The sequence below is a fragment of the Argiope bruennichi genome, chromosome 5 (genome assembly GCF_947563725.1).
Source record: "Argiope bruennichi chromosome 5, qqArgBrue1.1, whole genome shotgun sequence".
In the NCBI taxonomy this organism is placed as follows: Eukaryota; Metazoa; Arthropoda; class Arachnida; order Araneae; family Araneidae; genus Argiope; species Argiope bruennichi.
In genome coordinates, this window is record NC_079155.1 from 15,420,228 (window position 1) to 15,996,943 (window position 576,716).

Here is a 576,716-nt window from a genome sequence, read left to right on the forward strand (position 1 = left end):
ATGTATCTAAAACTCAAATTCGAATTTCGGATACTATTAACTGCATACAAGAGATCGCCGAAACTCTTGTCAAGGATGACGCGATGTATTCAGTTGAAATGCTGAATTCGCGCCAAAAGTTAGTATTTCGTAAACATTGTTTGCTCGTGACATGTGGGCGTTCCCGGGCAAGAAACGTTTATTATAGTGTGGGCGTGAACATTTTGGGAAGATCTATCCCGCTGTTTTCCAATACAATTTTACTTCTTGAAAGCAATGAATGACTCTTCTCTTCGCTTCCAACAATTGTTTGAGTAGATATAAGAGCATACATTAGAGGAAGTTTATCCTTTTCTTAATATCAAGTAAAATATTTCATCATTTTAATAGATAACTCGTCAAATAACTCGCCAAGAAGAATTCAAAAATTATTTAAAAATAGAGATAAAAAGTAATGTAAACTTTCGAAAACTCTTGCTCTTAAAATTGTATACTCGAATAAATATACAATATAGTATTACTCAAATATAAAATACTATCAGATTATCTCTACTCATCTCTACTTACAATGTGTGTGTGTGTGTGTGTGTGTGTGTGTGTGTGTGTGTGTGTGTGTGTGTGTGTGTGAGTGTGTGTGTGTGTGTGTGTGTGTGTGTGTGTGTGTGTGTGTGTGTGTGTGTGTGTGTGTGTCTACAGACCTACAGACCAGACCGTTCTACCTACAGCTACCAAATTTGGCATGTGTATACTTTGGAGGCCGAAAATGTGCATCTCAGAGCGATTTTTTTAAATTTTTAATTAAAATTTTAATTAATTAAAAATTAAACCAATTTTTTTTCCAAAAAAATTTCAGCGTCTTACCGCTATAACTTCAGAAAATATTACAGCACAAAATTGATTTTTTCATCAATAGAAAGATCAAAAAAAATTCTTTTTAATAATACCAATGCTTTTAATTTACAAATTAAGTTTCAATACTAACGAATTTTTAAAGAAATATTTTAACGTTATTTTTCGCACAAAATAAAAATAAAATTTAATCTGCACGAGAATGTCAGTGGGAAAAAATTAGTTTTTATCAACGCGTTGCCATCGTATTAACAGAAGTTCAAATTAAAATATAAATCAACTGTTATTTCAAATTAAATATATAAAAGTGTAATTTTTGGCATGTGTATGTGTGAGGCAAAAAAAATGTGAAATTTCTAAAAAGTAAATGGAGGAAAAGTTTTATATGATCTTTTTCAACATCTACAGTATTAATTCAATAAAACAATTTTATTTAAGATAAACATGATTTAATATATATGAGTTAATCACTCTAATCAGCACCCATCAGTTAATTTTAATCAGGGGCATGCATCTGCTAATAAAATGAACTAAATAATTATATTTTATTTAACTTGAGTCAATAAATGCTCCGATGAATTAAGAATTTTAAATTTTTACTTAGGTCCTCTGTCCTTTGAATCATATTTAATAAAGTATTCTTGAGACACCATTATTTTAAGTAAAAATTTGTGAATTCCAATTAATTAAACCAATTACTAAAACTGAGTAATTTTCAAAATTTGAATATCACTCTTCTGTAAAAACTGCCGGCTTTAAACCACTTCATAGATCAAGAGAGACACGCCAATCTCCTGCCAGGGTTTCTCGACAGTGATTGGCCTGTGATTATGAAAATGTTGATTGTTCTAATACTGATATATAGAAACTTCATAAATCGGTCAGAATTGATCGCGGAAGATAGAAACGTTTATTTATTTATTTAAAAGTTGAAGTGTCAAGAGTATTTCACAGAATATGATTCCTCAGGACAAAGAACAGTGTAAAATTTAAACTTCATAAATTTTCCTAAGTACATTTATTGACTGAAATAAAATAAAATATTTTTATTTATATTATTTGAATATTTTGAAAGTAAAACTAAAACTGAATTTTACGATGAATCAGAGAAAATTTTGTTGAATTATTCTTTTCGATATCATATAAATTACGAAAACATTATTCTGCAGTGCACATACAACTTCAATGCTCAACGACCCTGCTTCCAATTTTCATATTTAAAAAAAAAAGACCTGGTTGTTTTCAGTAAAAAATTGTTTTTATTTTAATTACATTTTAACATTTCCACTTTTATTTAAAGTTAAAATTTTTATGGTCGCTGACAGAAAATTAAAGAGAGAGTAAATGGCACAATTAACAGAACTGTTTATGATCAACATAATAGTACGATTGAATTATATAACTATCAAAATCTGAAGTTTAAAAATATTTTGCAGAAAAAGCTATTAAGAGACCAAGTTACATAATATATTCAATTGAAAATTTTAGAGGTCATTTTTACTCGTGAATCGGCTGATCGTCAAAGGCGGCTAGTTATTTAAATATATGTGAAATTTCGGAGGAATATTTTTTTAATTGAAAAAAGATTTTTGTAAAACTAACTTTTATGAGCGGTGACCAAAATTTTAATGAACTAAGTTTTATATAACTAGTTGAGCTTTTGTATGTTTGACAACATTTTATAAAATACAGAAACAACAAAAATATGTAGAAGCACTGGCAGGAAATCGAAAAAAAATCATTCACTCTTTCAGATAATGAGGCAGGAAAAGAAAACGGAAGTAGCTTTTGTTTCCTATCATACACACACACAAAAAAATCGCATCATCAAGTTATTTCAGTTTCTAAACAGACTCGGAAACAGATTGTATCGGTGAATTCTCAATTTGTGGAAGCTAATATCAGTGCATAATTAGGCTTCGTTAACTTTTGCTCTCGTAACTTCTTAAGTAGAAACTTAATTCGTGAACCTAAATTTTAGTTTTTGTTCGTCCATCCCATTTTGAAGCAACACGAGGAATCATTTAGGATGGATCTCGTAATCTTGAACTCTGATTAGATGACAAAGACGATATCTGAGCCAGTATCCTATTTTCTCCAAACTTTCTATCTCACCGAAACATTTGGCTGTGACGGATTTTCCGCGCATTAGACCATCTAACACGACGGGATTTTAGTACTACATGATTTCAAGCCTTGAATCATCCAACCTCGGAGTCGAGACCTACTACCAGGTCAGCAGGATCAACTATGGATAATCATACGTATTCTTCAGAATATCAAATGTGCAAATATGTAAGTAAAATAAGTTTTGACCTATAAAGTATAAGCTATATCCGTTTATACATACACACATAAAAGATTTACTTTAAAATCTTTAGATTTTTAGAAAGGTTATTGATAAATTTCGTAATAAAGCTATTTTTTTATTGCTTTCCTCATTTGAAATTAAAAATTCTGACAAACACATGTGCACGATCTTGAATTACAACACGGAGCTTATGGAACTGAAAGTAAACAGTTCCATAGCAAGTAAACACCAGACTACGACGGACAAAGCAGAAATGGATAAAATGGCGATATGCTCACTTGATAAGATTTCAAGCTCATCTGATAAGCGTGACTTCATTTTTATATTATGAGCGTTCATTCTTCTGTGGCAATTTAATTTCTTTTATTAGAAATAAAATAATAATAAAACAGAACGGGACACTTGAAGCTGTTTTGTCACATGATAACGATATCATGATAGTTGATTCCATTAGTATAAGTATCGGAATTGTAAATAAGCTGGGGAAATTTTAGTAGAAAATTCAAGACTAATTTCTGTCAATAGGGAATTTAAGGATTGGAATTTTCAAAAAAAAAAAATTAGTTTTATAATATTTTTTGCTATAAGAAAACAAAAAATAAAACTACACAACATAGAAACTCATTTATATATAAAAAAGTATCTCTATAACACTATAACACTATCTGTCATTTATATAGTGCTTTTATATATAACATTTATAATATAATAGTTTTTATATATAGTATTTTTATATATTACACTAGGTTGCCAAAGACAACCAGCTAATTCGCCGGACTTAATGTTCGCCAAAATTTTCAATTAATTATTTTATTTACTTTGTCTCTTAATAGCTTCTCCAGAAAATTATTTCTGAGTTTTAAATCTTGATAATTATACAACTCTTTATATTAAAGAAGTGTTTAAATTAATTTTTAATAAAATTTATTTAATTATTTTTAATGAATTAAACGTTTAATTTATATAATTAAAATTTTATTAATTTAATATAAATTTACGTCTGTACGGTAGTATTTTCGGAAATAGTACGGTTTCGGAATGGTTTTGGCAAAATTGCCAAAATTCAGCTTGATATTTAATTAATTATCATTCCAATAAAACATTTTAAAAATCGTTCTGAAGTGCGCATTCCCGACCTTCAAGGTATACATGTGCCAAATTTGTTAGCTGGAAGTTAAACGATATGGCCTGTAGTAGAGTATCAAGACACACACATGTACATTCATCTTTATTATTAGTATCGATAACAACCTAAAACGCCTGGAATTCCTCGAATAGCTTTTTCATTCTCCTTTTCAGCTCATTCTTAAATGGTATCAATATACTACAAATAAATGGTATTAAATAAATGAAAGACAAAAATCTCTGAGCTTTGAGCAATCGTGGATATATCTAAAATACAAGCCGCAGAACCCACGGTAGAAGCATTTTAACAAAACAGTTAGTATTTCTATATACTAAAGAACATATGTGCGAAATTTCATTCAAATCTGTTAACAGTTCTGGTATTTTATAAGATTTAATGAAACAAACAAAAGGGATGTTTGATTTAAAATATAATCTTTACTACTTTCTGGTATACAAAGTATAAAGAGTGTTCTTTAGTCGTCAAAAAGTTCGAATTCGAGATTTTGACGAACTTTTTAGACATTCCTGATTTCGAGAAACAGATTTTTGGAAAATGTCTCCACATCTGTTCGTCTGTCTATGACAAAAATCCCTTGAAAACGCTTCGAGCTAGATGGATGAAATTCGGTATACGATTTTTACATCAAATTCGCGGATTTCTGCCACATTTTGAGCAAAATCCGTTCAAGGGAAGTCTTTCTGTCTGGCTGTCCAAATATCCGTTAACACGATAACTACAAAACGAAGAGAGCCAGATAGAAAAAGTTTAATGCACAAATTTAGAATATATATTTCTGACATTTGTTAAATTGTGAGCCGAATCTAGCAAGAGGTTGACCGTTCATCGATCTGTACTTTTAGAAACATTTAAACATGTAATTCAAAAACGTATTGGCAAATATATCTAATTTGGTGCAGGATTTTTGTGACTACAAGTGTAATTCTGTGTCAACTTTTTGTTTCATCCGGATAGGAAAAACGCGTAATAAACAGAAATTCGACTTTCGGTTACTATTAATAATATGGCAAGTATGAATCGCCAAAACATTCGCCAAACATCGATACTACGATACATTCAGTAAAAATGCTAAATACTCAGGCCAACGATTAATATTTCATAATTATTTTTCGCCAATGCCATGCAAGGCATAATATTTTTATGAAAGATTATGCGAGAAAGCTTTTGGGAGACCACTGACATTAGTTTTTATATTTAATATTGTTACGAAATTTCCGGGTTCGTTTTATTAGTGGTAGTTATATGGTGTGGAGAACGCTCAATCAGCAGGCGGCAGTAGAAAATAAAACAACGACGTTTATTTACACGAAGACACACAGGACAGCACAAAGATGACAACTATATACAGCACAGAACACGATTATCTTCAGCGGAGACGTGCAGCATACAACAGCAGCATACAAAACAGTATAAACAGCAGCATACAACAAGTCTCTATTGTAGACAGTAGCGCACAACTTAGTTCAGCACTAGCTTCACTCCGTCGCTGCTCCGCTTAACTCTGGAATGCCAGTTCTTTAGCGTCGATTCCGACTACGACCCCTGCAGCCGCTGCCGCCTCCTTTTATAGGTCTCAGGGAGCGGGGCTAAAAGTCTCTCAACCAATCAGGAACGTTCGAGGCGTATCTCGGTTCCTACTGGACGGTTCGGGAAAATTCTCGATGTTTCGGGTATAATCTTTGGCGCCAAATGGTCGCCAAATCGCCAAATGGTCGCCAAGTTTGTCGCCAAGCTCCGGACCTCCGACGCGACACACTGACTCCGTCCAATACAGATGACTGTAAAACATTCTTTCCGATGGTGGAACCAACTATGCTGGGAAGCAGCATTACAGATTCGTAACAATATTTAATTATAACAATATTTATTTTACATTTAATTATATATATTTTCTCATTAAAATCCTTATCTACAAATATAATTAGCAACATATAAAATGTCCAACAGAGCAGTTTTTCAACTATTTTTATGCTCAATTTGGATATTTTATGTTAAAAGCAAGACCGAAATTATAAATAAAATGTTAACGAAATGGAGTTCATTTTTGCAACTAAGTCAAGATAGTAATACCAATCAAATATAAAATATAGCAACGTGTATGTTTACGCGTATTGTGGAAGGCAACAAACACAAACCGTTGCAAAAATAAAAAATCGAATCTTATGACTACTACGTTTCCCATCAGTTCGGATACGGATACAGCCAGCCTATTCGATACTCATTCATCACATGCTTCTTTATTATGTATCATCTATCACTTGCAAAATGTCATTGGAATACTGGCATGTGAAACAAATTAAACACCTTTGCGTCTTTCTTAGCGGTTGTTACTATATTCCTTCATCTATGTCTTATGATCATGCTTTTTGTGCGACAGATGTTGTTCCGCTAATATTCGTAGTTTTCTCCTGACCTAATCCATAAATAAGGCGTAAGAGTGCCTGCTGTCGTAAGAATTAATTAAAATTTTATTCTATAGTAGTAACTCTGCGAGTTCAATTTCTATTTTCACATTAAATCTGATGTTGAGGGCTCAACGGGGCCTCGTCATGTGACCACGGTCCAAAAATGCATGTTAGTCACCAAAATAGCCATTGTGATGTTTCAAAGCCGAGCGTATATAATACTAAACTAAACTAAAATGAAAAATTATATGACCACTCCTATATGCATATTATATTATAATATTATAATATGCACATATTATAATGTTATAGTATATGTTAATATTATATATTATAAATAATAAGAATATAATGAATTTATTATTAAAATATATGCTGTATTTGGAATGGAATCAAGTGTATTTCCTAGAGGGCTATAGTGCCAAACCCTGGAAAAGGGATTCAGTTGGACTTTCCCCAAAGTAATTATTTGCGAGATAATGCGAAAAATTATTTTCACCTACTAAAAAAAACAGTTTTTTCCCAGCAGTAAAACCAAAGTAATTATTCTCACAGGTCATAAAAAACGACTTTCATTTATTAAGAAATAATATATCGTTTGAAAACTGTATCTTTAGCAGTAAAATAATAATAAATTAGTTAGGAACTTCTAATCACGTTTGGAATAAAAAGCATAATTTTAACGCTATGTGTTGACGACCCATTTTCTCTCAGTGTTTAGTTGGTCATGAGAAATTCAATGTATTGTTTGAAATTTTTGAATGAAATTGGTTACTAACACAGTTTTTTTTAAAGTTCTATTTGTATAAAAGTTTGTTTTTATTTCAATTTTCTAATGATATGAAAACTTTTCTGTTAACATTTATATTGCCCATTAATGGATTTAAATCCTGAAAGTAGATGCCAGTCAAATATTTCACTCTTTGAAACTCAAAGAGAAAGTAAACTGACAAAAAAACACAAGTAAAATATTTCTTCATTATTTAAGAATCTAAGATTTCATAAATGACTTTAGAATAAAGAGAAAAAAATCAAAATCAAAACTAAAAGGAGAGGGAAAAGATCAAGTATTCCATTCTTTTCGAAACATTATTCTTTATTTAAAAATAAAAAATTAAAAAAAATATTTAATGTATACGAAAAAATAAACTAAATTTATGGAACAATATTTTTTTTAATTAAAGCAACCTTATTTCGTAAATTAAATCAGATTTTTTATGATTAATAATATTATTCCTCTGTAAAAGTTCTGCAAAAAAAATACTTTTTTAATTTTTGCTTAAATATGTGAAATATCATTATTTAAATCTGCTGTCTTAAGTTTTATCTCATCAATAATTCGTTTTGGAAATAACTTTATTTTCCAACTTTCCACTTTATTTTTCCAATATAAACTGAAAATATTGATTAAAAGTTAATCGGAAGAGATATTTATTTTCTACAGTTAAATTAATTAAATTTTTAATATTTAGAAACATAAAAAATTGAGAAGAATTATTTTAAACATAAAATGGGCTATAAAAATGACGATTCATTAACTGTTCATTCAGTAACATCAAAACTATTTCGAAATTTGCTGAAATAGCAATTAAATATTCGTATTTAAAATACATTTAGATTAAAATAGAGTTTAAATTAAATTAAATATCTGTTTCAGAATTATTGTCCAAATAATAAATGAAGAAATACTTTTTTTCTAGTATTTAACAGTGAGAAAGATGCATTATAAAAATTATGATTGTACTATGAGTGAATAGAATAAATGAATACAGACTTTATTATTTTATTATTCATTATAAATAACAATATTTAAAAAATATTTTTTTTTAATTCTACTAAAAGTGATGAGAAAATCCATTAGTAATCAACCTATAATCGAAAAAAAGTTTCATAATAATAGGTTCATGTAAAATACTTTTTGCAGTACTGAGATATCGACCGAAATAAAAACATTTCATTTTAAATTTTAACTCATTAAAACTTTTAAAAGATCGTTTTCTCATTCTTCAAGCATATTTGTACCAACTTCTGTAACTCAAGGCACATGGATTTACTAATGGAGTTCCAAACTACAGATATATGTTCGACAAATATGTTCGCTTTTACTATTTTTAAAACTTTAAAGAAAGATATACCAAGAGAAGAAAAAATTATTTTTCAAAAAAGACTTTTTTGTTGCTTTTACAATTCAAAACGCATTCTTCATTCTATCAAATTGAATAATGATAGAATAAATGAATCAGATAAGATTTTATAATATTATAAAGTTATTAGAATTTTGAAAAATCTTGGAAATTTCAGAATTAAAAGAAATGAAGAACAAAACGTAAATTTGGTTTATTTCGTCCCAAATCCAAATTCCTTAGCTTTTATTTCATGAGGATTAGCATATTTTCTAGATTATAAAGATGCAGGAAAGTACCATTTATACGTTTCAAGGAATTATTTAAAAATGGCATATAAATAAAAAGAAGCTAAATAAAAATTTTAATAATTACTAATTTAATGACACTAAGCAAATTCGCGTCAATATTATGGCTTTAAAGTTTCTTTTAAATAGAACTAGTGTATTATTACATAGAAATAACAATTATAATCGAATTTTAAGAATTTTCATTTATTGTAATTAAATGAGGAAGACAAATTATTTCATTAGCATCTCCTTGGGCATCTGTTACAATCCTTTTACGTGTCGTGTGCAAAATATAAGTTGTGACAGGGAAAGAACAGCATTCTGGTCGTTGTTCATTGTTATAGATTAAGGACTTTTCAAAAGCTGAAAACTAAGTTTTGACTCTTATCTTAGCGTTACCTTTTCATATCTGTGTAATCATTTATCAGTGAATAAAATCAGTTAGAGTCAATTTTCTTAAGAATTAGACCTACGATTTACGTAAATATTTTGTTTATGTTTCCTGCATTTAAAATAGGCATTACAGAATTTATATTAAAGTGTGAACAATTAATATCTTTTAATTTACTTTTCTTCTAATAAATGCTTGAAATGCGCAGTGCAGTATATTAACATATATAAACTACCAGTACAGAGCCTTCTATTTCAACTCGACACGTTACCGGCAACGGCTTCTATGATTCATCGGGCCGCGGCCGAGTTCACATTCTACGTGCTTTGAGGTAAATGGAAGACTTAGCACGCCATAAGAAGTGAGAAAGTACATATTGTAACAGTGAGTTTTGGTATGAAAATTTTGTCTCCTCGTATTGATGGGTAAAGAAATGAGTTCGCTGAACTCCGGCCTATCCGGCTTTTTTGTTATCCGGAATGCCCTCCCGCCACATTAGGCCGGATATTCGGAAGTGTATTGTAATATCATTCCACCTTTTCCTAACAAAAATTTTCCATTAATAGCAAAAGAAATAATAAACGAAAGCAGAAATTTCAGAAGAAAATTTCCAGGAAATGACGTATTACCGAAACTTTGCATACTTTGTGCCGTGTAAACGAAGTACTTAATCACAACAATGTTATAAATATATCGGGATGATTAGGAATTTAGGTATAAAAGTTGTATAAATAAGAAATATATAAACGGATCTTTACAGCACTTTTTTGAAGAATCTGGCTTCTTTATAGCAGTAATCAGACTCACCTTTATGCGATAACCGTATGGGTTTTTTCACCTTCTAACTTTTCCATTTGTTTTTCTCTGTTTGAGGGTTTTGTAAATTCTATGCAGTTTGCTACATGTTCTTAAACATTTTGATTTTTTTTAAAATTTTCTTAGAGCGTTTCTATTAAATTTGTAAAGAAAACAAATTAATTATGTAATATTATGTATACATTTGGAAGAAGTTCAGAGTTCTAATTCTTGATTAGTTTAGTTTAGTTATATTGTTCCATTTTAAAGCAATATTGGGGCTATTTTGAGACGGACTTCGTAATTTTGAGTAGTAGTCAGATAAAAAGGAAGACACCTCAGCTGGCACCTCCTCTCCAAACTTCCACACCTCACCAACGAGAAGGCGATTGGCCCCGGTGGATTTATCATGCACCAGTCCCGCTTACACGGCGATTCTTCGGTGAAATCGGGTCTCAAACCAGAAACCCTCCTGTTCCAAAGCCAAAACCTTACCACTAGGCCACTGCGGTCCCTATCTCTTGATTAGAATAAAAATGTGTCAAATTGTACAAAAATTCGAAAAATTGTGTATTTTCCAGATAAATTTTTCTTCATGAAAATATATGTGAAAAAAATTAAGCATTTCTAATAGTTTCTCGTATGTTGCGTTTGTGCCGAATATTATTATTTTGTTTCCCATCCTCTTTCAAAAATTGTATAGTATTTAAATTACAAAAAAAATAATTCTACTCTCGTTGATATTATTTAATATTCTACATGCAATTATAAAAAAAAATGCAAAATAACTTTTATGCAGCCACTTTTGTAGAAAGTAACCTCCATATGTTTGCATAGCTACAAACTTGAAATTATTTCATTGAACTTGCACTCATCAAACTCAAATCGACCTTTACTGATATATTTATGGATAAAATCTAACACATTTATGAAAGTGTCTATCACAATTAGGTTTGAAAAGAAGAGTGTTATTTTTGATTGAAACAATGGAAGCTGATAATCTAAGATAACAAAGATATTTCTCGTCTTTTTTAATTTTATTATTTTTATTATCTGTCATAAAAATGGAAAGTTCAAGAAAGTTCTCAGCAGCGTTATCATAACAAAAAGAATAGTGTTACGGCGCACTCATTTTGAATACAAAACGCGTAAGAAATATGTATGAAATAACAAAGCCTCAAAAATTATAATAACACGCTCGCGGTTTTAACACATAAATTCGTTTTTGTTCAAACCATTTTTTGGCATCTTGCCTAAAAGAAAAATACAATTCTTTTCTTTAAAATGTAAATAGGAATGTGCTTTAATATTATGAAACTGAGCATAAAGCTCAGAGTTTATCTAATATGCAATGAAGTCGATCATAGCTCACTTGGTTTATGTGCAAGATGTTTCAAAATTTGTGGTAGTTACTTAAAAAGTGAGGGAATGCAAATAGACAATCGCAAATCAACATACAATGTATGATACTGGAAAACTCAGTTTATGAAGCTCTGTTGGATGCTTCCAGAAGTCTGTTTCAATTTATCTTGCGAATGCGATGTAATTTGCTTCGATTTGAACTAGAAAATAATAAATTGCAGCAAATACAAACTGCAATTTTACCTTATTATTGAAGATGCAAAGAGAATTAAAATTATGTTTATTATTTCCACAATATAACGAATGACATTTGTATTGAAAGTTTTTCGGTAACTGCAATTGCAATTTCAACGAGATTTTCAGACGTTGAAGAAAAAGAAAATTTAACTATCCCCAATCCTCCAATAACACCACAGTTTTTATATATATATATATATATATATATATATATATATATATATATATATATATATATATATATATATATATATATATATATATATATATATATATATATATATATATATATATATAAAATATAGCTTTAAGAATGGAAGAGAATATAAGTGCTAAGAGCTTTTCAACGACGCATTGGTTAAAAAGTAATCGAAATTAGGGCTTGAAAATTATTTTTCAACCCAAGCTTTTAAAGATTTTTAGCCACCGAAGAATTTTCCCTATAAAATTTGTTTGCCATGATAAGGCAATAATAAGGCACTATTTGAATTATCTTTTTATCTCCAGAAGTAACGAAATTATGAGGAAAAGAACATTTTAACCTCCATCATTTTCACTCCACCCGTAGGAGGTATGTTCCATCATTAGTAAGGGGTAATTGAGCCCACATCATTTCTGTACCCATCAGGATGGCGAGAACCAATCATGATACCGCCAGCTTCTTATCTCCATGTCTGAGGCGCTGCTCCCCGGAAGAGGGGAGGGGGTCTATAATTTGTATGAGGAACATAGTAGATAATTTGTATGTAATCCTGATGAAACTTTTCACCTTGATCTTAGAAGAATAAGAAAATCACTGTCAACTCTTCAAAATAAAAAGATTAAAATTTCTGTTAATAAAAAAAATTATCACCTTTTTTTTTAAGCTTTTCCGCGAAATCTTTTTTAAAAGTTATCTTAACATCATTTCAATTAACAATTTCTTAACATCAATTCAAAAAAATTATCTTTATACCATTCTAAAATTTTAAAAAATATATCTTTTTTAATGATATTAATTTATTTTTTATAATAAAACAGTACTTTTTATTGCTGTAATGAAAATTGAGCTACTGACACTTTTGTAATGGCACATCTGTTAGATTTTGCTTTCCATATTATTCATGCGGTGTGAAAAATGCTATTTTGCATTATAATTACTGTCATACGAGATAGTATATTAAATTTTATTTCATTATTTTTTCATTAACTTCTTGTCCTTTTTTTTATTTTATAAATGTTTTTGGTGACGATTAGAAAAATTAAAGTCTTTCTACTTTTTATCATTAACTGCGTTAATTTCAAAACATTTTTAACCTTTCCGCCTCAGCTCTATTTCATTGAATGGTTTTTTTTATTTCATTTAATAAGTTTGTGTAGTGAAATATTTTTTTTAACACCAGTTACAAATTAATACTTTTTATAAAGTGACAACGAGTTTTTCTTTTTACCTTTAGTTACTAATGTACACATTTTTATTTCCTTAAAATTTCAAGAATATTTTAATTTCTATTCCCCCCCTTTTTTTTCTTGTATTATAACTAAGAAAAATGAGAAAAAAAAACTTTCAGCCTTCCCTATATTTATTAATTTGGAAGCTGAGACAGTTACTCTATTTTAAGTGATATTTCGATTACAGTTTAAAGGCGCAAGAAGATCGTCAAATAGGAATTTTTTTTCAGACAATATCTCGTCATTAAATACTGGATTCATCACGATTAAGATGTAATGTCAATTTCGATACTTACTACTTATTTCAAAAGCAGGCCGAAAATAAGTAATTCATTTTCGCATGAACTTCTGTTACCATTAAATTCACATTTTTTTAGTCATATCAAGTAGCAAAGATGCATTATTGTGTTGTGACTTATGGCACTTTACAAGTCCGCTGACAGTTATCTATCAGCGATTTAAGCCAAGTGAGAGTCTCTTGTTTTTTTCAGTAGCGCCAACTAGGGTCAAGCTAAGACTTAGGACTCACACGTCACAACCCTTTTTACGGGGCGGACTTCATTCATGCATTTCATTCATGCCTGAATCAAACGATAACCGCTGAATCAGTACCCCCAGTGGTATTACTCTCGACTTGGAGGACTTTGTGGCCATGGCATATTTATACGTGCGCAAGCCATCTCACACGCGGAGAGTCTTCGGACGGCAGGATGCGAATCCAACGGCCTGCTAACCAGGCTATCCCGGCCTAGATGCATTTATAAATAGGCTTGTAAATTAACAGTTAAGAAATTAATATTACAGTCAAACAAGCTGGTCTCCAAAACCGATTAGCACTCACAAAATCCATTGTGATTACTGAATTTTTGTATCCACTGCGCATTTTCTCAGTAATTTCTCTCCGCATTCATCGGTTATTTGTATATTATACTTGTACTCGTCATGCAATTGCTTCACATTATTTTACACTTAGTCAGGTGACAGGTACATTGTGTGTATATTCTTCAATATTCTCCATTTTAAATAGTTTTAATGAATGACCATGTTTTATTTCAAGACATTTCCTGGTGGCTTATCCTAATTTAAGTTACACATTTTTCCAAAAATCCTCATAACTTCCTAACTTTTTATAAGCTTCTTGCAAATAGTCATATACCGATATAAAATTTCATATTCATTCTGTAAAGTTAAGATCGAAATTCTACATTGTTTTATTTCATAGAAACTGTTTCTCCGAAGTAATGATTTCAACGGTTTTTCTTAAATATTCTTGCATTTTGTTTGTCTCCTAATAATAAAGATGAAAATATGTATGTGTACAGTATAAAAATTATACAGTAAATGTAAATATGTATTGTTACATAGAATTATCTTTAGTAATCTTAGCTTATAATAAAGTTGTGTGTGTGTGTGTGTGTGTGTGTGTGTGTGTGTGTGTGTGTGTGTGTGTGTGTGTGTGTGTGTGTGCGTGCGTGCGTGCGTGCGTGCGTGTGTGTGTGTGTGTGTGTGCGTGTGTGTGTGCGTGCGTGCGTTCACGCTCAACATATCGGGAATGCGCACCTCAAAGGAAATTTTTTTTTGAAATTTTAATTAGAATTAATTAAAAATAAAGCGAATTTCTGAAGCTTCTCCGCTCTAACTTCTGAAAATACTATTGCTCAAAATATGAATTTTGAAAATTTCTTTTTTGTTATACTAATCTGATAGTCGTGCAAATTTTTGAAGAATTTTGGTAATTTATTTTTAATATTTCTTTTTATTTATTTATTCTTTTTTTGCTTGATTTCTAACGTCAAGGCTAAATATGAAGGATTCTGTTTAATATCTGTGTGTTTATATCTGTGCTCTGTTTAATATCTGTGTGTTTATATCTGTGCTCTGTTTAATATCTGTGTGTTTATATCTGTGCTCTGTTTAATATCTGTGTGTTTATATCTGTGCTATGTTTAATATCTGTGTGTTTATATCTGTGCTCTGTTTAATATCTGTTAATATCTTATAATAATACAAATAAAAAACCGCAAAATTACAGATACAGTACCGCAAAATTTAAAAGATAGAGAAATTTACATCTAAATAATTCATGTGACATTTTAATAAAATTAATATTCCTATCAAACCATCTGGTCGTCAAAGGCGACTAGTATAAACATAAAATATTCTAGCGTGGAAAAATAAATTCAAATTATCTTTCGTGTTTTTGAATCAAAGCTTGCATAATTTTTTGATAGAACTATGTAAACATACTTCGTCATTTGAAGATGAAAACTTATTATAAGAGTTATTATATAACCACAGAGTGGAAAAACTGACAATATTTCAGCACACATTTCTTTAGAAGCTTGTTGTCCTTCGTCATTTTCGTTGCGCGATATCCTTGAACAATCCGCCCGCGCATTCCTTTCTCTTTTCAATGTAACTGAATGAACAAAGATCTCTGTCTCCAGAAAATACCAAATTTCCAACAATATAATATATCTATTACCTATTTTTTGCATAATTCTAATAAAATGTTGCCATTTTGGTATCCGTTTATTATGAAGACTATTTTCATTGTGCCAAAAGTAACTTGTTTCCTGTTTTGACAACAATAATTTCAAGGAGAAATCGATGAATAGTTGCTGTCATATGAATCCTCAAATTTTATGTAATTCTTTTTCCTGCTTGTAAAGCTTGGGAGTGCTCTCCCTACTATTTTCTCTTATGTTTATAAAACATAGAGCATTTTGTGTTTATCTTTGTAATGTAATAAATAAATTTTCTCCCATTCATAAAACTCAAATCATTTCTGATTGAAATAATTACAAAAATAATCGCATTGATAAAGTATTTGATTTAACCCTTTAAAGGGCCATTTTTTTTCTAGTCATATTATGTTAAAATATTTTTAGCCTTGAAATTAGAATAAGAAAAGGGATTTACTTAGATTATTAGATAAATTTAATTTGATTCATTCATTAATTTGGTTAGTTAATAATTAAGTGACAAACCAAGACACATCATTTTGTGTGAGATAAAGAACTGAAGCATCTAAGCTTCTGTCTTTCTAAAAAAATTTGTCATAACTTATGCCAACCTACATAATTTCATACAAAGATTGATAAATTTGGTGGGAAGGATACTTCCCACGGCCTTAGAAAGGGTTAATAAACGTTGTTTTCTAAATCTAAATCAAACCAAAGTAGTGGTCTCTTCAAAACTTTCTCGCATACTCTCTGAAAAATGTGTTATACCAGAGGACGTCTTGTATGATATTGATGTATAATACATACATTAACATAGGCGAAATATTAACATTTAAGTGAATTTAGCATCTTTCCTGATCCATCGCGTCATACTTGACGAGAGTTTTACTGATTAATCTTTCGCATGCAGTTAATGGTAACCAAACCGAATTTGTGTTTATTCGCGTTTATTGCCATCAGATTGAAACCAAAATTTGACATAAAACTACACTTGGGTTACCAAATCCCATCCAAATTTGATATAATTCAATTAGTGTGCTTTTGAGTTTATCCTATTTATATGTTTTTGGAAGCACAGGTTGATAGACGATGAATCTCTAGCTGAATTTAGCTCAAAATTTGAACAGGGATAGTTAAATCTGTGTACCCAATTTTTTCAGTTTTGCTCTCCTCGTTTTACTATTATCGTATTAATTTTTATTCGAACCACCGGACAGACAAATTTTCTCTAAACGGAGTTTGCTCAAAATTTGAAAGAAATCCACAAATTTGGTGCAAAGACCAAATACCAAATTTCATCCTTCTAGCTCAATGCGTTTTTGAATTATCTTTGTCACAGACAGACGGACGGGCATTTTCCAAAAACGCGTTTTTCGAACTCAAGAAGTAAAAAACGTGGACATTCATCAAAATTTCGAGTTCGAACTTTTTTGACGATTATTATACTTTCTCTATACTACGTATACGAGAAATCAAAAAGAGCATTCCTCGTTTGCTTTTTGGACCCCTTTCCTTTCTACAGATGGGATGAAAACTTTGACAGAGATCTAAAATTCTGATGCTTGATTACATGCTTGATTCTGATGCTGATTTACAGGGATCTGAATTCCAGCTGTCCAAGAGGAAATTTTTAAAATTCGTTTTTGCATAAATCGCTTTTTCATATTTTAAATAGTATGCATTATGACTGAAGTTTCGTTTGGCCAAAAGAAAATTCTTTGCAATTGAATAGTTTAATCATGATCATTCTTTAACACAAAGAGAAAGCAAATAAAAAGTAATATCAAAACAAACAAGTTGAAAGCAAACAGTCATCAAATTTCATTCCTGGGATTTCGATGAATCTCTTCATTTTAGACCTAATGATAAAAAATACTTTTAAATCGTATCAGTTATTTGTGCAAGCAGCAACTCAAAAATACTGCAAGCGAAACTTTTAATATTCAATTTATGGTCTTTATACCTTAATTGCTTCTGTCAAACATTGACTGAAATCCGCGGTCAAATTGGTGTGAATTCTACCTGTCTATCGGTCCTTTCGTGTGTATGTAAACATAACGCAAAAGCACAATGTTAGAAAGATAAAATATGCTTTTAATTGCCAGAATTGTAAATATATATCAAATTTTGCACAAAATTTATCTGTGAATTGATTATCTGGCAATCTATCTATTTGTTCATTTATTAATCCAACAATACAAAAACACATCTATTTAGATAAGCAAAATTCTGTATAACCTCTTTTGCATAGCTATACAGTATCTAATTTTAGACTCAATTCACCATCAAACAGATTGTTTGTTTATCTGTATGTGAACATGATAAGTGAACAACATAAAGAACAAAATAATTTGTATTTTTTGTATGTATAATATGTAAATTTGTATCAAATTTTGGATTAAATCGGCCACAGGGACGAGATTCGAAATGAAAAGCGGTTCGTTAAAGTTTAATAATAACTAAATACTAACTTCTTATTACAGTATTGATGAAAGCCGAAAGTAGAATCGTCTGCTGACTCAGCTGCATAATAACATCTTATTAATAAAACGCTGATTCAGTAGGTTTGTTCAGCTGTGGTAATTGCTTAGTGTTTAACTTACGATTGCCATGATGACACAGAAAAAAGAAAAACCAAAAGATTTTATTTTGTCTTCCAGCTGTTCATTCAGATTGATTTTGGAACCTTAGCAACTCAGTCCAAACAAATCTTATAAATATTCTAATATGATGAAAATTGATGGAATAAAATTTATTGTTTAGACCACATCATTCTGAAAAGCAGATATGACCTCTTAAAAGTATTTTAGCGGATTCTCGGATAATCTTGGAAAATCAAACAATGACCATCTAGGCAGCGAAGGCGGTTACTTTAATAATAAAAAAAAAATACAGAGGAATTCCAATTATCCGAACTCTGGTTATCTGAATCTTGAAGGGTAAAAAGAAATCTGCAATTAAAATCTTTCAAATTAAAAATGAATCAAAGACAACAAAGCTATTGACTTCCATCGATATATCAAACATTTATATTTTAACAGAGGGAATCTTTACAAAATGTCAACATTATTGATTTGTAGTTATTAAATTGATACATTATAAAACAAATTCCATTCCTTTTCCTAAAAAAAAATTTTTTTAACCTTTTTTCGTCAAATAATCTATTATCTAGATATACGGTTAGCCTAATCGGATATGATACCAATTAATCCGGATTTGGATTAGAATTGTCACAAAAGTGTAAGAAGCTTAAAGATAGTTTAAACTCAGCTAGCTGATTCACTGTAACTGTTTTCGGTAATCCCCTGTGATCAACAGTCAATCTAAATATTACATGGCATCTTAGGCAAAGGAAGAATTATTCATTAAACGGTATGAACATTTGATTTACTTGGCCATCTTGTCAATAGAAGGTAATCTTAATTTTATTTTACATAATTCGAGTAGTTGAAATGTTTCTTAGTGATTGATGACTTGTGTATTCTATGATATCTGGTATTTTTTTCTCGTCTTATAAGAAATAGATACTTTATTGCATTCAAAAATGTTTTGTCATGTAGCATTTTAATACCTTAACTTCTATTTAAATAAAAAGTTGTTCTTTCAGAAATAATCGCGAATTCTATATTAATCTTGTACTTAATATCAGATCATTATAGCATAATCGATTTAAATTCGAGTTTCTATTAATTAATATCTAGATCATGTGAACAAATTATAAATGAAAAAATTCAGGTCAAGGAATAAAGATATTTTGAACTTGGTTCGAAAATATGTCATCAAAATGTTAATTCTGAACGCCCCCAAGCTACAAAACTTATCTACTAAAAGGAGATGCTGAGATATTAATTTATCAACCATCCATGCTTCTATTATTGCTATTGTTTATAAGCTGGTAATTTATAACTGTCAGTAAGTTTCTAAAAACGTAATAAAATAGGCTTGATTATAAATTGCGCAAAATGTTATAACAGATCAGTCTAGTCCAGAGCGGCCCATTGCCTCTAGAGCTATCGCATTTGATAGTTATTTCTAGAACAGTATATTCTCGTTAAGAAAAGATTTTCAGAATTTAAATTATAGTGAGAAATTAATTGAAAATTTGATTTAGTATTTTATTGCACAAAATCATTTTTACAAGTTTCGAACAAAGATAACTTTTTAGCGATTCCTTAATTTTCTCGCACAAAACTTTTCGTACATTTATTAAATTTTTCAAAATATTTTTAAATGCCTTTTACAATAATGTTTTCTATTATTTTAATAATTGTATTTCGTTCGTAACGTGCTCACGAAAAATGTGTTTAATGTATTCAAAACGCACTTTCTATATTCTATCATTATAAGCACATTTTACTTTCTCGTATATGTAGAAATGGTAATTCTCAAAATTATGGCTCAAGAGATTGGCAAATCTCCACATTTTAGACCTTCCTGAATTAAACGTATTTTTGGAAAATGTCCGTCTGTCTGTTTCTGTGACAAAGATAACTGTTAGAGGTTTAAAATTTGATATACTTTCTTTACACCAAATGTGCAGATTTTTACCAAATTTTGAGTAAAATCTGTTCTGAGGAAGTCCGCCTGTCCGGCTGTTTGAATATAAGTTAACACGATAAGTTAAAGATAGTTAGATCTATAGAATTGGGTACACAGATTATAGCAGGGGTGGCGAACCTTTATGGATCAACGCGCCAATTTTTCTAAAGAAATGTTTAATGAGGTATAGAAGTGCCATCAAATAATTTGATTGTCGGGAAGATAATAAAACTAAATACTAAAAACTCAAAACTCTTTATTTACTGCGAAAAACATTTTGCACTGTAAAATAGTAAATTTTTTAGTTATGCGTATAATTCAAATTAAAGTAACATTAGTGTGACTTCTGATGGCGCAGATTAGATGATAAATAACCTATATTAGGATTTGTAAGATGTTACTTTTGGCAAAATGCATGCTGAATGGGAGTCATCTGTCAAACGGTTTCTAAGCGAGTCTTTAGTGTTATTCATCTCTGAAAATAATGAATCCCAGTCATAGCCAGCTTCTTCAAACAGTTAAATGTTTCAATTGAATTCTGCGTTTCGAAAATTTGGTTATTGGCATTTTTACTCATATTGCTTGTTAATCTTTCTGTTTCAATCAATTCCAACTTTTCCCTTGTTCGAATAAATTTTTGAATCCATATTGAACTAGACTGGAAATCGATCAGTTGCATTTCAAATTCTTCCCTTTCCAACCTCGAATTGGGACAAGTTCAGCTTATCAAATGAAGTTACATCAGGGTACTTAATAGACTGGAGCGTTATGGGAATATGTGCCCCTCGACCGATCACTCGCGTTTGTTCGTAATACTTCATAGTGAACTTTCTTATTTTGAAGTAAAATGCAAACCATTTTGATCAGTGGTGTACCCAAAACATTGTGTCGTGTGCCATCAGTGGCACGTGTGCCACTGGTTCCCTGATCTATGTATGGACACTTATCGTATTTTGATTGAAATCCAACAAGGGATTGACCGTCTGTCGTCTGTAATTTCAGAAACATTTAGAACTGATCTCAAAAATAGAATGGCTTTAATATATCAAATTTGGAATGCAATTTTGTCATTACAAGTTTTGTGTCAAATTTTGTTTCAATCGTTGGAGAAAAACGTCTAAAACACAAATTCGATTTTTGGATTCTATTAACGCATGCCAGGGAGTATTTGCCAAATAACGCGCCAAGGATAACACGAAAGATTCAGTAAAAATGTTAAATATAAACCAAAATTTAATATTTCGAAACCTTTATACGTCAATGCCATGTAAGGCGTTCTCTGGCATGACAAGCTTATTAAAAAATATGCGAGAAAGTTTTGGGGAGACCATTTCCGCTGGTTTTTAAAAAAGAAAAAAAAGACAATCTAAAATAATAATAGGCTACGGTTTTTTCGGACTAGATTCGAATCTTTTTTTTTTTTTTTGTCTGTTGATCAACAAAAATAGGACTTAACTCTGGTTTTATTAATTAATAAAAGAATAATCAGATTTTGGGGCTTTAATTCATGTTTTCATGTAGTATAGAAGAGGAAATTAGAGAAACGAGAAACGAAAATTTTTAATCTTATGAATATAGGCATTTCAAAAACTAAAACATTAAAAAAGTGGATTCAATCACATCCAACTCCTAATTTCTCAAACTAGATTAGTTGGATATCATGCATTTTTTAACCGCTAACGACAAATCCTGTGTTTCCTTTGTGGTCCTAAGTTTTTAATTTTAGAGTGCTGTCACGCTTTCTCTAATTTTTCGATATTTTGCTTCATTTCATTTTAAAAACAACTTTAGGTGATAAATCATTTTCTGTACCATTTGATTAGAAAACTCAAAATTCCGTTTGAAATGTTTGTATTGTATTTATAAATGACCCTGTTTTTTGAATTTTAACCGAAAACAAGTCTGAATTTGGGAGAAGTTAATTGGCTGCCTATTAATCAGATTGTGCTGGTAATCAGATTCATTTTTTTTTTATTTCCTCGTATACGAAGCATAGAAGAAGTATAGTTATCGTCAAAAAAATTCAAATTCGATATTTTAACGAAACTCCATGTTTTAGCCTCCTTGTGTTCGAAAAACATATTTTTAGACAATTTCCGCCTATCTGTGACAAAGATAACTCAAAACCGCTTTGAGCTAAAAGAATGAAATTTGGTATACTGTTTTTGCATCACATTTGCAAATCTCTATTAAATTTAGAGTAAAATCGGTTCTGAGGAAGTCTATCTGTCAAGCTGTTCGAATATAAATTAACACAACTACGAAACGAAGAGAGTTAAATAGATAAAATTCGGTAGGCATGTTTTAAATCTATAGTATAATCCCCCTCAAACTTTGAGTCAAATCCAACAACGGGTGACAGCTTGTCAGTCAGTATTTTCGGGAACATGTAAACTCAAAAATTCAAAAATGACTTGAATGTATGAAATTTGATAAGGGAGTTTGTGACTACAAGTGCAGTTTTGTATCAAATTTTTGTTTCAATCGGTTGAGGAAAATGTATCTAAAACCCAAATTCGATTTCCGGCTAATATTGACCGTATGCCAGGGATTAATCGCCAAATAACTCGCCAAGGATGACACGATATATTCAGTAAAAATGCTAAATTCAAGCCAAATGTTATTTCGTAATTATTGTACGCCATTGCCATGTAAGGGGTTCTCTGGAATGACAAGTGTATTAGAGACATTGCGAGAAAGTTTTTGGGAGACAAATCCCACTGAACTTTTTTTAATTCTCGTATGTGAAGTATATAAAGGGTATTTGTAATCGTCACAATTTTGAAGAATTTATTTTCGAGTAAAATTATATCGGTTCTAATTTCCACTGTCAAATTTTGCGTGGCTTAGCGTGTGCCTCTGGTTAATTTAGAAACTAAACTGGATATTTTACAGCATATTTCTGATCTGATGCTGAAGCAAATGAACAGGATGTAATAAATTCTTCGGGTAGCACTTTTTCGACCCGTTTGTTAAATTTGCCATTTTATTTCAAAAAGATGCGCTGAAATATTTTTACTTCCCCGCATACGAAATAATATAAAGAGAAAGCATCGTTGTATTACGATATTATAAATATTTTTAATATCGTACAATTTTGTACCATATACGTGTGCAACTAGGGCTTATTTGTAAAATCTGATCGTTCTGGACATTTGATGATCGCAATGTCATAAATCTGATAGGACCTGATCATTGCAATGTCACAAACATGCATTGTGACATTGCTATACTCCAATGTTACAAATGCATGTTTTGCATCTGAGTAATATTACTTTTTTTTTTTGCTCTGGTAAAAGGTGGGAATGTAGTTATGACTTATAAATGTAGAGAAGAAAACAGAGGGTCAAGGTCTGCGACTTCTATATTTCTCACCAGACAAATGAGTTCATAAAAAAAGTCTCTTATTTATGATTAAATATATTACTATCTTTTGGCAGCTAGCCGTAGAAATAGGTGTACATCATTAGGACTGTGTCGATTTTCGATTTAACGAAAACAATTGATATTTTTGAAAAAACGATTTCTCTATGCCAGTTTTCAAAAATGTCGGTCTATCGAAATCATGATAATGAATAATAGTTCAGGATGAACCGTGATGCAATAAATCGATATTTACAATTTACATTTTTCGATTTCGTTTTGATTATCGGTTAGGGTTTATTTTTGTTACTCTTCATTCTTATTGACCTGCAAACAGAGTTTTTGTTAATATTTCTATAAATACTGTCTTATTCTAATTTTAAAACATGTCATTTTGGAATGAACTGTTTTCTGTTCCCTAACTGAATACCATTATGGTAAAATAATTGCGGTTATCAGAAGGTTGTTAACTGTCTTCTGTTCAGAGGCGGTGGTAGCAGTAAAGCAAGGGGGGGCCCCCTGTCGGCAGCCTCTTGCACCCTCCCGTCGGCGAGAGACTGAGAATTTCGTCGGCAAAAGTGTTCATCACTGCAGGATGGTTGTAGAGTTGCACTTTATCGATATGATTGTTTAAAAACCGTCTTAAAGTTAATATATTGTAAATAGTCAAAATATCCAAGTAACGTTTAAGATGTCTTCACGATATTTGGTAAAATAATCGATAAGGTGATAGGTCAATAATGTGTCGCATTTTGTGGACAATTTTGATAGATCGAATAAGAACTGGATGCATTGGATGTCGAAGACGTCAAGTTCATAGATGTTCAGACATCTGATTCAATTGTCGTTCATTAAGCTTATAATTTGTTACTTTTGGCAATATAACTGTCTAGGTAACAAGCGAATAAGATATCTACAAGGTGATAATCTCATTTTGCTGGCAATTTTTGGTCGGCCAATTATAAATTCAATGCGGTGAGTGTCGGAGTCGTTTTAGTTTGCAGATTTTCAGACGTTTGATTGAAATGTCATTCATTTAGGTTATTAGTTGCAGTAGATTTTGCAATATATCCTATAAGTGAATAAATTATCGCATTCTGCCGACAATATTGGGGCGCCGATTATGAACCGAATGTGATGAATAACGGAGACTATATTCGCAGATTTTCAAACATTTGATTCAAAAGTCGTTCATCAAGTTTTTAATTTGCACTACTTTTGGCAATACAACCGACGAAGCAACATGTAAATAAAACATAGGACATGTCGCATTTTGTCAAAAAATTTTGATCGGTCGACTAACAAGGGGAGGGCACGGGCTTGAAATCTGAGATCGGGATGAGATTTAGTATAATGATAGTATACATTTAGAATGTTCATTCACGAAAATATTAAAACGCAATGGCCAGCCAATTTCGAGAAAATGGTCCTCAAATTTTCGGTAAAGCTTATATACTGATAACTTGATCCCGAAGATCCCGATGGCATGGTTGTCTTGGTAACCGTCTCGTATACGGAAGGTCAGCTTTCGAACCTGGCTCGGATTTTTTTCTTTTTTAATAGCTTTTATTCAATTAAAAATTTACAAATACTCTTATTTAATGTTTTTAATTTTTTTCATCCAAAATAATCCTTTCAGCATTCTATATTGTTCGCGTCCGAACTATAGTAAATTTTTGTTGAGTACGCGTACTTATTCTCCTCCGATTTGAAACACATCTACATTCCTGAAATCGATTTTTCCTACATTCCTGAAAACTTCGAATATTTTTTATTTATTATTCTGGATTTCTAAGTGTCTTTTATAAAACTTTGTTTCAACATTCATTTTATATTGCTTCTGATGTAAAATAGTTTGTTCATTTAGCATGACACGTTATTCTGGCACAATCTGTGCTTCTATTTATATACTACTATCTAGAATGGAATATAATCATTTTTTTTTTTGAAATTAGATCTCAGAGAAATTAAGTATCAAGATTTTCATAAAGAAATAAACTCAAATCTTGACAATTTTTTGATAGAAAAAGAAACTGAGAACATTTTTTTAGAAATACCTTTGTAAAGTTTTAATGAAAGAAGTGATCAGCATTTGAATAAAAACGCTAAATAATAATTGAGTTTTTTTAAATAAATGGTTTAATTATTATGAGTTATTTTGAAGACAAATTAGTGAAATTGGGCTTGGCCCCCTGTCGGATTTATCTTGCCTCCCCGTCGGCACATCTCTGCCGCCGCCTCTGCCTTTATTGAATCGCTAAATATTCATTTTCAGAAATAAAAGCAAAAAGGATTCATTCAGATTAAATCCACAATTTTATTCGCAGCTCGAACTTTATTTAAGGAATTTATATATTATGCCGACACATTTTATTAAAAGGGTATTAACACAATTATTTCTAACTATTTTTATTAAAAAGAAAGCGAATATTTTTATTATATAAATTAAAACTTCCTTTCATTTGGAGTCGTTCTGATTCGTCAATATGTTAAGCGATGCTATTTATAATTTATAACTATAAATAATTATATCCCGATACATCTAAAAATACCGATATTTGTTGGACGATATATCGCGATGAAGAAGTTCGGTCACCGCCCAGCCCTATACATCATGCATATTGTTTGTTAACGGATTTTAAAACCTACCGAGCTTTTGCACATGCGTTAGGATAGGCTTACATTGACAAAACAGGGGTGAGAGGAAAGTGAAAGGAGGAGATGCTTATATTTAACAATAAAATAAATTCTGGAAATGGGCTCATCCTTCCTTCCTTCGATTTGTGAGATAGAATCGTCGAAAAGGGGTCGTCTCAGGATATTGAAAATAATAATTCTGAAATTATGTGGTTGAAAGAAATAAATTGGGGTTATATTCGTCTCATTGCATCAATGATTGTCAATATAAACAAGAAAGGAATAATGATAATAGTTTTTATAATTTTGTTCATGTAATCCAAAATCTGTTGTGTAAACATAGAATAAGAAATTTCTCAGTCTGTTGTAAACGTAGAGTAAGTTAGGTTTTGAAAACACCACCCACAAGGCTCATCCAACCAAAAAGTGTTTTGCAATGAACTGTCATTTTTGCCACACTTTCTTTTCTTCCATTCGAACACACAAACTGTCACGTGACTTCTTTTTTAAAAAAAATGAAACAAAATCAAAGAAGTTCACAATTTCAACATCTATTCTTTCAACTCCATCGTAGCCGAGTGCTGCAAAGAATTAAAAGTTCTTCAAAGACAGGTAAAGGAAAATATAAATATTAACAATATTCTATTCTGCATGTGATGCTTTAATGACATGCACTTATTTAAAAAATAGGAGCGAATATTTTGTTGAAAATTTATCTTTGGTCATTTTTTATTGAATCAGGTTCTTCATCTTTCATGTCTAGTATTAGTTGTTTATTATTGACAAATTTATTTAATGCTGAAATTCTGGTTTCATTTTTTTGTGACTGAAGAAAAGTTATTATTCCCCCTCAAAGGACTTAACACTTTACCGACCGGTAGCGGTTCGAACATACTATGCCATTTCACCGCGCTGGGGAGCAAACGTCGAATAATCGACGACCGTTTGGTAAGCGCTGAGAACAAAACGTCGATTAATCGACGGCCGGTTGGTAAGCGCTGAGAACAAAACGTCGATTAATCGACGGCCGGTTGGTAAGCGCTGAGAACAAAACGTCGATTAATCGACGGCCGGTCGGTAAAGTGTTAACAATACTTGCTCGTAGCGTTTTGTGCTATATATGCATTTTTAACCATTAAATCATAACTAGTCATTGAACGATACGCACTGGAGAACTGATCATTGAAATGGGGACATTCCTATTTAATGCAATTGCAATTTTCTTATGCATATCGTATTTGATTTATTAAATATAAGAAATAATCTTTCTGAATAATGCGAATTCAGAAAAAGGTTGATATTTGAACCTCCTTTAATTCGAACTATCGTAACATGCTAATGTTCTAAGTTTAATTAGTGTTAATTTTATTTTTAAACTGTACTCTTAATTGCACAGCAACGCAAACATTCGCACAAAAATAATTCAATATCTTCATGCGGCGCTTGGCTACAAATTCATGAACTAAGTAATAAAGGTTTTTTGTAAAATTATGTTTAAAGATATTTTTAACTCTTTGCACTCAGATGTCTCTTCTGAAGCATTTTGCAAGACGGTGCATCATTTTCTCGTTTTACTTATTTTTTTTAATATTAAAATTTGTGACTACATTTAGATTGATTTTTTTTTTTTTTTTGAAAAGCGTTTGAATATAGTTACATTTTTGAATATTTGCATAACAAATTTTTTTAAAAAATCAATGAAACCAAAAAATACCTGTTACATAGTGAGTTTTCAAAAAAAAAAAAAAGTGTTTTTTGCTAAAAAGAGGCAGAAACAAAAATCTTCTATTTCAGAAATTTATCAAATGATTTGCTTAATACTTTGTATAATTCTTGAGAAATATATTATATAGTTCCTGAACTAAACCATTCCTTAAATATTGAGGTGCGACTGATAAATATCTCGAAATTTTCAATTCTTTTTCCACATAACAAAGCACTAAATCAAACATAAAATATTTCTAAATGAATAGACTATTCTCTAGTTCAGGAACTGCAGAACATATTGAGAAATGATACCAAATTTGAACAAAAAAATATGCATTAAGATTTTAATGTGAAGTTATTTGTAAAAAAATTCTATCAAGGATTAGGCCGCGGTGGCCTGGTGGTAAGGTCTCGGCTTCGGAACCAGAGGGTTTCAGGTGCGCGACCCGATTCCACCGAAGAACCGTCGTGTAAGTGGGTCTGTTGCACGTTAAATCCGTCATGACCAAAAGTCCTCCCGCTGGTGTGGTGTGGTGTGGAGAGGTGGGTGCCAGCTCAGGTGTCGTCCTCGTCATCTGACCGTGGCTCAAAATGACGAGTTCCGTCCCAAAATAGCCCTAGTGTTGCTTCAAACGGGACGTTAATATAACCAAACCAAACCAAATCTATCAAGGATTAAAATTTGAGAAAATATCTGAAGATGTAAAATAGCATGAAATTGCATGTAAATGCGGACATAAAAATCAGTGTAACTTCCCAGAAAATACTTAAAAACAAATTTCTAACAGTTTTTTGCAGAAACCTGTTCAAACATTAAGAATATTATATTAAAAAAATCGACTTTTAAACTTAGTGACCTACTTTAAAAATACAGAGTGGTAAGAACATATAGATTAATTTTTCAAAGAAATTCACCTTTAAAAAAATGTTTATTATTCCGAAAAATAAATGTCTTTGTATAAGTTAAATAATTATGCATCGAATTACTTTTCCGACTGTAAAAAGTTAAAAATTAGTTTACTGAAATAAAATTGGGTTCTCTAAAATATTTTTTGAATTTTAAAATGATGCAAAAGTTTTCTCCTGAATAATATGCATCAAAGATGTTACGGAAAACATTAAAATTTTTATTGTTCTTTAATTAAATTTCTAAAATTTTGAAAACTCTTTTAGTGACTATCTCCTACTCAAGAAATAACTGTCGCTAAATTTAATAGGTCTGGTTGAAGAGTGTCTGTAGGGTGCTTCAAATTATTTTTAAATCGTGTCTATCTAATGACTCGTTTTATAAATAATATGCCATCTTGCAAGCATTTTCATTTTTTAAAATTATCCTCAAATTTCCAATATTTTATGGCTTATTAATTTCTGAACCATTGCTCTATTGCAACGTTGGATTATTTTTAAACACTTATTATATGCAAACATGAAGAGATTATTTTACAGCGGGATTACAGCTTTGTTTTACAAACACAATATTAATACAGTTTACTTTATATGATTTATAATAACGTATAAATACGATTTATAACATATTTATAATAACGAATAAATATAATTTATAATAACGCATCCTGCCAATTCGCATGGAGAAATTTCATGTTGATCTTCACGCTGAAGAACACGAGGGTTCTATAAGATTTTCAAACTATTCTATGAGTAACTACTGGCATGTCTGCCAATATCTCGATGTAAATATTTTGTCTACATATCAATCTGTAAAAATATTACTAGATATGCCTATCAAGTTTTGCGTTTTCCACTCACTATCTGTTTGTCCTTTTTAAATTTTCCTTTATAGATTTATGTTTTAAATGATTTTAATAAAAAGAATCTAACAATATGGTATTCTCAACATGGAAATCACTTGTATTCTAAACATAATATTACTTTATATAATATGTAATAATATTTTTAAAATTTAATTTAAACTTCATTAGTTTCCTAATTTTTAGCTCAATTTAGCCCATAGTAACTTCATTCTAAAAATATTCTCTTATTTCCTGATCCATTCCATTTTTTCTATTTAATTAATGCAACAAAAGTTACGGGTAAATGCTTTCGTGAGCTGTTCCTACGCTTCGCGTAAAGGATAGAAAATTGCCCAGCAAGCATATTCTTTCAAAAAAGATCCCTGTGCTTCCCTTGCCTGGTCGGCGCGTGAAGCGGAAATCCCTATCGAAATCTTATTGTATATAAGTAATGTGGAGAAATATTTTCCCTATCAATTTTTCATGTTATACAAGACGAGGGAACGTTAATTTATCTCTTTCCTTACCCAATCTGTTGCTGTGAGCGGACGAGCATTGTCCGCGCCTCTTGTAAATAAATTATGCCTTCCCGGGATGGATTAAAGCGAATTTAAAAATGAAAAGTCTCCTCACTGCTTGTCGCACCTGCCTGCTGCTTCAAAATATATGCTTACATATATTGAAAATGTGTAATGTTCGTTAAATTTAAGAATCACGTTTGGGGAGGATTGGCTAGTTAAACTGTTAAATGGTTCCTTTCTTCCATAGTTAAACTATTAAAACTCTGAAATCTTAAGTTTTTGTTACTGTATAGTATATAATTAGTTGCACTATGATTACATTCAAGTTACCTTTTCTTGTTAAACATTTGGTAGTTCTTTAAACATCTGGTAGTTCTTTAAGCCTGAATGACAATGAAATGAAAGAAAATTTTATTTTCTTAGAATATCAAATATCCAATATATAGAAATGTTCAATAAGAGTATTAACAGTTCGTCATACAATTTGCATCCATGCTTTTTAGATACATTAAACTGTCTTAGATAGAAAATCAATTTGGAAAAGAATTTCGGATGTTATATCCAGAAATTAGAAGCGATGCGACTTTGGTTGGTTATTATATAATAAATTAAAGTTGTAATCTAAATTTGAAGTATCGTAAGCTAAGTAGAATGTTCTTTCAATTGCTCGTCTCTTTTTTTTAGAAAGAAAATAATTGTCAGACGATTTATTTAAATCTTATTCGATAAAAATCTCGAGCTTACGAGACATTTTTAAATATATTTTTGCTGTCTTTTTTTTTTTCTGTAGAAAAAAGGTCAATAAAAGACAGAGTAAAATCAAATGAATGCATTCCTGACATTTTAAAACGTCATCTCCTGATTCTTTTTTTCTTTTTTTGCAATATCGAATCTATGGAGCTTGAACTTCACCTGATTTTTTTTGACACACTTATGGCAACTGTAAGTTCCACGCTTATGTGAGTCATTCGCTTCAGAAGCTGCTAGAAAATTGCGCTCTGCAGACATACACCCGCGGAACTCTGAAAGAAATGTGACAGTTGCCATGTGTTAAAAATGAATTGGCTAGAATGTAATTTAATGCATGTTTTTACTAATGCTGCTTTTATAAAACTTTGCTCATTTTATATTTGTAAAGATGCAATTTTGTAATTGATTTTTCATTCACTTTTTGATGTACTAGTTTTCTGAATTTTTGTGCAGTTTCGTAATTGTTATTTTTTAATTATTAAAATTATTTTCTTAATTATTAAAATTATTTTCTTAATTATTATTTTTTGTTTTAGCAGTGCTGATGAAAAGGCGATATTTTAATAACTTCAGATCTTAAAAATCCCATAATCGATTCATTTTCATGAAATTTCATTCTCATATGAATGTCATTTGATAGCAAGTTGGAACAAAATTATTTCGATATACAGGGTGGTTATGATTAAACTTCCCTTATAAACAGCATCCTACAAAGCAAACGGGTGAACGGATTGCAACGAAATTTGGTATATAGGCTATACTAGATGCGCTCACGGAATTTCGAAAAAAAATTAGTTCCAAAATGTCCATCAAAGAGTACTTTTTCCGGAAAAACATAAATTTAACACAATAAACAACCAAAACGGAATACAGAAACAATGTTAACAATCCAGAACAAGAATTATGAGTAATAAAAATGTAAAACCGGGGAAAGCTGTCAATTCTAGAGGAAAATAAAATGTCGATATTTGCATGCTTGCGAGGAAGAAAAGGGAGATTTACGCAAAACAGGTTAGAGTATGAAATGTTTGCAGACATTGTCATGTTTTATGTCCGCGCGATTTCTCATTATGTCCGCGCGATTATACCACTTAAAAAGTCTCTTGTATCGTGCAGGTGTTGCGACTTTAATGTCTTAAAGAGTCCATAACGCTTCATGTGAGAAGCATTGCAGCTGTTCAATTACGATCTGCTGTTGAACACACTGTCCATCGACTTAAGATTTTGCAGGTGAATGAGGGTGGTCACATGGAGTACCTCTCTCTCTGCATCACCTGGACACGATGAACAACTGCTCCTCTAGTGAAACTCCATCCTTAATCTGTTCTTGTTTCAGCAAACTGAAAATTGCTTTTTTTTCTCTCAAACAGCGTACTGTAATTTTTTCCTTCCCTTTACTTATTGTGGTTCTATGACAAGGTGATCAGAAACTACTCAATAAATGTAAATATTGCTTCTGTATTTCGTTTTGGTCGTTCATTGTGTTAAAATTAATGTTTTTCCGGAAAAGGCGCCCTCTACTGGACATTTTGAAACAAAAATATATATATATTTTTCGAAATATCGTGAGCGCATCTCTTGTATAGTCTATACACCAAATTTCGCTGCAATCCGTTCATCAGTTTTCGTTGTAGGATGCTGTTTATAGGGGAAGTTTAATTATAACCACCCTGTTCTTTAATAGTTCTAATTATAAAATTCATTAAATTGCCAAAATATTAAAATATGCTGTCTCACATTACTAATAGTATTGAACTTCCTCTTATTTTGACCACAACAGAGGGGTCGCGATGGCCCTCTGGTAAGTTCTCAGCCTCAAGGCTGGAAGGCTCCAGGTTCGAGACCCGATTCCACCGAAGAACAGTCGGATAATCAGTGGGTCTAGTGCACGTTAAATCCTTAAGGGTCAAACGTCCTCCGGCTGGTGTGGTAAGGCAGTTTAGAAAGGTTGAGAGTACAAGCTCAGCTGTCGCCCTCGTCATCTAACAGCGGTTCAAAATTACGAGATTCGTCCCAAAATATCCTTAGTGTTGCTTTAAAAACAGGACGTTAATATAACCGACCTTGACCATAGTAGATGTATATCTAGGGATGGACTCTATTGGTCACTAAAACGGGTGAGAAGGAATTGTAGCCTATGTTAGCAAAAGAGCAACTTTTGATTCCTTAAGAAGGCCGCGGTGGCCTGGTGGCAAGGTCTCGGCTTGTGAGCCGTAGGGTTTAAGGTTCGAGACGCGATTCCACCGAAGAACCGTCGTATAAGGGGGTCTGTTGCACGTTAAATCCGTCATGCCAAACGTCCTCTTGCTGGTGTGGTGTGGAGAGGGGGGTGTTAGCTCAGGTGGGTCTAGCTCGTCCTCGTCGTCTGACCGCGGTTCAAAATTTCGAGGTCCGTCCCAAAATAGCCCTAGTGTTGCTTTACAACGGGACGTTAATATAACTAAACTAAAACTAAACTTTGATTCCTTAATATTAAGTGATGGTGTTTCAAAGCATTGAGCAGATCATTCAGTCTTTAAATATGTCACACACAGACTCTGCCATCAGTGTAATGGAGAAGAAATTCGGATAATTAGATATGGTCACTTCTTTTCCAAATCTCTTCTTTTGTCTACTAAAATCATTTCTTAAGTTTAACCATGTTATTAAAGATCTTTTGTGGTCATCAGTTATTATAACCAATCTGTTGCAACACCTAACGTGAAAGAGTTTTATTGAAACAATTATATTGCTTTATTATTTGTTGAATTTTACTCCTTCTGTTGGCGCACACAATGTGCATCCATTATGTGGCTCCTGGTGGTAAGGTCTCAGCTACAGGGTCGGAAGGTTCGAGACCCGATTTCATCCAAGAACCGTCGTGTAAGAGCGACTGGTGCATGTTAAATCCTTCGGTGCCAAATATCCTCCAGCTAGTGTGGTGCGGTAGTTTAGAAAGGTTGAGGCTCAGGTGTCGCCCTCGTTATCTGACTGCGATTCAAAATTAAAATACAAGATCTGTCCCAGATTAGTTTTAGTATTGCTTTAAAACGGGACATAAATATAAATCAACCATCATGTGGCTGTCCTTCCGTTCACGAGTCATTTCCACCTGTTATCCATTTTTTTTTAATTTTTGTTTAGCTTCTATTACTAGATTCGAATCATCGTTATAAAAGGAAAGTTATCAATATCGCCGATTGCGACGATAACTGCGTTTCACAATCGTCGTATTCACCAAAATTCTATTGTATCAGCAGCTGCATAGTAAATATGAAAATTTATTAAAATAAGGTAAAATGTTGTTTTGGAATAAAATTGATATCAAGAAAAATGTTTTATTTTAAAAGGGCATAAAAATAATTGTGTAATAACATGCTACAAGTTATAGTAAACAACAAAATTTTAGATTAATCTTTTAATTAATATTTAAAACCATTCTTTATTATTTCTTAGTTAGCAAGAATTTACTATGTTCTGAATTTGGTAATTGTAGGTCCAACGCGCAACCCCATAAAACGTTTTGAACATTTTTTGCATATAACTACTAACTTAAACATTTTCGTTTAGTTGATCATCTAAAAAAGGTTGAAAATAGTTTTTGCCTACCTATTTGTGTTTATCATCTAGAAAATACCTAAAGATATATAAAAAAAAATTTTTAAAAAAGACACCGCTGATTATTTGGTAACAAACAGTATCCTAAGAAATAATAAAGTTAGCAAATACTGAAACTGAAAAATGTCAAGATTTGAACAATAAAAAGTGATGACATTCCACAATCACGTTCTTGCCATCAAACCAACAGTAAATTAAATGCTCACGAGATGTTTGTTATCATGAAATCTTTTCTGTAAACATAAAAAAAGTGTATACATTAGACAAAAATAATCCCCTGCAATAAATTTTTATGTTATATGCTTCTGATAACACCTTGAAATATTTCTTTAAATAAGCGGAAGCATAAAAAATACAACTCAGAAAATTTTATTTTCATTTAAGGTACTTCAAACTAGATTGTTGCAGTTACAGAAGTTAAACTAAAGTGAAAATGATTGATCCTGCGAGAGGTAAGATCTTCATTTTTTATATTCAACAGAGTAAATTCTATGATCTTTCACGAGACTGATAAAAGGGATCTTTTACAAGCTGTAATCATAATTCTGACTCGTAAAACCTAGAAAGGTTTGCTCTAGTCTTGTTATAGCCTTTGACAAATCATAAAACAGGCAATTTTCGAAGAGATTTGTTTGTTTAAAGTAAATTTTAAAACGAAAGATTGTATCATATTTCAGTTTATTCGTTAAATATTTGTTTTGTTTCCTTTCTTTTATTTAAATTGTTTTAAGATTCTAAAGATATTTTATATTATCGATTCATTTACTTCCCGATGTAATAGTTCAGAAATTTGCACAAATATGCTTCCTCGGTCGGTGACAAAGCAATATTTATGAGTTAGATTTTTATTTCATTTTAGAATTTAATTATGAATTAATTTTTGATTCAAAATTTCGATTTTTATCGGGAACAAAAGAGCTGTTCTGATAGAGCGAAAAATCATTCGTCATGCTGAACATTTCATCTGCTGTTAATCAGATCAATTTTTAGGTTTAAAAAATGCTATAAAGTGCAGAAAAAAGAATAGGAATATTTATTTTTTAGAAATGAAGAATGAGAAATAGTTGATGAAAAATTTATTAAGTCTTGCAATGGACTCAGTATCTTGATATTTTACAGGTGATTGGCCTTAACTAGAAATTTCAAATTTTATTTTATGTATTCATTTTCTTGTTGAGACTTTATTTTCCAAATGTATTAGTATAAATGCGAGTGTCTATTATGAAGTATATGTCTATATTCTCTTTTATCTGTAAATTATTTCTTAATGAAAATCACTCCTTGATTCGTTTAAAAATCTGGCAAGCGCGATCCTCTAACTTTTGATATACGAATTTACATCCTAATTAGATGCCACATTCTGTTTAGGAAATTTATTATTTTAATTTCTACGATAATATAAGGGCATTTGAGATATTGCATCATTTTTAAGCAATTTTTGCATTTTAAATTACTTAATATTTTCACTTTATTGCAAATTTAAAATTAAAACTTCGGCAATTCGATGCACGAATTAGACTCGTCATTGTATGCCGAAGACTTAATATACCTGCGACTGTGAAATTTGGCACAAAATGCCCAAAATTACACGGCGATTCGTAACAGTTGCTCCGTTTAAAAATAGCTGTAACTTCCGTTTAACCCTTTCAGGGCGAAAAATGTATATGTGCGTTTACGATAGAATCCCTTCTAGGCCAAACTCCTCATCTTTGTGTTAAGACAGAATTTGATCAGCAGGGCTACTGACACACGGGTGAGCCGGGCTTTTAAAACAAATTTTCTATCAGATGGTATTATTAGTCCATGTTTCTTTCAAAAGATGCGATCAGTACATTAGAATTTCCCTTTCCGAGGTCAGTTAGGAGTTTAGCAAGTTTCTGTGAATCATTGGATTTTTGTGAATATAAACGAAAACACGTGCTAGTGAGTGTAAAGAGAGACATTCGTTCATTTTGAAGTGGTTAGTAGTAATTCGTCCTCTCATTTGGTAAGGAATGTTATGGAGACATTCCAGCTAAGATCTGTATCACTAATTTAGAGTTAATTTAGGTACTTTTAATTATAGTAAAATATACTAGATTTTTATTTTTTAACCACTTGCAATGGAAAGACGTATGCCATGCATTTTGAGATACTTTTGAAACAGAAATGCCAACGAGATGCTACACACAGAGCCACAGAAGTAAAAATGATGTTAGTGACCGTCAATTGAGATTATTTTCCGGAACACAATCTTAGGTTAAAAATTAATTTATTTAAGATATAAATCTTTTCCCGATTTCTATATGGTATTGGATACTTTGTGTGGCCTCTCTGGACTATAATGGACTATTTTGTCAAGCGCGCGTGTAAATTTGTCACCACAAGTGGTTAATATTAAAAGTACTAATTGAATTTATTATAATAATTGGAAATGAGATTTATCATATTTATTTAAAAATCGTTTATTTTAAATCAATGTTACTTTTTATGCATTACATACATTTTAAAAATGCAATGCACGTTCGAAAAGAAAAAATAGTCCGATTTGTATGGACAGTCGGCGCTTGACAAGTCAAGGTTCTAGGGGGAAAACCTGTTTGCGCGACCATCCATTCCGAAGAGGTGTAGCACTAGCAGTTAAAATTTATTATCGACTGTCAAAAACTGCACGTATGTTCGTAACATTTGCATTTATTACAACTTCTCCTTAAACAGCAACTTCTTAAACAAAAGAAAGTAGGAAAAAAAAGGTGAACACATTTCACAGAAGTTAAAATTTCGTTTAGGTTCGTACAGATATATATCTGTCACTTCCGTTTGGATTCGTATTGATTGCCGTTAATTTCGAATATTATGTGTTAGTTATGATTTTATCTCGTATGTAAAATTGCATAGATGCTAATTTTATATATATATATAATATATATAATATAATTTCCAAGATTATTTAAGTTATATTCAAAACCAAACTGCTTGAAAATTATTTCATGTTTTTCGCAGCTGCCTTACTAGCATATCAAACTATCAACAATGTATGTAAGCTTCATTATTTTCGTAAAAATGTTGTAAATAATACAAAAAGATCGTGTTTTCCTGTACGAACGAAATGACGAGAAAAACTGTCTGGGTTATATTTCCTGAACAGGCTATTTTGAATGAACAATACTCTAATAAAAAATAGTTTCTTTTATTTGATTATCTTTAATACTTTGTATTAAAATTTGTGGAATAAATTTGAGGACGAAATAAAGCAGTTTACATTACAACAATAAATAGAATTTTATGATAGCTGGAAGCATTGTTTTCAAATACTGAAAACAATTGTGGTAATGATACAGATATTAAGAAAATATATGTATATATAAAAAAAAAATCTCGAATTCAAAGTATATGCATTCAAGTGACGCAGATTATATACACCGTTGGGAACCACTGTTGTGTAAGATTTCCATTTAAATTCTCTTGGTTGCTATGTCTTTTTACGAATCATAATTGAATTATGGTTTTATTTTTCCAACTTCATTATTCCGCCATGAAAGTTAGTTTATATAATTAATCTCTAAATTATTCTTTAAGAATATGAAAATTGATAAACCCGAAATAAACTTATTTTTTAAATTAATTTCTGAGGTTTAATCCTACAGTGCCTCGTGTATCCATTTGGCTACCCACTTTTATTTTCGTTTAAAAGTTTCACATGATTGTTCCAAAGGACAGTAATCAGTGTTTCGAAATTGTTTTTTTAAATGCTTTTTGATGAACATTTGTAGAAAAGATCGGTATATGGAAATAATGGTACTAGAATTAGATTTAAATGAAAGCTTGGGAAAATACTAAAATGTATGTTGTGTGAATAGATCGACCATTAAAAATACTTTCAAATATTTTCTTTTTTGCATTGTAAAAAATATATTGATAAAAAGGGACTTTTATTTTTATTATAGAATTATAATGTGATTTGTGGTCATTGGGGTGTATTTTAATTCATAATGTAGCCATTTGGCTCATTTTTTTTGGTTCAACCGGTTTGGGGAAAACATGTTAAAAATACATTAACTTTTATCAGAGAGTATAGAATGTTGCAGGGAAACCATCCCCTTTGGTTCAGCTTTCAACTCCGGTTATTGAGGAATTATGTCCATTTTGCTCTCATTTGTTTTGGCGTTGAACCAGTAGAGGATTTGGGTGTTTTGCGATCCTAGACATTATAAGGCCCCTCTTTTAATAAATCTGTCAATTTAGTTTTAGATTTCAATATATTTTTAATTTTAATGCGTTAATGATTCATTTTGGGGGAGTTTTAGAAACTGAGATTTTTTTTTTTATTGGTTATGAATTGAAGATTGATCGGTTTTCATATTTATACACATTACTATTGAAACAACTTGATAAATACCGTTAATAACTAAATGAACTAAATGAAACAAATAGAACAATTATAGTATATTGACAAAGTTTTAATATTATCCAAATATTTAAAAATTCATAAAACGTTGTTGTTTTTTTCATAAATTAATTTAACTAGTCTAACATTTTTTTCTGTCCTCTCAACCCAGTGGCTTTAAACATCTGCCACTAAAAATGAAATAAATTGGGAAATCAAAAATTAATCTTGGAAATGATATTAAAATCATTCGAGCAGTCTGATCCTTAACTTTGGAGATTTTGGAACTTTTAAGTATATCACTCGACTCCAAAAAAATATTTGGACGCCTGACAGTTTACTTTTATTCTATATATATCTGTAATTATTGTCTGTAGCAGAAAGTGTGTATTCTTTTCTTTGTTTCTTTACAACAAACGAACAAATTTGAAAAATCTTCTGTAAGTTGAATAGGAGAGAATTGTCATATTTGAAGTATATTTTTGGTTTTTATATTATAATGAAATACCGTACATAAATATATAATTTAGTGGTTACAATAACGATCTGTTACTAGCTCACTTTTTTGTTTTTTTATCGGAATGATTTTATTAATCACTTTTTAACGATGTTTTTTTTTTTCTTTTTTTTTTCAAAAAATATCAAATATTTTCAAACAAAACCTAATTTAAATATAATTGTAATGTTACATGAAACGAATGTTATAATGTTTTGTGCACATATTTAAATTGTTGACTGGATAAATTACATAAAAAGGGCAGTCAATGGGTTAAACAATGTTATTAGTAAATTTCTTCGAGCGCAGGAAGCTAAGGGGGGGGAAGGGAATTGGGAATCACATGCTTTTAAGATCGCTTATTTGAAAGAAAAAAAAATGTACGATGGATAGCTTAAAGAAATCGCTGCATATAAATAATTTTTTTTGTATAGATTCGATATTCAAACAGATAGAATTTTTTTTATCTCCGTCGCAGTCCTTATCTGCTTGAACCTTCGTAAAAGAATACAATTTAATTTCTGAAGAGAACCGGTTAGAAATCCGGATTTCGCCCACCTTTTAAAACCAAATGCCCTTGATGATATAATCTTTTACGCCAAGGACAACTAGAGCCACCAAGGGCAAATACCGAACTTCATGTAATATATAATAGGTTATATAATTTTTAATAGGTTATATTTCTGATGCTGAATGCTGCTTCTCATCTAATATGCAGCTATAAGAAACATTTATTTGATTTTATTTTAACGTTGTGAAAGAGAATATGGATATTTCATTATTAATTATACATAGTATTAACAATCTTTGGCTATCAGCTGGCTAGCATTTAATAGTGATTCTTTTTTTTTAAAAATGGGAATTATTATGAAAATTTTCAGTTTAATTCTGTGCACGAATGCTGATCTTGTTTCCCTCAGCACAGAATTTTTAAATTTCGAATGTAGATAAACATTTAATGTGAACTATTTTATAAGCCTTCTCCATTTTGTTCGTTCATTATTCTCTAGGGTAGCATTCGAATTTATATTTAAAACAGCCTAACAAATATTTGAATTGATATTTGAAACAGCCTTAACAAACATTTGTATTTGAAATGAATTAAATTCTAATCATCCAAAACTTGCATGATGAATCAAAGTATGTCAGTGAAATATATAACGGTAAGAAATAGAATCAATCTTCATTGAATCTTTATGTATTCTACTGATTGTTACATAATTTACATAATATATTAGGATATTTTTGTATAGTGATTTTTTTTTAAAATCAACGCTACAATTTTAAAGCGGAATTTCAAGCTTAAAATAGAGATAATAAATTTTATACCAAAGTAAAAAACAGCAATATTTAAAAACTAAAAAAAAAATTCACTATTTCTTACATCTGAAATTAAACTCATAAAATTAATAAATGCTCAAATTTTATGAAATGCTAATTTTATTTTTGAAAAGTTATTCGATATGAGGAAGGAAGGGAACTGCATCTTCATGCATTGGTTGCACCTTCATGTACCATGACAATATTTTCATAGTGCCATTATTATTCATGAATTTTTCACCAAAATGTCATCAAATAGAACTCTATAAGCTTCATATTAATCTGATATAGCACATTGCAACTTCATTTTTCGTATTCACTGTTCTGAATCCATTAATTCGATTTAAAAAAAATGCTACAGACTCTGAAGGGCATAGTTTGAGGATTAGAAAAAAAAATTGGCAGAAGTACATTGCAATCGGTGATATTTCAAAGTAGATGCAATATATTTTGACCTATGAATTAAACTTTTGCTTTATCTTTGACAGGTACCTTTTAATCACAATAATATGTTCCAAAAGGTGAATCTTAAAATTTCGTTTAATTTTTTAATGAAGAATCTATAAAACTTTCTTAATGAGAATCTCTTACCTGAACAATAACTATTGGAAAAATTTGGTAAAGCTAGATGCAGCAGTTTATATTGAAAGCTTATTGGACATATTGAAAGCTTTTCTATCTAGCATATCGTATTGAGTAAATTGTAATTTATAATTGTCAGCTCGTAATCATATCATATCACATCAAAGAAAATTATAAAAAATGTTAGCATGTTTTTTAGTTTATTCTATTCTGGAATTTTCGTTTCAAATTCTTATTCATGTGTAGATTTTTAAGATTTCTTTTTCTCTAATGATTTAACATTTAAGTTTCATTCATTTCAATTCATTGATATCTTTAAAAAAAGTCAAATCAGCGAACTACAATCTTTTGATTAATAACTGATAATTAAATATTTAAAATGTAAAAGAAAAATTTGGTATCGTTCCGGGAAGAGCAATATAAATTCAATATTTGTACTTCATTCAGTTCTTCAAATTTAAATAAAAATTTTATCGTTTGCAATTTTGTTTTGAGCATCATCTACGACTTATTTTTATTAGATCTTTTTATAGTTGGGAATTGTTTATTTGCCACATAAGAAATGGAGTAAACAATCTAAATTTACTCAAAGCAGAATGACTTGAATAGAATATTCACTGCTAACTGTAGAATAAAAGGTAAATCCCAATTTTATATATTCAGATTTTATTTTATCGCTAAATAATCGGAGCATTATAATCAATTATTTACTATTTCTTTAACATTTCAATGAATTTTTATTTTAAATCTATTTGATTTTTTTTAGTTTCTCCGCGACAGGTTCAGAACTTATTAGTGAGCTAAAACTTTTATTTATACCAGTTAAATTCAAATAAAAACTTTGCAATGATAATTTCATTTTTGTGCAATATTAATTTGTTACAAAGTTTATAATGCATTTTATTATTGTAATGAAATTCGAAGTAATTTCTATTAATCAAATATTTCACTCGTGGTTTTGATGTTTCAAAAGCATTGAAAAAATTTTTACAGACATTAATCCGAAGTAAAACTTTTATTTTTGTAATTCAAAATCTTTAATAAACACCATGTTTTTAGGATGGAATTCTTTCTCTTAACTGGGTAACGTAGAAGTTTTTAAAATGCAACGACTGATGCAATAAAGAGAAATAAGCTATATAATGTTTCAGAATAGAGGCTCAAATTTCTTTCCTTAATTAGAAATTAAAAAATATTATTGTTCAAATTGTATGAAATCAGAATTATTTCTTAATGAAAAATTAACACTATAACAACCAAAATAGATCTTTATCAGATATATTTAATAAACGTTGCAGACGAATAAATGGTCATAAATGTTGCAGACGATTGCAATTGTTTTTTTTTTTATGTTTGAAATAAAGGCGGCCAAAATTAGAAATTTACAAAAGGTTAGGAACGGAAGTGAAATGAAATGTTGAATTTATCAATTCATCAGAAAAACCACCGACAGCATAAAACTTTCTAAATGTTAATTATTTTGGACGAATCATCAAAAAATTATCGTAGAAATTGCGTTATCCTATACTGAATTCGAAGCAATGATTTAATTAATTTAATCATTCTCGCTGTTTCACATAAATGACGCCATATCTTCGTAAATTCTTTCAGATTCTTGTTCTCGTTTAATATGCAAAATTTCATTTGTGCAGTCCCCTCATAAATAATTAAATCAAATAAAAACAGAATATTTATAAATTAATTGAAGGCACTTTTAAATTTTCACATTCATCCAAAAAAACTTTTGCAATTTTTCTAATTTTAAAAGACTCATTTAATTAATTATTCATCCACCTATTTCGCAATTTTCTAAATTTTAATATATCTAAGATTTTTTTAAATTTTAATTTATGATCTCAAATTTGTTAATTTTCAGACTGAAAAAACAATCCTCTTTACCTGGCTTCACATTCTTCATTAAAAAAAAAAATCACTTATTCATTCGATGTAAACGATAAAATGCTATTGCCAAAGAAAGTAAACTAAGAAATTTTACTCTATAAATGTAAGACTGTACTAAGAAATTCAATTTCTAACATCTGGAATTTGCGAAGAAACACTTGTATGATTTTATTCCTTTGTTGTCTTGTAGTGATCTTCTCATAGGATCACTATCATACGGTAGGCGATCAAAGCCGTTTGGCATGTTGCCTGGGAAAGCATCTCGTATATTTATAGACACTCTTTTCCAATGTCATCTCCTCTAGTTCTTAGTGCACGCCAGAGAAACGTGATTATGTAGTTTTCTTTTTTATTTTCCCCTCCCCCCTTTCTTTTTGCTTTTTTTCTTTTCTCCCGTCTTCGGGAAAGGGTTTATAGAATGCTAAACTAATTCTTGTCTTACGGCTGCAGATGAATGACACGATTTTAAAATGGCAGAGAAAGAAAATCCAGAAACTGTGGGCAAGTGTTCTTTATTTTTAAATTTTGTTTGAAGAACAGGTGTTAGTCGTACTCTTTTGTTAACGGACATTTTAAGTAAATAGAATTATCGTCTGAAATTAATGCATGGCTTATAGAATGTGCATTTGTTTTTATAGATTTACATCGCTGTCGAACTTTGTAAACAAATTAGATATTTATCGCTAGAATTTTTATTTTTAGATAAAAATTAGACTTAAATAAGCACTATTTGGTAATTTCGATTTCTTTTACAAACTTATTCTTTATAAATACAATATTTTGTCTCAATATAAAATGTATGTCTTTTTTTCGGCCCAGTTTTAAATTGCTAGAATTTTTAGTTGAAGTTCATTCGCTTATTTACAAGTTTTATTCTCATAAGCACATAGATTTTTTTACCATGCTTTACCAAATACTTTAATATACCAAACATTTTACTTGTGAAAATTATATTATTTTAAGTACAAATGATTTCCGTCTATCCGGATTGAGATCAGACCTAATCTGGATAATCGAATCTCGAATTGGATAACTGAAGAAATTAATTCAAAAAGGGAAAGCGCTACTTAATTTTTGATTATTATAATTATTTATATTAATTATATACTAATTTAATGATTACCAAGTCCTTTATACCAGCATTTATACGTTTCTTTATGTATATATTTTAAATATTTACATGTTGCATTAAAAATATCACTGCTTGAACAATGAATCAGTTGCCTCACAATCTTCATCGATTTTATCAGAAGATTCTTGTTGTGGGATTTCCCTTTTCAATCGGATCCAACCAAGTAGCTGAAGGTCAGATAATTGTCTGTAATTATGAATATGTAATTACGATCGTTAATTGGAACATTAAATCCAAAATTCTCACTGACACCTTTTTCTTTAAAAAATTTAACTTCAAATGCTCGTTAGATAAGAAAGAGGCATTCATTTAATGAATATTTAGTTTTGTTGTTGTTGGTGTTTTCATAGTTATTTAGAGTTCTGTATACTACGCTGAAAACAAACATGCATTCTGAGTTGAATGCGTGTTTATTTTCAGCGAATAGAATTTAATTCCATCCTCTTGAATAAGAATCGATTCAGGAAAATTAAACCTTTGTGGTCGAAAATCTGATTAAATGGCTATTTTAAAATTTACTAACTTTATAGATCTTAATTGTCGATAATAGAGATAAATGTTTACTGAAGATTTGATTACAGAAATACAAATTAGAAAAAGCATTTATATTTGATAAAGTTTAATCATTTCGTAAGCTCAATTTATATCGTTATATAGTTTTCAAATTGTCATTGATGATTGATTGTTGAAGAAATCAATGAAACTATGTTGATTTCATCACTAGTAAATAACGTTCTTTAGAGATGAATAATTCGGTAAATTAAATTATTGTTAAAATACTTAAGCCGGTTTGAACCTTTTTTCAAAATTAACCATAACTTTAATTGATAATTTCAATACTGCAAAAATTTGAGAAAGGAAACTACGTAGATGAATTTTTTATACGACGTAAAAGCTTATTTATTATATTACATTGGAGTATTGAGCATGCCAGGAAAAATTTAATAAATTCTATCGTAAAAAGGGAAAACAATTAAATAATTTTTCAACTAATAAATTAATTATTGGTACTGAATAATTATACATATATCAACTTTTATAATGCAAATAAATATCGCAAAAAGAACAAATTAAACTAAATTCTTAAATTTCTTTTCAAGTATTTGCAAATATATATCAATATTTCTGTGAAATTAAGTTACCATGAGAATAGATTTTGTTAATATATTTGTAGATATGTCATTTTTTTTTTTTTTTTTTAGCATTTTAACTTAAAACTTACATTGCAGTGTGTAGGAATCAAAGAACACGACTTCACAGTCACATGACAGACGTAATAATGCATATCGCTAACATCTTTTTGTATTGATTCTATTCGATGACGTCACATCCGTTTACATCAAATAAGATTCAAGAGTAAAACTCGTTCAGCGCACTCACCATGTTACGCGAAAAAAAAATCTCTCATTTTGCTTATTTAAAGTAACTTCAGGGGACAGTGGGCTGACTCTAGTAGAAACTTTTGAGAATTATTCATTTAGGGTTATGAAATTTTTTTATGCGTATATATTAAAATATAAATACATCAAATTTCTTAAACATTTTAAAGTAAAATATATATTTTAAAAATTTAAAATCTACATTATTTTTAAAAATTTTGAAATATTCCAAAAGACTTAATTTTTAATTTTTTTAATTATTTTTTTTCTTACTACCCAATGCAAGTTTATTTAGAACAAAACTACATATAATTTTGTAATTCCAATTAAATGCTAATATTTTAGAAATGTTTTTATGCACACTTATTGAATTTTCAGGGGAATTTTACGTTTTCCTGAACTAAAATTGACTTTTAACTAACTACAGAAACTCGAAACATAAAATGCATACCCTGTTTTCTCTTAATGTTTGACCGAAATCTTTATTATCAATTTCATTTAATATCTTCAAAAATTAAGACAACTGAAACATTTCAAAGATATTTAAATCTAATTATAATATCATTTTGAGATAAGGCATCAAGATGTACTTTTTCCCACTTTTTCCTTCAAATATACATTTTATTAAACAATACATTTTATAACACTATTTTAGTTGAATATAAACAAATATTTTGGTGATGAAATGATAAAAATAAAATTGCTCGTTTTCGTTCATTTTTGCTTATTTTAAAGTTCACTGTCCTCTTAACAGCTTTAAAATTAAATTTACCATTTATTTTGAAAAAAAAAATTCTTAATGTATTTTATTCATCATATAGATTCGTGCTGTCTTTGCCATATTTTTAAAATCTAATTTAGAACTTTTTAAATAATTTTCTTTAAAAAAAAACGACATGCATCGTCAATATTGAAATGCGAGATCTGTAAAAAAATAAAATAAATATCCATCAGCTAGGAGAATTTAAGAAGAAAGATTTAGTTGCTCGATATTTTTCTTTCATCCAAGACGGATGAAATCGTGACTCAATTCAAATAAGAATTATCAGATTTCCAAAAAATCTTTAAAAAAAAGAGCATTAAAAATCCTATGAATGTTTTGTTTCGGATGACGGCTTTCAAAAATGTTGGTTATTTATAGGACAAATGATGGCAAGCATCTGTGTGTTTTCAAACGGCAGCTCTTACTTCTCAATCTGCAGTAAAAACTAGCTTTTAGGTTCCGTTTTTAAAGACTTCTTAACGTAAACTTTGAAAGGGGGGGGGATCCTCAAGGAATGATGAAAATGAGGAAATAGAAGAAACTTAATCTATAATTATTTATAAAAATTTAATCCACGTTTAAAATTATTAAGAATTTAGAAAAGTGCAAATATTAATAAAATAATATAAAGTGCTAAAAATGGAATAGCGCTGTAAAAAAAAAAAAAAATACCACGAAATTTAAATGGGGGGGGGAGAGTATAATTACATTTAAACTCAGATTTTAAAATTTTTCCCATTTTTTTTTTTTTTTTTGACTGCATTAATCGCTTTAAGTATTAGAATTTTAAAAGAAAATTAGTTTTTGGAGAATACTGGTAAAATCCTTTTATTGCACGTAAATACTTCGGTTCTCATCATCTCGGTTAACACTACAAAGCAATTTTGAAAGCTATTTCTATTTTTCTTTAAGAATAATTTCACTTCATTAATATTTTTGTTTTTTTATGAGGGAATATGCTGTATATGCAAACAGTTTCCGTTAACTATGCATTAGAACAAATGAACAAAATAAGTTGTTAAAACAAAATGAAGGCAAAAAAATGATTTAGTTTCATTGGTTTAAAGCTAGTTTAATTAAATAAAGCTGCTTTAGAAATGAAAATTTCTAAAGCAGCTTATAATAAGATGTATTATACATTTTTAAAACTGTAAATTTAAAAAGCTCAATATTGTTTCTACTTATCTAAGCGTTAATTAACTTAGCATTATAATTAATTATATTATGAAGTAATGCAGTTGTAATAATGGTCATGGTTTTTCCCCCCTCTATTTTAATTGTGTGTTTTTTTCTATGTTTTTACTTTAATATTCAGTCACGGTTAAAAAACGGTATTAAAAATACTTGCGTCCTATCTTAAATACTTGCGTCCTATCAGTTTGAAATATAAAGTAGGCAAAAATGAATAAAGCCAAACTTATTTTTTTTTCATGTGAAGCTACTGTTTTGTATCTCTAATGAAGCTACTGTTTTGTATCTCTAACATATCACTGATTAGGTATTGGCATTCTTAAGAAGTATAACATTTTTCAATGTTGAAACCAGTCCCACTGAGGAGAAGCCGTATAAGCGGGTCTAATGCGTTTTAAATTCGTTGGGGACAAATATTTGCATTACATTAACAGAAGGGGTTTTTTTTGGGGGGGGGGGGGGTACGGGTAGCTGAGGTGCCGCCCTTGTCAGCTTATTGCAGTTCAAAATTACGAGGTCCGTCCCAAAATATCCTAGTGTTACTCTGAAATCAGTTTCTGCTATAAATTGAGCTTCTGTGCCATTCAACTATTTTATTCCTATAAAGATTTAAAAAAGAAAAAAAAAAAGATGCTCTTTTATATGAAGATGCCTTTTCAAATTTTTTTTTTAATTCTTGAATTCATTGTTTTTATCGAGCTAAATAAGGCAAATCTTGAATTGATAATTAGTTAAATAATTATTAATTCCTTACTCGCCTATTTTAACTGAATGACTAAAATGACGCCAGTTCATATTGAAATAGCACCAGACATTTTGTGAAAGGTAGGTGCGTTACGAGGCCCTCTTTTTAAAAAACTACTCAATTTCATTTCACATTTTTATAAATTTGCAACTTATGTTAATTTGCATTAGGTAACCTTCCTATTATAGTAACTATAAAAATGTGCACTTTATGTTTTTATATGTTACTGACCACTTTTGGCTACCAACAGGTTTGCCAAGATTAGTATTCACTAAAATTTTCATTTCAATTAAGATATAAAATACAATACAGCGGCATGTGGTTGTCCCGTCGGGACAATTACTTGCCATCGGCCGCACAGCATTTTTCAACCTTTCTACGCATGCGCTACCTACTTGCCATCTTATAACTGGCCAGTTGTAAACCTACCTTTTTTGTGTAGGCGTTTATAAATACAGGTCTTAAACTACAGATTATATGGTTTATAAATTTGTAACTTAAGAGGAATTAATCTATGCTAATAGTAATTAATATTACCTTCCTTCCTCAGTGGCCCGACAGCCCCGGGTGGGCCCTGGCCTTCTCAAGAATTTTCTTCCAGGCCTCTTTTCTTGGCCATGGTCTTCCAATTAATCACTCTTAATATTACCACCTTGAAAAATAATAAATATACTTGTAGCTTCTAGAAACTTCTGAACAATCTCTACACGATGTTGCCAATTGATGTTATTTTTTTCTTTAATTTCATACCCTAGACCATAGGTACAGTATGAACTTTCGAACATACTTTTAGCTTCCATCTATTATACAGCTGGTCACGTACCTTTAATTATTTTTAAAACAAGAAAAAAAAATCGTAGGATTTTCATTTTTTTAGTGTAGTTTTATTTCCTCCCTATATAAACGCTATTCCACTATTTATGAAATTATTTTGATTAATTGAATGCACTGTTAAATTTTGTGATGGGGTTCTCATATCCAAAATTCTCCTCTTCAGGATAAATATCGGAAGAAATTGCATGTTGAAATAAGTTACGACTGTATTGGTCTTCTTTGAATTACGATTGTTAAAGCAGCATAATGGATAACGACGATAATAGACCACGGCCACGTATGTCTGCTTATGCATTCTTTGTACTAGCTTGCCATGAAGAACAACAGAAGCACCCTGAGGAATATGTAGACACTGATGAATTCTGGGAGCGATGTCCTGATCAATGGAAGACTATGTCTGAGCAAGAAAAGCTAAGATTTAATCAGATGGCAGAAGAGGATAAAATTAGATATGCATCTGAAATGGCCAACTACAAACCTGTGGGAGGAGAAAAGGCTCCTGTAAGGAAAAGAAGAACAAAGAATCCCAATGCACCCAAGAGACCTTTGCCTGCTTTATTCTGGTTTGCAAAAAATGAGCGTCCCAAAGTAAAAGAGCTAATGCCCGATGCTGCAGCTATTGAGGTTTTTGCAGAAGTTGCTCGTCGTTGGAATAATGCCTCGATTGAGACAAAAGCGAAATATGATGTACTTGCTGCTGAAGATGAAACGCGGTATCAAAAAGAAGTGAAGGCCTACAAGGGTAAGAAAACGAAGGGTGCTCCTGCCACGGGTACCAAAAAGAAACGTTCACGGCAATGTTTTTAGATCTCAATTCAATACAAAAATCAAAAGAATAAATACATGTGAAGCTTCTAGAAGCTTTCGATCAATTTCTACGAGTTGTAGCCAACAGATGTTATCGTTTCTTTATTTTCATCTTCTTAACTTCAATTTATTAAATCTTAGTCCATGTGCATTTAATTACTTTTCAAATAAAAAATTAAATTATTTCGTAGAAGTTTCATTATTTAGTTTTCCAGTGTGGTATTATCTCCCCGAGTAAACGGCTTCCGCTATTTATGGAAATATTTTGATTTCTTAGATGTATTGTTATATGTTGGAATAGGGTTCTAATGTCCAAACTTTTCCTTTTCAAGATAAGATGAAAAACATCTACAAGTGTCTTAGTGCACCAAGTGATCTCATGCGGACTTTCAATCCTATACGAAAAATAGTTTAGTCTGAAAAATTGTTAAAAAAAATGTTTTGGTCAATATAAAGTTACATAAAAACTATTAGATGTAACTTATGAAGTTGAAGTTGTCGCGATTACCCGTCAGAAAAGAAAAGAATGCAGTTCTTGTGCTACGAATAAATCCTATTAGCACAAAATACCCAATACCAATATCATGACAATACCGTCCAATATTCAAAATATCGACGAACATCGTGGAGTTATCAAAAAATATCTTTTGCTAATAAGGAAGCTTTACCGTGACCTTTAATGTCTACCACAAAAATTAAACTGAAGATAAAAATGAAAGGAAACAATAATAAATAAGTTTTAAAAAATATTTTGACTTCCATTCTGAGAACCAGCTTCTTCTGACATTGATCCTGAAGAGAGTTTTGGATTTGAGAACCCCATCATAAATTAAATCAATACAACCAAGAAAATATAACAATAAATCCAAAATATTTTCTTAAACAGAGGGCGCCGATTATTTAGAGAGGGAATAATGCCACACTTAAAAAAATAATAATGAAACTCCTATGATTGAAGTGTAATAGCTGGAAGCTAAAATTAGTGTCGGATGATTGATATTACATAAACAATAACATCCGTTGGCGGCAACATGTAGAGATTGATCAAAAATTTCTAGAATCTACACGTGTATTCATTATTTTAATTTTTTTATGTTACATCTTAAACTAAAAAGGCATTGTGAACGCTTCTTTTTGTTCATTTTTTTTCTTTCATTTTTAAATTCAGATTTACTTATGTGTTTGTTAAACAATGATCATCAGTTCCAAACCACATAATTTCTCTTTGTCGGAGATTTGAGAGAAATATTGGAAGCGAATTGTCTGTAACAGTATTTAGGTAAATTATCATGTGCAAATGTTGGCGCTCTGATGTCCCCGCATCCTCCTAACGCAAACACTTGGGACAAAGCTGTCTGGACAATGCCAAGCGCATAATTGCATGCCATCATCCGTTCATTTGCTTATCCTTCTAATGCATTTATAGATAAAGGTCTTATTCTACAAGTTATAGAGTTTACAGGTTTTGCTTTCACGTGTTGACCTTAAAGAAATTAATCTATATTGACAGCAATTAATAATATCGCTCTTAAAAAATAAAACTTCTACAAAATATATAATTGAACTTTTGATTTTAAAAATGAATAAGCACACACGGAAATGACGTTTAATTTAATAGTCGATATCTAAAAAGATAGTTGAAAGAATGAAACAACATCCCTTGGCAACATCGTGTAGAGATTGATCGTATATTATAATCTGTCTGTATATTTTTTTATATTGAATCTTGATCTAAAAGCGACATTATGAGCATTTCTTTATATTAATGCTTAAGAATTATGACTGTCATTTATTAATCATTTCATTTCAAATTGTTACTTTCATTTGTTGCTTTATATTTCGTGAAAATACTATTTTTTTTTTAATGTTTTACTTATTTTTATTTTTTTTTTAAATCTGAAATCATCAATTATTCTAGATGTTACTTTGAGATTTTTCTGTACATTGGTTTGATTTTTTTAAAAACTTGATTATATAGTAGCTCTCTAATATATTATTAATTTCTACATTTCCTTTTTCTATCGCATATATTTCTAACACATATTTTCACATTTCAATTCGTGTATCTATTAAATGTATTCTTTGAGCACTGGGAAAGTGACATATCTGTCAAAATATAATTGTGAAACAAAATAATATTAAAAAAGAATGATATATTTAAAGATAATGGAAAAAGCTTAGAAGATAGTCGAAATTCTAATCCGTAACATTGTCGCAGCATAGCCTTGTTTCAGATTTTTGGCCTGTCTTAATTTTTAATTTAATTATGAGAAGCACAATATTAAAAACATTATTGTCGCTTCATGCAAGTGTACAAATCCAACAAAGAAATTAAAGGTATTGTTGTAAATATATTTTAAAATATTTTGTAATTTTTTTAAAAAAAATTAGAGAAAATATTATGAAATTTTACAGTGTGACTTGCAAATGTTTTAAATGATTTTTTTTTTCGTACGTGTCGCAGTGTGCATTTAGTATGCCAGTTTATAAACATCACGTTAAAAAATGATCCCAAAATACACAAAAAAATTATTCGATATTTAAATTCATTTATATATCTAGAAACATTAAATTCGTTTTATTGTTTAGCATCATTACTTGGCCAAAAATTTCATTAAGATTATTGCATTTACGTGTATGCGGCAATAGAGACAAACAAACAGTCAACCCTTTGACATATTTAGCTCAAAATTTTATAATCTCTCTATATAATAAATGTGTGTGCCAAATTTTATCTACTTAGATCTTTGTGCTTTGTAATTCCCGACTTTAACTGCTCGAGCTGAACTTGTAAAATTAAATAAACCGACTTCCTGAGAATTTATTTCGTTCAAAATTTGATTTAAAAAAAAATCTACGTATTTGGTTGTGAATCCATATACCAAATTTCAGCCCTCTAGCTCAAAGCATTTTTGAGTTGCAGACAATGCTAAAAATGTTTCAGGACTCGGAGAGACCTGAATCTTGAAAATTCGTCAAAATCGTGAGGGTTTTTTTTTTTTTTTTTTTTTTGTCACAATACTTCTGTATTGCTTATACGAGAAAGAAAGATGAGAAATAGATAATTTGTTAGTGCCTTTTTGAAGCAAAGCCTTCCAATCTATATGATTGTTATTGAAACTTTAATACATTTTTTTACAAAGTATGGAATAAAGTATTTAGAGCAATAATAGTGGATAAAATGCTTTAATTGAAAAAGGTGCGGTCTTAGTGTGGAAATTTTAGTTCTAGTTATTTTTTAAACAATTAAAAAAATTAACAAAATATTTATAATTTTGATTCTCACTTACGAGATAAAACGCTGCCTATCCGTTAACTTAAAACGTAGAAATTCTATTTAAAAAATCACTAAGATAATCTGCCATTGCTCCATTTAGAAAAACGTGAAATAAGCGAAAATAATCATGCATTATCTTAATTGAAAGAAAAAGAACAAATTATCCATTTCATTATCAATTTATCTCAGGAAAGGTCGATAAGAACACTTGTATTTAATGGCGCTCTGATAGGTGAATACTATTTTTTCGCATGCTAATTTTGTAAGTCCAAAGTCCTATTCTCACCTGAGGATGATAAAAACAATCGATAAATTGATGATTCAGATCACTGCCTTGAGTCTTTATTGTCGACGTTTGGTGAGTAAAGGTCGAATCCCGTGAATTCTTCAAAAAAAGGTTTTAATTCTAGGTAAGTTGAAAATATATTTTATAAAATATCCGTTATTCCATTTCTTTTACTTAGTATGATCAGTTTCGCTTATTTTATTTTGCTTTTTTTTTCTTTTTAAGTATAATAAAATTTCTTTGTTATTCAACTGAATTAAATGTCATTTTTTTTTTTTTACGTTACTGTCATTACGATTTAACATTCAAGTTTCAAACCCTTGTTATTAAACGTAACTGAGTAATTTGGAATTTACTTAAGGCATACTTTTAGACGCAACTGTTTTCACAGATCATTACCGAACAATTTTTTTCAAAATTATTCGTTGAAAATAGTATGTAAAATAGAAAATAGTATGTTAATAATTGTTGAAGCAATTTTGCAGTTAAACCTGAATATGATTGGGTCGGTTTCCAATAATGAATCCGGATCTACAAAATGGTAGGTGACTTTGTTGTATAATTAAATATTCGTGAACCAAAAAAGAGACACAAGGCAGATATTAATACCCTATATTATAGGATGTTCCAAGAAGACGCTTACAAATCTTAACATATTCACTGGCGACGCCTCGTGTTTGACATTAAGGCTATCTTTTAACTATATCAGAAATGTCATCTAATTAAATGTATGGTTCAATATAATTAGATAGCTGTGAACTACAGACAAATCAAGCAAGAATCGATGTGTTTAAAATATTTCAAACATAAAGAAACGGATTATTTTTGAAATAAAGCATAAAATGGGGGAGACTAACGATATAGTAAACTTAATCAAAGAAAAGGTCTGATATAGGTTTAAGTTAGGTAACTTTTCTGAAAAGTCAAATTTTTACGAAAATATGAAGTTTTTAAATATTTTTTAATATTTCGAACACTTTTCATTATAAAATCAGTTGAATTTTTAGAAAGCTACACTGATTTTTATATACGTTTTAGTGAATTGTACGTCTTTAAATGGTTTTATCTCGAATTTTAACCTTTGGTAGAATTTTCTTACAAAAAATCTCATGAATTAAAATCTAATGTATATTTTTTATTCAAATTTGGTATAATTCCTTTGTAGTTCCTGAACTAGAGAATAATCTATTTATTTAGAAATATTCTATAATTTTAATGCTTCACAATGGGAAATTTTTTTAAAAAATTTTCAAATTTATCAGTCGAATCTCAATATTAAAAAAACATACAGCATATTTTTTAATTCAGGAACTAGGTAATATATTTCTTGAGCTATATGCAAAGTTTTAAGCAAATCATTTGATAAACCTCTGAATTAAGATTTTTGTATTATTCCTCTGGCCGAAAAAGGCCTTTTTTCAATTAAAAAAAGAGCTTTTGTTTATTTTGTATATTTTTGTTCCATAGATGTTTTTAATCTTTTTTAAGCTAAAAGTTTGTGTTGAAAAACACTAACTTTTCACCCTGAACGTAGTCGCATACACATATCACAAAGAAAAAGTTTAAAAGTCATAAACATATAAGTATTACAAAGGTTTGTTGTTAATACTATATCCTTCCTGCCATCGTTTTCATGCTTTATGCAACTTTCAATATTATTCTTTCCGTTGTAATACTGTGCCGTTATAAATAAGTTTTCGCATTTCATACATTTCTTAATTTATACATTTCCTTTTTCATTTTGCCTGCACTTTGAAGCGCAGTCTCCAGTGTTCACCCTTCGAGTTTATGAATTCGTGTTCTGTGGTAAAACTAACTTGTTTCAGTAAGCCTGACCTATTTTTTAAATTCATTGTAAGGGCAGTCGTGTGATTCAGATAGTCGATTTAATCTTTCGTTGTCGGTCAAGTTCGTATTTTTTTTTTTTTTTTTTTTTTTTTTTTCCCTTAATTGGTGTTCCGTACCAGTCCGATGACGCTCTACGTTTCAACTGCAGATAAATTTCTAGCTGCAGCATAATAAAATGTGCGCATATCGGGATTCTCAAAATTTATAATTTAGTTCTTGTACTTGGAAAAACTGTTACACGTAAGTTCTAAAAATGTCGTAATGACAAATTAAAATCTTTAATTGAGAAAATCATGATCGAATATTTTTGTTCTACTTTATTATTTTATTTTTCTTTCTATAAATTACTTTTCTAATAAGATTTAATAAATGATAGAAGAAAAATATTTTGATTTAAATCTTATTAGAAAATTAATTTATGAATGAAAACAAAATGAAAATTATATGATAAAACGGAGCAAAAATAAGATTTTTGACAAGTTTTTTTGACATTATTTGTCACTACGAAAATCATATTTATAATAGGATCGTAGAATTTCAAACTTTCTATTACAATAGTTTAAATTCATTGTATGTTATTCATATTTCATCTTAATGTATTTTGTGGATAACAGATTTAAGAATTGATTCAATTGGCACTGACAAACGATTTTCTGTAAATTTACATAAACATTCTAAACAACCAGCTGCTGATCGCCATAAATGCACTTATTTTATTTACATTTGTATAAAATATTGGGAATAACATAAAACTGAATTTCTTAAAATGTATATTTTTAAATGAATTTCGATTTTAAGAGTTAATCTTTTTTTTTAAGAAATTCATTCGTTATAGTTAACGAGAAAAAAAGGAAAAGAAATCGAATTTCAAATTTCCTATTGGTTGAAACATGTCATATTTTCATTCCACAGGAATGGCAATGCGCATGTTATAATACTTGCAAATATGGTAACTATTTGTGTTTAGTTTCACGGCAAAGTGTAGAAAATCCAGAATATAAAAAAAAAAAAAAATACTGTACCCGAATGATCCGATTACAATTAAAATTTAAAATTCATCAGGAATTTTACAGTAAAAAATACATACCATCTAGCTTGAAACACTTTTATATGATGTTTATATACACATGAGCAGGCAAACGCAGAATTCCAAAAATAGTTTTTCGGAATTCAAGAAGACCTGAATGAGATTAACTAAAACCTTGCAATCGATTTTTTTATACATTCCTTATAGACGAAAAAGAAAAAAAATGCATTTCTATATATGTGAACAAAATGTTCCCACAGTTGCCTTTCAAAATTTTCAATTTCTGCACTCAAAAATAGTCTAATCAGACAAACGAATTCGACGACGAAAGAATTCGATTTCATTTTTTTAAGCAGTTAATTTATTTTTTAAATTCAAATTAATGATTCGCATTTTCTTGTTTTGGAATCCCGACAAATTTCATGAAAGGAAAAGTATGAGTTTTAGAAATTTTGCTCCAAATGGTAATTTTCTTAATCTGAAACTTAATTTCTATAATCAAAGCGTTTATTCCATTAAGCGAATTTACCGCGTTAACTATTTTCGTCTGCAGGTGTTTTCTGCAACAGCCTTGGGAAAAGTAGCGTGGCACCTGAAATCGGATAATGTCACGGCTACGCCTTAACAGGGAACAATGAGTAATTTTGTTCATTCAAACCGGATATCTTGAAATTTTTATGACGATGTGGTAGCAGAAACGGTAAACGTCATAAAATCCATTTGTGTTTTAAATTATTTAAATGAATTGAAAATTTGAAAGTATAACTCTTCTTTCACACAGGAAAAAAAAAAAGGAACTGATACTACCTAACCATTTGATATAAATCAAATAATTGATTCCTTCGAACGTTCATTTCGAAAATTCGATATAACTTTGCAATTACAATATTCTAAAAATGATTCTCAAAATTAAGGACTGAAACATTATTTCTATTTTTTTATTATTAGTGTGTACCTCTCTATAGGACAGAATATTGAACTTAGATCTTCCTAATGAGTCATACGCATATTTAGGGAAGCGTGTATATAAACCTAGAATTGATTCTTATTTTTAATTTTATTAAAAATTAAATAAAATTCTGAGTTTGTCGAGCTTTAATTACCAACAATATTATATAGTACTGAAAAGATATTTTAACTGAATTTGATTATCACTCCTGATCATGTGCAAATGGAAAACGCAACCTTCATTATGACTGATATTCTGCTTTGAAGATTCATATAAATAAACACACATAATACCCAAATCCTGTCTGATAATCGCACAGTTTCGGCTACTTAACAGAAGCTTACTATGCCAAGCTTTGCTGTTTTACCAATCTGGTGATGGATTAATCTATGATTAACGAGTAATTATGTTGCCTTGTTGTATCAGTTAAGAATCCATGAGACGCCTGATATATTTATGGATTCCACGCATTTTAAATATATAAAATGATAATAAATAATTAAAATATAAAAAATTCAAAATAATATCATCTATAAAGGAATTTCGATTAAATTTTTTTAAAAAATTGAATAATTCTATGCACGCATGAAGCATGTCTAATTGACAAATTAGAGTCTTAAAATACGCCCTATTTCAAATTTATATAAACGAAATACATAATAGGGTCCGATTTATAAAAATAATTGTTGTTGCTAAATAATTTGCTCAGTATAATTCGGAAAAATTCTTTGATGTACAGGTGAATCCTTACTATTGAAAATTATTAAACCATTTTTAATATTTGTCTGCAATTTTTTCAGCGATGTAGACAAAGCTTCCCAAAATATTGTTCACCATCAGCAATATTTGTAAAAAAAGGCCAATTCTTTTGATTAATTCATTTTCAACTATTGCTGAACAATTTTTGATCAACATCTAGATATAAATCAGGTTACAAGATGCGATATCTTATCTTCCATTGATTCAATCTAAAGATAAGATAAATAACTTTACCTGGAACTAATTCTTAAAAAAAGAAAACATTTTATAGATAACTGATGATTGCACGTGACGGAGCACACGATAAACACACTTTTCACAATTGGACGTTATCTTAGTCTACATAAAAACAACGATTTGAATCGAGCAGCACGTGCAGAATTGAGATAAGCATTTAATATCTTTTGGCATTAAAAAGTACTAGAAATTCCCCATTCAGTGCACCTGTTTATAATTTGATAAGATATCGCAGACGATTGTGTTGCTCTCTAGATACTGAAATAGCAAATGTTATCTCGAATTATCGATTTTCTTAAATATTTTTTTTTCACTGCCTTCTTAGTTGTAAGAGGTTTCTTTGTGAAATAGAGGGGGAGGGGGGGGATAGGAAGCACTTCTCCTCTCGACCTTCTCATTTATTTCTTCCTAAAATTTTTAGTGTGAAGTCAAAATGGTGTCAGTTTTATTTTCAATTCGTGTATCCGTTAAAATGCGTTTAAAAAAAATACTAAATTGCCTTTTACACTGAGTTATTGTTGATTTGGCATTTCGTAATTTTAAACCACTAGTCAAATTCTCGTCTTTTTGTTATGCATTTTCACTTCCTACTCTTGTTGTAAACATCATTCTTAATGCAAGTTAATGCATTTCATTTAATAAATTTCATTTCCAATATTATTTTAGCGCAATTTTTTTCTCCAATTTTGAATAAAAATTGCAACAATGCATTTCATTGTTTTAATTACTTCATTTTCTTACGTGCATTGCGATGATATTATGTTTTTATTTGAAATATATCGTTGCTATAATTGAAAATAAATTTTTAAAATAATATAAAAACAAATGAATCAAATTATGGCATGTGGAAATAGAGATTCGAGTCTTCTTTAAAATTGTCTAACTTTTAATTCTAGCTGTGTAATCAAGAATATTTTTACTGGAGCGGATGGTAATGTGAGTGTAAATAATTACCTAAAATTTTCATTTAATGAAATGGCAACAGGACTTCCAAAGGGGAGAATTTTAAAGAATATGAAGGGTGTTTTTCTTTTAGCTTTACAGACCAGCGCGAAAATTAAATATAATGTGAGGAAGTATCCTTACTCATTAGTGAAGTGAATTCAAAATTCAGTACAGATGTACAAATTGTAGCACAAAGATCGTATGCTTTTCCTATAAAAAGATCTCATATTCGGTCTCAAAAAGGATCTAGAATTCAGAAATTCAATAAAAACTCGACGCCGAGGTGTTTTTAAGATTGCAATACTTTTTTTATACTCCTCCCTTTCTTTAAGAGTAAAAGAACCAAAAAATGCTTAGGCATTCACACTTTTATATAAATTTTGATACTTTTTAATCTAAGTTTATTTTCCCTTCTGCGATAATGTCCCCTGTTTTGAATTATTTCCAAAATGCTTGATTTCACTCTATTTGTAATAAAGGCATTTTGTGCCTTATATTAGATTCAAAATTAAGCATAGCATAAATGCGAGAGTTCCGATATAAGTTTGGAGAGTTTGTATTAACCCTTCGCACTCTGAAAAATAATTCGATGTATAATTATTGGCATATACAAGGACTTTATAACTTCGAAAAATAAATACAATGCAATTGTTTTAAATTGAATTTCTCCGAAAAGTTAATCTGCTTTCTTGCCCCTCTGTAGGTATTTTTAACAATCAAACTTAAAAACAAATAAAACATCAAAATATTGCATCATCAGAAATGGTGCTTGAGCCCAAGCATCCAAATACAAATGGTTAAAATTAGCTGAGCTAACAGAATGCCGAATAAAGAAACATCTGCAACAATCAGTAGCAAGAGTCACTGAAGATTAAATTAAAATCCTTTTGCAAGAAATCTGAATGAATAGTCAAAATTCCTTTTTAAAATGATAATCGTATCAATACCCTCAAAAAGCAAGTCATTTCTGTCACAATACCATTAAGTGTTCAATTTTACACGCACGTATACGCCTATACTAACAAATAACTGTATAGAATTATGTGTCAAGTTTGATGGCTGTAGGTCAAATGATCAACCCTGTAGAGCAATTTGTGAATCGTGCATTGTGTTTTATGTAATTTACAGAGTCCATGCTTTGAAATTAGACGGTATTTTTTTTTTTTTTTTTTTTTTTTTTTGTAAACCAATTTATATTAATAAACAAACATACATCAAAACCTATTTGGTATATCTTCCTCCTTAAGCAACATTTGTTTGGTAAACTTGGACAACAATCAGGATGTTGGATTTTCTCCAGAGTGTCGCCACTGTTTGAAAGCTGATGAAATGCCCTTGAACAAAATGCGAGCTAATCTAAAATAACGGTTAATTCCAACGTCGTAAACAATTACAAGAGAAGATGAATACGTCTGCACTCTTGGCAAAACAAACCCACCTGCTTACGCTTGTTACATCATTTATCCCGACACTTGTAAAATCACATTTATAACGATAGTATTTTGTAAATATCGAAGGAAAATTAATTTTATTCATTGTTTAAAATAATGCTGTAACTTTTTGAAAATGAGAAATATACAAAAAAAAAAATGTTCAAATATCGTTTAATTGCAGATAACGAGTCCACAAAGGTTTGCAAATTAATATAATACGAAGCTATAAATGTAATTTAATACGTTTACTAACATTGGTTTCATGGCAAATGTTTCGACATTTTCCCACTTAAAAACAAATCTACATAATACATAATTTTCAATAATGTCAAATTTATCATAAATTTCATTTCCTCTGTATCTTATTACGTTTAACAATAAACAGTAGAATAACTCCATATTGATATTCTGAATGTCGTACAATCCCTAGTAGCTCAAATTGTCCAACAATATTGAACGGCATTCAGAATCTCGAACTATATTGTGGTGACATCGCAGAGTATCTTGGTGAAAACATCGTAATGTATTATATTGTGTGTCAATAGGGTTTCGTATTAGCAAAAGATATTGTACAAAATCTCCACGATGTTGTCTGATATTCTGAATTCCTGCCAATATTGTAAAGATATCGCAGCAATGCTGATGGGCATTTTGTGCTATATTAGGGATGGCTTCGATTTGGATACTGAAACAACTGCTGCTTTTCGCAGTCGCAAAACCCTGGATGGCTTCAAAATCTTTTCTAAATACATTGATGTTCAATGGGTGGCGACTGGACGATATTATGTAGGGTCAGGGATTCCAACACAAGTTTCTGCCGGCTTTGCAGGCTTTTTTCTAAGATGTTTCCATATAGCTTTCTGAATTCGAAAGCATGCATGCTGCAGAAGCAATCCAGCATCGGAGGCGTGCCTTGTTTCCTAATACATTGATAAATAATATTCCTAACGTATATTTTCAAACATAAGTATTGGGAATAACGATCTTAAGAAACTTTTAGAAAGGCATATTCAAGTTAATTTGATTTTTTTTTTCATGTTAATGACGTTTAAGAAAATATTTGCACGATTCCTCCGTGCATGTAAGCAATTTCTGCGTAACCCTCTAATTCTACTCGGATTCTTTTGTAATAAATATATCTAATATCCACCGTTGTTCTAGCGTATCTGCCAAGATAGAAAATATCTTTAACAGATTTGGAGTATTTCTTGAATGCCTATAAACAGAAAAATGATTAATCGCACACTATTGAATATCACTCCAAATTACTTAATGACCTACGTACAGGTTAACTGCCACAATAGAACAGATGTCAGTAGAAAATGAAAAGTGAATTCATAGTTTACATACGATTCATATTTTGATAGATTTATTGATTCATATTTCGATAGTTTGAAAAATTCGGTTTCAAATATTCAAATCTTAAACCATTTAAATGAAACAGTTGCCTTGCTGTATATAGACACACTATACCCAGGCAGAATGGAAAAGAATGTTTCAGATTAAAATTTCTTTATCGCAGCATAATTTCTAAACATGAACTTTAATAAAATAAGTAGACGATGTGTAAACTAATAAAATAACATGAAAGAATTTGCTTTCAGTGTTACACCAGTATCTGAAACTGTAGCGAACGAGAGTACATTTAATTCTGCAGATATCAGAATATTTGGCATTGACATGAAAGAAATACGATAGAGCCATCGATACTTTTCATCATTAGATCATTATTTTTTTCTGTAAAATGACAGCTAATTACATAATGTGACAATTTTCTTTAACTTTTTTTTCTAGAAGCTCCACGACCTTCAGCGCCATCTGATGAGAAACCTCTGACGTCACCGGTGAGTAACAGACCTTCATTACTGTTATTGTAAAGTGATTGGGCCTGCAGAGAGGTGTGCGGTGTGCCAAATCACTCAAACAATAATCGCGATATCAGGCGTATTTACAAAACGAAACCAAGGAAAAGGATTCCGTGGTCTGTCTTTGCGCTCATTTAAATCTGTCATGGATACCTCTCATATCTATTTATTAAAATTACTGTATATATTTTATTCCTGACTATTAAAGAATTTACAGAATCGCTAGATTCTATGCATATTTCTAAAAATTTGTTACCTATGACGGCGTATCATTCTGCAGGTAATTTTGTTACTTAAATTTTTGTTATATTATTTATACTTGAAAATGCTGCTGGCAGTGTATGTAACTTTTTATTTTGTTGAAATTCGATCTGCGTTCTGTATTCCCATTAATGGTTTTTAAAAGTGAAAACATGCGTGTGAACTTAAAAGTCGATGACATTTCATCTGGATTTTTTTTAAACTTCCGTGTTTATAAAATTTTATTTTTTGATACATTCATAATAGAATTGTACTACTTGATGTAGTTTATTCAAGCTTTGCTTTTATTAACCCATATAAAGCTATTTATGTTTACAGACAGACATTTTTAAAATTTGAACCAACACATTGTAACAAAAATATCGCTTTAGGGTTTTAGAATTTTTAAAATTATTTTATTTGATGAAAAAATTATTCTGACAATTCTTTTGATTTATATTTAAAGATTACATATTGCTCCAAATATAAATTTGCTTATTACTTAAATATGTTTACACAAGTACAAAAAAAGTGTTAAATTTGTAGCTGGAATAGGAATTTATTTCAAGTTAATGTATTCTTTTTGTACAATGGTTTTATGAAAAAAAAAATTAAAACTAGTCTTGTTATAAATGTTATTTAAATGTTAGTGGCCCTAATTTTTTTATAAATAATTTATCTTTGTATTTGAAACTGTAATGAAATAAAAAATATTAAGGATGTATAATGTTTAAAATATATAATTAAAAAAATAATTATTATAAAGTTAGTACTTCTCTTCTATTTTTTTTGTTGTTTATTTGAATTGAAAATAATGACGGCTTTTAATATATTTTATAATTCTACTATTAAATGGACATTAAGGAATTACGTTAGGTTTTGAGTGTTTCAGTCAAAAATTTAATCTATTTGATCTGAAAAATTTGTATAGATAGCCACACTGATTATTTTTATTTTCTTATCTTAATATTCAAAAAATTTTTGTTGAAGATAAACTGCAAATGATTATATGAATAAAACTGTTAGATATTTTGCGTCAAAACATTGCATGTTTGGTGTCCAGTCTCTAAAATATCATGCCAAAATAAAATTATGTAAATTTTCTAAGTTCAAAACTCTTTGGAAAATTATTTTACTCTGCACATTAAATATCTTATGATGTTTAAAATGTGTATAAGTACTTTTACAAATATCTTTAATAAAAATATATGGACATAATAAAGCAATTTATCAGGTTTCCTGTAATAGAATAATTCAACAAATCTTTTCCAGCTTGATTGACTTATCTTTATTGCATAGCAAATAAAACTGAAATGATTTTTATTCTATATACTTGCAGATCGTGCTTTTTTAAAAAAATTGATTTTTCATGATTTATATAGCATATTTCATAAATTATATGTCTAAACATTATTATAATCGAAGTGCAATCACCCCCCCATCATACTTAATTGTTTTAATTTTTGAAAGGATGATTATATTTAATAAATGTTAATATTTTAAAAAGACTGGTCTGATATTATGCAAGATTTAATTTTATAAATGTTTTTTAGAATAAGATAAAGTATTGAAACAATTTGCCCTCCATATGAACCAATATCAAATGTTAGGAAACTTCATAATAGTAAATTGTATATATTGTGTCCTTTATAAAAGTTTTTACCAGTTTTTTAAAATTTTCCTAAGAAACATAGTGATAGCTTAGATGTTTTACTACATCATTATTTAGAATCTTTATTATTAGTTACTAGATTGAAATTAAATTCTGAAGCATTTATAGTGTAATATTTAAATGTTTCATTCTTAGCTTTAGAAAAGTTGCTGATTTGATTAGGCAGCTGATATTTATTCCAGTCTTAATGCCTAATGTTTTATTTGAATATTGAATCAGTTTTTATCCTAGATTAGATTATTGAATATGAAATAGAAGAAGGAATAATGCTAGGAAAATTCCAAATCCTTAGCTAAGTTTATTATTAAAGATTTATGTTTATTTATATTTATTTATTATAGTCTTAATATGTTTATTTATTATAAGTCATTTAAAAATACACTATAATAAGTAAATAAAAATTTTGCTGGCAGTAAATATTTCTTGTTAATTTATCAATGAATTGTTCAACATGCAAGCTGTTTTAATTTCAAAATTTCTTTTTTAGTATTACATTTAGACAGTTACTGTGCATCTTAAGACAATAAATATCTTCCCTGCACATTCGAATCGACACTCTTAAAATTTAAGTTGGAATATATCCTTTATAAATAAAAATAGGAGTTAATAATTTTCTATTGTATAATTTTTTAGATACATGTATTAAAAAAAACTTTTGATTGCCTATTTCTTACTCTTTTTTTGCTGCTGTAAATAATTAAATGTCACCAAAAATTGATATCAACATCATTTTGAATTGATATTAACCTTATTTTTACAATATACTTAATTAAAAACTGGAAAAAATTGTATTTTTTTTTTCCCAGCTACTGTTTCAAAAAATATCAAAATGATAGAAGGTAAAAAGTAAATTAGATTTTTTTGGTATGCATTTTTAATACTTTTTTATTTAAATACATACATCTTAAATATATAATAATCCAAAAATGTATATCCTAAGTTTTATCATTATTTTAGATTGAAATTTGTAATTCTGTGAAATCTTATTTTATGGACGAGAACAAATCGCTTTTCTATTAGGTTTTTTGCATTAATTCTTTATATATTTAATGTATCAAACATTGCTGTTTATATCAAAATGACATATGCTAAATTGGCTAAAACATTTGATTCGTACATTGCCTTGTATAGATAAGTTGTACAAGTGTCTTTTATTTGTATTGATTAGGTTAATATTTTCTCTTAATTTTTTGAATATGATTACATTATGTTGTCATAAAATACTTTGTTGCTAGTGTCTCCAGCTATTACACAAAAATGTTGTCTTGTTACATGTGGATCTTGACCCACAATACTTTGAAGTGTTTTTTTTTTTTTTTTGTACCAAAATAGCATTAATATTTAAAGTTTATAATTTTTATGTATTTATCTTTAAACTATGTCATTTTGTGATAGGTGGATAATCTTTCATGCAGCATTGGCTCAGGAACTGGAACAAACAGTGCCAATAACAATATGCCTAACTGGCTTCAAAGAAAACCATCTGCTATTCAAGAACAGCCATTAGTGTCCAAATATGGTGATCAATTTGATACATATCCCGATGATGCTGCAGAGAAGGATAACAGAAAATTGAGTGATCAAACAGATGGACCAAAAGATGAGCAGCCAGAATCTTGTTTCGACAAGAATTTCTCCTTATACAAGGGACTGTTTTATTCATCTATGTCTAGTGTCTTCTTTTCCCTCTCTTCTGTCATTGTGAAATACGTAAAAGATATCAGTCCAGGTGAATTAGCTGTTTTGAGGTTTGTGGGTATCTTAATATTCACACTCCCTCTTGTGATATACAGCAGAGAACCACCCTTTGGACCAAGACCAATTAGACATTTACTAATATTTAGGGGCTTGGTTGGTGCAACCAGTTTGTTTCTTAGATTCGTTGCTTTTCAAAATCTTCCCATTGCAGATGCATCTGTCATTATCTTCAGCATTCCAGTTTTTGTTGCTGTTCTAGCCAGGATTTTTTTAAAAGAGCCATGTGGATTTTTTCATGCATTTACTGTACTTTTAACCCTTCTTGGAATAGTACTAATCACAAAATTGCCTCTTATACTTGCAGATGAAATAGCTAAGTACAGCAAAAGTCATTTCTTTGGTGTAGGAGCAGCCTTAGGGTCTACACTTTTCGGTGCCAGCGTGTATGTAGTCATTCGTAAAATGACAGCTGTTCATCACTCGATTATCATGTTTAATTTTGGTTGGGTTGCGATCATAGAGACTGTGTGTCTCACCTTTCTCACTGGGGAATTTGTTGCCCCCACCTGTGGATTAGAACAGTGGCTAGTCATTCTGCTAGGTATATTCAGTTTTTGTGGTCAGATGCTTCTCACCTTGGCTCTGAAGACGGAACATGCAAGTCCAGTGGCCATTGTCCGTGCTGCTACTGATATTGTGTTGGCGTTCTTCTGGCAAATATGGTTTTTCAATGAGATCCCCGATGCTTACAGTATCTCCGGTGCTGTGCTGGTGAGCTCTTGTGTAGTGTTGATAAGTATCCGGAAGTGGGTAATGACTCTGCCTGAACATTCATCCATTAGAAAAAGGGCTTATTTGTTAACTATTTAATATTTTTTATGAATATAAATTAACTAAATTCCTTGTGCAGAACAATATTTATTTTGATCTGCTGATAGGCACGGATGAACGTGATTACAGAAGTCATTACCTGATAATTTAATACATCCAGTGAGGAAAAACAAATCATAATTGAAATTTTTTATTATTCAGTTTCTTTTCCTTATCAAGAATTTTTAACTTAATATTGTTAACAGATTTGAATAACAGTTTTAACATTTGTATATTTATTTAAAGATTAGGTAACATCAAGTCGTTTTAAGTCATCTAGTCTATTTATTTTCATAGTAATTCATTTTAATTGCTTTTAATACATACTCTGCACTTTTTTTGTAATTAAAGCTATTTCAATTTCAGGATTATTATGAAACTAAATTTAATTGGAGAACAAATGATATACTTAATTTCCTTCATCTTAAATCCCTAGCAGACAATTTATAAAAAAAATATAATTAAAGATTTGTAGACAAGATTAGATGTTTAATTTTAAGAGAATCTTTCATTAGAATGAAATATTCCCGAGTTGCAGTTGGTTTCAAGTGCATATTTAAATAGTGGGAATAATATACTTACAGGGTTCCTAAATTTGAATTAGAATCTAGAAAAGAAGTCTTGTGATATATAAAATAAAATGTTATGAATTCTGAAAATGCTGTCTACTTATAAAGGAAATAAGATACTGTATTCTTAATGTATTAATGTTGAGTTTTATGAGAGAAAGTATAGTTATGGTTATCAGTTGTTGTGAAAATATTTTTTACTGATGATGTGCTGTATATATCCTTTATTTTTAAAAAATGAATGTTTGTTGGTTTCTTTGTATTTGTTGTTTTATTTAATATTTTAAATTAGTTTTTGTGTATTATTTTAGTTTATATGAAATATTTTGAATTTTTGAAACAGCCAACAGTATTTCTGAAAATATACTGTGCAATTTTCCTTTATAAGATTCTTACATCCTGTAGTTTAAATCTTATAGTTTCTAAAAACTTGAATGATTTTTAATTATTAAATTGCATATGTTGCTGGAATCTTTTTCTCCTGTAGAAAAGCTATCAAAAATATATCCAAATTTTTATAAAGTTGTCAATTAAGAATGTACTTTAGCACAGTCTTAAATTATTACTTAATCTAATGATTTTTGTGAACTATGAACAGGGAAGACTGCAGTCTGTGATATTTAGTTGAATGTGTGAATTATTTTGAGTACTGTTGCTTTCTCTTTTTGAGAAGTAAAATTATTGGTATTAATGAAATGTTTTGTATCAAATTGTCAGCATAAAATCTGCTGTGAGGAAAGATAAATAAAAACCTGTGATAGTATAATTTGTTGTATTTTTTTTCTCTCTCTTGTTTTAATTCTAATTTTCTAAAAGCCACATTTGGCTGTTATCAAAATGTTTCCTAGATTCAGTATTTTTTTTATCTCCTCTAATTGATTAGCAGCATTATATCTAAAGTCCAAACTGTCTTTTCATTAAAATTATTTTAAAAGAAAATATAAAAATAGGCGAAACAAACCATTCCCGTTTCTATACGTTATGCATAAAAAAAATGTAACATAAGGCATGTAGTTTGTCTCGCATAAATTATTACGAAGGAAGTCACTGGAAACTGCTTTAATCGTCTTAGGTAAGATAACGCAGAAATCGCGTCTCGATTACTCCATACAGACCGGTGTTTCGCTATAATAAATCAATTCAAATTGTTATTCTATTATATTTTCGCATATAAATAATATTTCATTTTATATTTGTATCCATTATTAAAAGTTAATCTGAAGAACGAGTATTCTGAAATTAGAAGTCTCTGACTAAAAACACGAATCTTTAATACAAATTAATGGACGAGTCTGCAAATTGCTCTACTAATTTCTTTTCTCACACCTACATCCAATTCTATCAAAAATCCGCTATGTGCATGGATTAATATTTCTATACTGCACTGATTCAAGAGGTCCACTGCAGGTTGACAATTTGGGAAAGGCTGGTTTCTGCTTATTAACTATCGTAGTTCAAAATGATGTCCATCTCAATTGCCTTCGTCTTGCTCCAAGATTGTACTAATCTCACTAAGCAAATTAAAAGAACTTGCGAAGCATAACTTGCCGATTAATTCGAGAATTGTAAAAAGTGTCCTGATTACTTTGTCTTACTTTAGTGAAAAAAGGAATGTAGGTTTAAATCTTTGTTCCGTGTTGTTTCATTTAGGATAGCTATGCATTAATTTTATGGAGTATCAAATTCTTCATGATAATACATGGCATATCATATTTTATTGAGCCAATGCTAATGTTCTGTTTTTTTTAATATTAAATTTTTTGATATACTTAATGTCGATTTTGTTCTAGATTTTGAAAAAACTGTCAGAAAACATGAAGGGTAGAAATTAGGTAGCACTTCAGGTATTATCTTCCGACTACAATTCGAATTTGAAAGTTGGATCTTAATAATTCTCGTGTAATTTTAAAACAGGATTTGAAATCAAATACAGTAGATCATCCGGAACTTTCACACGCCATTACTCCGAGCAAACTATGCGAAATTGTGAAAAATTCTGTCTGTCGCCGTTTCTGGCAAGACTAAGAAAAATGTTAATTACCAGGTGGTTCTTAAAAAAAAAAAAAATGATTGATCGCTTAGCTTAAAGATAAAGCTCCATCAGATATTCGAGTCTTCATTAGTGAGATTTTAAAATGTTAATTGACCGACTTTACTCTTTTAAGAATATTAAATAGTCTAATTAACACTTTTATTATTCAATTTAGATTCTAATGATAAAACATCATTAATACAGACATCATTAATAAAACAAAAAAAATTTTCAAGAAGTAGATTACCTTAAAATTATCATATATATTTTTATTAAGGTATCCGAACATGTACGGAGCACTTTTTTTAGAAAAACATCGTATAGACATACTTTAACCATATTTCTAGGTTTAAGGCTATTAAAGTAGCAATAGAATGTCAATATTTGAAATAAGCATTAATAATTTTGGAAAATTGGCATTTAATAGCAGAAATTTAAGAAAATTCTTTAAAAACTTCAAATTGGCTACACCAAAAACTATTACTCGCATCTGAACAAGACTTTTACCAAAATAAACTATATACTTTTCTCTAGGGAATGAACTACAAGCGTATGGTTATAATAATAAAAATTTTAGAACCAGTCGAAGATTATCATAAAATTTTTAGTGAAATTATGACGTTATTATTCAAACAATAGGCTGTAAATTAAAAAATTTTCTCTCAATCTAAATTCTTTTAGTTCATTCTCTAGAAAATAGTAGAAAGACAAAGTCCACTAAATTTCATAGTAATATGATAATTATATTTTCAGTTATTTTATTTGAAGTGAACAAAAAATAAGTAAAAATCAATTGAGAAAAATGCATTTAAAGTATACAGGAACATGTTTTAATAATAAATTATGTGGGTACATACTTAAAATTCACCACATTTATAGGTTATACCTTCTTCCTCCTCAGCTTTTAGTAATTTTTCCTTTTTTAATCATTTTTATTTCTTCCTAGCAATTTTTGCATTTGGCCGCATAGATTCAATAATTCTGTCTTTGCTCAGCAAATGCTCTAACTGCATTTGCACTAGGATACACTTCAACAACCTTCAAGATATTCAGTAATCCTATAAAACCTTCGTTAAAATGTATTACAGACATAAATGTCCCTAATCTGAGTTCGAAGCTCAAGAAAGACATCTTTTGGTACAAATTTCCTCAATACACCGTTGAAATTGTCATTTTGCGTTATTCCGTGCAAAACATTTTTCGTATTTAAAACTAAATTTGTGTTAATACAACTTTTTAACGTGTTTTGGCCTTTTAAATCGGTGCTTCTGGTTATTTAAATGTCCACTTCCGGTTTAACGATCATTACGAAAATATTAATATTTTGATTGATTAATATTTTGAATATATTTCTAATTGACGTAGAGACAAAAAAAAAAAAATCAATAAACCTGTTTGGGATAGCTCGAAGACTGGTTGGTCTATCCAATAAAAGAATTTTTTAATGACATTTTTAGCTAAAATCGGCCTTTTTCAACGTGTTCAGATACCTTAAAATGCATTTATAAAAGCATATGAACCAACAAATTTTGAGAAAAAAACAATGGCTTATGCCCAATTTAGATTATAGGCCGAGTCCAGTTTTGAAAATGGGATAGTTAAATATTTTCTTTGAACAACCGAATCGAACAGCAAATGAAATTTCTATTCTTCCAGAGGTGAATTTTTAGCAACGTTTTAGCATTGTCCACTTTCTTTTGAAACAATCAATATTCCATTAAGTAGCAAAATCGTTGGCAGTACTCCAGGTACGTGAGTCACGGTTTTGGTTCCATTTCTTTTCCTGACAGTTCGCAATATATTCCAAAACACTTGACCTATCTTTAGCGATTTGTTTGGCGTAAAATGTAAATGGTTTTTCCGAAATTCGTTTCTGTTTACGAACCTACTGCCAAACACCTAAAGAAAGTGAAGTTTACTTTTTATAGATGTTGCTTATTGCATGAAATCAATGTCGATCAATCAATTTCAATTCGTAATTATAAGTTTTTTTTTTCTTTTCTTTTTCAGGGATATTTAGTTTTTCTTTAAATTAAAAATTATTCAGAATGAAAAAAAAAAAAAATCAGAACAATGTTTTCTGCTTCATTGAATTGTCAGTATAAAAATAATCAAAAAAAAAATGTAATCTTTATTATTATTATTATTTTTAAAAATTTGTTTCTGAAAAGAATAGTAAGTAAATCATGTTTGAATTTGAGTAAATGCTCTTTATAAAATATTTTTGTAGTTAGAAATGTGCATCTCTGATATTAAAATCTGGATCTCAATTTATAAATGTTGATCATATCAGGAAATACTGCCGCTCTAAAATGAATATTTTTATAGATCTTTTGAAACATATAAACATATTTATATCAACGTGATTTTATATCGATAAATGAAATGTAGCCGTTAGAAAATGAATAGTTCCGTAAGAATGCCTGAAATGAATTAAATTCTTCGCTGTGCAAACGATCCTATTATTGAGGATTACCGAACTTAGCAATTTTAGAGCTCGTATATTAAATTTTCAGCTGCGTCTCGCCGTTTTGCGAAATACTCGCAAAATGCATGTTTGCGTATTGTTAAGGATAATGCAATGACAGTGATAAGAGATTTCGAATAAAAAATAATTTGGTATTCAGTATACATTTCATGTTTTTATTTTTAAGAGTTTGTTATAAATCCGATTTCAAGGGCAACAACTTTTGCTTTAAAATTTGATTATTTTTCTCTTTTCCATTCTGTAACAGTTTAAAAAAAAAAAGAGGGGCGGTGGCTTTTTTTCATCATAAATATATTATCTCAGTAATATTGCGTTCCAAATGGGTTTTTATTTAAATTTTTATTCCCATTTATATCAAATTTTTATTCATTTAAAATTCTAGAATAACGTATTTCATTATGTTATCTAATTTCAGATTTTTAAACAAAGGAGTTTAAATAGCGGCACATTCACTTTAAATATATCATCATTATTAACCTCATTCAGGATATCTTTAAACTATTTGTGATTTTCTATACAAGTACAAAAATATTTATTAAGGAATAAATATCAAGATGAATGAATAAATAGTTTGTTATTTGAAGAAAAATCGTTTGCACGAGCGATTCGCTTATTTATTTTTGCTTCTTCCTTTTCGTTGATATCTTTTGCAAAAACAGATGTTATTAATTTCGTTTGATAGAATGCGTTTTATTTTTCGTTGTTAATATTTCTTTTAACTAGTCTTTACTCTAATAGCTGTGTACATGACAATTTGAATAGCAAATACAATATTATTAAGATGTATTTTTTAGACTTTTGATTATTTTAAAAAAAATTTGGATAAATAAGTCAGTAATTTAAGAAAATTTGTTTCATTGGGGAAATGCAAAAAGTAATTATTTAATAAAGATATCTCCCTTTAGACATATGAGCATTGAAGTAAAAAGCTTTTTAATTAAAAATTTTAATTTGTTTATTCAAGCATTGGGTAGGAATTGGAATTTGAAATTAATTCTTTTACTTTCAATTTCTTACACTTAGTGATATAAAAACTAAATAGCTTCTGTGCAACTTACAGTTAAATTCAGGGATTTATATTCAAGATGCTCTGTTTAAAAATTGCATATGAAAAACTCAAATTTTTCTCGAATAGAACATGGTTAATGTTATTCATCTGTAATTATGTAAAAAGTGATGGATACATTTTGAAAAAATGGTGGTGTGAATTATTTTGTAGTCTGAAGCCGTACAGCGTAGCTTTTATTTAAAGCCTTCCAATCTTAAAACCAAGCTAATCAAAGGTTTACTGGAACATGTCCAAATCGAAACCTAAACGTTAATGATTCTCAACCTATTGATTCAGTCCTTATTTTAACATAATTTTAGTCGCGCCTAATTTAATTAAAATGCTTGTTTACAAGTAATTTTTAGCAAATTACTGAATGATTATAAAACGTTTAGCTATTATATGACCCGACAGAGGATATGTTGTGTTACGGAACAGAATAAAGTTTTGCAGTGACAAATTTTCTAATGTCAACACCATTTTTTTTTCTTTGGAAATGTGATACTCACGATAAAAAGAAATGGAGTTTGAGTGGAAATTTTAATTAAAAAAGAAAAATAGAAACCGTTTTCAGATACAAAGACTTGGAAAAAAAACATGGCATTTATCAACACACGAATGCTTTTCCAATTGTATCTTTTGTTCTGAACTTAAACTATAAATCACTTTAAAAAAAAAACAGAAGAAAATTCGAAGTTAATCAGATTTCCAAATCTGATGTAGGACACTGTCATGGCTAACGCCATCGCCTTAAGAGAAGAAATGAGCAGTGTGACATGAATGCTGCGTCCTGTTTTCTTGTCCTTTGCTTTCAACAACATGTGTTTCATAATTAAATAGCATTGCGAAATTATAACGCTTTATTACTTTAATAGTACAGTATTTATCTTCCGTAGAAACCACCGGTCGCCGTTGTCTATCGTATAAACAACCTATTACGGTTTAGAGGTATGAGACGCGGGAGGATAGAACCTGGGACCTTTAGGTTAGCAGTCCAGTAACTAACCGATTTTACCAAAACAGCTGTCCGGGTAGAAGCGCTGTTTTCACCACAGTACTCTCGCTCCAGTGCGTCGAAGGGGAGACGAACGATATGGCGTTGAGTGGTGATGTATTGAGTTATTAGTAGCTGTTGTCTTAATGGGCCTGTACCCAGTTTTGAGTAGCGCCAAGCGTTATGGCGAGCGTGTGCGGGTGATGATGCGCCATGTGTGTCTGACGGCTTTTGGGTTGCTGCATCACGTGAGTTTGACGACTTTGGTTTGCTGCGTCATGTGTGTCTGACGACTTTAGTTGCGGGTAGATGGCGCCACAACAGCTGTACGAAGGTTGAAGGTTCAGCGTCCTAGGTCACCAATTTAGAGGTATGAGACGCGAGAGGATAGAACCTGGGACCTTTTTGGTTAGCAGTCCAGTAACGATCCGATTTTACCAAAACAGCTGCTCGGGTAGAAGCGCTGTTACTGGCTTATATGCAATTCACCACAACGGCAACGCTCATATCTAGTGTACAAATTGAAAGAAACTGATTACACATGTGATCGATCTCGTCTTCAGTGGCCATCCATTCCTTTTGATTGCGTTGCCAATACATGCGGAATTTTAATCTTTCGTGGACTAAATTGTACATTCTGTTCTTCACCTTTCCGCACCGGTTTCGGCATTTTCAAATGCTGCAAACTAATGATAACCAACTATATTTCCAATTTGCTGATTAATTCCTCTGACAAAGTGCAGCTTTTTCTTTATGTATTCTTTGGGCTAACAAACTACATTTCTCTTTAATTGATAATATTAATTAAAAAAAACTACATTCACTGTCTGTCTAGGTAGATTCAAATTCCCATGGTATGGTCACAGTTTCTTCACTTGAACCTAAAGCGGAAGTGTGGAACAGGATAATACCTGCATCCTTCCTTGGCCGTTGCATTTTTTGAAAAGATTACTAATCAAGACTTACGAATGTACTGGGTAACGCTAGTTCATTATTAATCGATATTGTTCAATGACATCATTCCCAATTCGCAAGAGTGAAATGTTCCAATGTCTTGAGTATATAAGATGGTACTACTCCACATATAGAATCCTCTGTCTATTAACTCAGCACTTTGGTAACAGAATTATCTCCCGTCCTTTCATGTTCCCGTTGCCACAAAAATAAACATGATTTCATTCCTAAGTATTTTTAGTTTTAGTAAAATATGAAATCAAAAGCCCCCAAAATGTGTCTGATGACATCCATTTAGTAGATTCTTCTTCATATAGTAAACAGTACGATAAATCGTCGGTCTCATGCAAACCTTATGCGCATAAAATGTGTAACAACATTGTTACGATATCTTTACGATGTCGGCCTGCGTTTAGAATGTGAGGCAAAATCGTGGCGATATCGTACAATATCTTGTGCTAATAGGAAAGTGTTATCGAGTGTGAAGTTGGTAACACTGAAAATTATGAAGCACAAAAAGTTTTCTATTTCTACTTTTCTGTGACTGTTTCCGTTTTTGTTTTATTTCCGCCGCTATTTTTCATGCTAAAAATACTGCAATATTTTTTTTTTTTTTTTACAATGAAAATCATTTCTATGAAAAGAAGCAGATGTTGCTATTTGAAGGTTTCAAAGTTTTTGTCATTTTTAACGATAATTGAAGCTATTGTTATTCGCATTATTCTTCTTCAAAGTATATTCTATATAATATCTGCATTAAAAATTTTGAAGTGCCAATATTATACGGAGTTGAGATATGCTATGCCATATATCGTTAAAATTACTTCTTTGTGCCAGCACCGCTTATTAAAAAGTAACATTTTATTTTTAAGTTTGCATTGTGTTTTTTTTTTTTTAATATTTTCATTTTTTAGTAATAAATCATTTTTAGCACTATTCTTCAACTCCCCCAATCCATAATAAACTACAAATTGTGTGTTCTCATTTTACGTTTACCACTTATACTGCAAGTAAATCTGCGTCTGTCGTGTTTTACTTTCCCCCCGTCTGATTCATTAAGATAAATCACTTCCATATATTCTATAAATCTTTATATTCTCAAGTGATTCTGTGGACTGGTCTCTACCAGAAAATTTCATGTGATCTCAAAGATAAATAATTGAGCACGAGAAAACTTTGCATATTTTCAATGTCAAGATTGCGTTTGATATTCATAGCAATATTCGATTTAAAAAAAAAAACTCACGCGAGTTTTATGCTAAAAATATTTCCACGTTTTAGCTGTAAGAATTAATAATTGTTGGATATCATTTATCAGTGATAAAAAAAAATGGAACTCCTATAAATCATTACGAATTCTGAAGTGAAACTTTCTTAATTTACGCAAGTGATATTTAAATGCAGAATAAGAAAAGTAAAAAAGCAGTTTGATATATCCAGTGCTAAACAGGAGTACAAATGAATGGAAAATAAAACCTGTTTGAAGAACTTTGAATGAGTTATGATTAGTTAAATATCTTAATATTCATAAATTAATCTTTTTTTATTTCGTATTAGCTAAATAGTCGTTATTGGTGACAATTGTCAGGATTAAGGGTTGCTAAAAATTTCATTAAATTTATTGTGTAATTCGGTCTTAATAGCTTCTATAGTTAAGACATTTCAAAAATTTTATAACGCATGCTATTTCAGAAGACTCAAGCCGTTTTGTTTACAATATTCCCAAAATTATCGGTTAATATTATCTTTATACGTCCAATTATATCTCAAGAAAGATAAATTGTATTTAGAAAAGTACTTTAAAATGTTGTCACCATTACTAGAAATCTGAAATTAAATCTAAATTGTTAGTAATAATTAAATTAATATTAGTTAGGAAAATATATAAATTTAAAACTAAAACCTACTTAGTAAAGAAAAATAAGCAGAATCTACATATTTTAATTATCAGCAATCTAGAAAAGACGGTGTAATATTAGTAGCAAAAAAATATAACGAAATATTAGTACGAAAACGATTTGGGTTTCACTTCAGCAATGAAATATTTTGTTATAAAATATACTTAAAATATTTTTTTAATTCAAATTTTTATTTCAATCGGTTTGGAAAAACGCGTCTAAAACACAAATTCGATTTCTGAATACTATTATCCACATGCCAGGGATAATCGCCAAAAGATTCGTTAAGGATTAAACAATAGATTTAGTAAAAAAATTCACTCTAAAGGTTAATATTTAATAACAACTGAATGCCAATACCTGGAAAGAGCTTGCAAAGGTAATGCGTAAAAGTTTTTAGGAGACCATTGTCGTTGGTTTTATTTAAAATATTATCATATTCTAATATTTAATTAAATATGCTTAATAAGACTGGAGGGCTATATAATAATTTAGTTTTCGTAATTTTTTTCGAACAAACTGTAAAATTTGATTCTTTGTCATGTAGGGCATTTTTAAATTTAAATAAAAAAATTTAAAAATGAATCCCTGGTTTCCAGTTAATAGTAACCTATAATCGAATTTGTGTTTGAGGTGCGTTTTTCTCACCCGAATAAAATTAAAATTTGACACAAAACTGCACTTGTAGTCACAAAATCACGTGCCTAATATATTTAATATATATTTAAGTCACTGCGTTTTTTGAATTATCGCGTTTACATGTTTCTGAAAGTACAGACCCTACAGACAGTCGACCCGTACTAGGATTTGGCTCAAAATTTAACTATAGATGTTAAATCTATGTATTGAATATTATCCATCTAGTTCTAATCATTTTGTAGCTATCATGTTAACTTATATTCGAACAGACTTACCTCCTCTGAACAGATTTTACTCAAATATTGATAGAAATCTGCAAATTTGGTGTAAAGACCGTATACCAAATTTCAACCGTCTAGCTCAAAGCAGTTTTCAGTTACTTTTGTCACAGACAGGGTGACATTTTCCAAAAATGTGTTTTTCGAATTCAGGGGGAGGGGAAGGGTCTAAAACGTGGAGATTCGTCAAAATCCCGAATTTGAATATTTCGAATATATTCAAATGCGGGATATACGTAGTATATTTTCTCTATATACTACGTATACGAGAAAGTAAAAATATCAGAAATTGCAACATATTGTAAATGAATATCAAATGGGATAAAAATGCGTTGCTTTATTGCAAATTCAAAACATCGTTTCTGCTTTGTGCTTTATAAAGCACATGATGACTAAACCGCTGATAATCCACTCTTTTTTATTTGATTGCTAAAATCGAATATTTCAAACAATGCATTCATTGAAAAGGGTGTTCTCACGATTTTTGATGATTGTGTCTGACTTCCTGTCTGGGTATGTAATTCGCGAAAATAAAATGCGTCGAAGCATCGGAATTTCACATTTACAAAAAATAAGCCCATTTTGCGTTGACGAAATATTCCGTGGTTCAGCATACTGACTTTGAATTAAGTTTGGGTCATTAGCCCCATAAAATGGGGTAATATTAGCAATAAAAATGTTATATAAGATAAAATTATATATATATATATAAAATTAGTCCTACGTGAAGCGTGAACTTTTATTTTGAGCATTAAAAAAAATCGGATTAATTTCTACGAGCGATTAAAATGTAAAAATAAATGATAAATTTGTGGGAATGGTTATCCCACAACTTTCTCGCATATTCTCTAATAAAAATGTTATTCCCCACCCACCGCAAAAAAAAAAAAAAAAAAAAAAAAAAAATGTGCATCTCAGTTAAGGTAGAGAGCGCATTGCATGGCATTGGAGAACAATAGTTAAGAAATATTAACCATGGCTTGAATTTGGCTTTTTTTTCTGAATTTATCGTTTGATCCATGGCGGAGTTTTATTGGCGATTAATTCCTGGCACGCCATTAATAGTATCCGGAATCGAATTTGCGTTTCAGACGCCTTTTTCCAAACTGATTGAAGGGCTGCGATGCTCTGGTGGTAAGGCCTCGGCTTCACAACCGGAGGGTTTCAATTTCGAGACCTGATTCCACCGAGGAACCGTCATCCGAGCGGATCTGGTGCACGCTAAATTCGTAGGGGCCAAATATCCTCTCGCTAATGTTGTTGAGGAGCTAGAAGTGAGGGGAGCCAGCTCAGGTGTTTCCTTCGTCATTACGGAATTGCGAGGTCCGTCCCAAAATAACCTAAGTGTTGCTTTTAAACGGAGTGTTAATATAACTAAACTAAAACCAAACCGATTGAAACCAAAATTAAACTCAGAGCTACAGTTGTAGTTAAAAAATATCGTACCAAATTTAATATATTTTAGACTTTACGTTTTGGCAACATGCTTTGAAACATGCTTCTGAAAGTACAGACCGACAGATGATCAACCTCTAGTTGAATTTAGCTCATATATAATAATATCTACCCTATAGATGTCAAGTCTGTGTGCCGTATTTTATGTATCTGGATCTCTTCGTTTTGTAGTTATGGTGTTAACTTATATTCGAACAGTGGGACAGGCAGACTTCCTTTGAACGGATTTCGGTCAAAATTTGATAGAAATCTACAGATTTGTGCAAAGGCCATATATCAAGTTTCATCCATCCAGCCCAAAGTATTTTTGAATTATCTTTATCAGAGACACACAAACATAATTTAAAAAATATGTTTTTTGAACTCGCGGAAATCTGAAACATGGAGATTCGTCAAATCTCGTGTTCGAATTTTTTAATGTTTACAATACTGTCTATATACTTCGTATATATTCTCCAGATGATCTTCCATTTTCATTATTATTAGTAGAACATATTATCATGAGTTCAAATAGTAAAAGAGCAGGTCGAGATGGCATTTCGACAGAAATCACAAGAAACATTTAAGTGTAATAGCAATGTTTTTGTTTATCTTTACAACAGATGTGTGCACCATGGTTATTTTACCTGTAAAATGGAAAATGGCTTAAGTTATGTTGTTTAACAAGCCGGGCAAAAAAAGACAGTCTATTTGTGTTCTGCATTTCATTGATCGTATGCTGATAGACTGTTTCTCAACTAATGTTAATATATATAAATTACGTGTCACGTTGTTTGTCCGCGATGGACTCCTAAACTACTTAACCGATTTTAATCAAATTTGCACACCGTGTGCCGTTTGATCTAACTTAAAAGATAGGATAGCCCTTTTTCTGAATTTTTAATTAGAATTTTAATTATTAATTAAAAAGTAACTTTCCCGCCAAAAAAATCTTCATTTTCCCCACCGCCAATGAGTATGGCTTCAGTGTTTTTTCCCAACAGTCATGAGGCTAGGCTTAAGATTTTTCGGCTGATTATTTGAAACGATTCTGTTTATTTTCTTAATGTTTGATGCAATTAAAATTAAACATTGTTAATTAATCGATCTTTCAGATTCATTCTGAAGTACTTTTAAATTAAAATAAAACAGAATAAAGGAAATTAAAAATGTCTAATCTGCATAGTGTTACCCCAACTGGCGTAGAAAAACTCACGCATTTGCGTTAACGTAACTGACGTTGAAAATTCACGCATGCGCATTGTGTTCTGATTGTTGACATGACAACCATTATCAACGGATGATTTAAATTATTTTTAGGTTAGTTGCATGTTTTTGTAATTAAATTGTATTTATGTTAGTAATATATATTTTTGTATACGCTTATAGTTTTAAGTACATCGTTTTTTTAGTTTTTTTAACCTGTTTTCAACCGATTATTTTAAACGATTCGTTTTATTTTCTTAGTGTTTGATGCATTTAAAATTAAACATTGTTAATTAATCGTTCTGGTCATAATGAATCTGAGAATATTTTGTTGACAAATTCTTGAAATATTACATAAATTAGGAAAGATATTCTTTAGTGCCCATAAAGTTTAAACGCTCAGTGACTCTATTATCAGTAATCATATTATTAAAAAAAAATACTTTGTTTCAGTAAAAAATATTATTATATTAATGGCAGATTCATCCTTTCCACTTTAATTTAAAGCATAAATTCTACGGGAACTAACAGAAAATTAGAGAGATACATATTACGTTATGACTGAAGGCGTTTATAATATTATGAGAGAATTATATGACTATCAAAATTTGAAGTTTTAAAATATTTTGATGAAAAAGCTATTAAAGTAGGAATTGCATAAAATATTTAATTATTAAAATTTTAACGAACATTAAGCCGCCTTTGGCGAACCGGCTGGTCGCCAAAGGCGGCTAGTATATAAATAAATTCAATTGGTATAAAGTCTCTATTCCAAATTTGCGGATTTTGAACTATTTTTTGTTGTTGTTGTACCAATCAATTTCCCATTGCCTGAAACGTATATCCTCCAAATCTGAAGGTGTTACGTCGACTGGTTCTCCTGCCAGGACGTCCCAAACAGGGATACTTTAATTTGAATCACTCTGTACACAATAAATAGAACTCTTTATTGTCAGACAGTTTGGCGGATTATTGGATTAACGATTTACTTGGAATTAAATATAACTAATATTCGCGGTTAACCAGCTGATCATCTGATAATTATCCAGACCTTATCCTTGCTAGTATAAAATAATTATTTAGATCTTGGTGAGTCTCATGTGGTAAAAGTAACCAAGAATGCCATTTAACTGCTTGTAATTTAACATGCATTGTGTACTAAAGTCTTAAAAAATACTTTAACAAGAACATTGATTTTCGAAATTAATATACCATGCCTGACAACATTAACATAAATGCAAGCAATCCTACTCTCGTATTGGATCAAAAATACAAGACAATTCTTAAATGTTTTGAAATTGTACTTTTTTGCTTACTAAAATATGCTATTAGAGAGAAATAGGCTTCTACTTAAATACAAGTTTGAATGTTTCTCATAAATATGTGAGCAAATTTTAAGCAATTTTGTGATACAAATAAAATTTAAGTACTGCATATTTGTGTTATTGCTCAGTATTGGGCTAAACCCTTTTACTTACAATGACATGTCTGACATGGGCATCGAATGACTGAATTTTTGTTTTAAAGCAGCAGTTAAGTGAACGTATTAAATAATTTAAAATACAAGAATCACTTAGAAATGTTTCAGTATCTCAAATGCCCCTTATGTTATTATGGGAATCAAAATAATAAATGCCCCTAATACGATGTGTCGCCCAATTAGGAAGCTACGTAAATTCATAGCTCAAGGGGTTAATATCAAAATAAGGATTTTGTAAATGTATTTCAGCTCAGTTGTGATACAAAATTTAAAATATTCGAAATTTATTTTAGCTAGTGTTGCTGGAAGGGAAAAGTAATGAAGCATGAACTGATGAGAAGTTGCGAATTAATGTTCACTAACTGTGACTTTTGTAAGCCGTACACTTATGCGATAGGTATCAAGGTCTTCAAAAGACATTTTGAAATGGAAGTCTAGTTTTTGAATATTTTTCTTTTATCTTTTTATTTATATATTATTAGAGTCAGTGCAAGAGTATTTGGGTTCCTAGAAGAAGATAAAAAAGCATGCACTCCTGATCAGTACTTATTAATATATTTACAAATGTAAACAAATTGGATGTATTTGTAATTTACTAAATTAGCGAACATTATTTAAATTTCCTAAAAATGAGATAATTATTACCATTAACATGTCTTTTAAAGTGTGTGTGTGCGTGCGTGTATGTGTGTGTGTGAGGGGGGGATTCATTTCATAGAAATTCGATTTATCTTTAGATGTGTATAGATTCATTTGAAAAATTTAACATTTTTTTTTACTTTTTTTTTCTTGATTTATTGATATTATATAATTTTATATAATTATATTATATAATTTTCTTGATATTATATAATGAGAATAATATAAATCTCATTATATAAGAATAATATAATGAGATTTATATTATTCTTATAAATCTCATTAATATATTTTTTTTTTCAAAAATTATGATGCAATGATACAGTAACTTTAATTTCTGTTAATCATTTTGTTGATTAGTTTATATTCAAAATAACTAATATCATCTACAATATTAACTATTTTAAGCAACATGTTAAGAATTTATTATCTATAAATATTACTTCATTTTAGGGAACTACATCTTATTTTAAGAAATATGAAATTTATTTTTATACTATTGCATAGCTCTCTCTCTCTCTCTCTCTCTCATTTTTTTTTTTTTTTTTTTTTTTTTTTTTTTGCAACTAGCTTAATGGGGCGACGCTATTAGTAAGCCATTTATTTTTATCATTTGAGTTGAAAATTTATCTTTTTGGTTCTGGCAACATTTTATTATTTTAAGATAGTATTTTTATATCCGAGTGTGGGAGATTTTTTGCTAGCTACTGTAATACTAAATGTAAATAAATATATATAGCTTGAATCAGCTCACCCTTTAACCACACACACACACATAATCACAACGACATTTAAAAATCCATAAAATGCTACATTGGAGAAAGTGAAAAAAAATATTCCCTCTCGTTCAATTTTCTTTTGTGTCATTTTTCAATTTATCTGCGCAGTCATTCATGCATTTCAAAACGTGTTGTGTGCGTTTTTATCTCCTCGCAGCATTTAATTACTTGTACATTTTGGATTCGTTTGACGCGAATCGCCTTTTTCGACGACAATGTCTCAGTGAATTGATTTATTGACCATGCTGGCAGATTTTTTATTGTTTACTGTCTGGATTGGAGCTCTGGGTCCGAAAAAGGTTCTGCTGTAATCTATCTCTATACTGCTCGTTTAAATTTGTATTCGACGAATTACGGATGTAAAAAAGGTTCATTTTCTTTTGCAAGTATTGAAATTCAAAATTTTATTTTGTGCTAAAACCATCGATTGGCTCTCATTATTGGAATAAAATAAGATGCTGCTTTCTGAATTAAGTTAAGAAAGTTTAGGTAAAATATATTGATCGCTGAAATGAACGGTTTTATTTTTAGAAGAGTTACCGTGTTCACAGACAGATATGATACTAAAAATGCGATTCTAATTTCAAAGTGGTATAAAATGTGAAAATTCATCAAAATTTTAAGATCAATTTTTTTTTTTTTTTTTTTTTGAAAAATTTTGCATAGGAGGTAGTAGAAAATTGTATAAATATAAGAATTATAATACAATAGAAAACAAAAAGGGCAAAAAAAAATAATAATAAGTATTTCAAATAGCCGAAACACTACTGTGATAAGAAAAAAATCTGAATGTTATCATAAAATAAAGTTTCAATTTATAAATAAAAATTTATTGTACCCCCTTCGAAGTAATGTCCTCCAACTGCCATTCACTTCTACCAGCGTTTTTCCCAATCAAAAAAGTAAAAGTAAAAAAAAAAATTGCTTTGAAGCAGTTTTTATGAAACTCCGTCATAATTCTTACAGAATTATTTTTAATCAAATTGATGGATACATAATTATAACCATGAGACGCTAATTTCAAACGTGGAAATAAGAAAAAGATACACGGTGCTATATCAGGTGAATATAAAGCTGTAAAGCCATACGTTTGATTTTTTGTCAAATTTTTTAACAAAAAAATCATTTATAAATAATAATGGTACTACGAAAAAGCGCATTATCGGTTTGCAAAGTCTAGGAATTATTCCTCCATAGTTGTAGCTATTTTCCGATGTTTTCTATATAGGAACTTACTTAATAATTCCTCTTATTATTAAATGACAATCTCTAAGCGCTAGTTCTCAAATCCAATCGATTTATTAATGATTAGATAAACTGGATGATCTTACAAAGCGTGTTTCATCAATGACGAGTTCTTTAACTTATGTAAATATTTTATTCTATTCAAACATTCTTATTTTAGAAAAACTGTTGTCTTTGAAGGCTTTCTGTTAATATTTAAAATCATTTTATCGCAAGAATTATTTTTCGAAACAAATTTTAATGCATATTCTTTACTCAATTACATTTACCATTTCCAAAAAAAGTCGATAAAATTAAAATTCATATATCGCTAAAAACAAATTTATTCTCAGACGATAAAATAAAATAAAGTCTTGAATGTTGCCAAATGTTTATAGAAGTCCTAAAAATATTTGATAAAATGTTTCAGACGATATCTACTGAACACGTATTTTAAAAATCCATTTTGTTTTAAGGCTAACAGCAACTACATGATGCGGAATGGATTTTTAATCCGAATGAGAAAAATGCATTAAGTTTATTTCACGCAAGCTCGAATTCATTCAATTTAAGTAAATAATAATAATACTTGGAATAAATTATTATTCAAATTTTTTAATTAATTATTATGATATTTTTAGTTAGATATTAGAACATTCTTCATTTGCTTTTCATTAATTTATGCACTGCCAAATACAAATATAGATTAATTATTAAACAATACGAAATCAAAATAGGACTTCACATTTTGATTATTTTACCTATAATATCATTAATGTGATAGTAAATTCGTTAGTAGCAGTTTTTTTTATATAAACTAGAATTTCGTTAAAATAAAATGGCACAAATTCGTGATTCAGAATAAGAGAGGTCAAACATTTCACATATCGCAAACTTCTTTTTTTCAAATAGATAACCTTAAATGCTAAAAAAAAAAAAAAAAACTTTAATAAAAAAAGATAGAACAAGCATTTACCATGAAGTAATTATAGCTTTTATTGCAAAACTGAACATGCCGAGGTGAATGTATGGAATTGATTCCAGCCCTTGCTTTCAACGAAGCAGAACTTCAGGTTACCATTTATTGATGACAGCGCACACTCTCTCAAGATTGGATTGCAAATTTAATGATTTGGATTGTTGGAATGTGCTCTTTGGCGCGAGAAAAGGTTCTGTTGGTAGCCAATAAAAGAACAAACTTCGCTGAATAGGTTGAGTGCGTTTTCAAGGACAGTCGTATCGTATAATGTTGCCGGTTTTGGAACAGTGAATGAGTTTAATCATCATAAAATAAATTATTAACTAGTATTTATTTTCCAAATAAATTTAACAATATTCATGATTAGAGATAACTAAAATTAGGTTAACTTGGTGGTTTTTTTTTTTTTTTTTTTTTTGCTTTTTGAATTTTTATAAAAATAATTTTTAAAATCTGTTTAAAAAATCAATAAAATTTAATATGGTTGATTCAAAATTATCACTATATAGATCCATTCATTAAAAGCTATTTTTATTTCTGTAATATTTTCTTTAATCAATATTTTCCTACGTTTGCGCCCAACGTGTCAATTTTACTAGCTGGCAATGAATTTCATTCATTCAAACTAAATTAGAAATTTTTATGATAAACGTTATAATAGAAATGACAAACGCCATAAAATCTATTTGAGTATTAATTATTAAAATAAATTGGACGCATGCATATATAATTCTTGTATATAATAAAGTACAATTCTTCCTTCATACCGAAAGAAAAAGAAATCTATCCTACATAATCAATTTATATAAACCAAGTGATTAATTTATATAAACCAAATGATTGATTCCATCGAATGTTCATTTCGATAAATTCAATATAACTTCCTAATTATAATTTTTTAAAAATGATTGTGAAAAATAAGGACTAAAACATTATTTGGTGTGTGTGCGTGTGTGTGTGCGTGTGTGCGTGTGCGTGTGTGTGTGCGTGTGTGTGTGCGTGCGTGTGTGTGTGCGTGTGTGTGTGCGTGTGTGTGTGTGTGTGTGTGTGTGTGTGTGTGTGTGTGTGTGTGTGTGTGTGTGTGTGTGTGTGTGTGTGTGTGTGTGTGTGTGTGTGTGTGTACAGGACAGATCGTTTGACTCTGAACAACCACATTTGGAACATAGCCGCTTTAATTTTCATCCTCATCCAGCTTGTATTCCTTTTAACCCTTTAACGGGCCACTTTTTTCTAGTCATATTATGTTAAAATATTTTTAGGCTTGAAATTAGAATAAGAAAAGGGTTTCATTTAGCTTATTAGATAAATTTAATTTGATTCATTAATTAATTTGGTTAATGAATAATTAAGTAACAAATCAAGACACATCATTTTGTCTGAGATAAAGAACTGAATCATCTAAGTTTCTGACTTACTAAAAAAATGTGTCAGAACTTATGCCAACTTAGATAACTTCATTTAAAGTTTGATAAATTTGGTGGGAAGCATACTTCCCACGGCCCTAGAAAGGGTTAAAGTCAACTAGGAATACTTTGCTGGAAAGTTTTCATCACTTACATTTCTTTTCAACCTTTTTTATCCTCATAGTTCCAACTCTTATGAAATTAGGTGAGGAAATAGAGGAGAAAGGAATTCTTCATTTATCCTCATAAATGAAATCTACTTCCGCCTTGCCGACAAGGTTTTTTTTTTTTTTTTTTATCCTTTTCATTGTGAAGTGGAATGCTGATTACGTTAATAATCCCAATAGGGAAGTTTCAGGGATTAGCATAGATTTTGTGATTTGGTGATATTTATTAATTCTTGATAAATTTGGCAATCGAATAAGGAACTAGAAACATCGCCATTAGTACAACTTCTTTCTTTTTACAGAAGAAATATTGAATAAATCTAGACTTCAAAGATAATAAGTAAAAAAATGGCGTTTTAAGTCGAATGTCGAGAGTCAGATGCCGACTTACGGTCGGCATCATATATACGACGAACGGATTTGTATCATTATGCCAAATAATTAGAATTTTAATCAAAATTCTTATTTTATACAACACTAGCCGCCTTTGGCGACCAGCCGGTTCGCCCATCTTAATGTTCGTTAAAATATTATTAATTAAATATTTTATGCAATTCCAACTTTAATAGATTCTTCAACAAAATATTTTAAAACTTCAAATTTTAAGAGTCATATAATTCACTCATAATATTATAAAGGCCTTCAGTCATAATGTGATATGTATCTCACTCATTTTCTGTTACCCCTCGTAGAATTTATGCTTTAAATTAAAGTGTAAATGATTAATCTGCAATTAATATAATAATATTTTTTACTGAAACAAAGCATTTTTTTTAATAATATGATTACTGATAATAGAGTCTCTGAGCGTTTAAACTTTATGGGCACTAAAGAATATCTTTCTTAATTTATGTAATATCTCAAGAATTTGTCAACAAAATTTTCTCAGATTCATCATGAACAGATCTATTAATTAACAATGTTTAATTTTAAATGCATCAAACACTAAGAAAATAAAATGAATCGTTTAAAATAATCGGTCTAAAACAGGTTTCAAAAAACTACTTAAAAAACGATGTACTTAAAACTATAAGCATACAAAAAAATATATAACTAACATAAATACAATTTAATTACAAAAGCAGGCCACTAACCTAAAAATAATTTAAATTATCCGTTGATAGTGGTTGTCATGACAACAATCAGAACAATGCGCATGCGTGAATTTTCTTCGCCAGTTAGGTAAAAACTAAGGCGTGAATTTTTCTACGCCAGTTGGGGTAATGCTATGCAGATTATAAATTTTTAATTTAATTATTAATACTGTGTTATTTTAATTCAAAAGTACTTCAGAATGAATCTGAAACATGGATTAATTAACAATGTTTAGTTTTAAATGAATAAAACATTAAGAAAATAAACAGAATCGTTTGAAATAATCCGCCGAAAAACGTTAACCCTAGCCTCATTACTGTTGGGGAAAAAAAAAAACTAAAGCCTTACTCATTTGGCGGTGGGGGAAATGGAAGATTTTTTTCGCGGGAAAGTTGGCGGTGGGGAAAATGGAAGGTTTTTTGACGGGAAAGTTAGTTTTTAATTAATAATTAAAATTTCAAAAAAAGGACCCCAGGTGCACATTCCCGACCTCTAAGGTATACATGTACCAAATTTGATAGCTGCATGTCAAATGACCTGGCCTGTAGAGCGCCAACACACACACACATTGAGCTTTATTATAAGTATAGATTACTTGAATTTGTAACGATTTTGCTGTCGTTTGCCTTGCTATTGTTTTTTTTTTTATTATTATTATCAATGCATGGAGGCTAATATTTATTTTTTAAATATTCCTGAAAATTGTCATATTATATTCTATTATTTTTTGCAAAAATCTAATTCCTTTAAAAAAATGGCAACGTATGTGAAAAAGAAAGAACTTAGAAAGAACAGCAAAAGCAATTCACCTTTTTGTTTTCACGGTTAAGAAGCACAGAGAAAATATTGTAATCGTCACATAATTTGATGCCAAGATTTTGATGAAGTTTTAGACCTGGTTCGCAAAATACATTTTTTCAGTATTATATCTGTCTGTCTCTTTAAGCTAAACTAATAAAAAATTTTGTCTGGTCTTTGCATCAAATTTTTGAATTTCGAACAAATTTTGAGCGAAATCCTTTCAGAGGAAATTTCTCTGTTTGACTTTTCAAATATAAATTAATACTTTAACTATAAAACGAAACGAGCGAGATTGATAAAATTTGGTACACAAATTTAACATCTGTCCCTGCAAAATTATTATGCCTATCAAATTAGGAACGAATCCCTCAAGCGTTTGAGTTTCTATGAGTCTATACTTTCACAAGCCCATAAACGCAATAATTAAAAAACGTAAATGTATGAAATTTGGTATGTGATATTATAGATTTGTAAAAAATTTTGATTTTAGTCGGTTGGAAAAAACGATTCTAAAATATAAAATAGACGTTCACGTACTTATTTCTAAATATCAGAGATTAATCGCCAAAAAATCGCCAGCAAATTTAATTAAAATGCTAAATTCTCGCCAAAGATCAATATTTCGCTACTATTGTTTGTCAATGCAATACAAAGCATTCATAATCTTTCCTAAGGTTCACAATTTTATACGGAAGAAAAGGGATAACACTTTTATTAGAGAGTATGCGAGAAAGTTTTTGGGAAACCATTCCCGCTAGTTAGAATAATAATTTTTCAGATACAATTATTTTGCTTTAATCTTTCTTTGGCACAAGAATGTTAAAAAAAAAGTGTCTAAAAAGAATTACATACTGAAATTTATTTATTTATTTTCACCCATTAATACTGCATAAGGAAGAAAGTTTTCCGAGCCGTTTATTGTGAAAATGGCATGAGAATTAAAAGTAACTCATGCGGGAATAGTGCCTTAACAACAAAGCCTTAAACATATAACGCTTTAAAAGATATTTCAGAAATATCTTGTTCCACTTTTTATTGCTTGAAATTTTATTCATTTCAAACTAGAGACAAAAATGGCCCAACATTTTTTTTTTTTTTTTCGTTTTCGTGTTTTTCTAACCGTTTAGTTAGGAAAAACATGTATTCACATCACGATTCTACTTTAGAATTTATGGTGAGCGCGAAGTTGCAAAAAGTTATTTCATATCTTTTTATCTTTATTGATGAAAGTTTTTTTTTTCTTTCTTTCTTATTTCTAACTTTTTATTTTATTTGTGAGCGAAGTTTTGTAAGATTTCAAATTCTTTGCAAGTCCCACAATCAGTCGTTTTATCACAAACGTTAATTCGTTTTTTCAAAGGCAATCAAAAACGAGTTATAATAAATAATAAAATGAAAATGATAAAATAAGACGTGATAGTATAGGAAAAAATAAGCTATTTTCTTTAAATAATTCTTTTTTTCTTTTAAGCAATCATGCTTTCTTATTAATAAAATCATTAGATATTTAAATTGAATTGAATTTGGCTCATTTTTTGTTCTAAATAATCCATTTGTTTATTAACTTTAAATAAAAGAATAAATATTAAAGAAAATTGTCGATAAAAAGGCAAACTGGTTAGTAATTAAGATTTTATTTCTCAAAATAAAAGCTTTAAATGTGAATATATATATATACACAGTGGCTCAAAAAATTGAGAGTACACCTTACTTTTACATGATAAATCCGACTTTCAATGTAAATAACGCATTACCGGGAAGTGCAAATATGTTTTTATTTTTACACGTAACAAATGGTTTAATTTAGAGTAAAAATAAAGAAAAATCAACGAAAAACTTCTAAATTGAAAAGTTTCAGAAGCCTTTTATATAAACACACGCAGAATTTTGCCTCAAATAATTGAGAATACACCAATGAAATTTTTGCAATATCACGCATAGAAATAAAGTGTCACTATTAAATTGCATGTCTTTTGGCTCCTATAATGGCCTCTAAACGACATGGTACCGATTCGACCAATTTTTGGCGGTATCTGAAGATATTTCATCCCATTCTTCTTGCAACACGTCTTAAATAGGTTTTGTTTTTAATTTTGTGTTTTCGAACCACTTTTTCGAGTATGGCCCACGAATATATTTATGGCATTGAAGTCGGAGTACTGTGGTGGTGTGTGTAACTGCTGTTTACAATGAAAAAGACACCATATTTTGACGTTACGTGCATTCTTTTCGGGGTCGTTGTCCTACTGAAAAATGGAATTTCCTTCTAAACCCAAATGTTTAGCACTTTCCTTTAGATTGCTGCGACCATATGGTTCATCCAACTTATTATAGAAATTTCTCAAATCATAGACAGAAGTGCAAGTGCTGAAACTGTACCAAATGTAATTAGACAAGTTGGATATAAAAGTCGCATTGTTAGAGAGAAACTGTTCATCAGCTTGCAAACTCAGAAAAAGCATTTGAAGTTTGCAAAAACTCATCAACTGAAGACCAATAACCTTTGTAAAACAGCTATATTAAGTAATGAAAAAAAACTCAACATATTTTTTGGCAGTGACAGCCATCGTACTGTATGGAGAAAGCCTAATACTGCTTTGGATGTAAAAAAATTTGTCCTTCAGTTACCATAATGGTGTCTCCGGCATGATTTGAGGTGGCATGGCAACATACGGGGAGGGAAATTTTATTTTCACAGATGGCATTATAAACAATATGATTTACTCGGATATACTTCGCAGCAGTCTAAAGGAAAGTACGAAAAATTTGGCTTTAGAGGGAAATTTCATTTTTCATCCCAAACAGAATGCACATAAAGTCAAAATAGGGTGCCTTTTTCATTGTGAACAGCAGTTACCCACATTACCACAATACTTCGAGATCAATACCATTGAATATCTTTGGGCGACATTCGAAGCATTGGTCCAAAGACACAAAATTAGAAGCAAAACCCATTTAAAACAAGTGTTGCAAGAAGAATAGGGTAAAATATCTTCAGATACCACCAAAAATGGGTCGAATCTTTACCATGACGTTTAGAGGCCATTCTAAGAGCCAAAAGACCTGAAAATTAATAGTGACACTTTGTTTCTATGCGAGATATTGCAAAAACTTCGTTGGTCTGTTCTCAATTTTTTGAGGCAAAATTCTGCGTGTGTTGATTTAAAAGGCTTCTAAAACTTTTCAATTTAGAAGTTTTTCGTTGATTTTTCTTTATTTTTACTCTAAATTAAACCATTTGTTACGTGTAAATTAAAAACATTTTTGCACTTCCTGGTTATGTGTTATTTATATTGAAAGTCGGATTTATCAAGTAAAAGTAAGGTGTACTCTCAATTTTTTGAGCCACTGTATATATATATATATATATATATATAACTGGCATCTATCATGAAATTGTGACATGAGTGATATGGCATATATACTGCAAAATTATTCAAAAATGTCTACATAACAAATCATCGAACTTAACATTAGTTAATATTTTAATTAATTAAATTTTTAACTAATTGAAATTTTGAAGAATTCACTCTAACTTCCAAATTTAATTTCTCTAAATTTAGAAATTAAAGTGGATTTTTCAAAAGTTCAAATAGTTTAAAATTTAATTAATTAAAAATTAATTGAAATTTTGATATTTTATCTCAATACATTTAGAGTAAATTATAACACAAACAATAATTTTACATTCTGAAATTCGAAAAATTACCTCTTTAATAACACTGGCATAATTCCGTTTAATTTTTTTTCTCGAATTCTAATAAATTTTTAAAAATATATTTATATGAAATTTTGTAAATTTTATGGCAAAATTCTTCATTATTTTAGTTACCATATTTATACAGACACGCATTAGAATGATATTAAATACTTTTTTGTGTGTCGTTTTTGCTGCCGTGTAATTTAGAACAAATCTTAAAAATAAAATAAAATCAGACGATGTAAGCCTAAAACACTGCTTTACTGTGATGTTTCAAACCAGAAGTCAAAATCTTCAGTAAATTTTTGAAAAATTCTCAGGAGTATTTTTTATCGGATATAAACAAAAGTTATATCCGATATAAATATCGGATATAAACTTTTTTTTTCCGCCTCAAAAGTTTCTTCTGCTTTAACACATAATTTGAAGTTTAATGGAATAATAATAGATTTTCAGGCTTCAGTTATTACGGTTGCAAGATATAATTAATTTATAATCCGTATGGTTATATCTATATTTTCATCGATCGCAGATTTTTTTTGTCTGATAATAGCATTAATTGCAGACATGGAGCAGATCTGGAATTCTGACTGATAAACAGCTATTCATAAAATTCGTCACTTTTTAAAAATCTGTATTTTTCTGGCACTCTATTATAATTTGAATCTTCAGAAATATTAGTTTGTGGCGTGATTCATGAAAACTATTCCAAGCGATTAAATATTTAAGAATTTCCTCATTCCTTTAACTAAACAGAATTTCCAAAATTCTGGTAAATGAAATTTTAATTTTTTTCGAATATTCCTTTGAACTAGGGTACTGCCAATTATTATTTCAATACTTTACAATCAATAAATGTAAATATAAACATCTTTTATTCAAAAAATAAGATAAAAGTGCCTCAGTGAAACTGGATGCCATTATGCACTAGAAAACCAATTCCAAAACTCAGAGTTTGATATATAGATTAATTCAAATTATCTTTAAAAATTTTTTTGAAAATTTGAATCTATAATCCGAAACATCGTAACACGATAATGTTTCATTATTGATTGATTGATTTTAATCATTTTTAAGAATTTGCTCTTAATTATATCAAACAATAATAGAATACATACGAAAAAATAAATTTCATATTTTTGCAAGGCTACTGCATATAAACGCCGTTTCTAAAACAATAAAAAATAATATTGTGTAATATATTTAAAATGTCTATTACGTTTTATTAAAAGAAAATTTTATGGACATAACACTAATATCATTGATAAGCTTATGTTTTGAAATTTAATACGGTGTAAAAATATTTTTGTACGGTAATGATTCTGAGGGAAAACGTTAAAATCTCATATAATTTTTAATTAAAAATCTAATCTAAATTTTTAATCCTTTCTTTTGAACACCTACTGCCTAAGTAATAAATTTTGTAGCTTCTTTTCGAATTATATGCTCTACAGATAATTTTTAAACATACATGTCGTATGATGCAGTTTACTGGTAGTATACTGGCCTATTAACATTTAATACTTTGTGAAGTTAGCTTATATGGTTATTAGATTCACGCACCACACTCACAGTAAAAGGATAAAATTTAAATTTTTCATGATTCTACAATTGATTATTGAGTGAAAAAATATCGTGCAATGGACTATTGCTGTTTCGGTATTCATTGGAAGCTATGCGCAATTCGGTACATTTCTTTTAATAGAGAATTTTGAAATATGTAAAAGTTTTATAGGGTTGTAAGCTGGTGTCTAATTGCAGAATTATGGCAGCTGAGATACAAATTATAATATTGTGATAAAACATTTGAGATTATAATAATCCTTTACATCAAAATCTTTTGCATAATTTTAATTGAAATTATTTAATTAATAAATTACATTCAGGATTATTATAAAACAAAATCGAAAAAAAGGTAGTTGATTCCCCATTATATTTATAGCTTCAATAATTATTCATTATCGAAAGTGTTCTAAAAGTTATGGATTCTATCAATAAAGTATTAGTCAGAAGCAGACGATAATTATATTCATTCATTAAAATTCCGTTTCATGAAGCAAATATAAAAATAAACGAATAATTTGGAGATATTTTATTTAAAATGAGGTTAACATTTAACTAGGGAATTTTTAATAAATTTCTTTTCTCTTTAGGGAAATTTCTATTTTTCAGCTACAAAAACTTTCTAAATTAAAACTCTGAACTGTGGAAGAAAAAATAAATAAATAAAAAGTAAGATTAAAAAAAAAATAGTGACTCTTGAGCAACAGCTTGCGTTGACATGTGACTTCACAGAAAGATGGAAGAACAGAATTTCTTTCATTCTTTCTAAAATTGATTTGGTATGATGCGTAACTGTGACGTCATTCAATACTGAAGTTTACATCACAAGTGCAAAATATCTATTTCAGCTTGTGCAATCATTTCCAGTGTCACATGAATGTGATTAAAACTTCACATGTGGCTGACAAATTAACATCTTAATTTCTATGAGAGTAGAATATTTGTCAAAAGAAAGCAAAATAATGTAAGGAAGAAATAAAAAGGCATTAGACTCAAAGTTATGGTGTTCGTTAGTTTAAAGAGAGCTTCGCTCCACCATTAAATTAAATTAATTTATAAATCTTATATATAAATGTAAATCTTTATTCTGAGAAACAGTTCCTTGTAATTAAAGGTTTGGTTGTAAAAGAAACTTTTTCTTGTGAATTTCAAAAAGTAAAAGTTTTAAATCATTTGAAAGAAAAGAATACTCATTGATGTCAAAGAGAAAGTGTTCTTTAGTTGAAGAAAAAGTTGATAATAATTAAGAGTTCTTGCAAATGATTACGACTTAAAGGGCAGCACACTTTCAGCATGTTGGAAATAACTGAGAAATTTTTTTAATGTTATTTAGATTTACAATCCAGTTAAGAAAACGATACATATTCTTATTATTAAGGATTTGTTTAATTTAGTCTCGTTATATTAACGTCCGGTCTTAAAGCAACACTAGGGCTATTTAGGGATGGACCTTTTAATTTTGAACCGTGGGCAGATGACGAGGACAACATCTGAGCTGGCACCAACTCTCAAAGTTTCCGCGCCATACCAACTGGAGGACATTTGGCCCTGCCGGATTTAACATGCACAAGACACCCATACATAGTGGTTCTTCTGTGTATTCGGGTCTCAAACCTACGATCCTGAAATCCAGACCTTAACACCAGGCCATAGATGCACCCCATTATTCTTGGAAATTGATCAAAAGAATGTTCTGAAATGGCCCGAGGAAAGCATTCTTTAGTTTAGAGAGATTTTAGATAATAAGATCATAATGTAAGGTACACTTTGTGTATCGATGAAAGAATTGTAATCTCTTAGCTTATATTAACTTGTGAAAACGAATGTTGGCAACAGATGTTTGGTTGTCAATGTTCGCCATGGTTGTAACCTACGCATATGCTTTACCACAATAATAGATTTTTATTTTTCTAATTAAGAACTCTTTCTTAACATTTAAATTTCAAGAGGCTAATTATAAATCAGCCTTATATGGCGCAGCCGGAATCTAATGGACTTGCAAAAGGAATTTCAAATAATATTTTATAAAAAAAACATCGCACTAGTTAAGCCTTCTTTGGAACTTTCAGAATCCTCGCCAAGGAATGATAATCTCGCCAAGATTGTTTCTGCCTGAACGTATTCCAAAAATCGCCCACGCATAGTAAGTGAAGTTTATGAGATACTTTATATACTTACGTTTTATTTGTGATAAAACTTTTTACAAATCAGTGCGAGTATTCTAACGAATGTTGAATATTGATTTCGCATTACCTTCAAAAAAATTATTCTGTTTGCAAAATTTATTGCTTGCTTTTTAAACAAGAACATCGCCAAGCAATCTTCGCTTTATTAACAAGAACATCGCCAAGCAATCTTCGCTTTTTAAACAAGAACGTCGCCAAGCAATCTTCGCTAATTTATTTCGTTCGTCAAGAACAGTGAACAGAAATAAAAAAAAAATGTCAACAAAAGAGGATATCATTTTTAATTCTTTAGACTCGCAACCGCTACAAACTTTAACGATAGTTCAACTGAAAAAAGAATTACGTTTCAGAAATCTTTCGCTAACTGGAAATAAGAATGAACTAATTTTGCGTATTGTAGAGGATAATAATAAAAGAAATAGTGAAGGAACTTTGGAAGAATTAAATGTTCTTCGAGTGCAGAATCTTAATAACGCTGAGGAGGCAATTTCTGATAATGCACATTTATTGACAGAGATTGAATCTCTGCGAAAACAAGTAGAACTTTTAAGTAATTCTTCTACACAATCGCCACTTCCTATGCCTCCGCCCTCTCAAATAGATCCGAATATCGCAGCTATTCTTTCTACATTAATGGAAACGCAAAAACAATTTTTAGAAAGACAAGTAAATCCAAATGTGATTCAAATCACATCTACAAATGACACTGCAAATTCAATCCAAATATTTAAAGGTGATATAATTGAAAATGCACTTGAATGGTTAAAGGAAGTTGAAAGAATTTCAACTTTAGCTAACTGGTCCGACGAATTAAAATTAACTAATGCTATTTCTCGCCTCTCAGGATCTGCAAAAAATTGGCAATTAACTACAGAAAAAAATTTTAATGATTGGATTACTTGGAAAAATGCTCTCGCCTCAAGATTTAAAAGGCGTATTACAATGCAAGAATTTTTGGCTCACCAAAGTGAACGAAAGTTGAGGCATAATGAAAGTTTAGTAGATTATATTTATTCAAAAGACGCTCTTTTGGAAAAAGCTCCCTTCACCATTCCCCAACCTGACCGTATTTCTATGATCATAGGTGATATTACCGAGGAAAAATGGCAAATTGCATTAGCTACTCAAAATACGAATACTGTTGAAGAATTAATTGACAGAGCAACTGCACTTGATGCTATTCGCAGTGCAAAACAAGAGCATAAGAAACATTCTCCGAAATCTCAAATTCGATCTTCTTATACACATGATGAACAACGTCGTAAATACAATCCAGTAACTGACGATGCTCGTGATATTACTTGTTGGAGATGTGGAAACAAAGGCCATGCATCTTTTATGTGCAGTTTACCACCTCCTCCACGTGGTTCAACCATAGCTCAACCAAGAAACACGTCACGACAAAATCAATATACCAACAGTCAAACTAATGTCCAAATCCCATCTTCTAGCAGTTCAACTAGTTCTGATAATAACACAGTAGTCAAAACTATAAGTTTGAACTCTTCAAATTCCCGCCGCAACAACAACAATCGCAACTCGACATCCGGAAGATCTACAACCGCAAATAGTGCAAATAATAATTCCATAAATTGTATTAGAACTGAAACTAACAGACGTGCCTTAATACCTGTTATTATCAACAATGATACAGAAATTCAAGCCCTCTGTGATCCATGTGCAGATATCACAGTCATTCAACAATCTTGTGTTCCAAATGATATTGTTATTAACCCGTGGACTGATGGACAGTTCCAAGTTGTTGACCATGAAATAAAGCCAATAGGTTGGATTTCTTTAAACATAATTGTTGGTAATTTGGAACATATGATGCCTAAAATTGGAGTGTGCACCCAGCTTCCATTTAAGCTTATTTTAGGATTCGATTGGCAACAACAAGTTCAAGCTAGATGCACTTACGACCCTAATGGCTCATTATGTATTTCTACTCCAACTTCATTTCATTTGTACGAATGTATTCATGCTTCGAAACCCAGCATCAACTGTGTCGCTCTTCATCCACCCTCACTACCATCATTAGATGATGTTACTTTTCCAGAAGCAACACCCAATATAATTTCATCCGAAACAAACCTTATCCCTAAATCTGCAGGACTCTCTACAACTCAACAAGCTCAACTTGATGCAATAATTGGAAAATTTACTGATGTTTTTTATTCGAATGATGATAACATTGGACTATGTCCATATGTGGAATTCAAAATCGAATTGCAACATGAAAAGCCTATTAGATGTAGACCTTATAGACTTTCAGAGCCTGATCGCCAATTTCTAAAAACGCAAATTGAAAAATGGTTAAAACAAGGAATTTGCCGTCATTCCAACTCACCGTACGCAGCACCAGCTTTCATTGTGGAGCAGCCCTTTCATGAAAGTACTCCTAGGCGAGTTGTGGTAGATTTCTCTCGCACTATTAATCCTATCACAAATATTGATCCGCATCCAATCGACCAAATGGAAGACGTTATTCAACGCATGGCAGGCAAGAGCTACAATTCTAAAATGGATGTAAAATCTGCATTTCACTGCATTCCCATAAGAGACATTGACACCTACAAAACTGGATTTGTCACTCCTGACGGACATTATGAATTTCTTCGAATGCCTTTTGGTGTCACAAATGGCCCATCTACAATGACAAGAGCGATTAAATTAGCCTACAGTCATCTGGCACACCACAATGTCAACACATACATTGATGATATATCAACTTCTCATGATGACTTCAATTATCATCTCAAAGTGATATATAAAATCTTTGAAGCAACTCAAAAAGCTGGCTTCAAGCTGACACGAGAAAAAAACGCAATTTGCAGTATCAGAAATAACTATTTTTGGTCGAATTATTTCTCAAGATGGTGTTCGTCCTGATCCGGAACGCATAGCAGCAATTGAACGTTATCTAACTCTCAAATCAATTCATGAAGTCCGTAGTTTCCTTGGATTTGCTAATCAGTTTCGTAAGTATATTCGTAACTATGCCGTTATTGCTAAACCTTTAACAAGCGTTTTAAAAGGTTTAGAAAAGAAGACCAACAATGCTCCCATAGTTTTAACAGATGACCAACAGCGTACATTTGAATCTTTAAAAACTGCAATTACTACTGCTCCAATTCTTTCGTATTTCAAACAAGGATTACCAACCTTTGTAGAAACTGATGCATCTTATTCTGGACTAGGAGCAGTTTTATCTCAAGAACAGAATGGAAAGCGTCGTGTCATTGAATATGCTTCACGTACCTTAAAAGATGCTGAAACACGCTACCACAGTAACGAACTGGAATGTACTGCTGTACATTGGGCCCTAACTGAAAAATTTCGACTCTATTTCCTAGGTCACAAGTTTCAACTCATCACAGACAACTATACAACCGCTTATGTAGTTGCAAAATCTGCAATTAATCGAAAATTTGCACGATATTTAGTGGATTTGGCTCAATTTGATTTCACAACTGAGCACCGACCCGGAAAGCAAAATGTCATCGCTGATCACCTTTCACGTTTTCCAACACCACCTGTTTGTTTAACAGTTACTGCAAGTTATGAATCAGACATTTGTGTGAAACAGAAAAGAGATGACTTTTGTCAGTATATTTTTCGTTTACTCAGAGAAAAAAATCCAAATAAAAGGACAATGTCAATCATATGCAATTACAATATCGATAACAACACTCTTGTGCGAGTTAATAATTCGAAATCTGTAGTAGTGATTCCTAAGGCAATGAGAGAGAAAACTCTGATCGCTTGTCACGATGATGTTGGACATATGGACGCAAAAAAAACTCTTCACAATTTGCAATTACGTTATTGGTGGCCAAATATGCGCAAGGACTGTAAAGCATATGTTCGAAGCTGTCATAAATGCCAAATTGTCAACCGACGTACTGCTAATGCCTATGGTCTTTTGCAGCAATTGCCGATTCCATCCACACCTTGGGAAATTGTATCTGCTGACCACATAATCTGTTTGCCAGAAACAAGAAATGGAAATACAAATATGCTTGTCCAAATTGACCACGCCACACGCTATGTAATTGCAACACCTTCTGCATCTCTTGCCGCTCATACAGTGACTGATGCTCTGTATCATAATATAATACTTAGATATGGACCGCCAAATATGTATTTATCAGATGGAGGAACAGCATTTACCGCACGTCACACTCAGCGGTTTCTTCAAAAATATGGAATCACACAATCAACGACACCACCTTATTCACCACAAGCTAATAGTATCGTTGAACGAGCCAACGGCATCATTGTGTCCTCTTTGAAAAAAATGATTGACAAAAACCCGAATAAATGGGACGAATTACTTCCAAATGCCTTACTCGCAATTAACACCACAAAACAAAATTCTACTAAGAAATCACCATTTTATTTACTTCATGGATATGAGCCACGCCTTCCACGGGAACTTCACATTGGTAGCTTCATAGATGACACGCCACGTGAAGACCAACTAGACCTTTTAACTTTGGCCAGGGCCGAAGCAGCAAATAATGTGTATGAAACACATTTGGAGAACAAGAAACGATTTGATCTCCATCGCAGATCCCATTCCTTCAAGGCAGGAGATCTCGTATTGTACGACTGGCCGAAAAAAGGAGATCACAAACTTTCTCCTATTTTCAAAGGACCATTTGTGATTATACGTCCAGTCGGGGCCGTGTGCTACGAGATCAAGTCTACAACACAGCAGAACAAATTTATCAAGGTTGTTCACGTACAACATCTTCGCCCTTACTTTAAACGAAATTCACCAACCATCGAGGAAAACAGCACAGACGAAGAGAATGAGAGCCACTGAGCCATCATCAAAAAGATATTAACTAGTCTGTGTTCCCCAGAGACTTGAACTATGATTTCATCAAAAACTTTGTTTCTTTTATTTTTACGCTTCAATTTAAAATTTCTTCTGTCTGTCTAAATTTTATATTGAGCGGGGCCGAATGTAAGGTACACTTTGTGTATCGATGAAAGAATTGTAATCTCTTAGCTTATATTAACTTGTGAAAACGAATGTTGGCAACAGATGTTTGGTTGTCAATGTTCGCCATGGTTGTAACCTACGCATATGCTTTACCACAATAATAGATTTTTATTTTTCTAATTAAGAACTCTTTCTTAACATTTAAATTTCAAGAGGCTAATTATAAATCAGCCTTATAATAAGCAGGGAAATCCTGAAGAAGTTTGTTGTAAATCAGAAATAATCTTTGAAAATTATTTTGTCGAAGTACTTTTGATATGGTCTTAAAACGGTATAAAAGTAAGATTGTTATTAAACACCTGATATCTGATATACTGTGAACTATTTATGATGCTCTTTAACTGCTGGTTTGTCCGAAAGAAATTCGCATTTAAGGATTTGTAGGAGGGACGGCTTAGAAGAATTCAGAATTAAAAAGAATTATTCGAAGAACATTTTATGTTCCGAAATAAACTGTACTTTTTAAAAATTAAATCAACAGGGTACAACTATGAAGTCAAAAAGAAATATATAGCACAGTTCTGTAAATTTAAAGAAAATTGGTATAATTCATTGCTTTTTACATAAAATGAAATATTTTAAAAATCAGTACTTTTTAAAATCTATATTTTTTTACACGGAAGTACTTATAGCACAGTTTCAAGAAACAAAAAAAAAAGCAACTATCCTAAAAACGTACTGATTTTAGTTCAAAAATCATAACCTTTCAAAAGCGGAAAATTTTCTTATAATTACAAATTAGATACTTTTAAAGAATAAGAAAAAAAATATTATTTTTAATTAAAAGAGAAAAAAAAACTGTTCAACAAAAAAAATATATAGTATATATTTGCACTCACATTGTACTTAGCCCTTTATTTACAGAATTATTTACTATCATTGTTTCATTTTTATTTTTGAATCATTAGATAAGTTTTAATGCAGAAATAATCCCAGGAAAGAGGAAAAGGGCTTTTTAAATGAGTTAAAACAATTAATGTAATTAGTAATTAAATATTTTTTAATTTTGCCCTTAGCTGATATCAATTTCTTTCTCTTTGTAATCTGCTAAATATCCTGCTAGTTAGGAAAAATCATCATTTAATGAAGATATCAGCATGATTTAAATATTCCTTTTAAATAATGGCGGGATATAAAGGCTTAATGGTTCCATTTAATGAATACTGAAAACCGTTTTGTGAAAATTTATTATAAAATTTACGATTATAAGGCTCGTTTGGAATTCCCTCAAGCATGGAAGAGCATGAAATTCCCTCATTCTCCCTTAAATGATTAAAACAAAAAAAAAAGCTAACATAAATGGTAAAGAAATTGTTTTAAGAAAATTACAATTCTCTTCGGTAACCTATAACATTAAGATTCGAAACCTTAATAGATATCAAATGTTTGAACATCATATTAATAAAGCATCAAATAATTCCACAAATGCTAGATTTTATATCGTCTGCTCTTTCCGAAAAACATTCCACTTCCTAATTTATCTGGCTTACACATCCGCCCCGATGTCTTCTATGACGTGGAAACAATTAAACTCCACACGTACTTGACACTCCGTACAAGGCTCCGGCTTCCAGTTAATTCGTTCGATGAGCAGCTGCTCATCTGTTCGAATGGGAAAGCCTGAATCGCACAGTCACAGTTATTTATCTTCATTAATTCTTACATCGTTCAGGAGTAATCGTTTCTAAATGGAATGTTCATAACAAAATAGCTCAGTTTTCGCAGATGCCACGTAAAATCGATGAAATATTTACAAAAGCAGTTTTTGGAGGAAAAAAATAGTTACATAACAGATTATTTTAAATATTGAAAGAATTAGCTCTAAAAAATTTTTAAGAAATTGATGAATGGAAAATTATTATCCATTTTCTTTTTATTTTTAATTGGAAATCTGAGGAAAAGAAAAATGTATGAGAATTACTTCAAACAAAATTTGCGAAAATTACTAACAATTCTTATATATTCTATAAGTTATAACTTCAACACCAACATCTTTTTAAAAGCAAATTGTTTGTGAGATTTCTATGCAATTTGTTGTATCAGCATTTTGTATCGACAAAAACTATAAATAAAATTAATTACCAAAATGTTGAAACATCTAATTCTTTTAATCCATAAAATTTATATGGAACTAGGCAAATTTGCTTGTGTGACAAAATAACGGTCATAGTTGTAAGAAGAAAATTTTAATATAACTAATATTTGCAAAAAAAAAAAAAAAAAAAAAAAAATAGTTCGCAAAAAAAAATTTCTTAAATTAGCGTTTGCGTTTTCTCCAGAAAGCGCTGAGTTGAGTTGTTTGAATCAAATCGCGTATGCGACACAATTAGACAAATAATTCAAATTTAAACCATTTCTTTAAAATTTATGTACAATACCATATTTACGCCTAAAGTATGGGAGACTTTTGTACCATGCATCACTTTTTCTTTAATATAACTAAAAACTAAATATTTTTATTTTTATTTTAGTTATAGCTATCCAATCTTCGTGTTTCCAATCTTCCAAATAAGTATCCAATCTTCGCAAACTCTTTAGTTTAGTGATGTTTTCTGTGTTCAATTATTAATATATACTGCTCAAAATCTTCATAAAGAATGATGTTTTAATGTCAATTTCCTCTACCGTATCAAAGCACCATTTCCACAACCAGATTCCGAAGTAAATAAAACTTGCTCATTTCGGCCTTTCTAGATGCCTTTAAATTTGCGCCAGATATTTCGGAAAAACCCAATGTAAAGCATGCCTCATGTTAGAAATTTTTCTTTCGAAAAAGAAATTTATATATTTTTAGTGAATAATTATAATAATAAACTAAATTTCTAATGTTTTATTACAACTAGAAATCTTCGAATTTCGCTATATTGTCTTCAGATTTTGTTCGTATTTTCGAAGAGTTCTAAAACAAGAATCAAATTCAGAAAAATTCTGTTCATTTATTTTTTATAACATTTTATCATCACGCCTTGAACCAAACTTTGATTTTAAATAAACTAATGGCTTCTTGTGAGTGTTTATGTCGTTTATTAGTTGTTTTTAACACTTCGTTCATTTATTTTTTATCTTGTGAACTATTGTTTATAAAAGAATTGTATCTCTCTTTCTTATTGAAGAATTTCCTATAAAAATCTAGAATCTGAGAATTTTTTTTTTAATTCTAAATTTTTTTACTCACTGGAGAAAGAGTGCAGTGAATACTATTATAAGATGTTCCCGAATAGGCATGCGAGATCTCGCTTTCCTAAAGTATGTAGTTATGATCTATATTTGAATTGTATCCACTCCAATTACGAGATATACCTTCTGCTGGTAGGAGTGTACAATGGTTGATAACAGGACCTATTGACATTCAGTTCATGGGTTGAATACATGATGACTGATATTCAGGTTATACCAGATATCTAGGGAGGATTTAGTTAAGCCCCTATCTAATAGCAATTTCTTTTTAAATAATCGCTTTTTGATAGACTTTCAAACCTTATTTACTTATATATAATACTATAACATGCAATTAAAATAACTTTGTTTACAATGTATAAATGCAATAAAAGACATCTTTCATTTTCAAGATGGTCTTCAAAATTAAATGATAGTAAAAACTATCGCACCATCATTATAAATTATTCTTTATGCGAAAAAAAATTTATTCTTTTATTATAGCATTGTTTACAATTCAAATTGCAAAATAAACATCTTTTTCCAAAAAAAAAAAAAAAACGTGTAGTTTTTGAAAATTCTAGAAGATTTGAAAGCCCATTTTTCTTTTTGGAATCAAGAATTTTCTTTTCTTCTTTCGAATTACTTTTTATATATGTACTTCATGTTGATAATAGCAATACAAAAAAAAGATAATAAATAAAATTAACAAAAAATGTTTATTAATTTTTTTAAGAAACGAATTCAGAAGATTTAAACGCTGTAACCATAATTTCATATTCCTAATATTGGATGCATAAATAAGACAAATGCGCTTCTAAAGAAAGCAATTCTACAAAAACGAGCTTTAAAAATTAATGAAAGCTGGCTTCATGCCGAAAAAAACGCGATTGGCTGAAGAAAATATCTGATAACTATTCCTATAAGTAGAACAATGACGATAAACTTTGGAATGTCAGCTTTAAATTAAAAAGGCGAATAATAATATGACTGCAAAAAATGGTCATAACTCAGCTAAACTTACTTGAATCTCCTACGAAATATCGGTTTCTAATAAAAATCGTCAGTTGCTCCGAATAGAAATTCCTGAGACTAGAATTTTATAGACAAATTCATGTTATATATCTACCTCTAATATATAATACTATCCATAACCTGGATATGAGAATTCCCTTTCTTATCAATATATTTTATCTAGACTTAAAACTATTGATCTTATTTTATTAAAATTCAAACAGTTTTCAATAAAATAATAGCTAAATGAGACATACGTTTGGCTTTTACATCTATTTCAGTTTTTAAAAATTTGCAGCATTTTTAGTTTAAAATATGCTATCAACTTCAGATATTTTTTTCTGGTTTACACTTTATTTCTAATAAAAAGCATTTTCTAAAAGTAGTCAGAAAGTCATTTCATTTTCATTGTTTTATTTTTAAATTATTTCTAATGTTTATACATATTTAATAATAAAATTTATTTTAGAATGAAAATCAAAGCAATTATAATTTAAAATAAATCAAAATCAAATAATAAAAAAAAGAGTCAACGTGGTTCATCAATAAGGCTTTCTTCAAATTTTGAACAATTAGATCCAGTAACCTACTAAAAAGAGTGGATAGATTATTATGTTACAATAATAGATAAGTTCTTAAAAAGGATATAACTAGGAAAAAAATTAGATAAAGAGTACAGAAGCCATAACATTGCATAAAACACATTCTCTGTGGCATAAAACATACAAAAATTTCAATTTATTATTTCTTTTGTTATATGGTGCACGTCCAAATAACAATTTGTTTCTCTTGTTCTATTGATTGCTTAGTTATTATTCTTTGCTGTGTTCTTGTTATGTTTAGATGCTTATCTAAAAAGAGCACAAGGATTTTAGTAATTAATCTGACATTGCAATAATGTAGACTAAATTTTTAAGAGGTAATTTTAATCTTGAATGGTACAAAAGGAACTATATTTAAATAAATAGCTTAAAATAAAATTTTAAAAATTAAGTAGAAATTAAGTAGTAGAATTTTACAGTACTTTTTTCTAGAAAAGAAAAAATATTGTAAAATTAAAAGACATTAACTTTATTTAGTTATTTAATTAAAATAACTGTATTCCATGTTGGAACTCATGAAATACTTTTACAAGCAATCATATATTATATATATATTTTTTAAATCTCTTTTTTGGATTTTGAAATTAACAAGAAGGTTTTGTAATTTTAATCTAAAAAATGTGAATTTTATGAGTTCGTTAATAGCGACCATCAATTTATTTTTCACACAAGAAATTTATATTTAAAAAGATATGTATAAACCTATCGCAATTCTTGTAAAGAATAATCGTAAAGAATTTATCATTTAAAAGCTATTATTAAACCTAAAATTAGTTCAATACCAATTTCAACTCCTTCTACCAGAATGCTTAATTCGTTATAGTGAAACTTCTGTTAGTCCAGTTTTTTTTTTTTTTTTTTTTTTTTTTTTGGCTATCCAGAAAGGTTTGTTTATCTAGTTGCCAGAAATATTATAATTGTATTTTCGCTGCATGAAAAGAAAAACATCAGTGCCACAAATGGAACATCCTCTTTTAACAAGGACTAATTTAGTAAGTAGTTAATTTCATTTATTTACTTTTGAAAGGAAAGACATCTGCGGAAATCGGAATATATGTCCAGCTGTTAATCATCGCGTTTCGTCGAATAAAGCAGATGGTTTATGTTTGAATTTTGCTACAGCTGCGCGAATATGTTTGGCAGTAAACTGGAATCGAATAAATGACAGATATGTAAACATAAAATCATCTCTAATAAGAGAAGAAATTCAATAATGAATTCATTTGTTTCTAGAAAATATTAATAAAAGTAATTTTAGATTATGTTTGCTATTCAGTTGCTTTTAATGCTATGCTTCTGTGACAATAAAAAGTTCTCTAATTATCGAATTTTTTGTTCGAAAATGATATGATAATGATGACTATAAAATGATAATGTTTAAGGCTTGATGCAATTGTTTTGACTGCATGAAGTGTTCTGTACATAAAGGTTTTGATATATGCCATTAATAAATTAGACATTATTAAATAAATTATTGATTAATAAAAGTGGAACAAAAAACTTAATTCAAAGAAATCATTTTTACATTAACAGAAATAAAAACATGTTATTGAAAAATTCACTGACTAAAAGTTAGTGAATTTTAACGAAAAGTTAACTAATTCAAACACAGATTAATCGACATAATTCAATTCAAACGCAATGAGAAACGAAATATTTCAATCTGCTAGGACAAATCTTTCCAATCAGTCGTGATATAATTTTATTTCAAATGGAAACCAATCCACCCAGCTCAATTCCATCTCTAATTGCATTGAAAAATAAGGAAAACAGTTTTTAAAAAACAACGAAAAAAGAGAAAATAAAAATTATACTCAAGAAAACAGACCAAATCTCTGCACCTTTTTCCTCTGACACAGAATGCAGCTCCATAAGCTCTTCTGTAATTCTGTCTACGTTTTTCCACCAGCTCATCGATGTCGTTGCCATCCACATCTAGCCCCACAATCTTAGAGTCAGACAAAATGTTGTCGATTAAAGATCCGCAGGCACTTATTCAAACTCTTCGGAGTCGCATTCGACAAAGCTATCCGGTCAAAACGTTTTCCATGCAGATATAAATGTTATTTTCAAATAAGCGCTCAACAGACTGGTACAAGATGATTCCTCTTCACTCGTTCTACGAAACATCAGTCGTTGAGCGAGTTATTTTTTTACATTTTGTGTCGCTCGTTATATGCTAAGCACTCGTTACGCAAGCTGCTCGTTAAGCCAAGTTTGAATGCATTTCCCCTAAAATCGGTGTAACCCCCCCCCCCACTAAATATTAAAATAAGTATATTTCTTCAAACTTTGTAGGTAAAAAAGTGAGATTTTGATTGTTTATAAATGGATGTAAGAGAAACATTTATTAAATTATTTTCATTATGGGGATTGTATAAAAATTTACTTTTTAAATTTTTTAAATCTTATTTTTAAATTCCACAGTAGTCAAAGTATTTTCATGCAATTGCACATCTCATTTAATAAAAATTTGTAACTGAAAGCATGATGTCTAGATGCAATATTTATGGAAATAAACACGTGTTCCACTTTTTTGGAATAGTCTACACATAGACAGTAAGTTGACTTAGAAACATTATCATGTTAAAAAAAAATGGGAATAATGAAAGACAACAAGTTTCTGTTTTATGTGTACATTGGCAACACATTTTCTTGACTGTTATATCAAGAGTCATTGAATTTGACTCGTTTAAATTTTTAAATATATTATCAAATGGTTTGTTCAAATTAATCAAAACGTAAATGAAACTGTGAAGCTTTTTCTTTGATTTTAGTCTACGGATTCTGAAGACATGTTTAAATGGAAATAAATCCGTAACCTATCCTTCAGTTCAGAAAAATTATTATGTCACTGATGACTTCTGTAATTTTGAAAACACTGGGAGTAGACTCTACCTAGACATATTTTATCTCTGTAAATATTTAAGCAATTATGCTCTGTTATTTTTACTTTTTTTAAAGAATGGACAGATAAATTATGACCTTGGCATGACCTTGATACATGATACGAGTAATAATAGGTTCGTTATTCCGTTCTTCTTTTTTCTTTTTGACCTTAAGAAAGTATTTTTTTCCTCACCTTTGATCCAACATGTGCTCTTGAATAGAAATAAGAATCGTTCATAATATGATTGATTACTCTAAATGATTAAGCACATTATCAATAATGTGAGGATTTTAACAATATGATATTTACAAATTGACATATTATCTAAATTGATCCAACATAAGCATATGCATATTGAAAAATTCGTTAAAACCATTTATTTTTTAGGTAGTAGGTGCTCCTTAAGAAAGAGCTTTTCATAATTTTAATTAGATTTTTAAATAAAAATAAATCAAATTTTTACTTTTCACTTAATAACTTTCAAGCGTATTATTGCTAATTTTATTGCTTAAATTTTATTAATTTATTAATTTTATTATAAATTTTATTAAATTTTAAAACTTTATTGCTAATTTTATTGCTTTAAAATTTAAAAATTAGTTTTTCAGTGACATTAATTTTAGAACAATTTTTTCTTTAACTTTAATAATTTTTAAAAATATTTTTAAGTATACATTTTGCAAAATTTTCCATTGTTTTAGTAACTGAAATTATATTCAAACACACTGAGCAGATATTAAATATGTTTTTGTGTCAACGTAAACACTACTTTATAATTGAAAGTAAAATTTTAAAATAAAAAAAAAACAGATGGATCACGCCTAAAATTTTATCATGCCACCATTTTTTAGATTAGGTCATTAAAATGTTTTCCTTCTAGAAATAAAATGTTTTTAGACTAGAAGTCATTACAATGTTCCAATATATAAATATTGAATAAATGAATAATTATTATAGGAATTAATGAAAAAAATGAAATAAACTTTATCAGTGATTCAAATATTTCTATTTTTCAGTTATTAATTAAAAATTCTTTATTAAAAATATTCTGTATTCGTAATATTATTTTTTTTCAAATTCACAATCGAGGGACGCCAAATTTAGTTAAATTAACTTAATAATTGATAATTTAGTTACAAAATATTAAATTAGTGTATTTTCATCAAAAACACTCAAATGTTCGAAATTTCAAAGTCCATGAAGTGAGTGAAAAAATGACTACGAAATCCCATCTTTTCAACCATAAAACAAGAAAAGTTTAATAAAGATACTTAAAAAAAATGACAATGGGAAATTTAAAAGAAGATGTACAATAACAGAGTAATTTCAGCACAAATTTTGTACATTCCCTAAAAATTTTAACTATTTTGAATATGCATCCAGAATTACAAATTAAAGCATTAAAAATGAAAGAATATCAATCTCATTAAAGTAGAAATAATAGTTAAAATACTGAACTGTATTCCAAACAAGTTACTGAAAATCTTAAGATTTCTGTTGCCAAAAGATTATACCTTAAATCTAATCTTACTTTCATTCAGCTTGAAAACTCCCTTAATATCAAAACAAATGTGTAGTCTATTCAGATTTTAGTATATGTGTCTGTCGTTCACATATTTATCGCTGGCTACCGGAAATAATGTACCTGAATTATTTCAAACTGAAAATGTGTTTAGCTCTGGTCCACTGCTCACTCTGGACTAGATATTTAGATCCTTGCCAGCTAGAGTTAAGTAAACATTCGGCGTATGAGATACGATTCACTTATATTATGAATGCGTCTTTCTGTCCCAAATAATGTGATATCAATTAAATCATACTAAATATAGCCGCCTTTAGCGAGCGGCCATCTGGTTCACCAAGAATATTAATTGAGTTTATTTTCAAATAAATCTCTCATTCATAAATCTTTTTTTCATGATTCTGTCAACAAATATTTTTAAGTAACAAATTGGCATTGACATTAAAACCGTGTCATCTGAATAGCTTTGTGCCTGCTCTGTTCATTGTGTTCATAACCCATCTTATTTGAGTCAAGTCCCATAGCATCATACTACTGTTAAAAACATTATTGTCTGGGTCATCTACCTTCTAATTTTCGCAGTAATTCGAATTCAATCCTTTATTCGTCTTGTAAACTGAACAAATAATTAACAGAATCCAATTTCTTTGGCTTTCATCACTAGAAGGAAATCACACGATTAAATATTAGATGAAAATAATGAAAATGTTACTAATTTCAATGCAACAATTAAATCTATTGTTTAAAGGTATGCAAAAAATACTTTTTAAAAAAATGGCCAAATTTAGAAAAAATTTGTTTAGAGTTGAATTAAGTATATCATTAAAGAGACTTTTAAATTTTTAAATTGCATAAAAATCGATTTTACGCAGTAGTATTTTCAGATGTTATGGAGTAAAAATGTCGAAATATAACTTAATTTTTAACTAAGCGAAGATTTTAACAAGGCACAGAATTTTTAATTAAACGTAGTGTATACACCTTCTAATTTGTACCCGCAATGATATTTGTAGCAGATTGATTGAATTAAATTCTTATTTTTCGGTTGTATCAAATAAAAAGGTAACATTTTTTTTAAAAAAAATTCATTCAACATTAATTCCGTATTCATCGTTTAACAGCCTAGAAATCAATAATCTGGATAAACAAGCGTCAACACACACAAGTTCATCTTTATTACTTTACGAAGTACTTCAAGAAGTATAGAGCAGAAATGACCATTCCGAAACGTTTTCGCCTATTTTCTATTAAATATTGTTACGAAATTTCCGGGGCTAGTTTGGATAGTGATGATTACATGGTGTGAAGAACACTCAATCACCAGGCGGCAGTAGAAAATAAAACAACGACGTTTATTTACACGAAGACACACAGGACAGCACAGAAGACGATTATCTTCAGCCGAGAGACGTGCAGCATACAACAGCATAAACAGCAGCATACAACAGACTCTACTACAGACGGTAGCACACAGCTTAGATCAGCACTAGTTTCACTCCGTCACTGCTCCGCTTATCTCTGGAAGGCCAGTTCTTTACAATCGGTTCCGACTACTCTTCAATTCACCACCACTCCCCGGCTGCTGCAGCTCCTTTTATAGGTCTTAGGAGGCGGGGCTAGAAGCCTCTCAACTAATCAGAAACGTTCGAGGCTTATCTCCGTTCCTACTGGACGGATCGGGAAAATTCTCAATGTTTCGGGTATAATCTATTTTGGCGCCAAAGTCGCCAAATTCGTCGCCAAATGGTCGCCAAGCTCTAGGACCTCCTATGGAACCAACTATGCTGGGAAACAGCATTACAGATTCGTAACAATATAATTGTGTAATATTAATCATATGCCACTGACGAATAATAATTACGAAAGAGCCTATTAAAATTTCATCTTAGGGCGATTAATCGCCAAAGATCGTATTCTAATACGATTTTGATGCTAAACGGGTGCACTAACTTTTATTTGACTAGCTATTTACATTTTGCAGTTACCAAATTCACTTCTATTCAGACAGACGGACAGACAACTATCCTCTGAATGGAATTCATTTCAAGATTAAATAGAATTCTACAAATTTGTTGTAAATATCGCATACCAAATTTTATCCAACTAGCTTACAGTATTTGTGGTTTTCGAACTCAGGGGACAGAGCTGATTCGAAACTTGGTGTTTCGTTGAAATCTCGAGTATTGTATATGAGACACACACACACATTTATGTATTTATATATAAGACAAAAATACATTTTAAGTGCTTTTTTTCGATTAAAACGGATTAGTTTATGAAACTCCGAATCGCTTTTATTTTTTACAAATTTAGACTATTTCAAGGATTGTCTGAAGGAAAAATTTCACAGTTTTTCCTCGAGACGATCTTTGCTTAGAGTCAAAGAATAAAATTTAAAGACTCATAACTATCTTCGTTTTTGTCACATGAGTAGAACTTTTTAGTTCAAAATATTAGCAAGCCAGCCAAGAATATATTACTAAATATCACCAATACGGCCTGGAACCCTATAAAAAAATATAGACCGTGAAATTTCAACAGTACATATATTGAATGAAACAACATAAAATAAAAAATTTAACATCATTTCGAGCATTTTTTTTAAATGGAAGTGTTTATTACTTTTTAAGAATTATAAATTTATTATTGAATCATAAAATCGACACCCTTTATAAGATTTATATATTCTTATTCAGAGAAATTTAAGTTCTAATAAGAAAAGCAAGAATTGCTGAAATAATCTCAATATTTAAGTGACCATACGCCCGCTGATAGTACTCGCAGTGTCTCTGATGAAAATCTTTTGTTAAATTATTTGACTTTATTCTAAAAATGTATGATAATGGAAGAAACATTCACTGCAAAAGTGATCGAGCATTACCTATTTAGTATAAATCAATGCATGCACCGATAACTTGATTAGAAGATGTAAAAATGTGAATTTCACTTCGAACAAGCATTATTATTTATTTACTGAAGTCCAAGGATTCGGTTCCATTTTAATATCCCATTGTTCGACAAATTTCTAATAGCAAGTTTAATTTAATTAATTAATCATCATCCGTCTTAAAATAATACATCTCTTCTTTCCTTTCGTACAGTAATTAAATCTTTGAATGTACTAATGTAGCAAACCTCCCCGCAAATTTATTTCACTTCTTAATTAAAAAGACACATCTGTTGGGTTCATTTATAATTATTTGAATTTATATAAATAATTAAAATGCAGCTGGGATCCTTAAAAGTGTCAGTAGCACTTTTAAGGATCCCAGCAAGCCGTCATTATTCTTAGAAGAATTGTGCAGTCATATTTCTCTGCTTCTACTAATAATTATGGTGTGTGTGTGTGTGTGTGTGTGATGGCGCTCAACAAAGTAGACCATTTTTAAATTTACAGCTTTCAATTTGCATATACACTTATATTCACTTTAGAGGAAGAGAATAAGCACCTCGAAGCGCTTTTTCTTAACTGATTAGAAATTTAATGAATTGAAAATTAATCTTTTGACGTTTTTCCATTATAACTTCCAAAAATATTAAAACTCAAAAAATGATTTTTACAGACCTTTAAGTTCAAAACTTTTTGCTCTCAGTAATTTTAATTTAATAGTTTTAGCCAAATTTTTTCCAGAAGTTGGCATTTTAATAATTATTTATTTGCTTTATTTTTAACAGTAGATTCTATCTTTGCTCTGAAATTTAAAGCGTTTTTGTTATTCCATAAAATATGTAATCCCCTGATTTTCTTCCATTGTTGAAAGCGAAAAAAAAAAAAAAAAGAAGAAAAAAAAAGAAGAAGAAGAAGGATTCTGCTTAATATACGCACAGTTTATAAGACGAATTAAAAAAAAAAGTGAAATAACAATATCGCGAAAGTTAGAAGATGAATGAACCGGAGATTTACGCTTTTAATAGAGATATGACGTCATAGCAGTAGTCTTCATTAGAAAGATTCATGAACTCAATGAACAAAGCATATGTAGAACAATTAAAATAATACGACTTTAATGTCTGACAATTTGGCGGAATTATAGGCATGAAAATCCAAACGATTTTATTAGAATTAAATATAACCAATATCCCCGGCGATCAGCTCATTGCAAAGGTAATCAGTCATCAAAGAGGTAAAATTTTGAATTTTTAGATGGTGTAAAAATTTTTCTTGTTAAATTATTCGTTTCGATATTACTAGAGAAAAACGGCAAAAGTTCGGTTAATTTTCTAATGAATAAAATATTTAATTATCGATTGCAGTTTGAAAAAAGGACAGTATTCTTTCTCTTATCTTAAATAAATGTTTATTAAACTGCATATAACCAATTATTGTTAATTGTTTTTTCATAAGTTTTGACATAATATCGTAAATATTCCAAGATTTGCCACTAAGGATGTTTTGATCATTCTGGACTAATACAACATAGGAAATTATTGGTAAATAGACTTGCCATTTAAACCACTGGCTAGTTGTTGTTGTTATTGTTGTCTCTGCCATAAAATCTAGGCCGTGGATAGTTTAGATAATGTAATTTATAATATTTAAACATATGGAATAAAAATGAGAAAAAAACACATGCACTTCAAAATAGAGTATTGTATATATTAACAATGTGGTTGATTTGGTTGTATGACAGATGCGTACAACCATTTGCGTACAGCTCATAAAAAAGCCAATAAATCACGCGTAGCTCTTTGAAAAAAGGGGGTAGGGAGTAATTAGTCTAGGTTTGCTAAAACATATGTCATCTGTTGGCAAGAGTATTTGGCGAGAAAATGTATTGGTATTTTAACTAAATTTTGATGCTTAAACACAGGGAAAAAACTTTTGTCTCTATGTGTATATGCTGGCTCTGTACACACCAGGCCGTCTGCCTATCAAATTTGGCAAATATATATTTTGGAGGGTAGGAAAGTGATTTTTTAAATTTTTAATTAGAATTTTAATTTATCAAAAAATAAGAGAATTATTTGATAACTTTCTAAAAATTTACGGTAAAAAATAGTTTTTACTTCCAAATCATATCCATTCTCTGCATTATTCATTCACAGTCAAAGTATGCTAAATATAGTTCTCAAATGAAAATAAATAAAGTTTAAAAGAAAATCTGGAACAGGAACACCTGAACTTAACTATTACCATCACAAGCGATTCCAATTGTTTTAAGATAAGTGGATTATTTAAATGTGCATTTCAGCTAATTAATAACACACAAGTCATTAAGAGAATTTAACAGTTGATAAATTTGCTACTATTTGAAATTAAATTTGTTCAAAACTTTTGATAAATCTGGTAATCAAATAAATAATTCATATACACATGAAATAAATAACTTAAGAAGCCTGATATAGTTATAAAAATACATTTTATCTTATATTTAAAAATCTAGTTTTCTCGTTTATATGAAAACTTTATCTTTTCATACGTAAATATAAACGGAAGATCTTGACTATAAAACATACATGCTATCTAAGATCTGTATTCTTTTTACAGAATAAAAATACGCAAGTACTGATAAACCAATAAAATGAATGTTGTTTAAAAAATTTTAAGATAATTTACATTAGAGATAACATTATTTTTTGTATTAATGTTTTTAAATGCACAGAATTGCATATTTCTTTCTCCCAAACATACGGGTGTTAAATTTAGTATCTCTACATCCAATGGTCGATATTTTAAATAGATTGATAGACGCATATATATACATTCACTTTTATTCTTGGAAGAAAATCTTATTTTGTTAATTAAAACTTCTAGATTAAAGTCTGAATATTTCACACTTTAATTTTTGAATAATTTTAAACGAAAAATTTAGAAATACCTGTGAAATTTAAAGTATATGCTTCCGTGTTTAAATTCAATTTTTTCCATTCCCTCCCCTCCCCCCTCCTTTGTGTGTGTGTGTGTGTGTGTGTGTGTGTGTGTGTGTGTGTGTGTGTGTGTGTGCGCGCGCGCGTATGTTATCAGGTATTTTGTTATTTAAGTTCCTAAATCAGTCCTTATTTTATTTTATGAATTAAAAATAAAATTCGGGATATTTTAATGGAACATTACAACTGAAAATGGAATAATAATACGTAAGAAAGCATTTTTTAAACTTTTCCCGAATTTACTATTTATTTGATTTTTATAATATCGCAATGTATTGAATATTATTTTAAAATATTCTTAGTATGATTTTTTTATCTTTTGTGACATTGTTACAAATTTAGATAATTTTTAAACGCTGTATTCTCTTATTTTTCCATTGATGATGTAAATTTTGAAAGTAGAATGCATAAGAAGCTTATAAAGAATACTTATGATAAATATTAATCGCAAAATGCATATGCAGGTAAGTTAACATAATATTCTAATTGGATGAAAAAGTATTTAAATATGACGAGTCTGATTAAATGACAAATCTTAACAAAGAGTGATTAGTTAAAAAAAGCAACAAAGAAAACTACCCTCAGCTCTTGATAATTTTTAGTAGTTGTAGAAAGGTATTTAGTTTTATACTTTCATTTATGACAGACGGCCCTGCAGTCAATTTATTCAAGTCATAATCAAGTATTTATTAAATTAATTTTAGAATTTTATTCTAGTTATATTCCTAATTACCATTTACAAGTTATTCGTTATGCTGTTTTATAATTCTAAAAAATTTGGATCTTTACAGTTAAAAAAATTATATTTCATATTTCCTCCTTTTACAATATTGTTTAGAGTGTTATATAAAGTTCTTTTGTTTTCGATATTTTGCTTAAAATTAATTTTACGTTTTGACTGTGCATTTTTTTATTTGTACAATATTGAAATGGACTTTTTAGAAAGGGACATAATATTGCGACTTCAGTTTTCAAAATTTACTACTTAAAATTGCTGAATAAAAATTAAATTAAAATCAATTAAAAAATTTGGAGAGAAAAAGGGCTTTGAGATTTGCATTATCTCAGGGCCCCTGGAAGGTTTAAAACGGCTATAAATTCATCTGAAATAAGAAATAATTATACTGATTAAAATATGGATAAAACGCATAGCTAATCAGTAAACATTTTAATTAAGGTGTAGATGTATATTGTTGAAGAGTGTATTACCAGAACTTCATTTAAAACTATTTTTAATGATTTATTGTAAATATAAGAACGATCTTCAATAAAATTAAAGTTACTTAAGAACATATACTACATATATTAATGTAAAAATCATTTTTCTTAATTCTATTTTATTTTTTAACAGTAGATTTGTATTATGGTTTAATAAATAGTGCAACTAGAAGAAAATTAAATTTGAATTCAGCTAATATCTCCTACAAATTTTCGCAGATACAAATGATCAGTTAGCAAAATATTAATATACTTCTGATTTAGTAAGTTACTTATTTTATACACCGTATACTTACAATATTTCATATACAAAACGCAAAGTCATACAATGAACAAATAATTTATCTTTATCAGAGTACAGATTTTTAAAAAAATGTAACAATATTTAAATTATATCTACGATGACAAACAGAAAATTTTAAATTTGTTATGGCTTTCTACTCTGGAAACTGATTTTTTTAAAATTTATATAGCGGGAAAACTTAACATCCGTAATTGGAAGCTTTTCTTACTACTTACGGAATTTCTTTTGTAAGTTTTCCCTCTTTACAAATCATTCCAATACCACTAACCTCATTTAATTGTACTTTAAATTTAAGAAACAACTTTTTTAAGTGCCTATATTTAAATAACATATTTTAATGTTCGAAATTATTGAATTAAATAAACGAATGAAGAAGAAATAAATCAAAAATTAATGAAAAGCAAACTTTTTCGTTTAATGCAAAACGTTATATTGATGTAAAGTAATCCATTTATATCTGAAATCTAGAAAAAACGATTATTATTTTGAAGAGGGTACACTATTTATATGAGCAGAAATATCATTCCTCAATGTTTTTATCTTACATTTTTAAATAAATACATGGAAAAGCAATCCATCTTTCATAAAAAGCAAAGTGGAAATTACTCCTGTAGTATTAAAACGCATGAAATTATATTAATGAACGTATCGTTAAGTATTCGAAATTGTGTCAAACATCAGGCTAACTCTCGCCAAATATGACACTTTTAGATAACGTTTAAGATGTTGTAACTTCTTCTAGAACTGGCCCTTATCAGTAACACAACCGCATTGTAAACGAGACAACTGATTGACAGTTTTATGATCCGTACGCAAATGGTTGTACGCATCTGTCCCACTACCGGTTGATTTAGCATTTTTTTTTTTAAACTTAGAATTAAAAAGTCTTTTGAATATATCTGTCAAATGAAAGGTACAAAACGACACTGTGAGTATAAATGAAGACTTTATTCAAAGTAGACACTATAGGCCTGAGCACAACAATCCCATTGATTAACGAGACTAAGTATTCCTTGTTCCTAAAATTGCTGTGGCCGTGACGCGACCCAATCCTTCACAGCGTCCTTGAGCTCACCGTCAGAGTTGAAGCATTTCCCTTTCAGAGGTCTTTTCAGGGGATCAAACACATGAAAATCGCAGGGAGACATATCCGGGCTGTAGGGCGGATGGTCGAGCTGCTCCCACGTGAACTTGGCCAGTTCCGCTTGTGTGACCCTGGAGACGTGTGGACGCGCGTTATCATGGAGCACCACACTTTCCGTGAATAGCCCCAGTCTTTTATTCTTGATGGACCTGCGTAGTCTTCGGAGCGTCTCACAGTACACATCGGAGTTAATGGTTCTTCTGTGCTCGAGAAATTCAACAAATAGTGGATCTTGGACGGCGAACTCAAGGACACTGTGAAGGACTGGGTCTCGTCATGGCCACAGGAATTTTAGGAACAAGGAATCGTTCGTCTCGTTAATCAATGGGATTGTTGTGCTCAGGCCTATGGTGTCTACTTTGAATAAAGTCTTCATTTATACCCACAGTGTCGTTTCGTACCTTTTCATATGAACACCCCTTGTACTTCCATAATATATTTTGACATAGCAAATATTGATTTAAAATTCATATCCGTCGAATTTTCTTACTGTTAGCCGTGAAATAAAAACAAATTTAATAATAATTAATTAATTAAAATAATTAAAGGAATTATTTTTAAATTCTGATTCCAAAACTTATTTTAAGAGTCACTACGTAGAACATAATACAAAATTTAAATAATAATTTATAAATTTTTTTTCTTAACTAATCATACAAAATAGAAAATTTCATATAAAAAAATAAATGTATTCAAGACATTTCAACTTGTTTGAAGTATTATTTTTTAAATGGTAATTTTTGTTGCATTTACTCACCATTTCAAAAGTATTTACAATCCTTGATAGAACGCGAGAAGGCATTAAAGGTTATCAAGAATTCTGCGAACCGTGACGATTCACAACTATTCTTTAAGAATTTTTTTGCACGTGCATATTTACACAAAAAGGAAAGTTTCGGTTTACTTAGGAAACTGTTCAACCCTCATTCAATAGTTTATTTATCTTTTTATTTCTTGACCTACAAAGGATTTCTCAAAATGATTCAGGAAAGAAAGAAATAATCTTTCACACTTTGAACAGCTGATATGTGAGAGAAAAGTAGCTTGTAGATTTGAAAATGAATAGTAAAAATAATTTTAAATGTTACAGAATTTCAATTTATTACAAATTATCAAATTACTATTCTTTTTTTAATAACGAATTATTGTTTTGTGTTCAGAATGAAGTTCAAATTTGAAAACCATTATCTATCTTTCAACTGTTGCTCCTAACGTTAAGAACAATTCTTTTGCATCTTGAAATAAATGGTGGTTTTGTTTTTTTAAAGTTTCTTTTAGTTCATCCGAAACTTTATTTAATTTATTTATTATCGCTCTTTGGTAACTTTAGAATAATAACGTTTCTGACTTGAGCATAGAAAGTTTTTAGAAATGTTTAATTAAGAAATGATAATCGTTTGCTTAATATAAAGAAAAACTCTAAATTCAAAACCAAATTTTCTGAATTAATTTTCCTACTTTCATTGCAACCATTTATTTATATAGATTTTGAAGAAATATATCGAAGTCATGAAATATATGATTAATAGTTTAATTATAGTATAATAACAATAAGAATTAAAAATTAGAGTTTGTTTTTTGGCTTTGTCCAGCCAACTATCTGCTGGTAACTGTATATAAATTGTTTGCCTTGGCGGAGCAGCTCATAATAGACTGTATCCAATTCCGCCACCAGCAAAGTATAACTTTTGGGTAATGGAAATGAGCCTTGGCTGTGGTTGATGGCAGCCACTCGAATATTTCCACGACCGTTTCCTCTCAACTATAAAGATGCATTTTTCATTGCTCAACAACATCTCTTTCAAAAGCTATTACTTTCGTTATGTTTGAGCAATAAATCGCACTTGGAAAGGATGTAATATATAAAGGAACGGTAAGACATTCCAGCTAAACTCCAACACCCCCCATTTAGACAGACATTATGTAGTCAAAGTTTATCCTGACCCAAGGCCATCCCTTTACAATTAACCGATTTCATTTAAAGATTTCTCTTTGGAAGTTAAAGTTTGGGATACCCAAACATCAAAGTAATTATCAAAGCCAAGTTGCAACAAATACCCAGAATTCGACGATTCGGATTTCTCTGATATTTTACGAGTCATTTGTTTACTTATGATCAGCGTTTTAGATTGGTGGTCATCGACCATGAATGACCTACTGCAGTGTAGCTGATATTATATGAGAAATTCATCCCACCTTAGCAAACGATTTAAGTTCTGTTCGTTCTCTTACAACATCGTCGCCATAGCAGCACAAATTTTTTTCGTGGTTTCTAAAGCATTCTTGTCTTTTCGCCAATAAAGGAAGTATTAAATGCCGAAAATACTCGTTTTGGCTTTCATTTTCAATGAACAAGATAAACCCAATTCAACCAATATTTATGATAAATGGGCATAAATGCACATTTTAGAAATATCTATTAAAATGTTATTATAGATCTATAAAAATTATAGATCTATAAATGTTATAAAATTATAGATCTATTTATTATAAATCTATAAATGTTATTAAAATATCTATCAAAATAAATATTAAATGAACATTTTAAAAATATCTATAAAAAATGCACATTTTTCAAAAAATATCTATTTTCAAAAGTACATAGAAGCAATTCAGAGCGCCTAAATGATCGGGACAAGGTATAGAAAATGAATAGGAGTGTTGCGACATAAATCGTAAATATTTTATTTAAAAGTAGCTACCGATTATTTTAATAATTATAAATTTTATTTTGTAAATAGTTGTAAAATTCAGACTGGCAACAATGATATTTTTGGAACTTTTAATTTGTTGTTTAAAAACGATGTTGGAATTTTGAATGAAAATTTGATAATATTATCTATAATGTAATAAGATTTAGTTTTATCGTAAGTTTGTCTGCATTTTATTTTTGTTGACGCACGAACACAACAGGAGCTTCGCGAATAACCTAACAGAAATGCTAACATTTGCTGCTGATAAACAAAAAAAAAAAAAAAAAAAAAAAAATTGTTCCAAGATTTGGAAATTCTAAGTTTCCTTCGCTACTGACAAAAGCAAAAATAAATAAATATATATAAATAAATAAATAAATAAAATTAAATTAAAAAAAACAGAGTTGTTCCAAAATTCTAAATTTCCTTGCTTTACTTTTTGTTTGTGTAGATTTTTTTTTTTTTTGATAATAATAATTTACCACTGTATATTTTTTATTCATAAAATACTGGTTGTTGTGAATGAAAACTTTAATTTATATTTGAAAAAAAAATAATTCTGAAATAATTGCTTCGTTAAGAAATATTTTCTGCAATTTTTCGAAACTTTTTTTTTTTTTTTTCCATAAAATGTTACACGTCTATCAGTCTGTTTGACGAATATTAAACTGTTCAACATTTATCGCATATGAAGATTTAAGTCATTTTTCATGTAGGCAATTCTTAAGTAAACTTTTTTTATCTCTTGATAACACACTATTACCACAAATAAATCAATCCTTCCGAAAATGAATTTTCAAAATAGAGTTAGTTTATCAGAAAGTAAATAGGCGTAAAAAGTATATTTAACATAAAGCAAGACTGATAATGGGAAAATTCCACCTGCTGCAACGGGACAACACGTGCTTTCTCCATATTTCAATCAAAGATAAGAAGAACAGGGTTTAAAAATGTCCCATTTGGAAATATTATGTTTGAATTGGAAATCTACTAGAGATATGCTCAATTTTTACACGTGTGTGCTGGCGTTGTTTGGTAAAAATAAAATCACGAAAAAAATGTTTGTGTTATATATCAGACACGAAAGTTTTCTTTCATGTTCAACAAGCTCCTTATTTTAATCAAGGTTGATAATAAAAGTGAACGCGTGTGTCTGCGTGTATCTGTTGATGATTTACAGATCAGAGACGGTTTCACTTGGAACTAAATTTGGTATAAACATACTTTTGAGGACGAGGTTGTGTACTTCGGAACGATTTTTTTTTTCATTTATTAGAAAATTTAAACTAAAAATTAAGCAAAATTTTAACTTTTGAAGCTTTATTTCCTTTTGATAACTTCTGAAGATGATATGGGATAAAAGTTATTTCTACACATTCTAAAAATAAATAAATAAAGGGATTGACAACGGTATCAATTTAATTTCCATACAATATTTTTTCTTAATTATAAAAAAAAAAAAAAAACTTTCAATTCTATTTTTAAAAGTTTATATTATACAATGCTTTCTATTATTGTGATCACAATATATATATATATATATATATATATATATATATATATATATATATATATATATATATATATATATATATATATATATATATATATATATATATATATATATAGTCCTTCTTTTTCAAACATTGCTGCTTTTTCTTGCGATGTAAGTGAAAGTATAAAAATGTAATATCTCTCTTTTAGTTTGAAGCTTTACTTTCTTGTTGTAATACATGGGATATTTTCTTCAATCGGCACACAAAAAATCTTTTAATACATTATGTAAATTGTGAAACATTCAGTAATACACTCAAAACTTCAAAAATGAACTTACTTTATACTTACTATTGTGGTGACGCTTTATAAGCCAGATAACAGCTACGAGACATGAGAAATTTCTTTTGTCTAGTGGTCTTGTTACTCGGCTACGAACCCAAAGGTTGCGAGTTCGATCCTCGCCTATCGCCAGTAGCAACATTGGTGACCCGATGACGAAAATACGCAAACTTCATACAACTGTTGTGGCGCCCTCTACCAGAAATAAATAAATAAATAAAAAATGAAGCTGATAAATAATCGGCCAATAAGAGAAAAAAAAATGGATAAGACGCTACAGTCAATATATCACCACTAATAACAGCAAAAACAGGACAAAAAATCGTTCGTCTCACCTCCGACGCACTGAAGGGGGAGTAATGTGGTGACGCTTTATAAGCCAGATAACAGCTACGAGACATGAGAAATTTCTTTTGTCTAGTGGTCTTGTTACTCGGCTACGAACCCAAAGGTTGCGAGTTCGATCCTCGCCTATCGCCAGTAGCAACACTATCCTTACATTTTCACTATTTTAAGAATGGAAATTAAATAACTGATTACATTTATGTAAGTGTATGCCTAAACTGAAATGCTATGAAGTTAAAGAAATATTAACTAATAATAATAACAATAACTGTGTACTTTCTCATATACAGTGTAAAGAGTAATCGCCAAAAAATTCGAACTCGAGATTTTGACGACTCTTCACGTTTTATACCTCCCTAAAATCAAAACACACATTTAAAAAAACCTTCTGCCTATCTGTGACAAAGATAATTCAAAAGCGTTTTGAGCTAGATGGTTGAAATTTGGCATATGTCCAAATACATCAAATGTGAAAATTTCTATCAAATTTTGCGTAAAATCTGTTCAGAGGAAGTCTGTCTGTTCGGTTGTTCGAATATAAGTTAACGTGATAACTACAAAACAAAGAGAGCTAGATAGATAAAATGTGTTACATAGATTTAACATCTATTGTATCGACACCTGTCAAATTGTGAACAATATCCGAAGACAGGTTGACTGTCTATCTGTCTGTACATTCAGAAATATTTAAACTGGATAACTCAAAAGCGCAGTTACTTAAATATATCAAATTTGGTATGGGATTTTGTGATTACAAATGCAGTTTTGCGCCAAATTTTTGTTTCAATCGGTTGAAAAAAACGTGTCTAAAACTCAAATTCGTTTTCGGATACTATTAATACATGCCAGGAATTAATCGCCAAACAACTCGCCAAGGATGACAGGATAAATTCATTAAAAATGCTAAATTCTCGTCAAAAGTTAATAGTTTGTAAGTATTGTATGCCAATGCCATATAAAGCATTCTCTGGCACAAAAAGTTTATTTGAGAGTATGCGAGAAAGCTTTGGGGAGACCCTCCCTGCTGGTTTTTATTTCTTACTTATTTATAAATTACAATGAAATAATTGAAATCGATACAAAAATAAAGGCAGTAGAAGTCTTCGGTTCATTTATCTATACTTATAAAGGAAGTTGTTAACATGCGTATTTATAATACCCAGACTAATCTATCGCACTTAAGCCATCATATTTGGATACAGGTAGATATGGTGCTGATAGCATGTCGAATACTTGATTTCAAATTTATAATATTCTATCAAATTTTGAGCAAAATTCTTTTAGAGAAAGCTCTGTCTGTTCGGCTGTTCAAATTTTAAATTATCAAGATAATTACAAAACAAAGAGAGCTAGATGGAATTGATATACAGATTTAACATCGTTAGTATAAACGCCTATCAAATTTTGAACTAAACCCAACTAAGGGTCGACTTCTAGTCCGTACTTCCAGACACCTGTACACGTAATAATTCAAAAACACAATGACTTAAATATATGAAATTTGATATGGGATATGGTAACTACAAGTACAGTTTTGTCTCAAAACTTTATCTCGATCGATTAAGAAAAACACCCCTAAAACACAAATTCAATTTTCGGATACTATTAACTGCATACCAGTGATTAATCACCAAAAAGATCATACAATAGAATCAGTAAAGATACTAAATTAACATCACAGATTAATATTTTGTAGCTACTGTACACCAATGCCATGCAAAGCATTCTTTTGAATGCTAAGTTAACATCACAGATTCATATTTCGTAACTACTGTACACCAATGCCATGCAAAGCATTCTTTTGAATGCTAAGTTAACGTCACAGATTCATATTTCGTAGCTACTGTACACCAATGCCATGCAAAGCATTCTTTTGAATGCTAAGTTAACGTCACAGATTCATATTTCGTAACTACTGTACACCAATGCCATGCAAAGCATTCTCTGGAATGTCTTCATTAGAGTATATGAGAGAAAGTTTTGTGGAGAGCACTCTCACTGGTATATATCGATTTTTCAATCTTTCAAAAAGATGAATAATCGCGTCATTCGATATTGAGGAAAGGAATTGTTATGGTTTTCTCAGTAATTTTGGATTTGATGGTAACAGAAAATACTGAATATTAGAATATCAGATACTGAATAACCATGTATTGATGAAAAGAAATACTTTTGTATGAAGAAATACTTTTTTTGCATGAAGAAATTTTTATAACAGTGTTTGATTCTTAAGCTAACCTATGTTTCTAATACCTGGATTAACTTGATAACTTTATGAGATTAACTTTTTGATTTTGCACTTTATATTAGATTTAGTTCAATTTCAAAACCAATAAAAATAATTGTGAAATGATTTCCCATTAAATTATTAAGAAAGCTGATAATTACTTAATGTAATTATCAACTATTTAAGAAGATTACAGTGTCCTTGACCTTGTTTCGTGATACTGAGTCTTATAAAGTTGCATTCAAATGAAGACAAATATAATTCCCTGTTTAAAATCGCCTCAAATTTACCAAAATATTTGTTCTTAATATAATAATAATATGCATAAGATCAAAAAGCTCTTTCTAGAAGTTCATGAAAGTATTAAAATAATGAAATATTTAGGGCCAAAGTTCTCAGCATCTTTCATTACTATTGAGAAATCAGCAATATTTTTCAAAATCAGATTGTAAAAAAGAATTAGTTAAAAATTTAATAATTTTTTTTTCAGAAATAGATAATGTTTCAATTTTTTGAAAAAATTCATTTATCTACATTAGTATTTCCTTAAGCAGGCTTTTGGTCTTTTCATTAAAAACTGGGGGATGGGTCCTTGTAATTTCAATTCCTTGTTTCCCATTATTACTAACATTACTTTAATGTACTACCAATTGGTCTATTACTTATTTTCTGCAATAGGTATGTTGCACCTCAAGAATCTTTGAACAAACAGAATAATAATTTAATGTCAAAAATAAAGTATTATTCAATTAAGTAGAAAAAATAAAATTTCATATTCAGATATCGTAAATTTAAGTTTAAAAATAAAAAGATAAAAAGAAACATATTGTTTTTATCTATTTATTATAAAACTATGCATCAATTAAAATTCACAATTATACAAGTATTGATAAAATTAAAAATAAATTTTGATACATAACATCTAGCTATAAATGCCAACACGAAGCAAAATAATGTCCTTTTGGAAAATCAGGTCGCTGAAATGTTCTAGAAGTAAGTACCAAAACCACAAAATATATTTTCGAGGATGATATACATTCAAAGACCAAACATAATGAATAGTTGTATACAGAAGCACCTCAATTCGATCGCTTTTTCTTCCTAAATTAAACAAAGAGGAATATTGAATTAAATTTTTAAAAATGCAGGAAAAAACATAATTACCAAGTCATTTTTACTTAAATATCAGTTAATCAATTATTTATAATATATACTTACAGGATCTTGGACGGATATCCATGGCACTCAACTGAAACTGTGCACTAGAGGAAAAAAAAAATATATAAAAAATTTCAAAATATAAATGCTTTATACAAAAACATATCCTTTAATATCTTACCAATTATAAAAATTGATATATTTTTGGATTTAAGATCCCTCATTGCCTAAATATAAAGATAACATTTTATGAAAAAAAAAATTATTCTCTTAAATTCCAAAGCTATGCAATGAAAAGTTGATTCTATACAATATTAAGTTCATATCTGAGATTTTTTTTCAAAAAAGGACAGCACATTTGTTTTTATATCTTCTGATTGAAAAACATGGCAAAACTTGCATTGCATTAAATTAGATAATTGAATTATTAGTTAATTCTAAGAATATTAGTTTGATATTTATTTATTAATTGATCATTTTAGCATTTCATTTAAAGTAATACCAAGGTTGGAGCTCATAACTGAGAAACAAAATCATTGGACAAATATGACATCAGAGCTAACACTCCCTTGTTTAAATTTCTACAAGCAAAACTTCTGATATTGATTTCATGTAGATGACCAATGACAGAGATATGTTTAATTATTGTGCAGGATTTTTTTTAAAGCAAAAGTTTATTGGTTTAACCAGTGAAAGATTGCTACCATCAAGCTATAAAGTATGAGGAATTATTAAACAAATTACTCACTCTATCTTCAACTTCTCTAAGTGGTACACTGTCTCCACTCCTTTTCCTAAAAACGTGATGTAAAAATTAGAAAATTGTACATAAATGATAAAAAAAAAAATCATTTACACAAAAATATATCTCTTCATAATAATAGAGAAGATAAAAGATATCTGAACAATCATTTTCATGAAAAGTATTTTCTTTGAATTGCAAAATATTAATTAAATTTTTTGAAAAGTTCTTAATTACATTGAAAAAAAAATCTACTTCTTAAAGAACTAATGTCTAATAAATTTCAAGGGTACATATTCCAAATGGCTAAGAGCATGCAAATGATATTTTGCTTTTATGTATATTGTCATGGAAGGGGGGGGGGGAATGCAGTTTTTAGAAAATAATTTGGTTTATTTTTTAAAGAGAAATTGCCATATAAGGGGAACATGGCAGCATGCAGGGCCAAGTTGTAACTTTTTTTAAAGATGATAAATTACTAAATAAGTTAATCTTTTTTCTTAATTTTTTTTATTATATACACAGGTTTAGCCAGAATTTTTTCCACCTTGACGAGAAAGCTGGTACTGAAGAAATAAAGTAAACACATTTGCACTCTTGCTTTTAGATTATAGTAACTGAACAAAAGAACTGAAGTACATGCAGCTTCTGAAAAGTTTTAAGCTGATTATTTTTACATAATATTGCCATTAACTCTTTTTCCTTTCCGTTTTATTAATTAGTTTTATTTAAGCTCTTGATCTTCAGTCCAAATGCATTTAAACAATTTTAAAGTATGGAAAACCAAATAGAAATGAAAGATTTATTACATTTTTATTTTCAAAACTTTCAGCAAAAATTGTTTTATGCTAAATACAGTCAAAATTAAGGGTTGAAAATCATTTTTTAGCCTCTAACTTTTACGCAATTGCAGCTATCAAAAAACTTAAAGCGCAAAAATTATTTGTCATAATGAGACGTGAATTTGCTTATTTTGATTTATTTTTCTATCTTAAATTTTAAGGAAGTTATGAGGAAATGACAATTTCAACTCTCCCCATCATTTCCAATTTCCTTTTGAGCAAGATAGCCCATCAACGAACTTATCCAAGTTTTTACATTCCTTACAACATATCCCAAGCCAATTAAAAGCCAAACATTACAACAGCACTCTAGTTATCTTGTTAACAAAATAACATGGACAAAATGTCATATGCTATATACATAGACCTCTGAACAATGGATAGTTTGGGGGTTCTAGGATCCATGATCGGTGATGAACTGCAAAAATTTTCCCAGAGTCATATCATGAGAATCATTGCAACAGGTAATCTTTCTTTAAGGAATTTACCTAACTTTCTATTTTTAAATCAATGATTATTATATCTTGGCAAAGGAAAATATTATTATTATTATTATTATTTAAAAAAAAAAAACGTTATTACAGCAATAATTTGACATTCCATTTCAAAAGTTTTGAACATTTTTTTCCCTCCTATTTACCATAAAAAAAATGTATCTGGATATTAATACAATTCCAGCAGATTTACAGAAATTAATTCTAAAATAATGTGATTTCTTAACATTTCAATTTTTTCAATTCTTCTTTTAAATATATTTATAAAATATTTACTGATAAAATCAAGGAATATCATTAGAATGTTTGAATTTTTTACTAAAAATAAAATAACAAATAATATAGGATCTTAAAATTACTTAAAAATACATATGAAACATAGATATACTTTTTAATGAAATTAGTGGGCAATCAAAGATTTTAATTATTTCTTTTCCTTTATATGGAATTAATTCTAATAAATATAATAATGCACAGAAATTAGAATAACTAGCAATCACAGGGTTCAGTTGGCAGATCATCTCATTTAAGACTTGGTGGTCCGCGTTTCGAACTCCAGCCACTGTATTTTATCCAAAGACTGGAATTCTTTTATTTAAATTGTTATCTATTGTTTATCTAGGATCTAGAAGTTTCTAGATCTTTCTTAAATATTCAAATTGGAATTTTCAAGAATATTCTATATGTGTATAAAGGCTGAGTCCCATGAGTGATGGATAAATTCTCAGTCTCATCCTGTTGCAAGTTACTTTGTGTTAACAAATCTAATTGTTTGTTTAAACAAACACCTTAATTCTTTACATCTTCTGATATTATTTAGAACTATTAAATTATATTAAAAATAAGAAATCACAAAAATGTTGACTATTTTGTATAGTGAATGCCATTTTGATATGTATATATCACATTAGATAAAGCAAGAATTACAGCTTCCAACTTATTCTTAAAAGATCACAATCAAATTCCTCAAAGTAATTTATCCCAACTAAAAAAAACTGTAAAATTTCACCTTAAATTATAGGATGTAGGAGGCGATTCTTGTCTCAGTTTTTCAACATCATTGAAAACTACTTGAGCTCCTCCACCTGCTGAAGGAATCACATCACCCTATAAAGAGAACACTTGATTACAAAAATGTAGGTATTTCATTTTGAAGCAAAATTAGAGTCAATTTGAGATGACTAGCAATTTCGAATTGTGACCAGGTGACAAGGATAACACCTGAACTAGCATTCCTTTTCCAAATTTCAGTGACACAATAGCAAAAAATGTTTATCCAAGCAAATCTTTGATGAAGCTTTTTTTTGCCCCTAAGACAAGATCTTATTATTAGGCCATAGAAGGCTTCTAATTTGGAACTAATATGTTCAGATGATAAAAATGCTGTACTTGAAGTTGAATACATACACTTTCACGTTTTAATATCACATCAACATGGGCATGTTTGATCTTGAAGTTGAGAATTTAACATGAGGCTAACATTGTCCTTTATATCTTGTAAAACATTTGCTTTAAAGTTATAAAATTTAGCCTACAAACAGGCTGGTTAAATAATATAATATTTTAAATACATTTTCAAAAATGACCCATATCAAATTTATAATAAAAAATTAAATATTCAATTTAACACTGAATAAGCATTCTTAAATAATTTACTCTAAAATTTTGCTATGTCATCATTTAAAGTTTTTATTTCCATTATACATAAATGATTATTACCATTATACATAAATGTATTAGTCAAGAATCTGCATCCCACAATAATTAATAGTAAGTTTACATGACATAGTTTATGGTCTTAAAGTAAAACCCCATGAAAGTATATATGATTTAACAATAAGTACAGTAGACACGGTCATATTAAAGTATGTACTATAAAAGAAAACCTTGTGGGAATTTTTTTAAAGTAAGTTTTTGTAGATTTTTTTTTAAATGCAGATAGCTTTTCATTCATAATCAGTACAACAATAAAAAATTGAGATATTAAAGCATGTTTTCAAAGTGCTAAAAATTTTACAAATAAAAAAATTGAAAGTCCGAAAAAGGAAGATAGTTCCCTCCCCTAAATCCATATAATTATTTTATTATTACCCGTATAATTATTGAATCAAGTTTCAATAAATTTTCTATTTGCTTTCCTTCTAAAAAAAATTATTTATCTTTATCTTAAATATAATAATGGATCCAATTAAAAAAATTAATACCAAAAATTGAATGATCCTTATAAAACTGGTAGCCAAATATCAAACAGTTTCATCCATTAAAATATTATATTACATATACATCATTTTTGTATACACGTGAAACAATACTGAACCCTACCTGAAAGAAATTTTGCTCTATAGACAGTATATCCTTCCTAATCTTGATGTTATAATGAATTTTGATAAAAGAAAAATTAACTTTTATACTTAAATTGATATCAAGATGTCACTAACAGACAATTTTCTTCGTATTATAAGTGACAATAAATGGTATAACCTAATAAGATGATTTTTCCAATTTCAATGTTTATTTCAAAAGCTGATTATTCCTGTTCGCATATACACAGTATTACTCTGCTTTTACAATTTTCAAAAGACCAGAATATTAGTGGTATCAATAAGAGAGAGGGAGGAGGAAAGCACTTTCATTAATTACCACATAATATGAAAAAATCATATAATAAATATATGGCACACATTAAAAGCAAAAACTTAATTGCTTAATTAATGTATATTCTTAAAGTTCTAGGGATAAAATATCTTTAAGATTGTATATTTGATTAAATATTAAAAGAATTCTTTCGCTTAAAAAAAAATTTGTCATATCTTAAAGTTGACATATAAATATATTGAGTCCTTAAAGGAATTCAATAAAAATGGGAAATGCAGATTGCTGAAATAATTACATAGTTTCTCCAATTTAGAAACCGCTACTATTATCAATTTGATAGTGAACATAGAAATAACTTTAAGAGATCTGTTTGTTTTTATTTTAATAAATTTAAAGCAAAATAAATGAATAAATAATTTGTTACTCAAAGTGGTTTTGATATCATAAAAAATAAGGAATACCTTGTATAACTGAGTTTCCACTTCACCCTGCGAATCTTGTTCTTGATGTTGCAAAACATATTTTGAAACATCTGCACTTGTAACATCTTTTACATTCAGCTTACTTACTGATTTCTTCTTTTTCATTGTTGGCTGTAAAACTGTAGCTATAATGTCCCAAGAAAACCAATCAATATAAGAAATGTCATTTCTCTTTATTGAAATAATAACTATAGCATAGATTAAAATATTAAAAATGCACAATAAAGTATTAAAATATCATAAATATCTCTATTAACTCCTTGGATCTAAAAAGGAATTAATAATTTTGAAAACATAACTTTGAACTTTAAACAACACAATTTTAAGGGGGATAAATTAATTTTTGCCAAAATTAATTTAAATTCTGTCATCTAAAAACTTTTCTTTTTTCTTTTTTTATGAACTCTATCTATAGATGAATTAAACACTTTTGAAAGGAGCATGAAAGACAGAAAGAAAAAAAAAATGTTCAGGCACTTGAGGGATTAAATAATAAACTAAATGAAGATATAAAGCCACATTTATAAAAATATATAGATTATAAGTCAGTACATATTAAATACAAATATGTTTAAACAATTTTAAGGTCTCTAGAAGAGATTCTTTTTTTAAAAAATGTAGACAATATAAATAAAGAAATCAAAGTTGCATTAAATGTTTAAATGCATTTATACTATTAAGATATAGCTTGTACTATTGTAAACTAAAACTGACTGCTATAAACTCATGCACATTGCTATGCTCATATATACATCATATATATCAGAATGCCTTAAATATTATTTAAACCCAGCTGCAGTATTTATGTCATTGCCTACACTTATATATTCTGTATATAGGTAAGAAAATGAGAAATTAATGCTTTTACACCATACAGCTTTTATATTCAGCACTAAAGAAGTTTTGAGCTGCACAATTATAATTCATTATTAATTAAGATTTCAAACATCCTCATATTTGGTGTATGGATATATTATATATATATACTATGAAATAGATATATCATAAAGATTGCCTGGAACAAATGACATATAATTAGCCATTTGAGGAACAATGAGTTACTATATTCATATTGATTTTTTAAGAGATTAAATTGTATTTTAATTGACTAACAATGTTAAGAAAAGGAATGTAAAAGTATTTTGATGTCAGATAATAGGTCTATAGTTTAATATTTGATGCAATAATATATGCAGACACCTTAGTAAAAACTGCAAATAAAAACTCAGATAATGTTCAACAAAATTTTTCACAGACTGAAATACAAAGTATGTATTGAAAAATGCTAAGGAGCATAAAAATAAGCATACATTTGGTAATTTCTAAATCAATCTGTATTTGGTTATGGGTTTTTTTTCTCCCTGAAAATATTCTTGACTAGGCAATAATTTTATGGTCTACATTTATATCTGTTCTATTTCAGCAGCTTTGTTATTCAAATTTTCTGTGATAAGAAATCAAGTATTCAAAATCTAATATTTAGACTTTGAGTTTGATGATATGTCAGGGGAAAAAATCTGAACTCTAAATATAATGAATCTATATAATATGAACTCGATATAACTTTTTTAATACTTACTTAATGGAAGATTTTCTAGTGGTTTGTGTTCAATCCAGACACCTGAACTAGACTGAGATCTTCGGTGGCGGAGATTTGCAATGGCAACACTCTGATGAAATATTAAAGAAAATATTAATAAAGAAGTTGAACTCTCGTGGAGTACAACAAAATAATGCATGCAAAACACATAAAAATAGATAGGTATGCTAAAAAAAATGCATTTTGAAACAGAAATCAAACAAAAAAATAAGCAGTTTAAAGTTTTTAAAACTTTCTCAGCAACCAGGTGCTGATGGTAGATTTGTATTTCACATCTATTTCACTCCAAGTGTAAAATACTTATAATAACATAAATTTACTAGTTACAAATTATAAAATAAGAATAGAGAAGTATCATAATAAGAAAAAAAGCATAGAGAGCTACTTTTTCTCTCCTCCCTCTTAAGCTGAATGACTCATATTGCAACAGCACTTTAAAAATAAGAAGTACTACTAATAGCAAATACAATGCTCTCCCCCCTGAGTGGAAGGCACATTCTTTCACCCAAGTAGATTCTTTACTCTGATCATTATAGAATAGTGAGTCCCAAATAATAAGTATAACAATAACAAACTTACTTATCTGGGGACTTCTCATCTCCAAATCTTAAATGCTTGCCTCCCCCCCCCCTCCCATCACCACCACAAATGATTGGTTCTCAGAAAATGAGATTGTGTGTAATGAACTAGAATTAAATTTTTTTTGTAATTCTGAAGCTTTGGGCAGATAATCTTTTCTTTATTTTTACTGCACCAATTGTTTCCCAAGGATTAGGAAAACTAATATTGGATGCACTATATATATATATATAATGACTGTAGAAACCTTGTTGAACAAAACTTTATACAATATCCCCATAATGTTATTTGATGTTCTGAATGCCAGACAATATGTGAAGATATCATAGTAATGTTGTTGGACATTTTGAGCTAATTTGCAGTTTATTGGCATCATGGAAATCTATTATTAAGATTAAAAATTTGAAAATAGGTAACATTAAAGTTTCCTAAGCACTCAGTGTTAAGATAAATATTTCAGAATAATCAGTAAATATAGTGATAATAAGTTTTTTTTTTTTTTTTTTTTTTAATTTTTATCTATTGTTGAACTAACATAATCATTATAAAAGCAATAAACAATCATTTGTACTAAAGTAAATAACAATTTTAGAGGATTTCTATTGATAAAAATAGTTTTAAAAAAACTATTGGTTTGTATTGGCCTTTTCTATATCACATGGATGTGAATTAAATAAGATTAAAACTATTTGTAAAAACTGAGCATTTTTGATATTTTTGTGCTTCATTTTTATTACAATCTGATCTTGATACTAAAGAAACTTTTATATTCTACCTAAAAATTCTTGTTTTGTAATTAATTTACTAAGATATTAATGTCAACATCTTTTTTTATATATATATAAAACATTTACAAAATGATTTTCAAATAATGTAATCAATCCTGTCCTCATTTACACTTCCATACAAAATTTCACTTTCTTATTCAGATATTTTCTTACTATTAAAATAAGTTTCAAACATCTGAAAAAATCTTGAAAAATAAGGTTTTTAAAATATTATCTGTCTAAAATGTCTTGAGTGTCAGAGTATCTAAAACAACAAAAATAAATAAAATATCTATAAAGTCTAAAGAAGTAAAGTGTCTTTAATATTCCTTATAAATTGAAAATGTCTATTTTTTTCTTTTCCCCCTCACAAGATAAATATTTTTCAACTTACTTTAACTTTCAAGCATATTGAATAAGAGCCCTGAAGAAAACGTTGGAGGTGAACTTTCGTTAAGGATTTAGTCGAAGTTTTTGATGACGGATTCAGACACGATTCTGAAATTTTCACTATTTCTGGCTTTCTTTTAATTGATTTAACAGAAAAACATTCTCCAAATGAGGAAATTGAATTCTTAGATTCAGTGCATCTAGAGAGCTTCAAGAAAAATTTAAGAGATTTACCTCATACAGAAAATAGACAATACCAGTGGTTCCCAAACCGTAGACTAAAGTTTTCAGATAGCACCTATATATTTTATGGAAAGATCCTTAAATATTTTTTTTAACTTTATGTGAATGCCTTAAAGTTCAATTTTTATAAGAATGTAGCAGATCTCAAAATTTCTAATTCCTACAGTAATATATACTATTTAGAATTTTTTTTTATTTACTTATTTATACATGGAAAATAAGGTAGAATGCAAATATGAATTTGGAAAAGGAAGATAATAATAATTATATATTTTTTAAATTTATGCAAATGAAAAAGATTTGAGAACCACTGCAATGTGTTCAAGTTATTTATAAATAAATTTTCAAACTATCCAAAATTTAAGTTTTAGTTCTTTATTTTGGCAAAATAAATATTTTTTGAAAAGCCAACATTTTTTTTCCCAACATCAACTTTAAAGTATGATGAGCAATGCTATAATAATGAATATACCTCATGATTAAAATGTACTTTTCAACACAATTTAAGAATTATTTTTTTAAACAAAAGTTATTATAGCATTGTGTCATTGGTATTGGTAAAGATTTGGAATTTCTTTACACACATTTTTTCACTGAAGTATATGGTTTAGATTGCTTAGTAAGATTCTTTAGAATAATAGATTTGCATGATCCCAAGAAGCTGCTGAATCCAAAACAAGAATAATGAGGATTCTAAGAAAACAAAGTGTTTGAAATAAATTAAAATTTATTTTAACCTAAAATACTTTTAAAATTTACATTTTAAAATTTTAGCAATTTTAAAAGGAAAAAAATGTATGAAATAAGTTTTTAAAATGATAAATTTATCTCTACTAATTATAAAGGTATGTTGTGTATGCATGTGTTGGTGTTTTACAGACTAGATCGTTTGACCTAGAACTACCAAATTTGACATGTGTACACTTTTGTGGGTAAAAATGCACACCTTGAAATAATTCTTAATTTTTTTTTTAATAAATTAAAAATTAAATAGAATTTTGGCCTTTTTACAAGCATTTTCTGTTTCATAAAAAAGAATTTTACAAATTATCTTTTTATTGATACCAATTCAATATTTGTGCATTTCCTGGATTTTGGTAATTTTTTAAAAATACCTTTTTTGTTTAATTTTCAAAAACAGATTATATTGTTAATCTGAGATTCAAACCCATTTCATTATTTCACCAAACACATGATTCTCTTTGATAGTTGAAAGTTAAAGAAAAAGGATTTTGTTTAATAACTATGTATTCATGCAAAACATTCAACAGATGTATGTGATGATATACAAAGTGAATTAAAAGAATTTGCAACACTGTGAAAGTTAAATGAACCAGACATTTACATTTTTAATTGCAATATGAGTAATGGAAATTTTCTCCATTAGTAAAATTCATGTACACAATAAATATACATCAAATAAGACATGGCTTTAATGTCTGTCAAATAAGACATGACTTTAATGTTTAGCAGAATTATGATCATGAAGGTAGATCTAAATGACTAATTTGAAATTAAATATAATCAATATTCCCGGAAAACCAGCTAGTCCCTAGAGGTGATGTTTTATAGTATATATAAAATTATATTGCTATTTCCTTTATTTTTAACTTTAATTAAGTATCAATTAAAACTGACATTCTGAGAAATTTTCTAACTGTGTGTGTGAAAAGGATGAGGAAAACACAACAAAGTTCATAAAGGTATTAATTATGTAGAGAAAATTTATTTAGTAGATATGATGTAGAAATATTTGCATTTTATACTAGATTTTATTTTTATTATTACTCTTCAAAAATTTAGATTTTACTGAAATTTATTCTGAATGGTGAAGAAGGAAATTATTTCTTGGATGCATTAATGGTACAATGAAAATTAAAATGAAGAATAAATAGAAAATTCTTGACGTTTACCAAGAATTCACTCTCAGTAATCCTATGCAAAAATTTTCTCTTTTACAATCCTATGTAAAAATGTCGTTTATATATGTCTGAACTTCTTTTAGAGTTTTTTTAAATACATAAGACTTCTATAAACAGCAATTTATAGTGCAACAATTAATTAGGTCTTGTTACACTAAATATGTCTTGCATAATAGCTAATAAATATATTGCAATCAATGCAAAAATTTTCAAACAAAAAAAAATATTTATCAACTTAAAAGAGCTTGCAAACACATTTTAATTTTGTTCATTAAACAGTTCTCAAAAAAGGATATAAGAAAACAAAAATTTAATAAAAAGGACAAACCCGTTGTGATGAACTTGGAGGTTTGTTTTCTTTAGCAAAAAGATCATCAAATTCATTTTTTGAAGCCTGTTGACTGGATTGAGGAGTATTGTGTCTGGTTGAACGGAAATCTGTAAAATCAAAATAAATCAGATGTGTATGTACAAAAATTTTAAAAAGTATTCTAACAAAATAGTTTTGTAGACTGAAATTTAAAAAAAAAATCATTTAAAAACTTAAATTGCCTTGGTCAACAATTGAGAGATTAAAAAAAATACTGGGTAATTTTTAAAAAATTTTATCTATTTTTTATTATTATTATTATTATTATTTATATATAGGTTTGTATAATGTACAAAAAGCTTCGTGAAATTAAACAACTTTCTGCACTCCTATATTTAGTTCATTTATAAACATCTTGCTGGGAAAGTTTAATATCTATTACATGAGTTTTATTTTTTTAATATAAAAAATAATGTAAAAGCTTGGATATCAACAAGATAATACTTACTTTAGCTTAAAAGGGAAAATAATTATTTATATATCTGAATTTCTTTTAATTATGTAAAATAAAATTTAGATCCAACAAAAATTGGAAAGGAATAATTTACAAAAAGTTATTGGTAAATAGAAAATCATTTCAAAAAATTTTTTACATATTATATATATACACAAACAAGATTTAAAAAATAAAATACCAGAAAATAAAGATTACTTTTAAATTTCCTGCAATACCTCCAAAATAAAAATATTATTTACAATTTTTTATTTCAAGGTTAGGCTGATAGGTGGAATATTGAAAATTTTGAATCAGATTCTAGGAATGCATGTTAAATTCTGATAATGAGAGAAAAAAAAAACTATAGAATGCCTTTAGCTGCAGAAGTAAAATATAATTATCTCATAACTATGAATGGTGATCATTAACAAGTTAAATGCAAATATTAAGAGGAAATTAATGAAGAAATGTAAAACTAATTGTAATAATCTCAATTATCTGACAATGTTTCTAGTTATAGTAGCAAAAATGCTTTCAAATTTGAAACTTCCTCATTTTTTTTTTTTTTTTGACAAATATTGTGTTCACACAAAAATTTATTGGAATTTATTTGAAGTCGAAATTTTTTGCGGTCAAAAATAACTAAAAATCTAATAAAAGGAGAGAAATGTCATTCTTTTTTGGTGTTAAAGCACTTTAAAAAAATCCATTATTAAGAACTGAAGAATAAGAAAGTATTAAATGAATGCAATCATGAAATAGGAAATTAATTCTTACACATTGAAATAAAACTGCTAACAAATTCAAAATTGATTATTGAATTATAAGAAGTGCGTTGTAAGATCTGATAAGACAGATTGTCCTTTATCAGATCTTGGATAATCAGTTATATATACTTAAACAGAGTTTTTAACAATAAATCTAAAATCTGTAAAATAAGTTAGTTCCTAAATTTATAGATACATCTAAATATTTTTAATATTAAAACCATATTTGCAATATCAAATGTTTTATAAAAATTTATGAATAAAGATAGATTTTAGAACCAAACCATTACTAAGAAAGGTTTGAAAAGTAATATTAAATGAAACTTCTAACCTGATTGAAGGCATGAAATGTTACAGAAGCTAGATTTAGTCAAACTGAGTTCTAATGAAACTTATACGATACAAGACAAAAATGAATAAATAATAAAAAATTAGAAATAACTTTATATTACTTCAACTTTAAATTTACTGTCAAATGTTTTTCACTAGTTTTTGTTCTTACATTATAATATCTATATTTCGAGTGATTCAAAAAAGAATTCATAAATAAAATATGCATCACATACAAATTGATTTGTTAAATTAAGTAAATACATACATGACATCTAAATTTAAAAAAAGGGTCTAAATTTCACAGCATGAATTCTAAAATATACATCATTTGCATCACAAGTAATGTTTTGAAACTATTTTAAACTTTCTCATAAAAAATATTTTTTGCTTAGAAGAATTATACCAAGAGATAAAGCGATGCAAGAAACTGTTTATAGGAAAAATATAAGCATGTTTTTAAATAAGAATATTGTATTTAATTATTAAATGTTAAGATAAAAATATATATATAATAATATATATTTTTAAAGTTATCTTATAGATCATCTAATTTGACTGTATCATTTTATAAAGCCAAAATATTTGATAATTGATATTATAGTTATTTAATAGAGCATCTAATTTGATATCATTAGATATTGCAGAAATATATATGTCCTTATGTATCTTTTATGAAAATTATAGCAAATAAACGCATAGTAATAACAGTTTAACCCTCCCCCCCCCAAAAAAAATGATTTCTAAGGGTAAGGGATTAGAGTACCCTTACTTTAGTACATATTAGATTAAGAGTAGGATTCGAGTACATATTAAAATAAAAAGTTTATATTACCAAGCTCGGATTTTGTTTTGCTGAACTTTGCATTTGATGCTAAGGGTTCATCTAAAGATCGCCTCTTAGGCCGATGGGATTCAGGTGCTGACGATTCTGAAGTAGCTGTTGAAGTTACACTAGGAGGTATAGGTGGTACACCAACATCTCCAATATATTCCCAATCATCAGCATTCAAAATTTCTCTTAACTGCCGGAACTTTTCATCAGTTAAACACATTTTTCTTTCTAGCTCTGCTTGTTTTGCTGCTAATCTTCTTTCCTTAAGATCAAAGATGCAAAATGCTTAAGCAAATTTTCATTTCAAAAATATATTATGCTAATCAGCAGAAAAAAAATACAAATATATATATAAATACTTAAAATAACGCCATCTAATAAACATAGCAGCTGAAAAAAGCAATATGTATTATTAAATTATTTTGAATAAAATTAGTCTAATATTTAAAAAAAAACTAACAAACATTAATTAACATAGTAATATGACTGAAATTAATCTAGTACTGTAAATGAGCATTAAGACTAATATAAAAAAAATCTTTTCATAAATTCTTTAATATAGTGAATACCTTAAAAAGAAAAATGTTGGGTGCAAAAAAATTGTATTCCATTTCAATTATTAAAGTTGTGGATTTAATATTGAAAATGTTGCTGAAACAAATATGTTAGAGAAAGCAAACATATTTAAAATTATATAAAAAATATTCGATTCATCAAAATATGTAGACATATTTAAAATTTCCGTGTTAAGAAATTATAACACAATTAAAGTTTATTATTTCCTTTGATATCACCTTTAAAAGCCCAAAATTAAGCATATTAATTTTATAAAATCATAGAATTTCATGTTTAAATGGAGTATAAAATATCTAGAGGACAAAAACAAATTACACAAACCTCAGTAAAAGAACAAACTTTTCATCATTACTCTTTTAAGATATAAAAGAAGCGTTTAATTAAACATCTTACCATTATTCTTTTTAAACGATCTTTTTCTGTTGCTAATTTTTCTTGCATTCTTATTTTAACATGCTCGATTTCTTTACTTTGATCTACAATTCTTCTTTCTCTGCTATCCAACTATAAAGCAGACAAATTAGAAATGAAATATTAATAAAATTCTTCATAAATTTTTAATTACTGCTTTTCTTATACAATTAACATTTGACATAAAATTAAGAAATTCATGTTGAAAAGGACACGTTAGAATAACATCTTAAAAACAAAGAATTAAAATTTTAAAATAGCATTGCACAACAAAAATAAAGCATATGTGATTCTTTTTTTAAAGAAACATATGATTCATATTTAATGTATTTTTATAAGAAATTCGACATTAAATCTGAATTAATAATCATGTATTATAACGTGGGACTTTTTAAACTGTATTCAACACCATTATGGTCTGAAACAATGGATTTATTTAAAAATTAATTATTTATGCCATTTTAGTTTTAAATATTTTTTAATTGACCAAATAATCACATTAAATTAGAAATCACTTTTATTTGTCATCAGTCAATTTTTCATGTTTATATCAGTAGTTATTTCTATATTGATATTTTTAAAAAAATATTTTGAGGATAAGTCAGAAAGGATTTTAAGAAGCCATGTTGGAAAAGACAATTAACTTTTTTCATGCTGAAATGTATTTAATTTAAATTTTAAAAACTAAAAACCTAAAGAATGATTTATTTAAAAATTAAGATTTCATTATTCATAAAGATGGGAGGAGAAGAACATTCGTCTCCAAACTTATATAAAAAGTAAAAAACTAAAAATATTAAGGCAGTTTAAAAATTTTGAAGACAGAATTTTTCTCCTGGTTTCTGATAAAACTTGTTAGAGAAAAATATGCAAAAAAAAAAAAAAAAAAAAAATTAATTTTAATTGAGAATTAAATAAAAATTATTCAAGCTTTGAAGTTGATTAAAACAATTCTATGATTATAAATGATTACAAAGTCCCTTCTTTCAGAGATTGTAACTGAAGTTATGCAAATCACTTCTATAACAAGGTCAATGTAACTTTTAACAATAATTTAAATTCAAAATGTGTTTTAAAATCATCAATTATTTTTAGATATTAAATTTACTTTCCAGTTTTTGAGTGCTTCTTAAAAAAGTGAATGCCATGAAAAGGATTTAAGAAGTACCAAGTGAATCTTTACATGGATGATTTTTATACCCACGTTCTATACAAACAATGTCATTCAAAGTATTGTGATCAGTTAAAGTAACTTGACTAATAAATTAGTTTTTTAAAAAAATGCTTACCTCAAATTGAAAATTTTGAATCTGATTTTGAGCCTCTTGATATTGGTGTGCAAGGATTTCATAACTCTGTTCAGTTGAAGACAGCTTCCTCTCCAAGCCACGCACTTGTTCTTCACGAGCATCTAAATCCATTTGTAAAATTGTCTTTTCCTACAGTCAAATTTACAAATTAGAAGGGTTTTAATACAGAAGTACATATTATATAAATTTTAAAATAAATAAATGGCAGCTTTTGAATATTTTGCATAATCTAAGAGTTCAAAAATTTACTTAAGAGCAGAAATAGTATTAAATATTATATTTAGGAATAAAAACTTTATTATTTAAAATATTTTAATAAAGAAAAAAAAATTTTGAAAAATATTCCTGCAATTATTATATTTTAATTATTTTATATTAAATATAATTAACCTCTCTTTGTACATAAATTTTTCACATTAGAATCAACAAAGATAGATTAACAAAGCAAAAGAAAAACAAATTCTTCCCATAAAAAAATCAATTAAATCATAATTAATTTTTCAAACAAGTTTGTAACAAACTTTTAAATACTTTAACTGGATAGTTTCAATTTTTGATGTTAAGCCATCCTGAATTTACATTTGCGAAAATTACTTTGTAAGAAAAAAACAGGATGGAAAAAGTTTAATATTTCCAAAAATCATATGAATTTTGTATTTATAAATCAAATATAAAACTCCTGAGGCAGAAAACAAAAACATCAAGTTCTTACTTGTTTCAATTGAACATTTTCCTTGTCAATAGCTTGTAAATTATTTCTAAATTCATCTTCTGTAAAATGAAATAACATTAAAGGGCAAATTGTTATAAAGTACTCAAATAATTCCAATATAAAATACATAGAATGACCACATGGGCATAATGAACAATTAAATAAATGTACAAATTAGATATCACTGAAAAATACAAGGATATATTCTTATTATAGTAATGAAATAATTTTTAACAATATTTAAATGGACAGTAATTAACTTACGTCTTCGAGTAATGTCTAGAATAAAAGCATTTCGTCGAGCTATTCGGCTCTCAAGAAAATCAATTAAATTATTATACACAGATTCATCATCAAAAAGGTGTATCTACAAAAGAAACATTTCTTTAGTAAAACTTTACAAGATACAAAAACATTCCTGCAATTAAATTATCTACTCATTCAAAAACTTCAGCTTTAAACAAATAAAGATATCCCATTATAATTTTTAGAGGTTTTTTTAATTATCATGTAACTTTGATATTAATATAGAAATCAAAATTATATTAAGTATACAACACTAAATAACAATAATTTAGGATGTAGAAAATAAAATCATAGAAATTCCTAATTTTTTTAGATTTATTCCTAAAATTTTACTAGACATATATTATTTATAAACATTTAATAATCTTCACAGTAACACTTTTTTATATACTGAAGTATAAAAGGTGAAAACACAATTTAAACTAATGATAGAAATATATGTATGATAATTTTATGAAATGTATTTCATGGAAAACAGATAATACATACTGTTAATGGAGGGAAATCTGGACCCAAAGTGTAAACAACAGGACCAAGCACTTCAGTCACATGAACTAAAAAATAAATAATTCTTTATGTGCAATTAAAAGAAAAAGATCCTTAGTAAATACTGAAAATATACATAAGAGAATGACATTATCTTATTCCATGTTATTTTATATACACTTTTTAAAATTAAATATGAAAAAGATCAATGAAAATTTAAAATTTACATCAGAAAATGTATTTGTATTCATTAATTTGAACCTATATAATTAATTCATCCATTTCTTCCAACTTTTTCTGTGAATACTAAACAAATCTGCTTTCTTATTATTTATTTTAAAGGGGGGAAAAAACTGCTTTATTGAATATAGATTGTTAATGGTAAACAGAGACTGTTCAGATAATTTTACAATCTCAACTTGAGATTGCATTTAATATTTTTGGTATTTTACTTTAAAGGACCAGGACAAAAAATTAATTTTCATGTTTAGAAATAACTTTATATTAAATAATGCTTTTGAATTCAGCCAATGAAATTTCTGCAAGTTATAAAAACTGCAATACAAAAGTCTTAACAATATTTTTCATAAGGTTTCATAGAAAAACAAACACTATCATTATAAATAAAATCAGTTGTCTCCTCAGGATTACAATTTTTTTTTTTTTAAATAAAAGATCAAAGATTCCCAAAAAAAGAACAATATTTAGACTTTGAATATATGATATTTCCACAGTAATTTAATTGTCCTACAAAATTTAGTTTGATTCAGTTAGATTAATATCCCTTTTGAATCATGGATAGGTAATTAGGACAACAGTTGAGCTCACCTCTAAATTTTCACAACATATGTGAAAGAATTTGGCAGCTTTAATATGCTCACAAAATATTTAAATAATGGAATAATGGCATAGCCTTGATTATTGGTCTTGAATCTGTAATCAAGACTAAGGCAATGACTGTAACAGTCAACAACTTTTACAATGTTCCAATTTTTATTTATGCCCTTGTTCTCTAACGGATTCACTCTAAAGAGCATTAATTCTAACTAACACGCATGCTAAACAATTAATGATAGAAATTACTGATAATTAATTGCAAACGAATGATAACTTAAAATGCATAAGATCTAAAATTTAAGACCATTAAGGATAATCATATTTACTATTTCATTATGGTATATAATAATACTCAGAATGACTGACTAATGCTGTCCAATTTTTCAAAAGTTCTTTGTCTAAACATATTTAAAAATTAAGCTCCATTTTCTCATATTTTTCTTCTAAAATTTCATTCTGTTTATTTTTTCTCTCTTTTTATATTCTCATGTCTATAAGAGCACTGCAGAAAAGATAATAATTTCTTTCAGACACAATTTGAAAAATCGATGGAGAATTTTCTCGTTTAACTATATTCTCTATCATCCATTTTCACATTCAACAGAAATCTAGATTTCCAAATAAAAAGTTAAAATAAATGTAGGCACCAAAATCAGGAAACATGCTACCATATTTTTCAAAAAGAAATTAAATAAAACTTAAAGTGTAGAAATCAAACTAGTAGGGAGAAAAAAAAAAAGAATATATAGAATATTGTTATGTTACCTCCTTGTTCTTTAGCTCTTTTAACAGCTTCTTTATAGATATTTCCTCTTCCTGGTTTCAAAGCTAAGGAAATTGGAGTAGATATTGGTGTTGGGCGAGAGATCAAGACATCACGTGTCTTCTCAGCAAATTTCATGACATGCTAGAATGTAACAAATCAATATTATTAAGTTCTAAGTAATGTTTTCTAAAGATAAAATCTTCTTTTAGAGCTAGAATAAAGTATTATGGGAAGTGGTATGGGATGCAGCTGTCTTAAAACTGACAGTTTAAAATACAGCAATAACAAGTGTGAGTTAGTGTGTATGCAGGCAAAACCATGCATGCCTATCTGTTTGAAAGTTTCAAAATAGTACACAGATGACAGCATTTGCTAGCATATTTATGCAAAGAATGGTCTAGTTTACGTTAAAGTTCTTTGATGAAGTTAAATTATCTCTTTTAGATGACAATTAGCAATAAGAATATTTAAAAATCTAAAACTTTATATCATGTACTCTTTTCAATCTGTGTAAATATTATATATATATATATATATATATATATATATATATATAATTCTTGAACTTTTTTTTTCAAAATTTTTTTCAATTGAAGTATTTCATTCATATAATTATTTAAATACCATTCTTATTATACATATTATTTGTTAATCCCTTTCTTATAATACATATTATCTGCTAATTTTAAAATAAAACATCATTGAATTAATTCAATATTACTTCTTTCAAATCCCTCATAGTAAATGGTTCTAGACTAGTATAAAACAAGAACACACACAAACAAAACAATAATAGTCTGTCATTCAGCATTTGCAAAAAATAGCATAATCAAGTTGCAATCAGGACGGAATGAAATAGACAATAATAAATCTCTTTCTCAATAATTTAACAATCCTATTTTCTCTTAATTATACATGCCCATTACTTATAAATATTTAAATACACACTTTCAAAATTTAGGGAACAAATATTGTATAAGAAATAATGCTATAATTTTAATGTTTTGAACAGGAAATAAAATATGATTCAAATTATTAAAAAAAAAATACTGAGTCTAGGCTAAAACAATAGATAATCCATGAACTAGAAATGTGTTTATTGTTGTCAAATTTGTTTCACCCCCAGGATTAAAAATTTCTATGATTTTGTTAGAACAAGTGAAAAAAAATGAGCAGAAAATAAGCAAACATTTTAACAAATATGAAATTTTAATTCATATTTAAACCAGGAATCCTAACACTCATGGAGTACTTGCTTAGAAAGTAAGAAAACAGTAATTACTTACAACTATCTCATCATAATCATCAGCACGAGGATTTACACAGACAACCATCCTTATTTTCCCTTCTCCTTCAAAATAGGTTTTAAATAGATGTGTCAGTTTACTCTCTCGATAAGGGATCATCTACATAAAGAAAAATATAGATAAGAAACGAGCTTAATAGTAAAGAAATATATTAAACACATTTATAATATATGAAATATAAAGAAACTATGATTTTTAAGAATGGACCTTTGAACAGGCTTGGGTTTGTGAATCTCTTAAAGCTTCAATACAGTTTCTTAGAGCCATTAGAGAATTATTTATGTTCCCTGAAAAGAAAAAAAAAATATTTACATTTAGTTTCAGATTGTAAAAGTTGAATTCATAAAACAATCACTTCATTATTTATGAGTACACTGTGCTAAAAGTTCTGCATTAATATTGCAATTTATGACTAAATAGTTCTATAGCACCCTTAGAAGTAAGTTTTTTCAGTGAAATTTAGATTTCAAGTATATGAGAAATATATTAATATTAAAAAGAATTGCTTTGTTTAAAAGTATATTATTGTTTTGAAAATTATAATTGTTTCAAAAATAGAAGATGCACAAAGCTGCTTTTACCAAACCTTGTGTGAAATGCACGTTTATAATCGGTTTAGAGATATAAGGCCTACATAAGATTGAAAATTGTCTAGATGACATCATATCCGATAATGTCGTTTAACCTTTTGCACCTGGATGGTGACTCTAACTCACCATTCAAGACGGTGCATCATTTTGATGTTTCATTTATTTAATTTTGATTGTTAAAAATACTTGAAGAGTAGCAAGAAAGTGCAATTTAATTAAACAGGATAGTTAAAAAAGCAATTATATATAGTTATTTTTTGAAGCAATAACCAAGTCTTTGTATTAGGTGAATAATTATGTATCAAATTATTTTTTTGAATGCAGAGTTAAACTTATGATGCAAAGAAAGAGAAAAATATAGAAATTTTCAGTGTTTATTATTGTTATTATTATGCTACTCAATGAATTAAGATTACTTTAAAAGATTTAAGATTTTAGTTGTGTTTGTATTCAACTAAAGAAATTCTGCTTTCCGGACCTCCCTCATAACAGCTTTATTTTGTTAGATTTAAGACCCATTATCTACTATATACTCTTAGGCAAAGCAATGTTTGCTTTTTAGTTAGGCCCATTATTAAACTACAATTTTGAGTATTTTGATGATCTCACAATATTAGGGATGAACCATACAATTTTTATCAATGGCCAGTTGGATAGAATAACAGCTTAGTTAGCAAATTTTACAAATTTTTGACATCACACAAATGAGATAATGTATGGTCTTGATAAATGCAATAAATAATAGATCAAAGTTTCTGACCTTATCATATATGTATTAAATAAACAAGAATCTAAAAACGAATATATCACCATAAAAGCAGTTTCTGATTAAAAATCAATGCATCCTAAATGAAGAGCTAATAACCAAAGCATAAAACATTCTAAATATATTTTTCATTTATACTGGTACATTATAATACATATATATTAAAAAGAAAGTGCATATATATATATATATATATATATATATATATATATATATATATATATATATATATATATATATATATATATATATATATATATATATAATGATATTTTAAACTCTTAATTTAATCCAAATTAATTTCCAAAGTTTTATCTTAATTTAGCCCATAGTAATTTCATTCTCTTCTTTCCTGATCCACTTCCACTTTCTCTACTTAATTAATTCAATAGAAACTTTATAAAATTGCTGATTCCGCTAAAAGCCTAAACATTCCCACACTCTGAGTGAAGGGACAAAATACCACTAACTTGACAATTTCTTCTAAAAGATCCCTGTGTTTCCCTTGCTTTTTGATTAACATGCCATGGAAATTCCTATTAAAACATCACGGTATATAAGACAGGGATAATTTGTTTCTCCCTCTTTTTACGTCACTTCTAACTGTTGCTGTAATACTTTGTTGCCACATCTAACTGTTGTTAACTTGTACTGACTAATCTGTTGCTTTGAGTGGACATGTCTTGTCCATGCTTTCTTGTAAATAAATATGCCTTCCCGGGATGGATTAGAGAGAAAATAAAGTGAACTTTAAAACTTCAATGAGTCAATGAGAAACATTTCAAACTATTTATTTCAAAGCACATTAAGCATAAACTCAACAATTCTCATATTACAGAGATAATGAGCATTGCTAAACTATACTAGAAATCTAATGAAGAGTTTTAAAAAAAAATTCTAATAAATTATTCATTTACTTAAACAAGCTTCATTATCAATTTCAAAACTTTAAAAAAAATAGGTTGTCAACTAATACTTCTCAGTAATAAAACGCTCATTAAAGAAATTATATACCTGCTTCTCGTAATTTTTGTCCAGTATTTCTAGTTCTGAGAGGCCGTTCACTGCCAGCAAGATCAACAAGAGACAGTTGACTTATTATAATTTGATCTTTATCCTACAGAAGAGATAATAAGTGATCTTCAATATAACATAAAACACGGCTTATATATAACATGAAAAAAACTTGGGAATTAATTAAGTGAACTGTAATGTAACAAATCTTTTTAATCTTTTTATATAATATTAATCTTTTATATATATATATATATATATTAAAAAGATTAATAAAGAAAATCAGAACAGAAATAAAATCTGAAAATTAATCAAGTTTCTTCTTTTATTTACCAAATGGATAACATATATATATATATATATATATATATATATATATATATATATATATATATATATATTAAAAAACTGCTTCAATCTCCCAAGTTTTCAAAAATTAAAAGTGTTATTTTGTAAATAAAGAAATAGAAGATAATTTACAAAAACTTAAGATATATTCTTCCTACACTGACACATAATAGGTGAATATCTTGCTTTCTGAACTTAACTTTAAAAATAAAGATACTCGGACAAATACTTAACTACAATTTAAATAATATTTTCATATTCATGATATAATAAAGGAACTTAATAGTAGATTTGTCTTAAATCTTCAGTAATAAACTCAATGATTATATATTAAAATAATCTTTATATTATTCCTATATAAAATAACATCTTTACCTGTAATATCTCGGCACCTTGAGGATCCAAAGGAGCTTGAACAACTCGGATAGTAAAAATGCTATGACTACGACTTGATTCAGTATTTAGAGCTGTGTTAGCTACTTTCCTTTTTTGCTGTCCTTTACAGAAGAGAGTCAAAGCTTCATCCACTGTTTTTACTTCATTTTCAACAACTCCAAAGACATACATATTGTGAGCAGAATCTTCACGCAACATCTTTGAATTGAAGTTCCTACAATTATAACAATATTTTGCAATTTAGATAATAGAAATCTATTTGTGAAAAAGATAATGTAAGGAAAATGTGCCTTAGTCAGAAATAAAACTAGTTTTCTTTTCTATAATTAAAAATGTTGTTTGCAATTGTTTATAAAAGGCTAATATGATTATGAGAAAGCAATCAATTCTGAAGAAAGGTTGAACTTGCACTCCAGTGATTGTTCTAACCAAAATAAGCATCAACACTAATACTATGACAACGAAAGAACAACATTGCATCACATTAAAACCCATTAAAAAAACTGGATATTTCATTGAGCCTCAGCATACAAGTCAATCCCATATATGTTCTTCAACATTCATATAACCCTGACTTAGCAACATACGATTGTTTTCTTTGTGCAAATTTGAAGCAGTACCTCCAGAGTAACTATTTTTCCATCATTGGAGGTAGTGGTAAAAGTTACAAAGGCAATTTTAAAAGACCTATGAAAAAATGGCTTCCAGAATATGTTTTTCGAAAAAAAGATAAGGTAAATAAGTTGCATGTAATAGGAGTATTTTAGGAAAAGTCATAATTTAGGTGATAAATATTGATAATTACTGTTTATTAACTTATGATTAATAAACAGTAGTCTTTATTAAACAACCTACATAATTGTTATAAAAAATAAATATCACAATCATTTAATTTTTTTATTTTAATTTGAGGCTTTATTTTATGTCACATTGGTTTTGATTGATTGGTTTTGATACCAACATTCATCATGGAAAGGACAATGGCAAGCAAATTCTGCTGTTTTTTTAAAAGAAATTTTAAATTTTTTAATGTAAAAAAAGGACCAATATGTTTAACTGTATAGTTAAATTTAAATTAAATTTTGACACAATAGTTTCAACTATAAATTTTTAATAGATCATGGTTAAGAACTATAACCTCTTCTCAAAATCAATGTTACCACTCAAAGAAATTTCAACAGTTAGCATTAGATTAAAAAAAAAAACAATAAAAGTTAAAAATAATTTTTAAAATATTGGATCTAGTAAATTACATGCACTTAGAAATGAAGAGCATAAAAATATCCCAAAGCTATCAATCATTTTAAAACTGAATACACTTTTAGATATTTACAATATATATTTATTATTATAAGGAAATAATAATTGAAAATGCAATTACAAAAGCTTTTTACAATAAAGAAAAAGTTTTTTTTTATGCTACTGCTAGACATTAAAGAATAAAAAAATTAAGAAATATGCAGTGTTTTTAATCTCACTTACTGTTAATTGAATAGCTGAAATAGTAAAGAAATTTTTTTAAAAAAAGATACTTATTGATGAATAGTTTTGCCATCTTAAAAAATATTTTGCATTGAATTTTATATTTGCTTTTTCCCATTTTTTTAATATTATTAGTTAAATTAATAACAAATATTATTTATGAGTCACTAATCTCTTATTTACACCTAATAATAATTTAACAGGTTATTGTTATTATTTTTTAAATTCTTGTCTCACATAATTAAAACTTTGGTATTTCTTCAAAAAATAAAATATTTCAAATTACATGTAATATTTTAAATAATTGTAAAATGATTTTAAATTATTCATTTTTATCTTTTTTATGCTTAGCTTTATTTAGGTTTAAAATAAAATTAAAATAATCTCTACAAAATTCTAAATAATTATTTAATCATAAAAACATAATTACTTCCGCTTTGGGTCAAAAGTAGCATCTTCTAACAGATCATAAATATAATTGTTGTAGATTTCCACATATGATATAAACACTGCATAGTTCATATCAGGACAGACATCATCAATAATGGTAGAATCTGCAATTCTTTGAGACCATTCACCAACATTTTCTCTCCTATAGATAAGAAAATATATTAAAATATTGTAAGCTATCAAACAGAAATCTAAATAATAATATTTCCTTTTTAAACTCTAATTAATTTTTAAAATAAGAAAAATATTATTTATTTTTAAGTAAAATTGTTTTAATATATATGTGAATAATACAAAACTGTTGCAACCAAATGGAGTTTAAAAACTACAATTTTAAAACTATTAATGAATGAAATTATCAAACTACAAACTTTTAATGAAGCATTTACATTAAAAAAAAATGTTTCTATTCTTAAAAGTTAGGGCAATATATCTATATATTTAAAACAATAAAAAACAAAGGTCCAATTTTCCAGTTCCAGTTTCGATACATTTATTTTCGTACCCATTTTTCCACATTTTGTTTCATAGGAAAGCTCGTAACATTTAAATATGTCATTAACGGTCACTTCACCCTTACAGCCCTTATTTTCAACCAAAATCATAAAAACGCTACTTGGTTGTACATTCTTTATCAATAAAATAAATAAATAAATAAATAAACAAGATAGAGCTTGCAGGCCTTAACTCCATTATTTGACATCCCACCATCAAATTTGGTTTTTACTAATTTTTATTTCCTCTGAAAACATTCTTAGATATCATTCTTACCATTTCCTTAGATTTCACCAACTTTTATTTCATATCATAATCTTTAATACAATATTAATAGATATCTGTCCCTATCATCATCCAATTCTGAAGTATAACACAATATACTAATCCCCCACTTTCAATAAATAGACTGATTTTGACAATTTCTTTATTTTGCAAACATTGCTAATCAATCAGGATAATCTATGCTTATTGCCAAAATATAACTAAAAATAGTACTTTTACTTTTTTGTAATAAGTAGTAGTTCTTCATAGTTTGTTAACATGATTAAATTAATGCTGTTAATAGGATGGATCAATATGGATACTAAAAGCAGCTAGTAATTCAAAAATATTTAACAGTATACAGACAAAATTTACAAACCGAAAAAAAAATCCTCCTTTGTGAATTTATAAACTGATTTCTTAAATGAAAGATACACTACAAACTATTTATAAATATTGAGTTTTCAGTCTTAATTGTAATGGTAAATTAATTTTCTTATTACCTATCAATAAAATTATCTGTGTAAATAAATATCTTTCTCAAAGAAATTATGCAGGCAGTAAATTATAGAATCTTTATCAGATCATTTTTTAAAAATCTTAGAACTAAATATTTTAAAGAATTTCCTTCGTAAAAACAGATAGTTATAGTTATAACAATAATAACTGTAAACAATAGTTATTCATCATATTATAAATTGTCTTCTCTTTTATCGAGCAATATTTGAATTGCAAATTTATTTTTATATAATTTAGAGCGGCAAAGCAAGGAAAATGATTTTGTTTGATAATATTCAATATAACATTCCTTTTGTTAATTAGTCCTTTTTTTCACAAATTAAAATTTTTTTATATATAGATTTGAATTGCACTACTATAAGGCACATGACAGCAAATAAAAATAACATTTGCTACCATTGCACTCACCTTTTAGGAGTTTTTGGAGTTTTGCAAATTTCTTTTTGTTGATCAAACAATGCTTCATTTCTGGATTGTACATCAAAGCCATTAAGTTTATCGGGTTTGAATACCTAGGAGCACAATAAAGAAATCTTTAGTACAATACCTCAACTGTATAACTGTGTTTAAGTACATGATATAACCAATCCTTCTTTTATTTTATATGTGAAGTAGATGCTTGATTATTTGGTCAAGTTCAAAATAATCTATCATAATAAAATAAATTATTTATTTCACTATAGAAGTAAGAGATGTATAAGGAAATATGCAGTTTCTATTATCCTCCAATGTATTGTGTGTACATTAAAACTGTAAGGCATACGAAGTTTTTGTTATTTTGTTTTAGTTCTTTCTTTTCACAGTTGTATAATCAGTTATAACAATAGACTATATTGTGTGTTAATATAGTGTACGAGTTCAATGTGCACTGTTTTATATTTCCTGAAAATACTTTAAAATATAAATAGTTTGAATGTTATCTAAAGGGAAAAAACAGATTAATCAAGGGTGCTTTTTTTTTCCCCCCTGCTATTTACTCTGGTTTGTTGCCATCTTAAGGCAAGATAGTGAGTCTAAATCATATGCATATCTAAAAAAGGAAAGAGCTTGCATTTAATAAAGAATAACTAGAAAAGTTTATATGAATATAATTTGCAGTTAAAACTAGAAAAGTTGAATAGTTTTTTTTTGTGCTGCTTTTAATTCTCGATCCAACTTTCAGAGATTTTAAATGTATTTAATTGGTTAAATTAGATCAGTTAAGAAACATTTTAAATATTTTTTAAACTAACCCCTTTGGGAAAAACAATACATATGAGTGTTTGCATTGGATTTGCTTCAGGACCAAATTCTACAGCCTTGCATTAGGCTTTTGTAAGGAAATTATTTCTATTGGATGGCATTACTAATAAAAGTTTTTATTAAAAGATTGGCATAATACATTAGCATTTCTCTCTCTGAGGTCAATTTGGGGTTTAGAAAGAGTCCATAAATTATTAGATTTTCACAAATATATAAAAAAAAAAAATGAATTTCCTAATGTATAAGGAAAATAGGTGCTCATTTTGATGTAGCTGTCATAATTTGTACTCCCATTTTCAATAGGATGTTATTCTTATAAAGACTTTATATTTTTTCAGTTTTATTTGTGCAGTCATGCTTATCTTTTTAACAGGATAGTATGTAAATTTATGAATGATCGTTCTATGGAGTTTTTCAATAACAGTAACAAAATATTAAATTATTTATGGTAAAATAATTTTGCACGAAGCAAGGTAAAAAAATGAGATAATGCCAACGAATTTAAATTAGGTAATGTTGATCTCTATACTGATTTGCTTTCTGGGATATTACATACAGTTTTGAATCATTAATTATTAGAATTTTTATAAAGTATTTTAAAATGTTAATCGTGAATGTTTATTTTTTCCTATGTTTTTATTTTTTGCAACAATAGTCTGGTGTTATTTCAAGTACTATTAAACATAATAAAATATATGTATTTTTTTAGTATTAAATATTAAGTATATTTATTTAATTTTTTAAATCATGATTGAAAATATATTTATTGACACAGATTAAAAAATAGTTTCATTTCAATGAAAAGAGTACTTTTTACAAATTATGTACATTTTTATAAAATGTAATGTGTGTTAGGTTTAATGGGAGAAAATGTTTCAGTTAGACAGTCGGTATTTGCTTGGTCCCTAACATCTATATTACACCTATATCTATCAAATGTTGAGCCAAATCTAACAAGGGGTTGAACATCTGTCAGTCTGTAATGATTTAAATATATCAAAGTTTTTATATGATTTTGTGACTGCAATTGCAATTCTGTGTCAAACTTTCATTTCGATCAGTAAGGAAAAATTACATCTAAAACACAAACCAAATATAAATAAAAATAAGAAATAAATATTAAGTTTAAAGCCAGAGAACTAAAAAGAAAGATATAATGAATCTGGCCGGAAGACTTTCTCAACGATCACCCTCAGGCACTGATACAAACCAGCGATTTGTTCTGTGAAGGTTCCGACTTTCGTCCAACAAATTGACCCCTCATGACCCGAAAATACCAAGAAATTGAGGTTTTGGAGATAAAATTAGTATCACAAAATTAAAATAATTATACAATAACAAGCAAAACCATTTCCAAATTTTTTAAATCCAAGTAAGATCACATTCTTTTTAGTTCTTTGGCTTTAAACTTAATATTTATTTTTATTTTTTATTTGGTTAAGTTCATTTGTGTTTTAGTTGTTAGCAGCATTAGTGCTCTCTAAATACTTTGTATGTTTTATTATATAGGTTCAGTAAATATTTTGTAGGTGAATTTCACATTGATTGTTTTTGGATTGATAATCTAAAACACAAATTCATATTTATTGAGAATATATCAGAAAGCTTCGGGAGACCACTCCTGGTGATTAAGGTAATGAAGGCCAATATGTATATCTTATGTAATAAGATAATAGTTTTAAAAAAACTTGCAGTCATTATTTGATGAGAAGCAATTGTGAATTCCAATAAAATTAAACTACATCTTCAAATAAACAAAAATGTAATAGGAAAAAATAACACATAGACTCAAAATCTACTTACATATTTGACAGCTTGGTAATCCTTAATGCTGTTAAAAATGACATCAAGTGTTCTTGGCAAAAGACCACCATCTTGTGGAGTTCCAGCCATTGTGTAAGTTTTCCCCGATGAAGTAATCCCATATGTAAATAACAAACCTAATAAAAAAAGTGTGAAAATGATTATAAATGAATTTTATATAAATCAATACAATACTTAGCTTAGCATTGATTTTAAAAGCTTTATTTATTGACATACATAAAATTTTAATCAAATTTTGTACAATAAAAAAATGTTTCAAAAAAATCTCAGAAAATAAAAAAAAAATTATTTATAAATGATAAAAATTGAAATATTATCAAAATTACTAATTTTAAATGAAATTAGAATATAATAAAAACACTAGAATACAATTAAAGCAAAAAAGGGAGACATCATAAATTAATGAACATAAATATTTTTGCATCAATATACTCATTATTAAGATGACTTAATGTCTAAATTCCATTATTTGACAGTTTCCTTTAAACATAAGATGCAGGCTTGGTACAAAATAAAGCTGAATTTCATTCAATAATGAAATTACCGAATGTAAACTCTGATAAGTAGAATAAGTATGATTAATTTAACAATGAAATGAGTAAATTTATATTAAAAAAAGTGCTTGAAATATTAGAGTTATTACATAAAAAAATTAATCTCTACAACGATAAAATTCAATTACAAAAATGATGAAATTCATAGAAATGTATTGTATATGGCATTTAAGTAATTTAAATACTAATTAGGTATCTTAGTATTCATTTTTATACTCATACAATTAAATCATTGTTATAATATAGAAGCAATTTATCAACAGTTTGATACCTAAAATATTATTCTTTTGGAGATGCAAATTAGAATCACTGAAGTAAAAGCTTCCTAATAATATTTTTTAAACATCTACATGATATTGTGCAATAAATCAGAATATTTAATAGCATTGTGGAAATATCATACAGTATTTTGAGCTAATAAAATTAATTTTCCTTTTTCATTCATTCTTTTTTACACTGTTTGCAGCCTTTAATGGGTTTTTCAAAGCCTTTAATGGGTTTTTCAAAGTACATTAGTATCATATTGAATAAGAATAGATAAAGAGCGATGATATAAGTAATAAAATTATAACCGAACATTCTAAGTTATTCAATATTATGAATTAAAAAATAGTTTCCCTCATACCATTGCTGCCATTCAGAAGGTCTTGTACTAATGGATAAGCAACATTTTCAAAGAGTTCCTTTTGAGTTGTTGCTTCAGGAAATACATATTGGAATGTGTAATGAATCTATAAAACAAACAACCACATAAATTCACTTATATATATTACATACAACTTCTATAAACTAACAGATTTAATAGTCATCCTGGAAATAAACAATTCATCATGGCTACACAAAAAATACATAATTAATAAAATAAGAAAATTTCAGCCAGGTATATCCTTACAACCTCAGAAAAAAGAGAGTTTGATTCAACAGCAGAAACATAGGATATACAATCAAGTCACTTCAAGAGGTATTCTCTGTGTTTAAAGCTCAATAATAATGAGAATAAAAACATTAAGAAACTTCAACGTTATAATATTCTGAATCTATTTAGCTCAAAAAAAAAAAAAAAAAAAAACATTTCTAAGACAAGAATGTCTAAAATGTCATTTATTCCATATGATGGTTTATAAGACAAATTAAAACATTTAAACATCGTCAAGATAAAATATCTAGAGGGGAGAGGCTAGACCAGGGTAGTAGAAACCTTAAGGACCCAAAACTCATAAAAGGCATTTCTTTAAAAATAAACATGCCAATGCAATTATAAAATAACATTATACTGTAAAATAGCATTATTATACAACATATATACAACATTTACATTTGCTAATCAGCAAATGGCAACAGGAGTGAAATAATAATTATATCTCAGCAGCCACTTACCTTCTCCCTCTCCACTCAAATATGTAAAAATGATAAAGGATATAGATTTGTTTTCACATAACTTACTTCTTTGAAAGATTTTGCATTCTGAGAAATATCAGGAGGAAAGAGAGCAACAGTTGTATCATCTTTTGCCTTAATGCAAACTTGATCAAAAGAATTTTCTAAAGGTCTGATACGGCAATAAACTAGAATGGGGTCTTTTGCTGAAGCTTTAGACTTTGGCACTGTCTTCCTTGGTGTTTTAGGTCGTCTGAAACGTAACATGAAAAAATAAGAAGAAGAATAAGAGAAGGAAAAAAACAGGGTGAAAAATAGATTAAACAAATATTGCTGTCTAAAACTACAAATTATAATAATTTAAATTAGTTTTTTTTTAAATAAAGTATTTATATGCATATTAAGAAGTACTTATAAAGTAATACAAAACATAATAGCTGTCTTTGACATTTTTCAAAGACAGGAATAAAAGTTGTTAAAATTTTCCATTAAATATCTTATGCAATTTTGTCTTAATGCTATTTTTAAGCTTCAAATTTTAATACTCATACTATTTCAGAGGTCTTAAAACATTCTGTTGATTGTCGTCTTATATTTATATTTCCTTAACATTCTGTCATCTCTAAAATTTAAAAGTGAAATGATTAAATTTTAACTAATGAAAAATAATTTTGCTAAAACCAAACTTTTAAAAATATGAAGAAATAGTGCAACATTTTTATTTTATATGTTCTACATAGTATCTCTTACAATTTATGCAACATCTGAGAGGATTATTCAATAAAATTTCTCTGGTCCAACATAAAATTCTCACATTTCTCAAAGGTTTAACTAAAATTAAATATAACCAATATTCCCAGTGAGCCAAATGGTCACTGAAGGCAAATAAAATAAAATACATTCTTGGAATAAATACTCAAAATACTTTTTTTTTTAAATTTTATTACAAGATGGAAAAAAATATGGTAAAATAATAGATATCATTGAAAAAATAATTTTTTAGACTTTAAGATGTTATAAGAAAAATTTTTGTACTGTAATATTTTCAAAAATAAAGAGAGAAAAATATAAAAATTATGCTGAATAATTTATTCAATTAAAATTGTAATTAAAGTTTCCAAAAAATCTCTCCAAGATGCCCATCTCACCTTTCAAAATATATATGACACAAATTTAGTATTTCTGAATCAAACAATCTCATATGTATAATGCTAACAATAAAAAGACACACACAAAATCATCTTTATTATAATCAAAGATTACAACTATAATCGTTTAGTTTCCATCATATATATCATTAAATATATATTGTTAAAAACTTAAAATATATAGGGACAATGTGGCCTCTTAAATCATACATTTCCCATTATATTTAGTAAATAATTAAGGAAACTATTTTGACTAACATAGTAAATCAAAATGGTTAATAATAATTTCCAGTTCTTTTTAACTAGCAACTTCAGTATGAAAACATTTTTGAAAAGGAAATGTATTTTCATCTCATTTTACTGCATATTTCAGTTATTTTAAATATCAGAAAAGCAGCTTTATTGAGCATATTTTTTTTTCTGTTGTTTTTGTCATTAATTTTCAAAACTATAAAACAAAATATTTTTTTTATGTCATCTCAAAATTTTAAAAATTAGTTCATTTCGCTTTCATCCACTAGAATATCATACTTCCATAAAAGCTTGACAAAAATATTTAGCAGAAACATATGAAAAGAGTAACGATCAGACGATATTCTAGAAACAATAATCTTGTGATTCAACCCTGCCCTCCATAAAGTTGAGCATGTTATTAACTCAATTTGTCAAAAGATATTCTTTTAAGAGTAAAAAGCGTGTTAATTTTTTGTCTACAGAATCCGCAGTAAAAATTCTTGCCTTTTAAGTAATTAATATAGATATGTTCTACCTATTTCGCCAGATAGGTACGTATTATCAAGAATAATTATTACTGAATATGATAAATACAATTTACAAATCATCAAAAAATTAAAAGTAAATCTGAAAATTTCTAAATAATCAGTACTGGAGAAAAATTAATATACTTAAATTCTGCATATTTTATAAAATTTAAAAGTAAAATTCTACCTAATTCCTATTCTATAAACCGTTCTAATAATGCGAGAATAAATAAGTTGAAATAAAAAAAGTACTTCTCATTGAATTATCTTCAAATTACAGAAAATGAAAAAAAGGAATGAAAAAAATGGAATACAGTTTTAATACATAAGTACCGTTTAATTATAATGAAGGATTATCAATCGTTAAAAACGTTAACCAGACATTTTCAAATCGAGTTACAAAATTTAAGAAGAATGTATTTTAAGATAAATATTAACTTAAAAAAATCAAATTAATAAAAAAATTAAGAAGGTTTTAAAACTTACACTGGTCTCATTATGACATAAAAGTTTTTAATAGCATATGAAGAACATAAGAACGGAAAAATTGGTTTGAATTTGCGCGGAAGTAAACAAATGCTAGGAGGTTACAGTTAAATTCTATTCTTTTTTTTTTTTTTTTTGGTAATTTGTTATGTTTTTGAGAATAACATACATTAGAAGCCAAAATATCCAACAATAATGGTACAAAATTTGTAAATATATTAATTGAACGACGTTATTTTAAAATTGTTTTAAGAAGTCAGCCTATTTATTACAATATATTTAAGTCTTATAAGACGTTTCCGACGATTCATATTTATTGCTCTAGTATGATAGAAAAATAATTCTGTAATCTGTATAAATTATTAAAAAAATATCTTTATGATTATATCTAGATTTGTAATATAATAGCATATAAGCCAGTTAATATAATGATATAATATAATAGCATAAAAGCCAGTTAACAACTACGCTACACGAGCATGTGTTTTTGTATCCGGGTTATGTTACTGGACTGCGAGCCACAAGGTCCCAGGTTCTATCCTTCGCTCATCTCAATTCCCTAAAATGCTATCAAACTTTAATGGTTATTGAACTTCTTTTATTTTTGGTACTGAAGCATTAATAGTTACAAGCAATTAGGAATTAAATGGAAAAATATAAAAAAGAATAGACGGTAATAAATATACATAGCAACAAATGGCTGTTATCCTTTGTTTTCAGATGTAGACAACCTACACACATTATACATGCAAAAAAAAAAAAAAATCTGAACAAAAAGGAAGTTTTAGTCCATTGCAGAACAGCACTACTGATGCAGTTCAATCCACATATTCGTATTTCCGAAGTTTGAAACCAAACAAAAAAAGTAAACAAATCGTAGAGCGAAAGCAACAATGAGAAAATAGAAAATACAAAAAACAGTCATAGCTAAGACCTAAATTTTTCATTTACATTAAAAATATCTCGTATATAAGTAGTAATCGTCCACAGCACACGAAGCGGCCAGACAAAATCCAGCAGGAGAGGTGATCCTGGGAGCTTCGCTCTACCGTCTCTCCAACAGCTGAACTTCTCGCTGTCTCTTGCTTTAGACGGCTCACTACTTCTCACAGCTTGATACTACACGCAATATATGACGCTGCCTCCACAGTAGACAACAGAATTCGGCACGTAGTAGTTCAGTACTCGCTCCACACAACGCTGATAATTCGCCGTTGCTTCGCTATTCTCTGGAAGGCTCGTTACTTGTCGGCAACTCGACACACACAGCTTGAGAGTGCCGGTTTTTTATAGTTCCGGCACCCGGGGCTAAAATCTTCTAGACCAATGCAGGCGTATCTCGGTTCTTAATGCACGGATCGATAAATTTCTCTGAGTTTCGAGTATTATCCATTTTGTCGGCAAATTCGTCGCCAAGTCGCCCAATTTTGTCACCAAGCTCTGGGATCACTATTCGGCATCCGACAACATCCAATACAGATTATGTACAACGGTCTTTCTTATGATGACACTATTCGAGCTGGGAAGCAAAATTACAGGTTTGTAACAATATCTATAAAAAATTTTGGCAAAAAATCATATTTCATTTATATAAAAATGTTTAGCTATTGAATTGTCATTATGATTATTGCAGTAATTACATTTATTTGATGATCAAAAATTACATATTTAATCTAGTTGCATTGCATTGATGAATAACAAATTTATAGCCATAGAAACCTTTAAAATAAGATTTGATAAGTTGTTGGGGAGTAAAAAGTTAGAAATGTCTATAGTTTTAGAAGTTATCGTATAAAAATCTTTTAAATAACCCATGTACCCTTAATAAATGACATATCTAACCCTGAAATAAAATTATTTGGTGCTTAAAACTATACAGAGAGAAAAAGAAGCCCTAAATTTCTTATATCATGAAATCATTTACTACATGTTTTTACAAATAATTTATTACAAAGTAAAATCCCTCATTAAAAAATATTTTATATATAATTATTTTAATCAATAGAAGAAAAACAAGTGATTTCGAAACTTGATGAAAATTTTAACAATGAGAACTACAGTTACAAATCATATTTAAAAATTCAATAAAATTGCAGAAAAATGCATTCTAAATTTATATCATTGGAAAGATAATTAGGTTTTAGAGCTTTAAGATGTTGTAAAAATTACTTTTATGTAATAATATTATTACTAAAAAACTTTGATAGCTCAATAACTTTTTAATTAATTAGAATCCTATTTAAAAGCTTGAGAAAATGCACATTCCAATTTTCCAAAGAATATTCGTGCCAAATTGACTAACTCTATGTCAAACGGTCCAGTTTGCAATGCACCAAAAGGCAGACAGACAACAGATGTAGATCTTCGGATTTGAAGATATAATTGCATAATTAAAATTAAATACTGATGGATTTTTTTTATCTAAAAGGCTTCTAAGGTCATATCATAAAAATGGTTTTTTTTTTTTTTGTAAATGTAATACTGTTTCAAAAGCTTTTAATGAAATTTTACTAAACATGTTAAAAAAGTTTGATTCATTATAACTTCAATCATTTAAAAAGGGCTTAAGTAAGAAATTGGAACAGTTATTTGTATGAAATTTTTGTATGATATTAAAATATAAGCCAAATATGCATTTCACTGAAAGCTTACTTTAAAGAGAATGCATACAATTTACTTAATCAAGTGGGAAAAAAGATCTTATGAAAGGCGTGCACACCCCCTCAGCCTTAATTTTACCTTAACTTTTCAGACACGGAGTTTTGGTTAATAAACCTCTGTTAAAAATATCTATTAGTCATTTGTTTTGAAAAACTCAGTCCAGTTCGTTTTCAGGTTGTAAAAACATTTGTATTCTTTATATTCTCCCACACTTGACAGGAATCACTTTAACTTTTGAGGATGTGAAGAACAAGAGTAAAAAATTAGTTTTCTCTCAAATTAACAAACCAATTCCACAATTTTGTGCCTCCTAGCAATGGAACCAGGACGCATGCTCTGCCGTCCCACCCTAATTGTGTCACTTATCAAAAGAGAGTGAATTGAAAATTACTTTGTTGCGACATAAATCGTAAATATTTTATTTAAAAGTAGCTAACGATTATTTTAATAATTATAATTTTATTTTGTAAATAGTTGTAAAATTCAGATTGGCAACAGTGATATTTTTTGGGACTTTTAATTTGTTGTATTAAAAACGATGCTAGAATTTTGAATGAAAATAAGTTGATGTAAATTGATAATATTATCTATAAAGTAATAAGATTTAGTTTTATAGTAAGTTTGTCTGCATTTAATTTTTGTTGACACACGAACCCAACAATTGGTGACCCGGGCGACAAAATAAAATTTATAATTATTAAAATAATCGTTTTAAATAAAATATTTATGATTTATGTCGCCACAACTTTTTATTTATCGATTTTTAACAGAAAAGGTCTATTTTCCGCATGATATATTACAATGGGACTCATGTAAGTTAATTAATTCAACAAAACCCTCCCATTAATTTTCTATCAGGGACAACATTTCTATAGCAGGTACCTTCTCTTTATATTGAGTGCGACCAAATGTATATGCAGACATATGCGACAGGAATGGCCATATTATGGTCATGTATTCTTCTGGAGTTATTCGGGGCTTAAGTGAGGGGTAAGAAAGGAGATGTAGATGCCCCAGAATTCAATCTTCGGGAAGAGAGGAAGAAGATAATATTTTTGCATTTTAAAAGCAAGTAGTCGATATATCATAATGCAGAGAATAGAATGGAAAATAAATGCTATTTCATACAGCTTAATAAAGAAGTAGTCAATCACCAAAGCTATTTTTCTTGCCGATTTACTAGATTTCATTTTTTTCTCTTTTTATTCAACCTCATTTGGATGATATAGTATTCAAATTTTTGAAACAGATCAATGTGCCAACAATTGGTCGTCTTCAATAATTCATATTGATTCTGGTTTCTACCGTTTAATATATTTTGTAATTCTTTTAGAAAAAAAAAAAAATTCTTTGAAATTAAACATCACATTGGCGAGTCTTTGTCTTAGCTTGAAACAGCCGGTAAACTTTCACAATTTATATCTTTACTATTTAATTGTAAATATTTTTTTTTTCAACCCCTTCCCCTTCTAAGCCTTTTACAAATTTGGTTCCAAATTTGATATGGATCTATATTTCAGATGCTAAATCTCTGTACCGAATTTTATATATCTAACTCTTTACGTTTTACACTTGTGTTCATTTATATTCGGACTTTCTCTGAAATCTCTTCAAATCTGGATTTTTTCTCCTCTTCTCGGATCATTCAAAATTTGACAAGAATCTGCATGTATGGTGAACACGTATTCAAAATTAGCCGTTTAGGCTCAAAGAATTTCTCAGTTACTTTGTTCACCGAAAGATATATCCAAAATTCTGTTTTTTGGACTCAGAAAGATCTGAAATTTAACAAAATTTTAAAGTTCGACAACTACAGCACTTTCTCTTTGCATATTTCGTATACGAGAAAATAATAAAAGTCGTTGTGGCTATATATAGTCCATATATCCTCTCAAATAACAGAGTCGAATTTCACCAGATTTCGCACACTTCTTATTTAAGTCAAGAGAAATAATGCAGCTAATTTTTGAAAATTTGAAATTTAATAAAATATCCAATTAATCAGAAATTATTCAAAATTCTCTTTAGTAACTTAGAAGGATATTACTTCAAATAAAATATTTTTATATTCTTTCTTAAAAATTCAAATCTTTTACTTTTCTACGATATCACTTTTATTTCTGTGCAAATTTTCCTTCAATTGTTTAATTTTTTTTCTTTTTAATTTAACAAAAATGATTTTGAAATAAAGAAGGCATTTCTTTGCAAGCTAAAAGTAAGACTATGATCTATTCTTTCATTAATTTTTTAAAATTCTTTTTATTTTATACGTTATTTTTCAACGTTTTTATTGACATTAAAGTAGCGATTTAACGATGCTAAAATGCAGGCATAAATCAATCACTCAGACGAATGCTAAAAAAAAGTGAATCTTTAGTGAGGAATTCAGGCATGTCTGATAGTAGCAATTTCAGACTAATAAAATTTAACTAAAATTTTGCCATTTTTTCCATACTAACTCCTGAGAAAATTATTCCAGAAAAAAAAAATGTTTTTACACTTCTTTAAACCTCACAATTTTACCGTTTCAACGATAGCATTTTCATTTCTGCTCAACTTTTTTTTTCAATTATTATTTTTTTTTTTATTTAAAGTATTTTGCACATTATTTTATACATAAGTACTTTATACTTAAAAAGTATTATAAATGAAAGGGTTTTCAATCTGAAACAATGCCGGGTACATCAACAAGAAAAATATGACAAATACTGTGGAAAATACCCAGCACAATTTATAGAATATCCATCATAAACTAGAGGCATGACAGCCATACTTCAAAACTGAAAGAATTTCTCTAATATGGTGCTGTGATCCAAGAGTCCTTTTGAGTTCACGGAAATCTAAATGTAAACATTCTGCCACTTAATGTGTATGCAAAAGCACTTATGGTCACCTTTCTGACTGGCAATAATGACTAATTTTCATTGGTTTCAAATTTAAATTTCATTCGATAAGAATTATCAATAAATAACAAATAATAATCTAGTCTTAGAATACCTTTCAGACCCCCCCCCCTTTTCACCAGATCAATTAGCCATCTTGCAAGTCTTGTCTTTTCTTTCTTTGTCAGAACACAGATCAAAATTGAATGATATGTCCCAAAATAATCCTCTTATAATTTCAACACAGAATAATTATAAATCAAATTAAGTTCTCCAAATGTTAAGAGTTGACAAATCAGTCAAAACCAGAAATTTTACTAAACTGAGTGGTGCATAATATGTGAAATGGAAAACTTACTTTCCTTCAAAATCAAGTATTTAAATACACTAAACCAAATAACAGCATATATCAAAGAATTACTCTCACTATTTATAAAATATGATACCCCACCTATATTAAGCAAAAACTGCAGGCTGATATTCTTTGGTTCTTAAATAACTTCATATATATGAGAACTACTTTTTTTGCTAAAAATTCCAATTAATCAGAAAAAAAAGAACAAAATAAATAAGTAAATATGATAGAAAAAAATTGGGCATCTAAATAATATTTAATAGAATAGAACTGTCTAACCATTAGACTTTTTCAACTACATAAAAGAACCTTTGAGTTTGAATAAATGCAAGTATAATACCTGTGATGTTGTGATTTAATGTGTTCTTTTTTAATAAATTTGAAAAATAAATAAAACTTCTAGGTTAATTCAAAATTGAATCAATATAAAAACTACACTTTTTATACTAAGAGAAAATAACAGCTTTATTTAAAGATATTATATGTACAAACAACAACAATTAAACATTTATGAGTAAGCAAATATCACATTGTAGTCATTGAAAATGATCGAAATAATTTTATTTGTACATTCAAAGATTCAGAAAATTTGCTACCTGAGATGGTTATAGGTTGAAAAAAGTTATAGTCAGAAATCTTTAATGTAAAAATTAATACAGTTAAAATTAGTATGCTCTTTAAATAATTAGTAAATCACAAATATACTTCATATTCTGCTGTAAAAATAATGAAACAAGTTATAAGAAAGAATTTTTGGTAAAAACGAGCTCAAATGTATTCTGACACAAGAGTCATAGTTAGAGCTATGGCTGTCTCAAGTTGATAAAAGCTAACATTACTTCTCTCCTTTCTCTTTTCAAATGTTGATTTGAGTGAATGATACAATTTTATGGTGCAAGAAGAAGACTTGGTAATGATGCTTGAAACACACAGTAAAATAAAAATTTTGACTATCTTAAGATCAGTAAAATTACTCTTAAAACATTTCAAAAATGATTTCTTAGATTTAAAAATATTTTAAATAGATTAATAAATACATTTTGAATTAAAAAATATAAATTTAAAAGAATTACATTCAAAATCTCATTTCAAAATACTTCCTTCATCCTGCTCAAATAACAACTCAGAGATTCAAAAATATTTTGGCATTAAAAAGCATACAAATTACCGAAAATTAATACGAAATCAGATAAATTATAAGATTTTGTAACAATTATACAAGCATATAAATAATGCTATTCCATGCTTAAATTCTTACAACTTTCTGTAGTAAATAATTTTTAAAATTTAAAATAAATTCATCTCAAACAAAAATCAGAAATATAAATATATAGAAGAGATAATTTACAAGAAAAATACAATGCACATATTCAGAATTTACAAAATTAAAACATGTTGCATAAATGTGCAGAAAATATAATAATTTCAAGAATATACCATTACAAGCTTTATTTTAAATCATAACCATCTCATTAAGGGCAAAAATTTTTTGGTCCTTCCAAAAATTTTCAAAAATAAATTCTGTAAACTTATGTCGACTATTTGAGGATGTCATATATGTAGTTCACACAGATGATTAAGTAATACAATAGTATAATTAAAAAATTAAATGAAACATTCATTTTAATTTAATAAATCTCATACCTTAGGATACAATTGCAGATTTTTATAACAGTAACTAATAAATACTCAGAAATAATAAATATTAGATAAATGAAATTCATAGAATTTTTACAAAACCTCATTAAGTAAATAAGATTCTTCTGAAGAAGAATTTTGATCTTTATCTTCTACATATTCAAACAAATGATTATGATAAAAAAAATGTGAATTGAGTTTTAAATAAACATACAATTACTTCAATTTCTCATCCTTTGAAACAGAAATAACAGAAAATATAATAGATATCAGATTATAAAAAGTACTTTTCTATAGTTTATGATAGGCTAATTAAAAACTTGCTCCCTTATATCCTTTATTAAAGAAATAAATAAAAAACTAGGTAGAAATAAGAATAAATATGCTCTTAACAAATTGAACAGCAAATGCTTAAAAAGAATTTCATTATTTAGAGAACATCATGTACTAACGCCAATATTTACCCAATAAGATAATAGCATGTTATTTCATGGGGGGGAAAAAAAAAGTTGCATATTTTTCTTTGCAAAAAAAAAATAAGCAAAATAAAAATTGTCAGACAAATATAATTTTGTATTAATTATACTAATACAACCACTTGTGTTGTTTAAAATAATGCATTAAATGTCTGCTTGTTTAATTTTAAAATATAAGCAATTAATGCTTCATTAACTATAGCAGTCAATAGGTTTTGATTTTGAACTGCTGTCAGTTTTTGTTTTATATATATTATATAAACCCTCAAAAAATATAAATTTTCAACCACACTTTTTAAAAAAATAGACAAAAGCTAATCTTCCAATAAAAGATTTGCTATTACATAGTTCAAAGCTCGCATTATGAGAAAATTAACAGATGAATGCATAACACATAATTATGACTCAAACAACTGTACAGCATAAATTACACAACACATGAACAATGCACATGAAAATTTTTAACAAAGAAAATATTTATCTTATCTATACATCAAAAATACATTATTTTAGTCTCATATATACAGTATACTATTATATATCATCTTTAAAATCTGATTAAAATAAGCTACCTAATTTACTTTGATTTAAAGGCACAAACAGTATTCACAATATTTCAATAAACATAAAATAAGTCATACATTTGGAATCTTAAAAGAGTACCTTGCTCAAGAACAGAAATAATTATAAAGTAGTTAATATTAAGATCTCTCACTGACTAGGTGAATTCCTACATAAATAAAAAAAAAAAATTATTATAGCTCATGTGACAGAGAAAAACTTTTCTAAATAAATGAGTATGAGCTTTAAAAAAATACACTTCACAATTGTTACAAATAACATCAGGGTTCTCTTTCAAAGAAATCAGATCAATTTTGTTCTGTTCATTAAATATATTGTGATTTGAAAGTATTTTGAGAATCTTTAAAAACTGATCAGACATATGAAAAAATAATATTTCATAAAACCATATTGTAAGATTGTCAAATGAATAGAAAATAGAAATAGTTTTAGATCAGAAATAAGTTTGGTAACATAAATTAAAGACACAGCAATAGTAAGATGGAATCATACAGAAATAATGCAGTGACAGACCCAATGAATTTGAGCAAGCAATATTATAATTGTAATACCTCATTTCTCTTGCAGTGACCTACATGCACAAATGTCAATATGGACTTCAAAAATTAAAATTTGCTAATAACAATTAATTAAAACTTTGAACACTCTCAATTATTATTTTCCACACATTAATTATATGATAAACTTCTTTTATAAGCCATTTTTTCCTTCCTTCTTTTTAATTCCTGTATTGCCATAGTGAGCAAATATGTAAAAATGATATTCTTTAATATGCCTGATCTATGTTTAAAGTTTATCAAAACTTCTTAGAATAAATCAGCAGTATAGCTTTCATATACATAAAAACGAAAAAGCTCAGAAAAACTTAGCTTCAATACAGATACACAATTACAAGACATGGCTTTGTTAAAATTTATCGTTCATTAGATGTTAAAAATATTGTTTCATAATAAGTTAGAGTAAAAGCACATTCTATATATTTAGAAAAGTTCTTAAATCTTCAAAATGCACTTTAAAAAATTACACTGTAAATGTACGATCATGTAGGTCTTGTAAATACTCTTCAGAAAGATTATTTTGAATAAGTTGCTCTTGTTGAAGTTGACTGAGCAATAATTCTCTCTGACGTTGTTCTTCATCCTCAGCTTCTTTTAGCCATTTCTAAAATACAATAGAAACAGTAAAATAAAGGATGCAATAATTTCATTTCAATAAAATTTATTAATTTGTTACCAAAATAAAAAATACATATATTACCTTCACTTCTTCAGCATACATTTTTAATGAAAATGAGAATTTAGTCCTAGTTCTTGTGCCTCTAAAAATCACTTGTTCAGAAGTCTGATCATTTGCCAAAGACATCAGTTGTGATTTAGATAAGTAAGTGTTTGTAGCATGGGAAAAATCAATTTCTCGCTGATTTAATCCAATATCAACTCTAACAAGAGTTTCCTCTAAAATAATAATTAAAAAAAATTCTTCAAGTATAAAATAAGTGAATTATTATCAAAAAATGAACAATTTCTGAAGAATTAAATAAAATGGCACTTTTCCTTTAGTATAAAAAACTCTAAATATGTCACATAACAAAACCTTATTCCATAAAACATGCAGTCTCTTTGCTGTATAAAGCTGATGCATTTGCTTACAATTGGTGGTTGAAATACTAACATAAAAATGATATTTAGCACCAAAATTAATCATAAAATTAATTAAAATATAAGCAAATATGTGGTTTGGTTTAGCTCTATATATTTTATTTTTATTATTCAACTGCAAATTATTCTTTTTTAAAAAAATCTCGAATATTGTTCTATTAGTCTAAGAATTATACCATTTCAAGAAATTAATTGCTTCAAAGTTTTTTTTTTATTTTTTTATTTTTAAAAAAAGTTATATGTAATAAGTATTCAAATAAATCATATTTTATTAGCCTTTTAAAACTTTCCAAAAAATTAGCATGTAAATATGAGAAAGAGGGGCTGATCTCTCATCCCTTAACATTTTTTTCTGAATTGCCTTTTTTACTAATAGTCAGTAATTTAAAGTGATATCAAATGGAAATTAATATTTTATTCTGTACACTAATGATTATTAGTATGATTGAAAAAAGTTTTATTTCCAAAATTCATAATTTTGCAAATATTTGCTGATATTTCAAAACTTATTTACCACATGAAAAATTTGTAAATTCTGTGAAATTGTAAAAATTCTGTTTACTGCTTGGAGAAAAATGTTTATTTTGCTTCATGTGAAAGTAATATTCACATTCAATAAAATCAGATTTTTATATAAAGATTCAAAAACAGGTTATATTTATAAATGATTGGCACATATTTCATATTGATGTTTTTAATATATATCAATTCTCTAGTCAACATGTTTAAAATTATATAATGCAATTATCAATGTATTAACTAATGCAATTAGTTGGAAAATCATTAAGATACTAAAGGCAAACAAACCCATAATCATAATAAGGAAACAGGTTGTCTAGAGAAACAGAGCCAAAATTTTTAAAAAAATATATATATCCTGCTTAACTTTGAATGAACTCATGTAGGTTTTATTTCAACAGACTAAAACAATTTTTTGAATTGTATAGATTAAGCTTCGTGCGCAATAAGAAAAGTCAAGCAAATTTTCAGTTAACATGCAATTAACATAAGTAACTAGGGTGCATGAATTTCACAAAGTTATGGACATAATGAAAATGCTCACTCTTGTCATTTATGAAAAAAGATTGCACAGAATGTATGTTTTCACTAAAAGCATAGTAAAAAGAAATAATTCCCTGGACACCAGAATCTTCTATTTTTCACATAAAAATAAAATTAATTGAAAAGCTGATATTAAACATTAATAATACAAGAACATTTATACATTAAATATCAAAAAGTATTTTTGAAATAAAATTTCATTATTAATTCACCATTAGAATTGCATTTTAAACTTCTCATCCCCCCCTCGTCCAAAAAAATATTTGCCTTGTTCTCACCAACTTGTCAAGAAAAACTACATTAATAAACTTATTTTTAAATGCTGAAAACTATAACTAACACATTCTACACACAGTAGGGAAAACTAATAAATAATTAGCATATTCAGTTTGAATTTAATAAATCTGAAAGTGAAAGTTTAATTTCCACTTATTAAATAAAAACTAAATTTTATCTTAAATGATATTAGATGTATAAATATTTTTATTCAGAAATAAGATAGCACAGTAATAACAACACTGAACTACTACAATTGATTCATTAACCACTTTATTATTGGCGATCAAATGTAACAGCAAAATATGAGTAAATTTAATTCTCAGTAGGATGGAACAAAATGGCTTTTTAAAAAAAAAAGGATTTTAATTTGGTAATAGTGCAAAAAAGCTGCCTTTTAGGATCAAAAACAATTTTTTAAAATTTGGTTGCAATATTAAAGTATCTTGAGATGCCGCAAAAAGCTTGAAACTGGTAAAAAAAATTGAAAAAAAATGAAAATTTTTAAGAAGCACATTTAAAAATTTTTCTTAAATTTTATTTTATGAATAGTAGATAAAAGTCATCCTGCAATATAACAAAATCTCGAGGTGTAGCAAAAAGCTTAAAGTTTGTAAAAAAATTGAAAAATTATAAGCTTTGATAAAATATTTTCATGAATTTTTCATTCATATAATGTTACGAAAGATGATTCATAATAAAGGTATAATAATAAAAACAAATATTTTATGTCAAATTTTACGCTTTCTTACTTCTGTATCCTTAATGATTACAAATTTTACAGCTGCAACATGCTTGTTTCCATTTCATTGCCACATTAAACTGTTTTTATAAATTAAATTTTGGCATATTCACAAGTGAGTCAATTTTTGCTCTTATGTATCCTTCTCTTGCGATTGAACCACAGACATTTTGAGTCGATTCGGCCACCAGTTTCACAGCTCTTTCCACTGCTTGTGTGTGACAAGGAAGCTGGAAAAAGTCAATAACTGAGTCCTTTTACTATTTGGTTCAGCTTCAGGTGCCTTCTGTATAAAGTCTTTGAGAGAGTTACTGGAAACATGTCTTAGCAAGGAGGGTTTCAGTTATGTCAAGTCATGAGATCATGTCGATGTAATTCTTTGCATTGAAGTTTATCTTTGAAACTTAAAACTTCTTGATTCTGTCTTTACTTTTTGTTATTGCTTTTAAAACACATCATAAACTAAGTTCTCTTTAAATTTTACGTTCATCACTTAGCATGGGCAAAAGGATATTTTCTGAAGCAGCAAAGTACCCATTTCTTTGAATAATCAGTTCTATAATGTTCTTGAGATCAACAGAGAGATAGCGTGAATATGAGGTAAGGTTAAAATATGTTTGGAACCATAAGTACATGAAAGTTTTAACAATATTAAACCACACAGGCACCTGTAGCTTATCTCTTCTTGTCTATTTAATGGTTCTGGTTAGTTTGCCTCTTTTTGTAAAGAACACTGTTGTTCTTTACAAAATCTTTTCTGATACACTAGTAATTTTTGTCTTGATTAACTTAACTACTATCTGTAGTTCTTTACTCTTTCTTCCTTCCTCAAAGTGCTTATGGTAACAATATTTATAATACCTATAACCATTTTTTGTTAAGAGCGTTGATTGTTTAGAACCTTTTATTTCATAACTGGCACTTTTTATTCTTTATACAAGTCAGCAATATCAAATAAACGTCTAGCTTCTTCTCTAAATTCTGTGAGGTTAGAATCAAATTTATCTGAACATTTTCTGCTTTTAGACTTTAATTAATTCCTGTATTTAGCTTGATAAGCTTTTATCATTTGTGAAATTCTTTTACTAGAAGCAACGGGAATAGAAGCTCTTGACCATATTTGTTATATTATGGGAACTAAAGTGTCACATATTTTGCTTACACAAGGATCCTTCTCTGAGGCACTTTTGAGATTATGTGTAATATAAAGTTAGTTCTAGATTCGTAAATAGTGAATTCAACTTCAAGCAAATCACTAAATTTCCCCTAAATAGAACACTTTAATATTTATCGCGTTTTCACTAATTTAGACTGAGCCATTTTTATTCACAACAAAGCACACAAACAAACAAAATCAGTGATGCTAATTAGTTACACAATAGACGGAGCAGAGACGCCGACTCAACTGAATTCGGCAGAGCTACTGCTTTGAAACCATCTCTGTCCTTGTCACCAGACGCAGACAAATCTCCACCTTATCTCAATAAAAACTGCTCCGACGACGATTCAGTGCCATTCCAGTGCAATAGTAAAACTGTTTTTGTACTTTTATTCATATGACAACGCCTATTTAGAGCTTTTTATTTCATAATCAATTCATGCAAAAAATCCTCAAAAGGTTGCATATTTTTATAAAACTTTTATAAAAGTCCTTGCAGCACTTTAACTTGTACTCTACTATTTTTTATATTTTTTTTAATCTTATCTATACCAAAATGCAACTTTTCCATGCTATTACAAATTAAAAATTTATTATTTCGTAAAAAAAAAAAAAAAAAAAAAAACTTTAAAATGTAGCAAAAATTTCAATTTTATGTAACTTTCAACGTCCTTGCAGCATCTCAAGATCTGCTCCAATATTTTTCATATTTATAATTTATTTTATCTACACTAAAAGGCAACTTTACCACGCTATTAAAAATTGATTTTTTCGTTCCACCCTAATGCTCAGTCATTTAAAGCCAATTTAAATATGAAGGAATTAAAGGAAAAGTGTTCTGTGAAGAATAATAAATCTCTGATAAAAACAAAATTAATAAATTATAAAATACAAATACTTACTATCCATATCACCTGTGTAACGTTTATACTGAATCCTAAAGAGAAACGCCTCCAAAACAAAAGCAACAACAATATTTATAACTACCTGAAAAAAAATTGATATATGAGATAAAAATATATTTTTTTAAATGTTATCTTATTTATTTTAAGCTAGCTACCTTTGGCGACCAGCCGGTTTGCCAATCTTAAAGCTCGTAAAATTTTTAATATTTTATGTAACTCCTATTTTAATAGCTTCTTCATCAAAATATTTTAAAGCTTCAAATTTTGATAGTCATATAATTTACACATAATATTATAAAGGCCTTCAGCTGTAACATAATATGTATCTCCCTAATTTTCTGCTATTTTCCATAGAATTTATGCTTTAAGTTAAAGTGGAAATGATTAAAGTGCAATTGATATAAGAATATTTTTTTTTTTTACTGAAACAAAGCATCTTTTTAAAAATATAGTACTGAAAATTGAGTCGTTGAGTATTTAAACCTTATGGGCACTAAAGAATATCTTTATTAATTTATGTAATATGTCAAGAAGTTTTCAATAAAATTTTCACAGATTCATCATGAACAGATCGATAAATTAACAATATTTAGTTTTAAATGTATGTATCAAACACAAAGAAAATAAACAGAATCGTTTGAAATAATCTATCGAAAACATGTTAATCCTTCAAAACCAAGTCCTATGCATTGAAAATAGTTGTCAACAATCAGAACATAATGCACATACATGAATTTTCAACACCAATTATGGTAACGCTATGCAGATTAGAAATTTTTAATTTCCTTTATTCTGTTTTATTTTAATTCAAAAGTACTTCAGAATGAATCTGAAAGATCCGATTAATTAACAATGTTTAATTTTAAATGCATCAAACATTAAGAAAATAAACAGAATCATTTGAAATAATCGGACAAAAATTTGTTAAGCATGGGGGGAAAAAAAAAACTGAAGTTTTACTCATATGGTGGTGGAGAAATAAAAAGATTTTTTTGGCGGGAAAGTTAGTTTTTAATTAATAATTAAAATTCTAATTAAAAATTTAAAAAAAAAGGGGACCCCAGGTGCACATTCCCGACCTCCAAGGTATGCATGTACCAAATTTGGTAGCTGTAGGTCGAACAGTCTGTCCTGTAGAGCGCCAACACACACACATATTAAGTTTTATTATAAGTATATAAATTAGTTGTCTCGGACAATCAGCTTGTTCACCGTCAGTATTAGTTATACCTGATTTCAAGTAAATCTTTTTTTAATAATTCCATGTTCGTGATACTGATAAGTTGTTTGCCATTAAAGATGCATTATTTTAATTTCTTAGTTAAGTTCTGATTAATATGCACATGAAACTATATAATTAGGATCAATTTCATGACACCATGGTGCTATTAAAAATATAAATGTATGATTCTTCTATAGTATAAATTTTGCGGTATTATAACTTCACTAACTTTTATTAATCACATAAATTACACAGATACTGAGCAAATTCTTTGTTCCATAATTTTCAACAATGGTAGAAGACCATATGATCTGTTAGTTGATGAAACAATGAAAGCGGTTTGTAGATCAAAGTAACAATGTAATCTACTGTTGGAAATTAAATTTTATTAAATTGCCAAAATTCAGTAAAAATTTGCAAGACTATTATATTGGTATCATGCAGATGACTATTTTTAAAATTTTAGAACAATGTAAAATTCATTTTTGCACATAATATTTTTCATAATAGTTTCTGATGTTATTGTGGGAAAATGCCAAATTCTGCTCAATTTTTTTAATTGATTAAAATTTAAAAAAAAATTGCTTTGAATTGCACATTTCCATTCTCCAAGATATATATGAGCCACATTTGGTAGCCTTAGGTCATATGGTATGTCCCTGTAGAGTGCCAACACATACATTCATCTTTATTATTAGTATAGATGTAAAATTTATGAATGGGTTTTAAAATTGTTTATGAGCAGTTTTCTAAATTTACATTAGTATTTAATAGTTAAATAGTCATATTTGTGTTTTCAATTTTTGTAAATTCCTAATTTGCTATGCTAAGTAACAACTTCTAATTAACTTCCAATTCTTGAATAAAAAGTGGCAATTTTCAATCTTAATAGTTCTTTTTGCCCATAAGTTGCTTTTTTTTAACGATTAATTGAAAACAGCATCTCATTCATTTTTAACCTTTCACTGCATACTGTGTCAAATTTGATATAAGGTCTATTTTTCATGTTATCAATAAATATATTCCTTTTTACTGACTTGTATAGATTAAAAATATCATAAGTGATAGGATAATAATCATTTGATCAATTTTCCAAAGAAATGGACCATAGCACAGAATGATAATAAAATAATTTTAGCCTCTTCCTTCTGTGGTCAGCTACCAGAGAACAAATATAAGATGTCCAGCATGCTATCTACATGGAAATTGCAAGCAAAGGTGTAAAAACCTTGTGCAATGCTGCAAATAATTCTAAAAAATAGAGTTCTTCTTCCTCAGATACAAGTGAAGGACTGTGCAAAATGCAAAAAAGAATCTACAACACCCTATGTATCACTTTGTGATGTCTACATAGATCATATTGGACACATTCCAATCTCTATTGATAATAGATAATGGTGCAAACATTCCAAATATGATAGATTATTATCTGTTAAAAGTAAAAAAATATTTGTTTTAACAAGAACAACAAGTGATTTTGAACATCTCAAATGCAAATAATAAAATGATAATACTTTTACATTTATGTAAAATTTTAAGTTTACACACTTTATATCAAATATGAAAAAGAGGAAAAGTAACTTTATGCAAACTGTATCAAACTGGAAAGTTCATTCAATTTAATAATATCACAATTCAAATTTAATTTTTTTTAATTAAAAAAATTGTATACTAAGGATTATTAACTACAATCTTTTTAAAAGATTGCAGTTAAAAATCCTTAGCTCAAGCCTATATATTATCTTAAAGAATGAACAAAAAAGCAATTATGGAAGCCATTTTAAAAAAGGAGATTCACATTTTAGATAAGCATTTATGCATATATCACAGATAAGTATTTATACATCTACATAAAGAAAACACACATCTAATTTCATACTTTCAGAGAGTACTCAAGTTAAAACAGGGAAAATAAATAAAAGATTTTAATTACTGAATTTAAATATAGTGCTAAAAATTTGGAAGATAAAATTCATAATTTCAAGATGTTAAATAGAAAATAGTAAATTCATCTATGATATGCTATGATATATAACACAATTTCTTAGACTGTCACTTACCATGGTAACAATATAAAAAGACATAAAGAAAAGTCTGCTCCATTCTGTTGCAACACTTGCATATCCGTTCATCATAATAAACCAATTATTGACAACCATCAACTCAAATAGCGTAACTGCAAAAAGGTTTTTTAAAGAAATTTTATTACTTTCTATTATTATTACTAAACAAGGAAAATTGTTCATTTGCGATTTTCAATATTCAGTTTAATAAGATATTGCATGATTAAGTTTTTTTCTATTATGGTTTTCTAAAGAAAATCTATCATCCTTCACAAAGTCTTCTTAAGTGAAAAAGTACCTTCTGACATTCAGATTAATATCCTATTTCTTACTATATTTATAAAAACTGAAAGCAGTTTTTTTTTATTATATTTAATATCTATACACATTTTAAAAATTTTTATCTATTATTAACATCAAAATGTCACAATATTTTATATAGATTTTTCAATGTGTTTAATTCCTTTTCATTTCCAGAATTTATGATTGAATATAAAACTTAAAATATTTTTAGTATTGAAATTCTTACAGCAAAAGTTATTTATAATATAATGAATTTCTAAAAGTATATTATAATAAAATGAATTTCTAAATTTTCATAATATTCAAAATACAAAATTGATAAATTCTGAAATTATTAAGTTCTCTAAGCATGTATAATAGAGAAAAATTGCCAAGTTTAGATCCAAAAATATTTTATAATGATATAGAAATAATTATAAGAAAAAAATGTAGTTTATTTTCAAATCAATATTTAAAAAAAAAATACTCTTTAAAGTAAAATGAAATAACATTAAAAAAAATGTATCATCAATCTGTTTAAGGAAATTAGTTTTCCAAATTAAACTATCAATTTTTTTACAGCATAATTTTATATAATTTTTTTTTCTTCCTTTAACTTATTTTACTTCCAATTAATAACAGCTCAATATGTTTTCAACAAAATATTCAGTCAACTATATATTTTAACACTTTAATCAACAATATATTTTGTTACTTAATATTAAGACAGAATAAGAATTATTAGGCTTTTCATTAAACATCTAACTAATGCTATCTAAATGTACATAGTTGTTCTCTAACTACAACTCTGCAAGCTTTCTCTAAAATATAATTCCATGAACCACATTTATCAATGCAGCACAAGTTATCTAATACACAAATAGTTAATAAAATAAGATTAAGATGCCAGTCCAATCTACGTGATGTAAAAAACAGCATTCTCTTATAATCTGCACAATGCCAGCACTTTTCAAAAAGTGTTAAATGAAAGTTTAAAATTTTTTATTTAAAATAAAAGTTTATTTCGAGAAAGGTTATTCATAATCAATTCAGCATTTAAAACAGTGAAAAATTGAATTTGAATAAATTTTGCATTTACTTATAATTTATTAGGCACTAGTATTACACATATAAATGAACATGGCAAAATATTATACAACAAAATATAAAAATACATAACATTTTAGAAAATACTATAAAGTATATTTTCATTAAAAAACTCTTCTACATAACAACACTAATAAAATTTTCTTTACAAAACTAGACACTTACTCTGACTAGTAATAAAATCATCAAAATTATTCAAGTAATAATATCCATCAAGTGAACTGTCATTATCAAAACGATAAAACTGTTCTACCGTAGTATTCCTAGGAAATGAAAAATAATTTAGGATTGATATAAACATTTATACTGCACAATTTAAACTATTATTTCAAAGTACAATTAACAATATTAATTCACAAAATCCTCTAAATTGTTGAGATTTTTTAGAAATTTGAATTGCAAAACTAGAGCACTTACTTGCAACAATTTACAAGGTTATAGCCAGATAATACTTCCATTCCAATAATGCCAAAGAAGTAATATAAAATAACTAATACAAGAGCAACACTTAGGAACCGTGGCAAAATGATAAACAATGTTCCTAAAACATCTCTGTACCTTTTCTTGAGCTTAAATAGCCTAAAAAAAGTATAAAGTATTAAAAAAACCATTTTTATAAATAAAAACCGTTTTATAAAGAAAGAATAAAATTAGAAAAATTGGTTTTCACCTCAGAAGTCTCAATGTTCTAAGAATGGTCACATATGAAAATGGGAAACGAAACTGTTCAGCTATCAAACCACAGATTGCAAGAACGGTAACTCCAAAATCAAACCTAAAATAACAAAGCGTGTTTCAGTATTAACAGAAAATAAAAATTCTGATTTATGTCAAAATTAATGCTAACAAACATATTTTTAGATATTAAGTTTCCTAAATCAGTATCTAAGAAAATTCGAATATTTTAAGAGGGATTTTTTAGCAACTAGCAAAGCTGAATTTAGATGCTTCTTAAAAATAGTTATTCAGAATTTTTTTATCAAGAGAATTCAAGATACATTGATAAAAATACACTTTTTATTTGCCAATAATAATCCAGTAACAAGAATATTCTTCAAATGTCATAAACTATAAATAAATAGAAACGATTTTCTTGGAGAATTAAGTTTTTGTAGAATTATAACTATCTTTAAGAAACAGAAATGTCAAAATTAATACTTACAGTAATTCTAAATCTTCTGTGGAAAGTAACAATATAAAAAAACTTATAGTACAGATAAAAAGAATATTTCCATCTATCTTATAATTGAAAATAAACCTTTTTACAGTAATTAAATGTCTTTTTAAATCATTATAAAAGGTAAGCATTTTTAATAATTTCTTTAATAACTTTAGAACATTTAAAAGAGACAAAAATCTCTTTTACAGGCAAAATTCAAATTTATGGGTATAACAATGAAAATACATACCGGTTCCATTTTGAACCAAAGTATTCAAAGAATCCCAGGCCCATAATTTTAAGTGAAACCTCCAAAGTATAAACTGAAAGAGAAAATATAATATACAAAATACATTTTAATATGAAGATATATTAATTCTTATTATATTTAATAAAAATAAAATAATTATGAATGAATTTTGATTTTAAATCTAAATATTTCTGCAAGCATAAAGTTTATCTAAATAACCAAGTACAATCAAGTATATATTGTCATGAAATAGCATACATGTAGATAGTTGAGTACGAAATGCTGTCTTAAAATATTTTTAACATTATGAAAGAATATTTCTTTTGTTAAGTTTTATATTACTGAAATCATGTATAAAACTCCATAAAATCTGACATATTAAATAAAATTGAGAAAGTTAACATATAAAAGAGATGTTAAAAATTAACGCTAATAATAATTTTAAAAAAATAATAATAATAATAAAAAAGGTGGGGGGAGATGAAAAGCAAACTTGCAACTTGAAACAATTATTTGTTTTCCTCAATTCTTAAAAATGTTTCATTTACTGAAATAAATATATAAATATTCTAATATATGAATCCTTTTTGTGAATTATAAACCTAAAATATAACAAAATATATATAGCATTTCATTTCAAACACAATTTTTAAAGCAACTTTTATAAAAAACATATAACAAGCTCACTGATTTCAACATAAAAATTATACATACATGTTACAAAAGCAATAGATACCCATCCATAAATATCTTCAGATGCATCACAGCTAACAGCATCACATTCTAAAAATCATTAAATACTTTATTTTAAAAAATGAAAAAATTGAATTTAAAATATTGAATTAATACAAATTACTTTTAAATACGAAAAATTTATAAAGAAGGAGAAAATAAATTTCAAATAATATGACAAGAACTTTAAAAGTTTATTAAATGCATTACCTTCATAAAAGGCTTCTCTTTTCTGTTTACCTATAAAACAAGCAAAATAAAAATTATAAGCCTTATTAAGGAATAAGTAATAGCAAATTATGTGCATAAATCTGTAAAATTAATCTAGTCTTCATTATTAATTTTCTTTTACACAAATTAAAATTTTTTGCCCCTTTCAAAATTAAATACCTTTAATACCTTGATCCAAAACAAACTGAGATATCAAATAATTTATTAACTATCATTTTAACCTGTAAATAATCAGAATAAGAAGGTAATGAAATAAGATTTTTTTTATTTGACTGAATAAACTAATACTGAACATTTGTAAGGTTGATCGACAAAACATTTCAGCTTTCCATGCAAAGGCAAAAAAATATGATTGAAGAATGAAATTGTTATGAATATATAGTTATAATATTCATAATATTAAACAGAATGATTTAATACTATGATTATCATAATTGCTAAAACTTAAAAAAAATATGAGACACCAGTTTTAATGTATACAAATATGCTAATAAATTCAGTAAACAAAAAATTAATAGAAGTAAAAAGTCACAAACTAATAATTACCAAATACTTCAGACGCTTCCATTATTTGCCATGCTCCATTAACTGCAATAACAGCATCTAAAAAAAGTATTAGATTTCTTTTTTTCACAAAAGCTGTTACAATAAACAAGCAGTATATGTCTTCTATCTATAAATAAGCTTTGAGAGAAACTATAAGTGTCTGGCGAGTCTATTTATAGTAAGAGTGTAATACTGCAGATAGTAATCTACTGAATCATAAAAGAATTACAAAAGAAAAAGAACAATAAAAATCACTGACATAAACATTCTTTTATAAAATGAAATGTACATAAGAAGTCCTAGATAATATCAATGATTTAAACACATCAAAATTTTATTTGAATTTCAGAACTTTCATTGAATAAATTGAGCAACTATCATCATCAATGTTTCAAGTGTTTTTCCTATGATATTATGTATCTATTTTGCTCAGGAAACTTTGTTTACTGAAATTTTTGTTTGTAAAAAAACTTTTTAATGAATATCAGCTACAGAAACTTTTGCCATATAACTATACAAAAACATTAAAATTTAATAACAAAATTTGTATAAAATCTGTTTTAAATAAAGTTATTTTTTATAAATAAGACTCATATTTTATTTATTCAATAATATTATAAAATTATTAAAGAATAATAAGATCCATAAACTTTAATTTCTTACGCTTCTTTAAAAGTTGTACACTTTTCAAAAGGGAAGGGGGGGGGGGGGAAAGACCTTGTACCAATAAGCAGTTGGAAAATGAAAATATAAAAATGCACATCCATAAATAATGATAGATAATACTTACTGATGGCAAGATCTGTTGTATTATGGGTTACAAGTTTATTAATTCCTAAAACAAAAAAATTACCATTAGTTAAAGTAATCAATCATAAAGTTCTAACATAAAAAAAGAAGATAAGTTAAGCTTAAGTTGTATAACTCTTCTTACCTGTAAAGACTTTTAATGGAAAACCTTTCAAGTGCATAAACCAAAGGTCATCTTGTCTTTTAGGCTGAAATAAAAGTGAACAATGATGAATCTTGTCTTTAGGCTAATAATGATGAATTAACATGATTCAAAAAATAAAAGTTTAATATATTTTTTTAAATAGTCAAACACACAAGCTTTTTTTAATCAGTATACAGCAACTTTTTTGCAAACATATGCTTTCAATGTTTTCACAGGCGTCATGTAATGAATTAAAATCAAAGGAAATCTATAACAGCGCAGTTATAGAAACTGCAAAATAAAATTCTCCTTGCTGTTAATTATATTATTTCCTAGGTTTTTTTCACAATTCAGAATAACTATATGAATACAATATATATAATCTATACTTATAAATAAAGTTCAATGTGTGTGTGTGTGTGTTGGCGCTCTACAGGCCAGATCATTTGACATACATCTACCAAATTTGGTACTTGTATACCTTAGAGGTCGGGAATGTGCACCTGGGGTCCCTTTTTTTGAATTTTTAATTAGAATTTATTATTCATTAAAAACTAACTTTCCCGCCAAAAAAATCTTCCATTTTCCCCAAGAGTAAGGCTTCAGTTTTTTTTCTCCCAACAGTAATGAGGCTAGGGTTAACATTTTTTGGCAGATTATTTCAAACGATTCTGTTTATTTTCTTAATGTTTTATTCATTTAAAACTAAACATTGTTAATTAATCCATGTTTCAGATTCATTCTGAAGTACTTTTGAATTAAAATAAAACAGATTAAAAGAAATTAAAAATGTATAATCTGCATAGCGTTACCCCAACTGGCGTAGAAAAATTCACGCATTTCCGTTACCGTAACTAGCGAAGAAAATTCACGCATGCGCATTGTGTTCTGATTGTTGACATGACAACCATTTTCAACGGATGATTTAAATTATTTTTAGGTTAGTTGCATGCTTTTGTAAGTAAATTGTATTTATGTTAGTTATATATTTTTTGTATATGCTTATAGTTTTAAGTGCATCGTTTTTTAAGTAGTTTTATTAAACCTGTTTTTGACCGATTATTTTAAACGATTCATTTTATTTTCTTAGTGTTTGATGCATTTAAAATTAAACATTGTTAATTAATCGATTTGTTCATGATGAATCCGAGAAAATTTTGTTGACAAATTCTTGAGATATTACATAAATTAAGAAAGATATTCTTTAGTGCCCATAAAGTTTAAACGCTCAGTGACTCTGTTATCAGTAATCATATTATTAAAAAAATGCTTTGTTTCAGTAAAAAATATTATTATATTAATTGCAGATTAATTCTTTCCACTTTAATTTAAAGCATAAATTCTACGAGAGATAACAGAAAATTAGAGAGATACATATTACGTTATGACTGAAGGCCTTTATAATATTATGAGTGAATTATATGACTGTCAAAATGTGAAGTTTTAAAATATTTTGATGAAGAATCTATTAAAGTTGGAATTGCGTAAAATATTTAATTATTAAAATTTAAATGAACATTAAGATTGGCGAACCGGCTGGTCGCCAAAGGTGGCTAGTTAGAAATAGTTTTACAAATTATTTAATATAAAAAAAATATATATTTATGAAATTTAATTTTTAAAAAATGGAATTAACTAAAAAACTATTAAAATTGTATATTATATTTCTTATGAGGAAAAAATGCTGGAAATTCAAAAAAAAAAAAAAAAAAAAAAAAAAAACATTGTATATATAACTACATAAGAATTCTACAAAACATTAAAACTGTTTTGTGACTTATGGCACTTTACAAGCCTGTCGACAGTTATCTGTCAGTGATTTAAGCCAAGTGAGGGTCTCTTGTTTTTTCAGTATAGCCAACTAGGGCCAAGAATATGACCTAGCTACTTCATGCATCACATTCCCTTGCACAACCCCTTTTTACATGGGGGGGGGGGCACATTAACACATAGAACACAGAAGAAGAGCAAACATGCCCGAACCAGGACTTAAACCCAGCACACCGAGGTTACAGGGAAGAAGTGCTATCCCTATGCCAGGACACCAACAAACATTAAAACTACTCATTATAATACAAGTTAAAGTATTTTAAAAGTAAAGTTTATTATGATCTTTGCTCAAAAATTTTGATTTGAGCAAAGATCAAGTAAAATAAAAGAAAGTAATAGATTATATTATTGTTAAAAAAATAAAAAAGTGCCAATCATATATACCTTAAATTTATATAATTTAATACATTCAATTTTATTTGACCTCTCAAAAATTAAATACAAACAGAAGCACCCATTTTTATGTTCATGAAATACATGAATAATATTTTTTTAATATCATATGCAACTCTAAAAAGAAAAGCATCTTAAATATTAAGAAATGCTCCCATATCAACTCATTTTTTTATTTTTAAATTCATTAATAGGAAAAAATAATAGAGGATTTCCATAACAACTTCTAAAACATTGACCATTTAAAAGTAAACATACTTTCCATTGCAATGGACTAGCTTCAAATACATTCAAAAATTCGCTCATTGTAAGGTATCCAGTTTTATGTATATCTAATGTTTTAAACATCAGATAATTGTCCAATTTGCCTAAAAACAGAATAAAAAAAATTAATATCTTTTTAAATAAAAGAAAAGAAAGGACATCTCTTATTAAATAAGAGATAGGTTAAACTCTTCAATTGAAATAAAATTAAAAGAATTAAAACTTGCTCGGCAAAAAATAAATGAAACATTTTTAAAATGGCATAATTTCTTCATACAAATGCAATACAGTTCAAAGGTTCTTAATTTTAAATTTCTGTGGATCCAAGGCAATCTTTTTTAAAATAAAAATACCATTATTTCAAAAAATTTAAAAAATCTAAATAATGCTTTAATGTAACATGAACTTCATTTATTCTATTTTATAAATTTCATGAAATCATCATGTCAAGAGTCACTTAAATAATTGATTTATATAAATTATCAGTTAACTAAAAAAAGTACATTTCAATAAATGTAATTTACACATTTTAAGTTAAAAAAAAACAAATAAAAAAACTTACATAACATTCTAGCTGAAATATATCATAAAAAATGTTGCAACATAATTCCATTGTTATCAACCATTATTATTTAAATTCCACATTTCTTTATTCCAAGTTGTTGAAAGATTCCTCTCTTTTCAGATTACATTAACAAAATCAAATTGTATTACATTATTCTTAATATTTCAAAACTTTCATTATCATACATCATTTTTCATTATAAATTTAAAGCTTAAAAGAAAGAAATACAGCACTTCTTATTTATTATCAATTATTTCAAATGTGTCATAATTTTCAGTAATATATAGTGAAAGTAATTTTTTAAATTTATAAAATTCTAGCTTCTTCTATAAATAAATTTTCAAAAAACTTCAAAAAAAACTTACTATTTCTTGGCTTGAAATATTTCATTAAACCTTCAAAATGACGAAAGCTCATTTGTAATGGTGAATTTTTTGTGACAAGAAGACGAAACGCTAGCTGGCATGCTTTACGACGATGAAGAAGTAATTTTCGAAACTTATCTTTTTCTATGCGAGTGAAGGTTTCATACACAACAGCTAACATCTATAAAAGTTTAGAATAACATGCATAATAATGCACTTAAATTATACAAATTACAATTTTTTTAAAAAAATGTTATTTAATACTTTTTTTTTATATATCCACACCACAAAAAATAAATTATATATCAGAAAAATGTTTTTCAGAACACTTCTAACTCTCCAGTAAAATGTAAAAAAAAAAAAAAAAGTTATGAAAGAAAATATGAATAGGAATACTAAAATAGACATGAAAAAAAATCAATTAGATTTCTTGGGATCATCTTCTCTTAAAACACAATGAAGCAGATAATTTTTATCATTTCTGCATTGTATGAAATAATCTGCAAAGTATCTGTTCTTTTTACACATTATTGAATATAATTCCATTTATTGTGAAGCTTATATTCCATTGCAAATGACAGAACATTTGAAATACCAAATGTCTAATACTTAATTATGAGCAAATCATACAAATCATAATTTCAAAGCCAGTAGTCATTTCTTCACAAAAACATATTTTAAGTAAAGAGTATCTGATTTTATTAGATAGCATTTTATTTCTAAGAGTTCTAAATTAGTTAAGGCTATTAGAAGTTAAAGTTAGTAAGGCTAACTTCAGAACAAGCTAGCCTTGTTCCAAATCAGTTAAGGTTATTTTGGAGCAGATAATTGTAAATTAACTAATGATGATGATAACACTTCAGATGATACTGCCTTTCTAAAATTTTATACTATACCAGCAGAAAAACATTTCACAAACTGATTTAACATGCACAAGGACTATTTGCCTATTAAGGTAGAATATCTTGTTGAGTTGGATATCACACCCATGACTCTTCAGTAATGCAACCCAAAAGTTTGTCAGGACAATACAACTACTCAAATAACAAGGAAAAGAATTTTTTAAAAAATTAATATCCAAAATCATTAAAAATGATGGTTTATTAGTCTAAATATATTAAAAGTATGTAAAATATGTGAAGATAAATCTTGAGAAATTATATCTTCAATTAACCAACAATTTATTTTACCATCCTTCCTCTATAGAACCAAAAGCCCCAAAGAAAATAATCCAAAGTAAACACACATAGAACAAAAATGGGAAGCTTTTACTGTAAGTGTTTAGAAAAAATTTGTTAATTTAGCAATTTTAGAAAGGTCATCAATATAAAGTCTAACTCTTAAGATGCTAATAATCTAAACAACTTCGGAAAGGCAAAGTAAACTACATTAAAACTCCAAACAGAAGAAAAGCTTATGATGAGGAAAACAATTTAACACATATATACATAAAGGATAAGGGGAAAACATTTTTTTCTATTCAAATAAATAATAATGTTTACATATTATATTAGAAAACTGTAATCAAATATTTCTAGTTAAGAAGTTGTAAAATATAAATATTTTTTAAAAGAGAACATTTCTCAGCTTACCAAGTTCATCAAAAAGTAGACATGGATTATAATGAAAACTACAAAGAAGAGGGACGACCATTTTGACATGGCATATGATGGCATCATAACATCTGGAAAACTGAATCATACAAAAATAAGTATTTTCTATTTATTTTATATTGAAGAATTGTAATCTTAATCAAAATATAATATTCTAAATTTTATACAACAGGGGTGTTTGTGGGACCCCAAAAAATCCCCTGAAACTTTTACGGTCTTACTACCGACATTTTGGAGTTTCGAGATGGGGGGGGGGGAGAGAAATGAAAAATTACAATTATGAAGTATTGAATGACCTAATTATAAAAGTTCAATGAATTACTTTTTTTGCAAAATTAATAACCATAAATTTTTAAACATATAAACTACTACATTTTATGTAAATATTTTAAATTACCTGAATTAATTCTTTAAAAAAAAATTATCTAATTTCTGCTGCTTTTTTTTATTTTCTGATGTTTGTGGGCTTGTCTTTCTTTTGTGGTGAACTTCATAATTGCAGGAAGGTTGACTTTTATTTTCCTCATTTACAGTTGAAGAAATTTCCTCGAGAACTGCACATGCAGAGATAGAAGCAGTTTGCTTTTCTGCTAATGTAGAAGGTTTTTCAGAGACTTTTATAGGTGACTCATCTGAAATACATGTTTTTAAGTCCTCTTGATATGTTTTCCAACATATCAAGAGACTTCTGTTCATATTGAGTAAGAGATCTTTGTGAATTGGATCAGTCATTGGATTTTTTGAGCCATATTTTTCACATGAGGTTTCTTTAGAAGCCATTAAATCATATTTAATAGTCTGCACTGCATCTAGGGAATCAATCTTAAGAGAGGTTCTATAGTCAGGGACAAGTGTATTCATTAAGTTGAATGCACTTTCCACTAATGGGCCATGGAAGCAGCTAAGGCAGGCTTTGACCAATTTAGCCAATGTAGGATACTTATAATCATTTGTGAAATCATTTTTTAAATTAAAAACTTTAGACCAATATTTATCAATTGTACACTTGACTTGATTTCCACTTTCATCAGATGTGTAGAGCATTTCTTTGGTGATATCAATATCATTCTGGTATAACCTTATTTCAGCTTCTACTTTTGACTTTTCATTATCACTAAAAATATGGGACATAAAAGGTGATAATTTTTCAAAAGCTAATATTGTACTGGTTTTACCTCTTAGCTCTGGATCTAATGCTGTAAAACTAATTAGATATGAATTTTTAAGGGGTAATTTCTGTTTCATATGCTGTGCTGTATTAGTATAAGCTTTCATCAGAGAAATTTGGAATTCTTTTGCTATTGGATGATTTTTTGATAATTTCTTCAGGAGAGTGGAAGCTTCAGCACCAGTAAATATTACTTTGCTAGGTAGATGGAATTCTGGATTTGTGACATCAACCTTTAATAAATCATCATAAGATGTGAACTCTATATTTTCTGGCTTCATAAAAAAAAGAGAAAAATTTTGCCATCAATTTATAAATACTGGAATGTATTAAATGAAGCATTGGTTTTTTTGTTTCAAATAATTTAATAAATGTGTTGAACTCTGGTAATACTGCTGAATATACTGCCATATGCAATAAAGTTTTGTTTTGCATAACAAATAACCATTTAGTATTCTTTTTATCCGAGCTAAAGCATCCTTTGTGAGTTGTTGGAAATGCAAGCAAGAATACACCCCTTCAACAATTTTTTTTTTTTTTTTTGAGCTGCAGAAATATTTCTTTTATTGTATACAGTTTCAACATAAGAAAAATAATCCCCTTTATCAGTTTTATCCAAGTAGTGAAAATAAAATGCAATAAGAGCATCCCACAGATCTTTGATTCTTTCTAAAACACATAAAACGTACACCCACCTATGGTCTGGTCTCTTCAAGGGCTTAAGTTTTTTAATGGCAAGGGATTCACAGATTTTGAAAAAATTCTCTTTTACTGCAGCTTTTCATATCAAAATAGATGTCATCAAACAAATCTTCTAAGTATCTATCAAAACAAGAAGCAAATTTTTTTGCACAGTTATCAGCTGTGTGACATGTGTCACCATCAATATCTAATAAGTGGGGTGCTTTGTTTGATCGTAGTCCGGTTTCAATACCCTTTTTTTTCCACACATGGTGTTACATGAGTCCATTAATACACTAATTAAGTTTGCCCATGGAATATTATTATCTTCAACAGTATTAACAACTGCTTTAAAAACAGCTTCTGAATTGCAAGATTCCATCTTAAGAGATGCAAAATGATGAACTACAACTTCATTTTGATTGTTGTCATAAAACTGCACCAATATTGCCAGTATACTTTCTTGAGCATTGCTAGTACTTTCATCCAAATTTAGAGAAAATGGAGTCTCCTTTAAAGTTTTAATGATATTTTCCTTAATAGTTTTTGCGAGCCCATATTTCATCTTATAACATGCAGCAGTCCTGGACATTTCCAACGAGTTTAGTGCCGTCTGATCGCGCCTCAACTGTTTGCAGAGTTCAATTAAATTGGGAGCTACATTGACAGAAAGAGAATTCTCGGCGATAAACGAAGTTATTAATACCTCTTGGCATGCTTTTCTTGTCACTATATCCAATGGCCGAGCATCAGTCTCCAGTAAGTCATCAGTATTTTTTGAATTAGCATAATTACTTAAAGTCATTGAATGTCTAATGCACTTTGAATATTTTATGTGCGTCACAGTTTTAGAATGATTTGTGAAAGCCTTGAATCCTTCCCTACCATACTTCAGCAGTGAGTTACTAAAAACACAATATGCTTGTCCAGCAACATTTATTTTCTTGCACCATGTGCCGATGGTATCCCCATTACCATCTCTCCGTTCAATCCAATTCCACCTAAATGCATTCCGGACACCTTCTTCTAATTATATAATATCACTATTTATATCGAGAAATTTCATAGTGAAATTCTCTTGCGTACATAAATAAAAAAATATTTCAATAAACGAAACGAAAAATTTACACGTGCATCAATAAATGAAACGAAAATTTTACACAGCGGAGAAAAAAAAGTTGCGAAGCGATCAATGACAAATAGCTAATACGGCGAAAAATCCCCCTTCTCTACTTATTGGCGCCACGCCAGGAGAGATAAGACCTTTGAACCCACTTGCCGAAAAGAATCCAGAAGAGAATGTCCGAGAACCAGGGGAATGAGTCATAACTCGCAATAAGGAAAGAACAAAAAAGAAGTTTTTTCCCCCTTTTCACGCATTATCACTGCCTTTGGAGAAAGAAAGGAAAAGTTTTCACCACACACACTGACCTTGCGTTTTCTGCTTTCAAAGCAAACAAAATTACCCAGATCAAAATAAATAATTCATTATTATTCCTTTTGAACGACGATCCCCGGAATTTCCGGGTATCGAAGTTCAAAATCCCCGGAATTCCGGGGTTTCCCCGGAGCACAAACACCCCTGATACAATAAACGATAGAAATGAGAATAATTTAAGATAAATAGAAAATAAGAAATAAAATATTACTTTGCAGTAGTAAGAAGAACAAACAAGCTAACAAAACTTTCTTGCAATGATGTGAAATACTAAAGTAAAATAAGAAAAAAAAAATTAACTTAGATTTTTGTCAAAACATAAAAATTCAAACAAAACTTTAAAAAAAATTTAAAATAAGCAATTTAAACATCATACATACACATAATGTCAAAATTACAACTTACTGTATCTTCCTTGACTGAACGGAAGAGATAAAAACCTAGAATGAGAAGAAAAAAAAAATTACTTTGCAATAGAAATTAAGTTTAGCATAAATCTTTTTCATTATCTTACATTAATTATTGATCTATTACTTAATTATTTTGTTTATTAATAAAAACAATTATGTATTCCTTTTAATAAAGCAATTCCACATTTTTTATAACTTAAGACAAAGGAGAGGTAAACACACTCAAATGTAAATATTTTTTTAATAATCATCTGCTTTAAAATGAAATCGTCAAATCAAAAAATAATATCAAACATCCTTAATTATTATTATTATTAATCAAACAGCAAATGTTAATAGATATTTAAATGAAATGTGTTCTCATTTATACAAAAAGAATGAATCATTTAAACATATTAATTTATGAAGCTGTTTGAAACAAAAATGAGTCATTCAGAACTCTTCACAGATTCAAATTTAAAGGGGGGGGGGAAATGCTAACCAAAATTTTAAAATTATTTATTTAAAAATTTTAATTCTTACTGTATTATATGTGGATTATGAATTTTTAACTGATAATATATAAAAAAAAAATAACACAATATGATATCAAATTTTTATACAATTATAAGGAAATCAAAAATAAAAACATCACTTGCAAAATAATTAAAATATTAAATTTCTAAAAAAAAGTTTACCTAAGACAGAGAAGATCAACATGAAAAACAACAACAATGTTAACATATCCAAAATTGGAGGAAGGGACTGGATGATTTGTCGAATCACTCTTTAAGAAGAAAATTAAAAATTAATTTAAAATTAGAACATTTATTTCTTTAACTTTATATGAAATATGACATGATAAAATTCAAATAAACAAATTATTTCACGGATAAACTGTTAAAATGTTAATACAATAATAAATAATATGTTTTTTTATTTTTAATTAGCTTTATATATAAATTTAAATACATAACCAACAATAATTTAAATATGTAATAATACAAAAATAAATGTATAATACACATATTATAAATTTATTAAAAATATAATACATGTGATTAATGAAAATAAAAAAAACCCATACAAAGCAAATATCTTTTACAGAATTTTCTATTTAAGGAAGCAAAACTTATTTCTCACTATTATATTTATACTTTACAAATCATAATATAAAATTTCTTTAATATAGAATGAATATATTTATCACAATATATATTTAATATTACCATTTTTATAACTCATTTTATACAAGATCTCAGCACAATGAATAAAAAAGAGTATTGTAATTCTTCAACATTACTCAAATTCAAAAGATCCATGTATTCTTTTTATTAAAAATTTTCAGTCTCATTATTCTTAAGAGAGAAAAACTTAACATAAAACCGGGAATGTACACTGTAGTGGAAAATATATTGATACTATAATGATTACATAAATAATTAATTTGATTTGAAATGGTGTTTCAAAAGTTCCAATTCTTAGAAGAGAGAGAGAGAAATATTAATATAAATCAAAATTCCTAAAAAAATTGTTATTCATTTTGTCCAGAAGTACTACCATCTAACCACTCCCAAAGATCTGGTTAAATGTTAGTAATTCTGGATAAAGAAGATAGAAGATGTCACTGGACATATTAAAAGAGTTACACTTGGATTCACTGATTTAATTATTTCAATTGATTATTGTGTTAATTTTTTTTCTTAAAAAATTATTAGTAGAAAGAATATTATGATAAAAAAAACTGTTAGGTCTCTAATGTTAAATTTGCATTCTACCAGTATTCAGTACTTCCTAAATATTATAAACAATATCTTGTGAACTCTGGAAAGCATGCAAATAGATTGTCACAATTATTCTGGCCACAGAAATGTTAATTATAATAGTAAAAGATGTGCATGGTATTTTACATTTATATAATAAAACCTACAAATACCAACCTACGAATGCCTTTACAGTAATGGTTATCTATGAGGAAAACTGGTCTTAAAGCTCTTGTAACACGAAAGTGGCTTGTTTGTCTTCCCAATACAACCAATGCCTCTATTATCATAATGATTAAAACAATAAACTAAAAAAATAAAAAAAACTATAAATTACAAGATAAAAATATTAGTATTAGTATAGAAAGTTAAGCAATCCATGAAGAAAATATATGCATCATTAATATAAGAAAGAAACAAAAATACAATCAAAACATTTAAAATTGTTCAATTTTTTAAAGCTAAATTGCTCTTAAAAGAGTAACATTTTAATAAAAATCTCCAACTTCTTAATTCCATATACATTTAAACATAAATATAATTCCTAGTTATTCAAATTTTATTTTTTATTCCTTAAAATCATGACAGATTTCACTAAGGTCTTAATATATTGTTTTCCAGGAATATTTAATGGATGCCAAAGTTGCCCAGATAATTAGTAACACATTTTTTAATATATGAATATGTAACTATAATGTATTCATATTTAAAATGGGAAATAAAGAATCCATATATCATTTTGTTTTCCCATTTCTTGAACAAGTTTACTTACATGTCTGAACATTTTATTATGCTTTGTTCCATGAATAATAAAAAATTAAAACAAATCAAAATAATCATTATCATTTGGCCTATAGACAAAAGAGAAATTGAAAAGAAGTAATCAACTTCCTGCAGCAATATTTTGCCATCTAGATTTAGTGTCAAAAGTATAATATATCATCAGTATATTGATTCATTAAACTTAAAGTGCAATTTAAAATAAATTAAGTTGATTCAGTATGCATCCATACATTTTAAAATTAATAGTAAAATTCTTAATTTTTGAAAAATTAGATTTGAAATTTGGGCAAGAAGAAATGGTAAAAGGAATGATGAGGGTAAGGGTAAAATTAGACACATGGAAAATTTAAAGAAATGAAATAAATAATGGAAAAAAAACAATTCAATTTAAATATAAATTCTATTATTAAAAAACATAAAAAAATGTAGTAGGTTTAATATGTATAACATTAAGACAAAAGAAAAAAAGTAAGTGTTAAAATAAACTACAAATTAAATAGTAGAATTTATTTTCCTAAAGTGAATTTAAAAGATTTATATTTAATAGAATTCCTAGATGATGAAAGATAGGCTACATTTAAATAATAAATATCCAATGATGAATAAAAATAGCAGCAATTGCTATATAATAATTTAAATTAATCATGATGCATATTAATTATGAATTTAAGTTGTATGCAAGCATATTAATCCTAATAATTATCATAAACACTGAAATATTAGTTTCAATCATGCATATAAGGCAAAAAAAAAAAAAAAGAATTAATCCTTTTTTTAATTTCTAAATCTTTTTTTTTTTTCCCCATTCACTTTTGTATATCCTGGTATTTATACCATTAAGATTTAAAATTCTTATAACAATAAGTTTTATTTCTCTTCTATTAAGTGTTCAGCAGAAATTCAAACTAAAGAAACTCTAAGTGAATCTAAAGTGCTTAGCAAAGATATTTTACATCTACCATCTATACACACCCCTGTACATGTTTAAAAAATTCAAACAACACTGATAATAAACATGCATACTAAACACAAAGATTACCTTTATGACACTTCTTTTGTGACGTAAAAATGCTTGACTTCCCATCCATCTTACTTTCATAAATACTTCTACACACATAAGAAATAGGCACAATAATTCTATAGATGCATGGATCTAAAAAAGAAAATGTTTCTTAACTACTTTACCATTATGTTAGTAAATCATATGGACACAAACCTATTAAATTAACTCATTTAAAGGTGTTATAATTCTATACAAAAGTTACTGGAATTCAAACATCAGTTATTCTATAAACCTTCAGTTTAATCAAAACAAGAGACTACCAAAGCAAGACATGCTATCAAATTAGATTGTATAGAAATCTTTGTAGTTAAATAATTAACAGCATGTCTTTCGAAAATTTCTGCAAACTTTGTCGTTTCTTAAGAGTATTCTTAAATAAATGCCTATATTTTTTACATTGTTATAAGCTTGGTTTCTGAAAGACAAGCTAAAGTAACGAACTAATTTATAACAGATGACAGATGCATCAAATATGAAATATTTGTGATAGGTACATTAGTAATTTGCACAGAAATATTTGATACAAAATCAATACAAGTACTTGCGTAGGTATATTTGTAAACAGGTATATTTATGATAGGTACAACAAATAAAGTAGAAATGGCAGAGACAGTAATTAAAAAACAAAACAAAAAAAACATTCATTATTTTTTTTCCAATCAGTTTCACTCAATCACAAGAGGATAATTTCATTAATTAATAGTTTTTCTTAAATTGTTATTCATTAAATACATTCTTAAAATTAATCATTTCATATTAGTTTATTGTCTTAAAATTATTTAAAAGTTAATTATTTTACTACACACATATTTTGTATATTTGGTACACATATTAGTTTGTCAATACAAAAATTTCCACATTTAAGTAAATAGTTGTTCACTTGATGGTCAATCTATTACTTCATTTTTAAGATTTAAAAGTCAGTTTTCTATCATTTTTAAATGGTAAAATCCACAGTTGGGGGGATAAAAACATGCAAACTGCAATGACTTCGTCCCATTGTAATTTATATGAAACTTTTCCTGACTGACCCTTGCAATTAGAATTTATAAAGCATCTAATTTAAAAATTTTCTCATGAAATTTGACTAAGTTCTTGGCTACATAAAGGAGGAGGAATCATATTCTGATTAAAAAGGTGAAGATAAAAGAACAGTATTTGCTAAGAAATTAAGACTCCAAAACTACTTTTAAATTATTCATAAATCAATTTCCAAATTAACAATAAAAATGACTTTATGTAAGAAGTCACTCAAGGTCAGAATCATTATAAACAATGAAAAAAGATACATTTAATAGAGAGAAATAGATCTATGAAAGTTGATACTTATTTCAGTTCAAAGAAAGGTATACTGACAAACTAAGGTTTAAATTACAAAAACGACTTTCTAGATTTTGTGAATCTTTCAAGGGAAATATCAGTTCTTTCCTAGCAAAGGAAGTAATAATATATGTATATATTCTAGATAGAATATAAAATTCATAAGTTTTCCTTTTAGTAAGCATTTATAACAAATTTGAAGCTTATTACATATTGAAGACAATAGATCTATGTAATAGATGTAAAAAATATAACTGAAACAAGAAAATTAGTTACACAGAGAAGAAATCATTGAACTTTGAAATGCAGAACAACTGAGAAATTAAATAATGCAATACAATAATTGATATGATATAGTTTAAAAGCATTAGAGTAACTGCTTTCAATTTTCTTAATGTGATTGAGAACAGTCAAATAACAAAATCTCATTCCTTCATATATTTTAGTATTCTATAAATCATAAAAGATAAAGTAAGAAAGTAAATAATGAACTTAATCTAAAAGTAAAAGATCCCAAAATAAAAAATACCCATTCAGGTAATGCAAATCCAGGTACCGCAGGCTTCTCAGTCAAAGCTAATGATAAAAGAGCAATTGAGGCTATAAGGTCAAAACAGTAGAACACTTGATTATGCACAAGGTTATAAGCAGGAAGTGCATCTCGGCTCTTGGGATGAAAAGTAAATTTGTCATTGTTTTCACCTTCCTATTAAAAAATATGGATTTCAAAAATAATAATTTAAAAATAATAAAGCTGGTTAACAGGATAAAAATTTAGTTAAGGATGAAAAATACACATACAATAAATAACAAACATATTTTACAATAATTTAAAGAAACAACTATTGAATTAAACACTATTTTACAATAATTAAATCAAATTAACTCCATTTTGAATTAACTGTAATTGTAATCTGTGTTGAATAAGATTTGAAAACTAAAAATTAACAAAATTAAATAAATACTTCCTTTGTAAACCATCATTTACATAAATAATTCTCTAATATAGCTACAAAAAAAAAAACCTTATTAACTTATAGCATTACAACATCAACAGCAATTGGTAGATCATACAATTTCACTTTCCAAATATAAACAAAGCAATGCGTGTCTGAGCCTTTTTCTTTTTAGGTTAAATATGAATTTCAACCATGTGTTAAATATTGTTGAAAGAATTAAAAAACTCAACATGCAAATAAATCAAAGGAATAAGTTTTGAAAGGATAACAATCTCATCTTCATACTTTAATTGAATATTCATTCAATGTCATTTGAGAATATCCTTTGGCAATCATTTTACTATCACAATCAAGGCACTTAAACAGAAGAAATCTTGTTACAGATTTAAATATCTTAATTCTCCTAGATCATTTTAAGGGATTGTTTACTATTTTCTGAAAGCATATTTTTGAGAAGTTATTTGAACCTGTTCTAACCCCTGGAAGATAAAGAAAAAGTCCTGATGAATTTTTTTTTATTGCCTAATTTTATAAAAAAAAAAATGCGATGCTGTTTGCAAAATTGCTTTAAAATGAATTTTTCTTCTGTTGAGCAATATAATCTATAAAGTAAAAGTTTTATTTAATATATTATTATGGCATAAGAATTTTATAATAAGGATTACAAAAATTTTCAGAAGGAAACAATTTGTAAAAAGAAGAAAACAAGATTTGCAGTTGAAACAACTTTTATTTAGCATTTTTAAATTTCTATTACAATTATTATTATTGAACTGTCTTTTCAAGATGCAACTTTTGAAATGCAAAATTAAGAAATGTAAGAATTAACTTTTAAAAGCATAAGAAAAAAGATGTAAAAAATAAGAATATATATCTGTCTTTTAGCCATATACTTCTATGATAAAACTATAAGCTGCATTCAAAAATTAAATTAGAATATGCTAATTACCTCAAGGTAAATGGAAGCCTCCAAATAATTCAAATCCCATTGATCCAAGCTCACTGTAGGATTTTCTTCTGGTGTTTCTAAATGAGCATATCCGAGGGGAGAATCATCGAAAATGCTTGTGGTACTGTATCTCTTCATCAATTCTAAGTTTGTCAAATTTCTAAATTTCAGTAAAATATTTCATACAGATACAAAAAAAAAAAAAAAAAAAAAAAAAAAAACTAATTTTCAAATATTCAATATAAAAAAAATTAAATACATAACCAATTAGGGTTTTATTAATTCATTAAATTCCAATTTAGTTCAAAATTTACTGATATCTAAGATTTAACTTGTATTAAAAATACCAAGATTTAGATAATAAAGCAAAAGTAATTTTTAATAGCTATTTAAAAAATTATCAAAAAACTTTTTAAGGATAAATTAAAAAGTAAAATATCATAAAATGAGTCCTTTTGAATTTTTTGCTTTATTTTGAAAATAAATGGGGAGGAGTGTCAAAATGAAAACATTTTTTTAATTTCAAAATCTGGTTAATGAGTAGTAAATGCAATAGGGAAATTATTTGGGAAAGCATACTGATCTATTAGACAAAGCAAAGAGAAATGTTTATATTAGATTTAGGTAATAACTGTTCTATGCATGCAGGATTCTGCCTGCATAAAAGGGTTAAATGCATGGTAAAATACTAAATTATTGATCTATAAAATCTGCATTAGAAAAAAACACATAAATAGCATTTAAAAATTAGACTCAATAATGCATTCCATCTATTACTATGAAATACAAAAGGAATCCTTAATTTTTTGATATGGCCAATAATTACATATTTTACTGGTTTTAAAATTGATCATCTTTGAATATTAAAAGTAATTTTCAATGAATATAAGGAAAATAAGCAGAATTCTCCATTAAAGAGATTAAAACATGGAAATAACATAAAAATTATTGAGAGTTGAAATATTATTATTTACATTTTTATAATTATTAAAGCTTTTATTTGCATGCAAGTAAATACAGCAGACTGTTTATGGATGTAAACACATATGCTGTTTAATTATGAATGCATAAAAGTTTTAGATTATTTAAAAATAAAAATGGAATAATTTCAGAATTTTCAAAATATATATGCACTAAAGCTTATAAATCAAAGTTTCAGATTTATAAAGCTAAGCAGCTATTAAAGTGCTTAAAATATTTAATTCATAAAAAAAATATTTATTATAAGCATTGTGGTATCTTATATAAAGAATATGTAAAAAAAATAAATAAATAAATAAATAAACAGCATAGCTTAATATTTTTAGATATTAAAATATTAACTCAGTTATTATTATTAATATTTTTTCATTAGAGATATTGCAACAAAAATATTTAAAAGAATCTATATTATTGCATAAATATAAATAACACAGATTTTTTTCTAGAATAATTTGTTTAATCACTGTTAGAAATAATCTTTATTTCTAAAAAAAAAAAAAAAAAAAAAAAAAGATTAATTTTTATAGATATTAAGATTTAAAAAAACAGATTTATTTGGAAAAATTTTTACAAATTTTATGAACTATAGTAAAAAAAATCAAAATAAAGCAATTTTTTAAAGGCTTACATCTCTAAAATCATTTCTCAATCAATCAATTCACTGCAATATTTAGAAATGTAAATTAATTTTTTTTTTCAACATTGCGCATGATATAATAATTGTAATCATACAAGAAACAAATATATAAATACCTGAATTTTAAATATGTCAAATTCAAATATAACATGAAACAAATTAGAGTTTTTTTTATCAAATATTTATGATAGAAAAATATTAATTATGTAAGTAGACACCAATTAGCAAAATAATAAACAAATAAATTTTTAAAAGAAAAATTCTGCATAACTTCAACATAGGAACACAATTATAATATTTTTTACAATAAAGAGATTATAAATGGCAAATGAAGCTTAGAAAGTAATTATCATGTCTAAAGAAAAATCCAAGTTATCACACCAGAATCTGCTATTAAAATTCTAATAAAATAAAAATATTCTTCAAAATGTAACAGTAAATATAAATATTGATTAATGACAAAACAAAATAACTTTTAATGCAAACAGCTGATTATTTTTAATCACAAGCTTCATTTTTTAAAAAAAAACATCACAGTAATATTACCAGAAAGGCTGGACAATTCTAAAATCAAAACTCCTGACATACTGAAACTGGAATACTATAAAAATAAATTGGCACATTCTGATGGTGCTAAGTAATTTGAAATATTACTTACGTACTGAATATATAGGTTAATCATTCAAACATGCATTCCTCCTAGCAGACAACGCGAGAAAAGTAAATAAACTGAACAAATAACGTTGTCACGGTCTACACTTACGATAGTTGTTGGTTAGAGGTTTTTCATTCTCCGTAGATGTTTGCAGTCGTACGCCATCAGCGTTGGAACTTTCATCCAAAGAATAAAATTCATCTCTGTTAAAAGTTCGACTGCTACTCCCTTCGGACATGTTTACATTTTGCGTCAGTCAAAAGATGCCAGATTTCATCAGATAATAAGTAGTTCTGTTTTTTACTACGCTTAAAAGCAGACGAGTCAACTTTTTATTTACATTTAATTAAGACTTTTGCTTACTCTAAATAAAGAATATAGAAGAAATACTTTTATTTCGGAAAGGATCGAAATAATAAAGAGTTTGTCTAATAGGCACTTTTCACTTTCCTTTTATGACTTAGATAATGAAATCTGCTTTGTTCGATAGCAGACGCTTCGGAGAATAAAGAAAAACGACTGATTCTGATGGATAGTTTACTTTAAAAAATATTTCCATAAAATTTCTGAAGATTACCATAGATTAAGCAAAAAAAATCCTGATTAAAGTATATCTGAATCAAAAAATTTTACTTATTTGTCTCCAAATTACAGAAATAATGAACACAACAGTTTTGAATCCAAATTTAAACATTTATTTTTATAACAAACCATTACGAAAAAATAGGAAATTAGAAAACCTTAAAATTAGGAGTCGAAGGGCACGACACTTCCTATCGAGATAAACGTGCAATAAATGTAATCTGGAATCGCAAGCGATGCTTGCTTTTATAGTGAATAGCATATAAGCTAGTTAACACCTACGCTACCCGAGCAATTGTTTTTGTATCATAGTCATGTTACTGAGCTGCGAACCACAAGGTCACAGGTTCTATCCTCAGTTATCACAACCCGCGACATTGGTGACCCGGACGATGAAACTTTAACCTTCGTACAGCTGTTGTGGCGCCATCTACCTGCAACCAAAGTCGTCAGACTCACTTGACGCAGCATCAGCAACCACTCATCCACACACGCTCGCCATAACGCTCGGCGCTACTCAAATGGGTACAGACGCATTTGTGGTGAATTGCATATAAGCCAGTAACAGCGCTTCTGCCCGAACAGCTGTTTTTGCAAAATCGGTTAGTTACTGGACTGCTAACCCAAAGGTCCCAGGTTCTATCCTCACGCGTCCCATACCTCTTCACATTCGAATCAATAGCTAATACATCACCACTCAACAGCCATATCGTTCGCCTCGCTTCCGACTCACTGGAGGGAGAGTCTGTAGTGAATAAAATATAAGCCAGTTAACAACTACGCTACCCGAGCAATTGCTTTTGTATATGATCATGTTACTGGGCTGCGAACTACAAGGTCCCAGGTTCTATCCTCTCTCATCACAACCAGCGACACTTTGCTAGTTCATTGGATAAAATGCTGTCTCTTTCTCAAAAGCTCCGAGGTTCGATTCTCGAGGGTTGTACGAACGGAATTAATAGCAAAAATTAAGTAATCGACATTACAAAGACTTCAAGAGCCTTTTTTTTTTATTGTTGCTTTAATAAGCAGTTAGTATTAATTTTGGGAATATTTATAATAAAGGAAAATAAACTGTAGAATATAGAGAAGCTGCATTGGGAATTATAGGGTGGAATATTGAAAATATTTGTAAATATAACAAAAGCCTTACATTTTAGCTGTTTCAATATCACATAATGTTTCACAATATTATGCGTACATTATGTTAATTTGATGATTCTGCATCCAAAGTTTCCATTAATACCAATTTCAAAAATTACGGTTGTCCTAGATATTGTAAGTGATATCTTCACGTTATAGTTCGATATTCTGAAAGCCTCTTTATATCGCGAACACACAGTAGTAAATATTGCAGAGCATCTTATGACAATAAGAGTGTTGCAGATAATAGCAGATTATAAAAAAGAGGGAAAAGGAATAAATGAATTCGTGATTACATGACACATTTGATGTCCATGTACGAATTTATTTTTGTTCATATTTTGCTTGATACTGCGGTGGTAACGTCATAGGCCAGATAACAACTTCCGCACACAAATGTACACTTTCATCCAGTGGCTTTGTTACTCGGCTATGACCCCTAACGTTGCAGGCTCGAACCACAATCTTGCACATTGGTGACTCTGGTTCTGAACAACAACATCCTTCGTTTAGCTGTCGTGGTTCCATCTACCGGCAGCAACCACTCACACACGTTCGTCGTCGACCGCGATAATCACGTTCGTCGCTCGCTCCTCGTCGAAACTCCACCGACTCACCGGTGGGGGAGTATTGTGCTGGTAACGTCATAAGCCAGATAACAACTTCCGGACACGACTGTATCCTTTTGACTAGTGGATTTTTTACTCGGCTCTGAACCCTAACGTTGAGGGTTCGAACCTCAACCTTGCACAATACAAAATAACATACGACGCTTCTCGTCAACGTAAAACAACAGTAAAGATAAATCTTATATCCTTAAACGAGAAATTCTTGGATGTAAATTTATTTCGTGTTAACTTGGAAACGGCTCAAAGATTTGGATCAAATTTTATATTTAAATAAGGTTTTGCTTTTTAAGTTTATCTATATAGACGTCTTTTCTTTAAAAAAAAAAAAAACGATTTCACACACATACAAATTTTTTAATAACTAATTATTAGAGTCCAAGAGATGGCGCCACCAGTCCAAGCAGAACCTAAACAAATCGAGATAAACAGCCGAGCTTCAGTAAAAATCTTATAACCTTGAACGAGCAATTCTTGTATATATAAAAATTTATTTATTTCGTGTATCTCGGAAACCGATTTAACATTTTTTATAACCAACTATTTTCTATCTACTGTTATGTTAATGTCATATAGCGTCATCTCAATTTCACCATGGTAAAACTGAGTGAAAGTTCAAAAGTATAAGTAATAATAGATAAACTGTAAAATGAATACTGTAATATAGCAGATTGTTTCGAAAAATATGTTAAACTAAGTGCATGCATGATTTTTTTTTTATCTAAATGACCAGTTCATATGTAGGTAAGATTGAAAAATATTTATTAGTAATCAGTATTTGATTCGTATCTAAATATTTTCACAAAAAAAAAAAGAAGAAAAAAAAAAAAAAAAAAAACTCCACAATTTTACAAAAAAAAAAAAAAAAAAAAAAAAAAAAACTGCCGAACCGAATTTGGTCTTTCCAGTAATATTCTATAACATGTGCAACTGCATATGATACTCATAATTTAGATTGATATTATATCATACTCCATAATCACAAATTGGCGCACAATATTGACACATTAAAAACAATCCAGACACACCTGAGCTTTTGCTGGTTATAACAGGAAAACCAAAAATAAATTTTAAAAAATTATAAATAAATAAAGATTTTTATATGTATTAAAAATAATTAAAGATTTTAGTAAAGAATAGAGCATCAAATCTCCTATAAAGGTAGAATTTGCAGCAGGTGAAACAATGAGATATATTGATTTTAGGATTCCACTTTCAGGCTCACACGACACGTAAAATGGATTAATATTTATTTCATGAATATCAATAAATCTTAGAAGATTCAAGACATGAAATTTAAAGGAACCCATACCATGACACTACAAATAGAATAACAATGCCTTTCCTGAATGTTTGCAGGACGGTATGCAGTATCACTCTCACATCTGATAGCTGTTGCCGATAATCGGACGAGAGATTGAACTTACTTTTATCTGAGAAGAGTATGCACACCCAGTCCTCTTCCCTCGCATTTGCGATTCTGACAGCACCATTGTAAACGAACTGTACTGTGTCATCAAAATATCATATATAATGATATTTTAAACTCTAAATTTTACCAAATTAATTTCCAAAATTTATCTTAATTTAGTCCATAGTAAAATGTTGTCTTACTTCCTGATCTCACTTAATAATTTAACTGAAGCTGTGTAAAAATTACTGTGCAATCAGTCTATGAATCAAGTGAAAACGATACTTTCGGTACACTTGTCAAAGGTCAACACATGTATTCAGTCGCCTCGTGGCCGGAAATCCCATGTTATAGAAGACTAGTGATCATATTCTTACGAATCTGTGATGCGGCTTCCCAGCATAGTTGGTTCCATAAGAGGTCCCGGAGCTTGGCGACAAACTTAACGACTATTTTGAGACTTGGTGACGAATTTGGCGACTTTGGCTCCAAAATAGATTATACCCGAAACATCGAGAATTATCCCGATCCGTCCAGTAGGAACCGAGATAAGCCTCGAACGTTCCTGATTGCTTGAGAGGCTTCTAGCCCCGCCTCCTGAGACCTATAAAAGGAAGTAGTCCTGCCGCTGCCGAGTAGTGGTGAACCGGATCGGAGAGTAGTTGGAATCGATGGTAAAGAACTGGCCTTCCAGAGCTAAGCGGAGCAGCGACGGAGTGAAGCTAGTGCTGAACTAACCTGTGCGCTACTGTCTGCAGTAGAGTCCGGTTGTATGCTGCTGTGTATGCTGCACGTCTCGGCTGAAGATAATCGTCTTCTGTGCTGTATGTAGTTGTCGTCTTCGGGCTGTCCTGTGTGTCTTCGTGTAAATAAATGTCGTTGTTTTATTTTCTACTGCCGCCTGCTGATTGAGCGTTCTCCACACCATATAACTTCCACTATCCAAACGAACCCCGGAAATTTCGTAACAATATGTTTCGTTCCTTCTTTACTTCTGCTTTTGTGACGCTCTGCGCCTTCTTGTAAATAAATCATGCCTGTCTCCCGGGAGAGAATAAAATGAAATTAAAAATACACAGTCTCTTCACTGCTTGTCAAACCTGCATTCTACTTCAATCAAAATAATGCTTACATATTATTTAGTCGACAAAAATAGTTTCCTGTGAAAAAAAAAATTAAAAAGAATTAAATCCCCGGGATGAGAGGCAATTTGATGTTACGGTGCGGCTCCTTGATTCGCCGTTACTCTGAAGATGGTTCAGTGCTGACTCGGCCGCTTGCTTGCCGACTCTGCCGGGTTACCTCCCGTGGCATAGCGTCTTCAGATCCAACGACGTCGCTGAAATTCTACGAATGACGAGGCTTCCGTTTTTGTTACCGCATCATTGCTACTCTTGCTGTTAGCTGTGACCTCATCCGACACTCCGGCTTAATACCCTTGTGTTTTTATGCTCCTTGTCATCAATAAGAAGTTCCAGCTTGTGCCATGATTCATCAAAAATTTATTAGTGTTTAAAAAAAAGCCTCCATCAACTGACTCAACGGATGAAATTCAAGTTTTATATTTTGAACTTTTGATTTTATTTTGAATTGCATCTTTCTATTATAATATGATTGCAAATAATCTTTTTATATTATTATTCAAAATATCATGAGTTTTAATTTAAAATATTGAGTTTTCGAAATTTTTTCCAATCTATTATTTAAAAATTATGCATGCAGATCCTGTGAACGAAAAAAGTAACATACCAAGATTCTTATATACCTAATAATTAATGGAACATGATAATTAGACTAAGGTAGTAAATGTTTGAACATTTAACGTCCCTCAAAATTAATGAAAACCTGCTTTTTAACCTGGAAGAAAAAATTCTTATTTAAAAAAAAATACCGAAGAAACTTTATATATATTGTGTTGGGATGAAGCGAGTGGGCTATTTTTCTCGCGTAGGAATATCTGTGTGACTCCGCTTCTGGCGTTTCGTTCCGGCACCATTCCTCCCGCGAACAAGATGCTGTGTGCTTAATTGTAGATACCTGTGTTCATTTCTTTTCGTTTTCTATGTTCAATAAATGTGCTGTCTTCAAAAACCATGCTGAGATTATTGAAAAGTAACAACAAATTGGTAGCAGAGCGTGGTTCTGGTTCGTGGTAAATGTTTCGTTAAAATTTCTAAGTGAACTGTGTGACTGAAACGAAACTGTCAAAAACGAAATTGCAAGCATGGATAAAGTAAATGTCCCTGAGCTGAATGGAACTAATTATTTCATTTGGGCATTGAAAATACAGGCAGCGCTGAGTTTGAAAAGATTGAACTCTGTTATATCCGCGGTGAAACCAGATAATCTAAGTGAAAAAGATGCAGCAGAATGGAACCAGAAAAATTCTGACGCCGTTGCTTACATTAAGTTATCATTGTCAGACGAACAGGCCCTACAGTTCGCAGCAGAGGAAAATGCAAAAATTCTTTGGGATAAAATAAAGTCAACATTTACGGGTCAAGCAGAAGACCGCAAAATAGATGCCGGCAATGAATTGAAAAATCTTCAAATGAAAAATAATGAATCGGCAAACGATTATGTTGCCAGAGCAAGAGGAATTGCTACAAAATGTCATTCTTTAGGACTGGATGTCACACCTAGGGAGCTCGTTTATTATACAGTGCGTGGGCTGAAAGGAAAATTCTCTAAAGTGCGAGAAATTCTCAAAACCCAACGTGACAAGTCAATGGACGAAATATTAGAAATTTTACGTGAAGAAGAAAATACCTGTTATTCGCCGACGAGTACTCGCGCTGAAGGAATCAGTGCGGAAGTGTTTTATTCTAGAGAAAACAAAAGTTCTGGTGTAAGGCTCTGTTACATCTGCAGACGCCCAAATCATATCGCCAAGGACTGTTTTTACAGGAATAAAAATGCTAGTAGAAGTGCTCCATGTAATGAAAATAATCAAAGGAGAAAGGCACAACATCGTGCCAATCAATCAACAAAACGGCGAAGTGTTAGTGATGTGTTTACTACTTCTCATCAAGAAGATAGTCTAAGTGATAAAATATGGTTGCTGGACAGTGGAGCTTCTTGTCATATGGCCAAAGACAGTATGTGGTTTGAAAAAATAATCCCTGAAACAAGGGATATTTATTTAGCTGGTAAAGACTCTAAAATTTTGTGTGAGGGAATCGGAACAGTTAAAACAAAAACTGTAAGTATTAATCCTAGAAATTTAACAATTACTAATGTTAGCTATGTACCTGAACTAAGATATAATTTATTGTCAGTAACTTGTTTGATGGATAAGGGTTGTAAAATTAAATCGAATAATAATTGCATGTTGATTTTTGATAAAGATAATAATTTAGTTACTAAAGCATTTAAAAATAACAATAGATTAGAATTATATTTGGAACCATTGTATAATTCAGAGTGTTATTTTTCTAAACAATCCACTAGTAATTATGAGATTTGGCATTACAGATTATGTCATTTAAATCCTAAATATATGCTTAAAATGAAAGATTATATTGATATTAATGATATAAATGATTTTAGATGTGAAACTTGTGACATAAGTAAGATAACCAGAAAAACTCATCCTAATATTGATGTAAATCAAAGTTCTGAAATTCTTGAATTGATTCATGCTGATCTGTGTGGTCCTATTAAACCTGAATCATTAGGTGGCGCAAAATATTTCATGATATTGGTGGATGATTTTTCTGGCATGTATTTTACTTATTTCTTAAAAAATAAAAATGAAGTGTTTAATATATTTTTACAATTTAAAGCCAAATATGAAAATTTAACCGATAAAAGAATTAAAAAATTAAGAACTGACAATGGCTTAGAATTTGTAAATGAACAACTTGATACTTATCTTGCTAATTCAGGAATATTTCATGAAAAAACTATTCCGTACAATAGTGAAAGTAACGGTAAAGCTGAAAGGGCGAACCGCATTCTTTTAGAAAGGGCTAGATCTTTGTTATATGAAAGTGAGCTTCCATTAAACTTTTGGGCCGAAGCCATTAATTGTAGCACCCAAGTGTCTAATGTAACCCCACGTAAAGGAAAAGAAAAAATACCCCTTGAAATTTGGACAGGTAGAAAACCGAAATTAAATTATCTTAAAAAATTCGGCTGTGTGGCTTATTTTCACGTTCCGAAAGTAATGAGAAATAAATTTGAAGTTCCAGGGAAACGTGGTAAAATGCTAGGATACGCTAGAGAAAGAAAGGGTTATCGAATTTATGACATCAAAAGCCGAAAAATAATAGAAGAGAGATCAGTTAAATTCAATGAATCTTTAAAAGGTAGTACGTATTTGGGGAAAACGAAAGCAGAAACTTGGGATATTAATTCACTTCTTGAAACTTCTCCAGCGGCATGCGAGATAAATCAAAAAACAAAAAGTGAAATATCTAGTTTAGAAATTCCTGATGAATCGGCAGAGGATGAGAATAGTGATTCATCAATTCTATACCATAGTAGAACTTCGCGTCAGACAGACGCCGCTATAGGGGATGAAAACGAAACACCAGATGTTGAATCAAGTAGTAATAATATCGTAAATCAGATTCCAGTCAGACGTTCGGAAAGGCTCAAATCTAAAATGTCAGCTAATGTAGTTTATAACATTCCGAATACATACTTAGAGGCAAAAAATAGTGCTGATTGGAAGAACTGGGAAAGAGCAATGAAAAATGAATTGGATTCGTTAAATAAACATGAAGTTTGGGAAATAGTAAATAAGCCTGCAAAAACAAAATTAATAAAAAGTAAATGGGTATATTCTTTAAAACAAGATAATTCTGGTGAAACAAAATATAAAGCGAGACTTGTAGCAGCAGGTTTTAATCAAATAAAAAATAAAGATTTTTCCGAGTCTTATTCACCCGTTGTGAACATCGAATCTTTCAAAATGTTAATGGCACTTGCATCTAAATTAAATTTATTTTTTAAGTTCTTTGATGTTAAAACTGCATATTTATATAGTGATATTGAAGAAACTGTTTATATGTTACCTCCACCTGGTTATGAAAAATTAATTGGAGATGAAAAAGTTTGTAAGTTGCAAAAGAGTATCTATGGCTTACCACAATCTAGTAGAAACTGGTATATGACTATAAAAGGTGAATTAGAAAAATTAGGATTGATGCAACTGGCCTCTGACAATTGTGTATTCATTAAAACTGTTGGTAAAAATATTTTTATATTATGTATGTATGTAGATGATTTAGCAATTTTTTCTAATAATGATGAAATGTATCAAGAGATTGTAAATAGCATCAAAAGCATATTTGAATTACAAGAGAACAAAACCGGTAAATTTTTAGGTATAGAAATTGTAAAACATGAAAATGGTATTGGTCTGTGTCAATTTGAATATATTGAATCATTATTGGTTAAACATAATCTAGAAAAATGTAAAAGTGTTAAAACTCCAATTGTAAAAGGAGAAGATAAGAGTTTCCCTTCCACAAATGAACTGGTTGACATCACAATGTATCAAGAATTAATTGGTGAACTTTTATATTTAGCTAATAGAACGCGGTCTGATTTATCATTTGTAACAACATATTTGTCACAATTTAATCATAAACCAGAAAAAAGGCACTATAATTTAGCTAAAAGAGTTCTAAGATATTTAATGGGTTCAAAAGATAAAAAATTGTTTTATGACAGTAAGTTTGGTTTTCTTAATGCAAGTTCTGATGCTAGTTGGGGGAATGCAGAAAATGGCAAATCATTTTCTGGTGGTGTAATTAAATTAGGTAATTCATTAATTTCATGGAAATGTCATAAACAAAAAAGTGTCAGTCTGTCAACATGTGAAGCTGAGTTATTTGCTATTTCTGAAATATGTAAAGACATTATTTGGACTGTAAACTTATTAACTGAGTTAAACTGTAAAAAATTTATAAATAATGCTGTAACCTTAAATTCAGATAGTCAAGCAGCAATTCAGTGGATTAAGTGCACCAGGTCTTCAAATAAATCAAGACCTATGAATTTACGTTTTCATTTTGTGAAAGATTTGTTGAAAGATAATGTAATTAAATTAGAATATGTTCAAACAGAATGTTTAATTGCAGATTTTCTTACAAAAGCTGTTAGTGAAGAAAAACTGAAGTATTCTGTGAAAAATATTTCGTTAATTTCTTAATTTTTGTATGTACATATAATTTTTTGTATTGTTGTGTGCATTTAATTTTTATGTGTATTATAAATGCTCGAAAAATGTCACTCGCAGGAGGGGTGTGTTGAGATGAAGAGAGCGGACTATTTTTCTCGCGTAGGAATATCTGTGTGACTCCGCTTCTGGCGCTTCGTTCCGGCACCATTCCTCCCGCGAACAAGATGCTGTGTGCTTAATTGTAGATACCTGTGTTCATTTCTTTTCGTTTTCTATGTCCAATAAATGTGCTGTCTTCAAAAACCATGCTGAGATTATTGAAAAGTAACAACAATATTGTTACAAAAATTTTTCTACTACAAATACCGCTAATCAATTGTAATAACGCAGCGCACTTAATTGCTAATTCAGCAGCTTGTTTGCTGTCTAATCCTCTCCAATCTTTTTACTCGTCGGCGACTCCGACCACTCTCACACACCACTTCTGACGATACACACAACTTCCCTGCAGCTTCAGAGTGCCCATCTTTTATAGTTCCAGGAGGCGGGGCTAGAATCTTCAGACCAATCAGGGCGTATCTGAGTGTATCTTGGTTCCTACTGGATGGATCGTGAAACTTCTCGCACTTTCCAGTATGATCCATTTAGTCGCCAAATTTGTCACCAAGTCGCCAAATGGTCGCCAAGCTCTCAGGTCATTGACGCGGCAGCCGCTCAGCACAGATCTTACAACGGTCTTTCTCACGATGACACTATTCGTGCCGGGTAGCAAAATTACAGATTTGTAACAATATTTTACGAGGGAATGAAAATGCTTTAATAAGTCCTAGTTTTCATAAATAACGAAAACAAATTCATAAAGAAAAAAAATCAACTTTGTAGTTAGAAGCAAAATGGAAATAAATAAATTCCACAAAATTTTCACGCATATTGTCAGGAAATGCCTTGTGTGGCATTGGCATATAATAGTTACTGAATATAAACACTAAGCGCGAATTAAACATTTTTACTGCTTCTATCGTGTAATCGTAGGCAAGTGTTTTGAGATTAATCTCTGGTATGCGGTTCAAAGTATCGAAAAGTGAATTTGGGTTTTAGGCGCATTCTTTTTAATTGATTAAATCAAAAATTTGACTCAAACTTACAATTATAGTCACAAAATTACATTCCGAATTTGATATATTTAAGTCGCTTCATTTTTGAATTATTGCGTTTACATATTTTTGAAAGTACAGACCGACATGCGGGGAACCTTTGCTGGATTTGGCTCAAAATTTGACAAATATTTATACAACAGATATTATAACTGTGTACCAAATTTAACTATCCTGCTCTCTTCGTTTTGTAGTTCCCCTGTTAACTTATATTCGACAGACAAACAGATTTCCTCTAAACGGATGTTGCTGAAAATTTTATCGAAATCTACAAGTTTGGTGTGAAGACCGTATACCAAATTTCAACTATCTAGCTCAAAGTTTTTCTGTGTTATCTTTGTAACAGACAGACATTTTCGAAATATTTGTTTTTGAATTCAAGGAGGTATGAAACGTGGAGATTAATTAAAATCTCGAATTTGAATTTTTTGACGCCTGCAATATTTTCTCTAAATTTTTTATACGAGAAAGTAAAAATTCCAATTGGAGCGGTTTTTTTTAAAGAAAAGTCTTTCTTGAAGGCAGAGCGAGGCAATATATCGAAATGCTTCAAAATGTAACAAAAGTTATCAAATGAAGAATTTTATTCAATGAACAAGCTTAAATTTTTTTTAAGCTCAAATAAAAGCAAAGAAAGCACCCCCCCCCCCCTTTTACAACAATTTTAACAATTGCAGAGTAATGTGATTCCACGATTCGAAGAAGCAATATCATTTTGAATTTCATTATAATAAAAATTTTTATTATAATCTGTATCCAAAACTAATTTCTCAGAAATTATTTTAAAATTACATTCAACCAAACAAAATTTTCATTATTCAAAAGCTATTCTTTTTTCAGCCTTTAAAACGGTGTTAAAATAATTTTTATGCCATTACATGCCTTGACGTTATGATGAAAACATGGTAAATTTCTATTTTTTAAACTAAACTTCTAATTAAAAGTTAGAAATCCGTTCTTAGTGTGCCTCTAATGCCTCAAAACAAGACTATATTTTTAAAGAGAGATTTCATTGAGGAAAAATTTCTATAAGAGCTATAAAAAGAAAAAAAATATTATTATAAAGTGACAAAACTTAAATCCTAAAAAAAAAAAAATTGTAAAAAACTTTTTTTATTTTTTAAAAAATATTTAAGTACTAGAGACAGCAATTTTTTTTCCCCTTAAAACAAATTCGGCAAGATCAGTCCAACAAATAAAAATGTTCAAATGGATGGGGACATTAAAAAAATACCGCGAAAGATATCACGGCCATTGAAAATTTAAGGCTTAAAGTTAAAATTTCATCATACTAGATTTTACGAGACTGACTAACGTAATTACGTACCACAATTAACTATAATTCAATATAGTACAGTTGAATACCTGTAGTAGGTCGACATATTAATGAGAATGAAGATCGAATATGTTAGTGTTTTTAAAGCAGCTATAACCATGTTTTAGTTCATCAAATACGTCCTGGTATTTTCATATTTTCCGTTGATCGGACCAATCGCATATTCATCTTTAACAAAACATGAAAGTATAAATAGGTATTTACCAAGCATAACAAATAAATTCTTCAACATTTAAAACATTAAAAATTGAAATGTTTTTCGATTTGCAATAAGTATCGTATAGTTCGTACTGCCCCTTCCAGATAACTATTCCAATATTTTAATAAATGGCAATGCACATTGTTGGAGAAAAAGAAAGCAAAAAAAAAAAAAAAAAAAAGTCGGAAAAAAAATTAAGAATTATTAAGCGTTATCTTAATATGTGCTGAGAGCGCCCTGGAATACTTCAAATTCTTCCGTTTGCCGTGTTTCTTTTTTTTCCCCCATCCGGTAAACAAGCCTTTATGACCATGATTTCGAATCATCATATTCAACTTGTGGGGAAAGAAAACAAAACGAAAAGCTTTCCTCGCCTTTACGAGAAAATTAATAAATAAGAAAAAAATAATAAATAATTTTAAAGGTCCTTAAAAAATAATAAATAATTTTAAAGGTCCTTAAAAATTAATAAATAATTTTAAAGGTCCTTAAAAATTAATAAATATTTTTTAAGTACATTTTCTGAAAACTAAGCATTTTTAAGGTGCTTAATAATAGTTTTCAAATTTAAGCACTTTTTATGTCGCTACACACCCTGTGCAATGTTCTCTTTCAGATTTTACAGCAAATTGAGGAAAAATTTTAAATCCATGCTTATATCAGTTATTAATTACAGTTAAAATTAATTATATCATCTCGGAGATTTAGCACCGATGAATCTGTGTGCTCCCTTAAAATATAATCATCACTTTCACAATAAATCATTACATTTATTTTGAGAACAATCACGTGGCGAGATCTTTGTTAGTTTCATCCGACCACTTTTTTTAATGAAGGGGCAGTGTTGGATAATTAAATTAACAATTTTCTTAAAGTTCCCATCGTCCTTTTCACCTGAGTTTTCTCGTCCACAAAAAACTAAATTTTGTCCCCTGAATACTTTCGCTACAAAAAGCAAGATTTGTACAGTTTTCGTGTAATATAATTTCTCTTGATCTCCTTTGATCTTATTTACTCAAACAGATCTGTAGAATAGGATGTATACATGGATGTTTGTACCACCTGCCACTTCCTGTTTCAGTGTATGGTGTCGCCCCTTGTATCTTGTTAAAAAAACACGGCACTTTTCAAATTCTTCTCATACTGAGTAGACGTGCATTTACTTTCCTTGTAATTATTGATCCTTTATTATCTGTGTTAATTGTAATAAATTTATTTTTATAGTTAATATGGATTAAGTCCATTATTCTCAAATTGTTCACTATCGACGAATTTATTACTTACTGGCATACCGCCAGAATTAGGCCTACCGCCTCCATAACAATGGATTACCGCATTAACAAATTGACACAGGTTACTCATGGCTAGATATGATTCTGATTTTTTTTTTTTTTTTTGACGTCTCGACTTTTTATTCTGTGCCATTGTTGCATGCCTGCAGATATCCCTTCTAGATTAGTATTTCATCTTCCAATTCTTTCAAGAAGCAGACTAAAAAACAAAATAAAATGGCCGCATCTTTAATTGTCTCTCTACAGGAAATTCAGAATATCATACTGAATTAAACAGACTCTACTCGTCCATCGGTGAATCAGTATTGATAGGAAAAGCACTGAATCTGAGCAAGAATGACTCAACAGCCTTCTGATAATCCCGTTCGGTGATTGTCACTATTTTTGGTTTACGCTTTTAAGGGCCATACTCGATTAAATTTCTGTTGTTGTTATTACTTATGGAACTTCACATAGATAAACCCCGCTGACAAATTCCGTGATTTAAGCAGAGCTTGTATAGTAACTTCTGAGGTTAAAGGCCCTTGAGCACCCGAGGGCAGAAGTCTGTCTGACTTCTAGCTCATATGAAGATGAAACTCGCACACTCGCTTACACAATCCTATATTTAACAGAGGGGCTCATACACACTCCTCACAGATAGAACACAGGGTAAACAATAACCATGCCTGAACCAGGACTCGCCCCCGGGACGCCCAGATCACGGGGAAGACGCGCTACCCCTAGGCCAGGACGCCGGCATTAAAATTCTACTTCCAACTTGCAAATTGAAATTGGCATTCGGACAGTTTTTTTCCCCTTCTTTTTCCTCATATGTTACCTATGTCTTTCTCTGTAATAATCAATAATTTCAGTAAAAATATTTTTGGTTTAGGTTTTACGTTATTTTTAAGTTGATTAAAATTTTCATCAACTTTTTTAAAATTCTGGAAAAATTGGCTGATTTTACCAATTAAATTTATCAAAAAAACCCTCACTTTTCGCTTCATATGATTGAGATGGCGACAGTGGAGATGGTAGGGTTTATGATGGTATCCGCAGTATCTGTTGTTTCTCGCCTGATTGTGGAGAAAAACTAAGAACAGATCCTTTGATTTATGATAAACTGAATTCAAGTAACTCATTGGTTATTTCTTCATTAGGTTTGTCATTCAAAGAATGAGAAACTGAGGCATTTATCCTTTTCCTGGGGCATTAGGCCTTAAATGGATTTGAAAAATCCCAGCATAACCAAGGTTTCCATCATGTTTGGAATTCTGATGACGTCACTTATAGTGATCATTAAACTAACTTCTACACTCCAAACATTCTAATTTGATTCTTTTCTGTAATTTTGACATAATGATTAAAATGTATTCATAAAATAAACATATTGTGAAATTAAAAAAAAAAACAAGCCTGTAAAATTTTTTGTTAATTGCATTTAAGGAAATAGTCACACATATATATTGTACATACATTATGTATAATAAATTGTATTTTTAATAGTAAATTAAGTTATACTAAATATTTGACAGTTTTGAAAGTGATAAGATATGGGTGCACCGCATTCAGGTTTCCATACTTCTACACCACACCATAACCTCTTAATATATCATCAACGGTCGCTTAATTTCTACTTTCTGGTTTCACAAGAGGTTTCAAAAAACTGCTCCACTATTTATTCTTTATAATAAAAAGTAACGACTGAGTTCCCCAGACACAATCAGTGTATCAGTTACGATCATGAATTCATATGAAAGCGTTTAGATACGTCATCAATGGTCACCTACCTCTAATCATCCTAAAGTTTCAAGACATATTTCAAATTAGAAATTTTGGCATAGGCCCAACCTTACTATTGGATCCGCTTTTGTGAATTCTATTTAAAATAATGTTGAAAAAATCAAAGAAATAGTCCTATTGATTCGATTTTGTCAATTTTTATTTAATATGAAAATTCTTGAACTCTAAAAACATCATCTATGGCCACTAGTCTTGAATTTTTGAGAGACGTTTTAGAAACACAGATTTACTACATTCTCTATGGGAGAAATCACGACAGCGTTTCCCTGTCACAATAACAATACTGTTTTCGAAAATTTTCATTTCATTATAAAATTCTTGTCTCCAGATAAGTATTCCTTCCGTTTTCCATTTTCTAGGTATCACTGGAAAACGAAGAGCGGAAAATATCTTGAAATAAAACTTTGATATAGCCTTTAGCTTCATCAACTGAATCAATTTTTTCACTTAATTTTACTACTTTACTCATATAGTTAACCAATAAGAATGCTCTGCTTACTGTACTGTGCTTACTGCTATAATTTAAAATATTACTTTTATTTGTTGTGATAAGAATAATGATGTAAAATATCCGGGTATTTATTTTTAAAGATAAATGCCGGAAACTGGTATTTACATGGGTAATTATTTCTCATTTAACTTTATTCTTATAAAATACCTACATTGATGTGTAGTATAATATTGTTGCACATGTATATCGCTTGCTAAAGTTCAATCATTTGAAAGGTCGTTTAACGATCAGTTCTGTTGGATGCTGATCAGATGCCGAAGCGACAAACTAGACGACCATTCGGTGACTTGGCGACGAATCTGGCTACTTTGGTGACAAAATAGATAATACTAGAATATTCCAGAATTTGGGGGATAGAGCTAATAGGAATCGAGATGTGCCTGATTGTTTCAGAACCTTCTCTGCCCGGCTCCGGGAACTATAAAAGGCTGGCAGTCTAAGATGAAAACAGTCGTGTATTAAATCGTGGAAAGAGTCAATGGCGAATAGTTGGATCAGTCCAGCGAAGAGCAAGCGTTGAGTGAAGCTCAAGCAATTGCTGAATTGAGCTCTGTGCACAGTCCTGGTATTTATTGTAAAAGCAAAATCGAGTCGTGTGTGCAATAGACAGTCGTGTAGTAGTGAGTCGGCAGTTGGATACAGCTAAAGCGAGGAGACAGTGGAGAATCGTAGACGTTTGGAGATACCATAGAGAGTGGCTACGAAGATTCTCTCCTCATGTCTGCCAGTTTTGTGTGTTGCGGTTGTTATTACTACCGATTACTACTTGTGGACTACTGTTAGTTGTAAGTGTGCTGCTCTGTATTGTGTGTGTATGTCTCGATGGTGCACTTGTCGTATGTATATTCGTGTCCTTCATGTTTAATAAAAATCGTCGTTTGTTACTAAAGGACTGTCTTCATCGATTAACAAATTGAAAGAACCCCGAGTTCTATAGCAATATAAACGAAATTTAGAAACATATGAAGGACACAAACTTTTTATTTTTAAAATAAACGGGGAAATGCACCCGAAAAAAATAAACGCACTGTTATATCGTACACATTCCATTAAATTCTTGATTTAATTTTCAAAGCGTTTTAATTACAATGAGTGGATGCAAATTAATATGATTGAAAATTATTTTTTTAAAAAGAGTATTTTAACTAATTTCCTAAAAAAAGAGAAATGTTGAATTTGGTTATGAAAATTATAATAAAGAGCTGATAGTGGAAACTAAATTGAGGATATACGTTAGCTATCCTTTTTGAATTCGGAAGTTATAAATTAGGCATTAAATTGAATCGTATTTTAATTCTAGTTTTTTTTTTTTTTAAATATCCCTATAATATTGAGGAGCTTCAACAGCATCAGAAAATAAAATATGTTTGAACCAGGAATAACCTACAAACGCGATGTGCAGAAGTCCTTCCGCGCAGATTCCGAAATTCTCTGTTATTTTGCGCATTTTTGAATTAAATAAATAAATTTATTTGAAGCGTAAAAATGAGTAAAAATATCCATTTAATGATCCTTACTGTATTCTCATTTTTTTAAATTACTAAACTGTATTTCATTGCTTGTAAATTCTGCCTTATGTATTTTTATTTTTAATGAAAATGATTCCCATTTCTCTTTCTATTATTTGCTTTACAGCAATTCTAAACAACCCATAAAAAAAAAAAAAAACCTTTTTGAGAATTATTATTATTATTTTTTTTTAAATAGGAATTTTTCAAGAATGAATATAAATAAATATGATCTTTTGGACTTTATTTATGTGTAATCAGTTTGGAGACAAATTTTTTTCGCTTTTCCTTTTTTTTTCTCTTCATAATATAAATTAAAAGGCTGGAAATTTAGTTTTATTACCAACAAACCGCTTTTGGCGACCAGTTAGTTTGCCAAAATTAATGCTCGCAAAAATTTTCAATTACATATTTTATAGAAATTGTTATCTTAACAATTTCTTCTGCAAAATATTTTTAAGCTTCAAACTTTGATAGTCATATAATCTATACTATTATAGAAGACTTATGCCGTTCTCTTTATTATATCATATATTTTCCTAATTTTCTATCAACTCCCAACAAATTTGAACTTTAAATTGAAGTGGAAGTAATTTAACTGTAATTTAAATTTAAAAAAAAACTTTCTTACTGAAATCAAACATGATGTTTTTTAAAAAAATATGAGTACAGAAAATAAAATCGTTAATCAATCAAGTCTTATATGTACTACGGAATATTTTTTTAATAATTTATGCAACATTCCATTTAATTATTCAATAAAGATTTCTCTGATTCTTTTTAAAATTCAGCTTTTAGTTTTACTTTCAAAAAGATTTAAATGACACCAATAATATTTCATTTTGTTTCAGTCAATAAAGGTACTTTTGGAAAAATTACCGAATCTAAATTTTATACAATACTTTAATATTTAGAATAATTTTTCAGTGAAATATTCTTGACATTCGAACTTTTATATTAAAACCCGCGGGGGTAGTCTTCCCAAAACTTTCTTATATATTCTCTAATAATGCTATAGTCCACCCCCCGTCTGCCCGCATAAAATTGTGAACCTTGGTTAACGTCACGAATTCCTTATATGATATTAGCGAACAATAATTACGAAATACTGATTTTGGCGAGAATTTATCATTTTTACTGAATCAATTGTGTGATCCTTGGAGATTTTTTGGGGATAAATCTCTGATATATATAGAATAGATATCTGAAAATCGAATTCGTATTTTAAGCGTGTTGTTTCCAATCGATTAAAAGCAAAATTTGATCATAGAGCTACAATAGTAATTACAAGGTAATATATTATGTTTTGTGTTTTTGGAAATTTTCACATTTAACTGTTTGAGAACGTATAGAACGTCAACCTCTTGATGGATTTGATTCTAAATTTGATAGGTCAATTTCTATCTACACTTTAGATGTTAAACCCATGTACCTATTTTTAGTTCTATATCTCTTTTCATTTTGTAGTTGTGTTAATTTAAATTCATACGTAAACAGACTTCCTCTCAATGTATTTCGCTCAAAACTTGACAGAAATTTACAAATTTGGTGTAAAGACCATGTACCAAATTTTATAAATCTAGCTCAAAGCTTTTTTTTTTAGTTATCTTTGTTACTGAAAGAGAGACAGACGTTTTCCAAAAATATGTTTTTCGAACTATGTATGGTCTCAAACGTGAGATTCGTCAAAAGCTTGGGTTTAATTTTTTTTTGACGCGTATAGTATTTTTTCTATCTTTGTAAACGAAAAAGTAAAAAAGTTTCTATCTACTGCAACCAAATCCGACAAAGTCATAAAATTTTTTAGGACAATCAACAATGTTATAATTATAGGTTAATCAGTCCTGAGGAAATTCTGGGCGCTGAGTGGCGTATTTTCTATGAAACGGTCAAAGGAGTGCCTAAAATCGCACCTTTTTATAAGATAAAAATATTTATATTTTTCTGACTCAGTCAGTTTTAGTCCAAATACATTGGGTCTTTCATTTTATTTAAAATGTTGTGTCCCAAGAATACTTCACAAAGTATGACCCATAGGAGGGTCTGTATAAAAATATAAATTCACAACTGTCAGAACATTTATTGACTCAAACTGCATAACAGAGTATTCTTTACTTCATTTTTGCCCTCTTCCCTTCTAAATACATATGTCTTATATTGTGTAGAAATGATGATTCAAGAGGGTATTCTGTTTATTTAAACGAATGAGTATCTTATTAATCTCATGTAAAATTATTCTTTACCATTCTGTTCCTTAATACTCGCCCATTGACTAAATTAGAGACGGCTTTTATTCTTAAAATGTATGGACTATAAACATAATTATTTCATAATTTCTTGCATAGAGACCCTATCAGGAATGTAGATTACTGAGCGCTATTAGAATTTTTTTTTATTAAATATTACAATTTTTTATTATTTCACTATATATAAATTCATTAATAGCTTTTCAATAAAAACAAAAACCGGAAAATTTTTCTGTAGCTAAAAAAGCTTTCTAACGATTCATTTATTCCGTAATGTAACTGGGATGAAGTGTGTTCCCAATCCATTGCCATGAATGCCTTTGCGTTCTGTGAACCTTTCTTTACAACTTTCAAATAACTTTGCGTTGTTTTACCTACCCTTCAGATTGTGGATTCAGTTATTTGATAAAATAAATACAACTTCATATGTCAGGTTAGTAGCTCTTTTAAACGTCAGATGGTTTCTTTTTCTTCTCTTTTACTGTGAATCCATTTTAGGGAATTGGAATGCGCAAAGGATAAAACCTGGGACCTTATGGTTCGCAGTCCAGGCCATGATACCAAAACATGACCATGACCAAACATGATACCAAAACAATTGCTCGGGTAGCAGATCTGTTAACTGACTTATATGCTATTCACCACAGACTCTCCCTCCAGTGAGTCGGAGGTGAGACGAACGATATGGCTGTTGAGTGGTGATGTATTTTTAGCTGTTGTCTAATGAGCCTGTACCCAGTTGAGTAGTGAGTGTGCGTGGGCGAGTGGTTGCTGATGCTGCTGCGCCAAGTGAGTGTGGCGACTTTGGGTTGCTGCGTCAAGTGAGTCTGACGACTTTGGTTGAGGGTAGATGATGCCACAACAGCTGTACGAAGGTTGATCGTCCGAGGTCACCAATTTAGGGATGTGGAATGCGCGAAGGATAGAACCTGGGAACTTATGGTTGGCAGTCCAGTAACATGACATTAAACCAAAACAATTGCTCGGGTAGCAGATCTGTTAACAGGCTTATATGCTATTCACCACACCATCAAAAAAATATAGAAAATTCTGTTAGACATGTAACATATCGGCTTAAAATGCCGCATTTCAAAACAAAACCCTGTAAAAGAACGAGACACACAGAAAAATTGTAAGTATATTGAAATCGTAATTGTATTTATAATATCTTTTTTTCATGTAAGACATGTTTAGAATTTAATACATTTTTAACGGCGTTACAGTCTTCTATTTTTTTTCTCCTTTTTTTTTTCGCCGTGCGCATTTATAACTTTTGTTTTGCCCTTCACATTTTTGACACTAAGTATCATTTTTCATTTTAAATACAATGCTAAATGATTATTTTTTAAAAAAATATTTATGATTTTTTATTTTTAGTCATTTTTTTCCTATGATAAAATGTAACGTATGAAAGCTTTATCTGGGAATCAAACGTGACCAAGTTGACGCTGAAGCGTCATATACTAATTACTTTAATAAACAGCTGTTTTTTTTTTTTATATATTTATGCCCATATTCTTACCAGCCAACTAAAATTTCATCCTGAGAAGAAAATTATTTCTTTTTAATATCTAGATTTCTAAGAAAGAATATTCTAATTTTCACATAATTTGCATATTTAATATTCTACAAGAATAGTAAATATTCAATTCTGTATTAAACATTTCTATCTAATTCTCCTTCTAAAAACCTTTTTTTCGGTTCTTATATTTTGTATCAAATATTAGGATGTCAACCCCCCACCCCATAAAAACATGATTTTTTTGTTTAAAAAAAACTTCTTAAATAAATTGGAATGAATTATTTTTATTTTCTACTTCTTAATCTTTAATATATATCAAAATTCATGATGACAAAAAGAATCTAAAAATGAATATTGCTCACACAAAATTTGGTGCTAATTCTATGAAATAATTTTTTAGTTAAATTAAACTGATAATTAACAGCTTCAAATAATTTTAATATTCTATAGTCATTGGGAGCCAATAACAACACAAAATTTCAGAACTTCAGTATATGAAGAAGTGAGTGAAAACTCAAGCACAAAATTCAATCCTTCTAAACATAAAGCATGTAATGAGCAACTGTTTAAAAATTCATATAAAATAAGGGATATTTACATTCTAAAATGATGTTTGTTGATTGGCATATTATTTTTATATTATACTATGACATGCATGAGAAAAAATAAGTTCAAAACTATATAGGTCAGGTGATTAGACTTAGAGCTCCAAATTTGCATGTAGTTATTTCTTAGGTAGCAGACGTTCATTAATAAAGGTTTTTGTTAAAAAAATTTTAATATTTTCCCTCAATAATTTTCACACCATTTCAAAGTCAAAATATAAGCTTTTTAGTGATACTAGTTTTATTTTCATGCATTTATTTTTATATAACTACAATAAAATTCAAAAAAATATTTTATGAATATTTCACAATTATACTTTATGAAAACTTTCATATATACTATTAGTAAGATGAGCTATTGCTTCTGCATTCATGCACGCTGCAAGGATTTGAACTACTTTTTGTTTGTGTGTATGTTGTTGTTGCTAAAATCCGAATTTTAAAAATAAATTAAAAACATACGAATAGAGCCAAAAAACATTATTATGTTACAATGTTTTGGACAAGAATTGATAGGTTGAAACGTAAATACATAATATTTATCATAAAAAAATAGTCACAAAATCACAGACTGTAAATCAATTTATTTGAAACAAAATAGAAATACAACAAGATTTATGAAGTAACATTTCCTTTGCATCGGACAGAAAAAACAACTATTATTTATTAAACCCATCACCAGTTTTAGCATTTCTAGTTTGGACAATTTTATTACCTTTCAGTACAATAAATACTACACTGCATTACCAAGATTTCACTTTGAAGCATAAATAATACAGCACTCAAATATGAATACAAATGGAGATGTCAGATACACATGCATATACGAAAAGAAGCTAGAAGTGTTTCAGAAAATTCAATACATGTTGCTCAATTTACAAGCCATTACTAAATTCAGTTACATCACTATTTTTCTGCATTAATCTCAGATTAAAGAGTTACTTAGATGCAAATATAACTGGGTTTTTTTATTTTAAAACTTTAAATTTAATCAAAATTTCCAAAGTATATTCTAAGAATAACAAAACAATGATGACCAACTTCTTTTCATATATGTAAGCATATGTGTGAAATGGCACTATAGTCGTACTGAAAAAAATTTGAAACACCTTAATTGTAAATCAAATGTCTATTATATACGAAAAATGCAATATACATTTTTGGCAAAATCAACTAAATGGTTAAAGAATTTAAAGCCAAAATTAATCAACTTTCTAATTAAAATATATAATAAGCTTATTTTAAGGAGAAAAAAATTTTTTTTTATATAAGACAATGAGGAATGATTTGAAAATAATCAATAAAAACCAACAATAATTAATTATTAAAAGATTAAAAAAACGAAAAATTAAATTACGACTTTTTTATTAAGTAATATTAAATATCATAAAATATTTTTTTAAAGTTTGTGACTGATCTACTTTTTTCATTTTATTAGGAAAATAGTTAAATGACCTTAAAACTACTCAGTAAAATAATAATTTTATCTGTTTGAAAAAATTTTCAAGCAGCATAGAGCATAAAAAAAAGTTTTTATGATTTAAAAAAAAATTTTAATGAAAAAAATAAACAAATTTTGAATACATCTTTTCTTAAAATAAGCAAAAAGTTTTTAAAAGGTTAAGTATAATAAGGAAAAAATTCTATTGCACTTTTTTTTATTGTTTTCATTAATTTTTTTAAAGCAAATTGTAATACAGTCTATTCATATCAATTATCAACTAATAAAAAAGTATTTATGGTCATGTCAATTAGAATTCTTGTCTACATCTAAATTTTGTAAATAAATCATACCTTAAATGCAACAGTACAATAATGTAACAATAAAGAAAAATCCAAGCAAAATCAAATTGAAATTAATAAATTTAAAATAAAAATATAAAATACAACTTTGAAGTGGGGACCTTAGGCACATATATTGAAAACTTTCCAAAAATTACAAATGCACATTTGGTGGAACTATCAAACAACTCTACACATAAGGAGGAAGCGATCAACTGATTGCAACATCTTGTTTTCTAACAAATGAATATTTGTTAGAAAAATTTAAGAAATTTCAAGTGTTGCACTAAATTACATGTGTGTACTCTATAGGTCCTCAAATCACAGACTTATGTCCTTGATTTTTCTAATTCTAAAATGCATTTTATTTACTAGGATTGATTTGTTAAAAAAAAAAAAAAAATTCAAAAGTTCTTAAGACTTCAAAATTAAAGACCTGATACCATTTCAAGCCATGAATACACACTTACATAGCATTTTTATAAGATTTTACAAAGTAGTCATACTTAAAGATTAAAACCCATTGCAAGAAAATTGATTAAAAAAATGAAGATTAAGGCAAATTTGAATTTTTTATTCTTAAGAGATGCAATTTATCAAATAAGTCTGTTAAATTAAAAAAAAATATTTATATTCAGATATGCTTCTAATACAGATGCATATTTTAATTTGAAATAAAATTACTTAAAAAGATCCTATTAAAAACCCACTTTGCAGTATAATTCAATAAAAAAATTTATCACACTAAATTAAAATCGTAAGACTAATTTATGTATAAAGTATTATGATTTACTAACTAATGCATATTTCTGTTACTGAATTTAACCAATATTAAGTACAAACAAAGCAGATAGCAGAAACCTATATGATTAAGAAATTTTAAACTATATCTCTTTTCAGCTAAAACAATTAAAAGTTTTATTTGATATGTTTAATAAGTCAACTGGAATAATTATCTACAGCAGTTTTTGCTCTAACTATTGTTTTGTAGGTAACTATATTTTTCTTTTCATGGATACGTTTTTAAAAAAGCTACACAACTACAGAATTCCATACGATAACTTACTCAAATGGCTATTGTGCAAGAAAATATGTGCTGAGCCACATTAAAAAAATGTTTTGCATGATAATAATCCCTACTTTAAATTATGAAATATACACAATTATGTAAAAAAAAAAACATAAAAAGTTAGTGCTATCTGTACAAAAATTAAGTGTTCTGTTTCACAAACAATATCACACTGTTTATAGTTATGAATATTGTACATAATTGGTCCCTAGAAAAGAAAAATTATGTAGGGTCTATAAACTGACATTCTACAGCTCAAACAAGTTAAGGTGCAATGTATTATATAAATATATATACAAAAATTAACTCATACTGAACACATACAAATATATACACACAATTGGCTACTCCCAACACATTAAGACTGGTTTTGGTTGGGAAAATATCTAATTTGCACTCAAAGATGTAAGAAATTTACTCCTTCCTGCAGTTTCTTGCACTGGTGCATGCTTCCAACAACACATAAATCCGTGAAGATACATACAGCCAGAGGACTGAAGTGTACGATGACCAGCATCAGTTTTAAACACTTTGCTTCCTCATACAAAGGGCTTTCAAATTGAATTTCACAAAATAAGCCACATTTTCTCTTCAACAAAAGATTTCCTTGTTGCTATCATCTTTTTTGTTCTTTGTCTTTTCACTAGCAAGTTTTAAATGATGCAAGATGCTGTTCTCAGCCTTGTATTTGGGTGAAATTGTAGTGTTAGTTGGTGACGTGGACTGAACCAGTGCTGGGCTGCTTCCACCTCGCACATGCACAGGGGTCGTTAAAGTAGACGATGGGCTACTTGCTGCACTATGAGACCTCTTAGGTGCAGCATTCTTCCCTTCTGCTGCATTCAAAGTCTGAGCTCCTGGCTGCAGTGATCCCAGGGCAAGTTTCATTGGTAAAACCTGTTGTGGTCCAGCCTGACTCACAGCAATGGTGGCACCATTTGCTGAGTGAGTGTTAGCAAGTTTCAAAGGTAACTGCTGCTTCACCGGTTGAACGGCAACTGATTGCCGCTTTTGCATGTTAGTGGCACTATTGGATAGATGCAGAGGAACAACTTTGCCAGTCCCTGCACCACCACCTATATTAAGAGCAGGTCTGTTCTTGGAATCTATTCGGTGAGAAGGTGCAGCAGAACTGGACCCAGATGATACATAAGGAATATGTTCCTCAGATCGATCTTGGCCCAAATCATAAGAAACTGTGCGTCTATGAGAAAAGTCATTTGCTGAGGGATGAATACTTTCAGAGATTGCAGTTCCACTGTGCTGTTCATCTTTAGCATCAGAGTCTCGCGTATTGCAACTGTTAAGATTGACAACATTATGTGAAGGACTTAAAATGATGCCCTGCTTTTGAAGCGCATCAAGTTTCCTGTATAAAAGCTCCCTTTGATGTGTGACATCCATCTGTTCAGTTTTTAACTGCTCCTATAAGAGAATTTAGAAATATGAATTAATGAGATCACACAGACAATCACAAATATTTTCGATTTTTAACTAAAGAGACTGAATAAAATTAGAAGTGTATCAACTCTTTTTTTAATAAAAAATAATTTATTAAAACAAATTAAATAACTACTCATATGATATACTAAATTATATATTTAGGTAATGGATAAGCAACGATTCTAAAATATATAGAAGAAAATAAATTTAAAATATATTATTCATATGCATCATTAACTTAACAAAATACAAATATATAATAATATTATTATATATTTGCTTTCATATGTGTATAATCAATCACAAATATTTTCTGATATTATTTTTTTCCTTCTCTGATTACATATGTTCCATATTAATTCCCAAAAATCCCTAAGAGAGAAGAATATTAGGTGATGAGCATGAACTGAATAACAAATCCATAAGCTTGCTTATTTTAACCATGCATTTTTTTACATCATGCCAAAAACTGGCTTTAAAAAACAAACAAACAGAAATAATGAAGGCAGAAATGATTCCATACAACATATATTTTGCTGCATTGTTCAACTATACAATAAGGGGTACTTTGAATTGTATTATTTTAGGTCCTTCAGTGGTGACTTTGAGGAAATAAGTTTAAAGTGGAGAATTTTTTTTAAAGGTAATCATTGATCATATTCAAAGCTCCAAACAGCCATCCATTTTAATATCAGGAGAGTAAAGAACTTTTATTTACAATTTTAAGTGTCTCAAGAATATTTTAATAAATGATTTACTATGATTAATAGAAACCGGGAGGAAGGGGGAGGGACGAGAACATTAACAATTTCAACAATACATTTATTCATTTAAACAACATTAAATATAAATCTTTAAATTATTTGAAGTATTTTCTCACTGGTAGTCTATCTTTAATGATTTAGAAATTAGCTATTGGGGGTCATGATTAGAGTGTACACCCTGAATAGTATTCTTACTGTGACAAAAAAATTGTAGATTAATTTTTAATGCTTAGAGATTTCCCAAACTATTATTAGAACTTAAGATTTAAAAGGCTTTGCTCGGAGATTCCTATTTTTTAAAATTCTCTTTACAGTTTTCTTTTTAAATACTACAAAAAAAAAAAAAAACATTCCATGAAATAGCAATTTTCTTTAACAAATTGATGTATTATCTGACCTGTAATTTTTCTAACTCTTCCCTCTGAGCTTTTAATGAGGATTCAGCTTGAGCCTTTTCCTGCTGCCATGCAGATCGGTCATGATTGAGCTGCTTTTGCAAATTACGCAGTTCCTCCAGTTGATGCTCTGGTCTGTACATAGACTTTTTATCTCGAACTTCTTTTTCTTTGGTCAACTTTGTTAATTTATAATCTGTTTCTGCTAACTGTACTTTTGTGCTATAGAAAAGAAGTCAAAGCAGAATTATCAGTCAAATGCTGTCAAAATTTGTAGAGTATTAAAAGATTAAAAAAAAGCAAGAAATTAAATCCAACTAAATAAACTCTTACCTCTCATAAGATGAAGACAAATGTGTTACAGCACACTGAAAAAAATATTAAAAAAATGAGAATAATGTAAAAATGTAAAGGGAAAAAAAAGGGGAAGGGGGTCATTATCCTATCTAATACAATTAAATATTGAAGTAAACTTATTGAAATTAAAATAACATATTTTCATCACTTAAGTGGGAGAGGGGGGGGGGGATTTTAAAATCCAATTAATAAATTTTTTTTGTATCAATTCATATAATGTGAAATTAAACAAATTATTAATAATAAACTCACAACAACAGTGTTCAAGTGATGAGCAAGCTCCACAATCTGCATTAGCTGCTCTTTTCCTTGAGTCATTAATAGAGGTGTTGTTGTTAAGCTCACTATTTCAGAATTAACTTCTTTGAAAGGAGGAAAGCTAGCATGCTGAATGAAACTTGGTGACAAAAGCTGCTTTTTACTATGCTGTTTATCCTAAATAAAAATGAAATTGCATTAAAAATTCTGAATATCATACAAGTTAGAGAAATGTTTCATAAAGATGAGTAAATAAAAAATATCTAAACATAAGCAATTTCTAACATTTTTCAAATGTCTTTTTATGAAGAATAAAATAGTAACTGTGGTATTTAAATTTTTCTTTAACTTCTTCTACACTAGAGAATGGGCCTCAAAGCAGTTAAACAAGCATAAAAATATTGAGATTGTGAAAAACTCTTCATCTCTAACTTATTATTTATCAGTAAAAATAGTTAAGCAGATTACTATGACTTAAAAATTATTAAAATTTAATAAATCATTTTTAATGGATTTCTTTTTCAGTTATAATTTAATTAATGCTTTTTTCTTTATATATTTTTCTTATAAAATTAAGAAATCTTTTGTTATGGGGCATTTGGATGAAAAGAATAAAGAGTGTTCTCTCCTCTTTGCAAATATTTAAAAAATAATCTTTATGATTCTACTTGACAACCTGTGGAGTTATTATTCTTGCTTTTTTCCACATCAATATAATTATCCATCATATTTGGGGGTGATTGAATAGAAAAAAGTAAATTAATCAATGAGATTGTAACAGATGCAAGAAATCAAGGAAAAATGCTCAAAGAAAAATCAAACTATACCATCTGTACTATATGTAAGAATAAGAGTAAAATTAAATACTTTTTATTTTACTGAACAAAATTTGTTTGCCCAGAGGGTATATTTCTTTCACATTTTTTTTTTTTTTTTTTTTTTTTTGTGTGTATTTGGGAGGGGGCATGTTTGTAGTTTATGAATGAAGAAATTCCAGAAACATCAAGTTCTTAACTAGTAAGATCAAAAACAAAAACTTAGTAAATTTTAAATGAGTGTCTCAAATTTATCTTAAAGAGTACACATATACATATATGCTTATCTGAATTTATTTCAGCCATTGTTTCTGCAGATACTGCTAGTTCTATTGATTTCAGTGTCTTATTCTAATATATATAAATTTGAATATTTTTAAATGCCTATTTTTATGTCACTCATAGTTTAACAGTGAAAGATGTAAAAATAACTCTTTTAAGTAAATAAAACTTGCTTACTGGACTACCGCAAATAGAAGGTACTTTTCCAATCACTGAAAGAGATGTTTGAAGTCCAAAATTCTGAAAAAGATAAAACAAATTTTAATGAATATAAAAGAGTTAATATAAATAAGTAGATAATCCAAAGTAACATCACAATATTGTATAATGCTTGGGAAATATTGAATATTTTAAATATCAAACAATAGTGAATGTCTTATAACCGATAAGGAATAAGATTCAAAAAATACTGAAATTCTTAAAAGTATTGATAGAACAAAATTAGGGCACAAAATATTAATAATTCATTTAATTTGAGGTTTTATCTAAGAAAATTAATAGAAATTTTTTTCATTAAAAGTCGAATATTGTATAAAGTTGCACAAGCTTGTGAAAGCAATATTGTAAATTCTATGTTGATTGTGATGATACTACTGTAAATTATGTATTTAACATATATATAACATTTTATAATTCATTTTTATGTGTTTTACCTGAAGTGATCATATAACTTGGATGTATTTATTTTGATTCTTTGTATTCAAGTTAAATTAAAAGCATCAAAGTTTTAATAAAATGTTCTATTTCACCTTTTACTTATTTAAAATAAAATAAATCAATGTTAGAAAACGAAATAAAAGTAAACAATAAAAATACAAATAGAAGTACATTAAAAAAACTGCATACTGATATTAAAAATTTTGCTTTTGATGTCCAACTTGTACTAATTCAAACATGCCGAAAATATTTTGTTTAAACACACAATCAAGAACTTTGATCAGCAACCCTTGTGTTCAAGAGAACTTTATTTTACTTTATTAGTACTGCATTTTTTATTTTTTAAAGCCAAAAAATGATAAAATTTTGAAAAAATATTTTTTTGCTATCCCATAAAATAAAAGGCGATTACTTTTGAATCAACCTTCCATAATTTATTCTAACAACAAATCTTAATTGCAAGTAAAAAGCTTCCTCTTTCATTAACTCTAAATTATAAAAAGTTATGAAATTAAAGGATAATAGATTAAACGTGGAAGTTCATGAACTACTAAGCCACAATTACTATAATTAACAATCGTATTTCAAGGTCTCACTGGTTCAATGGATAATATGCAATTAGCAAAATTAGGATCCCCAGTTCAAATTTCAAAGCAAATGGAAATATAAATATAACAAATTTAGATTAAAAATAATCAAGAGATTAAGTTAAAAATTTAATAATTTTTTTCAATCTCTAACACATAATTAGAATTAATTTTGGGAATATTTATAATATTGTGAACTTATCTGATGAATGCCAAAACTTTAAATAGTGCAATAATGGGAACTAAGTAATATAATATCAACACCTATATTATATTGATCAATATAGAAAAAATCCTGTATTTTAAACTGTTTCAGTATTATAAAACAATATTGTTTTTCCATGTTTTACAATATTATAAAATAAAATGTGCTACTTGGGATAATGATCTGCACTTGTGAAATACTTCATTTCTGGCATAAATAACCAAAATTATTTATCCACAAATGCATTCTCCAATCTTATTATATACATTTAAAGGTGACAAAAAAAAGAATGAAAATAACAAATTAATATACCTGCAAAGCAGTTTCTAATGATTCGCCTAAATTGATGTCTTCCATTTTTGATTTAGAAGGCAGAATAGATAACTCTGTATGCTCTTTTAAGTGAAGAAGCTTCCTCTTAAATGCTGGAACTAAAAAACAATAATAAATTAATGTTGGAATACAAAATCAAATAATAAAATCTTTATTACTATAATAAAAAAGATAGTAATAAAGATAGATTACTATCTTTTAGATAGTAATAAGATAAAGATAGTAATAAAGGGTGATCTGGGAAATAATATAATAATTGTAAATACTAAACGAATTAATTTGGCAAGTTTATTGCTAAACAGGATAACTTATTTCAATACAATTTTATTTTCAATATTAAAAAAATTAATTTGTAATAAAAAAAAAATCAAATTAAACAATAAGATATTAAATAAGTATGAGCAAGATATTTTTTAATTAATTAATGAAATAATTTTTAATTAATATTTCAACATGATTATATCCATTTACCAGTAAGCAAATTTCTTAAACTATTTGCTGATGAGTTTGTAAAATTAGTTTTCCAATTAAATAGTGATGGAAATGTTCATAATACTGCAGTTGATTGAAGGACAAATATTTTAAATATAATATGCATTATGTTCCATTCATTTGATTCTAGACATATTTATAAAATTAAAATAATAACTATATATGAATAAGATTTGAGTGATTTTAATTAAAAAAGACATCAATCATAAGTATGACAAATTTTTCATTATAAAAATGAAAACAATTCAATTAATCAGAAATGAATTATTCTAAAAGTAAATATAAAATTGAAAAATAAACATACCTTTAACAACAGGAACAACTTGTTCTTTAGTAGGATTATCGAATCCACCAAATGTTTCCGCTCTTTTTGGCAACAATGGAGATACATATGTGTCACTCTGGCGCTCACCTGCACTGCTTACACTGCGGCTCAGATTAGTACCAGATGTGTACAAATTACTAGCCAATCTTGATGCTATAGAGATAAATATAAATTTCAGATATTATTTAGGTTCATTTTACCACTACATGATATATAAGCAACTAAAATAATTAGCATTATCACAAATTATTATAAAAATCATTTGTAAAGTTATTGTTTCCTTGACCGTCAAAATTGTAGGAAGGCACTAAAAATAATTCATAAAAACGTAATTAATATCAAAACATCTTCTAAATTAGTAATTTCCAATGTAACCATTTATTAACAAGAATATTTCAAGATGATGTTAATTATATAAAAATCATCATAAAATGAAACATTTTAAAATAGTTTAACCAAATGCCATCAGTATAAATAATTATAATTAATTTATTAGATTTTCAAAGAGAACAATTTCAAAAGCATAAAAATTAAGAAACTATTTTAGAACAAATTTGAAACATACCACTATTAATAGCAGAAGAAATAAGCTCTTTCGACTCTTTTCCTGGTGGATTCTCAACCAAATGAGAATATTTTACCTAAAAAAACAAAATTTTAAATATAGTCTTGTGAATATAATTTATTATTAAGAAACAATTAATACCTTTTGAATTAATTAAAAAGAAGCTTACATTTTCATATTGCTCTGCTTCTATGCCAACCATTTCCTAAAATAAATAAAAGAAAAAAAAAAATTAAATTATTCAACATTAATATTGTATTACTGCTGTAAACAACTTCTTTCGAAAAATATATATGCTTAGAAAAGCTACTTTTTGCATGCACACATGTATAAAAGCAACTAAGTTATATTTTAATGTATATAATTAAAAAAAAAAGGTAATTAAATACACTCACTTTTTACATTACATTCTCATTTTTATATAAGATATCTTAATTTGAATCTTAAAGCAATGCTTAACAATAAATAAGTGAACAGCACGAAATACATGGTGCAATAAAGATTGATTTTTTTAAAGTAATTTTTAACCTCAAAAAGCAGAAATCAAGGCTTAAATATATCAGATATGATATCACCATTAAAAAATAAAAATTGAATCTTATTTAAATATTACATTCAAATGAGACAAAAATACAATTTTGATTTCATTAAAAAAAAAAAATTATATTTATTTTAATACGAAAAAAAAAAATTCTTTATCTCTTAAAGAGTTAAAGTTCTTTATCTCTTAAACCATTATAAATGATATATACTAAAAAATATATAACTTACCAGCAGATCAACTAAAATGCGCATTCTATCTTCACATATATGAGCAATACTCTGATCTTTCTCATGTAAAAGACCTATAATGAAAATAATTTATTCAGTTTTTCTCAAAAGAATTATGGAAGAAAATTGAAATAAATTTCAAATACATTCATGTTACAAATATTCAATATTGCTCCAATATTAATGAAATTCTATAGAACGAAGATAAAGATTAACAACTTCTAGTTATGTATTTGAGAGTATGTCTCAGAGCTGTAGCTGTACAAAATAAAAACTTTATATGCTACATTTTCCACAAACACTTTTGTTATTCAATATTATATAAAATTCTTAATTTCTTCAAATCAAAAATTTATTTCTAATTGATTAAATCTCCATGACCATTTAGCACATTGCTGAGAAATAGATGATAAATTCAATACAATGTCTCAAAAAGACAATTTGTTAATGTTTTGTTTTCAATGGAAAGAAAAATTTCACTATTAAAACAGTTCGCTTCTTTTACTTTAGGAAATTATTTTCCATAATTCATTAATATAATATAAACTTAGAAATCATAAGTTCAATATTATTGATTACTTTAATAAATATTATTGTTTTTCTGCAGCAAATAAAATAAGAATGCTATAGCTTCCATTCTTAGGCAAACCATAAAATAATATCAAAATATGTTTTTAATATATCAATGGTAGAGTATAGGTTTGGTACAGCGCAGTGGATTCATAATCTTACTTGTTAGCTGTTTCACACGAGCTGCCTTTGCAGCTTCTAATTTTCTTTCTTCTTCAGTTTCACTTGGCACACCTTCATCTACAAAATAAAACAAATGCTGTAATAAAAGTTTTATCTTCATTGTTTATAAGACTGATCAATGACAGCTACAAAAAGGCACAAGTGGTTTTAGAGAATGCAAATTTAAAGTTTCTCAAGAGCAAATTGCATGCTCAGAAACTATTATAGAATGGATGGAGTAAAAGAGAACCGGTCAACATGATAACAATTAGTTTTCTATAAAGAAATAAAGTTTATAATATATAAGAAAAAATTTCAAAGATAATAAGACCGACAGCAGATAAAGACTACTGCTATTCAAAATTACTTGGACAAAATTTTTAGCTACATTTTATTAATTATAAAAATTATTTTTATAACACAGCAACTTTCCAAGATGCAACATATTCACTGCTCCATTCGAACTTTATATTAAAATTAATCTTTGCCAAATTTATATACAAATTGTGTAACTATATATAAATAAGAAGAAGACTATAAAATTTACCTTCATCTGGGCACAAGTCAATAGCTTCTCTGATAGCTTCCATCCAAGCTTTTTGGTCTTTTGGAGTTTTGCAGAAAAGTTCTATCATTTCTGGCTCATTTGGATTGGAAGATATCAAGTAAATGCCACAACTATCTTGACCAGCCTTTTTACGTGCAAGAAGTTTTTGGAGAGAAACTATTCCAGGCTACAATAATCATAAACAGAATTTTATAGCCAGATAATAAGATTAAGGCAAAATTATAAAATGTGAAACAAAAAAATTAATCCTTCCAACTTTTTTAACTTGAAAAAAAAAATTACATTAGAAAATTCAATTATTTAGAAATATTCTTGTCCTATATTTTCATTGAATTCATAATAATAATTACTTACTTTGTTTTCTAATGAAGCGAAGAAAAGTTTCTGATTATTCTCATGCAGAAAAAAGATGAAATCTGAAAGCAATACAGCAGTAACATCTGAAAAAGAAAAATACATGAATAACTTTACAGCATAGCTTCTCTATTTGAAAACTCCACAAAAAGAACTGGAGATTTATTTCTGTAGTTCCCCAAAATACCATTAAAATGGAAAGAAAAAAAAAGCAAAAGACAGAGTCATTTAAAACATAATAAGGCTAAGGAAAATACATGTAAAAATAACTCATTTTTCAATGTTCAGCACTACATAAGAGACACCAATAGAAGATAACATAAGCAAGCTAATTTACTTATCGAATATATCTATTTTCCTCCATCTGAACGATTATTTTTAACACAAAGATATCATTATAATATTTGAAGCTTTCTTGCTCAATATGGTGTATAATATAATAAATAGGTAGTTTAAGGTTTAATAGTAATATGCATTTTTGATCTACACATGCAAGAATGAACATAATTTTATGATTTTAAAAGATAAACTAAAGTACTTATCACCCATAAGACTGAAATTCATAAATCATTTAATGAGGGATTTATTTCTAACAACAAATACCAAATAATTTAATTTTTTTTTCAAAGAAATTATCAACATCCTATAGCTTCAAAATTAAATTATTCATTTAGAGAAATGCAATATGGATAGATCAATTAATATATAATAGATTTGCTATATTTAATAAACATAAAGCACATAACTGCTGACGAATCAAAATGTAAGCATACTATATTAAAAGAAAAAATATTTTAAATTTACCAATAGTTTTTCCCCTAGGACTTCTCCATGTCATTGGACCTTCTTTTCTTAACTTGCGGTTACAAGCTAGTAAGTCTGATTTCTGAAAGAAATTAATGTGGATTATGCTTCGTACTATACTAAAATACAAATTAAATATTGTATATGTAATTTTATATATTCAAAAATAAGAAAATAGTAAGTAGATACATACTTTAAACTTTTTTCCTCGGTAAAATATTGTAGTCTTTGCATCCATTCTGTTGAATATTTCAAGCAATCGAATTTCCTTTTCCTTGTCTGCAACTTGTACATCTACACTTGATATGATGTTCTGAAAGGGGAAAAATATGAAAACTTTGTATGATCTATAGTAGCACATATTTAAAATAATGATTGAATTAGTAATTTGATGCTTTTGCATAGCGAATTTTCGAAATTCCAAAATTTTTCATACCATTAAACATCTTTTAAATACATTTTTAAATATGATTTTTTTTTTAATGGAAAAAATACATAAAAGTATTTTTAGTAATTCAAGTTTCGGAGTAGGTCATTCAAGAAAGACCACTATATTTGTTCCTGGACATTGGAAGAAATAAAATAGCAGAGAGTGGAAGAGTTCATCAGTTTTTCACATTAAAATATGAAAAATATAGGGTTATATTAAAAAAAAAAATATTTTTATATTTGAACAAAATTTTTGGAGTTTCATAACATTAATCTACAGGCTATATAGAAGGAAGTACCTAGTAAAAAGTTCAGATCGATAGTCACATTATTTTTCAATAAATTTAATTTACAAAAAGCAGGATTGTTAAAAAAGTTCATTAGACTTTCCTATCTACAAAATTTTGGACTAAACTGGAAAAAAATCCTATCATGATTACGGATTTTACAATGGTCGACTTTCAGAAATAAATAATGACAATTTAATTCGAAATCAATATTATTGTATGAAATATTAGTCTAAGGGAATTTACTGATAGCAAAGACTGCCTGATTCTGCACATAAATACTACAATAGTCAAAAACCAGTTGCCACAGAATAAGTGCCTCCCCCCCAAAAAAAATAATTTTTCATCATATTTTTCTTCTTTTGTTTCTTTTTGAAAATTTGAAAATATAATACTGTTTGAAATCACAGAACAACATTTTTAGAATATTATTTTTGTTTGGTAACTGAATTCTAAACAATTGGAAAATATTTATGGGCCCTTTTTGCCAATTATACTCAATTTTTCCAATAAAATTTAAATTACAGAAAATATGCTGGTATTGATTTCCAATTGCATACCTTTCTAAAAATTTTTTTCCAGATTTAAATGAACAATGTCAACATTCAAAAACTCATTCCATAAGCTTTTTTAACATTTATAAATTTCATATTTAAAATTTTCATTACGTATTAAAATAAATTTTCAATAAAATTTATTTTAATACGTAAAAACCAATGTTTTAAATCTGTACCCACTCTCTACTCACACATTTATTCAGTCTCATATCTAGAAGGAACATAAAGTAATTGATTTTGGATGGCCATTTCAACCAACCAAAAGCATTAAAATTACTGTTATTTATTTTTTTCCACATTTTGATATTCTTCATGACATTTAGATAGGAGTAAGATGTACCTCAATAAAAATAGCTTTTATTGTAGAGAAATATAACATTTTATAAAAATCAAGACTTAATGATAAACAGCTTTATATATATATTCATAAAATTCACACATGAAACAAATATCTGAACTTACTTTTAGATGCCGCATTATTGTTTCTAAAGTTTCTTGCTCCTCCTTGTTTTCTAAGAAGTAGAAATACATACAAATAAAATGGTTCAAAAATTATAAAGTTATTTTTTGAAAATAGTAAATCATTCAAAAAAAAAAAAAAAAAAAAAAAAAAAAAAAAAAAAAGAAGAAGAAAAAAGAGTAAGTTGAAAGAAGAAAAACTAACCTTTAGCAGCCTTCATTAATGATTCAATAATTAAGATGTATTTTGTTATTCTCTGAGTGACTAGAAGTAAACATTCTGGAACCCCTCTGGTTTTACATAATCTCTTGTTTTTACATTTCTAGAAGGAGAAAAAAAATAGAGCATTAATTGAAACTAATATTTAAATGTTTATCAGTTTATGATTGGACAAAAATAAAAATAGCAGTTTCAAGAAGTGCATATATATGTGTCATAATTTGAGCATGGATATGATTGAATGTATTATAGTCATCTTAAAAAAACATTAAAATTATGTTATAATAAACTTAATAATATATTAAACTTAATTTTTAGAACAATAAAAAAAAGAACGATAAAAAAAGTGAATCTATAGATTAATAATTTTAAATGGCATTTTATGTGGTTCTAGTCCTAGCTCATTAAGTAGCACGAAATTGTACATACACTCAGCAAATTATTTTATTATAGGAAGAAAGTATCAATTTAGTAGCTGGAGTTTTTAAAATAATTTTTAAAAAATGAAATTTTATAGTTTTGATGAGTAACAGATAATAAAAAACTGATTAGGTATTTTTGAAAAAGTTTGCTGAGCTTACTGAGATCGTCAATCAAACAGAGACATTAAAAATTAAGGCAAATATATTTCAAAAACAGTGGATAAAAGGATTTATAACTCTCACACACATATATAAAAAACAATATTATATATAAATTAATTACAAAACAATTGCTTAAATTTTATCAATCCTCAAATTATATTAAATATTTAAAATAAATGTTGGTGTTTTGATTTAATTGTATTAATCTGAATCATTGAAAATAATTAAGGAAAATAATAAGTATAAAAAATAAAAGTGTCTTTTTTACATGCACATATGGATCTATCACAGGAAAAAAAGAATACCTTAATAAAATTTTGGAATTTTCTGTCAGATTTAAGCATTTCTTTATACATGTTGAGAGATTCAATGTGTTGACTACAAAATTGTCCATATGCTACCTTCATCTGTTCAGCTTTTTGGTCATGGAACTGTAAAATTAAATACAGATATGTACATTTTAATATGTTGTAATAGGAATTTAAGTGCAATGTCATTAAAGGAGAAAGATTGGAAAAATCGAAATTCATAAAATGAGAACATACTTGCTCAGCCAAAATGTCTGAAATAACTTCTATCACAGGACCTTCTTTTTGCCTTTCTCTAAGTCTGTGTAAAAATGCTTTATGCAGTTCAACTAAATCTCCAAGACATGGAAATAATCTATCTACAGTTTCCCGAGGTGCATTCAATTCTTTCATCATTCCTTGAGCATAAACCTAAAAAAGCACATAATTAAAGGATATAGGCAAAGAAAATTACATTTGTTATTTGACAAATGCGAAAAAGACAGAATGTCATTTCTTTATATAAATCACTTCTGAAAATGAACATGTAAGTACTGAATATTTACAAACCTTTTGCATTATCTCCAAAGTGAGGCAATGATGTTTTTCAGTTATAATTAATTCTGCAAATAAAAAAAATAATGATTTATACAGTAATATGAAAAAAGTATTCTTACAAATAACTTTCTTTTATAAATGGAATTCATCTTAAGTTATTCAATAGTATACATATAAAAATATATTGCATAAAAAATAATTTTGCATTGTGAATCTTAATTTATATTATCTAAAATAATTTATATTATGTTAAAATTGAATACAATATCCAATAATGAACTCTTTCAATAAAAAGTAAGGAATGGAGAGGATACCACCAACAACAACACTGCACATAATTTTATGAGGCTAATGATGAACATAGGCAAATTAACATTTCAGTAGAAATAAAAAGATTTCATTCATTTCCAGTATGATTTCGGAATTCGAAATCCATTTACATACTTTCAAGATTATACATAAAATTTCAGACAATCAAATACATAATAAAAAAAGATTTTTGTACCATAAATAGCTTCTTGTCTTTTTATTTCTCTGTCTTTCAACTTCTTGATAACCTACAAATTAAAAAAGAAACGTGTAATTAGTTTTACATTACTGGATTTATTTGTAATTACATCAAAATAAGGAAATGCTAAATAAATTTCAGGCACATTTTACATAATAATTAATTTTAAGAAAGAATACATTTGGTATTAACCTTTTTGTCAACAGTGGCATTCCATGTTTCAGGTTCTTCTTCAGTTAATTTGAGAATCTGATTATCTTCTAAATCACTAATCTCAGCAGCACCTAAAAAATTTTCACAACACATTATTAAAAAAGAGAGTTCTATCTTTTAAGATAATTATCATTATATAACTACATTTAATTTAACATTTAATCGAAACCAAAATTTTAACAACAAAACATAGTTAATTTTAAGGGTAAAATACATAGCATTAAGTTTGAGATGGAAAAAATATTGCATTTATTTTTTTAAAATTACAGAGTATTTTAAAATTTTTTAAAAAGTTAAAACTGTCACAAACTAGATATACAAAGATATTTGCAAATTGCTAATATAATAATAATAATATATATATATAATTGTTACATAAACTTTGTCACACATACCTTCATCTAATGATTCCATAGAAGCAGAATTAATTTCCATCATACTAAAAGAGAGACAGTTTAAAAGAAATTAATTCAATTTTAAAAATGCAAACTGAAATTACAATTTTTAACCATTTTATAAAAAGTTCATGATATAGAACTAACATTTTTTTAAATTTAAATTTAATAAAGCATCATGCGATATGAAAAAGAAAATCTTGTAATTAAATTTCTGGTTGCAATCACATTTATTTTTAAACATGAGGCAAATAAAAATTTCTCAAACATTTTGTTTCATAGAAAATTTTTTTATAACAATTCAATGCATATTAATCCATATTTTATAAGGAAGTTTTTTCAAGGATTTCAAAAAAAGTTTTTTACAAGATTTGATGACTTTTTAAATAGGTAATAGGATCAACATATATAAGATAAATTTTCATTGTAATTTTTTTATATGTGAATATTATAAGTGTTATCAAATGATGATTGGGAGATTTAAGGCAGTTAAAAGAAATAATCATAACGTACTTTGAATGCAATTCATAGCCACCATCTCCATCCTTCTCTTCGCTAAACATTTTACTGGAAAAAAAAATCAAAATCAAATCCCCATTGCAATAAAAGATACAAAGCAGTGATTTACTTAACAAATATCATTGAAACTTACTTAATATTTACAAAACTAGACCTAGAAGCAGCTTCTCCAAGAGGTGGGATCTGAAATAAAAGCAATAAGTATCTATATTAGCATTTATCTATATTATGTCCCTTTCTTTTAAAAAATTAGTTTAAGTTTAATAAGAATGTGATTTATATTTACATTTCATTATCTTTTTACCAGTTAATTAATACTAATTATAAAATGGAAATTATTACATTTAATATATACTAACACAAACTAATTACAATAAGAACAATAATACAGTGATTAAGTTCATTTTATTTGTATTGATGTTCTACTGAGAAACTATATGAAGGCAGTTTTGAACTACTGTTAAGAGAAAAAGATGACATTTGTTTAGATCCATTCTCCCCAACACACAAGAGATAAGCCTGCATACATAAGGAATCTTTATAAACCAGCCTTAACTGCAAGACTCTAGTAACCCAGTAAAGGTAAATTACAGAATACATTTCTTCATTAATGGGGGAAATAAAGACAAAGATGAATTAAAATTATGAATAAGTAATTTAATGTTATAAAATACAAGTACGTTAAACAAATAAAAGTATTATAACTAAACAAACAGAAAAAGAAAAGCCCCAAATTTACATACATACATTTCAAGAAATTTTTTTATAATGTTAAATTTAACTGTGGGAAATATAAAATTATATACACTGAGCTGTATGAATCCACATATTTTTATTCTTTTAATTTATTTTAGAGAATAATTTTCTTTTAATTTGGTCAAAAAGTCACAAGGTAAAATAACTGAATTTTTACAGTAAATTTAAATTAGTTTAGAAAAACATACTAATTTTAGTTCAGATATTAACAAAAGCAAAGAACTATGCATAAAAAAAACAAAGGTATTTATAAGAAACTTACATTGGAATGCGATACAGTAAAGTTGAATTTGCTATTTGGCAGTGAACCTTTGTTTTGGTTTGCTGCTTTAAAATAAAAATAAACTAAATTAGAAAATATAATTTGAAAACAGAGAATAATGTTAAACAAGCCAGATACACCAAATAGAAAGAGTGCATTCATTAACTTAATCACTAAGCCATAAGGGTGACAGTTTCCAAGACAGACCATAACAATAGTTGAAAGGGGAAGTTCATACAAAACAGAACGTAATACATTCTCCATGCAAAAAGTAATTCAATTGAAAAGACATCCATGCACTCATGCAAAATATAACAAAAAATGATGATGCAGATGAAACTATGAAATGATAGTAAGGCTTGAGATTGTGAGATTATGATATGAAGTATTATTCTCAATTAGAGGCTGTATTTCATATTTATTTTTATATACTATATTTACTACTGGTTAAAACACTGTATAAAGTGGAAAAGTAATTTAAGAAATACAATTTTAAAAGTGTATAACTGAATATTTTGGAATTAAAATAGGGAGTGTAAATTATTTTTATTCAAATATGATGAATACTACAGTGGTAGATTTATTAAAAACTGCATATAATTGAGAAAAAATAAGATTCATTATAAAGAGAGGAAGGAATAAACACCCATAAATCTTTTGAAATGATATAATTTAAGTAGAAGATAAAAAAAATGCATCACGGGTCTAAAATTAAGTGATTCAAAACATATCTGTCATACTCTCCATGACAGAGAATTTATATATGATGATGCATTAAGATTAAGAAAAAGATAGCAAATTAGTCTTACCAAGAAAATTTAATTTTATAAATTCTCTCTCTATATATTTTTTACATTATTATTTTGAAAGGTTCTCAAAAATTTGTTTTTTAAAAAATTCTGAAAAAATTATCAATGAAATTTTCTTATGAATCTGTTGTTTTTAATTTAAAATTCCATAATAAATGATATTTCAATTTTAAAATTACAGTATAAACCAACAGCCTCTAATTGTTAAGAATAATACCCGCCCTGAAGGGCCCAATACCAACCCTTACAAATGATGACACACACCTAGATGAACCATGCTTTGTGATAATGGCCTCACCAAATGAAGGTAACGATTGGGATAATGGGGTAAACGGCCTGAAAACACACAGGAACATGAAAGCAAGGATTCGTAAACACACAATATCACATAAAAAAAGACCACAAGAGCATGCTAAATTACAAATAGAGACAAACACAAATAAATTTAGACAAGTTAAAAGGATTAATTAACCTGTTAACACTCAATGTAACCCCATAGCTGTACAAATTTTTCTGCTATCTAATATGATAACATTTAAGATGCCCACAGATAAAAATTAGTTTTGCTTTGAGCTATAACATCTATGCACGACTTTATTTTAGATAATAAATATAAAATAGTATAATTCAATGGATGAACAGTACTTAGGTATTACAGTCAGAGGGTTATAAAACAGAACTCAATTAAATTATTTTCAAATATCTCAAGTATCAAGGTTAGCCTATCTATAAAGAAATATTTGAATCCTGATAGTTTGAGATAATTACTGTCCTATATAAAGGATACTGGCCATTAAAGAAATTTCAGAAGAAAAGACTTTTCCTGCAAGTACTCACCTGCAAGTACATGCACACATTCAAAATTCTATTTTATTACTTTCAATACTTTTAATATTTATTTAAATATTGAAAGTAAAATTCAAGGTACAGGTGCAAACAAGATATATACCGAGTAAGATAAATAAATTTTTTTTTCAGATGTCAGGCAACATGGAAACAATTTTAGAATTAATTTCAATTTATTTTTCCATGGAAGGGCACGACTTACACACGGAGATAACTGGCAGTGAAATAGAAAGGAAGGCTGTGGATGTTAGGGATTTTCATTCTTTTGATTGCACCATGAGAACTATAATAGACATCAACTTTTAAGAGGGTACGTTAGAAATAATTAAATTTAAAAAAGTGGGCATTGGGTTAGAAAATAAAAGCAAATTTTAAGATAAAGTAATATGGTCTAATTTAAGATTAAAAAAAAAAAAAAGGGAAATTAATTAGATTAAAAGATATTATTAAATATTATATATATATATATACACAAAAAAAAAACAATTTATGAAAGTTTAATTTACATGTAATTTTGCATATTTAATAAAATAATTTGGTTAAATATATTTAAGTGAATTTTGTACATTAATATAAAAAGTGTTTTCCATCAATACAGGAATTTGCACTTACTTAGTCTAATCTTTTGCCAATTATATGATATTTAAAATCTAAACTTATGATATCATTTTTGAAATTTAATATTAGTGGTCTTTTGACACTTTTTCCTGTATTGTTTCAGTTTGGAGGCATAAAGTGACAATGCAATGTATTACTCAATGTCTTTTTTATTTTTTTTCATTGTTTATTCTATTGTAAAGACAGTGTATGCATCTACAAATGTCATGGCTAATGATATGCATATGAAAACTAGTTTCTGGCAGTACGAAGTCAAAATACTTAAGACAAAGAATTTTAGAAAATTTCTAAAAGTATGAAATTTTGCAAAATTATTACATTTGTTTTGGAGTTTATATTTCGATAGATCACCAACATATTTAAAGAAACATTTTGACATTTTTTTTTCATCCATTTATTTGAGTTTAAATTCAGATTTAGAATTTTCAATATATTCTTGCTGATTTAGAGGGACTAAATAATTTTCTCTCTTCCATTTTGAATTTAGTTGAAGCTTTATTCATAATGTTATAGGAATTAGTTAAATTTGCATTTATTTTTATCATTCTAAACAATAATATCTACATTTTTCAACAGGAAAAATAAATTTTACATAGCCTCCAACTTTTCAGGTGAAAAACAATGATTCTTAAGAAAATTTAAATGGAAAATATATATTTTAAAGCTTCTGCAATTTTGAAAATTTTTCACAGAAACAAATTGAAATGATTAAGAAGAGAAAACCAACTAAGTCAATTTATATTTATAAAACAGTAGCACTTTCAAACATAGTGGTATATAACACATGGGTCAATGAGTATTAACAGGTTACTATAATTAGTAAAATAATGAATGATAATATTATGATGAAGTTAGCAGGTAGTTAGGTTTTACATATTTCATTACAGACAAAATTATTTTTTAGAAGATTTTAGGAGACATTTAGATGGATTATATATTGAGAATGAAGGTTAATTATTACAAATGTTATATAAATGAAATAAATGTAAAACATTATTTGGATACATGATAAATATTATAATAAATAATACATTTGGAGAAAATTAGGAATAAACACAAATCATAAAGAAGAAATATGGAAGCATATATCCCAAAGTACCATAATGAAAAAAAATCTGTAATAAATTATGGATATTTATTATGCAATCGACTAGAAATCAAAAAATTATATTAAAAAACACCTACATTATGTTTAAAATTTTAATAGGCTTAGTAATTTTTTTTTTCATTTTAGTTCACTAAATAAAAAACTATTCAGTAAAAAAAAAAAAATTTTCAAACACATTTTTAATTAACCATATCCTATAATAGAGCAGCTCTAAGAAGGATTTTTATATTGTATACATGGATTAATGGTAATGCCTTTAAAATTATTTAAATTATTGCAAAGATATTTTTTTAAAAAATCAAACATTTTTTGGGAAAAAAAAATTTAAGATACTTTTTTATAAAATTGTAAATGTATTCCAATTGTTAATGTTAGCATTTTAAATAAATTTTTTTATTCAGATACCAATAAAAAATGTCAAACCCTGAATTTTCAAGAAAAATATTTAATTTTAAATAATGATTTTAGTACTTAATTAAAATAATTGTTCCACGTTAAACTTGTTTTAATTTTTATTATGTTATTCGTTTTCGGGGAAGAGGATGTTTATGTTAAACATAAACTTACTTGTATTTCCATTTACTGATGAAGCACTTGTCAAGGAAACATAATTAGACTTGCTCTGAGCCTGAAATGTTAAAATATTTAATAAATAATTTGCATTCACATGGAAAGGAAATTTAAGAGAGGAAAGATAGAAAAAAATTACATAAATAATTTAATATTCATATAATTAGCTATTTTTTAACTTCATGTTATGGATTTTGACATGGCATAAACATATAATGCATTACACTCAGAACTTTCCATGATTTTAGACTACCAAAAAAAAAAAAAATGAAATAAAATCAACATTTAAAAATTCAAGGGAAATGAATTCAGTTAAAAAAGTATTACCCTTTGAAGCTTGAACTTATTGCAATCTATAACCTGATCCTTGCAAGCACTGTCATGTACAACAACCAAACAATCTGAAAAGAATGTAATCAATTAAAAATCCCCATAAATATTAAAAAAGTTTTCTTTTAAATAAATTTTAAAAATATTGTCAATTTCTATACAAAAAAAAGTTGATTACAAGTTGTAAAAAAAAGGGGGGTTGGGCATTCCCTAATTTGAGATTTAAATAATATGAAGGAATTTAACAATGCTACGAATAAAAAAACTATAAATATTAAAAACATATTAGGAACAATGCATATTTACACAATATCTTTCAAGAAACATTAAATAACTTTTAGATTTAAAAGATATAAATTTCTAGTCTAGTTTATCAAAAATAATTATTATTTAGCAGGAATTATTGATTTGGAAAAATTACACATACCTTATAATAAAATGGTAATACAAATAATAATCAATATATGTTATATAAAAAATTCTCAGAATACAGATAATCCATAAGTATAATTATAACCACAGAAGGAAGAACTCACTTTCACACTTTAAACCTTGTTTTTTATTAAGAGGCTTAAGACAGACATCACAGGGAGTTGAAGACATAGAATATGCAAAATACTGATGAGCCATTTTCTTTCCTTCTTTTGACTTATGCTTATCCTGAAATTAAATAAATTTAATATATATATTATATTATCATATAACAATGAGAATTATAATTCAGTGCTCTCAAACAACCTCTCCAAGGGTTAAGAATCAATATTATATAATGATAGATATTTTTAAAAAATGTACAATAAGAAAGTGTGTGTGTGTGTTTTTTAACCAGTTTATTATGCATAAAAGTCAACAATATATTTGAGTTATATGTTTTTTTTTTGGCAAGGAGAAATATTTGTTTAAATTAGTAAGAATTCAAAGAATTTTGATTTTCATTTCTTGACATTGGAAAAATTTGAATGTGGTAAGTAACCAATATTATTTATGACAGAGCATAGTTACGTATATTAAGCAAATAGTTACACTTTTATTTATATGTACAGTATCACATAATAATTGCTGATATTTTATGAAAAGTGAAATAAATTGCTATCTTTCATGCATTAGTACGAAATATTGCTTTATAATCTTTTAAAGATAATTTTGAGTCCAAAAAGGCATGCTGTTTTTATTTATTATCTATCTATACTTATATAAAGCTCAATGTGTGTGTGTGCGTGCATGTGTTAGCGCTCTACAGGTCAGACCATTTGACCTACAGCTACCAAATGTGGTACATGTATACCTTGGAGGTCGGAAATGTGCACCTGGGGTCCCTTTTTTGGAATTTTTAATTATTAATTAAAAACTAACTTCCCCGCCAAATTTTTTTATTTTCCCACCACCAAATGAGTAAGGCTTCAGATTTTTTCCCCCACGCTAATGAGGATAGGCTTAAAATTTTTCGACCGCTTATTTCAAATGATTCTGTTTATTTTCTTAATGTTTGATGCGTTTAAAATTAAACATTGGTAATTAATGGATCTTTCAGATTCATTCTGAAGTACTTTTGAATTAAAATAAAACAGAATAAAGGTAATTAAAAATTTCTAATTTGCTTAACGTTACCCCAACTGGCATAGAAAAATTCACATATTTGCATTACCATAACTGGTGTTGAAAATTCACGCATGCGCATTGCGTTCTGTTGTTGACCGATTATTTTAAACAATTCTGTTTATTTTCTTAGTGTTTGATGCATTTAAAACTAAACATTGTTAATTAACCAATCTGCTCATGATGAATCTGAGAAAATTTTGTTGACAAATTCTTGATATATTACATAAATTAAGAAATATATTCTTTAGTGCCCATAAGGTTTAAATGCACAGTGACTCTGTTTTTCAGTAATCATATTATTAAAAGAAATTCTTTGTTTCAGTAAAAAATATTATTATATTAATAGCATTGAAAGCAATTAATATAATATGCATATTTAATTGCACTGAAGGGAAATGGTTATATATTATAATCATTTCCCTTCAGTTATAACATAATATGTATCTAATTTTCTGTTAGCTCCAGTAGAATTTAAAGCATAAATTTTACAGCAGCTAACAGAAAATTAGAGATACATATTATGTTATGACTGAAGGTCTTTATAACATTATGAGGGAATTATATGATTATCAAAATTTTAAGTTTAAAATATTTTGATGAAGAAGCTATTAAAGTAGGAATTGCATAATATATTTAATTATTAAAATTTTAAAGAACATTAAGATTGGCGAAACGGCTGGTCATCAAAGGTGGCTAGTCAATAATAAAATGACATGTTTGCTAAATATTTATTATGTTTTGTTTTTATTTAACACAAATTATAAACAGACCAGTAATTTCATAGTATATTGTGACTAGAGAGGCAATTAAATGATTCAGAATCTCCCTATTACAAACTTATATAAGATACTTATTAATTTATTAGTAGCTGACAAAAAAATTACTGATATGCAAAACATTAGTCCTCAGTATATGAGCAAGCTGATTCTAAGCATATCCTAAGATACAAAATATGCAATATATAACTTGTGAGGTGATAGTTAAGAAGGTTAGATTGTGAACATACAATACGAGAAGATATGACCAGATGAAATAAATGGGTTTATTCTTTGGAATTCACTGAATACTCATTAAGAAATTCCATAGCTATATTAATACTCAGGTACATGTTGGATGATTGGCAATAAGATTAGATGGTATTTATCAACTTTTTTCTCCAACTCTATACTAATCCTTTTTTGGAACCCTTTCCTAATTTTTGCTTTCTATCCTTTTGTGCAAAGAAGCTTTTATAAATAGTGTAAAAAGTTTAGGTTACCATAAAAACATCAATTGACTTGAATGAATTTAACATTTGTAAGATTTACTCTTGATTTTGCACTCTATTCTACAAGTATTTTTTATAATAATATTGGTTTAATATCAAACCACAAGCCAACATTGACATAATTTTGTTTTAATTTAAGAAGAAAGCTAACAATTATTTATCATGATAGACGATTAATCAAATGGAAGAAAATTTCACTGTAGGACTTGAATTTGTTGATGAGCATTGAGATGCTTTATAAAAGTTTAAACTTATTGTATAGAATCATATTCGAGTAAATACAAATATTATCTCATGAATGGAACTGCATCAATCTTACAACAATATTTGTTTTTAATATAAATTTAAGATGAGGATGGTCTTTCCACTACTTGTGAATAGACAATGAAACTGACTGCATAATTTTCACTTACATCTCAACACAAACTTAGTGAAAGAAAATTTAATCATATCCTTTTTTTTTTTTTTTTTTTTTTTTTTCATTTAATACTTTATATTTTGTATTTCTGGCCATTACCTACTTTACATTCACATACCCTCCACAAGTTAGATAGAAGAATTTGTTTCACTCAAAACCTGTTATTTTAAGTATAAATTAAAAATGTAGATATGATAATATCTAATTATATAATGATTGCTTTTTGGTACAAAAATTTAACATTATGGACACAAATCTCATTTTTGGTTTATTAAATACAGAAATTATTTTAATTTCACAAAAATTAAATGTTTTTACAATTAATTTAATGTCACAATTAAATCAATTGAAGGTTTATTAAAAAGAAAACACTTACAGGTTTCTTTTTGAAAAATATGCTGGACCTCTTCTTCCTCTTAACAAACACTTTGTCTTCATCACTATCAGCAGTAGCGGAATTCATCTGTACACTATAATTAGAAGAATTTTTTCACTTAGTTGAAGAACAAACAGAAGAATGGATTAATTTTAAATAGAAATAATTCCCAAACTTCAAGTGCACAAAATAAATTTTTTTACTTTAAATAAGACTGAAAACTTACTCTCTCACAATAGTCAAAGATTGTGTTTCAGCTGTGCTTTCATCACCATCCAAAGATTCATGCATCTGTGGACTTAAGTCATGAAGAGGTAAAGGGTGCATTGTGCATAAACTAGAAATAATATTAAAAAGGAAAAAAGGGCATTTTTTTTTTTAAAAAAGAAAGAAACATACCAAACAATGCCAGGATTTTAAATTAGAAAATAAAAAGAATGTGCAAGTGCTTGGATGCTTTAGTGCAATACCAAGATTTTTACGGTACACAGACTATAAGAAAACAGTAAAATTAATTTAGGTATACAGTATTTGTTGCATGCATTTATGATTCCTTAATTTATATCGATTTAAATTAAAATTGCACATAAACAATGACACATATTTTATATAAAAAAATAATATTTGTTTATATATCATGATAAAAAGATTTTGTTTCTTTATATGAATAATATTTAAAGAGTAAAAAGCAGTAAGAAATGTTTACATTATCTAATATGTAATTAAAATAATAATTCACAGATAGAATAAAATTCTTTTGTAAGAAAATTAGTCGAAGAGTTTTGTAAAACTCAACACAGAAATAATATATAAAATGATTTATAAAGTAATTACCTTTGTCTGTTATTTGTATCTTCTTTGGCTATAAAATAAAATAAAATAAATGAGCCAAATTCTTTTCCCAATATAATAAATAATATGATTAAAAACAAACAAATAAACAAACAGAAATGGCACCTTGATCATTCACTCCATCTTCTACTGTAATGGTTGGTGTTGACAAAGATTTTTGGAGCGGGTGACTTCGAAAAGAAACTAAAAAGTTCTTTGCAGATGAACTCAAACTTCCAACACTGTGCGTTTTTTGGGGTTCTACATTCTGGGAGAGAGAAAAAAAAATAATGAATTTTAAATAAAAAACTGTAATTAAAAGATATTACCGATTCTATAATATATTTGCAATAAATTAAAAAAAAAGAAATGAAAGAACATACTTCTTTTGCATCTGCTGCAGAGCAGCCTATACTTGGAACACTTGCAGACTGTTTAGATGACTTAGATAATAAAGATTCCTCACAGTTTCCATCTACAAAGAAACAAGATCAAAGAGATAAAATAAAATTATTCAATTAAAATGGCAAAAATCAAAAAAGAGGATTTTAGTTAAACAAATAATGCTTGAAAGATTATTAAAAAAAAATTAAATTTAAAGCAATGCAAAAAAATTTTACCAGAAAAGTTGCGAATCTTCTCTCGGGGCACTTGAGACAAATTGGAATTTCTGGAAGCATGATACATTCTGGAGTTTTTAGACCTAAAACTAGAAGTAGAATTTGACTTGCAGAAAGCATCTTCAGTATCTGAATCTAAACTACTAAGACTCCACCTGTAACAGAAGATAAAGGAATGAGTCAAATGTAATGGCAGTGCATCAAAATTAATTATCAAACATAAATCTGTCAAATTGTATCATTTATAAATATTTTTCTCAAATAAATAAATAAAAATAAAACTACAAAAAAAGCTTTTGGTTATCTTTTCTGAATTGAAAAACAGCTGTTACTAAAATTTTGTGTCAATTCGTTATCCCAGTAATAACTATCCTATTTAAAATATAGTTATATTTTACTCCCATTACTGATTCCAGATTTTTTTTTGTTGCCTTATTTAATATGTCAATATTCTTAAATTCCTATACAATTTTCAAATGGCACATAACTCTGCTAATCAAATTTTGAAGTCAAAATTTTATCATTTTTTATACTGACATTCAATAGAATTCTTGATACCTTTTGTTTAAAAAAATATTTAATTTAAATTTAATTTTAATTTTTTCATTAGTGATTTTCATGTAATTTAAAAGAAATTAGCTGTAATATCTGTAACAAATTAAGTTGTGCATTAATGGATTAATATAAGAAAAGCCAATCTGTAAGAGAAAGGATTAAAATATATGCTAAGATTAACCGCAGTTTTATGAAAATGAAATTAAGTTAATTAATAGTACTGAATGACATACAAAACTATATTTTGAATATAAGTCGATCTTGCATACAGTTGTATGGAAGAATTCTGGTGTATTGAAAATCTGATAGCTAGAGCTCAAAAATACTAATTAAATAAATAAATAAAAAAGCATTTAACAAAATGTTAGTTAAATGTAGTAATTTATATAAATTAAATAATTTTTAATTTAATTCACTTCATAGTTGAATATATTTCTTCTTACTTTTAAATATTACATATGATCTGGCTTGTAATAGAAAATTTCAAAAATACTGATCTAGATTATGTTATAGTCAAAGAAATTTCATATCTTTTGTCTAATAAAAAATGATATAATTAATATAAAGTCAATTTTAAAGGAAAGGACTGACAGTTTTTGAATCTGCAGAAATCCATCTAAATACCTTCTTTGAATTAATTGCTTTCCTTCATCTTCTGGAGACTCAACAGCACCCAAAGATGACCAGCTTTGTCTCCGAGTTGGAGTTTTCTTATTAGATCTTTTGGCAAGACGTTTTGATGCTGTGCCTCCAATATTAGACTTCTTGCTAATATTTGAACCATCATATAATAGTTTACCAGAATGGGAGCAATCACTTTCACTGAGGGGTGAACAGAGATTCAGAAATTCTTGAGAAGGTGCTGGGGTCAGATCATTCACATGGATTTTGACATTGAAGGATTCAATGAAAGTAGAATCAAGAGAATGGGAGTTGGAAGATAGTGATGTCCTCCTATGCTGGATGTTTCTCATAGTGATAGAGGCTCCATCTAAATGGATACTTGTCTCATCTCCTACAAATATAAAGAGAAAAAATAATGAATGATAATTGGTTAAATTCAAACAATGAACTCCATTTAATAAGGCAAACATTTAATATCATAACAGAATCATAAGAGTAGAGTAGCTGTTTTAGTACATCTGTTTCACATCAATATAAGGACATTTGGCAGTGATAGATATAATGTGGGATTGGGTATTGAATTTGTCATCCTTTGGCTCTGAAACTATGTTTAAGAATAGGAATAACGCATATATATTTAACCTTAGAAAATTCTTTCAATTAAAAACTATATCAAATGAAACAAAAACCTAAAAGAGCATCCCAATGTATGTTTAAATGCAAATCATTCTTGTATGTCTCTCAATTAAGGACAAATTCGACTTTTTTGTCATCTAATATTTTAATAAAATAGTTAATTTTAATTATGCTGCATTTATTTTATCTATTCAATGGTCTTTATTAATAATTTAAAGTAGGATTTTTATGAACTTTGAGAATTCTTAAACGGATGGGAAATTATGGTAATTTTACTAATACAATGTTAAAAAAAATGAGTACTAAGTAATGCAAGCATTAAACACACACGCACGCACGCACTCACACACACGCACACTTTTTTTAATGTGCCAAAAAGTTTTCAAAACTTTAGGATCCAAATTTACGTCAGCATATGAATGAAAAATGATACAAACTTTAATCTTTAGAAAAAATAAACAAGTTAAATAAAAGTCGATAAAACGAAACTAGGATACATACCCGATGTCATATACAAAGCTGGGCAAGAGTTGCTTAATCGGGCTGGACCATTTTTCGTGGACTATAAAAGAACAATAAAAACTATTATTAATTTACATATAAAAATAATAATATCAGTTTTTACATATTTAACGAACCTTTCATGTAATAAAATCTTAAAATTTCTATACATTTCGGGAAAATCAAAGAGTATCAAACAATATATTTAAATAAAAACCATTATTTTCTAACAATCTATTAATTATTTTCTCAAAATATTTAGAAGTGTATATTATGTAAATGCATTCTGCTTCAAAAGGGTTGTAAGGCGAGGTTAACACAGTGATATCCGCTGTCGATTTATCAACTAATAGGGGATTTCCAGTTATTAGATGCAATTATATTACAGTTTGAGACAATAAGAAGTCATCAAATCTTAAAAATCAGATTCAAATAATTCAATTTTATAGTTTTCTACGAGTGCTTATGATAATAAGATATATAAGTTAAAGGATGGAGGTTTCAGTGAGACATACGCGGGTTTTTCTTGCTTCTTTTGCAATAATATGAATTTGTTAAGCATTCGCACCACGAATTATGCAGGACTGATAGCTAACCTCTTCGCTATTAACAGGGCCGCGGTAGCCTGGTGGTAAGGTCTCGGCTCGGAGCCGGAGGGTTTCAGGTTCGAGACCCTATTCCACCGAAGAACCGTCGTGTAAGGGGGTCTGTTGCACGTTAAATCCGTCATGACCAAACGTCCTCCCGCTGGTGTGGTGTGGAGAGGGAGGTGCCAGCTCAGGTGTCGTCCTCGTCATCTGACCGAGGTTCAAAATTACGAGGTTCGTCCCAAAATAGCCCTTGTGTTGCTTCAAACGGGACGTTAATATAACTAAACTAAACTAAACTTCGCTATTAACAATGACGAATCTGACTAGCTCATAGAATTACTGAATTTTTAATTTTAAACCTGAAATTAAATATTAAGTAATTTAAAATGCAAAAATCACTCAAAAACACTATCTTATATTTCATGTGCCCTAACATTATTATAGGAATAAAAATAATGATTTATGTCCCAAACCATATGTGTAATCAATCTAATGAGAAGATTAAGTAAATTTGTAGATCAAGGGCTTAAAATGTTTAATATATCATATACACATATATATGACATGGGGAACGATGACTTTTCTCACAACAACCCTCCACCCATGATTGTGAATCGAACCTTTAAACATTAGCAAATGAAATCACCTTAAACAGTGTTTTGTAACATTTTAAATTTTATATCACAAACAAGAATCAAAAATATATGTCTCCTCATAAAAGCATTTTCAATTAAAAGTTAATACATCTCAAATGGAGGATTATAATTAAAGAATAAAATATTCTAAATTTATATTTCCCAATTATTTTTAAAAGGAAATTTTTACATTACACTTAAATACATATATCCCAGTTATTATAATAAACAAAAGATATAAATACATGATAGTATACATTAAGATTTGTCATAGCAAATTTTTAGAAAACTCTACTAATTATTTCCAAAACCCTAAATGACATAAGATCAAATAGTCATCGTTATACATGCCCATTTTACGTGTGGATAACGCCAAACATACAAACAAAATATCTATGCATCTAGAACAATAAAATTCCAAAATTTTAAAAACGTCACCATTTTAAATTGGATCTTTTGTGCAGAAATTTTACCACTAATAAATCTCATATATCATCTAATATTTCTAAGTGGTACATGTACCATAGTCTATAAATTCTTGACCAATATCTTTTAACTTGATAAAAGTTATGCTTATCTTCTCTTTTGTTCAATGAAATATATTCCTTCATTCTGAAGTAAAATGATTGCATATATAAAAATATAATTGAACATTTGCTTGTTTGAACCTTATTCAATTCCAAATTTCTTGACGGAGTTAAACGAAATTTAGCGCATATGTTCCTTACCACTTAGAAATATTAGATGTACAATTAATAAGCTAATAATTCTCCTTAAAGGGGGTGAAATGGGGGTAAAAATATCAGTTTTCCATCCTAGAACATATAATCATACGAAAAGTATTTTTACATGACGTTAAAATTCAAAAGAATAGCTTTTCATTGACACCAATTACTTTCCGAAAGACTATTTATCTATTTTTCAAAATTACTTCAATTATTTCTTTTTGTTGAAATATCAAACTTTCTGTTATTGTTTAACCACTCACGTGCTTTTACCAATAATAAAGTTAAGTTGTTTTCGCCCGATATTTTTACTTTTGATTTTATTTTGTTGCATAAGTACTTTTTAATATGGCAGCAATTTACTTTTAATGTTGTCTTTTAAAATTGTTGTGATTTCTTTCTTTCTTTCTTTTTCTTTTCTTTTTTTCCTTTTTTTACTGTTAGGCTTAATTTTGTCTTGTATTCAATTTCTTACTTTTAATGTCCCACTTTCAATTTTTTTTTAATATTCCTAGTTTGTACATCGCATTTTTTTTTTCATGATTGCTTTTTAGTAGGTTTCACCGGATGAATTTTTGATTTCATTCGATATAACTGTCACTTTTTATTAGCTGCATTGATTAGATAATTTCATTAATTAGAGAAAATGTCATTTTTTATTGATTGCGCTGGCTTCAAAGTCATAATTTGATATCATATCAACTGGCCTTAAAATTCAAGTACTGAGTTTATTATTTATTAAGTATGAAAAAAATTAAATTCTCACAGTTCCTAAAGTAGTATGGTCGTGAAGCTAAATAACATATTTCGACGAAAATTAAAACACAACTAAAAATATATTCAAAAATTATGGTTATCTTCATACACATCTGCATTTCATTACACTTTGAGTCGTAGGAATTTATTTGAGCATAACCTGAATTCTGTAATTATTAAAATTCTGTTTTCCGTAGCAGTTGATACAAGGGATATAGAGCAAGTTGCGCAATATGACGCAACAATGAATCGCAGAAGGGTGTTTGTTGCTATGTCCTGAGAAATGTCCATACTTGCACAGTAGCCGGTACCGAATATTTGACCCTTATAGGCACCCTCCTAATTTGATATGGAGGAGGATGGAGAGGTTTACTGAATTCGAAGGAAATTACTCTGAAAAAAATTAAATAAAAAAAGCTGTACTGCAAAACTTTCCTAGTGCTCTTTGTAATATGACGTCTATAAGTTTTATCACATTATTATATATCTGAGACTAAATAACTTTTGACTATATTCTCTTAAAATATTTAATATTTTAAAAAGTTAAAATTGTAGTATCAATCTAGAAATTTGAAATCAGGAACTCAAAACGATGATAAAATTAAGCATGCCGTTTATCCATAATGCATCCGAATTAGATTTAAGGTATCTAAAATCTCCTAAGGAACTGATCATCAGAATTTGGGAATTATAGGACGTAAAAAATATTATTCTGCTTTTTTTCTTATATACATATAGAAGAAATAAACACAGGCGGATCAACAGATATAGTGACTTATACATTAACACAATTCTTTTTCTGCTACTTTAAACATGCGAAACATATTTTTCCTATATACTTGCTGCCAAATTATTATATTCCATAGAAAATTATGCCCTTATGACGGAGTGACTACTATTACTGCATAAGAAAAATAGACAAGCAATTCCCAAATTTAGGTCACTTGGTTAACTTTAAGAGGCAGCTTTTACTATCGAACCGCTCAATTAGATTTGATGAGTACCAAGCATTTCAATTCTGAAAAAATTCTTACTTTTTTAATCTTAGGTTTTATGATCGCCGCAGAATACCATGCTCTTCCATCCAATAAAATTATTAACTTTATATTAAAATTTGCCGAAAACTATTCCAACAAGCAAAATATCTTTCACCATAAATTTACAAGAGCCAGAATTTTATCTGCGGTTAGCGGAAGCACTCTTTTTCTTATTACATAGTTCTAATAGTCATTTAACAGCTGTTAGAGACGGCGGAGGTAGACTGTCTCCATGTGGAACAGAGGATTTTACGTCTACATTAGCGAACTGATCGGAAAATCTTGAAGACCGACCAACGAATTTAATATCGTGGTGAAAAAAGTTGGAATTTAAATACATATCCTTTTAATTAAACAAAATATTTTTAGATGGAAAAAATAATGCAAAATGAATATATAACCAATGAATATTTTTAAAGATATGGCAAATAAAAATAAAATATGCTTAAATGAAATAAAAAAAAAATATCCACCTTGAATACTCAAATATATTTTAAAAAGGAAATAAACGAAAAAAAAAAAGGGGGGGGGAGACATAAAGATATTATAAGCAAAACGACAGTTTTCTTACTTTATTAAATTTATAATTTTAAATTGCGCACATGAAGATTAAATCTCTCGATTCAGCGCAATTAATTAACTTATAATAATTGTTGAAGCATAGATATTTCATAATAAATAGGTACTATTCGTTTCAGTATCTTGAGATGACTACTTTTTGACGATTCTATCTACAAAGCGGTGAGATGCGGAAGGGTCAACGCATTTTCTTAATTCTTTAATATTCTTCGACCTTGATTTCCGGCCTATTAGATACTTTTTCGTTCAGTTTTTTTTTCTCCCTCACGTGTATGCGAATATCGTTTCGTTTCTGACCGTATCATCTTATTTTAATTCAGTCCACGAGTAATCCGAGTTTATTATTAAATGTAAAAATCGCCTCCTTTTATTTTTTCTGTAATTCCTATTTTGACGAATTAAACACATCCTAACGCATGCGCAAAAACGCGGAGGATTTTAGAATCCCTTGACAAACAATATGTGTTTCAGAGAACACAGAATAATAAGATGAAGAAAACGGTACGGACGATTGCACTACAAAATTACAAATTTGTTATTCATTAGAAACTAAAATTTTTTACAACAAACATTTATCATTGTTAAATGCTTAAAGAGCTTCAGATACAATGGGGGAGAATCATCTCCAAAATTAACATTTCAGAAAAGTTTATATATATATATATATATATATAATGTTGTTTTCCAAAACTAACTAATTTTGCGTAGCTAATTACACAAAAGTAGAGTTTAAAATAGTGAACCGGAAATCCATTAAATCATAGCTATTTTTTAATAGTGAAGGCCATAAGAAACGCTTCGCACGACTGAACAAACCATTTTCTCTCGTCAGAATTAAGTTAAATATTAATAAAAATATTCAATTTTTTTTTTCAAAAAATTCAACCAAAGTAACTAGTGGGGAGGAAACTTTCATGACGCAGCGCCAAAAAGTTTTTAGAACTAAATTAAAAGTGGCTTTTAGGGAAGAAGACGTTAATTTTAAGGTTTCGAAAATGAAGACCGCATAACCACACCCTAACATCATATCAAACTAATAATAATAATATTAAAAACAAGATTCGAGAAATGAAAAAGTTGAATTCTAAAACACTGTTACAACAAATAATTATCTTATTATTATAATTACAAAATATTACACATTGATCTCAATTATATACATCGAGAATGAAAGAGCCATGCCATATATGAAAAACACACAATAAAAGAGTAATAATAAATGAAAACAACCTTTAAACAATTCGAAAAAGAATGATTATAATTTTAAGAGAGGCGTTTATAGTTTTCAGCAGTCCAATAATGTCCAGCAGCAACCTACGCAAAGCGGAGGCCGCACATATAAGCAAAGAAATAAAAATACAGCATATCGAAAAAAGAGCAACATTATTTCTGGCTTATGACATGAGTGACGTGAAGACAAAGGTGTGCCTGTCAGCAATGGTATGGCCATGTTAACTCACTGCGAGGAAATCGGGTTCTTGACAATTGATTTATTTATTCGTTTTCACTATTTGGCAAACCACAGTAGAAGATAAGATAGTGAAATATTTATAGATGAGAATTTGCATTGAATAAAAAACGATAAATCGAATGAATCCACGGCCGAAGAATAAAAGATTATCAAAATCATACAAAGTGAAAATGTCTTCTTTCTAACCCTTTGGGAAGAAAGACATTCACATCCGGAATGATGTAACGTCATCCAAGTGAATAATGTGAAAAGAATGCAATATAGAGCCAAGTATGGGAATACAAGGACAAGGGACTGTAGGAATGCTAAAAATTTTTTTCAATAATATATTTCAAGCAATAAGCAAGCAAGTTTTTAATTCCTGTCAGGTTGCAAAATGACGACCGTATTTCTACATTGAAACGCAAAATATAAGGATTCATATATTTCTTTACTTCTGAAAGAAAAGACTTATAATTAAGGCAGCACAATTTGAATGTATTTTCTAATCTTAATCAGCATTATCTGCGATTCTAATTCGATCCCTTATCAAATCCTAAAAATAGACTGAACCTATGAAATAAAGTTGTCAAAAGTTTAAGTTTTATTAGAATAGGTTTTGCAACATGAAAAATATACATGACTTTTGCAAGAGCAATATTATTATAGATAAATATTAATCAAATGAAATTTTATACACTGACATTAATATACTTTGATCAAGAGTCAATAGACTTTTACTTCTATTAATTTTAATGGAAACAAAAATATCCGTAACATTCATTAGATGTTGTTCACTATATTGAAATTTAGATTTTTCAGTCTTGGAGTTGCACCAAGGCGACTTCGCGGTTCAATTTTAGCATTAGACGATGCACACATACGTGGATTGGAAGGGTCGAACTTCACACACACACACACACACACACACACACACACACACACACACACACACATATATATATATATATATATATATATATATAATAAAATAAAAGATAAAAAAACCTGTTAAGACAAACGAAAACGAAGAAGATAAAAGAAAGTGTCAAACGATTAATTCACGATGCAGTAATTTTTTTTTCCAAAGAAAACATTTTGCAGATTTATTCTGTAACCAAAAAGTTTTAATCATTCTTTTTTGTAATAACAATAACAAAACAAAAATGAAATAAAGGTACATTGGATTAAATAAACGAAGGGAAAAGAAAAAACCACATTTGTTTCGAAAACTTGACAGCCAAAAGACTTACAATATTCTTGATACAAAACAACAAAGCTTTATTTTCCGTGAGGTGCGATTACGAATCCCACCATTTCAGCTCGCTTATTTGATCAATAACAAAATACAAATACTCATTCAGAGAATTGTTTTTAAACATCGACAGCTTTTAAAATGAATGTTTGAGTCACAACTGCGGAATCGTAGGATGGATAGATTGAAAGGTGAATTTTTCTTCATTGCAAAATAATACATTTTCCTCGAACGGTAATAATCGAATTCCAGAAATTCCTCGTAGGGAGTTATTTCGAAAACGCAAAAATAAGAGGAGGGAGGATGGCAGCAGAGAAAGAGGAAAATTAAAATAAACGACCAAAGAGTAAGTAATTCGTGGGACAAATTTCGCGAAGAAGTATTTCTCGGAGGCCGATCAATGAAGGAAGAGAGAAGAAAGAAAACAATAGTAGTTGTCGAGGTGATGTGTAATTAAGTGAACGAACAAATGTATATCAATGTATATTTCTCTCATTTATTCGCAGGGTCGATAACAATAGTCTGAATAAAAGAAACCTTTTTTTTCCTTCGCGTAAAAATAAAATGGCGGAGATTTCGAAGGTAAATAGAAGTTTGGGATGCGATGGATAATAATATATGCTGTTGCTAGTCGAATAAATTCGTAACATAATTAAAATGAATAAGTTTACTTTCAATGTATGTTTTCAATTTGCTTTTCAGGAAGTATTTACATGCTTCCATCAAGCATAGAAACACACACGCACAAAAAGAGAGGAAATATTTCCACAAATTCTAATCGCAAGAGAACCTTTTTTAGCTGTTTACTTTTCCATATTCTATAATGATTATGTATTAATCACTTTAATTCAATATCTTTGTACGAAAGGAAAAAATAATCATCCTATACACATCGTTAATATTTTGGATAACATGAAACGATTCTTTGTAGCAGCTTTTTTAAATGGGAAAATATCGAAACTGGTAACGAAGTTACTGTTCTGAATCTTTATAATAGAATATCGTTAATGTTGCTCACTTAAATAATTAGACAAATTCTCAAATGAAGATTATCAACAGAAAATAATAAAAATTTCTTAATTAAATTTTTTAAAAACTATTTGTAAACTGACCATGTTTCATTGGATTTAAGATATAATGAATTTTTTTTCCATGAGCATTAGATATCAAAAGCTGGACATAATTCCGTATAAATAATAACTTATTGCTATAGAAAAAGTCAAATACAATGCAACTGATGTTCCGAATGTCACATTCCTTCTCTGCTGGGCGCATATAGAAGAGAAAACTTTCACAGTTTATTCTTCCACTTTTTTTTTTCTTGCAATATTTGTAGTCAAAAGTAATCATAAAATCATCTCGACAAAATATTTTATATAAATCTACTAAACATCAAGTTTAAAATTACAGTTTACGTTGACTATTCGTTTTAAGAATGAAAAATTACAGTTTACGTTGACTATTCGTTTTAAGAATGAAATATACTCTAATACATTAAATGTTTCGCATTGGATTTTTTAAATCCCTATAGTAAAATCTGCAGAACGAATAATAGCTATAGTGCAAGAGGCTAATCTCCTATAGCACATAGTCGTAATTTCGCAATGAACATAATTTAAAAAAATCTATGTTCGATTTTAGCCAGATAGTAAAGATTTATATCAATATGTTATGGTGTTATTAATTTAGAATAATGCTTATGGATTCATATGCAACACAATTTTTAAAAGTAGGTAGTACTGTTCTAGCAAAAAAATAATTTTTTTTCAACAAAATGTCACTACAAAAATTGCATATTAAATTATTAAAAGTAAATTCATATTCATAGACAAGAAAAATAAACATTTACTATGTTAATTGAAAGTGAAAGAAATTTAGAGTGCAAAACAAATTTTCCTGTCTAAAAGATGTTTAATATTTTTCAAAGAAAACGCTGAACATTTTTGTTCAACAACTTTAGATATATTCCAAATCAAAAGATTACTAAGCTGCCAATAAAATTCAAATATATGATAGAATAAAAATATTAGTAGTATTAAAGATATAAGCATTTTGATTATGGTATAATTATCATAATATACTGAACAGTTTAAAAAGTGCGCTTAAAAGATTTTGTAAATTCGATTCTTATTTTATACCTAGCAGTAGAAAATGCCAACAAATTTAACAAAGATAAAAATTTATTTCTTTTCAAAAATTAAAATAAATTATTAAATTTATTCTAAGGCTTCACGAACAGTACCAAAGAATTCCAGTTTTCGTTTTTATATCATATTAAAGAAGTAAAATTTGCTTTGAACTACAGGCAAACATAAGAAATAAAATATAAAATATTTGATTAAAAAATTGCGATTTTTTTATCCCATTACATTAAAAAGCGTAATCTTTTTTCAGGAAATTATCTCTCCCTCTCTCTCTCTCACACACACACCAAAAGAACTATGAAAATCTAAACACGCAAAAGAAATTTTTAAACAATTTCATACAAGTCTTTTATTTAATGAATTATTTTTAATGACAGCAAGTCACCCCATAACCACAGAACTAAGCCATATAAAATTTGATTATTGTGACTGGCTGTTATGTTCATTAACTATCCAAATTTTTGCTTAAGAAAAACAACGGCCAGCAGAAGTTCAAAGAATCTTCAAACTGTTGGTAAAAGGCTAGAAATCTTTTCCATCATTTCTTTTAATGTTTTTAAATCTCCAGGGTATTGTAATATTGTGTTAAAATTACTATTCATAATGAGTCTTCCTCTCATTTTTTCGAGTTCGACACATTCTGTTATGTAGTGCTAAATCGAGTCTATTTCCACACATATACACAAGTTGTCTTGCATTCTTCCGAATCTGTAGAAGTATTCAATCTTCCATGTCTAATTAATTCTGCTGGAAGAATCAATACCAACATGTAATAAATTAAAGATTGTGTGGAAAATTCAAACGGGATTTAGAAAGAACAAAGATTTTGTAGACTGATGAAAATTGCCAAGCGATAAAAAGTTTGCAGTTCGATTCATAACTAATAATTAACTATAATTAATATTTTATTAATAAGTCTTTCTTTATGGACTCTGGCTACAAAAGGAGTTGGAAATACTATTTTTTTATAAATATTAATGACATATTAAAAGGAACCAGAATTGAAATATTACGAAGGAAAATAAAATTTTCATGATGCTTGATACTAAATCACTCAAGGGGAAGGGGAGAGAAATCGGAATTAAATAATATCAAGTTAGATAATGTTTACATCTTGAAATTATTGCTAAAATGACGCCTTTTATACGCAAATCAGATAGCGACTCTTCTAGTCTTTAAGTAGCAAACATACTTAACTTCCAGTCTTTACTATGTAAAAAGAATTCAGCTGAGCACCCGGGAGGGAGAGGGAAGGGACTGGCAGGCGGAAGACGAGTGGAAGGCGCGTCTCGATTCACAGTAATCGAACATAAAGTATGATGAAAAAATCGATAGATTCCCGATTCCAGGAAAGATACTAAGCTAGGTAACCAGGATGGCAACAAAACAGTCTTTATCAGTCCCTTTCTGTTGTGTTTTCCAATGGCGTTCACATTCTGACTTGATGAGCTACATGCGTGCCAGTTTAGTTCCGTCATTATTCTTCTTACTTTTTATATTAGGGATAATAATAGAAGGTAACTTCATGCTGCTATTACCAAATCAAATCGATGCATGAAAATGGGCACGTTATGAAAAGTTACTAGGCTGTTAAACAAAATAAGCGAGAAAACTGTCTACCGAATATTTTTACTCCTTGTCTGTTGTTGTTTGAAAACTAGTTTTTGGATTTCATTATCAATACAAAAATCAATTCGTTTACCATATTTACAAAAAAAAAAAAAAAAAAAAAAAAAAAAAAAAAAAATGTTTTACGCTGAACATGTGTTTGAAATTCAAAATGTTTCTTTTTAATAAACTCATCGAAAATCGAAGATAAAAAAAAAACTGATCGGACAAAAAACAAACTTTTTTAAACAAAACTTAATCGTTAAAATAACTACCAATTCATATAATAGATTTTTCTAAAATGAATTACTTTAACGTAAAAAAAAAATACCCAATGTTTTTTAGAATAAAATAATTGAAGACTAAAAAAATCAAGTAATCTGCAATTTTTAGAAAATTAAATAAGACTAGAAAACTAAATTTAGAATTTTCTCTCATATAAATAAAATTGGCTATTTTTTTTTTTTTTTAAAAAGCAAAAGTTTTTTTTTTTTTTAATTTATTTATTTAAGTGAAACTTTTTTCCTCATAATATTTTTACTTTGAAATCGGAATGAAGGATTAAACAGTAAACCGTTCCAGAAAATATGATATGTTTTTGCTTTCCAAGAGAAAATAAAACAATTTTAAATTCTAAAATTATTTAAAGTGTTCGTCAAATTAGAATAGATTTCGGATGGAAATTAATTTTAACTTAATTTTGATTTAAGGTAATATTTTATTAAATAAAATCGTTCAAAAGTATATAGAAAACTAAGTTTATTTTCTGTCTTTAATATGTTCGCACAATAAAGTGAATTCATTAAGAATTCAGCGAAAAAATAGGATACTAAATTAAATAATGATCATTCAATTCAAAATTGACAAATACAATATCGAATGAAATCATATCAGGTCATAATAAAAATCAAGTGATAGCATGAAATCTGGAACATAATTAAATAAAACCATAGAGACATAGCGAGGGTGATTATGTCTTCAATACCATCATAACAACTTAAAATAGAGCATTCTTATGAAAACAGCTGTTTTATTCGTTACTTGAAAAATACAATGAATTATTTTTACTATTTTCAAAAATGCTCGAAGCAAAAGTTTTAAAGACTTCCGTACTTATTCGAGATGCAATAAAAAGTACAATAAATGAAGATTCCCAATATAGTTCCATAATGTAGTTGAAATTTCAGCATTCCCATATGAAAAAAAGGGGGAAATGCGATAAAATTATACAGCTTGAACAGAAGGCCAGGCATTGCCGAAATCCACCAAAGGTTATTTATCTCCATTTATTTACTTCTGTCAAATTAGGTTCCCACGGGTCTTCTTTGTGGAAAGAGATGTTACGTTGTTATGACAGCAATTACAAGCACGAGGACACACAGATCCATAAAACGCTTTCCATTTTAACCACATACTTTTTTGAACAGGAAGCTAAAGAGGACAATCCAACAATGACTTCTGTTCATAGAAATCTGAATGAAGCGAATGCTCCATACGAACAATGCCTCTGACTTACACTTGGTCTTTCTTTCTTGTTGAAGGCACTCTTTTTTTCTTTTTTTTCAGCGTCTTTATTTTCGCATGCGTGAATTATCAGTACACAAGAGAGGAAGGCGAGAAGAATAATGTGGAGAATTATCTGCTAGAATGAGAACGGACAGGAAAAACGTGACCCGAATACAGATGTTTACAATTGAAATATTTTGTAACGTGCTTTCGGCATTTAAATACAACTGAATGCATAATAATAAAGCGTGTGTTAAGTTTTAAGAATCGATTAATCAAAGAAGTTAACCATGCAATATTTGGGGTGGAAGAGGTGTTACAGAAAGGAAAAGTGCATTCGACGAGCTATAACTAAATGCTCGATTTAAATATTTACTGTGAAAGAATACAACCAGTGACCACTTAAACCGACAGAAATGGAAAAGTTGTTTGCCACTTAAAAATGTATTCAATAAGATCAAAATGTATTTAAAATTAACCGAAAACTGAGTACAATCTCAGCTATCAAACAGAAACGGAAATATGAGAATACATATAGTGCATGTAAAAAACCTTGTGTCATGTATTAATAAACTCTTGTGGTACATAGAACTTCAAGATAAGAATAGAAGAACAAACAAAAAAAAATTATATATATATATATATATATATATATATTAAAAAGAAAACAAAACAGCATTAAAAATGAAAGCACAAAGACAAAAAAAGTTCCCTACATCTTCAAAAAAAAAAAAAAAAAAAGGAATAGTAAGCTGCTTCTTTGCAGATCGATATTTTCTAGCTGTTATATGACCCCATCTCATCAAAACATTTTACTCGTACTCAAGGGTTGCTATTCGATGTTTTTCAAGGTTGCATCAATAACATTTAATCCAATTTTATGAGTTATAATTACTGACAAGCATTTAAAAGTTTTTATAGTTTCTTTTTTTCCCCCTTTAAATCTCTCGTTTAAATTTAATCTGCCTCATACTGAAGCAAGTCTTGCACTCAACATAATAAAAGTTAAGCAGGAAAAAAAAATCAGCCTGACTGTAAAAAAAAAAAAAAGCCCTTGGACAATTTAAGGTTCATTTACCAGCATCCACTGCCAACGCTGTCTTGATGGCTTGGAGTCCCATTTTCTGTCTTACTTTACAAATAATTGAACAGAAATAGTGAAAAATGACGACTTCATTTTTTTTTCTATTTATGATTTTTAATTAAAGAGCTCATGTCGGATAAAAGATAATGTCGGCTAACTAAATTCTATCGAATTTCAACAGAATATATAATTTAAAATCAATAATCGACATTTTGCACATCAAAACTACATGTTTATAAAAAAGGTTTAATTTCATGAAGTTTCCACAAAAAATTCTATGAAATTTCTTCAACAGCGGGTCGCGAATCCAAATGGATTGGGGGTAATAAAACTTCTGCAAAGTTTCCCACTTATAGATTCTTCAATATTGAATCTTGATTTAAAACATTTCATAAAAAATTTGTGATATAATTATCTAAAATTGAATTTCATTTGATTTAACATCAATGAAGACTTCTTGCTATCATTAATTTCAGATAAAAGAAAGGGAAGCCATGAGATTTAGTTCAAGTGCAGTATCACACACAACTACTATTATTAGAAGTGTAAAGGCAAAAAAATTGGATCATAAAATTCTTACCAAAATGATTTGTTTTTAAAGAAAATTAGGAATTCCCTATACTTTTTGATTCATACTTTTCAAAGGTTTTTCTTCCTACAGAAGATGCAATTGATATCTAAACGTAAAATTCTTACTTCTCAAATTTAATAATTCATTAAATAACATTCTTCTAAACGAGATCGCCAAAAGAATTGTTAAAGACTTCCTTTCATATGCAGATTAGCTCTCAAACCTACGAATGTACTCCACTATCTAATTGGATGATGCGTTCTATTTCCGGAATGTTTTGTTTCGATCCAGTGGTAACGACCCATGGGATACATAGCAGCGAAGACAAAATGAAACACAAAATAAAAATTCCAATCTTCTTTCATAGTTTGGATACCTTTTTCTCTCATTTGGAAGATAATTATATATATTTTACAATGTAAATTCCAGCCAATTTGCTTTTCAGTTAAAATTTTAGCGTGAGTGTCAGCAAGATTGCCAGTTTGAATATACTGTATTTTAACTTAGTGTGAATTTTGTTTTTGAGCATTATTTCCTAAAAATACCTGCATGATAATTTCCATACACAACTTAATGGACGTGTCTCGCAGGTAAAAATATGATAATAGGTTAATGCAGCTGCATATTTCTTTTATCAACATCTGCTATATCAAAACATTACAACTTTTAGAATTTTTTTTTATACAACTCACGACCTGCAAAAAAAATTTAAATCAACAGCAGATACACTTTCTGGTTGCCTTTGGTCATTCTAATTATATTATTCAGGACTTTTTTTATATATATATTTCTTTAGAATGGCAGGGGGATAAAAACGTGATTCTATTTTTAGCCGCGGAAAATAAAACAGGTAGAAAAATTCATTAATGACACACATTTAAACAAATGCTCTGATCAAATAAATACCTTTTGAAAGATCACATTTTTGAAACTTGTATGTTTATCTTGCAATTTATTTTATTAATATTTATTACCGAAGAGACTATACCCAGGCATTGAAAAATTTTACCGCGGTGAACTTGGGATATAGAGAATCATAGACGGCATGGTGATAAAACCAAATTAAATTTTGAAATTATTTTTTTGAAAATTTGGACTAAGCTTTAGGCGAATCCATTTATTATTAATGCATAATGTTAAAAAGCAATGATGCAGACAAGAAAACAAGCCATCTTTACTGATACATTTTACAATTAGAGTCCCCTTCTCTCACATTTATCAGTTAAAGAAACGCAAAGGCACATAACACAACTTATTAAATGACAATTTGATGCCAATCAGAATTCCATTCAGGTGTTTATAACTAAGGCATTTAATTAATGATTACGTCATTTAAATAGAGAATTCATTCATAAAATCCTTATAATAAGAAAGAGGTTATTTAATACATACAAATGAATTTTTGTTAGTTCGTACTTTCTGCGCAGCCGTACCGTTCCTCCGATTGCGATAAAACTTTGTCAACTTATTGCTTGAACTTGCGCGAAGTTTATAGGCATCTCATTCCACGCATTTCCATTATTCCCATCGACATGCCTTTTGATTTCAAATGACGGCAGCTCCTCATTCGACTTGCATTCTCGATGACCATCGAGACTGCAAGTCAATCATTTCAGGCACAAGGTTAATCACTTACAGTGTGCGGATTGGACATAGAAAATCCATGTTTTTCACTGGATATATCATATATATGTTTGTATACTGGATGCTCATGAGTCGGACAGCAAGACATTTGTTTTTTCTGAAGGCGGAAAAACAACAAAAATATTGTCTACTCTAAAGCAGTGGAATAATAAAGTTTAAAAAAAAAATAGAATATATATTATTTATATTCCTCCTTTATATATCATTCAGTTTCAATAAAGACAAGAAAATAAATATCATTCTTTCTATCATTCAAAATTAAACAAGATATATATTTCAGATTTCAAACGATATTTCCCAAATTATTTCTTCTGTGGCAGTAACGCGTCGGATAACATCTAGTTGGATATAAAATGTTGATTTTAATATCTTGGGCAATATTTAATTCGAAAAATCTGTGGAAACTGACCACTATAACTAGCGATCAGTATGGCAATCAATATGTTCAATGAACGAAAAAAAAAAATTAGGATGTATATTTTAACACCAGATTATTGATTCATCTGCAACATATGTCTACAAAAATGAACGTTTTCACAAAACATCTGCAAGATGGCAATATATCGATCGATTGCAAAATCACAAGCTTTTAAGTAAACCAATTTCCAATACAGTAAAAAAAAAAAATTAGTTCATTAGGTCATGCCTTATTGAACTGAAAAATATAAGGAGCAATTCTATGTTATGAATTTAAAAGCAGTTTGAAACCATTGTTTGATTATCATAGACTATTTATCTAACGAACAAAAAGATTGTCAACGCGAACGCCATAAAGGAATATCTGTCCGAGAGCTAAAAGAAAAACTGACATGCATAGATAAGACGAATTCTTTGTTTACACAGGTAAATAAATGTTCATTACGTGACACAAAGTCTGACTAGCATTTTTTTTAAAGATTGTTTTAGCGACATATTGATAATTTCTAAAATTAAACATAATGCTATATCAAAAAGGACGCTTCGACAATGAATAACACTGATACATTTATATTATGACAGCCTATAACCATCACCTGTTTGATAGATTCGCATAATATGAAATTCAATACAACTGTCCAAGAGACCTAACAATAAATAAACCAACTCAGCATATTTTAAATCACAATAAGGATGAAATGGAACTACAATGCATGCCATTTGTGGTTAAGCGTATAATTTTATACGGCAGTTATGCACGGAATTTAAAACTACTTAAAAATTTGTTATATTCTTTTAAAATTACAACTATTGCTAATCAAATTAATTACTACACTGTTCTGAAGCCTTCATTTGTGATATATAAATATGTTTTATAGACGAAGAAATGATTAGGTGATTAAATACCCAAGAAAAGTGCGACGGCATTCGTCCATTCAAGCATGAGATAGCTTTCAGTATTGCCGTTTTAACACAGATGAAATGGCTAAACTTACTGCGAACCCGGAAAACAATATACACTTTTATTTAAAGACTTTAGTTTTGTTTTTGCATCTTTTTTATGGTTAAATAACATTACATGAATTAAAAAGTGTGACTGGCAAAATCTGTTTCTTTTCTTTCTTTTTTTAACAATGTTAACAATCTCTAAAATACATTTATTAAAGAAATGATCTCTATTGTCTCAAATCATCTTCACCGAAGAACTATTCGACTCATGCATCTGCTAAGATGACAACACAAAAATGACACTCGACGTTACTACCAATTTTTAATTAAGTTTCTCCAATACAAAAACGACATTTCTTCATTCTTAAATAGAAATCGAAAAAGAAAAAAAAAAAAAAAAAAAAATCTCCTATTCACTTTGTCTTTAAGCTGGCATAAACAAGAAACCTACCAAGAGGCTCTTACAAATCTCTCATCATTGATTTCTTCAAAAATTAGATGAAATGACGAGCAACTTTCACGGCCTTTATAAAACTATTGCATTAAGCACATTTAACATTCATCTAAAAAAAGATCATTTTAATTTAATGTTTTCTCCACTAACTTCGAAACCAAGAAATCCCAAAATGAGCAGAATCGTCATATCTCTTATTATTATTCCTTCCAAGAAATATATATTAATAAGATATTTCGCATATTTTACAAGTATTATTGAGGTAAGCAAAAGTTTAAACAAACAACATCGAAAATGCCTTTTATTATCTAAAAGAGCTATTTGAAAACTTTTAGTCATTCATTTCTGCACACTTTTTTTAAAACTGTGAATGTAAAATTTTACAATTCACCAATTCAACTTTACTGCGGTGAACAAATCAATATTTATTTTCTTCTTTTCAATATTACTGGAAACTTTTAATATACATAGAAACATTATTTATTAGCATTCTTCTTACAAATAAATAATTTTTCTTCATGATCATATATGTTTCTAACACATAATTTATAGAACGTCTAAAAACTATAGCTACGATAAATATGATTTAGTCTATATAAACAAAAATTGCGGCAAAGTAATAAAAAAAAATTGTCCGCGTCAGGGAAAGTCACTTTAACAACAGTAGATTGTCCAAAAGGATCCCTCCTTTATCTAAAGATGGTCAATGTCTAGATTCTCGAGATTTCTAGAGTGATAAGAAACAAGGTAAATTGCAGAAAAAACTGGATATGCAAAAGTTTCGAAAGGTGCTCAAGATATCCCACTTTTAATAAATTTATTTCTGTCGCATTGAAATATTCATAAATTTTCAATGGATATTAGCTTAATTTAACGACATTAATGTCTCATTTTGCGCGTTGTACAGATGACGAGAATGATATTTGATTGGACATCTCTATTTCCAAACAATCGCACCACACTGTTCAGAAGGAGGTTTAACAAAAAAGAAGTCTGTATTCTCGATTGATGAAAGCGGGTCTTAGATTGGGCACTCTAATCTAGAAACCAATACCACTAAACAATTATGATACTTTTTTTTTTTTTTTTTCATTTTAACTCGCAAATTTTTATGATTTATTTATTTAGTACATTAACTCTTGTTTTTATGACTGTGCACTGATTATGAGACAAATATTTAAGCTGGTACTCTACTTTCCAAACTGGATGAACACTTATGCACATGGTGACGATCTTAAAATAAAATGATTTTCTTTAAGAACATCAAAGCAGCAATATAAATTTTTAAAATAAAGACAGGCGAATCAAATATAAAACATCATCGTCTTGAGATGCTTTCGATTAAGATTTGAATCTCTTGTACTTATTTCAAAAATAGTTAGGAATTTTTTCAACGCCATCAAATGAAGATGCTCTAAATATTAGTTTAAAGCAAGGAAAAACAGAAAATTATAAATATTCCAAGAAGGTTTACGTTAGGTACAGGTGAAACATCTGCTATCTACAGTGTAGACAGATAACGGTAGAATAGAGGAATCAGCTAAATAAAAGAAGGTTAAGTACTTCCATAAAAAACGCAGAAGCAATCAACGGAACTTACGTAAACAAAACAAAAGCGAGAGTGAAACTGGATGGATTTACTGGGTTATAGCAAGTAAAAATTTTATTACTCTCATAATAATACGGAAGTAAATGCTGTATTGAATAAGAAAATACAATATACTTCTTTTATGCATTGATTCACAGAAGCAATTAAAATGGAGCCAATTCAGCTTCTTGATCCACATTAATTATGCTACGTCAAATTTTGAAAGCAAATGCGCATCTAGCTGTTTACAATACTGCACAGCGACACAATGTAAAACGATGACAGTTACATGATATGAGCTGTGATGTTTATTACATGACTGAAACGTCATATAAAAGTCGCTCCAACAAAATTTCGAATCAAAACTGTACAGAAAGTTTAAGTTAAGCAATATGTTATTAATGCAGCACCACAATAGACGTTTAAGAACCATCAAACAGGAATTACAAGTGAATAAAATAATAGTTTTTAAATCAAATTTACTAATTTGACATCTTTAACTTTTTGTTATTTAAATAAAAATGCAGATACAGGAATATTCTTTTAAAATAATAGTCTGAATTGTGCGTGTGTGTGTGTAAATTAAGAGTGTTATTTAATCAAAAATAACTCCCCAAAAGGATTTAAGGAATATAGACATCTTTTTGGACAATACAAATATTTGATTCAGCAAACTCATGAGCTAAAATAAGCACCTGGATGAGATTTTTGTGAACATTTTTGAGCGTGTTAATGTTTTTATTTGCGGCAGATTAGATTTTTTTTGAGTTAGATTATTTTTTAAATTTTATATTAATAACTTACAACAAAAGAAAGTCACATAAAACAGTCAATACTTTCACAGAGGTGTATTTAAAATGGAAAAATTTCATTATGTTCCTTCCTTAAAAGTCATGCTTATCTTTTTGTCAGATACACAAAACTATTATGATGCTATTAATAACGATGCCGTTTCACTTAAAAGCAAAGATACAGTGCGACTTAAGGATAGCAACTTTTTCATAGAAAATGTTACAATTTTTCGTTTGGAATAGAACACAAAATAGAAAACACGGCGAAGTACGAATAAGGTTCAAATAAGAGAGATCTACACTCTAGCTATTGCAAAAAAGCACACATTGCAGAGGCATCAGACATTTGACCTGGCATGCAAAAATTAATCACAGCCTAAGGGCCTGCCTTTTGCCTTTGAATAACATTTTCTAGCGAAGAAAAGAAGAAAATGGTAAATATAGAAATGCACAATTATTTTTCAAATAATCATTTTTCTTCGTTTTAATTCAAGTGTTTCTCCAATCTATTCCATCAGAGATTTGGATGACAGAAATTCATTTTATCTTCTTTTCTCAAAATGCAACGCTACATGCATAAAAATACTATTAACTCCATGCAGTAGAACATTTCTAAAAGCAACTTGCCTTTGAACTACCTAAAAAAGTAGGCTGTCTTTTTGTCTGCGACTTCAACTAAACCTTTTCTTTCTTTATATGCCATTTCAGTCAGAATTGTCATTCGACAATTGCATCATAAGGTAGTAAAAGCAATTTTTATAGAAAAAGGAGAGAAAAAAAAATTCTTGGACACACAAGAAAATGTAGTGAGCTCAACTTCTCTCTCTCTTTCTCTTTGATCAATAAGTATTTTTAGTAAAAGATGTAAAATTTTATTCCCTTTTTTTGATCAAGATTGTTTAAGAAACTTACACTGCCTACAAAATATCTGATGCTATTCAACCCCATCCATACTTTGTATTCGAGAAGAGTTTTAAATATTTTGCATTAAACAGCAAATAAACATTTTGTAGAAAGCGTTTCGAAATCTGGAAGAATATTTCTTTTGAATGTTTGCGAATATATGTTTGAAAATGCTGCAAGATTGGAAATTTTTTTGAAATCGCGGCAGCATTTTTTCCCCTTCCAAGTAGCCTTGCATAAAAGATTCACTTTCGTATTTATATCGTTTGGACTATATCCCCAAGGTATACAAAAGAACTATTGCATTGAATTTATCGTTTTTATCGGAAGATGAATACAAATGCTTATCTATATTTCTTCCGCTTGCAGGTATGTGTATTCATCCTTCCTTCTCGAGTGAAAAACGACAGGCATATCTTGGACAAACACTTCTTCAAAGAATATTCAAAGCGCCCACCCTTCAAGACATCCAATATCGGTTATAGGAATAAGAAGGTATCACCGGATGCTGAATCGATATTCAAGATTCGAAGCCGAAAAGTTTGGAAAGTGCAATAATAACTCTGCGTCAGCAACAGCCTCGGGAAACCACTAACACCAAAGTAATTACAAACTTCCGTAAGTCATGCATCAAATGTTTTCGAACGCTTTCCACTGGACAGTTCTTATTCTTAAGGGGAGAAAGAGACAAGACTTCGTTCTCACACAAATGATTTTCAAGACACTTAGCGAACCTCTTCATTTTATCTGCAAAAGAGTTCCTTAAACTGGAGACTTTGATCCCCTCGATGTATGTAAAAATACAACTGGGAAACATAAACATACTTAAAGTGCTAACTTCATCAAAGACGGTTTTAACAAAGAGATTTATATTTCAATAATGCTCTATCTTGAGAAAATTCCCACTGGATTACAATTTTCAGTGCTCGATAGAAAATGTAATAACCGAAAATGAAGAGCATAAAACCAAATTTTTAGAAATGCAAGAAATTCTTCTGAACACCAGATTCATAATTTCAAGGTCAACTGCTGCTTAATCAATTTTGAATATATATTTTTTCTACTGAATTCAAATCTACAGTAACACATATATATGACAAAATCAGATAGTGTCACCTCTTACCCTACTCTCAAAGAATTCACTTTAACATTAAAAGCATCAATCTGCAATAGTATATAAACAATGGAACTAATACAAGAAATAGAGTATTTGTGATTCATAAATAAAATAAAATTCCAAAAAATTATTCCCTTCGGGTTTCCATCCCCAATCCTATTCACAGACAGGCCGAAATTCTTTCTGCGCGAATATATTCAGACAACCATCTATACATCTCAACTTCCCTACTTTTTTTGTATACATAAATAAAAGGACATGTTTCCATTATAGTTACTGCCTCATTTCATGCAGGCCATGCAGGTGGTGGCCCTTTTGAAGCTAATGGGTTGAGTACTTAAGATTAAAAAACTCAAAATGTCTAAGATAAGCTGGAAAATAATATATATTTCGACCAAATTTCTTGTAAATTCAAATCTGCCTCTAAAAGCTTTGAGTGGTAGATTAATTATTCATTGCAGTTATCAGATAATTTAGTTATCAAGAAATACTTTTGTTTTTAAGAAAGTTGAGACTTACGCTAAAGTAAGAACACAGGGAAACACAATTAAACAGAAGGTTTAGTCATCTTCCAAGCAAAAATTAAATTACAATTAAATTTTGTACACACACACACACAAATTTTGTACCATTTTGATTTTTGGAGGCAGTAAAAAAACAAACAAACAACTTATATTTTGGTATTTCTTAAGTACTTGAAATTCTCCTATCTAACAATGAATGAAGCAATTTTCTCAAGATTTTAGTGACTAGAATATTAAGTTTACCAGATCGAACTTCAAGCTCTTTTATTTAAGAAATCACAATGCTTCTGTCGCATTAAAAGTATATCGGCAGGTTGTGCCAAGGTTATCTTACTACTACAACCTTCGATTTTGAAAGGACTGAAACTTTTGCGAAGAAGCTTCGATGGAGCAATAAACCAACTGAAATGCAAAGAAATGAAATTGTCATTGCAATTGTTGAATAACCAAAATCAATAACTAATTCGCATGATATCAATAGTGTTCATGTAATCAATTTAATAGCTACACTTTTTCTTTTAAAAGAAAAAATCGGTGCGGGCACTTTTTCAAAAAAACTTATTTTATTAGCAACATTATTCAATTCCTAATATTAGTTCACACTCTCCCTATATATATTTATATTCTTGTTCAAATTTTCAATCGTTAATAAAATACTTTTTATTCATCCACTCAAGTTCAAATATATTTTTTAAGGTTGTAGTGGATGACACGATGTTAATACAGTTTTTTCAAATATTAATTCATTAATTATTAAATTTAATTAATTTTTAATACTTTTAATAAATTTTTAGCAGTTTGTAATGAAAATAGAAATCAACAGGCAGTAGCTCAATCGGTAAAATGCAAGGATTTCAGTATTTTTCACGTGAAGGTGAAGAATGTGAGTTCAATTCTTGCGAAAATAGGAAATGACTTATAATTTTTTTATATTACTTGTTTTTCTTTTATGGATCAAAATATGACCCCCCCCCCGCCTTCAAAAAATTGAAATGGCGTAACCAGAAAAGTAAGTACAGAAAATTTGGATATGATCCAGCCTGTAGTTTTTATTGAGGAGATACCTAAATATCTTTGGTTTAAATAAAATTTCCTTATGTTCTAATAAAAAGTCAAATCGGTATAATAAATTAAGAAATATTTCAGTCTGGAATCGAATATGACTTGAATTCGAAAACAAAACTAAATTCAAGACTATAGCTACAATCTGAATTATACGAATTCCCGGATGAGGCCTTCTTTCACACATTTAATAAAAACAAATATTCTTATGCGTAATAAATATTCACTTCTTACTATATTAACTATTTTAAATCACCGTCCTTTAAATGGCTTACAGTGGTCAAGTAGTAAATTTAACTCTTGGATGGAAAGAGTTAAATTCGAGAAGTAATGCCATGCCCCTCTCGCATGTGCGAATCCACTAAGAGTTCATAAATCTGTTGTCATAAGACAAACGTCTTAACATTGATGTATCTGAGAAATGAAGTATCGATCTGAATCTGCATCATATTCTGATTACAGTTCAAAATTACGAAACTTGTCCACTTTAGATTTAAAAAAAAGTAGGGGGATGTTAATCTATCAAATCAATCGCCTTCGTCAGGGAAGTGGAAACTTTTTATAAGAATATGCGAAATATATATCCCATATATTTATATATAAGATAAAAATATAAATGAAATTTAAAAAAATACTAATGGGATGAACGGAAATATGAATGTATTTCTCAAAGTTCCTTATTATTCTGTCCGAACCGATATAGTTAGTATAATTATAATAATAATAAATAGTTCGTATAATTACACTAAATATATTATACTAATATTTATTATCTTACTACTTTAAAATCTGCGATGGACACAGATATTCTAAGTAACGCACACATCACTGTCCAAAGTAAATAAAAAAATTGCTGAAAAGCCCCCCCCCCTCTTTTCATTATATGACTATGTAGTAAAATCATTTTATACCAATGCCAATGTTAGTTAAATTATCGAAGTAGGATACAAAAGAATCAAGAATTATTTCTTTTCTTATGAATTCGAAAGTGATATAGATTATGGAGACAATTTGCATGACGTGACATGTCACACAACAAAAGTAACCGCGCATGTTATATAATGTTTAAATTGATGTACTATGATGTCAAATCCTTCTTTCTTCAGTAGAATGTCCAACGGATTCCAAAATCAAACTGGCGAGGGACATCTATTGCGAATTGACATCATTCTTACATCAAAATTTTAAGAAAAGTATCATCCACCACAAAACCCAAGACGGATATGATTTTTTCCATCCTCCTCTTACTTTTCCTTTCCAAGTTCACAGGAAAGTTATGAAAAGGGAGGGATGAAAGTTGCAACACAAGATTACGCTAAAATAATGCTATAATTTTTTTACACCTCACTGCTCCAACAACTCCATGAGGCATGAAGTAACCATGCGGATAACGGCTATTTACTTCTTCACCCTCAAGGTGAAATGACTTGATAGAGATTTTCGTTTGAAAGAATTCTTGAGAGCAATCAGTTAAAGGCTAATTATAGCAAGCTGATGTGACAGCCCTAATTCTAATGAAAATTTAAGGAACAAGGTGGGTAAGACTTCAGTTACAATTGAAAGTTAATGTCTCCATGATGCACTTTCATATTTTATATCAAGTTGAAAAAAAGGGGGAAAGATGATAAATAAAAAATATAAAAAGAATGTTTTTCCCCGTCTTTTTATACATATAAACTTTTCTTAATTTGGAAAACATAAAATTTAGAGATCATTATTAAAATTATTAAAATGATTAGTTTTTGTACATATACGCCAGATATTGGTTTTTGATGGATTATCGTTCTATTTTGAAGAAACATGGTAGCAGTTACGACAGCACTTTCTTTTCAAATTTCCATGCAAAATTAGAAGGAGGACATTTGACAATATTTCACTAGACCTTCTTATAAAGTTGATTTTTAACAGAGTCGGATCTCGAAATCGCGAGTTCTTGAGTACTTTTCAAAAATTTTAAAATCTTCATGCGCAATGTACGCATTTCCAAATTGTTTAATAGGTTGCCGGGTATAAAAAGAAAAGCATAATCATAAAAAATATATACATTTTTATATTACTATCCATTTATTTTTTAGTATAAATCGAAAAACCTTTTCATAACAAAGCAAAATTCAGATTTTCAGCAGAGACTGAAACAATTAAGAAAAAAGATAAAAAATTTTAAGATACATATTAAAAAGTTTTAATCATCACTTTCGTTAACTATGGATTAAACAAATTGAAAGGGGGGGGGGATGTGGTATTTTTCTCTATTGTGTACAAAAAGCGGGAGCTCAACCATGAATTCACTTTTTTCCCCCTTCTTATTTGCATGTGTGCTTCCATAAAAATTTTGTTCGTTATTAACAAGAACTCTTGCAACAGGCAAAAAGCGTTAATTTGTGCACAAGAAGTTACTTTATCAACATATTTAGCATGAAAATGGAATTAAATCAAGTGTAGAACTTCAGCACATATTAGGAGTCATATATTATATATAAACCCTGATTAATTTTTCATTTCTGAAAACATCTGCAGAAATACAGAATATATTTTTGATTCAGCAAGAAACGTAGTTTTTCTGTGAGTTAAGTTGATGAAAATCAAGACGGAAATTGTCTACAATTTTTAATTCATATGATTTCCTTAATTGAAAATTTTTGGGTTTAAAATTCTTATGGAATATTTTAACATCTTCAGAAATACAGGCAATGATTGTATTAATAAATTTACTATTTAAGTTCGGAATTAAATTAAATTAAAAATAATCCTGAAAAACACAGAAATAAAAGAAAAAGCTATTTATGCTGGCGGTAATATAGTGCTAGATGCGGAAGACAATGCATAAGAATGGATGCATAGCAGTTGAAAATGTAGGTTATTTTCCAATAGTATTAACAAGTAGCTAAATATGCAAGCTATCCACTTCTACCGCATCCGATAACTAACTTCTAAATTGCTTAAATAATTATATTCAAATATAATTATTCCTGTTGCCCATGTCAGTTAGTAAAAAAGCCCATGAAAATTATGAAGCCGAGATTTAAAAAAGTTACTTCGTCCTACATTTAGCAAAATATTTGACATAATAACGTTTTAAAAAGAGAGAGAGAGAGAGAGAAAAAAATCTATTCTTCTGCAAGCAAAGTTCTACCAATTTTTTTAAAAAATTGACTATCTCCTTTCTTCAAAGATGCAGTTTAACCGTCTAAAATAATTATATCCATGTCTTTTAGTTACACAAGAGTGGAGTGGTTTTGTTTTAAAATGCTAATGCAATAAGAATATTTTACTAAATTTGAAAATAACGCAGGAAGACTGTATATAAACTAAGATTTAGAAATTTTCAACAGAACATATACTGAATAAAACACAATTATTTACATTAGTTACAATATTTTTCTAACTGAAAATATGAGTCCTTTTCTAACGATTTAAAAATTAGTTACTGGACCACGATTAGAGAGGGCACCCTTCATAACTACAAGTACACTCGTAAGAAATTTTAGAGTATTCAGTCCACTCCGTTTATAATGTTTTTTACCATTCACTGAGTATGCTATGCCAGAAAAAAAAATCATATCCATTAGCATTTCATTAATTGCTACGGTTTTTCATTATCTAAGAAAAGGGAGCTTGACAACAGAAATAATGTATAAAAAACAAAAACAATGTATGTTTTCTGTTAAAAAAACTATACAGATACTGTTACTACATTTTAAATGCACTATTATTGCTTTAGTTCTTCTAAGACTACTTGTAATGAATAATTTTTTTAATGAATTTATCACACTTAAAATTGATTGAAAAGAAGTTCCGCCAACTATCCTAAACATTTATGACAAAAGCAAATGGGGGAGGGGGAGGTGGTAATGTGGCCAACCAACACCAGCGGTATTTTATTATCATAGGCTAAAATTTCATGGTATGATCGTAATAATCACATCAAAAACAGCCGCAACCTATAAAAGTAAATTATGTAGGTGACATCCCGTACAAGTAGGTGAAGAAAAATATGTTTAAATCTGCAAACAGGGAGGGGAGAAAAATCCATTATCACAGGGAAAAAGATTAGAAAAAAATCCCATCCGCTATCTTTGTAGGTCAAGGTTAGAATTTAAATGATGCCTGCGGCATTATTATTAAAATTAATTGTGATAAGAACAGGAGGAGGCGAACTAAGTAGCAATATGGAGCAAAAACGTGGATGAAAATCGTTAGGCAATGCTTTATTCAGCGACCCCCCGCATAATTCTGTATAAACGACAGTTTACTTTTATTTTTATTACTCGCAATAAAGGTTTAGATACACGAAAATGCACTTACAGTAACAACAAAAACTAAAATGAGCAGGGAGATCGGGCACTCAGCATCCAGCAAGGTTATTAGCAATTCAATTAGGTAAATGTAACTGGCTCCAAAAGTTGAAATGCATAGATGGTTATTTAGTTTTCAAGACAGTAAAAATTAATTAAGTAAATAAATAACAATTTTTAATTACATCTTCACCTCTATATGATTCAATAAAATTAATTCGGGCTTTTCTAATCTTGAACAATATAAAAAACTTACATAAAAACATAACATTACATATTATAACATACAAAATACAAAAACATTTAATTAATGTATCAACAGATTTTGGTGTCCTACAATATATATATAGGTTCATTTTGCTAAATAAAATATATAAGTAATCAATTTTTTTCTTCTTCTTTGCAATGCTTTAAATTAAAAAAGAAAACATTTTTGATTTAAAAAAACCCCCAAGAACTCTAATCATGATTAAATTTTGGAATTTCTATCAATTTCTAAACATATACAATATATTTTTCAAAAAAAAAAAAAAAAAAAAAAAAAAAAAAAACCAAAAAACAAAAACAATTAAATAAATATATAATAATAATAATAAACAAATGACCGCATAATAGTTATAAATGATGCTGATAGCACAACATTTATGGTTTAATGGTTAAAACCAACATTTATGGTTAAAATGGTTTGCGATAAAGACTGTGGGGAGGGAGGGAGGAAGGTAGAGAGGAAGACATTTTAAAGAATTTCTAAATCAACGATTTAACCTCGATGTCGTAAAGGAAAATTCTTACATAACGCAATAGCTTTCGATAATGCTTTTTGCATGAATTTTAAGTAATTATTTATACTTAAAAGCTTTTAAAATTCGTATGAAGTGACTAACACTTGCAATTTAAAAGTAGCATGCCACTTATTTATCTAAATAAATTAATATCCGTTTCACAAATTAAAATAATTTTCTTACATTCGTTTTATGATGTAAATCGTTTAATATATAAAATTTACAAATGTACATTAAAATACAAATAAATTATTATAAATTTATATTCTCAAGAAGATTTCCCAGAATTCCTTTTAAGTAAGCAACAAAACCAAATGTCGAAAAGAAATTATTTTCAGATGTTGCATGAAATCAGTGTCTCTGTCTTTCTGGCCAGTGGTCAGTGAACGCGTCATTGAAGAAACCACAGTCTTGATGAATTCAGTCAAGGAACTAATGAATGACGGAGGCGCCGAAAGACTCGGGCACATTGTGAAATGCACGAGTTAAAAGCAGAATTATTATTATAATTAGTTACTCAACTCATAAAATTAGAATTATTAGTGGTGAATTTCTGCTCATGATTTAGATAATAAATTTCCATCGTAGGCGGACATTTCAAAAGAGAAAGAGAAAACGTAGATAGACAATTGCTTCATCTCTTCATGAAAATATCAATTTTTTTTTCATCCCAAGGACAATCGTCATAGATTGCCATTGTACATCAAACGCAAAGCTGTATTTGAGCACAGTTCTAAGGAATGCCAGTAGGTCACAGATGGCAGAGGATAAAAAAGCAGTTCAGAACATCGATGCTGTCAGGCTGTCCATTATGTGCCCACAGCACACATCTTCCCTGCTTCCTTTTGAAGACACAATTGGTTCTGGTGGATAATTTAAACCTGAGACATAAAAACACATTTCACGTAAAAATTATGCTGACAAGGGAAGGCCACAAAAGGCATGGAATAAATCTATTCAACAAACGAATTATACAACTAGAATTGAGCCACATATATCATTCCGTTTATTACGCATATAAGTAAATATCAACATGAGGTAACTTGGTTGTCAAAATTAAGGCTGATATGTTCAATCGTAATCGTAGAAAGTAAATAAAGCTTGATGAAATTTACGTTGGACAATCGTAATAAAAAAAATGCATAACGTAAAAGGAGAGAAGGGTGGAAAAATAATGTGGCAGATTTAAAAAATGGAGAGAGAGAGAGAGAGAACTAATTCTTGAACAATATTAGAAAGAAAATCAAGAAAAAAAATGCACACAATTACTTATTCGGTTAACGATTATATGTATAGGATATCAGTATTCCGAAATGCAAAATTTAAAAATACTAAGCAAGCAATTTTCTTATTTAACGTTGAAATTTATTCCAATCGTATATAAAAAGTACTTATTTTTTTTTTCTTTTATAATACAATCAAGAACTGCTTTAACAATTTAATGACACAAAGAGCATGTTATATGTTACAATTTTGTCCACAAACTGATAAACATAACAAATAACAATAACAATCTGATAAATATTTTTTAACACCTTAAATGAAATTTTTAAGTTAGAAAGCAATATTTAATAATTTTATAACCCTTATTCCACGGGGGGGGGGGAAAGGAAATTTAACTTTTATATCAATGTTTTGTGTGTGTGTGTGTGTGTGTGTGTTAAAAGAATAAATTTCTTATAAGTTGAACAATTTTATTTTTGTAGCAATGCATTTTTCATACAATTTCGAATCATATGCCAGGAAGTTACTCAATCTGCTCAGCCAATATTTTTAAACTTATTTTTATCATCACAAAAAGTTCAACAACTTAAAATTTTCCAAATATGGAAAAAAAAAAAAAAAAAAAAAAAAAACGGAAGTTATAAAAATTAAAGAGGTGAAATGGAAATATTCCAATGAATACACCTTATGGCATCAACATAAGTTATAAAAGAGATTTTAAAATAAATTTCATTCAAGCATAATATCTCCAAAAAATAATGTTTTCAGATATCATTTATATTAATCCGAATACAATATTATTGAGCAGAAAATTTACAATTTCCGATTAAATTCGTTTGAAGTATTCCAAACGGTAACATTATTGTAAAAGTAATTTTGTTTTTAATACAAGTTAGTTAGAACTAAACAAGTTTTAATTATAGATTTTCATTTCCTGAAATGCATTTTTTTATGCTATGACACGCACGCACGCACACACAATGAAAGGGGGAAAACAAATATTTCCAAATTTGTACGTATTTGAAATCATCATGTCTGTCTCACAAAAACAACTACAAAAAATAATAAAAGATTGACAAAAAAATAAGTTATCAGTTATAAAGTTTGCATGCAACGAAAGTACGCAAAGATACTAAAATAGGCAAAACTCAGCTGGTTTGGCCTGAAGGAACATAATTCTATCCAACAAGTTGAGAACGGTTATTGATGCATAATTTTGTCCTAGTGGTAAACAGATAATTGAAATTCAATGCTTTGATTATTCAGAATTGAGTATGATTAGTATTTCCTTCGACATAATGAACGGTAAACTGAATTATTTTCACATATTAAAAGCTACATAAATAATTGGGACTATATGGCAGGATATTAAAAGTAAGAGAAATAAAATATCACAATTCAAGAACAAGGGAAAAAAAAAAAAAAAAAAAGATTTTGAATCGCATCAATGTTATCATTGGAATATGTCAGGAAATGGTTAAAATCAGTAAGTAAACCAATAAAAAATTTCTCGAAAATAAATTAATTTAAGACCATAATAGCTATCATTATAACAATAAAGTAAGAATTTTCTCTTGATTTCGGTATTTAAATTGCGACAAAACAATAAAATAAACATTTAAGTAGACAAGATACATAAACATATGTTTATGGTAATAATAATAATAATTTTTAAAAAATTAAAAGTGATTCGAGCGATTTGTAGGAAATATTGTAGCATTATAATATTTAAGGCCTGCTTTGTTTGATTTCATATTATTTTTTAAAATTTACAGCAATAATAAGGTGCAAACAAGAAATGTATTGTATATCATCACAACGTGAAAAATATCATTGAAAAATATTTAAATTTAATAAAACTTAAGAAAAAAAACTGTAATAAAATTGGTAACACTAAAAGTATTCTTTGATTTTCAGATCGTAAGAATGTTTTTTGTCCAATAACAATTTGGAAAAATTTGATGGGAGGAGAAAAAAAAAAAAAAAAAAAAAAAAAAAAAAGATAATAAAATTAAAAAGACGGATGAAAAAAATTTAGTTTCACTTTTTAAAAAAAATTTAGGAAAAAAGCAATATTTTAAAAAAAATCTTTTCAGCACTATGCATTACAACGTAGTACGGATAAATACATCTATAGCTCATATAATGAATACATACTATTTTTCATATAATGAAACATTCTGAATTGAATTATTTCAATTAAAAATTCTTCTTTAAAACTTTTGGCATTCCTGTTTCGAGGTGTATAGAGTTACTATTGACTACTAGTCCAATTTCAGTGTTGATATGTCTCAACATGCAGATACACACAAGCACATATATATGCATAAACAACGATATTTTTTTTCGCCTGGTTTTGCTGCTTTTATTGGGAAAGCCATAAATTTATGTCTTTGAAAATAATTAATTTCTTAAGATAATTGTTCTTCAGGGTTAGATTCGCCGCACAAAAATAAGTCAATAAATTAAGCTGTTTTATTGGCTGATTAAACAATATATTTAGTTGTAAAAATATTATTTCTAAGCAATGCAATCAGATTTGAAATAAACAGAAAAAGAAATTATTTTATGGATCGATGAAAAGTAAGCCAATTCCATCTAAATCCTTGTGTCACTTCAGACGCTTTCCTTTTTCCGTTTACCAACTTCGATATACTTTAAACGAACTCAGTTTACCAGTTGATAAACAACTCTTCAAATGAAAAGCCGATTAGGAAATAACTTCTGATTGTTCAACGGCCTGATAGCCAAATTTACGGAGTTTAAAATCTGAAGGTTAGACAGATTAGGTCTACCGAACTGTTGATTTCTCAGACAAACGAAAATAAACCTTTACTCGAATATTTATCAACTTTCCGTTTGTGTGAGTCACAGATAAGAGAGAGAGAGAAAAAGAAGATTAACGCTAAAAAATACTTTGGTGATTGAATTAATTCAAAAAGTTGCCCTCAGAAAGATATCTGTAATCAAAGAATGCATACAGTGTTGATTTTTAGTAATGGAAACAAGCACTAAATTTTCACTATTAATAAAACTATTTATGAACATTTGAGTTATTTGGAGGAAATCACGAAGTGGAACATAAAAAATAACTGCTTATATAAAGAAGAATAAAGGATAACTTTATTTAAGTTCTAATAATCGTTCAATTTCTCGAAAACAACAATAAATAAAATAGTATAAACTGAAAAAAAATCCTTTTAATTATTTTCTACATTTTAATTTTTAATTTAGTATGTTACAAATATTACGAACTCCTGATATAGCCTTAACCCTTCATATTTACTAACAGGGAACACACATATTTTGGAATCAAAATTCAGTGAAATTAACCGATAATAGATAAAAATGTTAAAGCAGTGTATTATAAAAACTTGCAGAATTTTAATGCCAGCTCATCAGAACGGAGTTAAAAGACAATCAAAATATTCCATCGCGAAAATCCTAAGACAAATCAAATAAAAAAAAAAAAAGCATTTTAAAGCGACGAACTTGTATAGTTAAAATTTTCAAGCTTGCAACCAATGTTTGGCACCTAAAATTGAAGAATAATCCGAATAAATCGCATATTTTACTTGAAAACTTTAACAAATAAATTAAAATTAGAAACAATAACAAATTTAAAAAGAATAGAGAGAAAAAAAAAATTTAAAGCAATAGCAACTAAATAAACAGCTTTATTAACTCTAACTCTGTCTGCACTTACATGATTGGTTACACAACCAACAGAATTCCTTTTTCGCTCCGGAATGTGCATTAAGAAACCTGTAATGTCCACGAAAAACTTTCAAATGGCAACTGAAGTAAAAAATAAAAGCAAAGAACATCCATGACTGTAAGTACAGATGGCTGAGCTCAATGACTTAACAAAAACCAACAACTCCACGTTTTGAATAGCTTGTTTCAGTCACCTGAAAGCTCTACGCAAAAAAATACGAGGTGGGATTTTTCCACGACTGCAGGAAGTAAACATATCTATATCTGCATCTATACAGCAAAGAAGGCGCATCTACTCCAAAAATACGTGGAAAAAAAAAACACATCACGTCTTTCTGTGGGATTTTGGTTGTTCCCTGAATGCATTACCGGAGAACACCGCCCGGATAACTAAAACTTTCCAATTCCACCTGGAATGGAAGAGTGGAAGAGCCCCCCCCCCCCTTCCTGATTGAGATAAAAGTGCCAAGGTAAAAAAAGAATGAAAAAAAAAAAAAAAAAAAAAGGTAAGAGAGGCGTTTGAAAATTGGACTCTGATTCCACCGAAGAGACGCGGAAAACAGATAACAACGGTTATGACTCCAAACCGTCTGATGTAAGTCAGTCGTTTGATGTGCATAGATAAAAACGTGGTCGAAATGAAAAGACTCATGAGAAGACGCTGCCAGGTAAGTAGGCTCGAGGTGTAGGTTACGCAAGTTAAAAACTTCTGCACCGACTTGAAGAGCTAATTTATGTAACACATTTCGTAAGAGCAGGACTTCCGTGAGTGCGGTATGAAGTCACTTGTATAGGATAAATCATTAGAGTTAATGACGGAGAAAAGAACTTGATCAGCACTCTCTGAATTTGATATCTACAACAGTAAAAATAAGAATACGTGTGGCAAATGTGTTTTTCTTGAAGGATAAACTGACAGTCTGACTGAATTGCAAATAGAATGAACAAATTGTGGTTTCATGTTTTTGTTAATTACTTGCTTTTCAAAGGTTGAAAAACTGAATCTATTCGCAAATGGATAAACAACACCAGCTACCTTAGTTTTGAAAAAGTTTAGAAACAATTGAATTTTCTGAAAGCTAAGATGAATATTTCAGAATTTTCCTCCGCATCTGGTATGAGCAACAGACCACATGTTCATAAAGATATAAACATGTGATCTAAAAAAATATTTGTTACTGGTTGCAAAGAACTTAGTTGGCTTCTCCATTTCTAAAAATAGCAAAATGACATAGTGATATGGTTTATTAAGCGACGAAATCCACACACAATTTTGTAAGAAAACACATAAAAAGTAAGAATTATTAATAGGGGGAGAGATGGGGATAAATAAATGTGAAGATATTTTTCCCCTTTCTTTTATTTGAACAATAATGTAGAATTAAAATAAAAAATGATAAATTTTAAATCAAAATTTTAGGACATGTTTTCAGTTGAATAATACAATACATTATTGATTTCATTTATTTCATTTTCTTCGACGACTGAATAAAAAATTGCACCAACAAGTTAAAATATAATAATTTTTTCTCCTTTTTTTAAAAATCTAAATCTAAAGGTCTTGGGATGATAAAATTTTAATGCAAAATTCATTTAAACGTCATGATTCTAATAAATTTAATGCCTGGAAACCTTAATTTATCATTCTCAACATTGTTCAGCAAATGACATTCATTTGAATTTGCTTGAAACAATGTTTGATATAGAAGTATTGCACATAAGGTAACCGATAGAATCCAAAAAACAACAGAAAGACAAAAAAAAAAAAAAAAAAAAAGATCTAGTTTTTAAGAAAGGTAGTCACAATAGCCGATATGTTTTTGTTTTTTTTGAAGACGGTATGATATTATTTTCTATTATAATTATTAAAATAAATTAACGAATAATCGTCAGTAAAAGATGGACCGCAAACCGACTGTTCAGAGTACAATAATGTAAATACGTATCGAATGGACTCGTGCATGACGCCCTCCTGGATAGTAATTAATAGGCACAAATGCATAAAGCGACAGAAAAAACGGTGGCTCATTCCCAAACAGCGAGATAAACAGCCCCGTATTATGCACAAGATAAATCTTTTTTCAATTTTCAAATTTTAGTTTCGCGAATGCGAAATATATACGAAGAGAAAATATTGTAAACCAGAAAGAATTTCAACAGGAAATTTCGACGGATACATTTCAGATTTCCCAGAATCCGAAAAATACATTTTGGGGATGTTTTTTTTATCCGTGAACACAACTCAAAAACATTTTGAACTAGACTGATGAAAAAGTACGTGGCCTTTACACAAAATTTGGATTTCAACCAAATTTTGAATGAAATCCATTCAGAGAAGCCTCACCGTCAAACTGTAATTGGATACAATAAATAAAGAGCAAATTGCAATAAATAAAGATCACAATTTGGTGCACAGATTTAGCATTCAAAATGGAAATGAGAATAAATTTTGAATCAAATCTGTTGACTACGCTAAGGGAAAAAAAAAAAAAAAAAAAAAAAAAGAAAAGAGTTTCTGTCGGTCTTACATTTTTATATGCATGTAAACGACATAACTCAAACACCTAACGACTTTTAAAAATGAAACAATACACAGTTTTAATATCAAAAATGCAGATGCTTATCACATTTTGAATCAAATCTATTAAATAGTAGAACGATCTATTGGTCTGTAGATTCACATACAGATACAAATGATTGCCCAAAATGCAGCAATTTGGATACATGAAATTTATTACGTGAGCTTTATATTAAAATATCGTTTTGTATCAAATTTTGGTTTGAATCAGTTCAAAAAAATACTCAAACTACATAATCGGTATAATTTTTTATACTACGAGGTACAAAATTGTGTGCGACGAGGGGGGCAAGAAGGATAACATTTAAAAAAAAATTAAGTTACCAAGCACGCCAGCTGGTTTGCTCAGAACAGCAAACGCATTTTGAATACATATGAAAAGTGAAGCTAACAATCAAAAGATATAACATCTCCTAAGAAGTGTACAGACTAACAAATCAAATATATACTTGAGTTTGCATAAATTCGTCTCTTTGTGCATGCCCAATCTAATGCAACTTCCTATTATGGGGAATTCATTTTCCGTGTTATACGAGAGTCTACTGTATACCGCCTACAAATAATCTTGATTTAATACTATGCATTTGCATTATTACTTCGGTTGAGATAATACAATACGATAAAATGAAACCAAGGAAATTTAATCACTAGAATTCAAAGGAAAAAGGCAATGATAAAATAAAACACTGCAACTTATCACTAACGCACGTCAATTATTATATTCAATGATACTCCGATATTTTGACATTCAAGGACATAACTGTGAGTTTAATGCAGCTGACAAAAAAAAAAAAGGACAAATGTTCTTTGAAATGAATAAAAAGTAAAACTGATTAGGTTAATCAAAATACAGGTTTCAACAGTGATACAACAGCGATCGGTTGCACTTATGCTATGTACTATGTATGATTTTTATACTTGTATAATATTTAATTTATTGCTTTTACTTTCAAGATGTTTTTTGAAATTGATAGAGTAGAAACATCCTTTAAACAAAGCTTTAAAAAAACATTCGTTAGAAATAGACTAAAAAGGATGACTATACAATTGCAAATTTAAGATAAGCAGGATTTTAAAAAACAACAACAAGAAAGCGCATTTAAATAATGAAGGAAAAACATGAGCGATTTCACATAAGATCACTAAAGCTTCAATATGAAAAGTATAGAACTAAATTGGGAGAAGAGAAAATAAAGCAAAATATCTAAATCTTCTGATGGCAGAAAGTGCAAGTTCCTAGTGTTAGTTTCTAGAAGTATCACCAAAGCAGAACTGAATAAATATTCAATAACATAAGAAACTAAGTACCATATTATAGGCCATAATAATTCGAAAATCACAAAATGATTACTTCCTTACTCTATGTAATGAACAATTATTTTCTTTGGAAATAACAAATTATAGGAATGAATATTGAATCAGCAAAACACATCACTTTTTAAAGCTTTAAAAAAAAATTACAGGCTTGGTGCGGATTTAATAAAGGCAAAAAGTACTTAAATGGACTTAGAAAAAGTATGAAATTCAAATTTCGCTATGTTTTGAGCTAATTTTAATAAGAAAATGATAATTAGATATTTTTTGGCTCTTTACTTATTTTGAAATCCGTAACACAAATATGGACCAGTTTAGAATGAAAATATATTCAAGGAGTTGAATCAACCATTATCCTTATGGTGTACATCTTACAAGATTTTAAAAAATTTCAATCTTTCCCAAGAGTATTTGCGATCTTTTCTAATCATTCTAGAGAATAGAGTCAACAAAAATTAAAAATTTAATTATTCTATGTCACCTTAATTCTCTTTTTACAAACTCTTTGAATGGCAAGCAGATTTAATTTCTCCTTATCTTACACGAATAAGCCTTGTTCAATCCCAGAGCTGAGAGTTCAGAACAATCACGACGGCAACGATCGGGTCGCCGAGTTTTCTCAAGACAGAACTTAAAACCCAATTACTAAGATAAGCCCAATTTGAGATTATTCCTCACTAACAGAGGACAGGATTTTAATCCCAGATAAGGTCGGTTCAAACTGATCTTTCAAAACAATGATGCCCGGACCCTCGCTCACCGTTCACCTGGCATCGGATAAATAACCTGTCAAAAACAGATTGCCATCGTCTCATTACATAATCAGTAATTCCCTCTCCCCCATCTTCTTCTTCAGGTACAAGGGAAAAATTACTGGGTGAAAAGGAGACTTTTGAAATCAATTTCCTCAGAGAAGTTTATTTTTGGACGTTTATCGAACGGAGAGCTTCCGTGTGTGGCGGAAACTATCCGAGACTTACTACCGCAATGTCCGGAGCACCCCCCGCTGTCAGTCTCGAACCGCGGGTTGTTCCAAAAGGAAAAAAGTACAATGTACCCCTGACGCGCAAATGTTCTTTCTTCACGATGTACGAGTACAAACACAGCAGGGTAAAAGTGCTCAAAGGTGCCCTTAGCCGGTAAAAAAAGAAGAAAGGAAAAAATACAAGCAGGAACAGATCCATACAGGTGCGCATCCACTTTGCCCCAAGACTACTGCTTTCGCTACGTCAAGTATACATAATTCACTTAAACTTCGATTTAAAAACATATAAAGGAAATCAAATCATCCAAATATATACATATTATTTTTTGATGCTAGAGAATTTTTCATTAAATTAGTAATTTTTATTTTCTGATAAATAAATTTTTGGAGATTTCATTTTATTTTGCTATAACGTAAATTATTTTCATTCTTCGTATAAGAAGTATATAAAGTAAAAATATTGTAATGGTAAAAAAAAATTAATCCTCGGAATTTTGATAAATCTCTTTAAGATCTAATCCTCTTAAGTATGGAAAAGTTTTTGGAAATATGTTATATCTCTCAGTAAATAATACTGTTCCAAAACCACAATTATTTAAGTGGATAACGCTTAAATTGTATACTGCTATCAGATTGACGGTTTTTCAAACCCAGTATTCCTGAACGCCTGGATATTCCTCTTCAAAAATTGAGTTTCATCGGCTGGGACCGATTCGTCTAGCAGCTGAAAGCTTAGGCGATGAGATACCAATTTATTAACATGAAAAAGTATATCTGAATTTCTGTTAAATGAACTCAAAATTTTAAACACTGAAATGTCTGAAATTATTATAAGCTCTAGAAGAACGAATTCAAGAAAGAAGTAAAATTAACAACTCTTTTGCTATATGTGCGCATTTTTAGTTCTGCGAAGAAATCTAGTGTACTTTCTTTAGCTTCAAAAATCGAAATTATTGAGTTATCTGGAACGATACTGTCCGAATTTTTATGTAGAAACCAATTCTGATGAAGAGCAAATTGAAGAAACTACTCATCAGAGTAAAGCTTTTTTTAAAAGAATCCATGGAAAAATCAATTCAAAAGTTTCTTGAAGAATCTGAAGAAAAACTTAAAAATCCAAAGACACTGAAAGCTGAATTTTCATTATTTGAGTCAACGAATAAAAGAACAAAAAACTTAAGATATTTTATTTGATGCCATGAAAACTATAAAACCAAGCTCAGTAGCTAGTGAACAAGTATTTTCAATTTCAGGCAATACTGTGTCTACAATAAGAACAAGACCACCGTTCAGTGGATATTATTTTATTTTTAAAATCCTATTTTCTTAGGAGAAATTAAAATGAGTGAAAATAATATAAATATTATTAGAAATTTTTGTTTGAGTTTCGTTATTTTGTTTAAGTAATATGTATATGCAATTCTTGATTTTTTAAAAATATTTTGTCAGCCATTGATTTCGTTTTTTTTAATTTTATATAAATTAAATAAAATATTTTTATCTATTCTTTTTATTTTTTTGATAAAAATTCGAAAACCGGCTAAAAAGGTTTTTTGGAAATATTGAATTTGAAAACCGGTTTTTCAAAAAGTCGGTTTTTGAATAAACCCTACTAACAGAGTTTGGAAGAAATCAATCAGTGGGATGTCTGTCTATTCTTTTCATGTGCAAGTAAACAAGGCATCTCCAAATTGCCACAAAACAGATGAACCGGAATATAAAATATGGGTTAATCATTAGAATTGTAAATATTTATCAAATTTTAGATCTTATCCTGTCAAGAGCTGACAGTTTTATCGTTCTACTATTTTAATAAAACAAATCTCCAATAATCTACTAATAATAATCAGATAAATAAACAATGATCTACACAAACTGAATTCCGCCACTAAAATTGCAGATATTCAATACATTTCTGAACCCAACTGATCGAAGAGAAAGTTTCTTATTAGCCTTTCTTCAAGATATTACGAAGCACAAATCAAATCACATTGTATAAGTAAGTATACCGAAATTCTCTCCCATACTCCCTTACAACCACCGAAATTCTCTCCCATACTCCCTTACAAAAAACATGTAAATCTTCCTTTCGCCCAGCACAAAAATTATGGACCAAAATTTATAGAAAGAATTGTGAACGCCATAAGAGGGCAAATGTTTATTTTCGAAGTTCCGTACAAGAGCATTTTGTACTTTGTAGTACAATGGGGGAAAAAAAAAAAAGAAAAAAAAAAGAAAAAAGAAATAACCGAATATAAATTTTGAACGCTTTTTTTTATTTTCAACTGAATGATGCCCAAATTTGGCACATATTTACAATTTTGGTAAAAGGATCACGTCTCAAATTTCATTTGACAAAGTAATTGCATTTTTGAGTTATTGCATTACATGTATGCAAATGAGCAGACCAACATACAGTCAATCTCTCGATGGATTTAGTTCAAAATTTCATACTGATATACTTTTTATATATTAAAACTGTATAACAAATTTTATTTATCTAACTCTACCTATTCATATAACATCTGCACATAGACAGAGGAACAGAATAAATTTTCTGCGAATGGATTTCGTTGAAAATTTGACAGACATCTAAAAATTCGTCGCAAAGATTACATATCAATTCTCATCTATCTAACTTGAGGCATTTTTGATTTACCGTGGACATAGACATAATTCCAAAAACGTGCTTTTCAGATCCAGTGAGGTCTGAAAGAAGGGGATTCATTCAAATCTCGAGTTCGAACTTTATGACGATCACAATATTTTTTCTTTGCATACTTCGCACACAACAAATTAAGTAGAAACTATTACGAGGTTATTATTATTCACGGCTTACAATATATATATATATATATATATATATATATATATATATATATATATATATATATATATATATATATATATATATATATATAAAGTAACAGACAAATGAACATAATTATTACTTCCTGAATTGAAAGAATTAATTAATATAGGCGCAATAAAAGCAAAATATATTTTCCCCAAACGTCATTAAAAACACTTTCTAGCAAAAATGACTAATTCATAGTATATTACAGAGCGAGTGTTCTCCTTTGTTTGTAATTCAAATCAATTAACTAAGCTATCGCTAGACAACAGATTTATCCAGAAAGGCAGCATGATAAAGATAAGGTACTGTAAATATTAACAAACAAATTTTACAATTCATTTCATATGGAACTGCAGTCATAGTGAAAAATCTGAACTTTCCTTCATTTGAAAAAAGAATAATATCACTGTCCACATTCAATATAGGAAAATTAACAAAAAACTTAGTTTATTTTAAACAAATAAATAATACTATTATGTGTTCCAGGAAATGCAGAAGGTTAAAATACTTGGAAAAAAAATGGCAAAATTGTTTTTTTAGTGATTAATGCTAGAATTAAGTTGAATATTTATTTTCTCGGCTAAGAATTATTTTAAAAAGAAAGCATTGTAAGCGTCGTCAAAAGAAATCCATATGAATCTCCAAGTTTTAAATCTCATATGTACGGACTTGTAAAAATCATATATCTCTGTCTGTCGTGAACACGATCATTCACAAATGAGCGGGAGCTGACAGATGTAATCTGACAAATCGTTTTGCAACAAAAGTTGACGATTTCTATCAACATATGAAATCCATCAATGCTCTATCTGCCGGTTCCATGTGCACGTGATCATAATATCTTAAAAACCCAACAAAATACATGAATGGAATTTTGTATATACTTTTATCAGTTAACTTGTAGATTCGTGTCACATTTCGGAACAAATAGGTCAAAGGGTTGATAGCCTGCCCATTTGTACATTGGAATATTCAAGGGCTCATCTTCTATAGGAAAGTACGTGTGACCCAATCAAGAGGTTTCAAGGGTCTTTCTCCCTTCCAGTTAATCTCCCTCAGGTACGTGTTTTCATCAGGTGCGAAGGGCTTCAGGACCTCCAGGTATCTAAGTGATCTGCGCTGCCTCCAGATTTATCATTTTCTCAGCTTACTACTTTTGGGGAAGCGGTGTCCTAATGGTAAGGTTTTGACATCGAAGGGCTCCAGATTGGGAACCCGATTCTATTAACAAGATCCTTCGTGCATGTGGGCTTGATGCATGTTAAATCAGGAATCGGGGGCTAAACTATCTCTTGTTGGTGTGGTGAGGAAGTTTGGAGGGGAGGGGGTGCCAGCTCAGGTTTCGTCCTCGTCATATGACCACAGCTCAAAGTTAAGAAATCCATCCCAATATAGCTTTAAGTGAAGCATTCAAATGGGACTTTAATATTACTAAACTAACAAATTCAAAATTGCAGGAAGCTGCGTAAATGAAATTCGGTAGGTAGTCTCGATAATAAGAAAGCATAGTTATATCTAATTTCAGACGATGCCAATCAGTGGGGAGATATACAAAATTCAGACTAAATTTCTTTACTATGCTTTGAAACTTATCACAAAACACACCATAATGTGCAAGCTTATGAGGGAGTTCAGAGTAGAACAATTCCACTGTTTTTATTTTATCGTATATGAAGTATATAAATTAAAAATACTAAAATTGTCAAAAAAAAAAAATCCGATATCGAGATTTTGATGAATCTTCATGTCTCAGACCTCCATCAATCGGGAAAACAACATTTTTAGAATTATCTCTGTCTCTCTGTGAACATGATACATGTGATTAGAAATTTGAACATGATGTGAACATGATGATTAGAAATTTAATACCGGCTCCTTACAGCAAATTTGCAGATTTCTATCAAATTTTAAAAGAAATCAATTCAAAGAAAATCTGTCTGCATGAATGTGCAGGTAAATATGATAACTACAAAACGTAAAGAGCTAGATGGGTAAATTTTGGTATAGAGAATTAGCATCTATAATGTAGATGCGTATCAAATTTGAATCCAAATACGTCAAGAAGGTGACTGTCTGTGGATCTAAGTGCTTGCAAACGCAATTGTGACTAATATTGTATTTTTGAATGAAACTTTGATTTCAGTTGATCAGTAAAAAATGGGCCTAACTGCATATTTGATTTTCTGGTATTAATCATATGCCAGCGATTAATGGCAAAAAAGTATCACCTAAAATCGCACGCTAGATTCACGCCAAAGAGCGATTTCCTGTAACTATCATTCGCCAGTACCATATAGTTAATACAAAAGTACGATATACTATACTATACTACGAAGCAAACTACTCTAATGGGTGAAAATAAAAATCTGATCTCTTGTGATGTTTACGACTTAGATCGAAGGCGACAATTTTATGTAGTGGAAAAGGGATAACACTTTGATTAGAAAGTCAGCGAGAAAATTTCAGAGACCATTCCCATTTATTTTTAATGCAATTTTAAAGTGAGAAAAACGTCAATTTTGTATAAAGGTAATGGAGAAATAATATACGTAAGTCATTTATATATTAAAAAAAATATTTTGAGGGTGAAATGTCATATATTCCACTAAAAATGCATTACAAGCGTTAAAATAATGAAGGAATATAACAAACGAAGTGAATGTTATATTTCCTCTACTTATCGACTGATGAAATCAACTTTATCATTTCGTTATATCATTTTCAAGATTATTAAAAGTCCGTTTTCAAAGGAAAATGATAGGAAACGAAAGGTATTTTTTTATTTGTTTGTTATGATTACAAGATGTCACGAGGCTACATTGCGTTTTTTCTCCCAAACTACATATGAGAGAATCACCGAATCATCACTTTTAATTTAACTCGGTATACTGTTGTCAAAAAATTGTAGAACATAAAACATGATAGACAGAGACGGAAATCATTATATTTCTATGACAAATATACCGTAAATAAAATGTTCAACAGTATGTGTATAAGGAATTTCTATCTGTCTAGTCTGCTAAAAATATTTATAATTTCAGAAGATAATTAAAAAAGATTATATTTATATTTATCCTTTTAATTATCTTCTGAAGTTATTAAAAAGAAAACAACTTTTCATTTATTCGCAATCTTAAATTTATCCTTTGAAATTAGGCCGCAATTTTCATCTTGGTGATAATTTGTAGTAATACTCCGCAGCCATGATTAGAAATATAAAGAAATACGCTCTATGGAAAAACTAGAGAATTAGTTGGCAAAGAGAGCTAGACTCTTACATATTGGGAATGGGAATTTTCATTCATTTGGAAAGTGAATCTACAGCAAATTACCGAATTTGCAATTCAATGGATTCACAGGGCTAGACGGTTAAATTTACGATCTTAATACGATCGCTAATTTTGACAGTTGTGAGAAAAACCAAAAGACCGCGCGACTCAGTATAAGCAGTTTTAAATTTGAATGTAAACGGGGATTAAAAGAACTAATTTGAAAAGCATGGAAGAATGGAATACAAAAAGTGGTGAGGAAAAGGATTCCTCTCTTGTTTTTGCTGAAAGGAGTTACAAGAAAGATTTTGTTAAAAAACGCCAGTACGATGATCTGTTTTATTAAAGCACCATAAAATCGATTTTGTTTTATGAGTAATCAGTCGTGTTTCAAAGAATGAAAGTCAATGAGCTCGCGCGCTGCGTAACTTTCTCTCTCATGACTAGTGCGTGGACAAATGCTTTTATAGATGGACTTTTTGCACATGAGAAGTAATCACTGAAGATAAAGAGTTCTAAGAGAAATATTTCCTTCAGAAAACTTCTATGCTATATTGAACTTATAAATAAATAAATAAATAAAAAAAGTAAATCGAAAACTAGAGTGTTACGGTTTATAAGTGTTATAGAAAATTACGTTCCTTTCAATAAGAGTTTTAATTCTTAATTAACATTTTTCCAAAAATATTTTCCGGATACTCTAAAATAATGAAGAAACACATTTTGAAATTATACAGTTGTGATAAGTTTTCAAACATGCATTTAAGAAAATAATTCATACTACTTTTAAATCACAATTAAATATGCTTTAAGATCTACAGCGAATTTAAGGCTACGTGATCAGTTTAGTTTTAAATCATAAACTCCTACATTCGAAAATGGAATACTAAATATGATGATGTTAGCAGACAGCGAATTTCCCCATTACCAGAACAAGTAGAAATTTTTGTTGAAATCCTGATACTAAATTATAAAAGATGACAGACATTTTACTGGTTTTAAACAACACGTATAAGTATATAGAAAGTTTTCAACAACTTCGATTTTTAATTATTACTTACTTAAATCAAAGGAATTTTAAAAACTGAATTTCCATTTTTATTACATCGGAATTGTGATATTTTAAAAGGATTTTTTAAAAAAATGCTTTTAAATTTTATATGGAAATGACTGTTTATTAAAAAGAAGAAAACAAATTCAGATGAATTAAGACGAATTTAAAATAATTCTGCAGAGAAGACTCTTTTCAATATAAAATTTCACATTACGGTTTCTTAATTGAACACTCGGTTCAAGTACCTAATTTAATGGGACAAGACGGAATTAACTATTGAATATTTCAACTGTGACTTTTCCTTTCATCGTTTAAAAAAGAAAAGCGTGAAAAATACAATAGTTAGCTTGAATATTAAAGAATTTGAACAAGTTTAAGAATATGTATAGTAAAATAACATCTTTTATACTTTCTTGTAAATAACGAACCTATTAATAACTAGATGTAAAATCAGAATATAACAAAAAAGTTAGGAATCTCCTTATATAAAATTCACATCATGCAAATGAAAACTTAAGCCATTAATTCGTACTATTTTCCAGTAATTTTATCACGGTCAAACCCAAGTCTATATCATTGCCTATAAAGTTTGTCTAATACATAATTATATAAACTTCAAATGTAAAAAACAATGTATATTTGAATGCTTACAATCATGTAATGATCAAGGGAAACTTTTATAATCTAAAATCATTATAACTGTCAATGAAATTTAATTATTGAAAATCACTGAAAAATTAATTTTGCTTCATAAAGAAATGAAAAACTAATTCATTTTACTTTATAATTTAAATGAATTTGTCCAAATACATTTTAATTTAATTTTTTAATGAAAAATAGCTTTGTTCAGGAGATAATAGTCAAAATGTAATATACCATAAAGAAATTGAAATACATATTACTTTAAAATCCCCCCCCCGGTAATATCACTAAACATAGCAACGTCCAGCCAAATAACGACAACGGCATTTAAATCCGCAAGAATACCTGATGGCAGAAAGAGGCGGGTGCTTTTAACTAAATCACCGAAATTAAGGTAGATGAAAAGCTTCCTAAGTCGTGGGAATTCTAATGATCTCGCAAATTAATGGAAAGATCGACGTTTTAAATATACTTTGGCTTTAATTAAAATACAGGGTTTATATAAATTATTTCGAAAGATCAAATTTTCTTCTTTATAAATCTACATTCATGTTTCAACAACTAAATGTAAACTAATACAGAAAAGTTTGAAGTTTCATTAGAAAACAAAAAACAAATGCTTTTTTTTTTTTTTTGTCTCCTCCCCCATTTGTATACGGAGAGAGTACACAAATGGGAGGAGGGAAGATCATAAAAAAATTCTCTTTAATTGCAGATTTTGATAAAAATTGCCTTTTTTCCCCTGTCGGTAAAAGGAACAACTTTACAAACACTTTTCTTTTAGAACATTATTTTTATAATGTTCTTTAGACTATAAAAACAATTTTCATACTGGAGAATAGACTTATAATTTCATTTATTTTACTAAAAATAATTGCTTTAATCATAAAAAAAATTCGGCCATGGAAAACAATGGGCAGTTAGATAAATTACTAAACAATTACAAAAAACTTCAACATAAATCTTTTTCCTTCTTTCTGAATGCTACCAAAATTTTCAAAAAAGAGAATATTTAAAGGGAAAAAAATGAAGTTCCTTAATCTAATCTTTGGAATATTTTTTTAATAAAACTCACTAAATTCATATGAATGAATATTTCGTAGTAAATTGATGAAAGTCATAAAATATTTAAAAATTGAGTAAATGTATGCATATTATTGCTTTTTTTCATGGTCACTTTTATACATAATCAATCGTCATACCATAATCATTATTAATAGTTTTATTTCGCTCAATAACGTACATCAGGAAAACAAATAAAATAAGCCGTACTCACTTGGAAAAGAAAATCTATTCGCACATCCTGTGCACGCTATTGTTATTAAGTCCACAAATTCCAAATATGAATTCCACAGAGGATATAAATTTTCTTCTAAATGAAGCAGAAAAACAAAACTGAAGGCCAGCACCTGGATTTCGAATAATCCTTTGCTCCGTTAACGCATATTCGAAACCGAAAGTTGATAAACACTTTTCACGAACTTTACGAGTTCACTTTTTCAGATGTTGCCATGGTTACTTACCATCACAGAAAATAAAATCTGAATATTATTCCCATAATAAATTCAGACGATTACTGGACACACATGTACGTATGGATTTAATTTGCATGTCGGAGCTAAAAAATCCCAGTTACCGTAAAACGATCTTTATTATCATCACACTTTCCGGGAAGTTAATAAAACTCAGTCTCCGCTCTCTAAAGGCCGATGAAATTCTGTTGTCGTAGAGGTAAGAAGGGTTGCTTGTTTCCCATATTCCACGCCAACGGTTCGCGCAAAATCGCCAAATAAAATCGGCTGTCACAACCGGCTGTACTGATGTGCTAATACAGTAAACAATGCATTTAAGGTAATATATGAAACGTATTGTTTTACTACTAGACGCATTGAGTAAAATTGTTTATAAAATATGAATGAAACTATTCGCAAGCATTACAATAAAATAAATAAGTAGCAAAACAACGAATCCTAGTACTTTGGTATTTAAAAGAATTCGAACTTTTTTTTTTTTTTACTGTCAGCCTGAAATAAACAAATGACATTCTTTACAAACATTGGTATGTAATAAAAAAAGAAATAGGATGTTTTTTCCTATGTGAAAATAATAATAAAAACAATATTTTATAACATAAGCCTAAAGAAACTTTTGTATGGTAAAAAAACAACTAAAAAAGCGTATGATGTGGGATATTTTATAAAAATAAAAGTTTTTAAAATGCATTTTGATTAAATTATGGTAAGTAAAAAAAAAAAAAAAAAGACAGAGTAAAAAAATTTTTAATACGATGAATAATAATCATTCAATACTATGAACAAATTATTTTAATATTATGCCCACATGTAACAATTTATTTCCTCCCCAATATTTTTTTCGTCTACCATATTTTGGGAACATAAAGAAATTTGATAGTACGACTTTTACTAACAGCACGGGTTTCCAAACTTTGTTTCGCGACAAGATCTGGATTTATCTTTTCACAATTTGCAAAAATGTGATATGAGCTTCAAATCTTCCATCATGCTACATATTAAATATTTTTTTTTTTTGAAAATAATTTTTTTTTTCACGACAGTACTTTTTTGGCCTATTAAACCTCTTTCAGAAAGAACGTGAGCTGTTCGTTTTAGAAAAAAATGTAATGCGCCGAGGTTGAAGTAGCATAGATTCCGTTTCTGAAAGTTGGCGCAATTTTTAAAAGTTTGAGAGCATTTGCTGACAGAGTTCAAAGAAGAAAAATAAATAAACTTTAAAATGGGAGATTGAATGTAATACATTAACTAAAGTAAGCTTTATGAGATAACATAAGATATATAAGCTCCACCTACACAGATTACTAAGAAAAATTTAAACACTCTGCATGCATAAGTTTTAAGTGATTGGAGATTAAAGCGTATGCAATGGAAATTGGTAATATAAAAGCATCTAGCAAAGTTTTAGAATATTTTATAAGCTATCTTCTTTAAATACTTAATATAAACTGGTTTCCAAAAATGTCAAAAAGGAATCTAAAAATAAAAAGACTTCTGATTGCTAATCATGTTCCTAAAACATATTTGTAATAGTTACTCGCATTTCTAAATTTAATTGCTAATTAGAAATTTAAAAGACAAAAAAAAAACCTATTTCAACTTCGTTTTACTTTGCAAAAAACGTTTTAAAAATAAGTGCTGTAATTTCGTTTCCGAAACAATGCACCAGCTGTCAGTAATAAATCTGCTCTGCCCCATTGTAACATGTGGAAACTTGCGGCAACTTTAAAAGAGAATGCTGCTGTTTCAAGGACGGCCTATTTGACGGCTGCGAGTGACATTTTCATACGAGACGAATTCCACAATCATTAATCAGACGATTACAACACATAAAAAAAAGTGGAGTTTGTAAATAGAGCACGAAAATTGAAGAGACGGATATTCTTAATTAGATGCCAAAATAGTAGAGCCTTGTTCATTAGCATGTATATAATGAATGTAATGTTTTTCAATGATTAGAAAACATTTGATTTTTACTTCATAGCAGATTGCAGATAAGACTGTTCAATAAAAAGAACATTTCAGTTCTTTTTTTAAATGTCCACAAAAAAAAATGATAAAAATACTAAATTCGCTTAAAATATAAAAATACTATCTGAAATGTCTACATACTAAGTATTGTAGTGAAGGTCATTACATACGTTACATGAAAAAACATCTACCCATGATATAACAGCTAGGATGTCTTACGTTTTTCCTCCATCAAGATGTACATCGAATTCCAACATTATTATTGGTGGTGTACTTTGAATCATGCAAAAATGAATTAATTCCATTTCAACACTAAGATTATTTAGAAATCTCATCTTAGAATTTTTTTCAGCTTAAAATTTTTTTTATACAACACTAAAATCAAAATGTTACATTTTTTTTTATATTGTCACATTTTTTTTTTAAGAGGAATATGAAAACCATTTAACATATTTCCTTATACACTTTTCCTTTTATAACGGCGTTTCTTGATTTGGGCTAAATCCTTATTAATTTTAAAATTTTTATCTGAAACTGGCCCATGTTATCTTCATATATTCTCTTGTTCCCTGATCAAGTTCCCTTTATTTCATTTAACTATTTCTAATAAGCGCTTAACAAAATTGCTGATTCCGCTGATTCCCACGCGAAAGTTAGGGAATAACGATCGTTAAAATCTATGTATCTTTATAAAAGATACCTAAGATTTCCTTTCCTAAGGCTACACGTATCAAAGAAATCCCTATAGAATCTCATAGTAAAATCACAGAAGGGAAAAATTTCTGTGACTTTGTTCTTATATTGCGATGTAAATAGATGTCTTTTTATCACTGCTTCTCCCCTGTACAAATTATCAAATTATGCATATAATATATATATATATATATATATATATATATATATATATATATATATATATATATATATATATATATATATATATATATATATATATACACACACAAAATAGATTTAGCACAAGTTATTCGATTTCAAAGAAAATGTACGTCTAATAAGGAAATTTCTGATTCCTTTCGTATAATAAAATTTCCCTCACAGGAAGAAATATTAACGGCATAAAAAGGAACGAAGTTTATTTCATAAAGTAGCTTATTATTTTATTTTATTAGATAGCTTAATTGCCAAAGTAGTTGGAAAGAAATAAAATAGGAATTTAAATGGAAGCAATGATTTCTAATTATTTTTCAGAAAAATCAAAAATAATTTACAAAATAACAGGAACTGACGCAAATAAAATTGAAGATCACAAACAATTCATCTATCTGACTGCTTTGCAATTTTCAGACTTTGAACTGATTTGTAATCATGTGTTTTGAATATTCAAGGTCATAGATTATTTATTTATCTGATAATTTTTAGAATTATGAAACGATTGGAAAATATGCAAATTGTATTTTATTATCAGTTGTTAGCGTACTCTGTTTTACAACTCAAAACTAAATTTTAAATTTCATTACTTAATTATTACCTTACAGGCTATTTTATAGAATATATATATTAATAATATAAAAAAATATATAATTATATTTTGACTTTGAAATTATAAGTATATTCTAATTTTTAAAACAGAAGTAAAATAGATATGAATTCGAAATTATTTGTTTATCTCCTTTGAATCCATGTAAATTTCAGATCACATACTTATGTGTTGATATTTTATCAAATAATTTTAGTTTCTACACAAGATGGCGTAAATGTTTTATTATATAATTATTTCGGATATAACAAAAAACAACATTGGTGACAATTGCTAGTACTATCAAATTATTAACCAGAAATACCAAAATAAATGCCTTGCAAATTATCTGCAAATAGAAACCAATGCAGCCATCTTGTACAATTAACATTGTTTATTAAACAACAATAACAGAAAAAAGCTCTTGTTTGCATTTCAATAATTATTTCGCTATTATTTATGTAAAATACAGTTATCTGATTTCAAAGTTACATCGGGCTATTATGATAAATTTCGATATATGTAGAAAAATATTTATACTTCATAAAATTTTTAAATTTATAAGTTAGCAGTAAAATTTTGGCTGCTATTATGTTTGGAAATTTTTGGCTGTTATATAAAAGAAATTATTCATCGCTAATTATAAATCCCAAGCGTCAATATATTTTATTGAGATTTAAAACTGACATCTCATCTTGTTTATGTGAAGGACGCACAAATCAATGGAGGGGGGGAGGGGGAGAGCATTGTTTCTATTTCTGTAGATAAAATATTAGACGGGACAAAAAAAGTTGGGAATATCAAATAAAATACGGAAATATTGTATTTGATACGGACAATACAATACGGAAATACTGTATTTAATACCCCCCCCCCTTTTTGTATAAAATTTTGTACTGAAAAGTACAAAATTTCCAAACAAATTAAATAACGCGTGTTTTTTTTTTTTTTTTGAACAAAAGAGGACGCTGCAAAAATAAAATGTTCCAAATGTAACATAACATATAACGCCAAGTACAAGCTGCTTTATGAAATTTTACAATCAAACTTTTAAGTACAGGAGTCTAAACATTGTAGACCATTGTTATTTCGAAGCTATAAAGAGAATTGTTGTAATAAAACTGTTAAAACTGGTTTTTTTTATTGTTGTTTTTGTTAATCTGCATATATAGATTTATAAATGTTGATTTTTTACAGAATTTTTTCTTCTTCATATTTTAGAAAAAGAAAAAAGAAAAGAAAAAAAAATCAGCCTATAGAAGGTCACACGCTTACACGCAAATAAATAAAATGCGGTAAAAAGATTCAATCTTTATTAACTAAATTTCGTTATTTTAGCTCAACATTCCAACGAGTAAGTAACTGTACATTCAACAAGTTCAATAACAATCAATTTAACACTGTAGCCTCAATAAAAAAAAAAAAAAAAAAAAAAAAAAAAATTGAAAAACCTCGGTAATTACTAACTTAGTGGGTGAAAATGGGGTAAGAAAAAATAAAGAAGAGCAGCCTCAAATACAAATATTAACGTACTTATACCTTGTTTTAAAGTCAAGTTTGGTAAGGAAAAAGAAAGAAAGAAAGAAAGAGAGAGAGAGAGGGAAAAAAAGCAACTGTTTTCTATTCTTTCGATACCATAGTACCAATTGCCAGATATTTTTTTATTAAGTTGAAATCTCTGACTAAGTGAAAATGGTGACACAATTATTATCAAGCTTCTTTCCTCTGCTTCTGCTGTCGAATAGTGTCAAACGAATGACTGTAAAAGACAGGAAATAAAGAAAACTTCCTTCGGAATTACAAAATGGTTCCGTTTCCGCTCATAATGTGAAATTAATGAGACGATTAGCCCAAGTGAGTAATGATTAGAAAAAAAACCTGTGATTTCCATTAGAGAATTTCCCTTTCCGTGCCAAAAATATAAAAAAGTTAAACTTTCCCGCTAAATTAATCCAGTGCAATTTTTACAGATAAACATGTAGAAACATTCAGCAACAGTTATGAAATGGAAACAGCATTATTTATTACCAGCAATCCAACAACAAAATATAACTTTATGCTGTACTGTTATCGATTCCCTTAAAGAAAGAACAAGAAGAAATTTAAAAGTTAATCAATGTCACATACGATTTCACTTAAAAAGAAAACTATCAAAGTCTAGAATAATTTTAGTAACAAAATGTCAATAAGCGGTAATGCTACATTATTTACTTAAATTTACTACAAATTTAGTAATGAAATGGAAATTTTAGAAAGGAAGCTTTTAATTTTTTACCTACTTTTATTAATATACTAAAAAGTAGAATGATTTTTATTTTAATTATTTTCTGCTTCTTAATTTAATAATAAAAAATATGAAATCTAAATATCAATTTATTCTGAAATTTGTTTCCAAGTAGTGCTACTTGCACAAAATGTAACTAAATTACTTGATTATTGATAATTACTCTGAAATCATTAAACTGATGTCCAGTTATATAGAAAATGCAAGTGCACAACAATGCAAAACTCTAGTATATCAAGAGGTGAGCGAAAAATCGATAATACAAATCCAATCTCTAGAAAACTAAAACATGGCAATTTAAATAAGAATGTAAAAAGAAAAAGAAAACCGTCAACATCAGCATAAAAATTTTCAGAAAATGACGCAAACATATAAATAATTTTTTGACTGAAATTTTCCAGATTCAGTTTTGAAACTTTAACATATTTATTATTGAATTAATATTCATCTTCAAATAATGGTTCAAAATCAGCAGAAAATATAATAAGCACCACGAACAGCGGATGACAGGACTGTGAGTTATTCTCAGCCAAAATTTTGCAAAAAAACTCCTGTTAATGTGATCACTCAAGGTCAATTGTGAGATCAAACCTTCACCACAAGAAACTAGTAATAAGGAAAAATTATGAAAAATTGAAATAAAATTAAAAGTCCCCTGAAGAAATTCATGGAAATAAAGGACAATATATTAAAAAAAAAAAAGGTTTAGATTCTTTCGTAGGTTAAAACTTAGGAATAATAGTTAAAAATATAAACATATGGTTTTTATATACGGACTTTACTTCTGATTAATAATTAAAGTACTAACTAATAATTTAAAAAAAAACATTTATTTGTAAAAAAGAAGAAAATACTGTCAACCCTTAACTGATATTGAAGATCATAATATCTTAAATCAAGAAATACGATATTAAGTAGAGTTACGATCTCTTTTCCCATTTATTTTTTAATATTAATAACATCTAAGAAAATTATCTGAAATCGAAATTATTTTCATTTTTTCACTGATTAATGACTTATTCCTTTGGCAACTTTACAATACTGAGTAAATTTACAGGAAAATAATAAATAATAAAAATAAATAAATGAAATCACATTGGATTTCAAAAAAATATGAATGCGAAAGTAACTATGCAAGCCAACTACCAGCATATCTAATAAAAGGCGAACAATATCTGATCCATTAAAAGCCGAAACCACTCTTAAATTACACCGAAGTTCTGGAAAGAGGGTAAACCTACAGGTAAGCGATAAAAGCTTTCCTGTCATCTACGGATTCTTCTGTAAGCAGAGCACTTTATTAATGTGAACCAAAGACTGACAAGAAAGCTATCACACGTACAACGTCCGGAGAGGCGGTACTGTCCACTCGGCTAGCCTTGAGACTCGTCTCAGTTAGTCATTAATTATGCGGGCGACATAAACCACTTACTCAAAAGAATTATTTCATGACAGCGGCATTAAACTTTGACAGCGGATGAAGGTGATGCTTATCCACGACATCAAGGAGCGCTTCGGCTAAGATCCACCCACCACCTTTACACATTTCTGCCTCTTTTCTAGGAAAAGGAGATAAAGCGTTCGCACGCAAGTTTTTGTTTTTCAAGGAAGAGTGCTAGGCAAAGTCTACAAGCTATCAATTACAAGACAAATTTCCGCAATGGTCACGGTATATTCTTTTTAATGATTATATAAATTCTTCTTCCATTAGTAAAAACCTAATTTTTTAAATGCAAAATTAAAGCCTGTATGGACTCGAATTACATAACAATCCTCTTTAGCTTCTGAACTCCTTTTTTTAAATCTCAATATATATAAGAGCATGTGTTGTTCAAAGTATTTTAAAAGTACAAATTTAGTTTTAAATTACATATAATGGATAAATATCGAGCTAAGTAATATTATTAAAGTATTATGATGAAAAATTCAGGTTTGCTGTACGTTTTTTTTTTCTTTTAAAACAATATGATAAAAATAAACAGAATAATCTCAACAGAACAAAATGTTAATGTTATAAATGATTCTATATTATACTTATTCAAGAGGTAATTTGATATTTATTTCAAAAATAAGTTTTTTCTATATATAATACGCAACAGATTAAGTTACGATAACTAAATATATAACATTTACATCATACTCAATAATGAGGTGAATATTAGATAATATACGAAATATATATATAAAAATATTCATTCTAAACTTTTATACAAAACATAAATGAAAATATAGACAATTCTGTTTCGAAAGAATATTATTTATAGATATTTAAAAGATTCCCCCCAAACAACATTTCAATTCAAATAAGAGAAATCTGAATCCATCAAATATTTAAATCTTAAATAAAAAATACTTTTTATCGACTGATAGGTATGATATTCATTAGCACTACCAGCTGAAATTCTGCTCATATTTTTAATGGGAAACATTGGCTATTAACCAAGAACATATAAAATTATTTTTGCAATTCTTATACATTCTCATTCTGGATTTTTGTAAGTTTGTAAACAGGAAAATAAATGTTAACCACAAAGTGCTTCAATGTCACATTTTCATGATTTCAACATATTTAATGAGACATATAATCAGTGCAGCGGACAAGTAACAAGAGATCAATTAACAAAACAAAAATAAGCCATTTATTAGAATACTGTCACTTAGGAAGCATTTGCTCCGATTTCGAAAGCTGTTGCCATAGCGACGCTTTTGTCCTTATGCTAAATCGCAGGCGCACAGGCACTGGAATACTTCCAGATCAGACAAACCCTTTGGAAGGGGGAAAAAAACGCTTTCGTCCGAAAAATATGGGTCATAAAAATCCAGACAATTCACAAAACCGCAACCTTCCTTTTATTTTTACACCAGCAGACTCGCGAGGGCGATTTATCGCCAGAAGTGGGAAGACAGCACAGAATTAACGGTGATATCAAAGTGAGACAAAGATATGGGGAGGGGAACCCCGATCGGAAGAAGAAAACAGCCGGCACGCGCCGCTGACGCACGCTCAGTCACCATCTGCGAGTTACACGTCCAATAAGCGCTCTCCAAAAGATCTGGCTCCCTAGGACAGGTGTTCGAATCCCAGCGGAATGGAAATCTATGTCCTCCCTCTCCCTCTAATGTACAGAGATTTGGAAAACTTCGAAATTAGGTTCACATTTTGATGAACAAACGAGTATCTTGAATTGAGAAATGCAGATTGAAGTATAATCGAAAGATTTAAGTCAAGAATGGATTGCATCACGCTATCGAAAAATATTGCCATGTGCCAATAAAAAAAGCTAAAAACAGATTTAAAAAAAAAAAAAACTACAAAGAAATTTTAAATAGTTTTCCCATTATTGAGTACCAACCTACGATAAAATAAATAAATAAATAAAAACATCGAAAAATTCTTCACCTTTATTTTGTTTTGATCATCTCATTTCTAAAACGATGGTAAAAATTATTTTAGAATAACAAATTTCAAACATTCACCTTAAAGAAAATACACCAATCTTGTCAAATTATCACTTTATAGCATTTTAACACACTTTTTACTTATAAAAATTATCCTTTTACGCAAATTAATTAGTAATTTAGAAGTAAATTTACGTTTGATTTACGTCTAAAATTAACTATGGTTTCATTTTTATTGCTTTCTAATAAAATTCTATTCATGAAAAAAGCTGTTTATCTTTTTCCTTTTTAACTGGAAATTCATATTTCCTTTTTCATTCGATCATACCAAGTAAACTTAAAATATCAGAGGGATATATGGGGGGGGTGACTTATCATTAAAGGTCTGCTGTATAAAACACCATTTCTGCAAAATTTTAGATCAGTCTTAGCAATTCCTCAAATATTTTTATTGGTGACTTTTAAATAAGAGAGAAATGGAGGTTCGCTTTACTACTATAACAAGTACAAAAATAGGAAAATTAAAAATGAAACAAATTAAATCATTTAAACCTTTAAAAATAATTAAAAGGTGTTTTTTTTTTTTTTTTTTTTTTTTTTTTTTTTTCCAATTTTGCAGTTTTTTATTGGTGAACCAAAAGAAAGGAAATTCGTTGTTAGATAATGTTCAAACTACTTACAACGATTTTTTTTTTTTTTAATACAGCACTAAGTGTTGAAAGTTACATCTAGGTTTTATACAATCTAACAGATTGTTATAATGAACTAATCGCTTTTCTTACCCCCCCCCCCCCGAGAAGGTTAGTAACTACCATTCCACACAGTCCCCAACCGTGACACACCAACGGTTTTAACAGTTATTTTACAACATTTACAACAACAGTTATTTGGAACATTTTGTTTGGATAACTATGACTGTGATATCTCTTGCCAAAAGAGGCAGAAGCCAGATGAGTATGTGTTTTCATATAAAATAAAAATTGAAGTAATCAGTATAACGATTGAGACTGGGGACTTCTACCAAGAGTTTTCCTCGTCGAAAATGTACAGTAAAGGAAAATAGTGCACTAGTACTACACTAATTTTTAAAAATGTAAGGAGATGACGTATCTATGGAGTTAAGACTGATATATAAAATAAAAACTAGTGAAATCGGTACAATGAGTGAATATATCGAATTAGTTTTTGGACCAGTATGTCGTTTTAATTATAAGATATTTTATAGATATGAATTAAGAAAATAAAATCACATACTAAGAAAAAGAAAATGCAATGCATATGTCATCAATATCCATGTATGATAAAACATTTGAAGCAAATGAAAAAAGTTTACATTTTTTAGATTGCTCATTAAAATTAAAAGCCATCAATTTTCATTCCACCTAGCAAATGACATCAGAATCAGCATTCAAAAATCTTAGCAAGTACGCATGACGCACACATAAACGATGTTAGATAAAAATTGGTACATCCAAATATAACATTACAACCTTTGCGTCTCCCTAAGTGGCGATTTATCGGGTTTGCCTAGATAGAATACGTAGAAGTTCTGCAACTTAAATAAAGCAAAAGAATTCAAGAGAAAAAGTCCTATTCTCGACACACAAACCCCTCTATTATTTTTTTTTTTTTTTTGATAACCCCGTTAGAAAAAAAAAATTATGTAAATAAATTCTACCTTAAAGTGTGGAATTTGCAATGGAATAAACAAAACCCTTGAAACTTAAAAACAGTTCCAAGCTAAGTTAAGCTGACCCGTTTTCCGTGTTACCGCTCCAGACGCCGGCTCATCGCCACATCAGTGCAGCTGTGGGAAAGTAAACAAAAACTTTCTTTTCAGGGCTCGTTTCCGAGAACCTTCTATCAACGGTGCTTCGATCTGAACCAACAAACGAAAGGAGAGACAGAAAAATAAACGGGATTTCACAGCTGATCCCTCACATTTATTCATACACGTTTTTTAAAGAACAAGAAACAATAATAAATTATTAGAAACAATGCTATATATATATATATATATATATATATATAAAATTTTTGAGTAGAGTCGTGATCGAAGAGAGAGAAGACATTTTCGAATTTTAAACTTCACTTTTATTTCATTCCGGGAGGCATAATTTATGTACAAACAGAAGCGACTAAGCACATCAACACATAAGGACACAACGGCGAAAAGAGAAAAAAGCTAAAGAAATATTTGTCCCCATGATTATATACTGTTAAGATTTTGACAGGGATTTCTTTAAACGTGTCGATTTAGGTAAGATAACTATAGGGATCTTTTAAAAGAATGTGCTAGATAGACACATTTTTATCCCTTCACTCGGAGTGTGGGAACTTATCGATGTCAGTAATTTTACAGAGCTTCTGTAGCATTAATTAAATAAAAAAAATGGTGGAATTGGATCAGAAAATAAGAGAACATTTTAGAATGAAGTTAATATGGGCTAAATTAAGATAAAAATTAGGAAATTAATTAGGATTTAATTTAGAATTTAAAATATCATTGCATATATCAAATCTGGATTTTTAAAATTCAGAAGTATGTCACTCGCACATTCAAATGATGTATATCTCCTTTTTCCTCTACTAAGAATATCATATGTTTATGTAAAGCTTTTCATGAATTACAGGAAAAGGATCGCTTCACAGACGAACTAAAAAACAGCTCCTAGCCAACGATGATGAGTTTGTTCACAAAAATACAGTACACTCACGAGTGTCCGGTTCGGGATTATCCGGCTTCCATACAATCCTGCTTAGTTTTCTTTTATCATAATTACATGAGGAAGGCAAGGCTTGCATTGCCAACATTGCCAAGGCATTGGAAGAGGGCATTTGCTATGATCCTCCTACGTGTCGTTTGCAAAATACAAGTTGTGACAGGAAAAGAGCAGCATTCAACTCGTTTTTCATTGTTCTGTCAGTGTGTAACGGACCTCAATTGTTGCCGCTGTTCCTGATTATAACAGCACAGTATGAACAGTATTCGTAAATTGTTTTTGGGATATGTTTAATGTTTTTATTTAAGTGTACCGCAGTTAAGTTTTCAAAACAGGTGATAAAGGAAAAAAAAAAAAAAAAAGGTGTAGTGACTATGGAAGAGAAACTATGAGCAATACAGTAACTAAACTCTGGTGTAACAGCAAAAAATCGGAAAATGTTTCTATGATTCACTTGGTCATGTTCAAATTCTACTTGCCTTGACATAGATGGAGGACTTAGTAACGAATTGGGAAAATACGTATTATAACAGTGAGTATTAGTATAAAATCTGTATTTTGGTGTGGGTGGGTAAAGAAATGAGTTCATAGAACTCCGGCCTACCCTTCCGCCACATTAGGCCAGATACTCGGGAGTGTACTGTATCAGAAAATTGAAGAATGGATCTGATTTGCCAAACCACCACTAGGGATTGCAATACCGGACCAAAATTCCAATACCGGTATTCGGTATTTTTTAAATCTTAATACCGGGATACTGGTTTTAATACCGGTATTAGAAATTTTGGAAAAAGAAAGAAAACACAGGTGTTTCTTTGTTTTATTTGCCAGTTTTGTTAGAGAGTGTAAATATCACAAAAAATAATTTGTAATTTATAAATTATAACAGTATGTAATCACAAAAAAAAAGTAAAGAAACATCTTATTTATTTAAATCAGAAAAAAAAAGTGTAAATATCACTATTCAGTCTGTGATACTATTACAAATTTTTGAAATGTGATCTTAAAAAGCATAATGCATCAATTGTACTGTCATTAAGCCTGAAAAGTAATTTTGTGTAAAAATTACCAGCTGACTATCGACAGTAGTGACATCATAATCTTCGATAACTCAACCGAATTCTTCTGAATGTGGATAGGTTTGTGGGTAAAAAATTGTAAGAAAATTTATTCTAAACTTAATCAGATTTGAATGGGTTATTTTCTTTTCTTCTTTTTCATTTTCATTTTTAAAATCATTATAATTATGTAAATACCATAAGACATTTTTTATTTCGGTATGCCTTTCTTCTGTGCGATTTCTCAATGTAATACATAATTCTTGAGATAGTGATGTGTGCTGTTCTTTCAGTGACTGCAACATGAAATTTATTGTTGCATTAGCTGTTAATAAATTAGAATCTCTCCGACATAATGCCTCAGTAGTCAGTTTTATTGGAAGTAGAGCTGATATAGTTCTGGATATTAGGTCGAATTCACTATCTGAAAAATTAATTTACAGGTTTAAGTCGATTATTGCTTTTTGGATTGGATTTCTCAGTTTCAAAAATCGTTCCATCATTAGGAGTAAACTGTTCCAACGTGTTTTAGAATCTAATATTAACATATATTCTGTTTTATTTTCAGTTAGTATATATTTTAGTAATATATCCTTTTTTTATAGGGGAACGTTTAAATACCTTAACAATTTTTCGAACTTTATAAATTATAGGAAGCAATTCTTGATAGGTTAATACTTCATCCTCATTAGCAATATCTTCAACAATTACATCGTCATTATCTTCATTGTCAATATCACTCTCACTCTTACTCTTTTCAAAGTTGGAATCCGAAGTTTCTATATCCACAGTATTTGGATTCTTCTGTTCTTTATTTTTTTGGAATAATACATCTATTACTCCTAATTGAATTCCATGTGCATAGCACAACTGCTAATTTGCATAAATCAACTTTCCAACTTTTTTCATAATTGTTGCTCCATCTATCGTTATGGATCCAATATTTTCTTTCAGGGATAATCCACGTTTCGCTCATTTAGATTTAAACAATTAATTAAGCCATTAATTAGCTAATTAATTTCGCCCTTAGGGAGACATCAAAACGACAACGTATACTATTTTGCTATGTTCGCGATATCTGAACATATAGTGGATACAATTTTAAAAATTTTTAATAAATACCGAAAAACCGGTATTTAAACTTGTGAATACCGGTATTACAAAATTGTACAAATGGCTCAAAATACCGGTATTCGGTATCCCGGTATTGCAATCTCTAACCACCACCATCAAGATCTAATTTCAATAGTTTCAAGTAAGCCTAAAACAGATTATAGGCACAATCAGTAGCAGAATTTTGAAAAATGCCATAATTAGGGAAGTGAGAGCGTAACAATATATTCAAGAGAGAAGACAATCATCTTTGAAACTATATTTAAGATCTATAAATACAAACAAAAATTGAAGATTATAGATTCATTGTAAATCATAACACTGCTGTAAAATAACGAGATAGTAAACTGTAATCAAATTTTCCAAATGCAGCAAAGTGGGTCTAACTAAAACATGACAGAATCCAGGTTCGACAAGATCCAGATACATAATGTATATTTATGAAATAACTAAAAGACAAGGTTTTAATTATGTACTTGTCACATGTATAAAGAATATAAGGTTCAAATTATAACTTCAATGAGCTTTTTAAAATAAAATATAATTCAAAAAATAATAAAATTTTGCACTGCGTCCACACAAGCAATTACAGCAATGAATCGCCTATCCTACGAACAGAAAACAGATTTCTGCCATTTAGACAGCCACAGTTCAAATAGTAAGAACAACGAAACAAAACCATATCGGAAAAGAAATAAATTTTTCCTCCTACCAAATCAATAGTAACTCAATAAAAAAACAAAACACCGGTATTTTTCAGCAAGATAAATACAATAGATATGCAAAGAACTATACCACACCTGACGACATGATTATGAATTTAGGGAACATAACGGACACACCTTGTTAGCAAAATTAATCCTTTTTTTTCTTTCCCCCTGTCTTTGACAAGTTCCTCCTCCACATAGCCTTCAACAGATTTAAAAGGGAATGAATGACTCAACTATCATATTTAGAAAACGTTAACAAAATCAAGAAAACGAAGCAACTATTTCATAACGCTTTGTGATACGAATAATAAAACCAGTTTATAAATAGTCTTGCACTCACCGACAAATTTCATATTAATACAAGTAAGATATTTATCGATGACAAGCAATTGTTCAATTTAGGAATTATGTGGAATGAATAAACTATTTTTTATCATGCTTTAAAACAGATGACTGCAATTCTAAATTGGTAAACACACAAATAAATTGACAAAAACTTTGTGGCGAAGAAATATTACATACATCCTTCAGCTTTTAATACAGTTAAAGGTCTCGGGTAAAACGTGCAAAGGATATATGAGAGAAACATCAATCAGTATTGGTAGTTCTTGGTTGAACTATCATCCATTCATCCTCGCATGGGACAAAATTGATGTGCAATGAATGGAATTTATGTATGACTAAATAATATTTTTAACCTAAGGTTCATGAGGTAGTGCACAGCAATTTCCTTGTTAAACCAGAAATGTGAAAGAATAAGCAAATTTTTTTAACACCTCCAGATGCACCAGACAAATCAGGAAAGGAAAACAAATGTTCACTTTTACAGCTTACTAATTTTTTTCTTTTTTGAAATTGCGTCATTCGAAATTTTAACAGCTTTGTAAATTTTTAAAATAACCGAATTCGGTTATCAAAACTTCCTTGTTATAACAATATATGAGTATGTAATGCTTTTAAACTTTAACGGCTCTGAGTAAATTATCCGTTAAATTGTTTTGTGAAACATGCCAAGAAAAATAATTAAAACAACTTTAATGTTGCTTTAAGTAAATGAAACCTTTACAAGAGAAAATTTATGCTTCAACATCTTTAGTAAAGCGTCTTTTTATATTAATATAATTTTTATAATTAGCTTTTTATATCGAGAGTAATACTTATAATTAACTTCTATGTAGAATGTAATATCAATCGTTAACTTTCCTGTAATTGTTTGCACGAGGGACAATTAATTATATTCAGCAATACATTTTCCAAATCGGGTTATTTGTTTTTTTTTTAAAAATTATTCCTAATTCTTTTGGGTTGAATAAGGTGGGGGTTCAATGTTAAATATTTTCTAATTTAAAGTATAATTTATTATAAATTAACTGCACAATTTATTCGCTATTTCAAATCCATGAGAACTTAAGTAGTGGTAAGAACAGTAGTGGTAAATCTACACGTTGTATCATTATATCCTGTGAAATATTTTTTAGAAATGATCTAATAAATGCAAGGGTTAAAACAATCGCAACATAGACAGAACCTAAATTTAAACAACAAGAATCAATATTAAACTCAATAAACATTTTTCAAACGGAAGCTACTTAATTTAATTAAATTCGTTTGGTAATAATCATAAGACACATATAAACATGTAGTCATCCACTGGCAAAGTGTTTCTATAGAGCTTACTACTTATTTTATTATTATTTAATTGTAGTATCTTGTTTTGAAGTAACATGAGAGCTATTTTGAGTTGGATCTCGTAATTTGGAACTGTGGTCAAATTGCAAGTTGACAGTGGAGCCAATAGCATCCCACATCAGTGAATGGTAGGATATTCTACATCTGATATCAGATTTAACATAAATGGCGGGATCTTGAAGTTTCAAACTTGGAGCCTTCTGATCAAGATACGGTTCTTCATATATAATGTGAATTTCATTTGTCTCTGATTACTCTGAGCATTTAAACATTCCAACAAGAACAATGATAATAAACACTATTGCATAGAGATCATCGAATATTAAATTTTTAATAAAGTCTTTAACACCTAAGCAGAAGCCCTACATGCTATATAAATATACACAAGTCCAGACAAGTCATACTAATATAGTTTACAAATACCGAATCTAATTGTCATTACTGGCCACCCAAACCGCGCAGGAAACAAGATTAGATTACGCTGAATTAGTGATGAATAGAGATCTGTGGCGGCAAAAACCACAACAGAAGGCAAGAAGCAGGACGAATAAACCATGATTCTCGAGAAGGGATGCGCGTTCTGCTCGCTCTGTTAAGTCAGCAGCTCAACCTTAAATGGTTTTAAAAAGCCTTAACTGCAAGAAGTCCCGCGGTTTTACAAACATGGACGTCTACTGCTTCGGCTGCTTTCACCTGGATGTCACCCTGAGTCTCGAAGCGGGCATGCTTCAATGGATCGCGATATGGATGGGACTTGATGAAAGCTATTAAAAAGTTCTTTTTATTTTTGCGGCTCCTGATAACTGAGAGTAATTAAACTGGGTCATTTATGAGATAATAGATACGACTAAAAAGCAATTTATGATCATTATTTCAATAGATCCTTTTAATTTCGAGTTTGGAACAAGATTCAAAGAAATTTCTCGTTTACACAACATTGCTAAATGGAGTGATATTATTGGTTGAATGAATTCGAGGAAACCAAGTTTCGGAACTACATAAATGTTTGATAAATCATTAATTTTGAAAACAAAAGCATTCATAAATTAAATAACGATAGTTATTTTTTACCCCTAGTAATAACTATTGGATTTTTAAAGGGTTTTTTTTTCATTCATTTTGACGCATACAATCATACTAAAACCATTTTCGCATCACTTTTAAATTAAAATAATTAGCTTTTTAGAAATAAGATTTTTATCCCTTTGTATTTATATAGCTTATTTTAAATAACCGAGTTAAAATTTAATGTTAAAACAATTTGTAACAATATTTTGAGATTCAAACTCGGTCAAAGTACATGATTAAAAATTGCTTTTAATAGGTAATAATTTAAAAGTCAAAGTTTCACTTTCGCTTTCGTTGACATGATAAGGCTTTTAAGTTGGTATTTGTTCTATAATCAGCGTGCTTTAAAAATCGATTACATAAAAAAATGTAACGATAAATATAATCAAGCTAATTGGAGACAAAACATGAATAAGCTGGAAACATTACCATTCTACGATGAATAATTAAAAGCCTCAATTTTCCATTGTTTTTTTAAAATAAATATTAGCACTTTAACTTTTTTTAGGAATGCGTCTATAAATCATATATAATACTTTTTTTTAAACGAAAACAGATTTATAAAAATTTTCTGTTAGGGAAAAAAAGTTTCAAACGTATTTCCCCTTTGTACTTAAATACTATACACACAGATTTAATCTATTTAATTAATTTCTGTTCAAAGAGATATAGCTAGAAATTTAGCACAAGTCATGTGATCAGAACAGTACTCGGAAGATAATTCAGCGCTAGGACTAGAAATTCCTCCTCTAAAATTTTATGTCATCATTAAAATTCATAATAAATTTAACATACAACTGCTCCACGAATACAATGGATCCTTGGGGAATTATAATATTTGAATATGAAGACCTCAAACACGTAAGTTCAATGTGAGGTAGTTGGTTTGAATATTCAAATAACTGATGCAATTATTCTCATAAATGGAACGATCATTACATGTAGAGCTGAAAATTAGTTTTGCCTTAAAATAGCATTAATAATTTATTATACAATCTTGGTTATCCAAGAATCTGTAATATAAAGGCCTATTTTAATATCAGTCTTTTCGACTATTACGCAAATTTCATTCAATTAATCTGTTACATGAAAATGCGCCAAAAGAATAATTTCATCAATGAATTATCTTGATGTAGAATGCATTTATATAACGTGGAGTTTATAATTCCATTTGCCGGCATGTTTATTTAAGTCCATGAGCAACCGGTTGGCGAAGCGTCGTATCTTAGAACTGACCAATGCGACACTGTGAACCTGAAGTAAGTCTCTAATTCAGCTCTAATAAACAGGAAGAATAACTTTCTTTGAGAACGTGCACAAATAGAGATCAGTGGAGTCCATTAGAACTATAGCAATACCGGGAGTTAATTTATAAGCTTGCTTTTCTCATTAAAAACCTATTTGATTGTTTTCTCACATTCAAGACCGGTGAAAAATGAAAGTAGAAAAATAAATGACAATAAATAAGTAAATAATAAAATACAATTTAAAAATTGGGATATTTAAAAATAAAGCTGTTTCTTAAGAATTGTACTCTTTCATGAAATATTTTCTGTGACATTGCTTGTTTCTGCATTGTTGAGCAGCCACAGTTAAGAAGTGTCTGGAAAAACTGTCCCACATTTGTGTTTCTCTTAGGGAAAAATAAAATTTAAACATAAAAAAAAATTATACCCTTATTTATACATTATGAATTTGTATGTTGCTTCCCACCATAGTTTGTCTCCTGGCAACAAAAAAAAAAAAAAAAATTACAATTAGATCTGATAGATCCTGAATGGATGCAGAGTCAATGACTCTGGGTTTTGGCACCTTAGGGAAAAATAGCAAGAATCTTGGTAGTAGATCTATCCTGACGTGAATTTTAGCGATAACATTCTTTGAACTGTCACGGAAACTATAAAAAGTCTGGAGACAAAACTAAATTCAACCAGTACCGAGTAGAAGACGTTCGAGAGGCATATATAGTCATGCGGTATCCTCTCTGAACGCTTAGTGTTGCTATGAATATTTCCTACCAATTTTCTACTTGTATGCTGCTGTGTACGCTTTCGCTGTGTTCTGTTGCCTGTATTTTTGCGATTTGAAGTAGAATAAAGCATCATTATTTGTAATGAGTACTGCTGCATTGATTTACTGCACATCTATTACATACTATTTTGAATTTCCGTAGCAATATTTTTATCCAGATGCATACTTTATTTTTTACAAAGGTTTTAAATGCAGATATCAAGTTTCATTTATTTTGTATAGATTAGAGGGCGATGTTATTATAACATAGCAATCAATAACGGTTTTAAATTGCATCAAGTTTTATATGTAGAAGTAAAAAAAATTTGACGGTGAATGGAGGTTTCAGGATTAACTGACAAAATATTAATCTCAAATAATGCGAGCATATCCCCTTCTAATCGAACAATCTTTGATTTATACAAATGTGGACATTCCAAATTTAAGTACATCTTTTCAATGATCTTTCTAGAAATAAAAACAAGCAACTAATTAGAAGAAAAGACTAGAATTTTAATTTTTTTCCCTAGGTAAATGATGATTGAATACTTTTGAAATTATCTATTAACTGCATCGTCAACCTCATACATTTGCTTTACATTCACGTTTTTCAACTGCAGATAAAACAAAGCTTTAGTTACAGAGTTTCCTATCAGACTGTCAAAAAATGAATAGCCAATGAATGTTGAATGGTCTTAATTTAAAGTAACATGAGAACAAGTTTCCATTGGAAAAACTATGTCAAACATTTTTCTAAAGCTTAATGCATTTCCTTCACATAAATGAACTGTATGATATTTTCCCAAAATTAATTAGCACTATTACTAAAAGATATTAGCACCATTATGCCGTAAATGGTTAAAATATGCAAATTAATCACTTATTAATTATGGTTATGGTTCCAAACAAGTGCTACAATCAGAAGCAAAAATTAGAAGTAGACAGATTAGAGTTCATTTAATGTGCAAAATTAAGACAGCTATATCAAGGTTTACTAGTCATATGACTGGATCTAAGGAGGATGTAAGTAACTGATACTTATAAAATAAAAAACTCATCAGTTCTGTTTATCATGTTCATTCGTCCAACACCAATTATTTACCCACTTTGTATGGAAATACTATTAAATCTAAAAATCAATTACCTAAGAATGATTACCTTTAGTTTCACAATGCAACAAATTAAGGTTATGATGTATTTTTAATAACAGAATTAAAAACACCTTAGTATTAAAACACCAATTTATTTTTTCTCAGATTATCATCATAGGAAATGAAACATTAATAACATTAATATTTATTTCAAAACCGTTAAAATGAAATTACAGATGATCCAGCCACTCAATAACATTCCATCAAATTCCGCATCAAACTGTGACATAACTCTGATTTTTTAAACAAGATTAATTAGTGTTAATTAGGAGTTTATGTTTAGCTTAGTTATATTAACATCCCGTATTGAAGCAACACAAGGGCTATTTTGGAACGGACCTTAATTTTGAACCGCGGTCAGATGACGAGCACAACATCTGAGCTGGCACCCCACTCTCCAAACTTCCACACCACACCAGCGGGAGGGAGTTTAGCACCGAAGAATTTAACGTGCACCAGACACGCTTACACGACGGTGCTTGGAATCGAGTTCTGAACTTGCAACCCTCCGGTTCCAAAGTCGAGATCAGACCACCGCGGCCCTACATTAATTAAGAAAATTCTCACGACTGGAAATTTGTGAAGATATTCCGCCTAAAATTAATCTTTATTTCAAAACTAAGGTGAATAATTTGATAGTCATGTGGAAATAAGTGTTATAGTTAATACAACTGCAGACAATGCAAAAAAAAAAAAAAAAAAAAAAAAAAAAAAACAGGAATAAAAAAAACTATTTCGATGCTACTCACATGAACCACAATCTGCTTAGTATTCAGCTCTCTCAGCCTTTGTATTCCTTCGTGGATGTCTCGAATTCTTCGCAGATTATCCTCTAAAAGAAAGAGCAAAATACAGCATTAACAATCAGAGAATGGGTAAATAATTTTCAGATCTATTAGTTAATATTCTGCAGAATATCTATGTCCATCAAATCGTTGATGGTTTAATTGTAACTCACAATCCGATTTTCTTACTCTGAGGAATTTTTACATAATTTCATTTAAATATCTTAATTTATGAATGAAGCTATGAAAAAAAAAAAAAATCAACGCGTTAAAAAATAGTTTTCTGATATGTTTTGCAACAATTATGATATCTGTAAATTTTGCCCCTCCTAAAAACCATATATTTAAAAAAAAAGTGAACAAAAATCAGATATTAAAACACCGCTTTCACAAGACCAAAAACATGCTATTTAAAAAATTAAAATTAAAAAAAATTATGATAGATTTACAACCGCAAAAAGATTCAGTGAGTACAAATTATACATTTTTATAAAAATAAAGTTTTTCAGCAAATTTATGAAAAATTTAGGGAGTAAATACCGGATCTTATATTCCCTCTCATAATCAGGGAACCTTAATTTATTTAGATAATCTAGTTGAATACTGCTTCTTCTCGGAGGAAAAAAAAAAAAGAAAAGAAAGAAAGAAAATATAATTTACCTAATAGCAATTTTATTGGTTTAAGCAGTTGACTTGGCTATCCAAGACTGACCTGTAAATTTATATCTATAGATGTTACCAGCCGCAAGGGTGGGTGGATGGGTCGAAATACTAACACAAGTTCTTTCACATTTAAATAAAATGCTATTAACTTTGGAGGAAAGGTAGAAATTAAAAAAAAAAAATGTAGATAATAATACAAAATATGAAAACATGTTTTATATTTTGTTACAAATTTAAATAATACAAAAATCTATAAAGTGAGCTAGAAAACGTTTGAGCTAAAACGTAATGACCAGGAATAGATTTCAATAACAGAAAATTTGAAAAAAATATTTCCCATCTTTTTATTATTATTTTTATTTGAAAGAAATTTTCGAAATTCCGTTTAAGTATGCGTTATATAAAAGGAATAATTGGCAAAATTTTCAGATCCATAGGTTTATTATTTTGTCTCAACTATCAATTCCTTTTCCGAAGATAGTTATGCTTGCGATTCCTACTTTTTAATGTTTTTCGAACAATCAATCGCCACAAAGCAAGACTTTTTTTTAAAAAATTGATTTTTCTCTCCTTATTATTTATAACCACCATATCAAATTGAATAACAAGAATTCTCCCATAGAACAGAATTCTTCTTTTCTTTCCTCGAATTCCGATTGATAAAAAGGTGCTTACGGGTATTTAAAAAGAACCCCGTTTTTTTGTTTTTTTTTTTCCCTCCCGGCGAAGGGTTCTCCCCCCCCTCCTTTTCAAAAAATAATAAAGATATTGATCTTAAAAAAATTCATATATTACATAAACTTAGGTAAAATTTCAAAAATTTCACCCAAACTTAAAAAAAAAATCTAATTTTAATTTATTTTAAATTTACTTTAGATTTTAGTATGTTATCACTATATTTACAATTCATTTTATAAGTTTTATTTAAACATGAAAAAACTGATTTTCATATATTTTCTAGCTCTCTCTCCGCCTCTTTATCCGGTAACATCTCCAGATACAAATTTAAGATGCCAGTTTTGAATAGCTAATTCAATAACTTAAGCTAATAAAATTGCAATTAGGTAATTTTTTCACACTTCAACATTTTTCAGGGAAATCGAACGGACAGCACAGGAATTAATATATATATATATATATATATATATATATATATATAATTTTAATTTCCTAGCTATAGAATAAAGGCAATGAAAAGTATATCCATCGTAACTAGACAAATAAATTTAGTTTACATTTGTAGAAAATAAAAAAAAGTCATATTTAGGGAATTTTAATACTTTTATATTAATGAGAAACCAATAAAATCTTGAAGGATGACAGATTTTACGAAACTACATAATTCATTTTCAAACAATAAATATCTAGAATTCCACGACAATTAAAATAAAAGAGTAAAAAAATAATTACTTGAAAAATAATTATTTTAGTCGATAAATAATCATTTAACAGTCGAATTGCAGTAGCAAAGTAAATGAAATATAAATCCAGGAAAAGGAAGACCTTTTTTTTTTTTATTTAATTTCAAACAGATGGAGAAACTCGTTTGCGAAATACGAAAGGCGTTTTACTTGTTTAAATGATTTACGTGATAAAAAGCGTAAATTCCGTACTCATCATTAATGTATGAATCCATCGAAGTTTTAGTTTTCCAGGATCTTTTATCTTTAATGCAAGAAAGCACAAAAAATGAATAAAAATGTCAGAAACACTTTCAAATTAACATCAAGATTTATAGCTGGACAGCTTTAAAAAAAAAAGGGAAACAAATTATCTTTAATTTCCGTTCCACGAGTCACCTAACGACATAGAATTTAATTAAAAAGGAATGAATGTGTAAATAAGTAGTCAGGGAGGACACTTAATTAAGAATTAATTAAACTGCGATCAGAGGAAAAGCATTTGCATGCTTGGAGAGATTTAAAAAAAAAGAAGGTGGAAAAAAATGAGCATTATGTTCTTCAAAGAGAAATGGAATGAATCAATAAAACTTTCGAAAGGAATTCTAAGTTTTCGAATTTGGTTCAAAGTTTTCGAGTTTGATTATCATGCCATTAACTTATGGAATTAAATGAAAAGATATACGAAATGAATAAAAACGTTATTCACAAAGCTTGTGGAAATATCAGCAATAATTTATTCCCTTTCTTACATCAAATAATGGTAACTTTAAAAAAAATTTAAGAACAAAATTAAAGAATACAAATGAATAAAAAGAGGTCTGATTTTCAAATCATGAATAAATATTTAAAAAAATTCCAATTATTTATATATAAAAGCTTTCAAAATAACAGGGAACTAAACTTCAGTATATTTTAAAAAAAATTTCTTTTCAGTAAGAATATGAATCCTATCTTTTCGTCACAAATACAATGAAAATTTAATGGAAATCAGAGAAATTAATCAAATAAAAGAAATAGTGATGCAAAATAAACTGGCATATTATACATGTGCAAAATGTAATTTCGCATATTATTATTTTCTTATGGTGTGGTATGAATTTCAAGCGTTCTTCTTTGGCAATAATTTCACAATAATAACCAAAATTTAATGGAAGCATCTAATGCTTCACGTGATTGCACTGTTTGCCGCAAGAAGTTCCGTGTTTAAGCATAATATCCAGACTATTGGCTTATTTTCTTTTCTTAACAATAAATTTTTGAAGAACTTTTATATGTAATAGAGCTCTCATTATAATTGTAATTATTATTTTCATATCATCTCAATACGTTTTAATACTCTAGAGAATGGCGGCAGGGCCAAAATATATATCTCCCTTTCAATTCTATTCTATAAATTTCTGTTTTGAAATAGCGTTTTTGTAGTACTCTTTAAGACTGGAGTCCGGTATGATTATACGGCACCTATCTATCCCTGTATATGCTGCTGATTAATAGATAAAAAATGTATTCACATAAAAAAAAAAGTAAAATAAGGATTAAAAAATACTTTTAGAATCCTCCCACCCAAATCATACCTCTGATCAAAAAGTCATTAAAACTTGTTACAGACGAGCTGGGGTGCGTGACGTCAGAATTGTGTAATTAGATGAGTATTTTGAAAAGTTGGAAGGCAAATCTAGCTGCGTTTCGTTTCTTCATAGCATGCGAGCGAAGATACATCATTAATGCAAAGCGTCCAGATGCACATTTATTGCCCCTTTCGATGCGCCGAGTTCACCATAAATGCATTTATTACAACGTTATTTTTCTTCCACAACCCGATCTCCATTTTATACTTTACTCCCTCTCACCAAAATCATTTGTCTGTCAGAAGCCAAATTCAGCTGCTAACTCGTCAGAGCCAGGTTATATACAATTTTGTATATAGCTCAATAAGAACAAAAATATTTATTTGGCAAAATTAAAATACACTAATATACTAAAATATGCAAAATAAATACACTAAAAGAAATTAACAAACACAAATTCATTTTTGAAGCTTACGTTTTAAGGTTTTAATTTTACTCTAAATAGAAGAAAGTGGCAAAAACTCTCTTTCTTTCTCTCTCTCTCTCTCTCGCACACACCGGAAACCAATCACTGACAGTTTGCCCATTCATATTTCTATATCTAATGGAAATAGAAATTCTAAATGGACTGCCACAATGATAAGCAATTTTTTTAAAACGACCAATTTTAGCATCCAATATTATATATCAGCATCAGTCCAAATGAGGGTAATGGGCACGGCGGTCTGCAGCGTGATACCAGTGGATATACTCCACTTTTTTCATGGCCATCACGAAGAAGAAAGTGACATTTTGTTTCTATGGAAACTGTCGCAAGGAGGTAGAGTTGAACGATTACTTCGAAAGATTTTTTTTTCTCCTTCTCTCCCTTACCAGCCTCTTCTTCACTTTGTTGGAAGCAAACGATTTTCGTCTCCTTTTCATAAGAGGAGAGAGAGAGAGAGACAGAGAGAGAAAAAAAGAATGTATGACAAGGAAGACGAATATCGTTCTGAAACGAATGAAAACATCTCGTCTGCTGTTACCCGATTCGTCCCATTCTAAGGTTCAATCCATCATATCAAAATGACAGCACACTGTTCGTTTAACTCTTAACTTTGTTCAAATACTAAACAGCTCAAGATCGATTTTTTCGCTCCCAATATGCTTAGCAAATAGATCGAAAATTCAAAAATAGCATATGAAGCTACAGGCAAACATATTAAAAATACAAAAATTCTTGCATTAATGAAAGAAAAATGGAAATTAAATGTCTGATGTTTCGAACTTATAAAATAATTTATTTAAGAAATTATTGCAATAATAATGAATAAAAAAAGGTTTATTATTAAATGAAACGAAGTCCATTCATGTGGCATTAGAGCCGGATGACAAACGCAATTACGAATACCAATTAGTTGTATGTTGTCTGCTACCATATAATGATGGCACATCTTTTTATTTTCAGTAAGATATTTTATAGATTTTTTAAATAAACTGGCGAGGCACTTTTGGAACTTGTGATGTATGAGTATAATTTGATTATATATAGGATCGAAAAAATAGATATGCAATATAACTGTCGTCTCTGTATTTCTAGTTATTTGAATCAAGCGGGGGAAGAAAAAAAAATACATGTATAATATGGGGGGGGGACATGCCAAAAATTATTAATGCAACGTATAATGCCCCACCCCCAAAAAAAGTTTAACAATATTTACTCTTCCGCATATAAATAGAAAATAACGCAACTATAAAAAAATTCGACCTCGAGATTTTAATGAATTAACAATAAAAAATTAACAATTAGCTTTAGATCTTTTTGAGCCCGAAAAATAATTTTACGAATCATGACTGATTGCCGGTCCAACAAGAACGGAATGAGTAGAATACATGGTTTTGGCCTCAAAATTGTAAACCGTTTTCAAATTTGTGAATGAGAAGTCTGTCAAGATCTAACATACCAGACTTCTGGGAAAAACCAATTAGAAGACTTTTGACACTAATAAAAATTCACTAATTGCTTGATTTTCTATTCTATTTCATTTCTGTTCTATTATATATTCAATTAAAAGTTCACAGAATAATTCAGAGGTGGTTTTTCGCACATGTCACATTCGGAAGACCTTCAAATTACCTGATGACGATTAGACTGCAGTGATAGCGAAAGCCCTTGTTAAATTTCTCTAATTTTTTACGTGTCTCTTTGTGTATTAATTTGTCCTTTTCTATGAAACTCTTTATTACGATGACTATAAATAGTTTCAATAGATGAACCTAAAGAAGAGACAAGTGAGGTCAATGTTGTTAAAATGATTCATCAAGGATGAGCTGAAGCTCTAATGCATCAGTCTTGAATTACATTTAATAAGAGGAAGCGCCATGTGCGGATATGACAGCTTGAAATTTCCATTTTTTTTCAATTCCTTCTATTAGTTCACCCTCTCCCTATATATATTTAATATGTATTTATATATCTTATTCAAATTTTCAATCGTTAATAATTTTTTTTTATTCATTCACTCAAGTTCAAATACATTTTTTTTAACTTGTAGTGGGTGACACTTGATGTTAATACAGTTTTTTTTCAAATATTAATTAATTAATTAAATTTGTCCAGTCATTTCTATTTGGTCGCTAAAGTCGCCAAGCTCTATTTTGTCACTTAATATTGTAATTCTGTCATATGTATATATATATATATTTATATTAATTGTAATTATTTAATAAAAAGTAAATAAAATAAAAAAAATTGTTGACCTAAGTATGAATTGACTTAAATTTTTCTTATATATATATATTACTTGTTTTCATTACCAATATTTGATATTTTTTGGTTTCCATAACTCATGGTGGTAACGCGCATTTTTCATTAAAAAAAAAATTATTCTTTTTTTTCCCCAACATTTTCATCATTTATTAGATCCTTTGGCGAAAGCCGGATCGCTAATCCTAATACTCGTTAAAATTTTCAATTAAATATTTTATGAAACTTGTCTTTTAATACCTTCAAGATATTTTTAAACTTCAAATTTTAATAGTCATATAATTCACACATACTATCATAGAGGCCTTAAACTACAATGCACTATATCTTTCTCTAATTTTCCGTCCGATCCAGTAAAATTTCTACTTTTTAAGTGGAAATAATTAAACTGCAATTAATATAAAAATATTTTTTACTGAAAGTAAGCCTTTTTTTAAAAATATGAGCACAGAAAACAGAGTCGTTCAGCATTTAAATCTTATGTGCACTACAGAATATCGTTCATAATTTATGTAATATCTCAAGCATTAGACAACAAAAATTTCTCAAATACGTCATAAAATTTAGTTTTACTTTCAAAAGCATTTAATGACGTCAATATAAATGAGTGTTTCTATCTTCGGCTATCAAATCTGATCTATTTATGAAGTTTTGAACAGAATAGTTTAGAACAATTTTCAACATTTCTATAATCTTAGGCCCAATCAATCTTGAGAAACTCTGGACGCTGATCGGCGAATATTCTTTGAGACAGTCGATGAAGTGATCTAAAATCACCCGTTTTTATTAATTACAAATCTATCCCCATTTATATCGGATGACTGATACTCTCATGTACATTTGAATACAATCATCGGAACATTATGTATGTTAATTAATTTCATGAAGTAATAAAAAACATAACTCTAATTTTTCAATATATCTCCCCCTCTCCTTTTGAAATTTTTAATAGCTTACTTTTTTACGCTATTTTGGATTCTTTTTCTCTTTATTCATAATTTACATCCTCTATTCTTAATAACGAGTTCCAGGATATGAACTATTCTGAATTCAAGATTAGACAATCTGGATACAAAATTCAATGCAGTAAACAGTATAAAACATATATATAGGAAACTATGTTTATATACCATATGGATATCAAAATAAATCTAGTTCATTGAAACTAATAGCAAATGTCACGGTTCGGAAGCTCCAACTCGGGGTTTTTTACAATGAAAAAAGATAAAATAAGTCCAACCGGAAAGAAAACGAAAAACAATTTTCCAGAGAAAGAGACACTATGAGTCTAAATGGATTCGGTTCAATGAATGCAGAGATGGTCAATTACACTTTCATATTCCAGCTCTTGGACACGGATGAAATGGCTTGCCGAGAGAGAAAGCTTTACGAAGAAATTCGTTGACAGAGAGTTATTTTCTAAAACCTTAACTGGTAAGCATGCAAAAATGCATAGCTTGTTTGATGGATGTTTTTCCTTATATCCCAAGACAATATGCGTGAGCCGAATTTTCGAAAAGTGCGGAAAACTCAATTAGCTCTGGTCTAGTCTTAACTTAATGAAAATTGTAAGGCGGACAATGAACTCTCGGTTCGCTCCGAATGTCATTAAAAATGAATAAGAGAAAGAAATATAAGAAATTCGATCAATTACAGTAAACTGATCTGATTATATCCTATTATTTATTGGTTATTATATAAAGGTTTTTTAAAAAAAATATGTCGCATTATTTGATTTCAGAAGGATAGCAGAAATATCTATTTATTAGTTTTAACTTGTAAACAGATAAATTTTACTAATAAATAGATCATTTTTATTAGTAATTAGATAATTTTGACTAGTAAACAGATAAATTAAAAAAATACTAGTAATAGATAAATTTAAAAAATACTAGTAATAGATAAATTTTATTAGTTTTTCCCATATTTAAAGTATTATATTACACCATCTTACATCACTGTTAGAATTTCAAAGCTTTCTACATTTTTAAATAAAACTTCCTGGTTTATTCAAACTATTAAAAAAACAGATGGAATATTAAAAAATATATACCTATAATCATGGCTTTTGCACTAAGGATGATCTCACTCTAGAAATTCTATCTAGCTCATGGTATATCACATTCTAGCATGTCGTTGAATTATTTCTTCTACGCTCTCTCTAAAATTTGAACCTTATCATAGCGAATATAATTATAAAAAGCAATAACCGAAAACCTGTTTCAACTGAATTGGAACAAATCTCTAAAGAAGGGAAGTGGGTTATAAATATGTAAATGCAATAATGCTTAGAAACAAAAATTTTAACATTGAAAGTCAGAGGTTTTGACTAATAACGACTCATCAGAATAAACTAAATATGGCAACAATGTCGAGATCTATCAATTTATCTATCTATTTATATGTATATATAATGTACCATAATCATATATTATGGTACAAAAATAATTTTCTCGCTATTTTAAAATTAAAAAAAAAATACTGCCTTATTAATAATATCAATTTAAGCGTCGAACAAATTTTATTTGAATTCTCACAATTCTTTTTTTTTTTTTTTTTTTAATTTGCACAATTTTTAACAACTTTTTTACATTGATGCAGTAAAAAATGACACCTTTTTCATTGTTTAATCAAATACATAATCGTATTTGATATCCACTGGTAAAAAGTATCTTCCACTGGTAAAAAGAAACTAAAAGAAATAAGAAATAAACCAACTAAAGAAATAAGATTCAATTTATTATCCCTTCACATCATCTGAGAAATAAAAAAAAGGGAAGTTATAATACTGCAAAGACATTGGACATTACTTTTTTAATAGCATTATAATGCCAAGAAATATGAATTCATTAGGAGATTTACAGAATAAACAGAACAAATGCAAGGTTATTGAAATAGTTTAATACCTATCACAATTTGATGGTTTGAAATACTTTATTGAGAGAATCATGAACATCATGCTAAATATGAGCAATTTAACAGAAACTGAACACACCCAATATCCCCTTCAAACCAGTTCGTCGCAAAAAGAGGCAAATATATGATAGAAGCATACAATCAGAATGTTTATTTATTTTTTACAATTTAAACATTGATAAATGATTTTCAATATTTTATTGTTTACATACCAATAACGTTAAACAAAATGCTGCTACATTTTGTTTTATATTAATCTCTTACATATTGCGTTTTCACCCACTTTCCAATTTCTTATGTATAACCCAAAAATACGCCTACACCAGGTTAAAAACCTATCTAGAAGTTTCCATTTCAGAATTATAGTGTTTACTTATAAATAGACGTCATTTTTTTTTTCAAGATTAGGAGGAGGATTTAAAGGACTTCTTAAACGTCCAGATTCATCAAATTGACGAGGTCGAATTTTTTTGACATTTATATTATTCTCCCTTCATATACTTCATATATGAGAAAACAAATATTATTTCAAGGAAGAAGAAGAAGAAGATTCCGAAAATCACGATTGATTGCATTTTAAAAGCAATATTCCGCCTTTCCATCAGACTCCCCACTAAAAGCCAAATCCTTTTCTAATGCGGCCACAGCTGTCAAACAGCGCTGTCATACCAGCAGACAATGGCACTGTTCACATTATCCCTTCGAAAGGAACGCCCTCCTCAAAAGATTATGACACTTTTATCAATTTGGATGAGCGGCGGTCCTCTTCCGTGATCGAGGGCTTTTAGCAAAGGGAACAGAATGCTTTTAGATGTTGATATTTTAGGGCAAGAGAGAAACAGTTTGTTAAACGTCTATATATATATACACACAAAACATATCGAAAATTTAAGGTGCGGTGTAAAAAGGAAAAAGGCGTTAAAGTGGAAGCGAAGGCACCTGAAGTTAGAGTACTAGGGAAAAAAAAAAATCCTAACATTTTGCATCTCTGGGATAGAAATGAATCCCCTTCTCCCCATTTTTAAAATGGACATATCGTAAATCAAATCCAAGAAAGTTTAAAAGTGAAGTCGTAAATCAAGTTTAAGAATGTAGCAGGAACTGGGGGGGGGGAGTGACAAAACAGAAGCTGATTTATTTAGAGAAAAATGATGCTAATAGAAAACGATTATACGCTATTGCAATTCGTGATGGATGTTTAGAAAAAGCGTTTATAATTATGCATTATGTAACAACATAAAATACCCAGTATCGTAAAATATGAGATTTCTGACAAAGATGTGTAGTAAATCTCTAGTATGCGAGCACCATTTTTTCGACTCCATCTGCTTTTATCAGAGTACTACTATACGTTTTTTCAAATTCGCAGAAGTGGATTTTAATAATGGAGAACTAGGCCCTTATAAAAGGAGTCTTATATACTCTGTATGACTTTCTAATCTTGGAATTGTAACATGCCGTCATATTGAATTCCTTTCCCAACTACGATCCTGCCATTCTGGAATAGGGGAACTAAACTTTTATTTATATACTCTGAGAAGGTAAACAGCTAAATACTAATCATGCACAATCTGTTTTCAAAATGTTATGAATGAAATTCATTCCTCATTTGGAATAGAAGGCTTAAAGGGTGGTCGATCTCACTATTTGCATACATCCAGCGTTATTTAAGGGAAATATTTTGGATCCCACGAATGTTTCACATAACTTAGCTTACAATTATATAATTTGCTGATTTTTTTAGCATACCAATTATATATATATATATATATGAAGCATATATAACTAGAGTAACAACTCTTGTAGTTGTAAAGAGTCAGTACTTACACTGTCGCTAAACAAGATAAAAGTTTAAGGGCTGTCACGATAATGAACTTACTTATAATTTCTTTCTGATTTCTTTCAACCAATAGTTTTTCAATAGATAAATTTTTATAGACATTTGCATAATTAACATCAGTTAATCTCTTCTTTTAGGCTAGTCCTTTTTTATTCCTAAATAATTAAAATCGTCTATTTCTATGTCATACTTTAATTTCTTTCGTTCTAGTTTCTCTTTGTTAATCTGCTCTGAAGGCAATCCATTTTATAAAATGATGGAGTCCTTAGTACTTATAGTTTCTGAATTTTTAGTAATTCAATTGAAAGGGTATTATTTAAAATTCTACTTCTATTTTTAGAGAAAGAAAATGAAAATTTCGTTGAATTGAGAATGAAGTCTAAAAAAGCAGTTTGCAGAATGAACAAGCATAAAAGTCTATAAATAATATAAACCTCTCTCATCGTGGTCAAATCGCTAATTTGTCAGCCGTTAGTGATAGGCAGATATTGAGAAAAATATTAATAATAATTAATGACGATGATGTCGTGTTCGCTTACCACGGAAAGGCGATGCAGTAGCATCTGAGGGTATTAATAATAATTAAAAGCATTAAATGATGACGTACAGAATGTTATGTTATTTAACTCAATAAATGAAAAACTACTGTTTTTATTTTTATACAATCTTCTAGTTCTATTGCAGTTATATTTACTAAAACATTTTCGGCACGATGATATTTTAAATTTAAAAAAAAAAAATCACTTTTCTAGGACAAAAATGAACCAATTTATAAAGTCTGTAACATCATAAATTTAGACCAATCAATGTACACTATATTATTGGTTTGATGAATTTATGACATTTTAGAGGCAGCCATTGAAATGTCTAAAATAGGTACAGTAGACTACCGATTATCCGCGGGTGGATTATCCGCGGCCCGGATTATCCGCGCTTGCCGTACTAAGTTTTTTTTTTTTTTTTTTTTTTTTCTTCCAAGCAAAGAGAAAATGCTTCCAAAGCAAGAAGCAAACACAAATGACTGATTACTTCAAAAAGGTGTTGTTTACAGTTATGCTTTTGTAATTACGTAATACATTATAGTATTAAAACAGTACATATGTATTCATTTTTCTCTGTATCCTTGACGCCTCTCGTAAATACAAAGCACTTTTCTGTTTTCATTAACAAAATGCATTTTAGGTTAGTTTTGAGTGATATACTAAAATAGTAAGCGTTAGTTAAACATTTCCTGCTGTTTATTTTACGTTTTATTGTACATAAAACGATTTTTCAGAATTGGAATGTTTGTTTTCTCTTTTGCTATACCCGTTTTTAGCTTTTTTCGGATTATCCGCGATTTTTGTTATCCGCGGCGGCCGCGCCACCCAATTCCACGGATAATCGGGAGTGTACTGTATATTCAAAAGCGTCTAACTCAGCCAGTTTTAGCTGCAATAGTGCAACTTTTTTTTTTGGAGGGGGGGGGTCATAAAATGTTAGTGTATTAAGAATATTTTACTAAATATGATCACAAGTCGGTATAAAATAGTAACGATTGTGATAGATCAATTACTAATTCACAACATAAAATATTATTCTTTGTGTCTTTTAGATCATTTTTTAGAATGGTGTCTATTCCTATCTTCAACGGATTAAAAATTAGTTATTACATCACCTAGCATAAAGATGCTAGTGTTGAAGTCTAATTTATAAATTAAGACTAAATAAAAGTACATGAACAATATGTCAAATTTATTACGTCAAATACATGCTACAGATTTCAAATTTTTGTTTTACTCTCACCTTTAAGCGCATTGAACAATTCGTAACTGAAGAAGCACTGTATTTATGCAATGCAATAATTTTCTTTTTTTTTAATTAAAACAAAAAGTCATAGTTAATTAACTTTTTAAGCGCAATTCGCTTGTTATTTCATTACTAGCCTTTCACCTTTCAGTTTAAGGCCATCAGCATTCACATTTGCAAAATGTAGTAAAATAAATAAACCAACATCAATACAGAAAAAGCAATCTTTTATAAACAATATTAAACAGGAATATCCCAATAAGCGGTACATTACTAAAAAAAAGTTGTCAAGTAAAAAAGATGTTTGTGAAACTAAGCAGAAAAAAAAAAAAAATTTAAAAAGTCATCGGTTTCCCTTGAGCTTTAATTATTTGAATTTCTGTGCGGTGAATTCAAGAAAGGTGGAGGATTTCTAAATTGGGAGGAGTGGGGTAAGGGGGAGGAGAGAGAAGGGATGACTAAGCTAGTCGATCAAGAAGCGGAGGTTCATTTTCCAAGATTTCGCGGTCTGGTAGTCACGGATAGATCAAAACACGGTTCTCTTTCAAAAGTGAGGTGCGTAATGGGGAAAAGAAAAGGGAAAAAAGATTTTAAAAAGAACGAAAATTATGGGAAAAAGACGTGGGATATTTCTCCCAATTGCAGATTATGGATATCAGAAATAAATCATTTACTCATTGTTTTGATGCTTAAAAGAAAGATGTTGTAAGGAAATAAAAAAAAAATGTACATTTTTAATTCTTAAATCTAATGCAGCGATTGATGAAATAAAGTTGAAAATTATCAGTGAACATGACAGAACGTCATTTAAATTTTAATTGTGTTTTTCCAAAACCAGAATAAACAATTCGGGATTTAAAATTTTGTCAATTAATAATCATCTACCGTTATGTTCGCCGTTTTAACAAATAAATGAAAAATTCTGATGAATTTTAGATTTACGTACGTAATAAAAATTATTTATTAGAAATTATCTATAACAAAAGAAAAATAATCAAATGAAACGTGTTATTCGCAGAAATCATTTCTACTATGACATCTATTTCTCAAAAACTTTTAATTATTTTATAATGCTGTAACTAAACTAAACCCTTGTATTTAGAAGTATAAATTAATTAGTTAAATAAATTTAAGTATTAATTAGCATATCAGTCCATATTATGGCTGTCAAGACAAAGGAAAACCTTTCCAAATCCATACAGATAGAATGACGTCAGGGGAAAAAATAATTATAAGGAAAAAATATGACAGAAACTTAATTTAAGGAGAACTTTTTTCCCCCAACTTCTGTAGTTCGAATTAGTTCACAAGCAATCATTTAAATCAAAGGAACCAAGATTAAAAAAAATACAATAAAGTACTGTCTATAAACAGGAAATGCAAACGCAAATACTAATCGCACAGAAGGTGAATAGAAACAGTAAGTGCACATGAGTGAAATAACAATAGGTAGTCAACTAGAGTAAAACTGGAATACCGCCGCCTCAGGAAGTATGGCAGTAACAAACGGAAACTCATATCTGATCTTGAAAAAGTAAATAAATAAAACCCATTCCGAGTTTCCGGCACAGAGTCGGGCCATTTTCTCAAAGCACAGGAGAGTAAAAATTACTCCGGAGTTCTATCAATCACGTATTCTTAGATTCATTCCTATGTCACGTCTTCATCTAATACCCCAAAACAAAGAAACGAAGAAATAACTCGGATAAGCGACAACGGTTGTTACTTTTGTCCCATGCTAGAGGAACACATAATTAATTATTTTTTTTTTAATATTTTGTTGCCTTTAAGATTTAGGACAGATGCTCCATCTTTAAGTAGTTTACGCAATGGTAACAACGAATACGCGAGCGCAGCGAAGCATGGCAAATTATTCCACGGAGTAAAACCTACACATACAACATCGCGTAACAATGATTTCATTGTAATTTTTAACTCTAATTGCAGCGGTTAGAAAGGCAAAACAAATTCACTTACTGGTTAAAAAAAATGCGTCCCTTTCGGAACAATACGCAGCCCATGTCCACAAGAAATTAAACATTTTGGGAAAACTTTTACTCAATAACTTTCATAGATTGAAAACACTGCAGACAAAACGAGAAAATACAGTCAGATCGTAGCAGAATGGAATGAACAATGCTCAATATTGAAACAGATGTTAATTCGGAATTGATCAAATGTCAACAAGTGCAAACTTCAGTCTTTGAACTTATTGTTGCATCGTTAAAAGAATTCACGCCGCGTCTTTTATATTAGTTTTATTTGGTGAAGAATGCACTACAGCTGCCGAAGACGTTTTTGCATTACTTTTAATACCCTCTGCAATGCGTGAATCTGTAATTTATTTTAGTCTTTAAGAATAACACGTAGAGAATCACGAGGAATAGAAAGGCGCGTCGCGTGCCGTCCATATGTGAATTTAACAAGAGCATTAATCCATTGAACATCTGAGATATTTCGAATTTTTGAATGTATACCGAAATTGCGAAGGAATATTAAGTTACCCGAAGAGACAAATACACGATAAAAGCGAGTTTATCAGGTTGTAGATACTAATATCCAAAAGTGATGCAAACATTCAAACATAACGGAGGAATGTAACGTAAAGGAGCGAAATCTACAATTTTTAAATCTAATTAATAATTCCGATTTCTTTAAAAAAATGAAAATAATGAGTCACAAATAATCAGTAACGCTTTCCTATGTTACAATAAAGCAATCACTAGCAAAACAAGATTTAACAATGAGAAACAAGACTAGTCTAACTTTGACACGAAAGAATTTTCTTTTATGTAAAATAATTAGTAATTAGCTAGGAATACAAAATAGTTGTGAACTCACAGTAGTATTCATTCATTCATTTATATTTTATTCATGTTTGTAAAGTTTTTGGTCAGCCTATGATTAGTTCCTCAATGAATCGCTGTTTTTTTTCCTTCAATTATTTACTTATATTTCATTAATGTTTCTAAATATTTGGAAAGTTTGTCATTCATTTCTTATCAAACCACTTCATTTTTTTCTCCAGACGCTTTCGATTACGATTAAATTTACCTCCCATTAAAATAATCTGATCTAAAGGAAATAACGTGAAATTATATACAAAATGCCCACTTAATTCCTATACATTTCGTTCTCCATTCTTAATCTCTTGCCGTACTTGGAGAATCTGCCTCATGATAGCAACTTTGAACCAAACATAAATATCACAAGTCACACTCGTGGAAACAAATGCAATATAAATGTGATTGTCACAAGTGAAATGGTGATCGAGCCGAACGTGAACATCACGAGTTCAGCCTCATAAAATAAGACCGGGTCATCTACATATACTGTCCAGGCTTGGATACTGTCTTTGTAGCTTTTTATCTCGTTTAATTATACACGGGTCAACTGTCTAGAAACTGTTGGCAAAACAACAAAGTAACTAAAGAAGGAATTTATTGCTAGTCAGTTAAAATCTTTTCTTAAATATTGTTTGCCAGCAATAGATTATCTAGTTTTAGACTTTACTTCAGTTACTTAGTTACTACTTTCAGTTTACTTCGTTATTACTTTCCTTCAGGCGACATTTCACTTGATAACTCTCTGTCATTTAATCATTTATTTATGTGTTGTATGCTTTAGATTACTGCACACAATATTATATATATTTCCGCATTTCGTCAAGTATAGCAATTGTTACCGCGCATTGCTTTGATCAATTTAGTGGGTCATCGTCTCCTATCGCCTGGACCGAATTTTTACACGAGTTAATTGATAACTGAAGAATTTTTACTCGAGTTAATTAGTATAATAAAGAAGTGGGGGGCGGTGAACTTGAGAATGGACACAGCTAAAACCTTAAAAGTGGGGGTTTTTACTTATGTATGATACAGATTAAATTTATTGCGCGATGGCACCATCTACCAGTAGAATGTGAAATTACCACTTTAATCCGCCAAACTATAAGGGAAAAAGAAAGCGAAGATTGCTAAGTTGTAAAGTATTTTCGAGTTAATAAGAAATAAAGCCTTATGCACATTATGTCAAGTAATAATTAGCATAATACACCTAAAAAATGTATAATCTTTGCTTGATAAAGATTTCCATAATTGTAAAGTCACTTACCGCTGAAGAATGGAGAAATTACCAAATATTAGGCTCATATATTCTCTTACTGACGTAATGCACATTTGAATTGGATCTTCTTTATTAAGATACGGAATATTTGCTGCGCAACTGTACGCACATCTGGAAAAACTGGACTGCAGTTTTCACTATAGACTATGGAAAATGGCAGATGACACGTTGGCACAGATATCAGTACACATCGAAAAGCCTGCTTTATGGAGGGAAGGGACTTTTCACGTTACCTAGCGTTTTTTTTTTTTAATCACTTCACGTCATTAGAAGAAAACCAAGTTTTAATCATGAATATAATGTTCACAAGGAACTTCTCTGAACATCTCCCAATCAATAGTGACAGTAAGGTTGTGGACCATCTCAGACAAGTATTTAATTCGTTTGGAATTTTCCGAACGCGTCATTTTAAATACCGAACAGTCTGCACGTGACAACATAAATCAGGAAATCTCAATCATAATCATACGGATTCCATTTTTAGCGTCTATGTACGCAAGGTATTATTCTATGTTAAATCTATGATGCTCCACAATTATGTGACCGATGTTTTTCCTATATCACGCAACAAATTCTCGAAAGCAATGCTAACTTTGAATTTTGCAGCTAAGAGAGTCGTAGGTAGTTCGTAGCAAGGTGCTAGGTTATTTTATTATAACTAGATACCACGTATATGATTATACTTGAGTCGTTTAGGAAATGAAAGTTCGGATGAGAGGTTCAGAACTTTAATGTGCATTCTATATTTTTATTTCAATAACTTTTGAAACTATAATTGCTAATAAAATAATTCGGACAAGAAAAAAAAAAGGAAAAAAAGATGAACCAATATAGTATTTAAGAGCCGAAGGAGTATTTAATACCTATGGGAAACTCCATATTTAAAGACTGCTTAATGAGATGCAATTATTTTCTAAACTATTAAGCATGTAATTTGGTAAGTCAAATCAAATGGTGCATTAGTTATAAGTTCCTATATAAGTTCCATCCTTGCAAAACAAGAGCATAACATTTGTGGATCTCATGATAAAAAAATCTTCTAAGAACTTCACTAATATCCTTTATGTATATGTAATCGTTTAGATTAAATTACTAGTTAAATTACGAAAATTTGGTAAATCTACAATACAGATACAGATTTTTGAAAACATTTTATCACACTAAAATGTCCCGAAAATGCGCATAGATTGCTAGCAATTGAAACATTTTAAGAATAATTTAAAATTAATCTATCTCACCCTCTTTTTTTTTTTTTTTTTTTTTTTTTTTTTTTTTTTTTATCTCTTACAGTGCTATTTTGTCAATGACCGTATATTTAGCAATATATTCGAAACCAGTGACAGTTTCTACCACAAATGGGTGTGGCAATCCAATTAGTTGTATTTTCTTGTCTACATTAACCCATCCCTCATAATCGATGTCTTTTAAAGGAAATTAATCAACTGCGAGGTTTTCTCTTTTCCCTCTCTCTTTCCCATCTCCTCCCTTTTTGCTGATCTCAGTATTTCTGGATGAGGGTACCCACAAGGTCGTAGCCCTACGACAGCAACAACTGCCATCGAGAAAAAGTCCAATGCTCCTGGGGCCTGTCATAATGGTGATTAGAAATGCAATGTGCGAGTGAAATTAATAATTCAACAACGGACGTTTCTTTTCCAATTAATGATTATTTGTCTCTTAAAGAGATCAGGCAAAACACGGGTGTCCTTGGTGGAAAACGGCATAGGGACTTAGCGTTGCATGCAGTAGCAAATTAGTAAGTGGGTGTTTTACGAGCTCGATACGCCTGGCAACAAGGACAGAGATAAAGATAGGATAAACGCAGTATTTTGCTCGGGGGACCACTTAAAATGTCTTACTGTTTCTGACACACAATAAATTACATTTGTCGCAAAGATTTTTTTAAGCGCATCTGTTCAACGCTATGATTATTATGGAAGATATCTAGACATTGAAAAGAATGTTTATGAAATGGGAAAATCGATGAAGTAAAGCACATTGCTAATTACTAATTCATTAAATGATTTAGGGAGAAACAAATCAGACAAATTCTAATCTAAGAAAGGCATTTATAAAAAACAAAGTTAATTCAGAAATGTTATCAGAGTTAAGTTTCATAGTCCTGAAAAAGAGATCACTGAACAAAGAAGCATTTCTAAAATGACAGTTTAGAAAAAAAAATTTATTTAATTATTCATAAAATTAGTTTTTGTTCTGATGTATCATAACAGAAAAAAAAGTAAAACACACACACACACACACGCAAAAAAAAAAAAAAAAAAAAAAAAAAAAAATGACAGATTTTCCAATTTAGATAAATGAGACATTAAACTGCAATAAACTAATAGTGACTTTTTCATTTAAGTTGCATAACTGTAGCATTCTCTGAAATTTTTCATAAAAGTTTGTTTTCCGTTTTCAATCGAATTTGGAATTTTTTTCACTTTGAGAAATTAGATAAACAAAATAAATAAAGAAATAATAATAAAGAAAAAATAATAAGTAAGAAAGAAGACAGAAAATGAATTCAAAAACTGGAGATGCCACAAGACAGGTCCTCAAAAAAATCAAAATTCGCTCACAGACCAATAGCTAAGCGACACTGGAAAAGCCAAACTTTTCTCCCAATGAGTTTATTCTTTCCTTCTGTTAGAAAATACTATCAAAGAAAGATATGCCGCTAATTTTCGAAATTACAGTTTGAAATATTAGATTAGCTGTTAAGTGTTAGGCGTAAAGCTGTTAAATCATATTCTCTTACAAAATATCTTTTGCAGCTCTCTTATATTTCTGAGTTGATAAAATGTCAGCAATAAATTCAGGTACAACAAAATGTGTAATAAAATCTTCCAATTTGAAAAAGATGATCAAATCAATACAAATATTAAATCATACACACTGTGATTAACAAGAAATGCACAGACTACAATCCTTACTATCTGTACTAACTACAACAGCTGGAAATTTTTAAAATGTTAATACCATTATTCTTGAAAAAATTCTACAATCATTTAAAAAGATCTTTTTCTGTTCTATCTCGAAGTATATATGACTTTATATAATAATCAGGGCCTTAATTTTTTTAAAAAATTCTTTTTAGTCTTTTTCTTTCCTATTTTTTAAAAACTTATTCTTAAAAGTTCGAATAAGCAATGGAAATTCTGTACTGGTTTCAGGAAAAAATACTCTTCTAATATTATATAAGATAGTCATAGAAACTATGATATTAATTATAACAAGGAATTCCTTTTTTTGGAGTGATGGCATTAATTGTTTGATAACATTAGCGACATATTTTGAAATGACAAAATGAAATGCTAATAAATTCATAATTTTTTGAGAGTAGTATTCTCAACGGTATCTGATTTTTCAATTTATTCAATACAAAAATATGAAGATGCGCAAATAGTAATAGGCATGGTGTGAAATAATACCATGCATATGAAAGTACATGAACTATTTTGAGGACTTTTTGATCATAAAACAAAAATTCACCGACAAGTTTACAAAGGCTTACATACTGCACCACCTGCTTTTAAAAGATTACTTCCATTATAATTTTAACGAAATTATTTCCTCGTTTCATCTTTTCCTGTTTTACTTTTCTTTTATGCAGTATGATTATATAAAAACGCGTGATAAGGTCAACACAATGATGCAATTCAAATTAATGATTATTAAATTTACTACGTCATAAATTAATTATTTACAATTACAAACGGAAGACTTCTGGGTCCAAGCGCTTCCCAAGCACTCAACTCCACTAAGCGGGCCGCGGTGGCCTGGTGGTAAGGACTTGGTTTCGGAACCGAAAAGTTTCAGATTGGACATAAGATTCCACCGAAGAACCGCCGTGTAAGTGGGTCTGGTGCACATTAAATCCGTTGGGGCCAAACGCCCTCTCGCTGGTGTGCTGTGGAAGTTTGGAGGGGGGAGAGGGGGGTGCCAGCTCAGGTGTCATCCTCATCATCCGACCACGGCACAAAATTACGAGGTCCGTCTCAATAAAGCCCTAGTGTTGCTTTCAAATGGAACGTTAATATAAATAAATTAAAAATGAACTTCATCAGCTGATTCGAATAAATGAGGAATACGGATTTATTTAGAAACACAATAATAATAATAAAAAAAAAACATTTCGATACAATATCAAGCATAATTTCAAGTATTAACAAAATTCGGCAACAGCAATAAAAATTATGCACAGACTTCCTAGTTAAAAAAAGAAAATAAACATAATTTTGTCTCATTACATTCAATACAATCTTGCCATTCTGATACGAAAAGTATCAAGACGTTTTAATTAGAGAGCTACCCGATCACAGATCAATCGAAAACGTTTTGAGACAGGATATAACCGGAGGCTACGGATACTTCAGCAGTCAGCGTAATGTACAATTCTTAAAGCTAAGATAAAGTGAAGTTTCTTAATTAAAAGAGAGTAAAAAGAGGAACATGTATATGAAGCGGAGCGAGTTACTAGCGATTACATGGCAAAGCGCTGGCAGCTCTCGCTTGATTAGTAACCGCCGAAGCATGACCAATTAGCGCAATTACGAGCGCTTTTCCGATAAAGGGCCATTCGCACATTATGCAGCAGAATAACTGAGCCAAGAGAAGCTCAACTCATCGCAATAATTCTCCGAACAAGACGTGCGCAAGAACACTTCGCTTGGCCTCCAAAGAGGGATTTCGAGAAGGTAAACAAAGAAGGTGGTACGCTACTGCAAAACACAAAGCATTCTGGGAGCAGGCATTGTTTCTTGTTTATTTAAGAGCTTATTTTTTATTTTTGAAGAATCAATGACAAATAATCAAGTTAAATCATCAGGGGACAAGTGATGCAAGGAAATAATGTACCTTCGGATGTCACCAGAAAAAAAACTGATACTCCATTTAGCAAATAAAGCCAAATAGGAAAGAAAGGAAGGAGGGAGGGAGGGGAAGCAAGAAATCCGTTTTCCGAAGGAAAAAGTAGAAAAGTGACGATAATGGATCGGCGATTTCTGCGAGTAGGGAGAGGTTAAAAGCAAAAACAAGGCAGGCAATAAATCCATCGGTGTGTATAATGATAGAAGTGGCACGATGTTTTGACCCGATTTCCTTGTCCTCATAATATTTGATATAATACAAACGAGAAAAGAAATAGATTCTAAGTTGTGTATGACAAACTGATTTAATAGGAACAGAGAAGGGAACAACAAGAATAAATGCAGAAATGGTAAAAGGTTTCAAACGGCGAATAGACAAGTGGGCTCAGGGGAAGGTAGGAGTATTAATGATTTACATGGACGACATGATAACGAAATTTTTTTTAAAAAATATATATTTTTTTCTTTAAAATGCTAAAATATGATGAGGGGGCGACTAAAGTTCTCTTGCATATTACCTTTAATAATTCACTGCGAAACACGACTCCATAAATTATTTCCTTTCTTTCGTTCTTTGTGTGTGTGTGCCCGCGCGCTAGTTCATGTGCGTGTATAAAATTGGAGGAAGCATTATTCATTTAGATATATAAAATAAAATTTTATTTAATACAACTAAATATTTTTATCTCAATTTTCGTTTTTCTTTTAGCAGGTGATTCGGAGAACTAATTCTTAAGAATTTGCAAATAACGGAGCAGAATTTAAATATTAAATCAGTAAGATTTTAGATACAATAATATTTAAATCTATAATAATAGATTTAATTCGATTTAGCTGAGATTAACATGAGGTTTTGAATGTATTCCAGAGGACTTTGTCATATTGAATCATAGTCAGAATGACATCTGAATTGGCAATTCTCTCAGTTAACCTAAGAATTCGCTAGTTTATTTTTGAAAAACTAAATGACAGATATTCATTGCTATTATAAAGAAAAATAGATACAACGAAGACTTTTTTTAAAAAAAATTTCTTATGTACGAAAAATACGAAGAGTAGCAATAGTCAAAAATTACGATCAATCAATTTTGATGAATCTATAAGTTTTAAATCTGTCTATCAAGGGGTGGGCACAAGGTTAAAAATTGAGTTCGGGATGAGATTTGGTATAATGGTAATATACATTTAAAATATTCCTTCATGAAAATATTAAAGGGCAATACACTGCCAATTTCGAGAAAATGGCCCTCAAACTTTCGCATAGCTTATATATTGATAAAGTGTCACCGTTGTCGAGACCCGAACAGGATAATGGATAAAGTACTGGCATAGCATTCATCAGATCAGAGTTCGGTTCTTGGTTAATATCTTGTTGCTTTTATTTTATTATTTTTTTTTCTTTTTAAATTATTTCAATTTAACTTATCAATTTACAAAATGATTTAATTAATATGTTTTTTTTAAAATTTTTTTATGCAAAAATAAATATTTACTCTCCCAAATCCTGGAATATAATTTAATTTTTAGACAAAAAATAATTATAAATAAGAATGCAATTTTTTAAGTATTCAGAATCACTTAAATTAAATTTACAATTTAAAGTTGGTTTCAATTAATATGATACTAATTTTTGTATAAATGTATTTTCTCTTAATACATAAATTATAACTTATTTTTTTAAAAGAAAAATAATTATGTTCTTTCATAAGATTCTTAAATTATACATATAATTTAATTTGTAAATGTTAAAATAATTCAAATAAAAAATTTTATCTTAAAAATCACTATAAGTCTTAGATTTTAAATATGAATGATAAATTATTTGTTATAACTCAACAAAGCTGTATTTATATTGGTAATTAAAGAGAGCAGCTGAAATTAATAAAATTATAAGAACAAACATTCTCAAACGAAATATCGAAATAAAAATAATAGAAAGGAAAAAGTAGAAAGCAGGTTTTAAATTACGGAATGCAAAGGCAGATGATTCAAAATTTTTAGAAACATTATATGTTATGCTTTTTACATTGCCCGGTTTTCTGAAGAAAAACAAATATTTTTTGAAAGTAAATGAAATTTATTTTCCAATCGATTCTCTTGTGGATAATTATTATTTATAAATAGTGCAAGATGTTAAAATTTATCTATCTTGTTTCAAATGTTTTTATCATAATTACTATTCTGTTTCTTGTATGTGTAATAAAAAAAAAATTAAATATTTTTATGACGTCAGTAATTTTATTAACATTAATCATCATTTAAGATATGTTAGTAATTATTTTTCCTGCTTAAAATTAAAATTAAGATTAGAGTATTAGGTGAATTAGCATTTATTTTTGATTGATAAAAGAAATGCATATTAATTAAAACTTCTAAAATTTTATTTAAATAATTTCTAAAATAGAAAAATCCGTTCATATGTTTAAATGTTTTTTTTAAAAATTATAACTCAGGTATTAAGAGAAAATAAATTGATTATTCCGTACAAAAAAATCAATATCATATTAACTGAAACAATCTTTAAATTGTTAATTTAATTTAATTCAGAATATTTAAAAAAACACATTTATATGTATAATTATTTTTCTTCTAATCATTACATTTTAATCCAAGAATTGGAAGAATAAATATTTATTTTTGTATAAAAAATGGAAAACATATCAATTAAACCTTTTTGTAAATTGTTAAATCAATTTGAAATAATTTAAAAAGGAAAAAAGTGAAAAAAAATGCAAAAAGATATTAACTAAGGACCAAACTTGGGTTCCGTGAATGCTATGCCAGTGCTTTATCCACTATATTGTTTGGGTCTCAATAACGGCGACATTTTATTAATATATAAGCTATGCTGAAAATCTGAGAGACATTTGCACGAAATTGGCTGACTACTGTGCTTTAATATTTTCACGGGGGAACATTCTAAATGTATACCACCATTATACCAAATCACATCCTGAATTTAATTCTCAACCTCATATTCCTCCCCTTGTAAGGCTATTTTTGGAGTTATATATCTCTATGGACATGATGATTCCAAAATTTAAAAAAAAATCGGATGAAAGAAATTCGGAATGACATACAGAAAAGACCCAACAGGTTTATTTTTTTAAGGAATACAAAAGAAAAAAAAAAGTCACAATTATTTTGTAATTTACTTTTATCTAATTGAAAAAAGATTTTAAGTATATAACATTCTGGAAGAAATATCATAACCAAAAAAATCTGTTAATATCAGTGATTTGTCCATTATTGGAATCATCATGTTCATTAATTCTATTACTAAAAAATAAAAGAGTATTTTTAAACTTATTACAAATCACTGTAATACATAACAGATTAATAATTTATACCAATTGATCCATAAATCAATGGAAAATACATTCAGATAAGTGGAAAAGAGTGATAAATAATATCCTAAAATTGCAATAATATTCCTATCAAGTCAACTCCTACAATTTTGTAAAGCATCAATAAACAGTAAAAAAATTGATGAGTGTTTATTTTTTTGATACAGATTAACTATAGGCACATGAATATAAATCCAAACTTGAAGCCAACCGGTTCAGATAACAATTGTGCCTATTGTGCATGACAAAGATCAAAGTCTTAACAATTATTCAGATTAGAGCCATTTAACAGTCTTGCTGAAAATTTGGTTTAAAATCTTAGCGAACGATTGGATTAAATGAAGGTCTAAAATTGAGAAAAAATTTATATAAAAGTAAACATTACAGATTAGATAACTAATCTTGATATTTTCCCCCACAATAACAGTCCTTGATAAAGATAAAATCTGATACATTATTTCATCTCCTTTGTTTTGAAAATATCCAAATATAATCAATTTAAGGCCTTCCCTTTGCCAAATAATTAAAGATATTCACTATCATTTCAATAACATTTTTTTAAAAAAAATCATTCGTTTGAATAATATAAATATCAAAACAATGAATTAAAATTGACTGTTGAGAATTTACATATCTGATTCAATATCTAAGTTATTGTACCTGAAAAAAGATAATATTTAAATCTGATCCTTAAAACAAAACACAATGTAACACATTTATGAGACTGCAATTCTCTGAAGATAGCGAATCAATAAAAAAATAACTATCACTATCGGTTAGTTTTACTTAGTATTCCTAAGGAAAGAGATACCTTAAAATTAAACTTACCAAGAACCCTGCCTTGATAACGAGGAGCTTGATTTCGAAACACCTGTCTCGGTAAAGATGCTGACCGATTTGCAGTATTGAACATATGCACATCTTTAAGTTTTGAACTCAGATCTTGGAAAAGATTTCCTGTAAAGAGAAATATAAAACAACAATTACCGCATTTACAATAATGATGGTTTAAAACAGACGTAGAGTTTTTATACAAGCTATTTATACTTCTGCATTTTTACTAAAAAACTGGTAAAAAGAATTTTCTAACTCAGTGTTTCAAATGAGAATGTAACTGAAGTAAAATCAATGAAATCTTCAAAAAAAAAATTATTTTAATTTTATTCTACCTACTATTCCTTCAATTACTGTTTTTGTTCAATATTATATTTATATATATTATAATATTCACCAATGTTTTATATAACATATAAGTTAGTTCAATATTGCTTGAATACTGAGTTTAGATTGACTTCTTATATTAGCTGCTTCAAATGTTACAGCTATATTTTCCAGAAATATTTCTTCAAAACACAAAATATTTTATTCTCCTGAAATTTCAATATTCTGAAAAATTACACTTTTAGACTTCTGCTGTTCATATAGGCACTCAAATGAGAAATAAATGATTCACACATTAGTAACTATACCAAACATTAATTCCCATATTAAGAATGAAAAATACATATATATATATTAAGAAGATATATGTATAGTTCATTTCTCATTTTTGTATTCTTATGTTCTGTCAGCATATTTATACAGGAAAAAAGATTAATTCAACCAGATTTATAAAACAATGGCACTTTAATTAGATAACATATTTGGTACTATTTTATCTGTTCACAGTAAAAACTTTTCACTAACCTAGAATGCAAAATCAACACATACAAAAATACAACTTTTGAAATATATATATAGCATTGAATCGTTCACAGTGATTCATTCAAAATACTGCTTATAATAAAAATTAAACTTTTAGAAAGAATACATAAATTAACAGGCAGAATGTTTTCAAAGATAATTACATTTTTAAAGCCAAACAACAATTGTTGAAACAATATTTAAAATAATACATCAAAATAGAACTAAATAAATTAAAAATCAGTGATGCAATATTTAAAATTCTAATTTTCCTACAAATGTAACGACAGCATTTTACTATTTATTTGCAATATATTTATGCTATTAGCAAACTCCAGAAATAAGTAGCAAATAGTTTTAAGAAGTTCCTATAATTATATAATTAAAAAAAGTCAAGAAATCTGTTTTTCTTAACATGATATTTTAAGAAACACAAGACAAATTGTAAGGCCAATTAAATTAAATTTCAAGATTGCGAAATTTCGATTAAAAAAAACTTTTTTCACTCCATTATAGTTTTCTAGATAGATTTTGAAATCTGAATTAACAGATTTCGAAAACTGCAAATTACCGTTTTTTGTGGTATTTAATTCTTTCATGTTTTCTGAATCGCCGTCGTCAGATTCCAAATCAGATAAATATAATTTCTTCTTCATCAGCTCTTGGATATCATTTTCTAGAAAAATAACAGAAAAAATGCCTTAATATTTCCATACAAAAGAATATGCATGACAAACAATCAAACAGCAAAATCAGATCTAATAGTAAAGATGAATATGTGTCTATTTGCAGGTACAGAAGCCAAATTATTTTAGTTAAAGCCACCAAATAAAAAAAAACAAAAGAACAAACAACAACAAAAAAAAAACTATGACAGGTGGGAATGTTTTTATCGGGGAGATTAGTAAAAAATAAAAAAATAAAACAAAATTGGCGAGTTTCGGGGTTTTCCTGCAACAGCTTCCGGAAATATTATTGCATAAAAATAATTTTTGTACCATTCAAAAAAGAACAACAAAAACCCAACACTTCACCAATTTAGTTCAATAACTACCTTTTTAATGACATTATAATGTCATAAAACTTGAACAGCATTAAAATGGTTCAACTAAAACAATGACTCTATGCCTGTGAAATCGATAAGGGCTGCCCAAATTTGAATATTAAAAATACTTTATTGAGGATATCACAAATTTAATTACAAGATATTTAAATGTAATAAAGCGCAATTACTATTCTCGGCAAATCATCTTGTCGTCAGATTCAGGTAGTAAACAATAAAGGAAAAAGGGAATAAAACAATGCTAAGTTACAGATGTTTTGATTGGTTCTAAAAAACAGTTAAAAGTTCAAACAGCATAAGACGTATGGATATTATTGTTCAGGCAGAATGTCCAAGATAACCTTATCGTCCGTAATTTTTTAACATATAAAATATTTTTCAGTTTTATAAAAATCGTCAATAAGTGTACAAATATTAATAATAAAATATTAATTAAAATATAGTATACTTTTATATTAAATACGATAACGATTATTTATTTAAATTTTATTATTTAAAAAGGATAAAAGTAATTTTTATGTAATTAATAAGATTTGATTACATTTTTACTTAATTACATTTTTTTCGATCATATTGCAAAAAGTGAATAAAGGAATAAATTTCATCCCTAAACGTCAGTAAAAAAAATATATTTGCATTGAAATTAACAGATTTGCTAAATCATTCTAAAAATGACAAATTTCAATATTTAAAAATTGCCCTTTTATTTATTTATCTTTTCTTTTGCAGATGCACAAAGAAATACAAAAATACCTTTTTTTTCAAATACATCAACATTTTCGACACCTAAAAATGCTTACCTATTTCTCTTGAGCTTCGTTTAATATCTGTAGTGATTACCAAAGGCTGTCTTTCTTCTTTTTGTTCTAAAACTGCCTTATAAGGATGAAAAACAGTACTTTGCTTTCTGTAACTGTGTAAATAAAAACAAAACAATCACTGCCAGTTAGTATTTAACAAATTTAATTAATCAGTATTTAACAAATTTATAATAGCATTTCTTCGTCTCGTTAAGAAAATCTTAATTTTTTAAATAAAATAATTAGTATAATATAGATTGTAAGATAAGAAGGGGGTGGGAGTGTCTTGCTACAGTATTTATGTTAAGAATATTAGTCTAGATTAGTCTAGTTCTAGATGCAATTATTCGAGAATTAACCCATGCGGCAGATATGTAATAAACAATAATAATAAAACTTTAATTGATTAACAGTTAGTAACGAAGTAATGTAAGAAAGGCCCAGACCCACAGCAATTGGAAGAAGTATGTTAATAAAAGGGCCATCCATCATGCACCGAGTCTACTAAACCAAAAACCTTCAAACAAGTTCGATAAACTTACTATTGCAACAGCTGCCCTAAGTCGTGGAAGCCATTTTTGAAGGCTAGCTCTTCAGGCAGCAGTCGCTCGTGGTTTTGCGACGAGAGGGCAACCTGACTTCCAGGCAGAGTGAGAAAGTGCGTCGTCAACTGCGTCAGTCCTAAGCGGGCAGAGAAATGGAGCAATCTTTCAGCTGCTTCTGTACCTACGGGGAAGGTGGAAGAAAGAAAAAAACAACCTTAGTCTTCGGCACGAGAAAAAAAAAATAATCATAATATTAGTTTATTTCCCCCCAAAAAACACCTGCGTTTTATTTAATATAAAAAGGTTAGAGAAAGATTTCTACGATACTTAATATTATTCTCTCCCCCATCTATTTTAATTGCATCTATACAAAAAAATTTCACTTTAATTTTATTTTTATAATTCTACGTTTTTTGCTGCTTTAGTTCTATTTAATTTATTTTCTTTTTACGAGGATGCGTTCTTCCTTAGTACTTAATATGCAAAATCTTATTTATAAAATTTTCTACCACCATAGGCTATGCTAATTTCAATAATTACATTCAAATTCGACTTTATTTAGAGTAATCTAATTACTTCTGAAGAAGGGAGTTTTCCAAATCAAGAAACACTCCGTAATTTCTATATTCCTTGTTTATTTTTTAATTTTTAGAAATAAATTAAAGAACTGACAATATTTTACAAAAATAAAATACTACAAACAAGGGAAAGTTATATATTTTATTAACATTTATAAATTTTACTTACTTAAGCAAATACAAAAACTTTAATAAATTAAAATACTAGTAAAACTATTATATCTGCATCATCGCCTTCATATATATCTGCTTTATGCAAAAGAAGAAAACAAATAGAGGAGAAAAACTACATGTTTACATTAGCTACCAACAGCCCAGTGAATTTAAGCATGGTATGGCTGAGAAGTATATATCGAGGAAGAATGTTATGGTCTATACCTTCTGGCTATGTTCTTAATTATAATTATGCAAAAACTGGTATACCAACCATCGCTTAAATAATAAATAAACTGATGAGTTTGGACTGCTTTGCTGGAGGTTTTCCAATATGCGAAACACGAATGGGTACCAATTTTCCCAGAAAGTTCTCCGAGATGGTAATGTATCCTCTTAAATAATAGCAAACTTACTGCGAATTTTATTAAGCGCTCAAAGATCAAGTTGACCAAAAGAAAAATCTATATTTCTCCTTTATCGAGAATCCTTCATTTATTAAATTGATTAGCTTTCTTCACTAAATGAAATTATAATCACCACCAACATACTTAGATGTTTGTTTATTTCAAAAAATTCCAAAAGCAATTTTTCTTTTTAAATAAACAAACAAAAAAAATTATTAAGGAAAGTAAAAAGCAATCATAATTAAACAAACAAAAAAATAATAATAATGACTTTCATTTAAAACCCATGATAATCACCAGAACCTACTTCTGCCTAGGCCTTTCTGATAAATGACATTTTAATCCAAGTGTTTGATATTTACACATAAAGATATTTTGAAATCCTTATTTTAGAATATACTATACCAATTTGAAATGAACAGTGTTTTTAAGTTCATACTGAACATTTTTTTTTTCTTTTCTTTCTTATGAGAAAGATGGGAAACTTTCAATTTATTACGATACTTTTTTTTCTAATCAACACACATATCAATTTGTTAATTGTTTTGACATCTCATATTTAACAAATCTCAAAAAGTTCTCACCGTTCTCCTGATTTCTAATGACGAATTTAAGAATTAAAGAATAGCCCAAACTAAAAAATTCAAATAATGCATTTTAAAAAAATCAAATTTCTTTTTAAAGAAGTTTCAAATATGCAGTTTATGGTTAACAACGTCTAATGAGTTAGGGAAATAATTAAGCCTTATAAGTCGTAAGGAATAAGAACACTAATTTTTTTTTATTGATCTCTTCATTAGCAGGAAGTGTATGGTGGTAAAGCAAACATAAACCTTCAATTTTATACTTCCAGATCGAATTAGCAATTGGACAATAGTATTAATTTTACATAATGAACTATTTATACTCAAAAGGTTTGGAACATACATTTGATGCCGTAGTAAATCATTTAGATCTTATGGTATGCGAGTAAAAAAAAAAAAAAAAACATTTGGATTCGACATGAGGAGTGAAAATATATCACATTTAATCAAACAAAATTTCAGTTTAAAATATAAAGCCAAATCGTTTGCTGATGAGATCGACTTATTTATTAATGAATGCGAATACGAATACTTTTTTTCATCGTTAAAGTAGAGTTAATTTAAATGTGAAAGAATAAATTAATATAAAAAAAATGCAATTGAATGAAGAATAGAACTAACTAACGTTTTTGTTTTTTCATTGCTTGTCTGGATAAAGAATAAACAAACAGAATTAGAATTGAGTGATTGAACGAGGGGGTTAAGGGATTTTTAGCAACAAAGGTTGTCATCCCAGAATTAAAAGCAATTCTGATTCTGATTGAATAAACAAACAATTCTAAACGTGAAACTTTTCAGTCCAAGAGTAAACCTGTATTGATGAAGGGGAAAAAAAAATCATCCAAAAATATTAAACTGTATATATGCAAATAAATAACTTTTTTTTATCAAAACCTAGAAAAAAATTAATTCATTATTAGCAAAAATATGAAAATTGATATATGACTAGCAAAATTACAGTTCACCAGAGCAATTCTAAAAGATATCGATGAAGCCATTTATTTGCTACAAGTAATCTGTTAAATTTCCCAATCTGATAACTAAGCTATCTAATTGCTCTATAAATTTAGAAAAATATAACAATTATAAAGTGATAATAAGAAAAACATACATGACCTTTCAGAAAGGGGGAACAAAGACATGAAAAGGAAAGCCCGGTCCCGCCCAAATACTCTTATTCTTTTCTGGTGTTACGTTAGTCCTCGTGGAAATAGAAGGAGAGGGGAAAAAGAAAAGAAAGAAAATTACAGGTAACTAACGCTTTAAAAATTAATTTCCTATAACAATGATATAGTTACGGAATGCTTCAAAGATGTAAGCGATATAATAAAAATAATAATAAAGGACAGCTGCGTGCGGCGCAAATCTTACAGGAAAGCTCATTTAGCCACACCTATAATAAAAGAAAAAGACTTGGATGCAATCGCAAAACACAATGGATGTAAAAAATAAACCAGATTAAGAAATGTGATTGAATCTTTGGCTAGACAAAAGACCTTCCTGAAAAGTTTGATTCCTTTAATCCCTTGGTAAGAATAGGGGGGGGGGGGGAACCTAAGTCGCCGTAAAGTGCAAATGGCAGAAAAGTTAAATTATTTTGAACATTAAACATTTATTATTTTAACAGATGATTTTAAAGTTTCCAATTATATTTCTTTTTGTTAAAAAATTCAATCTTCGCACATGAGTATAGGAGATTCTGAAGAGAGGTACTAATAGTAAGATGCTTTTTTTCACCCTGGAAATCTTTTCCGTTTTAAAATTCGTTCAATTCTTTATCAAAATGAAAGGTGGTAGGCGGAGGTGGTGGTATTGAAAACGGATTGCTGCAATTTTGAAATAGATTGAAATCGGATAATTTGGCCTAACATTAGAAGGGATCAAATATCAGAATGTATTTAAATACAGTCCCTTAATAAATCGTGATTGGAATTTAAAGTAGCCTTGCTACGTGTTATAAATCGAGCAATGCCATTTTCAAAGAAGCAATACTATTAGCAAATGTCATAAGAAATTCCTTAATTCCTGAATGGTCGATTGAAATTTATAACCGTCAATTTGTTGGGAAAGTGTGGGCCCATACGCACATTTTAATTCAGCCTTCGCAATTCTTCGATGAATTCTCCATTTAACATCTGCAATTGCAACCTAAATAAACAACAGATGATTTTTAATTTCTCGTTTGTAAAAAATTCGAATTCGAGATTTTGATGTATGTTCTCGTTTCCGATTTCCCAGAGATTGAAAAATGCATTTTTGAAGTTATATTTTTTTTATCTTTGAACAAAATAACTTAAAACCAATTTGAACTAAACGCATGCAAGTTGGTATAAAGTCTTTACACCACGTTTATAGATTTCTATCAAACTTTAAACGAAGCCATTCAAAGGAAAGTTATGTGTTTCCTCAAATGCAAAATTACGAAACTTAGAACAAGATGGATAAAATTTGATACATAGTTTTAATGACTTAAGAGTAGTTTTGTAGCAAAATTTGAATTCAATTCGTCAACAGATCGATCGTCTGTCTGTCTGAATGCATGTAAATAAACGCACGCATGTCAACGTACCAACTTAGATACATACAATTTGGTATGTGTTTACTTTTATGCAAAATTTTGGTCCCAATCGGTCGAATAAAAACACGTCCACCATATATACTCGGTTTTCTTTACTATACTATGAAACACTTGTGCCGTTCACAGTCTTCTCTAAGACTTTATTTTTTATGTGAGGGAAAAGATTAGATGTTTATTAAGGATTATGCGAGAACATTTTGGGGATACTATTCTGATAGTTTTTATTTGCTAGAAGTGAAGTTTGTTCCCTGCATTTTTGATGGGCTGAATATCAATGACTGTAGTTATATATATTCTGCAATTGCTCTGAAAAAAGTGTCATTATTTATAGTTAAAGTTTGTCTTCGATTAATAATTTCGTTATTTTAGGTTTGCGGAATTTTAATTCTGCTCTTCTTTTTAGCCATTTTCGTTTACATAGATAATATCTCACTGCTTTATATTATTTATTATATTTATACTTACAGCACCGATATTTTTATTTATTTTCTTATTTATCAGAATCGCCATCCGGTAATTAGAATGTGAGGGTAACCATACTATTTTTAATTCGATTGTAAAATGTACCTCTCAGATCTGTGCCCATCATACTCCAACATTGTGGCAGTTGGAATGTTTTGAATGCCGCCGTCAGTCGTTCGTCCAGGTCGGTCTGGTCGCGTGGTGCTAAGTGGAATCGTTCACCGCAGTTGCCCAGGTCCTTGAGGTTGTCTACGCTGCCCAGGAGGAAAGCAGCCATCTGCTGAGCCGAGTCATTCTCGTATTGGAAGTCGGTCGAGGCCACGCGGACCACGCCAATGCCCGACGACACATAAGCCGACAGCTCCACTTCCTCGGCTGTCGCGTGACCTGCACAAAAGGAAGAAAAATTTCAAGATCAAGACACATACTCTCGATTTCTAAACGCGGATGGGAAGGACACTGTTGAATAGTGGACAGGTGTCCAAAAAAGGAACTAGACAGTTTCAACAATCTCTCATGCAATCGTCCCACATGGAAAGGACACATTGATTTAGAATATAGCTTTAATATCTGTAGTTCTCGTTAAACATTGATTTATGTATAAAATAAAATTCTGTGATAAAATACCAATAAAAAAAGATGATTTTTTTCGGCTAGCTTTTATTTCAATACGATACATGCTTTTCATTAACAGTTTAAATAAAATCTTTTTATACCATCTCTTAACTAAAGCAAATCCATTTCCATATAACAATTAATTATCACACAAAATATGCTAAGAAATCATACTTTTTTTTATTCGTGAGACATATCGTCCATATTATATCCGAATGTCGTATGTCAAAAATAACATATAGTAAAAGGTATTGATGTAACATTAGGATCCACTAGCGACATTCAATCTTTTGTCTTTTGTGATAATACATAGCTATCATATAACAACAATATGAGAGCAGAAAAACTAAAATATATAAGTTTGCGCATCAATAAAATGCTGCAGTGATTTTTTTTTTTCATTTTGATATAACCTTATATTTAACGTTATATAAAAATGTAAAAAAAATTATCAAAAGTATCTCTTCAATGATCATGACTGGGACAATTATGCTAGTCTAAAGGTTTTATGGCAACTTTAAAATATAGGTAGAATTTTTAGCTGACTTTAAACTTGCATAACTATTTGCATGGAAAATAAAATTAGCAGCTATTTTGTGGGGGGAGGGACTGCTAATCAAAAGTTAACGCACACTTTGAAAAATTCATGACACTGCATTTGAAAATTTTGTTTGCATTATTTAATGAATATTTTAAAATTTAAAAACAGCAGGAGGACTTATTTGTTTAACAAGCTTTTAATGTAATAGATTTATAAACTTAACATTTTGGTTCATGGAAAAAAAATTTACACATTACTTTCGATAATTGATATCAAAATGAAACAAAATTTGAAAAGAATATAACTAAATATATAACAGTAGCATATAATATACTAAATATATAACAGTAGCATATAATATACTAAATATATAACAGTAGCATATAATATACTAAATATATAACTAAGTATGTAACAGTAGTACATTTTAGAAGAAAGAAAATAGAACAATAAATTTAATTATTATTTTTACTACCTAATTACTATTAGGGGGAAATGGAAGGAAAGTGTATAAAGGAAGATTTCTAGACAACACAACACATAAAGAAAAAAGAAAAATGTAACAAGTAAGAAATGATCTATACGCTTCTGATAGTTGATACCGAAAGCATCCGAAGGAAAAATCCTCTTTCGAAATTTTATTGTCTCCAATGAAAGGACGGAAAAAGAAAAAGTAAGCTAAAGGTCATGAGGATAATAAGAAAGGATTAAGCGCAAAAAGTTCGTAGAACTTTATGGATGTTGAAGGACACCAATAAATAAGATTAGAAAAAGAACGGAAGATAATCTAAAGTAATCGCGTCGAAGTGTTAACTTAGAAAATAAAACAGCGGCATCGGAAAACAAAGAATGGACAATTTGATGAACTATACTTAAAATGGCACTCTAACTGTTGACAGTAAACCCACTCAACTTTCCGCATCAATAGTATAGAAGCTAAGTGTAGATGAAAATAGGTTTACAATTTTATGTCTTCAAGTGCGTGGGTGGAGAAGTTTAATCATATATGACATGATCTATAATAAGAATTCTTAAAACTTTTGCATTCATAATCAAATTTTTGTACAAACCGATTAGCCTAATGTGCTTATTTAAGAGCAAATTTTTTCGTAAATGTATGGTATATACTAGACACAGGTGAACAAAATTAAAAAATAGTTCTCAAATAAAGGAAGCATTTTATTTTTATTAGTTTTGCTCATTAATGCTCCCAAAAAAATACTTTTAAAATGATTTTAAAAAGTCTTCATAAATGGCTCCCAAAATTTTTCTAAACAACAAATATTGATTCGTTCAGAATTTCAATCTATGCTATAGAAATGGCAGGTTAATAGTGAACTACTACAATACCAGAAAACTACTTCCAATCTGCCTTAGTACATGAGGTAATCTGAATGCCCGCCCATTCACGAAAATCAGTATGGAGCATTGTAATGAACGCAAATTGGGTCTCATTATGTTGTGCCCAAGCATTCATCGCACACTTTAAAGGTACGACTACCATCGGTGGGGAGGTAACACAACCACACACCATTATTGTATCCACTGGGGAGCGTGAATCTCTTTACTTATATAAATACTTCACATCACCATAACTGAGAATGTCCCCGTCAGTAAGATTATAGTAAGCTATAAAGAAAAGCGTGCTAATAAATAACCAATAAATGAGTTATTATTATTATCACTATGGATACGGCAAAATCAAACTGTTCTAATATCAACGCTAATAAATTTAAGATATTTAAATATTTCATAATAATAAGGTTCACTATCATAAATAAAATTTGCTGAAACCTTTGAACATTGTTAAACTTCCGAGCAAGGAACATCCCATAATAAGTAAATTACATACTAATGAAGCTTATTGATTCTGACGTAATTCTTTATTTTATTGCTTTCTTTTTACATGAGAGTAGAATGCTTAAAGCAATATTAAATGCAATTTTAAAAGAATTTGGAAAAAAAACTGTTAAGAAAAAAGTGCGTATGTATTTGATTTATTCTCTGAATTGAATTCTTTTTATAACAAATGTTGAGTTCGTAAATTGAAAACGAACTTCCTTTTGCCTTTTTCATAAAATAATACTTTTAAATATAAAGTTTCATTGGCAGGGCACCTTCACAAAAATGAATTTTTATTCAAAATAATTTTAAGTCTTATTTTGAAGCACAAACAAAAGATGTATCGTTGGAAAGACATGAATTACAGATTTTAATGACTACACATACTAAAAATTATCGCGTTGAAACTGATGGTTACCAGCTTTTTTTAAAGTTTTAAATTAATTATTTGGTGAGAAAAAACAAAAGATGCAGACTTCGATAAATTCTGAAACTTTAATAGATTCAGATGAACGACACGGATCAAAAAGTAGCACTTTTAAAGGGGAGCAATCCTTAAATCTCTTTTATTTTTCATAAATCCTGTCTTTGAATTCCTATCGTGGCATCATAATAAAATTTTTCAGTAGTAAATGTGTTTACGACAGAAAATAAGTGTTTCTTTTTCGAAGGCGAGTTTCAGAAAATGTTTTTTTTTTTTAGTAAAAGGACATCACAGGATCCGAAATACGTAGGTATAAAGGAAGAGATAAAAAAAAAAAAAGGAATGGACATTATACATAAGATGGTAGCAAACATAAACTAGAGATACCCTTTAGAAGTTCTTTCTGCTTTTTTCTATTTGCTATTCGTTTTAAACTAAAAAAAAACATTTCAAGCATCCTTGAACCAAGTTGCCATAAAATTTTATGGCCGAAAACCACTCCTTAAAAAGTGAAGGTATATGACGAACATCAGGGTACGCTTCAATGCCTATCAACTTCGAAAAAAAAAAATGAAACAAAATAAGTAAACAAAAAAACAGGAAACTTTTTAATAAATCCCCAATGACTTAAAAAAAACACGCCGTATAGTGCTAATATTTTAACAGGAAAAAATCAAGATACAGGAAAATTTCATTTCGAACGGTTTTGACATTTTAATACGAATTGAAAAAATACATATCAATGAATTTTCCTTCAAGATCAGAATCGAAATGATGCTTTTAATTTTACCTAGTTGTTCGAAATTTAAGTAAAACATTGATAAAACACACACAAAAAAAAGGGGGTGGGGGATTTCTTTTCTTTTTTTTTAAGTAACATTGCTGGTAATGAAAACTCAGACAGGCTAAAATATATTGAATTAGGTAAAAGTCATAAATTTTATTTATTGAATTATCATTATTATTCTAAGTGTATAGAAGAAACACAGATGGAAAAAAAGAGAAACAAAATTGGTATGTAGAAAACACAGTATCATAATTTTTTTTAAAAAAATTAAATTAACTTATAGACGAAACTAGTCATCAAAATTCACGAAATATGCGTTTCATGAAGGGTTGGAAATTTGTTTCACAGGAAAATAAAAATAACTTACACGTATCGCCACTAGAGGATGATTTATCAAGAAATGACACATTAAAAAAAATATTGATGAATTATAAGAATTTTAAACATTTTTACAATCTGTGCGAATTGAAAACACCAGTATAATATGTTACATTTAAGACACTTTTACAAAGTATGCAATTTCTAAACAGTTTCACGATCATTACGATTTTTTCATACTTGTATGATTTTAACATTTTTTACAGCAACAAAATATTCTCTAGCGAACAATGAAACACAAGAAAGTGACAGCACATGTTCCACATGATATCCATCTTTTCAGATTAACCAAGTAAAATCACAAGATAGCAAGTTCTAGAAATGTTCAGTACATGACATGAAATGCCATTTTTAGGTTAGGTGAAGCTCCAGGATTGCCACTACTTACCAGATGTTACAAAGCCCCCCTCCCCCAGTCAAAAATCGCATGAATTGTTGTCCGGGGTTTGAGAAAGCAATAAAGAGGAAAAATTTGGAATTTATGTCTTAATGATTGAAGGACACAATAGCAAATTTCTTCAGTTCATTCAGATTCTTCGCGCTACCAGTAATTTAAGATAGGGATCTTTCGTTTTGAACAATATTTTCACCCAAGAACGATAGGTTTACAAAATGGGTTTGGAGAAATGAAAGGGTTTTGTTACGGGGCTGCATATTGGTCTGAACCACCTTGTCTCTGCAAATGCAACAGTTGTGGAATATAATCTGAATCTGTGGTAAAATACCCAGAATAGTTTTCGAAATGAAGGAAATTCAATTAATGTTAACTTGGGGCCCCCAACTTTGAAATTTTTCTCATCCTTGATTTTGAAATTTCCTTTGTTACTTCCCTCTGCAAAATTTATTGACGTCACAGCATTTGTTGTTTTATTCTTTAATAGCATTGTTGAGTGCGGAGATGAAGAAGCTTTGAGTTCAAGTACTCCATTAATCGCTACCTCAAATCGGTAATGTTAACTTGAGGTATTGTACTGACTAGCGTCCTCTATGTACAAACTCAAAAAAAGACCAGAACGAGAGAATTTGTGATGGAATGACGTGAGGATGAGTGGTGTTATGTGGTAAGACGATGTGTGTGTGATGTGTTTCGTGGAAATATGGCCTCAGAAAACTGTTAACAAACGGCCCATTTAATGCTGAAATTTATATCTTTTATATATGTGTACCTGTAATGTGTGCAATTAATTACTTGTTAAAACATATTACACTAAAAGGCTGTTGACTATTATTTGCTCTTAAGAGACGTCACAGTTAGAAAAACAAAATTCGGCGGCCTGTTTACGAAATGTTCCTTCTCTCTAGCTAATACTTCATGGGAACACTTATAAAAAAATTTCTTAAAGCAAGATTTGGAGAGATATAAATTAAAACAGTCCCCGTTCAGCTAACTGGTCAGCAACCTCGTTCTCTTGAACACATCAGTGTCCTCCAATTTTTAAAATATAAAAAGAAAAAAAAACAGTTTACAAATAAAAATGGAGCAATTTCCTATTTATTGATTCAAAAATGTGAAATCAACGAATAAAGATCTGTAAAAATTTCAATTTAGCAGCTCAGAGCACTATAAGTTTTCAAGGATACAGGACTCAATTTTATTTCCAACCGATTTAACGGAACAAATTAGTTTACATAAACTAAATATATATATATATATTAAAAGATAATTAAATCGCTAGTTTTCCTGAAGCGCAGTTTGGCCAATCAAGTTTTTAACTGACCGAATCAATCATTTAACCACACAGCATTAATACTTTTTTAACAAAAAAGATAGAAATTTTTGTCATCAGTATTTTGTTTCCATAAAGTATATTCATTTATTAAAAACATGCGGTAACCTATGCCAATAGAATAATTTTTACAATTATAACATGATCATTGGAAACTACATAATGCAATGCATTTTAACATGATAATCATTAAAAGCTGATATACTATTCATAAAATAATAATGGGAAATGCATAATGAAAGATTCCTTTTAAAAGCTCTAGAAGGCAGACTGTTGGTCCTACAATACCAAATTTAGCTAGCAGTTATTGCTTCGATAATAGATGCTCATTAAGAAAAGCTTTTGTAAAAATATGATATAATATGTTTTTTTATTATGATGTAAATGTTGTTATTGTTCTAAAGTGCATCTCTAATTTTCAAAAGTATATTAAGTATAATTTATAACAATACTTTTTATTACTTTAATCACTGAATTTATGATCAAACGCATGTGCATCGATCAAAATTCATGTTGACACATAATAGTCAGAAAAAGGCTCCACATTCAATGTTTTTTGTATATATAAATGTTCTTAATATGTCACGTATAAAAAAATCTTAAACAATGAAATAGCTTTTATTTTTGTCTTATTATTATTTATTTATTAATTTCACAATGAATATTTCAGTAAGTTTATTATGGGGTTGAAATGAAAAGCTCTTATTTTGAGGGATAAACTTAGAAAATTTCGGATTGGTTCAAAATTTCAATTAACATATACTAGCATTGCAAAAAAGTATAAATAGAATAATAAGAACAAATTAATTTTTAAATAACGAAAGGTATAAGAATCATAGAAGCTTACTGCGTTAATTAAGTAATTTTAAAGTTTAAAATAGTAGCTACAAAAATGTATGCAATTTTATCAGAATATCAGCTTCATTCCCAAGGTTCAGGGGTCAGATGCTTTGCAAATTTAGTTTCTAAATAAATACCACAAGCATCCAAATACCACCAGAGTCGCAATGTTAAAAAAGATTTTAAAAAATAAGACTTTCTGTTTTAAGTAGTTTTGAATCATTGCTCGTTCAGATATTAGTAACACTTTTTTTCAGTAAGAATTTAGTATCTCTGAATAAATGCTTACAATAAAATTATTATAAACGCCAAAACTAATTAAGCGATCTATAAGACATTCAAAGATAGTTTCCCCAAAAGTACATTTTTTTATGAAAACCACGGAAAAGAGAAAGGAAATCGACGTTCCTTAACAGACTTTCAATGTCTTTATCCTTGAAAGTGTGTCGGATTAAGGACTGCTGATGCCTCAAGAAGCCTAACTTCCATGCGGTTCCAGTGATCGACAAAGCATGGCGGAGGGTCACGAAGGAAACGACACAAATTGCTATTCGAAAGCACGATTTTCACTGGTGAGAAGAAAAGGGTTAGACGTGGGGATGCAAAAAGATCAGAAGAAAAAAATCCAAGGACACTTTTTTTGACACATTTTCTATCAATGAGCTGTTAAAGCTATAATTTACACTACCAAAATATGGATAGGTAGATCATGAGATAAATAAAAACATTCTAACAAAGTCAAACGTCATGCATCGCCTATAAAATGTGGTACATTACAATTATTTTTCCTCCCATTACCTTGGTAAAATGCGCTTCTTTGAGGTGTATGCATTTAAATTACCTTCATTGCAATTTATTTATTTTTATTTGCTTATAATACATTAAAATATTTTGCAAACATTATAAAGAAAAATTGCATCGCGGCAAACGATTTCATGAAAAAGCAATTTCGAACACACGAAATTTCAGAAGAAAAAAAAGTAGAGATATTAATAACATTACTAAAATGATAGAATCAAAGAACTGATTTCAAATAAATAAACGTTTTTCTGAATCTTATGCTTAAACATATAAAAAATGGAAGATAAACTCATTACATTAATCTTAATATGCGCGCACAAATATTTCATTTTTAGACATGGTACATATAATGTAATAGAATAGGAATATTTTCTACTTTAATACCGATAGCAACTTATTATTTTGTTCATTTTCGTTAAATGGGGCAATAATCAGAATTCAATGTCAACAATTCAATTCCTTTAATTTTTCTTCCGATATAAAAAAAAAAAAATTATGGCGAACTCAAAATTTCAAAATAAAATTCTTCTGCATTACTTATCAAAACAATTCATATTGCAAATAGTTTTGGATTTCTTTCAACAAATAATATAAATTCAAAATTTTTTGGAAACAAAAACCTGAAATGTACATTACTGAAAATTTGTTTTCTCTTATCTTTAAGCCAAAAGGATAAGATGAAAAAAGAATTTGTAAAAACTGTCACACACATTATCTAGCAAAAAATAATGAATGGAAATGTTAAAAAAAATGAAAAACAGACTAAATAATTTGTAATGTTTATATTCTTATGCATGAATAAACCAATAACTGTTGTGTCTTCGCGATTTGACACTGGTTCAAAATTACACGGCCTGTCCCCAAATAGCTCTGATGCAATCGCAATGTTAAAACATTAATTTAACAAAAGGAACCAATTTATGCTTCAACTTTGCAAACACATTCACGAAAACGAATGTTACAGAAATCATTTTTACTGTGATGTAAAATGGCACGAATCCTCTGGAATATAAATTTATAAGTTATATTATCACGAAATCAATTCTATTTAATTTATTGAAATTACTAAACACTAAATAACTGGTTCATTTTTTTTTTTCATTTTATTTAGTCTTTTCTTTCCGTAGCCTAGAGCGTAATAACAATAAGATAGATTAAGATACTCACTTATGGAAAATTCGAAGTTTCTGCATTAGGCGTAGTCAATAATTTGTTTATAAATCAATAGAATTCAAAAAAGAAAAGATAACGATGCCATCAATCTAATAAATCAAATTAATAGAAAACACGAAGAAATACATTTTAATGCTGTCAAATTCCCCTTCAAATACTAAGAAGGTTGACAGTTTCTGAATGAATGATAACAAAAAACCGGAATAAGGAATAAAAGCATGACGCCACAAGAGAGAAAAAAAAAGAATCACTGTTCATATTTTACGGTTGCAAAAGAAAAATTTATTTGGGTGGGGTTTTTTAACTTCTCAACACAAAAGGATAAATCCGACGAGTTTTCCGTCGACGACCTCTGAAGACACAGGAAGTTTCTTGCAGGGAAACCGTCAAGCACCACCGGCGCAATGCTATGCAGGAGGAAAAAAATCTAAGAGGATTGGAATTTCTTCCTCGGCATGAAAAGGGAAGAGAAAAGAATGAAGAACGGTTGGTCGACCCTCCTTGTCACCTTCCGATCAACTTTCACCTCACTGCACTTGTTCCCATGCATTAGATAAAAAGAAATGACCTTTTTTATATACACCTTATATCCAATCCTTCCTCCTTCCCTCGAACACAAAGAACGAGCCTTGAAAAGTTGAATAAGGTGGATGTGATATACCAAACATTTCAGTCAAGTGACGCGTGCATAAACAAAAGAAAACAAATGGAAAAATGCAGACTAGTGCATATTTCAAGAAAAGTTAGTTCATTTCGTTCGATGTTATAGAAATCAAAAACATTAAAAAAAAATTAGATGCTATTGTTGTTTGCACATTCGTATCGCTCGATGCATTTCTTATTTTATCTTTTTTTTAATTAAAGATCTATGCAACACATCCTATAAAATATAATCCCAGTTATAAATATTTTTGTGTTAAATCCTAAGTGAGTGAGTTCTGAATTTCACATAGCTGGTTTAAAATATGCGAAACTTGGAGCACATAAATGTCATTCATCTATTACTTCCTCATAAATAAAAAGAAGCTATTGAAATTGTCAAAAAATCTGACAACGAAATTTTGATGAATTTTTCATGTTTCAGAATCTTTTGCGTTTGAAAACATATTTTTGAAATTTCATTCGTCTATCCTGTATTAATTCAAAATGGAAACAAAAGTAATGTTTAGATTTGAAATATGATTTTTATATGAAAACAGTGTATCTCTTTCAAGTTTCGAACCAAATTTGCAAAAATGTACAATGTTAGCCTATCGTTCCAGCTGCGCAAATGTGACGAAGAATAATACAAAACTGCAAACAGAATATGAATGCAATTCAATAAGTGATCTTCGACACCTTACTAATAGATATGTATCAAATTTTGAATTATTCTCTAGGAAAGGTTTAAAATGTATACATATTTTCTCTTTCATGTGCACCAAAAAAATTAAGGAAAGAGCGCACACACCTGGCTGTTCTTTTGATTCAAGTTAATTTACTAGGACTTTCACTCACCACATATATATATTTTTAAAATTTTATCAAAGTGCAAGTTTTGCGAAACAGTAAATAATTGGTATGTCGCATTTTTAAATTATTCTGCTCATATACACATGGAAGACAGCCACTTACACAATAATGTTTCGCTTCGGATTTCGACAGAAAGTAAAAAATCAATGTACTCTTTTTAAAAATTATTATAAGAGGGTTATTCAGAAAAACTTTCATTATGCCTCTACGTGTGGCCTCTAGTGTCCCCATCTTGGCACTGGACGTTTAGTGAATCATTATGCATCGGCTTGCGATCGTTTTGTGGTGCATGTTGCCTCTGCTTTGTTCATAGTTAATGTTTAAAATATGCACTCTAATAGAAAAACCCCACAAATTGTAAAGTGTGAACAATTATATGATTTTGGTTCAGAGGGGTGGGGGAAAAGACAACAGAGATTTATCCGGAAATTTCTATAGTGTATGAGAATGAAGTATTGATGAGGTTGGTGCATTATGCTTAAAAATGGCCGCGTAAATGCTCACGAGGAAGCATGAACCTGTCGAGAATTGTTAATGTTGAAATGGCGGAGAAAGTCAATGAAACGATTCGTAAAAACAATCATTTCAAAATTTCGGATCTCTTACCAAATTTTTAAAAAACTTCATAAGTTTTGTTGCTTGATGTTGTTACGGAAGATTTACGTTACAATTTGCCAGATAGGTACCGAAATTCTTGTCAGTAGATCATATAACATATTATATGGCAACAGTGTATAGTGTATGGTCTAGAATGAACGTGATGATCACGTCTCGATCCTATCATAATAGGAAACGAGACTAGAGTAAATTTCGAGACTAGCGAGCCAAAATATCAGTCTATGGAGTGGGATAATACAAATTCTCCTAGGAAACCAAGCAAATGTTTGCAAACATTGTCATCAAGAAAGATTCATGATGATTGTTTTTTTTTTTTTTTTGGGGGGGGGTAGACTTTCAAATTTAACTAATAAAGAATGTTTCCTTTCATTTGGTTTGATGATTATCAACATGATTCTGGTGCTTGTTTAGTATACATAACAAGCCCCATGTATACAGAAAGTAAGTTCACATGATATTAGAAAAACAGAGACAATAATAAAAAAAAATGTTCATTTTTTATTATTATTATTTTTTTTACGCATATCTTACTCAAAAATACATATTCCGAAGCATTCAAATTAATTATTTTGTTATGACACGACTTTGAAATATTAGGATATAAGTATTTTCATCCTCCACCCCACACCTATAGTTTATGTCATGATCGTAAAAACATAAATTTTTCTCTTAATGAGCCAAAACAAAAACGGAAAAAAAGTTTTTAGAAAATTAAAAAAGAAAAATAATGAAAACCATGCACTAATAATTGCACCTACAGGTAGATTATTTAGCAAATATATTTCAACTGTCTTTTTTAATAAAAAAAAAATCCATTAATAATAAAACAAAAAAAGATACCTTAAACAGATTTATTTGATAATTGAGATAATAGAGGTCTGTAACATCGAACAATTACATTCTAAAAACATCTGAAACAAAATTACGTTCTACAAAATAAAAATCTTAGCATTTCGTACTAACAGTCAGGCATGCGAAGCCACAAGAAGACGCCATGCTGACGGCACACATCCAAATTGAATGGAAATTAAAAGCAAACAAGGAAGAAAATGGCAGGCGCAGGTGTAAAAGGCCAAGAGCTAGTGTTCAAAAAAGTAGATATTACTTCCGAATTACAACTAATATTATCATTTTCTAACAACAAGATAAAGGAAAAAATAATGTTAAGAGCAGATGCAAGCGATATACAAGATTCAGCAAGTGGGCTAGCCTGAGGGATTCGCGTTGCGTGAAATAAACATTCTTTGCGAGACAGGCTACGTTAAATAAAATACTTTTTCGTTAGACATTCATTTCAAAACAAAGCACAAGGAATTTTCTTTGATTTTACTGTTCGCTCGCTCTACACTGGTATTTTCATCAGATTTTAAGTATTATTGAGGTGGATTAAGCTACAAAAATATCGCTTGAAATCAAAATAACTTTCTTATTTACATTTTGCTACTAAATTAAAAATTCAAGCCAAAATGATTATTGTCAGAGTTAAGACGACCCTCAAAATTCATATTAGTCATTGCACCCTTAGTATAGCTAAATCAAATATACATACTAATATATATGTATTAAAAAAAACTGGAAAAAATCAGAAATGCCGACCAAGAATTTGTAATTCATTGTTTGATCTCCGCTTCGCGACATTCAAGATTTCGATCTCAAATATTTTTCAAACCGAGGCTAATAAGATCAAGGTTCTTTGCTCTGGGAACTGCTTTTAATAAAACATGCAAACCGAGTCTGGGATCACAAATGACTACATTCCATTGAACTACCACGCACAAATAGAAGGTGGTACCCGAATCAGACTAAAAATGACCTCGAACAGCCCAATAAATCGATGGTAAGTCAGCTCTGGGGCTTTCCAGGGCGTAACACGGGCGTGGTCGCTATGAACTCGTCTTCGAAGAATACATGTCGAAATTATCAATTAAAGTCATCTGCACTACTAAATCGAAGGGACGGCAGAAAGTAATTATCAAACCATAACACGAAGTTAAACAGCTATTAGGGATAGGGGGCTATTTTTAGCCCTCTGCTAAATGGAGGAGTTAAATATGTAAATGCGATGAAGCGTGAAGCGGCTAGATTTGAAATATTCACTCTCGCCTTTGTTCATTTCGGGGATTACGCTAACAAAGAGCCAGCTGTAATCGTTTCCTATTTATAGAACAAGAGGCGCGTTTAATAAGCAACGAAGATTCTAATTCTGATTAGGGACAAGGTTCACCATTGTATGGATTTTTTTAATTTGGAAAATCAATACTCTCTTGACGGGCTGCTCTGACGCAGTTATAATTTTTCCGATATCAACACTGTCGGTTTCATAAGTGCAACAGAAGGAAAAAGTTGCTGAAACAATAACAAGCAGCAACATTAGAAATAGTTTCGAAATCTTTTGCAGAGGATATCTAGCTAAAGAGGGGGCGGGGGATTATTAATTACTGAATATATATATATATATATATATATATATATATATATATATATATATATATATATATATATATATATATATATATATATATATATATATATATATATATATATATATATATATATATATATATTCAAGATTATATGGAGTGTCTAGGAATCTTGTGGATCTCTAGGATTCTAACAAAATATCAAATTTATTTTAACTAAAATCTTCAAATCTTCTTTTTGATCGGTGAAAGCGAGGGAAAGGATAAATAGTGCGAATAAAAATTTTAAATGCTTCCATTCGATGGCTACCACAGAAATATTACTAGCAAAGTATAAATTGCAGACTCGTCTGATTTTTTTTTTTTTTTCTAATATCAAGCAAAACAGCGGTAGCATTTCTTAAGAGTATTTAAATAAATAAAAAAATATTAATGAATTTCTTTTAGAAAAAAATTCTTCAAATGCAAATTTTAAGCGATTAGGATTTTTATGTATGTAACAGCAGAAATTTTGAAAGCAAAACAATAAATAAGTATCTAGATTACAGGAAAAATACTATTTAATCCAGTTATCTTAATCGGTAAAAACAAGAAGAAAAGAGCGGCCAAGGACTTTCTGTTTTTTTATGATTATTATTAAACTTGAAAAGATATTTTCTTTTCCGAAATGTGCATCCTGATGCAGATCATTCATCCTTAAAGAATGTGCCATAATGGATAATAAATGTTCCAGTCGAAGCACAAATTAAATCTTTCCAAACGAATGCAACCGGCTATCAGATAAATTGTGCAAATCGGTAATAACACATTTCATGGACAACAACAGTTCCATTTATGGGATCATCCGAACTGATAAAAGATGGAAAAAGATACATTAAGAGAGTGCGGGTGGAGCAACACAAAGCCATCAACAAAGACATTTTCTGGAAGGATTCATACACGGTATCAATTTAGGTGCCACCAAAAGTGGATGGCAACTCCAAGATCAAGTTCAAGGTGAAATCCACCCACAGTGGTATTGTGCCGGATACAGATGTGAAAACAAACGACGGCCTTGGAAAATGACCAACAAAAACGTGCTAATTTTTCCATAAGTTTTTAACTTCACTAGTTTTTTTTTTTTTTTTTTTTTTTTTTGTAGTGGATTATAAACTCAAATTGGTTTCCAAGAGTTGTATAAACATTATAGCAATGTTTTGATCAAAACATATATACTTTTCTATAAAAATAAACGATAAAAAAAGAGAAGGAAGAAAGAAAAAGAAAATTACTATAAAAATATTTCATTTTAATTAAAAAGGGTTCGGCTCGCATTAAATAGTAATGAATGACAAGATATTAAGAACCATAAAAAGAAAATGAATACTAAAATATAGTGATATACATGCAATGAATCTCTATAAACATATATTTCAAATATATTCTACGTATCTTTTACAGAAATAGCTTTATCTGTATTGCATTGAAGTGCTTTTATGTTATACATTTATTCTAACTCAAGAACTGTAAAATTAACATGAAATCCGTTTCAACAAACTGATTGATCTAATTACAGCCAAAACATCCTATCTAATTGCAGATGAATTTGAATTTTCAAAATAAATAAATTGCCTTGTCTGTGGTGTGTATGCTGAATTTATAATTATTATTCATTTGAATTTTAAACAATTTAAATTATCCAATCAGAACAAAAAGAAAAAAGAAAGGGAGATAGGAGTCGTTCGTCTATTTGAGGAAAAATATTAAATTTAAAATTCTCATTGGGAAATATTTTTAATAGAAAATTTATCAACAATTTGATGAAACTAACGAGAAAATACACGAAAGATTGGTTTTTTTTTTTTTATTTATTTATATATTCCCTTGACTTCAGAGAAAATTTTCAGTACATGGAAGTAATATGTATGTAAAGACAAAACAAATGAAGCAATGAATGCAAATGAAAGAGAAAATGACAACGTAAAGAATGCAAGGCCATTCCAAAAGGTAAATATAAAAAATAAAAATAAAAACAATATCATAATGCTTATGAAAATCAGCATGCGTTTAAGGATCGCCACTTGAATATTTGAACAACACAATAAAAGTAAAGTTATAATTCGAAACTCCAAGTAATAAAATTTTAAGTGAAATGTCACAAAATATTCATCCATATTTTAATAACTCTGAAATCCAACAAATGATAATTCAATAAATAAGTGTAAAAAAATTACGATAGCTATCGTTAAATTTTTTAGATGACATAAGAATTAAATCCATTGGACAAAGGCAAATGCTTCTGAAGAAGCTGGAAATGTCGGAATTCGTTAAATCAATAATAATATATGTATCCAATTATTTCGCGTTTATATTAGAATCACGAATTTTATATAGCCTTGATTATATTGGATTCAGGATATAATATTGAATAGCGATTTCTGAATTAAGAATGCTCACGGCCTTTAAAATGCCTACATTAAAAAAAGGAGGATGGATTCTTTAACTTACAAGAACTATGCATTTTTCCAACCAAATTTAATGATATTGAGGATAATTAATTCTCCCAAATAGCATTCAAGTATGTCTCAACAATTTTTTTTAAACTTTTGGAATAATCAGCTTATTCGATTCCACTACAACTCAAAGAAAGGAACTAAAATGCACCGTAACAACATAAAGGATACGGGCATCATCAGGTCCGGTGTGTGCAAAAAGGAAATTCACTTCACTGCAAACTGTGAAGAATTATCAGTCAGCTCTGTGGGTGAGAGAAGGAAAATGGAAAGGCCAAAGCAGGGAAAATCAGGGTAAGAGAAAGAACGGAATCTGCTAAAGGAGACCATTAAATGAAGCTCTGTCAAGAACAGGATGTGCCCAACCCAGTTAAGTTTTTCATGCAAGCTTGTTCTTCCCTCCTACAACTAAATGCCTCTTTTTCCGCAGATTAGTGACTGAAGAATTGAAATGGTATTCGTTCCGAAGAAACGGAATTTCAATATCTTTACAACAGGACATAAAAATAGCAATTAGTTTAGATGGTGAGGTAAAGAAAGGTAGAGGTAAGTTCATAAATTCAGCAATAATTGTTTTCTTATAAATTTTATGAGTGATATTTTGATAATGTTCAATGATTTATTACACAAGTTATTCAAGAAATGCTTCTGTCACTATCTGAAAGATTAATAAATGCATTCATTTCAAGATCTTAGCATCCAAAAGTAAGGTTTGCGAATTGTTTAATCTTAAGAAGGATTAGTGAGACTTATTCACACAGCAGAAGTCCATAAAACAATTCCTTCATTGTCACTGCCTTAAAAAAATTTCCCAGCCATTCAAAAAAAAAAAAAAAAAAGAAGAAGAAGAAGAGCATTCATAGTAGTTCTCTAATACAAATTATAATAACAATAGACAATGAAAAAATTATTATTATAAAATATTCAAAAAGTAAAATAATAAACTAATCTTTACTAAAAAATGTTTTTTTTTTTTTTTTTTTTTTTTTTTTTTTTTTTTTTTAATATTCCCAATGATATTTTTTTTTCAACAATGTCACAAGATTGAACAGTGCAAGTTAGAATTTTCTCAATCCATTCAGAAACGTTGGGATTCTTTCATGCATTTCTCATTAATATTCAAGACTATTTGCTGACTAATAATCGACAGAATTTATGAATATATAGTGAGTTAAAAGAACACGCAAGACATAAAAAAAAATTAAGGCATATTATATCAAAATGCTGAGAATATATCAAAAGACTTTAATTTAAAAACAGAAATCAAAATAATTTAACGATGTTGAAGATGCATTTAATGTTGATAATATATTTTCTAGTAAGAGCGAAATAGAGAAATGTGCTTGACTAATATTATAATTAATATAAGATTCAATCAAAATATACAACATTTGGAGAGTAAAAATAACAGAAAATAAATTATGATAATAAATAACAATTTTTATATGAATGCTTTATTTTTCAAAAAATACCGAAGCATTTATCTTCGACGAAACTACTGCATCCGAAAAAGTTGTAGACTACAAAACATTTGGGTGAATTTTAAATTTCTGTACCATGAAAATCGTCATACAACGTGCATGAAAGACAAAATAATAGACTTAGTCTTATGATACCCTTGAGTGCAAAACCAGACACACGAGATGAAGATAACGATTCACAGACGTCCCATAACGACATGATTCAGACGTTTTAAAAAGGCTCCCGAGACAGTGGTGAGATTAGCAAGAGTGGGAAAATTTAAAAGAAGGAAAATTAAATTTGATAAAAACTGCAGAATGTCTAAGCCCACTCACTTCTTAACTTTCTAAGTTATATACATTTAATGTGATAGATGATTCTTCTGCGATTTGAGGAATTTGAATTTCACTGTTATCATCATTTAAAGTTTAAACTAAACATTCTTAAGCTAAGGGTTTTTTTATCCACAGGTAGAGTCAAATTATGGTGGATCGGGTCTTACATGTATATGTAATGAAAGATGGTGCACTTTTTCACCGTGATTCGCATTCGCAAAATAATTTCAACAAACTGCTCGGAAAAGTATAGACAACTTTAGTTGTTCCATTTCATATGCGGATAATAACACACAATTGCACATTTTTTATATATACATAGCGCTCTTTCTTATGCTTGTTGTTTTGCGAAGTGCTCGTTGTTCGAACACAAAAATCCATCGTGAAAGCACTGTATATCCATTCTGTTCATAGTTTGAAAAACACTATTTTTTTTAAGAACTATAATTTGGAGTATTTTTCTTCCCCAAATTCTGCATAATATTCAAGGTATATCTTTATAAATTTCTTATTTATCGAAGTAGACTTTGCCTTTAGGCTTGCTTCATTTTACATTTAAGCTTTTATTAGCATAAAGCAACTATAAATTGATCTTTTCTTAGAAAAAATGTACCATAATTTATGGATATCAACACAAAACGAATGCGTTCGAATTATTATTTTCAACAGCCTATATCAAGAGTGAAACAAAAACATATATAAGTTTTGAAATATAATTATTTTGACAATCACGCTGCTGATTTTTTTTGACTGAAAAGATGTTCTCACTGAATTTCAAGAAATTGTGCACAGAAAATAAAGATGGTCAATTTTCTGCATAATGAAACTGAAATAAGCAATAATAGGGAAAGAAATAAGCAGCTGCCTCTTAAAAAGGACAAAAACGAGCAAATCTCATTTCCTTCGCATAATAAGGAAGCAAAAGAAGAATGCCACCACCCTATTTAATATTCACATCGCGAGTCGTTAAAGAACAAAGGCCAACACACTACAATGGAGAAATATAGATTAAAGCTTGGGAGGCAGCAGTGTGCATCAGAGAAGAGGTTCAAAGAGCAACGCCTGCAAGACTGGGCCATAAATAAGCCACAATTTTTACAAGCCCATCAGATGCATCGGAAAAGAGCAACTTCCCATAACAAGAAGTAATAAAGTTCTTTAAATTAGAAACAGTCCCATCCTCGTTTGTGATCTGGAAACAAGTAAGCGCGTGGCACTCGAAGCCATTTTAATAAAATTATTGATAATAATAGTAATAAACCCTTCAGCGTTAAGTGCATCTTCTCGGTTGCGTGGCAAAAAAGCCAAAGTTGCCCAAGCACTTTCTCCTGGTCCACTTCACACGAGCGAGTACGGAGTTAAGGGAAACAATGATAATAAACAAATAAAAATCTCGGATGAGCACAAGATATGGAGTGCAAGCACCAAACACAAGGAAGCAAGCAGCGATTACATCATGCACGTGCAGCGAGTGTGGCGGAACCGAGAACTAAGGCATTCTCACGATGCTTGAAGAAAAAAGTTTCAAGAGCAAAAAAAAAAAAAAAACATAAAGAGAGGTAATTACCAACTACATTTTGCTCGTGTAAACAGTGAGATTCCATATCTCACAGCAACATACTTAATCAACTTAAAGTCATTACAGATCATAGCTGTATCTGTAGCTGGTAAAACTCCTATCCAGATAGGTGCAAACATAAATGGAATTTATAATAAAAAGTGGGGAATGCATAGCAACAAACAAAAATCAAAACTATATAATAGCTTTACACAATACAGATTCAAAGAGAATGAATTTCTAAAATATGAATGACAAGAATAAAACAAAACAGAAAATTATATGGCATACTGTAAAATCGAAAGAAGAGCAAAAGTGCGAAAAATAAAAATATTATTTCAAAAAGTGGCAATTCTATTAAAATATTAAAAGACGGTCATTTCTATAAACTGGTAATAAACCAGTCTAATAAATATTTGACATTTAAATTTCCAGTAAAATCAACTATTATTTTTCCCATAAAAGAATGTCAATGATTCGGGAAATTTTAACTATAAATAGTATTATATATACCAGTGGTATTTTAAAACGAACTTTTTAATTTATGCTGTCGAATTTAATGGGTTGATTAAAAGCAATGATAATAAGATAAACAATCATCGTATATGTATTTAAAAAAAAAGAAAGAAACACTTTTTTGTTGTATTCCAAACAGAAATAGTAAATCAGCAAAAAAAAAAAAAATTCTGAGGCAAGAAATTGATTTTAATTTCCTTCAAAGAAAACAAATTCCAGATTGCGACTGTAAAGGCATCACACATGTCACAGACTAGGTGATTATATTGTGATGAAAGCAAATAGAAAAGTAGAATGCACTCAACAGTTTCATTTCTAATTAGCCGTATATAAAAGGCACGTATTGATAGTTAGTTAATGATGACTACATATTCATTCTCACAAACACTGGTGTTAAATATGACAATAACATTCATTTTCCAGGGATTGAGTAAGATGCACGACATAAATAAAGTCTTTTATTCAAGAATAGCCATTATTACAATGATTGAATTAATAAGGAGCCTTCATTTTCAATTTTTATCAAATATTTCAATAGCCATTAGGAGTAATTCATAAATTTAATTGATCTGAATAATTTATTTGCAAACAATCAACCGTATTATTCAGCTATTCCAGTTAATCAACGTACCGGAAATCATTTTCAATATTCAAAGTCCCCCTCACATTCCTGTAAAAAGCCAATTTAGAGTTGTTTGAGACTGCTCTCTCTCTCTCTATTTTATTATTTATTCCCAGCTTTGTTAATCTATTTTATCACAATTAAGGCAAATTCCGGTACTTAAGACATCTCAACTAAGGGTAAAATATTGCATTTTCCACATTTCCGTATATAAATTATGCTAATGTGCGAAAATTTCTTCCTGATTAAAAAATAAAAATAACATATTTGAAAAGCAACGTTGACTAAAGCTGTTTGTAATTCGAATTCACAGAGCGGCAAGAAATAATTTAGCACATTTTTAGTTTACGTTTATAAAAATACCTTCTTTGGAAATATATGTGTGAAAATATATTCGTTTTTGGAGAGCAGATACATCATTATCGGACAAACCAATTGGTATTAAAAACCAACGATAGCATCCAATCAGGTGTGTGTTATGCTGCGCAATATTAGGCAATAGATATTTAATAAATAACTTCCTAATAATAAAAAACACTCATTGTAATTAGAATTTATTTCGTATTTATATGTTTAAAGATACATTCATAGTTCTATTTAACAAGATGAAGCATTTTTAATCGCATAATTGAATAGTTTTCGTATAATTTGAAAGTAATGCTTTTGAGCATTTAAGCGGTTTTTGAATTATTTCAGTCTATTTAATTCATGTAAAATATTTCACTAATACCAAATTATCTGAAATATTAAGATTTAAATCAATATCAACAGAATTTTAAAGTTAAAGGAACTCAATAATTTATTTAGATTTTTATATGACCAAAAACAGAGACAGCATGAAGCCCAGCATGCCTTTTTGAATTCTTTTTTATTTTAAAAACTCATTTGCTAACGGAATATCCGCATTTTTTTGTTCTGTTTCTTATTCACTTTAAAGGTAAAATGAAAGAACAATGTTCTATTGTAAACAAATTACTTATTTTAAATTTTGCTAAGCGAGCTAAATATAGCTGTTAAATCCCAAACCTGCCTGCCGAACTATCTGGTAGTCTGGAGCTAAATATTAATTAAAATATAACTATAATGATAAAAAATATAGAAAGCAATATCGCAAAAAACGTCACAAGTGGCAAATTGAAATCCCCAAATACACAGTAAACTATGCTTTTTAGTAGGCAATAAGAACTTCATTGTCAGCCCTCCATATAAATTTAATCAGCCTCTATCATGTAACCGTTATGGACATCATAAATGTAATAACAAAATCAGTTGTAATTTCCATCACATGATATAGTAAGTACTACGCTGTCTTGTTTTATATAATTTAACTATGTAATTTTATCTTGTCATTTCCATTATCCTTTCGCCATCAATTTTTTTTCCACCAGTTTTTATAATTACATAGCAGCTACTTCATGAAAAAAAATATTTTTGAAGCTGCAATTTTAGCATATCATAAAAAGAAAAAAAAATTAATCTATAAAAAAACAAGTTATCAAAAATTAAACAAAAAGTGCCGGAAGAGTTTAACACTAATGTTTGTTCATTATACGTTAGTCCAATACAACGTTACAATTTATAAACGAGACAAAAGTTTAATGACATCTGCACAGTAATAAATCAACCAAACAAAAAGAAATCTTTAGAGATAAAAAAAAAATGAAATTTTCAAAGACTCCTATATAGGCAATCACTTCAAAAACAGAATGTAAATCATTTACTTCTAATCTATATATATACAGTCTTTTAAGAAAAACACGGAACATCTTATTTAATTTTTTTCACATACAAAATTGTTTCATTAATCAAATCGTATGGCCCAAAAGTACGCTATTTTCGAGATAATCTGTGAGATAATTCTCTTCAGATGCATTAAATCAGAGAAGAAAAACACCACCAAAAGAGAAGGAAAAGCAATTTCAGAAGAAAATGTGCAGATAAAAATATGAAATTCGCTATCAACGGAAAAAAAAAAAAAAAAAAAAAAAAAGCAGTGAGGGAAGGTATATTATTAGTTTACGGCTGAAAGAAAGAGTCATTAGAATAATTATTATTTAATGTTTTCTCGAGCTTACTTCTTAACAATTTAATAAAACATTCCATCGCCAGTGAAAAGTAAGAAAAGAATTAAATAAGTAGTAGTAAAAATTTGTAGCTGCATGGTATATTTAAAAAAATTTTAAGGTTTAAGTTTCAACTTATTTTTTTTATTTTTTTATCGTCCGAAATCGTTTTAAATTGTGTAGCTGTTGAGCTATTTTTATCATTCAGAATTGAAAAAACTCTAATACGCACACACTTGGAAAAAAAATGGTTCACGATAGAAAGATACACTCAAATAATTTTTAACCTTTTACTTGTTATACGTACAAATATTATTCAAATTTCAAAAAAAAAAAAAAAAACTAAGAAATAAAAACTGGATTATTGACGAAAAAAATTAAATAGATTATTTCGTAATTTTATCAAATGACAGAATTCATTTCATAATATTAAAATGAAAAGAAACTAAAACATTTATGTTATATACACATATAAACATATAAATTTTGAAAAATGAAAAGTACGGAGAATCGGATAGGAATGTTTTTTTTATGAGCCATTTATATTTTGATATTCTTTTTTTTTTTTTTTTTTTTAAGAAAGGAAAAGAAAAAGTAATGTCACATTTTAAACAAAGTATAAAAAAAGGGAGGGGGAAGCCCTTAGTATAAGAGTCCTGACAAAACATAATATTTTTTCTTTCCATGTGAATCACGTTTCAAAACACATATTAAAAAGAGAATGGGAGAATTTTATTGCTCGTCAAGAGGAAAATAAATATTTATAAAAAAAATAAACAAGATTCTTTCGTCGTGTAATATTTACCATTTTGAACAAACATTTAAATGGTTAAGAGGTTTAAAAAAAATACATTTTATACGTCAATAAAAAAGATGTTTTAAAAAATGTTATTATTACTTATTATTTCAAAGAGATAAAAAGTTGTGTACCCATGACACTTCTATTCATCTGAAGTACTTAAACTTACCTCTTATGCTGAAATGAAAATGTAAAAAGATAATGGAGCTTGTATTTTGAATGAAGGCATTGCAATCAAAGAGTAAATTGTGTCCTTAAAATATCTATTGAAGCATATACATTTAGAAGTTTCTTCCCCTTTGCCTTTTTTTTCTTTTTAATTTAACTGAATAAAATTATTTTTTTAATAAAAATGACAAAAAAAGCACTAAAGGATTTTAAATTCTCCCTCAATATATAATGGAATTATTTTGCAAAGCAATTCACTTTTTTTTGAATAATTCCAATTACATTTTTATTTTTTTATATTTACTATAAATTATTAATATTTAATATAAAACGAGAACACATTTTCAAAGTACCATACTACGATTACTTTTCAAATATATTATTTGCTGCTTTATGTAATGTATCAGTTACGTAAAATACTTAAGCAGTAAAAGCATAAATAGATTAACAGTTATAAATGGCATGAAACGGCATTAGTCCATCGAATATGATAACATTTGAAGCAAAGAAAACAAATTGCGCTTCATCAAAACAATTCAAATTATTATAACAGCACAAATTTTGAAATTTTTGTAACAAGCGTTTCATAAATTATTATAACAAGTACAAAACAGTTTTAACTACATGAAAGACTTCTACAGTGACAATTTAATATAAAAATTCACTTAAAATCACTAAAATAAACCACTATTTTTAAGAAAAATAATGGAAAATACAATACGAACGATCTTAACATTTTTTTAAGTCATTCAATAAAGCAGTTGTACTAATAAAAATAATATAAAAAAATATAATAAACCTTTAAAAAAAATCAAGCACATGTTTTAAAGATTTCTAACAGAAAAAATACGAAAATTTAAACGTGTATTTGTATAGATGATATTTGTGATTACAACAATAATTATTTTTCAGTAAACAAAATCTTTTATAACCTCTAAACCCGGAAGTCAAAATAATGCACTTTTAAATTGATATTTGCTTAAACAATGCATGCAAGAAACTGAACCTGCATTGCAGGCCAGGGCTCCGACCCAATAACAGAGGGAACAAACTGGAGCCTAATTCGTTGAGAAAACAGCCTGAGCTTACTCGCCCGTATGCAAGCAAGGCGGATTTAATTTTATTCATAAGCGATTCAAATTAGCAGAGTTGAAAGAATCGCAACGAATATCCCCTTCCCGTGAATCCAAGAAAGAAATATTCCCAGAAAAGTAAGGCAAACAAGAGCAAGCCGGCTCAACAGTCCAGTGGTCACGAAGCTGCCAACGCCCGAGTGCACCTATGCAAAAGGTCAAGGTAGATGCTGCTGTAACTTCCCAACTTTTCCTCCTTCTGGCTGCCCTCGCAAAAGAAAAGAATCCCAGCACGAAAGAAATTTGTTCCGCATTTGAGTTCGCCTGCTTTTCTTTCGGCAGAAGAAATTACGACGGCACTAATGACACTCGCAATTACTAAGTGATATTTCGGTAGAGAATTAACCGGCAGATGTTGCAAATGTGCGCAGGCGAATGGAACGAGAGAAAACTGTTATTTTGAAAGAAGAGGCCAGCGTCTGTCAAGAAGTAAGATAAGTTAATTTTGTTTGACGGCTACAACTTTCACTTTTTTTGTTCCACTCTGGCATTTTCAACAATGGCTTTTCTTTTCCTGCAACCAAAGCCGTCTGCGATGAAACAAAACACATCTCAACTAGGCTGTGAAACTAACCAAGCACTAAGAATTCGGATTTTTATGTAAAACATAACACAAATAATAAGTTATAAGAAGAAGAAAAAAAGAAGAGGGCAAAAGTATAGTTTTTTTAAGAGAATACTGAATCACTTTCACCTAAAAGTAAGTATCTTAAAAACTAGGCATGCTATAAGGAATAAATGTCATTAGAATAATCTTAAACGACTCTCTCATGTCTCTGAGCTCTTAATACGGACAAAAAATGTTCAATTTTAAAAAATTCTAAGAGCATGCCACTGAGAAATTTGACCTCTAAAACAATTATTGATATTGAAAGCTGCACCAAGTTACTGTTAAGTAACTTCACACAAACAATTGAAATCGCAAAATAATGACCAAGGAGCATGTTCTGTAGTTCAATTGAATTATATTAACGTTCGTTTTAAAGCAAAACAAGGGCTATTTTGAGAAGGACTTTGCCCTTTGAAACAGTGCATAAATGACGGAAACAACACCTTAACAGGCAACCTCCTCTCCAAACTTCAACAAGCTTTCGTCCAGGAAACATACATGACTGATTTTTGGTAGAGTGAGATTTCGAATTGCTCCTGGACACGAAACTTAACTATGAAATCCCCGCAACCTTCAGATATTCTTTAAAAAATAATAGCATTTCCCATACACGAATGAAAATTATCTGCTCCTGTAAAATTTTAAAATTATAATTTGCATTTATCACTAACTAATATACAAATGTTATTCCAAAAAATCCATAAATGGCAAAATTTCAATAAATTACTCAATTTTTGAAGTCATGCATTTAAAGCTTCTTTCCGTATAGCTAGGTACACATGTATAATTACGATAACATGTTTTGTAAATTACATTTAATATTTTTCAGATCAAAGTGATAAATAATGAGTATCCATCATTTAACAATAGAGAACTGATAACATTTACTTTAACTTTCAATGAGTTGAACTTTTTGCAATCTTGTTTGTTTCAGGTAGTTGATGTTTGTCTTAGAACAAAAACTTGATGATACATGAAAATTAAACATTGCAATATATATCAACAAATTACTATTGCTAAGTTTTCACTTAATTACTATTACTATTGTTTAAGTAAAGACCTACCCTGATCCTACTTTAAACAATGGAATTACAAATAATCTGAGATGATCTAGTATCTGTTAAACAGTGACGGGGGAATTAACGAATTTCTTTTCAAACCACCGAAATTTTATTAATCTACAGTCACTCCTTCAAAGAAGAAGATTAAATGGAAAAAAACCTATTAGTGAAATAGTTTAAGTAACTAGTTTTGCAAGAAATTTAAAAGCTGCCTTTTTCTGAAACGCTTTAATAGGAGTTATAACCTTAGCCTAACCCTATACAGCTGCTCTACTTTGCAGAAGGATATCTCTTTTTCCGGTTCAAGAACAATCGAGTTAGTGACCGTTCTCGTAACCTGCATTGTTTAAAATGATTCTCTTTGCGACTACTTTTGCATCTAATTGTGCTATCGTACCAATAACAAGAGGGACTCCAAAAAGTAAGCTTTACAGAAAGTTTACTCTTCATATTACATTTGCTTTCAATTACTTTTTCATTCCAATACTTGGTATTAGTTTTAAAACATCATATATTGGACATTCAGATCGAATTAAATCTATTCAAAAACTTTTGATCAACAAGAAAGATCTTGCAATGATTGCAAAAGCTTGTTAAATGTGATAGAGAAAGATTATCATGGAGGCTTAACAGCAATTCTGCTTGCATTTCAAATAAAATGGTGACAAACATCAATAAATTTAAGCAAATTAATATGAATCAAAATCGACTTCACGCTTTCAAATCAACACTGAATATTAGTAACTGTAATATATTTGAATCAAAATATAAATCAGGAGTTCCCCTAATTGTTAAACATTACGACCCATTTTTCAGGATGAATTTCATAGCGATCCATTTCAAGCTCAACAGATTAAGTTCTTTTTTTTTTTTTTTTTTTTTTTTTTTTCTCCACCAGATAAATAGTACATTCCAAAGGAAGCTTAATGGCTCCAAAAGGAATTTTTATTTTAAAACTGAAAGCAACTATTATTTCGAAAAAATAAAGATTTAAGAATGATAACGAACGACTTTGAAATTTTTATATAATCAAACTAAACTGAAAATTCATAGTGAAAAAGAATTACGTTTTTGATTTTTGAGGGGGGGGGGGGTGTTTATTTTTTATGGTGCCAAGCAATTTGATCAAAATTTTAAGTTCATGTCATATTTTTGTAAATTGTGGAAATATACATGTAATATTCAAGATCTTATGGCCACACACAGAAAAAGTTATTCGCAACAGAACAGAGGGCCGCGCCCCACAATTCGGGACATTTTGATTTAGACCACAGGAAGACGATATTTCCTCATTCATACAGGATCAACTACTTAACGAATTTAAAAATAAATCACGCATAAGAACGAAATACTTATAGAAATTTAACACTTTCAATTTTTGAATCAACAATTCTTTCATAAATAGCATGCTTTAGTTTTCGATGAATTACAGGATGTAGAGAATAAGCAATAGAATATAGTAAATGGATATTAATAATTCAACCATTCTCTTTCATAAACCTACTAAATATACTTACAAACACTAAAGTGAAAAACTAATTTAAAAGACATGGTTATAAATACGTGTTTTTTAAAAAATCAAAACACCCAAATTCCATCCTAAAGGTATGAATTATAATTATCACCATCAATTGAAATTACTATAGTCATCAGACATACGTTTTCAACATAAATAATCTGAGTGAGCTGAGATGTCATCAGTTGACATGAAACTTTCAATCTGGAAAGGAATTAATGAGAAATTAAAAAAAAATAAGAAAAAATTTTTTTAAAAAAAATTTAAAGCTTAGGTTTGTACAACAAGATGAAGAGAATGAAATTTTTAATTTAAGTCAGTCTTCACATTCATATTTTTTTTTTTTTTTCCAAATTAATACAACAAATGAGCATTAGCAAAACTTTCAGTTAAAAAAAACTTTTCGAAAAAAAATTTCAAAATGTCATCAGGCTTAAATTTTCAGCATATGTATTCTGAGTGAGCTGAGATATCATCATATGACATAAAATTTTCAATCTGGATTGGAATCAATAAGAAATTTAAAAAAAAAAAAGCTTTTTTTAAACATATATTTGTATAACAAAATGGAATTGAAATTTTAATTAAAGTCATCCTTCACATTCATTAGAAACTTTTTTTTTCAAATTGATGTAACAAAAGAATTTAACTAAAATTTTCAGCTAAAAAACTTTTCGAAATAACTTCAAAATGTCATCAGGCGTAAATTTTCAGCATATATATTCTGAGTGAGCTGAGTTGTCATCATTTGACAATTAAGATTTTCAATTTTGATAGGAATCTATGAGATTAAAAACAAAACCTGCTTTTTTTTTGTATTTTAACTTTTACTTGTGCAACAGGATGAAGAGAATATAAATTTTAATTCAAGTCAGCTTCACATTCATCCGAAAGTTTTTTCAAATTAATGCAACAAATGACAATTACCAAAACATTCCGGTAAAAAAAAACTTTTGGAAAAAAACTTCAAAATGTCATCAGGCTAAAATTTTCAGCATATATATTCTGAGTGAGCTGAGTTGTCATCATTTGACATTAAGATTTTCAATTTTGATAGGAATCTATGAGATTAAAAACAAAACCTGCTTTTTTTTTTTTTTTTAACTTTTATTTGTGCAACAGGATGAAGAGAATATAAATTTTAATTCAAGTCAGCTTCACATTCATCCGAAACTTTTTTTCAAATTAATGCAACAAATGAAAATTACAAAATTTTCAGGTAAAAAAAAAAAAAAAAAAAAATTAAAAAAATTTCAAAATGTCATCAGGTATAAATTTTCAGCATATATATTCTGAGTGAGCTGAGTTGTCATCATTTGACATTAAGATTTTCAATTTTGATAGGAATCTATAAGAGATTAAAAACAAAACCTGCCTTTTTTTTCTTTTTTTGTATTTTAACTTTTACTTGTGCTACAGGAAGAAGAAAATATATAAATTTTAATTCAAGTCAGCTTCACATTCATCCGAAACTTTTTTCAAATTAACGCAACAAATGACAATTACCAAAACTTTCAGGTAAAAAAACTTTTCGAAAAAAATTTCAAAATGTCATCAGGCTTAAATTTTCAGCATATGTATTCTGAGTGAGCTGAGATGTCATCATATGACTTGAAACTTGTTTTTGAAAATCTGATAAAAATTCGTTTAAAAAAAAAACATAAAAGCCTTGTTCAAATATATTCAGAACCCTGGAATCACGAGAATAAAAGTTCTTACGTTAAGTTAATATTAATAAATTTCACTTCAAATTCATATAAAAATGAATATCACCAAAACGATTTCAGCTGAAATATGCTTCGAAATGAATTTGAAATGAATTTTCAGCATGAACAATTTGAGTAAGCTAAGATATCATAACATTTTTTTTTTTTTTTTCTATTTTCATTCATTACCGAATCAATCAAATATATAACAGATTTAAATACATCTCAAAAAACAACAAAAAATTCAGTCAAGTCTATAGCTACCAGTTCATTCTATGGGAATATTGGTTAGGGTTAATTTCATTAAAATGTCTTATGCTTTATTTGGTGTTCGCTATTCCCGCACCAAATAATTTTTAAATAACAAATCGTGACAGACATTAAAGCATTTTATTTTAATAGTCTTACATTTGTTCTATATAATGGCAAGGACCATGATGTAATGCAGTTAAAAACGTAAATGTCCGGGTAATTTACCTTTTAACTACGCGTCGTCTTTGGTGATATTGAAAGTCAATTTCTTTTTATCTTTTATAAATTCTGGTGATAATACTTAAAATTCTTCCCAAGTTTTTAACAGTGGAAAAAATCGGATAGTTAAATATTTAATGAAACGACTGTTTCGATTTTTTTGGAATAATGGCAGGTTTGGTTGATTATGGAAGAATTTTTTAAGTATTAAAATTAAAAGGAGAAATTCCAAGACAATTAAATTCAAAAGATATTTCTTTAAATTTTAAAATAAGAGAAAAAAATAATTCATACAAATAAATTATTTTATATAATATATACAAAAATATTTTATTTTGAATTATTGCAAAAAAAAAGTGAAAATTTTACTTATTTTTAAATTATTTAAAATTATAATCAGAATCTTTAAAAAAAATCGTTCTGAACTACACATTCTATCATCCAAAACACACCTGTGCCGAAATTGGTACATCAAGATTTAATTGGTATGATTTATAGAGCACCAACATACACACACAAATTTTCATTTATTATTAGGAGATATTGATATGCCAACATAACACAGTTAGCCACAATTATCTTAGTTAATACATGGCTTCAAAATTCAGCTATCAGACATAGACTTTCAGCATAGCTACTCTGAGTGAGCTGAAATGTCATCATATAACTAAATATCCTTATTAGTAAAATACATCTTAAATAAATTTTCTCATCATTTAATCTCGAATTTATTATGCCAAATATTTAATGCAGTTTTAAACTCAATTTAGCTACCAGAAAAGATTTTATACATATATAAAGGATGGTGAAAGTATTAACATTATGTTGAATATATAATTCTAAAAAATCAGTAATCAGACATAAATTTTCAACAAAGGTTGTTCTGCGTGAGCTGAGATATCATCATATGACTGAATGTCCAGAATTTTAAATTGCGCAATTATTACGGATATTTATATTTCTTGAATTTCATGCTTCAGTTTCTTATCAGTGATTGATTTTAATCTCAGACAAACAAACAAAGGGCTTGGATTGGAAAATTGAGTTTGGGATGATAATCAGTATAATGGCAGTATATCTTTAAGATGTTCATTCAATAAAATATTAAAGCGCGCTAATCAGTCAATTCCAAAAAAATAACTTTCAAACTTTTAGCATAGCTTTTACGGTTGTAAGTCGTTATAGTCGTACAAAAGCCAGATAGCACGGTCGTCAGAGTACGATTCCAGATGTGTCGTTTAAAAAAATTATTGAAATAAAATTACTAATTTGGATAATTTTTTTAATAATAACAGTTCTTCGTTTCGATTCTTGTTTGGTTTTTGATGTTCCTACGTACATGCCATTTAATAATGAAGGGGAAAAAGAAAAAAAAAAACCGTTTGTGAAAAACGCTGTACTTTCATAGCATTCATTCGAATTTGAACAATTAATTGGGCCATCTGCCGCGCATTCAATAACTTAACATCTGCTTTCCACTATTTCCTTTCGATATTAAAGTCGTGAATGTTTGTTTATGTTTTTAATAAATTATCAGTTGCTTCCTTTAATTTCTGAAATATATATGGTCTTAGTAGAGTTAGAGTAAATAATATGTCATAATTAAAATCCTCAAGAAAAATTTAAATTTTTATTAAGATTCAAATATTAATTATCATTTAAATATTAGGTGAATAAACGCTTTTATATTAACAAAAATTAATAACATAAAAATTAAAAACTACTTGTAAATTTGCAATTTAAATTCAAATAATTTTAAAATTAAAGAAAAACCCTCGGGGTTGCTAAGACAATGTTGTGACGATTGTGCTATCTAACTGTTTAAGATGGTGGTAACTTATTAGTATATAAGCTAGTCAAAAGTTTAAAGCTATTTACTTGGAAATAGTTGCACTTTTATATTTCAATAAATAAACAATTTAAAGGTATTCAACCATTATAATAAAATTCAATTTTTGAATTTTCGAAAATAATTTTTGAATTTGTGTCCTTTCCTTGCAAATTTGAATGAAAATGAAATAAGGCGAAATATTCATATTAAATATTCAAAAAAACAATCAGAAATATTTGTCATCAGATACAAATTTTCAACAAAAATTATTCTGAGTGAACTGAGAGATCATCATATGACAACTGGGTTGTATCAATGCATATATTTTCAAGAATTTTTTTAAGTACTTTTTGTTTTAACAATTTTCCCACCTTATTTTCTGCATACGTACAAAGAATTAAAACTTGAGTTTATTATTAGTTACCACTGCTATGATGTCAAAACATTTATTTGCAATTATAGATTTTCGAACAAAGATATTTATAATAAATAAGGTTTTAAAAGTGATTTTAAAAATTTGTCCGCCTACAGTGATCAAGAGAATGCACATGAACACTAAAGATCATAAACTGATAGAATTTGAACTAATTCAAAAATGCTGATAGTTAATATGCATATTAGTCATATCTGGAATCAAAACCATTTTTTAACAAAACTGAAACAAGTAAGTTAGCATGGCAACCATCAATTATCATAACAGAAGAATGGAGGGAGACTTTTAGGACAGTGCATGAACTTTTGAATTTCGAACTTTAGAGAAAAATAAAAACAGACTACCAAGAAACTTTCACTCACAATTTTTTATTTCACACATTTTATATCCACAAACACGATTTTAAATCTTTTGGAAAAAGTAAGCAGGAAAAAGGATAAACTAATCTGAAAAGTGATTTTCGGCAATGCACACCACCTAAAAGAGAATCTCTTTAGAGATTAAAAAAAAAAGCGTTAAAAAAATACAAAACTAGCCCCGACTTACGTGCTTCTATCCTTTTCCGGGGGCAAAAAAAAAAAAAAAAAAAAAAAAAATTGAAGATTACCTTCTTTCAGAAACAAATTTCTTGCTCAACTTTTCGTTTTGGAGCACAATACTGTTTTCTTCAGTTGGTTTGCTTTTTCATATCAAAGTCAAGCATTAGATGCGAGTGAAAGTAATACGCCTGAAAGGAATCAGTAAAAAAACGTAGTTGAAAACGAGGAAGCATCGACCATTTCTCAGAAGAATACGTGTGCGGAGAACTTAATTTAAAATTACTATATTCGCACCAACACATTTGATGGAATATGTTTCTGGAGGCGCATGCAGTTAACAGCCCATTTAATACTGTCTTGACCCCAAAGGAGTTCAAGAGCCGAGTAAATACATTTCTGCAGGTATCTGTATCTATCTTTGGTTGAGGAAAGCGTAACAGCCCACCTACGCAGTTATTCTAAAACCATATGCACACTCAATCTTGAAACAGGAAACACTCTTAATTATTCTCATTCTGCCCCAAATAAATTCAGTTGATGAGTTTTAAAATATCAGATGATCCTCTAGCATCGCTGCGCATTAGCATGAAAGGAAGGCCATTAAAGAAAAGCATAAAGAAGCGAAAAGGCAAAAGATGGGAAATGCAAATACCAAGAATTATTGATCCAACAAGAAATTTGAAGTACTTAGGGAATTCTATCTATGTAAATATTCAGCAATAAAATATATAGCGTTGTTGCTGTTTTTTTCACGCATAAATAAGTATGCAAATATGATGGAAATCTGGATGGAGTTCTAGTAGAAGCTCTTGATTAAAAAGATCGTGTTTTTAAAGAAGTTGCAATCGTTGCTGTTACTCCCGATGTCTCTCAGGAGATAAATAAATTTGGTTTTCATGAAAATTATTTCGCAGTGCAGAGTATAGTTCAAAATGAATTGAGTGCATATATAATGAATCATGCATTATAATGATCGAAATATTTTTTTACCTGCATAAATGAATTCTGTAATGTAAAAAGTATGTAGCATTTTCAAAAATGGATGAAAAATTCTGATAAGATAAATTTGTCAGAGATATAAATTTAAAGCAATTAATTGCATTATTTTCTTTATTTTACGTTTTCAGCTTAGAAATTAATATAAGCTTCTACATTAAGGAAAAATATACATCTACACTGAAGCACTGTCAATTAATAATATATATTTCTAACACAAATGGTAAAAAAAAAAAAAAAAAAAAAAAAAAAAAAAAAAAATTGAATAAATGTATTGTTTAATGAAGTATCATGAATTTATCGAAATATGTTAGGTATGTTTTAAAGAAAATTAATTTCAATGAAATATATAAATCTTCTGAATATCTATTACGAGGCCTTCGTTCACAGATAGAAAATTCTACTATTTAAATGTCAATTAGTATTATGCAGGCAGTAAATAAAATTCTTTCCCAAATTAAGGACATAGTAGCTTAACCTAATTCACAAAGACAAGTAATATATTGTTCATAAAAAATTGCTTTAAAATTACTTTCATGATCAATTTTTCAGCCATTGGAATCGGAATGGATTTAAAACAATTCAAGAAATGTTGCGGATATAATAACAAGAATCGAGCTCACATAGAGAGCAATTTTAGTTTAAGCATTATTGATTTTCCGAAAATAATTAGATTTTCAGGGCAAAGCGGAATCTAGAAATAGAATTATCTAGGCTAATTCGGGAGCAACAAGGGCTGATTAATTTATTGTCTTTTAAACTCCTTACGTTTTAATAATTACACATAAAATGGTTTTCTCTTATATCGCAAATATAATCAAAGTATAAATAAAATTTCATTCTCAGGTAAAATCACTGACTATACCTTATTTAGGTTGGGAAGGAAAATTATTCAAAAATTAATTTATATAAAAGTGAATCTAATTAATTTTTACTTATCTAAATTACATAATATTGAATAAAAAACTGGGTAATTAAGCTATTCAGTTTAAAACTGGAACAAATTTTTCTGGATATTTTTCTCGATTTCGCATAAAGAGTCCTAAACAGAAATTATCCCAACTATTCCGGGATGTCTAACCGTTTTAAATTTCTTCAATATCTTTCACTTATCATTATTTTTTTTTATCACAAGGTAAATGATAACTACAGGGGTAACTTTATAATAACAAATGCTATTGGTGATAAGTTAAAAGTTCTAAATGATATAATTTATTTGCAAATATATATAATATATCGACATATATCAAAGATCGATATATCGATATATATATCGATATATATCATATATATCGACATATATATAACAAATAAAATAACTGAACAGTGTATATGACATAGTTGACTGATAGCATTAATTTCTTGCAATATTTTTTTTTTAAAGTTTATTATCAAATACATTTTCGAATCAAAAGAAACATACTATCACACTTTCATCACATACTAAAAACAACAAAAATAATCAGAAGAATGTTATCTGACAAATAAAACGCCCAAATATGTTTTAAGAAAAGAAGGGGGAAAAAATAGCCAATAAATCGTTACACTTTTTGTTCCGATTTGTCTCTCGCTGGAATTCTACGCTAAACAATGCCACAGAAGAATACAAGTCAATTAAGAAAGACCTCGCGGAACTTAATCGAGTCCAAAAAAATAAAGGTAAAGAATAAATAAATAAAACAAAAAGACGGGTGTGAAGGGAGTGGATAACGACTTAAAACAAAGTGGTCACAATAAACGAGCTAAGTGCGAAGGTTATCCATCTCACCAAAGCTTCAGTGACTCCACCAAGATCTAATCATTGGGAAGAAAAGCAGAAGAAGGGGGAAGGAGTAATAACGTTAGAGAACAAAAGAACTAGACAAATTTGTATCGATTTACAGTTAGTTCACGTGGTCATTTTTCTCACAATATATAAGTAAAAAATGAAACGTCATGGTACTGAAGGCCTTGGTGAACCAAGCCGACATTCTGGCGGTCTTGTTGTGCTTATTCCTTTCAGTTCCTAATTCCTTTTAATCGTTGCTTGTAAAAAACGACATTTTCAACAAAAAAATTATAAGCGACCTTGCTCAATAAGCCGCATTAATTGCTTTCAATTTACATAAGAATAGTGTTAAGTTATTCAACCTGGAAATTCCGTGAATGGAAATGGGCTGTGTAATTCATATTATTTATTCAATAATACAACATTATTTTACTAAAACAATAATCACAAAAGTAAACCAATAGCACGAAGAAAGAAATAATGCAACATTGTTTTAATTATAATTAAAATAAAAACACTTTAATTTTCTAAGGTTTTTCTGTCTGTAAATAAGATATCATTACGAAGTGATTATGTATAGTCCAATCCATTCAATCCCAAATGCCACTTATCATTATAAAGTAGATACATATAATGAATAGATACTATTATCGGAGGTCCAAAAGAATTTAACGAATTATTATTTCACAATCAAATAAAATTTATTTATTTATTCTATTGAGAATGGATGAGAGAACATTCAAAAAGCAGCTTAACCATTAATTCTATTGCGTATAATAAGATTAGATCATAATTTTCATCAATGCAGCCATAGACCGAAATGGTCATTAAAATAATGACCTTATATATACAACCATAAATTTAGCATTATAATATTCTCTGCACAATTCCTACCTATAACCATTTTTCGGTACACAGATTAATTCAATAGTGAAAATCAAGAGGGAAAATGTCCTTTAGTATTTTATGAATGAACAAAACAAGATTAATATATAACATATATTTTTTTTAGAATCAGGATGAAAACATAATAGTTCTCAGTATTACACCATAGATAAAAAAAAAATTTCAGAGGCAAACAAACACGTTAATTACTAAATTTGTTTGCTTTTTCTTATAAGCATTTCTTAAATATAAAAAAGTGTTAATAACAAACAAACAAATAAAGAAAAATGCGGCCTTAACGTTACTTTGATTTTATGTCTATCTATTTTCGCATCTGCGAAAATCCCTTACAATATTCAAAATAATAACATGTTACAAACTGTTTTAAGCTATAAGAAATCTTATTTCGAGGACTTCAAATTTTAGTTTGTACACTTGTCTTTAAATAAGGTGTGATTAATATGACATCTCATAATAACGGGTTGAATATACACAAATTTTATACATGAAAGATAGCAAATCAATACTCAAGATTAAAATTAAAATAAGTCACTATGAAATAGAAGTTACAATCATAACTATTAGACCTTTAATAACGAAAATTAATTCAACATTAAGCCTCTTTCCTCAGCTGTAGTACGAAGAATACCATGAATATATAATCATGTATTAAATTACAAAAAAATATCATGGAACCAATCTGAAATTTCATGCATATGCTTTCGTAATTTTATATTGTATAGTAATATTAAAAAAATTAGCATTTAGATTATTTGTACATTATTTTAAGAGTTGCAATTTATCATCTATTTTCAAATTTGCAAAGTAATAGCATTAAATTCATTTTTTTTTCAAACTCCTAAAAAAAGCATTGTCCCCGTTTTAGATTGATTTGAAAGTTCTTGAAGATTTGTGCTCACTTCATTTGCTTCGTTTCAAATTGTCCAAATTATTAATTTCATGAGTAAAAGAAGGAGGGGGGGGGCAGAACAAGGAATGAATTAAATATTGAAAATCAGAAAGACAAAAAATTTAATAGTAAATCTGTCAAAGAAACGTTATAATGGTTGGTTTCTTTCTTTCTTTCTTTTTTTTTTTTTTTTGCTTCGACAGAAGGTGAAAAATCCTACTGAATGAGAGTGGAATGCATCCAAATTCTTTTCTTGAGGTATCTTCTCTATATTTTTCACATTTCATACAGTGAAAAATTATATGTTTCATTTTTCTTTCCTTGCTGGCAACAGTAGTAAAACGGAAAAGAAGAGTAATACGGGGGGGAAAAAAAATTGGTTTTGGTTGGAAAAATTTTGATTCGAAAACGTGTACTTGCCCCAGACCTCCAGCTGATTGAAGTACTTTAAACAATCTAAATTTGCGAGTTATTAACAAATTGCAATTAACAAATTCGGCAAGACTGTGCATTAACTTTATGGGTGTAAGTGCAATAGATTTGTTTGGGCACCACCGACACACATATACACTGACAGATACACAGAAAACAAAAGCATTTTTTTTTTATATAAATATAGATTAATGAGCAGTAAAAAAAGATAGCAATTAAATTTCAAAACCAGACTTCTATTAGTGATTCTGCATTGTTAAATCATGACCAAACTTTACTTAGTGAATATTTTGACATCATCTTGTAGCAAATTATCATCAGCAGTGGTACATGCAAATTTACTATCTAAATCGCATTTTTTTTTGTTTTGTTTTGTTAGAATGAAAAATGCTTACACAGTTACTATTACTCTATTCAGAAGAAAAATTAATTCCTAGAATGTTACCAATCAGCAAAACTTTTAAACTTCTGATTATACTTAACAATTAATAAAAAGCGAACTGTGCAGTTGTTTCCCGGATATCAATTTGTCCCTAAGCATTTTTTTTTTTTTTTTTTTTTTTTTTGCGCACGCTTAGTTTTAACAATCAAAATAAGAAATTAAATGAAATTAAAAGCAAAAATGACATCATTTGCTTACATGAAGCAAACTGAAAATGAAGTCAAACTTTTCAACAATAGTATAACATTAAAAAAACACACAGTTAAAACCCAGAACTGGATCCATAAGTAGTACAGCTCCCGCGATAATGGTTGATTATTACACATCAATACACACCTCTCGCCAATTAAACAGAACAAAGGTATTAGAAAGCAAATGCAAAAGATCCCAGAAGTCATAATAGTGGCACAGTTTCATCTCTGTGACCCGAATACATGCACGTTCACCAACAATCAAAAATAGAAGACACAAAGTGAGCATTGAGGATGGTGGCATATCGCACACATAATCGCCATCACATACAGTTCAGAACCGTATAGGAATATAAATTAGTGCAGATACAAGCTTAATAAATGAAACAATGGTCCAAATTACGAAATGTTGGGCCAGTTCAATGACATCTTCGAATAAGAAAGTAGATATTCTTGATGCAACAGAAAACTACTAAAAATAATATACAGCATTCAAAAATAAATACAAATTGAAAAATTAAATTAAAACGTTTAAAAACATTTTAAATAAGCTATTTCAATATAAATTTAAGATTTTCATTAAATGAACTAAAAATAAAATAACATTTTATAAAATTTATAATTGCATTAAACTTTACAAACAAGTAATATTCTTTTCACACAAATGAATGATTATACAAATCTCTCTTTAATGTACTTAATAATAAATATTTATTGAAAAGCTCAAAACCTTGTAGAATAAGTTTATTTATAGGAAAGAATATTTTTTTTAAGCTGATATTCTTAAAAGATAAGCAATTCCTTCAGTTCTGAACTCCATCACACATACCGATATTTCTTATATTCTTGTAAGCATGTGTCATAAAATTGTATTTAATGACCAATTCTGTATGAAGCCATCTTTATAACAATTTTATAATGTCTTATTTACTCAATAAATACGCTTAAAATCTTCAATGATTTTCACACCATACTGCATTTATTCTGTAACTATTCCGAAATTCACGTGTCTATAGGACATTTTACATAAAAAAGTATATGCAAGCATATTTACATGATGACATAACTAAAAACGTGTAATTTGAAAACATTAAAGGAACAATTGTTTTTAATGGATGGTACAATGAAGTCAGAAGACTTGATGCTGATAGGTATGTTCATGTACATAATAAACAAGACAAGAATGAGGCTATTAAAATAACAAGGCTTTAATGTCCATCTTAATTTAATGCCGAAAAATAATTTGTTGAGAGAACATGGACATCAAGATATGTATATGAGATGTAGTTTAAAAAAAAACACAATCAATATTCCCGACGAACCAGCAGGTCGCTAAGGGCGGCTAGTTTTATAATAAAAATAATTCGAATTTAATAATAAGTAGTATAACATATAAATACAAACAAAAAAAGAAACTGCACTAAGGAATATTATATTTTTAGAGGGTAATATAAACATTCAATTTTATATAACTATTTACCAGTTGGAAATCTAATTAATCATATCATTTAATCGAAATCCAGTAACTCTTAACCACGAACCGCGAGTTCCCAGTCGAATTAAGTATTCTGTCAACTTTCCATAGCAACGCCTATATCAAACGCCTGGCGACTTGTCATTGTGTCAACACCACGATCCAAGGCCTTTCCACCAAATGGGAGGGCTGATTTACGATATTTCATTACCTAAGAGAAGAACCCCACACAATGATCACACAGACGGCGTGACAAACTTGAGGGAAATTATCGTGAGACGAGACACATCGAGAGACACGTACTGCTAAATTGAAGGAGTAAAAAAGTAACGGTTGCGCACCGGCTCTGACTCACCCAAGAAAATGGCGTTCAGTGCGTAATAAATAATTAAAAAAAAAAAAAAAAAGCCTCACACCACACGAGTCGGGCTAAAATGTCAACAGAGCAGAGGAAGCAGCAGGGCCTGTCAGACAGGGTTACCCGTTCGAGGAGGTTGGCCCCAGAGATGGCCTCTCTTTCTTCCCCGAGTAACCTGAACGCAGAAAAGAAAACCGAGTAACACACCAATCGGCCTACTACCTGCCCAACACGGTCAAGGAGTTGGAAGCCGGTTTCCTTCGACTTGGCCCTACCAACACTGAAGACATTTATTTTGGTTCAGAGCTTTGATTCGGTTACTATGCGTATGGTCCAATACACAGCAGGCTTTTCTCAACTATCATTATTCTTTATAATTATAATGAATTCAAACTATGTTTGAAGAAGAAATAGTATTGACATTAAGGGCTGCTCTGCATATTATGTGCTTCGATCGATACCCAATCGCGTATTCAATAACCACTGTTTTCCACTATTTTATGAAGTCATCTCACATGACGCCACGGGTACTTGATAAGTGTAACTATGCATACTGCCTAAAAACCTAAGTTGTGTTTCCATTCACATTCTTTTACTCTCCTGCAAATTGTTTGATGGATTCTAAAATGGAACTTGCGCGGCATACTCGAAATGTATCATGAGAGCATGAATAGATTCGGTAAACTAGTTTATAAATCCTTCAAGAAAAATTAATGATGCTAGCAATAACCAATAACTAATTACAGAACAGATGTTTTCGGACTCAGATAAAGAATCGACCTGCTTTAAAATAAACAATAATTTTAATTTATATCTAAAATATATGCAAATAAATAGGAACGGGAAATAGGCATCATATCATTGGCAATTCAGTGAGGGGGAAAAAAGGGCATGAAATTAAAAATTCATAGTAAAATTTTGAAAAAAAATTATAGAAAAAAACTTAACAATAATAAGAAATGACAATTTTTAATTTTAAAATCCGAGGATTTTTTTAACAACATAAAGAATAATAAGAAAATCGGTTAAGTCAATTATTCCATTGGTAAAAATTCAATGAACAATGTTCAGTTATTTAATTTTACAGACAGTTTAATTTTTAATAAATATTTTTTAGTAAATTATTGAAACCTGAACAACATCAAGTTCTAAGTTTCAACAATTTCCACCCCACCACATCCCCTTCACTAGCTGCTTTTAACAGCGAAATGGTTCGCCGTCATTAATGGTTGCTAAAACTGTCAATTAACGATTTTATGAGTTTATCTAAATAGATTTTTCAGAAAAATATTTTATTTTTAAACTTTAAATTTTGTTAGACATACAACTCTTACTATTTTAGAAGTCTTACACCGTTCTATTCATCGTGCCATGCATTTCCTAATTTTCAGTGTATATCTTTCTCCATCCAATTATATCATAAGAAACAACATCAGTATTTAAAAATGGGCAAACTTCAAACGTTTTTTCACCACTTCTCGATTTTGAAATTAAACCTTAATTGTACGTACAGCAAAATTTCAAAATTTCTTTTAAAATCACACCTTATATTGAAACCTACACCTACTCAACATTGAAAAATAAGCCGAATCTTAATATCTTTTTCGTCAACAATAGACAAAAACGTCAGAGTGAAATATTACAGTTTAAATTAGTTCAGTTTCCTTTCAGTTAGGAAATCTATTGTAGTAAAATAAACTGAATAAAAGTAGAAAAAAATAAAAGTAAAAAAAATTGGTATCATTGAAAAGATATTTTTTTTTAGCTTTAATATGATGTAAAAGTCATTTTGGTGCAGTAACATTTTCAGAAGTTACCGCGGAAAAACATGTCAACATATTTCTGAATTTTTTATTAATTAAAATTTTTTTTAAAAAAAATCTCTGAAGTACACTTTTCTACTCACCAAAACATATATATCCTAAATAAGGTAACTCTGAATCAAATAATCTGTTTGACCCACAGTGAACATAAACGCACATTTTTCTTTATCAGGTATAAAGATTTCTATTGCTATATATTTGACGCAAAAAATGTTTCAAGAAACTCTTTGGCAATTTTTTTTTATATACGAATTGTTTATTTAGAGTTAATATTTTCATTACGAGAAAAAGCAGTTATCCATCCAGCAGAAAACACACGGCTCTTATTTTCAGCGCAAAAATTTTTCACATGCTATCTAGTGGTATTTTTCAAGCAGGAGCTAGAGTCGAAGTATAATGATAATGGTGAATTTACGGTATTTTAGGTAAGAGTAGGGGAATCAAAATATTGCGCCTTAATCTCATATTCTCACAATCCACTATTGCCTATGCATATAAGAAAATTGTTTCAGACCACAAGTATCCATATAAGAAAGCAGCAAAATAGAAATATAAAACATTAGGCATTGATAATCAAGAAAAATTATTAAATATGTTTATTTGTAATTTTTTTTAATGTTTCAAAACAGAATTTTCTTATTATTTTAATTTATTCATATAAAAAAATTCTACATTGTAAGCATTTTTGTAACTTAACAATTTCTGTTCGTACTCCTATTTGGAGTAGAGCTCTATAGTTTAATAGGCTCTCTCTCTCTTAATATTAAATTTATACTTGATCTGTATAATAATACGAAATAATAGCAGTTTTTTTTTTTTTTTTTTTTTTACTAATAACGTATAAAAACCTTGGTTTATTGACAATCTTTTCCTAGAAAACTGGAAAAAGAAATAAAAAATGAAACAAAAATACAGCTTTTCCTGATCTTTGCAAAATATACCGTTTCGAAATTAAGTGGCATTTAGACCTTCAGAAATTGCTAGTAATCCTCACATCAAATACACGACGATGTTTGCAGATAATCCTTTCTAGTTCAAGATGCACTTAACTCTCAAGATAATTTTAGCCCGATCCTCGTATTAAATTAAGAGTGTTCGCTGTCAAATACCCCATTTAATCAAGTGTTCTTGACAGAAGCACATTCTTCAGCAGATACGAGAACTTTTGCTTTTTCAATTAGAATTCAAATGACTTTAATGAATTTTCAAATTTAAATAAAGGATGAGAATTTCATTAGTTTGAGCAATCTGGAAGTCGGAAATTAGTAAAAGAAGCAATCTGTGGGACAGTAATGATTTCAAAATCAGCAAATAAGACGATGGCACAAAATGGACTAAAGAGTTTTCAATTGATGGTTAAGTGGAAACAAGATTTCGTTTCAAGAGCTCAAGATTTCTAGAGAATTGGATTTCCTCGCAACGAAAAAGCAAGGAAAAAATATTTCCACGGTTCAAGTTTAAATACGTCATTCAACGAAATTGCAAGCAGGAAATTTCCGTAGAAGAACATATGATTAAGGAAAGAAATCTAACGGATTCGAATAGTAAATTGATTCGAAATTAAAAGAAACGGGAAAATTTCATTCGAAATGGCAAAACAAATATAAAAGACAATGGATGTTTTAGATATTCAAATAAATGTTCCTAGGCTAGTATTTTCTCAGAAAATGAATAAATGATTACAATATGGCTTCAAAAAATTTTAATTCTGATAATGCAAATAATTTCAGCAATGAAGAATAAATAAATAATAACACATGATTTTCAAAAAACGTTATGATTTTTCTTTTATTACCAAAAGCAATCACTTCCAAATTACTATTTCTCTCTTTTTTTTTTTTCTTGAAATATTGAACGTATTTTATCGAATACGCATCGATCATCTATATTAATCAAATCTATCGCTTATACACTTCCGCATTATTAAAATTTGTTTTAAGCAACTTCACTTCTGTTATTATTCCATAGTATAAGCATCTTTTAATATGCAAGCGCAAAAATTAAAGCTTTAAAAATAAGCTGAAATTTTCTATCCTGTTGGAATTCATTTGCTTTATAACTTAGCTTTTTTAATTATAATTTAGCTTTATAATTTGCTTATTTTTAGCTGCATAGTTGGAATATCGTGCGTTTTGCAGCTCTTGATTCTTAGCTCGAGGTAAATTAATCTTATTTCCTTTCACGGCATAAATTTGACAGTTTTTATTCCGTTGTTATATATTTTATCAATGTAAAACTTTTTAATCAAATGAAATCGAAGTAAAAAAGCATTTTTTCCCCTTTCTTTTCCATTTACTGGTTAGAGTTCCTAGCCTCTTTCTAACTTCATAACAATAAATAAATAAATAAATAAATAAATAAGAAAAAAGAAAATAAACTAGCCCTCCATCTTTAAATCATTATTGTCGTGTTATCAAGGCTCGCCATTCAAAAACAGGCTTTTAAATATTTAATTTATTGTTAAAGAAACTGGATACCAATACTCTGAAAATAGAATAACTGTGAATGCAGATCACAAAATCAAATTTTAAAACTTTCACAAAAAATATAAACACAACCGAAAATTCAAAAAGAAATATATATATAGCATATAATGTCATATGCTATCTAAGCAAGCAATTTAGTCACTGCCATACGAACTTGTAAATTTATCGCTTAGGATGTGAGCATGATGTCAAGCAAAAAAATGGGCTTTTGTAGTTTTTGATCGAATTACAAGATGAAGGCAAAATGATGGTAAGAGTTGTCTCATTATCAGGTGAATCTCATCAAACTCCTCGCATCATTTCAAGGACAACACTAATGGATGAACTAAAATGCTACCTAAAAGCTTCAGAACTATTGCAATTCCTTCACAGGAAAACTTTAGCGATTAGCATGCGAGTATACTTATTCGGCGATATTTCTTTTAGAAACTTTGATAAATGATTGCTTTAGCTCTTAAGTGATAATTCAACCCCTAAAAGCAGAATTAAACTTCATTTCTACTTCATCTGAGTTTTATGTCTCAGTGCCCAATTTGAAAAAAAAAAAAAAAAAAAAAAAAAAAAAAAAAAAATTAAAGCGAAATTTTATTTTCAGACATTTAAAAAAATATATGCGGACGATTAATGGCTTTGTAAACATGAGCTCTAAAAAAATGAAAATGTTAATAAAGTGAATGATATAACAGAGTTGACAAGTAATTCCAGTTCATACTGTACACACTATGATGAAAGAAAAGCAAAAAGCGATATCCAAGACATGTTTATAATTATTTGAACCCACTAAGAATGCCACCATATACATTAAGCCTAAAAATTAATGCGTCCATCATGCTGTTCAAGAATTTCGATTCCACTCAATACGTACGGAAACAAAAACAGAGTCAGCAAATGAATAAATACCCAACGTAATTTCTTCAACTATTATTAAAGACAGTAAGTAGTAAAAGAATATGCTTCTATCACTCGCATTCTTCTAATTCCAAGCGATTTGCTGTTCGAATGTCAACATCTAGGATTCGAAGTTTATATAACTTTCGGTATTACAATTAAAAGAACTGTTGGGATGGGATTGGACTGGACTGGATTAGATTGTTTGGATTTTTCTAGAGCAAGAGCCAAGATACTGAATGTTAAATAATCTCTTAAAATTCCCGGTATCAAGCAAAAATCCAACTCTTCTCAAACGATCAAATATACGTTATATGCTCAAGAGTGAAACTCAAATCAACTTTTGCATATATGAGTCAAATGGTGAGGTAGCACATGTATATCAGGAAACTTTACAATAGCAATTAATTAGGTACTATTCATTGAATTAGAGGATTCTAACATCTTTTAAAGAGCTGAAAATTAGATTTCGAAAACTATATACAACGAAAAAATAAGGTGTTTTTCATTTTTTGTCGTACATACGGAACCGATAAACAAGAATATAACAGCTGGTTATTGAGTAAACAACAGGATCTTCAAAATAAATAATAATTGTACCGTCAAAATTAAAAATAATCGGAACAAATATTTAGATAAAAAGATATCACAATAAACGAAATAAACTGAAAGATTTAAAATATCTATTTTACTTTTATTTAATAAAAATAAAAACACTAAATATAAAATAATCTTTTCTACAGAATAGTTTTAAATAAATAAAATATTAATAATTTAATTCATTGTTGCGAGATTTTCCTTACATTTTATAGCTTTAGTGAATAAAATTTGAAGAAAATATTTCGTAGCTTGATCACTTAGTTGCCTAAATTTGAAATCAAATTAAACTAATACTTTTATTCTCACTTTTGATCCAAGATTATTCTTTCTAAGCGGTTAGAAAGCTATAGATAAATATTTGCGCAATGGGTGAAACAAAAATATCTTGGGCATAAAAAAAAGTAATTTAAAAAAAATAAACTGCAGTTAAGCCCTGAACTGCCTTTTAAAAAGCAAATCGCACAATTTCGAAGATAGGTAGAAGAAATGAAAGAGAAGGATGTGAAAGTTTCTCTCCCAGAGAAAAAAAATAAAGGAAAAGGGGGTAACCACCTGCTAGCTCAACCATAATTTCCCCTCTTCCCACGACGTTCCACAGGTTGCACGATGCTCTTTCCCGCGTGATAGCACGGGACAGCCCGCTATGAAGAGTGAATGAAAATAATAAGAAAAAGAAAAACATTTGGGAAGGGAGAGGGGGGTATGAATGTTTCTTGGAAGAATCCAACGTAAAATATTCTCACTGGCAGGGGAGCTCCATTAAAAATCAGATCTTGGCATGGCAGAACATTTCTAGTGATTTGGTGATGTACTATTTGCGTTTATACATCATTAAAGAGCTATCAAATAAAAATTACATTCGCAGCCGTTATTAAAGTCTCATTTATAAAAATTAATGTAGCATTAAGAAGGTTGAAGTTAAAAACGGCATTAGGAAAAAAATATTTTTTTTCTTTGCTATTTGTCAATTTCAACTTATTTTGTGTAGCAGAAGTTTTAGTAGTAGAATGGCAACAATATCAACTTAAGTGAAAAAACATTCAATATTTTGAACTTAAAAGGTCAATATTTTAAAAAATATGATTAAAGTAAGATTTAAAAATGTTGAAACTAAACTCACGAAAAATGGGAATACTGTATGCAAAGAGGATTAAAAATTCTAAAAATTCTTCAGAAAAAGAGAAGTTTAAAACAACAAAATGAATGTATGAATCACGTTTTTAAAATTTACGAATTAGTAGCCTCAAAAAAATTTTAAAAATCTATACAGCTACACAACAAAATAATCAGTTCAATTTTTAAAATAAGCAGTTCACTTATAAAATAAAAAGCGTTGAAAGGGGGGAGGATGATAAAATCATAATGTGAATAATTATAAGGTTGATAAAATAAATTCCCTTCAAGGATTTTTCAAGAAAATAATTTATTCAATAGATTATTTCAGATAACTTATCATTAACTTGCTCATAAATACGAAACAGTTACCCAGAACAAAATTCAACACACAAGAATTTTGTTTACGTTTTATTTCAATTAACCTTCTTCCATGGGTCACTGCCCCAGATACTTTTAAGCTTAAAACTGCATTAGATACTTAATCTTTAAAATTTCAGGAGCTTTGTATTTACTTAATGAATAATAATAATAATAAAAAAATTACACTAAAATTCGAATTTACATGTAAACAAGGGCGCAAAGCAGGCATATAATAGAATCTTAAGAAAACATCAAACTGACAATAATCCAATAATGCGTGCTTGAAGTGAATAATAAATCTATTAATCCATAGTATAATAGTAAATGTATTAATATTTACCTACCATACATACGACACCATTGTCTGTATGATAGGTAAAGGTTGTAATTTAGTTAAATTTCATATACAAACTATTATATGATGCAAAAAAAAAAACAGTCAAACTCATTTTTAATAAGAAATCAAATTATAAATAAGATTAAAAAAATTTGGTTATAACAAAAAAGTATATAGAGATAGCTAAAAAAAGCACTTGCTGTTCTTATAATACTTTCTTCATTCCAAAGCCACCCACAAAACCCCTCCCATTGACCGAGCTCGCGTTTTTCAGTTCACAAATGCCAATCGCAACTGCAAACTCATTTCGGGTGTATGCCTCATTTGAATTCACAGTTGGTGCCCCCTCCCCCCAAATAAGTTTCCCAGGTCGAAGAACGAGTCAAAATGGTTCTTGTATTAATGTAACCGAAAGCTTCAAACAGTTGCAAATAAATATTCTAGCCGATCTCGTGAGAACAAATCCTTACTGACATCCGGCGATGCGTTGCTCTTCCCTGTTATAACCGAAGCACTTCCTTAAACTTTTTTTTTTACTTCTCTCCTAAAAAAAAAGATAGGACGAGAAAGGTGAAACAATGAAGCAATTCAACAATTCGAGTCTTTTTTTAAAACACAAAAGAAAGAGCAATGGAAATTTTATTAAATTGAAAACGTTTTTTCACCAGAGATTTTGCGATTTACTGCAATCGTTAAATATCGTCTGCAGTTGATCTGCTATTAAAATGAGTGTTTAAATGATATAATAAAACCTGATAATTATATTAGCAAATATGAAATCCTTCTTTCTCACATTTACACACACACACACACAAACCGTTGCACTGAAACTTTTGAAACAAATTAAAAAAAAAAAAATATTACAAATTTTTTTGGAAAAAAATAAGTGCTACATGATTTTTAACTATAATATTACGTCCTCCAAATCAGAGAGGCATTCAAGTAGCTAACGTCATGATAGATATTGCAGTCTCTTTTTAAATGGCATCTTCACTTTGCTAATGAGCCTTTAACTATAAGCAGTACATCTTTTACTAAAACAAATGACACAGATTATAACAACAACAAATTACTGTTTTTAGTTCACTCGTATACACAGTTAAACAATTAACCTCAATGAAGCTTTAAAAAAACCAAGATTCGCAAATCCAGCATACATGTCTGAAAGTAGAGTTCAAGCCAACAAAATAAAATGCATCTATATGTTTATAATTTGCTCTCTAAATGTGAATATTTTATAATGCGTTGTTCAAAATACTATTAATAATGTAATGATCGATTTTGGTAAAAATGTACTTTAAAATTCTTCAAATTATAATTTGAGTAAGATGTTATAAGTCAAAATATATATTTTGAAATTGGCTCGCAACTTTACAGCCACGGCTTATTAAAATAGCTATTATTTTTAAATTTCTTAAAATAAGAGTGGAACGAAAAGTAAAGCAAGCAATAATTACTATATAGGTTTCTAATAGATGAGAAAGCCCTTAGAAATACATTTAACTGCTGGTAATACAGCTAGATTTTTTTTATATAATTTCATAATTTTAGAGAAATAATTAATGGTTATTAAAAGTATCCAATATATATTTTGATTATTTTGAAACCTAAGCATACTATATTTTCTCTCTCTCTCTTCCACTTTCTTAAAAATTTCAAATCAAATCAAAAGTTTGTGTTATTTTTGGAACAAGAATTTCATCAGAATTTTTTTTCTGAATTATTTCAATTTTAGATCCTATTCTTATCAATGAAGCGTCATACAGGATGAGAAAAGAAAGATAACAAAAGAGCTCATCCAAAGATTATTGGATATTCACCAGCGTAAAATTTAAACCTAGCTTAATTAAAAAATATTTTAGATGTAGAACAGATAATTGTTTTTTCAGTCCGTAATCATTTGAACAGAAAAAGTGGTATATTCGGTCATAACTCTAATCGAATAAAAAAAAACCAAATGAATGAAAATATATTTGTATATTTATCTTTAAACAAATGATGTTTCGAAACCATCTTGACTTCACAGAATTCTTCTCAGAGCCATTAAATAAATCCCACTTTCAGAACCAATATGAATTAGCTTTTAAACAAATGCGAGGCTAATTTCATAAATATAAAAACTTAATAATTCGGAACATTTTAAAAAAATACAATACAATATAAGCACTGCATTCTTTAAACAATAGCTATACTTATACATTTCCAACTCAATTGAGATAAATGATCACTTGCAAGAAAATGGCAGCATTCCAAAATTTTAAACTGCTTGCACTATGCATTTTCATTTCATAACTGCAGGTAAATTTGAAGCATATTCAGAATTTCAACATAGAAAAATACATTGCAGCATTATGCTTCGACGAGTTTTACTTAAATTGGAATTTTCGTTATGAAGGAGATAAATTTAACGACTTTCAACATTCGAATCTTAATTCACATACAAAATCGAGCTCTTTCAGCAGCTAGAACGAAAGAAAATCCCAAATGAATAATCAGACAGTCTAATTGCTCTTCAGATAGACAGGGAAGAATTTCATAATAAGAATAATAAAAAAAGTTAAAAGGATAATCTATTCTTAACGCTTACAGAAAACATGTTAATTACTTAATTACACATTCACTGGAAAATATGCTTTCTTGTGAAATATTTAAATAATGCATGGAATACCAAATAGCTCTCTCGAGAGAGAGAACTGTCAGCTCTGTTGTTGTTAGTTAATAATAATAATGGTCACAATGCAAAGCACTAAAATAAATTTCACTCCATTACAAAAAGATTTCAATCTGACTGACTTAAAATCTGTGAACGTAATTTTGCGATATATTATTAAAGAATACAATAAGTGTTACAAGTTAGCTATAAATTCATATTAAATATCATTTATATGTTAGTTATCTCTTATATATTAATAAATTATTTCACATCAAAAAAGTTAAAATCGTTCATAAGAAATTACGATTTAGAAACATTTATGTCTTAACTATCTTCCTAATTCTCTATTGCAGAATTGTGAAACAAAGCTGAATTAAAATGCCGTGAGGAAAACATTCAAAATAATTTAATAATTATAATAACTTTATTTTACTTTATGTTTATTCTAACAAAAAGGCATGGGGGGCGAGTTAGATTTTTCCAAAAATTAGAAGGTCACAAAAATATGGTGTTAAAATTTCAAGCAATGACAGCTAAACAAAATAATTCGTTTATTTTTCTAAAAGTATACCACAGAAATGCAAGATTCAAAGCAGAGATCATACAGAAATGTGCCGTAGAGGTACTGACGTGAATAAAATTAATTTATTGGCAGATTAATTAAGGTTTATAGATAAATAAATTCTGTTGCTGATAAGTCAAAAATATATCCTTGCAATATAATTAAATCATTTATATACAACAACAAAAAATATTTTCTCAAATGAATATAACATTTTGCATTATAAAGTTTATAAAAATCCAGTAACCTTCAAAATCTTTTAACTTGAAAAAAAATGCAAGGTTAAAAAACTAATTAATTCGATTGTCTTGCTCTTCAACATATGGTGAGTAATAAGACCAATACGCCGAGATAACAATAGGGCAAACATCAGAAAACGTGATTTTGTGGAACTACTCGTAATCATTTATTCTCAAGTTCAGCTTACTTGGCTAGAGTAACCATTCTACAAAAGGAATTAAAAACGTGCCTTCGAGTTTAGTGAACAACCTTAAATCACTTCCGCCATATGATCAATGTGCTTTGATTCTTACGGAAATGGTCCTGATAATAAAATGGTGAATATTATTCAGATTTGTTTTTATTGTTGTTATTTGTAACTATGCTAAATTGCAAAATACTGTTATAAACAATTCGTGAAAATAAACTGTCATAAGAAATAGCATTTTTGAATTGCGGTCAATTCTCCCATTTTCCCAAACAAATCTCATAAAATATCAAATATCAACCGTATCTAGCACCAGAAACTCATATAAAAATTGATGAGAACGTACAATATACCAGCTTTACAATAATACAAGCAATTTATTGCATTTTCCAAGTATAAACATCCGATTTATAAATAAATGAAACACAGAAAAATACATTTTTTCGATAATAACATCAGCTCATATAAAAATGCAGGCGAAATATATATAACTATGGCATATTTCAAATGAATATATACTATACCATTTTACAAACGTAAGAAAAACAAAAATATCATTATCAGTTTTTGGTACATAATATATTTTGTTTACTACAACCAAGTAATGAGAACTGTAACTAAAAACAAACAAAAAAATTTAACAATAAATGCCACTAGATCATGAAGAGGCTTTTCTGTTCTAATGACAGCATGAACAATGTCCCGGAAGATGTTCACGAATCAAAAACACCTACGATTTAAGACTTTTCCATTGTCTTGTAAGACAATTTTTCCCCTTCATTTAATGCACAACGGTTACGATGTGTATCTTTCGGTGATAAAATAAATCATTTTTATAAAAGGGACCATGCCACAAATTATAAAAATAAATATTTTTAATATATGATAAGCTTTGATACAAAAATAACAAATTCAAGTGCTCAATTTATTTTATAATTATTTTTAATTACCAATTCTATAAAGAGATTTTTTTAATACATATTCATATAAGGCGTTATTTATTATTACTATTATCTACAGTTTATTAATTACGCTTTCAGTGCTTCAGTAAATTTGCAAGCGTATTCTTAAAAATTCGTATGGTACTAATTCTGGATATAAATAGATAAAAAGGGGGAAAAGGCTTAATAATGATCATCGCCTTATTGGCAAGTGTAATATTACACAGCAACAAGTTAAAATATGAAGCTAATGAATTCTTACACGTATGCATGAATACGACTGAACACTAAAACAAATAATGGACAGATACTCACGTCTTCTGCGTGAACCAAAACCTAGAAGCTAAACATTCCACCTGCAATTCGTCAGCAACATTCAAAACCGTCTTCTAAACACAAGGTGTCAAGTCACAATTTGGTCAGTTGATGAAGAAATTCCAATGAATCAAATCCAAACAAGTCACAAACTGCATGAAAGGATGACAATAAAAACACAACACACACAGCTAAAAAGTGAAGGCAAGCTAAAATCCAACGGTTATGCAATGGAGAGCATCAACACATAAATCCGTCTGCTTTGAAATAGACCTTAAGACAGCCGACAGTAACAGTGGAAAGACAGGTGTGCCTATATGGCCACTACTGGAAGAAGTAGATTTGGAGTCGAATGCACGAGAGGAAACGTCACCTAACTCCGCCTATTTCAGATTAGGGGCTTTCCTCTAGTTGAGATGAATACGATGTAAAACCGGACGGGTTTTGAAAAGCTGCCTCAACACTTAGGTCAGAGATGTGACGTTCGACTCTGGGAAAGCAGGGAAATCTGACAAGGGCTAAAATAAGATTTTGCGATAAAACCTCAAAGAAACATGCTATTTATGTAACTGCTGATAGCAAAGAATATATTACTCAAAAAATATGTGCCACATGTGTAAATATAAATACATGTTTAGTTATCAAATAATATTTTATAAACCACAGAAAAGAAATCATAAACTCATGTATATAGACTCAGAATTGTATGTAAACTTTGAATAGGAATTCGTCATGAAAGGTACTTCACAGAAAAAGAAAACATTTTAGTCTCTAGGAACAGATAATCTCTAGGAATTGAACATGAATCTTGGGTACGTATATAGAATTGCAATAACATTGCATGCAATACAAACCAGCTTTCGAAAATAATAAGTGAAAATGTCACTATTGAGTGGTTGCTCTAATTATGCATGAATTAATTTGGTAAATTTTTAGGTATAAGAGAAAAGAAGTCTTATTTATAGTGTTTAATATAATAAATAAACATATATATTGCTTAATGTGTCTAATTACTTTACTGAACTAGCAAAATTGTGAAATTCAAAACCTAAATATAAATTCTATGGGAGAGAGGAAAGAAAGCTCAAGACTAAACCTTGAGTATAATTCTAAAATAAGAACAAAGGATACATAAAATATAAACTTAAGCCCCTCAGGTTTATATATTTTATATAAACTGAAGAGGGAAAATGAAAATTTTGAAAATAGTAATACACAATTTATAATACAAGCAAATATTTAAAGTTAGAAAATACTTACAGGATCGAAGTAAAAAGTGCAGAATAATATAATAATACCATAATGGACTTAATACAGGAATATAAAATAAATTTTTCGCTAGGAATAGAAAAAAATATATATAATTCTATAACTTTTCTTTGGATTATTTAAACAAAAGATTAGTCTCTTTGTCTTTATTAACAAAGTAATTGCAATGGATTTACCATGTTTGGTATAGCTTTAAACTAACACAATTTTCTAACAATATTAGTGTAAATGAAGAAAAAATAACACGTCCACAGCTATTGGCATCATAGGAAAGGAATACATATCTGATTTTAATGATAAAACAACCTGCACCTCACTCTCATCTACGGATAAAGTATAAATTAGGATAAAAATAGAATTTGGATTCTGAAATCGTACTATTTCTGAAAACCTTCTTTATACTCGATTCTACTTGTAAAACTTTCATAAATAAATGGTTTTCCAGGAAAAGATGATAAATTCTAGATTTTAATTTGCTAAAGAGATCGTTTGAACCAATAGAAAACGATGAATTTAAAATCGAAAAGACAACTTTTAGAAGTCACGAAGAAAATAATAAAACAAATTAACACATTTCTGCAGCTCAATAAAATTTTAAATTAGAAATAAATGCATACAAAAATTTCCTAGCTAACTTGAAATAAATCAATTTCTTTGAAATTTTCTTTAAGTGAATGCAACACACAGAAATCTTAATGAAAGTTATTATATCAGTCATATATCAATAATAATGAAGTCAAAATGTATTTAAAGAAATTACTAAATATCTCTGGAAATTAAAATAACTACTCTAATTTGTAAATGAAACTGACAGCTACGTAATAATAATATCAATCTTGATTAATATTAATTTTAAAACTCAAAATAATATTTTTTTCTTATAAATTACAAAATTTGCAATTAAAATTGAATATCAATTTTTACTGAAATAAAAAAACAATACATAAATTACCAAGCAGATTACAATAAACACCAACAAATCATCTATTAATAACGTACAAAATACCGCAAATAATAGCGTATTATTTATTCTCATTGCCCAACAAAAAAGTGATGTTCCATAAAACGAGTCCAAAAGAAGTGCTGTTCTGCTCCTCAAAAAAGAAACACCAGAAATATGGAAGGTGAAACGACAGAATGCAGCAATAGAGTCAGAACTTTCTGGAGTGAAGAGATGTGGATATTAAAAATGTATCTTCATGAGTATGCACATTTTTTTTTTCTTTTTTTTGTTCATTACGAGATTTTAAATATTTATCAAACACAATTTATTTTCCAGTCTAAATAAGCAAATTTAAATTTGAAAATTCTAATAAATGTCTCCAGGATCAAGAATTAAGAATCACGGGTACTGATTATTGTACAAAAGTATTTCAACGATATTTTAACGAATATTTTTATATAAGTTTAAAGAACATTTTCATACAGTACATAACTTAAAAAATTAAAACATTGTATCGTTTAATTTTTATTTGAATTACTCTCTGATTATTTTTTTTAATTCTTTCAGATAAATGCTACTTTAGAGCCCTTTATAAAAATTAATATTATATAAATTTTTAAATTCTTCCCTATTTATATATTCTTGTAAAAAATTAACGCAGAACAAGATTTTAAAGATTTAATACATATACTAGTGTTCTTCAAAAACGCAATAAAAGATAGTTATTGCCATTTTCTTTAACAATGAAAATGTTAATAAAGAAAATAAAATCAATTAATGGTTATTTAATTTCATAAATATTAAGAACTATGGTTTGAAAACTAATATCTTCCAAAAAGAGAGAAAAAATAGCTCATAATAAAAAAAGAAAAGTCAAAATCAATCGCCAAAAAAATGATAATTACAAAATGTATTTAAAGTCTTTCTAATATATTACCATAAAAATTTGTGAAAATGATTAATACTTGTTAAAAAATAAAGGTAAAAAAAAAAACCATCAAGATAGCCAAACACTTCAGAATTTCAATGAATATTTCTAAAAACCAATCCAACTTATAAAAAAAGATGTAATCCAAATCAAATTTAGCTTCTAAAACTTAATTAGTGAAAGCTCTTCAAATAATTAACTCTATAGTGAAAGAAAAACCATTTGTTTGCTCTACTACTTAACAAAAAAAAAAATCACTTACTCAGAAATTAGATTATTAAAGACTTCAAGAAAATATTGATCAAGCATTTTGTCGAAATTTAATCAAGCAAAAATCAAGTTACAAATTCCAAGAATTCCAAAATATAAAATCATCATTTTGAAATGCAGAAGCAACAAGAAAAATGTAAGTTTGAGTCGCAGTTTATAATTATTTTATCGTTTGGTTTATTAAATAGAATTAAAAATGAATAAGAACTGTGAAAATGGCAGCTTCTAATAAATGTGCTAATCACTGATTTCTTATATAAAAAATATTTCACCAATGTCAAATATTTTATTTTCAAATTTAATTCGTGGCGAACTTTTTGGTAAAATAATTAATTTGGTAATTATAATTACTTTTAGAGATACTTTCGATATTTTTTTTCATTGTTATCATCGTCCCCCCCCTTAGAAATTTATACTACTGAATAGATTTTCTTCAAATTTTGTTAATGATAATTTATTATCGTCATTTACTTTAATTTACTTATTTTAATTTCCTGATGTAATTACAGAGTTAATTTTTTATACATTAAAGACTATGTTTCGAATGCGCATGCATAGTATTTCCCAGCAAACAACATGATAATGCTCAAGATTTGTTTATTAAACTGGCTTTAAAATAGCGAAAGGAATATTTAAATAAGATTTATTTTACTTTATGGATATCGAAAAATGTTTCTTTAGCTTGAAAATCGTTTTTTAAGTTTTCTGTTACTTAAAAATTGTTTCCAAACTTGATGACTTTGTTTTAATGATCGGTGGAAAAAATTCACTACTGAAAATGGCTGCCTTCATATCCCATGCACATAAGTTGTTACTTATATTGTTTAGGTAAATTTTGTATCATTCTTTAAGAATATTTTATTTCATTAGAAAAAAATTCGCTTTCTGCGGTTTTTAAAAATTGTTTGGGTTAGTATGTAGTTGTTCTAAAAACTAAGTAATATTAAAATCGTTTAATGCAAGAGATTTTTTTTTTAATTTCAAATAAAGACGCAGATGTAAACAAAATAAAGTTAGAGATATTCAAAATATACAGATTCAGTGTATATTTTGAATTGTAATATTCTGATGAGTGCTAATAAAGTATTTTACTTTTCCACGAACAGCTGAATTGTAACGTAATAAATTTGACGTTTATTATAAACTAGCCGGCTTTGGAGACCAGCTGATTCCCAGGAATTAAAGGTCACAAAGATTTTTAAACTTTACATTTTGATAGATATATAACCCATATTATTTTTGAAACTTTTAAGCCGTCTTGCTCATTTTACAATGCATTTTTCTTACTTTCAGTCAACTCCCCTAAAATATGAAAAGAAAAAAAAATGGATAAGATTTGCTATTTTTGGCCTTTTGACACTGTGATCTAATTTCTAATATCTAAAACAAAGAAAAATTTGGCATTATCCTTCATGGTAGAAGTATTTTTAATTTAGATCCTTTACAGATTGTTCCCAGAATTAAGTAAATATTTGTTTTACTTTTCTAAAAGCTGCTTTGTCAATAATGATTTGTGTTAAGGACTGGATAATAATTCGGATTGTACAACAAAACTGGGAAAAGAAGAAAAAAAAACTACAACCTTAATAGGGACTTTTATTAATAACATTAGTGTTCTTCTTGAATTCTTACGTTATTCTTTTAATATTATTACAGAATTCTTACGATTCTTGTTGGAAACTATGCTTAAAATATTTTTTTAAAAAAATTGATTAAATATTGAAAAAAAAAATGTCTATACGCAAAAAAAATAACTGGTATTGTTGAAAGGACAACTTTTTAGTGGTACTTTTTTTTAGTTCTATCAGTGCAATGATGATATTACTAAAAACAACACAATTATCATTAACGATCAATCTAAACTTTGTTAATCTAAATAATATAAAACTTTGCTTGAGAAAGTTTATGTTAAAGAAGCGGAAAAGAAAGTTGTAAATCAGTTCTATAACCAACATGCCTGACTAACTGAAATGCTAACTGAAATTTAGAATTATAGCCTAATTAAAAAGATTATAAAATTCATTTTTGTAAAAGAATTCATTACGCTAATTTACTGAATCATATAATTATACAAAATATCATGGATCACGATCAGTTTTAATGAAAACAACAATAATAACGAAATGCAAAAGAATTTCACTGAAAATATTTTCAGTTTTAGAAGCAGTTTCGTGGCAGACACAAATTGTATTTAAAAGGAACAGAAATCGATGAAAAGAATTTTTTTCTGAAAACCAGTCTGCTCATTTATCATTACCTTAACGGAAAATAGCACAATATTTGAAATATTGAATTCACTGCTGAATAATTTATCAACCGCAACTACAATTCCATTTTATAGATTTTTAGAAACTTGAAGGTTCGCGCGGGCAAAAGAGAACGCTGTTATACACACATGTGCGTAACTTTTAAAAGTTTTAGTAAATTCAGAGAAATTATCCGCAGTTCTGCTTAAAGATTTAATAAAATGGATTGAGTGACAATGAATCTCATCTTTAGCAGCCATTAGAATTTCTAATTATTGCTCGGTGCAGCGGAATATTATCGAATTATCACGCACTGCCGTGTCATTTAATTTGAGGTCTTTAATCGGGTACTCATAGTTTTGTGGTTGGAAATCCTTAACTGACAACAAGGAGTCATGCAAAACTACATATAATTAAATAAATGGAAAATCTATTTGAATTGTGATAATTGATACTGATCCAGTTAACTTTACTTAAAAGCCGCTTTTAAAGATAAAATTATTCAACTTAGTTTACAAGATCAGTTGCATTTGATAAAAAGTAAATTACCAATGTATACTCAGGTCAAATGTCAAACGATAGAAAATCGAAATTTTTCTAAGGTTCAAAATTACATATTTATCGATTTTCATATAAAATATATTTTATGGATACTGGCAATGGATCAAAATCCCCATGTAAAATCATAAAATTAATCTTGATGCATGATAATCAGAAAAAATGCAAAAAACAGCATCGCTGATATCAAATGAATTTAACAAAATAATTATAATTTTTTTTCCCAAAAACTGTACCGACAATCTTCATAAATACAGAAGCTCGCAATGCTAATTTGAGTTGACAAAATATTAGGTGCTGGCATGTAATTTGATCATTTTTTTCACTTTAAAATGTCATTTATTGAGAAAAATTGGTACAATAAATATCAATCAAAATATTTTTCATCATTTTCTATAACTTTTTTACATTTTCGTCCAATAAATCTTGCAACTAATTGTTTGTTTGTTTTTTTCTTTTGTCCCCCAGGACGTACTTTGTCACTGACAGTGAAATCACCACTCTTAAATCGTTGAAACCAAAAAATTGGGATATGACGGAGCAACCTCACCATGTTTCTAAAAGTGTCTGATGGGCTTCGGCAGCAGATTTCTTCTAACAAAACAAAAAAAAGCAATGAATGCCAAAAATGCAATTTGGAGCGTTCCATGATTGGGGTCTTTGTACACAAAATAATTCAATAATACTATATGGATGACTTTCAAAATGATAGCAATAAAGTAATAGTAAATCGTTAAAACTCAGAACCATTCTCGTTTATAAAAATACTTCGCAAGGTTACCAATGCATGTTGCTGATTAAAATACCTGCAAGCACCTAATAGTTAAAATGACTAAATATTGAACCATTTTTTCTCCATTTATGAACATTTCACATGAATTAGAAGTAGAAAAGCTATCTGATATTAAGCAAATGTTTTGGCAACAATTACATTCATAATCTTAAGCATGAACTTTTATGCGAATTCTGTGATAAATAAGAAAAGAAAGAAACGAATCTAATGATTCTTTTGAAATAATTTTGGAAGGAAATATGTAACTAAAAAGGAAATTATTATCTAGAAACAGTTTCTGATACCAAACTAAAACCACTACTCCAAAATATCCCCCCTCCCTTCAAAAAAAAAAAAAAAAGATCGGGCACAATGCTTCATTTGAATCGACTTAATTCACCAATATATCAAATAAATGCACACTCCACCCCACCCCCGTAATGAATAGCATTCAAGAAAAGTGCGTGTGACCAAAAGTTTCTCCAAGCATCTTAAGAATTACGCTATCTTATTACAACTTATAAGAATTTTGCCAGTCCTAGAGGAATAAAAGCGAAAGAAACTAAAAACCAATGGATTTTCCCTCCCTCTCTTCGGTGGCTGTTTAATTGGATATTTCGCGATACTTCCTTTGGTATCAGGTTACCCGGGGGAGAAATGCTTACCATGACATAAATTCTCGCGAACAAGCAGGGGTAAAATGGAATAATAAGGCAAGAAATAAAAGCAACCCGGTGAGAGTATATTTCCACGGAGACATCATGAAAATAGAAATTCATACTTATTAGAAAGAAAGAAAGAATAAGAAAGATGGTTTACATTCATTCGGGCGGAATTTCGAACTTCAGACACGATCGATCATAATCCTTCCCGCCAACAAAAATAGAATAAAATAAATAATTTATTGATGCAGGGTCCACAGTAAAACCTAAATATCATACGAAAGAATTTCTGAATTTCGTAGAATAATCGTTCTCGTTTTTCATTTCAGCGCCATCTTGCAATCCATACATAATCCCCCTCCCCTCATGAAATAATACCAAAAAAAAAAAAAAAATCCATAAATACCTGTTAGTTTCAGTGAACTTTTCTCTTCTCTCAAATATTTTATTTGAAAAGTAGACATTTTTGATTCAGTAATTTTAAAATCCCATTCAATGTAAAAGAAACGAGTAATGCAGTCCAGAAAAACTAAATAATAGCAGTCTGTAGTTTTAATAAATAGATGATTTTAAATTCTTTTTTAAATATATAAGATTACCACTTTAAACACGAGCAATATAGGTTTTTAAAGGGGATAAAAGTTAAGCTCTATATTATAATTAGTTAATAAATGAATGCATTAATCTTTGAAAGTGAAAAAGTAACTTAAGTTTCATTTGTGCAAACTGAAAAACCTACAACTAAAACAATGAGAGTTAAAAAAAAATTATGAATTTTCATTGTTACTGCATATAAATAATGCAGCAAAGAAACTGAAACTGAATGGACAAATTTCAGTTTGAAGGGAAAAGAGATTTGTAATAGGGAATCGTTGCGCAGATGTTTATCATGTTGTGACAAACCCATAATAATTTTAAAATTCTAAAAATAAGTTAAAAATCAGATACGTTATTTTAATCCATATGATCATTTTATAAACCTTAAATATCTGATTAAATGGCGACCATTCAAACTTTAGAATATTTATCTTCGCAAGTTAATCATTTCTGAGATAAAAAAAAAATTAATTTTTGTATTCTCATTGATTTTAAAGATAATAAAACTTTTGAGCAAATTTATTTGGTATTAAAAGGTCGCAATTTCTAAATGTAATTGAAAACTTACTCAAACTGAGGATAGTTGACTAAATGTCCAATTCTCTATTTGACGGATGCCTCGAAAATTTTTTAATTAATTTTTTAAAAAAACAGTAAAGATGTGCCATATTTGCAGCGTCTATAGTATAGCTCCGTATGTACACATATTTCTGTCCACACAAATTTTGCTCACTTCACTGTAGGTTTTCAAGCAATAATAATATTTGGAAATACAATATAAGGTGCATAACTTAAAAATTAGGATGGGGAAAAAAACTATTCTACAGTACCAACCAATCACAAAACTAGTTTGCAAATTCCATGAATATCTTACTGAGTCAGAAATGCAGAATCAAATATGGAATTTTGTAATTCAGAATTCTAACACTATCATAAGTTCAATTCTTAATAAAAAATACAAAAAGCTGAAATGACAATTTCCTAACTTCCTAATATGACACAGCTTTCAAATGTTGATGACATAGGCAAAAACAACATTAAAGATGTGGCACATCCTATACTTACACCAAACCTAAATCTGATTGCATGACATTACCAGATGACGAATTTCAAATATTTAGATCTCAACTACGCAAATGGCTCAAGAATGTATCCAGAACATCAGTTCGCAAATATTCAATAGCACGCAATGGAGAAATGTTACAGAATCGACAGGAAAACAACACTTTAAAGAAATGGCGAGGGGGGAATCAAATTTCAAAGTATCTAAGTGATTAAGGAATTTAGAACAAATGAGGAGAATCAAATGAGTTGCAGACAAATATGAAATTAAGAATGGCTTTCCCAAAAGAAACTTGGTCATTTTGTTTTAAAATACAGTTAATTTTTTATACTTAAATCTAACTCACGAAATAATATGCTCGTATAAATGAGGAATGTTTCAGAAAAATTTGTAAGGATTTCGTCAATTTCATACCTTTTTACTTGAAAAAAAAATATGTGTCATCTCTATTTAGAACATTTATTTTATAATTATCCATCAAGCCATGATCCTTGAACATGAACTAAAAAGAAAAGAGAATAAAGAAAGATCCAGAAAAACGGCTTTTCATGTTTAGGCGATTAATTGCAGACGACTTCAGTCATTATCAAGTAAATAAAGTTATTCCAATTCGTCTCATTCAGAATATTTTCATTGCATGCAGCAGATGTTGGGAAGGAAGAAATAACAGAACAGGATGAAACAAATAAAGTACTGGATTAGAATAAAGAACAATTCGTGATAAAAATATATATATATATATATATATAGGGCTATTTCGAGTCCCATACTACTTGCAAACTGGTTTATGGACTACGTCAATATTTCAAAACAGGAGGCAATGCCCATATGCTATGATCAATAACAATCCATGTTGCCAGTATATCTAGTAATGCAATAACACGAACGCAACAGGAAATAGTTTCACTTCATGAAACAGCAAACAAAAATCCCAAAAGGGTTCTGCTAAATTTAAAAAATAATAATTTAACACAGCTATATAATTTTTAAAACAGATATTACATTTTATTTGAAACAATGTTAACTGGTATTTAAAATGTAATTCTATTCAAAAGTCAATCAATTACTTTTTATTAAATTGGGATCATATTTTAATATGAAATTATGATACTAAAAGCAGCTTTTCCAATATCGTCTGCTTAAAATGTCACTGTCTGTAGCTTGCATTATTGCCATATTAATATTGACTTGCATTCTCTTTCATGAATTATTAATACATGTTCTATATTTCTCTTACATGCTATTTTTTCTTTTAATTAATCAACTGTAAGCGAATAAAACTGGTTGAAAAAAAAAAGAAAGAAAGAAAACAGGGTATATATTTTAAGCAGAAGTCGAACTAAGCCTCTTGCAGGATGTTAGTTTTGAAACTATTCCACATTTTGAATTCGAAAAATTATTCCACATTTTCGATACGGCTATTATTCGAAATACCAAATTGAATGAAGAAATCTATCAGTTTTACATATTGAAATTTGGTGACAACTGTATCACCTTATAAACACTGAAAACAAAAGATCACCATTAAACCATTAATAATGATTGAAATGAAAGCTTCGTACGAAAATGCTTTGAATACTTTGTCGGGATTGATAAAATGTATTACGCATTTTGTTGCATTTGTTTACGTATAAATATAACGACATCAATACAAATGATAAAGAGGAATGCGTATATATACCGAAATATGCAGTTAAAATAAAAACCAAGAAATAAATGTAGGGAACGTAATTTTCGTAAATAATACAATGAGCACAAACATATTAGGAAATATTATTATGAAATTATTTTAAAACTAACAAGAGACTACATAAATAGGGAAAGAAATGCACTATTTTAAAATATAAAGGTTGATAAGCGATCGTTAGCATATGAAGATTTGGTACAGATTTTATGAGTTCAAATCAACTCTTTACTTATAAAATAAGTATTTTGCTTCGAATGTGATTTTTTTTTTTTTTTCATTTGGATTTTAGTTATGTTATATTTTCTTTTAAGGTTAGTTGGCATATTTGTGTCTTTAATTTTTTTATTATTATTTTCTGCATATGCTGTTTTTTAATCAATGATTAATAAATAATTCTTTATTGATAAATAATTTTATGGCATTATACTTAAACTCCAGAAGTATGAATTGCTTGGGAGTCACTAGAACACGACCTCAATATAAATTATATTACATAGAGCATGCCAGAATTAAAAAAAAGATAGAATATTAACCATTTCTCTGCAATGCTTTCATAAATATATCAACTTCTGGGATACGTCATAACAAAAATGAGAGACAAAAAAAGAAAGATCAATTTACGCCAATGCCATTAGAATACAAACACTGTAACCAAAGAATATAGCAGAGGCATCGTAAAATGCGCATAAATAGATGCACTTAGCTAGTGACGCAAAGACAAAGCTCATCGCTTTAAATAAAAATAATAACAAAAAGAAAAATCATGAACGAAGAAAACGACATTTTGTAATTCGAGAGTCGGCCCCCGCACTCTCCGAACATCTCAACTCCCATTGGATAGAAATAAAAATAGAAAAAAAAAAAAAATAAGAATGAGATTAAAAAACAGGAAATAGCGTCACGGGTAAGAAGAGGGGGGGAAAGGTACACTCGGACTTACGTGAGAGACGACCAAGGTAAATATGAATTGAGGCGACGAAAAGATTGTGGTATAATAATGGTGTGTCATTTACCGTTGCCACACTGATTATTAGTTTCAGCAACTTCGTCGAAGATGTTGCCACTATCTTTTAATAAGACATTATCTTTATAAAATAACACTTTGAATTATCACATCAGAAAAAGGTTTAAAATTCCATTATATTTAGACAAAAATAAATCGTTAAAAAATGTCTGATAGAAAAGTGCATTTTGTCAATTAATTGTAAAAATGTCGAAACAAAGAACAATGGGTACTTTAATAGAAATGAAGTTGCAGGTTTACAAGTTTCTTAATATTTAAATTAAAATATATATATATATATATATAATTGTTTTTAGCATTTGAAATATCACCATAGCAACAAACAATATTAAAAACCCTGACATTAGGTGAAAGATTTCCTTGCAAATTTTCATTTTTTTTTTTTTTTTAATATTTTTTAATTTTGAAGCTTCGGGAAATAATGGTAAACGACCTTTATTGCTTTTTCTCATGTACGCCTCATTTCAATTTAGTATCTTAGAATTCACGTAAAAGTATGAAATAATGGCCCAGTGTTCATTGAAATAGATCATTTTTAAATTAAAAACTCACATTAATATACAGGGTGAGTAAAAATGATGGACCCGATTTTAAAAAATCATATTTTCGAAAATACTGCACATATTACAATAAGTGATACATGAATTTAAAGAGAAATATACCAAGGTTTTTTTTTTTTTTTAGTTACAAATATCCTATGTATCACCCTCTTGTTACACAACACGTGTTTATAGCATTTCATTCCAAACATTTTGTAACATCACTCTGTCAATAGCTCTGAATGCTGTTCAAATGCGTTCTTTAAGTGTTTTCGGCATTGTGGTAAATAAACAATGTCTTGTTTTAATGATTTCTTTTTGTGGGCCATGTCAAAGATAACAAACAAAACAAAATGTTTGGATTGGTTTTGGTTTGATTTGGTTTGGGGTTTTTTTTTTTTTTTTTTTTTTTTGGCGCAAAAGCCATTTTTGACCATGCTGCGCCAAGCAAATGGTAAGAAGACAGGGCAGGCAGTAAAAGCCCACATATTAAAATTTAAATCAAAAGGTATCCAAATACACATGCAGAAAATAAATGTGCAAGCATGGTAATAGTTCTATATGAAACACTAATTCGATAAAAACGCTACAATAGAACGATGTAAAAAAATCAAGCATTAGCAGTAGTTAAAAAGCACTAGATACAAATATAAAAACCAATAGTTTTTAAAAATTTAAAAATGTTTGGGTGCAATTTCTCTCCCACCAGGTCTTATAAAGTTAATGACGAAGACTTAAAAAAAGTGTAGGAAGGAATTAAAAGATGGGCATTCAATTAAAATGTTATTTATTGTAAAATCTACACCACACGTGAGAAACTTTGGCGCCGTCTCGCCAAAAATGAGGTGACTGTGCGTGTAACGAGTATGTCCTATACGGAGACGAGTCAATTTGACATCAACCTCACAAAATGTTTAGAATGAACTGGATTACAGATTGGACGCATGCCCTGTAACAAGAGGGCCACACATCAAACATTCGTACATTTCTCTTTAAATGCATGTATTACTTATTGTAATATGTGCAGTAGTTTCGGAAATGTGATTTTTTAAAATTGGGCCCATCATTTGTACTCACTCTGTATAAAATATAGATTCAAAATTCTTAACACAATTATAAAGATTCTAAACAATATCTACAAATTCATAACCTATAATTCAAAATATTTAATGGCTGGTATAAACAAAAACATTAATTATATGAAAAAACTTCATCTCCTCTCCCTACGCAAAACCATGAATCTGCATCACAAGACAGCGTCATACTTGCACGTAACATCAAAAATACTGTATAAACGCATGTCAAACACTGAATAAGTAGCTTATTGCAAATACCAGATGCCAAAATAAGATAGTATGTTATAAATCCATTTATTTATGACAATAATGTCAGCTGATAATAACTTTAAAGCTCAAATAATCAATCAAATTTCGACAGGTGCTAAAACTAGGGATTAAACATTTGAAAAGAAATAATTTTTGAAATGCAAACATCGTGAAGAAATGAGAAGATCTATGATAAGACGAAGAATTATGCATTTGAAGATAAATTGTTTTAGGTTTGTTGATACCAGCTTCCTCATACATCGATTTCATTCCAACACTTGCAAAAAAAGAAGAAGAAAAAATTCACTATTTAAGTAACAATAAATCTTTATAACGAAAGTAGTTAGTCAAGTTTACCCATACTAATACTCAAAAATGAAAACATTTTAATTAATCGTTTTTTTAAGTTTAAGACTTTCATAAATTTAACCAGAACATTCTAATTACAAACAATAGAAACTCAAACTGGATCAATAAATCGAAAAGAAAAACGTATAGTCTAATTCAAAATATTTGTTCGATTTATACCATTGATATTAAAGATAACAGGAGCTTACATATCTAAATTTTAATATTACTCATTAAAATAGGATGCTGCTTTACTTTAGAAAATATCAGAAACTAGAGATTACTTCAGAAACTAATCTTAACAAATAAAATCAATAAATTAAGCGAATCATTTAATAATAAGTTATAAAAAGAAAGAACAAATCTCAGAATTTTTTTTAAAATTGAATTAGCAAGTCACTACCATTGAATCAGAGATCGCCTATTTTGCATAATCTTTTGAACTGACTCATTCATCTATGAAGAATATTGTAAAATAAAACAAAGGAAAAATCTCTCAGTATATTCAAAACAAATAATTAATATCCATATATAATAATGATTGATAATTCAAGATACACAAGAAATTGTGTGATATATCGCAAAACATAAATACGACAATAAATGCCGCGTACTATTGACCACATTTCATAATTTTCTTGAGAAATAAAAAAAGAAAGAAAAATTGTTAATTGTTTTATCATCAATTGGAAATCGGTTTTTATTTATTTTGACTTAACATACTATGTAAGCATTAGGGAATGTAAATGTTTTTAATTACTGTGTTTTACAATTTAATGCTAGTTTGACCTAAATGCTTTGAATGAGCGAATTTTCTTAGCATTTCACAATCGTCTTGACCATACACTACAAGAAAAGAAGCTAAATCTATGATCTACATAATTATGAAATTCGCAGATAGGCGTGTTATGCGTCATTAACGTTACAAGGCTACAAGAACATTGCAGATTAAATATCTATCTCAAACTAAAATATTTTTCCCCTCCCCGAAGCAAAAGATGGAAATTAAATAATGTATGCGACATTTCACTGAAATTCAGCATTAAGGTGGGTTTACACTCGGCCAGTTATAAGACGGCCAGTAGGCAGCGCATGCGCAAAGGGACTGATTTATGTGTGACACAATTTCATAAAATAGATTCAGGCATTCCATGCTTGGCTATAAATTGTTGTTTTGGCGCCCTTGAATTTTTCTTTTTCACTGCGTATCGTTTTAAAATAATGGATATTTACACAAAGAAACACGGCAAAAAAAAAAAAAAAAAAAAAAAAAAAAATTAAAAAAAATTTAAAAAAAAAAAAGGTCAACATACCTAAATTTGGAAAACTATAGAAAAGAATGGCAAATAAAATGAAAAACAGCCTCGCCAGAAAGAACAAAGAGAAAAAAAATGTCTAAATTAATCAATGATAAATAATCAATTTTTTTCACGCAAAAAAAACGGCCAACTTCTACAAACGCATGCGCAGTAAGAAAAAAATACAATACAGAGGCACGTTGTTGCCCCGTCGGGACAATTACCTGCCATGAATCGAATAGCGCCTTTCTACGCATGCGTTGCCTACTGGCCGTCTTATAACTGGCCGAGTGAAAACACGGCATTATTCTCGACGAACATATGCTAGCGGCTAGTTACATATATAGCAAAAACTCCTACAGGTAAGAATTTTGTCTTATCAATTAAACGATGCGCAATGCTTTGGAAATGAGTTCCACATAAGAATCAGCAGCGAAACATGTTTAAGTATTCTACGATTTTTTATTTATTTATTTATTTGTATGCGTCAGTTACACGAAGTACGTGTTTTGAGACATCAAAACGCAATTAAAAAAGTTCAGAAAAACATCTTCAGTTTGTTTTACAAGGTCACAAGGTAAATATCCTAAAAACTGATTTATATTAACATTAATTATGGAATAAGAAAATTATCCTAAAGTTAATATTTCTATAATAATTTTAATAATAAATTTAATTGCAATGATATAATTAACGATAGCTTAATTAAAGGTAACAATATTATTCTTAAAGATGAAAAAAAATCGATGATCGATGAAATAGTGTTAAAAAGGTTAAAAAAAATTTATTCAAGACAAATATATCCCTGTGCAATTCTAAATATGTAATTTCTCTAAACTGAGATTTTTTCTCGGAATCTTCAAGTTCGATATTTAGAGATTCGACGGCGTTTCATTTTTATCCAACATTTTTTTTTTTTTTTTTTTCCCCTTCTTTTTCTTTTAAACATTTTTTTTTTTTTTTTTGTCGTCGTTGTTGCAAACAAAAATACTAACTACACACATAAACGATATGCACATTTCAATAAATTTCAACCCTACTTTTATTTATATACTAGCCGCCTTTGGCGACCAGCCGGTTCGCCAATCTTAATGTTCGTTAAAATTTTAATAATTAAATATTTTATGCAATTTCTACTTTAATAGCTTCTTCATCAAAATATTTTAAAACTTCAAATTTTGATTATCATATAATTCATTCATAATATTATAAAGGCCTTCAGTCATAACGTAATATGTATCTCTCTCATTTTCTGTTAGCACCCGTAGAATTTATGCTTTAAATTAAAGTGGAAAGAATTTATCTTCAATTAATATAATAATATTTTTTACTGAAACAAAGCATTTCTTTTAATAATATGATTACTGAAAATAGAGTCACTCAGCGTTTAAACTTTATGGGCACTAAAGAATATCTTTTTTAATTTATGTAATATCTCAAGAGTTGGTCAACAAAATTTTCTTAGATTCATTATGAGCAGATCGATTCATTAACAATGTTTAAATTTAAAAGAATCAAACACTAAGAAAATAAAACGAATCGTTTAAAATAAACGGTTGAAAACAGGTTTTAAAAAAACTACTTAAAAAACGATGTACTTAAAACTATAAGCATATACAAAAAATATATAACTAACATAAATACAATTTACTTACAAAAGCATGCAACTAACCCAAAAATAATTTAAATCATCCATTGATAACGTTGTCATGGCAACAATCAGAACAGAATGCGCATGCGTGAATTTTCTTCGCCGGTTACGTAACGCAAATACGTGATTTTTTCTACGCCAGTTGGGATAACGCTATGCGGATTAGAAATTTTTAATTTCCTTTATTCTGTTTTATTTTAATTCAAAAGTACTTCAGAATGAATCTGAAAGATTGATTCATTAACAACGTTTAATTTTAAATGCATCAAACATTAAGAAAATAAACAGAACCGATTGAAATAATCCGCCGAAAAATGTTAACCCTAGCCTCATTACTGTTGGGAGAAAAAAAACTGAAGACTTTCTCGTTTGGCGCTGGGGATAATGGAAGATTTTTTTGGCGGAAAAGTTGACGGTGGGGAAAATGGAAGATTTTTTTGGCGGGAAAGTTAGTTTTTAATTAATAATTAAAATTCTAATTAAAAATTCGAAAAAAGAAACCCCAGGTGCACATTCCCAACCTCCAAGGTATACATGTACCAAATTTGGTAGCTGTATGTCAAACGGTCTGGCCTGTAGAGCGCCAACACACACACACACACACATTGAGCTTTATTATAAGTATAGATTTATTTTTGAAAATATGGAATGTTACAAATATCGTGTTGCATTCGAAGAAAACAAAACGAAGTGTATTCAGAAATTTAACAGAAATTAATGCATACAATATGGTAACTTTTTACGTTAACTTATTTTTAACGTTAGATTATCCTTAAAGTTTTAGATTTAAATAAATATATATATATATATAATTACATATTACATTTTCAGATTTCTTTCAAAAACCCATCTACCAAACGGATACGCTATCTTTTTTATCAAAGGTTTCTGATAAAGATTTTGGTCATATGAAAGCCGTTACATCCAAACTTCTTTTTAAACTAAAATCTATATCTTTCTAGATTGTTACAGTTGGACATGTTATAAATTGTTTGAAACCTTTAAAGTACTTTTTTCCTACAGAAGTATACACTTAATTTTTTTAAAAAACTCATTTAAAATGAAAAATTCCCAAATGTTTTCAAGTATCAAATAGATGCATCATCAAAAAAGAAAAGAAAAGAAGAGAGAGAGAGAGAAAAGAAACAGTTTGATTCACAAACGTATACATAAAAAAAATCGTCCGAAAGAAAACTAAGACTTCCGCAAAAGTTTTGATAAATTAAAACTAAGACACGAAAGACGCAAAGCTAGGATTATAAAAAAAAAAAAAAAAAATCAAACACACATTGTAATTGAAACTGATGGGAGTATTTGAAACGTCGCTTTTCATCTAGAAATTATATATCTTCCAAGTTATTTTCCGCGGTTTTTACATTTTATTCTTTCGAGCATTATTTGCTTTTGCTTTTCTTCTACGAAAATCTCTTTTAACACCCTCTATTCACGATTTAAAATTACTTTATTAAATAAAAAAAAACATAAAATGGTGCGTGTATAGGAATGTAAAAGTAAAGGCTTCCGTCCTCGAATTATTACAATTTTCAAGAAAAGCATTGTTGTTCAGTTATTTTAGGATCAACCAAATTTCGGATATCCAGAATATCTAACTAAAAGATCAGATAATAAGAGTCCAATTTTAAAATCAAACTATTATTAAACCGGTTCGCCAGTATTACGGATCGCTAAAATTTTCAATTAAATATTTTATGTCGCTTGATCTCTTAACAATTTTTTCAGTCATACTATTATGTAGGCCTTAAACAATTATGTTCATTGTGCCATTTATCTCTCTCTCTTTAATTTTCTGTCAGCGCCCATAAAATTTCCAACTTTAAATTAGAGTGGAAATGTTAAACAGCAATTAATATAAGAACATTTTTTACAGAAACCAACCATAGATTTTTTTTTTTTTTTAATATGAAAATTGAAAGTAAAGTCGGCCGGCATTGAAGTTGTGTGTGCACTGCAGAATAATTTTCGTAATTTATAATATCTAAAAGAATAATTGATCAAAAATTTCTCTGATTCATCGTAAAATTCAGTTTTAGATTTACTTTCAAAATATTTTAATGATGTAAATAAAAATATTTTATTTTATTTCAGTCAATAAATGTACTTATGAAAAAATTATGAAGCTTAAATTTTACACTGTCCTTTTGACCTAAGGAATAATATTTTGAGAAATACTCTTGACACTTCAACTTTTAAATGAATAAATAAACGTTTCTATCATTGCGATCAAATCTGATCGATTTATGAAGTTTTTATAAATCCATTTTAGAACAATCAACATTTTTATAATCATCGGCCAATCACTGTCAAGGCCGCTGATTGTGATATCATCTTTGAGACGGTCGATGAAGTGGTCTAAAATGGCCAGCTTTTATAGAAGAGTGATATTCAAATTTCATAAATTAGTCAGTTTTAGTGATTTATTTAGTTGTTTGGTTATTATTATTTAAAATATTTGTATCTCAAGAATATTTTGTTAAATATGATTCAAAGGGTAGAGGACCTACATAAAAATTTAAAATTTGTAATTCATCAGAGCATTTATTGACTCAAGTTAGATAAAATATAATTATTTAGTTAATTTAGACCATTTGGTTAGTAGATATACACCCTAAATTGGCTGTTGGGCGCTGATAAGAATGATTATCCTACATATATTAAACCATGTTTATCTTAAATTAAACTGTTTTATTGAATTAATAATATAGATATTGTAAATGGTCATAGAAAACTTTTCCTCCATTTACTTTTTAGAAAATATCATATTTCAAATTTTTTTTCACTTCATACAGACACGTACTGAAAATGACACTTTTATATATTTAATTTGCATTAATAGTTGATTTATTTTTTAAATTTCAACTTCTGTCAATGTGATGGCAATACGTTGATAAGAGCTAATTTTTCCCCCATTGACGTGCTCGAGCAGATTAAATTTTATTTTTATTTTGTGCGAAATATATTGTTGAAAAATATGATTAAAATATTTCTTTAAAAATCCGTTAAAAATCAAAACTTAATTTATAGGTTAAAGCCTTGGTATCATTAAAAAGATAATTTTTTTTATCTTTAACTTGATGCAAAAATCAATTTCATGCTATAATATTTTCGAAAGATATAGCGGAAAAACGCTGAAATTTCGCCTAATATTTAATTAATTAAAATTCTAGTTAAAAATTCGAAAAAATCGCTCCGAGATGTATATTCCCGGCCTCCAAGGTGTACACATGCCAAATTTGGTAGCTGTAAGTAGAACGGTTTGGCCTGTAGAGCGCCAACACACACACACACACACACACACACACACACACACACACACACACACACACACATTGAGCTTTATTATAAGTATATATAGACAGATAATGATTATTTAAAAATCGCCAGGAAAATTATTCAACATTACACTAAAATATTACGGGATTCCAGTGGTGTTTTCTTAAGGAAGAGATGAATTATTAATGCGTCACTAGAATAATAACAATCATCTTTTGTGTAAAAAAAGGTGATCTCAATAATAAAATTAAGAAAAAATCTGTTTGCCTTATTTTTCAAAAACACAATTGAAGCAATGAATTTATAATCTAGTTTAATCTTAATATATATAAATTACGTGTCACGTTGTTTGTCCGCGATGGACTCCTAAACTACTTAACCGATTTTAATCAAATTTGCACACCGTGTGCAGTTTGATCTAACTTAAAAGATAGGATAGCCCTTTTTTGAATTTTTAATTAGAATTTTAATTATTAATTAAAAACTAACTTTCCCGCCAAAAAATTCTTTTCATTTTTCCCACCGCCAAATGAGTACGGCTTCGGGTTTTTTTCCAACAGTCATGGCTGATTCTTAGGCTGATTATTTGAAATGATTCTATTTATTTTCTTAATGTTTGATGCATTTAAAATTAAACATTGTTAATTAATCGATCTTTCAGATTCATTCTTAAGTACTTTTGAATTAAAATAAATCAGAATAAAGGAAATTAAAAATTTCTAATTTGCATAGCGCTACCCCAACTGGCGTAGAAAAACTCAAGCATTTGCGTTACCGTAACTGGCGTTGAAAATTCACTCATGCGCATTGTGTTCTGATTGTTGACATGACAACCATTATTAACGGATGATTTAAATTATTTTTAGGTTAGTTGCATGTTTTTGTAATTAAATTGTATTTATGTTAGTCATATATTTTTTGTATACGCTTATAGTTTTAAGTACATCGTTTTTTTTAGTTTTTTTTAACCTATTTTCAACCGATTATTTTAAACGATTCGTTTTATTTTCTTAGTGTTTGATGCATTTAAAATTAAACATTGTTCATTAATCGTTCTGGTCGTAATGAATCTGAGAATATTTTGTTGACAAATTCTTGAAATATTACATAAATTAGGAAAGATATTCTTTAGTGCCCATAAAGTTTAAACGCTCAGTGACTGTTTTCAGTAATCATATTACAAAAAAATACTTTGTTTCAGTAAAAAATATTATATTAATTGCAGATTAATCCTTTCCACTTTAATTTATAGTATAAATTCTACGGGAACTAACAGGAAATTAGAGAGATACAGATTACGTTATGACTGAAGGCCTTTATAATATTATGAGTGAATTATAGGACTATCAAAATTTGAAGTTTTAAAATATTTTGATGAAGAAGCTATTAAAGTAGGAATTGCATAAAATATTTAATTATTAAAATTTTAACGAACATTAAGATTAGCGAACCGGCTGGTCGCCAAAGGCGGCTAGTTTACTGTAAATGTATATATTACTCTATTTACTAAAAAAATTAAACCTTTATTTAGAGTAGTTGTATGATTATATGTAAAAATCACAACAATACATTTAAAATATTTTTTTTAAACTAGTCAACACCAGTCATTAAACTTAAAATTTTAAATAAATGAATTAATAATCAGAATGGATTAAAATCAAATAAACATTTTTTAAGAAAATAAATTAAAAGTAATATTTTCTGAGTCAAAACTATTAAAAGATACATTGTATTTAGAGCGCGCGAATGCGGCTACATTTAAAACACCAATGAACTTAACCAAATTAGAAATAAATATTAAGTTTAAAAGTGATAAAGAATTAGATGAAATAAAAAGAAGGGGAAAATGGAAATGACGAATCCGGCCTGAAGACTTTTTCAAGGGTCGCCCTCAGGCAGGGATTCAAACTATGCATTTTTTTCTGTGAGGGGTCTCACTTTCGTCCAAGTATTGACTCCTCGTGACCCGAAAATCAAAATCCCAAGAAGCTGAGATTTTGAAGAGAAGAATTAAAAACAAATAAATCAAAAACAAAAATTACACAATAATAATAATAAGCAAAATTATTATTTCAAAATTCAAATCTAAGCAAGACCACAGCAAAATTGAAGTAATAAAATATTCAATTTTGCTGCTGAAGAAAGATTCAATAAGATAAGATTCAATTTTACAGTGGTCTTGCTCGGATTTGAATTTTGAAATAATAATTTTGCTTATTATGATTGTGTAATTCTTGTTTTTGATTTATTTGTTTTTAATTCTTCTCTTTAAAAACCTCAATTTTATGGTATTTTCTGGTCACGAGGGGTTAATACTTGGACAAAAGTCAGAACCCCAAACAGAAAAAATACCTAGTTTGAATCCCTGCCTGAGGGTGACCCTTGAAAAAGTCTTCAAGCCGGATTCATCATTTCCATTTTTTTTCCCCCTTCTTTTTATTCCATCTAATTCTTTATCACTTTTAAACTTAATATTTATTTCTAATTTGGTTTGAATTAATAATCATTCTTTTACAAAATCGCTAACTTATTAAATTTCAATTTGACAAGTAATCAAGTATTACTAGATTTCAAAAACAGGTTATGCATCAAAACATCATCATCATAGGTTCGCAACAGAAATCAGTGCCGAAACTGATCAACAATTACGCAGAGGAAATTCGCCATAAATCGTGTCATTCGGCCTCATCACCGGACACTCGACAACGTTCCGAGGCAGAATCTTGTTATAGATTTTAGAAGTAATTAAAGCAAGTCCATTAGTGATTGTAGATACTTTGACAGCGATTTTCACTGTCAGTGGCCGAGGGCATTCATTTCAGGGGGTAACAATCTAATGCATCGAGACGGGCCGAAATTGATTTCGAAATGCATTGGTAAATATTGTGCACATCTTTTCCCACCTCCTCCTCCCCTACCGAACAAATATAATTGGCCAAAATTGCAACAGCGAAAAGTGAATGGCTAAAAATAACGATAAACATTCAAGATTGAGATTTCAATGGAACAATTACAAAATGAACTTGATATCAATTTACAGTATTGGATTCAATCAGTTATTTTAATAATACATATTGGAAAAGAGAGGATTAAAAATGGGTTTTAGTAGAACCACGAGCAATTATAAGACCAAACAACGGATATAATTGCAATAGTTATGTTATACACATTTTCAGATAAAATTGTCTAGAACATTCTTAAATCAATAATGCGAAGTGTCTAAAAACAAAGCGTAGAACCTGCACTTATGAAGAAGTGCATTTACGTCTAAATAATAGTAGTAAAACCGTTTAAAGCGAATATTTTATTTAATTAATTTAAACCAAAGAAAAAATAATATAATTTAATGGACTCTAAATCTCCCTATTATTTTCGAAAATAAATATAAAGCAATAATATTTTTTATTTTTATAATAAGTTTAAAAAAAGTACTTCTTAACAAACAAACAAAAAATCAAATTTTTTAAGCCTTTTTTTTCCCAGATATTTTGTACAATATATTTGCATATACTAAGTTATAATTATTTTTAATTGTACAAGATCTTAACAGGGGTAGCACTACAGAAAATTAGGCATGAAATACCACAGAGAAAATTCTTTCCTCTTCACAATTTATATACAAGCATTCATATGAATATATTGAATAAATCTTAAACTCTATCAGACTGTCGCACGTTTTCAAATACTTTTCCAAGTTCTCCGGCTTCAAAAAAAAAAAAAAAATCATTCGTATGACAGACAATTTTTATGTTGCCAGTTCAGAATTTTAGGTAAAAAAAAAATATAAAAAATGATGGCAAAAAATTGAAATAGAGGGGGTGAAATTCCACAGCTCAAAGGAATTTATTTTCTTATATGATAAAAAAGGCATGGCACGCATTCCAAGAATATCGACTATCGATGGAATCGATACTTCCAGAAATTGACTTTCACGTCCACCGGAAAATTCCGAAGCAGTTAACGATGAAACGGCGAACCAATATTCTGGAGAGATATTGAAGGAAAGGGAAATAAAAACTGAACTGGAAAATATCCAAAAACGGAAAAGATCCATTTAAGAACTTTATGTGAAAAAAAATTATAAAGAGTTTCCTAAAGAATAAGATTTTAAGGACCATGAAAAATCAGTGAAATCTCGCTTAACAAATATAATTCGTAACCAAATCTTACACTAAATGCGAAATAATTTTTTCCATGAGAATCCGTTTATATCGGACAAAGCGTTCCATTCCGGAGAAGAAGAAGAAGAAGAAAAAAAAAAAAAAAAAAAAATCCTGAAACAAATTTATAATAATGTTCTCTATTATTGACAATGCATACTTTTTTTTTACAAGAAAACTGTCTAAAAACAGATGTTTTTTGGCTAGGCTTCAAAAATTGTGAAAAATGAGACAAAGCCTCATAGTTAAATGAATTTTAAGTGCGCATACCCATTGCCTTATGAGGGTGATGGTTCTCAGAGTACGATGCAATTGTTTCCTATGCTTTTAGAATTTCTCTTATTTCCCTGAAAGGTTGTTGCTCTATTTCATCTATTATTTCTTGATGAAATCTCATCCAAAACTTTTATTCCGCAACATAGAATGCACCTTTATAAGTTCTGGGTATTTTGTTTCACCAGCTCATCGATGCCGATTTCATCCACTTGCAGCCCCATAATCTTAATCAAAGTCTCGTCAGTTAAAGCTCCACAGGCACCTGCTAAACCCCCTCGAAATCACTTTCGATAACGCTATTCTGCCATTAATTCTTCCATGTAGATACATGAGATCACTTCAAAGAAGCACTGAACGCAGAGTGATATAGGTTAATCCAGCATGTGACATCATGGTTTCGCCTCGCCACTCGTTCTGCGAAACATCGCTCATTATTAAGTGAGTCACTTTTTAAAATTTTATTATTTAATCACTGGTTATGCAAGGTTTGATTGTATAACCCATCTATCTATGTATATCTCACGGCTTTAAACTTTTATTTCAAACGTTTTATCAACTTTAAACCGAAGTGAGATGAATAATAAATATAATTAAACAAATAATGAAAGAAACTACAAACTATAAAATTAACGAAATGTTATATAAAACTATAAAGTAAGAATTTCTTGAATCAAAAACTTTTAAAAGGAGTATTCATTGTATTTAGAGCACGTCAATGCTGTTACATCTAAAACACAAATGAAAGTAATCAAATTAGAAATAAATATCAAGTTTAAATTACAAATAAAAAATGAAGGAAATTATGAGCCCGGTCCGAAGACTTTATCAAGGGTACCCATGATAAAGTCTTCGGACCGGACTCATCATTTTCTACATTTTTTTTATTTGAAATTTAAACTATTTCTGATTTGTCAAATGAGAAATACGCGAAGAGTAGCGAATTAGTTACACACATTTACAGTAATTACACATAAAAGTAATAACTGTATTTAAATTATATGCAAATAAATGAAAAACAGTCGCAGTGATTTGGTGGTAAAACTTCGGCCTCCGAATTGGGATGTCGTTACATTCTATCATGCTTAAAATGACGTCATGAATCAAGATATTAATATTAAGTATCATGAGTGATTTTAAACCACAACAATCCCACCCACACTCCTCACTGATACAACAGACCCCTTAGTTAAGGGACTGAAAACAAATAAAACAATTAATTTCCATAAGGGTGAAACAAGCAAATTAAAAATATTATTTAAAAAAGTGCAACGAACAAATATATACATAATCTATACAGTTTTTACAGAAAGAATAAATGCAATAAGCGGGGGGGGGAAAGGACTGCGCTAAACAGTGCAAAAGTCTGTAACCAATTTAATGTTGAAGAGTTAACAGAAGTAAATCTGAAGAAGAATGCAGTGAAAAGTACAAAAATTTGCAAAATCAGTCATTGAAAAAAAATGTCGTGGATAATTGAAAAATGGTATATTTTTCTCTCCATCCGACCATTTCATAAATTTAAAAACTGCTCATCTTATGAATCTTTAACTTCAAAAAGGGATTTTAAAAAAATCATAGACATCGAATTCAGTAAGACATCAGTTCAACAGCAAATCAAAGAAAAAGGACATATTAACATATGGCAAAAGAAATTACAAAACGATGTCACTATTAAATTCTATCAATGAAATGTAGCAAATGTTAACAAATTTCCCATAAATATGTGCATTTCATACACTCTATCTTTTAATCATCACCACAATGATACTTCAGAAATCCCATAATTGCACCATTTTATGAACTTACTATGCATAAAACATACGCTCTGATGGTGAAGATCTGAAATCCAAACTAAGTGAACTTGGAAAACTTCACGAATACGATTGCCAGTGCCATCTGTGGAGCATATCAGAAATTACTCGCTTTCTCGGAGCAACAGACACTAAGAACTGTATAGGAAAAATATTACACTTTAGTAGTGGCGTATCAAGGAAGGTACTGGTGCAAAAGGTCTTATGTACAACCAAAAGTTTTTCTCGAAATTGAAATATTTAAAAATAATTCTTTTCTTATACTATTATAGATGTTCTAAATTTGCAAAAAAAAAAAAGTTTTTTTTTTTTTTTCTCTCTCTCTCTCTCTTTCTTTATGTTTAAATTTCTTCAACATGAAGAAGAAAAAAATATCCAATTTAAATCAAATCTTGAAAAGAAAAAAAAGTTGATCCTCTGAAAAAAAAAATCCTCAAGGTCAGTATTTGAAGACGAGAGAGGGGAGGTGCATCCCTAGAGCTTCATGGTAAAAAATTATAAGCATTCTTTTCTCTCAGTGTTCTAAGAAGGCCTATGATAGATCTTCTGAAAGTGTCCATCTCAGCATATCATCTGTTAGTGCAACTGAATCGCCCACGCGCGGTAAACTCGGCTCTCGCAAACAAAGCGATCAAAAAATCTGATTCGAACTATTTTCTTTTACTAAAATTATTAAGATTATAATTTTGTAACATTTAATTTGCTTGATTCCTTTTCTTAATCTGTCGATTCGACAATCAGTAAAAATAAATAAAAGTTGCTTTCAAATTTTTTTAAAACTCTAATGAAAAAAAAAAAAATCCAAGTGTCAGTTTGAGACAGAAAAATTAACATTAAATAACAACGAAAAAAATCCACTGTCTGAATCGGAAATACAAGCAGAGAGTTCAAGAATTCATTATTCTTCAGAAATTACCTAATTCGATACAAAAACGACTCCGCAATTTAAAAAATAATGCATCTAATTACGCCAATCGAATGCTAACTGGTGAAGAGGAAATTATTATTGGAAAATTTTCTATCCCAGCACCTACATAAGTGTTTCCAAGCTCTGCATTCAATAATGAAAAAGTGAACAGGAAATTTTCTTATAATTTACTGTTAGAATACCAATGTCTCACTTATTCCAAAATTGATGGTACAATTTGCTGGAAATATTGTACCGTTTTTTTCCAAGAACTTTGCAGGCAAATCAAGCAGTCGGCTATTGGAACAATTAGTCAATCAATCTTTACATTTTTGTCGCAAATCGATTGAAAAACTTCGTGAGCATCAAGGGCAAAAATATATCAAGTGCATTTCTTGCTAACTTGACAGTTTAAGGTACATTATACAAGAGCATAAACAAGTCGTAATATAACTAATACTGCAAGTGTTCGATAGGAAAGAGAAAATAGGGGGGGGGGAGACATAGTTCTATCATAAAGATAGCAATTATCTATGACAGAAATGGACTTCCTTTAAGAAGTCATCATAATTAAGTCCAAATTAACAAAATAGATTAAACCTAGGAATATAACCTTATGCTGGGTATTTTCATCCATTGCTTGGATTCCGAACTGCTGCAGGAAATGAAATCCTGAAAGAGCATTTAAAATCATGTTCTAATGATGTATCTTATATGTTGGCTAAAATACAAAACGAAATTATACATGCAACGAAATTGATTGAAAAACTAAATTCAAACAAATGCTTTTCAATTACAGCGGATTAAAAAATATATATATATTTATTTGAAAAAAAATATATTCGTGGGGAAAATTAGGAAGGAAAAAAAAAGCAAATCCTGACTAGCCTGAATTATTTTTACAATTTGTGCCAATAATTTCAACGCGTAAAGAAAGTAGAACAAATACAATTTTCAAAATTTTAGAATCATTAGATTTGGATTTAAAACATATAAGAGGCCAAGCAATGATGGTGCCATGTCTGGAGCATACAACGATATATAAGTAAAATCGTATCAGCACTATATATTGCATTTCCCATTAACTAAATTTGACTATTTCAGATCCATGCTAAATTAAATCTATTCATAACTGCATCGAAGTCGTTGAAAAATGTCTTTTATCCATAAATACTTTTAAAATAATGTTTTTCGGATAGTCCCTGTGCCCGTCTTCCTGCAAGAAAGCATTGAAAACACCTATATTAGATAAAGCGACATGAATCTATTATGGTGAGAGTAGGATTGCTCATTCCTTTGAATCATGCTCCAGTATTAATTGGAAATCGACATAAAGAGGATTCTTTTACTGAAGTACGCGGTCTTTAAAATTTTTTTGAGAAGTACCAATTTTATTATTAATAAATTGTCGATAGAAAAAAAATATTTCTTTGCACGTTGCTTTGATATAGGATTTTACAATTAAAGACAATGCTACGCGCTGAGCAACAAATATTTTAAGGAATTTTCGAAATCGAAAATAAAAGGGCAGAAAAAATAATTGATAAATACAAGAAATGATTTTTTGTAAAAACTGCTATTGCTTTCAAAATTAAATTACATTTAAAAAAAATCCCTGATTTTTGGGGTGGGAGATTTCAGATAAAAAAAATTGCAGTGGCAAAAAAAAACAAAAAAAAAAACTAATACTTATTGAATTAAATTGTCTTTAACAAAATAAACAAAAGATAATACCTTTCCAATTGAAATCAAAAAATAAAAATCAAAGAAGATGAACATTTAAAAATATAGTATAATGCTTATCATTTAAAATTACAAAATTAAAAGTCCATAAGCAAATTTAAAAAGAAAGACGATTTTGCTTTGTTATTCTTTATCGACCGTCCCCTCCAGCCTTTTTCTCTTTCAACTAATAAAAGAACCTAGCATTTTTCAATTTGCTATCAAAATAAAAATTATCAAAGAATAATTGTGGATTGCAGTTATGCAATTGGCAACAGACTGCCCAAATTTAAAAATAGTTTACAATTTTGAGCCTGATAATTTATGGCGATAGGTTACCAATCGCATAACTGCATATATTTTATAAATCAAAAGTTATCACAGTATTTTGCCATATTTCTAAGGACCTAACAGAGAATTATGGCTATTATCAATATATTTACCTACTAGATTTTGATTATATGTAGAATTATGTCTTTATTTTCATATTATTATGATTTACTAAACAGGACTGATGGAACTTTAACACATTCAACGCTACAGACAAGATATCTCGTCTTTCAAGTATTACCAATTAAAAGTTCCGTGTGCTAAAATTGGCCTCTAATGCCAGTTTAGATAGGCTGAACTTTCTAATACATATCTGAAGAATATCTTTACTCTTTTTCCATTTATTTATTTATTACCTAAAAAATGTCAACAGTTGGAAGAATTGATATTTGTCTTTTCATGGATTTTTTTTTTTTTTTATCTAATTCCTCCATAGCGATGAATGTGTTCAAGAATCATTTTTAATAGATTTAAATTTTAAGGAATTTTCGAAATCCAAAATAGCAGGGCAGAAAAAAAAATTGATAAATACTAGAAATGATTTTTGCAAAAACTTTTTAATCATTAATTTTTAATCAAAACTTTTTAATCATTTTTAATAGATTAATATTTTAAGGAATATCCGAAATCCAAAATAATAGGGCAGAAAAAAAAATTGAAAAATACTAGAAATACTCTGAGTTTTCAAAAGCCCGAAAATTAATGCAAAGTTTCAAGCCTTTGGTAATAATTCTCCAAATTAGCCAGTAGATTCATTTATTTTATTATTTTTCTCTATATTCATCCTGAGAAGACCTTGACCGTGGGGTTAACCATATTTGTTCCAATTCATCTAATAACCAACTCAACTAACCACATACGGGCAATAACCTTGTTAAGTCAGTTGTGGAACACCACAAATAACCAGGGCCGTTCACGACTAGTGTGCTAGGCGTACCTTGCACGGAATCGGGGAAAACCTGGGCGGATGCGGGGCATAAACACTTCGGAATGAAAACAAAGACGACCTGAAATGGAATTAAACATTACTCTGAAAACAAAAATCAAAAAATTTAATGGTATTCCACAAGCTACCACAGAATGCGAAGGCAGGCAACTGTTTCTGGAGGCCATTGGTAGAGTTTTAATTGATAACCTGTAAGTTTAGATGTATGGGGTTTTAAAACAATACTATTTCGTGACGAAGAATTTCTTGATTCTGCAATAGAAAAGCATCGCACCCAATAAAAGGAGCAATACATCACTGGACACGTTGTCATAATTTAAAGCTTCTGTTATCAACACTGTGTGTGACAAGATCTGTTTAAAGAAACATTAATTTTGGAACTTTGAAAGTGTCTGGATTATAAATGAATGCCAGAATTAATGAGTGCCTTTTCATAAAAATAAACGTCACATAAATAACCTGATATAGTTAAGACAATAAGTGAAAAGTGAAAGACAGCATTTAGACAAAGATTTCGAAAACCCTTTTCGTCCTCCCTTTTCGTTTCGAAAACCCTTAACAATCCTTAAAAGGGCTAATAAAAAAAAGAAAGAAAAGAAAGACAGAAGGGGGGGAGAGAAGTCCGCAAGTCTTTCTCTACATAACAATTTTTTTCACAAATTTTGATGTTACATATAAAGTGGGAAATAGTTTTGATTTGTTAAATTCGATTAATTTTTAGTGCAAAAGAGGATACTCTGGAATGACTAAGCAGTGATCTGTCGACAAAATTCCACACAACAGCAGAGGAAGTACATTCCATCCTAATGGATTTCACGCGCACCAAGTTCACGTACAAAATGGACCTCTAGACGAAGAAGATTTCGAACACGCAAGCCTCTGGTTCAGTGGCCGAAATACTGCTACGAGATTACAGTGGCAAGAGCAAAATGCCAATAAAGTATTAATCTATGGCCCTCACAGCTTCCTTCCCCAAATTCATGTATGATTCAGCAGCTTGGAATCAAGCGCCACGGTTTAACCCAGCGGTAGTGATCTTAGTAAAACTTTCTCGATTATTCTAATAAACTTGTAATCCAGAACCCCTTGCATGGTATTGGCGTACAATAGTTAAGAAATATTTTTTGGCATGAATTTAGGATTTTTACTAAATGATAGTGTATAATAATCGATAATCTTTGGCAAGTTATTTGGCAATTAATCCCTGGCATATGATGAATGGTATCAGGAAATCGATTTTGTCCTTCAGACACGTTTTTCTTAAACAATTAAAGCAAAACTTTGACAAAAAACTGCACTTGCAGTCACAAAATCCCATACCAAATTTGATATATTTAAGTAATTGTGTTTTAAATTATTGAGTTTACATGCTTCTGAAAATATAGACTGATAGGCAATCAACCTGTAGTTATATTTGGCTCAAAATTTGACAAAGGCCTATACTATAGACTGTATAGGCCTTTGTATTCGAATATATACAAAGGCCTATATATAAATCTGAGTACCGAATTTTATCTATTTAGTTATCTTCATTTTATAATTATCGTGTTATATTCGAACAGCTGGACTTCCTCTGAACAGATTTTACACAAAATTTGATAGAAATCTGCAAATTTGGTATAAAGACTTTATACCAAATTTCAACCGTCTAGCTCAATAGGTTTTTGAGTTACCTTTGTCCCACACAGATAGATGGACATTTTCCAAAAAGCGTTTTTCGAAAGAAAGGTCTAAAACGTGGAGATTCGTCAAAATCTTAAGTTCGGAATCTTTTACTATTATCATACTTTCTTTATACTACATATATGAGAAAGTAAAAACCTCAACCTCATAATTAGAGAGTCAAATATAAAGGTGTCAATTAATGTATGCTTCTGTAATTTGGAATCAAGACTGGCATTTAAAGATCTTTCATTTTATATTTCAAAGGTCCTAGACGAGTGCCAAAATCGATAGCAGCGCTAAGCTTCACAAACGTTTTTCGTGCAAAGAGGTAAGTAAAGAAATTTTCATACGCCTCCAGCGTATCTTCCAGCACAAAGCAAAACTGTCCTAGTGAAATACCTATTTGGCGGGGAAACAAAAAAATAATAAATTAAAGGCTGAGAATCGCAGCACTTGTCTCGATTGACTGCTTAAGCCCTTGATAGTTTGTCATGTTTTCGTGTGTTTCACTCTTTTTTTCCTGGGAATATCTCTTCGCTTTCAAGACCAGCAGCTATGCAGAGGCCCCGAGGAAATGATACATATTTTGACACTATCATTCGATGGAAAAAGGGATACCAGTGCCTTCTGGTGCGTGTGTGGTAACGTAACGAATGCGTCAAGAATGTCGATCTCACAAGGTTCGATCAGCCCTAGCAGCCCACATCTGAAGGTTGAATGGACGTGGAGGTTTAGAGCACTACTTTCTTTCCAGAGTTTCACACAATTATGATAATAATTGTGGGAACTAAATGGAACTGTTGACCGAGATGTTCGTTAAAAGAGTATGATGGATTGAATCGTTTAATATGAAATACAACCAGTAGCATTTTATGATGCTATTTTTTTACCCATGAAGATTTTAAATTCTAAATAAATTATAAAGAATCTTATTTCATTTCTTACATTAACGTTTGTAATCAGGATATGCTTTAGGTAAAAATTAAGCAATAATCCGATTTATGCCGTATTTTTTATATTGTTTACTTATTAGTCGCCTTTGGCGACCAGCTGGTTCGTTAGGAGTAACGCTCTCTAAAATGTTCAATTAAATATTTACTTACTTTGGTCTCTTAATAGCTTCTGCAGCAAAATATTTTTAAGCTTTACTTTTTGATAGTCATACTATTATAGAAGCCTTACGATATTCAATACATTGTATTATGCATCTCTAATTTCCTGTCAGCTCCCGCAAGATTCAAATCTGAATTTGAAATGGAAAAGATAAAAAACTTCAATAAATACGAAAACGTTTGTACCGAAACCAAACATTTGTTTTAAAAAAATGTCTTCAGAAAATCGAATCCTTCAGTATTGTAATTTTACGTGTGCAGAGAATATTTTTTTTATATAATTTATGCAATATTTCTAAGTATTCTTGATTTTTTTCCCCAGAAATATTTTAAATTCTAAATCAATTACAAAGAATCACTTCATTTCTTGCAATAACATTTTTAATCAAAACGCTTTAGATAAAAAGTCAGCAATTTTCTAGTTTATGTAGCATTTTTTATTTTATTTATTTTTACGCTTATTAGTAACTTAAATTGAAATGAAAAAAACTAATAATGCAGTAAAATTTTGAAATGAATATAGCTAAATATTGCAATTTTTTTAGAAAGATTTGATGACGATAAAAGGAAAAAGTATTGTTTCTATCAGTGGATATTTTTGTGGAAAAACTCTGGAATTTTATCAGTGGAAAAACTCTGTAGAATTTTAGGAGTTGAATACGCAGGAAGTAAATCATGTGGTCTTATGTCGCCATGATTTGGTATAAATTTAATGAATTACAACAGGAAAGCAGAGAGAAACAATTCCATCATGATCGGTTAAGGCCAGACTAAGTAATTTTTAAATTAAACCAACACTTTCTTCATTAAAATAATAGCTGGACTTGCATATCCTTTTTACAGAAATTGATATTTGCCATACTTCTATTACAAAGTCTAAATCTTCATAATACGCGTGGTCCTTAAAGTATATCTAAATATGTAAAAACAATGAATGAATAAAAAAGAAAGTCCACGTTTTTTTAAAATGTAAAATGGTAATATGAAATAGTTTTATTTCCTTTTCCAGTTTAGGATTATTGAACATGAGATAACATTTTTACATGAAAACTTTTCTAGCCTTGCATGCCTTGTTTAAATTGCTCGAATGAAATGCATGAATAAAAATCACGCAATTCATGCATGTCGCACGGCGCAAAGCAGAGCGAATTACTGATTTGCCCTTTTTGATATAGTTTAGGTAGATGGATCATTGGATAGAGAAGTAATTATGTACCACCAGATTTAGCACACAGTTATTTCTTTTATAGTTGGTTCTTACTATGAAGGCATTTTTCAAAAATTCTAATCAAAATTTTAAATTTTTTTATTACCTTTGTAGAATATTATTAAACGAAAATCATTTTAAAGCCAATTTAAAATGCAAAAAATAAGTCTTTTATTAAAACTATTTTCATTTCCACGTAATGTTTCTCTAATTTTAATAAATTTTTTAAAGTACATCAAGCAAAAATACTTTTTTATTATTATTATTTTAGCAACTAGACTCCTACACACGATCGTTGTGACGATATTAAATATATTTTTGAGTGCACATTTTCATTGCTATGATTAAAATTCAATTTAATAAATTTTCATTACTTTTATTAGGTATGAATTTTTATTAATTTTTTCTTAGATGTTTATATCTATTCAAATTCGGAAGAACAATGAACCCGCTTAAATAAGAGCAAAGGAGGAGTTCTGTTTTCACTGTATCTTAAAGCGGTATAATTTTGACGTCAATGAATCATACTTCACTTTCATAGACTCTTTTTTTTTTTTAATTCCGCTGATCCTACACGTCAGGAGCAAAGCAGAAAAAGAAGAAAAAGCATCGGCTTTGCGGTAGAAGAATTAAATTTTGAGACCCAATTCTACCAAAAACCCGGTTGATATGTGGATCTGGTGCAGTCTCCATGTCTGCCATCATGGATTAAATATCCTTAATTGGTGCTGCGAGGGCGTCAAGAAAGTGGATCGTTGGCTTAGGATTTGTCCTCTTCATCTGACCACAGTTCAAATTCACAATATCAATCTTCAAGTGAAAGAATAAATCAGTTTTGTTTTGTCTTTTTATTGTGTGAACTAAAATGTTAGTAGGTCACGAATTCTAACTAAACATGACTAATAAAAGTGGGGGATAGTATAAAAATTAAGATTTCGCCTTTTTTCCACAGTGCATTGACTTAAATAATATAAAATATAATTTTTGTAGGTTATTTAGAGTATTTTTTTTTTTTAATATTTATCACTAACGTTATAAAAATTAGTTTTTTGGGTCACGATTAGATTGAAAATCCTGTGTATACATAAAAACACAAAACGAAAAAGAAAGAATAGAAAGAATATCATGGAACAATGCTTAGAAATATCTTCGTGAAATTCAAAAAGATGTTTCCCCTATCTAATGGCCAATGAATAAAATAAAAATAAAAATCATTATCTTGCAAAAAATTCAATAGCTCAAAATCCATTCATAATTACCTTGATATACTATTGAAATTAATTAATGATCATATTAAAATCTTTTATAATAATTTAAGTTAATCCATGAACATGAGTGAAATTTTGCACTAATTACAAGGAAACGTCAAAATAGAAAAAATAGAAACTTTGAACGTTGTCGCAGCTTTTAAGCTCTCGAAACGAGAAAAATACTTTCATTTTTACAAGACCAGCAGCTTTCCTAGGATTTTGACACAAGCCGGTATGGTAATTCTATTTCTACCAAAATGAGTTACAGTAACAAAATTTTGAGGATGGACCGCGATAGCCTGGTTGGTAAGGCGTCCTTGTTTTGCGAGTTCAAACCCCGCCGGCCGAAGACTCCGTGTGTATGGTGGCTGGCGCACGTATAAATCTGTAGTGGTCACTAAGTCCTCCATGTCGAGAGAGAGTAATACCACTGGGGGTATTGGATAAGGCGTGCGTGCGTGCGTGCGTGTGTGTGTGTTTTTACTAAAAAGAGGTGTAAAGCTAAAAGCTTTTAATTTAATATTTTCTTTTTTTCTTTTTTGGAGATTTATTACATGATTTGCTAAGAATTTTGAAATAAGATATATATTGCCTAGTTCCTGAATTCAAAAAATAGACTATATTTCCAATATAGACTCTTTAAATATTGGGATTCGACTGATAAATAACATGAAATTTTTCAATTTTTTTTTTCGCATTGAAAAAAACTAAAAAACATTTCTAAATGAATAGATTACTTATTCTCCAATTCAGGAACTGCAGAACATATTGTGAAATTACTACACCAAATTTGAGCATAAAATTTACAGCAGATTTTAATTTATGAAATTTTTCTGTGAGAAAATACTCCCAAAGATAAGAATTTGATAAAATAGTATTTAAAGATGTAAAATAGCATTACAACATGTATAAATGCAAATATAAAAATCAATATAACTTCCCAAAAAATGAACTTAGAAATAAAATTCAAATAGTTTTATAAAGCAAATTATTTAAACATTAAGAGTGTTAAATTTTTTTATAAAAAAAATCATATTTTGCAATGAGTCGACATTTTAATGTGGTCACCTACTTTAAATGAAGAAAAGATTTTAAGTTGAAAGACGACTTTATGGGATTATCTCTAATTTCATTTTAAAGAGGATTTTGAAGGGATATTGTCAAATCATGATAACCCAAGTAAAATGTTCTTAATCGGGAATCCAAAAGCAAAGAGGGTGTTACAAAGAAACAATCAGGTTTTATGTATTTGAAAAGAGAATTTTTTCAGCAAAGACATGATTCGGAATTCATTTAATACTGAAACTACCGGATCAATCAAAATAACCGATTAATCTCTGATAGAATCTATGTCTATGTTGATCGATGATAGAATATATGTCTATGCCGATCTCTGGTAGTTCTAGTGGTTACAAGTTACAAGGTTGGCTTCAAAGTTAATGTGATACAGATCAGGGGCGGATCTCCGTCTAGACAGGGCAGGCAGCTGCCTACGGCCGTTAGGCTCAGAAGAGGCCACATGCAAGTCTATTAAAACAATTTTATTAGGTTACTTAGCAAATAAATGCATTTGTAAGAAGCTGAAGTTCTACGAATAATATAATAAATAAAAACATTCATATTTTCATAAAGTTACTAAAACAAAAATTAACTTAAAATAAGTTATTAAAAAGTTGATTAAGTTAAAAATGTGAAACTATATTGACCAGCCTCCTAAACGAGGGGATTTATAATGTGCGCTACCAATTAGACACAAAATGCCTAAATTTGCAGTAAAATTACAGTAATTACATTTTGGAAAGCGTGGAAAAAATAAAAAACAATGCAACTCAGAGAAAGTGTTTTATGAGGTGTGTTAACCCCTTCGCATTCAATGACGAGTCTGACTCACGCATCGATTAGTGAATTTTTAATTTTAAACCGGCATTTAAGTGAAAGTATTAATCCTTTCTAGTCATGATATATTAAAATATTTTTAAGATTGGTGAGAGGCTTAAGAAAATTCATTTAGCTTATTAGATAAATTTCATTTGGTTAATTAATAATTAAGTAACAAATCAAGATACATCATTTGGTGTAAGACAAAGAATTGAAGTATCTAAGTTTTTGTCTTACAGAAAAATTTGCCAGAGCTTATGCCAACTTACATAACTTCATACAAAATTGATGAATTTGGAGGGAAGCATACTTTCCCCATGGCCCTAGAAAGAATTATGTGATCTGAAATACAAAAATCACAAAGAAAAACACTTCAGTATCTCAAATGTCATTGTATTATTACACGTGTCGATTATAGGGATCTTTTAAAAGAATTTGTTTAGATCGACACATTTTTAACCTTCACTCGGAGTGTGAAAACCGCCGATTTAAGTATTTTTACAAAGCGTCTGTAGCATTAATTAAACAAAAAAAGGTGGAATTGGATCAGGAAATAAGAAAACATTTTAGAATGAAGTTACTATGAACTAAATTAAAATAAAAACTTAGAAATTGATTAGGATTTAATTTATACACACAGAAAGAGAGAGGGCGAAAGAGACAGAAAAAGTGAAATTGAATCATAAAGCTCCTAGATTTTCCTTTCAAGACAGCCTAGAAAAATGTGTGACTGAAAAATCGAAATTCCCTTTTAAAAAAAAATCTCTTCTAAGAAAGGCCAACTTTACTCAGATAGAAACCCCCTAATCTCTACCGAAAGAGCTTCAAAAAGCGGATCTGCTTTGAGGGAACACCTCCAAGTTCTCCTCGGCTTATACAAATCTTTCCTTTTGTGGATAAACCGATCCTTGCCCTTCTCTCGGACACGCAGAAGAAAAGCGGGGTGTGCCATTTTTATTTGGCGAATAAAATATTCTCGTGTTATTCCCCTCTCAATCACCCTGGCAACAGACAAGATAATAAGCCTTTAGACGAAAACTGTCTCTCTGGTTCGAAGGTGGGGTTGAAAGGGAGAAGGAAGCACACTGAATTGAACACTGGCGTAACCAGATCGCCCGATAAATGCCTCCGCGGGGGTGTAGCTAGATCTTAGGTCACGGTTGCAGCAGGTTTTTACCCTTTTAACTTAACTTGAGCAAAAGAAATTTAATAAAATCATTGCTTGCCATTCTATCATCATGGCTTTGAAAATATGACTTCTCAGGTACTACAAAACGATTTCCAGTGAGTTTAGTTTCGAGAGGGCGGATTGGATTTGAAAAGAAAGCAACAAAATTGCAATGAGGAATGGAAGTTTAAATTGTTTGTATTGAAAGGCTGAAATTTGAGAAGAAAAATAGAATATGCGAATGGAAAGAGGGGGTAATAAAATACATTGTATTTTTTTTTTTTTTTTTCTGAAAATGTTGCAGCGTTTACTACTTTTTACTTTCTCGTATACGTGTGAAAGAAAGTATAATAATAGTAAAAAAAATTCGAACTCGAGATTTTGACGAATCACCATGTTTTAGACCTCGCTGAGTTCGAAAAACACATTTCTGGAAAATGTTCGTCTGTCTGTCTTGCTGTGACACGGATAACTCAAGAACGCTTTGAGCCAGACGGATGAAATTTGGTATGCGATTTTTACTTCAAATTTGTAGATTTCTATCAAATTTTGAGCACAATTCGTGCAGCGGAAATCTGTCTGTCCTGCTGTTCGAAAGTTATCCAACAACTTAACTACAAAATGAAGAGAGCTAGGTAAATAAGATTTGGTATACAGATTTGCAATCTATAGTGTAAACCCCCATCAAATTTTGAACCAAATCCAATGAAGGGCTGACCGTCTGTCGGTCTGTACTTTCTAAAAAAAGTCAACGCACTAACTCAAAAACGCAATGATTTAAATATATAAAATTTGGTATGAGTATGAGGTACAAATGTAATTTTCGTCAAATTTTGGTTTAAATCGGTTGAGGAAAATGCATCTTAAATCACAAATTCGATTTTCAGATGTAATAAACCGCAAGCCAGGGATTAACCGACAAAGAATTCGTCAAGGGTCGCACGAAAGATTCAGTAAAAATGCTATATTCACGCTAAAGGTTAATATTTCGTGAGCCAGTGCTAGGCAGGGCGTTCGCATCACACCTTTATTAGAAAGTATGCGAGAAAGTATTGGAGAGACCACTCCCATTGGCTTGAAAATAATTCCGAAGTAGAAGTTTTTATAAAAACAAAATTTCGACTAAAAACACCCTAATGCAATATTCTTGTAATGACAATAAATACAGAAGTCGCAATAATTTTACTCCTGAAAGCACTATTCGCCTCGGATTTTCCTAACTATTTTAATAAATATTTAAAAAAAAAAAAAAAAAAAAATTCTTTGTTACCTGTAGAAGAATTTGATAATCTTATTTAAGTAAATAACAAAATATGGATCAATTCAGGTTTTTATGAACATTAAATCTCATGGTGTTATTTTTTTTTTTTTTTTTACAAATGGATTGAAAACAATCTTTTCAATTTTTGCAAAGACTAAAATGCGGCGTGGCAGAATTTCATGAAATCAGAATTTATCGTCGGGCTTTACATTCCAAGATATTAATAATAGAGCTATTATATTATTTTATAACATTTATTTCTTTATAATGTAATAAAATATAAAATTCACTGGTTTGAATTGTATCTTCCTTTTTTCTTTGAAAAAATATACTGGCTTCACAAATTACACTCGAATATATATAAAAAAAATTTCTAAAAAATGAAAATAAAAATAAAAAACAAATTGAAATATAAATTAGCCATAAACGATTAATCTGCTTACTCATGTTATCTATCACATCTGAATTAGCCAAAAAAAAAAAATGATAAATAAATAAATCACTAAGATATACCAAAGAATTAAGATATACTAAGAAGAAAGAATAAAACAAGAAAATAAAACAAAAATTGAATACTGTATCTGTATTCTAGAAATTCGAAAATCAAATTGCATTTAAAAAGTTAATTAAACATTTCCCCCCCTTTTCTTTCTTGTATCGAAATATACAAAGAGAAAGTATTGCAATCGTCAAATTGAAATATTTTCCACTGTCTTCATGTATTATTGTATTGGAATCGTCAAACTGAAATATTTTCCACTGTCTTCATGTATCATTGTATTGCAATCGTCAAATTGCACGATATTTCTAATAATCTCCATGTTTCAGACCTTTCTGAATCCGAAAAACACATCTTTATGTTTGTCTTTTTGTGAACACGATAATTCAAAAACACGTTTTCAGACAGACGGATGAAATTTAGATATTCAACCAAAATATCCAGCATTCTACCAAATATTGTGAGAAATCCACTAAAACGAAGGACATCTGTCTGACTGACCGACTGCAAATGGCTACGATTAGTTCAAAACTAAGAGAACTATATGGATAAAATTTGGTATACATCCAAAGCGTAGCCACATATCCATTCCGAACTAAATCTCCATCGTGGGGTTATATATGAGGTAACCATCGTACAGGCCTGCTCTTTTGCATGCATATAAAAGGGATAATTCAAAAGTGTAATAATTTAGGTAAATGAAATTTGGTTCATAGTTTTATCATCTAAAGTGCATCCTTTAGAAATTTTGAACCACGTCTGTCAAAAGATTAACTGTCTGTCTGCTTTAATATACATGTAAACGCAATAACAAAAATGTAAAGGCTCAAATATATGAAATTTGGTTTGTAATCTTGTGACAAAAATTATAGGTGTACGCCAAATTTTGGCCAGAATTTTTCTTTTTTTCTTTTTGCGAAAATTTTATCTAAACTGGTTTGTAATGATAACATTGCTATTGTATTGCCCAATCATCAACTTTCAAAAAAGCAATGGTGTTTTTTTTCCCCTCATCTCAAAATTGTTTTTGCTAACTAAAAAATTATATATATAACTTTCAATACCTCTAATTCCTCGCTATCTCGAATTCCTTCCCATTTTCTTCTCTGTGCGATAACTTTTCGGGCATAACTCTTCGGGCGATAACTTCTTATGACCCTGCTCTTTATTGGTCAGAAGCGAGAATTGGATACAAAGCGGGCATTCACGACAAGTTGTATTTTTTTGTTGGCGATACATCGCCAAATGTTGCAACATCCTTCATCATTTTCTAATAATCCTAAAAGCGGAAAAATGATGCCTCAAAAGCGATAAATCGCCAACTTTCTGCCCATGTATTTTGAGGCTTCAAAAATCCCAAACCAAAACAACATTATGTTCTCAAATATTAAAAAAACATTCATTTTAAGCAAACATTTGTTATATTATTTTTTTTTTAACTTATGCGAGAATCAATAAATATGAAAGCAAGTTTGGCAATCAAACATAGTATTATCATATAAATGATAGTTACATTACTTATAAAATCAAATCAAATACTATAGTTTAATTTCAATAAGAAAGCCTGACATTTCAAATTGATTACTTTTACTTATTATGCAAAATATCCTTGCTTCTGATGTTTCAATTACAAATGATTTCCTTTCCCTGCTCGTAAGTTGATAACTTTGACCTACATCAGCAGTTATTTCATTTTAATTTATGTCAAAAGTAATTGTCCAGAAAAAGCAAGGCTTTTATCAGGCTTGCATCACCCAACTGTTCAAGTAAAAAATTTATTTAAAACGACATTATAATGACTGACAAAGTTTGAGCGCCTTCACCTTCATTACCTTATCTTACAACCTTTATCTTCATCAGTAAATTAGGTCATTAAAAAACACTGAAGATATTTTTCAAAATTCATCATGCACAGTTACCGAATAGCCATCAGTTACCATTGCTTTAGGTATTTTGAGGCCTTAGGCAATGTACATTATGTGACCTCTTTTTTTAATCACCTGATCAATTTAGTTTTATATTTTAATACATTTTGAACTTAAGAATTAATTTTAGATTTTATTATTATTATTATTATTTTAGTATCGTTCTGAAAGTGTACATCTTAATTTTGTATTTATTTAATATAAACCATAAATGCATAGTATCTATGTTTGTATACAATTACATTTAAGTAGGTGCTTGATTTTTTTACTAAACACTATAATCATGAAATGAGCCCAATTAACCCTTTTAGTGCCGAACGATGATAGATCGTTTTGTAACAATTCCGAGAAATGCCAACAACGATATATCGTTAAGTAGGCGAGGGCACTTTTCAAAAAAATATTGTATACAATCGATATTAATTTATTCTTCCATTATTTCGTTATAGGTTTCTTTTTGAATTTCGCAAACATTGTTTTTTACGAGCTTCTTCCCAAATCTTAGCCAATTCGTCAAATTGGTCAGGCATTAAAAGGTTAAACGTATAGGTATAGTTTGGTTTAGTTTTTTAACATCCTGTTTTAAAGCAACACTAGGACTATTTGGGGTTGGACCTCGAAATTTTGAAACGCAGTCAGATGACGAGGACGACACCTGAGCTGGCTCCGTCCTCTCCAAACTTCCACATCACACCAGCGGGAGAACGTTTGATCCCAACGGATTTAATGTGCACCAGACCCACTTACACGGGGTTCTTCGGTGGAATTGGGTTTCGAAGCCGGGACCTTACCAACAGGCCACCGCCTAAGTTGTTACGTTTTTTGAATAATCGCATTTGTACGCATGCATGCATAAGTACAGACCGACAGGCGATCAACACTTTAATAGATTTGATTCAAATTTTGATGAGGATTTGCATTTTAGATGCTAAATCTATGTACCAAACTTAATCTATCTAACTCTTTACATTTTGTAGTTAACATGTTCACTTGCTCTCCAAGAGACAGCCGTGAATGGATTTCGCTCAACATCTGATACGAATTTATAAATTTGGTGTAAATACCTTGTACCAAATTTCATCCTCCTGGCGTTTCTAAGTCGTTATATTCAGAGTTATATTTAGTATTATTCAAACAAATAGACATAATACTAAATATGTGTAATTTAGACTCATTTAGGTTTATGAAATGTGAATATTCATAAAAATCTCGAGTTCAAATTTTTGGCAATTACAATAATTTTTCTTTAACCCTTCTTTGCATGGTGGTGTAAATTCCCATCATAACATTTAGTGAACAAAAAATTGTACTCAAAACAGGTGTAATGTAAATTGGTTATTGCTAGCAACTTTTTTCATGACGATTGCGTAATAAGGAACGTAGCTGTCAAAAAAATCAAATGTCACAATTATTGTAGCGGCTTTGAACTTGTCATTCCGCTTTTGTTGTGGTTGGAAGAAACGTGCGATTTCTTGAATATTTTTTTTAACTAATCTGAGACTTTTCTGCTAATAAAAGCGATAATGATGGGAAAAAAGGTGTTTATTTTTTGTGTTTGTTATTTTCTATGCAATTTATATCGAATACACCAAATAATTTTCCCAAAACAATGTGACAAAAATTTACATCACTATGAAGTTGTTTCACTTCTAATGTCTGACGAAAATTGGTGGGTCATTATTGTGCAATGATGATGGATATTTCCAACATAATGTTCTTTAATTATTTTATATTATATATTTATACAAAGATTTTTACAAAGATTCTAGAGCATGAATTGTATCACCCTGATTTATTTTTAAAAAAATACAAAGAAGGGTTAAAGAGAAAATAAGAACGATTAAAGGAAGGAATTCCAAAATAATATTTAAAAAAAATGGCTCCACTCTGTGGGATGACAGAACTGCATCCTCAGATCGAACAGCAAACATGGACCAAAAACCTTCAAATCAAACCTTCATTTTATGCAAACATGCGATGTTTTTGAAAGGGACTGCTGCAAATTATTAAGGGCAGGTGGTTGCGGTTAGCAATCGCTATTAACGTACATGGATGAGCTTTTAAAGTGGTCATTAGAGATCACGACATTATCTGCGGCACGCTTTTACGACTCCGAGTTTGTAGTTCAAGAACGTTTTACGTCGTCTACCTTCAGGGTCTAGTGATTTACAAGCAGACTTTTAAATCTTTTGCAGAATTGTGAAATGAATGGCGAAGTGCGCATACTAGATTTGTTATTTTCAAATAATAGTAGTTGAAGAATTATGCAGCTGAATCATATTTATGTAAATACTAGCCGCCTTTGGCGACCAGCCGGTTCGCCAATCTTAATGTTCGTTAAAATTTTAATAATTAAATATTTTATGTAATTTCTACTTTAATAGCTTCTTCATCAAAATATTTTAAAACTTCAAATTTTGATTGTCATATAATTCATTCATAATATTATAAAGGCCTTCAGTCATAACGTAATATGTATCTATCTCATTTTCTGTTACCACCCGTAGAATTTATTCTTTAAATTAAAGTGGAAAGAATTAATCTTCAATTAATATAATAATATTTTTTACTGAAACAAAGTATTTTTTTTATAATCTGATTACTGAAAATAGAGTCACTCGGCCTTTAAACTTTATGGGCACTAAAGAATATCTTTTTTAATTTATGTAATATCTCAAGAGTTTGTCAACAAAGTTTTCTTAGATTCATTATGACCAGATCGATTAATTGACAATGTTTAAATTTAAATGCATCAAACACTAAGAAAATAAAACGAATCGTTTAAAATAAACGGTTGAAAACAGGTTTTAAAAAAACTACTTAAAAAACGATATACTTAAAACTATAAGCATATACAAAAAATATATAACTAATATAAATACAATTTACTTACAAAAGCATGCAACTAACCCAAAAATAATTTAAATCATCCATTGATAACGTTGTCATGGCAACAATCAGAACAGAATGCGCATGCGTGAATTTTCTTCGCAGGTTACGTAACGCAAATACGTGATTTTTTTCTACGCCAGTTGGGGTAACGCTATGCGGATTAGAAATTTTTAATTTCCTTTATTCTGTTTTATTTTAATTCAAAAGTACTTCAGAATGAATCTGAAAGATCGATTCATTAACAATGTTTAATTTTAAATGCATCAAACATTAAGAAAATAAACAGAACCGATTGAAATAATCCGCCGAAAAATTTTAACCCTAGCCTCATTACTGTTGGGAGAAAAAAAAACTGAAGCCTTTCTCGTTTGGCGCTGGGGATAATGGAAGATTTTTTTGGCGGAAAAGTTGGCGGTGGGGAAAATGGAAGATTTTTTTGGCGGGAAAGTTAGTTTTTAATTAATAATTAAAATTCTAATTAAAAATTCGAAAAAAGAAACCCCAGGTGCATATTCCCAACCTCCAAGGTATACATGTACCAAATTTGGTAGCTATATGTCAAACGGTCTGGCCTGTAGAGCGCCAACACACACACACACACACACACACACACATTGAGCTTTATTATAAGTATATATAGATTAGAATCCAGAAAGATGGAAAATTCTAAAAGAATGAATTCGTACACTAGATTTGATATTTTCAAATAACATGCAATTGAAGAATTATGCAGCTGAATCATATTTCTGCAAATATTAGAATCCAGCAAGATGAAAAATTCTACAAAAATGAATTCGTACACTAGATTTGTTATTTTCAAATAACATACAATTGAAGAATTATGCAGCTGAATCCTATTTCTAAAAATATTAGAATCCAGCAAGATGGTAAATTCTAAAAGAATGAATTCATACACTAGATTTGATATTTTCAAATAATAGCAATTGAAGAATTATGCAACTGAATCATATTTCTGTAAATATTAGAATCCAGCAAGATGGTAAATTAAAAAAAAAAAAAAATGAATTCAATGAATTCATTTTTTCGATAATTATGGATTTTCTCGATAATGCATTATGTTTCATACCAGCATCTTCACCATTTTTGCGCTTTTTTTTTTCAATCAATTTTAATAATTTATACAGCCATATTTTGTATTTGAAGGAAGCAAAATATTTAATTATGGAATAATATTTAAATAATTAATGTTTTACCAAACGCGCTTTTTTTGCATTCTTTTTGTTTATTTCTACAAAATTATAAATTTTTGTAGAAATTTATTTAAAAAATTGTAATTTAAAGAATAATATTTAGACAATTAATGCTTTACCCTATACATTATTTTTTAAATTTTTTCTTTCTTTTTATATTTCTTTTGCTTATTCCTTATTTATAGAATTTTTGCTGAATTTTTTTTAAATTTATATAATATAGACTATTATATAGAATTATAGACTTAATTAGGAATTTTTAAAAAATATGAAATCCTATTATTCGCTTTACTATTATTCCTATTATATCCTTTATGTGATTAGTAAATTTACCTCTAAGTAATATTATATAAATAGATCAATAGAGGATTTGCGAAAAAAAAACACAAAGCAATACGCTATGTAAAGATATATAATTTTAATGGCAAATTTACATTCCAAATTTCATCCGTCTGCTTCGTTGGCGTTTTGAAGTGACTGATTTTCAAAGACATACAGGTTTTTTTAAGGCTCATGGAGGTTTGAAATTTAAATATTCATCAAAAAGTCGAGGTCAACTTTCTTAAAAATTAGAATGCATTCTCTTTGTACACGAGAAAGTAAAATGATTGGTTAGACTCCATTTGCAAAAAATGTTAGCTTCTGAAGAATACTGAACCAAATTTTCATGATTCAGATTTGGTAATGTAATGCCGGGAATCATAAATGTGATACGAAAAGACTGACTCTTCATTTTTCCCTCGATTTCTTTAAATCCTAAAATTAACTATGTCATTCATTTCTAAAATTAAGTATTCATTTATTTATTCCAAAGCCCGATTTTTAGAGCAAATGAACACATGTATTTTTATACAAGTGGCTATTAGTTAATTATATTAAGACTCCGTCTGGGAGCAACACTAAAGCTATTTTGAGACGAATCCAGTAATTTTGAACATCAGTCAGACGACGAGAACGACACTTGAATTGGCAGTCCAATCTACAGACTCCCTCATTACACCAACTGGAGAACACTTAGCCCATATGAAATGTTCACGTCATGTTTAAGGTGCACGAAACAAATTATACACGACAGATTTTTAGTTAAATTGGGTTTAGAACCTGGAGCCTTCCGCCCTCGAAGTCGAGACCTTAACAACAAGACATCACAACTTCTGGCATAGGTAACAGACAGCAAATTTTAAATTATAATCATAAAATTATTTTCAGCACTTACATCATCTGAAACAATAATTAAAAAATTAAACAGAATCATACAATTTCCTATTTAGATTTGGATTTTAACGAAAACGATTCACCAATCCTTTCAAATGATTCATAAAATTCTACACGCGATAAAATCTTTTAAACTAGTGTAAATACAATTTTATCAAATCTTGTATAATAATATTTTTTTAAAAAAATAACCTAACAACAAATTAGTTCTTTTTTTGCTTTTCACCCAATTTTCTGAAAAAAGTCTAAACCACGGAAATCATAGATTTATGCTTTTAAAAAAACAAAGAAGAAAAAAAAACGAGACGAGAACAATAGCTTATGGAAATGACACGTATTTAAAAACAAGTAAAAGCGACAATAACTTCGCGCATGACCTATTTCCATCTAAACAGAAAACACGTTTTGACCCATAAATCCAAAACGACAGATTTTCTGTGAAAGGTACACTTACCAGCTTTTTAACACTAAACGCTTTTATTATTATTATTACAGCCAGTTTTCTTTTCTTTTTTTCGTGCACCGTTACGTGAAAACAGCTGATGTTAAACGAAAAGAAAGGGAAAGGAAACGCGTTTCGAAGCGAGAACAATTCGCCCACACCTCACTCTATTACATCAATACCCGGGACAATGGCATAGGACAAATTAAATAATCATAATGCGCTCTTACAAACTTTCCATTACTGCTTGAATGAAATGAATAGATAGAACTTAAAGAGCATTTATCTGAAACGATACCTTCCCTGCATGATCCATCGATTAATAATTAAATTTATTATGCTTATAAGTTTATTTTTCACTTTTCCGAATGTAAAATATGTTACTAAAAAATACTTTAAAGGTAAAAAATTCGGTCTCTAGCTTTCGATGAATCGTCGTTTTCTGACCTCCTGAGTCCCAAAAACCATTTTCTGGATATATGTCCATCAATCTTTAAAAGTGATATTTCAAAAGCGTAATCAGCTACATGGATGAAATTGGGTATATGGTTTTTGCTACAAAATTATGCATTTTTGACGAATTTCTGACGAAATAAGTTGATGAGAAACCAGTCCGTCTGTCCGACCATGCATATGTAAATACGATAATTTCAAAACATAAAGCTAGATGAATAAAATTTTGTATACAAATTTATCATCAGAACTGTACTTGAGTACCTTTCATTTTTAAATTACACCTGATATGAGATTGATTGTTTATAAATACACATATATATAAATACGATCATTCGAACACGAAACAGAAAAATAAAATTTCATATTCGATCTTGTGACCAAAAATGTTGATTACGCATAAAATTTTGGAAATTTTCTATTGAATAGCGATTGAAAGAAAGATTTCCAAAATACATTCGCGATTATTATTATTATTATTATTTTGTTCATTATACTACGAAACACAAAACGCGCCATTTCGTGCCAACGCAGCAAAACTCGAGACGAGAGCAAACTTGCTGTTGATATCGATCATCCCGTGAATATGCCTGTTGTGTTACACCAGCATGTAACATACTTGCAAGCTTACAACCTAAATCAGTAATATGTCCTACAGATACACAGTCTAATGAGGAACTATAGGGGTTGATCTTAAAATTTTCTCTAATACTAAGATGTTATCTAAGAAAACATCTTGCATAGCATTGGCGCACAATAGTTATAAAATATTAAACTTTGGCGCAAATTTAGCATTTTTACTGAATCTATCATGTTATCCTTGGCGAGTTATTTGGCGATTAAGCTCTGACACGCTGTTAATAAAATCCGAAAATCGAATCTGTATTTTAGATATGTTTCTCTCAGTCGATTGAAACTAAAATTTGACACTGAACTATAACTGTAATCACAAAATCACAAACCAAATTTGATATATTTCAGTCATCGAGTTTGAGAGTTATCGCTTTTACATGAATAGACCATCAACCCTCTTTGAGTGATGCCTACACTACAGTTATTAAATACGAGTGCCGAATTTTATTCATCTAACTCTCTTTATATTGTGATTATTGTGTTAACTAATATTTGAACAGCCGGACAGATAGACTTCTTCTGAATGGATTTTGCTCAAAATCTTGCTTGTAAATTTGGTTTCAAGATTAGATACCAAATTTCATAAATGTAGCTCTAAGTGTCTTTGAATTATCACAGACAAACAGAAATAATATCAAAAAAATATGTTTAGGGGGGAGGGGGGAGTAAAAACCTCCATTGGTTTTCACAAGACAGAATTTCATTTATCCATTCTATTTGCAGAGAGTATTTACATAATTTTATAACAGTTTCGAGATCTTTTTATTAATGTTTAACTTTTTATTAACTATTTTTTTAATGTTCGAAACAATAATCTTTTTCCTGCCATTTAAGTCAGCATCGTGATCTTCTTGAGAGAAGACCTTTTCATAAAATTTCTAAGGTTCTAATTTCCATTCCTTTTCTGCTACTTTTCAGAGCCCATCAATCGTGGAGGGTTTTCAATTTAAAAGAAATCTTTTCAGCAGACCAAAGGTCCAATAATGTTGTAAAGATACATATGCAGCATCTATACAGATGCATGCATATATACATATACAATCATTTTTTTTTCAAGGAATGTAGAAGTACTTATCAAAATATGATTTGTAATTTTGTCTTAATGATGTTTCAATCTTTGAAAGTCATTGGAATAAAGAAATGGAATTCCTTCTATAAATATAGGACATAAATTTTTCTCTTCATAGAACGTTGAGCTGATTTCAACATTTCCCGCTCCCCCCTCCCGTAATTCTTATTCTTAATTCGACAATCGCAAGCCCCCTACTGAAATTAAATTTAAGGAGCCTAATTAGTACATCTTTTCTTTTCATATTCGATAATAAATAAACTTACTTTTGCTGTAGTTATTTAGCTAAACCTATTAAGAGTCACGGTGTATTTTCATTTATCAATTAATAAATAATTTTGATGAAAGATTCTACTAAATGCTCAGCGTTAAGCATTTAGTAACTGTAATCATATATCATGCCTTTTTTTTTTTTTTTCCATCATAATTTTCACAATGCTCATAATTCGTGCCAACCATTTTGTTTAGAACCATATTTTTGTATGAGCTCGACAATTTCCAATAGTAAAAATGATGAAAGGAAAAGTTTTTGTCACAGAGCAGTCTATCAGTATTGGTCTACAAATACAACGATGATGTGAAAAGGAATCGTACCTGTGGAGACAGTCCACAAATTCTCATATCCTTTGATGAACTGATTAATTTTTGAATTGAATAAACCTCGGTTGTTAACTTGAGATATGAAGATGAAAATTTGAGGGCCTAATTTCGAAAGATTCCTTATATCCTACAGAGTTTCAGGGAAACAGTTGTTCAAAAGCAAAGAAAAAAAATCGTTTTTTCTTTCGGAATCTGACACGGATTCATCCTAGAAGTCTACAGTCAGAATTTCGAATCCATCGAAGATCTGTGAGCATAGAAGTCAGTCTACATCAAATTACCCAGTGTTTCAGCCTGCACTCTTTCACTAAAAATCCAGAAAGGAAGAGGACAATTTGGATCTCGCACTAGTCATTTCACCAAATTTCAAACCAGATTCTAATTTCCTTCACGCAGCTTCAAAAATTAATCAGTTTGGTTTATTTTTGAAAAAAAACGTAAAACTCGTGAGTTAGAAGTAAGCTGCTTGGAAAGACAACTTTTTTAAAAGTTGCTGGCATAGTTAAAATAATTAAATGTCTAAGGCCCATTCCGCACAATAAAATTGTTATTTTGACTCAGAATTGCAATTTTCACATGAGGTGCATATTGGACAGATGAAATAAAAAAAATATATTAGATTTCGTGTAGTGCAACACAAAAGCAAGCAGATCAGATTATGATGAAACAAGACTAAAAACATCAAACAAAATTATTTATTCAAATTGTTTCTCAATTTGGAAGACAGCTAAAGAAGGAGGGTAAAATTATTCCTCTAGCTCAAGTGAAAAAAATTTTTAAGCCAGGTACTACATCATAATTTAGAAGCATGCATATCAGATTGAAGACTGCAATATTTGCATCCAAATTTGAATGTAGTGAAGAAAGATTCAAATCTTCATGTGCTTAGAATGTTAATTAAGAAAAAGACTTCAATTTCGATCTAAAACGTCAACTCAAAATAAATAACCATTTCCTTTCCATTCAAACCACACCCTTTCTTTATCCCTACCAATACCCATCATATGTCAAACTTTTTAAGCAAATGCATGACTCATTGTATAATTTTGTTTCGTTCAAAAAGTATCAAAGTTCTATAAGTATGGTCAAGACTTCAAATCAGTTACAGTCAAAACCATTAAAAAAGTTAACTATTGAAAGGTATCATTTCCTACAGTTGAAATTTGTATTACACAGCAGTACAAAAATTAACAAGCCATATTGCAGTTTTTACAATTCTTGATAGTATTAAAGAAAGATTAAAAATGATATTACTTCTTTTATTTAAAAATACTTACCATCCAAAAGAGAACTTTTTTAATAACAAAAAATATATGTATGAATGTGAATTACAATTTAGATAATATAATGAAAAAGGTCATTTGTACAAAGTATAGAAATTAAATAATCAGAAAACTTCAATGTTAATCTTTTCTTTGCCTTCCACCCTACATTATTTCTATCAACCCCTCTAATCTTTTTTGATAGAAGAATGATAAAATAATAATAATTTCATAACTATAAAAGTTTAAAATTTTAAAAATTCTACTTCAAAAATTTAAAAATTAATATTTTACTTCCATTCATCAAACTGTTGAAATTTAAAATATTAAATCAATTACTTTTGGTGTAAGCCAGACATATATCATCTCTATTACTAAATAAAAACGAATGTGTGTCTAAATGTTGACACTTTTCAGAGTAGAAGTTTGACCAAGAGTTACCAAATTTGGCACAAATATACTTTAGAAAACAGAAATGTGCTCTCTAGAGATTATTCCTAAAAAATAAATAAATCTTTATATCATTTTAAACTTTAGAAGAAAATCATTTTGATGATAGCAGTTTAACTGATATGCAATTTTTCCACTTGATTTTTCTAAAAAAAAAAACATTTTATATATGATTTAAAACAATAATTTTCAATCTTACAACAAAATTTAAATCACCTTCATTGTTTATACAATGTTTTAAAAAATTTGCATCCCTATTTTCTTTAATTTTTGAAAGCAAAAAAATAAATATTATATTTTAATTTTTCTCTAATCGCCTTTGACAACCAGCAAATTTAACAGAAATATTGTTTTTTAGCAGCCTTAAACTTTTGTTTGACATTGTACAAGAGCCTTTCTGATGCACATATGTCACCTAATATCACAGATACAGAGAAAAGTAGATCTAGCTTTATCATTTAAAGAATTAAAAGCATATTGTCACACATGGTAACTTTATTTTTATATTTCTCAAATAAAATGAACAGATGATTCCAATATTAAAATGATATGAGACATGAAACTTGTATTATATGAACACTTCTAACAGGATGTTAGGTGGATATAAACAAGAGAATAAAGGAATTTAAGAATAGCCAGTAGATATATATATATATTTTAATTTCAGAGATATTACATAAAATCTCAAAAGGTTTTATTCATATATTTGAAGAACAAAAAAAAAAAAACAAAAAAAAAATCATAAAATTAAATAGGTCAATAAAAATTCATATTACCAAGGAATATGGGGGGGGGGGGAAACAGAATTTACATTCCTTAGCTTTTAATGATATGGCAGAAAAATATTAAATTATATAATTATAGAAACATAGAAAATATTTTAAATCTCACTGCAAGTATAAAAGACAATGTAACAAACGTTTTGCAAAAATATTTTTAATTTTTTTAATTCAAAAAAAAAATTGCATGACAACAAAATAAGCTTCTTACAAAGAAAATTCAAATTTTTAAATGGTGTAAAAACCCTTTATATGAGATAATATTTTTGGAATTTATAAAACGAAACACATCTACATTTTACTTCATTTTTAAGAAATTAAAATTTCAAAAAAGTAAAAATATATCCATCTTTTAGCACCATATTCTTCCATCTAAAGTATATCCATGCCAAGCTTAGTAGCTTTAATCAAATGTTGCTTCGTGGATTGCCATTAGACAAAAAACTCACTTTTATTATAAGTAGATATTCTTTGACAATATCTCAACATTTTTTTTCCTTTTTTATTTTTATTTAAAGCATTCATATAATATAACTGTGAAATTTAATATGTGATTCACATAGTTATGCTTCTCATGCAAATGTGATGCCTTCTTACTTGACCCTATCAGGATTCATGTTTGCAGTAAACAGAATGGGTCAAGGTACAGCTATTAAAATAGCAAAAAATTTATTGTCTAATATATTATAGATAAGAGAAATTGAATATGTCGTTGAAATTAAAGCAGCCAATACTCCCAGCAAACCAAATAGCCACCAGAGGTCATAGTTTTCTCAATAAAATTAAAGGAACCTTTTTAAATGCTAGTATTAGTTATTAAGAAAAAGCTGCTGGCATTCAGCCTAAAAAAATGCGTGAATTTGCTGTGAGGAAAACAGCAAACAAGTAACATAATAAAAAAAAATTTGAGTCTATTCCTACTTAGGTCAACAAAAAAAAATTATTTTAGCTACTTCTTATTAAGTAATTACAATTAATATAAATGTGCATATACATATGACAGAATTACAATATTAAGTGGCAAAATGGAGCTTGGCGACATAGCGACAGATTTGGCGACCAATAGAAATTATTGGACAAATTTAATTAATGAATTAATATTCAAAAAAAATGTATTAACATAAATTGTTATCCACTACAAGTTTAAAAAAATCTATTTGAACTTGAATGGATGAATAAAAAGTATTTTATTAACAATTATTAAAATTTGAACAAGATATATATAGAAAGAGAGAGAGAGTGTGAGCTAATAGTAGGAATTGAAAAATAGATAGCAAGTCACACAGATATAATAAGGTTGCAATAACTATAACTGTGTAGACTTCTACCAGTTATAGTTATTGCAACTCATCTGATATTCCAGAATGCTGAATTCTCAGCTGCCTTCTCCATAGACGAGGAAGGTTTCAAAGCAATTTTTGTGCATATTGGCATAAGAAAAATTAACATAATTAAACATACTTAAGAAAAAAAATGGAAATTTTTTACTAAAAGGAAAAATACACAAGCTAAATACACTGCATTGATGTTTCCTGTTAGTCCTAAAAAAATAACACAATTTATTATCATTTACAGATCCAGACTTAACCATAAGTTTGAATATATTAGGCTCATCAATTCAACAAAATTGGTCTAATACATATTACCAGAACTCATTACATGACAGCAAACCAATTTCAACATAAATTTAAAAGGGACATTTTTAACAGAATAAAGAATAAGATAAATGCTATAAATTAACTTTAAGACACTTTTAAGTGAGGAAAATTAACTTATAAATTTATAACTACAAATCTCAAAGTAACATTAGTACCATAAAACATGAAAGTAACATTGAGCAAGATAAAAGCCCATTTTGTTTGGTTGAAATACTTTCAATATATATATCAAGTTGTAGTACTTGGATACAAAAATGGTTTCAAAGGTCGAAGACAAATGAATGCCAAAACAGATTATAATCTTTTTAAAGTCATACTGTACATTATTTTCAATCTACTCTATCACTTGCCCTCCCCCCCCTCTCCGGATCATTATGCTAGTAGAAATACTACAGATGCAAACATACTAGGACAGCCAAATAGTAAAAATTAACTAATTATTCAGTGAACGTTTTTTGTGACTAAATACTCTTCCTTTTTCTCTAAGGCAAACAGAATTCATAAACACTACTGGACTGCAAGTGATAATGTTTCTACTCAATACAACAAAAAAAGGTAACATTAAAATTTATACATAACTAGCCATAATAAATGTGGCTCAACATACATAATTATTTAAAAGAATGAAAAACCAATAAATATATTAGAAATTAAAAGGAATGTTTAAAACTTATTATTGCAATTAGTTACCATTATTGTAGGTAGTAACAACATAGTAATAACTTCATTAAGTATATATATATATATATATATATATATATAGATATAGATATATATATATCGTAGTAACAAATTTATAACAACACAGAAATTTATTTATAAATATTCAAAGAGTGAGAGAGGGTGAATTCATTTGCAAACAGTCATAAGAGGTCATCATTCTTTTTCAACTTTATTGGTATTACGAGAAATATGGTTGCAATCAATGAACTTTAGTTAATAAAAGAAATAATTTTTAAAAAAGTGCTAAATCTTATAATTTATATTTATATAAATATTATCCTATATATAATTAAAACAAAACAAAATACAAAATTTTGTCAAATTCCAGAAAGTAATTAACTGCAGTTTTGAAAAGATGCACACAGAATTGCTTGTTCTACAAATATAATTACATTTCTATAACAACAACTCCCCTTTTTTTTTCAAAGCAATTGAAGAACAAAGGAGCAGAGTAATGCCTAATTCTTCTCCAAGGTTTAAAAAAAAAAAACCTTACATTGATAATTCAATTATTCCAATACTAAATCACTTATTTATCTACTTCACTCATAAAAATCTATAAGGGACTTATATTTAAATTTTTTAAATTTAATTTAGTCATCTAAAAATTATATAAAAACAAATTCCTAAAGCCATCTATCCAATAAGACAAATTCATAAAAGGAGTAAAGAAGAATAGCAAAATTTCAGAAATACAGAAATCACAAAGTTTTTATCTTTTAAATGTCTTATATAATGAATCCTCCAAGTTTTTTTATTCTCACTATATATAAATATTTAACAATCAATAATAGTAGCATGAGTAATATTTTCACATATTAGTACTTAGATTTATAAAATAAAACATAAATTTTATCCATCATGGTTGGGATATTTAAGTAACAAGAGCAAATTCTATAGTAATATGTCAAAACATAATCAACACATTTTTAAAAAATATGTATGGGAACATTTTATACATACAAATGCATTATACTTTTATAGACAGAAATTCCAAATACAACAAAAGTTACTATTCTATAAAGTATAATCCCAATCATTATCAAACTTGGATGTCAGTGCTACATTACCCAATCAACTGAGAGTTACATAAATATTAGTGCTAAGAACTGGAAAATTATTGTAACTAATTAAAAATTTATAAGATGTCAGAAATTTACAAAATGTGTGATCATTTCTTAAATGAAATCAGTTAGTAAATGTTAAAAAATAAAGAATAAAAATCAATTTAAATTTTCAATTAAATCAAAATATCTTTAAAAATCATTAAAAAAATTAGTTTACTTTACTCCTTTAAGAATGATACAGAATAAGTATTAAATTTCTATAGTGTCAAAAAAAATCAGCTTTCTGATAGAAAAAAAAAATCAACTATTTATATTTTCAAATAGATTTCTTTCTCATAAGTCTAAATTTTTCCTAAAAAGATTAAAAATAAAGAGCAATTTTAATTTGGTCACATTTTTATTTTAAAAACAGGTAAAGAGTATTAATAATAAAAAATTTAAAATGAACAAATTAAAATTTCTTCCATGAATATATCTAATCAAATTCTAAAATAAGCTCCAAAATCTATTGATTCACATGGAAATATGAACATACAAAAACTCCAGCATATTTGCATTTAGAATGAATGCACATAAAATCTCAATGATTTCAAATATCCATGATTATAAAAGAAATTTTGTTAACTTCACTAAGAGTTTTTTTTTTTTTTTTTTTTAATCTTCCATTTGGCTCAGAAATTTCAATATTTTATTAATCATACTTTAAATTTATTTATGGTTGTTACAAACATGGATTTATATAGTTCCATCAAGTCTTGAATTCATATTAATAAGTAAGATTTCATGAAAGCTAATAATATTGCATCCATAAAGCAATGTTATTGATATTTTATACTTTAAATAATATCATGCAGAGTTGAAACATTTATTTTAAAATATTTTTGGGAAAATATTTCATTTTCAAGAATTTGGAAAAGAAAATTACTATGGTGGGGGAGGGGGGGAAATCAATGCAAAAAGATAGATAATGCAGAAAAATATACTAAATACAACTTTTCAACCAAAAAAAAAATGGCATTAACTTAGTTTTGAAGAGAACTATATATATATATATATATATATATATATATATATATATATATTAATACAGATGTACTGGAATTGCTTTCAAAGAAATTCAGAATTCTTAATAAGAATATTGAATATACAATCTCACTTTTAAATGCAACTTAAATGTTTTTTAATTACAGAATAAAATATTAAACACTTTTTTCTTGATATATAATTTAAGTATTTGTACAGATGAATATGACTCTATTTTCTCATTTCTACACCCATAAAATTTTAATACTTACAGAAAAATACACCCTTAAAATTTTAGCACTTAACATTTTTATTCTGCATTTTTTTTAAAATTCACAGTTTATCCAAGAATGTGAAATCCGATAATTTTAAACATTAAACTTTATAAAATGTTGATTGGTGGAAATGAAATGGCATCATCAGTAAAACTCCAAGGCAAAGGTTTTATAAAAGGTGAAATTACAGAAATACTTTTCCACTTATATAATATTCCAAACACTAATTTTTTGTTTTTTGTTTTAATGTGACATGAAAAATTGAACAATTTCCATTTATCTTGTAACTGATCTTCATCAAAGATAGATATATTAAACATATTTAGTTTTTAAGCAAAATATGAAATAACAATTGAGATTCTGAATGTTATAAAATCAGTTATAAACTGATAGCACTATGTTAAAATCAGGATTAACACAGAACAAGAATAATGAAATAGTAACAATTTTTAAAGAGTTAGAAAGGATATGAGAATAAAAAGAAAGCCTACTTGGTACTGCAGCACAAAGTTGTAGAAAACTATTATTCCAAGTTGGATCTGCACATATTGTATGTCTTTGCTGTGATCCTTTAAAAACTAAAAAATAACTTGAACCTTCAGTAGGTAGCTCATTATAAAGTTCCACAATTATTTTTCCACCTCCCTGAAAAATGATTAATTTTCAATATTAAAATTTTTATTCACAGGCATAAAAATAATTTTAAATGTTTCTTGATTTTTCAAAAAATTTCTTTACTTAAAATTTTCCAATGCTTGAAATAAATAACATAAATTTCTATTTTTAAGACAAAGTGTTACAGATCTGCAACATATTTTTGTCAGAATCAATGAAATTAGGAAATTAAGGAAGCTTAAAAAGAAAAGAAATATTTAAGCATTTTTTTTTTATCATGGATTTTAACAAAACCCATACAATAAGTTTAAATGGTTTGGGAACCTTTATCAAACATAAACAAACAAAAAAAAATCAAACGTATAATTTTTTTTAAAAATGACAAAGAGAAAAAAAATGAGCAAAAATGAAATTTTATAATTTGTTATCAGAAGAATATTATGCATATAATAAATTTACATATCTATAAAAGGAAATTAAACATTTCAATCCTGAAAGATTTAGATTAATTACAAATACCAACTAAGGAAGTAAATAAAATCAGTTTGTTGTTAAGAAATTTTGTTTTATATAATCCAATTTCTTATTCTCTAAGCTTTGTATAGAGAAATGTATCTTAAATTGTCTAAATATTATTTAATTTTCAACCATTGCAGTAGTTTTTTAAATGCATCACAACAAATAATAAATAATTTTACATGTAGCTTTTTGTAAATTTGAGAAAATACAAACACATTTTTTTTTAATTAATCTTTCTGCAAGTGAATTATTTTACTTCCTTAAAGCCATAAATTTAATAACCACAGCAGTCACTGGAACTGAAAACATGAAAGCAAAATATAATTTGTTTGCATGTTTTAAAAAACCTAATTTTAAAATATCTTATTTTGATTTTTTTTTTTATCCTTTTTAACATTATTATGGAAAGAAACAATTTTGATGATAGCCAAAAATTAAAATTTAAATGTCATATTAATAAATACTGGATTTTATAGCGAGATCTGAAAATTCTTCATACAAAATAAAACCCATTTTGTTAAATATAAAATGATATTTCTAAAAAGATCATTAACAAACATCAATATCAATGACAAAAAATAAAACTTCTACAAAGATAAATCCTAAATTCTATCTCATTTTTGACAGTTAAAGAGTTCCAAATGCATACATACAAACAAAACATGCTTAGAAGAAAAATTTAACACAATGTTGTAAATTAAATTAAATAAAAATGACTACATATTAAATTAAAATTTGATAAATATATAATTAATATTATAAAACCAAGAATTATTTCATTTCATACAAAATAGTATTGGCACATTAAATGAAAAACATAATAAACTTACGTAAATAGGAGCTTCTTTGGGAAAAACATTCATTTTGAAAAGACATCACCTTTTTACCTTAAAATAAAGATAGACTTCAGTAATAATTTATATATATAGTACAATTTTCAAATAAAAACTCATTTAAAATATTAAACAAAATGAAAATCTGCTTTATAGACTAGATGTTATGAACTGTTTTAAATATTAGCTGGATATAAATACATAATTTATATAAAGTAACCAAGCCACATTTAAATATAACTTTTCAAATTTTTGTTTTGTAAAAGTTACAGAGAAGTTTAATATTAATTATAATTTTAAAAAAAACTACAATATTTCAGATGGTTTTAATAAGCAATCCTGCTTTTATTAAACCTGTTTAGAAGATAAATTTAAAACTTATAAATCACATATAGTCAATTATTTTTTCTTTTTTACATAAATGCAATACTTAAATATTTTATTATTAAAAATATTAAATTCAAAATATGCAATCAGGTGTAAATTAATAATCAATATAAATATTTTTTTAATGAGCTTATGGTAAGAAATTAAATTGCATAATGAATAATAATTTTCATAGCATTTAAGAGGAAAAATTACTATGCTTAGAATTGACTTAAATACTGAATTAAAATTTAAAGACTATATTCTTTATTTAAAAACACTCATGTTTTTATATAGACTATACAAAAATCCTCCTCTTAAACTTTATAATAGTAAAAATGAAATAAATAGTTAATATATTAAGGTTATATAATAATAATTCTATTTTTCCCATAGTGTCAATCACAAATCTAGCTAAAAATAACTTAATTCTTAAAAAATTTTAATAAAAAAGTATTACACAGTTTTTATATTAACAATATAATGAATGTTTTCTCAGTTTTATGAAAAAAAAAATCTTCAATAATTGTGTTTACTGAATCAAATTAAGAAATTTTACACTTATCCTACAAAAATAAGCATTTCATAATAAAAGGATGAAAAATAAGACAGCAATATTATCAAATAAAAAAATATATATTCAAAGAATATTTCAAAATATATCTCTTTAAATGATTTTCTTATTTTATGGAACAGCTTGGATATTTCATAACTAATAAAACAACAAATATTTCAATAAGAAAATTAACAAGTAAAAAATTTTAAAAAGTAATAAGAAAATTTATATAGTTAGTTCAATCTAACATCTTTTTACTCAGTTAAGAGGAATAGAAACATTTTTTTTACAATAAATGTCAATTAGAAATAAAAGTGGAAAGTACTGTGAGTAAACTGCTCTATATGCCTTTCAAAGAAATTTTAAATTTCGATAAAATAACATCTCTTCTTTAATTTCAATAAATGGTAAGATATTTCATTATAATTTAAATCAACATTTCTTATATTTTTTTTAGAAATAAGTCAGTTATAAAAATAAATCTTTAATGCCATAAAATCAAGAAATATAATTACAATTAATGCTATATTCATACTTCAAACAAAAAATGCAATTTATTCGTAACTAAACTTACATGAAATAAGAATGTCAACATAAGATGATTTAGAAACAACAGTCCAATTTTTGTTTACATTCAACTGGTAAGAAACTGAGATTCAACAAAACCACTTAACAATACACGAAAACTGGATCGGTACCAAAAGAGTTCATTTCAAATAAATAATATGTTGTTTAAAATTTAATCCGTAATAAAAATGGTCAATTAATAAATAAACTATGGAAAATTAATTCACGATCAAAACATAGTTCACCTGACCGGAAATTCTCCATCAAACACCAGCCATACAGGAATGTCATATCGGCCAATCATTTAAGTCAAAACCATGAAGTTTTCTGTTTACTTTGACGTCACATGTAGCCAATCCTGATTGGTCAGAAGTTCTGACAGTACGGAACTTCTGACACCTGTTCAGTAGTACAAGTAACTTCAGGTCTAATACTTTTTAAAAAGAAAAAAAAAGCATTCAACAGGTCTGAAAAAATAATAGTAATTTAAAAATAATCAGCGAAATTCGAATAATAATTTTTTTTTTACGAACGACTTACTTCAGAATAGTTTTGATAGAATGGCACGATGTAACTATCATTTCAAAATAGTGACATCATGCTACATGTTAGCGATACTGCATATTGCATAATGGGACAGGAATTGGCACACAGGAGTGAGATTTGTCTGAGGGGTACAAAAATAATAGGTAAAATATAAGAATCAATGCAGTAAAAAGAAATTATTAAGCAATTTCGCAGGAAAAGGAAAGTGATTTGAATGATTTTAAATAAATGGATTGATAGCGAAATACATAAAAGTTAAAAATGGAAATAAAAGATAAACTGATGTTATTTCTTTGGGATTATTGTTTTATGTTTTTATTCCTATAGGGTTTTTTTTTGTGTTTTTCTGTTGAAGCCTTTTACAATCTTTCAATCTGACGATGGCAGACCGAGATCTGTATTTCATTTTTTTTTTTTTTTATCAATTTTGAATTTTTTTGGTAAAGCCATTTAGATAACATCGCATAAGGACTGTTTAATATTATGATAAAGATTTTCTTATCAATAAATTCAAAAATAGATGTCACTGGGCCATATTTAACTGAAAAATGTTTCAAAAATGGTGAAAAAAATAATTTTATACTAGTTTACTATTAGAACAAAAACGATATGATAAAATCAATGCTAATAGTAATGTGGTGACACTTTATAAGCCAGATAACAGCTACGAGACATGAGACATTTCTTTTGTCTTGTGTTCATGTTACTCGGGTACGAACCATAAGGTTGCGAGTTCGATCGTCGCTTATAACCAAAGTGCAACAGTACCGATGTCGAGGCAAAATCTCATGAATCCTTTTATTCTCCAAACAAATAAAATAAACTATTAACTCTCACCATTAATCTTTTGTGCTATAATGGTGTGCCTACCATGTGCAGCGAATTATTGAATTTTCAGTATTCAAATTTAAAATTAAGTAAAAATCTTAAGTCATTTAAAAAGCAAAAAATCACTTGTGTTACAAGTGACTTCACACATCAAAATGTCAATACCTCAAGTGTCTTTTATGACATCATAGGGATTGGAATAAAAATTAATGTCCCAAATTTGATAATCTAATCTAAGTAGGAAATTAAATAAATTCTTAGTTGAAGAGGTTAAAAACAGGACAAAGTATCGTTCGTCTTACCTCCGACGCACTGGAGGGGGAGTAATGTGGTGACGCTTTATAAGCCAGATAGCAGCGACGAGGCATGAGAAATTTCTTTTGTCTTGTGGTCATGTTACTCGGGTACGAACCATAAGGTTGCGAGTTCGATCGTCGCTTATAACCAAAGTGCAACAGTACCGATGTCGAGGCAAAATCTCATGAATCCTTTTATTCTCCAAACAAATAAAATAAACTATTAACTCTCACCATTAATCTTTTGTGCTATAATGGTGTGCCTACCATGTGCAGCGAATTATTGAATTTTCAGTATTCAAATTTAAAATTAAGTAAAAATCTTAAGTCATTTAAAAAGCAAAAAATCACTTGTGTCACAAGTGACTTCACACATCAAAATGTCAATACCTCAAGTGTCTTTTATGACATCATAGGGATTGGCATAAAAATTAATGTCCCAAATTTGATAATCTAATCTAAGTAGGAAATTAAATAAATTCTTAGTTGAAGTGGTTAAAATTTCAAATTTGAAATTGACTCGCAAGGGAAATTATCTTTTTTTTTTTTTTTTCGAAAGTTAAAATATGCATCGCACACCCTTTATTACAGAAGAAATTATCGATTCATTTGTCTCAACGGACACAGTGCAAGATAATATATAACAGTAGCTAAAAAACCGAACAAAAACGAAATGCGATGTTTTTAAAATCAAAATGTGACTTGGGAAGTATTGCCGTACTTATTGCTATCCTAAGCACTTGCCAGATTCAATGGAATCCTGATGTGCAAACCAAAAAAATCCAGTCCCTTAACGATCGGCTAAAATAATGTGCAAAATGTTTTCATTTCATCCATCCGTCAAGAACACATATGACAAACAAAAAAATGCGATTTATGCAGTAGATGCATTCTTGATGAAATTAGTTAAAGACCACAAAAATATATCAATTATCATGGTGAGCATTCAGCTCTATCCAAAGAGTGCTCTTTCTAAATCAAAGAGTAATTCTTACCATACTTAAAAGAGCAAAAATTTTTATTCAAAAGAAGAAGGACACATTTTTTAACAGGCATGATAGATATAAAAGACAATATAACTATAATATCGAAAAGAGGATTAATCAAAACATAGATTGAATAAAACGAAATAGCAAACCAGATCATATAATGGGATAACATAAATAGAAAGGTTTGAAATAATATATAGAGGGTAGAGCCGTCAACAGTCAAGCTGGCCCCAGTTGGAAAGTATTGACTTGTGACCCCCCCCCCCACACACACACGCACCAAAAACTTCCACTCTATTTTATTCCGGATTGGTGGATCTTCTCTCAAGGCTCAAGTAACAGAGTTTTAACCCTTCGCTGTCGTGAGAAGCCTGGCAGAACGCATGGCAAAAACTTATAAAATATCTTTAATCAAAGTGAAGAAAAAGAGTTATCCAAACAGAAAAAAAAATTATCAAAATGAATTACTCTTAGCTCAAAATACCTAACAACATTGTTACGATACCCTCAAGATATTATCAGGTATTCAAAATATCGAATAACCTAGTTGAGATACCGTAGAATATCTTACGGTAATAGGGATCTATGTAATTGGATGCAGGTACTTACTGTGAAGCACCTGAGTTTTCCTTTTTTTTTAAATATCCATTTTGTTGATTTTCTGTTTTTTTATTAAAATTTTTTATCCCAAATCATGCAACTTAAACTTTGACTTTTTTCGTCGTTTTTGTTTTCAAATTTTTAGTATTTTGTTTTGCCTTTCTTCACAATGACCTTCGTTCAAGAGAATAATACAAGACATGGAAATTAAAAAAAAAAAAAAAAAAAACCTAGCTTAATATTCCATTTTTTCCATATCTGAATCCTGGATTTTCAAGGAGATGTTCTTCCATTTGAAACTTCATCTTAGCTCTATGAAAATTTTCTTCTATTTGCACAGGCAAGATCAGACTGGAAGGGGAATAAATAAAAGGTATTTCCAATACCTACTACTTATCCTATCTAAATAATTCCAATATGGACACGTCGTTTCACAAAAACAAAAATCCTTGTCACTCAAATCTTTTACAAAGATTTAAACTTTATTATTTATTTAAAAACTCGTCAGATTTTTAATATTGACAACATGAAAGTAGTTTTTGATAATTTTTTTCCTCCTGTGTTCATGCAATATTGTATAATATTGTAAAATATTTAATAATATAATATCGCAAATTATTGTACAATATTGTACAACAGGCTGTGCTACCCGGGAAACATCTCCCAACTCGATCCCTTCATGTCTCTGCATTCATTTTCCATCGAGATAATTCCGCGATTAGGATATGAGTTTTGAAATCGATCATAATTAATAATCACCACATCATAGAATTTGGAAAAAATATCAACAAAGATCGAAATAATCTGCGAAATTGTGCTCTGAAACAATCTACAGAAATCTTATCAAAAAATGCTACTGTTAATTCCTACTGATGCCCAAAGTTTCGAAAGCTACTAAACCTGTGGCGTAACTAGGTTGGTCAGTGACAACAAGTGCCCTGGACGCTCTTACTAGTCAGCCCATAATTAAGGAATAAATTAATTGCAATTAAGAGAAAGTTTTTTTAAATTTAATTCTTATTTTCTAGTTTCCTATCAATAAAAGTGATGACTATTTTTCTTTCTTTTTAATGCCGCGAAATATTCATTTAATTTGGGAATTCCCAAAATTCTATTCACCATCCAAACTCCATATCTATTTAGAGAATTAGAAATGCTTTTTTGGATTAATAAGCTAGGTCAGATATACGATACACTCTCGAGTATCCTGTTCACAACTATCTGGCTTCGTTTTCTTTTATAATAATTAAATGAGGACAGCAAAGCTTTGCATTTTAGTAGCATTGTTTATGTTTCCTGCATTTAAGGAATTACTGAATTTATGTTAAAATGTGAACATTTTATAACCTTTAACTTACTTCTTCCAGAATAAATTCTTGAAACGCATAATGCAGTATAAACTATCAGTACAGAGCCTTCTATTTTAACTCAACAAGTTACCGGCAACTGCTTCTATGATTCACCGGGCAGTAGCCGCACTCACATTCCACAAGGCTTGTGGAGATAAGTGGAGGGCTTAATACTCAATAAGAATTCAGAAAATATGTATTATAATAATGAGTTTTAATATAAAAACTTTGTTTTATAGTATTAGTGGGCAAAGAAATGAGTTCATAGAACTTCGGCCTATCCGGCTTTTTTGTTGTTCGGCCAGTCCTTTAGTCACATTAGGCGGGATATTCGAGAGTGTACTGTAAGATCATAATAAAAACGAATCGTGAATAAGATGAAAGTATATGTTCTAGCTTCTTTATTTAGAGAGTCAGAGAAACATTCAGCATGACTTCGGGTTTGATATAAATAAGTTCAGAATATTTTTGTTCACTGAAAGTTCTTATTAGTCAGGGAAAACAAAAACGAGTAGCATTTTGATAAAGTTAATAGAATTACTGTAAACTAAACTGAATGAGAAGAATCAGGAGTAATAAAAAAAAAAGTACTAAATGCAGAAATGTGATGCGAACTTTAATATGCTATAAATGGAGTGGTTGAAATAACAAAACATTTATTAATCGAACGTTTTGACAACTTCATGAGATTGAAATAAATTGATTTCGTTGAAATTTTTAATAACGAAACAATCAAAAAATAAACCTTGACTGCTTTTTGTTTTTTAATTATATTTCTAAAAGAAAAACCATTAGAGATGTTCTTAAAAAACTCCTTCTCCAGGGCACATAGTTTTTTTTCTTCTTATTATTATTAATTAGTCCCTTAGGTAAGTGACTACGCTAAAAAGAGGATTTTTTGCAAAATGCTGAAATTTCTTTTATTTAATATTCTTAATGCTTGAATAGGTTTATTTGTAAAACCGTAAGAATTTTGTTTCAAAGTCTTTTTTTTTTTTTTTTTTGATGATGATGATGATTTTTTATATAGCAAAGTCTATTTTTTATACTGATTTTTATATTTGCATTTACATAAGTGTTAATGCTATTTTACATGTTTAGATTCTCAAATTCTAATCTTTAATATAATTTTCTTACAAAAAACTTCATAAATAAAAATCTAATGAATATTTCTTGTTCAAATTTGGTATAAAGATTTTTCAATATGTTCTACAGTTCCTGAACTAGAGAATAAGTAAGCTATTCATTAAAAAATATGTCTGAATCTTACTAATTATACTATCTTCAAAATTTTAAGTAAATCATTTGATAAAACTCTGAACTAAAACATTTTTGCTTTACATATCTTTTTAACCAAGAAAAGGCACTTTTTTTCTAATTTTTAAAAAAACTTTTGCCACTTAACTGGTATATTTTGTTTTCATTGATGTTTTTTACAATCTTTTTAAAGCAAATATTCAAAAATACAATTATTTTCGAACGTTTTTCAAAAAATTCACCCCGAATGTACTGAAATAGATTAAAAATTTTCTTATATGTCTTGCTAAATATTTCTTTGTAATTAAAAAGTTGTAAAATCTATTTGATTTATCGTATAATTAATGAGAATTAAATCAGTGTTTGACGATAAATAATTAATCAATTAACTTCTTTATCGTGACATAAAATATAAACTCATTGAACACCAGAACAGAAACAAAAAGCATAAATTTTATAGAAATTGCAAATATTTTCATATACTGAAAGTGAATGATAATTTTTACTTTTGTTTTTTTAATGCAGCATTTTAATTTCATTTTCCTTATTCAGTTTCAAAGTATTAGTTTTGCATTCTTAAAAATTGATTTTTTTTAGTAAATTTATTTATTATTTTCATGACAATGAGGGTTTTAAATCAGTATTCTATTCTTATTTTATGTATTTTAATGATTGTGACGTTAATTTCTGAGTTACTTTCTTACATTTAATTAAATGGATAAAAAATCGGAAATCTTGAAATATATCTCTTTACAGCAATGTATTTCAAAAGTTCTTGTGAAAGTTTAACCCAGTTAAATTTTCAATTTAATATTTTAATAAAAAGAATTCAAAATTAATAATCTGTTTATATTTTATATCATGACTGCTGACTGTGATTTGATAAAGAAACATTTTAATTATTTCTTAAAAAATTAATTGGATTTCTACTGTCTTTTAATTGGATTTCAACCGTTCCAATTCCGTTTATTTCCATTCCTAAAACCACTATCAAAGAGTTACCTTTTGTGTGTTTTTTTAATATTTTCTAAATTCTAGTTTACGATAAGTACCTTTTTATTTAAATTGAAATTTCTGTATTAAATCGATACCTCATTGTTTATAAGATTCCTAAAAAAAAAAAAGTGTCTTGGCATTAGAATTTTTTTGAAAATGAACGTTAGATTTCCATTTACAAATCCCTTATGAAATGTTATTTAGTAATTATCTTTTCCAGTATTTAATATAGGTAATTAAAAAATAATAAATCCAGGCAAATTTCAAAACAAAACGTCTTAAACATATGCTTTTAATCTAATTGAAATAAATTGCTGTTGTAATCGACCAGTTTGAAAGAAAAGGTTTAAAGATTCGAGGAAGCTTTGAAATAAGTTTGTCATAAATTCTAACAATGAAAACTTCTGTAGCAAATCCTATCTTTACTGATAATTAAAATAAACGTGCGTCTGTGGATGTGTTGCTGCAGTGTAGGCCAGATCATTTGATTTAAAGCAACAAAACTTCACTCAAATACATACTTTAGAGATTAGGAAAGAGCATTTCGAAGTTATTTCGATATTTTAATTTTAAATAATTAAAAACTAAATGAATTTTGAAATGTTTCACCATACTTCCGAAGAAATAATTGCGCAAAACTGATTTCTTATATCAATAAAAATAGTTTATTGTTTCCAATTAAATAATACTAAAACTGATATAATTTAAATTGATTTATTTAGTTAATAATTTGGAGAAGGTTTGTATTATTTTGATTGGATAGTTTCAAGGGTACCAAAATTAAATTTTTACGCCATAAAAATTTAATTTTGGTACCAAAAAATATAATTTTGGCGCCATTACGCCAAAAAAAAATTTTTTTTAATGATATCAGTTTAATTTATCAAGCAAACTTTTTCTGAATTTTGGAAACTAAATTTTTTTTTTACTTTCTCATTTGAGTAGTATAGAGAAAGTATAGTAATCTTCAAAACGTTTGTCCTCGAGATTTTAACAAATCCCCATTTTTGCAGATCTCTCTGAGTTCCAAAAACACATATTTGGAAAATGTCCGTCTGTCTGATATGGCAAAAATAACTTAAAAAAAAAAGGCTCTGAACTACATGGTTGAAATTTGTCAACCACCAAATTCTCTCTTTATACCAAATTCTTTACACTAAATTTGCATATTTCTATCAAATCTTGAGTAAAATCTGTTCAGGGGAAGTCCGACCTTTCTAATGTAAGACAACACGATTTCAAAACGAAGAGAGCTAGATAGATATACAAGTAGCATCCATAGTGTAGACACCTCCCAAATTTTGAGCCAAATCCAACAACGGACTAACTGACTGCCGGTCTATACTTTCGGAAACATGTAAATGCAATGACTTAGATATATCAAATTTGATGTCGGATTTTCTAACAGTAAGTACAGTTTTGTATCAAATTTTTCTTTCAGTAGTTGAGAAAAACGTGCCTAAAACACAAATTCGATATTTGAATATTATTAAAGCATGCCAGCGATTAATTGCGAAATTACTCGCCAAGAATGACACGATAGATTCAGTAAAAATGCTAAATTCACGCTAAAGGTTAATAGTTCGTAACTATTGGATGCCAGTTGTCCTCAAGGATGTTTAGTCTAGTTATATTAACGTCCCGTTTGAAGCAACACTAGGGCTATTTTGGGACGGGCCTCGTAATTTTGATCTGCTGTCAGGTGACGAAGACGACACCTGAGCTGGTACCCCCCTCTCCACACCACACCAGCGGGAAGACGTTTGGGCAGGACGAATTTAACGTGCAACAGACCCCCTTACTCGACGGTTCTTCGGAGGAATCGGGTCTCGAACCTGGAACCCTCCGATTCCGAAGCCGTGACCTTACCACCAGGCCACCGCGGCCCATTTTTAAGGATGACAAATTTATAAGAGAGAATTCTAGAAAGTTTTGGGGAGAGCACTCAACTGGTTTTTTTACTTAATTTTCAATTATAGATTTGTTTGCTGAATTGAAATCGATACTGTTTCCATTGCTTCAACAAATATTAATGGCGATTTTTCTTTCATTGTTGAAAGGAAAAAGGATTTTATGTACTTTATATGAGGAATAAGAGATGGAAGTTAAAGTACAACGATTAAAAGACAGATCAACCTGACATTTACAGTTTTAATGTCCTATGACGTATCAACAGAACAGGTTTAAGGCTCTTAAAATAAATTGAAAGTAAACAAAATCAATATTTTTTTGATTGGATGCCTAAGACGTTTAACAAAGAAATATTTTTTAAAACTTATTAAAATTGGTGTCAAATTGCACTGCAACTGAATATATCACCGAAAAATTTCTGAATTTTAAGACACTGTAAAAATAATTTTTGATTTTCACGACGACTGCTGAAATTCCGTTTCATTTTTTTATTAATTGAAACTTATAATACCGAAAAACTCCATCTGAAGTGTACAGTCCAAACCTCCAAAAATATATTTGCACCATCTATGGTAATATTAAATTAGGCAATTTGGTCTGTAATGCATAAATGGACAGACAGACATCAGATACATAAATTTTTAGTTTTAGTTTTAGTAGAGATACTTGGACCATGGGCATTAAAAACACGGATATCTCTTTCACTTTAAAGATATCATAGCTGCATTATCATTAAAATTTTCATAAAACCATGCCTATAATTTTTAATGAAGTTTTTCTGTGCTTTTCCAATGGTGGACTGGTGATAAGTTCTCGGTTTTGGAACAGGAGGGTTTCAGGTTCGTGGTCCGATCCCACCGAAGAGCCGTCGTGTAAGCGGGTCTGGTGCATGTTAAATCCGTCGGGGCCAAGCGTCCTCCGGCTAGTGTGGTGTGTAAGCTTGGAAAGGAGGGGGCCATTTCAGGTGTCGTCCTCGTCATTTGACAGCTGTCCAATAACGCGGCTTTGATATTTCATATATATACATATCGAGGCCCCTTCCCAAAATAGAACCAGTGTTGTTTTAAAACGGGACGTTAATATAACAATTAATATAATAATAATAATAATAATAATATAATAATCAATAATATAATAGTTAATATAATAATCAATTTACTGTGCTTTCACAGGAAGTTTTTGATACATTAAGACTTTAACCATTTGAAAAGACTTAATTAAGATATTAGAGCATTTTCTTGTGTAAAAGTTTTGATACACTGAAGAAAAAACACACCATAAAATAAATATATATCTCATCAGGGGTGGAATAACAGGTGGCAGGTGGTTAGCACAGGTGGAGGACCCCTATCACCAGTGTTCTTGGGGTCCCACTAAAATAATAACATATAACGTATATTTCGATTTGTCAAGTATTAATTATTAAATCTCAAATACTTTTTAGTATTTTAACTATATTTTTATAATTCCCTTTATAGTTGTTATATTACATTACACTCCCGAGTATCCGGTTCACGACTATCTGACCTAGTTTTTTTTAAAATAGTAATTATATGAGGAAGGCAAGGCTTTTATTAAGTCATCTATAAAGGACCTTTTCAAAACCTTAAAACAGTAAGTATTGACTCTTATCTCAGCGTTATCTTTAATTATTGTGTAATCATTTAAAAGTGTAAAATAAAATCAGTTTGAGCCAATTTCTTAAGAATTACGTCCACGATTTACGTTAATGTTTTGTTTATGTTTCTAGCATTTAAGTTGGGTATCACAGACTATGTTAAAATAAGAACTGTTTATATCCTTTAAATTATTTTTTCTTTTATAAATTAATTCTTGAAACGTGCTGTGCAGTATATAAACATATATAAGCTACCAGTGCAAAGTCTCCGATTTTAACCCCACACGTTACCGGCAACTGCTTCTATGATTCACTGGGCTGCGCCAGCGTCCACATTAAAATAAACAGAGGGCTTAGTACTCAATAAGAAATGAGAAAATACGTGTTATAACTGTGAGTTTTGGTATAAAAACTTTGTATTCTGGTAATGGTATGCAAAGAAATGAATTCATAGAACTCTGGCCTGTCCGGTTTTTTTGTTATCCAGCCAGTCCTTCTGCCGCATTACTCGGGAGTGTACTGTATTTATTTTTTAAAACTTAGCGGCTTAAATAGCTGAAGTGCTGAATCATCAAATGTAGGCAGCTAAATCATATTAGTTTGAAATTTTTTTTTAATATAATTATTTAGATATAATTTTTATATCCATTCTCCGCAGAAATTTTTGGAAACGAATGAGATGTGAAGGTTGCAATTAAATAAAAGAAGGGGTCACTATTTCAGTACTTAAACTGGGCGCCATTTTAGATACACACTGCATTAAAGATGGCATAAAATTTGCCACTTCTGGATAACAACTGTTTTTTTTAGGTAGAGTATTTCATACTGTAATTTTCAATTTTCAAAGGCTGAATAAAAAATTTCGGATTCTGGCTAGACCAAATACAAAAATCCCACAGAAAAACTTCAATTCCATTTAATAAAGCAAGTTGAAATTTTAGAGACATATTTATGGGAAATATACCCAAAACCTCAAAAGTTTTAATCGATGATAAAATTTAAATAATTAACCCACGAACGAATATCTAAAACCTTATCTTTCTTAATAATAAAAACGAGTGCGTGTTTGTTCTCTACAGATGGCCTAAAACTACTAAATTTGGCATGAATATATTTTGGAGGTGTATCTTGTTACGATTTTATTAAAATTTATTGATCGATTTTATTGATAATTCTATTTATCACACACAATTTATATTCTTCATACGAAAAGTATTTTTGCTCCACGTGAAAATTCAGTTAATAATCAGTTTTATCAGTGTATTAGAAAAAATGTTACTTTTATCAAAAAGGTGGAAATCAAAATCAAAAATTGCAAAAGCGTAAAGAGTAGATAGAAATACTCAAAATAAACTAAATTGCAATCATATTCACAATACATTTTAATTCTTTTTATCGTGTTTAGTTAATTTTTGTTTTTTATAATATTCATAATAACTTTATAACCGTCCCAATTTGTTTCCTGCTTTTTTTTCTTTTTTTTTACGATTTCTGTTTTGATCTCCAGAGTTTTGATATAAAATCATACTATTTTTCTAATTTTTTCATAAAATATACTTTTTTTACAAATTTTTATATTTATTGTTAGCTAGTTTTTAGCCTGTATTTCTTATGACATATTCATTGTGACATTCATTCATTTATTATGACATCCGCAGACTACTGCATGGATTTTACCCATTGTTTCAAGGGAAGCCACATAGGGTAATTATTACGCATGTTAACAAAACCTTAAGCTTCCCTCTGTATGCAAGCTTCAATGACAATTTTATTCATCTCTTTCTCTCACAACACACATAATTTATATTCTTCACACAAAAAGTATTTTTTCTTTATTTAAAAATTCAAATAATAAATATAAGGAATTTAAAAAATTGTTTTGGGTATGTTTTGGATATATTGATATCGTTAAAATACATTACGATTTTTAAAAGCTTTTATGAATAAACTATTTTATAGTTTCTTTATTCCTTAATTTAATTTATTTATTTATTGTTCTCCCTTCCTTCCGCCAAGCCCTGAAATGAAGTAAAAAAAAAATCTCATCATTTTCATCGAAACTAAATTTTAATTACATTTACAATTAGTCGTCTGATGTGATGCAGAAGTTTCGAGAGATACGTACTAGCTCAAGTGTCGTCTTCGTCATCTGACCACTGTACAAAATTACGAGGTCTGTACCATAAAATCTCTACTTTTGCTTTAAAATGGAACATTAATATAACTCAACTCAACTAAACCACAATTAGTTGTTGTGAAGTATCATTGTACTTATATAGGATCTGGTATATAGAAAAAGCTTATAAACTATAAATGTATTTTACATTTTTTTATATATGATAAATGCATACATTTAAAATCCTTGATGAAAATTTAAAAAATGCATAAAGAAATTTTGCAAAGAATTCCTAAATTAATATTGCACATTTAACACAGCCAAGATTTTTGTGTTTATTTATTCGCGTAATTTATTAAGCTGTGCTCCATTGCCAGCTACTGAAGCTCTCAACAGAAGAGGACAGCAAAGACTCTTTTATTTTGTTCAGGATGTCTCCAAGATCACTGGCGATCACAGCTTCACAATGATGTCACAGATCACAAGATCTCAGTGATGTCACAGTGTTTTGTGGTATAGGACATGCAACAGCACTTTCTATAGAGCAGGGCATTATGATTCTCAACCTCACTTCTTAAAATTATTAACATTTAAAATCATAAAAAATTCATTTTGTCATAGAAGTCCTAAATCAAGGGTGGGCATTAAATCGATCGTCATCGACCGGTAGACCACGAAGACATTTTGTGGTGACCGCCTTTACCAAGACCTAAAACGCACCTACTAATAGAAACCAATTGTTACATTCATGTGTTATCCATCTGGCAGTGTTAATGTGGAAGAGATAACTGAAAATATAAATTATATATTCTCTTTATCTCTTGAGGAAAACGAAGTTTTTCTTCTTCAAAATGATATAATTTTAAAAGCATTTAGTTCAGAACATAAGAATAACTTTTGGGGTCTAATGGACGAAGTAAAGTATCCTAATTAAAATAAAGTTGTACTTCATTTAACATTGTTTTTTGGCCCTACCTACCTGAGTGAATCTGCATTTTCAACGATGAATATAATTAAGACAACGTATCGTTCCTGTCTCACAGACGACCCCTTAGAATCCAGTGCAAGATTAGCAGTTAGTTATTAAATACTGAGATATTCAAAATTGGTGGACAGTATGCAGACTATGTCTTCTACTGACTACAACTACGAGAACTAACTTTAGATGAAAATGATTCATTTTCTAATGTATTTTGAATTGTTTGATATTAAATGCATCATTTGATATTATTATATTTGTGACTAATATTATTATGTTCGTATCTTGTTATTATTAATATGTTTATAGTTATGTAGGTAAGTACATATTCTGTACCTATGATTAAGTTGCAATAAATATTGTAGACTTTTTTTTTAACTCACCACACCTGCGCCACTGGATGGACCGTAACACCTTGAAAAAATTATAAGTAGTCCATACCCTGGAAAAGTCTACCCACCCCTGTCCTAGATATTATCCTGAAAGCTCCATTTATTTCCAAATTTGCTTTGTAATAACTTGTAGGATCACGTCAGAGTACAGCATTAGAATAATCTGATATATAGAGTTTCTTGAAGGAAACATTGTCTACTTTTTTCAGAGCACGTTTGAAATAGACGTTATTTGAGCACATTTCTGTTTATGCACAATAGAGTCGAAGTGCTTCTAAGTAAACATTAGATATTTTATTCAGTGATTGTAACTGGGAAATCCTGTAAAAGTTTTTCACTACACAGACAACATTTTTGAGATTTTTCTTGAAAATGGACAATGGTTGAGAGCAAGTGATCACTGACGTACCAAGGTGTCAGTAATTTCGTATAAAATAAAAAAATTCTGAGAGGGAACTGGCTTTTGGAGTTTGTCGGCCCTTTATATAAGGAAATACCTAAAATTTGTGGTAAAGCTGTTTTGGTGTCCAGCCAATTTCTGTTTTGGCGTCTAGTGTTCTTTATGCATTATTATTCAGGTGCATTATTTTATGCAAGCGAATACTGAATGGAACCTGAATAATAATGAGTTTTATTGTAAGATTGCATTTAGAACTCGGAAGAGTTTATGAATGCGCATGTGGATAACACACAGTTGTTTCTTTTCTTCTATTCAGCAATTTTTTATACCCAGTATGGAAGTTTGGCTTTTGCATTTTGTTCTGTTTGTAGATCACTATTTGTTTGATTAGTTTCCCTTTGAGTGTTCCTAAACATTATGTAAAAATAGGATCACAAACTTCACATTTTATTTATTTATTGCTGCTTTGTAATAAAGATTAATGGGCTGAGGTCTGTATTATTTTTATTTTGCCTTGGGTATATTTCCGCAGAAACGCGGACGTAGGTTTCAGCACTATCGTTGTCTTTCTTGAGATGAATTAATTTTTTTTCATATAATAATTCTACAATATTTCTAATCTCTCAAGCACTTTTTGTAGAAATTTATTTCACTGTTCATTTAATTATACTTATCTTATTTCTCAGTATTTATGTTTAGCAGAATTCATTATTTTATAAAATTAAGAGGGTTTTTTTTTTGTTGTTGTTCCAAGTCTATGTAACATCTGAATTTTTTTTAATGAACTGCTACTTATTTCAATCAGAGTTTAGTAATTATTTTTTATTTTAGTATTCCTGAACATTTTGGATAGAGAAAATCCCACTGTAAGGAAACAAAACTTTTAATCTTGCTATATATGTTTAGATCTAAACTGTACTATACCTAATAGTTGAAAAAATTCTTGAGCACTCTCCCAATATGTATGAGACTTCTTTTATTACAACTTTTGTTAGGGTATCTGTGACAAATAATTTATATAAAATAATATCTAAAATAATTCATGTTTATCTAAAATACTGTAAACAAGATTACACTCCATCTACGCGAAGACATGTCCTAGTTTATAACAAAATAAGTAAATGAAATCTGTAACTTTGACGGATTAAAAAAAAAATTATATCCTTTGATTAGCGTTATTATCGAATCCGCAGATCTCAATTTCTATTTTGGCGTCAATCAATTCAGGCATGTTTTTTAAACATTTAAAATACCAAATTTTCTGATGCTCTGATAAATCTAAGCATGAATAAAATTGAGTCATCTGATCATAAACTTCCCTTTTTATTTACATTATAAGTCGGAGGAGGTGAAATAGTCTAATTTAGAATTAATGAAATTGTTCTCGAAATCTCTTGTTCAGGATAGTTCTGCTCTTACTTACACTCATAAAAAAATATACTTAAAATAAATGTAGAAAAAAATTGAAATTTGTAACAGTTTCTAAATCAGACAGTCCATACAACTGATCTTTTTTTCATAGATATCAGGAATGTTTAGCTTAGTTATATTAACGTCCCGTTTTAAAGCACTAGGGCTATTTTGGGAGGGACCTAGCAATTTTGAATCGCGGTCAAATGACAATGATGACACCTGAACTGGCATCCCCCTCTCCAAACTTCCATACAACGCTAGCGGGAATTCTTTGGCCCCAACGAATTTAACGTCCCCCAGACCGGCTTACTTAGCGATTTTTTGGAGAAATGGGGTCTTGAACCTGAAACCCTCCAGTTCCGAAGCCAAGGTCACACCGGCCTTCAGGAATGAAGCAGATGAAAATTATGGATCTCAGTTTCTTTCGTTGTCTGAAGCTTTTTAAATAACCATATGGCTAGAATCAATGTTCAACTAGTTAATACCATACTTAACTCAGAAATCATTATTTTATTGTGAGTATCGCTTGAATATTCACTTTTGCCGTTTCCCGGAAAATTTCGAATGCCAAACCGAAATAGCATCCAAGGATAGGATCAAAAATTATTTTTTCATTTACTTTGATATGATTCTTTTTGTTTCTTTATTTTTTTTATAAATAGAGAGAGAGAGAGAGAGAGTAAGTATACAAAGAGAAAATACTGTAATTTTTTTTTTAATTGACCTCCAGAATTTGACCATTCCCACGCTTTAAATTTCGCCACGCCTGAAAAACCCATTTCTGGAATTATATTTATCTGTCGCTTTGTCTGTTTGTTAACTCAATAACTCAAAACATTCTGAACTAAGTGGATGAAATTTATTAACTCATTAACTCAAAACATTCTGAACTAAGTGGATGAAATTTATTAACTCATTAACTCAAAACATTCTGAACTAAGTGGATGAAATTTATTAACTCATTAACTCAAAACATTCTGAACTAAGTGGATGAAATTTATTAACTCAATAACTCAAAACATTCTGAACTAAGTGGATGAAATTTATTAACTCATTAACTCAAAACATTCTGAACTAAGTGGATGAAATTTATTAACTCATTAACTCAAAACATTCTGAACTAAGTGGATGAAATTTATTAACTCATTAACTCAAAACATTCTGAACTAAGTGGATGAAATTTATTAACTCATTAACTCAAAACATTCTGAACTAAGTGGATGAAATTTATTAACTCAATAACTCAAAACATTCTGAACTAAATGAATGAAATTTATTAACAATAACTCAAAACATACTGAACTAAATGAATGAAATTTATTAACTCATTAACTCAAAACATTCTGAACTAAGTGGATGAAATTTATTAACTCAATAACTCAAAACATTCTGAACTAAATGAATGAAATTTATTAACAATAACTCAAAACATACTGAACTAAGTGGATGAAATTTAGTATGTAATGTTTACACAAATTTTTAGAGTTCTATCAATTATTATCCGCGTGTAAATGAACACGATAATAAACTGCAAAAAGCTGCATTTATAAAATTTGGTACACTAAATTATAAGTATTTTGGTAAATTTGGTATTGTACATCTAAAATACAGATCCATATCAAAGTTTTAACTAGATCCGATAACAAGAAGACTGTCTGTTGGGCTGTAGATTTGCATGCATTTAAATTAAATGTCAAACACGTTATGACAGATAAATGAAATTTGGGATGTGATCTTGTTATTAAAATTGTAGTTTTGTATCAAATTTTAATATCAATTGGTCTCTTCACTATAAAACGCAACACAGAATGCTCAAATGCCATACCTTGTAAATAAAAACTTAAGCATTCGTAGTGCTCCCGACCTTGCTCAAAATCTACAATTTTTATGTGGGGGGGAGGGGCAGTATCTTTCTCTGGGAATACTAAAGAAAGTTTCAGGGAGATTCTTCGCGCAGGTTTTAGTAGAAATAACAAGTCTAATTCACTATTCAATCATATCTATAACTAATACATTACTGCTTGCTATCTTTAACGGTAACGAGCAAGTAATAGGTATAATTACTTTTACTGTTATTTCGTAGAGTAAGCACATTTTAATATTCGCTTTCAATAATTTATCTGTAAACTCTGAATTTTAAGGTGGAAATTTCTTTTACTGGTTGTTTGTTTTGTTTCCTTTTTTTTATATGCCCTTTTGCCATATAAAAGGGGTTTTTTTAAGTGCAGTTTTTTTTTTTTTTTCAGCTTGCTATCACGAAATGAGATTTAGGCTGTTTGATAAGTTAAACAGTTTATATTATATTGTTATAATTATATCAAAATAATACGTTTTAAAACTTAACTTTCCTATTTGTTATCCATTTTTTATATGCAGATTACCGTTTTTCCTTTTTTTTACCCGGTACTAATAGAACATATAATTAATCTTTCAAACATTATTATAATTTCCAAGGAACGGGGAAGACCTTAAATTTTTTATCATAACAAACATAAAAAACAATTGTGCAATAAAATAATGTGAAATTAAAAGCGTTCATTACTTCAAAACTTTATTTAAAATTCAATATTCATAGTTGACAAGAGCTTGACATGAGTGTGACGGACATACTTTGATATAAGAAAAATTATGCCAATACATAAAATTTTTTTTTTAAGTTCTTTTTTAAATACTGTTGAAAACACATTTAAGATTGCTTACGTAATGCATAATACGTAAAAAATTATTAAACTAAATAATCACTTTATTTAAAATGTTATATTTTTGCTATAAAATATCCTTAAGATATCGTCATTCCTCCTGTCTCTTTCTTATATGGTATTTTGGGATATAATATCCTTATTTGGCTTGAAATTACAATTTTGACTTTCTCGTATATGAAATAAACAAAGAGAAGTATGGTAATAGAAAAAAAAGTTGTTTTTAATGGCACTTGTCATAGACAAGCTCACTGACTTTAGAAGTCAGGGATTTTAAGCTAAGGATGCGTCTCTTGTTTTTTCAGTAGCGCCATCTAGAGCCAAGAGTACGACTTAACTACTTACACGTCATAACCCTTTGTACGGGGTGGACTTCATTCATGCATTTCATTCACTCATCCACAGATCACAATTTAGACCTGATTCATAGAGCGATCACCCCTGTTCCAGTACCCCTAGTGGTATTACTCTCAACATGGAGGAATTTGTGACCATGACAGATTTATACGTACGCCAGCCACCACACATACGAGGATTCTTCGGCCGGCGAAGTTCGAACTCGCAACCCAAGGGACGCGTATCCAACGCCCTACCAAACAGGCTATCTCAGCCCAAATGAATGAAACGGTATAAGAACTGTACACCATATTTGAAGACTTCTATCAAAATTTGAATAATAAAATAATAATATTCTATCAAAATTGAATAATTGAATATACTTGTCAAATTTGGAATAAAATCCGTCATGGGGGTGATTGTCTGTCAGTCTGTACTTTCACGATAACTCAAAAACGCAATGATTTAAATATATCAAATTTGATATGTAATTTTATGACTACAATTGTACTTCTGAGTCAAATTTTGGTTTCAATCGGTTGGGAAAAAATAAGTCCAAAACATATTGTTATGGTTCTTTCTCACCGTCGAGTTCTTTTGATAGTGGGCGCATGGTGTGAATACACAATCAGCAGGCCTCAGTAGAAAACAACTACGATTATTTACACGACGGACACGAGTACACAAAGACGACGAACACATAGACGACAAATATTTACAGCCGAGACGAACACAGGACAGCACACAGTAACACACTATAGCAGACAGTAGCCCACAAGTAGTAATCGACCACAGCACACGAAGCGGCCAGACAGAATCCAGCAGGAGTGGGGATCCTCGGAGCTTCGCTTTACGGTCTCACCAAAGGCTGAAATTCTCGCTTTAGCTGCCGGCTCACTACTTCTCACAACTGGCTACTACACAAAAGATACGACGCTGCCTCGACAGAAGACAACAGGATTCGGCACACAGCAGTTCAGTACTCGCTCCAGACAGCGCTGGTAATTCGCGTTACTTTCGCTATGCTTCAATTCACGACGACGACCCACGACGACACACATCCAGCTTGAGAGTGCCAGCCTTTTATAGTTCCCGGGAGGCGGGGCTAGAAGCTTCTAGATCAATCAGGCGTATCTCGGTTCCTAATGGACGGATCGACAAAATTCTCGGTTTCGAGCATTATCCATTTTGTCGCCAAATTCGTTGCCAAGTCGCCAAATGGTTGCCAAGCTCTGAGGTCAATGACGCGGCACCCGCTCAGCACGCAACAGGGCTAATCGCAAAACGATCTTTCTTACGCTGACAGTATACGTGCTGGAAAGCAAAATTACAGGTTTGTAACAATATATTCAGTGTTCTAGTGCTTTCGTAATCCAATAATTTAAGCCGCTACTGGATATGCAAGAAAATATTGGGGAGAAAATTATTGATGGTTTCAATGAAAAATTCATTTGGATAACGTTTAGTCATGTAATTTTCTATTAACCCAACATTTAAAATGCATATAAAATGCATCAAGTACTGCATTCTATGAAATATGTCATATCAAAGATTTATATATCTTATATTATTTTTCGAGAACTTGATTGAAGTAACTCGTTGCTGCGGTGATTCGTTAGCTTAAAAATGAGCTGTGTTGCAAAACCTATTATTTCAAAATATTGCAATTAAAAAAAAGACGCTTTACTCATAAGAAGCCTAAAATTTTCATTTCATTTATAAAATTTAATTTCGTATCCACATATAAAATTTGCCGCATTTCAAACATATAACCAGTTCATGAAATAAACTCCTGGTAATTTTGCAAATAGAAAATTATGTTAATGGTGAAGTGATAAATTAAAATTTAAATCATCAAAGCTCTTTCTCTACACACACTTTCCATCTTCGTTCAATCAGCTCGATAAAGCTATTAAAAAATGAATATCAAATAAGATGCACAATAAATGGACTAACATTAAACCTTTTTTATATATAATAATTACTGATAATTGATCCTTCATAAAAGTTTTCACCTAAATAATGTTGTAGAATATTACTCAGGTATTTTTAAAAAAATAAGTAACTTTTAAGAAAAGAAATAGAATATTCAATAAAAAAATATGTATTTCTGTACAGGCAACAGGAATTGAACCAAAACTGAAACATATAGGGATTAGAGCTAGAAAAAAGAACAGAAAGAACAAAGTGAACTTTAGTTGGACGTTTAAAAAAATTATCAGTACTCCATCCCGGGTCTGACCTGATTGCAGCTCCATCACCTCTAAATTCAAAGGGTGAAAAGGATTTGATCTTTTACTTTTTCTCATGCTTAGTGTAGAGATAGAATAGTAACCATCACAAAATTTTAACTCGAAATTTTGACACATCCCATGATTTAGTTCACCCTGAATTCGAAAAACACATTTTTGGAAAATATCTGTCTGTGATATTTTCCAAGATTTATAGATTATTGTTAAATTTTGAGCAAAATCTGTTCAGAGGATTTGTCTGTCCGGCTCTTCCAATATAAGTTAACACGATAACTACAAAATGAAGAAATCAAGATAGATAAAATTCAGTACGTAGAATTAACATCTATAATCTAGATACCTATCAAATTTTGCGCCAAATCCCATAGAGGGGTTAATTATCAGTCGATCTGTTCTTTGAGAAACATGTAAACGCAATAACACAAAAACAAAATTATTTAAAAGCATCAAATTTTCTATGTGATTTTTTAACTTCAAGTGTAATTTGGGTTCAAATTTTTGTTTAAATTGAGCGGGAAAAGTACATCTAAAACACAAATTCGATTTTCGGACTCTATTAACCGCACTCCAGGAATTAATTGCCAGGGGTATCGCAAGAGATTCAGTAAAAATGCTGAATATCGTATCTAGTGTACGCCAATGCTATGAAAGGTGCTCTCGAGTTAACACCTTTATTGCGAGAAAGTTTTGGGGCGACCACTCCCATTGGTTCAAATAAATCAATCTGTTATATTGGCAGTGGACTTTCATCGGCTGTACTACAAATCCACTATACGACAATCACGGCCTTTTAATGCCTTTATATCATTGTATAAATGAAGTTTCGTGCCATGACAATGTAATTAAAAATGTAAATGCCTCGTGATTCTATCTTTTAATATTCATGTATTTTTCATGGTAGCCACCTTTCTTATTCCCCATGAAAAATACTAAAACTAAACATGTCTGATTGATTGAAATATGATATAAATGAGATTTTTAGCAACGAAGCCCTTTACTCCCTAATGCCAAAAGGATAGGTTCCATAAATATTAAAAGACTTCAGAGATTATAAGGATCCAAACATCCGCTTATTAGATACAGCTTTTTGAAAAAAGGATTTGAATGAGGAAAATGACTGAAGATCGAATAAATTTGACTTATGAACTGCACAAAAATTTGATTTATGTATTGATATTTGGAACGAAACAAGATAATGTGCTGAATGCCATTTTCAAGATCGCAAAATCGACAGCGAGGATTATTGTGTAGACTAAATACTACATTCGACAGATTTGGAATAATAATAATCCGAGATAATAGACATGTCTTTCGTATGCTTCTCGTCCATTTTTGAGACAGGGGGTAAGAGATGGCATACTGATTAGAGATGCATAATCCACGATTTTTTGAATAACAAATAATTTTGCTATTGTTATTTTTAAATATTTGTTCCAAATATCTGTTATTTCAATCATATTATAAATTAAAAATTATTACTTAATATTAAATATAAAATTTATTAATTGTAAGTAATACTTAATTTACTTTAATTACTTACTATAATATATTACTTAATAATTTACTTTAATACTTAATTTACTTAATTTAATACTTAAGTAATGCGTGATTTAATTAACTTATCTGTTTCAGCTTACTTCTTAAATTTGATTTTTTTTTCAAAACTATTTATTTGATTTCTTTATTGGAGTAAATCATTTTCTGAAAAATTTGAATTAAATATATATGTCATTTCTTTAAATTGTTTAATTTAGTTCTATATTCTACCAATAGATGGCGCCAGCAGTAAACGGTATATATGCAAAGTCAAGTCAAAAGCAATTAAAAAGGATTTGTATGGAATAGTGCATCATCAAATGCGAATATCTGAAGGTCAAGATCACTCTCATGAAGTGGAGCGGCGACTTCACACTTTCCAGTAAAGTCACCGCTCTGATAAATTTCAGTGATATGCAATTCAATGATACGATAATTCCAAGAATAACCGGTCCGTTCACTTTTCAAGCCATTCACAGATTTCTCCCTTTCTGTTTCGTTCGAGAGCTTTCATTGGATAGATTGTATCGATTGTTACTTTCCAGTGAAGTCACCACTCCGGTAAATTTCAGTGATATAGTGTCGATTGTTACTTCCTATCGTGATCCAAAACCTATAATCGAAATATCACCAGTAAGATCGTTTTAAGGATTTGAATCACACCCCTCTTTGAAAAGTATTGATCACTGGTATTTGTGACTTTTTGATATTGGTTAAGTAATAACCGCTCGGAAAATATTCGTCATCCCTAATTCTGATTACAGCAAATGTATTCTTGATATTTAATGTTTTGAAAATTATGGCTTATTTTTTGAAAAGGAATTTTCATTTAATGAGAAATTATATCTTCAGAAGTAACCCATTTCAGTGATGACCTTTTCATTCCAATGTATTATTGGATATATTAGAATCACTACTAAGCATATTTTGATTTAATTTTTCTAGACTAGAATTTTGATAGAAAATCTGTGAATGATCTTTGAAGATTTTATCGTTAAGCATTTTAAAGCTTGAAGGATCGAATAGCTGTCTCTCAGCAAAATTAAACTTTTTCCTGTGACTGAAAGTTCATTATGGGTTTGGCAGATTGTCAGTTACCGCCATAAAATTGGAGTTGAAAGAAATTCTATAAACGGAAGATTGCTGGCTAGAAATATCCGCTACTTAGTAAATGATTGTGATTTAGATGCATCTGCAACGATGATATGGTAATTTTGAAACTCATTGCATACAATTTCTTCAAAAAATTCCTTAATCACAAAAACAGAATGAGTTTTATTCTAGAAAATAAAATTTGATGGATAAGTTTCAGAAAGGTTGCTTCAAGAGATGATAGAATTAGGTAAACTGATAAGACAGCAATGATAAAAAGGTTTGTAGAAGCGTCCAGATCCGTAAATAAATTTTCAATCGAAATTTCATCTTCTTTAACTAATTTGATGTCAGTATTACAATTTTGATGGTAAATAAATAAAGGAGTGCAGTTGGCAAGTTGCCTGAGAAAAATTGAGCAAATAATCTCTTAATTTTTTCCAAAGATATATCCTGTAACAAAATATTTGGGAGCATTTAGACCATTCGAGGACTATTCTGAGAATTGTAGGCTTTGAATTGAGTTTCAGAAAATTTATTAGTAACTGAACAGTTGTAATAAAAGATACTATTGTTTATTGTGTTCAGAAACTCTTTTGTTCTAGAGTCGTAACTTTTGTATCCAATTGATTTTAGAGCATTAATTTACCTTTATATCGAATTATTTTTAATATAACTTCATTTTCGTTTGTTTCGTTTAGAAGTATTTAATAAATTGTTTCCACGGATGTGGAAAGTCAGAACATAAATAATCCGATTTCTTTTTTTGATAGGTCATCTATAAAATATTTTTCAGAACTAATATTAACTTTCCAAGGATTATAACATTTATGTATATTTTCCATTGTATTCTTCAGATTTTTTGACTTATAGTCTAAAGAACCATGAGCACAAAAGATAAAAATGCGTATTCTACACCAAAATTAAGAATTTGAAACATCCCCCCCCCAAAAAAAAAACAGATAAAAAGAATTGGTGAGACTGCACTACCTTCAGTCAAATCTTTTGAACTGTTTTACTCCTAGAGAGAAATTTTTTTAATGATTATGGGCTTCCATTATGGCCGTGTGAATTTTGTGTACTGCAAACATTATTTGAGAAGGAAACCATTCGCAAAAGGAGAAAATTTTCAATCGATTAATAAATGATGGCAATAAGCTGAGTCATAATTCTTTCAAAATTAAAAAAAACAGAAATGAGAGCTGCTATATGAATTTTTGGATTTATCTCTATTTGGTCTAGGTACCGGATGGATAATCCAATGTTTCCATTCCTCTGGGATATAATATGTTACAAAAACTTCCTGAAAAAATAATTATTAATGTTATTAAATCTGTGACAATAAGTTTTTAAAACTAATTGTTGTAATGCTGGATGTAAATATAATTTTACTCTTGCGAGTATATTTCATATTTTATATATTCGAGAGTATCTTTCAATAAATATTTTATTTATTGAAAACTTGAAGGTGAAAAGGTTCTTTGATGGAGCTCGAATCCACATTCGATAACTCAGAGTAAATGTCGTCATATTCATTTTGTCCAAGACGTAAAACAAATTCATTTGTGTATTTACCTGAAAATTATTCTGAAGAAGAGGGTTGCATATTGTTTAAAAAAAGTTTTAAATTCAATGGAAAGTAAACATCATAATCATCCGAAGCGTCTTTGTATGGCTTAGCTTTGAATAAGATTTAAAATGGTAGAAAAAAGAAAAAGAGTAGATCTCACGTGCATTCAAATCACAATGAAAAAAAAAAGTATTGAAAATAATAACTCAAATCCAAAAAAAAAAAAAAAAAAAGGAAGCAATAACCTATCTTGCTTCAAGAATTTCTCCCCCCCCCCCCAACAAAATATGTTATTTATAACAACAACATACAAAACACGTTGGAAATCTTTACATTTGCGTAACGTCACGTGATATATTTTCTATATTCCTGATCCATATTTAAAAGAAAAATATATTCTGATCTTTTTCTATTCGGAATGAAAAAATTCCTATAACTAAATTCCTATGGTCTTTAAGTGAACAAAGGAATTTTTTCCTAATGTTCATTTAAAAATATAAGAATTATTAATAAACTCTTATTAATAATTCTTATTATTAATAAACTCTTATTAATAATTCTTAGATTCTGATATCTACTCTTTTAAGAATTTATTAATCAAATCTTGAATGAGTTTATTGCTCTTCTCTCCATTCATAAAGTTGTTTCATGTCACTAGTAAGAAAACCAACATACTGTATTCTGTAGTAAAGAACAAAACGTGAAATCAACTGAAAAGAATATGTTGTACGAAAAAACAGTTTTGATTTTCAAAATTTTTGAATTCTTATTAAAATTGTAGATACATTATTTAAAGTATACTGATTCATACAGTTCTGCAGAGTTAAATTATTCAAAACTCACTAAAAAGCTATTTATATGTGTAAATGCTACTTTTTCTCTATAGTTTTGACAAAATTTTATCCGTTCAAATTAAGCTGATGAAAGGAATTGATTTTATTTATTTTGAGCATATGATAAATAATTTTATAGATATTAGCAGTATCTGTGCAAATATTTTTTGATTATTTAGTTACTTAATTTAAATTCTTGGAATTTTATTTTAAATTTTAATACTTTCTTTTGTATGCCAAAGATTTTTCTGTCAGCTACGAGAAAGAAAGATATTTTGTTACATTTTCATTTTTTCTAAGTGCTGCAGTTTCTAAATTTATTTCAGTAAGTATTATTCTAGTTATGTGAATAATACCTGTAGAAAAAAGCCGTGTGTAAATATAGTAAACTGTTATGTATTATTATCTGGTAAACTTATATTCAAGTTTTACATTAAGCATATCATATTCATAAAAGAGAAATTTTACTATGTAATAAAGTATTATGTACATAAAAAGAGAACAAAATTTATGAAATAATTGTTCAATTTTGAAAAATCTTTTACTACTTGCAGTACCAATTTTTAAAAAAAGTTAAATCAGTATAACTTTATCTATATCTTTGCCATGAATTTAATAATAAAAATGTTGAAAGCATTTGGAAAGCATTTATTTTGAATGTTATTAAAGGAAATCAGAATTCCAAATGCATTTTAAATTAAAATTTAAAATATGCATTTTCTCCAAATTATAATTTCTACTTGAATTAAGAGAAGGTAAATATTTTCATTATTTTAATTCTGAATTGAAATATATATACATCTAAAGTACAAATAACTTAATATTTAATCAGGAAACAAATGATTAAAATGCTTAGATTTTTTCTATCAACTAAGATTTAAATTGTATCAAAACTGAAAGTTTACTGTATCAAAATCTTGTTGGTAAAAAAAGAATCTGTTATTTGTCAGTTTTGGTGCTGATGGCTTCCTAAACCCTGATAATTTTATTAAGATTTCAATGATTTGTTTTTTCATGCTGTTTCTAATATCTGTACCATTGTCACAACTTTTTGCAGGAGGTTTCATATTTTAATACTTTTTCATTTGTAGATTCTTAATGTTAGATATGTGCAGATACAAACTTTAGTTGTAAAATTATAAAATTTGTTAAAATTAAATGGCTACACACATAAGGTACATACTTATAAACATCTTGAATATTGTAATATTTTTACAAACTGTGCTTTTAATAAAATATTTAAATTTGTGAAAGGTGCTGCCTAAATACCATATCCTATAATCCAATGCGTATTATATACTTTTAGTTTAGAATTTAAAACCATATGCACTAGCAAAATAAAATATCTTTTATATATTATTAAAATTGGTTCCAGTTTTTTTCTTTGTTTTTTTATATTTTTCAAATTTAATTTCATAGATATGTGTGCGTTTAGAAATAAAAATTTTATTTACAGGTTCAGTTTTATCAGTGAAACATACAAGTTTATTTAAAGACTGCACATATGTTGGCTTGTTTTGTTTATTTTAGAGGCAGTGTAATGAATAATAAATACTATAAAATATAATAAGAACTTAATGAATATATTTAATATATTGTAATGCAATATTATCTATCTTGTAATTATAAAATATAAAGCTATCAAAATTTTTATTTTCTGAAAATAATTGATGTATTATAGAAATTAGGTAAGGATAATTTATTATAGAATTTTATTTGTATAATGTTTGTCTTTTGCAATTAATTTCTTATCATTTATCAATGAGTAATTCGTCTGCTAATTGATAAGATATAATAATTTATTTCATTCTTTGTTATTTCTAATTGCAAATAAAATATTTCAAGCAAGTATGTATTTCGGATTATTATATCAATAGTCGCAAATGCCTTAATATAGAAAGGTCTTTTTTATTACTGCTAGAAATAGTGGTTTTAGATTTTACTTTTCCAATTTAAAATACCTTTATTAATTAACTATTGTAGCCTATGCTGACATAAAAGAATAACTCGGTATATGTCTTAATCAAAATAACCTTTTAGATTATGATTTGTAATAATTTTTGAGATATATCTTAGGCATGTATTTTGATTAAGAAATATTCAAGTGCTTTATCCTTTCCATGTCATTGAAAGATAAAATTAATTCCCGATATCCACTAGTAGATTTACTTAATCTCTTTAATTCTTATTAGTAATCAGTGCAGCTGTTATACATGTGAAGATAATATAGGTGTGTATTAATTGTCACTAACAAACTTTTAGATTAACTGTATATTATTGGTAAACATAGTCTAAACTAACATGATTTCATTGATTATTTTTAGCAATTAATTGCTGGCATGCAATTAGTGCACAAGTACTGATAAGTAGCTTATTGATCATAATGGTATAGAATATATAACTGGCTAAAAATATTCCTAATTTTAGTCTTTGGATAGAGAAAATCATAATATTTTACTGCTACAATTGTACCAAACTTTTTCGCAAAAGTGCAAGACCTGCAGGGGAAAGATTAAAAGCCTTGGAATAGTCTTATACGTATGTCATGTGAAAAATGACTTTTAATAAAGCTGTTAATAAATTTTATATATGTGTTTAGAAACTAAGATGCTATACCATTAAGAACTTTTAATTCAAGCCAATTAAATTAGAAATTTTAATTCATTTAGAAATTTAAAATTTGAAGCAAATGTAATGTCGGCTTTTAAGGTAAAAGGAAGATTGGATGTTTTCTTATTTTTGTAAGAAATAGAAATAATTTTATGTTGTAGAAATTATTTTATGAACCTTTTAATTTATAATATCCATTTTATGTTGTTACAGCAATGGATCAATCAAGCCAGAAAAAGAAAGTTTGCTTTGCTGCTGAAAAATTGTGTTTAGTTTGTGAATGGGAAAGCTGTGATGTAGTGGAAGCTAATATTGAAATTTTTTTATCACACATTACTACAGAGCACCTGATAAATGTAAATTCAGGCATGTAACGAGTTATTAATTTTCATGATTAATTTCTTTTATTAGTAGCTACTTACTTATTAAATATATTTAACAGATCCTATGTTATGATAAAAAGTAGGACAATGCAGATATGAGTAAGATATATTTAATTTAAATATTGGCATTTGCTGTTAAGAGAATCTGTTTCTCTTTGTCAAATGTAGAATTTTTCTGTCTGTTTCATACAATTTTTGTAGAATATTCATGCTTTACTATTCTCCTGTTTTGTGTATTACTTAAAAATGTTATCATTTAACACAAATCCACATCGCTTAATACAACACAATAAAATTTTATAAATTTTTTAAAGAATTTCTTGTGATTTTCAATTTTTTTTCTATTGATAAAATAAATATTTTTATTAATAGTTATTTTCTTTAAATGTTATTAGAATTTGCTTGTAATATATATATATTCACTTTAAATTAGGTGATTTACACTGTCATTGGAAAGACTGTGAAGGCTTTACTGATAATCTACCAGAACTGAGGAGACACATTTTATTACATGCATTTCACACGAAAATAAAATGTTATGGAGCCAATCTCCAAGCACGCAAAAACATGCCTAACTGTTTAGCAGGCATGCAGAGTCGTAATATTGTGCCTGAATTACCTGAGCCATTAGTTTGCTGTTGGGAAGAATGTATGGTAAGATATTTAGTCCATATTTAAATAATTTATTATTTGAGAAGCCAAAAACCAAGGGTTCTTAAATTAAGCATTGACTTATACCCTCCCTCTGTGTGAAAATTATGAACCTATGGTGGTGTCAGGATCATTGCGCGTATTTAAATTTTTTTTTTTATCTATGTTGATAATGAAGATGAATATGTCTTTCTATTTCTTTGTGTGTGTGTGTAGGTTAGTACTTGACAGGCCAAAACATTTGACTAGAGCTATATATATATATATATATATATATATATATATATATATATATATATATACACAAAAGTATTAGAATCAAGTTAATAGGAAAAACAAAAAATCAAATAAAAATTAAACCAAAAAAATTATAAAAAATATAAAAAAGAATCCGGCCTGAAGACTTTTTCAAGGGTCACCCTCAGGCAGGGATTCAAAGAAAGGGATTTTTTCTGTGAGGAAATACAGACATTGTCTAATAATGATTCCTCGTGACCCGAAAATCCCCTGAAATTATGCTCAAGAGATATACCATTTTAACAGAAAGGAAATATAAAACAACAAATTAGAAGAAATTAACCACAACAAAGTAAAAATACAATAACAATAAAAACAACAAATAGCACTAAAATTAAAAACGAAAAAGCCAGTACATACCATCAACAGTCAAGGAAACTTTAAACTATCGATTGTGATTCCCTGTTTTTAAAAAACTAACGATAAATTATGTAAACAGATGTAGGCTCCCAGCGCCATCTATTGCAATATATATATATATATATATATAAAGATATTTAGCCCATATTTAAATAATTTATTTTTTAGAAGCCAAAAATCAAGGGTTCTTAAATTAAGCTTTGGCTTTAAGTAATGACACAGGAGGTTCTTATTTCAGATTCTACAAAATTTGCAAACAAAATGACATTTGATAACTTTTATTTAACACATTTTATGTGTCAGATTGATAGGATGCTCATTGTTATCTCTTAGTGATAGAGAGCATTTCAGCATGTTCCAACTTTCTTTTACCTGGTACAGAAAACATGCTAGAAAATTCTAGATTAGACAAACTTAAAGTTAGTGAGAGTAGTCACCTTTCTATGATTTTCTTGCATTCTCCCTTATAAAAATACCATTAAAACATACTTCTTTATGAAATGTGTGAACCTGTGCAAGGCTAGGATCACTATGAGTACTAAATTTTTTATACAAAAATCTCTACTGATAATGAAGATAAATGTGTCTATGTCTGTCTGTCTGTTTTCGCGTATGTGTAGATTAGTGCTCTACAGGCCAAAACATTTGACCTAGAGCTACTAAATTTGATATATATATATACTTTGGAGGGAGAAATACACATCTCAGAATTATTTTCAAAGAAATTAAATTAATTAAAACTTGAAAGAAAATTTGGTATTTTTTTTACTAGGGCTTCAGAAAAGATCATAACACAAAAGTTATTTTCTTAGATCTTAAAATTCAGAAAATTAAGTTTTCAATGATGCAAATTTTTTACTACATATATTTTTTATATCTTTTAAATTATTAAAAAAATTTTTTTTTGCAACCATCTATTTTATTATTAAATTGAATCTCAAACTGTTCTCGTTGTGTCTATTAATATTTCTTCTTAGCTTCTTTTCTATTGTTAATGGTCAAGATATGAAGATTCATCTTTTTAATTCTGGAAGGATTTCAGTATAAGGCATGCTTCTAATAAAATTTTTGAAATTTTCTTGTATTTACAATTTAGGTTTAATTTCAAAACTGATCAAAAGTGAAAATAATTAAAAGTTCTCCGCTTTTTAAATACTGTTACTCTTTTCAGTGATATAATTAAATTTATATATATGTAGATAAGAAAATTAAGGAAATGCATAGCACAATGAACAGAATAGTGTAAAACTTTTAAAATAATAGATACCTATCAAAATTTGAAGTTTAAAACTATTGTGCTAATTCAGCCATTAAGACCAATTTACACAAAGTATTTAATTGAAATTTTTTGTAATTATTGATTCTGTGGAACCAGGTGCCAAAAGTTACTGATTGTTAATAGAATAAGGTGAAACACAAGAAGGTGCATACATCAACCTTTTGATAATTTCGGTTGCAGTACCACTTATCAAATTTAATTTGACCTGGCCATGCTTTTGAATCTCTGTGTTTTCACACCACTATATATATAAACTAATAGTTGAATGTAATCCAAAATTTTGTACAGATCAACAATTCTGATGATAGAATTACATACCATATTTTACTCATCTTTCTTCTTAAAAGTTTCAGTGAATAGTGTGCTTGATATTTTTGAATTCATCGATTCTCATCTTCTGAACATTATTATGTTTAAAGAAAATACAGGACAAATTCCACTATGATTCCCAAAATATGTTTTTAAATTCTGGGAGATCTAAAACTTAGAGATTCATCAAAATACTGAGACCAAAATTTTGGGCAATTACACTGCTTTGTTTACCAGTGAGTTAAAAAAAAGAAAAAAAAATGGAAAGAAAGAATATATATATATATATATATATATATATATATATATATATATATATATATATATATATATATATATATATATATATATATATATATATAATATAATATAATATAAAGTTATAAGCAAAATCCAATTATTATAAAGTATGGCTAATATGGCTATTGTAGCAAATATGTTAATAGCTTTATTTTATCCTATTTTTTTCTTGTTATGATTATTGATCACTTCTATTTTATATTTTTGAATTTTACTATTGCAATGAAATTCCTCTGGAATAATGTGATTTTAATTTAAAAAGTGAGCTGCAAATAGCTAAAATTTAAAAAGCCCTGGTTAAATGTGCTAATATACATTTTGTAGTAGTGTAGTTATTTGAAGTAAATAATAATCAACTACTGAATCTTATCTGAACATTGTAGTTTGAAAAGTTTGAGTGTTCCAATTTAGATTTTGAAAATGTTACAGATAGAAATAAAAAGTAAGGAGAAAATACATTCTTTTAATTGAGATTTTTTGAATATTAATTTAAAAAATTTCAATTTAAAGAATGTATATAAGAATTATATTTCACATCAAATTGTTTATCTTCATAAAATTAATTTATTTTAATAGAAATTTGTAAATGGTTTATAATAGTATGCACTTCTTGTAAGCATCTGACAATATATTATATGATGTAATTGAAATCATTATTATTATCATGGATGTCATATGTGCGCAGAATTAAAACTATAAATAATGTTTAAACATCAATGGTTGGAATTAAAATGTATAAAAGCAAATTTCTTAAAGTAAGGAAATTCCATGTCTAATAGCATCTTCTCCAGTTATTTAAAAGGACTGCAATTGTCAAATGCAACCCTTTTAAATAACTGCTTTATTGAATTTTAATTTAGCTTTCTTTTTAAATTAGTTTATTAATTCATGGCAATAAAATTAGTTTATTTTTCATGGCAACAAAATTAGTAATTAGTTTATTTTTTCATGGCAACAAAATAAAAGTTGTAGTTATGAATCAAGTATATAACAGAAATATACCTTAAAATATTATTATTTTTATGATCATTAAATTTTAAAATTCTTTTCATTGTTAAATTGTATAAAATTTCTCAATTTTCTTGGATTTTATAAAATTTTATGAACAAAAGATAACACTTAATCATTTGATATCTTCTATAAAATTTTCTTATCATGGCTTATATTCTAGGATTATTTTTTTTTAACTTATAATTATTTTATGTTGTTTATGACTTGTATATACACAATCTGAAGATTCATTCAAAAAGATTATTATATTTAAAATAATTTTTGTATTAAATATTCTGAAGATAAATTTATAATATGTTAACAAGTGAATATTAGTTTTAAGAAGATACATGGTATGCATAATAAATGCTACTAAAACATATGTATTTATTAAAAATTTTTAGAAATTTTAAAGTTAGATGTTACTTTTTTATTTCAAAAGGTATTCAATATTAAAGTATACATAGTATTTTGAAATTTTTTAGGATTCTTAATCTTAAAGAATGGTCTGATGTTAAGTATTATTAATTATTTTCTTAGAAATAAATTTTAGTACAGGAGAAGAGAAAAACACGACAACTATTAATCTTTTTATTGTGCTTTTGGAATTTGTTTTTTAAAGAATATGTGTATTAAATTTTTCTATTTGAATGATTCTGTAATATAAGGTAAATAAAATTTGTTTCTAAATATAAATATAAAAATTCTCATAATTTGTGTGAGTTTTCTTTTAATAATATAATTTCCGTCTATAGAATCTGAAGGAATGAATCTTTGAATCTATAAGCAATTTTTTTCCAGATGGTATATGAAAGTCCTGAGCACTATTATCGCCATGTAGACAGTCATGCTATATATGATTGTAAAAAGTATGGAAATCCTCTTTGTTTGTGGCAGGGTATGTTTTGTTCTCAAGAGCTTTATCTCATTCAATTAAATATAATTAATACTTTGTGATAATAGTAATTAAAAATTCATATATGAAGAAAAATGATTAACTCCTTTACTATTCTAATTATTACAAATGTTTTTACAAATTATTCAATTCTAGCTTTTAATAATTGACATCTGTTAGAGGAATAATTTTAATAATTTTTACTTTTCAAAATTTTACTTTTGTAAAATTTTTAAAATGAAAATAATATGTATTGGGGGAGGGGGGGATAAAGAGAATAAATTCTGTTGCATTTTTTTATTTTAGAAATTTAGATTGAATGTTAACTATTAATGATTGTTAATTTTGATAAATGATATTAAAAAATTTGCATTTTTATCCCCTTTAATGCTATTCTGAATTTTTTTTTAAATCATTGAAGTTCTATGTCAGTATGACGAAATAATGGATACTTTATATCATGTTGTATTACATTTTACATACAATTAAACTGTGTATTTTTTGCCGAATACTTTATAATTCTGTTTCATTTATTTATTTTTGCTTTATAGAAAGATAATAGTAATAATAAGCAATAATATTTTTTTTTTAACATAATTTGTTAAAGATTGCAAACGATCATTTTCTGATCAGTTTAAAGTGAAGGAACATCTCCGATCTCATACTCAGGAAAAAGTCATTGCTTGCCCTACGTGTGGTGGAATGTTTGCATCTAGAACTAAGTTTTTTGATCATATTCAAAGACAACTCCCTGGTAAGTGAATGTTGCTAACCATGATTTTAGCTATTAATATGCTATGTTATGTTATAGCATAACTTATTCTAATTTAATAAAAGTTTTTTCTGACAGTATATGTTTTAGATTGCTTTTTGTAATTCACTCATTTCAACTTTTCTTATTCAGATGATAAATCTAGTTCCTATGTTTGTGAATATTGTCCTGCCCAGTTAAACTCTGAGCGCTTACTTCGTGATCATATGAGACATCATGGTATGAAAAATCATTGATATTAAATTTAATTAAATTTCTTTTTTATTATTTTTAGTATAATAACCATGTTGATTTTTAAATATTTTTACCAGAATAGATTTAAATAATTTTGGTTACTTCTCTAAAAATTTGTAAGTAATTTGTATACTATAATGTTTTGGTTAAAAAGAGATTTAATTGTAGTTATGTAATAATAGATGTACATTTCTTAATGCAAAAAAAAAAAAAAAAAAAACGCTATGAGTTTTATTATTTTTTTAGTATTAAATGAAATTTTCAGAATATAGCAGATGTATTAGGAATATTTCTTTATATAACTTAAGAAATACATTAGATGTACATTTGAAATACAAATAGATGTACATTTCTTTATATAATTATTGAAATATTTCTGCTATTTGTATTGAAAATTTTTAACAAGAATTTCTCTTTTTTACTTACTCATATATGAAATATTGAAAAAATATTGCTGTCTTAAAAAAAATGTGAACTTGAGATTTTAGCAAAATTCCACTTTTTAGACTTTCTTGAGTCTAAAAAATATTTTTTTTAACGTATCTGTCTGTCTGCAACAAAAATAATGCTTTGATCTAGATGAATGAAATTTAGCTTATAGTTTTTACACCAAATTTGGCGATTTCTATCAAATTTTTAGCAAAATCAATTCATAGTAATTCTTGTTAGCTGGCTTCAAAAATAATAACAACAGCAAAACAACAAAAAAAGAAACTCGAGCTAGACGGATGAAATTTGATTTGCGGGCTTAAAAACTAATTTGTAGATTTCTATCAAATTTTGAGAAAAATCTGTTAAGTGGAAATCTGTCTGTCCTGCTGTTTGAATATAAGTTAACATGATAACTACAAAATGAAGAGAACTAGATGGATAAATTTCAATACATATTTAACATCTATAGTGTAAACACTTATCCAATATTGAGTCAAATTCAATGAGAGGTTGACCATCTGTCATCTATACTTTCATAAATTTATAAACAAGATAACTCTAAAACACAGTGACTGAAATAAATCAAATTTGGTATGTGATTTTGTGACTACAAGTGTATTTCTGTATCAAATTTTGTTTTCATATCGGTTGGGAAAAACAAACCTAAAATATATATTCTATTTTTGGATGCTATTAACTGCTAAAAACTCACAATCACACAATAGATTCAATAAAAATGCAAATTTCAGACAAAAATTAATATTTTATAATTTTTGTACACCAATGTCATACAAGGCATTCTCTGAGATAACACCTTTATTAAAGAGTATACAACCAAGTTGCATACTCTTTACACACTCTCACATTTTTATTTAAATTTCATTTTGCCAAAATGTATCTGTTTGTTTGAAAATAATACCTCATTTTTTATTATTATTTAAAGTGAATCATTACAAATGCCCTTACTGTGATATGACATGTCCAACACCATCAGGACTTGGATCGCATATTGCTTATCGCCATTCAGAGGAGAAGCAATATTCTTGTCAATATTGTGATTACAAGTCAGTGAATTCTCTTTGGTATTTAAGCAAAAATATATTTAATTACCTTGTTAATTCATTATGTTTAGTAACAGCATAAATGATTAATATCTTTTTTTGTCACTGTATGTTTAAGGGGGAAAAAATTGAAGAATAGAATTTAAATCAACATCTTTTTTAAATTTTTGATTTCAATTTTTTTTAATTGAAAGGAAAAATAATGCAAAGGTAAAAGCATTTACTTATGCATGTTTTTCTTTCTGATTATAGCTTTTACTAATACAGTTTGAAAGAGAAAACTTTTACATTATTTTTTGAGAAAACTTTCACATTATTTCATTCATACATTTTTCTGGATATATCATTTCATGTTCTTGTAAATTTAAAATCTACTAAATCTACAAAACTAGTTGTAATATAAAAAAAAGGGAAAAACAGATATTATGATTAAAAGTATATTCTGAAGGGGTGGGGGACATAACATTGTATAGAGATATTTCTTTTGTGATTATTAGTTTCAATTTTTGATGAAGAGAAAAATTATAATTATCTGTAAAATTTTCTGACATTGAAAATTTTCTTTGGTTGTGAAATAGTTTTTCATTTTGTTGCATTTAAAAGCTATTATAAAAGATATATATATATATAATTATATATCATTTTTTTATTTTAAAATTTTCTTATTATGCAATATTATATAAGCAAGGATTTTGTGATTTACATTTGTTTACAATTTGTATTCATTCTATGTGCTTTAATTCATAAATATTTATAGTTATTATTATTTTTTTTTTTTTTTTCAAAATTTAGGTGCAAGACTGAAAGTGATCTAAGGAAGCATTTGGAATCTCACAGTATGGTCCCAACCTACAAATGTCCTGTTGAAAATTGCACATATTCTTCAAGATCTCAAACTTGTTATAGAGCTCATTACAGAAAACAGCATGAAGTACTTTTCTTTAAAAATTCTATTGATAAATATTATTTTATTTAGCTACTTTATATTTTTATGTAATGTAATTTATTTATGGTGACCAAAATTTCATTGATCCCATCACATACAACTGAAATCAAGCATATCATATGAATTCCAAGAGTGGTTAGTTCATGATAATTGCCATAATCAGAGAAATACATCTTACAAAAATCAGAATCTGTTGTTTTAAAATACAATTGAAATTAATGTAAATTATATTAAATTATGAATAAAATTTGCTTTTATATTAACATTGCAGTTGACCTCTCATGTGGAATAAGCAAATTATATTACAATCTAGTTGTACTCATTTTTGCAAATAGTTAAAGAAAAATTCTTATTTCAATTTTATGTTCTTTCACATTTTTTTATTATATTCTTTTATTAATCAACTAAATATTTTACTTTTGCTTTATGTTTTTAAAATGATTATGGACTTCAGAAATTTTAGTTGTAAGAATTATTTCCATTTCAGTCTTACATTTGGAAGATAATATTCATTTTATTTACAACATTTTTAGTTTACTGTTTTATTTATCTCATCATCTAATCTATTATCTAAAAATTAATTAATGCATTTAGTTTTGAATTAATGATTTAGGAGGAAAACTATATGCATCAGAAATATGTATTTATCTAAAATAAAAATCAAAATTTTCCATTCTTAAAAATATAATTACATAATTTTAAATAAGAAATATCAACTGTTTCTTTCAAATGTCATTATATGAATAATTTCAAATGATTTATGTGGAACATGTGATCTCTAATTATTATTAATGCTATTGATTACTAAGTACATTTACTGGTACATTAAGAAATTACAATTATTTAAAATAGCAATTAAAATTCTCTCTTTCCAATTAAAATTTTATTAAAAATTTAAAAATATTAATGTCTAGATTGGTTCCCATTTATCAGTAGCCATCTTCAAGAAATTTTATATCCTAGATTATCAAATAATTATTTCTGAAATTCAAAGAAATTTAAACATTAGATTTTCAATAATGAATGTAGAGATTGTTAAAACTTTAATTATAATAACAAACTGCTACAGTAATAAAAACATGAATTGAACTATCCTTAAATTATTGAACCTAATTTTTATGGATAAATGAGCATTATAACAATGTATGCCAATAGTTAAAATGAAAAAAAAAAAAAAAAAAAAAAAAAAACAGTGTGTTTAGAGGTTTAAGTTTATTTTAATTTCAAGAATTTCTTCATGAAAGTTATTAATAAAATGTTATGAAAAGAATAAAGAATCTAAGTGACAAAAATTTATTTCATTTGATTGGATTCATTTGATTCAAAATGTTTTAAATTCATATGTATGAATATGAAATTTATCTTCAAGAAAATATGCTCTGCTTATTCATGGAAGCTTGTGCAAGATTTTAAAAAATTTCATTGGATTGCTTTTATTGTCCATTTTTATGCTGTTCTCTATTTATATTCCTTGGTTTTAAAATTCTTTCTTTTTCTATGAACTCTTTTTATTGTTTAAAAATCATACATGTGGAAGAAAATGTATGACTAGTACTTCCAATGCTTTTAATTTGCTTCATTTTGGAAGTATCATAAATCATACATACTATACTGATTAAAATTGTTTTGTTTTATAAATATGTATATTTATATGTATCATCAGATACAAGTCACATTTAAAAAAATGTTTATTCAATTCTCATTGCATTATGCATTGGTTATAATAAAAAAATGACATGTTTTTGTTTCACTTATGTGCTATCTTTAGCTTTTTTTTTAAGTATAAAAACATTTTCCTTTTTTAAATGTCATTTTTTTTCTTCTTTCATTTTGATTTGACTCAGAGATGTTCTTTTAACCATATTACCATATCGATTAAAGTTATTCATTAAAAATTAACTCTTTGTAAAAACATATATTGTTGGTTTAATTTCAAAACCATGCTATTATTGACAGTGTTTTGAATTATATTAAGCAGTTTATAATGCCTTTTTTAAATATAAATATGAAGTAAAAGACTTTTTAGAAAATATTAAGATAAAATGAGAAATAAAATTTATTTATAATTATTCTTTAAAAATGTTACAAATATTTGTCCTGTTATAAGTAATTGCAAATTTAGATGTATTTCTCAAATATAAATATTTTTTCTTTGAAAATTCATTTGATTATCTCTTTATGGGTTTTAAACTTTATTAAATATATGTTATTCAAGATTTGTTCTGTTTATAATTTCAAGAATTTCATATTTATTTATTGACCTTTTCTGTGATTTTTAGGGTAAACCACCTTTCAAATATTCCTGTCACCTTTGTGAAAAAGTGTTCAGTCGAGGAAACTACCTCACGAAGCATTTATTGAAAAAACATAAATTTTGTTGGCCATCTGGGCATTGTAGATTTCGGTAAATAATTTCTTTCATTATATATGAGTAATTATTGCCATCTTTTACTATTTGTATTTTAGTCTAATGATATCTTTATTTTAAGATTTGATCCTCTTTCTTAAGAACTGTTTTATATGTAATAACTTAATGATAAATAACATAATATAATTTTGGTAGAAACTTGACTGTGAAGATGATTCTTGGAATAAGCTTCAATTTATTTCACCACAGAAAGGCAATAATTTGTACATGAGGACAAAAATCAGAACTTGATTGCTCACACCAAAACACAAGAGCAAAACCACAAAAGTTCTTCCCTTTAGTGAATTTACTAAAAAGATTTTGATTGGGATGTCTTTAAAACATGTTGACTTAGGGAAGGAAATCTTAGATATATTTGAAAGGAATGTGTAGGTGTTTGGGATTTCTTTTTTTATTCCTTTGCCATGAGCATGAGAGACTGCAATGGGCAGCTGTTTTTTAGAGTGCATTTTAAAAGTAATTAAATAAAAAAAAGGGATTTGGATCAGAAAAGAAGAAAATATTTTAATACAAAATAATATGGGTTAATTTAAGACAAAAGTTAGGGAATTAGAATTTAGATTAAATTCTGAGATAACATTACACACACACAATGTGATGATGATTGTAAAATAATATGGAAAAGTTTTGTTGAAGCTTATTATTCTTGTTAAATGTTAAGCATAAAATGAACATTTATGCCTAAGAAATCATTAGACACATTTATTATTAAGATGCAGTCTTATAGTTATCTTATTTTTCTGTGACCATAAAAAATTTCTGTGGAATGGCCATAGAAAAAAAAAAAAAAGAGGGGGAAAAAAAGATAGTATGGGAATGCATTTAAAAAATCCCTCCTCCACACCAAAAAAAGGAGGGTTTTTTCCCCCTTTTTCCTTTTTTTTTTTTCTTTTCAGATTTGTGATTTTCAAATGGTACAATAGATCACCATTAGAGTTACAGTAATTAGACCTGGAGGAACATGGAAAAAAAGGAAGGGGGAAAAAAAGAAAAGAAAAAATTGCATGCCTTAAAAGATAGAATAAAAGCGTTTTATCTTTAAATGATGAGACAAATGTGGATTGGAAAATTTCCCATTTTTATACAATGTATGTTTGTTTTTATAAAACTTCTGACCATTTGAGTATTTTTCTCTTTCCCTTGAATGTGCAGAAGAAGGCTGTAAAAATGAATTATTTTATTGTAAAATAGTTTTTCAAAGTATACTTTTTCAGGATTTATCTTCATCCTTCTAATCAACTAAAGTTGATAAATCTCACAATGAAAAAAGAATTTTTTTCTGGGAAAATTACGGAATTATTCATTGTTGAGTGTTATATTACGAATCTGTGATGCGGCTTCCCAGCATAGTTGTTTCCATAGGAGGTCCCAGAGCTTGGCGAGAAACTTGGCGACTTTGGCGCCAAAATAGATTATACCCGAAACATTGAGAATTTTCCCGATCCGTCCATTAGGAGCCGAGATACGCCTCAAACATTCCTGATTGGTTGAGAGGCTTCTAGCCCCGCCTCCTGAGACCTATAAAAGGAGACAGCCTGTGCTGCCAGAGTAGTCGTAGTCGGAAGCGACAGAGAAGAGTAGTCGGAATCGACGGTGAAGAAGGAGTCTTCCAGACATTAGCGGAGCAGCGATGGAGTCAAGCTAGTGCTGAACTAAGCTGTGCGCTACTGTCTGCAGTAGAGTCTTGTTGTATGCTGCACGTCTTGGTTGAAGATAATCGTCTTCTATGCTGTATATAGTTGTCGCTGTCTTCTATGCTGTATATAGTCTTCTATTTGTCGCTGTCTTCTATGCTGTATATAGTCTTCTAGTCTTCTATGCTGTATATAGTTGTCGCTATAGTCTTCTATGCTGTATATAGGACGCCTTGTGCTGTCCTGTGTGTCTTCGTGTAAATAAACGTCATTGTTTTATTTTCTACTGCCACCTGCTGATTGAGCGTTCTCCACACCATATAACTTCCACTATCCATATGAACCCCCGGAAATTGCGTAACAATATATATATATTCAAGTGTTTTTTAAAGTTAAAACTTGCTATTCTATGAAAACTTCATAATTTGCAGGAATAAATTTCATTCTAAACAATGCAAAATAATCTGGCTTTCATTTCTCTAAAAGATTTCTCATTCAAAAGATTTCTCATTCAAAATCTTAGTTTTAATCTTCTTGGTAGCTAGATCATTTCTTTTGTTATGTGTATTCACTTTTCATCTTCAATTTCCTGTTGTCATTTTTCGTTGTGTAAGAATATTTTTGTTGTGTTTGCCTCTATTTTTTATTATGTCTCTTACGGTTCCATGAAATTAATATTAAAATTATATCTACTTCAAAATTTTAGAGGAAGTTTTGAGTGATTGATCCACAATTGCAACAAAAGTTTTTGAAAATATGGTATTTTGATCTGTAAAATTTAATATTCTATTCTTTTAACCTTTGTATTAAGCAAAACTCAAGAGTGTTGTAATGTTTTCCCATTTTCCTCACATTGTGAGTGGCATTCTGGCCAGATCTAATGTCACCCATTTTCCCACACACAGTTAAGTGCCTACAGACTGCCAGATATGGATCCTTTTTTAGTTATATATTAGAATTTCAGATTAGAGAGATTAGATTAGAACTGTGATGATACATTGTCATAAATAAAAGGAATGAGTTTTAAAAAAAATTACTCTAGGAAAGATTTTTTTTTTTAAATAAAAATTATTTCCTACCATTCTCAGGATTATAAGGACAAATACTATATGTGATCTCTCAATTGCCAATAGTGAAAATTGAGATAACACAGTAATGAACAAGTTGTGAATTTTGTATTGAAAATCCCCCTACCCTTAATATAAGTGTGGTATGAGTGAGTGAAACCAAATTTGATCATAAAAATGAAATGGTCATCTCTGATGAATGTAATTCCTTCTTGCATCTTTCTTGAAACAAACCATTACCTATAATGACATTGATTTTTCACAATTCTTCAAATAACTTTTTCTGTAAAAGGCATTTCACCTCATTTTAGTTTTTGTTCCTTTATATTTTGTTTCACTTCTATTTTGCTTTGATCTTAAGTTATGACCTACTTTAATAAATATGAAAATTAATTAGAAAAAATAGATTTTTAGCTTTATTGGGTCTGCAACAACAGTTATGGTATGAATCATGAAGAGATGGAAAACTGTGATAAATCTTCCTTTTTGAGGGTTGTTCCAAATTTTAATACAGCCTCTTTACTTTTCTTAAATCATTTTGACTGGGAACATTCCACTGGAGTGGAAATTTTTGTTATTCTTTCTAAAAAACCTGAATTACTAAATTATATTAGAAACCAGGGACTTCTTGTTTTCATTGTGCATGTGTTATTTTTTTATTTCCTGTTTTCATTAAGCAAATTAAAAATTTAACTTAAATTTAAAAAGATAAAAAAAATGATGAACAGTAAACCAATAATTTTTTTTTTAATTAAGCTCAATCTAAAAATTTATCTTTACATTTTTTTTTCAATTTTAAAAACTATTTTATATTAAATTTTGATACAGCCTTGTATATTAAAGCTATTAAAATATATATTAAATTTATTTTTTAGTATTTCTTTTGTTTTAAATTTATTTCTTTATAATTACTTAAAAGCCAAGCAAACACATAAGTATAAGAAATTATTTTCCCCATTCTTTTTTTATATTTATATCATGAGTCTTTGAAATTGAGTGCCATTTTGCATATACCAATTTACCATCACATGTATGCAAAATGAGTTTACAACTGACTAGGCATCTGTATTTCTACACATTTTAGGTGCTTTGGTGTAGTTAAGGGGCATGTTATCAGCCAATAACATTACAATATTCATTAAGAAAAATTTTATTGTGATAAATCTTTATAATGATTGATCAAAATATAAATGTCTATTTATATGATGCTAAAAGTTCAAACTTAAAATTCACTTTCTCTCAGATTACAAAACTAGGTTATTTGTTTCTATTGGAAAGAGATGAATGTTTTTTGAAAAATGTATGATGTATATAAGAAACATACATGATGTATATAAGAAAAGTGTTTACATGTGTAAATTTCTTTACAATTGTTATGTAAAAAAAACAAAACCTAGCACATTAGATTACATCAACAATTTTGCATTTTATAAAGCAGTTATCAGTAATTTTATAGTATGATTTCATCTGTAATGCTTAATTTCAGTTAGTTAAAAATACACTAGACTTCAAAAATATTTCTTAAGAAATGAATCCAAAACTGTCGGTAAATGGAAATATTTTTTATTTCGAGAATTAAAAACAATATTTATTTATCAAATGCAGTAAATGATTTTATTTGCTATTAATCTCTGTAGAGTGCATCTGTCAAATAATGTTTTATTTGAATTCATTTACTTATTCCTAAGGTCTTACATTTATTATAAAAATTGCTTATTAAACCATATTAAAATTGCTTAAAATATTCTCTGTCATGGAAATACTTACTCCTGAACATTTCGGAAAGAAAGAAACATACAAAGGAAACATACATACATTCTGTACAAAGAAATGAGTCATACCCATGTCATTAGCATTTAGGAAATACAATGTTTAAACTTAAAACAAAAGTATTTATATTAAGAAATAAAGAAATGAAACGTAGATATGATAACTTCAACTTGAATTCTTTATTTTATGTTACATTTTTACATCCTTTCTTTTTAACTTTAGGTATTGTTTAGATGAAGAAGGGGTTTACAAACTTCAAACAGTGCGATATGAAAGCCTTGAATTGTCGGAGGAAATGATGGGTGAAAATTCTGAACTCATATCACAAGATGATGAAAGTATAGATGACCCCAGTGCAGTGAACACATCAATGCAAAATGAACCTTGTGAAAACCAAAATTTAGGTAGCATGAATATTGCTGAATCACAAAAAAATGTGCATTTAGGTGAAAACATTTCTAATAATTCAGTCATCTTGGAAGTAGACAGAGAAAATAATTTGATTACCCAAGAAGGATTATCAGTAGTGTGTGTACCATACACGACAGAAGGTAAAAAATCTGAAGAAGAACCTGTTTTGATTAAAATTCTTGATGTTACTACTCCTTGCGACCAATCTTTTTTGCAGTCAAATGGCTATTTTGTGCAAGATCTTGAAATTTCTGGTGTCCAGTCTATTATAAAAGATTCTGAAGGATTTCTATATAAGACTGTAGATATTATCTCACCGCCAGAAACTTCTATACAGCCATCATAGCAGTTATTTCTATAAGAAGGTGATTTTGAATGAATTGCATTTTTAGAGCTTGAATGAACTCTGTAGTACGATTGTGATTTTTTAAAATTTTTATTTTATAGCATGTCTTATTTTTTTCATAGATTGAATTTTTAAAAAAATGGTAGGAAAGTTTTGATAATATAAAGATTGTTTGCCCATTTTTAAACTATAATTGTTGTTTCAGCTCTGATGGTTTTTAATAACTTCTAAATAATAATTTTGTTTTAAATTGAATAATTTGTAAACAGAATATTAATGGAAACAGCAACTTTTCACATTTATGTTCTTTCGTAATATTTTTTTATATCTGGGGGCAAATTAAAAAAATTATGCTTTAATATACCATTTTTTTTTTCTAGAAATCTTTTCTTTAGAGTTTAATTTTATTTTCCCTGACTTTGCAAACTAACTGCATTTAAGCTATAATTGTAAATCAGTTTAATAGCATTATTTTCATTACTAAGAAAATCAATCAATGAATGTATAATTATTGTACATAATGTGAAAATATATATATAATTGATTGTATGTATATACTCTAAATAAAAATGTAACCTGATAATGCATTATTTGGAAATTTATTGTTTGTGCTCATAAATTAATGAATTATTTGGACTTATATAATTGTACTATTGCTAGAAAAAAAAATATGCTTGATGTGATATGATTTGAAGGTATGAATTTAAACTCAGAATCATGCATATCATTGCCTTTATCTGCATTCAAAACTTTATGTAACATATTGATTATAATACAATTTTAGAAAGAAAATTATTTGAAGTATGATTCAAAGGCAGAAAAAATTCCTAGTTTACCATCTGCATAATCTTGGAAATATCAGAAAACTATTAAAAACATCAGAATGATGCTTTCTAAACAATATTAAATAATTGCATAATGTAAGATTGTCATTTCAATTTTTATTTTTATGTATAAAATAAAATATATTTGTACAAGTACATTGCAGTTTTATTTATGTTGAAATGTATACTTATGTCAGATTAATATTTTTTATATTTTGGAAATAAGCTTACTTAGAGTTTTTTGTTGGCATGTATGTCAATATTAACAATCTTGAAATGAGAAAGTTGAAAGAAAATGCAGAATTTCTTGCAACTGCAAAAAATATTTAGATGTAAGTTGGCAACATGAAGATTTATTACTGTAAGCAACAGTTTTCATTCTGGATTTATTTCTAATTATATTTTTTATCCTATTGCCTTCAAAACTTATTTGCCATTTGAAATAAAAATTATTAAAAAAACAAAAAAAAACCTGCTAATGTTTGTAAGTTAACCTGATCTATGCCATTTTTACTTTTTCATATATGTAGTATAGAGAAATTGTAGTAATTGTCAAAATATTCGGATGAATCTCCCCATTTTAGATTTCTCTGAGTTCGAAGAACACATTTTTCTAAAATGTCTGTTTGTGATAAAGATCTCAAAATCACTTTGATCTAGACGGAAGAAATTTGATATACGGTCTTTATACCAAATTTGTAGATTTCTATAAAATTCTAAACAAAATTCACTCAGAGGAAGTCTATCTGTTGGGATGTTCGAATATAATTTAGCACTATAGCTACAAAGCAAAGAGAGCTAGAGAGATAAAATTTGATACACAGAATTAACATCTATAGTTTAGATACCTATCAGATTTTTAGTCAAAACCAACCACAGATTGACCTGCTTTTAGTCTGTACTTTTAGAAATATGTAAATGTGATAACTCAAAATCGAATGACTAAATATATGAAATTTGGTGTGTAATTTTTTGACTACAAGTGTAGTTTTTGTGTCAAATTTTTTATTTCAGTCGGTTGGAAAAACACAAATTTGATTTTTGGATACTTTTAACCACAGCGAAGGGATTAATCGCCGAGGTTGACATGACAGATTCATTAAAATTGCTAAATTCTTGTCAAAAATTAACATTTTGTAATTATTGTATGCCAATACCATGCAAGGCATTTTCTGGAAAAACATCTTTATTAGAGAGCAGCGATAAAGTTTTGTGGAGACTACTCCTGCTTGTTTAATGTGCATTGGATGAATCCAGTGGTAGAATATATCTATTGATGTATTGAATGACATTACATAATACATTACTTAAACAACAACAATTTGCAATTCAATTATAATAGATTACATAATGATCACTGATACATTACATAATGCATTATTGATAGTTTCTCTGAAGGTGTATCTGTTGATTTCAAGATGTTTATTCCCTATTTAATTTAGTCTACTGAGTCTATATTTTGAATTCAGAAATATAAGCTAAGGGAAGTATTAATAATTTTATTTCTGCTCATGCACTAAATAGAGCATATTAATACATTTTTTTTTTTTTTTTTGAATAACAGTAACTGTTTGACTGCATTTTAAGGCATTGAAAAGAAATCTGTAGTGTTCATATTCTGTAAGGAAGCATTATTTTTCTTGATAACTTTATTAATTTAATTATCTAATTTTTTAATTTTTTGATCATATATATGGATGACTTATTGAATGATTAAGAATAATATGCCTTAGCTAAATAAATAAGCTAACAGTATTCAGCAAAATGAGGGAGAAAAAAGATGACCGTCATGAAATTAAATAGATAAATTTCTATTCATAAATTGATATTATGAACAAAAATGAATTTAAAATCCTATTCATTTAATGTATAACAGTCTACATATGGGAAAAACAACATATGCCATTATGTTTGCTTAAATCCACTTAATATAACCAAAAGTTATTTTAAAGTAATTCATATATTTAAACAGATTTTGATTTAAACACTAGTAGAGAAGAAACTGTGTAACAAAACTCTATATTTAACTTGCAATTTTTTTTATATTTCTAAATACCGAAGATACTTAAAAATTAATGTTGTATAATTCATTGACAAGGCTCTCAAATCTTTTTACATATCATCAGTTCAAGTTATGGTTAAATATTATACTGAAAGATTAGCTTTTCATTCAAAATATACATAAATAAGAATAAAATAAATTTGTAACAATTTTAAAAAAAAATCAACTGTAAGTACCTTTTGCATGCCAACATATGCAAATTTGTATCAGTCAGAGTTGCTATTTAATTATGTTTAAAAAATTGTTATCTATAATTATTTTAGTTTACAAATAAACCATTAAATAACTTTATTCATGAAAGAGAACTATTATTATGAATGCATACAGTTCTGATAAATATAACATTTCAATTTTATATCTTGAAGAAGCAAGATTTTTTAATTAATTTTTTTAATTATGTTAATTTTATAGAGCACAAATGAAAAAAAAATCAAGTTGCAAATTTAAACGAAGAAGCTGTTGCTGAAATGAAGTTATGATTAAAAAAAATCTTTAGAATTAAAATATATATATTTAGTATTAACCATTTATAATAATGAATTTTAAATTCTATAACATATGTTGAATGAAATAAAATATCATTTAGAGAACATTACAAATATATTTTTAAAAACTAAATCTTATTAATTATCTAAGTTAGCTGCCTTTGGTAACCAACTTGTTCATCGGGAATACTGATTGAATGAATACCAAATGAATTTGTCTTCTCATTGTATCATAGTGAGGTAATCTTAAATGTCATGGTAATCTACTTCGGATTACTGTTTCTATTTTTTTGTAGTAATGTGATTTAACTTTCTGATGAAAGATAATGAACATAATCTCTCTTCCTTAGCTTCTAACAATGTTAGAAAATCACTGTTAAATATTTCATGAAACAATGAGAAATGTTTGAATTTAGCTATCACACTATTCTTGAAAAGTAAGCAAAAAAATATTTTAAAAATAAATTCTGTATATTATGATATTTTTCTGCAACTACAATAACAAAGTTTTCCAAAAATGCGACAAAACTTGTTGCCATTATCAAGATTTTAATTAAAATTGCTTTACAAAAAGAAAATTATTTATTAAAGTGGCAATTAAGATTGTTAAGCATTTAATTTTAAGCTTATTTGATGATAATTAATTTCATATTCAAATTTTTATTATTACAGTATGCTGTGTAAGTTTTAGAACAAAAATATGGCTGGAATGATTAAATAATGGGATCAATTTCAACATAGACTGCTATCATTAAACTGATAATATTCTTAGGAACTTAACCATCACTATGTAAAACTTGGGCAAATATTTTATTTTAACAATAAAAAAACTGAAAGATTTCATGTTTGCTGCGATTCTTTTTAAAAATTAATGAGAACCTTTCATGTACTATTTCATTCACTTTTTAAAGACGGGATTAAGTAAAAAATATATTAAAAATAAAAATATTTTCATTCATAAATGAGTCATTGAGCTTCTAAATTTTGATTAATCTCTGTTTTCAGATGTACACATACAATGTTCTATCTATTTTAAACTGTTCTGTAAGAAATACAACATTACAGAAAAGACTCCGTTAATTTGTAGAAGCATGCAATCAAGTGCTATCGTTAATTAGATAAAGAATAAATAAGTTCTCTCTTTTCGGAACTTTGTTGTTCCGTCTGACACAAGAAGCGCCAATTCAGGAATGTGATTCAAGGTAAGGTCAGCGCCATCTATCTGTAAAAACTGTAGTGAAGTAACTCTCGTAGTTTCACGCACTTGTACGAGAATATGTGGGTGAAGGTGTTGAGTGTTTAGGTGGGATCCATATTTTCGATCAAAGTTTGTGAAATGTTTTTAAAGTTTTTGGGTATTATAGTCGTACTATAAGAGAAGGTGAGTACATTTTTCACTATTTTCTGTCACTGTTTTTCAAAATAACTTATTTTTTGCTAGATCGATGTTGTTGAGACTATTGCTGATGGCTCAATTTTCTTTCTTCCCTACCCTCAGTTTTCTATTGTCCTTTTGGTACAGTCCTTTCATGTTCAGCCGGTTCTTTGGCCTACTAACCCCTCAGCTGAATAGGGTCAATTGCTCATCTTAAATGCATAATAATTTGAATTTTTATTTGGAAGAATTATTACAATTATTTGAAATATTTAATTAAGTACTGTTTCCTAGTTACTGACGAGCGACGTCAGACATCTTAATAATGGCGTCCTCGTTAGTCAGAAAATTCATGAATGTATACACTAGATTGTCACTACTCTGTGTAAATTGTATGTGATCCAGATCAATCATTTATTATTCAGACATTTTACTGATATTTTCCTAATTGATATTAAAAATTGGAAACCATTCACATTTTCCGAATCGATTAGAATTATACATATTTTTCCTTATGTCATATGTTAGAGGTGAAGAGGGGGGGGGAGAAAATTATTATTGGACAGTCGATGTTCTAAACCTCGTGCCCTCAATATTTACAATTTTCCTCTTGTCTGATTTTTAAGCGATAAAACAAGGAGCAAAAGGCTTTTATTTTCTATGAGAGGAAATGTTTCAGTCGTAATTCATATTGTAAGTAAATCATACGGCGAGCAAATTAGTGAATTTTGTTTTTCGAATAACGTGCTATTAGATGCTATGTGCACTTGGTAGTATTAAATTGTTAAGGTTTATTTTTTAAATATGCTACAAATGTTTGGATCTCAAAAGTGAACGATCTAAGCATTTGTTCTGTATTCAAATTGTTTGAGAAATTTGTAAACAAATACATCATGTGATATTTTTTTAAGTGGGCACATGTGTTTTCTGATATATGAGTTTTTGAAAAATATACAGATGAGAAATTTTTCATTCAAATATATAGTATTTGTCTATTCCAAATTAAGCTTCCTTTTTTTAATTGAAAGAGCCTTATATTCTTAGATATGGTTAGAGTTCTTATATGTAATAATTTTAATCAGACTATTTTTTTTTTTTTTTTTTCAAATAGTACCAGTTTCAATATATTTCATAAAAATTACAATCTTATTTTATAGTGGAAAAATATTTCGGCAGTTAAACAATCTGTAAGCAAAACTTTCTGAATTGTTTACTGTAATTTTTAGAACTTTCTTTTATCTGTATTTCGAGGAGATAAGAAACATAGTTCATTAACCTTTACTCCTAAGATGTCTTATTTTTCTTTGAATTGTACCAATGAAATATTTTCTTTCTAATAGTAATTTTAATAAGAACTTTATGAAATCTTAAATACTTTTGTTTCTTTTGATAAATTAGTTAAATTAACCTTGGCATTCATGAATCTTACATAAGCAAAAGAAAAGTATGAAATCTATTTGTATCTGCATTTTTACTTTATTGGGTATATCATTTCATTTTGCTCAAGCAAACTTTTGCAATATGCATTATCATTTTCAATTTTATTTAAGATGGGTGTTGCAGAAATTCAAAACAAAACTTAAACAATTGATTTGTTTCCTGATCATTTCAGATTTAGAAAATTTCAAAATAAACAATGAAATAATCATGATTTGATAGGTAGCACATGAATTAATAATAAATTTTCTACTAAATAGTTTTTTGAAGTCCTTATGAATAATGTATTATGTTTTTATTGGTGTATTTTATCTTTCAACCGGAATATGCAGTATATATAAAGTTCTGAGTATTAGTGTCAGATTTGATGAATAATGTATAAAAATTACATTTGGTGAGATAAATTAAAATTATTTTTGATAATTCATAAGATTTATTCTCTGCTTTTAAGGAAATAATTTATCATGATTTGGCAAAATTTGACAAGTTTTGTTAGAATTTTTTCTTCCATAGCATCTAATACCTGAATTTGACTCCTCTCTTATATTTCAAGAGTGTTGTGGAAATGGGTAAAAGCACATTTGTTTATCAGGGTAGAAAAAACTCTGAAACCTTGGAGAGTTAAATTAAGAATTTCTCCCTTTTCCAAAATAAGAAAATGCTTCAATTAATGTTTAATATTGTGCGAATTTTTGGGCTTTGATGACTTTGGTTTTTCTTGAAGTCCAAAATTTTGTTTTCTTTCAATGTTTACAATTTGAATGCTCATAATAATGAGATATAATAAATATTTTTAAGAGATGCTTTTGAAGTGGTTCTTAATTATCCAAAATATCTTGTGTAATTTATATTTTCTGTATTCTTAAATATTCCTTTTGATTTTACAGCTTTATGTTGTCTTTACTAACGTTTGGCTCAGATGGCATCTAACTCACCTGAGCCATCTTCATCATCTGAATCAAACCAACATGCTTCGAATGAAATACTTTCAAGAGAGGTGCGAACCTTTTGTGACGTGAGTGAATATTCATTTTGTTTTATTAAATTTTATGAGAAGTATTTGCAAAAGAAAAAAAAAAAGGGGACATTTTTGTATTAAAATATTTAGAGATCAAAACAAAATCTCTGAAAACATGACCAGCTGTCTCAGAGATTGGAATAGATATATTACATAGGAAAAAGATATATTACATATTCATAATATATCATGATTTTTAATAGATATATAATAATCTTTTTCCTATTATGGCTTAATTTCTTTAATAATAATTTTGTTCTTTGCAATATCAGTATTTGGTTTTTAGATAAAGTTTAGTTTTTTTTAAAAAAAATACCATTCAATTTGGTTTTTAGTGTATTAATAAAAACATGTTTTTTAAAATTTATATTTTTGTCTTGTTTTATGATAAATTTTATATTATGATCATGGAATCTTAAATCAACTTTTCATTAATCATTTAGTTTTAAAAGTAATTATTTTAATTTTTCTTATTTATTTTCTGTTTTGTTATAAAATTATCCATTACTTAAAAATGGTGAAAGCTTTTAAGTTCTAGAATACACTTTTTTACACATTTTAGAATACGTTTGATGAATATCTTATTGCTGGTCTTGAAGAATTATGTCAGAATATCTAATTTGTTCTTGATTAAAACTCAGTCTGTAAACTGTAAATCTAACTACCATTTAAGTTCCAAAAATATCAAAAGGATGCATCATTATTGGAAAGGCATAACTTTACAAATTTTCAGAATTCTTGTCTATCAGGAAGAAGTACATGAAAAATTATTCGAAGCTTCATTTTTGCAAATTTGGACATCTTCTGTTAACAGTATATAGAAATCAATGAGTTATTGGTTCACAGATGAAAGACCTAAATTTTATTCCAATGCATTTAAAAGACAGAAATTCCATGAAATTAATGAAAGTTATTAATTTCATGGGTGAAAATTCTGAACTGTGTCATAAGATGATGAAAGTATAGATGAACCCAATGCAGTAAACACATCAATGCAAAAGGAGCCTTGTGAAAAGCAAAAACATTTCTAATAATTCAGTTATCTTGGAAGTAGCCAGAGAAAATAATTTGATTACCAAAGAAGGATTATGAATGACTTTCAAGATATGAATTTTCTAGTGCAAATTAAGATAAGAATTAACAAATATAAAGTTTTAATGTTCATATTTGATGTTTAAAATTTTATTGTATTCATATATATTTCATATCTTTAAATATTTTACGTCATATTAATATTAGATTAACCTCATGCCAAAACTACCTATTATGTTTGCTGTATTGCCATGAGTTCTGTCTAATGATTAAAAAAAAATTTTATAACCTCTAATTTATTAAAAAATTACAGTACTTTTATTTTAACTATCGATTTTAAAATGAATATTACTTGTTTTATATCTGTAGTTTATGATAATTTATTCTCTATTGAAATAATTGTTTTTCTTCATTGTAACAATAATACTGATAATTTCTGCAGACATTTTTCAATTAATATAGATTTTGTGGTCATTCTTTTTATAGGTAAATTATGTTAATGAAGGCAATGGCATTGCATTTCAAGCGGATAATTTTGTGAACAGTTACAAGTCGGAGACGGGCTTAGCACCTGTCGTCAGTTATGGCCAATTCAGTATTGACCCGTGCAGCTCATCTGGCACATATGCACAGGTAATTTTTACTGTCTATATTTTTAAACAAATATTTCAGTATTTTTTTTTTTTTACATTTCTCAACTTTTAACTCTTTTTAACTTTTGCTAATGTTGTTAAACAAAGGAGTGATGAATTTTTTTGTTTTTACTCATGGAGAAATGTTTTTATTAGACTAATTAATTGTTTGTATAATTTTATTATTTCAGTTATGTGACAAATAATAAAATTGCTCAATATTGTTTCTTTGTTTATTCATGTTACATTATCCAATTTCTCAGTTTTTTTACACTTTGGTTATTTTTATTATTGAAGGAAAACAATATAAAAATGCTTTTAATTATTTCACAAATGTTTAATATATGTCAATAATGCATTGATTAAAGTTTTATTTTGTTTAAATTTTTCAATACTTTACTGTTTGAAGGGCCCTGTTTGTTGGCACCTTGACTGGCAATGTTTTGTTAGTCCCAACATTTTTGGAGTTTTATTATTGAGATTCTGCAATTGTTTTGTTATTGTTATCTTTTAAATTGCTTCTGTTGTAAAATATTTTGTACTTGTTTTTCTCTAACTTTCTTTTGGAAGCTCGTTGTGTAAAGCTTAATAATTCATGATATTGAATAATTAATGTGCAAAAAAATTCTTTATTAGGTGTCTCTTCCATCATATTCTTCTGTTAGTAGAGTTTCTACTAGCAATCAAAGTTTTGAGCAAGAGTCTTCTGAGGCAGATGCATCGCATGAACAACAGGTTTTCATTACTACTAGTGGAAAAAGAGTCTCAGTTCAGTCAATACCGGTACAGCAAGTAAGTATATTGGCTGTCTGTATTGAATACTGTCCGTCTGCCATGAGAACTCATGCCACTGAATACCTTCATTTATGGTGATTGCGAAAGAAACAGGTTACCATAAAAATAGTTCATATAAGTTTCTTACATTGATATGCTTAATGCCAAATTAGCTATGTTACAGCCAGATTGGCTATTTTGGGCATTATTATTTTTAGTTTTTGCAAACAAATTATTAGAATATATGGAATCTTGAAAATATCATCCTGGTTCTATGTATATGAAAGGCAACATGGATCAAAGGAAAAAATTAAATAATTATTTGTATGCTCGATGATTGCATTATAAAAATGAAACAAAAAAAATCAATGAAATATAATGTAGAATTAAGATCAGTTCATGTGAAAAAAATATATATATTTTCATTTGTGGCAATTTCCCTGGAGAAAACAGGGAATAACTCGTCTAGTTGAATATAAAAACAATAGTATAATTAAATGTATTCTTACATAATTTTTATAAATCCTTGTTTATATCCTAATATCAAGCAAATATTTATTATTAAATATGCATGAGAACTTTTTGATGTATATTTATGTACTCTTTCAAATATCTTTCCTAAATGCAAAATTAATAAGAATTTTACTTAAAAAAATGTTTATAAGTAAATTTGAATTGTAGCAGTTTCAGTATGCACACACTTTCTCAATATAAATAATTTCATAAAGTTTATTTGTAAATATATTCAGATTTTTAAAATAATTCAACTGGACTTTCAGGTCCTTGGCTCTGGACTTAATAGAAAGCCTAAAAGAGGACTTTTAAAAGATATAAATATCGTTTTAAATTATTTTTACTGAAAAAAGTTGTAAAAGCTTACTTCAAGTAGTATTCCAGATAATCAGTTTACCATACTTGAAAAAGAAACACAATTACTGCAAAGATAACATTTTCTTGAAAACTGTCATCTCAAATAGTAGAGTGAACTTTCTTTTTCAATGAATACCAGTGTTCAGTAGCAGTAAAGGAACAGTCCTTGGAGCGAAATACTGTTTGTCAACAGATTCTGAGACAACCACATTTCGACGATTCCATCTCGTTAAAGGGTGAGACGCGGAACGAAGAGTGCATTTCTTGTATTCCTTTTGTCTTAGGATTTCTCCTATTAGATACTAGTAAATGCAAACATCTCCTTTCATCTTTCCTTTCACCCCTAATTTGACGGATTAAACCCATCCTTACACATGCGCATAAGTTTTTACAATCCGTTGCTGAACAGTACTTCAGTGTTATGCATAATTTTATATGCTTGTAATTTTTAAGCCTTTCCTTTCTAAAATTGGAAGGGCATTTTTAAAAAATCAAGATTTAAGAAGTAAATAAATAAATAAAAGAATATGGAATGCAATTCATTTTAACAATTTTAAATGGAAAATTTTATCAAAGAACCAAGTCAATTGAATATAAAGATAAATACAACTGCATCAAAACAAAGAAGATGAATGATATACAATTCTTTTACTGCTTTGAATTGGAGTCAAGAATGTAATAAATCCCAGATATCTTGCAGATTCCTCCCTTTGAAGATTTACTTTCCCTACCTAAACTTGTTCCTATATCAACTACCTTAAACTTAGAGGCAAGAGTTCTCTTGGTAGGCAACCAATAAGTATCTTTTGTGTTTTTAGTGCTTGTATTGACTAGGTTGGCATAGTAATTTTGGTATAGAATTCATATGTTCAAAGGTCAATTCTTGGTGTAAATCAATTGATTCTGGCAATGCTGTGTTAGACCTATGTCATAAGATTATATTAAATGTATTTTAAGTATTTGTTAAAATTGAAGCAAAATTAAACATTTGCATAAATTGGTGGGTGTTTACCCCTTATATTCAACATAAAATTTTCTAAGTAATTACAGCATGCATATAAAATTTGTTATTTAGAAAATTAGAAGCCCCTGCAAGATTTTGTAAATTTTAAATTCCACATTGGCATTGCAGCCTAGTGTTAAAAAACTTATAATGAGTAATCCATTCATTAAAATTCCGCAATAACTATCACTGACATGGATATTAGCTATTGAATGATATCAGTGTCAGCCATTTTTAAAAAGAAGGCATGATGAATATTTTTCTCAGATAGTTTTTCAAATTAGCTTTATGTAATGAATCAAAATAATAATTAGAAAATATCAATTTTTCTAGAGCTTGTTTTTAGATATTTAAAAGATTTCTGGAATTAACACCGAAATTTACTTTACCTATACCAATTTAAAGTAAATTTCATTAAATGTAAACTAAAATATAAACTAAAATTTTTGTTAATTTCCTTATTCTTAATGGTATATCATTGTTAACTTTCGATTGAGATGTTTATTTTAAAAAGTCAAAATGGAAATTTTTTTGTTTTAAATATGTATTTTTAACTAAAAATGATGGCTTTTATTATTTTTCCATGTACAAAGTTTGAAGGGTTTTTTTCCCCCCAAATATATAGTTTAATTAAATTTATAACAAAAAGTAATAGAGTTAAAATATCTGAAGGTTTTTAATCTATTAAAAGTTACATTCTATCTTTCTTAATACAAAGTAAATTAGAGAAGATATTTTAGACTTTAAGAATATAAATTTCACAATTATTTTTTTTATTCAGGATTCTAATAAAATAGGAGCAAATCAATATTTTTTTTATTTGAGAGTGTACATATGCTAAAAATTAATTTGAATCCATTTTTATATACTAATTCCATAATTTAATTTTAAACAATATTTTCTTCAAAAAAAAAAAAATCCTTGTTGAATTTCACTTGCATAATTCCATGTGCTAGAATTATTTTGGCCATTTATGCTACTACAAACTATCAATTCCTTAAAATAAATAGTAAATTTTTTAAAATTATATTTAAAATATAATTTCTCTGAATGAAGTTTAGAAATTGATTTTTTTTTTTTTTTATTATTATTGTAGATATTACAAGGTAATCCTCATGGAGACACAATTCCATCTAATGGTGAATCCCCATCGGCTTCTGGAAATGTAATAGGTTTACATGAAGATTCTGTTGATTCTCATCATTCAGCAGTGCAAGAAGCTGAAGATTCCTTGGAACCTGTTGCATTAGCTGTAGATCATCTTAATCTTCAACATGTGTCTGTTGTACATCACAATCTCTCTGGCTTAGGGTCTGTTCCCATTATTTTAGATCGTAATACCCTTGCTGCATTGCTGTCGGCTGGCTCTCGAGATGGTTCCTTCACTTTGGATGTTTCAAACCTCCCTCGTACAGTGCTATCTAGTCAAAATATTGCCCAAAGGGCAGTTGTTGTGCCAGAACAGGCACAGTTTATTACCTCAGATGCTGCCATTCCTGGTTTGCCACAAAATGTTTTATCTCCCATGTTATCCCAAAAAGATATCTTAACTTCTATGATAGCCAGTCCTTCTACCTCCACTACTTCTGTTAGTTCTGCAGTCGGTACTACATTTCCTAACCATAAGCAGATGCTAGTACAAAAGTATGCAGCTGAAATGCTTGAGCCAACAACGACAGCCAGTTTAATTAATGAGTTAGGAGAGCAGCAACTGATTGAGAGCATCAGTAGTAGGACATCATCACCTTATGTTGTCCCATCAAATGCTAATTCATTAATTGATTCAAATAATATTGCAGTCTATGAAGATCATGCTTCATCTTTACCTTCTACATCAGTTAGTCAGTGTTTACCTTTGGATGTCTATGCTATAGACAGAGGTGTAGCACTTGTTACTAGCTCAAGAGACAGTCCAGAGAGTGCTATCAATGTAAGTATAATAAAATATCTTCTGTTAATTTTCTAACCATAAGGAGAACATTTTTTTTTTGTGAATATTATTTTTATTCCTGTTGAATTGAATGGAAATTTTTTCTTTAGGAGACTGTTGAATTTGAGGCTGTTGCAAGTCATTCATCGTCTCAGCATTCTGTTCAAAACTTTGTGTCCTCTAGTGTTGATCTCGTTCATTCTCATCAGCTGGATCATGGAATGCATTGTACAGTAGACTCAACTGTTGGACCTAAATTACAAGGGGATGAGGTAAATTTTTTCATAATTGTTAATTATTTAAGTTGATTTTATTAAAGCATTTTGCTAATATAAAAAAGTAATACTTTTTTAAATTTAAAAATGCAGCATGTAAGCCATTTTAGGGAGGCAGATATAAAAGATTTTCAGAATTTTTTTTTCTTACCATTTTTAGAAATAGTTAATCTACAGTTACTCGGTTCTTTATGTATGGTATTGAATAATCATAAAAATTACCTCCTTCCATTTATAAAACTTGTGTTTAATTTCATGCACAGATGTGAAACTAAATTGGTTGGATGCTAATCATTAGAATATAAAAGTTTTAGTAATATAAAATTTCTACCAATGAACAAAATTTTTTAACTCCATTTTATTAAATGTAAAATTTTCTTATCCTCGCATCTCCCCCTTCCTTTTTAAAACTCTTCTACTAACTTAATAAAGGAAACTGACCAGAAAAATATGTTTCCAGTTTTATATATTGCTGTAAAATTTTTATTGTGCATTTCCAAATATAAATCAAGGGCACATTTTTTTTCCTTTAAAAAGTTATGTAAATTTCAAACTAGCATATCTGCCAAAATAAAATTTAATAGAAATACATCCTGCAACTTAGAAATGTGGTTAAGAAGTAAATCAAACAAATTATTTTCCATTCAAATCACCATTAAGAAAATAGCCAACATAAAAGGTGTAACTCGTGGACCTATGTTTGAAGCTGGCTCTAATTTGTTCCCTCTTTCTTTTTTTTTTCTTTTCTTTTTTCTTTTCTTCCCCCCCCCCCATTGAATTTCAAATTACAGTTGATTACATTTAATGAAAATGTTAACAGCTTTGCTGCTTGGCATTTCTCTATAAATCTGTCATCTAATGCAGCAATCTAGCAATAATTCATAATTTCTGCAATAAAATAACTCCTTTTCACAAAAAGAATAATTCATTTTTTCCTCTAAAAACTTGAGAAAGTATAGAAATAAAAAGTGCTATATATGGGGATATTTAGTGATTTTTCGCTTATGACACAATTATAGAGATCATATATGTTTATTTGTGAGATAAGCAAATTCATATTGAAGCTGACCCCCATACATTAGAATATGAACTTCATATGAAGCATTAGAAAAAATTTCAATAGCTTATGTATATTCTGAGCTTATGTGGTATTTAGTATGGAATGTATTGTATTTTTTTTTAAATCTAAAAAAGTTCATTTTTCATAAAGACACTGGCTTTGGTCTTTATTTATTCTTTTATATAAGCTTTTAAACAGCTAATTTTTCATGTAATATTTCATGCAGTATTATGTTTGCTTTAACTTTAATGTTAATAGAGTTTTTTTTTAATTAATTTTTATAGAGTATTGTGGACAGCTCAGATAGTTACAATGAACATTTAGAAAATTCTGATAATGTTCTTCATACAACCACTGGAGGTAGGTGATTTTCCATAACTGAATTTAATAATACTTATGTACTAGACATTTGAAAATGATTTGATAACTATAAACACTTAAATGATATGGTGATGTATTATGTTATGATACAAGTTGAAAAATGATGTTGTTACTTCTCATTTATTATTTTTTTATAATTTATTTGTTAAATGTAAATATATTTTTCTGTTAAAATGAAAATATTATTGAAGATTTAAAAGAGGAAAGGACTAAATAATTATTGTCGCTCCATGTTTGTTTCTTTTATGAAGCATAGATTGTCTTAAGTTCCAAGCACTTAAATAAGTTTTTCAGTGCATAGTATTAATTATGCAAGATAACATAAATAATGAGGTTTAGAAATATAAATTGTGATGTTTTGCTATATGGATTGAAAATATGAAGATAAACGATAAGTATGCTTTCAATTTCTTGGTTTGGAATACACTCTGAATTACAATTAATAATAAGTTTAAGTAAAAATTTATGCCTTTATATCATTTTATAACATTAAAACTAAAGGACTGGTATGTTAATTGAACATTTTTCATTATTATTTGTATTTACAATATAGAAGTTCGAATTGTATTTTTTAAAAGTAGTATCTTCTGGAATCTGAATAATATTTTAAAATATTAATTATCAGAATCTCATACTTACAATACATTCTGTGATCTGCAATTTTGTTCCTTTGTAGGTGATTATCATGTCCATATTTCCGATGACAACACAACTAACGAAGCTGTAACATCTGTCTTAAATAACAATTCTAATCTTGAAGCTAACGAAGCACTGAGTTCCTCAAATCATAATTTTTCTAGCAATCAGTGTGAGTATATTAAGTATAAAATTGACCTAAGAATTTTCTTTTTGGTAGTTCATTTCTTAAATCTTAAATTTTCTGTTTTGCCTATATTTATATTTCAATAATAATAATATATTGAGGATTTGGAAAATTGATGGTTATGCTATTTGAATGCAATATAAATGCACACATTTATTCTAATTATGTAAATAAAAATGCTCCATTTTATAAAATTTCTAATACTGGAATAAAAGATAATTTTTCAAATGTAAAGAATATTTTAAATATTTAGTTATTTCTTTATTTCTAGTCTTTTTTTATTTTGTAATGATGTATGTCTTTTTTCCTTTCCATTTTTAAAAGTTTTTTTTTTTTAAATTGGAAACAGTTTAACTGAAGCACATCATAAATTTAAAATAAAATACTTAAAATTGGGAGAGAATGAATTTAGCATCTAATTTATATTATAAACATGAAATTCTTATTTCATGCTTATTTATTAAACATGACTATTTACTATAAAGTTCTTGTCTCATTTTTTAAAAGCCCTCCTCTTTTTTTTTTTTTTTTTATACATAAAAACTTGTATCTTATTGGTGTAGATAGTTTTTGAGAAGGGGAAAAAAAAAAAAAGGCACCAATCAATTTTGGTTTATCTAAGTAACAACCTTATATTTGGTATATAGTTTTCCATTCTTGGTGAAAACTCATGTTGTTTGGCACCATTTTTTGGTTTTCGTGAAGATAATTTGCACTAATTTTTCTGATCAATGGGATTTTACACTTGTACGAAGGTTTGTTATTTTGGATTTAAAATTTATTTGCTAAAAAAGGAGGGGAGCTGTTCAGGTCTTTTATGTTTTGAATTAGTTGAATGTTTTTTTTAAAATTTAATTTTAATAAAATAGGATATAGTTTCCCATTTTAGTATTCATGCCATTAAATTTTGTATATTTCTGAATTAAAGTGGATGAATTGCAAAGCTGTTCCACTGTGAGTAGTGCTACACATCCTGATTCTACCAGAAGTCCTGTGGGAATTTCTGAGAATTCACCAAACTACACTCTTACTCAAGGTTCTATTTCTAATTCTGACGTTGCTCAGTCTGAGTATTCAAGACCAAAGCGCGATCCTAGAAATAATCGTCACTGTAAGTGCAAACTTAGTATTGTGTTCGTTTAAAATTTCTTGCTAAAAAAAAGTACTTAGGTTATTAGATAACTTTTTTAGTAGAAACATTTAATTAACAGCTCTGTATATAATCCTGTTTTAATCAATGAATGTGATTACTGTGGTATTATTATGGTACACAGAGACAAATTCATTTACGTGTTTTTCCTTGTCTTAAAAATTAAGGAGTTTTTTTTTTTTTTTTAATTATTATTTTTTTTAATCTGTACTATTATTTTACCCATAAGTATCTTGAATTGATTTATTTGAAGTTAGTATATCTTTTGCATAAGCAAGTATGATAATTGTATATTTTTAAATAACAAATAAATATCTAACAATTGATTTTATATCAGTTATAAGGATTGTAATAGATATAGATGATTTCCTCTTTTCTTTGGAAAAGTCGGTTCTAATTTTTCTCTGAAATAATTATTCAAGTTGTCTTTAATTTTTTGTTTGTGAATTTCAATCAGATAAAGATTTGTCAGTCACATTGGCTTTCTGTGTGTGGGGGGGGGGGGATTGAAAACAGACGTTATGGAGAAATATCTAAAACTGAATATTTTGAGTTATATGCAACATTAAAGTTGAAAGCTTACAGGAATGCTATTTGTATTAAATTTAATTTGTAATTTCGTTGTAAAATTATGCTTGTTATTTATATTGTAAAGAAATAAATAGATCTAATATAATTTTTTGAGAAACATGAGCATATGAATATATTTATGAAAAGTACTTGATGACGAAAAATGCAGTATTATTTTCTGTTGGTATTGGAACGTTCCTGTTAAATAGATTTCCATATTGCAGCTTTTTTATTCATTTTTGAATTAAATGATTGTTTTTAATTTTATTTAATAATTTTTTTATTTGTCTTTCTTCTGAAGGGTGTGAAGATTGTGGTGCATTTTTTGAGAAGGAATGTTCACTACATAAAATACAACTGATATTTGACAAACCAGTCCTGAGTAGAGCTTGGGCAAGTTTACCAGCTCAATATCTCTATGTGAATAAGATCTCAGTAGATAACGAAGGTGAACCAGGTATTGAATAGGAAATTTTTTTTATTGGTCTTATGTTATAGTGACCTTATATTGTTTTCTAAATCATTTTATTGTATTGTCTAATTTTTAATATGAAAAAAAGATGGACTAATTCAGAAGGAAAGAGTTAATTTTTTAGATTGTTCTTTTCGTAAAATTTTTAATCATGTATCTAAATTATTAAAATTAATCAAGCAGTGTAACCTGCAGTTTTTCCATCTAATGTATGATCTTTCCAGAAATTTTAATACTGTTTTTGTAAGAATTAAAAATAAATGTGATATCCTAACATAATTTTGGTGCCAAACTAAGCATAGTATTAGTTTAATAATATTTAGCCATGGCTCCTATATAAATCATTGTCTGTAAACAGTAGTATTATTTTCAGTTGAACTTTTAAAAATAATTCATGTTTCATAAAAATTCGTAGAAATATGAAAATGATCTATTGTGTCATTGCTATTAACTTTTTTTTTCGTATATTGAGGTAATTTCAATGTAAACAATGTCTAAAAAATGTATGTACAGATAACAAACTAGTTTTCCTTCCTAGCCATAATAATTTATAAATTATCTCCTTGCTTATATAGACAAATACAGATATCGCTTTATCAGATAGAAGGAAAAAAAAATATGAAATAATATAAAAATACTAGAAAAAAATAATTTCTTGCAGAAACAGTGCATATAAAAAGATTGCATAACACATTTACCTATGATTTATCTTGTAACATTCATAATTAGAAAAAATAGTATGTATGCCTGCTATAAATATATATATTTTTTGGTACTAAAATTCCTTTAGCTTTATTAAATAAGAAAAACAAACAGAAAATATCTGAAATATCTAAAGGGTAATATCCTCTCATTGAACAATTTACTGTCTGTATCTTGTCAGTAAAGTTGCAAGTAGTGTGATTTTATAATTTAATCTGTATAATTGATTGAAAACTGATTAATTTAAACAAATTATTGGAGTTTCAAATATATTAAGGTTTTTTCTTTCCAGTTTATGGTGTGTTTGCTAAGAAAACTATTCCCAGGAGAACTCAGTTTGGTCCAATTGAAGGTGTTTTAGTGAAAAGAGAAGATCCACCTAGTGATAATTTCATTTTAGTGGTGAGTTTTTATTTATAATTTTTGTGTTTTATATGAAAATTGTTTATTACATAATCTTAATAATCATGCATGTCCTGTATCAACATTTTGCTGCTTTTGTTTTCACATCAGCAGTGTGATAGGGTAGTGATTTCAGGGTTATTTCAATTAAACAAAATGATATTTGAGAGCCAATGCTAATTTGTCTCCAGATACTGAGATGTCTAGAAGCGAAATATAAAAATAGAAATTTATTATTATGTCCTCATTAAGTACAATAAGAATTTTCAGGTATTGATTAAAATATATTATTTTTATATTATGCAATGAATACAAATGATTTCATTTTATAATATTTATTCAAGTTATTAAAATATTTTAATTGGGGATTTAAATTTTATAACATTTTAATAAATATGAATTACAGATATTTTCATTTACAGTTTGAATTTATGAGTCTTCTTTTTTCCATACATTTAATAGGAAATAACATAGTAAGTCAATTCTAAATCAAAAGTTTGATTAGATTTTTAAACTATCATTGATGGATTGTTTGAAAGAGCTAAACTGTTTAGTTTATTAACTTTGTGGAATGTTAGTTTATTGTAAATATATATATTTCTTATTCCAGTTAGAACATGAAAATAATGTTGCGCTCTACTTGGATACTTCTGATGAATCCATGAGCAATTGGATGCGATTTGTGAGACCAGCAGAGACTCATAAAGAACAAAATCTTGTTCTTGTTCAACAGAATCATTCTCTTTATTTCAATACAACACGTTCTATCAATCCTAAAACAGAACTCAGAGTTTGGTATTCTGCAGCATATGCTGAGAAGTGGGGCTTACCTGTTTTAGAACCTAATGAAGAAGAAAAAAAAGGTAAAAAAATTTATCCTTTAGAAATCTGATGTAGTTAGTTAATCATAGTTTCCATATATGACCAATTTTGATTATACCATGTGTTAAATTCTTGTTTTAAATTGGAATTAGTTGATTTTTTTTTCGTATAAAATATTTACTACATGAAATTTAAATATATATGCCATCTAATATGTAATTGTACACTGTGCTGCATGGCATACTCCCCATTTTATGGTGCGTTTGCATTTTGCAAAACCTTGAATATAAAATACTTTTGAACTTTTTATTGTTATAATACATTATAAGTTATAAGAAATTGTTTTTCAATTTTCTTGTCGTTCCTGAATGATTAGTAGCGGATTATGAAAATTTTTTGCAGCCTATTGAATTTTAAATATACATTATTATTAAATTAATAAAATGTGTAATTCAATTAGTTTGATAAAGTTTAATTTAATAATTAAAATTATTAAATTAAACTTTATAATTGAATATAGAGATCCTTGAAATTTTAGAAATTGGTTATGGGCTAAGAAACATGTCTTGAATCTTCTTTTTGTGTTTTATTCCCTCATTCTGACTATAATTTGAAAAGCAGTGTTTTTTACATATTCAGTTTTCAAATGCATTATTATTTACATGCTTATATGCATGTAAATTACCTGGAAAGAAGGTATGTAAGAAGTCATCATCACAGCTACATGAGTATATTATATATAATTTAATCATTTGTTATATGTTTTAAAAATGTATTACAAAATCATGCAAGTGAATTTTAATTAATTGTAATTAAACATTTGGTTAAGATATTTTGTTTCATTAAAAGCAATATATATATGTTATTATGTTTTATTTGTATTTCAATTTAATAGGATACTTTGTTGTTTACAGCTATGGAAGAGCAAGAAAATGCTTGGCCATGTTTTGAGTGCAATCAAAGATTTTTAACATCTGTTGATCTTCAAAAGCATTTGAACCAACATGATGAAGAAAACAATACAAACGGGTCTCCTCGTAATCGAAATAAAACAAGAACCCGAACTAAGTTTGCCAAGAAAGCACATGCAGCACGTTTAAGAGTAAATATATATTTTTTATTATCATTGGTCAAAAGATAGTGTCTTGTTTTTCTTATTCTGATCAGATGTTATAGAACATTAATATTTATAGTTTCGTCTTGTTGAGCTGCTATTTGTTATTAAATTTAACTTCATCAAAATAATAAAACAATAAATAAATTTCCCTAATTATCAGACAATGGAGAGTGATGATGATTTAAAAGTATGAATATGAATAAAGAATTGATAGAAAGAGTGAAAGAATTTTGTTTTCTGACTTTCATAAACCAAACTACATATTCAGTATTTTCTTTGTACTTATTATTTTTTCAAGAATGCAAAATTTATTTTGTATTTAGATTGAGGGGAGCAGATTATTTCTAGCAAATACATTTTGATTTGTTTTTAAGATTATTTAATTAGTCCTAAGTGCAGATTGCAGATATGTATTCACTTTGTTTATAATCTTCAATCCTACAATTTCCACAAAAATTGATAAAATTATCTTTCATTGATACAGACTATTATGGAAAATGCTGTAGATGGTGAAAATTCTCTAATAAGGAAAGCAAGAGGAAGGCCACCTAAGAAATATAAGGTTTCTTGATTCATTTATTTCCCTTCATTAAATCAATCAGGGCTTCTTAAACTATGGGGCTGCAATTTGATATGTTATTTGAGCTTAGAATCTTGAATATAGGGACATTATTGCTTGTTTGGGAATATTTTAGAGAAAATGTCTATCATAAAATAATTACAATTTTAAAACTTATTTAGGAAGCCAATTTCAGAATTTTAATAAAATCAGTGTTGCTATTTCTTTAAAGATAGGATTCCTTTACCAAACTCTTCTAATTAATTGTGTAATAGTTGATTTTCTGATTTTCTTTTAATTTTTTGTTTGTTTATATAAAATAAGATACTTTTAAATAGTATGCACAGAACCACAGATTTAGTTTTAATTAAAAAGTATTTGCTGCTTTTAATTATTTTAATAACATTTATTTTCCCAAAAAGTAATTGTTACTTCTAATTAATGAGTCATTTGTTTAGCAAATATAATTATGATTTTTTTTAAAAAAGTGGAACATTTTAAACATTTATTATAAAATTTTTAAGAAGTCAGATTTAAAATAATTAAGTTCTAAAGAAATTGTTATGGGCTTTGATTTTTGCACAACATAATTTTTAAAATAGTTCCACAAACCTTTTGAATCATGTATAAATATAATTTAAAGCAATGTTTATTTTGCTGTATTCTTTATTTAACAGTCAGATATAGTGATTAATTCCTGAAATATTCAGACGAGATTTGATATTGATATAAATATCATAAGTATCCTTGTATAGAAGAGAAAATCCCCCCCCCTATCTTTTCTTTAATAGGACCAAGTTCATTGATACGACTTAGTCTGCAATTTGAATTGTTTAATTCAGTGATACTCTCTCTTAACTTTAGTGGAGAAGGGATCATCCATCTAAAAAATAGATTTAGATCTCAAGTGATCCACATGGTAGTTAATATTTAAAAATGGCTGAAAATTGTCTTTGTAAAACAACATTTTTTAAAAAAAAATTTGTTTAACTGTCAGTTTAATTTTTTACATTTCTGCTCATGTTTTATTTTGGGAAACAAAAATGCTTTTTGATGCCTCTGAAGTCTAAGAAGCCTTGAATTAAGAAAATAGTGGCTTTTATAGAACTTTTTTCCTCTTTCCTAAACTGAATTTGGCTTTATTAATTTAAATACACTTTGAAGCATGAAAATAAAATTTGCTTCATTGATAGGAAAAGTTTTATTGCTCTTTTTGAAAATTCAATACTTTTTTTTTTTATTATAATAGTCTTCAAATTTTGTGATTAGTTCTTGAATAATAATAATAATTGATACAAATACAAATAAAACAAACAGAATTTCTTAACTAAACTGTGAATCAATTTACATAGCTTTAACTATGAATGTTATTGAGTAAAATAAAGATTTTTTTTTTTTTTTTTTTTTTTTTTAAGTTGATAGTTAAACATAGCTATGATGGTGCTCAGCATTATTAGGTTCTTGCATTGAAAACAAACTTTTTTCAAGCTTTTGCTTCAAATATATAAATCAAATGCTCAACTAGTAGACATTTCTACTGAATTTATCTCTTAGGTGCTGCTCAATATGATAAATTAAAAAGTAAATATTAACTTTCTTATTTTCTTTATTGATTCTTAATATGCGAATTTCTACATAAGGAATGGTTCATTAATCATGTGTACTCAGCTTTTTTATTAAATTGAGAATATTATTTTTTCAAAAAATGTAATGCATGCGATTAAGAAATTGAAATATTTTTGTTTCTCGATTGTAGATACCTTCTAAACAAGAAGAATACAAGTGTGATATTTGCTTGAAGAGCTTTCCACGTAATTACAGTTTGCAAAGGCATTTAATTATGCATACAGGAGAGAAAAAGTACAAATGTCCAATTTGTGATATCAAATTTAGTCATGTTTATAATCGGAACAGGTGGGTCCTTTTTATTAGTACTTACATATAGAGGCATGCCCATTTGAATATTGTTTGTATTTGAAGAGCAATTTGTATTCAAAATATTTCCTATAAAAATGAGAGAAATTACATTTGCCATGTTTTAAAGGTTTATCTTAAAGAGCTGGTTAATAAGTTTTTTTTTTTTTTTTTTAAATATAACTCGATATTTGAAATTCCATTTTTTTTTAAGTAATCAGTTTGAAAATGTCATGCAAAATTGAATTACATTGTAAATTTGGGCTGGAGATGGTTTGATGGATCAATATCCACCATAAAATTTCTTATTTAGAGTTATCTGTTAATTCTATTAACTTCTTCTTACTAAGTTTGTAAGTAATTTTACTCTAATTACTTTTCTTATAATTTAAATTTTAATACTGCTAATCTAGAAATTAGTTTATTGTAATAAAGATTGCATAATATTACTTAAGTGTTTAAATTCATCTTTTTAGGCATGTTCGCAGGCATAAGCATGATAATGGTGATATGCAAATCATGAAACCAGTGAAAACTCTATTTAAAAAGAAACAAGGTGCTGAATGGGTTTGCATCCATTGTGGTCTGACATTTGACAATTCGAATGTACTTAATCTACATACTTTAACTCATGCGGCTGAAGACGTTGCATTTAGTGAAGAGCATCCATTCTTGGAGAGTAGTATTGGTACTGAAGATGGCTTTGAGGGAAGTGACGAAAGCAAATTAGGGGGTGAAGAATTGCATAAATGTCCAGAATGCACTCAGGTAAATCCACTACTCTCTTCTGTAAATTTCTTTCCTTTCTCCATTTTTAATAAGAATTTAATGAAAATACTGAAGAATTTTTTAATAAATTTTGTTTAATTTAAAATTTTCAAACAGTACTTTTTTAATTGAAGGGGAGGCAGTTGATAACTGAAAGAAAACATTTTGATAAAAAAAAATTATTGTATTTATATAACAATTGGTATAAAATATTGATATTTGGTAATTGTGCTGAAATTTTTGTTAATTGACAGTAATCCATATTCTCATATGTAAATGTTATTACCTGTGTTGTTAAAATACTTTTAGGTATTTGCTGACCTAGAAGGAAGGAGGCAAATGCTAAGAACTTAGCTTTCTGTTACCTTATCACTTCACTTGATTTGGCTTCTCTTTCTTGACAAACTCTGATATTTCTAAAATCCTTTTTTTACAAAAGCTGTAGATTGACTTCTTTGAATTAAAGTTGTGTTTTAAAATGTTAATGCACTAAATTAAACTATTAAACTTGAACATGCACTTAAAAAAATATATTGAATTGTTCTTTACCTTAAATTTATGCAAAAGTTGTTACTTCTAAAGTAAAAAAAAAATTTAAAATATATATATATATTAGTTGGAAGATACTGCGAATGTAAGAAAATAAATCTGTTTTCATATATTTCTCATTTTTGTCTCTGAATCAAAGATGTAAATTAAATGAATTGATTCTGATTTTTTATATATTATTGAATTTTATGAACGATGTTTCTTTATTGATAGAATATATATATATATTTGTTCCTTTATAGGAATTTTCCACCAGAAGAGACTTAATAGAGCATGCAAGTGTTCATGGGAAAATTGGGAAGCAGCGTTGTTTCCGAGGAATCATTAATCCTTTGAAACCTTTTAAATGTAATTTGTGTTATAAATCCTTTGCTTCTGATGAGCGTCTTATTAGACATTATCTAGTACATGGAAGTGAAGATTCAAAACCTTTACAGTGTGACATCTGCTATAAGCGATTCTTAAATAATTCAGCTTTGGCATGTCATATTAAAGTACATAGGTAAATTTTTCCATCATTTTTGCTTATTAAATTTTAATAAGTTATTGGCACAAATTTGATAAGTATTGGCTAATTTTATTAATTATATTTTAGTGATGAGCGGAAATTGTATGAGTGTCCCATCTGCAAATCGGAATTTGATCAGATTGTTGCTTTGAAAGAACATGTTCACGTTCATAATGAAAATGGAGTGTATCGTTGTCCTAGTTGTCATAAAGTTAGTACTAATTACTAATTGATATTTTTGTTATATTCTTATCATTCTAAAAATTTTATTTATTCTTTCAAATTGCATTTATTAATTTTACAAAAATAATTGTCTTTAAGTAGGAATAGTTTTTTAATGTGTTAATAATTTTTAAACTTTCAGTATATGATTTTTGTTCTCATTTTCTTTATTTATCAGTAATATAAAATAACTTTTGCAACCTTGAAATTTGCTTTTATATTACGTAATTAGTTATTAAAAGCATTTTAAAGCAAAACCTATTGTTCCTTTTTTTTTTTTTTTTTTCTGAAATAAGAACATTGAATATCAATTTTTTAGATGAATTTAATGGTTATAAATTGTGAAATTGTTTGTTAAATGAGACAATTGAGAAACTGTAATAATTTGTATTTTGTCCACTTCCTTCTTACATTTGTATAATTAAAATTTTCCATTATTCTGTATATGGTGAAACTCTAAATTTTGTCTTTCTTAGGTATTTGAAGAGTACAATCAAGTACGAAAACATATTCGAGCATTTCATTCTGAAAGGCGTTATCCCTGTGACAAATGTGAAAAAATATTTCCACGTCCAGATAAATTGAAATTACATATGTTGAGACATTCAGATCACCGTGAGTTCCTGTGTGCCAATTGTGGTAAACAATTTAAAAGGAAAGACAAGTTGAAAGAGCACATGAAACGTATGCATGCTCCAGATAGAGAAGCTAAAGTGAATGCCAAGAATTCAAAATCATCTGGTTCAAAGAAATTTGTTCCCAAGGTACATATATATTTTCAGAGTTAATTATTTTGTATATTTAATTTTATAATATTTTCCAGTTAATATGTTTTTCAAATATATATTTCAGGTCTCGCCAACAGATTTTCATCGATTTATTTACAAATGTCATACTTGCCTCCTTGGTTTCAAACGAAGAGGAATGTTGGTTAATCATCTTGCAAAAAGGCATCCAGATATTAGACCAGAGACTGTTCCTGAGTTGAATCTTCCTATTTTAAAAACTACTAGAGATTATTATTGCCAGTATTGTGAAAAAGTATACAAGTCCAGTTCCAAACGTAAAGCCCATATCCTTAAAAATCACCCTGGCTCAGAGCTACCAATGAGTAACAGAAGAAAGGTAATTTGGATTTCCAATCTGGATATATGTGATGCACTGTAAATGTTAACGTATTTATTTTTTTAATTTAACATTATACTTTAGTAAATTTTTCATGCTTTTCCCCCCTTATATGTTATTATTATTATTCAGATCATTTTCTGTTTTATTGTTTTTCATTCTTGATTATAATGTTAAAATAAACTTCAGATATGAAAAATGTGATAAGAAAATCCAAGTAAAATGCTTTACTTAAAGTTGGTTAATGTCTGAAGTTCAATTACATTTTGGATAGTAGTAAAATTATCAATTAGAATGAGTTCTGCATATTTTTCTCTTTAAATTGATCAATGTCGGCTTAGTTAGTATTCAGCTGCATTTTTTTATTCTCCCTCCTTCTATATATTAGGTTATGGTATCATTTTAAAGTTAGTTTTCATTATAATTTTTATCCATAATAGTATTTTCACCCTTTTGAAATAAATTATTCTTCAATACATTTTATGGGATGAAGTTATCTTTATAATTAATATGAATTTGCTGTATATGTGCTAATTCTTTGATTAGACCTGTTGATTTTACTGCACTATATTAATCTTATAATATTAATCGATATCATAATTAATACTATATCTTTTATGATAAATATATATTTGAATCATCGGTTTGGGATAATATAACTTATTTAAAATTCGAAATAATTCTTTGATGTTATTTTTGCTGTGGCTTCATTCCTTTTTTACATGATTTTAATACAAGCGAGTGTAAAAAGTGTTTTGTTTCCCTAATCAGTTATGTAGTTAAAATATAAAAAGGGATTAATTACTGAAGAGTCGGAGAAGTTGATTCTTCTACGTGTTTTATATTTTTACTTATAATAAGATTTTTTAATGCATTCAGCAAATGCTCTGTCTCAATTTCAGATTAATTTAATAATTAAAAAATGAATAATTGTGTTTTATTTGCATGAGGCAAAAGTTTTTTTTATTCACTAATCATTACTTTTTGGTCTATTGAATTATATGATATAAATTCCTTCTTTAGTTAGATACTAACAACTTCTTTTTTGTCACTTAAGGGTGGAGTACCTGATATTCCTGGTTTGCCAAATCCCACATTTTCACAGACAGTTGGTAGCATCACTACTCATCCCCATCATTGCAGCTGGTGCCACAAACAGTATGCTAGCAAGGCTAAGTTATTGCAGCATCAACGCAAGAAACACGTGGACATGCTGGCTCTCAGCTATGTTGCCAACAATACTAAGGTAAGTTTTAGATTCTGTCCTTTAAAATCAAGCTATAAAATTTAAGAAAAGAATGCATTGAGCTGTAGGAAACTTGGGTAGGAATTGCATTTGATATGTTCATGTGTCTTCCCATATTATAGAAACCATGTATTAAATATGACTGGAAAACATAAGTTTTAAACAAGAGAAATTTACATAAAAATTATCATTTTAATTATAACTTCTATAGGTCAACATTGAACAGTGTTATAACTCAGTATGTTTTGAAAATGTTTACATTTTATTGAATTTACTTTATAGTGTTTCTTTAAATTTTATTTGAATTAAGGTAAACACTTATATTTCTAAGTTTTTGTTTCATTTAGTATAAAATCTATACATAGTATAAAATGAAGTCGCCTGAATGCGTCTATGTTTGAACCACAAAAACTCGAGAAATAATTAATGGACATTGGAGATATTTTTACCATTTTGTAGAATATTTATTGGGGAAGGTTTTAGTACATTAAAGTCATATCAAAATAAAAAATTTTTTTATTTTGATATGACTTATAATTGCTATTTTAATTATTATGTGCATGCACGAAAATCTTAAACTGTGCACGTGCAAACAGCAAAAGCTGTTGTATGCATAGGCGATACATTTCTTTGTTTACCTCTGTTTGTTAGTCAATCACGTCAGAACGGCTGAGTCTTTTTATCCCAAGTTAACGAGGTTAGACTTAACGTTTTTTCGACCAATTATTTCAAATGATTCTGTTTATTTTCTTAGTGTTTGATGCATTTAAAATTAAACATTGTTAATTAATCGATCCTTCAGATTCATTCTGAAGTACTTTTAAATTAAAATAAAACAGAATAAAGGAAATTAAAGGTTTCTAATCTGCATTGCATTACCCCAACTGGTGTGGAAAATTCACACATATGCGTTAATCCAATTCGCGTTGAAAATTCACACATGCGCAGTTTGTTCTTATTGTTGACAACTGTATTTTCATTTTAATTAAAAGTTTAAAAATTATTTGTATTATACTATTATGTATATCTCAATTGATAAATAAAATAGACTTGATTTTTAAAAAATACGGACTTGGTTTGAATCCTCTGCTAACCCAACTCTACAAGGACCGCTATATAGCTCTGGCTGTAGCTGCCTCAGGCATTGCTGCAACTTTGCTTAGCGGTGGCTGAATGGCACATTCCGTTTTCTAACTGATGCTTAATCTTGTGAGCAAAGATACCCCAACATGCAACATCACCAAAAACAGTGGCCAGGGAGTCCTTTTGCAGCAGTGCAAGTTAATATTATGGGACGAGTGCACAATGTCACAGAAGCATGCATTAGAGGCGTTAAACTGCGGCCTGCAGGACATCCGTGGCGACCAGGCGGCGTTGTCGTTGACAATGACCTGTTTGCTATTTTTGTGAGCACTTGTACTATCAAACCACCTCCAGATGTGGGATAAATACAAGGATGCTTTATCAGAAATCTTGCATATCCTGGATGGCACTCACAATGACCTAATCTTGAACGGATCTTGGGTATTGATTGAGGCACAAGATGCCTTAGTCAATTCTCATACATATACATCAAAATTTCCATGCAAACGAAGTCGTGGGTAATAGCTAGTTAATCGTGAAATATGATTAAGTTGTGGAACATAAAAAATATTATTGGAAATTTATTTAATTATGGGAAAACCACTGGCTCTCTACTGCATGGTTGTCTGGTTTTTGTTTTATTTTGAATACCTAGTTACATGCAATTAAATAATTATTTTTACAGGTGGAACCAGTTTGTGATCAAGGCACTCAAGTTACTGGACAAATTGTTATTGAGAGTGTAGGATCAGCTGGTCAAGAACCTTCAACTGTCTTAATTGATGCCTCGAAGCGAAAGATTCATTACATTGATAAAGATTCTCTAGTGGTAAGAAATTCCCCCTTTGCTTGTGCAATTTCACTTATTAATAATGCTTAAATCAAAAATTCTTTAAATACATAGGCAAGTCAAAAATTATCTACACTTTTCATTCTACAGGTTCTTACATGAAGCTAGGGTTATACTAGGTGCATCATTTTTCTACGTAATCACCCTCTTTTTCAATGCACTTGGCCCAAAGGTCAATGAGCTTATGTATTCCTTCGAAATAAAAAGTTTTCGGATGGTCATGAAGCCACTTTTGCATCGCATTTTGCACATTTAAATCTGAGGCAAACTGGCGACCATGCAAAGCATCCTTGAGTGGACAAAAAAAAATAAAAGTCAGGTAGAGCTAGGTCTGGACTGTAGGGAGCGTGTTCCAACAACAAAACTTTCTCCGATAACAAGCCTCGACGTTTGTGGCAAATTGCTGGCTTCAGCTTCTTTTCCAACGTTTCACTGTAACTCGCGCTGTCGATTGTCTTTTGCTTTTCCATAAACTCTTCCATTATGACCCCCTTTGTGTCCCAAAACACATTTAACATAATCTTTCCTGCGAATGGTCCAGTCTTGGAATTTTTTCTTATTGGAAATCCTGGGTGTTCTCACTGCATACTCTGCCGCTTTGATTCTGGCTCATAGTGATGAACCTATGTTTCATCTCCAGTGACTATTCTGCTTAAAAATGCATCACCTTCGTTGTTGAAATGATTGGGTAAGCGTTGACGCGAGTGAGCTTGTGTTCTGCAGTAAGCTTTCTTGGTACCCACCGTGCACAGGCTGTATGAAAACCGAGCTCACTGTGGATGATTTGATGGGCAGAGCCATGACTGATGTTCAAAGCAGATGCAACCTCATCAATAGTGATTTGCCTATTTGCCAGAACCATCTCTGTAGCTTGCTGCTGGTTGTCATCTGTAGTGGAGGTTGATGGCCGTCCTGCTGCCTCTTCATGTGTTACACTTGTTCAGCCACTTTTAAGTGAGCTACAGAAACACAGTTTTACATGATAGTGCACTTCTCCCATATTGCGATGATAGCCTGCGATGCAAATGTCTGACCCTCTGACATCCTCCGACCAGAGGAATTGGATCACCGCTTGTTGTTCCTCTTTGGTGCAAACTTTTAATGGAGCAGCCATGATATATCCACAACAGAAGGAAGGAAAATGGCAGACTTATGATCAAACGTTCATAGCTACTAGTACTAATTGTAGATAATTTTTTACTTGCCCTCGTAGAAATATATTTTCTTATTTCTACTTTTCTTTTTAACTCTACTATAAGCGTTGAAGTTCATATAACTTTGATATTGGTGGTGTATTAATAAAAGATACCAGGTTGAGAGAAATATTTTAAAAATTTATGTGCTTGTTATTTTAAATTATTGTGCCATAACAACAATAAGAAATAAATAAAAAGGGCATCAATATATGCACAAAATATACTATTTGCAGATGAATGTATATTGATGACCATGGTTATTTGTAACAGTATATCAAGTAAATGGGAATGTTTTGAAAATAAGAGAATACTCTGGACAAATATTTTGCTTGATAACTGCTGAAAGTAAATAATTCATTTGAAATTTTTATTTGAGCTTAATTGTTTTATTTTCTTCCTATGTTGAATCTAAATTTATTGGACTTTTAAATTGATCTTGAATTATATATGGTTAAAACCAAAACTTGAAATAGAATTTTGTGAGAATCCAATTTCATTTAATGAAGCTTCATATAAGTCTCTGTGAAAGCAAGTGATTTAACTCTTTGCAGACAGTCATCAGCAATGGGAAAAAGACAATGGCAGCTGTTTGGGGACACTGATATACAAAAAAACTGAAATAAGGAATTTCTTAATAAAATTGAAAAATAAGGACCATAATGTTTAAAGAATAAAGGCTTTGAAAGTTTGTGCATTTGGACGTCTTCTCTCTTATACCATTTTAATTAGAGAAAAATCTTTATTTCAGTACTTAATTGCAATGAATTTTTTTGCAAAAATATTTATTATTATTAATTAATTCTCAGATGATAACTTGTTATTAGTAATTGGATATGCATTTATTTACCTTTCCCACTGCAAAAGATTAAAGAATATTTTGTCAAAAAATAAAATACCTTTAATTATTTATGTCAAATAAGAGTTGACTTTTTTTCCCTCTTGTTATCTGTAACATATGTTTGTACAATAGTGCAGTTTTTAAAAAACAAATGAGCATGTTATGTTACAGGCAGAAGTAAGTTTTTGTGCTTATATTTTACTATTTTTGAGGCTATAATAGACTTATTTAAAATTTATTTTGAAAATATTATCATTATTAAAAATGATATTATATTTAAATAGTTATTTTATCTCCGTTCATTTTCATCTAGGTCTCAACTCATCACGAAGGCCTTCCCACTGCCGATCTTTTGACCCAAGCTATGTCCGAACTAACCCAAAACTTCCCTGAATATCGCTCAACAACTGGTGAATACCTTGTGACCAGACTGTCCCATTCAACCCCTGCTACATTAGTCAATCCCTCTCCATCCACTACTCCTATACCTGACACACCATCTCCCAACTCTACCCCATCTACTTCCCTGCCCTCGGTACTAGATGCCAGTATTGCTACCCCATTGGATCAAATACAGTTGAATCAACTTATTGCTCAGTATCAACAACAGCAGCAATTAAGGTAATATTTTAAACTATATATTTTTCATAACTTTGTATTTTGTGAACAAAATTTCATTTTAAAGATAAATGTTTAGTAAAATATAAAATAACTTAAAATAAATGTTTGGTGTAGTTAATTCACTGCAGAGAGAGGAAAATTTTTCATTGCTGTTCTTTCTGATATGACTATATAGTTTATTTTGATTGACAATCATTTTTCTTTTTAAATGGAGATCCATTGTATTGTTTGTAATTTGAGATGTGATTTTTTAATCCTTTTCTTTCTTTATTTATTTATAATTATGCAAATAATATTTTCTTGACTTTCCTGCTTGTCCTTTAATCCACTTTGTGAATCATACTGTTGAAATTTCATAAGATTTCAATTTAAATAATACAGCTTGGGATAGGGTCATTATAGTTATTATTTTAAAGCCTTATCGGTATTATGAATTAAAATTAAATTAGAATTTAAAGCATAAATTTCAGGTTATGACTAATATTTGTTCCCAAATTCTGTGCCTGTTCATAATTTTTATATATTTTATCTCAAAAATAAATTTTAATCTGTTAACTATTATTATTAGAGCAATTCAAATTCTGTACCACTACACTATCTTCACACCTTTACTGGTAATCTGGGTGAACTCTAATTACTCTTTATGTTCTTTTATGTATTATATTGTGACATGTTACAGCCACAGGTGTTGTAAAAGGAACCATATATCTTTACTTTGATACTTTTTTGCTTTTAAATCCTCATTTTGGGAAGAGAAATTTGAATTTTGCTTAGCTATCAGCAAAAGTCAAAAAGATTTAGTTGGATATTTGTTCATGAAGCCATATAATGAAAGGATGTGCATTATTACATTCTAGTCACCTCAGGTGACCTGCTGATTTGCCAGTTATATTTGTTTGCAAATTGTTTAGTATAACTTCATGTTCATAGTTCTGCCAAATTATTTGATATGAAAGTTTTTTTTTTTTTTTTTTTTTTTTTTTTTGAGTACATGAACCTTTCTAAAGGAGACATGCTCATAATATCAAAGAGCTATTGAAAAGTAAATACCAAGTTCATCTATCTACTAAATTTTGCGATAGTGCAATTTCACTTTATTTATCTGTCTTGCAAACTATACAGTTACAGATATTAAACAGAATGCTTCTTCTGTAGCTTCAATAATGAAAGAAACTGGCTTCATTAAATACTTGATGAAACCATAAAAACAGTTTGAATTTCAAGGCAACTGTGTAATGTTGTAAATCAGGCAAAAATAAATTAAATTATTGAAATTCACCAAAAATTCATGACTATTAAATTGGCATCACTAGAATAACAATTTCTAAAATTTGGTGTAAAATAATTTTTGTGCAATAAAATTTTTGAAAGTTATCACCAGAAATATTCAAAATTCAGTTTTAATTAATCAAAATTTTAATTAGAATTTAAAAAAAAAAAACGTGCTTTGGGGTGCACATTTTTACACCTCCCAAGATCTGTTCCCATATGTTTCTTGATTAAACAATCTGACTTGCTAGTGCACACACACATTCATCTTTATTATTAGTATAGATAATTCAGTATTTTAAAATTGTGTACTTTTTCTCTATTTTCAGCCCGCAACAGTTAGCCGTTGTTGTAACATCAGTCTCCAAGTCCTGGCCTACAGCAGTTACAACTAGTTTGAGCAACTATCCAGCTCGATGAACCGATTTGAGGGCAAGTTTGATGGAATCTGAAAAATAAATTTAGTGCCATTTGTATGGCTGCAACCTTGATGGGCTTGCACCATTGCACATTGTAGTGAGAGCACACTGCTGTTGAGGAGGAGCTATTGTTGAAGTCATTTTGGGAGTAGTAGAAATAGAGGGGGACAGGGCATGATGCCTGTCTTGTTTGAATGCCTACCCAGCATTATTTGCTGGATGGATCAGTTTTGGGTTCTTGTTAAAACAGATTTTTTTTATAGAGGAACCAACATTTTTGTCTTGGTTCTGTACCTCTCTTATAGGCTCTATGTCTACTCAAACCAAAGATTTTAATGTCTTTAAACCCACCTTTTTGAACCTTTTAAATGATGTGATAGCTAGATAAAACTTGCAAAGTAGAGCAATAATTAATATTGCTTTCTAAACTATACTTTGTGCCATTTTATCCCTTTTTCCTGTTGATGACTGCTTGCTTTTTCTGAAAGCTTTAGTTTTTTGGAATGTCATGTAAGCTCTTAAATGTCGATTGATGTGTTGAATTTTTGCTTATGGAAATTTGACACATTTTATTTTCAAGTTTCATTTTTCTTAAGTTACTTTTGTCAGTAGAAAGTATTTGAATGTTGAGTGTCAGAATTTCTTCTGACCAGCCACTTGTTACTTAGGTTCACTGTTTAGCTCTTTCTCGCTGTGACAGCACAATTTCATTTTATGTTGTATATCATATTCATTGTTGATAGCATTTGACCTGTATATTTGTATATGGAAGGAAAAAAGTTAAGGATTTTATGATGTCTTGGAAATTATTATATTAGAAGTTGTTTAATGATGAACTATTCAACTTTTAAATGTCATTTTAAAACTTTATGTGCACATACAAATTCTTTCATCTGCTAAATGTATAATGTATATAATTTTTATTTATTTTTAAAAATTTATCTTGATTTTTGTGTACAGGAAACCAGTTTAAAGTTGTTTCAAAGTTAAATTCGTAAGTTGAACAAATGTGGAGTTATTCAATGTCTTTCAGGTGAAAAAAAAAAAAAAAATTAAGAAAATTTACTAATTGTATAATATGTACTTAAAAATATATTTTCCGATTTTTCTTGATATTTAGAAAGAAATATATTCAATATAAAATTTCAAACTAATAAAAAGAATTACAGATATTTTCATATTAATAGTATGTGCCATTCTTAGATGAAAGTCTTTGGTTGGGAATAATTCTGTTCATATCATTAATTTATATTGTATACTTGTAAAAGCTTTTAACAGAATTGTGTTTTTGTTTCTTGAAATGACAGCGATTCCAGATTTATGTAGAATGATATAGATTTTATTTTGTTTAATTTTCCTAATTTATTTAGGAAGAAATAGTGTTCATGTATTTGGCAAGTTATTTATTTTTTGTACAGCACTTCGTATGTATAATATTATAGATAATGTTGTACTTGTTCTAATGTCATTCTCAAATTTTAAGAGATGGTTGTTGCACTTCCTTCTACTTTAGTAAATTAGCTTGTAAAAAGCCCAATGTTCTCTTCTTTATATAATTCCAAGCACTGCCAAAAGAATTGATCTTATTCCTAGTTTTCCTTGCAGAATATATTTCAATTTTTCTGCATTAGAATAAGGAATTAGAAAATGTTATATTTCTGTGTTCTCATAAAAATGGCAGCTATCACTTTTTTGTGTTAATTTATTGAAAATTAAGCTTTTAAAATTTATCCATTTCCAAAGTTACTAGTTGTTTTTAACCAATTTTGTACCTGCTGTTGTGCTATTTTTTTTTTTTTTAATCTGTAATAAAATGTCGAATTTTTATGTTGCATGAAATTGTTAACCCTGAATTAAGTTTTTCATTCAAATTTTCTTGAATTTGATGTAATCATTTTTGAATCACCAGAAATAAAAAAAACTAAGTTTGAATGTATTTGAATGGACTTTTGTATTAGTTAATACATATTTATAATCAGCAATTAATCACGTACCTTTAATTCATCTTTTCTAAGTTACTGGGCATCAAGTATTACAGAAGCAGACTTTTTCCCTCTCCATCAGTCATAATTGCATCCTTAGAGCAATCTCTGATAAGGTTATCAACGTTTCTCATTTTACTCTTATAGTTAATCTGTGTTGATCCTAAAACCCTGAAGATTATTTCATTTCTGTTTAACCAAGTAAATATAAGATAATAATTCCCTAAAACATCTTATAACAAACTTCGCTGAATATTAAATAAAAAGAAATAAATGATAAAATTTTAAATTCAGGCAAAATAATCATAATGTGTATTAAATATTTATTTTTGATTCCCCCCCCCCTCAGACATATAGTACATGACAAACAATCATTAGTTACTGGTGAGTACTAATTGCTCAAAAAATTAAGAGTGGGTTTTAGCATAAAAAGTAAAATTGCAGTAATTCCTTAAATTGCATGTTATCACTGCTCAGGATACAATTTTAAAATGTAGGGTTGACACATAGAAATTTAAGGGGTTTTTTTCATAAAGAAAATATAAATTCTCAATTTTTGTTAAGTACAACATATCATTGTCAGTTTCACTCAATAAATTTCATGAAGAGCTTGACTCCTTGTTTCAGTTTCAATGGAATAAATGAACATTCACAAAACTCTACCTGTCTTTCCATCATATTATTAGGTTTCTATCATAGAGCTTACAGAGCAGTATCTCAGCTCTATGGTTTCTATTGTGTTTTATTCTCTCATAAGTTGAAAAAAGATATACCTTACTACAGATTCAGCGTAAAATATATTTTTTATAGCTGAATTACTTTTAACTAATGAAAGATCCTTTTATTTAGCAAGAGGCTAAAGTCAAAGTAATATAATGAACTTTAATGCTTTCATTTTTATAGGAAATTAATTTACTTATTTAAGTGTTAAAGGTACTGGATGGACAAAATGATGGCCACGGATGGATTCTCATTCTTCAAATGAATTATAGATGTAGGTTTAAAAGTTTGGATCTAGAATTTTCATTCAGTACTGACAATCTTTTTTTTAAATTATTAATTAGATGGAATTAAACTGTTATTTTCAGCATAATATAATACAGCACTGTAAAAGATAAATTCATTAGCCCACAAAACTCATGGGATGCAGTTGAAAATAGACCATCTCCCAATCCACAGGATAAACACTCGAAAGATTATAAATCTTTTTCTTGATAGCTCAGAATTTCTAATATGACTGTGCCTGTGTGTCATGACTTTATTTCTAACTAGGAAATAAATAATGGAATAACTTACCTGAGAAGCAATCGAAAAAGAATATAATTTTTGATCACGAAATGACTGGAAAAAACGAACATTCTTGTTTCTATTTTAAAAGACTCATTTTAGGAGGATATTTTGAGATTTTGTCAGTTCAATTACTAAAATGTTAAAAACTAAAGATCCAATAAGTGTTATAGATTTAATCCAATTATTAGGAAATTTGTGTAAACACTTGAGAAGAATACTTATTTTATAATATAATCCTTTTAAATAAGCTACAGAATACGTTACCCAGTATTCAATTTAATATTAATATAGAAATTCAAAACTACATATATATTCAAATTAATGTTGATTAGAAGATGGTTTTTATTTTGACTTGATTCTTACAAATGTATTCTCAGAATTGTGGCAGTTAAATTTATGGCTTGTAAAATGTTTGGCAACAACAAAATACATCGCAAAAACTCTTTATTCAATTTGAATTTTTAGTGAAACCCATCCTTAAGCAATAGATCATTCAACAATATATAAAACTGCACCATCTGCATAGAATTTAAAGTTTGGGGCAGAGGGATTCAAGACTTTAGTTTATTTATATTAACGTCCCGTTTTAAAGCAACACTAGAGTTATTTTGGGGCAGACCTCGTAATTTTGAACTGCGGTCGGATGACGTGGACGACACCTCAGCTGGCACTTCCCTTTCCAAACTTCCCTACTAGCGGGAAGACGTTTGGCCCCGACGGATTTAACATGCACCAGACCCGCTTATACGACGGTTCTTCAGTGGAATTGGTCTTGAACCTGAAACCCACGGTTCCATAGCCGAAACCTTACCGCCAGGCCATCGTGACCCTAAGATATTCTAACATTTTAGACAAAGGCCAAGCAAGATTCTCTAAGCAATTAACTGAACTTGAAAGTTCTTATAGAAATAGATTTATGACTTAGAAGCAAATTTTCATGGCTAAAATATATGAAGTTCCTATATTAACTAAATATGAAGTTTCTGTATTAGACTAAATACTGTAAAAAAAAAAATGCTATTTAGGAGCTGATATTGATAAAGTTAGTTCTGCCATTAGAAAAGTTAATTGAACCTCCGAAAACAGATTTAAAGAGGAATTTTCAGATGAATATACAGGGTGATTATTATTAAAGTTGCCAATTTAAAAGACTGTAAAACGAAGAACCAGTATTCAAAATGATCTGATAATTTTATCTGAGTATACATAAAGCAACAGGAATTTGTTTTACGAAAGAAAAAAAAAAGTTGACTGATAGCGCAATACATGTTATAAGATGCTAAAGAACGATACATTTTTTTTAAATATGTTAATTTAAAGATTCTAATTAAAAAACATGATATGAGCACCGCACATTACACTTATGATAAAACGGCTAACATGTTATCCTGCCTGAAGAGATAGTCATAGCCATAAGTAAAGATTCGGGCTCTGATATGAAATTATTTTTTATAAGAGCGGCGATTGTATTGCAGAAATTCCGGACATAAAAGAGTTTCAGAAGCGGTTCTGGTCCAATGGCTGCAATCGGTTTGAAGAAATTGACTGATAAATTCGAAGAGAAAGGTTCATTTGACGAGAAATGTGGCAGATGGAGGAAAGGAAATTGCTTCAACATCAGCAGAGAAAATGGCTACATCTCTGCAATAAGCGTTAAGCAGTGTTTTTTGAACTCCCATTGCACCTGGAATTGCCCGAACTTTAGACATCCTGTCAGCAAGGTTTAAAATTTTATGAAACATTTTGCAATGCTATTCATTTAAAATTACCCATATTCAAGGCTGGCTTCCTGCTGTGACGCTTCCCCTCACATGGTAATAGGTATTCAGACCAGATGTAACGCCCCCGTCTTCCCACATATAGTTAAGTGCATAAACACCGTCAGATGTGGAACCTTTTCATTAGGAGAGTCGTTGTGTCTGGTCATTTATTGCTATCCAGTAGAGGAACACAGATGTGTGTCCCACCGTTTCAAATAGATCCCTCATGACTTCATGAAGGAAGAACGTCAAAACATCTAGATGCTATACTTTTTCCCCTTATGAAGAGATCCGCAAGTCATCAGAAAATGACCAATCACCAGCAACCGTTGTCATTATGTGTTATTGAGTGGCCGGGATGGCTGGTTGGTAGGGCGTTTGATCCGCGTCCCTTGGGTTGCGAGTTCGAACCCCGCCGGTCAAACACTGTTTGTGTGTGTGGTGGCTGACGCACATATAAACCTGTCGTGGTCACTAAGTCCTCCATGGGAGTCCTGGATCAAGGGTGATCGTTCTCTGATGCAGGCCTAAATTATGATCTGTGGATGAATGAAGTCCGCCCAGTAAAAAGAGTTATGACGTGTGTATAGCTAAGTCGTATTCTTGGCCCTAGATGGCGCTACTGAAAAAACAAGAGACGCACCCTTGGCTTAAAAAATTACTGCCTTCTAAAGTCAGTGGACTTGTCTATGACAAGTGCCATTCGAAACAACAACAAGTGTTATTGATTATAATTAACATGTGTTCCAGAGGGGATGGTCACAAAGATGGATCCTTAACAGACACTCCCTCGAGCTAGCTGAGACCATTGAGGAAGCGTTGCTGAACAGCTATTGGGTGATAGGGAAGTCAAGATCACCAATCAGAAACCAGAGGCATATATCTGATGGAAATAAAATGCGCTTTTTTTTTTTTTTTTTGGCCAGAGGAGAGGAGACAAAGGTTCGAATTGGAATTCGGAGAGATTTCGGTGTCCGGAGAAGTTGTACCTGATTTATTGAGAAGCTCTGTGTGACTCGGTTTCTATGTTAGAATCCACCCGATAAAGATTGATGGATTTCTGGAAGCGACCCTGGAATAGATGTTTATAGCTAACAGCCTCTTAGCGTTTTTTTTTTTTTTTTTATTTTTTTTTATTCATGTGAGAACATGATATTGTTTTGGTCAGGGAGTTTTGAAGCTCGCGAAAGAAATGAATAATTGAAGCTGGAAATCGGGTAGGCAATGAATAAAGCATAAATGGCAATTTTCATCTTCATCTGCTGCACCTGCTTTTACTAATGTTGCATTATTATTATGTATGCTTCTTTGAAAGTAGATGCGTTTTTAAAAAGTTGACCTGCTGTTAGAGACATGGGGTTTTCACCATAGTAATCCTATGGAGCTATAGAAGCCCCCCCCCAATGGAGTCATCTACTGCGCATGCGCAGATGGTTTTCGTTATATATCGTAAACTACATATGTTAGAGATTTGGGGGTTTCACTTGGAAGTACTCCAGGGGGTCCTCTAAGCCCCCCCCAATTAAGAGATTAAGATTTAAATTCCAAATTATTATGTCTCCCGTACTTTATTCTAAAATGATGCAATGCATTTTAAACCTGCCACTGTGCATCATTAGTTTGAGTAAATCCCTTCACTTGACATTAAGCATAAAACTATTTAATCGGTATCGTATCTAACATTTATTTAAACCGATAACCGTAGCTAATATGCAAATATAAGAATTAAAACATGATATAAATACGTGTCATTATGTTTGTAATGTGGTTTGGTGCTGATCACAGGTCATGTAATGACTGTCTATGTATTTATAAGTTTTTCCATCCTATCTGTAAATAGTTCATCATGTGTTTAATTTTATTTCCTCTTAATAAATTGTGTTTAAATGAAACATTTCCTTTTGTCGGACCCAATCTTTGAAGACTTTTTATTTGTCATCATTTCCACTGCAGTACTCTAATATCAAACGGCTGAGAACCTAGCCGTTATATAATATATGTCTTTAATAGTTCCTGTGGGTCTCGGGATGTCGATGACGTCAACTTCCGTTTAGAACAGAATTTGTTATATCTCGGCTTGTATGCAACGTAGAGACGAGTGTAACCCGTCTAAATACTCGTCTCGATGAATAGAGTCGAATGACATTTTTGCCGAAACTCCGGTCCCGATAGGGTCCGAGATCGGGTCTTGAAATTTACAAACTTAAGTTACATTGCATTTGTTCGTATCGTTGGATAGTACTCGCCGAAATGCACGGTAACGATACAAGTTTCACGTTGCTACTCCGAGTGATTCGTGAGATACGCGCTCTCAAAGTTGAAAACATTTGAATTTTCGAGTGAGGTTTTCGAGCTCGTTTTTGCAAAAACTCTCTTTACGACTGGCATCGATACGCTCTACTCCCTGTCCTCTATCGAGCGATGCCACATTTACGTTATTAGGAGCCGAGAAACGGAAAAACAACATGATATTGTTTTGGTTAGGAGGGGTGGGGGTGAAGCTAGAAATTGCGTAGGCAATGAATAAATCATAAATGGGGCTTCCAAAGCTTTCTCCCAATGAAGCCTTGCAAAGAAAAAAAGAAATGAAACGGAAGAGCAAACAGAGGCCGGAACAAAACCTTCAATCAACAAAAACGAATGATGAAAATTTAAAATTAGAAGCTGATCGAATTAAACATGAACGCAAAATAGCTTTATAACGGGAAAAAAGAAAGCGTAAACGTACTCAGTGTGATGTAGATCATCAATCGCAATACTCAACTTCAAACACAGAACGTGTCCATTTGGATTCTGAATCACAGCCGTCACTTCAATGCAAAACGTCTCCGTTTCGATTCTGAGTTTCAAATATCGCGTTCTAGCTCTAAGTAATTCATCGAAAAAAATGTTCTTATATGATAATTTGAAATTTGCGATTGCAGATTTCAATTTTTTTAGTTAAAAAAATGGTCCTTTTATATAGTATTTATTTACTTTTTATGATAAAATTTGCCTTTTGAATTTAGGAGATTTATAAATATATTATTATATTTTTGCTTTAATATCCCTTGACCTGACAGCATTGTTCCACTAACTCCAATCCCATTCCATTATGTATTATTATTAGCTTCTACATACATACTTATCATTGCCCAATATTTCTTTTTTCTTTCACGTATATTTTGTGACTTATTTTAAGATGAACTATTTTGTGATTGAATTGTTATTTGATTTTGAAAATATTTATCTAGATGAGAACAATTTTTTTTTTGTGCATATATAAGGCTGTAAATTAAAGAATTGTTTTGTTATGCTATTCTCTTATTTGATCGTGTCTTGAGCGAGATATTACAGTGCTAACTTGCGAAAACCAGAAGCTTTCGCCCTGCAATTTCTTTTTCGAACGAAAGTGTACAGTGATCATGAGCGCTGGACATTTTATAAACAGATTAAATTTATTTCCATTTCTAAGGCTCTATTAATAGTCAAAATTGTACATTATGGGCAAGAGAGAATCCGTTCCAAATGCGGTCATTTCTCACCGTGTGATACGGACTTACGACAACTTTTATAACTGGTTATTTCTTTTTCGAGAAGGTATGTCTTTAAGGTACTGAAAACTATCCAATCAATGAGACATATTACTAATCTCTTTTGCACAACCAGATCATTCTGGAAATGCAATAGAATGGATGTGTGGAGAGCAGAATTTTTATGCACTCCTTCGCACACTGCAACACCAGTAGATCTGCTGTTGAATCTGCATTTTGGAAATGACATAATTATAAGGTCGCCAATTCCCAAAAGAATGACAGCCAAGATCGCCTGACTTGAACCCGTGCGACTTTTTGCTGTGGGATTACTTAAAAGATATTGTGTTCGAGGGTTCAATTGCGAACTTAGGTGCATTGAAAACCCACGTTGTGCAACACATTCACAACAGCACTCTGTGGTGGAATATGCTGTTTTGCACTCGTAGGTGAAAATGACGGATAGCATAATAAACAATTTTCTTAAGCAAGTCGTTGCCGATTTTTTTTTAGTGGTCTGCTCTTTATACAGTTTCTTGCTTAGGGACAGTTAAAAACCTATTTTAATTTTGTATTTTCTAGGGTTTTTGACCTAGAGAAAATTAACCCCACCCCATCCACAATGACCACATCTTTCCGTGGTGGATGGTTTTGAGCAAAGAGTGCCGCAACAACATACAGCAACTCTTAAGCAGCCTTACACACGAGGCAAACTATTGCGCGGAATCGAAAGCCATGCCTATTTCAGGAACATCATGTGACCCCATCGGGACAATAATTGGTTTCGTGTGAACGTTGCTTTAATCAACATCATATAACGAGTGCACAACAATTTATTGATCACTTTTTGATCTTTTTCTTGAAACAAATTCTCATTGCTTCATGTAGACTAAGATGAAATATCAGGTCATTCTCACCAGTGGCTCTTTGCATACTTTGAAAGTGCAATTTCAATTAATTTGAAATTGTTTAATTGCATCTTTGCATTAATTTGAAAGCATAATTTATTGATGTTAGTAAATATATTTAGTGAATAAATATTATTTTTATTTACTAATGTAGACTTATTAATCTTAATAATTGGAAATTCATTGTATAATTTTTCAGTAAAATTTAAAAATATATAACAGACAGCAGTTATTTCTAAAATTTTGTGTACAAAATTTTATGACTGATTGAAGATATTTAGTTACAAAGTGAAAATTATATATATCTCAGAACTGTACAATAGCATTATCATTTTGATCAAATTGAAAAGAGAATTTATTTCCTATATGTAGAAAATTTTTCTAATGCACTTTTAAAAAATTGATATATATAATATCTTGTATTGTTTATAGTTGTAATTAAATTAGTTTCATTTTTATCAGTTTGATCAAGTCTGAATTCATAATCCTTAATAATATAATTGCAAATTACTATACAAATTTAAATTTATTGAATTAAATTAATAATCATTAACTTCCCTTTAAAAAATGTTGTTTGTGATCTATAATCTAGGTTCTGTTAAAATTGATTTAAATAATTATCTTTTAATAAACTTGGCAATCAAAGAAATAATTTTAATGTTTCCTGAATATTGACAAATAGCTTAATCTTAACTTACTGAATTAAGAAAAAATATTTCTTAATATACAGTAACTCTAATTCAAATTCTTTAATATTTTCAGTACCTTAAAATTTTAGAAAAATATATTATTATTTATAACTAAATTACAATTTTTTGGCAAATGTGAAGTGCTAAGTAATATTTTAATAAATATATTCTTAAAATACATATTTCTGACTTAAAATCTCTGCACTAAACTTATGAAATATCAGAGTAAATATGAGCTAAATACCCAAATAAATGAATAATGCTTCTGTACTTAAAAAGAAAATTAAATAAAAAATGTTTTTTAATGAATCACATGAAAATACTCCCACGAGGATAATATACAAAAAAACATAATATACAAATGTACAAAGATATTTTGCAGAAGTTTTCACATTAATGAATCCTCCAAAGTGAAGTTATCTAGAAAAGGGGAGAAAAAATTATAAAATAAAATTGCAATAGGTAAAATCAAATGTAGGCAATGAAATTATAATTTTTGCTATACATAGAAAAAAAAAGAAGATATTCATTGGTACTAACTATACTGTTCGAAATAATTGGGACAAATGGAATTTTTTCTTTCTTTTTTCTAAAACCTTAGCTTTTAATCATTACATACCTTAAGTAGATTGATAAATCTCTATATTAGAACAAAGTATGTCCTCCTTTAGCAGAAATGACTTTCATCACGTCTTGGCATTGACTACACTAGTGTAGCACATATGTTCTTGACTTCATCATCGTGGAACCACACTTGTATAGAACTTTTGATCATTTGTTCTGTTCATCATGCCTTTAAGAGGAATTAAGCTTTCAGTGCCATTTGTTGTGAAAGAACCCCAAACATCTGTTTAGAATTCTGTTTTACAGTCTAATGGATATGATTCGGTTACAGAGTTTCATCCTTACTTCGTCTAACTACACTTGATTTATATCCCTGCACAAATTATCAGGGATATAAATCAAGTGTAGTTAGTGCCAGGGATATAAATCAAGATGAGTGATATCAAATATCACTCATCACTGAAAATCAACTTATTCCAATCATTAAGAGTCCATGATCAGTATTTTTTGGCCCATGCTAAATGCTTTTTCATTATTTTCTGAGTTAGAAATTGTTTTTTTTTTCTTCTTTGGTCTTGTCTTATGGCCAACTTCCAAAACCGTTTTCTGCATAGTTGAGGTACTCATTTCAACACTATAATCAATAAATCCCTTTGAAGGTTTGCACTTGTCTTTTTTGGATTTAATTTGTTATTTCTTATAAGAACTTTATCAGTTCATTTGTGCCCATATTTTCTTTTTCTTTTTGGAGACAATGGTCCGGAATCTTGAAATGTACTTAAAATTCTTGAAAAACTTGATTTTTCCCTCACGAACTACCACATCTATATCTCTCAAAGTCACAGAAATGTTTTCATTACAAACGATTATTTTAGAATGCTTCCTCAGAGTAATATCTATCTTTGAACAAGCAAAAGTAATACAGGTCACATGAAATGCAAAATTATAACCACCAGCTACCACACTGAAAGGCTGACAACTGATACAGTCAAACGAGTAAATTATAGTCAAGGTCGATCCATCACACTACCTCTAGGTAGATATAATCAGTCTGAGGCAGTTTGGGACATCACCGGTAATCACCATTAGACAAGAAAAACATGCTTGTCCCAATTAATTTGAACAATACAGTACTAAAAAGTAACAAATTCATTAAAAAGCAAGAGGTTTTAAATAAACAATATTCAGCTACTTGAATATAATAATTGTAGAACAATACAGTAAAGATTTAAAAAAAACAATGTGTAATATATAAAGTGTTTCTACAAGTAACAAGTATTGTATAATGAATTCAGTGAAATCATGGTAGTAAGAGCTTAAAAAATTATTTACCTTGCAATCATTTAGGACATAAGTTATGGATGCATATAATTAACAAATAATAATTCAGAAATTAAACATTCTAATTTTGACTTTGAATCATCAATAATACTTTAACATTAAATACTAATAAAATAGAGAGTGAATTACTGGGTGATTATAAATGAATATTGTCAATATACCAGTTCCAGGAATGAAAAGAAATTTTGAAAACATTTTAAAGGTTGAGCTCAAGAATGTGAAAAACAACAGTCTACCAACTGCAAAATTTTTTTTTTTATTATAATGTTTCAATTTAAAAAAATGTAAATGGCATTAAAACAGTAACTGCAGCATGAAAAATGCTAGATTTAGACAGAGATTAAGGAATTGATTTGAACAATTAATAATACTTGATTAATTGAATGATTAAGATGCATTCTTAAAATAAACGAAAGAAGGCAAATCATTTTATTATGTTTCACAAATTTTTCAATTATGTTTAAACTATAATAGTACATATGAAGACATATTTAAAATATTATCAGTAAAGTTTATATATCATACTGTTATTCATTCACAAACTGTTACTTCATCCATACTGTTATGCATTCTCAAACAAATGAAAAAGACATATTTTGTAATTGCAATTTCAAGTTATATTGGGGGGGGGGGAGCCTTGTTTCTATATGTTATACATGCCCTTCAAGTTGATTTTAAAAATACCCTACAGACTATGTAATACTATCTACATTCTTAAAATAATTATTTTCTGTTAATAAAACTTCATTTAATTTTTAACTTCTGAGCTATGCAGGTTTTCTCTTATCCATGCTTCAAAGTATATATAACTAAAACTAAATTGCTGTCTTGGTTAAATTCTCTTCTAAAGTTATATAAATTCTGAATGCCTTCCCATGGCCTCTTTTTACAGCTTTCTACCTTCATATTCGGATTATATTACAGCATAACCATGGATTTGTTTGAAAACTTTTAGAAATATTTTAAAGATAGAGCATTTCCCATAATAATCATGAATGTATAAAAGATGTTTAAAAAACACATTACCTACTTTCTTTTTTATCTGAAATTAGTTATATACGTGTAAATATATACATGTAATACAATATATACATGTCTTTTTTAAGATACAAGCATGGATTTCTTTAACAAATTATAGTTTTCATAATTTTAAAGGAATGATCCAATCTTTATCTATTATCAGGATTCTTTGCAACAGTGTGGAAGATGCTGAGATTTGCAGAAACAAACTGTTTCCCTTTCTCCTAATTAAGCTTTTAAAAAGTAAAAATGATCAGACATTTAAATTGAGAGCAACTTCGTTCTATCCTTTTATTTTGACTCTGATTTTTACATGCCACTTTCAAAAAGTGAAAGTGCTACAATACGCGACAGGATAAGATATGCTTCAGGCCTGCTTTTATCAGTTCAGTCTCTTTTAACAGAAGAGTATAGTGTAGCATACAGACTAGGCAGGCAGAAATCAGGGGAGGGGGGAGAGAATGTCGAAGCATTTTTATATAATTTCAGATAAGAATTTGCTACCACAACATTTTTCTTCTCTGTTAGGAAAATAAAAGTCAAAATAATCAAATGAAAATGAAGTAGGAATTTGATTGATTAGGAATTTTTATTAAGAAAATAGAGAGTTAAAAATTATTATACATCATGGTTGCCATGTCACTGGGAGAACCTAGAAAAGAGGAATTTAAAAATTGACAGAAAAAAACAACATGAAAATTTCCATTAAAACCTTGAAAATACAAGGAATTTTAAGTTTCTTATGCCAATTCCTAAAGGTTGCAGTAATAAAAAAAATCGAAGTTATAATTTCCAAAAACGAAATAATACCATTCAGGACTATGTAATACAGAAACTCACTCCTTTTCTTCCGTATAGATCAGTCCAGTTTTGATTTTTGAGACAGTTGTTCTTTTTTCCATGAGATTCCTGAATTACAGCTAATGAGCATGTGCAAGATTTCTGTAACAGTGTGAAAGAATGGAATATATTTCTCTGGCAGGAACATTCAATCTGCAGGAAGCAGCAAAGTGGTGTTTAGTCTACTATACTTGAGTTTATTGAATGGTTTATTATTTGGAAAACTGTCTCCTTATTCAAGATAGATTATAGAGATTTTCCAGGTGGCATGGCAATCGTGATTCAACTTTTTTCAATTTAAATGAATACTACACAGAAGGGAATACCTATTAAACATTTCACATCGATAACTGCAATATTTTTTTTTTTTTGAAATTTTTTTTAGAATACACAGGTTTTTTTAAATGCTTATATATAGTCATCAAGTTTTTTAAAATGAAGATTTTTTTTAAATATTTTCATGGGGCATTTTAGAGATCAATGATGGATGAAAGCAAATATTTGATCATTCACAACATTCTATAAACTGCTTTAGTCTATAGTACACTTTTTTGTAAAAGGTATGGATATAAAAGCTCATAATAGATGTTCTAAATTCAAATCTCTTAATAATATTAATGTTTTATGTAAATTGGTTCTTAATAAATTAGAGAGAAACTGAAATGAAAAATATTTAAAAAATAATATAAGTTGAATTAAAACTAATTTGACAAGTTTCAAACTTTTATTATATTCATAAATTCGTACCTTTATAATTAGAGTAAAGTAGTTATGGAGCTAGCTGTAGAATTTCATCAAGATCCATTTCGAATTCAGAAAATGAGTTCAGATTAATTGGTTCCAGATGTAATTCTGGTAGTTGATTATCACTTTTAATAGTGGAAGCTGAATCCAGATGAAGTGGTTCAAATTGTAGTGTTTCTGTTTTGAAATTTGTCTACAAATAATAATAATAATAATACAGTTTTATTTTCAATTTAAATGCATAAAAATAAAATAATCAACACTAGATGATAAATAATGCTACATTTATTAAAAAAGCAAAAAAGTTCAAAAGTGTAGAATTTTTTTCTATTGATATTTTCAAATTTATAACTATGAAAATCAAATTCAGTTCTTGATTTTTGCATCAAGAAGAGTTCAATGAAAACTTATCCAAATGGATTTCACAGACTTTTTTGTCTCACCAGCGATAACTAACTTAACTAACAAATTATAAAGATCACAATTGTTACTTAATTTCAATTAACTGGATGGAAGAAAATGTAAAATTATATGAATAACAAAAGTATCTGATAGAAAATAATGAAGTATTTGAGAAATCCCTTAGAATTAAATTAAAAATAACATTTGTAAATATGTATCTTATTTTTTTAGTGCCATTTTGTGGAATATAAATTTATTACATAAAATATAAAGATGTGATTAAATTACCAAACTCGCAGAAGGCACGGTTTACTTAGTAGGTTGACCATTGTTAAATTAAATCATTAAAAAAAATTGACAATTAATTTTTTTTAAAATTGAAATAATTTGCGATGCCTACATATATGGCAGAAAAATTATGGCAAAATATCATTGTTTGCATGAAAGCAAAATTTTATTTTAAAATAATGAAATTTTTTGTAAGATTCAAAGTGAAATTTCAAACAACACAATACTTTGTTTAAACTTTTAATTTTTCTAACTACAAACATCTACAGAAATAAAATATTTGGAATTGAAAGAATTAAATAAGGATGTATTTAATATTTTAATAATTTGTTTTCTTCCAAGTATTGTTTAATAGGAAGTTTTGTATAAGCCTGTGAATGTGCCACAGCTGCTGGCTTTTGAAAATGATTTTCAGAGTATGAAATCTGCCATAGTGTTCCGTAGAAGAAGGAAAAACATAATATATATATTTGAAGAAACACACCTTTTAAAAGAGATTTGGTGTAATTTGTATAACTTCTCATAGTGCACTCATCTTAGTGATGGTATCTCAAAGACTTAAAAATCTTTATGAGATATTCTATTAGAAAATAAAAAGATTTTCCATTATTTTAGGAATAGTTTTTTCAATGACATTTCCTTCTTCAAAACATCTAGCCATTATGATCAGTATCCAATTCCTATAAAATAACTAAACACTGAAATATGCTACATTAGTTGCATGTTTTGCATTCAAAATAAACATATCTCAGATCTTTTAAAATAAAAAGAATGGGCAAATTAAAATATTTCTTTTGAAATGTGATATGTAAAATAGAATTATTTCTATTTTTGACACTTCTTAACAAACACTGCTCAAAATAGGCTTCTCTAATCCTTGCAGCAAGTTATGTACATTTTTGAAGTTTAAATCATAGAATATATGATGATGGATATTAACTTCAAGTTTGACAGTATTCATATCTTACTCTGAAATTCACACAAAAAAGGTGCTTTTCAGATTCAGCAGAACTGAATACAAATGGTAAACCACTTACTATATAAGATATGTTAATTAACTTTTCTCTACACTTTAATTAACTAAAATGATCTAGTGCTGCTGTTAAATGTATATGGAATTTCTAAAACATTTTATCAGAGCAAAATACTATCATACATTAGTTACATTTGCTTACAAACTGTTGTATGTTATTGCAATATAATATCATAAGAAAATTTACATTACTGATGGCTCTAGATATTATGTATAAATTTTATAAACTTCGAATGTTTTTATATGTTTCAAAAAATATACACAGCTCAAATGATATGTGTGGAATACTAAGCTAAAGAGAATTGAGCTAATTTTAAAGTGAAATTTTTTGAATAAGTAATGGACAGTTATATTAAATATATTTTCTTTACAATACCATTTGTTTTGGCGATATAGATTCAACTTTTAATTCTGGTTCTTTCTTAATTTCTTTTCCAATCCTCATCTTTTCATTTTTCATTTTTAGATCATTATATGCTTTATTTAAATTCACAGCTTGAACCTGTAGAAAAAGGATAACAATAAATAAATAATATCACTCAAGCATAAAAATGAAATATAGGAAATTATGATTACAATATGGCTTGTAGTGAGCTCAGGAAAGAATTTGATATTACAACAAATTATTTGACAGAGAATGATCATACTTACAGAACTTGAGACAAAAGCTATGGAATATTACTTCAAGAAATGTATTAAGACAAATACAAAGTTTATTATAAATCAAAAATCCCCTGAACAATTTCACTCTGTCACTACAAAATTTATAGTGCATATAAATAAATAGTAATTTAAATCATCATTTAAGTTTAGATCAATAACAAAGAAATTACATTTGGAATATAAAATAAATCAGCGATAAACAGGGGTGTTTGTGGGACCCAAAAAAATCCCCTGAAACTTTTACAGCCTTACTACTGACATTTTGGAGTTTCGAGAAGGGAGGGGGGGGGGAGGAGAAATGAAAAATTACAATTATGAAGTATTGAATGACCTAATTATAAAAGTTCAATGAATTACTTTTTTTGCAAAATTAATAACCATAAATTTTCAAACATATAAACTACTACATTTTATGTAAATATTTTAAATTACCTGAATTAATTCTTTAAAAAAAATTATCTAATTTCTGCTGCTTTTTTTTATTTTCTGATGTTTGTGGGCTTGTCTTTCTTTTGTGGTGAACTTCATAATTGCAGGAAGGTTGACTTTTATTTTCCTCATTTACAGTTGAAGAAATTTCCTCGAGAACTGCACATGTAGAGGTAGAAGCAGTTTGCTTTTCTGCTAATGTAGAAGGTTTTTCAGAGACTTTTATAGGTGACTCATCTGAAATACATGTTTTTAAGTCCTCTTGATATGTTTTCCAACTTCTGTTCATATTCAGTAAGAGATCTTTGTGAATTGGATCAGTCATTGGATTTTTTTAGCCATATTTTTCACATGAGGTTTCTTTAGAAGCCATTAAATCATATTTAATAATCTGCACTGCATCTAGGGAATCAATCTTAAGAGAGGTTCTATAGTCAGTGACAAGTGTATCCATTAAGTTGAATGCACTTTCCACTAATGGGCCATGGAAGCAGCTAAGGCAGGCTTTGACCAATTTAGCCAATGTAGGATACTTATAATCATTTGTGAAATCATCTTTTAAATTAAAAACTTTAGATCAATATTTATCAATTGTACACTTGACTTGATTTCCACTTTCATCAGATGTGTAGAGTATTTCTTTGGTGATATCAATATCTCTCTGGTATAACCTTATTTCAGCCTCTACTTTCGACTTTTCATTATCACTAAAAATATGGGACATAAAAGATGATAATTTTTCAAAAGCTAATATTGTACTGGTTTTACGCTCTTAGCTCTGGATCTAATGCTGTAAAACTAATTAGATATGAATTTGTAAGGGGTAATTTCTGTTTCATATGCTGTGCTGTATTAGCATAAGCTTTCATCAGAGAAATTTGGAATTCTTTTGCTATTGGATGATTTTTTGATAATTTCTTCAGGAGAGTGGAAGCTTCTGCACCAGTAAATATTACTTTGCTAGGTAGATGGAATTCTGGATTCGTGACATCAACCTTTAATAAATCATTATAAGATGTGCACTCTATATTTTCTGGCTTCATAAAAAAAGAGAAAAATTTTGCCATCAATTTATAAATACTGGAATGTATTAAATGAAGCTTTGGTTTTTTTTTGTTTCAAATAATTTAATATATGTGTTGAACTCTGGTAATAATGCTGAATATAATGCCATATGCAATAAAGTTTTGTTTTACATAACAAATAACCCATTTAGTATTCTTTTTTTTTTCGAGCTAAAGCATCCTTTGTGAGTTGTTGTGAATGCAAGCAAAAATACACCCCTTCAACAATTTTTTTCTGAGCTGCAGAAATATTTCTTTTATTGTATACAGTTTCAACATAAGAAAAATAATCCCCTTTGTCAGTTTTATCCAAGTAGTGAAAATAAAATGCAATAAGAGCACCCCACAGATCTTTGATTCTTTCTAAAACACATAAAATGTACACCCACCTATGGTCTGGTCTCTTCAAGGGCTTAAGTTTTTTAATGGCAAGGAATTCAGATTTTGAAAAAAATTTCTCTTTTACTGCAGCTTTTCATATCAAAATAGATGTTATCAAACAAATCTTCTAAGTATCTATCAAAACATGAAGCAAATTTTTTTGCACAGTTATTAGCTGTGTGACATGTGTCACCATCAATATCTAATAAGTGGGGTGCTTTGTTTGATCGTAGTCTGGTTTCAACACCCTTTTTTTTTCCAAGCATGGTGTTACATGAGTCCATTAATACACTAATTAAGTTTGCCCATGGAATATTATTATCTTCAATAGTATTAACAACTGCTTTAAAAATGAATGCAAGATTCCATCTTTAGAGATGCAAAATGATGAACTACAACTTCATTTTGATTGTTGTCATAAAACTGCACCAATATTGCCAGTATACTTTCTTGAGCATTGCTAGTACTTTCATCCAAATTTAGAGAAAATGGAGTCTCCTTTAAAGTTTTAATGATATTTTCCTTAATAGTTTTTGCGAGCCCATATTTCATCTTATAACATGCAGTAGTCCTGGACATTTCCAACGAGTTTAGTGCCGTCTGATCACGGCTCAACTGTTTGCAGAGTTCAATTAAATTGGGAGCTACATTGAAAGAAAGAGAATTCTCGGCGATAAACGAAGTTATTAATACCTCTTGGCGTGCTTTTCTTGTCACTATATCCAATGGCCGAGCATCAGTCTCCAGTAAGTCATCAGTATTTTTTGAATTAGCATAATTACTTAAAGTCATTGAATGTCTAATGCACTTTGAATATTTTATGTGCGTCACAGTTTTAGAATGATTTGTGAAAGCCTTGAATCCTTCCCCACCATACTTCAGCAGTGAGTTGCAAAAAACACAATATGCTTGTCCAGCAACATTTATTTTCTTGCACCATGTGCCGATGGTATCCCCATTACCATTTCTCCGTTCAATCCAATTCCACCTGCAGCGGCCAAACAGGCGATAAATGACTGTTTGTTTCGCCAGTTGGCGATAAGCATCAATCATACCTACGGAGATGAACTTTGCTCTCCAACGAATACGAGTGACTCACTTCCTGCCTTCGCCGGCTTGCTTAAAACTTCTGCCTCGTCCTGGTCGATGGAATTACGGCCAATGTATCATGATCTATATTTGTTAATTTAATTTGTAATTAAAATTTATTTTTGTTATTTACATGGCTGGCAGTTTTCATTAAGTAAAAATGTTTTAATACTTTAATTTAAAGTAAATTTGGCAATGCGTGTTAAGCCACGCACCAAACACCTAATGCATTCCGGACACCTTCTTCTAATTGTATAATATCACTATTTATATCGAGAAATTTCATAGTGAAATTCTCTTGCGTACATAAATAAAAAAATATTTCAATAAACGAAACGAAAAATTTACACGTGCATCAATAAATGAAACAAAAATTTTACACAGCGGAGAAAAAAAAGTTGCGAAGCGATCAATGACAAATAGCTAATACGGCGAAAAATCCCCCTTCTCTACTTATTGGCGCCACGCCAGGAGAGATAAGACCTTTAAACCCAGAGTCACGTGATCGCACATCTGGTCGTACGAAGTCTCTCCCTTTTTTTTTTTCCGCCGCGCCTACTTACCGAAAAGAATCCAGAAGAGAATGTCCGAGAACCGGGGGAATGAGTCATAACTCGCAATAAGGAAAGAACAAAAAAGAAGTTTTTTCCCCCTTTTCACGCATTATCACTGCCTTTGGAGAAAGAAAGGAAAAGTTTTCACCACACACTGACCTTGCGTTTTCTGCTTTCAAAGCAAACAAAATTACCCAGATCAAAATAAATAATTCATTATTATTCCTACTTCCTTTTGAACGACGATCCCCGAAGAACGACGATCGAAGTTCAAAATCCCCGGAATTCCGGGGTTTCCCCGGAGCACAAACACCCCTGGATAAATAAATGATTCATTATAAAGTTATAAAATTGAAATTCATACAATTTTCTTCATCAAATTTTGCAGCTTTATCATTTATAAAAAACCACAGGTACTTTTCGTTAGTCGGGCGCAAGCGAAAAATCGCCAAATAATGTAGAATTCTGCCAAATTTCTTACGCCAAATTTGTATTTGGTTTACAATTCGTTAGCCGGATGCAAGCGAAAAATCGCCAAATAATGTAGAATTCCGCCAAATTCGAGTTTGGTAGAAACAGATAGCGAAAGAACGATCATACAATGTTAACGGACTTAGAAATTTTCTGAACAGAGATGAGTGTCTCTGCGCATGCTCCGATTTTACTGGAGAAAACAAGTAATATTCACTATGGTTTATGATCGTTCTCTCGCTATCCGCTTACGTCAGGAGCTTCATCAAGATGAAGAACATTTTCGGGTTTAAAAAATTAAAAATGTTAAAAATATTTTATCATTTACAACTATTAAAAAAGTAGGAATGTTTTTTTTTTCAACGTATTTTGAAAGTTAATTAAAAAAAGTATTTTATAAATAAAATGTTTTATAATTCAAACTTTAAAAATAGGGTTGATTTTTGGTTTCTTAAATATTTAATAAGTCTTCCTGAAAAATGACAGTAAAATTAATGTGTCTTCAGTTCTATATTGAGGATGTAAGTTAGGAAAGCACGGTTATGTTTTTTCCCCTTATATTTAAAGTAAAATAAAGGTTAACTTTATTTTTTTAAATGCTTTATTTAAAAATGTTAGTAATCAAATACCCATATATATGAATTTAATATAATAATTTAGAAAATTTAAAGAAATTTATCTTCCTTTGAGGAATTTCTGAGAATAACATTTGAAATCATTTTAAAAAGAGCTTTTGAGCAACAAGGAAGTATCAACCAGCATATTAATTGAAGCTACTGTTTTTCTGCATATCTTCTTTTGTTGAGTATTTTAGTTAAAAAATTTTTCTTCTTCTTTTTTTTTTTTTAATTGAAAGATGAGTTGATAAAAAATTACAAATTCTAGATCTTATTTTTGTAGTAATTTGAAGTGAGAATAAAAAATACAATAATTATATATAATACTAAAGATTCCCTATCATAGCAATCCTAATTCATAAAAAACAGGATTATTTACATCATGTTTCCTAATTTTTCTAAGAATTTAATAAATCTTCCACTTAAAGATTGAATGTAATCAATCCAAATTCCATTTAATCAATGTATTTTTTAAGCAAATAATCACTTTAACTATTTTTGCAATAAAAGTACTTTGTGTACATAATAATTTTAAATATAATAAGCATCTACATCCTATTAATAGAACAAAAATTTGATCTAAAACCTTTTTTTGAGCAAGGAATTTAAGGGGATATACTTCTACTAATTTCAAGAATTCCTGAAATTTTATTTCAATCTAATAAATATTTGAAAAAATAATAATAATGAATTATAGTTTTGAAATTCAATTCTGGCAAAGAAAAAAAGCCATTTGTCAATTAACTGTGATAAACGTGAACTATTCTGCAGCTGCATTTTTTTTTTTCCCCTTCAGTGGCAAGGACTTTTTTTTAAAACATATACACTTTTTGTTACTGCATATACTTTAAGTTTGATGAGTACTTAAGTTTTTATTATGGTAGCATCAGAGAAAGATAACCTGAAAAAAATCATCAGTTTAAATGAATAATAAAATGTTTATCAAAAGAGACAAAAATAAAATTTAATAAGATCCCCTCCCCAAATTCTTTGGATTCTTAAAAATAAACAATATTTAGATAAAATTTAACATGACTATATACTCAAAAGGGAGTCAATCATGGAATAACTATCTTGGTCATGTCTTGCTGAAATAGATTTCTGTAGTTAGGCAAATAAGATAAAATAGAAAATCGACATGTTTTCACCACCATGATTGATATGCATTTATCAGAAACAAAATTAATCAATAATCCAAGAATAACTATTAACCATTTCTTCTTTAAAAAAAACCCTTAATAACTCATATGATTTCAACTTTTGTCCATCCAGGACTACTGTGTAGCTGCCAAGATTTTTCAGCAATTTTTTTTTTTTTTTTTTAATTCAGAGAATTTAATTTATTATCTCATTCTTTCAGATGTATTTAAATAATACAAATATGTTTTTAAAAATTTGATTTCTGAACATTTTAATTTAAATAAAAGTTTCAATATTTTGTTTGAAATTATGAATTATTAATAATTTTATATTTTTATAAAAATCTGATAAGATATATTATGTTGCCGTACCAAAATGTTACTGTTTTTATAGAAAAATTATAAGAGATTTCTTATATCATCATATTCATTTTATTTATTTTAAGCAATAAATATTTTGATATTTTTACTTGACATTTTCTAAGCTAAATGAAAGAAAAAGTATACTGAAATGTAAAACTGAATGAGAATAATAAATTAGAAGAATTATAAACAATTTTGAAATTTTTATTACAGACATCAGAAGTACAAAATGCATCTGATTACTCTTTACAAAATATAAGATGAATACTGCACTAAGTTATAAACATTTTTCAAATATCAAAATCACAAAACAAATTTTGAAATTATAAAG

At 28.8% G+C, this 576,716-nt stretch overlaps 7 protein-coding genes across 19 annotated transcripts in view; 3 read left to right on the plus strand and 4 right to left on the minus strand.

Moving 5' to 3' along the window:
* The first annotated feature begins 19,179 nt into the window (after positions 1-19,179).
* Positions 19,180-68,593, plus strand: LOC129969128 (solute carrier family 35 member G1-like). The gene is made up of 5 exons (XM_056083549.1): positions 19,180-19,198; positions 35,035-35,102; positions 49,524-50,102; positions 62,723-62,772; positions 66,101-68,593. The coding sequence occupies exons 3-5, from the start codon at positions 49,607-49,609 to the stop codon at positions 67,271-67,273; spliced, it is 1,719 nt and encodes a 572-aa protein (XP_055939524.1). The 5' UTR covers positions 19,180-19,198; positions 35,035-35,102; positions 49,524-49,606; the 3' UTR covers positions 67,274-68,593.
* Positions 68,594-127,530: 58,937 nt separating this feature from the next.
* Positions 127,531-161,757, minus strand: LOC129968809 (kinesin-like protein KIF23). The gene is made up of 24 exons (XM_056083072.1): positions 161,642-161,757; positions 159,313-159,499; positions 158,495-158,600; positions 157,295-157,431; positions 154,658-154,761; positions 152,952-153,113; positions 151,019-151,253; positions 150,296-150,398; positions 148,133-148,212; positions 147,905-148,024; positions 146,618-146,759; positions 145,019-145,083; positions 144,488-144,590; positions 144,224-144,282; positions 143,491-143,640; positions 142,184-142,294; positions 141,215-141,476; positions 138,805-138,914; positions 134,555-134,645; positions 132,955-133,100; positions 130,908-131,005; positions 128,569-128,614; positions 127,881-127,924; positions 127,531-127,763 (listed from the first exon to the last, which is right to left on the minus strand). The coding sequence occupies exons 1-24, from the start codon at positions 161,650-161,652 to the stop codon at positions 127,742-127,744; spliced, it is 2,694 nt and encodes an 897-aa protein (XP_055939047.1). The 5' UTR covers positions 161,653-161,757; the 3' UTR covers positions 127,531-127,741.
* A 6,266-nt stretch (positions 161,758-168,023) lies between these two features.
* Positions 168,024-202,618, minus strand: LOC129968799 (two pore channel protein 1-like). 4 transcript variants are annotated; one of them, XM_056083053.1, is made up of 24 exons: positions 202,271-202,341; positions 200,107-200,249; positions 198,728-198,904; positions 196,855-196,968; positions 195,210-195,340; positions 193,968-194,056; positions 193,286-193,320; positions 193,092-193,150; positions 189,573-189,672; positions 187,981-188,161; positions 187,045-187,154; positions 184,564-184,627; positions 184,420-184,464; positions 183,630-183,686; positions 183,063-183,092; positions 182,835-182,903; positions 182,121-182,193; positions 181,382-181,486; positions 181,129-181,290; positions 180,877-180,974; positions 179,320-179,435; positions 176,035-176,119; positions 171,493-171,689; positions 168,024-171,396 (listed from the first exon to the last, which is right to left on the minus strand). In XM_056083053.1, exons 1-24 carry the CDS (start codon positions 202,308-202,310, stop codon positions 171,256-171,258), a joined length of 2,421 nt encoding a protein of 806 aa, XP_055939028.1. In that variant the 5' UTR covers positions 202,311-202,341; the 3' UTR covers positions 168,024-171,255. The 4 variants fall into 4 exon arrangements, with proteins under 4 accessions (XP_055939028.1, XP_055939027.1, XP_055939029.1 ...); XM_056083052.1 differs by lacking the exon at positions 202,271-202,341 and adding an exon at positions 202,488-202,618 and having other exon boundaries at positions 168,025-171,396; XM_056083054.1 differs by lacking the exon at positions 202,271-202,341 and adding an exon at positions 202,383-202,515 and having other exon boundaries at positions 168,025-171,396.
* A 22,378-nt stretch (positions 202,619-224,996) lies between these two features.
* Positions 224,997-473,957, minus strand: LOC129968502 (A-kinase anchor protein 13-like). 6 transcript variants are annotated; one of them, XM_056082443.1, is made up of 47 exons: positions 473,684-473,957; positions 472,185-472,241; positions 470,712-470,865; positions 359,030-359,311; positions 354,160-354,343; positions 353,618-353,730; positions 352,326-352,430; positions 350,900-351,028; positions 324,772-324,854; positions 255,733-255,793; positions 254,596-254,986; positions 253,417-253,571; positions 253,180-253,271; positions 252,923-253,064; positions 252,800-252,827; positions 252,192-252,302; positions 251,966-252,059; positions 248,842-248,965; positions 248,303-248,376; positions 247,973-248,033; positions 245,098-245,169; positions 244,025-244,086; positions 243,140-243,189; positions 243,001-243,054; positions 242,488-242,531; positions 242,072-242,163; positions 241,877-241,928; positions 241,384-241,436; positions 241,072-241,245; positions 240,832-240,957; positions 239,928-240,045; positions 239,726-239,775; positions 238,184-238,303; positions 237,991-238,072; positions 237,187-237,272; positions 236,812-236,998; positions 236,265-236,342; positions 235,533-235,606; positions 234,931-234,966; positions 234,762-234,837; positions 234,176-234,349; positions 233,359-233,477; positions 231,775-231,837; positions 230,495-230,677; positions 230,219-230,253; positions 229,888-230,107; positions 224,997-228,708 (listed from the first exon to the last, which is right to left on the minus strand). In XM_056082443.1, exons 2-47 carry the CDS (start codon positions 472,215-472,217, stop codon positions 227,875-227,877), a joined length of 5,730 nt encoding a protein of 1,909 aa, XP_055938418.1. In that variant the 5' UTR covers positions 472,218-472,241; positions 473,684-473,957; the 3' UTR covers positions 224,997-227,874. The 6 variants fall into 6 exon arrangements, with proteins under 6 accessions (XP_055938418.1, XP_055938422.1, XP_055938421.1 ...); XM_056082447.1 differs by lacking the exon at positions 252,192-252,302; XM_056082446.1 differs by lacking the exon at positions 245,098-245,169 and having other exon boundaries at positions 473,684-473,956.
* Positions 473,958-499,580: 25,623 nt separating this feature from the next.
* LOC129969687 (histone H4 transcription factor-like) lies at positions 499,581-519,767 on the plus strand. 3 transcript variants are annotated; one of them, XM_056084357.1, is made up of 11 exons: positions 499,581-499,713; positions 499,927-500,009; positions 502,508-502,660; positions 503,111-503,331; positions 507,665-507,761; positions 508,366-508,512; positions 508,663-508,749; positions 510,140-510,260; positions 511,050-511,188; positions 513,483-513,607; positions 518,325-519,767. In XM_056084357.1, exons 3-11 carry the CDS (start codon positions 502,510-502,512, stop codon positions 518,857-518,859), a joined length of 1,623 nt encoding a protein of 540 aa, XP_055940332.1. In that variant the 5' UTR covers positions 499,581-499,713; positions 499,927-500,009; positions 502,508-502,509; the 3' UTR covers positions 518,860-519,767. The 3 variants fall into 3 exon arrangements, with proteins under 3 accessions (XP_055940332.1, XP_055940331.1, XP_055940333.1); XM_056084356.1 differs by having other exon boundaries at positions 499,588-500,009; XM_056084358.1 differs by lacking the exons at positions 499,581-499,713; positions 499,927-500,009 and adding an exon at positions 500,367-500,439.
* Positions 519,768-523,499: 3,732 nt separating this feature from the next.
* On the plus strand, positions 523,500-555,126 carry LOC129968726 (PR domain zinc finger protein 10-like). 3 transcript variants are annotated; one of them, XM_056082908.1, is made up of 24 exons: positions 523,500-523,611; positions 525,930-526,057; positions 527,579-527,725; positions 528,361-528,516; positions 531,468-532,301; positions 532,412-532,573; positions 533,921-533,996; positions 534,694-534,825; positions 535,769-535,951; positions 536,862-537,017; positions 538,027-538,136; positions 538,747-538,999; positions 539,873-540,060; positions 540,560-540,637; positions 542,391-542,548; positions 543,025-543,316; positions 544,108-544,367; positions 544,461-544,584; positions 545,072-545,359; positions 545,448-545,720; positions 546,778-546,966; positions 548,735-548,878; positions 551,247-551,554; positions 553,153-555,126. In XM_056082908.1, the coding sequence occupies exons 2-24, from the start codon at positions 525,962-525,964 to the stop codon at positions 553,241-553,243; spliced, it is 4,698 nt and encodes a 1,565-aa protein (XP_055938883.1). In that variant the 5' UTR covers positions 523,500-523,611; positions 525,930-525,961; the 3' UTR covers positions 553,244-555,126. The 3 variants fall into 3 exon arrangements, with proteins under 3 accessions (XP_055938883.1, XP_055938885.1, XP_055938884.1); XM_056082909.1 differs by lacking the exon at positions 523,500-523,611 and adding an exon at positions 524,210-524,298; XM_056082910.1 differs by lacking the exon at positions 540,560-540,637.
* An 8,540-nt stretch (positions 555,127-563,666) lies between these two features.
* Positions 563,667-576,716, minus strand: part of LOC129969623 (uncharacterized) — a 15,140-nt gene continuing 2,090 nt past the window's right edge. The window contains exons 2-4 of the mRNA XM_056084271.1: positions 569,992-570,117; positions 567,896-568,085; positions 563,667-563,803 (exon numbers count right to left, since the gene is read on the minus strand). Coding sequence (XP_055940246.1) covers positions 567,918-568,085; positions 569,992-570,117 — 294 coding nt within the window. The 3' untranslated portion in view covers positions 563,667-563,803; positions 567,896-567,917. The remainder of the gene's footprint in view (positions 563,804-567,895; positions 568,086-569,991; positions 570,118-576,716) is intronic.

What these genes read in the sequence shown, in the direction of transcription:
- LOC129969128 (XM_056083549.1), top strand. Translation starts at nt 49,607, where the DNA reads ATGGATAACGACGATAATAGACCACGGCCACGTATGTCTGCTTATGCA. An exon ending in AGAAGTGAAGGCCTACAAGG is followed by an intron (nt 50,103 to 62,722) that starts GTAAGAAAACGA and finishes TTTTTTTTCTAG; the next exon opens with AAGCTCCACGACCTTCAGCG. An exon ending in AGAAACCTCTGACGTCACCG is followed by an intron (nt 62,773 to 66,100) that starts GTGAGTAACAGA and finishes ATTTTGTGATAG; the next exon opens with GTGGATAATCTTTCATGCAG.
- LOC129968809 (XM_056083072.1), bottom strand. An exon ending in TTCAAAATTTTCAATTTGAG is followed by an intron (nt 142,295 to 143,490) that starts GTAAGCATTTTT and finishes TCTGCTTTATAG; the next exon opens with TTGGATAGCAGAGAAAGAAG. An exon ending in ACTAGAAAATCTTCCATTAA is followed by an intron (nt 133,101 to 134,554) that starts GTAAGTATTAAA and finishes GGGACATTATAG; the next exon opens with CTACAGTTTTACAGCCAACA.
- LOC129968799 (XM_056083052.1), bottom strand. Translation starts at nt 202,617, where the DNA reads ATGTCCGAAGGGAGTAGCAGTCGAACTTTTAACAGAGATGAATTTTAT. An exon ending in GTTGATCTTCTCTGTCTTAG is followed by an intron (nt 193,321 to 193,967) that starts GTAAACTTTTTT and finishes TTCTCATTCTAG; the next exon opens with GTTTTTATCTCTTCCGTTCA. An exon ending in TGATTTTATTACTAGTCAGA is followed by an intron (nt 179,436 to 180,876) that starts GTAAGTGTCTAG and finishes ACCTTTTTGCAG; the next exon opens with TTACGCTATTTGAGTTGATG.
- LOC129968502 (XM_056082443.1), bottom strand. Translation starts at nt 472,217, where the DNA reads ATGAATGTTTTTCCCAAAGAAGCTCCTATTTAC. An exon ending in ACAAGGTTTAAAGTGTGAAA is followed by an intron (nt 248,377 to 248,841) that starts GTGAGTTCTTCC and finishes CATTCTTTTCAG; the next exon opens with ATTGTTTGGTTGTTGTACAT. An exon ending in GGCTATGAATTGCATTCAAA is followed by an intron (nt 242,532 to 243,000) that starts GTACGTTATGAT and finishes TCTCTCTTTTAG; the next exon opens with TATGATGGAAATTAATTCTG.
- LOC129969687 (XM_056084357.1), top strand. Translation starts at nt 502,510, where the DNA reads ATGGATCAATCAAGCCAGAAAAAGAAAGTTTGCTTTGCTGCTGAAAAA. An exon ending in TCCTCTTTGTTTGTGGCAGG is followed by an intron (nt 507,762 to 508,365) that starts GTATGTTTTGTT and finishes AATTTGTTAAAG; the next exon opens with ATTGCAAACGATCATTTTCT. An exon ending in TGTCAATATTGTGATTACAA is followed by an intron (nt 510,261 to 511,049) that starts GTCAGTGAATTC and finishes TTCAAAATTTAG; the next exon opens with GTGCAAGACTGAAAGTGATC.
- LOC129968726 (XM_056082908.1), top strand. Translation starts at nt 525,962, where the DNA reads ATGGCATCTAACTCACCTGAGCCATCTTCATCATCTGAATCAAACCAA. An exon ending in AGGTGCGAACCTTTTGTGAC is followed by an intron (nt 526,058 to 527,578) that starts GTGAGTGAATAT and finishes TTCTTTTTATAG; the next exon opens with GTAAATTATGTTAATGAAGG. An exon ending in CATGTTTATAATCGGAACAG is followed by an intron (nt 542,549 to 543,024) that starts GTGGGTCCTTTT and finishes TCATCTTTTTAG; the next exon opens with GCATGTTCGCAGGCATAAGC.